A 473,712-nucleotide genomic window follows, 5' to 3' on the forward strand; every position below is an offset into this window, starting at 1 on the left:
GCAACATTCTGTGCACTGATTTGGTAAGAGTATTTTGTAGGGTATGCTTTTGGTAGAGCTTGCCTTCAGCTGAAGCTTTCACGGCAACCAGAATTTCATTATCCAATGTCATCTGATAACGAGTCACTGCAGCCACGGAAGCCGTAGCTACTGCAGATTTGGCTGCTTCATCATCCAAAGTGTTGCCAATAACGTGTACTCCTACACACTGGTGGTCCAATGTATGGACTACATGAGCAATCTGTATCTTATCCTTCAAATCAGCCAACCGCCCCCATGGAGCTCTGCATTTTATGATGTTCCCTTTGGAGTCTCTGAACCTGTTCAATCACCAATGATGAAGGTAATTATTGTAGAACTGGACACAGTAGTATGAGTCACAGAAAATCAAAGTGTATTTGTAAAGAAATGGCTCCCTGTTGCAGTTACCCCCCCACTTTTTGCCTGATACTGATGCTGACTTGACTGAGAAGTGTGCTGGGACCCTGCTAACCAGGCCCCAGCACCAGTGTTCTTTCACCTAAAATGTACCATTATTTCCACAATTGGCACAACCCTGGCACCTAGGTAAGTCCCTTGTAACTGGTACCCCTGGTACCAAGGGCCCTGATGCCAGGGAAGGTCTCTAAGGGCTGCAGCATGTCTTATGCCACCCTAGGGACCCCCACTCAGCACAGACACACTGCTTGCCAGCTTGTGTGTGCTGGTGGGGAGAAAATGACTAAGTCGACATGGCACTCCCCTCAGGGTGCCATGCCAACCTCACACTGCCTGTGGCATAGGTAAGTCACCCCTCTAGCAGGCCTTACAGCCCTAAGGCAGGGTGCACTATACCACAGGTGAGGGCATATGTGCATGAGCACTATGCCCCTACAGTGTCTAAGCAAAACCTTAGACATTGTAAGTGCAGGGTAGCCATAAGAGTATATGGGCTGGGAGTCTGTCAAAAACGAACTCCACAGCTCCATAATGGCTACACTGAAAACTGTGAAGTTTGGTATCAAACTTCTCAGAATAATAAACCCACACTGATGCCAGTGTTGGATTTATTACAAAAATGCACACAGAGGGCATCTTAGAGATGCCCCCTGTATTTTACCCAATTGTACAGTGCAGGACTGACTGGTCTGTGCCAGCTTGCTGCTGAGAGACGAGTTTCTGACCCCATGCGGTGAGAGCCTTTGTGCTCTCTGAGGACAGAAACAAAGCCTGCTCTGGGTGGAGGTGCTTCACACCTCCCCCCTGCAGGAACTGTAACACCTAGCAGTGAGCCTCAAAGGCTCAGGCTTCGTGTTACAAAGCCCCAGGGCATTCCAGCTAGTGGAGATGCCCGCCCCCTGGACACAGCTCCCACTTTTGGCGGCAAGTCCAGGAGAGATAATGAGAAAAACAAGGAGGAGTCACTGGCCAGTCAGGACAGCCCCTAAGGCAACCTGAGCTGAAGTGACTCTGACTTTTAGAAATCCTCCATCTTGCAGATGGAGGATTCCCCCAATAGGGATAGGAATGTGACCCCCTCCCCTTGGTAAGAGGCACAAAGAGGGTGTAGCCACCCTCAGGGCTAGTAGCCATTGGCTACTGCCCTCCCAGACCTAAACACACCCCTAAATTCTGTATTTAGGGGCTCCCCAGAACCTAGGAACTCAGATTCCTGCAACTTAACGAAGAAGAGGACTGCTGAGCTGATAAACCCTGCAGAGAAGAAGAAGACACCAACTGCTTTGGCCCCAGCCCTACCGGCCTGTCTCCCTCCTTCATAAGCAAACTGCTCCAGCGACGCTTTCCCCAGGACCAGCGACCTCTGAATCCTCAGAGGACTGCCCTGCTTCCAAAAGACCAAGAAACTCCAGAGAACAGCGGCCCTGTTCAACAAAGACTGCAACTTTGTTTCCAGACGAGCAGATTTAAAGACCCCTGCAATCCCCGCAAGAAGCGTGAGACTTGCAACACTTCACCCGGCGACCCCGACTCGACTGGTGAAGAAACAACGCTACAGGGAGGACCCCCAGGCGACTCCAAGACTGTGAGTAACCAAAGGTGTCCCCCCTGAGCCCCCACAGCGACGCCTGCAAAGGGAATCCCGAGGCTCCCCCTGACCGCGACTGCCTGACTCTGAAATCCCGACGCCTGGAAAAGACCCTGCACCCGCAGCCCCCAGGACCTGAAGGATCGGAACTCCAGTGCAGGAGTGACCCCCAGGAGGCCCTCTCCCTTGCCCAGGTGGTGGCTACCCCGAGAAGCCCCCCCCTTGCCTGCCTGCAACGCTGAAGAGACCCCTTGGTCTCCCATTGAAACCTATTACAAACCCGACGCTTGTTTACACACTGCACCCGGCCGCCCCCGCGCTGCTGAGGGTGTACTTTTTGTGTGGACTTGTGTCCCCCCCAGTGCCCTACAAAACCCCCCTGGTCTGCCCTCCGAAGACGCGGGTACTTACCTGCTGGCAGACTGGAACCGGGGCACCCCCTACTCCATTGAAGCCTATGTGTTTTGGGCACCACTTTGAACTCTGCACTTGACCGGCCCTGAGCTGCTGGTGTGGTAACTTTGGGGTTGCTCTGAACCCCCAACGATGGGCTACCATGGACCCCAATTTGAACCCCGTAGGTGGTTTACTTACCTGCAAGAACTAACAATAACTTATCTCCCCCAGGAACTGTTGAAAATTGCACTGTATCCACTTTTAAAATAGCTATATGTGTTTTATGTAAAGAGTATATATGCTATTGTGATTATTCAAAGTTCCTAAAGTACTTACCTGCAATACCTTTCTAATGAGATATACAATGTAGAATTTGAACCTGTGGTTCTTAAAATAAACTAAGAAAATATATTTTTCTATACAAAAACCTATTGGCTTGGAATTGTCTCTGAGTGTGTGTTCCTCATTTATTGCCTGTGTGTATGTACAACAAATGCTTAACACTACTCCTTTGAAAAGCCTACTGCTCGACCACACTACCACAAAATAGAGCATTAGTATTATCTCTTTTTGCCACTATCTTACCTCTAAGGGGAACCCTTTGACTCTGTGCATGCTATTCCTTACTTTGAAATAGTACATACAGAGCCAACTTCCTACATTGGTGGATCAGCGGTGGGGTACAAGACTTTGCATTTGCTGGACTACTCAGCCAATACCTGATCACACGACAAATTCCAAAAATTGTCATTAGAAATTGATTTTTGCAATTTGAACTATTTTTCTAAATTCTTAAAAGTCCTGCTAGGGCCTTGTGTTAAGTCCCTGTTTAGCATTTCTTTTAGAGTTTAAAAGTTTTGTAAAAGTTTGAATTAGAACCTAGAACTAGTCTTAGATTCTTAAAAAGTATTCCAACTTTTAGAAACATAGGCCCTCATTCCGACTTTGGAGGACGGTGTTAAACCGTCCCAAAAGTGACAGATATACCACCTACCGTATTACGAGTTCCATAGGATATAATGGACTCGTAATACGGTAGGTGGTATATCCGCCACTTTTGGGCCGGTTTAACACCGTCCTCCAAAGTTGGAATCAGGCCCATAATGTCTAGTGCAGAGATGAATGTGGAGGAACTCGACCTCACACCTTACCTCCATCTTAAGATGAGGGAGCTAAGGTCACTCTGCAAAATAAAGAAAATTACAATGGGCTCAAGACCTTCGAAACTACAGCTCCAGGAGCTTTTGGCAGAGTTTGAGAAAGCCAACCCCTCTGAAGATGGCAACACAGAGGATGAAGATAGTGACTTGGAGGAGAATTCCCCCCCCTCCAGTCCTACTTAGGGAGAACAGGGCTACTCAAGCCCTGTCTCCAAATATACTAGTCAGAGATGCTGCTTCCCTCACAGGAGGGACCAGCACCTCTGAAATCACTGAGGATAACTCCAGTGAAGAGGACATCCAGTTAGCCAGGATGGCCAAAAGATTGGCTTTGGAAAGACAGATCCTAGCCATAGAAAGGGAAAGACAAGAGATGGGCCTAGGACCCATCAATGGTGGCAGCAACATAACTAGGGTCAGAGATTCTCCTGACATGTTAAAAATCCCCAAAGGGATTGTAACTAAATATGAAGATTGTGATGACATCACCAAATGGTTCACAGCTTTTGAGAGGGCTTGTGTAACCAGAAAAGTAAGCAAATCGCACTGGGGTGCTTTCCTTTGGGAAATGTTCACTGGAAAGTGTAGGGATAGACTCCTCACACTCTCTGGAAAAGATGCAGAATCTTATGACCTCATGAAGGGAACCCTGATTGAGGGCTTTGGATTCTCCACTGAGGAGTACAGGATTAGGTTCAGGGGCGCTCAAAAATCCTCGAGCCAGATCTGGGTTGATTTTGTAGACTACTCAGTGAAAACACTGGATGGTTGGGTAACTGGAAATGAAGTGCATGACTATGTTGGGCTTTATAATTTGTTTATGAAAGAACACATTTTAATTAACTGCTTCAATGAAAAGTTGCATCAGTATCTGGTAGACCTAGGTCCAATTTCTCACCAAGAATTGGGAAAGAAGGCAGACCACTGGGTCAAGACTAGGGTAACCAAAACTTCCACTGGGGGAGACCAAAAGAAAGGGGTTACAAAGCCTCCCCAGGAGAAAGTGGGTGACACTAGAAACAAAGAAAAAGAGTCCTCTGTAGGCCCCCAAAAACCAGAACAGGTGGGTGGGCCCCAAGACACAACCCAAAACAAAGGTGTGTACCAGGGTAAGAACTGGGATGCCACTAAGGCATGGTGCCATAACTGTAGACAGACAGGGCACCACACCAAGGACACTTCTTGACCCAAAAACAAACCCCCTAGCAAAATCCCAGGGGTAACCAGTGTAGCCATTGGGGATGACTCCTCAGATGAGGAGGTCTTCATAGCTTTCAACTGGAAAAAGGGCCCAACAGGTGAGTTGGAGATTCCAGAGGGAAGTAGACACTTCCACCACCTACTGGTGAATGGAATCCCAGCCACTGCCCTGAGAGACACTTGTGCCAGTCACACTATTGTGCATGACAGGCTGGTGTTCTCAAACCAGTACATCCCAGATGAGACTGCCAGAGTAAGAGTTAGCCCAGACAGGGTCACTGATAGGCCTGTGGCTTTTGTGCCCATAGAAGTGGGTTGGACTTTTAGCTGGAGAAGGGTGGTAGTCAGTACAGACCTCCCCCTTGATTGTCTCCTTGGAAATGACTACCCAGAGGTTAGTCAGAGCCCAAGAGAGGAACTGGTTCAGTGCCAGTCCTCTCCCAAGGATTCTGGAGGTCCTGCCCCTGCAGTAACTGCAAGCAGGCCCCAGAAGAAAAAGAAAAGAAAACAGAATAGGAAAGGTGGGCAACCTTTAGCCAAGGTTCCAGCAAGCCTAGGAGATTCTGCTCCAGTAGGGGAGAACTCCAAAAGTGGCACTGGTACAGTCCAACCTGACCCACAAGAAGTCCTGGCTAATCAGGCAACTGGTAAGCCTGTGTGGGTGGCTCCTCAGCTAACAGAAGAAAGAGTGGAAGAAGGGTGTTTACTACAAGATGTGGTAACCCCCCACTCTAATACAGCAGACAGGCACCCTGAACCCAAAGAAGCCTGTAACTTAGCCCGTTCCCTTGTAGGTGAAGAGCTAAAGGTGTGGTTCTGGGCACTGACAGCTGTCAGTGGCCTCTGCTGGTGTTAGCCTTTATGGCTGCACTATCCTTGGCATGGTGGTCTGACCCCATGCCAAATAGCAAGTTATGCCCCCTGACCCTGTTGGTCATGGTGGGGTTACTCCAGCTCTGGGTAACCTCTTTGGGTAAGCTAGGGGTGACCCTGGCTAAGATAAGATTAGCAGAGGTGGATACCTCTAACCCCAAAATAGAGAGAATGGGTGAAGACATTAAAAGCACAGACAAGAGGCAGTTCAGACTCAGTCCTATCACTGTGGAAGTGGGTCAGTTCCCCAGGGGGAATGACCTAAACAGGAGGATGTAAAGCAGAGTAGACCCTGCAACAAACCAGCCTATTTCCTCTACTCTTCCTCGCCTGACAGACTAGGAAGACTCTCCCAGCTTCGTCTGAGTCTCCTGGCCTGTGGGCTGGGGAGGGCTTGTGTAAAGAAATGGCTCCCTGTTGCAGTTACCCCACTTTTTGCCTGATAATGATGCTGACTTGACTGAGAAGTGTGCTGGGACCCTGCTAACCAGGCCCCAGCACCAGTGTTCTTTCACCTAAAATGTACCATTGTTTCCACAATTCGCACAACCCTGGCACCAAGGTAAGTCCCTTGTAACTGGTACCCCTGGTACCAAGGGCCCTGATGCCAGGGAAGGTCTCTAAGGGCTGCAGCATGTCTTATGCCACCCTAGGGACCCCTCACTCAGCACAGAAACACTGCTTGCCAGCTTGTGTGTGCTGGTGGGGAGAAAATGACTAAGTCGACATGGCACTCCCCTCAGGGTGCCATGCCAACCTCACACTGCCTGTGGCATAGGTAAGTCACCCCTCTAGCAGGCCTTACAGCCCTAAGGCAGGGTGCACTATACCACAGGTGAGGGCATATGTGCATGAGCACTATGCCCCTACAGTGTCTAAGCAAAACCTTAGACATTGTAAGTGCAGGGTAGCCATAAGAGTATATGGGCTGGGAGTCTGTCAAAAACGAGCTCCATAATGGCTACACTGAAAACTGGGAAGTTTGGTATCAAACTTCTCAGAATAATAAACCCACACTGATGCCAGTGTTGGATTTATTAAAAAATGCACACAGAGGGCATCTTAGAGATGCCCCCTGTATTTTACCCAATTGTTCAGTGCAGGACTGACTGGTCTGTGCCAGCTTGCTGCTGAGAGACGAGTGTCTGACCCCATGCGGTGAGAGCCTTTGTGCTCTCTGAGGACAGAAACAAAGCCTGCTCTGGGTGGAGGTGCTTCACACCTCCCCCCTGCTGGAACTGTAACACCTAGCAGTGAGCCTCAAAAGCTCAGGCTTCGTGTTACAAAGCCCCAGGGCATTCCAGCTAGTGGAGATGCCCGCCCCCTGGACACTGCCCCCACTTTTGGCGGCAAGTCCAGGAGAGATAATGAGAAAAACAAGGAGGAGTCACTGGCCAGTCAGGACAGCCCCTAAGGCAACCTGAGCTGAAGTGACTCTGACTTTTAGAAATCCTCCATCTTGCAGATGGAGGATTCCCCCAATAGGGATAGGAATGTGACCCCCTCCCCTTGGGAAGAGGCACAAAGAGGGTGTGGCCACCCTCAGGGCTAGTAGCCATTGGCTACTGCCCTCCCAGACCTAAACACACCCCTAAATTCTGTATTTAGGGGCTCCCCAGAACCTAGGAACTCAGATTCCTGCAACTTAACGAAGAAGAGGACTGCTGAGCTGAAAAACCCTGCAGAGAAGAAGAAGACACCAACTGCTTTGGCCCCAGCCCTACCGGCCTGTCTCCCTCCTTCATAAGCAAACTGCTCCAGCGACGCTTTCCCCAGGACCAGCGACCTCTGAATCCTCAGAGGACTGCCCTGCTTCCAAAAGACCAAGAAACTCCCGAGAACAGCGGCCCTGTTCAACAAAGACTGCAACTTTGTTTCCAGAGGAGCAGATTTAAAGACCCCTGCAATCCCCGAAAGAAGCGTGAGACTTGCAACACTGCACCCGGCGACCCCGACTCGACTGGTGAAGAAACAACGCTACAGGGAGGACCGCCAGGCGACTCCAAGACTGTGAGTAACCAAAGTTGTCCCCCCTGAGCCCCCACAGCGACGCCTGCAAAGGGAATCCCGAGGCTCCCCTTGACCGCGACTGCCTGACTCTGAAATCCCGACGCCTGGAAAAGACCCTGCACCCGCAGCCCCCAGGACCTGAAGGATCGGAACTCCAGTGCAGGAGTGACCCCCAGGAGGCCCTCTCCCTTGCCCAGGTGGTGGCTACCCCGAGGAGCCCCCCCCTTGCCTGCCTGCAACGCTGAAGAGACCCCTTGGTCTCCCATTGAAACCTATTACAAACCCGACGCTTGTTTACACACTGCACCCGGCCGCCCCCGCGCTGCTGAGGGTGTACTTTTTGTGTGGACTTGTGTCCCCCCCGGTGCCCTACAAAACCCCCCTGGTCTGCCCTCCGAAGACGCGGGTACTTACCTGCTGGCAGACTGGAACCGGGGCACCCCCTACTCCATTGAAGCCTATGTGTTTTGGGCACCACTTTGAACTCTGCACCTGACCGGCCCTGAGCTGCTGGTGTGGTAACTTTGGGGTTGCTCTGAACCCCCAACGGTGGGCTACCTTGGACCCCAATTTGAACCCCGTAGGTGGTTTACTTACCTGCAAGAACTAACAATAACTTACCTCCCCCAGGAACTGTTGAAAATTGCACTGTGTCCACTTTTAAAATAGCTATATGTGTTTTATGTAAAGAGTATATATGCTATTGTGATTATTCAAAGTTCCTAAAGTACTTACCTGCAATACCTTTCAAGTGAGATATTACATGTAGAAAAGAAAAGATATTTTTCTATACAAAAACCTATTGGCTTGGAATTGTCTCTGATGTGTGTTCCTCATTTATTGCCTGTGTGTATGTACAACAAATGCTTAACACTACTCCTTTGATAAGCCTACTGCTCGACCACACTACCACAAAATAGAGCATTAGTATTATCTCTTTTTACCACTATCTTACCTCTAAGGGGAACCCTTGGACTCTGTGCATGCTATTCCTTACTTTGAAATAGTATATACAGAGCCAACTTCCTACAGTATTGTCCTGGGTCCGTATGTTCTAGTGCTAAGATAAGGGCTTTGAGTTCAGTAGGTGCTGAGAGGGTGGAATATACCATTCTTCATCACTCCGCTCACGGCTGCGCAAGCGGCTGAGTACTGATGTTTAGTACCTACAGCTGGTTGTGCTGAACCATCAGTGTAAATGAAAGTATGATATCTGTCAAGTAGCAAGATGTCTAGAGGTGCGAGGTACTCCTGTTCGTACTGGAGAAATTCTTGTGTCTGAAGCTTTGGATCAAAGATGTAATCAACATCGGTGGCAGTCAGGGAGGTTGCCCACTGAATCCAATGTGGAAGTAATGCTTTAGCATTAGGAACGCTTGCTTTGGTGACGGACTCTAAGGCTGGCACTGTGGTAACGACAATTATGTGTTTCCCTTGGGCAAGTGGTCTCTCCTTGACGACAGCCATCGGTACAGGAGTTAGAATTTTTTCTGTGGGTGCAAAACATTGTTCTGCATTGGCGTTAAGCGTGATTTATATGCTATGGGCACCGTGTTGCCTTTGCTTAAGGTGACATAGGTAAACCCAATGGCACCAGCAATTATTCTGATGACAAGAGTTGTTTTTTCACAGGTGTGCAAGTGTTTTGCTTGTAGCATGCCCTGTTGTAATCCTCTAAGGATGCTTGTGTGATCTACTGTCCAGTGTCTGCTAGAAAAATCGGGGTGTATTAAGTCATAGAGTGGCTTGATACGTTGTGCATAGCCAGGAATGTAAGTTCTCCCAAAGTTAAAGAAACCAAGCAAAGATTGTAGTTTCTTGACTGTATTTGCTGGCTGTAATTTAGCACATTTCTTTAAAAAGTGCGGGCCAGGCTCTTGCCCTCGTATCCCTTGAACAGTATGCTGAGAAAGGCTACTTTAGTTTTCCTAAAACTGAATTTGTAACCAAGGGCTGCAAATCCTAAAACGATCCGATCAACCCTGGCAAGATGAATGTTGAGGTTGTCATCTGTAAGGTAGATGTCATCCACAAAGGACAACGCCTCAGGATCAATATCGTGCAATACTGATGTTACATGGGCTAAGCACAGCCCTGCGTACTTGTAGCCTTAGGGCAAATGACAGAAGCATTTTTGTGAGCCAAAAGAGAATGCACTCAGGTCCCAACTTACATGTGCTAAGATCTGGCAGAAATAAAACCATTGGAGATACCCAATGTTGTTATGTATTTTTTACGCACTGTGTTGTTAATTAGTGCTGTGTGAAATTTGTATTGCGTATGTGCATGTATTTAACTGTCTGTAGTCTAAGAATATTCTATATGCATTGTTGGGTTTTTCAACGGAGAATAATGGGTTATTCATTGTACAGACACAGGGCTCAGTTACTCCCTGGTACTCGAGCTGAGTGAGGATCTCCCTCAATGGAGCTTTAGTTTCATGTTTAATAGGATATTGTGGCTGAGGCTGGGGTGTGGACCTAATAGGTATTACATGGCAAGGAGAATCCTTGTCCCAACCTACATGGTTGTGGTATAGTGCAGGTGCCCGCGCTAAAGCCCAGTTGAGATCGTAGGCTTGTTTTGCCGCCTCTGGAACAAGACCAGAGAAAGAAGGCAAAATGACATCTTCCCAATGTGGGAGCTTACAGACGTGCTCGAGTGACCAGTCCCTCTTGGCCAGCAGGATATCACAACTAAGTTCATCCCAGAATATCACACTAATGGTGCGCTCTTTGTCTCCCTCAATTTGGATATTTAAATCATAAACTCTGTTGAGTGGGAGAACGCGCCTGCCTGCAGTCCTGACTGCACTTCAGTCACTAGTTGCTGTTGCATCCAGATGATCTTTCAGACTCTGACGACATATTGTGATCTCTGCCACTCTGTCTAGAAGTGTCACTGCCCACATCTTGTTTTTCAGCAATGTTGTGAAGTGTACTGGCGTTTTTAGTTGTGAGTACTGCAACCTTTTTCTTTTTAAACAGTGGCTTTTGTTGTGGGGATTTATCTTCTTTTTTGTCTGAAGACTATGGTGAGTCTTTCTTCTGTTTCACGTAGACAGGAAGTCTCTCTGACTGTCTCTCTCTCTCGCTACATCTATCCGGTGCATTCTGAAAGGACCGAGAGGAACGTGAATCAGTATATCTGTCAGGAGCTTTTATATTTTCCCTATTTCTGAGATTATGGCCCTCATTCTGACTTTGGCGGGCGGCGGAGGCCGCCCGCCAAAGTCCCGCCGTCAGGTTACCGTTCCGCGGTCGAAAGACCGCGGCGGTAATTCTGACTTTCCCGCTGGGCTGGCGGGCGGTCGCCTTCAGACCGCCAGCCAGCCCAGCGGGAAAGAGGCTTCCACGATGAAGCCGGCTCGGAATCGAGCCGGCGGAGTGGAAGCTGTGCGACGGGTGCAGTTGCACCCGTCGCGTATTTCACTGTCTGCGCAGCAGACAGTGAAATACATGTAGGGGCCCTCTTACGGGGGCCCCTGCAATGCCCATGCCAGTGGCATGGGCACTGCAGGGGCCCCCAGGGGCCCCGCGACCCCCCCTACCGCCATCCGGATCTCGGCGGTCCGACCGCCGGGATCTGGATGGCGGTAGGGGGGGTCGGAATCCCCGCGGCGGTGCAGCAAGCTGCGCCGCCGCGGAGGATTCAATGGGGCGGCGGTACACTGGCGGGACCCCGCCAGTGGTGCCGGTCCGACCGCGGCTTTACCGCCGCGGTCGGAATCCCCATTGGAGCACCGCCGGCCTGTCGGCGGTGCTCCCGCGGTCCTCCGCCCTGGCGGTCAAAGACCGCCAGGGTCAGAATGACCATCTATATCTCCTTACAGATTTCTCCAAGTGTGGAGAGTCTGATCTCTGACTTTGTCTTTCATTTGTTTTTGTTTATCCCAGTGCTTTTTAGAACCCTCCTGTGCTTGTTTAGTACCTTCCTTAGGGGTGGCACTCTGTATTTCAGGCTTTTTCAGCTTGTCTCCCAAACTATCCCGTCCTATATTGGTATAGGCATCGGAAATTATTTTGGTAGCTGTTTCTCCTGTTCCAGGTGTGGAATCTCTCAGAGCTGCTGGTGTAAAGCCAATGCTACCGCCTCCCCTGTAATGATATTGAGTATGACTGAGGAGACTGCATTGAAGTCATGCATTAATTTCATCCCTAAATCTAGGGCTGGTGCAGCCTTGTGCTCATTCCAAATTTGTTTTAACACTTCTGTTTAATTGGCAAGTGTCGGGTACCATGTGTGGTAGTACATATCGCAGTGAGGGAACCATCCAGAAGGGCAAGCATATTGTGAGAATTCAATGTTTTTCCTGTGGTCCCATATGGGGAAACACAGCTTCCAGCTGATTAGTTTTCTAGAGTATCCAGAACATGATTTCCTCTTATTCGGTGGGCACTTTGCCCATGATAGAATGTACTGTTTGTGGACTGATCCCAGTAGTAGCCAACAGGTATCCAGCAGGTGCTGGTGGTGCTGGATGTGCTGGTGTTGTGTTCAGAGTTCCCATTACGAACTGAACAAGTTGTCTATATAATGTTACTAGCTCAATGTATAGATTGTGCAGATCAGCTGCCTGCATATTTTGTACAAAGGGGTGAGGTGTATATGTGACAAACCTAGGCCACGTTGGTCTTTGTCACCTAAGGAACCTAGTCTGATGGGTTGTATTACGTGTGGTAGGGCACCATTAAATCAGTTATGATGTTCTTGATAAGTAATCCGAATTTTAAGATACTGGTATGTGTGGTACCGTTGTGGTACATTTGCAATTCTGAATGTGTGGAATAAGAATTATCTAGGGTCTTCCGCAGGAAAGGTGACCCAGGAGTAAAATGTTTCTGTTTGGTAAGCTTCACTAGCTTCTGCGATTAATGTTACATCCCTGCCCTTGTCTGTTAAGTCATGCACTACTAAGTGTAGTGTAAATGCTTGTCTGGCATTCTCAGGAATATCTATGGTGTTAGCCATATTGTGTAGTGGGTAAAGAGATGGACCACCAAGTGGGGAGAAAGTCCTTTTAGTAGTTCAAGCTCAAACAACCTACAGCCTAATTAGGTGCTCCCTGTTTAGCTGAGGAGGATCTTCCCCAAGACCACAGACGTCTCCTTATAATGGCACTTAAGGTACCTGTTGTGTGTGAGACAGCGATAGTCCGAGTATCCATAAATTAGTGCCTAAACACCATTGTTGGTGGCGCCATGTTGTAGTTTGACTCTTGATCTATGCAAGACTGCTGGTTCAGGGATGACAACACTTTTGTTTGTAGGTGACTAGGCCAATCCTACATCAACTCGCAACTGTCGGCCTAACCTTCTCGGCTCACAAGCAGTACCTCACCAGAAACCCAAACAATAAAAGGTGATTTGTGGCAGTCTTTACGCATGGACTCAAAAGTGCGACACCTCAGGGGAGTCGTGGGTAAACGGAGATTACCCTTTTCTCACATGAGCAACATGTCTCATTAATACACACAAGCAATGAAGGAGATGCAGTAAAAGGCTCAAAAGGTTTTATTAACAAGACTGCAATCTACTGTAAAATGCACGGGCTAAAATGATTAGGATAATGAACAATGCAAGAAACAGAATGGTAAAAATGAGAGTCATGAATACAAAGAACCCCAATAGCTTGCAATAACATGTAATATGAAATAGATGTGAAATAGGACCTAATACCCTAGCACGGTGAACCTAATCTCTAACCTAAAGAGAGTTAGGTGTATTAAACATAATCTGCCAGTACCATGTCCATGGTAAGAGTCCCCCCCAACCCTCTTTACCTTGAAATGAGGTTTCTATATCAGATTCTGTGGGGGCACGAAGACTGGGTCAGCATCAAGGCAACATTTAGCATAGAGAGCGTCGATGGCATCTGGTAGGAATCCCTCTGATAATCTTAACTGTGTGAGATGTATTTATACAGATCTTGTAGGACGCCTGACGCAGGTATGTTCCCAGACAATAGATAGGAAGGCATGCTTGGGGCGGCAATTATATAAACAATTCCCTGAAAAGGTACATTATGTTACTGTCAAAAATGGGAAAGTACATGATGTGAATACCGATGTATCTCATTTATCTTTGATGCTGATAGTGACGCCTTTACAGAGTGACACTGATAACGTGAAACTAAAACATCTTTCTAACTACAAACATGGCAGCCATCTTGGAAGAAATAATTAAATAAATGTGCTGAAACAGAGCAAGTTAAGTAGGTTAAAAGTCACTAGGTGACAGGGGCACAGCCCTGCAAGCCAGAAGGCTAAGCTAAACTCCTGATTCCCATTAAAACGAAACAGGAACTGCTGAGTGTTTTTTCTAGGCATAATCGCAGGTAGCATGCAACTGTGAGTTTTAGGGATTTTGCATCCAACCTATCAGCTTGTGTCTGTGCTAATAGGATGGCTTGGAGTTGTTTTTTTTCCCAGGTAAGGCGTGTAATGTGATATTAATTTTTTTATTTCAGGCAATTTCCTAGAATGCTTTCTTCACATAAGCCATCCAGGGTATGACAGAACCCTTATTGCAAGCTGGCCAATCATTAATTATGTCCCTTGTCAGGGCAGTTTCTTCCATTTTCCACAGAGACAGCCACAGCAAGGGCGGCCAGGTGCAAACTCCGTCAATCAGATATCCTACACCTAACATAGCATCGCTGGCAAGGGGGCACATTTTGTCACTGGCACATCCAGGGTGCAACAGCCAATTCGGGGTAAGGTTACTTATATACAGAATAAATCACAGGGGTGTGAGAAAGCACACCTGTTGCACCTCCCCCCTCTTGATATCAATTTAATTGGACAGTTCCCTGCTCTGGCCAGTTCTGACACTAGGTTTCATGCTGGCATGCAGAGTAGCTAGCAGATGAACCAGTGTTATATCCAGGCCCATGCCCAGTAGCAGTTGCCAAAGCTTTCACTCAATGGCTGTCAAAAGCCATGGACGAGTCCATAAAGGCAAGATAAAGTGGAGAGTGTTTTGCCACTGTGTATTTTCCCAGGATTAGATATAAGTTCAAACACTGTTCTGTTGTGCCCACCAGGCTCCTGAAGCCATATTGACAAGGGTTTGGGATTTTATTATCTTCTACCCATTCCAGCACCCTATTATATATACCGCTGCCCAAGATATTAGAAGGGAAATCAGTTAAGGAAACCGGCCGGTAACATCCTGGCAAAGACTGATCCCCTTTCTTAAATATCAGGACGGTAACTGAAAAGGCCCACAAGGTCGGTATCTTACAATGGGTCAGACTATTAAAAACATTTGCTAACAATGAGGCCCAGAGATCAAAGTTACATTTAATTAAGTCAATCAGGACCGCATCTGAACCGGGTACTTACTGCTTACACTCTGCTGAATAGCAACTGTAACTTCCTGCCAGGTTACCTGCAAGGCCAGAACCAGGGCATCTGGGGTTAATGGATCAGTGCCAACACGGGCATACATCTGGGCAAAATGTGCCACCCAGGTTGCACCATCAATATGACAGCTGGTTTGAGACACATGTCAAATAGTAGACCTCATGCTTGCCACTTCACCACAAAAGGACCTCCTATTCTTAGACCTAGCTGCATCAGCTAATATGTCCTACTGCTTGGTAATTACTTCCCTCCAGCGTCTGGTGATTACTAATTTATAGTGCTTCCAGGGGATTTCTGCTGCTGCATAGTCACCTGGGATCATATTAAGAGCTTTGCCAATGATCAACTCAATGGTGTGCATTCATGACCAAACCAGAGCAGCTCGGCAAGAACTGCCTAGCACAGCTTAAGGAGGAACTGCTTAATCACATGACAGAAACTCTTAAAAGAGGCAACGACCCCCCTCACTCTCTACGTCATTGGCCAAGCAATTAAGGACATGCTCCAGATTCCTAGCCACAATTCCTCCAAGTGCAGAGGATGGATCTGAGAGCCACCAAACCAGCCTGAGACCACTAGTAGATGCCAGCAGATTGCAAAGCCTAGTGTCTACCAATAAAGTCTCCCTAAATGGCAGGACCAAAGTCAGTGCTACGGCGCTGTGGTCATTAAATTAATTAATGATGGTTCCATACCTCAAAGAATCCATGAGATTGCGAGATATAAAGATAAAATCTATGATGGATACAGTGGACCCCCACCCCAAAACATGGGTAACCTCAGGTCATCCGTACCAGCCACATTCAATACTTTATGGAGGTTGGCGGCTGACAAAGCGACCCCCCAGCTCCTTCCCTCTCTGATCTGGCCCTCCATCAACTAGTGTCCCCTCCCCTTGGCCCAGGTTGATCAATTTTGCATTGAAATCTCCTGCCAGACACAAATTCAGTTGGCAGCACTTAAATTCAGTTGGCAGCTCTTACCAGAAGCTTCTTCCACCATGGAGTTAATAAACCCAAATAAAACAGGGACCCTCAGGGTCGAAACTCTCACAAAATCTTTGTTGTAACAATTAATAAAAAGTAAAGTCATGGCCCCTTTGAAGACAACCACTTGAAAGTCAGAACTAGGGATATTCACAGCTTTTACACAGCTACCTAGTGACAACTTAATCCACACACTCAAACTCCCAGACGGGTGACCAAAACGGGATGGAAAGGCAGGTATGCACAAACATAGGAACCCATAAAAGGCAATATTATTAACCTCCCATGTTTCCTCAAATAAAACAATGTAAAAAATATTCACAAATGCTTGCCAGTCTGAAAGATTTATCTTGGTATGGATGACAGTGACATTCCAACTCAATATGCTCAAAGAAGGGCCTTTGGTTGTGGTGGCTGATAAACTTATTCTTGAGCATGTGTATCCACAGTCAGACATCAGGTCAAGTGTGTCAGTGAACCCACTATTTAAGTTATAAAGGACTGGATCCGGCACCCATTCAGCTAAGGGAAAGATCCTCGCTCCAGGCCTGGGCACACACGGTCAGTCAATCTCATTGAGACCTGAAAAGTGTGCTAATCTGTTGTTGCCTAACAGACTCCGACTCTGCTGAAGGTCATGGTTGATGGGGGGTAGGCACGATGACTAGTTAAAGGGCTTATAAAAACAACACAGAGGCAAGGCAGAAATAGCAGTGGGGGCAGATGATGTTTCCTCATTGTACCTTAATATCGTGCCACTGTAGATGGATGACAACAATTCACCACCAGTCTCCCTGGATGGTCTTTCGTGAGGAACCAATCATACTGATCCTCCACACTGTTAGAATCTCATTCCTTTCTGCAGGAGTAAAACGTTTATTGACAACTAGCCAGTGTGTGACTTTATTATGAGCCTGCTCCCTAGTCTCTGATTGGGTGGCCCTAGGGGAGGGACACCAGCCAGTATCAGCATGTATAGACATGCCTCAGGGGAGAGATATAGGGTCGCAACATTAGGGATAGTGTCTATGCCACTGTTATCCTTAATCACCATATCTGCCCACCTTCAAACACCTACTGTTGTTACAGAAAAGGCTGTTCATCCCTGCAGGAACCACTCCGCCATGTAGTACCATTGCATTCCTTGCACCATCACCATTGTTCATTCCTGCCTCTGTGGGTGTTAAGAACACCTAATTCCACAATGAGGTAACTGCCCTAGGCAGTTGATCCGCTGCTCAGTCATGAGTCTTGCAGTGGCACAAATGCCCAACCCCACCCGGGTTAGGGACATTTTGCCCATGTGCAGACATTTGAGATTAGAAAGATCACCCAGTTGGACTTCCATAGCAGCCACACTTTCCTTAATTTGACTGAGATGCTATTGCAGGATTACGCAAATTTCCTGTGTATTTCCTCATTGTTCAATACTCCCCCCAGTCCGCTCTGGGGACTTTCAGTGTGGCTGTTGTGGCGGTTGAAGCACTTGGATATTAGGTCTCTTACATTTAGATGCAATTTTGGGGGTGAATTTATAGTAGTTACGCTCAGGGGTGGCAAGTAAATACAGGGGCTGACCTATGCCATCACAACTTCATTCGTAGCTCCTCCCAGAGTATGAGTAGATACCGCATGATCCTTTTTTTACTGGATAGTCCATCACCAGTTTGGGGAGGGGTAAATCCTCCAACGAACTACTGCTGGCTGGTATCTCCCCATGCCCTGAGAGGTCCTCTCCTATCTTCCATGGACAGTCTCTGTTCAATCAGTGCTATTTCATTTGTGACTACCACTATATACCGTTCAAGCATGGTGTCTGTGCTTGTGGGCTTGAAGCTCACCCGTTACCTTACGTTTGCCCATGGTGTGCTATGGTCAAGGCAGTATACCCAACAATAACAATTTTAGGGGTGTGGCCCAGCAATCTCGTTCAGCAACAGTTTGACACAGATGGGCCCGCCCTTGGCTCAGGCATTGCCTGGGCATGTTCCGCGCACATCTAAGGCTGCAGGAAAGCAGCTGCCGCTTTATAGCGCATGGAAGCCACTCCTTCTCAGGGATCAGGTACGTGCAAGTGGCTTCTGGGGGAATGAGTCCCTTCTCCTGCTGCTGGACCAAACACAATGCCCATGACTTTGAAAGAGTCGCTCAAGGCTTTGGTTGCCAGGTGAGAGAAGAAGCGTCCTCTCCTGTTGGATAGGTGGATCCAGGGGGTGTCTGCGAGGAAGGTGGAACGCAGGTGTCTGGTTGGTTGGTGGAAGGTTCAGGTTTTAGACGATGCATTCAAAAACCTAGACCAGAACAACTCCTGCCTACTCATCCTCCTGAGTCTGTCATTGCCATTCAACACATTCAAGCACAGCAGTCTTTTAGAGTTACTAGAATGCTGAATTGGGATGTCTAATAATGTACTCAACCGATTCATTTATTTCCTACAGAATCATTCTCTACGAATCAAACTAGGTAGTTCATTATCTATCATGTAGCAAGTTACAGTTGGAGTCCTAAAAGATCCACCATTTCCCCTACATTCTTCAACCATTATATGGAATCACTGACAAACATCCTCAAACAAGCTAACCTTTATTACCACATGTACTTAGATGACTCTCAGCTACACTTAAATGTTTCCTCCTGAGAAGATGTCATCTGACCCAATGACCCTCTCGCGAAAACCCAACCCTGGCTGACACATAAGCACCCCAACTGCATCAACAAAAACAGAATTACTACTCATCTTCCCACCCGATGGCTCGCTCCCCATGCAAAAATGGATTAACCAGCTATACACCCTTAATTGCAAACTGGTCATCATCAAATCAACAAAACACCTTGAGATAACCCTGGCTATGCACCTTAACACGCAAGCACACATCAGCACATTTACATGTGGTGCATGTGTCCAACTCAACTCCTCAAGAAGCTGAAAAAGCTCATTCCACCACCAGACTTCAAGGCTGCAGTGCAGTCACTAGTCATATCCAGAATGGACCATGGTGGTGCTGGTGGTTTTCTGGATTACCAAAATCAAGAACTGTACCACTCAAGGCAACTCCCAACGTGTGGCAAGACTATTAATAGTGAACAGATAGTTCAACCACTTGCTCCCATTTGAAGCCAGGATCCTTCTGAAAACACCCTGCATGAAGCACAAAGCACTGCATCAGGGTGAACCCAGGTTCCTTGTACAAAAGCCTGTGATCTCAGGAGGCAGTTGCTCCCCACTGAGTGCCAGCTCTCTCCTGCTGGAACCTCCAAGATTCAAAAAGAGAAAAACTGTGCCCGCACTTTCACAGGATCTGCCTATAGTATATGGAACTTTCATGCGGAAGAGATTTGGCCTAACCCATCGACTCTCTCTTTCAAGAGAGAGGTCAAAAGGAATCTATTAAACAGATTCCTAACATAAGTACCTGTTCAGGGGGACTAGGGTAAGGCCTGACACCAGAGGGCTGCTTGCAGAGACACAGTTATCACCAGTGTGAGAAAAGCCGATTATTATTTGCGGTGCTTTTTAGACCTTACCAAATAATGATATCACTATTCCATGTCAGGACCATGTCAGGTCCAGTTAGGGTTCTTTAAATCAAACCTTAGCAGAGTCGTGAGTAGACGTGGCACAGGGCAGTCAGGCTTATCTCAAGGGAAAACAAGTGCAAGTATTTAACAGTACCAAAACAGTCCATAAATAAGGAACAAGGCATGATATAAACAATATTCCAGTGTATAAAAAATACTATATAGTTGTATCTTTAAATAGACACCAAAACAATGAAAATCTTATGAAGGGAATCGGTTATGAATTTTGCAAGGTTTACATAAATCACTGCAAATCACTTCTTTTCACTCTAACAGGGAGTCTACGGGCCTTGAAAGTGAGGGGTCGGGCCAAAGTCAAAGTTTTAGGCCAACCGCAATGGAGCGTGGATCGGACGCAGGCACTAGATCGGTCTCAGTCAAACCTTTATCTTCACACTTAGCTTTTCTGATTCTTTTTCTTGACTATGGACTCATTGGCCAGGTACTCTGCAACTTGAGTCCATTGCCTGGTTCACCGTTGGCAGACAGGTGAAGTCCCGTGATTTGATAAAAGCTCTGGTTGTCAATGGCATTCAAGGCTACCTATGAACTGGCAAGTAGTAGTGCATGAGCCTCGGAGTCTATGCCCAAAAATGTTTATCTTTTGCTTTAGGCTCACAAGTTGCAGTTCTGTGGGACGAAAGAGTACACTCTAGCACCAGCCAAGGGTTCAGTAACTGGGGAGCACCTCTTAGGGGCTAGGAGTCCATCTCACAAGCTATACCACCGGAGTTCGGGGAAGTCAAGTGACAAATGGTCAGCTGAAATCTTTGCAGCTGCAGGGCTTTTTTGGCTTTTATGTCCCTGAATGGTAATAGGAGGCTAGCCAATTAGCCCTTAGAGTTGACTCACTAGCCCTTGGCAAAAGTGGGAGCAGGTCCAGTCCTTGGGGTTTCTCTCCATGGGTGCAGTCCTCTCTTTCTGAAGTCCAGTCTTGGGTCAGAAGGTGAAGTCTTTCTTGGCACAGTCTTCCTTTCTGAGGTCCACAGGTACGGCAAGTGTAGTCCTTCTTTTTTTCTTTCTGCTCCAGTAGTGTTCTGAGGCTGGAAGCCAGAGGTGTCGCTTTTATACCAATTTCGAGTTTGTAGGTGGGGAGGACTCCCTAACCAATGGGGCAAAATTCCCATGAGGCAGCCCTATTCACTCTTACATCACTTCCTGTGGTGTTGGAACTAAACAATCACACAGGGAGTCTCTCTACCCAAATCCAAAATGTTGGAACCCTTCATTCCTCTGTCAGAGCTATGGGCACACCATTGAGGTGTGTTCAGTATAATAAGTCATCCCTCCTGTAAAACCAGTCAGTTTTGCAATGGGATTTCCACCTCTGGAAGAGATGCCTGTCTACTTACACCAAGGAACGGGCAAGCTGAGGTGTGATTTGTCTTTTCCTATCAAAGACAGTAGCTTCTTTGAAGCTGGGCTTCTGTGGTCACATCCCTCTGACCATCCTGGCATGAGGAGATCACACCTCCTCCCACTCGAAGATCTTTTTTTCTCCCCTTCCTGGGAGCGAGTCATAACTCCTGGCAGGAGGGCAACAGGCTGTATCAGGTGACAACAGCTGTAGTTAATCAATAACAGCTACTTGAACCTTGGGGCAAGAAAGTGGTCCCTTTTTAAAGTCACTTTTAAATTTAAAATTACTTTAAATCCAACTTCAGCAACAAATCGGCTTTATGTAACAATAAGAAACTTTGAAGTACAATATTTGGTGGTCCCAAATGAAAGAACATTTAGCCAATGTCATTACAAGCCTTGCTACAGTGAAAACGACAATTGCAAGTTTTCGTGGTCGGACATGTAAAACACAAAAGAAACATGCCCTTCTCTTTCATATTTGACACCATACGTTATGGGCTACTAGGGTCTTCCCTTTGTGTGACTTATAAATATTAAAAAGAAAAGTTTGAATGAGGCAAAAGAGTTTATTTTACCATGTCGGGTTGTCAGTTTAAAGCTAACTTACTAGGCTGCAGTGCAGACCTACAGCCATATTTTCACTTTGTCACTGCAGTGGTGACACGATAAGGGCAGCAGTCCAAATGTGACTTTTATATTACAGGTCCTGGTTACATTTTGTACCACATACGAGGCCCCATAGGTAAGTTGAATATGCCAATCAAGGATTAGCCAATAGCAATACACTTTTGAGGTGTCAGAGTACATGCAGTGGGGCCTGGTCAGCAGAGCCCAGTACACTTCAGAGTAAAAAAAACAGCAGCATCAGTCCAAGCATAAGGGGGATGATCATGCAAACAGAGGCACTTTTTTACAACCAGTCTTGTCTATCACTGCTCCAGAAGAGCGAACAATGAAAGCGTACTTTATGTTTTAATGCTGCTGTCAGGTGATGACTATTATATGTTCCATGTAACAGGTTATGGTTGTTCTATATACAGCTCTCCGATAACCATAGGCTATGTGTGTTCTTTATAAAACTCTCAAAATAAAATAACAAATACTTGCCAAAGAGGCTTATTTGGAGCAATCAGTGAAACTGTACTGAACTAATGCGAAATGGTATCCATAAATGTGTAGACTTTTAATTTAATTATTTGAGACCTTCACAACTAAACATGAGTTACTGTGCTCCAAGGGTGGACGTCTGATTATATTTTAGGAGCAGCATCCTAATTCTTTAAAATAACAAGATGGCTATGTTGCTCCTAAACAGCAGTCCATGGACCTTTAAGCAAACCAACAGACGAATTAGAAACTTGTCAGCATTGTTACCTTTCAAACACTGGGTTTAGGGGTTTATCCTTAACCTTTTTTGATGGATTCTTCTAAAAGCCAAACTGTGTGCCCTGGCCATAACATGATTTTAAGATGATGCTTTTTGGAAATCAAAACTACAGAGCATCAGAAAGTTTGAAAAACAAACAAACCGAGTCAAAACAAATGTTAGGTGTACTTCCTGAAGCCAGGACGAGTTCTAATATAAATGTCTTCAGGCTTGTAAGAGGTGGTCTGGAATTGTAGGACAGGCGACCAAATTTGGCTGATATAGAGCAATGAAGTTAAATAAACTTAAATTATAACCTCTACAAGATGTGAACAGACGTTGCTAGATAAAATGTTGCAGCGTGTGGATAACCTGGGCTGAAGCTGAAAAAAACGTTTTAAATAAGAAATGGAAAAACATAAACATAAAGAATGGAATTGGAAACACAAAAGACTGGGGCTGACACAAATCTAGAGGTAAAGAATGTCTCAGCTCAGAATACCAACCCAGAAGGTTTGTGATACAGTGAAGCAGACCAATACTTAATTTGTGCTTGTTGTTTCTGGTGCTGAGCACCAGCACTTATTTTTGAGGACCGGCGCTTATTCTTCTTCCTCAGGCATTTGCTGCAAGCAAAAAACACATATGGGAAAGATGGATGAAGGGAAAAACGAAAAAGCGTCAGAAAGAGAGAAAGAAGAAAGCTGCAAGAGTGAGCTGAAGGGACAGGGAGGCTTTATATGGATTGAAGAGGCTCGAGATGGCTTCAGGATTACGCTGCCTCAGTATTCCGTGTTCAAACATTTAATTGCAGCAGCCGCATGTTTAAGAGGAGGGCTTTGGGCACCGGCACCTTTTTATTTACAAATTAAGCACTGAGGCAGACGTTGGTGTTCCGAAGTGGAAGCAGCACAGGGTCTGAAAGAGCAGGGCATACAAGTTGCCTTATTCTATCTCGGGAGTAGAAACCACCTTATAGCATGTGAACAAGGAACTGTGGGATGAAGAAGTACAGAAACCTCTGGCCACCATCTTGCAAGGTCAAATTACATCTGTCAGTGATTTAAGCACGAAATTAAGGAAGAAGATGAACATGAGCAGCAGACGGTGAACCAGCCGCTAAACACCAGTGTGCAATAGATGCGTGAGCGCTTAGAGCTTAGGGCCATGTGTACGAACACATTTTCCCATAGACACAGAATAGGCAAAACTGCTTGCTACATCTGGCCCTTAGTCTTGGCAGGGTTGTGAGCAGAAGGGTCCACAAGGGTGGAACAAGTCCACAGTAGTAAAGCCTGTGTGTACGAACAGAACGAGCAAGAAGGTGAAGAAACTGTGGAGCAGAGCACGAGGGAAAGGTTGAACGTGAAAGGTTCAGAACCAGCAAGAAAAGTTTACAGGCTAGAGGTTGGGGAAAGGGAAGAGGGGAAAACAAGTGGAGCAGATTGTTGTTATCAATCAGACACTGATGTGACAAAGGGAAGGAGAAACAGTGCAAGAAGTCAGATCAGAAATTGAAGTGTTTTATTGCTGTGAATCCCTTGCTGATGTGCAGCTCTATTTAAAAGCAAGATTGCATCAAGCATTACGTTAAATATTTAAATAAAGGCTTACCAGTCAATCTATGTAGTGCCACTTCATAGCTATCTCTTTGTTGTCTTTCCCTGGAGAATCCTAGAAAAATAAGTCAACCGCCAAATCTCCTCATTTGTCTAAATAGGTTACTTCTTGATCGTATTCAATGTTGTTTTTTCTGTCTCAGACGATTTCCACTTGATTCATGATCGAAGAGGCAAAACAGCACTGAACAAACGCTAGATCCCAGAGCTGCAATTCCCATTGCTTACACGTGACTGAATCAAAGTATTGTCCTGGGTACTGCCATGGTAATGCTTTCTCTTTTGAGGAAGTTACAAATAGTCCATCTGGCCCACATCTGGTCATTTCTAAGTCTCTCACTAGTGGAACACATTGAAGCTTCTCTCTGAGCCCTACATTGCGTATTCTTTATTTTATCGTGTTAGCTTTATGCATACATTGATGTGGTTTCTCGCAAGCGTCCTACGCAGATGATACCTAAATCATGGTTTCCTTCGGCGATGATCCAGTCTATGGTCAAGAGACATTTTGGTCCTGTATTCTAGTCATCCACCCCTGCCGAGTCAACAAAAACCCTTGAATTCATTCTTCCATATAATCGTCTTCATTGAACACCTTAGACAAATTTCTCTTACTTGCTTTCACTACAACTGAATGCTATGGAAAATGATCTAATTTGAGCCCTATCTCTATCTTAATACTGTTGTCAATGTAGTTATCTTCTTCTGACTCAATATTGAAACACATTCTTGAGCTTCCTGACTTCTGCAATCATTGCTTTCAAATCATTTAAGTACTGCTACATACCTCATTCCATGGCTGCCACATAGCTATTTTATCTCTTCTCACCTTCCTGCCGCCCACTGGCTCTGGGCCAGCACTCTGGCTCCTTCAAAGTAAGCTGTGTATTTGTCACTGTGCACTCCATAAAACATGTTCTCTCTTTCTTCGGTATTGTATCACTCCCCATGTTCCTTCCAGAACTATATGATCTGCAACAGCCAGCCTCCTGCACCTTACTACAATTAGGAGGGTACGTGTTGGAGGCTTATCTATCTCCTTTCTGACTGCGAAACACTAGAGCTTTCCCACCCCTCAGCCGATGTGTGACCAATATTCTCTCCTTCCAGAGAAAAAATAAAACTTGGCCTTTCCCACACTAGTGCAGTCTCCGCCTAGTCTTAGCATTAGGATTTGTCACGTAGCAGTGTAAGTGACAAATCCTTTCTTTCATTAATTCCAATCAATACAACTATAACAATAAAAAAAGACTTCCACTGTACCATTTGCTAATGTTTTCCAAATGTCCTCGGGAGATGGGAAGGTGCAAAAGCCCGAATACCTTGTAAACTTGTTTTAAAGATCTGTTACGACCCATGCATTTTGTTTTGAAGTGCATCACTTTCTGCTAATTGTCCAAAAGACTAGTAGTGTCAGAATTATAACCTGCATCTATGTAAACGTGTTTTTTGTGTATTAAAAAGCAACATTTACCATTTGTTCTCCTCAAATTCCTTGAAGGAGAATCATAAACTTCCTGTAAAAGTTGTTAAGTGCTGTTTTGCTTAGACCAATGTTAGTGGTCCAACGTATGGGGAAATTTCCAAACAATGTGTACTAAGCATACCCTCTCTTATAGTTCCAATGTGATACTTTTGAGTTGAGGTGATCTGTAGCCACTTAACGATTCCAATGAGCAGCCATTAGGGCATTGAGGAGACGCTGGGCAAACCTGACAAATGGAGATCCTTTAGTGATCAATCAGCAGTAGTCAATATGAGTGGATGGTTACAGGTGGGGCCCATCTGCACTTATTTTTGAAAACCTGGTACTCATTTCATCTCATCAGACCTTGACCCAAAACAAGAGATATTTGTAGAGCACTGCTTATCACCAGAGTGGGTATCCAGGCGCTTGCTGAGGTTGAGAATCAAAAGGCCAGGTCTTGAGCCCCTTCCTGAAGTTGGTTAGTGATGGTGCAGTGCGTAGATGAAGAGTGACAGCGTTCCAGGCTTTGGCAGCGAGATGGTAAAAGGAGCGCCCTCCCGAGCATCATTGCCGGATGAGTGGAATTCGGGTAAGGGTGTGGTGTGCAGAGCGAAGGATCCTGGGAGGTTGATGGAAATGTAAGTGGTAGTTGAGGTAGGCGGGCCTCGGTCATGGAGGGCCTTGAAGGTGTGGGTCAGGAGTTTGAAGTGACATCTTTCCTAGGTCAGAAGACAGTGGAGGTCTCTCAGGTGCTGGGTGATATGAGTTCTCTTGAATAGGTTGAGGATCAACCTTGCGGCTGCATTCTGGATTGTCTGGAGTCGTCATATACGTTCGGTGGTGGTGCCTGCGTAGAGTGCATTGCTGTAGTCTAGTCGGCTAGTGATGAGGGCCTGGTTCGCTGTCTTTCTGGTGCAGACGGGAGCCATTTGAAGACTTTGCAGAGCATGCAGAGTGTGTGGAAGCAGGCTGAAGGGATGGCGTTGACCTGGCATCTCATGGAGTGCTCACTGTCGAGGAGGATGCTGAGGTTGCGTGCATGGTCCTTAGGAGTAGGGGTGGGTCCAAGTTCCAAAGACCAGCAGGAGCCATTCCAGTGCGTCATGTGTCTGCCAAAGATCAGAACTTCAGTCTTATATGTGTTTAGCTTCAAGCAGTTGTTCCTCATGCAGGTAGATACGTTCTCTTTGCAGTTGTGGAAGTTGGTTTTTGTTCAGATGGGGTCTGCTGAGAGCAAGTGGACGAGCTGAGTGTCGTTGCCATATGAGATGACATTGATGTCATGTGATCTGACTATGGCCCTCATTATGAGATTGGCAGTAAATCCCACTTACCGCCGCGGTGACGGCCGACAACATACCGCCGCGGTGGCGAATATCTGTTTGCCATATTATAACACACACACACCAAACTGACAGAATACTGCCACAAACACAAATCCACCAGACCAAAGGTCAGTGCTAAAGTGGCGGTACGAACACCCATACCGCTACGCCAACAAAACAATGCCCACCACATTGTGACCCATGAATCACCACAGCGGATATTCAATGGCAGTAAACCATTGGCGGTACACACCGGCGTGCTCAGAATGGCCACCCTAATACAAAACAAAACAACATTGACCAAAACTAAATACACACACCTGACATTCATACACACACACCACACACCCGCCCATAGCACTATAAAACACATACCCACTTCACACACCACCCTTTACGAATACAAATAAGTGCCACAACACTAACACAAAGACCACTGAGACAACTACACACACACACCACAAACACCCATACATCCGTCACGCACCCCACATCCAACACCCCACCACATCACTTAACACCCTCTGCACAAGACACACCACACAACACCCATGTCCCCACAAAGGCACCCCCATTTCACAGATGATGAGTTGCGGGTCATGGTGGAGGAAATAGCCAGGCTAGAGCCATAGCTGTTTGGAGCACATGTACAGCAAATATCCATTGCCAGGAAGATAGAGCTATGACGGAGGATCGTGGACAGGGTGAACACCGTAGGACAGCATCCAAAAACAAGAGACGACATTAGGAAGAGGTGGAATGACCTGCGGGGGAAGGTAGGTTCCGTGGCAGCAAGGCACCAGCCCGCCATCCAGAGGACAGGTGGTGGACCCCACCTCCTCCCCCACAGCATGGGAGGAGCAAGTCTTGGCATACTGCATCCTGAGGGACTAACTGGAGTAGCTGGAGGACTGGACACTAGTGAGTCAATATGTACTACTTATCACCCCCCCATACCTGCATGCCATCTCACCCCCTCACTCCACTCCATCCCACACACTGCACCTACACATATGACCAACCCCAATGCCAAGCCCTGCATGCCATACCAATGCATGGACAGCCCTCCCAGCCTCGCATGGACATCTATCACCAAAGCATGCACAGCATGGAGAACTAACAAGCACACAATCCATCACTATACACAAACAAAGGTGGCAGGGCAACAGCAACAATAGAGGGGAAGCAAGGGTTGTACAATATGTCACAGACATGAAGTATAATACATCACTTACATCCCCACAGGTACCCCAGCCAATCTCAGCGGCGAGGCAGTGCCACGAGTAACCAGTCCCCCAACAGAAGATGACAGTAACTCTGGACCTCAGGATCTGGATGAACTACCTGGCCCATCAGGGACCACTGGTCAGTTGGCCACCACAGCCCACTCATAGTCCACAACAGAGCCTCCCCCATCAATAGCCAACACCACAGCACCCACCCAACGTCCCCACACCTCTGGCCCCAGGACACGTCAATCACCAGTGTGCCCACCGGTACAGAGACCCAAATCCACACCTCACACCCAAGACATTCAGGGACCTTGGGTCAATGGCAGTGGGCACACCGGTCAGGGGACAGAGGCACAGGGACACTGGGAGGACCGCTGTGCGCCAGGAGTAGGACAGGCCCAGGGAACTAGCTCTCCAGGAGGCAATCACCAATAACCTGGGGGCTTACCAACAATCCCAGGACAAGATGGGCCAGAACCTTACCAACATGCATGAGAACAAGCGGCTGCAGGAGGTACACCATCAGGAGATCAGGGAGGACTTGAAGGCAATCAACACCACCATGGTCTCCATAGCAGGGGTGCTGGCAGATATGGCCAACATCATGAGGAAATGGACAGCACACCAGCGGGCCCCTACCACTAGCCAGTCTACTGACCAGACCACCACTTGTGCTGCAGCTAGTGGGCAGGAGGCCCTGCCACAGGACCCACGGGCCACTAGCACCCCTCGCCTGCAGAAGGTGAACCACACCGCAAACGTTCACTGCGGCCCAGACAGAAGCCAGAGACACTTGTCAAGACCAAGACCACCGCCAGGAAATGAGACCCTCCTGAATGTCCCCCTTGTGTCCCACCTTATCACCTTCTCCACTTTCAAATGCCTTTGCTGCCCTTCCTATGCCCCCTTGGACACTGGACCTGTGCTACAAACAGACTGGAACAATACCTTGGACTAACCTCTACCATCACCCCATTCCATCGCACTTTTCCATCAATTATTTGCACTACAATAAACACCCTTGAACACAACCTAAGTGAAAGTGTTTTAAGTGGTGAAAATATGCATATATGGAAACAGTTACATCTTGTGCAAATGATCTGAACACTGCAATAGCATATATTTTAAGACCTGTATATGTCTGTAGGCATCACATCAGTACACTGTTGTCATATCACCAACATCTGCAAAATGAGAAGCCATAGGTGACAGTAAGTAGAGATGCAAAGGAAGAGAATGCCATCCTGCTACGCCACACAGAACACATCAATAATCAGAGGAATGGTCAGTTCCACTGTCCCACCTGTGTGTCATTGGAAGTATTGATGTATAACTGATGTTCTGTTGTCCACATCCTCATCCTCTGCCTCCTCATCCTCAATGTCCTCAGGGTCCATTGCTAGCACAGGGGCATTCACAGTCTCCTTCTTCTGCAGATAAGGCACATATCGTCTGAGGGCCAGGTTGTGTAACATGCAGCATGCCACTACTATCTGGCAGACCTTCTCAGGTGAATAGTACAGGGATTCACTGGTTAGATGGAGGCATCTGAACCTGCCCTTCAGGAGGCCGAAGGTCCTCTCACTAACTCTCCTGGTTCGCCCATGTGCATCATTATAATGATTCTCAGCCCCTGTCCTGGCATTCCTCACAGGGGTCAGGAGCCACAAAAGGTTTGGGTAGCCAGAGTCACCAGCAAGTATTGAGGGACAAACATTAGCCTTACACAATGGCATGGGGTCAACACCAGAAGGCATACACTGACATACATTAGGTGGAGACTCAGCCTCACCAATTAGCCACTCCCTGTACCTCTGTAGTTGTGCCATCACATGTGGAATGCTGTTATTCCTCAGAACGAAGGTGTCATGCACCGACACAGGATACTTGGCAGTGACGTGGGAGATGTACTGGTCAGGCAGGTATACCATTTGCACACTTGGTGAGTGGAAACTCTTCTGATTCCTGAACATCTGTTCATTCTGGTGGAGGGGGGAACAAACGCAACATGTGACCTGTGAATCGCCAAATAATATTGGGTATTTGTCCCATTGCATAGAATCCTGCCTTCATAGTGGCCAAAACCTCCACCTGGGGGAAAGCAATGTAGCTGTGCATGTGTTTCACCAGGGCAGACAAAACCCTTGCCAGCATGATTGAGAGCACTGGTTGTGGCATTCCTGCTGCCAAGACCACTGTCACTTGGAATAAACCAGTTGCCAGGAAAAGGAGCACTGATAGAACCTGCACTAGAGGGGGGATCCCAGTGTGATGACGGATAGCTGATATCAGACCAGGCTCCAATTGGGCACATAGCTCTGTGATTGTGGCCCTGTCCAGTTTATAGGTGAGTATTATTTGCCTCTCCTCCAGTGTAGCCAAGTCCACAGGGGGTCTGTACACGGTGGCTTGTCTCGTCCTCCGATTCCTCCGCAGTGGTAGGTATCTAAGAGACACAAGAGTGAGTAGGCTGCCACAATTTAAACAATGGATCCACCACCTCAATGTACATCGAGCTGGAACACGATGGGACATTGGGAATGGCAATGTATGTGCTAAAAAATGGAAATGATGCAGTTCTCAATAAACTGAATATTGTCCACCACCATAAAATGTCGATCGCCTGTCCTGTATGTAGGGGCAGGTAGAAGTGAGGTAACTCCACTGGCATTGCGCGTCATGGCGGAAGGTGGTCTTGCATCACCGTGCTATTCCTCATTGGATAACATGGGGCTCTACGGAGTACAGTGGCCAATGGAGATCACCGGCGGCAGTGATGGTGTACACCGCCGAGGACGTGACCTCCATTTTCTGTCCATAACCTCACTCGATTTCTGATTTTCCACAGGACAACACCTACACTGCGTGTGCTGCTGTGACCTGTGTCTCGATCCTGCCATAGCCCGTGTGACCAGGGAAAGGGCCCCTGCCTTCACTTCAGAGGAGTTAGAGCGTTTGGTGGATGGGGTCCTACCCCAGTAAAGGCAGCTGTATGGGCCTCCAGACCAACAGGCGAGTACACCTTGGGCTCAAGGCATGTGATAGGGTTGCATGGAGATGTGTGTGCAAACATTGTGTCATTTGGGGGTTCGTATGTCTGGTGGTAGTGTACATGGTGGGTGCTGAGTAATGTGTGTGCCAATGGGGACCTGTTCCCCTGTAGGCTCCAGGGCGTCACCCTCAGGCTCCGCCTCCTCCCGGACCATGGGAACCTGCACCCTTCCTCTTCTTGGCGGTCCCCTGGGCAACTGTTTCAGGCTCCAGGGGCTCTTGACCACCCTAACGGGCTGATATGCATACCCACCCAGGCAGACCAAACATCTCCAAGTGAGACCTGTGTTCCACCTCCTTCCAAGGGGAATCCTCCAGGTCATTGCCTAGCAAACAATCTACAGGCATGGTTGGACTCACAGCTACCTTAACGGGAACCTGAGACCACCCCCCATTCAAAGGGAACCTACACCACTCTGCACAGATGCTCTGAGTTGTTGACTGCAACTACTTGGTGAAGTACCTGGGGATCTATCTGCTCTTCAGACACCAGCTGACTCCTCACTGTAGTCACACTGGCTCCTACGTCTCTCAGAGCCTCCAACCTCTGTCCATTGATGGTCACCCACTGCCTGTAATTCTTAGTGTTCTCAGGCACGAGGGCTCTCTAGTGAGACAACGGTCATCTCAGCTGGCTCCCACCCACCTGGAACCAACTCCTCCCCAAGCGCTACTAAGGCCCAACCATGGGACGGTGCACCAGTGGGTGCTGGTATACTTTTGGGGCATTTGGGGTCCCCCCTCACATGACCCACCTGGTCACATGCATAGCACTTACTTGGGGGACCACCTGCCACTGGCTTCGTTTTGGAGAACCATGGCTTCTTCGCACTGGGGGTTTGGGAATCCTTACCTGGGAATCAGTTTGGGGCCCTTGAGAGAATTCCCCCTGTTTACCCTTACCCCCCCTTCCTTTTGAGAGGGACCCTGGCCACCCTTGGCGTGGTCTCCCCTATACCTCTTTTGGACCCTGGTACTCTCCCAGCGGTCCGTTTCCTGGGATCAGTCAGCTTGCTGTCAATCAGGTGCTGGCGCAGCTCTGGAAAACATAAACTGTACAAGTGCTCTCAAGCAATCAGATTGTAAAGCCCCTCATACGTAGTTACCTTACTGCCCTTCACCCAACAATCCAGTGACCTGCAATAAGAATCAACACATTCCAACTATGTTTGGGATTCCTTCTTCTTATACGACGTAAAAGTATCCTTATACTGTTCAGGGATGAGACCATACCTTGTGAGTAGGGCATCCTTCATGATAGTGTAGGTGAGATTCTGAGTATCCCCTAAGGCTGTCCGTGTATCCCTCCCCTCTACCTCAAAGTGCTTCCACAGACCCGCCCCCAAATGAGCTTATGGGGCCAGATTCATGTCGAGAGCAGACTCCTACCCCTTGAACCACAAGTATATGTCATCCTCTCTCTTGTAATCCTTCACTAGGTCTTTTGGGATGTGTACCCTTCTTTCAGGCTGCACTGGCTCCTCTGATCTAACTCTTTTAAGCTAAGCTCATGAGCCAGCAGTATCTTCCTTTCCTCAATGGCCATCCTTCTCTCTTCCATCTCTAGACTGAGCTTCTCCAACTCCAACTGGTAATCTCTCTCTGCCTGTCTGTCCTGTAACTCTTCAGGTGTCAGACCCTTAGATGAGACACTGCTACCTGCCCTGGAGACCTTCTCCCTGGACATAACAGGCCCACCCACAATACCATTGGGTATGGAACACTCTTCCTCCTCCTCCTCATCTCCCTTATCCTCTGTGTGCTCTTCAGTGCTCTTGGCTGTCACCTAGGCCCTCAGTGCCTTTTGCAGCTCCTCCTTCTTGGATGAGCTCTTAATGGGACAGTCAAAACTTTTAAAGAACTGCTTCAACTGAGCCTTGGTATAGCTCTCCAATTTTTCTAGGTCAAAAGCAGCTCCTGCTGATGCATCTCCAGCTTGGGACATGATGAGGATTTAAAACAAGTGCAAAGTTCCAAAGGCAAAAAAACAAATTCCCAAATGAAGTTTCAAAAAAAGTCAATCAAGGGATCATCAAGAAGTACAACAAAAAGAAGTCCCAAAGAGAAAAGCAAAAATCACAAGACAAGTAATATGTGGTCACGTAGTGATCTGAACTCAAACCTTAGTGTACACTTAATCACTGTATGTCAAGTACAAATACAAGTCCAATCCCAACCGCTGATGACCAATGTTAGAAATGAGGCCTTTGCTTGGCAGTCAGGTTACCCCCTGTCCAAGCAAGGACCCTCACTCTAGTCAGGGTAAAAGAGAATCACCCTCAGCTAACCCCTGCTTACACCCTTGGTAGCTTGGCACGAGCAGTAGGCTTAACTTCAGAGTGCTAGGTATAAAGTATTTGTACCAACACACACAGGGGGTCATTCTGACCTCAGCGGTAAAAGGCAGTTACCGCCGGTCAGAAGACCGCCATAACACCGCCGCGGCCGCGGTAAACCGCCACGGTCATTCTGACCCACAACTGGCAAACCGCCAAAAACCCGACCTCCACTGAAGGCCGCCACATCAACGGTCAGCGATAAACTGCAGATGACCAAACCTCCACCGTCACGCCAACAGTAATACGCCCATGCCATTCCGACCCACGAATCCACGCGGCGGTCATTCAAACGCGGTATTCTATTGGCGGTACACACCGCCGCGGTCAAAATACGCACCCAGCACCAAAACACAGCCACATTGGACAATTTGAAATACACACACCTGATACACATACATGCACCACTCCCACACATCCAAACAACTATAAAACACACACCCACATCACCCACAAACCCCCACAACTCGAAATTCAGAGACAAGGCGCAATACACAGAGAGAGAGCACAGGGAACGCAAACCACAACACACAGAGGAACCCAACATCATCACCCACACTACATCCACGCACAAAACACCACACACCACCACAATCATCACCACAAACACCACCCCACACCTCATCCACACCACCCCATGGCACCCCAAAGACACCCCAGGTTCTCGGACCAAGAACTCAGGGTCATGGTGGAGGAAATAATTAGGGTAGAGCCCCAGCTCTTCGGCACACAGGTGCAGCACACCACAATAGCCAGGAAGGCGGAGCTATGGCAAAGGATCGTCGACAGGGTCAACACTGTGGGACAGCATCCCAGAAATAGGGAAGACATCCGAAAGCGCTGGAACGACCTACGGGGGAAGGTGCGGTCGATGGTGTCGCGACACAACATCGCCGGGCAGAAGACTGGCGGCGGACCCCCACCCACTCCACCCGAATTCACAGCATGGGAGCAAGAGGTCTTGAACATCCTGCATCCTGAGGGCCTCGCTGGAGTAGGCGGAGGAATGGACTCTGGTAAGTCTAATCTCAACTACTTCATCCCCCCCACCCACCAGCATGCCAACCCACATCCCCACCCTCACACCCAACCCCCCATCACACATCCTCCCTGCTAATGTCTCACCAGCACAACCCACCCAACCCAACACCAAGCCCTGAATGCCAACACAAACCATGGACACCCATCACCTAAGCATGACCACTGCATATACCCATCCCCCCCCACAAACCACCCTCACAACTCCTCCCACAAGGGAATGCCAGCACTGGGGGACAAGGGCACCCACAAATCGCACGCCATGGCACACACAGAAGCAATAACCATACTCTTTTACCCCTGCAGGACCCAAACGCCAACACACCGGCCAGGAGGGTCCAGAAATGTCCATCCCACCCCCAGAACAGGCCCCCAGTGATGACAGCAGCTCTGTCGACCTGGAACCTGATGACCAGCCCGGACCATCGGGGACCTCTGGACAGTCGGTTCCCCTCAGGCAGCCACAGGCCACAGCAGACCTACCCCCCTCTGGGAACACCAGCACAGCACCCACCCAGCGGGCCCATGCCTCTGTCTCCAGGACAGGTCAAGCAGCGGTGTGTCTACCACTACAGGGCACCCAGGGTAACCCACCACCCCAACAACAACAGGGACCTGGGGGCAGTGGTAGTGGGCACACCGTCCAGGGGAGAGAGGCCCAGGAACAAAGGGGAACTGGGAGGGCTGCTGTGCGACAGAGGGAGGACAGGCCTAGGGAACTCACTGTCCAAGAGGCCCTCACCACCATCATGGGAGCGTACCACCACTCCCAAGAGACGATGGCGACGGTCCTGGCCAGGTTCCAGGAGATCCAGGCCATGCAGGAGGAACAGTACATGGGGTTCCGGGAAGAACTGCGCAGCATCAGTTCCGCAATGGGTACAATCGTAGTGGCACTCAACCAGATTGTCACCACATTGCGGGACCATGTGGCCCCCCAAAGGGCCCCTGCCACTAGCATGGAGGAAGAACAGCCCACCACCTCCGCCGGCGCTAGTGGTCAGGAGGCCCCGACACAACAGCAACGGGCCACCCGGACCCCACCCCCTGCAGAACAAGAACCACCCCGCAAGAAAGGCCTGAGATCTAGGAAGAAGACAGAGTAGGATGTCAAGACCCCCGCCATGCACGGATACCCCCGGATGTCATCCCACTGTCCCACTTGTTCACCCTGTCCAACCTTGAACTGCCCCTGCTCCACCTTCCACAGGCATATGGACAATGCACCTGTGCGAACGAGAGTCTGGACTCTGCCATGGACAGTCCTCCACCATCACCCATCACCCTTTTTGAACTATTCACACATTTTTGCACTTCAATAAACACAATTATTGCACAAAAACCATCTGGAGTCTGCTATTTATTTCTTTTAAACCAAATGTATTAGACAAAACCAACCAAAAATGTCCAGTTTCATTGTGATGACAACATACCAGTGTCACACAGCGGTAGTCCATGGGGAAATAAACCAGAGGGCACTCCGTGGGGACCAGATCACTGAAAGTGGAAGGGAAATTCACAACTAAGTTACCATACATTGGGGGGAAAGGTCAGACAGTAGAGAGCCAGTACTGTTACAGATATTTTAAAATGCTGGAGTAGATTCTTACCTGTGTGTTACTGGAAATACTGCAGTATTACTGTGTCCCTGTTGTCTGTGTCGTCCTCTTCGTCTTCCTCCTCTTCACTCTCCGCATGCTCCACAGCTGCCACAACACCACCATCTGGACCATCCTCCTGCAGGAAAGGCACCTGGCGTAGCAAAGCCAGGTTGTGAAGCATGCAGCAGGCCACGATAATATGACACACCTTCTTTGGTGAGTACACTAGGGATCCACCTGTCATATGCAGGCACCTAAACCTGGCCTTCAGGAGGCCGAAGGTCTGCTCGATCACCCTCCTAGTATGCCCATGGGCCTCATTGTACCGTTCCTCTGCTCTTGTCCTGGGATTCCTCACTGGGGTCAATAGCCAAGGCAGGTTGGGGTAACCAGAGTCATCAATTAGCCACACACGCTGTCTCTGTAGCTGTTCCATCACATAAGGGATGCTGCTATTTCGCATGACGTACGCGTCATGCACTGACCCTGGGAACTTGGCATTTAAATGGGAGATGTACTGGTCAGCCAAACAGACCACCTGGACATTCATCGAATGATAATTTTTTCGGTTCCTGTACACCTGTTCACTGCCTTTTGGGGGGACCAAAGCCACATGGGTCCCATCAATAGCACCAATGATATTGGGAATGTGTCCAAGGGCATAGAAATCACCCTTCACTGTAGGCAAGTCCCCCACCTCAGGAAAAATGATGTAGCTCCGCATGTATTTCATCAGGGCAGACAACACTCTGGACAATACCTTGGAAAACCACGCAATCTTGGAAACATAGGCTGAGACATCCCAGATGAAATGGCCACTGTAGTTTGAAATGATCCACTAGCCAAAAAATGGAGTACTGACAGCACCTGCACTAGAGGCGGAATCCCTGTGGGTTGGCGGATGGGTGACATCAGCTCTGGCTCCAGCTGGGCACACAGTTCCTGTATAGTGGCACGGTTGAGTCTGTAGGTGAGTATGATATGTCGTTCTTCCATTGTCGACAGGTCCACCAGCGGTCTGTACACCGGAACATTCCTCCGTCTCCTCGCAAGTCCCAGCGGACGGTGCCTAGGAAGGACAACATGGAGCACAGAGTCAATCAAGCCACAGGTAAGTTCCCACAGCTTGCACAGTACACGATTCTCTCTGCATTGAATGGCTTGTATGAGTGTCGGTGCAAGGCCTTGGCATGTGTGACGCAGTAGGAATTAAGCCATGTGGGCCCTTGAAATGGCGGCTGCCTGACCTGTGAAGTGTGACAATGTGATGTGAGGTCATTGCGCTGGCGTGGCACACCGTGGCGGTAGGCGGTCGAAGACCGCGGCGCAAAGCCGCATTGGATAACATTGAACCCTATGGGTTTCAGGAGCCAATGGCGATGTGCGCCGGCGGTCGCGGTACGCACCGCCGCGGTACGCACCGCCGCGGTCGTAACCGCCATTTTCTCTCTGCTTAATCACTCGAGACCTGAGCATCCACAGGAGAGGACCTATGCTGCAAGTGCTGCTGTGACCTCGGTCTGGAAGTGACAATGGCTGCTGCGACTGTGGAAAGGGCCCCCGCCTTCAGTTCCGAAGAGTTGGAGAAGCTCGTGGACGGGGTCCTCCCCCAGTATGCGCTACTCTACGGTCCTCCAGACCAACAGGTGAGTACACGGGGGCCAATGCATAGTGGGCAATGCCTGTGATGAGTGGGGTGGATGTACGATGGAGGGGAGGGGAGCGATTGAGGAATGCATGGCACGACAGATGAGAGCATGTGCCACATGGCAACATTGGGGAGGGGGGGCCACTCACACCCACCATGCAGAAAAGTGATGATGTTTCTTTTCCCCCCCTGTACATGTCACATAGGTCAGCGCCCATCAGAAGATCGAGATTTGGCGTGCCATCGCCAAGGACGTCCGGGCCCTGGGGGTCCACAACAGACGGGGCACCCACTGCCGCAAGAGGTGGGAGGACATCCGCCGCGGGAGCAGGAAGACCGCTGAGGCTCTGCTGGGGATGGCCTCCCAACCTAGGAGGGGTGCCAGTCGTACCTTGACCCCCCCTGATGTCCCGGATCCTGGCGGTGGCCTACCCCAATTTGGATGGGCGCTTGAGGACATCACAGCAGACACAAGGGGGTGAGTACCAGCACATTCAGCTATATTTGCGCACAGTGGAGGTGCCTGGGTGGGGGAGGAGGGCTGTGGGTGTCCCTAGGCCAGGGCGATTTCTGTAGGCTAGGCCCCTCCGTGAGGTATGGCCCTGTGCCCCCGCCCCCCACCTCTGTAGGGTGCCTAGTAAAGCTATTCATGGACCTGTGTATTCTGTGTGGGCAGTTGTTGCCCATAGGCTTGTAGGGCATGTCCCAGTGAATGAGTAGTGTACCCCAAGTGCGCAGCGTAGTGCAGGGGGCTTCTGTGTCTGTCCTCTCCGCCAACGGTGTCCCCAATGCATGCACTCAACTTGTCTTTTTTTCTCCCCCCCCCCATTTTCTTTGTTATTCTGTGAATGTGTGCATTAGCATCATCAGGCGGAGGAGAAGTGGCATCGGCGCAAGAGGGAGCTGCATCTCACATGGCCCCGGAGGGCCATGCAACGGACTCCGACTTGACCAGTGAGACGGAGGGCGAGGGGGGCTCCACCACGGGGACCCGTGCAGACGTCAGTGACACCGACACGTCCTCAGATGGAAGCTCCCTTGTGGTGGCGGCAACATCTGTGCCCACCGATACTACAGGTACAGCCGCCACCCAGCACACCAGCTCCGCCCTCCCAGCAGCCCCTCTGTGTTCGGCCCGTGCCCGCACGGCCAGGAAGCCGGCCATCTCCTTCGCCCCAGGCACCTCAGGCCCTGCCCCAGTCACCCCTGCTGCCCTCAGTGAGGAGGTCATTGACCTCCTGAGGACCATCATTGTTGGGCAGTCTACCCTTTTGAATGCCATCCAGGGTGTGGAGAGGGAGGTGCATCAAAGCAATGCATACCTGGAGGGCCTTCATTCGGGTCAGGCTGCCCAGCAGCGATCGTTCAACGCTCTGGCCTCAGCACTGACGGCAGCCATTGTCCCTGTCTCCAGCCTCCCTCTTCCAACTCCCTCCACCCAGTCCCACTCCCCTGTTCCTCTGCCTATCCCATCCACACCTACCGACCAGCCGGCACACACCTCAACACCCAAGGGAAGCTCATCCAGACATAAGCACCACAGATCACACAAACATTCACCCAAGCAACATACAGATGCAGACATGCCAACACCCACTACCTCCTCTGTGTCCCCCACCTCCTCGTCTCCCTCCTCCCTCCCTGTGACGTCTACACTCACACCTGCATGCACACCACCATCAGCCAGTACACCCATCACCAGCACACCCTCCAGACCAGTCCGCACACGTGCAGTCACCACCCCCACTGCCATGTACACGTCCCCTGTGTCCTCTCCCAGTGTGTCTGTCACACCCGCTTCCAAACCACACAAACGCAGGCAGGCACCCACCCAACAGCCATCCACCTCACGACAGCCTCCAGCCCAAGCACCTGCACCCAAAGACACCAGACTTGACTCTCCTACAACCACATCCTCTTCCTCCACTCCCATACCCACTACTACTATCCTTCCCATTGCTCCTAAAAAACTTTTCCTGTCAAAACTGAACCTCTTTTCATCACCTGACCCGCCCCCTCCATCTCGTAAGAGTTCCAAAAACACCTCAGCCACCACCAGCCCAGCAACTCCAAAGAACATCGTGCCTGGCTTTTGGAGTCCGCCCTTTCCTTGGGCAGGGACATCGGCCAGCAGCAAAGGCACAGCCAGCCCCCCCCCCTGGGAAGAGGACCAAAAAATTGAAGGGCCGGCGCGACAGGCCTGATACGCCTGCCCCCAAGGAGAGTAGCCTTGCACCGTCACCTGCCACATCGAGTAAGGGAGCCAAGGGCCACGGAGATTCTGCCAAGGAGGGCAAGGGCAGCAAACCGCAAAAGACAGGGAGCAGCCGACCTGGCCATGAGGGCCCCACCAGCCCCATTCCGGGTGTATCAGAGGACACCCAGGGCCCCAGGACTCCATCACAGGAGGGCCCCGCAACGGAAAGGTCCGATGCTGACTGAGCGGGAAGTATTGGCCAGGTGTGGTTCACTCGAAACACAAGACAGGCACCGCTGAAGAGGGCCCGCCGTGAGGAGCACCGCTGAACAGGGCCCCGCCGTGAGGAGCACCGCTGAACAGGGCCCCCCGTGAGGAGCACCGCTGAACAGGGGCCGCTGTGAGAAGCACCGCTGAACAGGGCCCCGCCAAGACAAGCACCGCTGAACAGGGGCCGCTGTGAGAAGCACCGCTGAACAGGGCCCCGCCGTGAGAAGTACCGCTGAACAGGGGCCGCTGTGAGAAGCACCGCTGAACAGGGGCCCGCCAAGACAAGCACCGCTGAAGAGGGCCCCGCCGTGAGGAGCACCGCTGAACAGGGGCCGCTGTGAGAAGCACCGCTGAACAGGGCCCCGCCAAGACAAGCACCGCTGAAGAGGGCCCCGCCGTGAGGAGCACCGCTGAACAGGGGCCGCCAAGACAAGCACCGCTGAACAGGGGCCGCTGTGAGAAGCACCGCTGAACAGGGGCCGCTGTGAGAAGCACCGCTGAAGAGGGCCCCGCCGTGAGGAGCACCGCTGAACAGGGGCCGCTGTGAGGAGCACTGCTGAACAGGGGCCGTCAAGACAAGCACCGCTGAACAGGGGCCGCCAAGACAAGAACCGCTGAACAGGGCCCCCCGTGAGAAGCACCGCTGAACAGGGGCCGCTGTGAGAAGCACCGCTGAACAGGGCCCCGCCAAGACAAGCACCGCTGAACAGGGGCCGCCAAGACAAGCACCGCTGAACAGGGCCCCGCCGTGAGAAGCACCGCTGAACAGGGGCCGCCAAGACAAGCACCGCTGAACAGGGGCCGCCAAGACAAGCACCGCTGAACAGGGGCCGCCAAGACAAGCACCGCTGAACAGGGCCCCCGTGAGAAGCACCGCTGAACAGGGGCCGCCAAGACAAGCACCGCTGAACAGGGCCCCTCCTGTCAAGCACTGCTCCGCTGGGCCCTCATCTCAAGCACCTCTCCGCTGGGCCCTCCTGTCAAGCACCGCTCCGCTGGGCCCTCATCTCAAGCACCGCTCTGCTGGGCCCTCCTGTCAAGCACCGCTCCGCTGGGCCCTCCTGTCAAGCACTGCTCCGCTGGGCCCTCCTGTCAAGCACCGCTCCGCTGGGCCCCTCCTGTCAAGCACCGCTCCGCTTGGCCCTCATCTCAAGCACCGCTCCGCTGGGCCCCTCCTGTCAAGCACCGCTCCGCTGGGCCCCTCCTGTCAAGCACCGCTCCGCTGGGCCCTCATCTCAAGCACCGCTCCGCTGGGCCCTCCTGTCAAGCACCGCTCCGCTGGGCCCTCATCTCAAGCACCGCTCCGCTGGGCCCTCCTGTCAAGCACCGCTCCGCTGGGCCCTCATCTCAAGCACCGCTCCGCTGGGCCCCTCCTGTCAAGCACCGCTCCGCTGGGCCCTCATCTCAAGCACCGCTCCGCTGGGCCCCTCCTGTCAAGCACCGCTCCGATGGGCCCTCCTGTCAAGCACCGCTCCGCTGGGCCCTCATCTCAAGCACCGCTGGCCCATTGGCAGGCCCGGATCTGTGTCGGGCAGGGCTTCACGAGGCACTCTGCCCACCATGCCTCCTCCATGACCAGTGGACTCTGTAATCCACCTGATGGACTGTGGCTTTGCACCCCCCAGGATGGCACAGTGGGCAAGCCACCCACTGTAGAGACTTGAGAGACTGTGGCTTTGCACTCCCCAGGATGGTCCAGTGGGCAACCCACCCACTGTAGAGACTTGAGAGACTGTGGCTTTGCACTCCCCATGATGGTCCAGTGGGCAACCCACCCACTGTAGAGACTTGACAGACTGTGGCTTTGCACTCCCCAGGATGGTCCATTGGGCAAGCCACCCACTGTAGAGACTTGAGAGACTGTGGCTTTGCACTCCCCAGGATGGTCCAGTGGGCAAGCCACCCACTGTAGAGACTTGAGAGACTGTGGCTTTGCACTCCCCAGGATGGTCCAGTGGGCAACCCACCCACTGTAGAGACTTGAGAGACTGTGGCTTTGCACTCCCCAGGATTGCACAGTGGGCATGGAGGCCCTTCGTGGATCTGGCGTCGTGGACTCATGTGGCTGAGGTGCCCCCCCTTCCCTTCCCCCTGAGGTGCCTGTATTTTATTTTTGTGATGCCCCAGCAGTGTTCTCTCCAATGGACTCGATCTCGTGTGTGGGCTTTGCCCATGTGTTGATGCACATCGGCCCACGAATATTTGAACTTTGCCAAACTGTGCCGGACTTTTGCTACGTGTATATATATATAGTTCAAGATGTATAATAATTTTTAATATATAGCAAAGTTCACTATACTTAATTATTCCTATAATATAGTAATATTTTTACAATCATTTCCTTTTGTCTTTGCATTTTGTTTTGGGGGGTTTGGGGTGTCACTCTGACTTTTTATTCTGCATTGGTGTGTAGGTATTTCGGTGGGGGTGAGGGTGGGGGTGGGTGTGTCGCGTATGTGTGTGCCCGTAACCTTTCCTCCTCCCCCCTCCCCTGTGTCGTAGGTGCAGTACTCACCGTTATCATCTGCGGCGACGTTCGTGATCCTGGTAGAAGAGCAGGAAGGCAATGGGTGGGAGGATGTGGAGTTCCGGTTCCATGCTGTCCAGATTCCGCGTGGAGTGTCTCGAGGTGAGCGTTTTCCATTCGAAATGTCTGTTTCCGCCGTGTTTTTATCGGCGGGGCTCCCGCCCCGGAAAAGGTGGCGGATTGGTGAGTCGTGATAGGGTGGGCGGTACATTGTCTGCCGCCTGGCTGTTGGCGGTGACCGCCGCGCTGTTTGTTTGTGCCGCCGTGGCGGTCGGAGTGTTAAAGCGGCGGCCTGTGTTGGCGGTTCCCGCCAGGGTCAGAATTCCATTTTTTTTACCACCAGCCTGTTGGCGGGTTGGCCGCCGCTTTAACACTGACCGCCAGGGTCAGAATGACCCCCACAGTAACTTAATGAAAACAATACAAAATGACACAACACAGGTTTAGAAAAATAGGAAATATTTATCTAAACAAAACAATACCAAAACGACAAAAATCCACAATACACAAGTCAAGTTATCACTAAAAATGCAAAAAGAGTCTTCATGTAATTTTAAACACACACTAATGCTGTTAGCGTGAAAATGTACCTTGGGTGCGTCAAAAATAAGCCCGCAACGGCGAGTGTGCATCAAAAAGGGAATGCGATGCATCGTTTTCACTCACGAGCGAGACCTTGTGTCATTTCTTCTTAAGTCAGATTGGCATGCATTGTTTCTTCTCTCTGTGGGAGAGCGATGCGCCGATCCAGTCAACACTCTCGGGTCCAGACACGCGTGCTTTGTTTTTACATGCCCCATGGTGTTTGCGTCGGAAATCCAGCCGCACGATGATCCGAAAACCACGCAGCGCGGGTTGCAATCTCACCAGCCTCCGTCAGCGATGCTGTGCATCGTTTCTCTAGCCCCGGGTGTCGATCTTCGGTTCGTGTTGTAGGCGACCGTCGATTTTCAGCCGCGAAGCCGGCGGTGCGTCGATTTTCCAGCCGCAGATCTGAGTTGCATCGATCTTTTCCCCGCACAGTATTCTGTGCGTGGATTTCTTACTCTTGGGCTGCCATCTTCTCCTTTCAGAGTCCCAGGAACTGGATGGGCACCACTTGGCAGAGTAGGAGTCTCTCCAGAGACTCCAGGTGCTGGCAGAGAGAAGTCTTTGCTGCCCCTGAGTCTTCAAATAACAGGAAGCAAGCTCTAAATCAAGCCCTTGGAGATCTTCACAAGAAGGAGGCAACACAAAGTCCAGTCTTTGTCCTCTTAGCACAGGAAGAAGCAGCAACTGCAGGATAGCTCCAGAAAGCACAGTCACAGGCAGGGCAACTCTTCTTCCTCAGCTCTTCAGCTCTTCTCCAGGCAGAGGTTCCTCTTGGTTTCCAGAAGTGTTCTCAAGTCTGTGGTTTTGGGTGCCCTTCTTATACCCATTTTGCCCTTTGAAGTAGGCTTACTTCAAAGAAAAGTCTCTCTTGTTTGTGACATCCTGCCTTGCCCAGGCCAGACACACCCCAGGGGTTTGGAGGCTGCATTGTGTGAGGACAGGCACAGCCCTTTTAGGTGTGAGTGACCACTCCTCCTATCACAGATGGCTCATCAGGGAATGCAGTCTACACCCCAGCTCCCTTTGTGTCACTGTCTAGTGAGAGGTGCAACCAGCCCAACTGTCAAACTGACCCAGACAGGGAATCCACAAACAGGCACTGTCACAGAAATGGTTTAAGCAAGAAAAATGCCCACTTTCTAAAAGTGGCATTTTCAAACACTCAATCTTAAAATAAACTTTGCTAAAAGATGTATTTTTAAATAGTGAGCTCAGAGACCCCAAACTCCACACCCAAAGGGAATCTACACTTTAATCATATTTAAAGGTAGCTCCCATGTTAACCTATGAGAGGGACATGCCTTGCAACAGTGAAAAATGAATTTAGCAATATTTCACTATCAGGACATATAAAGCACATTACTATATGTCCTACCTTAACCAGAGACTGCACCCTGCCCTTGGGGCTATCGAGGGCTTACCTTAGGGGTGTCGTACATGTAAGAAAAGGGAAGGTTTAGTTAAATTTAAAGTTAAAACTGCACACACAGACACTGCAGTTGCAGGTCTGAGACATGATTACAGAGCTACTTAAGTGGATGGCACAACCTGTGCTGCAGGCCCACTAGTAGCATTTGATTTACAGGCCCTGGGCACCTCTAGTGCACTGTACTAGGGACCTACTCGTAAATCAAATATGACAATCATGGATGAACCAATTACATATACATTTCGTATAGGAGCACTTGCACTTTTGCACTGGTTAGCAGTGGTAAAGTGCCCAGAGTAACAAAAACAGCAAACACAGACTCCAGCACACATCAACAACCTGGGAAACAGAGGCAAAAAGTTAAGGGAGACCACGCCAAGGATGAAAAGTCTAACAGTGTGTGTGTGAATGGTGTGTGTTGTGTGTCTGTGTGTCACTCTCCTTTTCCTCCCTTCCTCCCTTGTGTGGTAGGAGGATGTACTCACCGTCGTCTTCTTCATCGGCGTTGGTGTTCCAGGTGGAGCATGGCGTAAAAGAGCATCGGGAAGACTTGAATTTCCGGTTCCATGGCGGCCTTGATCTTCTCTGTGATCTTCTCTGTGTCTCTGAGGGTGAGTCTTTCGTCTTCTGTGTTCTGTTTCTGCCAGGCTTTTGATGGCATTGATACCGCCCCGGAATGGTGGCAGTGTGCTATGTCATAATATGGTGGGCTGTACATTGTCTTCCGCCTGGCTGTTGATGGCTACCGCCATGGTCAGTGGTGTTTGCACCCTGGCGGTTGGTGTGGTACATTAGCTGTCTATGGGTGTTATCACTGCCATGGTCATAATTACTGACACTTTATCACTCACCGCCAATGTCATAATGACCACCTATGTCTGCAAGAGGTGTCATGTAGATATTGAAGAGTGTTGGGCTGAGGGATGATACAAATAAACAAAGGTACACTGTTCCACAAGGCAGAAGTAGTCAAGGAGACCTGAAATATCAGGAACAAAATCCCTCAAGCATCACACTGTATGGATAATATCATCATCGGGAATTGCTCCTCGCCAGGCCGGCAGTGCAACACCTGACAGGCTCCCAAAAGGGGGCACAAAGCCGTACTGTTCTGATAGTGACTGGTGAGTACAAACTATCTGGACAGATATGCCCACATTCAGGCACCAGCAAAGAGGAGAGAACAGAAAAATTAGTTAAAATTGGTTATTCATCACTATATATCTCATAATTTTAATCAATATTATGGGATGAAGACCAAGATTAAAACCAGAGGAAAGTAATAGATTGAGTGTTAATGCTCAATCACTTTCAAAGGGCAAAATATCTAAGAGGAATATCACACTAGGAATCCTCTAAAGCTGAAGTCAACATGTTTCGCGTCGCACGGTCCCTATGGATCCAATGACGCTTCATCAGGACCATTAACTCAAATCAAGAATCAGCTCTTCTCCAAGTAGACAAAAAAAGACACAATATCAGAAATAAAAAAATAATATGTGTATACCGGTCACTTACATTGAAGTAAACTGGCTAAGTCAAAGTCAGGTCGCCCTAGAAAACACAAAATAAACAAACAAGCACCAAAATATACCCAAAAACGTGGTAATATAGGTGTAAACATGCAGTCAATGTGTAGTACGTAGTGGATTAAAAACTGACAAGCAAGGCTTACCATCCCCAAGTCGGGAACAAGCTCCTTGGTAAGCACGTTCCAAGGACTCAGCTTATTGCTAAATATGGTGGACATAAATCATTGTAAACCATCAATAACAGTTGTCTATCATAACTGTCCAATTAAAACACCTCATTGGTATTGTATTGATGAAATAGGAGAATCACCTCATTGATGTAGGTCACACACCTTGTTAGTATAGTATTTACACGATAGGAGATGAGAACTATGAAACAATTTTGTAGTGGTCGCTTGTTACAGAACCGTAATCATTATACGAGCTAATATGAAGATACGCTGTGAACGTCTGTCAAAGAATCAGTCGTATCGGTACAAGGACCAGAGTGGTATAACTGACTACAAGCATACTGGTGCGACAAGTCAGATTTACGGGGTACCTAAATGGTACTGAATCAAAATCCAGGGTACTTACTAGAGAGACGCCGGTCCATCGTCAAAGACCTACTCTCCGGTAACGGCTCACCGAATGTAAACGCAGCTAGTGCTGTCGGAATTCATATAGGCGGCGTGAACCCGGAAGCTGTGATTGCACCAGGGTTTGCGTGCGCCTCTAGTATCATCAAAATAAAAGACGGACTTAAAATGTAGTCCGGACTCGCCATAGTCATTACGGAATTTGAAAAGGAAGAAGGGAATCTTGTGAAATACGACCTAATTATGAGCTCCGGGTCGAGTAGTTCGCCGGGAGGAGCTCGAATCTGAAAATAAATGGCACGTCTTTAAACCATGTCAAAGTCGTCAGTATCGAAGCAGAGAGACGCCTAGGCTAGTATATAAAGATAAACCAGACTCCACATGAGTTATTAAGAATGGTTTTGAATCTGTATAGAGGTCAATTCCCGGGGACCCATTTAGTAAAGTTAAAGAACTCTATGGAGAGAAATCCTCACACTTGAACAGTAGGTCCGTATCTATCTTAGGAATTGTACCTGTCAGTTGGAACAATAGATAGTGGGTCTGTCTAGAGGAAATTTAATTCATAATGTCCATAGTACCCAAGGGATCAATTGGTCAGATAGTAGATACTTGCACCATCGGATCCAGGGATAGCTAGGGTAACTCCCATTCATGGCTTCAGTTAAAAAGTAGGAAAGATATTAAGTCAGAGAATTCCAGGCTATATCATCGTTAAGGCCCCGTCTGTTGGTGCCAAGTTTGAACACCCATCTTTGTTCTAACCTAAAAAGGTATCCTGTGTCATTGGGACGAACTGTAGGTGCCTCTATGACCACCCACCAGACGTCATCAGGTGAGTGAGTAGCCTCCAGGAAGTGTGCACTGAGTTTTGTGGTGATCCTATTGCACCGGATATTACTTCGATGTTCGCTGATGCGATTCTTAACAGGTCTAGATGTCATACCTATATAGCGCAGATCACAAGGGCAAGTGATCATGTAGACACAGTTTTTTGTGTTACAGTTGGTATGTTTTTTAAGATGCCATGTGCCTATTGGATCAAGGTTCACAGTCAATAAATGTTTGGTGAAAGTACAAACGTTGCAGTTTCCACAAGGATGATGACCTGCAACAGGGGGGAGACCCCATAGTGTTTTTTGAGTACAGGGGTCATGTTGTGGTCGTGGACGTGTGTGGATCACAATGTCCTTGATATTAGTTGAACGTTTGTATGCAAACAAGGGGCGGGCAATTTCACAGCCCCCACTAGTAAGAATTGACCATCTTTTGCTAATCAATTTCTTAATTGCATTGGATAAAGGAGTGAAAGTAGATACACATGTTATTCCAGTTTGTGGTATCTTATCAAAATGAGTTAGTAAAGAGTCCCTATTGTTGTTTTTTGCCCTCTTCCGTGCTAAATTCACAATTCTAGAGGGGTAATGACGTTCCTGAAGTTTCGCTTGAAGAGAGTCAGCCTGATGGTCAAATTCATGGGAAGAGCTGCAGTTCCGTCTAAGCCGTAGGAATTGGCCGACGGGTAAATTGTCCCGTAGAGATTTTGGATGATGACTCTCATACAATAATAGGGAGTTACGGTCAGTGGGTTTGTGGTAGACCGTAGTAAACAATTTGCCGTTGTGGATGGTAATCATTAGGTCCAAAAATGGTAGTTGTGTGGCAGATACAGTGCTTGTGAATTTTAAATAAGGATCTAGGGTGTTGATCCAAGCTGTAAAGTGTTCTGCGGATACCAATGGACCATTCCATATAATCAAGATATCGTCGATGTAGCGGCGCCATAGTCTGACATGATTCTGATAAGTATTGAGTGGTGAAAGGATATATTTCTTTTCAAATTCGTTCATATACAGGCATGCCAAACTTGGGGCAAAAGAACTGCCCATTGATGTTCCGCGAATTTGATGAAAAAACTGATCCTCGAATTGAAAGAAATTTTCAGTCAAGGCCAGTCTGGCACAGTGCATTATAAAAGGAACTGGGGTGGACAAAACATTAGGCGCCTCCTGAAGAGCTGCCTCTATAACTTGTAGGGTAGCTTCCTGAGGGATGTTGGTGTAAAGTGCTTCAACATCCATTGTGATAAAACCTTGTACTGTTCCAGAATCATTAATAGATTCAATAAGATTGAGAACATCTTTGGTGTCCTTCAAATAAGTAGACGAACCTTTCACCAGTGGTTGTAAAAAGTGATCGCAGAAAATTGATAGTGGTTCGAGAACTGAACCTATCCCTGAGACAATAGATCGTCCTGGAGGAGGTGTGATGCCTTTATGAATCTTGGGTAGGCAGTAAAAGTAAGGGACTCGAGGTTGTGAAGTGCCTAGGAATTCAGCCTCCTTGGGTGAAATCCAAAGGTTATTCCTAGCTTCTTCAATAAGAATCCTGATCTGGGTCTGTAATCTAGTACTAGGGTCATGCCTTATTTTAACGTAGTAAGAGGAGTCACTAAGGAGACGCAAGCATTCTTGTCTGTAATCAGCGGAATTCATAATCACAATAGCGCCGCCTTTATCAGCCTGTTTGATCGTGATAAGAGGGTCAGATGCTAAAGTTAGCAGAGCCCTCTTTTCTTTAGTGGGGGTGTTAATGTACAGATGTTTTGGACACAGGTTGTTAAGGTCAGCTAACACTGCTTTTTCAAAGGTCACAACCTCACTAGGCATAGTCAATAGTGGTGGAACAAAAACTGAAGGTTTTTTAAGGCCTGAGTCAACAATTGTTGATTCAGAAGTCTTGTCCTTGAAAAAGAAATGTAAACGAATTTTTCGGAAGGATGAGCCTTGGGGTGCGCCGTAGATGGTGAGTTTGGTTTGCGAGGTGAAGGGGAAGGGGACTCTCTAGGTGCGCCCTGTGAGGAAGGACACCATCCATCTGAGTGCATCGCGTGCGATTTCTATCTGGGTGTTCGGTCAATGAGTGTGTGGTGTGAGGCGGTGTCGAAGGCTGCGGAAAGGTCCAGCAAGATCAGGGCGGCTGAATCTCCTCTGTCCAGTAGGCTGTGGATGTCATCCGTTGCAGCGATGAGGGCTGTCTTTGTGCTGTGGTTGATTCTGAAGCCTGATTGGGATGGGTCCAGTATGTTGTTCCTCTGCAGGTACTCAGTGAGTTGGAGGTTGATGGCCTTTTCCTGGGTTCTCGTGGGAAAAGGGAGCATAGATATAGGGCGGTAGTTTTGGAGCTCACAGGGGTTGGCGGAAGGGTTTCTTGAGGAATGGTCTGATCTCAGTGTGTTTCCAGGCTTCCAGGAAGGTGGCCGTAGCTAAGGAGGCGTTGAGGATGGTGGCGAGTTGGTGGCTGATTTCGTCTCTCCCAAGGTTGAAAAGTCTGTGGGGGCAGGGGTCAGTGGGTGCTCTGGAGTGGATGGAGTTCATAAGTGAGGTTGTGTTTGGTGTGCTGACTTGCTCCCAGGTGGTGAGTGGGTGGGCACTGGTGGTGGTCATTGGGATGTTGAGAAGGTTGGAGGATTGGGAATCACAGTTTTTATAGATAGTCTGATCTTTGTTGTAGAAGTGGTTGGCTATGGTGTTGCAGAGTTCTTGTGAGGAGGAGATGAAGTTTTCAGTGGTTGACAGGCACATAAGCTCTTTGACTATGGAGAAGAGTTCCTTAGTTTGATTGGCGCTGGTTTTGATGCAGCAGGTTAGGGCTTCCTTTTTAGTGGTCTTGATTAGGTGGCAGTAGTTGTTGAGGGCAATTTTGAAGGCTTCTCAGTCAGTGAGGTCCTTGCTCATGCGCAATCTTCTTTCCAGGTGTTTGCACCAGTGTTTGGCTGCCCTGAGTTCCGAGGTGTACCAGCTGGTGTGTTTGATGGGTCCGTGGGGTTTGGTCGGAGTGACTTTGTCAGTGACATGTGTGATCCAGTTGTTGAAATTCTGAACTGCCTGATCCAGGCTGGTGGTGAAGTTTGGCCTGTTGTGCTCAGGGCGTCAGTCCATTGTTGCTAGGTAACCTTGGAACAGCTGTGAAAGGAGCAAGAGAGAAAACAACAAAGGGGAAAGGGAGAAAGAGAAATACCTTAACCCCTTCTGTGCCGCGGACGTAGTGGTTACGTCCTGCGGCACAGTGCTGCTGTGCCGAGGACGTAACCACTACGTCCTCGACACACAGCCCAGAGGGAGCGCTCTCGCTCCCTCTGTGGGGTTCCCCCCCACCCCCCCAAGTCAGGGATGGAAGGGGAAGCCCTTCCCCTCCCACCCCCGACCCCCCCCAACCCCCCCTGTGACATCAGCGCGCGAGCGCGCGCTGATTAGTCACAGGGTCTCCCCCATCGCGCTGGAAGCAGAGCTTCCAGCGCGATTGAAAAAGAAATGCTTTTGCATTTCTTTTTCAATCCCATGGGGGAGGCCCCGAGAGGCTTCAAAGGGAAGGAAATGTATTTCCTTCCCTTTGAAGTCTCTCACAGGTTTCAAAAGCTGGATTGCTTGCAATCCGGCTTTTGAAACCCCACTAGACACCAGGGATTTTTTTTTTTCTCTTGAAATTGGCAAAAGGGAGCGACCCCTTGGGCAAGGGTCGCTCCCAGGGGGGCATTTTTTTAGGAAGGCCTTTTCTGCCCCCCCTGGGGGCAGATTGGCCTATTATTAGGCCGATCTGCCCCCAGGGGGGGCAGAAACCTCTAGGCACCAGGGACCATTTTTTTTTTTTTTTTTTTTTGTGATGAATTCTTTTTTTTTAGGTGGGGAGCGATCCCTTAGGCAAGGGTCGCTCCCCTACGGGGCAATATATATTTAGGCCATTTCTGCCCCCCTTGGGGGCAGATTGGCCTATTTTGATAAGGCCAATCTGCCCCCAAGGGGGGCAGAAACCATTAGACACCAGGGAGTTTGTTTTTGCGCGCGAATGTCACGCAACAAAGCGACCCCTTTGGCAAGGGTCGCTCTCAGGGGGGGCAATTTTTTGGGAAGGCCTTTTCTGCCCCCCCTGGGGGCAGATCGGCCTATTATTAGGCCGATCTGCCCCCAGGGGGGGAAGAAACCTCTAGGCGCCAGGGCAAATTTTTTTTTGTGTTTTTTTTTTTTGTTCTTTTTTTTTTTTTAGAGATGGGGAGCGACCCATCAGGCAAGGGTCGCTCCCCTGGGGGGCAAATTGTATTTAGACCATTTCTGCCCCCCTGGGGGCAGATTGGCCGATTTTAGGTCAATCTGCCCCCAAGGGGGCAGAAACCACTAGGCACCGGGGATTTGTTTTTTGGCGCCAATGTCACGCAGGGGGAGCGACCCCGTAGGCAAGGGTCGCTCCCGAGGGGGGGGTGGGGGGGCAAATTTATTTTAGGCCATTTCTGCCCCCCCGGGGGACAGATCGGCCTATTATTAGGCCGAACTGCCCCCGGGGGGGGCAGAACACTCTAGGCGCCAGGGCAATTTTTTTTTTGTGTTTTTTTTTTTTGTTGTTTCTTTTTTTAGAGATGGGGAGCGACCCATCAGGCAAGGGTCGCTCCCCTGGGGGGGCAAATTGTATTTAGACCATTTCTGCCCCCCTGGGGGCAGATTGGCCAATTTTAGGTCAATCTGCCCCCTAGGGGGCAGAAACCACTAGGCACCGGGGATTTGTTTTTTGGCGCCAATGTCACGCAGGGGGAGCGACCCCGTAGGCAAGGGTCGCTCCCGGGGGGGGGGTGGGGGGGCAAATTTATTTTAGGCCATTTCTGCCCCCCCGGGGGACAGATCGGCCTATTATTAGGCCGAACTGCCCCCGGGGGGGGCAGAACACTCTAGGCGCCAGGGCAATTTTTTTTTTTTTTTTTTTTTTTTTGTTGTTTCTTTTTTTAGAGATGGGGAGCGACCCATCAGGCAAGGGTCGCTCCCCTGGGGGGGCAAATTGTATTTAGACCATTTCTGCCCCCCTGGGGGCAGATTGGCCAATTTTAGGTCAATCTGCCCCCTAGGGGGCAGAAACCACTAGGCACCGGGGATTTGTTTTTTGGCGCCAATGTCACGCAGGGGGAGCGACCCCGTAGGCAAGGGTCGCTCCCGGGGGGGGGGTGTGGGGGTTGGGGGGGCAAATTTATTTTAGGCCATTTCTGCCCCCCCGGGGGACAGATCGGTCTATTATTAGGCCGAACTGCCCCCGGGGGGGGGGGGGCAGAACACTCTAGGCGCCAGGGCAATTTTTTTTTTTGTGTTTTTTTTTTTTGTTGTTTCTTTTTTTAGAGATGGGGAGCGACCCATCAGGCAAGGGTCGCTCCCCTGGGGGGGCAAATTGTATTTAGACCATTTCTGCCCCCCTGGGGGCAGATTGGCCAATTTTGGGTCAATCTGCCCCCAAGGGGGCAGAAACCACAAGGCACCGGGGATTTGTTTTTTGGTGCCAATGTCACGCAGGGGGAGCGACCCCGTAGGCAAGGGTCGCTCCCGGGGGGGGTGTGGGGGTTGGGGGGGCAAATTTATTTTAGGCCATTTCTGCCCCCCCGGGGGACAGATCGGCCTATTTTTAGGCCGAACTGCCCCCGGGGGGGGGGGGGGCAGAACACTCTAGGCGCCAGGGCAATTTTTTTTTTGTGTTTTTTTTTTTTGTTGTTTCTTTTTTTAGAGATGGGGAGCAACCCATCAGGCAAGGGTCGCTCCCCTGGGGGGGCAAATTGTATTTAGACCATTTCTGCCCCCCTGGGGGCAGATTGGCCAATTTTAGGTCAATCTGCCCCCTAGGGGGCAGAAACCACTAGGCACCGGGGATTTGTTTTTTGGCGCCAATGTCACGCAGGGGGAGCGACCCCGTAGGCAAGGGTCGCTCCCGGGGGGGGGTGGAGGTTGGGGGGGCAAATTTATTTTAGGCCATTTCTGCCCCCCCCGGGGGACAGATCGGCCTATTATTAGGCCGAACTGCCCCCGGGGGGGGGCAGAACACTCTAGGCGCCAGGGCAATTTTTTTTTTGTGTTTTTTTTTTTGTTGTTTCTTTTTTTAGAGATGGGGAGCGACCCATCAGGCAAGGGTCGCTCCCCTGGGGGGGCAAATTGTATTTAGACCATTTCTGCCCCCCTGGGGGCAGATTGGCCAATTTTAGGTCAATCTGCCCCCAAGGGGGCAGAAACCACTAGGCACCGGGGATTTGTTTTTTGGCGCCAATGTCACGCAGGGGGAGCGACCCCGTAGGCAAGGGTCGCTCCCGGGGGGGCGGTGGGGGTTGGGGGGGCAAATTTATTTTAGGCCATTTCTGCCCCCCCGGGGGACAGATCGGCCTATTATTAGGCCGAACTGCCCCCGGGGGGGGGGGCAGAACACTCTAGGCGCCAGGGCAATTTTTTTTTTGTGTTTTTTTTTTTGTTGTTTCTTTTTTTAGAGATGGGGAGCGACCCATCAGGCAAGGGTCGCTCCCCTGGGGGGGCAAATTGTATTTAGACCATTTCTGCCCCCCTGGGGGCAGATTGGCCAATTTTAGGTCAATCTGCCCCCAAGGGGGCAGAAACCACTAGGCACCGGGGATTTGTTTTTTAGCGCCAATGTCACGCAGGGGGAGCGACCCCGTAGGCAAGGGTCGCTCCCGGGGGGTGGGGGTTGGGGGGGCAAATTTATTTTAGGCCATTTCTGCCCCCCCCGGGGGACAGATCGGCCTATTATTAGGCCGAACTGCCCCCCGGGGGGGGCTGAACACTCTAGGCAACAGGGCAATTTTTTTTTTGTGTTTTTTTTTTTTTTTTTTTTCTTTTTTTAGAGATGGGGAGCGACCCATCAGGCAAGGGTCGCTCCCCTGGGGGGGCAAATTGTATTTAGACCATTTCTGCCCCCCTGGGGGCAGATTGGCCAATTTTAGGTCAATCTGCCCCCAAGGGGGCAGAAACCACAAGGCACCGGGGATTTGTTTTTTGGCGCCAATGTCACGCAGGGGGAGCGACCCCGTAGGCAAGGGTCGCTCCCGGGGGGGGGGTGTGGGGGTTGGGGGGGCAAATTTATTTTAGGCCATTTCTGCCCCCCCGGGGGACAGATCGGCCTATTTTTAGGCCGAACTGCCCCCGGGGGGGGGGCAGAACACTCTAGGCGCCAGGGCAATTTTTTTTTTGTGTTTTTTTTTTGTTGTTTCTTTTTTTAGAGATGGGGAGCGACCCATCAGGCAAGGGTCGCTCCCCTGGGGGGGGGCAAATTGTATTTAGACCATTTCTGCCCCCCTGGGGGCAGATTGGCCAATTTTAGGTCAATCTTCCCCCTAGGGGGCAGAAACCACTAGGCACCGGGGATTTGTTTTTTGGCGCCAATGTCACGCAGGGGGAGCGACCCCGTAGGCAAGGGTCGCTCCCGGGGGGGGGTGGAGGTTGGGGGGACAAATTTATTTTAGGCCATTTCTGCCCCCCCGGGGGACAGATCGGCCTATTATTAGGCCGAACTGCCCCCGGGGGGGGGGGCAGAACACTCTAGGCGCCAGGGCAATTTTTTTTTTTTTTTTTTTTTTTTTGTTGTTTCTTTTTTTAGAGATGGGGAGCGACCCATCAGGCAAGGGTCGCTCCCCTGGGGGGGGCAAATTGTATTTAGACCATTTCTGCCCCCCTGGGGGCAGATTGGCCAATTTTAAGTCAATCTGCCCCCAAGGGGGCAGAAACCACTAGGCACCGGGGATTTGTTTTTTGGCGCCAATGTCTCGCAGGGGGAGCGACCCCGTAGGCAAGGGTCGCTCCCGGGGGGGGGGTGGGGGTTGGGGGTGCAAATTTATTTTAGGCCATTTCTGCCCCCCCGGGGGACAGATCGGCCTATTATTAGGCCGAACTGCCCCCGGGGGGGGGGCAGAACACTCTAGGCGCCAGGGCAATTTTTTTTTTGTGTTTTTTTTTTGTTGTTTCTTTTTTTAGAGATGGGGAGCGACCCATCAGGCAAGGGTCGCTCCCCTGGGGGGGGCAAATTATATTTAGACCATTTCTGCCCCCCTGGGGGCAGATTGGCCAATTTTAGGTCAATCTTCCCCCTAGGGGGCAGAAACCACTAGGCACCGGGGATTTGTTTTTTGGCGCCAATGTCACGCAGGGGGAGCGACCCCGTAGGCAAGGGTCGCTCCCGGGGGGGGGGTGGAGGTTGGGCGGGCAAATTTATTTTAGGCCATTTCTGCCCCCCCGGGGGACAGATCGGCCTATTATTAGGCCGAACTGCCCCCGGGGGGGGGGCAGAACACTCTAGGCGCCAGGGCAATTTTTTTTTTGTGTTTTTTTTTTTTTTTTGTTTCTTTTTTTAGAGATGGGGAGCGACCCATCAGGCAAGGGTCGCTCCCCTGGGGGGGGCAAATTGTATTTAGACCATTTCTGCCCCCCTGGGGGCAGATTGGCCAATTTTAAGTCAATCTGCCCCCAAGGGGGCAGAAACCACTAGGCACCGGGGATTTGTTTTTTGGCGCCAATGTCACGCAGGGGGAGCGACCCCGTAGGCAAGGGTCGCTCCCGGGGGGGGGGTTGTTTGGGCAAATTTATTTTAGGCCATTTCTGCCCCCCCGGGGGACAGATCGGCCTATTATTAGGCCGAACTGCCCCCCGGGGGGGGCAGAACACTCTAGGCACCAGGGCAATTTTTTTTTTGTGTGTTTTTTTTGTTGTTGTTTCTTTTTTTAGAGATGGGGAGCGACCCATCAGGCAAGGGTCGCTCCCCTGGGGGGGCAAATTGTATTTAGACCATTTCTGCCCCCCTGGGGGCAGATTGGCCAATTTTAGGTCAATCTGCCCCCAAGGGGGCAGAAACCACTAGGCACCGGGGATTTGTTTTTTGGCGCCAATGTCACGCAGGGGGAGCGACCCCGTAGGCAAGGGTCGCTCCCGGGGGGGCGGTGGGGTTTGGGGGGGCAAATTTATTTTAGGCCATTTCTGCCCCCCCGGGGGACAGATCGGCCTATTATTAGGCCGAACTGCCCCCGGGGGGGGGGCAGAACACTCTAGGCGCCAGGGCAATTTTTTTTTTGTGTTTTTTTTTTTTGTTGTTTCTTTTTTTAGAGATGGGGAGCGACCCATCAGGCAAGGGTCGCTCCCCTGGGGGGGCAAATTGTATTTAGACCATTTCTGCCCCCCTGGGGGCAGATTGGCCAATTTTAGGTCAATCTGCCCCCTAGGGGGCAGAAACCACTAGGCACCGGGGATTTGTTTTTTGGCGCCAATGTCACGCAGGGGGAGCGACCCCGTAGGCAAGGGTCGCTCCCGGGGGGGGGGGTGTGGGGGTTGGGGGGGCAAATTTATTTTAGGGCATTTCTGCCCCCCCCCCCCTGGGGCCGGCTGAGCTACAGGCCAAACACCACAGGTAGGCACCTTGCAAAAAACACCTCTGTTTTCTGTGAAAAAATATGTTGTGTCCACGTTGTGTTTTGGGCCATTTCCTTTTGTGGGCGCTAGGCCTACCCACAGAAGTGATGTACCATTTTTATCGAGAGACTTAGGGGAACGCTGGGTGGAAGGAAATTTGTGGCTCCTCTCAGATTCCAGAACTTTCTGTCACCGAAATGAGAGGAAAAAGTGTTTTTTGGGCCAAATTTTGATGTTTGCAAAGGATTCTGGGTAACATAACCTGGTCAGAGCCCCGCAAGTCACCCCATCTTGGATTCCCCTGGGTTTCTAGTTTTCAAAAATGCACTGGTTTGCTAGGTTTCCTCAGGTGTCGGCTGAGCTACAGGCCAAAATCCACAGGTAGGCACTGCTTTTTATAAAAAAATGTGATGTGTCCACGTTGTGTTTTGGGCCCTTTCCTTTCGTGGGCGCTAGTCCTACCCACACAAGTGAGGTATCATTTTTATCGGGAAACTTGGGGGAACGCTGGGTAGAAGGAAATTTGTGGCTCCTCTCAGATTCCAGAACTTTCTGCCACAGAAATGTGAGTAACATGTGTATTTTTAACCAAATTTTGAGGTTTGCAAAGGATTCTGGGTAACAGAACCTGGTCCGAGCCCCGCAAGTCACCCCTCCTTGGATTCCCCTAGGTCTCTAGTTTTCAGAAATGCACAGGTTTGGTAGGTTTCCCTAGGTGCCGGCTGAGCTAGAGGCCAAAATCTACAGGTAGGCACTTTGCAAAAAACACCTCTGTTTTTTTCCAAAATTTAGGATGTGTCCACGTTGCGCTTTGGGGTGTTTCCTGTCGCCGGCGCTAGGCCTACCCACGCAAGTGAGGTATAATTTTTATCGGGAGACTTGGGGGAACGCTGGGTGGAAGGAAATTTGTAGCTCCTCTCAGATTCCAGAACTTTCTGCCACAGAAATGTGAGGGACATGTGTTTTTTTAGCCAAATTTTGAGGTTTGCAAAGGATTCTGGGTAACAGAACCTGGTCCGAGCCACACAAGTCACCCCTCCTTGGATTCCCCTAGGTCTCTAGTTTTCAGAAATGTACAGGTTTGGTAGGTTTCCCTAGGTGCCGGGTGAGCTAGAGGCCAAAATCTACAGGTAGTCACGTTGCTAAAAACAGCTCTGTTTTCTGTGATATGTCCACGTTGTGTTTTGGGGCATATCCTGTCGCGGGCGCTAGGCCTACCCACACAAGTGAGGTATCATTTTTATCGGGAGACGTGGGGGAACGCTGGGTGGAAGGAAATTTGTGGCTCCTCTCAGATTCCAGAACTTTCTGCCACAGAAATGTGAGGAACATGTGTTTTTTTAGCCAAATTTTGAGATTTGCAAAGGATTCTGGGTAACAGAACCTGGTCCGAGCCCCGCAAGTCACCCCTCCTTGGATTCCCCTAGGTCTCTAGTTTTCAGAAATGCACAGGTTTGGTAGGTTTCCCTAGGTGGCGGCTGAGCTAGAGGCCAAAATCTACAGGTAGTCACTTTGCTAAAAACAGCTCTGTTTTCTGTGATATGTCCACGTTGTGTTTTGGGGCATATCCTGTCGCGGGCGCTAGGCCTACCCACACAAGTGAGGTATCATTTTTATCGGGAGACGTGGGGGAACGCTGGGTGGAAGGAAATTTGTGGCTCCTCTCAGATTCCAGAACTTTCTGCCACAGAAATGTGAGGAACATGTGTTTTTTTAGCCAAATTTTGAGATTTGCAAAGGATTCTGGGTAACAGAACCTGGTCCGAGCCCCGCAAGTCACCCCTCCTTGGATTCCCCTAGGTCTCTAGTTTTCAGAAATGCACAGGTTTGGTAGGTTTCCCTAGGTGGCGGCTGAGCTAGAGGCCAAAATCTACAGGTAGTCACTTTGCTAAAAACAGCTCTGTTTTCTGTGATATGTCCACGTTGTGTTTTGGGGCATATCCTGTTGCGGGCGCTAGGCCTACCCACACAAGTGAGGTATCATTTTTATCGGGAGACATGGGGGAACGCTGGGTGGAAGGAAATTTGTGGCTCCTCTCAGATTCCAGAACTTTCTGCCACAGAAATGTGAGGAACATGTGTTTTTTTAGCCAAATTTTGAGGTTTGCAAAGGATTCTGGGTAACAGAACCTGGTCCGAGCCCCGCAAGTCACCCCTCCTTGGATTCCCCTAGGTCTCTAGTTTTCAGAAATGCACAGGTTTGGTAGGTTTCCCTAGGTGGCGGCTGAGCTAGAGGCCAAAATCTACAGGTAGTCACTTTGCTAAAAACAGCTCTGTTTTCTGTGATATGTCCACGTTGTGTTTTGGGGCATATCCTGTCGCGGGCGCTAGGCCTACCCACACAAGTGAGGTATCATTTTTATCGGGAGACGTGGGGGAACGCTGGGTGGAAGGAAATTTGTGGCTCCTCTCAGATTCCAGAACTTTCTGCCACAGAAATGTGAGGAACATGTGTTTTTTTAGCGAAATTTTGAGGTTTGCAAAGGATTCTGGGTAACAGAACCTGGTCCGAGCCCCGCAAGTTACCCCTCCTTGGATTCCCCTAGGTCTCTAGTTTTCAGAAATGCACAGGTTTGGTAGGTTTCCCTAGGTGGCGGCTGAGCTAGAGGCCAAAATCTACAGGTAGTCACTTTGCTAAAAACAGCTCTGTTTTCTGTGATATGTCCACGTTGTGTTTTGGGGCATATCCTGTCGCGGGCGCTAGGCCTACCCACACAAGTGAGGTATCATTTTTATCGGGAGACGTGGGGGAACGCTGGGTGGAAGGAAATTTGTGGCTCCTCTCAGATTCCAGAACTTTCTGCCACAGAAATGTGAGGAACATGTGTTTTTTTAGCCAAATTTTGAGGTTTGCAAAGGATTCTGGGTAACAAAACCTGGTCCGAGCACCGCAAGTCACCCCTCCTTGGATTCCCCTAGGTCTCTAGTTTTCAGAAATGCACAGGTTTGGTAGGTTTCCCTAGGTGGCGGCTGAGCTAGAGGCCAAAATCTACAGGTAGTCACTTTGCTAAAAACAGCTCTGTTTTCTGTGATATGTCCACGTTGTGTTTTGGGGCATATCCTGTCGCGGGCGCTAGGCCTACCCACACAAGTGAGGTATCATTTTTATCGGGAGACGTGGGGGAACGCTGGGTGGAAGGAAATTTGTGGCTCCTCTCAGATTCCAGAACTTTCTGCCACAGAAATGTGAGGAACATGTGTTTTTTTAGCCAAATTTTGAGATTTGCAAAGGATTCTGGGTAACAGAACCTGGTCCGAGCCCCGCAAGTCACCCCTCCTTGGATTCCCCTAGGTCTCTAGTTTTCAGAAATGCACAGGTTTGGTAGGTTTCCCTAGGTGGCGGCTGAGCTAGAGGCCAAAATCTACAGGTAGTCACTTTGCTAAAAACAGCTCTGTTTTCTGTGATATGTCCACGTTGTGTTTTGGGGCATATCCTGTCGCGGGCGCTAGGCCTACCCACACAAGTGAGGTATCATTTTTATCGGGAGACATGGGGGAACGCTGGGTGGAAGGAAATTTGTGGCTCCTCTCAGATTCCAGAACTTTCTGCCACAGAAATGTGAGGAACATGTGTTTTTTTAGCCAAATTTTGAGGTTTGCAAAGGATTCTGGGTAACAGAACCTGGTCCGAGCCCCGCAAGTCACCCCTCCTTGGATTCCCCTAGGTCTCTAGTTTTCAGAAATGCACAGGTTTGGTAGGTTTCCCTAGGTGGCGGCTGAGCTAGAGGCCAAAATCTACAGGTAGTCACTTTGCTAAAAACAGCTCTGTTTTCTGTGATATGTCCACGTTGTGTTTTGGGGCATATCCTGTCGCGGGCGCTAGGCCTACCCACACAAGTGAGGTATCATTTTTATCGGGAGATGTGGGGGAACGCTGGGTGGAACGAAATTTGTGGCTCCTCTCAGATTCCAGAACTTTCTGCCACAGAAATGTGAGGAACATGTGTTTTTTTAGCCAAATTTTGAGGTTTGCAAAGGATTCAGGGTAACAGAACCTGGTCCGAGCCCCGCAAGTCACCCCTCCTTGGATTCCCCTAGGTCTCTAGTTTTCAGAAATGCACAGGTTTGGTAGGTTTCCCTAGGTGGCAGCTGAGCTAGAGGCCAAAATCTACAGGTAGTCACTTTGCTAAAAACAGCTCTGTTTTCTGTGATATGTCCACGTTGTGTTTTGGGGCATATCCTGTCGCGGGCGCTAGGCCTACCCACACAAGTGAGGTATCATTTTTATCGGGAGACGTGGGGGAACGCTGGGTGGAAGGAAATTTGTGGCTCCTCTCAGATTCCAGAACTTTCTGCCACAGAAATGTGAGGAACATGTGTTTTTTTAGCCAAATTTTGAGATTTGCAAAGGATTCTGGGTAACAGAACCTGGTCCGAGCCCCGCAAGTCACCCCTCCTTGGATTCCCCTAGGTCTCTAGTTTTCAGAAATGCACAGGTTTGGTAGGTTTCCCTAGGTGGCGGCTGAGCTAGAGGCCAAAATCTACAGGTAGTCACTTTGCTAAAAACAGCTCTGTTTTCTGTGATATGTCCACGTTGTGTTTTGGGGTATATCCTGTCGCGGGCGCTAGGCCTACCCACACAAGTGAGGTATCATTTTTATCGGGAGACGTGGGGGAACGCTGGGTGGAAGGAAATTTGTGGCTCCTCTCAGATTCCAGAACTTTCTGCCACAGAAATGTGAGGAACATGTGTTTTTTTAGCCAAATTTTGAGGTTTGCAAAGGATTCTGGGTAACAGAACCTGGTCCGAGCCCCGCACGTCACCCCTCCTTGGATTCCCCTAGGTCTCTAGTTTTCAGAAATGCACAGGTTTGGTAGGTTTCCCTAGGTGGCGGCTGAGCTAGAGGCCAAAATCTACAGGTAGTCACTTTGCTAAAAACAGCTCTGTTTTCTGTGATATGTCCACGTTGTGTTTTGGGGCATATCCTGTCGCGGGCGCTAGGCCTACCCACACAAGTGAGGTATCATTTTTATCGGGAGACGTGGGGGAACGCTGGGTGGAAGGAAATTTGTGGCTCCTCTCAGATTCCAGAACTTTCTGCCACAGAAATGTGAGGAACATGTGTTTTTTTAGCGAAATTTTGAGGTTTGCAAAGGATTCTGGGTAACAGAACCTGGTCCGAGCCCCGCAAGTCACCCCTCCTTGGATTCCCCTAGGTCTCTAGTTTTCAGAAATGCACAGGTTTGGTAGGTTTCCCTAGGTGGCGGCTGAGCTAGAGGCCAAAATCTACAGGTAGTCACTTTGCTAAAAACAGCTCTGTTTTCTGTGATATGTCCACGTTGTGTTTTGGGGTATATCCTGTCGCGGGCGCTAGGCCTACCCACACAAGTGAGGTATCATTTTTATCGGGAGACGTGGGGGAACGCTGGGTGGAAGGAAATTTGTGGCTCCTCTCAGATTCCATAACTTTCTGCCACAGAAATGTGAGGAACATGTGTTTTTTTAGCCAAATTTTGAGGTTTGCAAAGGATTCTGGGTAACAGAACCTGGTCCGAGCCACACAAGTCACCCCTCCTTGGATTCCCCTAGGTCTCTAGATTTCAGAAATGCACAGGTTTGGTAGGTTTCCCTAGGTGGCGGCTGAGCTAGAGGCCAAAATCTACAGGTAGTCACTTTGCTAAAAACAGCTCTGTTTTCTGTGATGTGTCCATGTTGTGTTTTGGGGCATATCCTGTCGCGGGTGCTAGGCCTACCCACACAAGTGAGGTACCATTTTTATCGGGAGACTTGGGGGAACATAGATTAGCAAAACAAGTACTATTGCCCCTTGTCTTTCTCTACATTTTTTCCTTCCAAATATAGGAGTGTGTGTAAAAAAGACATCTATTTGAGAAATTCCCTGTAATTCACGTGCTACTATGGTCACCCCGGAATTCAGAGATGTGCAAATAACCACTGCTCCTCAACACCTTATCTTGTGCCCTTTTTGGAAATGCAAAGGTTTTCTTGATAGCAATTTTTTACTCCTTATATTTCAGCAAATGAATTGCTGTATACCCGGTATAGAATGAAAACGCACTGCAGGGTGCAGCTCATTTATTGGCTCTGGGTTCCTCGGTTTCTTGATGAACCTACAAGCCCTATATATCCCCGCAACCAGAGGAGTCCAGCAGACGTAACGGTATATTGCTTTCGATAATCTGACATTGCAGGGAAAAGTTACAGAGTAAAACGTAGAGAAAAATTGATGGTTTTTTCACCTCAATTTCAATATTTTTCTTTTTCAGCTGTTATTTTCTGTAGGAAACCCTTGTAGGATCTACACAAATGACCCCTTGCTGAATTCAGAATTTTGTCTACTTTTCAGAAATGTTTAGGTTTCTGGGATCCAGCATTGGTTTCATGACCATTCCTGTCACTGACTGGAAGGAGTCTGAAAGCACAAAAAATTGCACAAATGGGGTATGCCCCAGTAAAATGCCAAAATTGTGTTGAAAAATTGGGTTTTCTGATTCAAGTCTGCCTGTTCCTGAAAGCTGGGAAGCTGCTGAGTTTAGCACCGCAAACCCTTTGTTGATGCCATTTTCAGGGGAAAAACCACAAGCCTTCTTCTGCAGCCACTTTTTCCAATTTTTTTGAAAAAAACGAAATTTTCACTGTATTTTGGCCAATTTCTTGGCCTCCTTCAAGGGAACCCACAAAGTCTGGGTACCTCTAGAATCCCTAGGATGTTGGAAAAAAAGGACGCAAATTTGGCTTGGTTAGCTTATGTGGACAAAAAGTTATGAGGGCCTAAGCGCGAACTGCCCCAAATAGGCAAAAAAAGGCCCGGCACAGGAGGGGGAAAAGGCCTGGCAGCGAAGGGGTTAAACTTGAAAAACGGCAACAGTGACCTATTGCTTGTATATAGTTTCCCTGATAGTTTCATGATGGTGCTGAACACACTACCAAACATCCATTGCCAGGATGTAGATGTTTTAAGCAGAGAAACTTCTGCTGAAACCAATTAGAAAAGAAGAAGTAGCAGAGCACTCCTAACTATTGTAATACTTGATCAATACATAATACTCCAAGAGCATATAATGATAACACATATAATAATGTGTGATATAATCACTGCAAAAGATATCAATAAGGAATCAAACAATGATGCCAAAATGATTTTTGTTTTTTTACAAAACATACAATAAACACATGAACAGCAATACATGATTCCTCATAGCAAACAATCAAAAATTCAAACACGTTGATGATCTTGGTCACCTGAAGGATTCAGCTGACATGTGTTTCATCCTCACCTCAAGACTTTTTCAAGGCTGACAATAAAATGTAAAGATCTTTTTAAACAGGTAGCTAAAACCAAGAAATTCTATGATACATCATTATTAATACACAACAATTAATTTGCACTCCAACCAATTGATAATAAATCATTAAAAACCTCAGAAGATAAGACTGGTTCCTTCCACAATATATTTGTTTCTAGAAGTACTTAGTAGTTTGAGAAATGGAAAATTGTGTCATGCTTAACAACAACTTTGTTTGGCATGTTTGGCATCACAAGCCATGGATGAAAGGCTCTCCAGATTCCATCAGTAGAAATATCAGAGCTGAGATAGCTATAGCGTATTCCTTAGCACAGGTCCCAGCTCCATCAGGGATACAAGGTCACTCAACAAGGAAAATATCAGGCTCTTGGGCAGAGATCTGTGGGGTTCCGTTGAATAAGATGTGTAAGGCAGCTGCTTGGTGTTTCCTAATTAATACCTTTGACAGACATTATAGGTTCCAAAAATGTCTTGAACGAAAACATGAATTTTTGAGTTTGTGTGTTATATTCAGCATTGCTTTCTTGAAATATTGTTGAAGTCCATTCAATAAATCACTTGGTTTAAACATGAAAGATGATTTGTAAGTACATGATGAAGGCGTCAAAATGCTTAGGTATTCTTTATAGGTAATGAAGGGGTCAGCATTTGCATCACTCACCCTGTGCAGCTCCACATGGTGCTACTGCCACCCATTGCCCTCTGAGCCTGCCTGGCTCAGTGTCTTCGAGGCCTTCCTCCACCAGCAGGATCCTGCTTGCACCGCATCCCTGGTGGCCTAGTGGTTGCCTTATGTCTCTTTCACTCTCTGCTGCTTTTTGCCTTTCTGTGCCCTTTCTCTGCCTTTTGTTTTTTTGGCTTTCTTTCTGTATTTTACTTCTTTTACCTCATTTTCCTCCCTTTCTCTGATACCCACACCTCCCCTGCCGCTGCTACCCCTGCACCCCCCTAGCACCGTGTTTTCCCACCCTCCCGCCTCCCAGCTTAGCGACTCCTCCTATATCCCTCCCCATCCTAATGGCGACCACTGCGTGGTAAAGGGGTGAATTCGCTGACCTCTGGTCAGCGTTTGCATCGCTCCCCCAAGTAGCTCCACCTGTTGCTGCTGCTGCCCTTCACCCTCTGAGCCTGCCTGGCTCGATGTGTTTGAGGCCCTCCTCCACCTGCAGGCTCCTGCCTGTGCCTCATCCATGGTGGCCTAGTGGTTGCCTTCTGTCTGTCTCTCTCTGCTGCCTTCTGCCTTTCTCTGTCTTTTTGCTCTTTGCCCTTCTTTCTGCCTTTTTACTCTTTTTGCCTCATTTTACTCCTTTCCTTCAATCCCTGTGCCTCCGCTGCTGCTGCCCCTGAAGCCCCGCCCCCTCCCAGCCCTGTGTTTTCCCACCCACCCGCCTCCCAGCTGAGCTACCCCGCCCATCTCCTGCCACTTCTTACTGGTGGCCTGCGCCCGGCAGTGCCTGGACCACGCACAGCGCCATGGACCCTGGTTCCTGCTCCATCCATCGATACAATGCCAGCACCCTGCACGCCCTCAACACACCGGAGTTTCCAACGCCTGCCACCACACCTCGCTCAAGGACACTCATGGCCCGTTCTCCTGCCGCAACTGCACCTTCACCTGTTCTTGCACCCTAAACCTCCCCCCGCTGGACCACCCCGACACCTCAAATGCATACTACTCAACACTTGCTCCTTCATCAAGCATGCAATAGAAATTTGGGACCTCCATCACCCAGACGACGCCTTCTTCACGGATACCTGGATTAACACCTCTTCCACACTGGACAACGCCACTGTCATCTCTGACGGCTACAAGATCATACTTCAAGACTGCGTCAACCGACCAGGAGGAGGTGTTGCCATCGTTCACAAAAACTCACCCTGCCTCACGACCAGCGTTGATGCCCAGACCCCTGTCGCTGAACACCTGAACTTTCAGATCCAAACTAATACAAACACCACCCTCCATGGCACCCTCATCTTCAGACCCCCAGCCCCCCGGACCCTGCCCACCCTTCAGCAAAGCACTGGCCGACTTCATTGTTCCCCATGCCCTCACCTCAACAGACTACATACTCATTGGTGACCTCAACTTTCACCTCAACAACCACAGCGACTCAAACACCTCTACCCTCACGGAGAACCTCACCACTCTCGGACTCAAGCAACTGGTCAACCTCCCCACGCACTCAACAGGACAGACCTTCAACCATGTCTTCTCTGCCAGAACCTGCATGTCCTTCTCACACACCTCTGAACTCTATTGGCCTACCACCACTGCGTCCAGTTCTCCTTCACCAAGACGGTCGAATGGCATCATGCCCACCGCCCCCTCGCAGGAACTGGACCAAGGTCACCGAAGCCCAGCTCACCGTCGTGCTCTGCCACTCCCCACCACTAGACACTGCAGACACCAACGCCTCAGCCACAACCTCCACCAGTGGATCACTGATTGCGCCAACACCCTAGCCCCCCTAAGGAAACCTGGCGGCACTTGATACCACAGGAGATCCAGCTAGATCTCCACCGACCCCCAAGAATCCAAGAGCGCATGCAGATGACTCGAGAGAAAGTGAACAAGCAGTAAGAGCTTAACAGACCACAAAACCTTCAAATACGCTGTCACACACCACCGGCTCATCAGAACGACTAGAAAATCAGCCATTCAGGAGCTAATCAACACCCACGCACATGACAGCAAGGAACTTTTCACCATAGCCAAGGCATTCACTAAATCCGGCACAGACATCCCACCCTCCCATGACCTCTGCGACCAACCACATCCTCGACCCCTCCCAATCCGGATTCAGAAGCAACCACAGCACCAAAACCGCACTCCTAGCAGCCACAGATGACATCCGCACCCTACTGGACCATGGTGCGACTACTGCCTCGACCTCTCTGCAGCCTTCGACACCCTCTCCCATACTACCTTGTGCACCAGACTACACAACTCCAGCATCTGCAGCAAAGTCCTGGAGTGGATCCGCTCCTTCCACACCGGCTAAACCCAGAGAGTCAGGCTCCCACTTTCCACCTCAAAGTCAATGGAAACCAGATGCGGAGTTGCCCTGGAGTCCTTCTGGGTGATACGATGCACCATATAAATGATTAAATGATGAGGACAGGGAACATGGGGGTAGTGACCCCTAGTGCTGTAAATCATTATCCCATTAATTACTTATGCAGGAGGAGTGCCACCTCCATCCACTCGGTAAGCGAAAGAATACTGCGGCGACTCCCCTGGCCACCCATCTAGGCATCTCAGGGGCTGTCCTGGCCTGCATTCTTGCATCCTGAAACACCAAGCCTTAACCTAAGAAGGCCGTCCCAATGAGGGGGAAGGGAGTGTAATAATGAGAATAAAACATACAGGACCAGGAGTAATGAAGAGGACTGATAGTTAATTGGATGTCTTTTATGAACTCTTTGGAGTACTTTTCTAATAATGTACTGCAGTTCCAAACTTCCTAAACTGTCCACGTTTCCCATTAAACACCTTTAACCATTGATGCTGCTGATGCAGATATGTTAATTAAAATTATTTATGCATTTTGAATAATAATAATAAAATGTAGAGAAAATGTTATGTAGAAAAAAATAATAAAGCACATTTGAAAATGTGCCCACGAAGAGTGGCTACCAACTTACATGAGTTATACTAAGATGATTAAACATGCGTGAAATATTGCAAATGCGTAATAAAAATGTAGTAACATGTCATATTGAGCTATATAACGTATGTTTTGCATTATATTGTATAGTTAACTTAACCGAAGTTGTGGCCTAGTTTGGCCAGGCCTCACGCAGAAGCTGAATAATCATGCAATGTAGAAAGCTGATGTGTTGAACTGACCCTGAACCACTTGTGTTAATAAAATTTGCTTAGCTAGAATTTTCTGCAATGAACCAACGGACAGGAGCTGATGGAATCAAAATTGCATCAAGGACTGTGTAAAGCAGATGAGATGTACTTTCCCAGGACTTGAACAATTGAGACACTGACTGGAGAAAAAGATGCAACATTTTCGATACCCAATGAGCCGGATGATGAGGACATCATACAGTGAACCAATCGACACCCTGAGAACGGCGCAATATTAGAATTCATAGATTTGAAGAGCTGAATGTATTGGGCAGCATCATATATGGTGACTAATTGACCAATTAGGATTTGGGGGATAGTATGAGAAACTTTAATATAATGTCATGACAAAGGAGAAAAACTTCAGAACTGATGGGGAGATTTTAGAGGCAGATGATCGGGAGAGACCTTTCGCTGAATTTGATGCGAGATTCTGTCATTGGGTTCATGCTCTTGAGAGCCTGATGCGTTGCTGAAGACGAAGACTGACTTTGTTGCTGATCCATATGGTGGATAGGTAGCTATGACAATGTGACTGATTTAATTTTTGTGCCTTTTCTTTCTAGTTACCAACCGCGCTGTTTATAGTTTTTTTTACTTCTAGCTAGATATTTTTCTAAATTCATGTTCTAAACTGTTTTCGCATGAAGTCCCACATGTAATGCTAATCTGGGTTAGGTAGGGTTCCTATTCTGAGACGTTGACGTATAAGGTAGCAAATGATTGATGGACTGATTTGCTGAACTCTGCTATTCATGTTAACATAGTCTTCTTTATTGGCTTATGTTTAGGCATTAGAAGGCATGTTTCCTGAAGTACTGATTAGGTTATGTTATTGGTGGTCACTAATGAGTTAATCTTGAATCTTGAGTGAATTGAATAAAGTTTAAATTAACCTTATGACCTAGCATTGTAACAAATAGGGAAATACATTTGATAAAACGTATAATTGATTTGGGGTTATAGTGAGATGTTGACGCTATTCACTGATGATTAATGTTTTGCTTATTGATTCTTGTATTGATTATTGATGATACTCCAAGCGAATCAAAGGGTTCATTGACCTGTGCGCGTCCCCTTGTAAGTTTTACTTACTAAGGACCAGGCGCGCTAGCAATGCCCATTGCTCTGTTTCGCATATTGTGATTTATGTTTTTTGCTCATATGTGTAACGTTAAAAGAAATATTGCAAGCCCAAGAATGCGACGCGTTGTGGGCGACTGTACCAGGACTGGGTGTTGAACTCTAGTTATAACATAAGGTCTATTCTGAAGCTGGGCGCCTGACAAGCCAGAAAACACCCTGCATTGTTGGGCATCGGATAGGCTTGGCAGGCGGTCTCTGTGGAGTCTGCTGGGGGAAGAAACCTGAGCCTTCAGGATTTATCAAGAATGTTTTCGAGGAAGTAGAAGGGTGGGACTCCAATGCTTTGCCTCAAGCAGAGGGGGCTCCTTCTAGTGACGCGTGGGAGGACCGGCTCTCTAGCTCCTCCCGGAGGGAGGGCGCGGCTCCAGGGCTCTCTTCTTCTACAGCTCGGAGTGAGAGACAGACGATCTGTGCTTGAGGAGAGAGGATCCGTAGCCAACAACCAGAGCCTGCGGAGCAGCCGGAGACATGGAAGGGTGAGGAAATGTTACTCTCACCCCCGCTCTGCCCGCCTGAGCTGTCGCCTATGCGCACCCCGCCCCCCCTTACCGGAGGTTCTCCCTTGAGACATCCCCCCATGTCCGACTGTGTCCTCCCCGCTTCCCTGGGCGTAACTTCAAAGGGGCGAGGGGGAGGGTTGGGGCGTTACACCCCCTCAATAAATGTATTCTGTAGTAAATAGTTTGTAAACGGGTGCTTTCAGTTGGTGAGGTGTTTGTCGGATTTCACCTGGGAATTTTATATGCGCACAGACTAACACACACCCCGTTCTCTCTCGCCTCTTTTTTTGAAGTTGTTAATAAATGGTGGCTATTTTCCAATATACTTTGTTTTCAGTACTGCTAACAATCCCCACTGCCTCCCTTGACACTGCCCATTAAGTCCCCCTCATTTCCTGCTCCTAATGGTTGCGAAATCTGAAGCTCCTAACAAGGCGCCGCCGCCCCTCCCCCCCAAAAAAAAAACGTATACTGACCAAGCTACGCCCCCGCATACCCTCCGGGAGTTTTGAAAAAAATCCACAACGGAAGGCCACCGGCGTGCCCGCATGCTCTGCTCACTTGCTCGGTTATTTTGCCGTCTATACTCCTGCGCGTGGAAAGAAGCCACTCTAGACGGAAGCATTCCTGGGATGCACAGGAAAGACCTTAAGGATGAGAGGGGTGTGAAACTCGGGACACTGATATGTGCGACAGGAGGAGTGGCTGCTCTCTGGAATTAAGTGGGGTCGTCCTTGTTTTTAGTTAGGAAGAGATGTGGGAATTTATTAATGTGAAACAAGGAAATTCGGTTCTTGGAGGGAGGGTTGTGAGACTGAAGGAAGGGGCGAGATACTAAAAAGGAGGATGACTATGTCTAGGAAGAACAGTGCCCTCGAATCCGGTTCCGGAGTAGCTCTTTGCAACTTTGCATTCTGGGACTTGTAGGCATTTTGGACCAGCTAAAGTCCTGGGCTCTGTAAAATGCGGTGTGAGGATGGTGTGGGTTTGATTGTATACTAATGCCCCATTTCAGCGAAGTCCATAAATTGGCCGTGGTGCCTATTAAAGCTGTTCTGCACCCTGCTGCACGATTAGTCTCGCTCCCTGTAAATATGACCATATCCCACGTGTCTTTTGTTTCATCTTTAAAGCATAGCTCACTTGCTTGACTGTCTCTCGATACACCTATTAGTAATTACATCGTAAAGAAACTGACTGTCACCGGGGGCTTCCGAATGGAGAGAAATAAAGGGAGCTTTTGCTTGCAGCTCTAGCGCTTCAAACAGGACCCCGCTTTTTAATCTTTCTTTCAGGATTTGTACTCCAGTTAGGACATTTATTACCTGATCCATTGAGACTGACTTCACCGGTCCCTTTAAGTGTTTATTAAAATGTTACCTCCTTCAAAAATACCAAAATGACCCCAGTATATCTTCAAGTAGATTGTGCTACTCGAACGCAATAAGAGAGTCTGTTTCACTGGATTCTGGTTTCTGAAATATCAGATCACTGTTCGCGTTTGTTTGCCTAAAGTGGACAATAAACAGTCCTGTGAAAGCAGTTATGTTTGATGTGGTGCACGGACAATAGTCGGTGTCAGTTCTTGAGTTTAAGTATTGTATGGACCCCACTTTTTCCAAACGAGCTTCAGAATGCTTTTAGTGTATCAGAAATGTGAAATCCCACGAATTTCCTCTTCTAACCACACGTGCAATATAGTTTACTGATTGTTTGTAAATCCCACTGTCATTTATATCACATTTGATTCTTTTTTGGTACACTGTAATGTCCTCGGGGTTCTTTTTCCAACTATTCTTATCCTTTCCAGATAAACAGAAGGAAAGGGTGAGGCTGGGGGACGGTATGGAAGGACAGGTGAAGACTGGGAATGAGATGGGCTTGGGACTGGCAAGGGCGACAGAGGCAGATTTGAAGGAGGAATAATGGTTGTGAGAGTGCAGAAGAAGTGATGAGGTGGAGAAAAGTGGCTTGTGACACGAGTAACGTATATGTTTAAAACCGAGTGGTTGGGTTTGGCTTGAGGTGGCGATTGTGGTGTGTGTGTGTTTTTTTTTTTTTTTTTTTTTTTACGTGAAACTAGGGATGGTGGAGTGAGTTTTAAGACTGAATATTGGAGACAGTGTCCTTGATAAGGCATGGGGGCAGGTGGAGGTGTGCATGGAAGTGGTGGCCTCCGCGAGCCTGTTCACCACGCAGAAACGTAGGCACAGAGAGATGTCAACCTTGGCCCCCATCAGTGGCGGGGTCTGTGATCAAGTGCTGCACTCATAATACAGGCCCTTCATTTTTAGTTCTGGCTTGATAGTGCAGTTGTTCCTGACCTTAGGTGATCAAATACCTTTCGTAAGGACCACTGATCGGTGCTTTGGTTCTGCCCACTTGTTGATTTTCTTGAGTGCAGCATTGGATTGGGTGGGCGATTGTGTGCTTCCACTGGAAAAGATTGTTTGTATTTGAGTTTTTCCATTACTTGCTTATGGTGACAACCTAATGATGTAGGCAAGAGGCTTGATTGTGTCTTATGACAAGTCATCTTAAAGGCTGTAGGGCTGACATTAATTATGAAAAGTATGATATGGATGCAATATGCATTTAAGGGTGGCTTGTTTACCCCTCAAAGCAGGTGTTATCTTTTATGATACCTCACAGATTAAAGTTGTTGGAAAGGGGTTTGTCATTGATTTATCCGTTTTCCCCGTGGCAAAAACATTTTTAGGAGGGGTTGAGTTCCGTAGTGCCAATTTTAGACATACTTGCTAATTTGACTGTAGGCCTGATGGTTGCATTATGAGAAAACTTATACTATAGATAGGCCATAGCTGCAGAGTGTGATAATCCTGTGATTACGATTTTAGACTTCATTGGTTCGTTGTGAAATGCTATGTCAGATGCCATAAGTCTGATCTTGTTACTATGGAAAGCTGCAACAGATGTAGTAAGTGTAACTTATTTATTATGGAAAAAACATGTACTGAAGGCAATAGACCTTTTAATTGAGGCGTTGTATTGTGCTACATTGAAGCAGACATTTTGTTACATTGAATCTTATAGATTAACATAGTTGAAAAGGGTGTTGTTTACACCCTGACAAACCCTGGTGATAGAAGATTTGCCATGTGAGGATCCTTCTAAGTCCTTTCTTTAGGGTATGCAACATGACTGTAATTTTCATTGTGATGATCCTTGTTGGGCCCTTCTAGGAGGGTTTGTGTGTTCTTTTGCTAACAGTAACTTTGTGCATTTTTAATTCTATGACTGATTGTTGTATGGTGGGAATGTTTACTCTAGCTACAGTAGGCCTGATGTGGTTTTGGTGACAAGCCTATTGTAAATGCTATAGGTCTGATTGGTTTGCTAGGAAATGTTGTCAGAGGCCATAGTTAGTTCTGATCTGTTTAGTATCAAAGGTTATGACAAAGGCATAGACCTGACTTACTCAGTGTGAAAAGCCCATGTTAAAGCCAGTAGGCCTTGATGGGTGGATTTGTTATTACCCTGCGTTAAAGCCCGTAGAAAGGTATTTTGTTACATGGGTTATTGTGGATTTCATTAGGGATCGCAGAGTTTGGTGTTGAGTGTCCCACTGACCGTCTCGGAGGGTAGAATATTTGTACTGTGATCTTCCTAGACAGGCCCTTTTAGGTGGGATTGTATGTAGTTGTTCCATTTGTATATATTTGTAATTTTAAGACTGTGTACTTGATCATTGTGGGAAACCTTATGATCAGTACAGTAGGCCTGAGCTAGTTTTTGATACAATCCAATGATAGAGGCATGATTAACTCATTGGGGTACCCTTGGGATAGATACACTTATGTGCCGTTGGTCTGAATTATTAATTTTGACTAGTGCTCCAGGTTTAAAATTTTTTTTTTTTTTTTTTTTATTGCAGATAAACATAGGCAGGAAACAGTGAGTTTCCTGTCTATATTTATTTTAAAAAGTGGAAAAATATAGAAAATTGTGGCTCTCCACAGGCCAACAGCTGAGCAGATAAGGAGAATCAAAAATCAGGATGAGATTTCCTCAAATACAGCCGTATGTTATACTTATTTTTCTAATGCTAATATTTACCAGTGCGTGGAGTATTTTGTCATAATTGGTGAAATTGTAACAGGCAGCTTCAATTAGTTGAAAAATAAGTTGAGACGTATTGTTTACTGACTCCATTTATTCTCATAAAATAATGTTGATAAATAACAGTAAGGGGACAAAAAATTGAATATATGGATAAATCCAGACAGAAATGTTAAAAAAAAAAAAAAAAAACATAAACCCGGGAGCCCTAATGAAAGCATAAAGCCAGTAGACCTTTAAAAGGGTGGGATTTTGTTACTCTGTGCCAAAGTCTATAGATGGTATTTTTCTACATTTAATCTGATGATTTATCATAGAAAGCAAAGGTTGTGGTGTTTGTTCAGCCCCTAAGAAACCCTTGGGTTAGAAGATTTTCACGGTGTTAATCCTGGTTAGGTATGACTGATCAATTTAGATGACTGGTTTCTGCCAGGCTCTTACACATAAAATAGCTGTAAGAAATTGCATGTATACAGAGAAGCCTGTTCTTCCTTGACCTCTCACAGCATAATTGACTTTCAGTTTACTGATGCAAGTAGCAGTGGGAGAAGCTGCAGGCAGTGTTGTGTTGCCCCATGAGTGATTTCACTTCAGTATCAGTACAGAGTTCAGTTTTTGTCCCATTGAAGGTGCTTAGGTGTCCCAGAGAGGGGAAATGCTAAAGGGCTCTAATGTAATAAGTCTCGGAAGACGTAGCTAAAAGGCGTACAACTAGTTAAATTTTGTGAAGACAAACAGCATACCTTTTTCAGGGGTTGTGAGTGGGGGTATTTGGGGGTCTTACACCCATCTAATGTATTTTCCAGTAAATAATTGGGACAAGTGCTTTTAGTTGGGTATAGTGGGGTGTCTTTCTGTCTTCACCTGGGATTTTTCAATGCAGATACAGGCAAAAACATAAACATTTTCTTTCTCCTCTGTTTTGAAGTTCTCAAAGCGTGCTTATTTTACAAAATATTACGTTTTTAAGTACCCCTAACAATCCACATTACTTACTTTCCACAACCCTTAAGTTCCTCATGCCCTGCTTCTCGTGTATGGATTTGGCCAAAGTGATTGTTTAGAAAATCTGACAAAAGACCACTGAAACCTAGCAACATGAACCATGTCCCTCTTTTCACCTTACTGAGTATGAAATAAATCCTGAACCGAGTGTTTCTTTTAGCTCCATAAAGAGCTAAACACTATCTTCCACCCAATCAGAATTCGCCGTCAGTTTGCATAGATTACAATGGTGACCGGGTGCCCTCTTCCAATCATCACAGGCTTTGTAAAATACACTCCTGAAGCCTGACTCTGACTTGCCGTGTTGGGACAGCCCGTGTGGCAGTGCCGCGCTCCAGAGATGCGCGGCCTCCGTTTCATGGTGTGGTTGTTTGTAAACATACACCGCAGAGTGCGCGCCGTGTGGTTCGTATGTGAACAGTTGCTGCCGAGATGTCCGTCAGCTCCCAGGCCTGACTTGTTGGCAGGCAGTTCCTTTTTATCCTTCGTGGGCCCATTCAGGGTTTCCATATCCAGTTACGTCCACTTCCTTTAGTTCCTCGCTTACTTGGAACTTTGTCAACGTGCAGCATGTTTCAAAACCCCTATCTTGGTTAGCATGTAACATGTAAAACAAGCATTTGGAATGTAAAGGGTCTCGCGTTTGCTCGAGTTAGAGCTATTAGCATTGTAAACTTCTAACCGGACTTTGCTTGCCACATAAATTGAAAACTTAAAGTAAAACAGTTTCACATAACTAACCAGAGTTTTCTTGCCATATAAACTGAAAAGTAAAAGTTTCACATTAGCGAACCGAAGGCCACCATCAGCGCAAAGCAGACACACAAAGGGAAATAAAAGTTAGCTTGCAGTGAAACCTATCGGCAAAAGTCCAATTAGCTATATAACTGGATTGATGTCATGCAATGCGCTAGACTACTGCCCAGAGAGATCTCGCTATGAAATAAAGATGAAAAAGTAGTCCAGAAACCAGACGGAAAACATTGAGCCTCATATGTTTTCAATCAGTGGATTTATAAAGCGCACTACGTACCCGTGAGGGTTTCAAGGTGCTGTGGTGGGGGCAGGGGGGGAGAGCTGGTGTTACTGGTCGAAGAGCCAGGTCTTGAGGAGACTTCTGAAGGTGAGTAGGTCTTGAGTCTGTCGCGGGTTGGTGGGGAGGGTGTTCCAGGTTTTGGCGGCGAGGTATAAGAAGGATCTGCCGTCAGAGGTCTTTCTTCGGATGCGGGGGATGACGACGAGGGCGAGGTTAGAGGAGTGGAGCTGACGGGTGGGGGTGTAGAAGCTGAGTCTGTTGTTTAGGTAGGCTGGTCCGGTGTCGTGGAGTGCTTTGTGAGCGTGGGTAAGAAGCTTGAAAGTGATCCTTTTGTCCACGGGGAGCCAGTGAAGGTTTCTCAGGTGGTGGGAGATGTGGCGGGGTACGTTGAGGATCAGTCGGGCAGAGGCGTTTTGGATGCGTTGGAGGCGTAGTAGGTCTTTTGCTGTTCTTCTTGTTTCTGTCGGGATCCACTTGTAGATTCTGCAGAGCATGTGGAGTGTGTTGTAGCAGGAGGAGGAAACTGCGTTGACCTGTTTAGACAAGGTGAGGAAGGAGTCGAGGATGAAGCCCAGGTTGCGAGCGTGGTGTGTCGGTGGGGTTCCTAGTGCTGTGGGCCACCAGGAGTCGTCCCAGGCGGAGGGGGTGGATCCGAGGATGAGGACCTCCGTCTTGTCCGAGTTTAGTTTCAGACGCCTAACTTCAACTTCAGTAGTTGGTCAGTGCGCTCGAGGGCTAAACAGCGGAAAAAGGCATGCCGTATGCATGCCTTTCACTAATGAAAGCAGGCAGATTTTAAAAGGCAAGCCCATAAACCAATTAAAGTGGGCGTGGTTAGAAGCCCAAAGAGATTACAGCAGCGGATGGAGCACTTTGCGCTCGCCCCTAAAAAGTGAATGATTTTGTTTGTGAGGGGTCAATCCATCGAGGTGTTTACAGTCACTGAAGAGTAGATGAGGGCATGTATTGCCATCTTCCCAGCAGGATTACCGATACAGTAGGTTACCGCGTAACTCACTATCTCCAGAGTTGCCAAGTTCCAGGTCTAGGCTTTTCGTCTGCAAATCATTGCTTAAAGGTGTGTTGTTAAATAATCTCACGTGAGCTAGGACTACAACTCCTATAATGCATCAGGCTATTCAAAAGACATAACCCAGTGTTCTTAGTAAATGTGGTCCCTCCTTAGCAGAACAAAACATTTTCACACCACTACATCTCTAAGAATGCTTTTTCAAATTACCAGTTTACTAATCGAATCATCTAGAAGCTAGAAACACATGGGAGAGTACTACCAACATTAAAAAAAAAAATTTTTATGAAACTTATTTTAGGTGCTCATGGTGGATGGAAAAAATGGCCCATGCGTGTGCTGAGATGTTGTGTGTACCATCCACTGCATACGTTGAAAATATAGATGTGCAGGTATTTGCCGTCCGAGAGTACGTGTTTTCTACTGAGGAGTGTAGTACGGTCCTTTCATAAGAATTCCTGAAACTCTTTTGCCTATTCAGTGGAAGCACCAATACAATCAGTTGGTAACAGTAGTGCTGGGGATGACACCTGGTGGTGCTCAAAGCTTGTTTGTAAGCTCGAAAATGAGAATAGCTTTTACTTTTGAGAGTTAAGGGCCAAGGTAGCTTCACTAAGTAACACCCACATGTAACCTGTGTCTTGTTTAAAATTGAATCCTGAGGTAACATCTGAATGGTGGGCATGAATCAACACACAATACCATTTGTACAGCAATCAATGCAAGTTGGGTTGGCCTCTATTGCTTGGATCTTATGACCGAGGCTCACAAAGGGATCCTTGGCATAATTCATCATCTTAATTGGTGTTTTCTGAGATGTCCTGAATTTTAGATCTTCAGAAGACCTGAATTTGATTAAGAGTTAATTCATTAGGTATGAAAAGGTCTTCTGCCCTCTCTGCTAGATTTGGAAGAAAACATTGATGAATGAACAGTAGGCCAATATTGGGTTCACAGAGTGCTGTTTTTAGGCTGCTGGAGATGGAAACCATTTATAAATGAGGGCTGTTAATTCAGAAGATACTTCTCAGTGACATGAAGGAACATTTTCTGGGGGAGGTGGTGTCACAATCAACGAGGGACTGTTATTGTTAGATCTAATTTACAGGTTCGTTTTTTTGATTTCTTTATTGTCTGGATTTGGCCAGAGGGGCAAGCTGACAGTGTGTCTTATGTGAAATTATACAGCCAGATGGCTTGATAGTAAGTAAAAACACCTTTGGCTATCTTTGTGACAAAATATCTGTTGAACCCCTCTGGAAGAAGGAAGTCTTGTTCAAGCCATTTATTACTAAAAGCGAAGTCTATATTGTGAATCAGTTTTTGGGTCAAAGACGTGTATTGTGGAGTGGCAGTCTACAAAGTTGTGCCTCAAGGTGTAGACTGCCTATCAAGATTTTATTCAAATTTCTCCTGACTTGGTTGTAACTCTTGTTCCTCAAGCTGACATTGAAAGCTAGCATGATTTAAAAGAATCCCACTGAAAGGTACCCGAGTTCAGTACTCAGTAAATGAACTATAAACCTGAATTTGGTTAACTCAGAAGGAAACAAGTGCAGGGTAGAAGACACTGGTCACATAAAATGATATGGGATGAAATGTCTTTTGATTTAGAGACTGCCTCCTGTGGTAAGTGTTGCCTTAGACCTTTGTTACGATAGGGCATTATATTGCTACTGGGTACCTTCTTCCGGGCATAAATGATTCATGAGAAGATGTGGTCGTGAGTAGAGCTGCCTGCTTCTTAAGAGCCAATGTTGCCTGTGTGAATTCAGATAACTGTACTTGTATGTCTTCGGTACGCACAACTCCAAATGTACTCCAAGGTGCTCATTTCCTGTCTGTGTTCCGGTTCTTACATGGAACATCATCCTAATTGTATAGAGTTAGTGAGTAAACTGGATGCTCATCCTTTCCTTGCAGGTGTTGCCCTACACCACCCTCTGGTCTGCACAAGGGTAGGAAAGAAACATTTCATGTTATGAACATTTATAGAGTGCATAGCTACCCGAAGGCCTGTCTATGAAAAGTCCACCTGTACTTTATAGGCTTGTGCTGTCCTAGCAAATGGTGAGCCAAATACATTGGCTTTATGACATGGTTGTTGAAAAATGTTGATATCAAAGTGCTAAAAAGCCAATAGCCAACATATTTTGTCTGGTACTACACTTCTTAGGAGGAGCAACAAAGCCCTTTGAAGGGCTCCTTTATCACATACACATATGTTCACGGTGCTCGGTTTAATTCTGCTATGTTGGGAGCTGTGATACGGTTATGTCATACAACTATAGGTTACAGTGCTTTGCCTCATGGCTCTTGGTAGTGGAACATGTGGCTTACTTTGAAGTCTGTGTATGCACTTAGCCTCACAAAGCTGAATAGGGCATACAGAGTTTCTATAGTGTTTTAGAACTTTCTGAAACAGGACCCCCTGGATTGCAGCCATGTAGGAAGAGCACAGCTTCAGGTTTTGAGCTCATTCAACCACACCCTCCTTATTCTGACATGAAATTCGTTAAAAAGTAATCTAATTCATGTGTTGCCAGCTTGTGCATGTGTGCCTCACCCTTCTTCAGTTATTGAAGATGAGAGGTTGTGAATCAGCAGCTCAATTTCAAAGGGTAACAATGCAGTTTGAGGTCATAAGACCTCACAGAAAGCCACTCTTCAAGCCGTGGACAAATCGCTCTGGATGACTTACAATGTCTGTCTCTTTATGATTCTACTTTGTCTCTTCAGCGTTTGGCACAGTTGACCACCAAACTGTTTGCCACATATTGTCAGTGTTCATGCAGTGGAATTTCTTTAAGTGATGGTTGGCACTGTGTAGTTATAGTTAAATCAGCTATCTTTAACTTGTGCACTCTCCATTCATTGGTTGTGACCTCAAACAGTACATCACTCACAACATGTTAAATGACATCACAGCCTCTCCAATGATCATTGATGACCTTTTTCAAAGTATGGCAAGTTATATGGTGCCCCCTTTAGCCACCAGTTAAGTTTTACAGCAACCGATACTTCATTTAAACAAGCTAGAAACTGAGCACAACCAGTGTGAGTTGTAGTTTTATGTTTCAACAAGGCTGTGGGTTACTTCAAAGTTTCCAAAACATATTTATGTTGAAGATTTTTCATGTGTAGTGCAATCCAATTATTTCTATATAAATTGGAGACTTCTAAAGTGAAGCTATTTATTTCCATACACTCAGTGAAAAGTCTGATACATTAAAGATTGTTGTGGAATGTAAACTCTATGGGTAACTCGCTTACTAAAAGGTTTAAGTCACAGCATAGTTATAAGAATTGTTAAAATGGTGTATACCGTTCTTGTCCTTCCAGGAATGTGTATTGTACTTTTACATACTAGGGAGTGTTGATCATATTGCTTGGTAGTGCATGCTTTATCACTGGCTAACATATAGATTAGAAGCGTTCTCTTAAAACTCTGATGCAGATTTTACAGGCATATCTCATTAAGATAAATAATGTTTTTGAAAATTATTCGGGGTTTGATAAGCTGCTGAGCTCATTAATGTCTATAGAGGTGTTACTTTCCTTATGCAACTCCCATACTTGTAGAAGAATAGCGCAATATGTACGTAATCTGGGTTTTATCACAGATCTGCTTGTTGTGAAAGGTTACGCCCATTAGTGCTACGGATGTTATGGAAAATTGGGCCTACTTGTACCTTGCTGAATACCTTCCAGTACGAAAAGCTCACAGCATATTGTCATATCCATTGTCATGAGTGATTTAAAATGTGCGGCCATAAGCAATGTATACCTGTGGCGCAAGCTGTAGTTAGCTCAGTAAACTATAACTGGTGAATTTCGGTGTCCTATTTGATCTTTAAACGTTAGTTTTTGTATATTTTAACTCCTAACCATAACTATGTGTGTGTGTGTGTGTGTGTGTGTGTATATATATATATATATATATATATATATATATATATATATATATATAATTATGCCAAGCTGTTATGTGAAAACACCAAAGAATCGCACTCTTCCACCGGGGTCCCGAAAAATGTTTTATTGGCAACATGTTTCGATCTACTCGATCTTCTTCCAAGCCATATTGACATTCATGCCCAACTTTCTTTAAAAAAAAAAAAAACAAAAAAAAAAACACTTCCTTAACCCCCAAGGAAGGAAAATGAAGACCGACTAACAAATTCCATAATGAAAGACAGACTTTTCACATATTCAGTAACAAATAACATATTACCCCCTAAATCTGCCAACAAAAGTCTTTATGAATATATGTATATAATACTGAAATTGGGAAATGTCATTATTCCAGATAAATGTTGATAATGCACAATTACGTGCAAAACATAGTTTCACTTTCCATCATTTTCATATATCAATCAATTCACACTTTTTTCATAATAAATGGAAAGTATCTCTTTAGGCAAACTTATAACATAAAAGTCAAGTGGCTAAAATTATAATAAAGAAATTTCATAATTCAGATAAGTGTCGCTAACACATGATAAAATGCATTCCATTCTCTTCACATAATGTTTGTATATTGAGCAATTTAGACCTTTTTTACATGTTTTTTTTTTTTTTTTTTTTTTTTTTAATCTGTCTTCAATACCATAAACTGATCATTTAGTCTGAGCACGAAACATCTCAAAAAGCAAATGGAGAAACTATATCCTAGAAATCATCATAAATTGACACTAATTATTTTAAATTAAGCAAATCTCTCAATGTCCCGGTCAGTTTAAAAAAATGACAATTAGCACGGACTCAAATATACAAAAAAAGTTCTTCATCTGAATTCAAACCTCCTGGTACGTGACTATTTACATGAATAATGTATTTGGATTCCATGATTCTAAGGTTCTTCTCTCTGTCACCACCTCTCTTGCTTACAGTGACCCTGTCAGTTCCATAAAAAGTTAACATGTAACATTCCCATCATGTATTTGAAACCCGGACACAAATGTCAATATGGCTTGGAAGAATATCGTGTAGATTGAAATGCGTTGCCAATAAATTGTTTTTCTAGAACTGTGTGAAAGAGTGCTATTCTTTGGCGTTTACACATATCAGCGTGGCACACTATTTACATATCCTTGGGCTCCCCGTTCCGTGTATCGTACTGGTCCTGCGTGGTGGAAGTGACCGTCTTTGGGGAATTAGTGCTTGATATATATTTAAAACCCGAAGGTTATAGGAACGTTATAGTTAGGTTCAGATTTTACACACTCACAAAAAAAATTTGGTGGTTGCAGTTCTCCAGACACCATACCTTGTGACCTGAGGTTACTATAATTCGCACCTCCGCCATGCACATTTTTCTCCTCAATAATTTTACTGCAAATGTTGCAGTGATATTATCAATGATGTCATAGAGTATGTCATGACTGACATGTGGGGTAATTAGCAGTGCATGGTGAGGACACAAGTTATAGTTTCTTGAGATAAGTATGACTACTGAATTTCTATAATTTTATGTGAGTAAAATCTGAACCTAACTATAATGTCCCTATGATTTTTTGTTTTTATTTTTAATTAATGTAAAGTAATATTTAATTACCGTATGTTATTCCAACTGCTGACCTGCATGGTGGAAGTGTCTGGCGGAGGTTGGTGGGGGGAGGTTGGCTGCAGGGCCTGGCCATACATCCAACCCCACATTGTGTATAGCCTTTGGCCACCGGGGGATCGGTTCCTAGGGCCGAAATCGACCAGCGGAGGGGGCCTGGCCCACCTGGAGCGTGCAAGCGTAATCTATCTGTGGGCTTTTAACCATGCCCATCACTATCACTCGTTCGTGGGCTTGCCTTTCAAAAAACCTCTATCATTGCTAAATGCTTTTCATTTGTCCCTCCTTGGGGCAGTTTTGTCACCGCCTTGGCCATCAAACCACCTACATGGATAATTGCACATTTGCCGATACGTTTCATTTTCAATTGAAGTGGCAAGAAAAGTCCAGTTAGGAATTTACAACGTTAACCGCTCTAACTCAAGCAAACACGAGACCCATTGCATTGCAAATGCTTGTTTTGTTTCACTATTTTGTCGCATATCAGCAGATCCTTGCTAATTTGCAGCAAATTAAAAAAAAATCTTCTTCTTGTTAAAAATTGGTATTTTTAGTGGGCTTGTTTGGTGGTATGTGGTCCAATCTTGGAATTGGTGAAATCTGGGGGCTTCGTTTATTTTGGCAGACATGGCATTTGCCTGGCATTTCAAGTACAGATGTAGCACAAATGGGGGGGGGGGGGGGGGGAATTAAGATACGCTGTGACAGGACAAAGGAAGAGAAAAACGAAAAAGCCTCACAATGGGTGATGTTAAAAAAAAAATAAAAAAAAAATTGGTTACGGCACACTACGAATACCAGAATGCAAAAGCCAGAGTGTCCATACAAGCGTTGGTGTAAAAGTTCAATTCATAGTGATACACAATGTTAATAATAATTATGTGATGGAATAAGTAAACAAGTTTGGAAATGTAAAGGCATGAAAGGAAATGCATGTATGTATATAATAATATAGAAACGTGAAATTGGGGTCGATAAACATGAAGGTAGGACTTTTGAAATGTTAGCATGTGATCAAGGTATTGATGAGGGAAACGCTTCGGGCATTGTTGCTGGTTCTCTCTCTTTTTTTTTTTTTTTTGTTAGGAATAAAACACGACTGAACAGCCTGCTTCGAGTGTAGTGGTCCTTTGCTCCCCTGGAATTGGGGATCGTATGTTTTTGAAAATCTATAGTGCCCCGGGTGGAATGCCCTTGCCTTTATGTGAGCGGTTCATACATAATGGTGGTGCGCTTTTTACAGATGTTGTTCCCCAGTGACTAAAGATTATTCTGGTCCAGTTAGGTTGAGTGTCCTGTAAGGCAGTGGTTCCCAACCTTTTGAGTTCTGTGAACCCCCCCACTGTATCAATACTGTTACCTGGGGACCCCCACTGAATCATTATTTGAATCTGGGGACCCACAACTTAATAATTACTGAAAGCTGGGGACCTAATTTATTAAAATTATCACATTTTCTAAGCAGTCAAGGCCCCCACAAGGAACCTTCGCGGACCTCCAAGTGTCTCTGGACCACAGGTTTGGAACATCTGCTCTAGGGGCATCCATCACTAGTCCGAAAGTATTGTGAACTAATGGGGAAGGCAGTTCTTCTGTTCAGTGAATCCAATGTAAAGCTTTTTCCTGTGTAGGAATATCACAAAAGTCCAAGGGAGTACATAATTTTATTTTTACTTGTTAAGATTTGTGAAATGACAGTTCTTGGTTATGCAAAGTCTCTTTGCAAACTTCCAGATTTTTTCCTCCTTTACCGGAGACTTTTCTGCCACTTCATAAATGGTTTTCTCTAGGAAATAGGTTTTTTGTCACTACGTCCTTGAAGTCCTACATTTCTCCTCCTTTATTTTTAACTCAAGTCCTGACGTTAGTGTTCATCTATGCACATATCGTAGATAAATTAAATGCCCAATGTTTCAGTGGCAGAGCTGTGAGGGACTTCCTTTAAGAGCTATTCCCTTCCAGCTGGGCCCAAAACAAAGGCTAGCTTTAAAGGGCCACCAGCTGTCCATTTATTCCAGTATCATCCTGTCTGGGAACAATTAGAAGCCTAACACCAAGAACCCAATGTACTGAAGAGAAATAAAGGCACATAGTTTATATCACTTCGCAAGTACTTAAGAGACACTTTGATTTGCCAGCAGGTTTTTTACTTTATTCAACCTCTATACGGGAGATCTGCAAGTAAGTCAAATGTATCTATATGAGCAACTGCAGCGACAATCATTTAATATGGAACCTACTATTTCCTGCAACCAGTTCTAACCCCCTCAACTACCTCCATCAAAAAAGTACAACTGCTGCTGCTGAATCAAAACCTTCAGCAGTAGACCTGAAGTCAGCTTGGCTATTTTTCATGTATACATCTCTGGATCCTGAATCTACTGAGCCATTTGTTGCATGGTATCTATTCTGCTGTTGCTTGTTCCTTTTTAAATTTGTATGTTTATCTTGTTTGCTTTTTGCTGTTTCTTGCTTGTTCCTTTTTGCATTTGTAATATGTTTAACTTGTTTGCTATTTGTACAGTGCTCTGATACCTGTGCAGGCCATGTTTACGCTATATATAACTCCTCAAATAAATTACACTAATTTATTGTTTTCGATCATTTCGCTTATAGTGTTACTCATACCAATGTAGGGTGTCAGTACTTTACATCACACACACATGCCCACTCCCCGCCCCGAATAACATACCTATAATTATGGAGACTGGCCATTGACCATAATGGAGTATGTATTTACTATTCTAACTCCACACGCGCTTTGATAGTAGGGAAGTTTATAAAGTAGACGGAGGCAAACATAACTGCACTTTTACTTTTTTGATTCACGTGCCTAAAACTAACTAAATACACTATGGGGACCGCTCCTCCTAATGTACTGGTCCTCACAAGGACAGTGTTTGTCTGGGTCAAACAGGGTTTACCCATGTTATGTGGCCCGTTCCAGTTCTCAAATCGTGTTCATATTTCATGCAGGTGTGTAAATCAGTCTACAGGAAATGTCATCTAAGACAAAGAGGGCTAAAATGTGTAGGAGTCGCATGTTGTCCGTATGGGAAGGTGCTCTATGTTAAGAGTGCATAGTCGGGAGGGGAAGAAAGTAAGGATTTAAAAAGTAATCTAGGCATTGAGGTGTACTACTTAGACTTTATCACTACTCAAAGGAACCCTTTTTAGCAACCTTGGAAAAATGACAGATTGAGGTGAAAACCATTGGGGTTCTAAACTCGTGTCTTGGAGTTTGCATGCAGACCCTTGATGCTGGTTTATTGGGCACTGTGACATATGGGACACATTTCATTGTATGAACTGCCAGTAACAAAATAATCTGTGTTAAAAGGAGCAACCTACTGAGCTATCTGCATAAAATATAAACCCTGAAGTGTTACAAGAAGTGCTTTGCAGCAGGCCCATTAGCCCAACCATATCTGCCCAGCATCCTTATCCCTTGAAAGTTGTTAGGCACAAAGATCTCTGCAAGTGCTTAACCATGTAATAACATTTTTAATGAATCGTCGTTTTGACCAACTAAGTAAGACAGAACAATTTACTGTCCTGTCTCTCCTTGTTGTCAACTTCTTGCGGTAAAGATTTTAAAAATAAGTGTATAAGTTGATTGTGACACTCTGCTTTTCACTACTCCACCCCTCCCAGCTCCCACCTGAAGCCCCCCTCCCACCCCATTCCGCTGCCACACCTTGACCTCCAATTTTTGGGTTTCTGAAGTATTATTTTATTCATTTATTATTATTATTTTTTTTTTTTTTTATATATATTCCAGCAATGCGAAGAGAATTGATTCACACTGGAATAGCACCAACCCATCTTATTACATTTGATCACATTTCGTGAAAAAGAGGCTTGAACTTCTCTGAAAAGTGCACAAAATGTTTTTCTGATTTTTTTAGCACACCTTTGCTACTCTAATTTTCTACTCTTGCCCCTTCTGTGAGTAGAAAACATGTATTTAATTATAACCCTCTGGGATTCAAAAAGCTTGTACAGAGCTCACTGAAGCAGATATTTATAATTGCAGCATGAAGGGTAGTCTGTATTTACAGCGTTTTGGTTAGTGTTTAGTCACTGATATTTCAGACCAAGTTTGCTTCTTTTCTGCTTGCCCTTTTATAATAACTTGTAGAGATTCATATCTCCCTTCTGCTGTTGCGAAGTGTTGTGAATACCATATGTGAAGGATTACCAAATTCATGTTATTCCATTAACTAGGTTTGGAAGGATGGAACAAGAAGTTTGTTTTGGCAGATTCAAACTTGTGGCTTTTAGCTCACTGCAGATGTCAGCAGTGAGTTAACACCCCCTGCAATAAAGTGAAAAACTGTCAACAACGCAATATTTACACATCAAAGTCTCTTTAGATTTGTGTGTTCATTCTAAGGTTATTTATTTATTTATTTATTTATTTTTAGGTCGAGCGCGCAAGTGCTTTTTTGACCTGTTGTAAGTGTTCTGTGTGCTTTTAACCACACCCATCTCACGCTCATCACTTTCACTCGTTCGTGGGCTTGCCTTTCAAAAATCCCTTGATGTCATTGATAAATGCTTTGCATATCAGTACACGCAAACCTCTCCCCATTCCTAAATTGGTCAAGGGGGGCCAAAATGGACTCTTATTGTGCACCAAGTTGCACTTGGGTTCATTAAACTAGGGAATATCTGGAGGGGTTCTAGCTGTTAGCTGAACTTTTGGCTTTGATAGCGCAGAGCTGTAGGAAAAAAGAAGAAAACGATTGCTGCTAATACTCATCAGTATCCAGCGCCAGTGCGATGATGGATATGCATGAATGTGTTGCACCAAACATGCATGAATGTCATGACGCTTTTAAGTTATTGTTCTAAGATAATTGCTACTGTATGAAGTGCATAAGACAAAGGATCACGACACAGTAGTAAATGGTAGCTGCTAGGCTCAATGAAAAAGGAAAACAAAAAAAAGGTAGGAGGAGGGGCAACAAGTTAACACTGCCAAGTGGTGAGGAGTCAGGGCTGGCAAGTAGGGAATATAAAAGCAAAGAGGAACAGGAGAAGCAAATTCCAAGCTTGACTGGGGGAGCAATTTGGAGAGTGTTGAGCTGCAATGAGAGAATAAGCAGTGCATCAGTGAAACCTAGAAAGTGCATTAACTGTCCTGTGCTAAAACAAACAAAAGACAATAAAAACTAGTTCTCTGATGGCAGATGTGAAAAATGTCATGCAATAAAAAGGATGGTTTAAAAAAACTATGCTTCAGGTGAGGGACTAACAGAAGAGGAAGGAAAATCATCAAATGAGAAGCAAGCAAATGAGTGGCAAGAAAGACAGCCAATGATTAACAATTTACTGACCCTCACTCTAAGTTTTGGTGTTGTTGAAAGATCTAGTGTTCCCAACAATTGAGGCCTAAAAAATGAAACCTTTCCATCTAATGGTACAGATGTGAAACCACTTAAAGGGTCCTGCAGAGTTTTGGTCATTTCCTAACTCCTAAAGAGTAGGAGATGTGGGAAGAGTTGTAAAGCAGTGGTTTGCCATTCTGTAATGGCTAGCACAAAGCTACTGAATGATCTGTTAAACTCTAACTTCACAGTCTGCCATTACGTGACTTCGTTTCTGGATAGGTCAGCTTTGCATACTGTATGGCATCAAATTTAAAGGGAACATCTGATTACCATAGCGTGAAAAAAGCAATGTTTGTAATTTGTTAGGTCAAAACCTACCAGACAGCGCAGCTGTCTAGTTTGCTAAAGGCATTTTGGACATTCAGAAGGCTTCCCTGGGAATGCATTCCGCCAGTTGCTTTCCGATTTGCAACTTTATATTTGCTGGCTTTATTTGTTTTAGGCTGTCCAGATTAAGTTTGTCCCTCCCCAGGAACAAAGCCTTTTCACATTACCTCTCCTTGTATTCTTCCATGAGTGCTCCTTTCTGTAAACATTGTTCTTTTCTTGTCACATTTACTGTGCATTCAGAGACAGAGGTCAAATGTCAGGCTCTGTTTTCTGAGGGAGGTTGTGTTAACTTTTCTTTCTCTGGATTTATGTGACAATCTAGATGATACAGAGGGTAGGAAAGGGTTTTCACTAGCACTCAACAACACTTTAGTGAATTGTGCAAGCATTTCAGACTATATCAAATGGCAAGTACAGTAAAGCACATTTGTCAATTCTGATGCGTGTTAGAAACCAATACTTTTTAATAGGATCAAAATACATCAGTACATTAGGTGATGCCATTTCCACACATTAGTAATAAAGCTATACAGCCCACGTACGATTAAAGGTCATTTCAACTGAAAATATGTTGTCTGTAATGTAATGGGAGTGGGCTACCAGACCATACATACTTTACACTATGACGCTCCACTATACACCATACCACTGCACTACTCACTGCACTCTGCACCACTATACTCTACTCCGCACCACTCGTCACTGTACTCTATGCCCCTCTACTCTGCACTACTCTATTCTAGGCCACTCTGCTTTACATTACTGCACTCTTGGCCACTGCACTCTACACCACTCTAGTCTGCCCATCTTCACTCTCTCAACCCATTCTGCAACACTGCACCCTACGCCAGTGCACTGTATGCCAATACACTATGCTCCAATGCACTCTGCTTTGTAGCATGCACTCTGACACTTCACTCTACTCCACATTACACCATTACTCTACATCACTGCATGCTACCCTGCACCACTCCACATCACTTTACTTTGCAACAATCTGCTCTACACCACTGCACTCTACACCACTCCACTATAGTATATTCTGCACCACTGCACGCCTCTCTACTCTACACCACTGCACTCTACTGTGCAGCTTTCTAATCTGCGCTACTGCATTCTGCATGATGCTGCATCATATGCCAGCAAATTCTATGCCGCTGCAAAATACTTTACACCACCCTACTCTACACCACTCCACTCTGTCAATGCACTCTATGCCACTGTGCTCTCTGGCATTATACTCTGTTCTGCACCACTCTATTCCCCTGCGCTCTACTCTGCTCCACTCTACTGTTCTCCAATCTACTGTGCAACACTCAAATCTGTGCCATTGCATTCTACGATACTGCATTGTATGCCACTGAATTCTGTGCCGCTGCAGTCCATATCAGTACTCTATGCCACTATAATCGGCAACACTCTTTGCTAATGCACTCTATACTAGTCCACTACTCTGTGCCAATCAACTGGACACTACTTTTCGTGGCTCCACTCTGTGCCACTCCAACCCACAAAACTATTTTCCCCTCCACTCTACGTCATTACACTCCACACCCATCTCCTCTACACCACTTACTATTAGCCATGCTGAACAGCAGCCACGCTGTTGTATAACCTGGCTAAAACACATTGGCAAAGCCAAAAGTTCTCTCATAGGCATTGCCAATGCTTGCTTGTTTATTCTGGTGCTCTTTCAGTTCACCATTGTTCTTCAATGATAATTGCACCAATCTGGGAGGAGTGCCGGTCTAATGATTAAACGTTGACCATATAATATGGGGATCGGTGTCCTAATGGTATCTTCACATCACCAGATAATGTGATCCTGGGAAATCAAAGTATCTTCCCTGCATTACCCTACCTTGAAAGATGATCACTTCTTTACTGGAGCGAATACTACTGTTTTTCCACTGTAGGAATTTACCTACACAGGCAGTTTATGGGTGTGAACATCGTTTTGCAGGATGCAGCATGTCATGCATTGTTCACATTTGCATACTGCCAGTGACGTTTTCATTGTATCGTAGCACATTTGAAGGGTTTGAGAAGGCATTTCATTATGTTTCATGTTTGTTGGCCATTGTGAAACGTTAGTGCAAGATTACAACACATCTTGATTTTGTTAATCAGGATGTGGAATGCTTGTTGAAGTGCCATTTTTTTTTTACAGAGTTAGACGCAGTTAATAAAAACAAACAAAAAACGAAATCACGCGAAACGTAACCTGAACATTTGCTTAGCACAGATTCCACTTTGTGGTTCTTCGTCCTTGCACACGTGAAAAAGCAGGATGCCGTTTACCACCCCTTTAGTGGGGTATTTTATTCAATATACTTTTTGGAAAAAATTCAATGGAAGGACATGCCACGTTTCCTGTCTTGATCTCTCTAGTAACACAGCGGTGTGTTCCAATGACCATTGTGAAGCCTTCAATGTCGGACACTGTTTTAGAAAAGGGGAAATCCTTTGCGGGTTCTGTAAAGTTGAACGCATGAACCGATTCCCTCGGCTTTTATTATTTCAGTGCACGGTGTATGTAAATCCCGAAGGACCAGATTATTGAATCAAGCCTGTCTCTACTCATGTCTGGGGTCTCCAGTGGTATCAGATTGCCCCCCCCCCCTTCCTCTAGCAGTGATTGCTTCGTCCAGCTATATTTTCATTTCAGAAGGCAGCATAGAAGTTTTTTATTTTTTTAGGAATATTTGAATTTTCTCTCTCCCTCTGGTGTTATTTCCTGTCAAAGTTTGATGACAGTGTTTGCATTTAGAGTGCTTCGCGTCTGTTCTCTGGCTTGTGCCTCCCACGCTATTGTCAGTTTGCTGGGAGTAAAGGTACCGATGGCTGCGGACTGGTGTAATTTAACTGCAGTGATACTTGGCGATTACAAGGTTCTGATAATGCAACATAGGGGTGTGTCGTTGTACCCGTTGCGGCGCTTTGTGAATTCACTTCAGTAGTGGTTGCAATCATGCTGTGATGGCCTGCCTTGGTGTTTCTTAGCTGTGGCATTATTGTAGCAGTGGACAGGCCGGCTGCAGAAGGGGCCCTGCCGGGTGTTGGGTCACTGCATTACCAAGCTAAGCCTATTGTAACATCAGTGTTTTGGGGGCGGCTGCCAAGTTGCAGCCTTTGGTGTGGCTACCAGACTGTGATATGCTGAATGAGGCCCCAGATTTGAATGTTTCCGTGGGCAGGTGGTGGATGACAGATTGTGTTGGTGCTACAGCGAATGTCACTGCTGGGTTGTGCAATTTTAACAGTGAGGGTAATACAGTTCCTGTGGTTTTGTATGCGGTCTGCATGTATTTTCCCACGTGCCAAACTTACCAGGTACTTCTAGTTTTCTATCGTCTACATCTCTGCATAAAGCTGAATAGCCTTCTTCCTCCTCATTCCCCCAACACCCCTCCATTTTAGCTCCCATACATAAACCCCTGTAATCTTCCACCCTAAGAGCGGTTTGTTATAAGGAATCCCCAACACCGTCGTGGTATTTAACTTAAGTTTATTCCAAGAACACGACCTAGCATCAGTCCACCCCAAGGAGTGCACAGCAACTGTCTTCCCCCTGGAATTTCACTCTACTCACATTCTGGTTGGAACTTTTAAAGAAACATTTATTTCTTTTATAATTAAAACAGAACACATCCTTTTCCCCTCATCATGTAAATCAAACACAGATGTTTGACAGCAACATGACAAAAGCAATAAGGAAAACTGAGTCAAATACACAATCTCATATGAATTAAAAACAACAAAACAAAATAGAATAACTATGTAGGTGAGAAAAATAAATATGATAAACTACAACAGTAAAAACCTAAACCGAATTCAAGATCTAACCTAATCATTTAAGTAGGCTGGTGGTCTATGTATTCTTGTACTTCTGATTAGAACAGGAAAAATCCACTCCCATCACCTCTTCAGGCATGTTCAGAGATACATGAGTGTACTCGTTATGTCTCTTATTTACACGCAAACTTGTGGCAGATGGTATCACCTCCTTGTCTCCCTCATTCACAACTAACATGTCCCCAGAACAAATAGTATGCCACATTTCCCTGGATCCTCTATATGACCACAGCTTCCTTTGACACCTACTTTTAATCTCTTATCACTCGCCCCTTTTTATAAGCTGCATCACTCCACCAAATCTTTAACTTGCGCATCCAAACCTGGCCACCAAAACACTTCTTTTAATCTTCTACTAGGTAATCCTTGACCTAAATGGCCCTCATTTGCCAGGTTGAACAATCTGAACCTTAATCCCACAGGTGGAACATACTGATCACCTCTCATTATTACATTCTCACCTCAAACAGACAACTCATCCAACACGTTTAAGTATGGTCTCAATGACACAGGTAAAGTTTTCTCTCTCTCTCCTTGCCACTTTACAAATCAACTTAACTTCTTTAAGACGGCTATCAGAATTCACCTCTTCCTCCCACTCCTTTTGTAAAAGTACCCAAACCACTTAAAACAACATCCATGACTGAAGCTACTGCTCCTTCTGTGTCACAATTTTTTACTGATTGCAAATCAACAGTTTTCCCAATCAAGAGATAGTCTAGACAAACAGTCCGCTTGCACATTCTTCCAACTCTGGACAAATTCTACTTTGTAAAGATACTCCTGTAATCTTGCCGCTAATCTAGCCAATCTTGCTGAACCTTTGCCTGCACCTCCTGACGACAAAATGTTGGACAAAAGTTTGTGATCACTACATAAAACAAATTGCAACCCCCACAAATATACTCTGAAATATTCAGCACCCCAAACTGCAGCTAAGGCTTCCCGCTCTATTACTGAATAATTATGCTTAGCTTGCGTCGGAGTGCGAGAAGCAGACGTCACAGTTCTCTTGGCTTCCACGCTTTTGAGACAAAACAGCTCCCAAGCCAATTGCACTAGCATCAACTGTCAACATTGATTGAAATTTAATGTCAAAAGCAGTGAGAATATCTGCATCACAAATCTCATTCTTGATATTGACAAAGCAATCTAGTTGTTCGTTCTCCCATGTAAATTTTCTTCCTCTCTGCAATAATTTCCTTACATTCTCGGTTTTGTCAGCCAACCTGCTTACAAATTTAGAATTATGTTCTGTTAAACCAAGGAATGACCCTAACTGATCCTTATCACTAGGGGAAGGCGCCAATTTAATAGCCTCCAACAAACTCTGCTTTGGTTTTATATTTATTTTGCATATAGTATAACCCAAGTAATCAATTTCCTCCATTAAAAATGTGCATTTTTCTTAATTTAAGCACAAGTCAGCTTTTAGAACTTTCAGTGCTACTTCAAGATGACATTTTGTTCCTGTACTGTTTCACCCATAACCAAAATGTCATCATAAAAATATCACACTTTTCATGTTGCCAAGAATATTTGTCATCATATGCTGAAATGCACTCTCAGCCGACGCAAGTCCAAACAGCACGCTAGTGAACTGAAAGTGCCCTCCTAGGTCACGAAAGCCATCAAATGTTTAGAATCTACATGTAATTCAATCTGATGGTAGGCACTCCTCAGGTCAAGTTTCGAGAAATACCTCCCACTTTTTACAGCAGTTATAAATTCATTGATGTTAGGAAGAGGATAAGTGTCAACTACAATCTTCTGGTTTAATGAGCTCAAATCAACACACAACCTCACGTGATCACCACTGGAGAGATCCATGAAGACACCTCTACCAGTTCAATGATACCCTCAGACAACATATTCTCAATTACTGTTTTAACCTCATCTCTCACTACAAAAGGGTACTTTATGCAATTTATGCTGTCTTGGCAAGGCATCCTCCCTAAGCACAATTTTGTGTACATACCTCTTCAAGCATCCTAATGTTTCCTTAAATACATTCTTGGCACCACTTAGTATATCTTGTAGTTGCACATCCTCCACTACTAATATTTGATTGGATGCTCTGGGATTAATTACAATGTTTAGATCAAACTAATGCATCCACCCCAAAATAGGAGGCTCACCGGATGCCACATAAACCTTACCTTCAATGCACCTCTCCTCAAATTGTATCCGTCTTACCATATAACCCAGTAAATTAATCTTTTCTCCTTGGTATCCACCTGTAGAAATCTTTCGGGAACAAGGTTACATCCTTCTAATGATTTTTTGAATAAGGTTTTAGGGATTATGGTATACAATGAACCAGAATCAACCATAAGCTTGATTTCATAATCCTCTATCTTGAAGACAGCTGTGGGCCTAGAAGTCCTTCTCTTCGTTCCAGTTGCTGCCACTAATTCTTCCTGATAAACAACTAAAATTCTATCATCACTGGATGTCATTGACTTCCACTGTAACATTTATACTGGATGTAACATCTTTGTTAATTTTACTGTTCTCCCTACACATTTGCGCATATGATCCCTGCGGCCACACTTGCTACACTCTTTATTTGTTGCAAAACACTTCTTAGAATCGGCCAAATGATACATGCTCCCACAATGAGTACATTCCCTTCCTTTAGTCTTAGAAATAAATGGTTTCCTGGAAACCACATTTACTAACTTATTGTTCAATTATAGGACAGTCATTGATCATTGCTATCACATCACTTAACGTATCCCTCTTTTCTAATAGCTGTATGCATCAATGTGATTCATCAATTATTTTCGCCATTTCGATGGCCTCTCTACGTAGGATCTTTGGCTGCCCATAACCTCTCTTGAATTATCCCATTTCAACACTGCACAATAAGTTGATCAACTCTTCCGTCATAGTCCCAAACCGACATTTGACAGATAATTCTCTTAGTCTTGCAACAAATTCATCAATTGGTTCGTGGCGATTTTGAGGCGGAGTGTAAAACCTATACCTAGCCGTTACCAAATTGGTCTCCTTGGCAAATCTATTCTCCAACCTTTTGATGGCTTCCTTGAACACATCATCCATTGGGGCCTAAAACAGTGGGTAAATATTTAAAAACACGTTGACCCTCACAACCCAGTACATTGAATAAAATAGCTTTTCGAAGTTGTACCACAAATTTTTAGGCTTGTAATGGCTTACATCTTGAATCACTTAAGTACTTAACAGATTATATTGAGTCTGTAATGTTTAAATGGATGGACTGTAACTCACCCAATGCGAGATTTAGGATTAGGAATGGAATGTAGTCTGCCTTCATAGGGCAGGGTGCATGGGTTTAAAAAAAATAGGACATGTGGGTTTGTTAAACATGTCCTGACAGTGAAACACTCCTGAAGTTGCTTTTCACTGTAGCAAGGCTTTCTCTCCTATAGAGTAATTCTGGGTTGCCCGCGAACATTTAATAATTGATAACTTCGCTTTGGGAACTGATAAATCCTACTTCACTTACTTTGATTGTAACTTGACATCTTCTTTGATGGTAAAGTCTGATTTCTATTTATTATTCTAAAAATGCCACTTTTAGAAAAATTGCATTTTCCGGCCTAAACGAATTGTGTTGCTGTGCCAGTGTCGAGGGTCGTGTGAGTGTAATTGTTCTCCAGTGGTGCGATGTATCTTTCTTCCAGACAGTTAACTAAATGCCCTTTGGGCTGGGGTAAGGTGTTTCTCTCCTAAGCAGGATGGCTTGGTGGTTGTAGTCAGCCCTTCCTGTGCTTCAAAAGGTAGCTTGAGCCATCCTCTTCCTGACGGCTGCGTTTGCTAGGGTCAGAGCAGACATCTACAGACAACATCTGGGTCTGCTTGCCCTTTGTCCCACTAGACAATTTTGAACCAAAGCCAGGAGAAGGAGAAAAACTGGCAATAACCAGTTTAGCTGTAGACCAAGAGAGGGACCCACACACACAGACAAGCACTGGGTATAAAAATGACACCCTTCAAACATCTCATTACTCCTGGACCTGTGAAAGATTCAAAAGGGGAACTATCCTGCAACTGTAAAGGAAGATTGGACCTGCTTGCCTTGAACCCAGGATCCTCCAGAAGTGACTCCAAGGATCAGTGGCTGACCTCCTTTTTGGGCTACAAAGATGTAACAAGCTTCCAGATGCCTTTCCTGCACCACCAGAACCTGCATGAGCGCTGCTGCTGGCCTCTGCTAGAGAGTCCTGATTCCCTAACAAGTGCTCACCAGGTCCTAGACCCTTAACTAGCATCAGATTGCACTCCTCCTTCAAAACTGAGTTACGGGTGAAAATCCTGTTCGCGAGTAGGCTCCCTGTGTCGTCAACGATTGCCGCGTCTGTCACCAGTGTGAAGTTCAGATGGTGACCTTCTTTGTTGTGCCTGTACTTACCACCCCCTGCCTTCAGCCTAGGCAAAGCTCCAGAGACCTACTTCCTGCTCCTCGTGCCAAAAACTGCCACCTTGTGGCCCCGCCACCGTGAAGCTCCAGCTAGGGGTACTTACATGGTCTTGGACTTTGAAAAGTTAAACCCCTCAGCCTGGATAAACCTGCTAGTCCCTGCACCCAACCAGAGCTCCTGCAGTTGAGACTTTGATTCGGTCAAGTGTGACCACATAACCACAAATAGTGGCTTATGCTTTTTGCCATTTTTATCTGAAACGACTGGTTGGCGTCATTTTATTTATTACATTTTATTTATTTATTTTCTACTTTGGTTTGGGATTTTGTGCTGCATATTTACTTTACACATTGCGTTTGTGCCAAACTACCAGACGGTTAAGTACAACTTCGTTTACTAACTTTTGTGGTTCACTCTGACAAGGACTTGCGCCCTTCTCAACTAATAACGCAATTTCTTACACCTCTCGATCTCCGTCACCATGACTGGAGTCCAGTGATGGAGGGGCTGCCAGAGAAGCATCCTAAGCTGACTTGGAAATTAATCCATTCCAAATGGGTCACCATCTTTCCTCCTGAACAGTGCCAGTTGTCAAAAGGGACAACCTGAATGAACTTGCTTGTCTTATCTTGGCTGATATGATCAGGTTTTGTTTAGAAACTGCAGGTGAACTTTAAGGGTCCTCCATCTGAAGGAAGGATAGTATCCATGCACACGTTTCTCTATCTGGGTACCAGTAGCAAAATGAGTATAGAAAACCTTCTCTGTGGAGGGAATAAAACACTTTTTGGTTCAGGAGTGTGGGAGTGCATAAGAATCTCCTGTTGGAGCATGGGAGAGAATGTAGGCCTCACCAGGAACACTGCATTTGTTAGCAACAGCATTATCCACTCTGGTAAGTTGATTGGATGACAGTGAAACAAGAGTTGGTAGTAGTGACAGCCTGCTGAAGGAACATCCTGGCAGTGTGGGAGTATTTAACCATCATGTACCCCTCTTAATCTGCACATCTCCGCTATGTTCTGCCAATAATCTTAAACCCATCCAGTCACCTTCTATAAAGAGCATCTCTCAGCCTAGTAATATATTACTCTACCAGGTGTGAACTTTTTTAACATGTATTGACTAGACCCTATCTTTTAACTTAGACTTTTGTTCATCGTAGTGATTTTATTCAAAGCGAATTAAACAAAACAGTACAATTTGAGGAGAAAATCTACAAGCTGTTTAAGCCCTAGCCAAGGCCAGGATGTAGAGCAGGTAGACAAGCCGTTCTTTCCACAAATCTTTAAACTATGACCGAGTAGGAGCGGAAATAACCGTGAGGTTATGCCACAGCAGAGGAACAAGGAATTGAAATGCCCAGGAGCAGGAAGTTGCACATGGAGGACTGCAGGATATGTAGAAAACATAACCGGAGGTGGGATCCAGATATCTCATAGCTGGAGATGGCATCCAGATATCTCAAAGCCTGAGATGGGATCACAGATGGGGTCCAGCCATCTCGTAGCCAGAGCATTGGGGGCCAGCCATCTCGTAGCCAGAGCATTGGGGGCCAGCCATCTCGTAGCCAGAGCATTGGGGGCCAGCCATCTCGTAGCCAGAGCATTGGGGGCCAGCCATCTCGTAGCCAGAGCATTGGGGGCCAGCCATCTCGTAGCCAGAGCATTGGCGGCCAGCCATCTCGTAGCCAGAGCATTGGCGGCCAGCCATCTCGTAGCCAGAGCATTGGCGGCCAGCCATCTCGTAGCCAGAGCATTGGCGGCCAGCCATCTCGTAAACTGCAACAGGGTCCAGATATCACATACAATGCGATGGAATCCCAATTAGAGTGTATTGCATGTATTTATAACACTTGACCATCTTCAACAATTATCAGCAGCTCTACTCCTCCAGAAAAAGCTAAAGCAGAAACTCTTCCAGAAGCAGTAGAGTGAAGCATTAATCTATAGGCTGTAATAGTGCTGAGAAAGCAGCACCATCGTCAGTGTAGAATTTTTTAAGCAAGTAGTCCCAGTTACCAGATGTAACGACTGACCAGAAATGCACACTTTTGTCTGTATTGTCATTGCCAGATGAGCAGCGATGAATGGGTCACCCCTCCCTGTTTGAAAATAACCCACACCACGCGAATCTTACAGCTGAGGATTGAAACTGGGCCTTTTGTGGGTTTTTGCTCAGTTCCTGGAGGTGGATTTCTAATGAAATAGGCTCTGGCTAGCGAACTAGCATGATGTAACTTTAGAGAGGTGGGCCCGCAAGTAACAGGTTTTAGTTTTCTACACAGCTATGAGGTGTGTTTTTATAAATCCTGCATCAGCGGTCTTTGTAATGCAAATCGCTATTGAGTGGTTGTGCTTATATATATATATATCTCTATATATCTCTATCTCTCTATATATATCTCTATCTCTCTATATCTCTCTATATCTCTCTATATCTCTCTATATCTCTCTCTATCTCTCTCTATCTCTCTCTATCTCTCTCTATCTCTCTCTATCTCTCTCTATCTCTCTCTCTCTCTCTCTCTCTCTCTCTCTCTCTCTCTCTCTCTCTCTCTCTCTATCTCTCTCTATCTCTCTCTATCTCTCTCTATCTCTCTCTATCTCTCTATATATCTCTCTCTCTATATCTCTATATATCTCTATATATCTCTCTATCTCTCTATATCTCTCTATATCTCTCTATATCTCTCTATATCTCTCTATATCTCTCTATATCTCTATATATCTCTATATATCTCTATATATCTCTATATATCTCTCTCTCTCTATATCTCTCTCTCTCTATATATATATATATAACAATAACACGCAAAGTTGTTGATAAAGTTTAACACTGAGAGACCGTGAGTGCAGTATGTTTCTTTTCTTTTGCTGTTGAGGCTGGCAAGGGTGAAGAGGGGTGGACCACTTGACGTCATCTGTGGGTCACTGCCAAGTATTTTGGCTGCTCGCTCAGAGTCCGTGACCTTGTTTTGGACTGCTGGCAAAGAAAAGGTGAAGGAAATAAGATACAGCTTCATTCCAGCAGAAGTGAAACGTTCCCAGGATCTGGCTTTTTTCCGACATTTTGCTGGGTTGCCCAACCCTCTGAGGCCTGCAAAAGTGCCTACAACTCCTTTTGACATGTTTTCCATAATTAGAGCCGTTTGTGCTTCGGGCTACGCAGGCATTTCTGCCCCATTAGCCAAGGATCTTGAATGTGTATCTGATTTCTTTCTTTTAAAGATGCTCCCTGCCCTCTCAGCCTGCATTGGCTGGCCGGGCAGAGAAGGGCACGCAATCCAGGCATCGCTCAGTGAGACGCCCCAGAAAAGTATGATTTTAATTTTGTGCTCAAAAACAGGGGTTGAACCACTAAACGCAAAGCATGGTTGAGCAGGAGAGATAGGAAGGAGCTTTCATTTTCACTGAGTTTTCCTGGAAATATTTATAGTATGAACAGCTACAGAGCATGGGACGTGTCCTTCCATTCCCAAACAGGGCTGTTTGTTCCAATAGGCATCAATTACGTCCCTCCCCATTTCCTGGACCAGGGTGTGGCAAAATATCACTTTTAGCAGGGCTTTAAAAAAATGCTATCGCAACCCCTTCCCATGAGCTTTTCAGATCCTCTCTGCTTATGTGCATGACCTCCTACGTTATTGACTAGATGTGGAAACTTTGCTGTCCTACATGCTGCAGATCCGCGCTTCCAGATGTAGTTGTCTCCGGCACCATCAGCATGCCTGGCCCCTCTCAAGGCACTTGGAATAGGCTCAGGCTGGATCTCCCCGCTGGCGTGGGATGGGAGAGAATGGGGCACCTCTGCATGCCGCCCCAGGCTATGTATTGTGCTGCTCACTCAATCCTTAACCAGAGGCAACTGTAAAATTTGAGCAGTGTCTCCCATGGGTATTGATGGTGTGAGGGAAAGGTGAAGTGAGGCCTACCGTTAAGCCCAAGGAAAACAGTAGTGAAGGCGTGATGAAGGGCACAGGCTTGCAAAATGGGTGTGTTGTATTGCCCCTTTTCCCCGCCACTCGCCCTCGTTATCTGCAGCAACATAAGTTGGGATTACTCGATGGGATTACTTCCTCTCATGTTACTGTACATAATGTGAACCATTTTTAGGGTTGAGGCTGCGCTTGCGCATGCGTATCGCTAACGAGACGCTTTAGGAATTAGAAAAGGGCTCAGAGCCCCGTCCAGATCACGTCAGTGTCTTTCATTGGTTCGTGGGCTTGCCGATTAGAATCTGCTTGCTTTGATTAGTGGAAGGCACGCATACGTCATACCTTTTCCGGTGGTTTGCCCTCCACGAGTGCAGCGACCAAGTACAGAAAACATGCAAGGCTCGCTGTTTCCCGTCAGGTTTGTGGACTATTTTTTCTCTATTTTCGCAGCGCGATCTCACTTTGCAGAAGTCGAGCGCTTTGCATAATATCAACCCTGTTACACAGTTAATTGCACTTTTGCCGGTTACATACATAATTGCACTTTTGCTGATAGGTTTTATTACGAATGAACCGTAGCAGCGCGATCGCGCAGTTTTTTTCTTTTAACGTGGCAAGAAAAATCTGGTTGGTAGTTTACAACTGGTAATAGCTGTAACTCGGACAAATGCGAGACCCTAGTGCATTGCAAATGCTTGTTTAAGCTTGTCTTGACGAGCCTAGCTCATATCTGAATCTTCCTGCAAGTTTTAGGTTTATTTTACAGGGGGTTCATAAACAGCACAAACAGAGTCCTGAAGGGCAACTGTGCGTATTAACAGGAAGCAGGTGTTGCATAGACATGGTGTTTGTGAGGCCCCAAAGTAAGCTTTTGAAAAATGACTTGAGGATGTGACCATTTAATCTAAGAGTGAATGCAGTGAAGAAGCAGATAAAAATAACCCATGGGCACTCTCGGTTGGAGGGGTTGCAAGAGCTGCAAGTGAACTTCCGCACAGAGAAGATGGAGATGACTGAAGTCCCATAGAGGCACGGAAGAGGGTGGCTGCTTTTTAAGTTGCAGCCTGCCGGACAGCTCAGCTGTCTGGTTTGTTAAAGACATCTTGTTGGATTTGGGTTGAGGACAGTTGCTTCTCTGAAAGCAGGAGGGAAGGAGTCATTCTGCCACAAGTGAGAAGACCATTCCAGAATCTTTGAGCAGAAAATACCTTTTGTTTGTTCCTTTGTAGACTTGAGCATTCCAGGTCTTTGTGCAAACACCTCCAGAGATGTTCAGTCTGTTAGCAAGATATTGAGGATTGCTTACTTAGAAAGCCTCGTTGAGTTGGTCTTGAAGAGGATGTGATAAAGGGAATGGAGCTGGAGCAGCTGAATTAAAGGGCCAGGAGTATCCATTATTTATTTGCCTGGCTGCTGTATGGCAGAGGACAGAGGTCTGTTCTGTTGTGCAGAAAGTTTAGGGGGGAAATGAGGAAGGAAAGCCTTGGTTTTGCGGAGTATAATGATGTAGAAGCTTGTTGTGTGTGCCTTCCTCTTTACGCCTTGTGGGGATTTTACAATGATTACTTTATATGCGTCCAAATGTTGAGTAATTATCTTTCGATTCCGCTACTCCTGTTTTCTTTGTAAAATCTTGGAGAAGATTGTTTGCACTCTGAACTCCGAGTTTGTGTAACTGTGTACTAAGCAGTTTTCAGGCAGGAGCTCAGAACTCACTGCACTTTCTTCCATCAACTATCTAAACATGTAGATGCCCCCGCCATGCACAGTGTTTTCATCTATGATCTTATTTCAGATATTGCAGTGATCTTATCAATGATCTCATCAATAGTGTCATTGAACATGCCATGAGTGATGTAATACGAGGTCATTAGCAGTGCACGGCGAGGGTGCAAGTTATATTTCCTTTAGGGCACGAGTTATAGTTACTTGAGATAACTATAAATGATTAATTTTAGGAGTTATGTTAGTTTAAAACAGTATGTTTTAACTGACATTTTCACCTAACTATAATGTCCCTTTAACTTTTTTTTTTTTTTTTTTCTTGTGCGAAATTTTATATGGTGTTACAATATAATGGGTGACACCCTTTAGGTAAGGCAGACCTATTGACTTTGTCAATGGGTCGGGGCACCAACATATTAAGTGGGCCAATTGCTTTACAAAGAAGTCAGCATATCAACATATATAAAATACACCTATTCTCTTTGTAGAAAAAAAAAATACCAAGAACATAATGAAATGTGTGTTTCATTAATTCACTCAATGAAATAATTTAAGTTATTGTCATACAAACAAAAAGTTTTATATTAGAAAAAATAAACATGTCATTGAGTCTTTTTTTTAAGCAATATCCAAGCTACTAATTTCAGCTCTAGAATAACCACAATTGGGCTCTACACTCTAGCTCAAGAGCATAGAGCGCCATGTAGGCTTGCTTTCATGAATCTTTTCAGTAACCCAGGAGACTTACTGTTTTTTTTTTTTTCATTTTTTTTTTTTTTCTCATTTTTTTCCACCCTTCTTTCTATTTTTTTTCCTCTATTTTGGGGGCCTGCTGTATTCCCTGCATCCACCAAAACATTAAAAAATTATTGGTGGTGCCAAGCCCCCTCTTTGGGGCACCAACTGTAAAGTCCTCACAGGGCATTATGGGGTCTGCTCTGGCAGAAGCAGTGGATATGAAATGAGTGGCTACAGGGCTCATTTTATATTCACTGCTATGCCTTCCACTCCCTTGATGCTATTTTCTTAATTTTTAATATAGGCAGTATGGGGAGCTTATCTTATTTTTAATATTTTAATATAGGCAGTGTGGGGAGACCACTCCACGCTAAATTTTATTTTTATGGGCAGTGCAGAAAGCCCACCCAGCCAAACAGGCTGTGGGGGAAGGCCCATGACTCCCTGCAGCCCTGCTGGCTCCCCTACTAGCACTCTTCGTGGTGTTGGTGGGAGCCATTATTTCTACTTGAGCACACAAAAAAGCACTTTTTTGAAAGTTTCACAAAAATTTGTCAAACACCACCAAACTTATTAGCAAAGCTAAAAAGCCATTTCCTCTCGGAACACAGTCCTAACAATAACCATGTAGTGGCAACTGCCACTAGGCAATACATTTATGTGTAATGTGTGTGTGTGTGTGTGTGTGTGTGTGTGTGTGTGTGTGTGTGTGTGTGTATATATATATATATATATATATATATATATATATATATATCTCTGTTAAAAAAAAAAAAAACAATTATGCAGCTTTGAACATAGATTATATTACGAAAAATACTACTTTTTGTAAAAGGTGTCAGAAGTTTTTGAAGCTGTTCTCTATGAGGTGCAACTAACAATGGTCACTGATTTGCGTTAGAATGTTCAAGTTTTAACTTATGTAAGTAGAATAAATATTAAACAACAAACAATGGTTTACCGATGTAGAGTAGTTTGCAGTTATGACAATGAGAAGCAGATTTCAGTTTTTCAATGTACGCGGTCTGTTCATATAAACTTAGATGATTATGATCCCTTGAGATAGTCCCTAGAAGGTATGAAAGCTGCAAGGGTTAATCAAAGGCACATACTTTTCTTTGAGGAACATCTGAAGAAGGTCTCAGGCACTGAGTTCGGACCCCAGTTACAAGAAACCTTGTTAATTCTAAGGACTCTATCTTGGTGATACTTGGAGCTCTTGAGTATTAGGTGGTTGCGTGCATCTGATGAGCTTCAACGCAGTGAACATTTGAGTTCTACAGAGTTTAGCAGAGGTCTCGATTTAGTTGACAGGCTTAGATGGGTTGGACCTGTCTGAGGATAACATTTTGGGTATAGACAACATGGACTGGAACCTTTTGGGTGCCTGTATGCACTGGGCAGGTAACTGGGTGAAGGAAAGGAGGACTATTGGTCAAAGGTTGAGGAGCAGGAACTTCACCTTGTTTGGAGAGGGGGTGAAGTGGATGCAAATCTATTGTTAGGAGAAGGTTTAAATGGGATGAGATTGAAGAAGCCTTCATCGCTCTTTTACTTAATGCAGTGTGAGACGACGCACAGAGTCTAGTATTTCTGAGCATGCCAAGAGAACGTTGGGTTACTTGAAACAAAGGTAGTCTGAGTCTCCTGTGTGACTGCAGGTAGCAACAAGTGCCAATGTAGAAATGGCTGTACCTGTGTTTGTTTTTTTTTTTTTAAAAAATTATTTTTGTGTTTTTTGATCCAGACAAAAACTGTTTGTTGTCTAAGTGGAAGTTATGATACGTGTTGGTACCTTGTTTTATGTCTTAGTTTCTGATCACTATTGTTTTTGTTGATTTGGAGTTTTCCTTCTATTGTTTGTTTTTTTTGTAGCTCATAATTGGTCCAGTTTTGTTTAAACAACCTGTTCCTGTTGAAGCTCTCCGACGCTCATGAGACTACACTAAACTTCAAATAAATATTATGCTGAAAGGCCCCATCTCCGGGTGCTTGTTGCATCAGTGTGATTGGGTGTATCTTATCCTTGGATTCCAGGGGTAAGCATTACCTGTAATTTAGAAAAAATGGCCATTGTCTCCCTCAGATTCTTCTTAAACTAGTATTTAAAACCCATAAACTGTATTTGCATTTGAGGGAACTTGAATGTCTTGCACATTTGTCTCTTTACTTAAGCATCTATTCAAATTTATCGGGAGTCTTTAGTGTTGTTCATTGCATATGTCTCGGTGTGTGTTTAAGGTGGGAAGGAAAATATCCTTAGTGTTGGGCTGTTTTAAAAAAAAAAAAAAAAAAAAAAAAAAAACTTGCAGTTCAGTGTTGCATGATTAATAAGTTCAGCAGCTTAATAAGTCAATGTTACCTGTATTTGCATACAGCTTTCGAAATAAGTAGAATATTATTTCATTATTTATCTAAAGGTGAGTGTTTTTCTTTAGGGTCGAGCGCAAAGCGCTCTGTCCATGGTATAATTTCAGTTGGCTTTTAACCACGTCCATCACGTTGGTTGTTGGGCTTGCCTTTGAAAATTTGCTTGATTTAATTAGTGAAAGGCATGCATATGTCATGCGTTTTCTAGGGTTTAGCCTGCCTCCAGCGCACCGGCAACTACTGAAAACATACGAGGCTCAATGTTTCCAGTATGGTTTCTAGACTACTTTTTCTCTATTTTGTAGGAAGCACCATCTCGCTGGGCAGTAGTAGAGCGATTTACATGACATTGACCCTGTTACATGGATATTTGCACGTTTGCCGGTTACGTGGATAATTATACTTTTTTGCTGATACGTTTTACTGCAAGTGAACTTCTGTCTCCTTTTGTGTGTCTGCTTTGTGCTCATGGCGGCCGTCTGCTCGCACATGTGAAACTGTTTTACTTTTAATTTTCACTTTATGTGGCAAGAAAAGTCTGGTTAGAAGTTTACAACGCTAACAGCTTTAACTCGCGCAAACGTGAGACCCAATGCATTGCAAGTGCTTGTGGTTTTTTTTTTTTTTTTTTTTTTTTTACATAGAAAATATCTGAACAATTTTTCATCTGCAGAAAGAAGGAAACATTATAGTTTAATCTGACTTGATGTTCAGATGGACCAGACATTAGCAAAGCCAGTATGGTTTTCCTTGGCAGATATTTCTCCACCCAAACGCAGCTGCAATATGCTTACAATAAAAATAAAAACAAATTGCATTTTAAAAAGTATCCCATACATATAGTTTTAGTAGTGCAAGTGGTTGCAAGCAGACAGGTGTACTAAGATGTGGTATGGAAAATCTTTTATGGTTTGGATATTATTGCAAAGAAAAGGGATTATTGGCTTTTGCTGCTGTAACCTGAAGACATAGTTTAAATACAATAATGACATAAGTGGGGGAAAACAATTATGGCATAGTATAACCCACGCCTTGGTATTGTCCTACCTGAATTGGTACTGAAATAAACTCCTTTTTAATCGGATGGGCGCCTGAGCAAGAAAAAAGGGTCTCACAGTGCATGAGATCCAATGGCTGAAATAGCCCGACCATTGCCCAATTCTGTATGCATTGTTTGGTAGAAACAAAGGACAGTTGAACAGACCAGTGGATTAAGAGGAGTGATTCAAAGCCCTTGTAAATATGTTTTTTATTTATTTTAATGTTAAGCTTATGAAGCTGTCTCTTGGTATGCCTAAAAAAAAAAAAAAAAGGTTAGTTCAGTCAGGTGAATGGAATTTTGGTGGTACTACTGGTTCTTTGTGGGTAAAATTTATTTTTATGTACTGAGGTAATCCTTGCATCAAATGATGCTTGAAGGGCCAGGAATGGATGATACAAAATAAATATGGCCTTTTGTCACTTAATATTTCATTTTCTACACCTGCATACATCTTTATATAATAAGAGTGGAGTCTGCTGAAAGGGCAGTCGTGAAGGAACATTAACCTATGGGTACCTCATGAAGATAACTGGTTGAGTCAGGTACAGTATATGAATCACATGTCCAAATGTTTGAGCAAGAGCCACATCGAAGGATAAGGTATTTGCCAAAGGCCAGTGCTTAATTTGTACATTTTTAAAAAAAATAGTGCCAGGGTCCTTGCCAGGGTGCCACTGCAACTTGCCCCACAAAGTGCCCCTACCAGTGCTGACAATGACAATACCAACACAGCTACTAACCTTCACACTCCTACAAGTGTGACGAGTCAGACTATTCCAAGCCCTCAAAGATACGAGAATGGCCTGGGCGGTAGCCATTATTCATTTTTAATGTGTATTGAATTAATAAACAAGTTTAGTTTGACTTCTCTTTAAATTGGTCTAAGAGCGCCACAATATGGCAGAATGCCATAAGTGCTGGTTTTTACAATTAAGTGTCTGTGCCAAGCACCACAAACAACTGCCTCAAATACAGCACTGCGCTACTCTTGTTCTGTTGTCAGGTGTATGGTAGGTTAGGTGATAAATATAGGGAAACGTCGGAAAGATCACAATCTTTGAACAGAGAAGGCATGGTCCATCTGTAGTCTGCTTCAGTGCAAAAAAACGACCTCTGAGATGTTAGGAGTATGAAAACCTAGTGTAAACTACTCTGAATACAGCATTTGATGCCATCGAGAAGGCAGCTATGGAGGATGGTATCTGTATTTATGTTGCACTGTCTTTAAGCTGGTACATTCACTCATCATTCATGCACGATTTCATCAGTTTATAGGTTTCTTCCACATCAAAAAGAAAAGCAACAAGCATTTGCAATGCATTGGGTCTTGCATTTGCTAGAGTTAGAGCTATTACCGTTGTAAACTCCAAACCGGACTTTTATTGCCACCCAAACTGAATATTAAAAGTAAAACAGTTTCACATAAGCGAGCCAAGCCACGTCCGCCATGAGCGTGAAGAGTAACGCAAAAGGAAAAAGAAGTTTGCTCGCAGTTGAACTTATCGGCAAAAGTGCAATTAGCCATAAAGCACGGGCGATGACCAAGGCGGTAACAAAACTTCCCCATGGAGACACAAATGTAAGCCATTTACCAATGTCCTCAAGGGATTCTTGAATGGCAAGCCCACGAGTGAGTGGTAGTGATGGGCATGAGGTGGGCTTGGTTAAAAGCCCAGATACATACCAACATGTCGGAAAAGCAGTGCTTGCGTGCTGTTATGCTCGACCTAAAAAACAGTGGTCTCCCTCTATATGGGGGCTGGAGTTGTCCCGTATCCCTGCTTTGTGTGCTTCTCACCCACCTTGATGCCCACTGCCACATCTGCTGAATGTATGAGGAAGTGACAAAGAAAATTAGAAGGCAGGGCACCTTGCTGCTTTCATTAATGTGTCCTTTCATTGCATAACCGCATTTGCGCGCGCGCGTGTGTGCGTGTGTTACAGGTTGTTTTTCTTCGAAGAAGTCTTTTCGAGTCACGAGACCGAGGGACTCCTCCCATTTCGGGTCCATTGCGCATGGGCGTCGACTCCATCTTAGATTGTTTTTTTTTTTCCTGCCATCGGGTTCGGACGTGTTCCTTTTCGCATATATATATATATATATATATACACACACACACACACACACGGTTAGGTTTAAATATTTTAATCAGATATGTATAAATATGTATTTACGCATAACCTTTTGAAGGTGGGCGCCACCAGTTGCACATTGTGTGCCAACAACTCCCAAAATTCACTTCTAGAGAAGCCACTACCAAAGACATTATCTGTTGAAGTTAACAATTAAATCTCTCCATGTTATGTTAAGGAAACTTTTTGTAGTGCACACACCTATGTATAGGTCCAGAAATAATACAAACATGCCTGTGAAGTAAAGGCACTCCCGATGTAACGGTTAGCAAAGTAACAACTCCTACTCCACTGCACCGTCTGGTGCTTGCGGTCAGGAGATGAAAACTGACAAATTGGGTTAAACTAGTCTGTGATGTTTGACGCTTTCAGAGTTGCTTGTAACACCTGGGTACCACCCTGCATCAACTGTACTACCTTCAGTTAACAATTAGAGGGCCAACACTTGACTACTCTAACGTACAAACCATCTAAATGTTTCACCATTGATAGTTTGCTTCTGGCCACATAAGACTCCAAGAACCTCCTAGCTGGGTGGAGTTAAGCTTCTCTTTACCCATTACATCTGAAACTTGGAATACGGTTGATGCTCTTCTCCTAAGAACATTTCTAGTTGCTTCTACCTCTTGATGCACCACCAACAGTATTTGCACCGCTGCAGTTTTCGTGATGGGGCTTGCACCATGATGTTCAGCCAGTGTCTTCAAACACTATGTAATCCGCCTAACATCTCCCATATAGGCCAATCTAGATCCATCAATTTTTTAAACTATGCGGTTTGAAAAGGTGTCCATGAGCCTGGTGCCAGTTTGAGTGCTTTGTGATGTCGCCTAGTGTGTGAATCTCTATATAAAAGATACATTGCTTCCCAAAACATTCATTATGGATTAACCTTTCCAAACTGGGCCACTCTAAATGGTAGGAGTTTGCTCTTGTGCCGTGTTCAGGGGAAGCATTGGAGAGCCTCTCTACTGAAAATATCTTGGGTCGAGTAAAGAGCCCTTGCCATGTCCTGTGATTCATTACAAGAAATAATGTACATCTTCAGTATTGCAAAACGGATTCTTAATTCATTGTTTTAAGCGCTGTAAGTTAACATTTCTGGTGGAAAGTGATTTTCCTTGTGATGGGGAAAGGATGCTGAAGCACACCCTTTCATCTAGTGTGGGTCACATGATTGTTCAAGAGCTGGTCAGACCAGTATTATTTCTTCTCCTTCCGGATGCAGTCTGCTCGCTTCATAACCTTGTATGCCCGAGGGAGCAGCTGCCTTGCTCTTTTAAGAGTGGGGTCTGAATCTTGAAGTGTTCGGGGTGGGGCACCCCGTCCTGCACAGGTCTGAGATGGGACTGTCCGACCCTGTCCACGGGAGAGGATGGGGCTTGGGGAGAGGGTGGCACAGACCAGCCAGGGTCTGGTGGGCCCCAGCCGTAGTGGGAGTTGTTAGTTGCCTCTGGTGTCTTGGAATCTGTTTTCCTAAATTCTGCAAACCTGGCAAAGTAACCCCTTCCTCGCGTGACTCAGGGTAACAAGGATAAGATAGCGTCCGAGTTACAGACTACAACTCCGTCAACCAGCTGGCCCAATAACTCACTGTTCAGCCCCGCGCTAGTCTTGGCAAAAAGAGAAGTGATTTACTACCCCAACAGAGCACAATACTGCACTCTAAGCTGGGTTCAGCAGCAGGGCTCTGCAGCAAGTGGTCTTAGCCTGGCTGTACCGTTTTTACACCAACTGCAGAGAACTATTAACAGTGCAAGGAGCCTGGGCAGGAATCGGGCACAGATGCACGCTTACAATCTGGGTTTGGGTGCTCAGTGAGCTCCCTAATGCGATTGAATATCTTTCTGAAGAGTCTCTCAGCCTGACTTCAGGCTTCGTGCTACCTGTCAATTCATACACACACAATTATTTTTCATACTGCGCACGCTCTTAGCCTGCACCTTGTTTTTTACTGTCAAATGCCAATTTCTGGTTTAGACGTGATCAAGTAACTGGTATAGTTGTCTGGTTTCTCCTCAAAAGGGATGCATTTACTCCAGAAGAGATGGGGGCCTGCGGCTGACTTTAGAAACGAGATACATGATTGCAGAAGATCCTTTAGTCAGTGGTGTTAAAGGTGCATTGGATCCTGATGCAAGGAAGACTCCATTGTCCCTTTCACATGCCCCCTTCCCTTAAAAACACCTCTGACTCCTGTTTACTAGGGAAAGACCGCGGTAATTGGGTGTATGGACCCCAAACTTCCCTGGACCCTGATGCTCTTGTATTCACTGCACTGATAGCTATGACCTGGTCCGTTTTTTTTTCTTTTTCATATTGTATAGCAGTTGAGCAATATACATCAAGCAGCACCTGATAACCGCCAAATCTGACCAGGCAAAACAGTTATTTATATTAATGAAATCGCTTAGGGAGTTATGCAGCACGGGACGGCCAAATTATGCGGCAAAGTTGACTAATTTATGCGGCAAGACAAAGCAAATTAGGTGCTACGATGCACCACACTCTGATAGTATTATCTGATTGTTTCCTCATTTTTACCCTTAATACTGTCTGGGTATAAGTTGCACCTCGTTACCAGTTTAACACCTAAATATAGCAATAACCACCAGAAAGGTGACCAGTCAACCTTTGCAAAGGCCTTTCCTCTGTGCAGCCACACGTGTTATTGCAGCTTTAGTAACTTTTGAACAGTTTGAGCTAGAAACGTATTTTTCTGCTAAAATCTGCAGAGTATGCAGCAGATGATTGTGTGGCAAATCCATATTTACGAAAAACGCAGCAACCACACAATTGCATAACTCCAGTGGCCGTGCTTACAGTCCGTGTCATCGGATTCCCTATGTTCTGTCTGTTGCTCCCTGAGGTGCAGAAGGGGGCCAGGGTGTTATTAACCAATGTTTGATAAATCTTGAGATGCCCATGGTCTCTAAATGTTCCATAGCAACTCTGGATTCCAGTGGATTGTGTTTAGGAAGGGCTGTGAGGTCTTTGGTGTGAGCCTATATGGCATGGCGGACCTGTAGGTATTTGTAGAATTGTGACTTTGACATGTCATGCTCCTCTGCTAGGTATGTGAAGCAGCGGATGTGGTCCCGGTCTCAAGTCACCCACCCACCCTTGCTATCCCAATCCGTCCTCTAGGCAAAATCTTGGTAGTTCCACAATGTGTTTGTTTAAAGTTCCGTGCTGTAATGGGGTTTTGGCAGTCAGGACCCCCTCCCAACCAGTTCAACGTCCTTCCTAATTCCAGCATTTTATCTTTAGTTGTTGTGATCAGGGGGAGGTGAGGACATTTGTTAGAAATATATCTGTCTTTGGCTCCTAACTGCAGAGCTTTGTTTCCGCTTCTCCTCCAAAGTACTTCTCACATTCTGGGCAAGCATCTTTGGAATCTCTTCCAGGATTTGATCTGTAAGGACGATGCTACAACATTGCTCTTACTTCCTTGTCTGCCCTTGTCGTCTTCGCTAAGAGTAGTGGAGCCAAAAAGGTAGATTATTTAAAATCTGATCTTTAGACCGGATCTGCACTTATAGGTAGCCTCATTAGTCAGGGCTTTGTATTGCATTGTGAGGGTACTAAAAGCATGGCACCAGTTGGAAAAATGCAAGAAAATATGGACTGGGGGGGTTGGCGATGGCTGTCCCAAAGATGAACAAATTTGGGGATTGGCGATGTAGAGGTCTCTCATAGGTTACTTCTGTCAGGTTTTGTTTCTATTAATTACATTGTTCTCATCAAGCTGTGCAAAAGAAGTTCTCGGCGAGCACATTGAACATTGCCCAAGACAATTCAAGCATTTACTTTGCAGCCTTAAGACAAGCTTGGGTTGCAGGAGCACTGTATAAAACTGTTAAAAAAGAAAATGGAGCCACTGCATGATTTCTTTCTGTGCATGCTACATAACTTTGAGTGTGCTCACCTTCATATTTCCCCCCCCCCCCCCAGAAATGCTGTCCTAAAGATCCAAAATTGGGAGATTCTGTGTGTTAGCCAGCTGGCCAGTTTTTAGGTCGAGTGCACAAGCGCTTTAACCTGTTCTAAATATTGTGGGGTTTTAACCACGCCCACCGCACACCCCTCACTTTCACTCGTTCCTGGGCTTGCCTTTCAAAAACCCTTTATCATTGGTAAATGCTTTACTTTTGTCCCTCCTTGGGGCGGTCTTGCTACTGTCTTGCAGACTGCCCCTGTTACATTGATAATTGCACGTTTGCTGTTACATTTGATTGTGAGCAAACTTCTTTTTCTTTTTGTGTCTCTCCTTCGCGCTCATGGTGGCCATGGCGCTTTGAATCGGTTAGCTCATGTCAACTGTTTTACTTTTCATTTTCAATTTTAAGTGGCAAGAAAAGTCCAGTTAGGAATTTACAACGCTAATAGGTCTAAATTGAGCAGACTTGAGACCCATTGCATTGCTAATGTTTGTTTAGGATCGAGCCTGCGAATACCCAGTTCAATTATGTGCATCAAACTTACCTATCACCCCACTGCATCACACGTATGTTCCCCCCCCCCAATCACCACAGGTCTGCCCTAGGTGTGCAAATTCCGATGCCAATTTCTATCATATGACTTGGGATTGTCCATCGATCCACACTACTTGGGACGATATCATAACCCTGTTGTCGGAATGGACGGCAATTAAGCTCCCTTTCACTCCGGAACTATGCTTGCTAGGCATAGGCCCCCTCCCAAAAAAACGGAAGCACCCTCTGAGATGCATAGCCCTGGCGCTGGTGATATACAGACGCCTAATAGCTATGCATTGGAAAGCCCCAGCAGCCCCTGGGATTGACTTGTGGCGCTCAGAATTGCTGCGTTTGGCCAGAGCCGAGGCTCGCACACTGCAATCACTATTGGCCAAGGGGATCCAGATTAAGGGACTGAATACTTGGAACTCCTTGGTCACAAAACTCGAAAACAAAGATGATGTACGCCCACCATGATCTTCCCAATAGATAAATCAAAAAAATAAAATATAAAAAAAAAAAGGAAAAAAAAAAAAAACAAATACACTCCTAACACTATAAACAGCAACACCTGTGTCAACTCCAAACTTCTACTGCTTCCCCAGAACGCCCCTCCACAAATTAAACAACCCACTAAGCACAAAAAAAAGGAATGGATATACCCTGAGTGGGGGGGTTGGAGGTCCCGGACGCGCGCTCAACTGGCAATGAGTGCCTCTGGGCTGCTCCCCCCTCCGATGTGTGACCGTGGTCGGGATGTCCCCGATGCCCCCCTCCCGTCCCGGCCCTCCCAAACTCCCTCACCCTATTGATAATTTTCTTGTTTTATTCTTCTCATACAACATAGTTCTCCCAAATTAGTTTCCCCCTTCCTCGTTCCACTTACAGGGTGCTCGCCAACATCCTTTTTAACAACCTGTGGCTCCCACGAGCACTGCCACATATGGATAAACTATTGTAACCATAAGATCTAGGGGAAAACTGCATGAAGCGCATGGCATTACGTTGATTTGTATATTCACACTATGTTATTACTTTTACTTTTTTCTTCTTTGTGTTAAATAAAATAAAAACATATTTAAAAAAAAAAAAAGGATCGAGCCTGCGAGAGCATGTGCTAGCGCGTGCGCCTCGCTTGTAAGACACAATTGTATACAGTAAGGGCTTAGAGCCCAACCATTGCTTTACGATTTGTTGGCTGCACCTCACTCTTCTTTTCAGCCTCCTTAAGTGGGCAGTGTAGCCACAACAACATTTTTGATCATTGCTGCGGACCAAGCACAGATTAACTAGAATCAATTAGTGCCCGTCCGCTGCTCCTGCTGCGATGTTGACACTATTTCTTTCCCCTCCCGCTATCTCTGCCTGATGCTCCTTCCATAGCGCTTGCACTTTTTTTTTTCTTGTTTTACAACACTACTTGGTCAAACTTCACTTTAGTAATAGAATAATGGTCTGGGCAGTAGTTGCCAAAATATGCTGAAGGAACAAGATCCCTGCTCACTGACATATCTTACATTTTTCCAGGGGCGTTCCTAGAATAGGATGAACTGCCAGTGCCTCACCTGCCACATGTCGTAGTACCCATGCCAGTGGTGGAAGTAAATGCTCCTTTAGGGGTATGCGATGCACTGTGGTGGCTGTTGAATTTTGGTGGCTTGCAGTTGTGTTTGGTGAAGATTGTAAGGGCCATCAATAGCCACCAAATATTGCTCATGATCAAGCTTAAATAGCTCCAGGAGGAGCTGGACCCCTCCCAAGAAAATGTTGTGCAACACATTGTACATTTTATACCATCATTTTCACCTCAATTGTCAGCAGAAAATGCAGGCTCTGAAGAAACTCATTAAGTAATCCAATAGCCAAGCAAACACAACATAAAAGTATCAACAATGCAATGCCTGGAATGCGGCCAGTACCCAGGTATCCGCTTCAGGTACATAGGCTGTGTTTAGGTTCACCGCCCGTTTTCATTCCGTCTCATACATGTTCTTTGTGTTGGTCCACCCATTCTCTCCATGTTGCTTCGGCCCCACATCTGGGCGCCCATTGTTGCTTTCTCCCCTCTGTGCTTAATTCTCCTCCACCCTTGCCACCCCCAGTTTCTCACCTCAAAATACTTTTCTTTGTTTTTTTTTTTTTTTCTTTCTTTTAGTTAATCGTCCAACTCAGATCGGTCAATAAAAAGGAAAATAACGCCCCACATTATTTGGCCCCGATGCTGGGCTGCATGGCTGTGCATATTTACTACTCTTCCGATGCTAGAATCACTGACAAAGCCAAAAGGTCCCAAAGGCGAGACCTATTGGTTTTGCCAGTACTTGTTAGTGATTGTAACTCGTATGATGATTTCCGCAAAAATCGTGTCTGGATTTGCAAGATACTTCAAGTTACTACCAGAGTAGGTGTAGCAAGAGCTCCTGGTATGAGTGAAGAGGTTTCATGACTTTTGTCTGTTTTCAGAATTTAATTAGCTTAGTTTCCTGTATCCCACACTACATAGGCCCTGTGCTTGTTAATTCAACATATGCTCACTCTTTTGATATTGTTTCCCTTTCTAATGTCTATTTTATTTTAATCTAGAAATGCCACAGCAGTGTTCCCAGGATATGGAGCTGAAAGCCACCCTTTGCTTGCCCCTGGTCCTGGGCAACCAGGTATTTGTCTTTTTATTTTAATTTCTTGTTTGTGAAACATACAGCTATGCTCCATCCACACCAGGGCACTGTGCTTGGAAGCATACAGGATGAGTGTCTGTGAGCCTGGGTGCAGGCCTGAAAGTCTTTCCTTGTTCCATCATGGCTTCCCCAGAAGTCTTTTTATTTCCATTCTATAGGATACCTCCTCGACAGTGCAGATAGGTGGGAAAAGGTTTGTTTGAGCAAAGACCTTGAATTCTGGAGCATGAACTAGGCCTTCCTGGTGCTGAAATGGTAATAACACACCTATCTAGGTGTCTCGTTAACCCTTAAGGAATAAATATGTGTTTCTGGAAACTTTAAAAGTTTGTGAAAAGATCCAAGTTAACTGGTTACCAATAGATAAGCGTGTTCAATTTAAAACCATGTGCTACATGCATAAGACGTTGAATAGATGCAGCCCCACTTACTTAAATGCTCTGAGATATTTCTACACCCCCCCCCCCCCCCCCTTAACGAAACTGTTTACTGTAGGAGTCAACACCCGGCTATTATGCTGCATTTGCGTTTATTGGTCCAACCCTATGGCATTCTCTTCCTCCTGAACTTCCTGTCTGTTCCTTTTTGTCGGATTTCCGTAGGTTGCTGATGGTTATTTTAAAATATCTGTCTTCCACTTCCTTATAGCAGCACTGGAAACCCCCAAATGGGGTAGCCACCTGCTTTACAGATTCATAGATGGATAGAAGTTCAAATTGATGCAAAAAATTCCAATTCTTTTGCGACACAGACTTGTCCCCCCACAGTGTGCTTCAGAGAAAAGTGCGCCTAGTAATAGGTTGGCCGACTGAGATCTCATTGATCTTCTCGGAATGTTTATCTTGAAATTACTTTTTGAGTAATGTTCATGGGCAGACCAATGATGAGTTTTTGACCTTACACAATCTTTAAAAAAAAAAAATTAAAAAAAAATCGTAATTTAATTAGAAGCATATGTAAGGACTTTAGGTGATCGGATATGTGAGTTGTTGCTTTGCCCCAATGAAGTGAGCAGTGGCATTTTAAATGGATTTTAATCTTGTGATTTAGATGTGTAGGGAGTTAAATACAGGGGTCTAATCAAGAAATTGCTAGTTCCTGGACCACCAATTTCTTAGCCCTTTGGGAAGTTAAAAAATAAGTTTTCTTTTTTTTTTTTTTTTTCCCCAATGGTCTGCCTGGACAGTGCAACTGTCGCCACACAATTACGTGAACATCATTTTGGGGGCCAGAAAAAACATTTTGATCGCGCAAATGTTTTGTGCTTCCACAAAGTTCTTGTCCTCCAGGCAGCTGTGATTGATTTTTATATTTATATATATATATATATATATATATATATATATAATTTTTTTTTTTTTTTTTTTTAATTATTTAACCAACTGGCTGAGCTTGAACTTTCAGGGGCACCTGCATGACATTGAGATGCTGTAAAGTGTTTTAGATATATATTGAGTTTGTTGTTTTCTGTAATCAGCAAAGATGGGAAGAGGGCATTTTCATAAAACTACAGGGACTTTTAGGTCTGGCTTGACAGCGAAGCTGTCTGCTCACCTTTTTAAGCTACAGCTAAATTATTCTACAGTTCTTACGCAAATATATGTTAATTTCCATACTATTTACTTGTAATGCTTATCATTACCATACAACAATCCTTTAAAGCCCGACTTATTGTCATTACCAGTGCTTGTTTTTTTAAGGTATGGAACCTAAGAAAGCATGTGGAAGACTATTTTTCAGTGTGATTATTTTTTTTTTTTTTTTTTTTTTTTAATACCAAAATGGCTTTGTAGTCTCGGGTTCATTGCACACTCGATGGGAACCAGGGGCTGACCCAGTTTTTTTTGCCCACCAACATGAGGACTGAAGACGTACTGCCAAATGAAAGTAACTCGTTTTGTCTGCTTTGAGACGGTTTGCAGTTAGTCATGTCATGACAGGCACTCTAGGTTTCTTACAGGCAGATGACTAACTTTAAGGTGTGGGACAGATATGAACAGCTCGGTCTAACCGGTGTCTGCCATAATAAGCAGAGTGCCTACAACTGCTAATTATGTTGTTTTCAGCCCTCGAGGGCCCTCTGCAGCCCCTTCTTTCCCTCGATTGTTATCCAGGAATCCTGTTTAGAGGACTTGAAGCGCATGTGATTGCCTGCTCTACAGCTCAGTGTCGTAAGCAGTCATGCGACAGTCACAGGTTGCTCACAATGTGATTGGTCGAGCTAAATTCAGCCTCGTACAATGCTGAATGAACAAAGCCAGTGCACACCACGCCATTGGCCGTATCTTCTATAAAAAAATGTCCCTTTATGTTTCTACCTGGTGAGCTTTTTGGAGGGCTTTGGAAATCTGAGCTTCTGGCGGTAAATCTTTAAAACAGAAGTGTACTTAAAAAAAAAAAAAAGAGTGCTTGTGACGGCAGTTCTGGCAATTCACAGTTTTGCCCTGGGGTGCTATCTAAATGTGCCTGCCTGGATTGAGATTTGTGAGAAGGAAGCCGCACATGTGCCAGCATGAAACACTTAACTCACTGACCTCTTTCGCTGGCTCGTGGGAAGAGATCACACTGACGTCAAAAGGAATTGGGGTAAATATTTAGGGGGATAATTTAGGTCCCGGCAGCTCCTAAGATGCCAAAAGGGAGAGGGGAGATGCTTGACCCTATGCTTTTGTATAGTCTACTGGTCCCACTTTATTGACAATTTAGGAACCCACTAACTCAATTTTTCATACTGGGGCAGTTCGTCACCTCGCTTTTCGGGAATGTCCAGGGGCAAGCCGCTGCAGAAGCCTCCAGGGGACCCCAACCCTTCCGGGGGGCGGGGGGCGTTCAGCCCACGGCCAATAAATATCTGTGAGATATGGGAGTCCCCGGGGCCCCTCATCACACTCTGGAAGGACGCACCACCGCTTTGCGTCATTCCACTGCAAATGTATATACATTGATAATGGCTGCTTTCAAACTGGCTCTTTAATTGGGCACTGGACAGGATTACCATGTTTAGAAGTGGCCCAGAGGAAGGAATTCGATGCTTGTTTAAGATGTGCTGATACCAGTTAAGAAAGGCCATCGATAACAGAGCTGGGAGGGAGGATGTCGGCTGATCTCAGATGCTCGAGGGCAGCCTTTCAGTAAACCGTGCAAGATTCCGCTTAAATTCCTGCCCAGCTAGCTTCCTGTTACAAAGCAACGTTTTGACTTGTACGTGGCTCCGAATTGTGTGCCCTACTAAAATCGAATGCAGACGTTTTAAAGACTATGCATTTAATCTATACATGTTCTACAGAAAATCCACAGAATTACACTAAACGATCTTTCGCACCTCGAAAAAAATAAATTCCCGGTAGACGTGTCATTATCAATGACAACGTTCACAGTGTGCAATCACCCTCCGCATCTCCTGCCCTTCAGTGTACACGATACAGCTTTGTGTACACGAGAGCTGAATGTGCAGCAGAAAGCTATATTATAAAATCCAAGGTTCCCTACCCAAATGTTTTAGATGCAGCGAGGTGAGGAATCCCATGAGAGGATCTAAAAGCTGGATCAAATTAAATATGAATTTGATAGCCAAAAAATGTTGCCGAACTCTCAATCCGAGAAACACTTTGTTGCAATGTAAGCAACCCAATTGTACTAAACTTTCAGAACCACACATGGGCCTTCATCGGATGTCACAGCACTTAACGAGTTGGCTCGTGAAGTCTCATTTACAACATTTTCAGGTTTATTTTCGTGAAGATTTCTCAATCTTAAAACCAAAACGTGCACTTGTGTATATGGCAAGTGCCGGGGCGCTGCTGTAGAAGATTTCCAGTTGTCGCCTGGTATCATCGTCGCCAGAATACTTGGCAGCGGAAGTGATGTCCTGTAGTTTGAGATGGATGACATCACAGGTTGACCTTGCTCACCTTTAAATATGACTTGAATATGACATCATACTTTTTTTATTTTAAATTCTTTTTAACAAACCTAGTAGTCGAAATGCGCAGACGGCCAGATACTAAGACGAGCATTAGTTAAAGACATTCTTGCATGCAACACGTCTTTATTGGAAAATTCAAATAGATTGTTAAGTATTAGCTTATTGCACGCACCAGTGTAGAGCAGCGATTGTGCCAATGAAAGACCAGTCTGTCCCTGGTGTGTCAATAACTTCCAGAAGGCGGTAAAGTGGCCCCACGTCATGTGTTATGACTTCTGCCTTTAGCTAAGAACTCTTTGCACACAGAGACCTGTAATAGCGAGGTGGTTCAAATCTTTTGCAGTGCACCTAGGGAAATTGTATTGTGGAATTTCTATAGCACTTTTTTGGTCTCACCTGCTGGCAGCGCATGCACGGTCCATGAGGAAGGGTGTTGTTTACTATTACAAGCTTAGATCCCGCCCATTGCTTACCATTCGTTGGCTTCATTGTCACTCTCCTCTGCAACCTCTTAATTGGTCAGTGCATGCCAGGCTTCCCTTCCTTTTTTTTTTGTGTGACACATGGACCAAGCACAGATTGATGTCAGCTGCTCGTACTGTGATTCAGATACTATTTCTTTCACTGTTGGACTTTTTATATACATTTCAAAAATAATTTTATATTGCTTATCACATACACCTATGCTCAGGACACTTCCTCTCTTTCCAGTTCTCATGCTGCTTTCTCCATTCGTTCTGGTTTTAATCACATTTTCAGATATCGTTTCTCTCTCATACAGCTAAAATAAAATTACATTGTTAGGTGGATCAAGCCGTTATCATGTATAAATGCCACACTAACAACAAATTTACACCTTCATGATGCTTGCAGATGCGCACCTATTTTTGTTGCCTTTCAGCTATTTATCCCCTTTTTGCCTTCTACCATTGCATTGATTTTAAGTTTGGTTCCTCGTTTGTTATCTACACCCACAACTGTACTACTCTATGCTACGCCACTCTACTGTACGACACTCCACTACCTTTTGTCCACACTAAACAGTAGCCACACTGCTATGCAACATGGCTAAAAGACATTGCCGATGCTCTTACGTATGCAAGTCCTGTTGGCCTTGCGAATGCTTCTTTACCTCTTACGATGCCCTTGAAAGTCTGCAAAAACCTAAAGGCAAAATCTATAGAGAAACCAAGGAAAGCTGCAAGAGAGCTTTTATATTTATATGCCCGAAGGTTACTACAACTCGGATTGCACTAACTACCCCACATATTACATCACTCATGACCTCTTCAGTGACATCTTTGATAATATCGCTGCAGCATTTACAATGAAACTGTTAGTGAGAAAACTGCATAGCGGGGTCACAAATTATATTAACGTTCAATACATTTATTATTGGTGAATTTCAGTTTCTTCTTCTTTTTTTTCCAGTTTAAAATGTTACTTAATTACTTACTGGCAGGCTGTTGCCAGTAGGTTGTTATAGTTTGGACCTAGTTTTGATAAGAAAAGTGTTTTTTGTTTTGCCAATAACTGGTGCTGTTTTATTAATCCTGATGAAATTTTCAAAGCTAGTTTGCCTCTCTTTTCAGCTGCGGTCTTGAAAGTTTTGGAGTGATCCATCAAGAGGGGGGCAAGAAAAAGGGGAGGGAGAGGACCCAACGTGTGTTTTTTTTTTTTTTTTTTTTTTTTAATTATTATTTTTTTTATTTTTATTTATTTGTTTTTTTTCCTCCCCATGCAATTTCCCAGTGGGATTTTGAACAGGACTACAGACAGAACCGCTGGATGGAATTACACCAAATTTGGCAGAAAGGTAGTGCTTTGTCCAGAAAGAGCCCTGTTTGTAATTTGGTGTAAATCCAGTCAATAGGTTTGAAGACCTTAAAAGAAAAGCAAATTTGTATGTCTAGAGGCGCAAATCCTCCCAATCTCGTGCAGAGACTTAATTGGCTGCCAACGCTTCAACCAGGAAGTGTTGACAGCCATTTTGGGCCTCTGACTCCGCCTCAAGTCCCGAACAAAAAGAGAAAAAAAAAGGGGGGGGGGGGAGGGTAGGAATACCTTGACACCCCCCACACCCTTGCTGCTAGGGTTCCCCCAGAACCAAACCAGGGCAAATAAGCATATTTTTTTTTCACTTTTGCCTAAAATCTAAGCCGATTCACGAATTTGGCAAAAATGTAAAAGGGGGGTAAAAAAAAAAAACTTGTGGTCTCCCGCACTTCTTAACAATTTACGTGTTCATGTAAAAAGCAGATGGGGACACTCTGGCCCCCATCCTAGGGCTGTTTTGAGCCCCGGGGACCACCAACTCCCTGGGGCTTTAATGAATTATTGAAAGGGGGGGGGGGGTGGCATTCAGACCTCCTCCCTTGGGCTTTTATTAGACCCGGGCACCATCACCTCCCAAGGCTTTACTTAAAAAAAAAAAAATGGAGGGGGGTTGTGAACCCCCCAATCCAACCCACCCTCTCCTGGGGCTTTAGCGTACCCTGGGAAGCACCACCTTCCCAGGCTAAATCTGATAACTACGTAGGGGGGGTGGGGGTGCGGACCCCTAGCCCCAGGGACCACTACATCTCTGGGTCAGAAACATAATTTAAACTGGGAGTGGTCTGCATGGAACCCCCTCCTGGGCCATATACAGCCTCAGAGACCTCCACTTCCCCAAGGTCAGCCCGTGCTAATTGAAGGAAGGGGGCTGCGTGCCCCCACCCCCTTCTTGGAGGCAATAATGGACCTGGAAACCATCATCCCCCAGACCTGGCTCCTGCTAACTCCCGAGGTGCCTAAACTCTGGAGATAGTTTGCATTTGCTCCTATCAAATGAGAACCAACACTAACTCTGCCCCCAGCAAGTAGGAGCTGTAAAACTGCTCCAGCTTCCTAGGAGCAGAGTTTTCATCCTTTTCCCTGCCTGTTGTCAAGCGGGCAGGGATACAGGTGAAAGATTGCTGCAGCACGCAGGGAGCTGAATATTTAGCAGCTCCCTGCATGCGGAAGCAATGCTGGCTTGCGTAGGAGGCGGGGAGCCAGCTGGGACTGGGGTCCCAATGAAAGTACACTGGGGTGCCCTGGGTGGGGCCAGGGCACCCTAGTACAAGTGGGCGGGCACAAGGGAAGTAGGGTCCCCAGGGCAAAAAACTGCTAGGGGAGGGGGGCAGTGCATCCACCACCCCCTTTTTTAAAAATGGCAGCTAGGCCAAAATCATCCTGAAGGTTGTGCCTGGCAATGGGTTGGATGTTCGTGGATGGCGGCCAACCACCGCCGCTCATGGCTTAAGACCACGGATAGCACTGGTTGGGTGATAAGGCTGGATGCAGGGCCTGCCCATAGAGCAGGCCCTGTGGCTAACCCCCACCTTGCACAGCCTTTGGCCATGCATGGCGGTGATTCAATTAAAGTTATTAAATATTAACAGTTAAAAAAAAAAAAGCAATTTACAGAAAAGAAAAAAACAAAGGTTACAGGGACATTACAGTTAGGAAAATGCATTGAAATTCACTGAAAAAAGATGTTACAGGGACGTTATAGTTGGGTTCAGATTTTACACACATAAAAGCGTAGTAGTTAAGCAGTTAGTTATGGTTATCTCAAGTAACTATTACTTGTCCACAGTCCAAACATATAACCAGTGAAGCAAGAGTGTTTTTTGCATAGGCTTATAACACTTGGCTAATAGTGTTCTAGGCGTCAAGCTAACCATTTCTAAAGAGTCATGTCCACAACTAATTGGTTTCTCGCATATATCAATCAACTGCCCAGGCAGGGTTCTGAAGACAAATCTAGAGCTTTGTGATTGGTGTTATTTTTATATATATAATGACATTAACCTGCCCTTGTCGTTCTCCCTGTGGGGGAGAATATTCAGGATTAGATTTCTAATAATCAAAATGCACACTCCTCCTAGTGAAGATGTAAAACTTATATTAAGAACAGGACTTTGTGGGGCAGCTCGATTTATGTTTATCCTTGGCAAGAAATCTCCTAAAACTGAATATCTTCCTGTCTGAGGCATTGCAATATAACCCATATTTAACTAAGGTATTGATGTCCTTCATGTTGAATAACAAACCTAATTGTAGCAGGCATCTGTATAGGGGACTCAGTGTTGGGACAGGGTTTGCGACCCCACCCACACAAAGTGAGCACAACACAGCTTGTGCCAGTAACTGATTGTGAACGTTCCTGCCACTTTGTTGGGAGGGTGAGCAGTCAGCCCATAGCACATCTGTTGATGTAGGTGCAAACAATTTCCTCTCCCCAAAGTGGCTTTAGGAAGTATGAGGCACATTATAAAGACCATTGTAGGAAGTTGGCTCTGTATGTGCTATTTCAAAGTAAGGAATAGCATGCACAGAGTCCAAGGGTTCCCCTTAGAGGTAAAATAGTGGTAAAAAGAGATAATACTAATGCTCTATTTTGTGGTAGTGTGGTCGAGCAGTAGGCTTATCCAAGGAGTAGTGTTAAGCATTTGTTGTACATACACACAGACAATAAATGAGGTACACACACTCAGAGACAAATCCAGCCAATAGGTTTTGTTATAGAAAAATATCTTTTCTTAGTTTATTTTAAGAACCACAGGTTCAAATTTTACATGTGATATCTTGTTTGAAAGGTATTGCAGGTAAGTACTCTAGGAACTTTGAATCATTACTTTAGCATGTACACTTTTCACATAAAACACAATAAGCTGTTTTAAAAGTGGACACTGAGTGCAATTTTCACAGTTCCTGGGGGAGGTAAGTTATTGTTAGTTTTCACAGGTAAGTAAGTCACTTACAGTTCTCAGTTTTTGGTCCAAGGTAGCCCACCGTTGGGGGTTCAGAGCAACCCCAAAGTTATCACACCAGCAGCTCAGGGCCGGTCAGGTGCAAAGGTCAAAGAGGTGCCCAGAACACATAGGCTATAATGGAGAGAAGGGGGTGCCCCGGTTCCAGTCTGCCAGCAGGTAAGTACCCGCGTCTTCGGAGGGCAGACCAGGGGGGTTTTGTAGGGCACCGGGGGGGGACACAAAGTAGCACAGAAAGTACACCCTCAGCAGCGCGGGGGCGGCCGGGTGCAGTGTGCAAACACGCGTCGGGTTTCCTTCAGGTTTCAATGGGAGACCAAGGGGTCTCTTCAGCGATGCAGGCAAGGGGGGGGCTCCTCGGGGTAGCCACCACCTGGGCAAGGGAGAGGCCCTCCTGGGGGTCACTCCTGCACAGAAGTTCCGTTTCTTTAGGGGCTGGGGGCTGTGGGTGCTGGGTCTTTTCCAGCCGTCGGGAAATGGAGTTCAGACAGTCTCGGTCAGGGGGAGCCTGGGGATTCCCTCTGCAGGCGTCGCTGTGGGGGCTCAGGGGGGACAACTTTGGTTACTCAGTCGTAGAGTCGCCGGAGGGTCCTCCCTGAGTTGGTTGTTCTCCACCCGTCGAGTCGGGGTCGCCGGGTGCAGGGTTGCAAGTCTCACGCTTCTTGCGGGGAATTGCAGGGGACTTTAAATCTGCTCCTTGTAACAAAGTTGCAGTTCTTTTGGAGCAGTGCCGCTGTCCTCTGGAGTTTCTTGTCTTTTTCGAAGCAGGGCAGTCCTCAGAGGATTCAGAGGTCGCTGGTCCCTTGGAAAGTGTCGCTGGAGCAGGTTTCTTTGGGAGGCAGGAGACAGGCCGGTAAGTCTGGGGCCAAGGCAGTTGGTGTCTTCTGTTCTTCCTCTGCAGGGGTTTGTCAGCTCGGCAGTCCTTCTTCTTGTAGTTGCAGGAATCTGACTTTTTAGGTTCAGGGAAGCCCTTAAATACTAAATTTAAGGGCGTGTTTAGGTCTGGGGGGTTAGTAGCCAATGGCTACTAGCCCTGAGGGTGGGTACACCCTCTTTGTGCCTCCTCCCAAGGGGAGGGGGGTCACATCCCTAATCCTATTGGGGGAATCCTCCATCTGCAAGATGGAGGATTTCTAAAAGTTAGTCACCTCAGCTCAGGACACCTTAGGGGCTGTCCTGACTGGCCAGTGACTCCTCCTTGTTGTTCTCATTATTTTCTCCGGCCTTGCCGCCTAAAGTGGGGGCCGGGGCCGGAGGGGGCGGGCAACTCCACTAGCTGGAGTGTCCTGCGGGGCTGTGACAAAGGGGTGAGCCTTTGAGGCTCACCGCCAGGTGTTACAGCTCCTGCCTGGGGGAGGTGTTAGCATCTCCACCCAGTGCAGACTTTGTTACTGGCCTCAGAGTGACAAAGGCACTCTCCCCATGGGGCCAGCAACATGTCTCTAGTGTGGCAGGCTGCTGGAACCAGTCAGCCTACACAGATAGTCGGTTAAGTTTCAGGGGGCACCTCTAAGGTGCCCTCTGTGGTGTATTTTACAATAAAATGTACACTGGCATCAGTGTGCATTTATTGTGCTGAGAAGTTTGATACCAAACTTCCCAGTTTTCAGTGTAGCCATTATGGTGCTGTGGAGTTCGTGTAAAACAGACTCCCAGACCATATACTCTTATGGCTACCCTGCACTTACAATGTCTAAGGTTTTGCTTAGACACTGTAGGGGCACAGTGCTCATGCACTGGTACCCTCACCTATGGTATAGTGCACCCTGCCTTAGGGCTGTAAGGCCTGCTAGAGGGGTGTCTTACCTATACTGCATAGGCAGTGAGAGGCTGGCATGGCACCCTGAGGGGAGTGCCATGTCGACTTACTCATTTTGTTCTCACTAGCACACCCAAGCTGGTAAGCAGTGTGTCTGTGCTGAGTGAGGGGTCTCTTAGGGTGGCATAATACATGCTGCAGCCCTTAGACCTTCCCTGGCATCAGGGCCCTTGGTACCAGAGGTACCAGTTACAAGGGACTTATCTGGATGCCAGGGTGTGCCAATTGTGGAATCAAAAGTACAGGTTAGGGAAAGAACACTGGTGCTGGGGCCTGGTTAGCAGGCCTCAGCACACTTTCAATTCAAAACATAGCATCAGCAAAGGCAAAAAGTCAGGGGGTAACCATGCCAAGGAGGCATTTCCTTACACAATACCCCCCCCCCCCCCCCCCAAGCGAAAGAGGATGAGACTAACCTTTCCCAAGAGAGTCTTCATTTTCTAAGTGGAAGAACCTGGAAAGGCCATCTGCATTGGCATGGGCAGTCCCAGGTCTGTGTTCCACTATAAAGTCCATTCCCTGTAGGGAGATGGACCACCTCAACAGTTTTGGATTTTCACCTTTCATTTGCATCAGCCATCTGAGAGGTCTGTGGTCAGTCTGAACTAGGAAGTGAGTACCAAAGAGGTATGGTCTCAGCTTCTTCAGGGACCAAACCACAGCAAAGGCCTCCCTCTCAATGGCACTCCAACGCTGCTCCCTGGGGAGTAACCTCCTGCTAATGAAAGCAACAGGCTGGTCAAGGCCATCATCATTTGTTTGGGACAAAACTGCCCCCATCCCATGTTCAGAGGCATCTGTTTGCACAATGAATTGCTTGGAGTAATCTGGAGCTTTTAGAACTGGTGCTGTGCACATAGCTTGCTTCAGGGTGTCAAAGGCCTGTTGGCATTCTACAGTCCAGTTTACTTTCTTGGGCATTTTCTTGGAGGTGAGTTATGTGAGGGCTGTCACAATGGATCCATATCCCTTCACAAACCTCCTATAGTACCCAGTCAAGCCAAGGAATGCCCTGACTTGAGTCTGGGTTTTTGGAGCTGCCCAGTCCAGAATAGTCTGGATCTTAGGCTGGAGTGGCTGAACTTGGCCTCCACCTACAAGGTGTCCCAAGTAAACCACAGTTCCCTGCCCTATCTGGCATTTGGATGCCTTGATAGAGAGGCCTGCAGATTGCAGGGCCTTCAAAACCTTCTTCAGGTGGACCAGGTGATCCTGCCAGGTGGAGCTGAAGACAGCAATATCATCCAGATAAGCTGCACTAAAGGATTCCAACCCAGCAAGGACTTGATTCACCAACCTTTGGAAGGTGGCAGGGGCATTCTTTAAACCAAAGGGCATTACAGTGAACTGATAATGCCCATCCGGTGTGGAGAATGCTGTCTTCTTTTGCTCCAGGGGCCATTTTGATTTGCCAGTACCCTGCTGTTAAGTCAAAGGTACTTAAGAATTTGGCAGCCCCTAATTTGTCTATTAGCTCATCAGCTCTAGGAATGGGATGAGCATCTGTCTTGGTGACAGAATTGAGCCCTCTGTAATCCACACAAAACCTCATCTCTCTCTTTCCTTCTTTGGTGTGAGGTTTGGGGACTAAGACCACTGGGCTAGCCCAGGGGCTGTCAGAGTACTCAATTACTCCCAATTCCAGCATCTTGTGGACTTCCACCTTGATGCTTTCCTTAACTTGGTCAGACTGTCTAAATATTTTGTTTTTGACAGGCATGCTGTCTCCTGTGTCCACATCATGGGTACACAGGTGTGTCTGACCAGGGGTTAGGGAAAAGAGTTCAGCAAACTGCTGCAGGACCTTCCTGCAGTCAGACTGCTGTTGGCTAGAGAGGGTGTCTGAGTAGATCACTCCATCTACTGAGCCATCTTTAGGGTCTGATGAGAGGAGATCAGGGAGAGGTTCACTCTCAGCTTCCTGGTCCTCATCTGTTACCATCAACAGATTTACATCAGCCCTGTCATGGAAGAGCTTAAGGCGGTTCACATGGATCACCCTCTTGGGGCTCCTGCTTGTGCCCAGGTCCACCAGGTAGGTGACCTGACTCTTCCTCTCTAGTACTGGGTAAGGGCCACTCCATTTGTCCTAAAGTGCCCTGGGAGCCACAGGCTCCAGAACCCAGACTTTCTGCCCTGGTTGAAATTCAACCAGTGCAGCCTTTTGGTCATACCACAACTTCTGGAGTTGTTGGCTGGCCTCAATGTTTTTACTTGCCTTTTCCATGTACTCTGCCATCCTTGAGCGAAGGCCAAGTACATAGTCCACTATGTCTTGTTTAGGCTCATGAAGAGGTCTCTCCCAGCCTTCTTTAACAAGAGCAAGTGGTCCCCTTACAGGGTGGCCAAACAGAAGTTCAAAGGGGGAGAATCCTACTCCCTTCTGAGGCACCTCTCTGTAAGCGAAAAGCAGACATGGCAGGAGGACATCTGTAAGGAAATGCCTCCTTGGCATGGTTGCCCCCTGACTTTTTGCCTTTGCTGATGCTATGTTTACAATTGAAAGTGTGCTGAGGCCTGCTAACCAGGCCCCAGCACCAGTGTTCTTTCCCTAACCTGTACTTTTGTATCCACAATTGGCAGACCCTGGCATCCAGATAAGTCCCTTGTAACTGGTACTTCTAGTACCAAGGGCCCTGATGCCAAGGAAGGTCTCTAAGGGATGCAGCATGTCTTATGCCACCCTGGAGACCTCTCACTCAGCACAGACACACCGCTTGCCAGCTTGTGTGTGCTAGTGAGGACAAAACGAGTAAGTCGACATGGCACTCCCCTCAGGGTGCCATGCCAGCCTCTCACTGCCTATGCAGTATAGGTAAGACACCCCTCTAGCAGGCCTTACAGCCCTAAGGCAGGGTGCACTATACCATAGGTGAGGGTACCAGTGCATGAGCATGGTACCCCTACAGTGTCTAAACAAAACCTTAGACATTGTAAGTGCAGGGTAGCCATAAGAGTATATGGTCTGGGAGTCTGTCAAACACGAACTCCACAGCACCATAATGGCTACACTGAAAACTGGGAAGTTTGGTATCAAACTTCTCAGCACAATAAATGCACACTGATGCCAGTGTACATTTTATTGTAAAATACACCACAGAGGGCACCTTAGAGGTGCCCCCTGAAACTTAACCGACTATCTGTGTAGGCTGACTAGTTCTAGCAGCCTGCCACAAACCGAGACATGTTGCTGGCCCCATGGGGAGAGTGCCTTTGTCACTCTGAGGCCAGTAACAAAGCCTGCACTGGGTGGAGATGCTAACACCTCTCCCAGGCAGGAATTGTCACACCTGGCGGTGAGCCTCAAAGGCTCACCTCCTTTGTGCCAACCCAGCAGGACACTCCAGCTAGTGGAGTTGCCCGCCCCCTCCGGCCAGGCCCCACTTTTGGCGGCAAGGCCGGAGAAAATAATGAGAATAACAAGGAGGAGTCACTGGCCAGTCAGGACAGCCCCTAAGGTGTCCTGAGCTGAGGTGACTCTAACTTTTAGAAATCCTCCATCTTGCAGATGGAGGATTCCCCCAATAGGGTTAGGATTGTGACCCCCTCCCCTTGGGAGGAGGCACAAAGAGGGTGTACCCACCCTCAGGGCTAGTAGCCATTGGCTACTAACCCCCCAGACCTAAACACGCCCTTAAATTTAGTATTTAAGGGCTACCCTGAACCCTAGAAAATTAGATTCCTGCAACTACAAGAAGAAGGACTGCCTAGCTGAAACCCCTGCAGCGGAAGACCAGAAGACGACAACTGCCTTGGCTCCAGAAACTCACCGGCCTGTCTCCTGCCTTCCAAAGATCCTGCTCCAGCGACGCCTTCCAAAGGGACCAGCGACCTCGACATCCTCTGAGGACTGCCCCTGCTTCGAAAAGACAAGAAACTCCCGAGGACAGCGGACCTGCTCCAAGAAAAGCTGCAACTTTGTTTCCAGCAGCTTTAAAGAACTCTGCAAGCTCCCCGCAAGAAGCGTGAGACTTGCAACACTGCACCCGGCGACCCCGACTCGGCTGGTGGCGATCCAACACCTCAGGAGGGACCCCAGGACTACTCTGATACTGTGAGTACCAAAACCTGTCCCCCCTGAGCCCCCACAGCGCCGCCTGCAGAGGGAATCCCGAGGCTTCCCCTGACCGCGACTCTTTGAATCTAAAGTCCCGACGCCTGGGAGAGACCCTGCACCCGCAGCCCCCAGGACCTGAAGGACCGGACTTTCACTGGAGAAGCGACCCCCAGGAGTCCCTCTCCCTTGCCCAAGTGGAGGTTTCCCCGAGGAACCCCCCCCTTGCCTGCCTGCAGCGCTGAAGAGATCCCGAGATCTCTCATAGACTAACATTGCGAACCCGACGCTTGTTTCTACACTGCACCCGGCCGCCCCCGCGCCGCTGAGGGTGAAATTTCTGTGTGGACTTGTGTCCCCCCCGGTGCCCTACAAAACCCCCCTGGTCTGCCCTCCGAAGACGCGGGTACTTACCTGCAAGCAGACCGGAACCGGGGCACCCCCTTCTCTCCATTCTAGCCTCGGTGTTTTGGGCACCACTTTGAACTCTGCACCTGACCGGCCCTGAGCTGCTGGTGTGGTGACTTTGGGGTTGCTCTGAACCCCCAACGGTGGGCTACCTTGGACCAAGAACTGAACCCTGTAAGTGTCTTACTTACCTGGTAAAACTAACAAATACTTACCTCCCCTAGGAACTGTGAAAATTGCACTAAGTGTCCACTTTTAAAACAGCTATTTGTGAATAACTTGAAAAGTATACATGCAATTTTGATGATTTGAAGTTCCTAAAGTACTTACCTGCAATACCTTTCGAATGAGCTATTACATGTAGAATTTGAACCTGTGGTTCTTAAAATAAACTAAGAAAAGATATTTCTCTATATAAAAACCTATTGGCTGGATTTGTCTCTGAGTGTGTGTACCTCATTTATTGTCTATGTGTATGTACAACAAATGCTTAACACTACTCCTTGGATAAGCCTACTGCTCGACCACACTACCACAAAATAGAGCATTAGTATTATCTATTTTTACCACTATTTTACCTCTAAGGGGAACCCTTGGACTCTGTGCATGCTATTCCTTACTTTGAAATAGCACATACAGAGCCAACTTCCTACATTGGTGGATCAGCGGTGGGGTACAAGACTTTGCATTTGCTGGACTACTCAGCCAATACCTGATCACACGACAAATTCCAAAATTGTCATTAGAAATTGATTTTTGCAATTTGAAAAGTTTTCTAAATTCTTAAAAGACCTGCTAGGGCCTTGTGTTAGATCCTGTTTAGCATTTCTTTTAGAGTTTAAAAGTCTGTTAAAAGTTTGAATTAGATTCTAGAATCAGTTTTAGTTTCTTAAAAAGTATTCCAACTTTTAGAAGCATAATGTCTAGCACAGATGTGAATGTGGTGGAACTCGACACCACACCTTACCTCCATCTACAGATGAGAGAGCTAAGGTCACTCTGTAAACTAAAGAAAATAACAATGGGCCCCAAACCTACCAAAATACAGCTCCAGGAGCTTTTGGCAGAGTTTGAAAAGGCCAACCCCTCTGAGGGTGGCAACTCAGAGGAAGAGGATAGTGACTTGGAGGACAATTCCCCCCTACCAGTCCTATCTAGGGAGAACAGGGTCCCTCAAACCCTGACTCCAAAAATAATAGTCAGAGATGCTGGTTCCCTCACAGGAGAGACCAACACCTCTGAAATCACTGAGGATAACCCCAGTGAAGAGGACATCCAGTTAGCCAGGATGGCCAAAAGATTGGCTTTGGAAAGACAGATCCTAGCCATAGAGAGGGAAAGACAAGAGATGGGCCTAGGACCCATCAATGGTGGCAGCAACTTAAATAGGGTCAGAGATTCTCCTGACATGTTGAAAATCCCTAAAGGGATTGTAACTAAATATGAAGATGGTGATGACATCACCAAATGGTTCACAGCTTTTGAGAGGGCTTGTGTAACCAGAAAAGTGAACAGATCTCACTGGGGTGCTCTCCTTTGGGAAATGTTCACAGGAAAGTGTAGGGATAGACTCCTCACACTCTCTGGACAAGATGCAGAATCTTATGACCTCATGAAGGGTACCCTGATTGAGGGCTTTGGATTCTCCACTGAGGAGTACAGGATTAGGTTCAGGGGGGCTCAAAAATCCTCGAGCCAGACCTGGGTTGACTTTGTTGACTACTCAGTGAAAACACTAGATGGTTGGATTCAAGGCAGTGGTGTAAGTAATTATGATGGGCTGTACAATTTATTTGTGAAAGAACACCTGTTAAGTAATTGTTTCAATGATAAACTGCATCAGCATCTGGTAGACCTAGGACCAATTTCTCCCCAAGAATTGGGAAAGAAGGCGGACCATTGGGTCAAGACAAGGGTGTCCAAGACTTCAACAGGGGGTGACCAAAAGAAAGGGGTCACAAAGACTCCCCAGCAGAAGGGTGATGAGACAACCAAAACTAAAAATAGTAAAGAGTCTTCTACAGGCCCCCAAAAACCTGCACAGGAGGGTGGGCCCAGAGCCTCTTCACAAAACAATGGGTACAAGGGTAAAAACTTTGATCCCAAAAAGGCCTGGTGTCATAGCTGTAAACAGCATGGACACCAAACTGGAGACAAGGCCTGTCCCAAGAAAGGTTCCACTCCAAACTCCCATCCAGGTAACACTGGTATGGCTAGTCTCCAAGTGGGATCAACAGTGTGCCCAGAGCAAATCAGGGTCCACACTGAAGCTACTCTAGTTTCTGAGGGTGGGGTGGATTTAGCCACACTAGCTGTCTGGCCGCCTAACATGCAAAAATACAGACAGCAACTCTTAATTAATGGGACTAGAATAGAGGGCCTGAGGGATACAGGTGCCAGTGTCACCATGGTGACAGAGAAACTGGTTTCCCCTGGCCAATACCTGACTGGAAAAACTTACACAGTCACCAACGCTGACAATCAGAGAAAAGTACATCCCATGGCAATGGTTACTTTAGAATGGGGAGGGGTCAATGGCCTGAAACAGGTGGTGGTCTCCTCAAATATCCCAGTGGACTGTCTGCTTGGAAATGACCTGGAGTCCTCAGCATGGGCTGAGGTAGAGCTAAAAACCCATGCAGCAATGCTGGGTATCCCTGAACTGGTGTGTGTGAAAACGAGAGCACAATGCAAGGCACAGGGTGAAAAAGTAGAGCTGGAGTCTGGAAAAATGGCCCAGCCTACCAAGAGAACGGGAAAGTCAGTTGGGAAACCAACTGCAACACAGCAAAAGAAAGGGAACCTCTCTTCTCAGGAAGAAGTTCTGCCCTCTGAGGGAACTGAGCCTTTGGAGCTTGAACCTTATCAGGTTGAGCTCTTAGGCCCAGGGGGACCCTCAAGGGAAGAGCTGTGTAAGGGACAAGAAACCTGTCCCTCTCTTGAAGGCCTTAGGCAGCAAGCTGCTGAAGAGTCCAAAGGCAAGAAAAATGGAACACATAGGGTCTATTGGGAAGATGGGCTCCTGTACACTGAGGCCAGAGACCCCAAACCTGGTGCCACTAGGAGAGTGGTAGTGCCTCAGCTGTTCAGAGAGTTCATCCTAACATTGGCCCATGACATTCCCCTTGCTGGACATTTGGGACAAACCAAGACGTGGGAGAGGTTAGTCAACCACTTCTACTGGCCCAATATGTCCAACATGGTTAAGGAGTTTTGCCTCTCCTGCCCCACCTGTCAAGCCAGTGGTAAGACAGGTGGGCATCCAAAGGCCCCCCTCATTCCACTTCCAGTGGTGGGGGTGCCCTTTGAAAGAGTGGGTGTGGACATAGTTGGTCCACTGGAACCTCCCACAGCCTCAGGAAATATGTATATCCTGGTAGTAGTGGATCATGCTACCAGGTATCCTGAAGCTATTCCCCTTAGGTCGACTACTGCCCCTGCAGTAGCCAAGGCCCTCATTGGTATCTTTACCAGGGTGGGTTTCCCTAAGGAGGTGGTGTCTGACAGAGGTACCAACTTCATGTCAGCATACCTAAAGCACATGTGGAATGAGTGTGGAGTGACTTATAAATTCACTACACCTTACCATCCACAAACTAATGGCTTAGTTGAGAGATTCAACAAGACATTAAAAGGCATGATCATGGGGCTCCCAGAAAAACTCAAAAGGAGATGGGATGTCCTCCTGCCATGTCTGCTTTTCGCTTACAGGGAGGTACCACAGAAGGGAGTAGGGTTCTCACCCTTTGAACTTCTGTTTGGTCATCCTGTAAGGGGACCACTTGCCCTTGTTAAAGAAGGCTGGGAGAGACCTCTCCATGAGCCTAAACAGGACATAGTGGACTATGTACTTGGCCTTCGCTCTAGAATGGCAGAGTACATGGAAAAGGCAACCAAAAACCTTGAGGCCAGCCAACAGCTCCAGAAGTTTTGGTATGACCAAAAGGCTGCACTGGTTGAGTTCCAACCAGGGCAGAAAGTCTGGGTTCTGGAGCCTGTGGCTCCCAGGGCACTCCAGGACAAATGGAGTGGCCCTTACCCAGTACTAGAGAGGAAGAGTCAGGTCACCTACTTGGTGGACCTGGGCACAAGCAGGAGCCCCAAAAGGGTGATCCATGTAAACCGCCTTAAGCTCTTCCACGACAGGGCTGATGTCAATCTGTTGATGGTAACAGATGAGGATCAGGAGGCAGAGAGTGAACCTCTCCCTGATCTTCTGTCATCAGACCCAAAAGATGGTACAGTAGATGGAGTGATCTACTCAGACACCCTCTCTGGCCAACAGCAAGCTGATTGTAGGAGAGTCCTACAACAGTTTCCTGAACTCTTCTCCTTAACCCCTGGTCAGACACACCTGTGTACCCATGATGTGGACACAGGAGACAGCATGCCTGTCAAGAACAAAATCTTTAGACAGTCTGACCATGTTAAGGAAAGCATCAAGGTGGAAGTCCACAAGATGCTGGAATTGGGAGTCATTGAGCGCTCTGACAGCCCCTGGGCTAGCCCAGTGGTCTTAGTCCCCAAACCTCACACCACAGATGGAAAGAAAGAGATGAGGTTTTGTGTGGACTACAGAGGGCTCAATTCTGTCACCAAGACAGATGCTCATCCAATTCCAAGAGCTGATGAGCTCATTGATAAATTAGGTGCTGCCAAATTCCTAAGTACCTTTGACTTGACAGCAGGGTACTGGCAAATAAAAATGGCACCTGGAGCAAAAGAAAAGACAGCATTCTCCACACCTGATGGGCATTATCAGTTTACTGTTATGCCCTTTGGTTTAAAGAATGCCCCTGCCACCTTCCAAAGGTTGGTGAATCAAGTCCTTGCTGGCTTGGAGTCCTTTAGCACAGCTTATCTTGATGATATTGCTGTCTTTAGCTCCACCTGGCAGGATCACCTGGTCCACCTGAGGAAGGTTTTGAAGGCTCTGCAATCTGCAGGCCTCTCTATCAAGGCATCCAAATGCCAGATAGGGCAGGGAACTGTGGTTTATTTGGGACACCTTGTAGGTGGAGGCCAAGTTCAGCCACTCCAACCCAAGATCCAGACTATTCTGGACTGGGTAGCTCCAAAAACCCAGACTCAAGTCAGGGCATTCCTTGGCTTGACTGGGTACTACAGGAGGTTTGTGAAGGGATATGGATCCATTGTGACAGCCCTCACTGAGCTCACCTCCAAGAAAATGCCCAAGAAAGTGAACTGGACTGTGGACTGCCAACAGGCCTTTGACACCCTGAAACAGGCAATGTGCTCAGCACCAGTTCTCAAAGCTCCAGATTATTCTAAGCAGTTCATTGTGCAGACTGATGCCTCTGAACATGGGATAGGGGCAGTTTTGTCCCAAACAAATGATGATGGCCTTGACCAGCCTGTTGCTTTCATTAGCAGGAGGTTACTCCCCAGGGAGCAGCGTTGGAGTGCCATTGAGAGGGAGGCCTTTGCTGTGGTTTGGTCCCTGAAGAAGCTGAGACCATACCTCTTTGGGACTCACTTCCTAGTTCAAACCGACCACAGACCTCTCAAATGGCTGATGCAAATGAAAGGTGAAAATCCTAAACTGTTGAGGTGGTCCATCTCCCTACAGGGAATGGACTTTATAGTGGAACACAGACCTGGGACTGCCCATGCCAATGCAGATGGCCTTTCCAGGTTCTTCCACTTAGAAAATGAAGACTCTCTTGGGAAAGGTTAGTCTCATCCTCTTTCGTTTGGGGGGGGGTTGTGTAAGGAAATGCCTCCTTGGCATGGTTGCCCCCTGACTTTTTGCCTTTGCTGATGCTATGTTTACAATTGAAAGTGTGCTGAGGCCTGCTAACCAGGCCCCAGCACCAGTGTTCTTTCCCTAACCTGTACTTTTGTATCCACAATTGGCAGACCCTGGCATCCAGATAAGTCCCTTGTAACTGGTACTTCTAGTACCAAGGGCCCTGATGCCAAGGAAGGTCTCTAAGGGATGCAGCATGTCTTATGCCACCCTGGAGACCTCTCACTCAGCACAGACACACCGCTTGCCAGCTTGTGTGTGCTAGTGAGGACAAAACGAGTAAGTCGACATGGCACTCCCCTCAGGGTGCCATGCCAGCCTCTCACTGCCTATGCAGTATAGGTAAGACACCCCTCTAGCAGGCCTTACAGCCCTAAGGCAGGGTGCACTATACCATAGGTGAGGGTACCAGTGCATGAGCATGGTACCCCTACAGTGTCTAAACAAAACCTTAGACATTGTAAGTGCAGGGTAGCCATAAGAGTATATGGTCTGGGAGTCTGTCAAACACGAACTCCACAGCACCATAATGGCTACACTGAAAACTGGGAAGTTTGGTATCAAACTTCTCAGCACAATAAATGCACACTGATGCCAGTGTACATTTTATTGTAAAATACACCACAGAGGGCACCTTAGAGGTGCCCCCTGAAACTTAACCGACTATCTGTGTAGGCTGACTAGTTCTAGCAGCCTGCCACAAACCGAGACATGTTGCTGGCCCCATGGGGAGAGTGCCTTTGTCACTCTGAGGCCAGTAACAAAGCCTGCACTGGGTGGAGATGCTAACACCTCTCCCAGGCAGGAATTGTCACACCTGGCGGTGAGCCTCAAAGGCTCACCTCCTTTGTGCCAACCCAGCAGGACACTCCAGCTAGTGGAGTTGCCCGCCCCCTCCGGCCAGGCCCCACTTTTGGCGGCAAGGCCGGAGAAAATAATGAGAATAACAAGGAGGAGTCACTGGCCAGTCAGGACAGCCCCTAAGGTGTCCTGAGCTGAGGTGACTCTAACTTTTAGAAATCCTCCATCTTGCAGATGGAGGATTCCCCCAATAGGGTTAGGATTGTGACCCCCTCCCCTTGGGAGGAGGCACAAAGAGGGTGTACCCACCCTCAGGGCTAGTAGCCATTGGCTACTAACCCCCCAGACCTAAACACGCCCTTAAATTTAGTATTTAAGGGCTACCCTGAACCCTAGAAAATTAGATTCCTGCAACTACAAGAAGAAGGACTGCCTAGCTGAAACCCCTGCAGCGGAAGACCAGAAGACGACAACTGCCTTGGCTCCAGAAACTCACCGGCCTGTCTCCTGCCTTCCAAAGATCCTGCTCCAGCGACGCCTTCCAAAGGGACCAGCGACCTCGACATCCTCTGAGGACTGCCCCTGCTTCGAAAAGACAAGAAACTCCCGAGGACAGCGGACCTGCTCCAAGAAAAGCTGCAACTTTGTTTCCAGCAGCTTTAAAGAACTCTGCAAGCTCCCCGCAAGAAGCGTGAGACTTGCAACACTGCACCCGGCGACCCCGACTCGGCTGGTGGCGATCCAACACCTCAGGAGGGACCCCAGGACTACTCTGATACTGTGAGTACCAAAACCTGTCCCCCCTGAGCCCCCACAGCGCCGCCTGCAGAGGGAATCCCGAGGCTTCCCCTGACCGCGACTCTTTGAATCTAAAGTCCCGACGCCTGGGAGAGACCCTGCACCCGCAGCCCCCAGGACCTGAAGGACCGGACTTTCACTGGAGAAGCGACCCCCAGGAGTCCCTCTCCCTTGCCCAAGTGGAGGTTTCCCCGAGGAACCCCCCCCTTGCCTGCCTGCAGCGCTGAAGAGATCCCGAGATCTCTCATAGACTAACATTGCGAACCCGACGCTTGTTTCTACACTGCACCCGGCCGCCCCCGCGCCGCTGAGGGTGAAATTTCTGTGTGGACTTGTGTCCCCCCCGGTGCCCTACAAAACCCCCCTGGTCTGCCCTCCGAAGACGCGGGTACTTACCTGCAAGCAGACCGGAACCGGGGCACCCCCTTCTCTCCATTCTAGCCTCGGTGTTTTGGGCACCACTTTGAACTCTGCACCTGACCGGCCCTGAGCTGCTGGTGTGGTGACTTTGGGGTTGCTCTGAACCCCCAACGGTGGGCTACCTTGGACCAAGAACTGAACCCTGTAAGTGTCTTACTTACCTGGTAAAACTAACAAATACTTACCTCCCCTAGGAACTGTGAAAATTGCACTAAGTGTCCACTTTTAAAACAGCTATTTGTGAATAACTTGAAAAGTATACATGCAATTTTGATGATTTGAAGTTCGTAAAGTACTTACCTGCAATACCTTTCGAATGAGCTATTACATGTAGAATTTGAACCTGTGGTTCTTAAAATAAACTAAGAAAAGATATTTCTCTATATAAAAACCTATTGGCTGGATTTGTCTCTGAGTGTGTGTACCTCATTTATTGTCTATGTGTATGTACAACAAATGCTTAACACTACTCCTTGGATAAGCCTACTGCTCGACCACACTACCACAAAATAGAGCATTAGTATTATCTATTTTTACCACTATTTTACCTCTAAGGGGAACCCTTGGACTCTGTGCATGCTATTCCTTACTTTGAAATAGCACATACAGAGCCAACTTCCTACAACATCCCATCTCCTTTTGAGTTTTTCTGGGAGCCCCATGATCATGCCCTTTAATGTCTTGTTGAATCTCTCAACAAGGCCATTAGTTTGTGGATGATATGGTGTAGTGAATTTGTAAGTCACTCCACACTCATTCCACATGTGTTTTAGGTATGCTGACATGAAGTTGGTACCTCTGTCAGACACCACCTCCTTAGGGAAACCCACTCTGGTAAAGATACCAATGAGGGCCTTGGCTACTGCAGGGGCAGTAGTCGACCTAAGGGGAATAGCTTCAGGATACCTAGTAGCATGATCCACTACTACTAGAATGTACATATTTCCTGAGGCTGTGGGAGGTTCTAGTGGACCAACTATGTCCACACCCACTCTTTCAAAGGGGACCCCCACCACTGGAAGTGGAACGAGGGGGGCCTTTGGATGCCCACCTGTCTTACCACTGGAATGACAGGTGGGGCAGGAGAGGCAAAACTCCTTAACCTTCTGGGACATATTGGGCCAGTAGAAGTGGTTGACTAACCTCTCCCACGTCTTGGTTTGTCCCAAATGCCCAGCAAGGGGAATATCATGGGCTAAAGTCAGAATAAACTCTCTGAAACCCTGAGGCACTACCACTCTCCTAGTGGCACCAGGTTTGGGATCTCTTGCCTCAGTGTACAGGAGTCCATCTTCCCAATAGACCCTATGTGTTCCATTTTTCTTGCCTTTGGACTCTTCAGCAGCTTGCTGCCTAAGGCCTTCAAGAGAGGGACAGGTTTCTTGTCCCTTACACAACTCTTCCCTTGAGGGTCCCCCTGGGCCCAAGAGCTCAACCTGATAAGGTTCCAGCTCCATAGGCTCAGTTCCCTCAGAGGGCAGAACTTCTTCCTGAGAAGAGAGGTTCTCTTTTTGGTGTTGTGTTGCAGCTGGTTTCCCAGCTGACTTTCCTTTCCTCTTGGTAGGCTGGGCCATTTTTCCAGACTCCAGCTCTACTTTTTCACCCTGTGCCTTGCACTGTGCCCTAGTCTTGACACACACCAGTTCAGGGATACCCAGCATGGCTGCATGGGTTTTCAGTTCTACCTCAGCCCATGCTGAGGACTCCAGGTCGTTTCCAAGCAAACAGTCTACTGGGATATTTGAGGAGACCACCACCTGTTTCAGGCCATTGACCCCTCCCCACTCTAAAGTTACCATTGCCATGGGATGTACGTTAGTCTGATTGTCAGCATTGGTGACTGGATAGGTTTGTCCAGTCAGGTATTGGCCAGGGGAAACCAGTTTCTCTGTCACCATGGTGACACTGGCACCTGTATCCCTCAGGCCCTCTACACTTGTCCCATTAATTAAGAGCCGCTGCCTGTATTTTTGGATGTTAGGGGGCCAGGCAGCCAGTGTGGCTAAATCCACCCCACCCTCAGAGACTAATGTAGCTTCAGTGTGACACCTGATTTGCTCTGGGCACACTGTTGATCCCACTTGGAGACTGGCCATTCCAGTTTTAGCTGGATGGGAGTTAGAAGTGGTATCTTTCTTGGGACAGGCCTTGTCTCCAGTTTGGTGTCCAGACTGACTACAGTTACGACACCAGGCCTTTTTGGGATCAAAGTTTTTACCCTTGTACCCAGAATTGTTTTGTGAAGAGGCTTTGGGCCCACCCTCCTGTGCAGGTTTTTGGGGGCCTGTAGAAGACTCTTTACTATCTTTGTTTTTGGCTGTCTCACCACCTTTCCCCTGGGGAGGTTTTGTGACCCCTTTCTTTTGGTCACCCCCTGTGGAAGTTTTGGACACCCTAGTCTTGACCCAATGGTCCGCCTTCTTTCCCAATTCTTGGGGAGAAATTGGTCCTAGGTCCACCAGATGCTGATGCAGTTTATCATTGAAACAATTACTTAATAGGTGTTCTTTCACAAATAAATTGTACAGCCCATTGTAAGGAAATGCCTCCTTGGCATGGTTGCCCCCTGACTTTTTGCCTTTGCTGATGCTATGTTTACAATTGAAAGTGTGCTGAGGCCTGCTAACCAGGCCCCAGCACCAGTGTTCTTTCCCTAACCTGTACTTTTGTATCCACAATTGGCAGACCCTGGCATCCAGATAAGTCCCTTGTAACTGGTACTTCTAGTACCAAGGGCCCTGATGCCAAGGAAGGTCTCTAAGGGCTGCAGCATGTCTTATGCCACCCTGGAGACCTCTCACTCAGCACAGACACCCTGCTTGCCAGCTTGTGTGTGCTAGTGAGGACAAAACGAGTAAGTCGACATGGCACTCCCCTCAGGGTGCCATGCCAGCCTCTCACTGCCTATGCAGTATAGGTAAGACACCCCTCTAGCAGGCCTTACAGCCCTAAGGCAGGGTGCACTATACCATGGGTGAGGGTACCAGTGCATGAGCATGGTACCCCTACAGTGTCTAAACCAAACCTTAGACATTGTAAGTGCAGGGTAGCCATAAGAGTATATGGTCTGGGAGTCTGTCAAACACGAACTCCACAGCACCATAATGGCTACACTGAAAACTGGGAAGTTTGGTATCAAACTTCTCAGCACAATAAATGCACACTGATGCCAGTGTACATTTTATTGAAAAATACACCACAGAGGGCACCTTAGAGGTGCCCCCTGAAACTTAACCGACTATCTGTGTAGGCTGACTAGTTTTAGCAGCCTGCCACAAACCGAGACATGTTGCTGGCCCCATGGGGAGAGTGCCTTTGTCACTCTGAGGCCAGTAACAAAGCCTGCACTGGGTGGAGATGCTAACACCTCTCCCAGGCAGGAATTGTCACACCTGGCGGTGAGCCTCAAAGGCTCACCTCCTTTGTGCCAACCCAGCAGGACACTCCAGCTAGTGGAGTTGCCCGCCCCCTCCGGCCAGGCCCCACTTTTGGCGGCAAGGCCGGAGAAAATAATGAGAAAAACAAGGAGGAGTCACTGGCCAGTCAGGACAGCCCCTAAGGTGTCCTGAGCTGAAGTGACTCTAACTTTTAGAAATCCTCCATCTTGCAGATGGAGGATTCCCCCAATAGGGTTAGGATTGTGACCCCCTCCCCTTGGGAGGAGGCACAAAGAGGGTGTACCCACCCTCAGGGCTAGTAGCCATTGGCTACTAACCCCCCAGACCTAAACACGCCCTTAAATTTAGTATTTAAGGGCTACCCTGAACCCTAGAAAATTAGATTCCTGCAACTACAAGAAGAAGGACTGCCTAGCTGAAAAACCCCTGCAGAGGAAGACCAGAAGACGACAACTGCCTTGGCTCCAGAAACTCACCGGCCTGTCTCCTGCCTTCCAAAGATCCTGCTCCAGCGACGCCTTCCAAAGGGACCAGCGACCTCGACATCCTCTGAGGACTGCCCCTGCTTCGAAAAGACGAGAAACTCCCGAGGACAGCGGACCTGCTCCAAGAAAAGCTGCAACTTTGTTTCCAGCAGCTTTAAAGAACCCTGCAAGCCCCCCCGCAAGAAGCGTGAGACTTGCAACACTGCACCCGGCGACCCCGACTCGGCTGGTGGCGATCCAACACCTCAGGAGGGACCCCAGGACTACTCTAAGACTGTGAGTACAAAAACCTGTCCCCCCTGAGCCCCCACAGCGCCGCCTGCAGAGGGAATCCCGAGGCTTCCCCTGACCGCGACTCTTTGAATCCTAAGTCCCGACACCTGGGAGAGACCCTGCACCCGCAGCCCCCAGCACCTGAAGGACCGGACTTTCACTGGAGGAGTGACCCCCAGGAGTCCCTCTCCCTTGACCAAGTGGAGGTTTCCCCGAGGAACACCCCCCTTGCCTGCCTGCAGCGCTGAAGAGATCCCTAGATCTCCCATTGACTTCCATTACAAACCCGACGCTTGTTTCTACACTGCACCCGGCCGCCCCCGCGCTGCTGAGGGTGAAATTTCTGTGTGGGCTTGTGTCCCCCCCGGTGCCCTACAAAACCCCCCTGGTCTGCCCTCCGAAGACGCGGGTACTTACCTGCAAGCAGACCGGAACCGGGGCACCCCCTTCTCTCCATTCTAGCCTATGTGTTTTGGGCACCACTTTGAACTCTGCACCTGACCGGCCCTGAGCTGCTGGTGTGGTGACTTTGGGGTTGCTCTGAACCCCCAACGGTGGGCTACCTTGGACCAAGAACTAAGCCCTGTAAGTGTCTTACTTACCTGGTTAACCTAACAAATACTTACCTCCCCTAGGAACTGTGAAAATTGCACTAAGTGTCCACTTTTAAAACAACTATTTGTCAATAACTTGAAAAGTATACATGCAATTTTTATGATTTAAAGTTCCTAAAGTACTTACCTGCAATACCTTTCAAATGAGATATTACATGTAGAATTTGAACCTGTGGTTCTTAAAATAAACTAAGAAAAGATATTTTTCAATACAAAAACCTATTGGCTGGATTTGTCTTGAGTGTGTGTACCTCATTTATTGTCTATGTGTATGTACAACAAATGCTTAACACTACTCCTTGGATAAGCCTACTGCTCGACCACACTACCACAAAATAGAGCATTAGTATTATCTATTTTTACCACTATTTTACCTCTAAGGGGAACCCTTGGACTCTGTGCATGCTATTCCTTACTTTGAAATAGCACATACAGAGCCAACTTCCTACACCCATCATAATCATTTACACCATTGCCTTGAATCCAACCATCTAGTGTTTTTACTGAGTAGTCTACAAAGTCAACCCAGGTCTGGCTCGAGGATTTTTGAGCCCCCCTGAATCTAATCCTATACTCCTCAGTGGAGAATCCAAAGCCCTCAATCAGGGTACCCTTCATGAGGTCATAAGATTCTGCATCTTTTTTAGAGAGTGTGAGGAGTCTATCCCTACACTTTCCTGTGAACATTTCCCAAAGGAGAGCACCCCAGTGAGATTTGTTCACTTTTCTGGTTTCACAAGCCCTCTCAAAAGCTGTGAACCATTTGGTGATGTCATCACCATCTTCATATTTAGTTACAATCCCTTTGGGGATTTTCAACATGTCAGGAGAATCTCTGACCCTAGTTATGTTGCTGCCACCATTGATGGGTCCTAGGCCCATCTCTTGTCTTTCCCTTTCTATGGCTAGGATCTGTTTTTCCAAAGCCAATCTTTTGGCCATCCTGGCTAACTGGATGTCCTCTTCACTGGAGTTATCCTCAGTGATTTCAGAGAGGCTGGACCCTCCTGTGAGGGAGCCAGCATCTCTGACTATTATTTTTGGAGTCAGGGCTTGAGAAGTCCTGTTCTCCCTAGATAGGACTGGTGGAGGGGATTCTTCCTCCAGTTCACTATCATCCTCCTCTGTGTTATCCACAGAGGGGTTGGCTCTATCATACTGTAAGGAAATGCCTCCTTGGCATGGTTGCCCCCTGACTTTTTGCCTTTGCTGATGTTATGTTTACAATTGAAAGTGTGCTGAGGCCTGCTAACCAGGCCCCAGCACCAGTGTTCTTTCCCTAACCTGTACTTTTGTATCCACGATTGGCAGACCCTGGCATCCAGATAAGTCCCTTGTAACTGGTACTTCTAGTACCAAGGGCCCTGATGCCAAGGAAGGTCTCTAAGGGCTGCAGCATGTCTTATGCCACCCTGGAGACCTCTCACTCAGCACAGACACACTGCTTGCCAGCTTGTGTGTGCTAGTGAGAACAAAACGAGTAAGTCGACATGGCACTCCCCTCAGGGTGCCATGCCAGCCTCTCACTGCCTATGCAGTATAAGTAAGACACCCCTCTAGCAGGCCTTACAGCCCTAAGGCAGGGTGCACTATACCATAGGTGAGGGTACCAGTGCATGAGCATGGTACCCCTACAGTGTCTAAACAAAACCTTAGACATTGTAAGTGCAGGGTAGCCATAAGAGTATATGGTCTGGGAGTCTGTCAAACACGAACTCCACAGCACCATAATGGCTACACTGAAAACTGGGAAGTTTGGTATCAAACTTCTCAGCACAATAAATGCACACTGATGCCAGTGTACATTTTATTGTAAAATACACCACAGAGGGCACCTTAGAGGTGCCCCCTGAAACTTAACCGACTGTCTGTGTAGGCTGACTAGTTCCAGCAGCCTGCCACACTAGAGACATGTTGCTGGCCCCATGGGGAGAGTGCCTTTGTCACTCTGAGGCCAGTAACAAAGCCTGCACTGGGTGGAGATGCTAACACCTCCCCCAGGCAGGAGCTGTAACACCTGGCGGTGAGCCTCAAAGGCTCACCCCTTTGTCACAGCCCAGCAGGGCACTCCAGCTTAGTGGAGTTGCCCGCCCCCTCCGGCCACGGCCCCCACTTTTGGCGGCAAGGCTGGAGGGAACAAAGAAAGCAACAAGGAGGAGTCACTGGCCAGTCAGGACAGCCCCTAAGGTGTCCTGAGCTGAGGTGACTCTAACTTTTAGAAATCCTCCATCTTGCAGATGGAGGATTCCCCCAATAGGGTTAGGATTGTGACCCCCTCCCCTTGGGAGGAGGCACAAAGAGGGTGTACCCACCCTCGGGGCTAGTAGCCATTGGCTACTAACCCCCCAGACCTAAACACGCCCTTAAATTTAGTATTTAAGGGCTACCCTGAACCCTAGAAAATTAGATTCCTGCAAACTACAAGAAGAAGGACTGCCTAGCTGAAAACCCCTGCAGAGGAAGACCAGAAGACGACAACTGCCTTGGCTCCAGAAACTCACCGGCCTGTCTCCTGCCTTCCAAAGAACTCTGCTCCAGCGACGCCTTCCAAGGGACCAGCGACCTCTGAATCCTCGGAGGACTGCCCTGCTTCGAAAAAGACAAACTCCCGAGGACAGCGGACCTGCTCCAAAAAGACTGCAACTTTGTTTCAAGAAGCAGCTTTAAAGAACCCTGCAACTCCCCGCAAGAAGCGTGAGACTTGCAACACTGCACCCGGCGACCCCGACTCGGCTGGTGGAGAACCAACACCTCAGGGAGGACCCCCGGACTACTCTACGACTGTGAGTACCAAAACCTGTCCCCCCTGAGCCCCCACAGCGCCGCCTGCAGAGGGAATCCCGAGGCTTCCCCTGACCGCGACTCTCTGAAACCTAAGTCCCGACGCCTGGAAAAGACCCTGCACCCGCAGCCCCCAGGACCTGAAGGACCGGACTTTTACTGGAGAAGTGACCCCCAGGAGTCCCTCTCCCTTGCCCAAGTGGAGGTTTCCCCGAGGAAGCCCCCCCTTGCCTGCCTGCAGCGCTGAAGAGATCCGTTGATCTCTCATAGACTAACATTGCAAACCCGACGCTTGTTTCTACACTGCACCCGGCCGCCCCCGCGCCGTTGAGGGTGAAATTTCTGTGTGGACTTGTGTCCCCCCCGGTGCCCTACAAAACCCCCCCTGGTCTGCCCTCCGAAGACGCGGGTACTTACCTGCAAGCAGACCGGAACCGGGGCACCCCCTTCTCTCCATTCTAGCCTATGCGTTTTGGGCACCACTTTGAACTCTGCACCTGACCGGCCCTGAGCTGCTGGTGTGGTGACTTTGGGGTTGCTCTGAACCCCCAACGGTGGGCTACATTGGACCAAGAACTGAACCCTGTAAGTGTCTTACTTACCTGGTAAAACTAACTAAAACTTACCTCCCCCAGGAACTGTGAAAATTGCACTGTGTCCATGTAGGAAGTTGGCTCTGTATGCACTATTTCAAAGTAAGGAATAGTATGCACAGAGTCCAAGGGTTCCCCTTAGAGGTAAGATAGTGGCAAAAATAGATAATACTAATGCTCTATTTTGTGGTAGTGTGGTCGAGCAGTAGGCTTATCCAAGGAGTAGTGTTAAGCATTTGTTGTACATACACATAGACAATAAATGAGGTACACACACTCAGAGACAAATCCAGCCAATAGGTTTTTATATAGAAAAATATCTTTTCTTAGTTTATTTTAAGAACCACAGGTTCAAATTCTACATGTAATATCTCATTCGAAAGGTATTGCAGGTAAGTACTTTAGGAACTTCAAATCATCAAAATTGCATGTATACTTTTCAAGTTATTCACAAATAGTTGTTTTAAAAGTGGACACTTAGTGCAATTTTCACAGTTCCTAGGGGAGGTAAGTATTTGTTAGGTTAACCAGGTAAGTAAGACACTTACAGGGCTTAGTTCTTGGTCCAAGGTAGCCCACCGTTGGGGGTTCAGAGCAACCCCAAAGTCACCACACCAGCAGCTCAGGGCCGGTCAGGTGCAGAGTTCAAAGTGGTGCCCAAAACGCATAGGCTAGAATGGAGAGAAGGGGGTGCCCCGGTTCCGGTCTGCTTGCAGGTAAGTACCCGCGTCTTCGGAGGGCAGACCAGGGGGGGTTTTGTAGGGCACCGGGGGGGACACAAGTCCACACAGAAATTTCACCCTCAGCGGCGCGGGGGCGGCCGGGTGCAGTGTAGAAACAAGCGTCGGGTTCGCAATGTTAGTCTATGAGAGATCTCTGGATCTCTTCAGCGCTGCAGGCAGGCAAGGGGGGGGTTCCTCGGGGAAACCTCCACTTGGGCAAGGGAGAGGGACTCCTGGGGGTCACTTCTCCAGTGAAAGTCCGGTCCTTCAGGTCCTGGGGGCTGCGGGTGCAGGGTCTCTCCCAGGCGTCGGGACTTTAGGTTCAAAGAGTCGCGGTCAGGGGAAGCCTCGGGATTCCCTCTGCAGGCGGCGCTGTGGGGGCTCAGGGGGGACAGGTTTTGGTACTCACAGTATCAGAGTAGTCCTGGGGTCCCTCCTGAGGTGTTGGATCGCCACCAGCCGAGTCGGGGTCGCCGGGTGCAGTGTTGCAAGTCTCACGCTTCTTGCGGGGAGCTTGCAGGGTTCTTTAAAGCTGCTGGAAACAAAGTTGCAGCTTTTCTTGGAGCAGGTCCGCTGTCCTCGGGAGTTTCTTGTCTTTTTGAAGCAGGGGCAGTCCTCAGAGGATGTCGAGGTCGCTGGTCCCTTTGGAAGGCGTCGCTGGAGCAGGATCTTTGGAAGGCAGGAGACAGGCCGGTGAGTTTCTGGAGCCAAGGCAGTTGTCGTCTTCTGGTCTTCCGCTGCAGGGGTTTTCAGCTGGGCAGTCCTTCTTCTTGTAGTTGCAGGAATCTAATTTTCTAGGGTTCAGGGTAGCCCTTAAATACTAAATTTAAGGGCGTGTTTAGGTCTGGGGGGTTAGTAGCCAATGGCTACTAGCCCTGAGGGTGGGTACACCCTCTTTGTGCCTCCTCCCAAGGGGAGGGGGTCACAATCCTAACCCTATTGGGGGAATCCTCCATCTGCAAGATGGAGGATCTCTAAAAGTTAGTCACTTCAGCTCAGGACACCTTAGGGGCTGTCCTGACTGGCCAGTGACTCCTCCTTGTTTTTCTCATTATTTTCTCCGGCCTTGCCGCCAAAAGTGGGGCCTGGCCGGAGGGGGCGGGCAACTCCACTAGCTGGAGTGTCCTGCTGGGTTGGCACAAAGGAGGTGAGCCTTTGAGGCTCACCGCCAGGTGTGACAATTCCTGCCTGGGGGAGGTGTTAGCATCTCCACCCAGTGCAGGCTTTGTTACTGGCCTCAGAGTGACAAAGGCACTCTCCCCATGGGGCCAGCAACATGTCTCGGTTTGTGGCAGGCTGCTAAAACTAGTCAGCCTACACAGATAGTCGGTTAAGTTTCAGGGGGCACCTCTAAGGTGCCCTCTGTGGTGTATTTTACAATAAAATGTACACTGGCATCAGTGTGCATTTATTGTGCTGAGAAGTTTGATACCAAACTTCCCAGTTTTCAGTGTAGCCATTATGGTGCTGTGGAGTTCGTGTTTGACAGACTCCCAGACCATATACTCTTATGGCTACCCTGCACTTACAATGTCTAAGGTTTTGTTTAGACACTGTAGGGGTACCATGCTCATGCACTGGTACCCTCACCTATGGTATAGTGCACCCTGCCTTAGGGCTGTAAGGCCTGCTAGAGGGGTGGCTTACCTATACTGCATAGGCAGTGAGAGGCTGGCATGGCACCCTGAGGGGAGTGCCATGTCGACTTACTCGTTTTGTCCTCACTAGCACACACAAGCTGGCAAGCAGTGTGTCTGTGCTGAGTGAGAGGTCTCCAGGGTGGCATAAGACATGCTGCAGCCCTTAGAGACCTTCCTTGGCATCAGGGCCCTTGGTACTAGAAGTACCAGTTACAAGGGACTTATCTGGATGCCAGGGTCTGCCAATTGTGGATACAAAAGTACAGGTTAGGGAAAGAACACTGGTGCTGGGGCCTGGTTAGCAGGCCTCAGCACACTTTCAATTGTAAACATAGCATCAGCAAAGGCAAAAAGTCAGGGGGCAACCATGCCAAGGAGGCATTTCCTTACAGTCCACTTTTGAAATAGCTATTTGTGAATAACTTGAAAAGTATACATGCAATTGAAATGATTCAAAGTTCCTAATGTACTTACCTGCAATACCTTTCAAACAAGATATTACATGTTAAATTTGAACCTGTGGTTCTTAAAATAAACTAAGAAAAGATATCTTTCTATAACAAAACCTATTGGCTGGATTTGTCTCTGAGTGTGTGTACCTCATTTATTGTCTGTGTATGTACAACAAATGCTTAACACTACTCCTTGGATAAGCCTACTGCTCGACCACACTACCACAAAATAGAGCATTAGTATTATCTATTTTTACCACTATTTTACCTCTAAGGGGAACCCTTGGACTCTGTGCATGCTATTCCTTACTTTGAAATAGCACATACAGAGCCAACTTCCTACACATACTCTGCCAACAGCTCCTGGAGCTGTACTTTGGTAGGTCTGGAGCCCATTGTTATTTTTCTTATGTTACAGAGTGACCTTAGCTCTTTCATCTGGAGATGGAGGTAAGGTGTGGTGTCGAGGTCCACCACATTCATCTCTGTACTAGACCTTATTTTTCTAAAAGTTGGAATGTTTTTAAGAATCTAAAACTAGTTCTAGAATCTAATTCAAACTTTTAAACTCTAAAAGAAATGCTAACCGGGACTAACACAAGGCCCTAGCAGGACTTTAAAGAATTTAGAAAACTTTTCAAATTGCAAAAATCAATTTCTAATGACAATTTTGGAATTTGTCGTGTGATCAGGTATTGGCTGAGTAGTCCAGCAAATGCAAAGTCTTGTACCCCACCGCTGATCCACCAATGTAGGAAGTTGGCTCTGTATGTGCTATTTCAAAGTAAGGAATAGCATGCACAGAGTCCAAGGGTTCCCCTTAGAGGTAAAATAGTGGTAAAAAGAGATAATACTAATGCTCTATTTTGTGGTAGTGTGGTCGAGCAGTAGGCTTATCCAAGGAGTAGTGTTAAGCATTTGTTGTACATACACACAGACAATAAATGAGGTACACACACTCAGAGACAAATCCAGCCAATAGGTTTTGTTATAGAAAAATATCTTTTCTTAGTTTATTTTAAGAACCACAGGTTCAAATTTTACATGTGATATCTTGTTTGAAAGGTATTGCAGGTAAGTACTCTAGGAACTTTGAATCATTACTTTAGCATGTATACTTTTCACATAAAACACAATAAGCTGTTTTAAAAGTGGACACTGTGCAATTTTCACAGTTCCTGGGGGAGGTAAGTTATTGTTAGTTTTCACAGGTAAGTAAGACACTTACAGTTCTCAGTTTTTGGTCCAAGGTAGCCCACCGTTGGGGGTTCAGAGCAACCCCAAAGTTATCACACCAGCAGCTCAGGGCCGGTCAGGTGCAAAGGTCAAAGAGGTGCCCAGAACACATAGGCTATAATGGAGAGAAGGGGGTGCCCCGGTTCCAGTCTGCCAGCAGGTAAGTACCCGCGTCTTCGGAGGGCAGACCAGGGGGGTTTTGTAGGGCACCGGGGGGGACACAAAGTAGCACAGAAAGTAAACCCTCAGCAGCGCGGGGGCGGCCGGGTGCAGTGTTCAAACACGCGTCGGGTTTCCTTCAGGTTTCAATGGGAGACCAAGGGGTCTCTTCAGCGATGCAGGCAAGGGGGGGGCTCCTCTGGGTAGCCACCACTTGGGCCAGGGAGAGGGCCTCCTGGGGGTCACTCCTGCACAGAAGTTCTGTTTCTTTAGGGGCTGGGGGCTGCGGGTGCAGGGTCTTTTCCAGCCGTCTGGAAATGGAGTTCAGACAGTCGCGGTCAGGGGGGAGCCTGGGGATTCCCTCTGCAGGCGTCGCTGTGGGGGCTCAGGGGGGACAACTTTGGTTACTCACAGTCGTAGAGTCGCCGGAGGGTCCTCCCTGAGTTGGTTGTTCTCCACCCGTCGAGTCGGGGTCGCCGGGTGCAGGGTTGCAAGTCTCACGCTTCTTGCGGGGAATTGCAGGGGTCTTTAAATCTGCTCCTTGTAACAAAGTTGCAGTTCTTTTGGAGCAGTGCCGCTGTCCTCTGGAGTTTCTTGTCTTTTTCGAAGCAGGGCAGTCCTCAGAGGATTCAGAGGTCGCTGGTCCCTTGGAAAGCGTCGCTGGAGCAGGTTTCTTTGGAAGGCAGGAGACAGGCCGGTAAGTCTGGGGCCAAGGCAGTTGGTGTCTTCTGTTCTTCCTCTGCAGGGGTTTGTCAGCTCGGCAGTCCTTCTTCTTGTAGTTGCAGGAATCTGACTTTTTAGGTTGAGGGAAGCCCTTAAATACTAAATTTAAGGGCGTGTTTAGGTCTGGGGGGTTAGTAGCCAATGGCTACTAGCCCTGAGGGTGGGTACACCCTCTTTGTGCCTCCTCCCAAGGGGAGGGGGTCACATCCCTAATCCTATTGGGGGAATCCTCCATCTGCAAGATGGAGGATTTCTAAAAGTTAGTCACCTCAGCTCAGGACACCTTAGGGGCTGTCCTGACTGGCCAGTGACTCCTCCTTGTTGTTCTCATTATTTTCTCCGGCCTTGCCGCCAAAAGTGGGGGCCGGGGCCGGAGGGGGCGGGCAACTCCACTAGCTGGAGTGTCCTGCGGGGCTGTGACAAAGGGGTGAGCCTTTGAGGCTCACCGCCAGGTGTTACAGCTCCTGCCTGGGGGAGGTGTTAGCATCTCCACCCAGTGCAGGCTTTGTTACTGGCCTCAGAGTGACAAAGGCACTCTCCCCATGGGGCCAGCAACATGTCTCTAGTGTGGCAGGCTGCTGGAACCAGTCAGCCTACACAGATAGTCGGTTAAGTTTCAGGGGGCACCTCTAAGGTGCCCTCTGTGGTGTATTTTACAATAAAATGTACACTGGCATCAGTGTGCATTTATTGTGCTGAGAAGTTTGATACCAAACTTCCCAGTTTTCAGTGTAGCCATTATAGTGCTGTGGAGTTCGTGTAAAACAGACTCCCAGACCATATACTCTTATGGCTACCCTGCACTTACAATGTCTAAGGTTTTGCTTAGACACTGTAGGGGCACAGTGCTCATGCACTGGTACCCTCACCTATGGTATAGTGCACCCTGCCTTAGGGCTGTAAGGCCTGCTAGAGGGGTGTCTTACCTATACTGCATAGGCAGTGAGAGGCTGGCATGGCACCCTGAGGGGAGTGCCATGTCGACTTACTCGTTTTGTTCTCACTAGCACACACAAGCTGGTAAGCAGTGTGTCTGTGCTGAGTGAGGGGTCTCTTAGGGTGGCATAATACATGCTGCAGCCCTTAGAGACCTTCCCTGGCATCAGGGCCCTTGGTACCAGAGGTACCAGTTACAAGGGACTTATCTGGATGCCAGGGTGGGCCAATTGTGGAATCAAAAGTACAGGTTAGGGAAAGAACACTGGTGCTGGGGCCTGGTTAGCAGGCCTCAGCACACTTTCAATTCAAAACATAGCATCAGCAAAGGCAAAAAGTCAGGGGGTAACCATGCCAAGGAGGCATTTCCTTACAACCATGTACCATAATAACCCATCCTTAAGAGAACTACACTCAGACCCTTAGTGAAACCATATTTAAATCTAATTAGTGTTTGCAGAGAAGCCTAATAGATGCGTTGTATAGCTTATTGGCCCTTCTCACCAGTGTAGGTATCTGGACCAACCAACTATTAGTTGGACTTTCTCCTTCTAGCCGTTCTATGATCATGCCATTAGGCTCCATTACTTAGTCACACCCCATATGATTTCTGTGTTTTTATATGTGACGGCGTTTTATGGTTGACTTTTAATTTGAGTCTCCAGTTAGGGTCCATACTATTGCTAGTAACTGGCAGTGCTCCATTTTCCTGACTATATTTGCAACTGTTCTGGTAAATCTATTTTTTCTAATTATTTGCTACTGTTGGCACCAGTTCGGTATGCTATGTCGAAGCTCGCCAGCACTGAATGTAATGCTTTACTTTGTGTTTCTTGTTGAGTTTAAAAACGACAGACCTTTTAAATGGATATTGCTGTGGAGTTTGGTACTGCTAGGCAGAAGATAATTATTATTATTTTTTTTAAAAAATGTTCTTTGTCTTTGTAGGTGCCCAAGTACCATATCCACCCGCACTGGAACAATACATGCCGCCTGTGATTGGAGCACCAGGACCATATCCACCCGCTGGAATGGGTGGACCCAATGTTGCAGTGGCTGTCAATGTACCGACCCTTAATCTTATGTTTGATAATGTACCTGGATATGAAGGTGTTGGTGGTGGAGGTAGGATTCAGTTCCTGTTCTATTGTTTTTGGCCAAGAGGAATTATGGTATTACACCATCCGTCTCCAGAGTATCATAATTTATGATGCCAGTGGCAAATTGCATTTTTATATCTGATTGTTTGCATGCCGTAATGAAACTACTTCTAGCATGTTTTTCTGCTCTCATCAGAATAACTGAGTGTGTTGTAACTCTATATTTAGTCAGAAAAAAATAGTAGCGTCAGTCTTAACGGAAATGGCTAAGGAAATGAGCAGGAGAAGGGTTTAAACTTGGAAGATTCCTTTTCTTCTTGTCCAGAGCGCTCATTTTGATAGAATGTGGTTAGAATTGACTTCGAAATAGTATTTTCCCAAAAGCTTTTCATGTTTGACTTTCCACCTCCCAGAATAAGGATGGATTGCTCACTCTTTGTACTCCGAGAGCCAAATACCTTCTTGCTATTCACTTTGCAGTACACCAGTATTTTGGCCCTGGGACAGACCGCTTCCTAATTACGTTTGGAGTGCAATAATTTGATTCTGGACTAAAAGAAGTAAACATAACCACAAAATGTAATGCATAGTAACTCTGATGTCCCACGACTATAGATAAAGGCGTCCTAATTTCTAAGATGCCTGAAAGTACAGCAATCATGGTTTGTTGTGCTCTAGTATTGAAAATGTCCAGAGAAATTCTACAGTGCCTTCTCTCCATTTGATTTGTTTTCCAGTTCTTGTTTTCTTTAGGCCACCTGATTGTCATAAGAGACTCGAAAATGTACCACTGGATTATCTTGAGTCCTTGGGCCTGCACCTTCCGTACATTGTATCCAAACAATGCAGAGTTTGAGGCGAGAGTGTTCTTTCTGGTCAGTTAGTTTCATGCCCACATCTGCCTTCTCCCTTCAATGATTATCCATCTTTTTATTGGTACAGGCAGCTGTGATCCAGCTGCTGTATCTAAGCCATTCGGTTATTTAGTCTTGAAAAGGCACTTCACTATTTGTACGTCTGAGCTCTGATTGTGTTGGATGAATCTTAAAAGCACTCTAACAAGAGGTTTATCTGGGAACAGGTGGTTATTTTGTCCATGTGGGTGCAGTGATGGGAATTTGAATAGCCAGGAAGAGGCCACAGCAGTGACTTTGACATTTAACTTTGTTTTGGTGTTTGTGGCCAGTACAAAGCATAAGGTCTAGCAGGGCAAACCCAGGTTTACAGACTCCTTATCCCATTCACTGCAGAATAATACCAGAATCTCTAATGATTTAGCTTTTTAAGTGTTTTTCAGGATGAGGATGAAGTTTCCTTTGTTTTGGGTGTAACCATGGAGAACCTCATGTGACTTGTGCCTTCTGCTTTTTGAGGTTCTCTCTTTTTCATGGGTTGATGCTGAGGGATCTCTGGAATGCACGCATCTGCTCAGCATGCATCTGGAGTAGCTTCAATAGGGGGAAAATTTGTGATTGCAATTAATCTGAAATCTTCTTGAGCTAAAAGGGGCAGAATAAAGAGCTCCATATACTTTTCTGAAAGTGATGTTCTGTTTCTTAAACACCATGTCTAGGAACTTCTTTCCAGCAGGCTCAAAGCATGCCAGTGTTTGAGTCTGCCTGGCGTATTAAGGGACTGCTTGTTTCAGACCTTTTGAGGACGATAGTCTTTTAGAACTATCTGATGCTAACTGCAGTTACATAATTGTAGAGACAGGCCTTCAGATACCTTGACTGCACATTTTTTGTTAAGTTTCTATTCTTTCCCGTATCAGTTTCAGGCCCTCCACTATGGGTTTGGGTTTTGATGGCAAGAGAAGTCCCTGGAGCGAGGAAAAGTTTTGTCTAAAGACTATCTAGGACCCATGTATTAGGAAGGTGTTGGGTCAAGAAGGGATAATTGCTTCTCCTGCTCATACTTGTAAGGGGCTGCCCTCGCAGAATGTCTCCAACTGTGCACTAAGGGCTTCATTGGCTAAATACCCCAGTGATAAGGGTCAAGTATTTAATTTTAGATGTGACCACTGGGTAATTGGGCACTAGTGGTGGAACCTGTTTATTCTAAGGGTCAAGCATGCACTGGGCTAATGCCAGGGTAATGTGCCTCAGAAGGAGAAGGGTTCAGTATAGGGTATGCCTTTTATTCCCCTCTTCACCAGGATAAAGGCATAGAGGAGAAGTAGGTAGTTTGTTTTAATGTGGAGGATAGGTTGCCTCCTGAGGTGTTGATTACTCCACCTTTAGACAAATACTGGGAAGCGAGAGTGGAGGAAAAGCTGGAAAGGTATTTTGACCAGTACATTAGTAAATAGTCCATGGACCACTTTCACAGAGTACGTAAATCACTGGGGTAGAGAAGGGTGAAACCAAGGGTTGGGTTACTAGCTAAATGACATCCAGGTCTGTAAAGGTTGGTAGCCGGGGATCCCCCAATCACACAGTGAAACCTGTCAGCCTCATCGCCACTGGCCCACATGTCCAACCTACTAAACTGCAAACACGTTGTTTCTTGGGTCTATATTACTAATATCAGTGTACCAGGCCATTATTGCGATGAAGTAAAAAAATGTTAAATTCTGACCCTATTTTAGATTATTAACCAATCCAGAAGGGAGCAGTCTTGGTTCCTAAATCGTGCATATTGTATTTATTTATTTTTGCGTTGGTCCAAATGGGGGGGGGGGGGGAACATGTTTTCTGCTGTTACTGTGATGTTTTATCCAATTCTCGGCTCGGAGCTAAAAACAATATTTGGACAACACATAAAATAAACGAAAGGAAACCTGCCCTAGGAGTTTTGCCAAAAGACACTGCTCTTTCCTATGCAGACGGTGGCTCCCGCCTGATGCTCAGTGTGCAGTGCAGTGCTGTGCTGAGGGCCTCACTGGGTGTTCATACTGAAAGATGGGATGACGGCCTCTTCGCCGTGCTCGTTGGCAGCTATAGCTGTTTGTTACACGTGGGTGTGTTTCTGAATGACCTCTTCCTCTTCCTGCTTAAATTGTTTCTTTTATTTGTAGACGGAATATGGCTTCCTCCCCCACCGATTCCTGCCCCTCCGAGCAACATCCCTGCTCCTAACATAGAGTGGAGGTAAGGGTGGATCTGTCATGTTATTGTGATATATACGGCTTGCTTTGCTATTAGCAACTCTGGGCTGGCCATGGTGTTACTCCTCTAGTTCTGGTCTTTTTGGTTGACCAGACCCAGTTACGAGCTATTGATGTGCCCTGTGTTGCCTACTTTGTGTACTTGCATGTGTTACTTGTATGAATGAATGGATGATGTTAAGTTTAATGCGGTTTTGAATGAAGTTTTTCTCTCTTACATAAAAAGCAGCAGACTTGTAGAAGATGTTTAAAACAGCAGTACTGTAACATTTACAATATATTCTAACCCTGATTGATTTATAGAAACCTACTGATATTGAGAACAAGTGGGGACACCAGGAATTTCACGGATTTCTGGTCACAGTCCTGGTTGCCATTTTGTCATGTCCGATTCATTCTTTCAACCAAGGTCCTGGCCTTGCAAGTCCACAAAGGCAGGGTATGAAATCACGACTCCCACTGATTGCTTCCTGTTAATTGATGATTCGTCGTGTTAGGATTGTCATATAGCATCTTCCAATTCGGAGTCCCACAAAAGAAGAGTGTATATGACTAAATGAAAAAAAATGCACTTGATGTTGTACCTGAATATGATGCCCACATGGGATCATGTGGGTAATTCTCACCTTCCCAAAAGAGAGCTTTCACCCGTGGGTTTACATATCTGGTCCTACCCCTCTTTCAGTTGCACTGTTCCCCTGTGCTTTCCTTTGTGGTGAAAGGTTGTGTGACAGTTGCATAATTGTGCCGTGGTGCAGCGACCAAGTGGTTCAGGAGTTAGCTGAGATCATCATGCAGGGGTTTGGCCCATCTTGACGCCCCTTCTGATGGTCCCTGAAAATTAATATATTCTTATTAACATAACATAATAACAATGGTCGTCAGCCACTTCTTTTTGTCAAATGCCATAGTCTATGCCCGCTCCTTTCTCTGATATTTTGGAGGCATTTTGCACCCTATGTGAAATATTTTACTTTATTACAGATGTTATACACCTCTTGGGTTGAACTAATCTGACACTTATAATTTGCAGTTAGTGACATGTTTGATTCAAGGCTGTAGATGGTCTTTGCTAAAGTTATCAGATAATTGCATGTTACTGGGACTCAAATTCTGAGTCCTGCACCTTTCTACTAGTATCATTTTTTCTGGTGTTTAAATAATGTGAACCAAGGCGACAATTTCTAGGACACACTGGCGTGTTTTTAATGTGACACTTCTATTTTCTTCTTGCTCACATAAGTGAGGACAGGTAAGCTAATTACTTATTTTTTTTGCTTGAAAGATGCGAAATCTGAGTAACCATTTAGAATTTTATCCATTAGACTTGATGTCAAAGCTGTTTTTCAATGTTTTGAGAATTTAAGTGTACAAACATCTTCCAAATTATAAGGTGAACATCCTGATTGACAGGTTCACAATTGTAGGATTTGAAGATTGTAAAGTGTACTTCGGATGGCTGAACATGTTGCAGCCTGACACACTTTCTACAACGAGGGATAGGACAGAAGGTATGCTTAAGTGGTGGTTGTGCAAAACATATGGACTATCTACAAACATATACGTTTGTGGGGATGTGCAGGCATGTTCCATAGCCATCTTCTGACACCTCCAAAATGTTTTGGAGAAATTGTTTCCAGGGTAGGGACGAAATTGGGAAAACCCCGACATTTAATTGAAGTATAGGGCAAATGTTGGTGCATAATGTTGGTGCATAATGTTGAATATAGAGATGCATATTTCTGCCATTCTTGAGCACATTGTCCACCTCGCTGGAATCCTAAGTATAAAGGAGGATGTAGGAAGTTGGCTCTGTATGTGCTATTTCAAAGTAAGGAATAGCATGCACAGAGTCCAAGGGTTCCCCTTAGAGGTAAAATAGTGGTAGAAATAGATAATACTAATGCTCTATTTTGTGGTAGTGTGGTCGAGCAGTAGGCTTATCCAAGGAGTAGTGTTAAGCATTTGTTGTACATACACATAGACAATAAATGAGGTACACACACTCAGAGACAAATCCAGCCAATAGGTTTTGTTATAGAAAAATATCTTTTCTTAGTTTATTTTAAGAACCACAGGTTCAAATTTAACATGTAATATCTTGTTTGAAAGGTATTGCAGGTAAGTACATTAGGAACTTTGAATCATTTCAATTGCATGTATACTTTTCAAGTTATTGACAAATAGCTATTTCAAAAGTGGACACTTAGTGCAATTTTCACAGTTCCTGGGGGAGGTAAGTTTTTGTTAGTTTTACCAGGTAAGTAAGACACTTACAGGGTTCAGTTCTTGGTCCAAGGTAGCCCACCGTTGGGGGTTCAGAGCAACCCCAAAGTCACCACACCAGCAGCTCAGGGCCGGTCAGGTGCAGAGTTCAAAGTGGTGCCCAAAACGCATAGGCTAGAATGGAGAGAAGGGGGTGCCCCGGTTCCGGTCTGCTTGCAGGTAAGTACCCGCGTCTTCGGAGGGCAGACCAGGGGGGTTTTGTAGGGCACCGGAGGGGACACAAGCCCACACAGAAATTTCACCCTCAGCAGCGCGGGGGCGGCCGGGTGCAGTGTAGAAACAAGCGTCGGGTTCGCAATGTTAGTCTATGAGAGATCAACGGATCTCTTCAGCGCTGCAGGCAGGCAAGGGGGGCTTCCTCGGGGAAACCTCCACTTGGGCAAGGGAGAGGGACTCCTGGGGGTCACGTCTGCAGTGAAAGTCCGGTCCTTCAGGTCCTGGGGGCTGCGGGTGCAGGGTCTTTTCCAGGCGTCGGGACTTAGGTTTCAGAGAGTCGCGGTCAGGGGAAGCCTCGGGATTCCCTCTGCAGGCGGCGCTGTGGGGGCTCAGGGGGGACAGGTTTTGGTACTCGCAGTCGTAGAGTAGTCCGGGGGTCCTCCCTGAGGTGTTGGTTCTCCACCAGCCGAGTCGGGGTCGCCGGGTGCAGTGTTGCAAGTCTCACGCTTCTTGCGGGGAGATTGCAGGGTTCTTTAAAGCTGCTCCTTTGGATAAAGTTGCAGTCTTTTTGGAGCAGGTCCGCTGTCCTCTGGAGTTTCTTGTCGTCGTCGAAGCAGGGCAGTCCTCAGAGGATTCAGAGGTCGCTTGTCCCTTTGGAAGGCGTCGCTGGAGCAGAGTTCTTTGGAAGGCAGGAGACAGGCCGGTGAGTTTCTGGAGCCAAGGCAGTTGTTGTCTTCTGGTCTTCCTCTGCAGGGGTTTTCAGCTAGGCAGTCCTTCTTCTTGTTGTTGCAGGAATCTAATTTTCTAGGGTTCAGGGTAGCCCTTAAATACTAAATTTAAGGGCGTGTTTAGGTCTGGGGGGTTAGTAGCCAATGGCTACTAGCCCTGAGGGTGGGTACACCCTCTTTGTGCCTCTCCCAAGGGGAGGGGGTCACAATCCTAACCCTATTGGGGGAATCCTCCATCTGCAAGATGGAGGATTTCTAAAAGTTAGTCACCTCAGCTCAGGACACCTTAGGGGCTGTCCTGACTGGCCAGTGACTCCTCCTTGTTGCTTTCTTTGTTCCCTCCAGCCTTGCCGCCAAAAGTGGGGGCCGTGGCCGGAGGGGGCGGGCAACTCCACTAAGCTGGAGTGCCCTGCTGGGCTGTGACAAAGGGGTGAGCCTTTGAGGCTCACCGCCAGGTGTCACAGCTCCTGCCTGGGGGAGGTGTTAGCATCTCCACCCAGTGCAGGCTTTGTTACTGGCCTCAGAGTGACAAAGGCACTCTCCCCATGGGGCCAGCAACATGTCTCTAGTGTGGGAGGCTGCTGGAACTAGTCAGCCTACACAGACAGTCAGTTAAGTTTCAGGGGGCACCTCTAAGGTGCCCTCTGGGGTGTATTTTGCAATAAAATGTACACTGGCATCAGTGTGCATTTATTGTGCTGAGAAGTTTGATACCAAACTTCCCAGTTTTCAGTGTAGCCATTATGGTGCTGTGGAGTTCGTGTTTGACAGACTCCCAGGCCATATACTCTTATGGCTACCCTGCACTTACAATGTCTAAGGTTTTGTTTAGACACTGTAGGGGTACCATGCTCATGCACTGGTACCCTCACCTATGGTATAGTGCACCCTGCCTTAGGGCTGTAAGGCCTGCTAGAGGGGTGTCTTACCTATACTGCATAGGCAGTGAGAGGCTGGCATGGCACCCTGAGGGGAGTGCCATGTCGACTTACTCGTTTTGTCCTCACTAGCACACACAAGCTGGCAAGCAGTGTGTCTGTGCTGAGTGAGAGGTCTCCAGGGTGGCATAAGACATGCTGCAGCCCTTAGAGACCTTCCTTGGCATCAGGGCCCTTGGTACTAGAAGTACCAGTTACAAGGGACTTATCTGGATGCCAGGGTCTGCCAATTGTGGATACAAAAGTACAGGTTAGGGAAAGAACACTGGTGCTGGGGCCTGGTTAGCAGGCCTCAGCACACTTTCAATTGTAAACATAGCATCAGCAAAGGCAAAAAGTCAGGGGGCAACCATGCCAAGGAGGCATTTCCTTACAGAGGATTAATGTTCCTAGAAATTTTAAGACTGTTACAGGTTGCAATTGCTCTTCCCTAGGAGCTTTAGAAGCCTTAGTTGAAATCTACTCCAAACATAAGATAGAGCCTGTTGATCTTGGACTTCTACGAAAGTCCTGTTTTGAATGTGGCCCAGTGTGTCAGGGTTCAACTGGCGACTAATAGAGTTAGTTCATAATACATCAGTCATAGTTCAAGTAGTTTTAACCATCGCTATAAAATATTTGTTGATTTATTTTGGCTCAGCTTGAACAAAGTACTCTCTGTCCTTTGACCAAATCTTGGTCCGAGCATCCCTTCCTACTCTATTTCACATTGAAGTGTTACTAATATAGTTGTTAAAAACTTGTGTTGAAAATGATAGATGAAATAGATCTAAAACCACTAAATAACAGCAGCTTCTGGGGTAGCGTTGATCCTTCTACAACTGTCTTTCGGTGGAAATGCACTGGTTGTAGATGCAGAGAGGAATCCAGAACAGGGTTTGCAAAACAACTAACTCAACAGCAAGCAATTAAATGAACTTTTATTGACTCTTTTCAGCATCACCTCCATTTCTGAAGATACCGCGAAAGAAGCCTTTCTAAAGTATGCTGATAGCAAGTGTTGCTATAGCACAGGCCCAGCAAAAGACATGCTCTTAAAGGATCTCCAGCCATTTAACACCTATCGAGTATGTATGACCTGAAAAGAACCGAGTAGTTTGCTTCTTCACCAATTATTTGAATTTCAAAGCAGATTTTTATGTATGACAGCAAGTGATAAAGGTACATGGAGTGCCTATGGGCAATTACTAAAATCATCTGTTGATGTATGTGTTATGCTCGTAGCACGAAAGATGAGTGGAGGTTTTTTAATGTTTTGTTTCCTCATATGTTGTTGTTCTGACATGGGTCACATATTTCAGGTTGTTACGATCTTAATAATGGACGATGTCATTTTTTTTATTTGTTTCCTTCTCTGTTTAAAGTTCCATCACCAAACTTAGTTTTGATTTATGGGAGTTTCTAACACTTCATATAATCTTTCAGATTTGTTATTTTTTTTATTTTCTTCTATTTAGACTAGAAACAATTTCTCATTTCTCTGTAACAACCATGTAGTCGCCTGACTCGTCATTCAGCTAATTTGATCTAATCTGTTATTTGTCCCTCATGTAGCTTTTATCTGAGTAACACCATCATAATTATAAATGTATACATTTCAGAGGGGTTTATGCAAAACGTCTTCATAAATTCTATTTATCTATCCGTAGTTGACCATGTTCTTTTGTATTCTAAATGGTTGATTATCAGAAAGTACCCAATAGTCTTGTATTTTAGTTCTCTTTCTTTGAAATATTTGTTTGCTGGCATGTATACGTCTAGGTACACATGCTTTGCATTAGTCCACCATCTAGTCTTGGGCTTGGAGTGTTACAAGTTGTTTTTCTTCCAAGAATCTTTTTGAGTCACTCCTCCTCTCACTGATGGTGTGCATGGGCATCGAGTCCTTTGTTAGATTGTTTTCTCTCCGCTGTTGGGTTCGGACGTGTTTCCTCTCGCTCCGGTAAATCTCGGTCTGGTATCTTTTGAACTTTATATTCCATCTTTCTATCAACATCTGTATAGTTTTTGATCACGTATACCATACTTTTACTATTGATCTGAATTTTATCATCCGGTTCGATTTAACGCCCTCTGGGGCATCCACGCCCTTCTTGGGCCCACTTCGATAACTGTAGTCGGAGAATGATAGGCTAATGGAATGTACTCCATCTTGGTTCTGCCCCAAATGTCACTCCAAGGTTCCGTACACGGATCAACACTTGGTGTGTAATTGGTACCAGTTCCTGTAACACAAAGAAGGAGACCTGCGATGCCTGTAGGTCTTTTCGATCCAAGTAGACCCTCCGGGACCCAAGAGCATGTCTATTACAAATGACATTGAAAACAGATGACACACCCAACATCTTCGGAAAAGAGCACGTGCAGGAAGAAATTGGATACAAGGCAGCCCTTTTGGGTCGAGACTCCAAGTCAGACCAAGATTCAGACATTGAGAGTCAATCCATTCCAGCAACGCAGGAGACTTCTAAATTGGTTGTCCGTCCTCCACTGCCCTCAGGCCATGGTAGCATCTAAAAAATACATTTGGATGCCCCACCCTCTGATTCGGCATCAAAATTAACAAAGACCAAAATGCCTTCGGCACCGACCAAACAGACATCATCATCCCAATCTGTTTCAGGATCATGTCGAAAATTGGAATTGACCATTTCGGAGCCGAAGAAACTATTGCCATCTACTTCGGAGCCAGCGGTTTCGGCTCACAAAAAGCATTCAGTCCCGAAGAGTTTGAAGGCGAAAACTAAAGTAGGCAAAGATGGTATAGTTTCCTCTGAGGACACATCTTGTGTAGAGACTATCCTGGAAGTGATGGATGCTAGACAGCACAAAATTCACATATAAAAAGGAACAGGAAGAATGGCTTCTCCTCCTATTCCAATCAAAAGCAGACTTGCATTCCAAGAAACATTAGACACTGTGCCTCCCCCTAAAAAACGTCTTCAAAGAAAGACAAGTTTCCAGAACAACCTTCGCTACCTAATTCTTTTGCACTTCCCTCCACCCCCCACCACCACAATCACCTACATCCTTTATTCACCCACAGTTTTCTCCACAAGCATCATCCTCCTCATCATCATCATCATCACCACCTAATAGAGATGATTTAAGTGATGTTCCACAAGATGTGGATATCTGGAATCTATGCGACCCAGATCCCATTCTCCCTAATGACCCTGACCTTTATCCAGCAAGATCTTCTCCCCCTGAGGATACGACTGCATACAATTGTGTTATTGCAAAAGCAGCAGCGTATAATAATTTGCTAATTCATACAGACCCAATTGAAGAGTATTTTCGTTTCGACACACACCCCTTTTCCTCTCCCTCTCTCCCTCTCTCCATCTCTCCCTCTGATCCAATTTTCATAAAAATGCAACTGCCACCAGACTCTGTAGTGGTAAGTGCAGCATGAAAGAGGGCTAACAGTCAGTCCGCAGGGATTGCTCTTCCTCCAGATAAGGAGCACAAAAAAATGAATGCAGTGGGGAATCGAGCAGCTGCTCAAGTTTCAAATCATTCGAGAATTGCACATTCTCCAGCACTCCTAGCGAGGTATGACTGGGCCCACTGGGATGAATTGGAGGAGTTATTGCAACATCTTCCACAGGAGTATGAAAAAAGAGGACAAGAGATAGTTGCAGAAGGGCAAGCCATCTCCAATAATTACATCAGATGTGCTGTTTGGTGCTGCTGACACAGCTGCACATGTTGTGAACACTAGCATTCTTATAAGAAGGCATGTGTTTTTATGGTGTTCAGGATTAAAACCGGAGATACAATAAGCAGTCTTGAACATGCCTTTTGACAAGGAGCATTTATTTGTCCCAGAGGTAGCTACCACTGTTTGAAACGTGAAAAAAGGACTCAGACAGCTAAAGCTATGGGCGCCTTATTAACTACCTCAACCACTGAACCGTCTACCTCCAACAAAAGCAAGGAACACATTTCGATAACGGTGGTTCCTTTAGAGGACCTTACAGAGGCACAAATAATAGAAGTAGAGGCAAAGCATCCGCCTCTAGAGGACCTCCCTTCAATACAAAACAGTGACTTCACAAATCCCTTTAGGCCATACATCTCCTGTGGAAGAAGACTGGCAAACTTTTATCTACAATGGTACAATATCACCACAAACCAGCGGGTTCTTTCAATCCGCCAAAGTGGTTATTGTCTAGAACTCATTTCCACTCCACCAAATATACCTCCTCGTTTTCACAAACCCTCACACGACCATCTCGCTCTCTTAAAAGAAGAGGTACTACCATTCGGGATAACAGCCCAAAGGGTGTTCACAAAATGCTTAGCTGAAGTAACTGCATTTCTCGGAAGGCAACACATTCAAATCCTACCATGCTTGGACGATTGGCTCATAAAAGCCAATACCAATCAAAAAGGCTGGCAGCATACTCGAGACACTGTAAATCTTCTACACAGTTTGGGATTTACAATAAACTATCTCAAATCCCATCTCCAACCTTCACAAATACAACTTTATCTGGGAGCAATTCTCAATTTTCATTCAGCATTGGCATACCCAAATCGAGTAAGGATTCAGGCTTTTCAAAAGCTCCTGGTTCAATTACAGGAAAATCATACTTGCACAGTAAAACTAGTGATGCAACTATTGGGGATGATGGCCTCCTGCATTGCAGTCGTTCCCCCATGCAATACTACACATGCATCTACTACAGCAGTGCCCGTCACGTTAGTGGTCTCAGTCACAGGGTCATCTTCAGGATCTAGCATTGTTGGATCGCCAGACTCATTGCGTTCTGCAACAATGGAATCCCACCAACCTCTCAAAAGGGCAGCTCTTTCAGGACCCTGTGCGTCAGATCACTCTCACAGCAGATGCATCACAGAATGGTTGGGGAGCCCACCTCAGCAACATTGCCATACAACAGAATTGGGATCCCTTTCAACAGACTTATCACTTTAACTATTTTGAGTTGCTAGCAGTCTTCCTATCACTCAAGGCATTACTGAAACGCATCTCCCAAAGTGGTGTTAGTACGTACAGACAACATGACAACTACGGGGGCGGCACACTCATCTGAATTGTCCCTTCTAGCTCAGGCAATTTGGAAGTGGGAGATTCACAATCACATTCAAGTACTGGCAGAACATCATCCAGGGATAGACCATGAGTTTGCAGACCATTAAGCAGGACACAGCAACAAGTCCACGAATGGGAAATGTACCTACAAGTACTTCACCAATACTTCCTCCTCTGGGGAACACCAGAAATAGATCTCTTAGCCACCGCAAAAAACTCAAAATGCCAAAACTTCACGTCCAGGTACCCACACCCTCAGTCCAAGGGCAATGCTCTATGGATGAATATGTCAGGGATACTTGCTTACGCTTTTCCACCTCTCCCATTCATACCATTCCTGGGCTGCAAATTGAAACAAACCTCACTTACCATGATCCTTGTAGCTCCCACATGGGGGAAGTCGACCTTCATACACAACACTATTTGATCTGTCTGTGGTTCCCCATCACAAACTTCCCAACAGACCAGACCTTTTGACTCAAAAGAGAGGTTAAATCCGACATCCAGACCCCAAAACACTCAATCGTGCAATATGGCTCCTGAAGTCATAGAGCTGGGGTATTTACAACTTCCTTCTGAATGTATTGACATTCTTAAAGAGGCACGCAGACCTACAACTAGACAGTGTTCTGCTGCTAAATGGAAATGTTTTGTACATTACTGTCAACCTAAAAACATTGGTCCACTTAAACCAACAGTACAAGACATTGTTACTTGCTACATTTACAAAAGGCAAAGTTAGCATACTCCTCTATTAGACTTCACTTAGTACCTATAGCTGCTTATCTCCAAAACAGACCACCTATTTCTTTGTTTTGAATTCCTATTAAGGCATTTATGGAAGGATTTAAGAGGTATTCCACCTAGGGTTCCTACAGCTCCAGTATGGAACCTTAACATTGTCCTTACTAAACTTATGGGTCCACCATTTGAACCCACGCAGTCCTGTTCTTTGCAATTTCTTTCATGGAAAGTTGTTTTTTTGGTAGCTATAACTTCATAAGAAGAGTAAGTGAAATACAAGCGTTCACTTGAGGAACCATTTCTTGGGGTAAATCCTAAATTCCTACCTAAAGTAGTTTCACCATTTCACATTAATCAATCAGTTGAGTTGCCTGTCTTTTTCCCACAGCCAGACTCAGTTGCTGAAACAGCTGTCCATACACCAGATGTTAAAAGAGCTGTTATGGATTACATTGACAGGACAAAAGGTTTTAGAAAATCAAAACAACTCTTTGTAGCTTTTTCAATGCCTCACAAAGGTAATCCAGTTTCAAAGAATGGATTAGCTAGATGGATAGTCCAGTGTGGTAGGAAGCTGGCTTGGTGTGTGGTGGGTACTTGCACCTTATACCAGGTCCAGGTATCCCCTATGAGTGTAGTGTAAGCAGTGTCTAGAAGCCAGGATTCTCTAGAGGTGTAAGGAAATGCCTCCTTGGCATGGTTGCCCCCTGACTTTTTGCCTTTGCTGATGCTATGTTTACAATTGAAAGTGTGCTGAGGCCTGCTAACCAGGCCCCAGCACCAGTGTTCTTTCCCTAACCTGTACTTTTGTATCCACAATTGGCAGACCCTGGCATCCAGATAAGTCCCTTGTAACTGGTACTTCTAGTACCAAGGGCCCTGATGCCAAGGAAGGTCTCTAAGGGCTGCAGCATGTCTTATGCCACCCTGGAGACCTCTCACTCAGCACAGACACACTGCTTGCCAGCTTGTGTGTGCTAGTGAGGACAAAACGAGTAAGTCGACATGGCACTCCCCTCAGGGTGCCATGCCAGCCTCTCACTGCCTATGCAGTATAGGTAAGACACCCCTCTAGCAGGCCTTACAGCCCTAAGGCAGGGTGCACTATACCATAGGTGAGGGTACCAGTGCATGAGCATGGTACCCCTACAGTGTCTAAACAAAACCTTAGACATTGTAAGTGCAGGGTAGCCATAAGAGTATATGGTCTGGGAGTTTGTCAAACACGAACTCCACAGCACCATAATGGCTACACTGAAAACTGGGAAGTTTGGTATCAAACTTCTCAGCACAATAAATGCACACTGATGCCAGTGTACATTTTATTGCAAAATACACCCCAGAGGGCACCTTAGAGGTGCCCCCTGAAACTTAACCGACTGTCTGTGTAGGCTGACTAGTTCCAGCAGCCTGCCACACTAGAGACATGTTGCTGGCCCCATGGGGAGAGTGCCTTTGTCACTCTGAGGCCAGTAACAAAGCCTGCACTGGGTGGAGATGCTAACACCTCCCCCAGGCAGGAGCTGTAACACCTGGCGGTGAGCCTCAAAGGCTCACCCCTTTGTCACAGCCCAGCAGGGCACTCCAGCTTAGTGGAGTTGCCCGCCCCCTCCGGCCACGGCCCCCACTTTTGGCGGCAAGGCTGGAGGGAACAAAGAAAGCAACAAGGAGGAGTCACTGGCCAGTCAGGACAGCCCCTAAGGTGTCCTGAGCTGAGGTGACTCTAACTTTTAGAAATCCTCCATCTTGCAGATGGAGGATTCCCCCAATAGGGTTAGGATTGTGACCCCCTCCCCTTGGGAGGAGGCACAAAGAGGGTGTACCCATCCTCGGGGCTAGTAGCCATTGGCTACTAACCCCCCAGACCTAAACACGCCCTTAAATTTAGTATTTAAGGGCTACCCTGAACCCTAGAAAATTAGATTCCTGCAACTACAAGAAGAAGGACTGCCTAGCTGAAAACCCCTGCAGAGGAAGACCAGAAGACGACAACTGCCTTGGCTCCAGAAACTCACCGGCCTGTCTCCTGCCTTCCAAAGAACTCTGCTCCAGCGACGCCTTCCAAGGGACCAGCGACCTCTGAATCCTCTGAGGACTGCCCTGCTTCGAAAAAGACCAGAAACTCCCGAGGACAGCGGACCTGCTCCAAAAAGACTGCAACTTTGTTTCAAGGAGCAGCTTTAAAGACCCTGCAATCTCCCCTCAAGAAGCGTGAGACTTGCAACACTGCACCCGGCGACCCCGACTCGGCTGGTGGAGAACCAACACCTCAGGGAGGACCCCCGGACTACTCTACGACTGTGAGTACCAAAACCTGTCCCCCCTGAGCCCCCACAGCGCCGCCTGCAGAGGGAATCCCGAGGCTTCCCCTGACCGCGACTCTCTGAAACCTAAGTCCCGACGCCTGGAAAAGACTGTGCACCCGCAGCCCCCAGGACCTGAAGGACCGGACTTTCACTGGAGAAGTGACCCCCAGGAGTCCCTCTCCCTTGCCCAAGTGGAGGTTTCCCCGAGGAAGCCCCCCCTTGCCTGCCTGCAGCGCTGAAGAGATCCGTTGATCTCTCATAGACTAACATTGCAAACCCGACGCTTGTTTCTACACTGCACCCGGCCGCCCCCGCGCTGCTGAGGGTGAAATTTCTGTGTGGGCTTGTGTCCCCCCCGGTGCCCTACAAAACCCCCCTGGTCTGCCCTCCGAAGACGCGGGTACTTACCTGCAAGCAGACCGGAACCGGGGCACCCCCTTCTCTCCATTCTAGCCTATGCGTTTTGGGCACCACTTTGAACTCTGCACCTGACCGGCCCTGAGCTGCTGGTGTGGCGAACTTGGGGTTGCTCTGAACCCCCAACGGTGGGCTACCTTGGACCAAGAACTGAACCCTGTAAGTGTCTTACTTACCTGGTAAAACTAACAAAAACTTACCTCCCCCAGGAACTGTGAAAATTGCACTAAGTGTCCACTTTTAAAGTAGCTATTTGTGAATAACTTGAAAAGTATACATGCAATTGAAATGATTCAAAGTTCCTAATGTACTTACCTGCAATACCTTTCAAACAAGATATTACATGTTAAATTTGAACCTGTGGTTCTTAAAATAAACTAAGAAAAGATATTTTTCTAGAACAAAACCTATTGGCTGGATTTGTCTCTGAGTGTGTGTACCTCATTTATTGTCTAGGTGTATGTACAACAAATGCTTAACACTACTCCTTGGATAAGCCTACTGCTCGACCACACTACCACAAAATAGAGCATTAGTATTATCTATTTTTACCACTATTTTACCTCTAAGGGGAACCCTTGGACTCTGTGCCTGCTATTCCTTACTTTGAAATAGCACATACAGAGCCAACTTCCTACAAGAGGTAGCTGTGGATGAGCCGCCAAGGCTTATCTAGGAGACATGCAAAGCCTATGCAATACCTCTGTAGTCCACAGCACTTACATACATGAAAGAAAACACTCTGTGTTAGCAAAAAAAATGGTCGAGTGACACAATACTAAAAAATGCTAGCGGCAACCCTCCAACACACACACACTATTTGCCGGTATTAGGCATAGAAAGTGATAGAAAACAGTGCAAATGCAGTTAGACAATAGTGACCCTAGAGTGGAGTCTAAACCATGTACTAAAAAAATGGAACGCAAACCCAGGACCCCCACCTAGGTAAGTGGAATGTGTAGATGGAAGCTAGAAAAAAACAAAGGTAAGTACCACAGTGCCCCCTAGCGACAAGGAGTAAGTTAGTGGATTTCCCCAAACCACCCAAAAGGAAGGAAAAGAAGAAAATGCAAAACACATGCAAGACTGCACGAAACCAGCTGTGGATTCCTCAAGAGGAAGACCTGTGGAAGAAGGTGACCAAGTTCAGAAGTCACAGAAGAGTCCAGGAGAAGTAAGAGCTACTGCCCACCCAGCTGTGGATGCAGAAGTTGGTCAACGGTGATGCGAAGAAGGCCAGCACTGCAGCCCTGGAGTTGGGGAAGAGTTCCTGAGGAATGCAGGCAATGTCTCACTGTGTGAGAAGAATTGCAGTTAGATGTTCGCCTTGGTAAAGGCAAATGTTGCGGAAGTGGAGCTGCTGGGGACCAGCAAGGCTCAGGAGGTGGGAGTCACAGGGGACCCTCAGCGACACAGAGAGCCCACAGGAGCAGAGGCAGAACCCACAGAAGCTGCAGAAGAGCCCACGCAGCACGACTGATGAAGGGTCCCATGCCGCAGGAGAACCACACAGAGGGCTGTGCATCACTGGAAAGAGTGCTGTGGGCTGGAACTACACGTAGCCTGAAGATCCTTTGGAGGAGATGCAAACAACTCTTGGCAGCTGCAAGAGATGCGTTGCTCGGGTGTACTGTCCTGCATGGGAAGGCAAGGGCTTACTTCCACTAAAGTTGGACAGCTGGCAGGGAGGACCAAGAGGACTACTCTGAACCACCACCTGTGATGCAGGATCCACGCAGCTTAGGAGGAGAGGAGATTCACACAGCCGGTCTTTGTTGCAGTAGGTGCCTGCAGATGCAGGGTAGTGACCCCTTCACTCAAAGGGAGATTCCTTCTTCCTTCTCATGCAGACTGAAGACTTGCCACCGTCCGAGTATGCACAGCCGGGAAAATGTTGCAGAAGCTGGAAAGAGCTGTGGAAACAATGTTGCAAGAAGAGTCTTCTTCGTGGCTGCAGATTGTCAGCTCTTGGAGGGTCCAGTTGCAGTTCCAGTGGCTGGAAGTGGAGGTTGCAGAGGAGTCCTGCTGGAATCTTGCAAGCAGACTCTGAGGACCCACCCAAGAGGAAGACCCTAAATTGCCCTGAAAGGGGGATTGGTCACCTAGTCAGGTGACCACCTATCAGGAGGGGGCTCTGGCGTCGCCTGCCTGCCCCGGCCACTCAGATGCTCCCAGAGGTCCCTGTTAACCTTGGATTGAAGATGGCAGAACCCAGGGACGCTCTGGTAGAGCTCTGAGCACCAACCCTGCGGTGGTGATGGACAGGGGAGTGGTCACTCCCCTCTCCATTGTCCAGTTTCGTGCCAGAGCAGGCACTTGAGGTCACTGAACTGGTGTAGACTGCTTTATGCACGGAGGGCACCAAATGTGCCCTTCAAAGCATAACAGTGGCTTGGGGAGCCCACCCCTCCCAAACTATGTAACACCTGTTTCCAAAGGGAGAGGGTGTTACCACCCTCTTCCTAAGGAAATCTTTTGTTCTTCCTTCCTGGGCTTGAGCTGTTTAAGCAGCTGGAGGGCAGAAACGTGTCTGAGTGGTGGCCGCAACTAAGGCTGCTTTGAAAACGCTGGAAGACTGGTAGTAGCAATGCTGGGTGTCCTCCTAAGAGGCCCCAGAGTGCATGGATTCATACTTCCAATACTGACAACAGTATTGGGATATGATTTCTACATGTTTGATACCAAACATGCCTAGGTTTGGAGTTACCATTATGTAGCTGGACATAGTGTAGGAAGTTGGCTCTGTATGTGCTATTTCAAAGTAAGGAATAGCATGCACAGAGTCCAAGGGTTCCCCTTAGAGGTAAGATAGTGGCAAAAAGAGATAATACTAATGCTCTATTTTGTGGTAGTGTGGTCGAGCAGTAGGATTATCCAAGGAGTAGTGTTAAGCATTTGTTGTACATACACATAGACAATAAATGAGGTACACACACTCAGAGACAAATCCAGCCAATAGGTTTTTATATAGAAAAATATCTTTTCTTAGTTTATTTTAAGAACCACAGGTTCAAATTCTACATGTAATATCTCATTCGAAAGGTATTGCAGGTAAGTACTTTAGGAACTTCAAATCATCAAAATTGCATGTATACTTTTCAAGTTATTCACAAATAGCTGTTTTAAAAGTGGACACTTAGTGCAATTTTCACAGTTCCTAGGGGAGGTAAGTATTTGTTAGGTTAACCAGGTAAGTAAGACACTTACAGGGCTTAGTTCTTGGTCCAAGGTAGCCCACCGTTGGGGGTTCAGAGCAACCCCAAAGTCACCACACCAGCAGCTCAGGGCCGGTCAGGTGCAGAGTTCAAAGTGGTGCCCAAAACACATAGGCTAGAATGGAGAGAAGGGGGTGCCCCGGTTCCGGTCTGCTTGCAGGTAAGTACCCGCGTCTTCGGAGGGCAGACCAGGGGGGTTTTGTAGGGCACCGGGGGGGACACAAGTCCACACAGAAATTTCACCCTCAGCGGCGCGGGGGCGGCCGGGTGCAGTGTAGAAACAAGCGTCGGGTTCGCAATGTTAGTCTATGAGAGATCTCGGGATCTCTTCAGCGCTGCAGGCAGGCAAGGGGGGGGTTCCTCGGGGAAACCTCCGCTTGGGCAAGGGAGAGGGACTCCTGGGGGTCACTTCTCCAGTGAAAGTCCGGTCCTTCAGGTCCTGGGGGCTGCGGGTGCAGGGTCTCTCCCAGGCGTCGGGACTTTAGGTTCAAAGAGTCGCGGTCAGGGGAAGCCTCGGGATTCCCTCTGCAGGCGGCGCTGTGGGGGCTCAGGGGGGACAGGTTTTTGTACTCACAGTCTTAGAGTAGTCCTGGGGTCCCTCCTGAGGTGTTGGATCGCCACCAGCCGAGTCGGGGTCGCCGGGTGCAGTGTTGCAAGTCTCACGCTTCTTGCGGGGAGCTTGCAGGGTTCTTTAAAGTTGCTGGAAACAAAGTTGCAGCTTTTCTTGGAGCAGGTCCGCTGTCCTCGGGAGTTTCTTGTCTTTTCGAAGCAGGGGCAGTCCTCAGAGGATGTCGAGGTCGCTGGTCCCTTTGGAAGGCGTCGCTGGAGCAGGATCTTTGGAAGGCAGGAGACAGGCCGGTGAGTTTCTGGAGCCAAGGCAGTTGTCGTCTTCTGGTCTTCCGCTGCAGGGGTTTTCAGCTGGGCAGTCCTTCTTCTTGTAGTTGCAGGAATCTAATTTTCTAGGGTTCAGCGTAGCCCTTAAATACTAAATTTAAGGGCGTGTTTAGGTCTGGGGGGTTAGTAGCCAATGGCTACTAGCCCTGAGGGTGGGTACACCCTCTTTGTGCCTCCTCCCAAGGGGAGGGGGTCCCAATCCTAACCCTATTGGGGGAATCCTCCATCTGCAAGATGGAGGATTTCTAAAAGTTAGAGTCACTTCAGCTCAGGACACCTTAGGGGCTGTCCTGACTGGCCAGTGACTCCTCCTTGTTGCTTTCTTTGTTCCCTCCAGCCTTGCCGCCAAAAGTGGGGGCCGTGGCCGGAGGGGGCGGGCAACTCCACTAAGCTGGAGTGCCCTGCTGGGCTGTGACAAAGGGGTGAGCCTTTGAGGCTCACCGCCAGGTGTCACAGCTCCTGCCTGGGGGAGGTGTTAGCATCTCCACCCAGTGCAGGCTTTGTTACTGGCCTCAGAGTGACAAAGGCACTCTCCCCATGGGGCCAGCAACATGTCTCTAGTGTGGCAGGCTGCTGGAACCAGTCAGCCTACACAGCTAGTTGGTTAAGTTTCAGGGGGCACCTCTAAGGTGCCCTCTGTGGTGTATTTTACACTAAAATGTACACTGGCATCAGTGTGCATTTATTGTGCTGAGAAGTTTGATACCAAACTTCCCAGTTTTCAGTGTAGCCATTATGGTGCTGTGGAGTTCGTGTAAAACAGACTCCCAGACCACATACTCTGATGGCTACCCTGCACTTACAATGTCTAAGGTTTTGTTTACACTGTAGGGGCACAGTGCTCATGCACTGGTACCCTCACCTATGGTATAGTGCACCCTGCCTTAGGGCTGTAAGGCCTGCTAGAGGGGTGTCTTACCTATACTGCATAGGCAGTGAGAGGCTGGCATGGCACCCTGAGGGGAGTGCCATGTCGACTTACTCATTTTGTTCTCACTAGCACACACAGGCTTGTAAGCAGTGTGTCTGTGCTGAGTGAGGGGTCTCTAGGGTGGCATAAGACATGCTGCAGCCCTTAGAGACCTTCCTTGGCATCAGGGCCCTTGGTACTAGAAGTACCAGTTACAAGGGACTTATCTGAATGCCAGGGTGTGCCAATTGTGGATACAATGGTACATTTTAGGTGAAGGAACACTGGTGCTGGGGCCTGGTTAGCAGGGTCCCAGCACACTTCTCAGTCAAGTCAGCATCAGTATCAGGCAAAAAGTGGGGGGTAACTGCAACAGGGAGCCATTTCTTTACACATAGGTAGTGACCTATGTCAAGTACATGCATAAAACGGCCACCCCGCACTCACGAAGTCCATCAAAATGGCACTGGAGTTCATGGGGGGGCATCTCTGCTAGTGCAGGGGTGCCCCTCACACACATGTACTTGCACCCTGCCCTCTGGGCTAGGAGGGCCTTCCATAGGGGTGACTTAGACTTAGTGACCTGGTGCAGTGACCAAGATGAAAAAAAGTGCATGCACCCTTTCACCCAGGCTGCAATGGCATGCCTGCAGAACACTGGGCATGGGCTCCTCATGGGTGGCATAATATCTGCTGCAGCCCATTGGGATCCCCTGCTACCCCAATACCCTGGGTGCCTATGTACCACATACTAGGGACTTAATGGAGGTACCAATATGCCAAATGTGGGGTGAAAATGGTACTAGTTACCAGTTAGAAGGGTGAGAGCATAGTCAGTGGGGTCCTGGTTAGCAGGACCCAGTGAACACAGTCAAACACACTGACAACAGGCAGAAAATGGGGTTACCACGCCAAGGAAGAGGGCACTTTCCTACAAGTGTATTGAAACTTGTTAGCTGAAAGACAATTACCAACAACTCCTGTCTAAAGCCCACTCTACCAGGAAAAAGGTGCTTCTACAGCCTTTTTAGGAAACATTCCAATAGCAGATATTTGCAAAGCTGCTACTTGGTCTACACCACACATTTTCTAAACACTATTGTGTAGATAGTTTAGCTCTTCAACAGGCAAATGTTGGTCAAGCAGTCCTTAAGACACCCTTTTCAAGCTTCACCAACTCCTACAGGCTAGCCACCACTTACTTGGAGGGGACTGCTTTACAGTCTATGCAAAGCATGTGAATCTACAGCTACCCATGCCTTTGAACAGAAAATGTTACTTACCCAGTAAACATCTGTTTATGGCATTTAGTGCTGTAGATTCACATGCGCCCTCCCTCCTACCCGGAAGCCTGTAGTCATTGTAGTAGAAAATATTGTAAATATGTACATACATTGCATGGGCATCTCAATAAAAATGTGTGTGTATATACACATACACACACTCCTTACGTCACTCCCCCTAACAAAGGACTCAATACCCATGTGCACTATCACTGAGAGGAGGAGTCACTCGATCTCGCGACTCAAAAAGATTCTTCGAAGAAAAACAACTTGTAACACTAGATGATGGACGTATGTAAAGCATGTGAATCTACAGCACTACATGCCATGAACAGATGTCTATTGGGTAAGTAACATTTTCCTTATGATAACAGGTTTCTAACTTTATCTGGTATACTAATCCCATTTCTTTGTATTTTGTGATATGAAACTTTGGCTTACTGTTTGATATCAAGGTTGGTTCACTTGCTACTGCAGTTGCTTTCAAATGTAATATGTATATACAGTTCATCTGCATTGAACTTAAATGGATAATCTGTTCATAATCTAATGCTGTGTTCTGACTACAGCTATCTTAACGTTTGTGTACTGTCTCCACTTATTTTTTTTGACTTGATCAACTGAATAATATTTTAGACTTCTACAGGTGTTTATTACAATTTTTCACCCTTTGTAATTCCATATTATTGATCTCCATGATTGCCTGCGGGTATATGTTCCAAAGTGTGTTTCACTGTATTCCTCTGAGATAACAGTCAATGTCTAAAAAGTACAGAATATATGTTCTCAAATATGGATTTCTACTATGAATTTATATTATCTTCTTCTCTCATGGTATAATTCAATAATGTGACATATTTTGCAGGCTTTGCATTTAGAGCATTTACAAAAGACTTGTCTTTGACATCAAATCCTTTGTGTATCTGGTGTTTTAAGTATAGTGGTGGTTGTCACGATCTCATCCCTTTTATTGAGCAATCTTTTGTATAAGATTTAAGTAGGCCATTATTTACCTTCTAACCTCTGCCCTTAACTTCGGTTAGATACAAATATTTGTCAATTCTGTTTAATGTTGTTTTTCATTGGACTAGTTAAAGATCAGTGGGATCCTAGCATAGCTGTGGTTGACACAGTGTAGTTTTACACTTTCTTGGTTATGAAAAATATCCTGTTTATTGTTCTCTTTTAGTCTATGAAAGCATTTTTTTGATAATTATAACTGTTTTGTTGGTGGTTTGAATGTCGAGTTTCTGTAGAATAGTTTCTTTGCAAAAAGAGGAATTCACTGTAAGAAGCATTTCGGTTCACGGTTTTTAATGGAATGTTTCAGTATGTGAAATACTATTCATAGCTGTTTCTTTTCAATTCAATGTTTCTCTTGGTCTCTATGTAGAAAATGGCACCAAGAAAACCAACCTTCTCTTTATTTATCTGGCATGGAAATGTAAAATTAAAGCTATCATTCAATTTGTCAAATATAGCAAGAATTATTCTGCTGTTTGTATCGCAGAAAAAGAATAGGTAACCTAGGTATTGCAGCCGATTTATCAAGTGTCTAAATTATTTTGTTCACTTCATGCCACCTTCTTCAAACATTTTATTCTGAGCATCGCATAGCTGTGCGGAGAAGAAAAGATCTATGATCACCCCACGTTTCTTTGTATATCTGATGATTGAACAGAAATGCACTGTTGATCAAACCAGTTTCAATAATTTCAAGTATCATCTTTGTGTTACATTTCTCTTATTTCTTTGAGGAAATACTTGCAAGCTTTTAAACCCGTCTCTTGTTTGAATGACATATACAATGTGAGCACAACAGTTATTACCAGAGGAAAACTTTCCATCTGTGCGATATTTGCAACAGATCTTTTATTGCTTAACTAAGACCTTTGGCTTGGAACTATTGCTAATAGTGACTGGTCATTAACCTGGATGTGCGTTCAAACAGTGAGTTGACATGCTATCGCAGTGGACTCCTGCAGTGGATTGTTTCCTGGTGTACTCGAAGTAGACAGTATATTGTAGGTATTACTGATGATGAACTTGTAGTCATCAACATCTGAATTTCTTATTATAACTTTCATACAGGTCCCCATTGTACCATGTAATTAAATTCGTTGGACTGATACTTATTTTTTTAGAACACAGTTAATCTGCTTAATACTTCTTTGACATAGTTCTCTTCACTCCTCACTAGAATATTTCCAAATTTCTCAGTAGATTTTTTCATTCTGTGAGTTATCCTCCACTAACCTCTTCATTAGAATAAGATTTTGGCTGAATTTTTAATTTTCCCTGTAGAATGATCAAAGAGTAATTGCTCTCTTAATGAGTGATCCCCCATAACTAATATATGCAATTAAATGAACTTGCATGGAATATTGTAATTGTTAAGTTCATGGAGAGGACCGATCACTTCCTACCTCTGCTGTTCATGTGTCAACGTTCTGATTTCTTTCCTCAGTGTACCTCATATGGCTCTGACAGGCAGCAGTGAAGAACATAATTATTTGTAACAAGTGTGGTCCAGTGTTAGACAGTGCTAGTGGCCTTGCTGGATTGACCAGGCCTATCAACATGTGTGGCAACATTCCAAAGTATTATGTGTGCAACTCATTGTACTGTTTGCTTCCAATATATATTTCATGGTATAAATAGGACCACTGGAAAAATTGGAGGCGCATAGTTTTGTGAGCTTCTAGTTAGTTTCTTTAGATGAAATTAGTAGTTTTGCCACATTTGTGGCATTTACAAGTCCTAGTTATCTGCTTCATCAGTGTATTCTGGTCTACCCTTACCTGGATGGCTGGCTGGTGTAGGGGATGAAAGGATGCAGGTAGTCATGGTCCCAAGATGAACAAAGACCTACTGAAACTGCAAAAACAACTTTGCGTCATATCCATGACCTTCCTAGGATACTTTCATGGTACAGAGTCGTACAGGAAACTGAAATTCAGTCTCTTTTGCCCTAGGATAGCTTCCCACCCAATGTCATTATACCTGTGGGCTGGTGAGAGGGTGAGAGTTACCCTCGGCTGTAGACTTGGCTGGCCTTTTTTGTTCATTCCTATGCTAGCACAGCTTTTATGCACTGCTAGTAAACATTCTGCAAAAGTAAGAGAACCTTCAGTGAATTCACAACTTGCTTTGGCTGTTCTGGGCAATATTGCATTGGCTATAAAAAGTCCAAATCAGCAGAGTGGCGCGGCTGTCCTTATGCAAAGAATATTATCCCTTTAAAATGAACAGACCGTTTGCTTAAGATCACAGTTTGGCAGGTGTTAATGCCATCGTGAGACCTGATTCATTGTTTCACAGTCTGCAACTTTGTCACTAGACCACTTCTCTTAGTACATTTCAATGTAGAAAAATGAGTGAGGCGTTCATGCCTGTTGCTTAAGTAGTGTTTAACTGAGTGGTAGTGTTTAATATCCTTGCCTAATCAGCACCAAATGTCTATGGAGGAGCTACCTAAGTAATCCTAGCCTTTTTAGGCTTCTTGTGCTTTCCCTTTTGTTGGGGAAATTCAGATTGTATTTTGATTCTGAGGGAGAGAGTTTCTTGGGTGATGAGCTATTCCATTCATCCAGTGCATAATCTAAGAATAATGCATGCTTTACACAGTTGTTGCTTTTTACTTTTTATGCTTTCTAAATGTATGTATATTTATTTTATTCTTCTTAGTATCGCCTTGAAACTTTTACTGAGGCCAGAAACTCCGGCTGGAAAAATGTGCCTTACAACGGTGAGTAACATACATTTTTTTTTTTCATTTTTTCATAAGTGATCCCTTCAAATCAATAGGAACAGGACTAGACATTTACAATTTTTTCAGATCACTTACTACAGTACATAGCAGGATAATTCCACCTCTTATAGATTATAAGAAAGGTGCCATTTTAGTTTCTTAAAACTGCTCTATAGAATGTCCTTAGACATTTCAGACCATGGGTCTATAAACCAAAGGCATGCCCACACGAAGCAAGGTTTAGTAGCCTACTCTTTGGGGATCTGGCTTCACTAGACTCAACCATTTCTCATGGGGGAAGTTTTAAACAAACACAAGTAGCACTTTGGAGCTTCAAGCACCAAATGCATTGTTACAATTAATTAATTTGTTTCTCCTTCTACATGGTAAATGGTAAAACATAGTTGTTTGGCAAAAAATGAAATAAGATTAAGTGTTTGGTGAGTCTATAATATAATCGTGGGAGATATGAAGCTAGCAAAGGAAGGCAAACTCTTCGTATAGACCCACTATTGTTGGTGTCCATGGCCCTGCCAGGGTCTGTGGATTTTCTACCTGTTTAGTCACTGACCCTGTTGCAAGTGTCTCTGTTAAATTATTCCTCCGAGACTAAAGTTTGTCCAACGTTAATTAAAATGGGTCCCAGTTACCAAACAAGAGACTGACCGTGTTGCAATGCTAAAGGTAAAATGCCAGGCCTAAACGTAGAACCAAATGTAATATCCGACATACCCTGGGTGAATGTTCGCTACAATATGGAGAGGTTGGTGAAAGGAAAAATAATTTACTCTTAAGTAATAGGACTGCTTTGACTTTACTAGCTCAGTTCTGCTTTGTGATATTTATACCCACCCTTTCCACTCAGGAGTTGTTTTAAGTTGATCAAAAACACATTTTGTTTGGATCTCACTGAATCAATTTCCAGTCTGTTGAAGAGCGCTGCATGCATCCATTATTCTCAACCCATTATGTTTTGTTTTACTCTAGAGTTTTACCTGTTCTTCAATATCAACCATATGCCTTGCTATTTAATCTAGTTATATCGCAGATCCATCAGGGTGCAACATCTTTGTTAAAGCGGTATCCAGGTATTAAAGCTAAGGCACCCGCAATAGCGAATACTTGAGATCATAATGTGGTCCCCAGATCTCTCCATGGGATAGGCCATGGGATAAACAAAGGCACCTTCAAATAGCGAGTACTTAAGATCATAATCCGGACCACAAATCTCACCATGGGATAGGTCCAGTGTATTTGAGGAGGAGATTTACGTGGTACATACTAAGGAGATCACTGCCTTCCGCTGCATTCAGAACATTTGCAGTACCCAAATATAGGAAAGTTTCATAGGGCGACGAGTTTTGTCCATCCCACTTGTAAATCATGTAATAAACTTCTTCTAGGAATTAAAAATCAGCAGTACTTTTCTAGTTTAAGAAAACAGCTTCAGATGTGGGTTTTTTTCGACCGCCCTCTTTAATGCTGGTTTTTGGCCTGGTCTTTCTAACCTAGTCAGGTGTTAGCACCAATACGCCTCTGGGCATTTGTCGCTCTCAAATGTTTTTTATATATATATATATATATATATAAATATATATATATATATATATATATTATAACAGTGAAATGTTGGTGTTATATTTAAATATGGACTATTGATATGTTTGTTTTGAAACATATCACTGTAAAACACAAACGTTACGAGCATTTTCATGGTGATGGTCTCGACATTGTGAATGATAAGTGTGCTTATTTACTGGCTACCTCTATAATAATTATATATAAATATTTCTTGAGAGCCCCAAAAGAGCAATGGATTGCTGATTTTTGTTGTTACTGTCACACTCTATAAGAAAATGTTTATCGAAGATTAGCATTTGTGTGCAAAGCAGATGGGTGTACCCATTTATACAAACAAAACATTTTGAATTCAGGTGCCAACGGTGGGGCTGGGTGTTCTGTTATCAGTTATTTACTGGCTTCTAACTTGTGTGCGTCAAACTTTTAAAAAATGTGAGGACAACTTTGAATGCATGTGCCACATATGAAGAGTATTTCTAAAGGGTAGTAAAACCTATCTTCAACACACACACAGCTGACATTTAGTTGTGCTTCAGATAGAACTCACTGAACTGAATGGGTCTAATTCACAGAAGAAAATTTGCGCTTTGTGTTCATTTCTAACTGTTTGCTACTCACAAAGGTATTTTGCTAGAAGTATCTCGGACTGCAGTCTCCATGCATAAAACCATAGGAATGCTCTATCTTTTTATGACCTGAAGATACTACTTGTAAAATACCTTTGAAAACAGCAAATAATTGCAAACGTACACCGTATTGTAAGGTTACCTTTCTGAATCTGACACATTATTGCCAGATTTAACTGGGAGCATGAGACTTTTCAGGAGTGACACTTTTTTGTGGTGTTTGAAAGGCCGCTGAAGCACCTTGCAGTGGCTTTTAAGAAATTTAAGAAAACTCAATTGTTCATGGAGTGGGAGAGATGCATTGAAAGCTTTCCCCCCCACCCCCATTCAGGGTTTAAGTACAATAGCTGAAATAACAAATAGAATACTGATAATTTGATGTTTATTGAGCAAGAGTGTCAGAATTTGTCTTGAAATTAAAGCATTTTGGATTTATGATTCCTAGCCAAGACCCTCTTCATTTGGAATGGCAAATGCTGCCTAAAACTGTATTGCAGTGTTTGTATGCTTTAATGCCCTTCCATGTTGGGTATAGTGTTACTGGCCAGGTCTTCCCCCTTTATAAGTATTTTTGAACATGTATGGATGACCTCCTCATGTATATAGACTGATTGTCCCCTTTGTTGGGTTACCCAAACGTGAGTGCATGCATAAGAAAACAATTTCCTTTCCACAGGGACACAACTTTGGGTTCCTATTCAGTATGTCTCTTGCCCAGTTTTGTACCTACTTAATGGCTTTAGATGATGGTCATTTCTATTTCAGACTGGCAGGAACCTAAAGGTGGGAGGCGTTTTATCGACCTCTAGAAGTTAGTGACCATATAGGTGCACTGACTGAAAAAACACATTTGTAGCATGTGTGGTTGTAGATACATATGCTCTACATACTCCTGCCATCTAGATGCAGTCATTGCTTCACTGTAGCGAACAATGTCCGCATTAGATGTCTTTATCGGATGTGATCCATCTAGAGTTGGATTACAGTCTTGAGAATTACATATATTCAACATTTTTGCCATTACACATCAGATTTCATATTCATACTTCGGTGTTCTTGTTTTTATCAGACTCATCCAAGTCTTGTGCACCCTGTTGTGTTCACTCTGTATTTTTTATTTTCTTTTAGGAGAACCTGTAGATTCTATGGGTGGTCCACCCCCCCTTCCATGGGACATCCCTGTGCCTGTTCCTGAAATGTTCAAGGATGCAGAACAACATATCAAGGTGCCTCGCACAGCTTCAGTAAAAGTAAGTGCCCGTTCCGTCCTCTGTGCAACCCTTCAGCACTCTATGAAGTCTCTGTAGGTCGGTTAGTTAAGTCTTATGATTATACGTGATTTAAACCATACTTCATTCTGACGGGCCCTCCTAGGAAGGCCCCATCAAGATATCTGTCAATCTCTGTATCTGCCGTTGTTCCCAGATTGCAAAAGTTATTTGTTACTCTCAAATAAAGATACAATCTCTTCTATTGTTGTTTGAGTGAAACCACTACAGATGTAATATAGAGAATAATTCAGTGTTCAGAATTACACCCTTTTGCATTTCAGTATTATTAAAGTCGGGAGAAACTCATTTGTCTCAAACATTTATCACACATCAGGAAAAAGATGCATCTCAGTATTGTATTGAAGCGCCACTTTGATGCCAAACATTAGGACTGTTTACCCGTCTGGACGCTTCAATACAATACTGAGATGCATCTTGTTCCTGATGCGTGATAAATGTTTGAGACAAATGAGTTTCTCCCGACACTTGCGACCTCTGATATACATATAAGATTTCATCTTTCAAATGAGAGTTTGTCTCTATCAAAGCTCTTTTTCAAGGTAGTGATCCAGTGTCTTTCAAAAAGATTGCTGTAAAGTCCTTAACAGGACGAAACACGTGTCAGCTGAATTCTGCACTCGCAAGCAAGTCTGCTCCAGAATGAACTAACTCTGTATCCAATTGTTGAATTGGCTGAACTCTGTAAATACAATCGGTTGTTTTTTGTACTGACAAATGAGATTGTTTCTGGATGATCTTGTGTTCTTCTTGTTGGATTCCATTGTCTAATCTGTTAAACTGTTGCAAACGGAATTCATTATTGAGATACTTAGTCCATTATTTTGGTCTCTACACTGCAATAGTCAATACAGATTGTATTTTGTTATGAATATAAGTCTGACAATTGAAGTTTCATTCTGCATTTTGCCACATAACAATTCTACATTGTATTTTAAAACTTTGTCTGCATATTGGATTTACCTTGTATCACAACCTTTAGACCTATGAATCCAGTATAACTGATACTTCACTCATCATACATTTCGAGTGCTCCACTAGTCACTTTGTGTAAAGAAATGCCTCCTTGGCATGGTTACCCCCTGACTTTTTGCCTTTGCTGATGCTAAGTTTTGATTTGAAAGTGTGCTGAGGCCTGCTTACCAGGCCCCAGCACCAGTGTTCTTTCCCTAACCTGTACTTTTGTTTTGACAATTGGCACACCCTGGCATCCAGGTAAGTCGCTTGTAACTGGTCCCCCTGGTACCAAGGGCCCTGATGCCAGGGAAGGTCTCTAAGGGCTGCAGCATGTCTTATGCCACCCTGGGGACCCCTCACTCAGCACAGACCCACTGCTTGCCAGCTTGTGTGTGCTGGTGAGGACAAAACGAGTAAGTCGACATGGCACTCACCTCAGGGTGCCATGCCAACCTCACACTGCCTATGCAGTATAGATAAGTCACCCCTCTAGCAGACCTTACAGCCCTAAGGCAGGGTGCACTATACCGTAGGTGAGGGCACAAGTGCATGAGCACTGTACCCCTACAGTGTCTAAGCAAAACCTTAGACATTGTAAGTGCAGGGTAGCCATAAGAGTATATGGTCTGGGAGTCTGTCATGCACGAACTCCACAGCACCATAATGGCTACACTGAAAACTGTGAAGTTTGGTATCAAACTTCTCAGCACAATAAATGCACACTGATGCCAGTGTACATTTTATTGTAACATACACCCCAGAGGGCACCTTAGAGGTGCCCCCTGAAACCTTAACCGACTACCTGTGTAGGCTGACTGGTTTTAGCAGCCTGCCACACTCGAGACATGTTGCTGGCCACATGGGGAGAGTGCCTTTGTCACTCTGTGGCTAGTAACATAGCCTGTACTGGGTGGAGATGCTTATCACCTCCCCCTTGCAGGAACTGTAACACCTGGCGGTGAGCCTCAAAGGCTCACCCCCTTTGTTACAGCACCCCAGGGCATTCCAGCTAGTGGAGTTGCCCGCCCCATCCGGCCACGGCCCCACTTTTGGCGGCAAGGCCAGAGGAGATAATGAGAAACAAGGAGGAGTCACTGGCCAGCCAGGACAGCCCCTAAGGCAACCTGAGCTGAGGTGACTCTGACTTTTAGAAATCCTCCATCTTGCAGATGGAGGATTCCCCCAATAGGGATAGGAATGTGACCCCCTCCCCTTGGAAGGAGGCACAAAGAGGGTGTACCCACCCTCAGGGCTAGTAGCCATTGGCTACTAACCCCCCCAGACCTAAACACATCCCTAAATTTAGTATTTAGGGGCTCCCCAGAACCTAGGAACTCAGATTCCTGCAACCTAAGAAGAAGAGGACTGCTAAGCTGAAAAACCCTGCAGAGAAGACGGAGACACCAACTGCTTTGGCCCCAGCTCTACCGGCCTGTCTCCCCACTTCTAAAGACACTGCTCCAGCGACGCTTTCCCCAGGGACCAGCGACCTCTGAATCCTCAGAGGACTGCCCTGCTCTAGAAGGACCAAGAACTCCCGAGGACAGCTGCCCTGTTCACCAAAGACTGCAACTTTGAAACAAAGCAGCAACTTTGAAAAAACTTTTGTTTCCCGCGGGAAGCGTGAGACCTGCTACTCTGCACCCGACGCCCCCGGCTCGACTTGTGGAGAACAATCACTTCAGGGAGGACTCCCCGGTGACTGCGAGACCGTGAGTAGCCAGAGTTGCCCCCCCCCCCCCTGAGCCCCCACAGCGACGCCTACAGAGGGAATCCCTAGGCTCCCCCTGACCGCGACTGCCTGCTCCTCAGATCCCGACGCCTGGTAAAGAGACTGCACCCGCAGCCCCCAGGACCTAAAGGATCCGAACTCCAGTGCAGGAGTGACCCCCAGGAGGTCCTCTCCCTTGCCCAGGTGGTGGCTACCCTGAGGAGCCCCCTCCTTGCCTGCCTGCATCACTGAAGAGACCTCTTGGTCTCCCATTGATTTCAATTACAAACCCGACTCATGTTTGCACACTGCACCCGGCCGCCCCGTGCTGCTGAGGGTGTACTTTCTGTGCTGACTTGTGTCCCCCACCCGGTGCCCTACAAAACCCCCCTGGTCTGCCCTCCGAAGACGCGGGTACTTACCTGCTGGCAGACTGGAACCGGGGCACCCCCTTCTCCATTGAAGCCTATGCGTTTTGGGCACCACTTTGACCTCTGCACCTGACCGGCCCTGAGCTGCTGGTGTGGTAACTTTGGGGTTGCTCTGAACCCCCGACGGTGGGCTACCTTGGACCCAAACTTGAACCCCGTAGGTGGTTTACTCACCTGCAAAAACTAACAAACACTTACCTCCCCCAGGAACTGTTGAAAATTGCAGTGTCTAGTTTTAAAATAGCTATGTGATTTATATGAAAACTGTGTGTGCTATTTTGATTATTCAAAGTTCCTAAAGTACCTACCTGCAATACCTTTCATTTGAAGTATTACATGTAAAATTTGAACCTGTGGTTCTTAAAATAAACTAAGAAAATATATTGTTCGATGGCATCTGTCGCTGTAGATACGCATGTTTTGCATAGCTCGCCATCTGGTGTTGGGTCGGAGTGTTACAAGTTGTTTTTCTTCGAAGAAGTCTTTCGAGTCACGGGACCGAGTGACTCCTCCTTTTGTCTCCATTGCGCATGGGCGTTGTAGGAAGTTGTCTCTGTATGTGCTATTTCAAAGTAAGGAATAGCATGCACAGAGTCCAAGGGTTCCCCTTAGAGGTAAAATAGTGGTAAAAATAGATAATACTAATGCTCTATTTTGTGGTAGTGTGGTCGAGCAGTAGGCTTATCCAAGGAGTAGTGTTAAGCATTTGTTGTACATACACATAGACAATAAATGAGGTACACACACTCAGAGACAAATCCAGCCAATAGGTTTTGTTATAGAAAGATATCTTTTCTTAGTTTATTTTAAGAACCACAGGTTCAAATTTAACATGTAATATCTTGTTTGAAAGGTATTGCAGGTAAGTACATTAGGAACTTTGAATCATTTCAATTGCATGTATACTTTTCAAGTTATTGACAAATAGCTACTTTAAAAGTGGACACAGTGCAATTTTCACAGTTCCTGGGGGAGGTAAGTTTTTGTTAGTTTTACCAGGTAAGTAAGACACTTACAGGGTTCAGTTCTTGGTCCAAGGTAGCCCACCGTTGGGGGTTCAGAGCAACCCCAAAGTCACCACACCAGCAGCTCAGGACCGGTCAGGTGCAGAGTTCAAAGTGGTGCCCAAAACGCATAGGCTAGAATGGAGAGAAGGGGGTGCCCCGGTTCCGGTCTGCTTGCAGGTAAGTACCCGCGTCTTCGGAGGGCAGACCAGGGGGGTTTTGTAGGGCACCGGGGGGACACAAGCCCACACAGAAATTTCACCCTCAGCGGCGCGGGGGCAGCCGGGTGCAGTGTTAGAACAAGCGTCGGGTTTGTAGTGTTAGTCTATGGGAGATCTAGGGATCTCTTCAGCGCTGCAGGCAGGCAAGGGGGGGGTTCCTCGGGGAAACCTCCACTTGGGCAAGGGAGAGGGACTCCTGGGGGTCACTTCTCCAGTGAAAGTCCGGTCCTTCAGGTCCTGGGGGCTGCGGGTGCAGGGTCTCTCCCAGGCGTCGGGTTTTGGATTCAAGGAGTCGCGGTCAGGGGAAGCCTCGGGATTCCCTCTGCAGGCGGCGCTGTGGGGGCTCAGGGGGGACAGGTTTTTGTACTCACAGTATTAGAGTAGTCCTGGGGTCCCTCCTGAGGTGTTGGATCTCCACCAGCCGAGTCGGGGTCGCCGGGTGCAGTGTTGCAAGTCTCACGCTTCTTGCGGGGAGCTTGCAGGGTTCTTTCAAGGCTGCTGGAAACAAAGTTGCAGCCTTTCTTGGAGCAGGTCCGCTGTCCTCGGGAGTTTCTTGTCTTTTCGAAGCAGGGGCAGTCCTCAGAGGATGTCGAGGTCGCTGGTCCCTTTGGAAGGCGTCGCTGGAGCAGGATCTTTGGAAGGCAGGAGACAGGCCGGTGAGTTTCTGGAGCCAAAGCAGTTGTTGTCTTCTGGTCTTCCTCTGCAGGGGTTTTCAGCTAGGCAGTCCTTCTTCTTGTAGTTGCAGGAATCTAATTTTCTAGGGTTCAGGGTAGCCCTTAAATACTAAATTTAAGGGCGTGTTTAGGTCTGGGGGGTTAGTAGCCAATGGCTACTAGCCCTGAGGGTGGGTACACCCTCTTTGTGCCTCCTCCCAAGGGGAGGGGGTCACAATCCTAACCCTATTGGGGGAATCCTCCATCTGCAAGATGGAGGATTTCTAAAAGTTAGAGTCACCTCAGCTCAGGACACCTTAGGGGCTGTCCTGACTGGCCAGTGACTCCTCCTTGTTGCTTTCTTTGTTCCCTCCAGCCTTGCCGCCAAAAGTGGGGGCCGTGGCCGGAGGGGGCGGGCAACTCCACTAAGCTGGAGTGCCCTGCTGGGCTGTGACAAAGGGGTGAGCCTTTGAGGCTCACCGCCAGGTGTTACAGCTCCTGCCTGGGGGAGGTGTTAGCATCTCCACCCAGTGCAGGCTTTGTTACTGGCCTCAGAGTGACAAAGGCACTCTCCCCATGGGGCCAGCAACATGTCTCTAGTGTGGCAGGCTGCTGGAACTAGTCAGCCTACACAGACAGTCGGTTAAGTTTCAGGGGGCACCTCTAAGGTGCCCTCTGGGGTGTATTTTGCAATAAAATGTACACTGGCATCAGTGTGCATTTATTGTGCTGAGAAGTTTGATACCAAACTTCCCAGTTTTCAGTGTAGCCATTATGGTGCTGTGGAGTTCGTGTTTGACAGACTCCCAGACCATATACTCTTATGGCTACCCTGCACTTACAATGTCTAAGGTTTTGCTTAGACACTGTAGGGGTACCATGCTCATGCACTGGTACCCTCACCTATGGTATAGTGCACCCTGCCTTAGGGCTGTAAGGCCTGCTAGAGGGGTGTCTTACCTATACTGCATAGGCAGTGAGAGGCTGGCATGGCACCCTGAGGGGAGTGCCATGTCGACTTACTCGTTTTGTCCTCACTAGCACACACAAGCTGGCAAGCAGTGTGTCTGTGCTGAGTGAGAGGTCTCCAGGGTGGCATAAGACATGCTGCAGCCCTTAGAGACCTTCCTTGGCATCAGGGCCCTTGATACTAGAAGTACCAGTTACAAGGGACTTATCTGGATGCCAGGGTCTGCCAGTTGTGGATACAAAAGTACAGGTTAGGGAAAGAACACTGGTGCTGGGGCCTGGTTAGCAGGCCTCAGCACACTTTCAATTGTAAACATAGCATCAGCAAAGGCAAAAAGTCGGGGGGCAACCATGCCAAGGAGGCATTTCCTTACACAACCCCCCCCAAACGAAAGAGGATGAGACTAACCTTTCCCAAGAGAGTCTTCATTTTCTAAGTGGAAGAACCTGGAAAGGCCATCTGCATTGGCATGGGCAGTCCCAGGTCTGTGTTCCACTATAAAGTCCATTCCCTGTAGGGGGATGGACCACCTCAACAGTTTAGGATTTTCACCTTTCATTTGCATCAGCCATTTGAGAGGTCTGTGGTCAGTTTGAACTAGGAAGTGAGTCCCAAAGAGGTATGGTCTCAGCTTCTTCAGGGACCAAACCACAGCAAAGGCCTCCCTCTCAATGGCACTCCAACGCTGCTCCCTGGGGAGTAACCTCCTGCTAATGAAAGCAACAGGCTGGTCAAGGCCATTATCATTTGTTTGGGACAAAACTGCCCCTATCCCATGTTCAAAGGCATCTGTCTGCACAATGAACTGCTTAGAATAATCTGGAGCTTTTAGAACTGGTGCTGAGCACATTGCTTGTTTCAGGGTGTCAAAGGCCTGTTGGCATTCCACAGTCCAGTTCACTTTCTTGGGCATTTTCTTGGAGGTGAGTTCTGTGAGGGCTGTCACAATGGATCCATATCCCTTCACAAACCTCCTGTAATACCCAGTCAAGCCAAGGAATGCCCTGACTTGAGTCTGGGTTTTTGGAGCTACCCAGTCCAGAATAGTCTGGATCTTGGGTTGGAGTGGCTGAACTTGGCCTCCACCTACAAGGTGGCCCAAGTAAACCACAGTTCCCTGCCCTATCTGGCATTTGGATGCCTTGATAGAGAGGCCTGCAGATTGCAGAGCCTTCAAAACCTTCTTCAGGTGGACCAGGTGATCCTGCCAGGTGGAGCTAAAGACAGCAATATCATCAAGATAAGCTGTGCTAAAGGACTCCAAGCCAGCAAGGACTTGATTCACCAACCTTTGGAAGGTGGCAGGGGCATTCTTTAAACCAAAGGGCATAACAGTAAACTGATAATGCCCATCAGGTGTGGAGAATGCTGTTTTCTCTTTTGCTCCAGGTGCCATTTTTATTTGCCAGTACCCTGCTGTCAAGTCAAAGGTACTTAAGAATTTGGCAGCACCTAATTTATCTATGAGCTCATCAGCTCTAGGAATTGGATGAGCATCTGTCTTGGTGACAGAATTGAGCCCTCTGTAATCCACACAAAACCTCATCTCTTTCTTTCCATCTTTGGTGTGAGGTTTGGGGACTAGGACCACTGGGCTAGCCCAGGGGCTGTCAGAGCGCTCAATTACTCCCAATTCCAGCATCTTGTGGACTTCCACCTTGATGCTTTCCTTAACATGGTCAGACTGTCTAAAAATTTTGTTCTTGACAGGCATGCTGTCTCCTGTGTCCACATCATGGGTACACAGGTGTGTCTGACCAGGGGTTAAGGAGAAGAGTTCAGGAAACTGTTGTAGGACTCTCCTACAATCAGCTTGCTGTTGGCCAGAGAGGGTGTCTGAGTAGATCACTCCATCTACTGAGCCATCTTTTGGGTCTGATGACAGAAGATCAGGGAGAGGTTCACTCTCTGCCTCCTGATCCTCATCTGTTACCATCAACAGATTCACATCAGCCCTGTCATGGAAGAGCTTAAGGCGGTTCACATGGATCACCCTCTTGGGGCTCCTGCTTGTGCCCAGGTCCACCAGGTAGGTGACCTGACTCTTCCTTTCTAGCACTGGGTAAGGGCCACTCCATTTGTCCTGGAGTGCCCTGGGAGCCACAGGCTCCAGAACCCAGACTTTCTGCCCTGGTTGGAACTCAACCAGTGCAGCCTTTTGGTCATACCAAAACTTCTGGAGCTGTTGGCTGGCCTCAAGGTTTTTGGTTGCCTTTTCCATGTACTCTGCCATTCTAGAGCGAAGGCCAAGTACATAGTCCACTATGTCTTGTTTAGGCTCATGAAGAGGTCTCTCCCAGCCTTCTTTAACAAGAGCAAGTGGTCCCCTTACAGGATGGCCAAACAGAAGTTCAAAGGGTGAGAATCCTACTCCCTTCTGTGGCACCTCTCTGTAAGCAAAAAGCAGACATGGCAAGAGGACATCCCATCTCCTTTTGAGTTTTTCCGGGAGCCCCATGATCATGCCTTTTAATGTCTTGTTGAATCTCTCAACTAAGCCATTAGTTTGTGGATGGTATGGGGTAGTGAATTTGTAAGTCACTCCACACTCATTCCACATGTGTTTTAGGTATGCTGACATGAAGTTGGTACCTCTGTCAGACACCACCTCCTTAGGGAAACCCACTCTGGTAAAGATACCAATGAGGGCCTTGGCTACTGCAGGGGCAGTAGTCGACCTAAGGGGAATAGCTTCAGGATACCTAGTAGCATGATCCACTACTACTAGGATGTACATATTTCCTGAGGCTGTGGGAGGTTCCAGTGGACCAACTATGTCCACACCCACTCTTTCAAAGGGGACCCCCACCACTGGAAGTGGAATGAGGGGGGCCTTTGGGTGCCCACCTGTCTTACCACTGGATTGACAGGTGGGGCAGGAGAGGCAAAACTCCTTAACCTTCTGGGACATATTGGGCCAGTAGAAGTGGTTGACTAACCTCTCCCACGTCTTGGTTTGTCCCAAATGCCCAGCAAGGGGAATATCATGGGCTAAGGTCAGAATAAACTCTCTGAACGACTGAGGCACTACCACTCTCCTAGTGGCACCAGGTTTGGGGTCTCTGGCCTCAGTGTACAGGAGTCCATCTTCCCAATAGACCCTATGTGTTCCATTTTTCTTGCCCTTGGACTCTTCAGCAGCTTGCTGCCTAAGGCCTTCAAGAGAGGGACAGGTTTCTTGTCCCTTACACAGCTCCTCCCTTGAGGGTCCCCCTGGGCCTAAGAGCTCAACCTGATAAGGTTCAAGCTCCAAAGGCTCAGTTCCCTCAGAGGGCAGAACTTCTTCCTGAGAAGAGAGGTTCTCTTTTTCTGACTGTGTTGCAGTTGGTTTCCCAACTGACTTTCCTTTTCTCTTGGTAGGCTGGGCCATTTTTCCAGACTCCAGCTCTACTTTTTCACCCTGTGCCTTGCATTGTGCTCTTGTTTTTACACACACCAGTTCAGGGATACCCAGCATGGCTGCATGGGTTTTTAGTTCTACCTCAGCCCATGCTGAGGACTCCAGGTCATTTCCAAGCAGACAGTCTACTGGGATGTTTGAGGAGACCACCACCTGTTTCAGGCCATTGACCCCTCCCCATTCTAAAGTTACCATTGCCATGGGATGTGCTTTAGTTTGATTGTCAGCATTGGTGACTGTATAAGTTTTTCCAGTCAGGTATTGGCCAGGGGAAACCAGTTTCTCTGTCACCATGGTGACACTGGCACCTGTATCCCTCAGGCCCTCTACACTTGTCCCATTAATAAAGAGCTGCTGCCTGTATTTTTGCATGTTAGGGGGCCAGGCAGCTAGTGTGGCTAAATCCACCCCACCCTCAGAGACTAGAGTAGCTTCAGTGTGGACCCTGATTTGCTCTGGGCACACTGTTGATCCCACTTGGAGACTAGCCATTCCAGTGTTACCTGGATTGGAGTTTGGAGTGGAACTTTTCTTGGGACAGGCCTTGTCTCCAGTTTGGTGTCCAGACTGACTACAGTTTCGACACCAGGCCTTTTTGGGATCAAAGTTTTTACCCTTGTACCCAGGATTGTTTTGTGAAGAGGCTCTGGGCCCACCCTCCTGTGCAGGTTTTTGGGGGCCTTTAGAAGACTCTTGACTATTTTTATTTTTGGCTGTCTCACCACCTTTCCCCTGGGGAGGTTTTGTGACCCCTTTCTTTTGGTCACCCCCTGTGGAAGTTTTGGACACCCTTGTCTTGACCCAATGGTCCGCCTTCTTTCCCAATTCTTGGGGAGAAATTGGTCCTAGGTCTACCAGATGCTGATGCAGTTTATCATTGAAACAATTACTTAACAGGTGTTCTTTCACAAATAAATTGTACAGCCCATCATAATTACTTACACCACTGCCTTGAATCCAGCCATCTAGTGTTTTTACTGAGTAGTCTACAAAGTCAACCCAGGTCTGGCTCGAGGATTTTTGAGCCCCCCTGAATCTAATCCTATACTCCTCAGTGGAGAATCCAAAGCCCTCAATCAGGGTACCCTTCATGAGGTCATAAGATTCTGCATCTTGTCCAGAGAGTGTGAGGAGTCTATCCCTACACTTTCCTGTGAACATTTCCCAAAGGAGAGCACCCCAGTGAGATCTGTTCACTTTTCTGGTTACACAAGCCCTCTCAAAAGCTGTGAACCATTTGGTGATGTCATCACCATCTTCATATTTAGTTACAATCCCTTTAGGGATTTTCAACATGTCAGGAGAATCTCTGACCCTATTTATGTTGCTGCCACCATTGATGGGTCCTAGGCCCATCTCTTGTCTTTCCCTCTCTATGGCTAGGATCTGTCTTTCCAAAGCCAATCTTTTGGCCATCCTGGCTAACTGGATGTCCTCTTCACTGGAGTTATCCTCAGTGATTTCAGAGGTGTTGGTCTCTCCTGTGAGGGAACCAGCATCTCTGACGATTATTTTTGGAGTCAGGGTTTGAGAGACCCTGTTCTCCCTAGATAGGACTGGTAGGGGGGAATTTTCCTCCAAGTCACTATCCTCTTCCTCTGAGTTGCCACCCTCAGAGGGGTTGGCCTTTTCAAACTCTGCCAAAAGCTCCTGGAGCTGTATTTTGGTAGGTTTGGGGCCCATTGTTATTTTCTTTATTTTACAGAGTGACCTTAGCTCCCTCATCTTAAGATGGAGGTAAGGTGTGGTGTCGAGTTCCACCACAGTCACATCTGTGCTAGACATTTTGCTTCTAAAAGTTGGAATACTTTTTAAGAATCTACAACTGGTTCTAGAATCTAATTCAACCTTTTACAAACTTTTAAACTCTAAAAGAAATGCTAACTGGATCTAACACAAGGCCCTAGCAGGTCTTTTAAGAATTTAGAAAACTTTTCAAATTGCAAAAATCAATTTCTAATGACAATTTTGGAATTTGTCGTGTGATCAGGTATTGGCTGAGTAGTCCAGCAAATGCAAAGTCTTGTACCCCACCGCTGATCCACCAATGTAGGAAGTTGGCTCTGTATGTGCTATTTCAAAGTAAGGAATAGCATGCACAGAGTCCAAGGGTTCCCCTTAGAGGTAAAATAGTGGTAAAAATAGATAATACTAATGCTCTATTTTGTGGTAGTGTGGTCGAGCAGTAGGCTTATCCAAGGAGTAGTGTTAAGCATTTGTTGTACATACACATAGACAATAAATGAGGTACACACACTCAGAGACAAATCCAGCCAATAGGTTTTGTTATAGAAAGATATCTTTTCTTAGTTTATTTTAAGAACCACAGGTTCAAATTTAACATGTAATATCTTGTTTGAAAGGTATTGCAGGTAAGTACATTAGGAACTTTGAATCATTTCAATTGCATGTATACTTTTCAAGTTAGTGACAAATAGCTACTTTAAAAGTGGACACTTAGTGCAATTTTCACAGTTCCTGGGGGAGGTAAGTTTTTGTTAGTTTTACCAGGTAAGTAAGACACTTACAGGGTTCAGTTCTTGGTCCAAGGTAGCCCACCGTTGGGGGTTCAGAGCAACCCCAAAGTCACCACACCAGCAGCTCAGGGCCGGTCAGGTGCAGAGTTCAAAGTGGTGCCCAAAACGCATAGGCTAGAATGGAGAGAAGGGGGTGCCCCGGTTCCGGTCTGCTTGCAGGTAAGTACCCGCGTCTTCGGAGGGCAGACCAGGGGGGTTTTGTAGGGCACCGGGGGGGACACAAGCCCACACAGAAATTTCACCCTCAGCGGCGCGGGGGCAGCCGGGTGCAGTGTTAGAACAAGCGTCGGGTTTGTAGTGTTAGTCTATGGGAGATCTAGGGATCTCTTCAGCGCTGCAGGCAGGCAAGGGGGGGGTTCCTCGGGGAAACCTCCACTTGGGCAATGGAGAGGGACTCCTGGGGGTCACTTCTCCAGTGAAAGTCCGGTCCTGGGGGCTGCGGGTGCAGGGTCTCTCCCAGGCGTCGGGTTTTGGATTCAAGGAGTCGCGGTCAGGGGAAGCCTCGGGATTCCCTCTGCAGGCGGCGCTGTGGGGGCTCAGGGGGGACAGGTTTTTGTACTCACAGTATTAGAGTAGTCCTGGGGTCCCTCCTGAGGTGATCTCCACCAGCCGAGTCGGGGTCGCCGGGTGCAGTGTTGCAAGTCTCACGCTTCTTGCGGGGAGCTTGCAGGGTTCTTTCAAGGCTGCTGGAAACAAAGTTGCAGCCTTTCTTGGAGCAGGTCCGCTGTCCTCGGGAGTTTCTTGTCTTTTCGAAGCAGGGGCAGTCCTCAGAGGATGTCGAGGTCGCTGGTCCCTTTGGAAGGCGTCGCTGGAGCAGGATCTTTGGAAGGCAGGAGACAGGCCGGTGAGTTTCTGGAGCCAAAGCAGTTGTTGTCTTCTGGTCTTCCTCTGCAGGGGTTTTCAGCTAGGCAGTCCTTCTTCTTGTAGTTGCAGGAATCTAATTTTCTAGGGTTCAGGGTAGCCCTTAAATACTAAATTTAAGGGCGTGTTTAGGTCTGGGGGGTTAGTAGCCAATGGCTACTAGCCCTGAGGGTGGGTACACCCTCTTTGTGCCTCCTCCCAAGGGGAGGGGGTCACAATCCTAACCCTATTGGGGGAATCCTCCATCTGCAAGATGGAGGATTTCTAAAAGTTAGAGTCACCTCAGCTCAGGACACCTTAGGGGCTGTCCTGACTGGCCAGTGACTCCTCCTTGTTGCTTTCTTTGTTCCCTCCAGCCTTGCCGCCAAAAGTGGGGGCCGTGGCCGGAGGGGGCGGGCAACTCCACTAAGCTGGAGTGCCCTGCTGGGCTGTGACAAAGGGGTGAGCCTTTGAGGCTCACCGCCAGGTGTTACAGCTCCTGCCTGGGGGAGGTGTTAGCATCTCCACCCAGTGCAGGCTTTGTTACTGGCCTCAGAGTGACAAAGGCACTCTCCCCATGGGGCCAGCAACATGTCTCTAGTGTGGCAGGCTGCTGGAACTAGTCAGCCTACACAGACAGTCGGTTAAGTTTCAGGGGGCACCTCTAAGGTGCCCTCTGGGGTGTATTTTGCAATAAAATGTACACTGGCATCAGTGTGCATTTATTGTGCTGAGAAGTTTGATACCAAACTTCCCAGTTTTCAGTGTAGCCATTATGGTGCTGTGGAGTTCGTGTTTGACAGACTCCCAGACCATATACTCTTATGGCTACCCTGCACTTACAATGTCTAAGGTTTTGCTTAGACACTGTAGGGGTACCATGCTCATGCACTGGTACCCTCACCTATGGTATAGTGCACCCTGCCTTAGGGCTGTAAGGCCTGCTAGAGGGGTGTCTTACCTATACTGCATAGGCAGTGAGAGGCTGGCATGGCACCCTGAGGGGAGTGCCATGTCGACTTACTCGTTTTGTCCTCCCTAGCACACACAAGCTGGCAAGCAGTGTGTCTGTGCTGAGTGAGAGGTCTCCAGGGTGGCATAAGACATGCTGCAGCCCTTAGAGACCTTCCTTGGCATCAGGGCCCTTGGTACTAGAAGTACCAGTTACAAGGGACTTATCTGGATGCCAGGGTCTGCCAATTGTGGATACAAAAGTACAGGTTAGGGAAAGAACACTGGTGCTGGGGCCTGGTTAGCAGGCCTCAGCACACTTTCAATTGTAAACATAGCATCAGCAAAGGCAAAAAGTCAGGGGGCAACCATGCCAAGGAGGCATTTCCTTACAGGCGTCGACTCCATCTTAGATTGTTTTTTTTCCGCCATTGGGTTCGGACGTGTTCCTGTCGCTCCGAGTTTCGGAACGGAAAGATAGCTAAATTTCGGAAGATTTTCGTCGGTATTGTTGCGTTCGGGATCGGCGTAGTTAGATTCAACACCGCATCGAAGATCGAAGAGCTCCGGTGCCCTTCGGGGTAGTTTTCGATCCCCCGTCGGGGCCTGGTCGGCCCGACCGCGTGTAGAACAACGCAGATGGAACGGACCCCGTTCCGTTTCTGTCCCAAATTCCACAACAAATACCCATATACAGACCAACACTTGGTCTGTAACCTGTGCCTTTCACCTGAGCACAGTGAAGAGACTTGCGAGGCCTGTCGTGCGTTCCGGTCCCGAAAAACACTCCGAGACCGTCGAGCCAGAAGACTTCAGATGGCGTCCACGCCGACAGCCCACCGAGAGTTCGAGGAACAAGAGGAAGAAGGAACCTTTTCGATCCACGAATCGGACTCCGAGGAATTCGACGATCCAAGAACCGTGAGTAAGACGTCGAAAACCACTCCTAAGAAGATTGACAAGGCCCAGGGGACGCCACTGCCACCAGGCCATGGCTCGACCCATAAAATCGGTGACCGACCGTCGGCACCGAAAAAGGCCCAAACAGTGCCGAGGCCGTCCGACTCCGGTCGAGACACCGGTACGCAGCCTTCTCGGGATCGAGAAAGTGCTGGAGACAAACATCGACACCGAGATAGCGGTGTAGACACGGCTCGACGCCGAGACAGCGGCACCGACGAAGATCGACGCCGAGAGGTTTCGACTCCGAAAAAGAAAAAAGTCACCTCGGAGCCGAAAAAAGATGCAGACAGGGTTTCAGGCTTTTATACAGAGGAGCAATCACTGACCTCCCAAATGCGAAAGCATAGGTTTGAGGAAGAGCTGCAATCTACCGATGTAGACCATACGCAGAAATGTATTTTTATACAGCAGGGGACAGGAAAAATAAGCACCCTTCCCCCTATTAGGAGAAAGAGAAGACTGGAGTTTCAAACTGACCAAACACCACAAACAAAAATGGTGAAAAAGGTTACTCCGCCACCCTCTCCTCCACCCGTAATTAACGTCTCACCAGCACAAACTCCATCACATTCCCCGGCTCACACCACCATGAGCCAAGGTGACCAGGATCAGGACGCATGGGACTTATACGACGCCCCAGTGTCAGATAACAGTCCGGAGGCATACCCTACAAAGCCATCACCACCAGAAGACAGCACTGCATATTCTCAGGTGGTGGCTAGAGCAGCACAATTCCACAATGTAAGCCTCCACTCAGAGCAAGTCGAGGATGACTTCTTATTCAACACCCTCTCCTCCACCCACAGCTCCTACCAAAGCCTGCCTATGCTCCCTGGTATGCTTCGGCACGCAAAAGAAATCTTTAAGGAACCGGTCAAAAGTAGGGCAATAACACCAAGGGTGGAAAAGAAGTATAAGGCGCCTCCTACAGACCCTGTTTTCATCACTACACAGCTGCCACCAGATTCAGTCGTTGTAGGAGCAGCTAGGAAAAGGGCCAACTCCCACACATCTGGGGATGCACCACCCCCAGATAAGAAAAGCCGCAAGTTCGAGGCAGCTGGAAAGAGAGTCGCAGCACAGGCTGCAAACCAGTGGCGCATCGCTAACTCTCAAGCACTACTTGCGCGCTATGACAGAGCCCATTGGGATGAGATGCAACACCTCATTGAACATCTACCCAAAGAACTACAAAAGAGGGCAAAGCAAGTGGTTGAGGAAGGACAAAACATTTCAAACAACCAGATACGCTCCTCCATGGACGCAGCAGACACAGCTGCAAGAACAATTAATACATCTGTGACCATCAGAAGGCACGCATGGCTACGAACGTCTGGGTTTAAGCCAGAGATACAGCAGGCAGTTCTCAACATGCCATTCAACGAAAAAGAACTGTTCGGTCCAGAAGTGGACACGGCGATTGAGAAACTTAAAAAAGACATGGACACTGCTAAAGCCATGGGCGCACTCTACTCCCCGCAGAGCAGAGGAAATTACAGCACCTTCCGCAAAACACCCTTTAGAGGGGGGTTTCGGGGTCAGGCCACACAAGCCAGCACCTCACAGGCAACACCGTCCAGTTACCAGGGACAGTACAGGGGAGGCTTTCGGGGCAAATACAGAGGAGGGCAATTCCCTAGGAATAGGGGAAAATTTCAAAGCCCCAAAACCCCTACAACTAAGCAGTGACTCACATGTCACTCACCCCCTCCACACAACACCAGTGGGGGGAAGAATAGGCCATTATTACAAAGCATGGGAGGAAATCACTACAGACACTTGGGTTCTAGCAATTATCCAACATGGTTATTGCATAGAATTTCTACAATTCCCTCCAAACATACCACCAAAAGCACAAAATTTATCAAAACATCATTCCGAGCTCCTGGAGATAGAAGTTCAAGCACTATTGCAAAAGAATGCAATCTAATTAATACCAAACACACAAATAAACACAGGAGTTTATTCACTATACTTCTTAATACCAAAGAAGGACAAAACGCTGAGACCAATCCTAGACCTCAGAATACTAAACACATACATCAAATCAGACCACTTTCACATGGTCACACTACAAGAAGTGTTACCATTGCTGAAACTACACGACTACATGACAACCTTAGACCTCAAGGACGCGTATTTCCATATACCAATACATCCATCGCACAGGAAATACCTAAGGTTTGTATTCAAAGGAATACATTACCAATTCAAAGTATTGCCTTTCGGTTTAACAACCGCACCAAGAGTCTTTACAAAATGTCTAGCAGTAGTCGCTGCACACATCAGAAGGCAGCAAATACATGTATTCCCGTATCTAGACGACTGGCTAATCAAGACCCATTCGTTAACAAAGTGCTCACACCACACAAATCAAATCATACAAACCCTCTACAAACTAGGGTTCACCGTCAATTTAGCAAAATCCAACATTCTGCCGTGCAAGGTACAACAATACCTAGGAGCCATAATAAACACAACAAAAGGAGTAGCCACTCCAAGTCCACAAAGAATTCAAAATTTCAACAACATCATACAACGCATGTATCCAACACAAAGGATACAAGCAAAGATGATATTACAACTCCTAGGCATGATGTCTTCATGCATAGCCATTGTCCCCAACGCAAGACTGCACATTAGGCCCTTACAACAGTGCCTAGCATCACAGTGGTCACAAGCACAGGGTCACCTTCTAGATCTGGTATTAATAGACCGCCAAACTTACCTCTCGCTTCTATGGTGGAACAATATAAATTTAAACAAAGGGCGGCCTTTCCAAGACCCAGTGCCACAATACGTAATAACAACAGATGCTTCTATGACAGGGTGGGGAGCACACCTCGATCAACACAGCATACAAGGACAATGGAACGTACATCAAACAAAACTGCATATAAATCACCTAGAACTGCTAGCAGTTTTTCAAGCACTAAAGGCTTTCCAACCAATAATAGTTCACAAATACATTCTCGTCAAAACAGACAACATGACAACAATGTATTATCTAAACAAACAAGGGGGGGACACACTCAACGCAGTTGAGCCTGCTGGCACAAAAGATATGGCGTTGGGCAATTCACAACCAAATTCGCCTAATAGCACAGTTTATCCCAGGGATTCAGAATCAACTCGCAGACAATCTCTCTCGAGATCACCAACAGGTCCACGAATGGGAAATTCACCCCCAAATTCTGAACACTTACTTCAAGCTCTGGGGAACACCTCAAATAGACTTGTTCGCGACAAAAGAGAACGCAAAATGCCAAAACTTCGCATCCAGATACCCACACAGGCAGTCCCAGGGCAATGCCCTATGGATGAACTGGTCAGGGATATTTGCCTACGCTTTTCCTCCTCTCCCTCTCCTTCCTTATCTGGTAAACAAACTCAGTCAAAACAAACTCAAACTCATATTAATAGCACCAACTTGGGCAAGGCAACCCTGGTACACAACGCTGCTAGATCTATCAGTAGTACCCCACATCAAATTGCCCAACAGGCCGGATCTGTTAACACAACACAACACAACCAACAGATCAGACACCCAGATCCAGCATCGCTGAATCTAGCAATCTGGCTCCTGAAATCCTAGAATTCGGACACTTACAACTTAACCAAGAATGTATGGAAGTCATAAAGCAAGCCAGAAGGCCATCCACCAGGCACTGCTATGCAAGTAAATGGAAGAGGTTTGTTTGCTACTGCCATATTAATCAAATCCAACCATTACACGCAACTCCAAAAGATGTAGTGGGTTACTTGCTTCACTTACAAAAATCTAACCTAGCTTTCTCTTCCATTAAAATACACCTAGCAGCAATATCTGCATACTTGCAGACTACCTATTCAACTTCCCTATATAGGATACCAGTCATTAAAGCATTCATGGAGGGCCTTAAAAGAATTATACCACCAAGAGCACCACCTGTTCCTTCATGGAACCTAAATGTTGTCTTAACTAGACTTATGGGTCCACCTTTTGAACCCATGCACTCCTGCGAAATACAGTTCCTAACCTGGAAGGTTGCATTTCTCATCGCCATTACTTCTCTAAGAAGAGTAAGCGAGATTCAGGTGTTTACAATACAAGAACCTTTTATACAACTACACAAAAATAAGGTCGTCCTAAGGACTAATCCTAAATTTTTACCAAAGGTTATTTCACCGTTCCATCTAAATCAAACAGTGGAACTCCCAGTGTTCTTCCCACAGCCAGATTCCGTAGCTGAGAGGGCACTACATACATTAGATGTCAAAAGAGCATTAATGTATTACATTGACAGAACAAAGAACATCAGAAAGACTAAACAACTATTTATTGCATTCCAAAAACCTCATGCAGGAAACCCAGTATCAAAACAAGGTATAGCCAGATGGATAGTTAAATGCATCCAAATCTGCTACCTTAAAGCTAAACGACAGCTGCCCATTACACCAAGGGCACACTCCACCAGAAAGAAAGGTGCTACCATGGCCTTTCTAGGAAACATCACAATGCAAGAAATATGTAAGGCAGCCACATGGTCTACGCCTCACACATTCACCAAGCACTACTGTGTAGACGTGTTATCCGCACAACAAGCCACAGTAGGTCAAGCCGTATTAAGAACATTGTTTCAGACTACTTCCACTCCTACAGGCTGAGCCACCGCTTTTGGGGAGATAACTGCTTACTAGTCTATGCAAAACATGCGTATCTACAGCGACAGATGCCATCGAACTGAAAATGTCACTTACCCAGTGTACATCTGTTCGTGGCATCAGTCGCTGTAGATTTGCATGTGCCCACCCGCCTCCCCGGGAGCCTGTAGCAGTTCGGAAGTTACGTTCAATTATTTGTATATATATTATTTTAACCTTAAATAGGTACATACTTAGTCACTCCATTGCATGGGCACTATTACTACAATACAACTCCTACCTCACCCTCTGCGGGGGAAAAACAATCGAAGATGGAGTCGACGCCCATGCGCAATGGAGACAAAAGGAGGAGTCACTCGGTCCCGTGACTCGAAAGACTTCTTCGAAGAAAAACAACTTGAAACACTCCGACCCAACACCAGATGGCGAGCTATGCAAAACATGCGAATCTACAGCGACTGATGCCACGAACAGATGTACACTGGGTAAGTGACATTTTCATTTCTATACAAAAACCTATTGGCCTGGAATTGTCTGAGTGTGTTCCTCATTTATTGCTTGTGTATGTACAACAAATGCTTAACACTACTCCTTTGATACGCCTACTGCTCAACCACACTACCACAAAATAGAGCATTAGTATTATCTCTTTTTGCCACTATCTTACCTCTAAGGGGAACCCTTGGACTCTGTGCATACAATTCCTTACTTTGAAATAGTGCATACAGAGCCAACTTCCTACACTTCGTGTTTAGTTGTATTAAATTGGTACAGGCCCCTCCCTGTCCCATTATATGTATTTGGCAGCAGATATGTTCAGTAGTGTGGGAGCACCAATATAGTACTCTAAAATATAGGAAAGTGTGGCCATCGTAAGGCTACTGTTGCCAGAGTAGTTTCTCCAGTAAATCTATTTTTTAAGTTAGTCAGGCTGGCACTGGGGAAAGAAAGGGGAAACCAGTTTCCAAACCATTTGTTCAGGGGCGTGTAGCTCCCTGGGTAGCCGCACCTCTGTATTGGGATAGGGAGATCTGTATGCCAAGAGAGGGGTTCTCCCACATTGGAAGTGGGCAGAATGGTGCATTCAGAGATAGCCAGATGCCACACTTCACGGGATGTAATCATCAGGAGGGAGGGAACTTGGTAGCCAATTGGCTGCCAACCACAGCCTAACCTCAGGGCGTTTTCTGAGTATTAAAAGGGCACCCTTGTCTCCAAGAACTCAAATCTTGATAGACTAGAGCAGGTGTCGCCTACCAGTGGATAGCAAGCTGCAAGTAGCTCCCAGCCTGGAGTTCATTTTTAAACAAACACGGGTCGCATTTTTCCTTTCAAAGTTAGGGGAAGGATGAGTTTATTTTAGGTTATTGTCACAAGACTGCAGATAGCAGGCCTGCTCAGGAGCAGTGCTGGAGTCAGATTTATAACCTGGGTCACAGAGGTGAAGACGTGAAGCTCTTAGGTATTTAACTCTTAAATGAAAGTCTTTGACAACTCAGTATTGGAAGTGAGAACAAAATGATGTTTCTCAATGCTTTTAAATCGGAGATAATGAAAAGTTACCTTGTAATTAGGATAACTTTTTCATTTTCTCAAATTATTTTTCAAAGTGTTGCATTTACAAACACTAGTCCTGTCCCATTAGAACACTGTGGAAAATTTAGAACTGAAAAATATAATACTTTTTTAACTGGGAGAAATTTAAAGTGCCGAAAAATATTCCACAATTTGAACATTTTTGCACTTTAAATTTATCCTATTAAAAAACATGATTATACGTTTGTTATACTTGTAACTGTCCCAGATATGGCAAAGGGTCTGCCCTGTGCCACAAGTACATTCAACACCGGCTCTCAGTTACTAAGCACATATATCTCACTCATATGCACACATGTTCATACATCTCCAAAGACCACGCTTTCACTGACACACTTGACAGCCCTGTCAAAGTATTTTGTTCAAACCATAGCATCCGGTTCTATGAACATTAGGCTTTAAGTCAAGGAAGTTTGCCACAGGTGTGTCTGTTAATACTGCGTGAGTTGTTAAGCCTTCGGTAGCTCACGATGATTTGCACTGATCAGAAGTAGCTCTTGCTACAGAAAAGGTTGGAGACCCCTGGACTAGAAAAGAGGACTGAAGAAGTACTACCCTGCTGCACAGACGTGGACTGCACCTGCTGAACCTGGTGGCTACCAAATGAGGAGGGACTCTGCCTGCATTGTCCTGCATCTGGAGCAGCCGTTTCCCAAGCCCAGCCGAAGCTGGCTGCCAACCTGTTCGCAGCACAGGACCACACAGCTGAAGAAGCCTGCTGAAGTGGGTTGGTAGCCCAAGTCTCCTAGTCCCCACTTGTTCCCTGCCATGCAGCACCAAGGACCAGGAACTGATACTCAACGGTGCATCTCAGTCTGCTGGACCTGTGAAAGTCATCAGAGTGCAGTTTGGTCAAACAGAAGGCAAGTTAGTGCCCAAGGAAGGGGTCTCCTGTGAACGCAGTACCACGCCTCTGGTAGCCCAGTGGTGACTTGACTTTTGCCAGGACCGAGAGTACTTCAAGGTACGTCAACCCCCTGTGGTCAGGATCCCCTCACCAAGCCCATAGACTCTGGAGTAGCCGCATAAGACCCCTGTTGTCAGCATCACATCTACATTATCCTTGAACATCTTCAGCATCCTGTATCCCTTGCATTAGTACCACTTCTGTTGACATCTATGGTAGAGTGATAAAGTGCCTGGAATTGCTGAAGACTGCTTCTGCATCCGAGGTTATGGTTTCTGAGCACCTTGCTGGTCCCACTTGACTTACTCCCTACTGAAGTTGGTTGCCTAATGTATCTTAAAATAACCATATTGATACATACCTAGGTTTTCTTGAAAAAGTTTCTAAGTGATAGTTTTTTTTAAATTTGTGAGTGCTTGGTTTTGGTTAATTGAGTAAGTCCTTATTTTCTATACCTTGTAATTGTATCTCCAGAATGCTTTGGTGGATCTTTTTCTTTGTGATGTCTTAAAAATACAGTCCGTTTTTAGGTTGAGTATAGCAGCGCAAGTGCTGCTTTTCCAATGTGTTGGTATGTAGCTGGGCTTTTAACCACGCCCATCGCTACCACTCGTTCATGGGCTTGAAAATCCTTTGACATTGATAAATGGCTTACGTTTGTCCCTCCTTTGGGAGATTTTGTTACCGCCTTGGCCATCGCACCTGTTAAATGGCTAATTGCACTCTTGCTGATAAGTTTAACTGCCAGGGAATTTCTTTTTCCTTTTGTGTCTCTCTTTACGCTGATGTTCCTGGCGGCCGTGGTGCTGTGAATCGGCTTGTGTATGTGAAACTGTTTTACTTTTAATTTTCAATATATGCAACAAGAAAAGTCTGGTTAGGAGTTTACAACGCTAATAGCTATAACTCAAGCAAATGCGAGACCTGTTGCATTGCAAATGCTTGTTATAAATTGGTGTTGGATCTCTTGAGTGGCTCAGGTATTTCTTCAGCTGTTTTGGTGCTGTTTAAATGCTTTACACTTGTTCATTTGTGTAATCCTGACTGCTCAAGAGCCACTGCAACCCAGGGTCGAGCTAAGGGTTTATCAGACGAAACCCACTGGTGCTAAAGGGGTAGGTAATTGTAGTACACAGTGAGGTTGCACAACCACACCATACAGTACACCCCATTTCCTCACAATATCAACACATTTGTAGGTAAAAAAAGGAACTACTGAATTAAGCACTATGTAAAGGTTATATGTAGGATAACGTTACCCACAACCATAGGCCCTAAAGATACTGAAAGTCATCAAGAGTTCTCAACCACATAGAGGTATAAGACAATTAGCTGTGCCTTTAAGATCGCAGAACTTAGTGCATCATCCTCTTTATTCCAAGTTGATACTGTTTATTCTTTCTACTGTGTGATGTCATCACCCGATGACTTGGCCTTTCTTGATTATCCCTTCATGATCAAGGGTTTAGCTGGCGTTGGTTCACAGCTGGCTCAAATGAGGATATTGCTCAACATTGTAAGGAAATGCCTCCTTGGCATGGTTACCCCCTAACGTTTTGCCTTTGCTGATGCTATGTTTTGAATTGAAAGTGTGCTGAGGCCTGCTAACCAGGCCCCAGCACCAGTGTTCTTTCCCTAACCTGTACTTTTGTATCCACAATTGGCACCCCCTGGCATCCAGGTAAGTCCCTTGTAACTGGTACCCAAGGGCTCTGATGCCAGGGAAGGTCTCTAAGGGCTGCAGCATATCTTCTGCCACCCTGGGGACCCCTCACTCAGTACAGACACACTGCTTGCCAGCTTGTGTGTGCTGGTGAGGACAAAACGAGTAAGTCGACATGGCACTCCCCTCAGGGTGCCATGCCAGCCTCTCACTGCCTATGCAGTATAGATAGTCACCCCTCTAGCAGGCCTTGCAGCCCTAAGGCAGGGTGCACTATACCATAGGCGAGGGCACCAGTGCATGAGCACTGTGCCCCTACAGTGTCTAAACAAAACCTTAGGCATTGTAAGTGCAGGGTAGCCATAAGAGTATATGGTCTGGGAGTCTGTCAAACACGAACTCCACAGCACCATAATGGCTACACTGAAAACTGGGAAGTTTGGTATCAAACTTCTCAGCACAATAAATACACACTGATGCCAGTGTACATTTTATTGTAAAATACACCCCAGAGGGCACCTTAGAGGTGCCCCCTGAAACCTTAACCAACTACCTGTGTAGGCTGACTGGTTTTAGCAGCCTGCCACACTCGAGACGTGTTGCTGGCCACATGGGGAGAGTGCCTTTGTCACTCTGTGGCTAGTAACAAAGCCTGCACTGGGTGGAGATGCTATCACCTCCCCCTTGCAGGAGCTGTGACACCTGGCGGTGAGCCTCAAAGGCTCACCCCCTTTGTTCCAGCGCCACAGGGCATTCCAGCTAGTGGAGTTGCCCGCCCCCTCCGGCCACGGCCCCACTTTTGGCGGCAAGGCCAGAGGAGATAATGAGAAAAACAAGGAGGAGTCACTGACCAGTCAGGACAGCCCCTAAGGCAACCTGAGCTGAAGTGACTCTGACTTTTAGGAATCCTCCATCTTGCAGATGGAGGATCCCCCCCAATAGGGATAGGAATGTGACCCCCCCTCCCCTTGGGAGGAGGCACAAAGAGGGTGTAGCCACCCTCAGGGCTAGTAGCCATTGGCTACTGCCCTCCATGACCTAAACACACCCCTAAATTCTGTATTTAGGGGCTCCCCTGAACCTAGGAAAACGGATTCCTGCAACTTAAGAAGAAGAGGACTGCTGAGCTGAAAAACCCTGCAGAGAAGACGGAGACACCAACTGCTTTGGCCCCAGCCCTACCGGCCTGTCTCCCCCCCTTCGGAAAAAAACTGCTCCAGCGACGCTTTCCCCAGGACCAGCGACCTCTGAATCCTCAGAGGACTGCCCTGCTCTAAAAAGACCAAGAAACTCCCGAGAACAGCGGCCCTGTTCAACAAAGACTGCAACTTTGTTTCCAGAGGAGCAGATTTAAAGACCCCTGCAATCCCCGCCAGAAGCGTGAGACTTGCAACACTGCTCCCGGCGACCCCGACTCGACTGGTGGAGAAACAATGCTACAGGGAGGACCCTCCGGCGACTCCAAGACTGTGAGTAACCAAAGTTGTCCCCCCCGAACACCCACAGCGACGCCTGCAGAGGGAATCCCGAGGCTCCCCCTGACCGCGACTGTCTGAATCCAAAATCCCGACGCCTGGAAAAGACCCTGCACCCGCAGCCCCCAGGACCTGAAGGATCGGAACTCCAGTGCAGGAGTGACCCCCAGGAGGCCCTCTCCCTTGCCCAGGTGGTGGCTACCCCGAGGAGCCCCCCCCCCCCCCTTGCCTGCCTGCATCACTGAAGAGACCCCTTTGTCTCCCATTGAAACCTATTGAAAACCCGACGCGTGTTTGCACACTGCACCCGGCACTTTCTGTGCTGACTTGTCCCCCCCCCCCCCCCTGCCCCCCTCCCCCAGTGCCCTACAAAACCCCCCTGGTCTGCTCTCCGAAGACGCGGGTACTTACCTGCTGGCAGACTGGAACCGGGGCACCCCCTTCTCCATTGAAGCCTATGTGTTTTGGGCACCACTTTGAACTCTGCACCTGACCGGCCCTGAGCTGCTGGTGTGGTAACTTTGGGGTTGCTCTGAACCCCCAACGGTGGGCTACCTTGGACCCCAATTTGAACCCCGTAGGTGGTTTACTTACCTGCAAGAACTAACAATAACATACCTCCCCCAGGAACTGTGAAAATTGCACTGTGTCCACTTTTAAAATAGCTATATGTGTTTTATGTGAAAATTATGCTATTGTGATTATTCAAAGTTCCTAAAGTACTTACCTGCAATACCTTTCAAATGAGATATTACATGTAGAATTTGAACCTGTGGTTCTTAAAATAAACTAAGAAAAGATATTTTTCTATACAAAAACCTATTGGCCTGGAATTGTCTCTGAGTGTGTGTTCCTCATTTATTGCCTGTGTGTATGTACAACAAATGCATAACACTACTCCTTTGATAAGCTTACTGCTCGACCACACTACCACAAAATAGAGCATTAGTATTATCTCTTTTTGCCACTATCTTACCTCTAAGGGTAACCCTTGGACTCTGTGCATACTATTCCTTACTTTGAAATAGTGCATACAGAGACAACTTCCTACAAACATTCTATAAAAAAATCATTGGATATAATGCCACAGAGCCATGTTTGGCTGCAGAGGATTCAAGTCTTCGTCAATTTCAATATATTTTTTTCCTGGGAGATGCCCTCTATTGAGTGAGCGTCATTTTAACATTCTCTTCGCCATATTTCCAAAGCAAAAAGCAGATGACCACAGCGAGTTTGTTATTTATTTTTTTGTTTTTTGCCTAAATTAAGATAATCGGTCCGAGGGGGCTGGCGCTCTCTGTTGTCACTCTTTGGACATGTTATTGTTTTATCTTCAAGTTGTTGGATCACCGAGGCAGAGCAGCCTGCTTCTATGGATAATGAAACTGAAAGGATGGCAGTGAAAATATTGCCCTTTTCTGTTGAGCGGGACACAGACAACTTTTTAGAATGTGACTGGTAGTCTTTAATGGTGAAGAAAGTTGTCCTTCTATTGCAAGTTATTTCTGATGTCACAAGATAGCTTGAAACAAAAACAATGGTCAGCAGTTTAAGCAGATACGTCATTCCTATTATTTTGATTATGGTTGTAATTATGATTATTTTAACTATAAAAGCTTTTCTAGATGGAAATGGTCCGTCCAGGTGTAGCCCACTAGACAATCCTGGAAGGCCGGTATCTACTATACGGGCTACCTGAGCAGAGGTGGGGGTAGTTGTTATAGGGTTCAGTGCTCAGCCAAATTCAGCTGGTTTGGGCTCGTGTATCTTGGTTGGTACATAAGAAAGGCCGAGAAGGCTATGTGTTCTATACAACTACCTAAACAACATTGGAGTAACTGCTCCTGATTTACTTTTTAAGCAACCTTCAGATAATTCTCCAAATCGGTGTTCAGTCCAGACGTTTGCAAATAGCGACACACAAGTTAATGGCTGAAGAGATCTGCCAATTCTAGCACTTTGGAGGACATTAAAATAGTTGAGACCTGGTAAATAAATTCCATAATCAATACAAAGGATGAATTAAAATCATTCCAAATGGATAGATCTCTGGCTTTCTCTCATTCCTCCCTTGTCTGCCTGTCCCTCCTTCGCTAGTAAGATGAGTGATCGACTCAGCTGCTATGGACCTGCAGAATAACTTTGCGTTTTATCTTTCATACTTCTCCATCACCGACAGTTGCTACATCCCAGGAAGATAAAAGCACCTCTGTGGCCGTTCACTCACAACAACAAATCGTTCCCCACATAGGTTCATCACAGATGCAACACTTTTGCAACAAAGCACTCCCCCACTACCTAGCATCCTACCTGTTTGAAACGTGCTTCGGACCCAGAGGTGGGGTCGGAATTCTTTATAGCAGCAACATTGCATTGGTATTATTGAAGTGATGACCTTAGAGTTCTAGTAATCTTCTCTAGCATCCTGAAGTAACTGCTCCACAATTAAAATCTCTACACCCTAAAGATAGTTCTTATTTCATTGGTCACAAGCATGTTTTTGCCCATGTTACGTTTCAGTTGTGCTGTACTTTATTTCGGAAACTTATCTGGTGCTTATTTGATTATTTTCCTTGCTTTCAGGCCTGTGACAAGTGCCTTGCCTTGGGACAAACAATTTGTGCTAAATGTCAAGGAGCTGCGAGGGTGAGTGACGTCAGGCTGGCGTGTCCTTTCTTCCTGTTATGTAATTCACCCGCCTGCCTGCTTACGAGGACACACCTACAGCAGAAATGAAAAACACTGAGGGAGATTTGTAAGATTTTGCTGTGTTGTGTGGCTGGATGTGTATGAGAAGTTATCTGATGCCGAATTTAAGAAAAAGGGTAGGAAGGCTATAAATCGTATGGTAGAAATCTTATATCCATTTTATACTTCGAGAGCAAAAAGCCGTCTGCACATAAATTCCTGTTCCCAGTTCAAAGATTGGTCATTGGGGGAGGGGGTCTGCGGTGTTTGGCGGGGCGGTGGGATAGCTGGGGTGAGAAAGTACATGGAGGGTATTAGTTGGCAGTATAAAGCAATGCATGTACATTTCTAGTAGGCATCACCCTGCAAAGTTACGTGGAAGTAAAATAACTTTATTTATCTATTGCAATTCATTATTTATATTTACTTGGCTGAAGCCATTGGTAACACATCACAATCTAACCCTCCCCTTAAATAAATAAATCATGTTCACCTGGCTGGGATTTAGAAAGAGGTTTAATGTTGAAGAGAAACAAAAGCATGTCTAACTGCAAATATTAAACTACACCGGTGCTGAATCCTGAATGATACGCCTGCTGTAAAATGTTGTTTAGTTAATACTCTCACAGGGGCTCTTAATGCATAAATGAAACCCCCAAAGCTTAACAAAATTAGGGGAATGTATGGCTCCTTGGTGCCTTGCCTGTTCACCAGTGTACAGAGTCCTGCTTTGAACTGAATGTATTGCACTGGGGTGCTGGTCCTGTGTTGTGACCCTACTGCTTATTACAAACAGTCTGTTGGGCAGTCGGTGTAATTGAAGCATGATATCTGTGGCCTCCTTAGGTTTCAGAAAGTTTGTTAGTGTGATACTACACAAGTCCGCAGTCATACAAAATTAACACGGTGTACGTCTGTATGCGCTATTTGTATTGCACGGTTCTAGGGAAGTACTGTACCAGATCAAAGGGATACGTTCGGAATGTGATTGGTGGGGAAGTGGGTTCAGAGAACTCGGGGATCTGTGGTTCCCATGCAAGTGACTAGCTGACACCCAGAAGCAAAGCGCAGCGTACTTTAAAATCTGAGGATAGAGGTGCAGAGTATGGGTGATCGGTGGAGATCTTAAAGGGCACCTCGCGAGGCCCATCATTTTCTGCCTTTATTAGTAAAGGATTTACAGTCCCATGACTGAAGGGTTTGCCTCCTTGCAGATGACGCTAATGGCTGCCGTAGGGCTGACGGCCTGTAAGTGCATTTAAGAAGCATTTCAACTATGTATAAAGAGGTGTACTTCTCGATTCGTGGGGCAGCCATTTTGTAGATTACAAAGAGTGCGTTTCTTGGGTTTACCTATATTCAGTGACCTTAAAATTTCCAGTTTGAGAAGGCATACAAGGGTGGTATTGAAGCCCTGTATGCATCACAGACTACTGAACTTGAGCAGAGCCAATTTCAAGAGAGGTGTGAAACTAGAAAGAGAAAATCGTGAGATCAGACTAATGTGCCCCAGTGTAATAATGTAGTTAATACATGTAACATTTTCCAGTGCGAGCTGGTGGGGTCAAAATTCGGACACATATTTAAAAATGCAAGATCTTTAGACAAATAGGTAACCATAGCACATAATAGAGTTTATAGTCCTGACTATTGTCTGCCGGCGAAAATTAAAAAGTGTTGTGTGGAATGATTTGGATTAATCTTAAAAAAAAAAAAAAAAAAACCTGATATCTTTGGGTATCATTCAGTTCCATCATTTGTTACCCATAATTGCCACTTCATTCGGACACCAAAACCAGCCATCTGCAAATAGGCCGTGAGCCTGCTCCAGTGTTAACAGTCCCAGCTGTACTGTCAGGCAAGGTTCTGTTGGAATGTGAGCAGAAGCCACCCCAAGCTACTTCAAACCTGTTTAGGCCTAGTCAGAAGGGTTCAGCCTTAGTCCTGTTGGCAGTCAGTGTGTGTGTTCTCATCTGCCATAGCTGTCAGTGTAACTTTACAGTGTGAGCCCATCATAGATTCACATGCTGTGCATCATTCTGCCATCTATTTGTTGGGCACTGAAATGCACGTTGTAAATTAAACTATGTTGCTTGACATAAACCTGATTAAAAGGTATCCATGCCCTCCATCATTCTATTTGATATTAAGCACTGGAGAAAAAGTGAATTGGGGATTTATTCTCTTCAGTCAGATGGGGCAGCAAAGTAGTTTATCTACTTTTATGATAGAATCTGAATATTATTATTTTTTCAATCGCAGCTGCCATGCACGATCTGCAAAGGATCCGGGAATAATGTGGATGATCGGTGCTCGCATTGCAATGGCATTGGCAACCAGAGGTGAGCAAATCCAGTTTCAGAAAGTGTGTGGGTATTTATAAAGTGCAAACAGAGCTACAAAGTGAAGGGGAACCACAATACTGAATGAGGGATTACTTAAAAATAAGCTGAAGATGAACAGGTAACAGAAAGGGGAGGGATTTCTAGGAGTGCAGCAAAAAATAAAAAATAGCTGACCGATGGGAGTGTCTCTACAAGGGCAGTTAGACTTCCTGAGCGTTTACATCTGCCGTCTAGTGCCAGCATCTGTGAGCCAAGAGCGCGCTACAGGCAGTGAGGGATTGAACATTGACCTCCTCCAGTCCAGTGCCTTTGATGATTGGTTACACATGTGTTACATTTGTCACCAATAGTGTCAGGATGACAGTAACATTTGTAGGCTCCTGGAAGTAAGTTATGTTTTCTCGATTGCTGGAGAAAATGGATGCAAATTTTGGGCATTTGAATAAGCCTGTAAAGAAAATGACAAAACTGTTGACTATTTTTCTACTCGATACTGGGCTAAACCCCTTGAAATCTACGACATTCACTTCCGTTTGACAGTCTTAAGCAGTAAGAGGCTTCTGGAGTTTGTGGAAGGTTCAGATTCATCACACCATGCCAGTGTTCGCAGGTAAGGTTGTGTAGGAAGTGCTGGAACTAGTCAGCCTACACAGACAGTCGGTTAAGTTTCAGGGGGCACCTCTAAGGTGCCCTCTGTGGTGTATTTTACAATAAAATGTACACTGGCATCAGTGTGCATTTATTGTGCTGAGAAGTTTGATACCAAACTTCCCAGTTTTCAGTGTAGCCATTATGGTGCTGTGGAGTTCGTGTTTGACAGACTCCCAGACCATATACTCTTATGGCTACCCTGCACTTACAATGTCTAAGGTTTTGTTTAGACACTGTAGGGGTACCATGCTCATGCACTGGTACCCTCACCTATGGTATAGTGCACCCTGCCTTAGGGCTGTAAGGCCTGCTAGAGGGGTGTCTTACCTATACTGCATAGGCAGTGAGAGGCTGGCATGGCACCCTGAGGGGAGTGCCATGTCGACTTACTCGTTTTGTCCTCCCTAGCACACACAAGCTGGCAAGCAGTGTGTCTGTGCTGAGTGAGAGGTCTCCAGGGTGGCATAAGACATGCTGCAGCCCTTAGAGACCTTCCTTGGCATCAGGGCCCTTGGTACTAGAAGTACCAGTTACAAGGGACTTATCTGGATGCCAGGGTCTGCCAATTGTGGATACAAAAGTACAGGTTAGGGAAAGAACACTGGTGCTGGGGCCTGGTTAGCAGGCCTCAGCACACTTTCAATTGTAAACATAGCATCAGCAAAGGCAAAAAGTCAGGGGGCAACCATGCCAAGGAGGCATTTCCTTACAGGTTGTGTTTCCTTATCTGCTTTTGTTCCGGTTCTGATAAGTTTGTTAGGGCTCCTTTACAAAACAGCATTAAGAGACTGTAGAAATTAAATTATTTTGTCTATTCTCATAGAAAGAAACATGCAAATGTTTGATATGCAAACTACATAAGAGAATTAGTAAGGCCAACTAGTGTCACCTTTTCGATTTGCCAGTGCAGACCTGCCATATTTTCAATTTTTTTTCCCTATGCTGTTCAGCTTTGGTAAAAAGGTGCTATTTTTTATATGTATCCGCGTGTCATTTAACATGCAAGCATATATATGGTGTGACGCTGCAGCTGCCCCAACATGAAGAAGTAAACCTGCATAGCAGCACAGGAGTCATTTTGTGTTTTTTATTTAATGTTCCTACTATTCCACGGAAGCGGCTGCTCATCTTGAAGGGACATATTAAAAGAACGAGTGTAGGAAGTTGGCTCTGTATGTGCTATTTCAAAGTAAGGAATAGCATGCACAGAGTCCAAGGGTTCCCCTTAGAGGTAAAATAGTGGTAAAAATAGATAATACTAATGCTCTATTTTGTGGTAGTGTGGTCGAGCAGTAGGCTTATCCAAGGAGTAGTGTTAAGCATTTGTTGTACATACACATAGACAATAAATGAGGTACACACACTCAGAGACAAATCCAGCCAATAGGTTTTTATATAGAAAAATATCTTTTCTTAGTTTATTTTAAGAACCACAGGTTCAAATTCTACATGTAATATCTCATTCGAAAGGTATTGCAGGTAAGTACTTTAGGAACTTTAAATCATCAAAATTGCATGTATACTTTTCAAGTTATTCACAAATAGCTGTTTTAAAAGTGGACACTTAGTGCAATTTTCACAGTTCCTAGGGGAGGTAAGTATTTGTTAGTTTTACCAGGTAAGTAAGACACTTACAGGGTTCAGTTCTTGGTCCAAGGTAGCCCACCGTTGGGGGTTCAGAGCAACCCCAAAGTCACCACACCAGCAGCTCAGGGCCGGTCAGGTGCAGAGTTCAAAGTGGTGCCCAAAAACACATAGGCTAGAATGGAGAGAAGGGGGTGCCCCGGTTCCGGTCTGCTTGCAGGTAAGTACCCGCGTCTTCGGAGGGCAGACCAGGGGGGTTTTGTAGGGCACCGGGGGGGACACAAGTCCACACAGAAATTTCACCCTCAGCGGCGCGGGGGCGGCCGGGTGCAGTGTAGAAACAAGCGTCGGGTTCGCAATGTTAGTCTATGAGAGATCTCGGGATCTCTTCAGCGCTGCAGGCAGGCAAGGGGGGGGTTCCTCGGGGAAACCTCCACTTGGGCACGGGAGAGGGACTCCTGGGGGTCGCTTCTCCAGTGAAAGTCCGGTCCTTCAGGTCCTGGGGGCTGCGGGTGCAGGGTCTCTCCCAGGCGTCGGGACTTTAGATTCAAAGAGTCGCGGTCAGGGGAAGCCTCGGGATTCCCTCTGCAGGCGGCGCTGTGGGGGCTCAGGGGGGACAGGTTTTGGTACTCACGGTATCAGAGTAGTCCTGGGGTCCCTCCTGAGGTGTTGGATCGCCACCAGCCGAGTCGGGGTCGCCGGGTGCAGTGTTGCAAGTCTCACGCTTCTTGCGGGGAGCTTGCAGAGTTCTTTAAAGCTGCTGGAAACAAAGTTGCAGCCTTTCTTGGAGCAGGTCCGCTGTCCTCGGGAGTTTCTTGTCTTTTCGAAGCAGGGGCAGTCCTCAGAGGATGTCGAGGTCGCTGGTCCCTTTGGAAGGCGTCGCTGGAGCAGGATCTTTGGAAGGCAGGAGACAGGCCGGTGAGTTTCTGGAGCCAAGGCAGTTGTCGTCTTCTGGTCTTCCGCTGCAGGGGTTTCAGCTAGGCAGTCCTTCTTCTTGTAGTTGCAGGAATCTAATTTTCTAGGGTTCAGGGTAGCCCTTAAATACTAAATTTAAGGGCGTGTTTAGGTCTGGGGGGTTAGTAGCCAATGGCTACTAGCCCTGAGGGTGGGTACACCCTCTTTGTGCCTCCTCCCAAGGGGAGGGGGTCACAATCCTAACCCTATTGGGGGAATCCTCCATCTGCAAGATGGAGGATTTCTAAAAGTTAGAATCACCTCAGCTCAGGACACCTTAGGGGCTGTCCTGACTGGCCAGTGACTCCTCCTTGTTATTCTCATTATTTTCTCCGGCCTTGCCGCCAAAAGTGGGGCCTGGCCGGAGGGGGCGGGCAACTCCACTAGCTGGAGTGTCCTGCTGGGTTGGCACAAAGGAGGTGAGCCTTTGAGGCTCACCGCCAGGTGTGACAATTCCTGCCTGGGAGAGGTGTTAGCATCTCCACCCAGTGCAGGCTTTGTTACTGGCCTCAGAGTGACAAAGGCACTCTCCCCATGGGGCCAGCAACATGTCTCGGTTTGTGGCAGGCTGCTAGAACTAGTCAGCCTACACAGATAGTCGGTTAAGTTTCAGGGGGCACCTCTAAGGTGCCCTCTGTGGTGTATTTTACAATAAAATGTACACTGGCATCAGTGTGCATTTATTGTGCTGAGAAGTTTGATACCAAACTTCCCAGTTTTCAGTGTAGCCATTATGGTGCTGTGGAGTTCGTGTTTGACAGACTCCCAGACCATATACTCTTATGGCTACCCTGCACTTACAATGTCTAAGGTTTTGTTTAGACACTGTAGGGGTACCATGCTCATGCATTGGTACCCTCACCTATGGTATAGTGCACCCTGCCTTAGGGCTGTAAGGCCTGCTAGAGGGGTGTCTTACCTATACTGCATAGGCAGTGAGAGGCTGGCATGGCACCCTGAGGGGAGTGCCATGTCGACTTACTCGTTTTGTCCTCACTAGCACACACAAGCTGGTAAGCAGTGTGTCTGTGCTGAGTGAGAGGTCTCCAGGGTGGCATAAGACATGCTGCAGCCCTTAGAGACCTTCCTTGGCATCAGGGCCCTTGGTACTAGAAGTACCAGTTACAAGGGACTTATCTGGATGCCAGGGTCTGCCAATTGTGGATACAAAAGTACAGGTTAGGGAAAGAACACTGGTGCTGGGGCCTGGTTAGCAGGCCTCAGCACACTTTCAATTGTAAACATAGCATCAGCAAAGGCAAAAAGTCAGGGGGCAACCATGCCAAGGAGGCATTTCCTTACACAACCCCCCCCCAAACGAAAGAGGATGAGACTAACCTTTCCCAAGAGAGTCTTCATTTTCTAAGTGGAAGAACCTGGAAAGGCCATCTGCATTGGCATGGGCAGTCCCAGGTCTGTGTTCCACTATAAAGTCCATTCCCTGTAGGGAGATGGACCACCTCAACAGTTTAGGATTTTCACCTTTCATTTGCATCAGCCATTTGAGAGGTCTGTGGTCGGTTTGAACTAGGAAGTGAGTCCCAAAGAGGTATGGTCTCAGCTTCTTCAGGGACCAAACCACAGCAAAGGCCTCCCTCTCAATGGCACTCCAACGCTGCTCCCTGGGGAGTAACCTCCTGCTAATGAAAGCAACAGGCTGGTCAAGGCCATCATCATTTGTTTGGGACAAAACTGCCCCTATCCCATGTTCAGAGGCATCAGTCTGCACAATGAACTGCTTAGAATAATCTGGAGCTTTGAGAACTGGTGCTGAGCACATTGCCTGTTTCAGGGTGTCAAAGGCCTGTTGGCAGTCCACAGTCCAGTTCACTTTCTTGGGCATTTTCTTGGAGGTGAGCTCAGTGAGGGCTGTCACAATGGATCCATATCCCTTCACAAACCTCCTGTAGTACCCAGTCAAGCCAAGGAATGCCCTGACTTGAGTCTGGGTTTTTGGAGCTACCCAGTCCAGAATAGTCTGGATCTTGGGTTGGAGTGGCTGAACTTGGCCTCCACCTACAAGGTGTCCCAAATAAACCACAGTTCCCTGCCCTATCTGGCATTTGGATGCCTTGATAGAGAGGCCTGCAGATTGCAGAGCCTTCAAAACCTTCCTCAGGTGGACCAGGTGATCCTGCCAGGTGGAGCTAAAGACAGCAATATCATCAAGATAAGCTGTGCTAAAGGACTCCAAGCCAGCAAGGACTTGATTCACCAACCTTTGGAAGGTGGCAGGGGCATTCTTTAAACCAAAGGGCATAACAGTAAACTGATAATGCCCATCAGGTGTGGAGAATGCTGTCTTTTCTTTTGCTCCAGGTGCCATTTTTATTTGCCAGTACCCTGCTGTCAAGTCAAAGGTACTTAGGAATTTGGCAGCACCTAATTTATCAATGAGCTCATCAGCTCTTGGAATTGGATGAGCATCTGTCTTGGTGACAGAATTGAGCCCTCTGTAGTCCACACAAAACCTCATCTCTTTCTTTCCATCTGTGGTGTGAGGTTTGGGGACTAAGACCACTGGGCTAGCCCAGGGGCTGTCAGAGCGCTCAATGACTCCCAATTCCAGCATCTTGTGGACTTCCACCTTGATGCTTTCCTTAACATGGTCAGACTGTCTAAAGATTTTGTTCTTGACAGGCATGCTGTCTCCTGTGTCCACATCATGGGTACACAGGTGTGTCTGACCAGGGGTTAAGGAGAAGAGTTCAGGAAACTGTTGTAGGACTCTCCTACAATCAGCTTGCTGTTGGCCAGAGAGGGTGTCTGAGTAGATCACTCCATCTACTGTACCATCTTTTGGGTCTGATGACAGAAGATCAGGGAGAGGTTCACTCTCTGCCTCCTGATCCTCATCTGTTACCATCAACAGATTGACATCAGCCCTGTCGTGGAAGAGCTTAAGGCGGTTTACATGGATCACCCTTTTGGGGCTCCTGCTTGTGCCCAGGTCCACCAAGTAGGTGACCTGACTCTTCCTTTCTAGTACTGGGTAAGGGCCACTCCATTTGTCCTGGAGTGCCCTGGGAGCCACAGGCTCCAGAACCCAGACTTTCTGCCCTGGTTGGAACTCAACCAGTGCAGCCTTTTGGTCATACCAAAACTTCTGGAGCTGTTGGCTGGCCTCAAGGTTTTTGGTTGCCTTTTCCATGTACTCTGCCATTCTAGAGCGAAGGCCAAGTACATAGTCCACTATGTCCTGTTTAGGCTCATGGAGAGGTCTCTCCCAGCCTTCTTTAACAAGGGCAAGTGGTCCCCTTACAGGATGACCAAACAGAAGTTCAAAGGGTGAGAACCCTACTCCCTTCTGTGGTACCTCCCTGTAAGCGAAAAGCAGACATGGCAGGAGGACATCCCATCTCCTTTTGAGTTTTTCTGGGAGCCCCATGATCATGCCCTTTAATGTCTTGTTGAATCTCCCAACTAAGCCATTAGTCTGTGGATGGTAAGGTGTAGTGAATTTATAAGTCACTCCACACTCATTCCACATGTGCTTTAGGTATGCTGACATGAAGTTGGTACCTCTGTCAGACACCACCTCCTTAGGGAAACCCACTCTGGTAAAGATACCAATGAGGGCCTTGGCTACTGCAGGGGCAGTAGTCGACCTAAGGGGAATAGCTTCAGGATACCTGGTAGCATGATCCACTACTACCAGGATATACATATTTCCTGAGGCTGTGGGAGGTTCCAGTGGACCAACTATGTCCACACCCACTCTTTCAAAGGGCACCCCCACCACTGGAAGTGGAATGAGGGGGGCCTTTGGGTGCCCACCTGTCTTACCACTGGCTTGACAGGTGGGGCAGGAGAGGCAAAACTCCTTAACCATGTTGGACATATTGGGCCAGTAGAAGTGGTTGACTAACCTCTCCCACGTCTTGGTTTGTCCCAAATGTCCAGCAAGGGGAATGTCATGGGCCAATGTTAGGATGAACTCTCTGAACAGCTGAGGCACTACCACTCTCCTAGTGGCACCAGGTTTGGGGTCTCTGGCCTCAGTGTACAGGAGCCCATCTTCCCAATAGACCCTATGTGTTCCATTTTTCTTGCCTTTGGACTCTTCAGCAGCTTGCTGCCTAAGGCCTTCAAGAGAGGGACAGGTTTCTTGTCCCTTACACAGCTCCTCCCTTGAGGGTCCCCCTGGGCCTAAGAGCTCAACCTGATAAGGTTCAAGCTCCAAAGGCTCAGTTCCCTCAGAGGGCAGAACTTCTTCCTGAGAAGAGAGGTTCCCTTTCTTTTGCTGTGTTGCAGTTGGCTTCCCAACTGACTTTCCTGTTCTCTTGGTAGGCTGGGCCATTTTTCCAGACTCCAGCTCTACTTTTTCACCCTGTGCCTTGCACTGTGCTCTTGTTTTCACACACACCAGTTCAGGGATACCCAGCATTGCTGCATGGGTTTTTAGCTCTACCTCAGCCCATGCTGAGGACTCCAGGTCATTTCCAAGCAGACAGTCCACTGGGATATTTGAGGAGACCACCACCTGCTTCAGGCCATTGACCCCTCCCCATTCTAAAGTAACCATTGCCATGGGATGTACTTTTCTCTGATTGTCAGCGTTGGTGACTGTGTAAGTTTTTCCAGTCAGGTATTGGCCAGGGGAAACCAGTTTCTCTGTCACCATGGTGACACTGGCACCTGTATCCCTCAGGCCCTCTATTCTAGTCCCATTAATTAAGAGTTGCTGTCTGTATTTTTGCATGTTAGGCGGCCAGACAGCTAGTGTGGCTAAATCCACCCCACCCTCAGAAACTAGAGTAGCTTCAGTGTGGACCCTGATTTGCTCTGGGCACACTGTTGATCCCACTTGGAGACTAGCCATACCAGTGTTACCTGGATGGGAGTTTGGAGTGGAACCTTTCTTGGGACAGGCCTTGTCTCCAGTTTGGTGTCCATGCTGTTTACAGCTATTACACCAGGCCTTTTTGGGATCAAAGTTTTTACCCTTGTACCCATTGTTTTGTGAAGAGGCTCTGGGCCCACCCTCCTGTGCAGGTTTTTGGGGGCCTGTAGAAGACTCTTTACTATTTTTAGTTTTGGTTGTCTCATCACCCTTCTGCTGGGGAGTCTTTGTGACCCCTTTCTTTTGGTCACCCCCTGTTGAAGTCTTGGACACCCTTGTCTTGACCCAATGGTCCGCCTTCTTTCCCAATTCTTGGGGAGAAATTGGTCCTAGGTCTACCAGATGCTGATGCAGTTTATCATTGAAACAATTACTTAACAGGTGTTCTTTCACAAATAAATTGTACAGCCCATCATAATTATTTACACCACTGCCTTGAATCCAACCATCTAGTGTTTTCACTGAGTAGTCAACAAAGTCAACCCAGGTCTGGCTCGAGGATTTTTGAGCCCCCCTGAACCTAATCCTGTACTCCTCAGTGGAGAATCCAAAGCCCTCAATCAGGGTACCCTTCATGAGGTCATAAGATTCTGCATCTTGTCCAGAGAGTGTGAGGAGTCTATCCCTACACTTTCCTGTGAACATTTCCCAAAGGAGAGCACCCCAGTGAGATCTGTTCACTTTTCTGGTTACACAAGCCCTCTCAAAAGCTGTGAACCATTTGGTGATGTCATCACCATCTTCATATTTAGTTACAATCCCTTTGGGGATTTTCAACATGTCAGGAGAATCTCTGACCCTATTTATGTTGCTGCCACCATTGATGGGTCCTAGGCCCATCTCTTGTCTTTCCCTCTCTATGGCTAGGATCTGTCTTTCCAAAGCCAATCTTTTGGCCATCCTGGCTAACTGGATGTCCTCTTCACTGGAGTTATCCTCAGTGATTTCAGAGTTGTTGGTCCCTCCTGTGAGGGAACCAGCATCTCTGACTATTATTTGTGGAGTCAGGGCTTGAGAAGCCCTGCTCTCCCTAAGTAGGACTGGAGGGGGGGAATTTCCCTCCAAGTCACTATCTTCATCCTCTGAGTTGCCATCCTCAGAGGGGTTGGCCTTTTCAAACTCTGCCAAAAGCTCCTGGAGCTGTACTTTGGTAGGTTTGGGGCCCATTGCTATTTTCTTTAGTTTACAGAGTGACCTTAGCTCTCTCATCTGTAGATGGAGGTAAGGTGTGGTGTCGAGTTCCACCACATTCACATCTGTGCTAGACATTTTGCTTCTAAAAGTTGGAATACTTTTTTAAGAATCTACAACTGGTTCTACAATCTAATTCAAACTTTTACAAACTTTTAAACTCTAAAAGAAATGCTAAACAGGATCTAACACAAGGCCCTAGCAGGTCTTTTAAGAATTTAGAAAACTTTTCAAATTGCAAAAATCAATTTCTAATGACAATTTTGGAATTTGTCGTGTGATCAGGTATTGGCTGAGTAGTCCAGCAAATGCAAAGTCTTGTACCCCACCGCTGATCCACCAATGTAGGAAGTTGGCTCTGTATGTGCTATTTCAAAGTAAGGAATAGCATGCACAGAGTCCAAGGGTTCCCCTTAGAGGTAAAATAGTGGTAAAAATAGATAATACTAATGCTCTATTTTGTGGTAGTGTGGTCGAGCAGTAGGCTTATCCAAGGAGTAGTGTTAAGCATTTGTTGTACATACACATAGACAATAAATGAGGTACACACACTCAGAGACAAATCCAGCCAATAGGTTTTTATATAGAAAAATATCTTTTCTTAGTTTATTTTAAGAACCACAGGTTCAAATTCTACATGTAATATCTCATTCGAAAGGTATTGCAGGTAAGTACTTTAGGAACTTTAAATCATCAAAATTGCATGTATACTTTTCAAGTTATTCACAAATAGCTGTTTTAAAAGTGGACACTTAGTGCAATTTTCACAGTTCCTAGGGGAGGTAAGTATTTGTTAGTTTTACCAGGTAAGTAAGACACTTACAGGGTTCAGTTCTTGGTCCAAGGTAGCCCACCGTTGGGGGTTCAGAGCAACCCCAAAGTCACCACACCAGCAGCTCAGGGCCGGTCAGGTGCAGAGTTCAAAGTGGTGCCCAAAAACACATAGGCTAGAATGGAGAGAAGGGGGTGCCCCGGTTCCGGTCTGCTTGCAGGTAAGTACCCGCGTCTTCGGAGGGCAGACCAGGGGGGTTTTGTAGGGCACCGGGGGGGACACAAGTCCACACAGAAATTTCACCCTCAGCGGCGCGGGGGCGGCCGGGTGCAGTGTAGAAACAAGCGTCGGGTTCGCAATGTTAGTCTATGAGAGATCTCGGGATCTCTTCAGCGCTGCAGGCAGGCAAGGGGGGGGTTCCTCGGGGAAACCTCCACTTGGGCACGGGAGAGGGACTCCTGGGGGTCGCTTCTCCAGTGAAAGTCCGGTCCTTCAGGTCCTGGGGGCTGCGGGTGCAGGGTCTCTCCCAGGCGTCGGGACTTTAGATTCAAAGAGTCGCGGTCAGGGGAAGCCTCGGGATTCCCTCTGCAGGCGGCGCTGTGGGGGCTCAGGGGGGACAGGTTTTGGTACTCACGGTATCAGAGTAGTCCTGGGGTCCCTCCTGAGGTGTTGGATCGCCACCAGCCGAGTCGGGGTCGCCGGGTGCAGTGTTGCAAGTCTCACGCTTCTTGCGGGGAGCTTGCAGAGTTCTTTAAAGCTGCTGGAAACAAAGTTGCAGCCTTTCTTGGAGCAGGTCCGCTGTCCTCGGGAGTTTCTTGTCTTTTCGAAGCAGGGGCAGTCCTCAGAGGATGTCGAGGTCGCTGGTCCCTTTGGAAGGCGTCGCTGGAGCAGGATCTTTGGAAGGCAGGAGACAGGCCGGTGAGTTTCTGGAGCCAAGGCAGTTGTCGTCTTCTGGTCTTCCGCTGCAGGGGTTTCAGCTAGGCAGTCCTTCTTCTTGTAGTTGCAGGAATCTAATTTTCTAGGGTTCAGGGTAGCCCTTAAATACTAAATTTAAGGGCGTGTTTAGGTCTGGGGGGTTAGTAGCCAATGGCTACTAGCCCTGAGGGTGGGTACACCCTCTTTGTGCCTCCTCCCAAGGGGAGGGGGTCACAATCCTAACCCTATTGGGGGAATCCTCCATCTGCAAGATGGAGGATTTCTAAAAGTTAGAATCACCTCAGCTCAGGACACCTTAGGGGCTGTCCTGACTGGCCAGTGACTCCTCCTTGTTATTCTCATTATTTTCTCCGGCCTTGCCGCCAAAAGTGGGGCCTGGCCGGAGGGGGCGGGCAACTCCACTAGCTGGAGTGTCCTGCTGGGTTGGCACAAAGGAGGTGAGCCTTTGAGGCTCACCGCCAGGTGTGACAATTCCTGCCTGGGAGAGGTGTTAGCATCTCCACCCAGTGCAGGCTTTGTTACTGGCCTCAGAGTGACAAAGGCACTCTCCCCATGGGGCCAGCAACATGTCTCGGTTTGTGGCAGGCTGCTAGAACTAGTCAGCCTACACAGATAGTCGGTTAAGTTTCAGGGGGCACCTCTAAGGTGCCCTCTGTGGTGTATTTTACAATAAAATGTACACTGGCATCAGTGTGCATTTATTGTGCTGAGAAGTTTGATACCAAACTTCCCAGTTTTCAGTGTAGCCATTATGGTGCTGTGGAGTTCGTGTTTGACAGACTCCCAGACCATATACTCTTATGGCTACCCTGCACTTACAATGTCTAAGGTTTTGTTTAGACACTGTAGGGGTACCATGCTCATGCATTGGTACCCTCACCTATGGTATAGTGCACCCTGCCTTAGGGCTGTAAGGCCTGCTAGAGGGGTGTCTTACCTATACTGCATAGGCAGTGAGAGGCTGGCATGGCACCCTGAGGGGAGTGCCATGTCGACTTACTCGTTTTGTCCTCACTAGCACACACAAGCTGGTAAGCAGTGTGTCTGTGCTGAGTGAGAGGTCTCCAGGGTGGCATAAGACATGCTGCAGCCCTTAGAGACCTTCCTTGGCATCAGGGCCCTTGGTACTAGAAGTACCAGTTACAAGGGACTTATCTGGATGCCAGGGTCTGCCAATTGTGGATACAAAAGTACAGGTTAGGGAAAGAACACTGGTGCTGGGGCCTGGTTAGCAGGCCTCAGCACACTTTCAATTGTAAACATAGCATCAGCAAAGGCAAAAAGTCAGGGGGCAACCATGCCAAGGAGGCATTTCCTTACAACGAGTCATTGCTTAATTTGTGTGTTTAAAAAAAAAATATCATGGCCCTTGTCAGGAAGTCACTGCAGCTTGCCCCAGCCAGCATTGCCAATAACTGTACCAACACAACTATTAACCATGGTACTTCTAGCATGACAATTCAGAATATTCCAGGTCACCCAAAATATAAGAATGTCTTGGGTGGCAGATTGTAGGAAGTTGGCTCTGTATGTGCTATTTCAAAGTAAGGAATAGCATGCACAGAGTCCAAGGGTTCCCCTTAGAGGTAAAATAGTGGTAAAAATAGATAATACTAATGCTCTATTTTGTGGTAGTGTGGTCGAGCAGTAGGCTTATCCAAGGAGTAGTGTTAAGCATTTGTTGTACATACACATAGACAATAAATGAGGTACACACACCCAGAGACAAATCCAGCCAATAGGTTTTGTTATAGAAAAATATATTTTCTTAGTTTATTTTAAGAACCACAGGTTCAAATTTAACATGTAATATCTTGTTTGAAAGGTATTGCAGGTAAGTACATTAGGAACTTTGAATCATTTCAATTGCATGTATACTTTTCAAGTTATTGACAAATAGCTACTTTAAAAGTGGACACAGTGCAATTTTCACAGTTCCTGGGGGAGGTAAGTTTTTGTTAGTTCTACCAGGCAAGTAAGACACTTACAGGGTTCAGTTCTTGGTCCAAGGTAGCCCACCGTTGGGGGTTCAAAGCAACCCCAAAGTTACCACACCAGCAGCTCAGGGCCGGTCAGGTGCAGAGTTCAAAGTGGTGCCCAAAACGCATAGGCTAGAATGGAGAGAAGGGGGTGCCCCGGTTCCGGTCTGCTTGCAGGTAAGTACCCGCGTCTTCGGAGGGCAGACCAGGGGGGTTTTGTAGGGCACCGGGGGGGACACAAGCCCACACAGAAATTTCACCCTCAGCAGCGCGGGGGCGGCCGGGTGCAGTGTAGAAACAAGCGTCGGGTTTTCAATGTTAGTCTATGAGAGATCAACGGATCTCTTCAGCGCTGCAGGCAGGCAAGGGGGGGCTTCCTCGGGGAAACCTCCACTTGGGCAAGGGAGAGGGACTCCTGGGGGTCACTTCTCCAGTGAAAGTCCGGTCCTTCAGGTCCTGGGGGCTGCGGGTGCAGGGTCTTTTCCAGGCGTCGGGACTTAGGTTTCAGAGAGTCGCGGTCAGGGGAAGCCTCGGGATTCCCTCTGCAGGCGGCGCTGTGGGAGCTCAGGGGGGACAGGTTTTGGTACTCACAGTCGTAGAGTAGTCCGGGGGTCCTCCCTGAGGTGTTGGTTCTCCACCAGCCGAGTCGGGGTCGCCGGGTGCAGTGTTGCAAGTCTCACGCTTCTTGCGGGGAGATTGCAGGGTCTTTAAAGCTGCTCCTTGAAACAAAGTTGCAGTCTTTTTGGAGCAGGTCCGCTGTCCTCGGGAGTTTCTTGTCTTTTTCGAAGCAGGGCAGTCCTCAGAGGAGTCAGAGGTCGCTGGTCCCTTGGAAGGCGTCGCTGGAGCAGAGTTCTTTGGAAGGCAGGAGACAGGCCGGTGAGTTTCTGGAGCCAAGGCAGTTGTCGTCTTCTGGTCTTCCTCTGCAGGGGTTTTCAGCTAGGCAGTCCTTCTTCTTGTAGTTGCAGGAATCTAAATTCTTAGGTTCAGGGGAGCCCTTAAATACTAAATTTAAGGGCGTGTTTAGGTCTGGGGGGTTAGTAGCCAATGGCTACTAGCCCTGAGGGTGGGTACACCCTCTTTGTGCCTCCTCCCAAGGGGAGGGGGGTCACATTCCTATCCCTATTGGGGGAATCCTCCTTCTACAAGATGGAGGATTTCTAAAAGTCAGAGTCACCTCAGCTCAGGACACCTTAGGGGCTGTCCTGACTGGCCAGTGACTCCTCCTTGTTTTTCTCATTATCTCTCCTGGACTTGCCGCCAAAAGTGGGGGCTGGGTCCAGGAGGCGGGCATCTCCACTAGCTGGAGTGCCCTGGGGCATTGTAACACGAAGCTTGAGCCTTTGAAGCTCACTGCTAGGTGTTACAGTTCCTGCAGGGGGGAGGTGTGAAGCACCTCCACCCAGAGCAGGCTTTGTTTCTGTCCTCAGAGAGCACAAAGGCTCTCACCGCATGAGGTCAGACACTCGTCTCTCAGCAGCAGGCTGGCACAGACCAGTCAGTCCTGCACTGAACAATTGGGTAAAATACAGGGGGTATCTCTAAGATGCCCTCTGTGTGCATTTTTTAATAAATCCAACACTGGCATCAGTGTGGGTTTATTATTCTGAGAAGTTTGATACTAAACTTCCCAGTATTCAGTGTAGCCATTATGGAGCTGTGGAGTTCGTTTTCGACAGACTCCCAGCCCATATACTCTTATGGCTACCCTGTACTTACAATGTCTAAGGTTTTGCTTAGACACTGTAGGGGCATAGTGCTCATGCACATATGCCCTCACCTATGGTATAGTGCACCCTGCCTTAGGGCTGTAAGGCCTACTAGAGGGGTGACTTATCTATACTGCATAGGCAGTGTGAGGTTGGCATGGCACCCTGAGGGGAGTGCCATGTCGACTTACTCGTTTTGTTCTCATCAGCACACACAAGCTGGCAAGCAGTGTGTCTGTGCTGAGTGAGGGGTCCCCAGGGTGGCATAAGATATGCTGCAGCCCTTAGAGACCTTCCCTGGCATCAGGGCCCTTGGTACCAGGGGTACCAGTTACAAGGGACTTACCTGGGTGCCAGGGTTGTGCCAATTGTGGAAACAACTGTACATTTTAGGTGAAAGAACACTGGTGCTGGGGCCTGGTTAGCAGGGTCCCAGCACACTTCTCAGTCAAGTCGGCATCAGTATCAGGCAAAAAGTGGGGGGTAACTGCAACAGGGAGCCATTTCTTTACACAGATATTAGTCATTTATATTGTATATAGAATTACTAGACCATTATTGTTGTGCTCATTCTAAAATTAGGTAGACAGCACCACCATGTGGCAGACTGTCATAAGGGCTGGTGCCTACAGTTAAGTGCAGGTGCCAAGCACCGGACACCACAGGCTCAAATTTATCACCTCAATGTGTGCAAAAGTGCAATTACAAAAAAGGAGTGGCCCAGTAACAAACTGTGCCTTCCAGACCTTCATACACAGTAAAAAACAGTGTTGGCAGTGGTGGATAACAGACCAACAGGGGTTAGATAGCATTTAAACGTCAGTGGCGATAGGCAACAACAAAGGTGAGGCAGGGTAGCATAGGAGTAGTTTCAAATGAAGTTGAGCGACAAGGGGGAAGAAACTGATAAGATGGGGAAGAGTGAGACTTAAAAAAAAAAAAAAAAAAAACAGTGACAAGGTTGTGAAGGGAGAAGCAGCACTGCGAGATGGTGCTGTGAGACCAAGAAAGGGCTAAATGTAAATATACAACTAGTTCCCTGAATGTGAGATATGGAAGGTTAACAGTCATGCAGTCAAAGGATAGTAAAGAAGTGCTCCAGATGCGAGACAAAGAGTAGTGAGGATAGCCATTGATTCAAGCAGGCACATGAGTTAGACAAAAATGCCACCCAATAAAGAGCAGTTGGCTGTTTCAAATCCCACTATAAGAATATATTTTAACATATTAGAGGCGATGTGGCTTTAATAGCAAACACAGCTATGTATAGGTGAGACCCAATGACAACATAGAACACTGTTTTTGTACTTTTCTATTGCAGCGCTGTTCTTCTTTGGAATTTTCACATGGAATTTATTGGTGAAAAAGCACTACCTAATGTTAGTTTAATTTCTAAGAGGAAGTGTCCTGAAGTCTCCATAACTATAGCTTGCTCACAATAGTCAACTTAGATCTCTGATCCCCTAAAAATTTAGTTTGTTATCCATTTCGGTTGTTAAAAATGAAGAAAACTTAGCCAGATGCAGAAAACATTTCACTCTTCCGAACATCGCGCTTTGTTTTGCAAAATCACCATATGTTTAAGTTAATGGAATTGTGTAGGAAGCTGGCTCTTTATATTGTAGTCCAAAAAGAGCTCCTCTGTGTAAGGAGTCCAAGCAAACCCCAGAGGAATTACAGAGGCTCAAATGACACCCCAAAATCTCTTTTGCGGTAGTGTGGGCGAGCAGTTAGTCATGTCAAAGGGTAATGCTAAGCATGTAAGGCACATACATAGGCAGTCTGTTTTTCAGTATCTGCAATGCCTCTCTATGGGAGGAAAAACCTACAGGGCAAAAAGGTACTTCAAAGCAGCTTACAGGGCCAATCTTAGGTACTTGCGGGAAGTACAGCACAGGGTCCTAGGCCACACAGACAGGTCTCCTCGGGTGGCACTGAAGCATCCGGGTGCAGTAAAGGGTCGGATGCCCAGTGTAAGTCTCTGGGGATCAGTCCCGTCATAAAAATGCTTCAGGCAGGGTCTAAGAGTCCAGTCCGGGTGAACCACCAAGGGGATTTAGTTCTTGCGGTGCTCAGGGATATATGGGACATGAGTGGTCCTCTCCTCCTCTAATTCTCTGTCCCAGGTGGCTGTGTGCAAATGTATCTTGGACCATTGGGTTGCTGTCTCTGGGGTCTGTCACGGTAGAGGGAGTCCACAGAAATAGGCTGTAGGCGTGGACTGGAGCAGCAGTCTGACCGAACCAAGAAGTGGACATGGGTCTCCCAAGCCTGGGGGACGTAGTTACACTAGTGGTCCCCTTCTCCTCAGTCTAGGGTGTCAATTTGCAGAGGTGCAGTGGACTGTCACGTCTCCCAACACCAGAGGCGGTCGTGGTTGAGGGAGGCCTGCAGACAGAGGCTGCAAGTGCCATCAAAGTCCACAGTGGGTGAACTGGGAGGTGGGCTTCATCTCTGGTGGGCCTGGGACCCACGTTGGCCCCGTTGGCCCACTTCAGCTCAGGCGAGGCAGCTCGGGGGCAGCAATGATGTCTGGCATTGGGTTTTGATGGTCCCAAGTCCTCGCAGCTCTTCTTTTGGTTGCCTGCAGATGCAGGGAAGCAGCTTGTCTGCTCGAAGGAAGTTCTTCTTGGTGATTTGTGAAGCACTGGCAGCACTCCTGGTTTCCTGGGGTCTGTCGCGGCAGGACAGGTCAGTTGCTCCACAAGGGTCAGGTGCAGCAGGTAGGCTGGTAGGGTTCGCGCCAAGTCCGTGGTGCTTCTCAGTTCCTGGGTTAGCAGCCTTCTTGTCCACTCCTTTTGTGTCCAGTGAATATCTGTTTTCCTGGTATCCAAGGGTACCCCTAAATACTCAATTTGGGGGGATGTAAAGGGGAGTGAAAGGTAGTAGCCAATGGGCTACTTACCCTTGGGGTCACTATTCCTTTAAGATGACCACTTACTTTGGGGAATGGCATCACCCTGTCCCGGAATTCCTAATTTCACCACACACAAGATGGTGGAATTCCGAAGGCTGTGCTCAGTTCAGGCTCACCACCCTTGAGGTATGTCCCGCCTGCAAATGCAGCATGCCTCCTGCATATCTAATTTTTCCGCCTGTCCAGGTGACAAATGGGCCCTGGTACAGGGGGTTGGCATCTCCCTCTGAGGAGAGCCGGTTTGCATACCTAAGGTGGTGGGCTCCTTTTGAAGCTTCCTGCCTGGGAATACAGATTTGCAGGTCATACTGTTGGGAGGGGTGTACAATAACCCTGCCACACCAGGTTTTGTTCCTGACCTCCAGGGAGCAGAAGCTTTCACCCCAGGGGGTGGTCAGAAACCCGTCTGTTGGTTGCAGGCTGGCTAGAACTATTTAATTAGCCCACCAGCAGGTGCCCTCTGGGTGCATGCATTATTAAATTCATTATTGGAATCAGTGAGGCTTTATTAATATGAGATATTTGATACTAAAAATCCATGTTTTCAGTGAAGCCATCATGTAGCTCGGGAACTCGTATTGACCAGTGTCTAGCACATACATTTAGAATGGCTTCACTGTTCACCCACACTAAGAATTGACAGAGACATAGTAGGGGCATATTTTCTCATGCAATTATGCCCTCACCTGTAATATAATGCACCCTGCCTTAGGGCTGTAAGGCCTGCTCTAGGTGTGACTTAGAAATATTTCAGAAAGTGTTGGGGGACATGGCACAAAAGTGTGCGCCATGTTGTGTTTTCACTTTTTTTGGGGTGCCTTGTCACACAGCCTGCTGTAGAAGTCTGTATGAGTTTGGTGCTGGGTCCCTTAGAGTGGCAGAAGTTAAACTGCAGCTCTTAGGGGCTGTCTTTAGTACCTAGGCCCTAGGTACCAGAGGTTAACCTTTGCTAGGGTCTTACAGAGGTGCTAATGGGCTTGGCTGCTTGGGGATCAAGTGACCAGGTCTCTTGATTTGGGGAAGGACTACTGGTACTAGGGACATGGTTAGCAGGAACCCAGGAGCATTATAGTCAAAGTTGCATCAGAAACCAGGCAAAAAACTTGGGGGGGGGGGTCTTCAGAATCCAGTTTACTACAAGCTGGTCCAATAAGAACCAGAGATGAAGCAGTTTTGAACCGATACTGCTAGTGTTCTCTTTTGTGAATGTATTCAGTGTTGGTATATAATAAGGAAAACACTTTCATTTATTGCTTGCTACTGTAGTTTTCTCGTTTCAAAGCCCTGAAAAATGTGATTCTATTACCCAGTCTTGTGGTTCTCGCTGTGTCTGCTTTTGAAAGGTGAGTCAGTTTCTTGTTGGAATTCATATCCATGAACCACAGGATTTATATAGATCTCATAAGATGGTCTCAGAATACCTACGATATATTAAATCCAGTTCACTGTTTAGTTATGTGAAACTGCATGGTGCTGCTTACTGGCACAATATAGAACCCAAGAAACATGACCAATAACCAAGCAATCTATGAACTTGGCTTGAATGAATCTGTTTGTAAGGGCAGCGATGGAACTTGCCATGCACAAGACTGTGCATCTCATTCTGCCACACCCAACTAATCTTTCAAAGCTACTGGGCTATATTACCCAGTCCAGCATGCTCCTCCTGGTAGTGGTTTAATGAGGGCGTTGCAGGCACTCGTCCGACTTGACTTCCTGGTTCTTTCACTTAACTACATGCATGTAATTAGGAGTTGACCTCTCTGCACCATCACCATCTGTACCAAAATTAAAAGGACATAGAAATTGTCTAACTTAAGCAGGAGCTGCAGTGGTGTCCTCCACAAGGAAAACAAGCATTTACAATGCAATAGGTCTCGTGTTTTCTTGAGTTGAAGCTATTGGCATTGCAAATTCAGAACTGGGCTTTTCTTGCCACATAAATTGGTCAACCATGTCTCATAATTTTGCCTTTTTCCTGCCATGTTTTGGTGATCACTGACAGCTACTGACATCAGAAATCACAAGGAAAATAAGTCTGGAAAGTATTTTCTTATTATTTAAACAGAATGAAAAGTCTTGAAAGAATTCTTGCCTCACATTTCAAGGAGCAGAGCAGCCTGAGAAGATTTATGACCCCAGTAAAGCAGATAAGCAATGCAATGTCATGAGTGCTGGCAGAGACATGAGAGACATGAGAGACATGAGAGACATGAGAGACATGAGAGACATGAGAGACATGAGAGACATGAGAGACATGAGAGACATGAGAGACATGAGAGACATGAGAGACATGAGAGACATGAGAGAGAGAGAGAGAGAGAGAGAGAGAGAGAGAGAGAGAGAGAGAGAGAGAGAGAGAGAGAGATCTCTTTCGTGAGCAGTGAGCTAAACGAATAGGTGTTTCTTTTGTAAAATAAGATTATTTTAGGAGCCAGAGTTAAACGAAAATAGCACTGGAATAAAGCCAAACAGATGTCAGCAACATGGGAGGAACGGAATGCTGCAATAAAACGCATGCAGCTAACAGCCTAAAACACCCACAGTGAAAGGGGCGCACTAAAGAATTAACATAGTCCATGACAGCAACAGATAAAGAAACCAAAGTGGAATAATACAGTAGTTGGTCACTGCTCTGAAACAGAAAAAGGAGGGAGAAAAAGGCAGAACTGACCTCCAGCGAGGAAGAACTTTTAAAGGACACTGCAACCAGCAAATGAAATTGCTTTAAGCCATAAGTATACTAAAAGTATACACAAGGTCGAACGCTTATTCTCTACCTAAAAACTATCTTAACTCCATATCCACCCGTGATGACAATCTGTGCGTGAAGAGGACATTTTGCTAGACTGCAGTTGACATTCAGTGTGACCTCCCACTTTCTGTACATCACCTTGTCACCTGATAAATGCATGGATAATTGTATTTTCCACAATATGCAGTTATTTCCAAAGCAGGTTATTTGTTCAGGTGTCAGGCTTTTAACTATATCTTAGAACGTTTGTTCCAACAAGAACAGTTTTTGCTTTTAAGGAGATGACAGACCGGCAGAGATGTTATCTTATAAATGTGCAACTGTCTTTTGAGAGGAACACAACACACCTGTTTTGCATAAGGCTCTGCTTTGCACGAAACTTGTAAAGATCCCTGCTCCACACCATAAATAACATACTCCATTGTTCACTTTCAAAGCCCCGTTTGCAGTCCACCTTTTGTAATGTATTTATTAATTTCCAGCTGCTCCAAATGTAATGGCCAGGGGCGTGTAAACTGTGAAGTCTGTGAAGGAAAGAAGAATTTGCTCTGCTACATTGAGCTGAAGGTGACTTGGTAAGTATGATACTATGATGTTTTCATTGGACTTGGGAATTCAGCCAGTGGAGGTTAGGATAATGATTGTGTAAAGGCAAGTGCAGTAATAATAAGAAAAATGGGAAACTTTGCAAAAGGGTATTTTCCATGTGTTGGCAGGGTGCATAACCAGTGTATGGATGGTGTGGTGGAAATCAGATAAATCGGGTGAAAAGTGGGGTACACCTAGCTTTGCAGGAAGAACATCTAGGTTATGAGCGTTTTCCGTCTTCCTGCTGCAAATATGCAGTAATAAGACAGCTGCGTAGTTACCTAAGCTGTTTTATTTTGAAGAGCAGTGATATTTCTGTACTCTTAGTCCAATTCGGACTTTGAGAATTCTGACTACCTACTACTGTTTCCTGTAACCATCTCTGTATGTAGCTGTGATCTAATAATTTACAACAAGAGATCTCTTGTAGATGCCCATGCTTTACACAATTCTGACATCTAGTGGTTGGGTCCGGAATATTCTTTGCTTTACTAAAACGTGTTTTAACTTGGGGTGTGGGAGTCCACGCAGACAGAACCTCTGTGTGACGTTGACAATAATCCCACAATGCCCATGTGCCCAACAATCTTAAATTTTTTTCTGGCATTGGGTGCAGAAGTCCATTGTGAGAGCTCTCAATGTTTTTTTGTCTAAGGTCATCAAAGTCCTTGAACAACAGAAAGCAGTTGAAAGAACAATAGAGATCAGGGCTCGATGTTGGAGAGAGGTTTTATTGGGTGTGTTGGGGTTTGCTAGTCAGAGAATAGTATCTAATCTAAGTGGAATCCCTAGAGATCTGCACCACCATTTGAGATGATGAGCACGCTTTTCAAATTTTGCCTAAAATACCATTGAAAGTTCACTCTGAGGGATGTACACCTGATCTGTATGTTCTGGCTCCCGAGAGACCTTAAGTCAGAGGGACTTATCCCATGTTAGTATTGTAAACCAAAAACTCTGGTACACAGGAACATAATCCATTGAGTGCACTGGCTGCTACAGACATAATGGGCCTGTCAGAGGTGGAAAAAAATACTTCTTTGATAGATCATATGGGTTTCTACCAATTGAAGACTTTTGTAAGATGCAATGTGTGTGAAAGCAGGCAGAGGCAACTTCATTGATCTGGGACTTCATGGTCAGTTTGCTGTCCAAGATTATGTCAAAGTTTTTGGCATGGTTGCTTGGTTTGGGTGATGGTGCTAGTTCCAAGGGCCACCAGGAGTCCTTCCAAGAGGTGGGGTTTTTGCTTGGTGCTTCCATTTTGTCTTTGTTGAGGTTCAAACATTTGTCCTTCATCCAGTTGGTGACGCTCGTCATGCACCAGTGGAAGTTGGTCATTGTTGGCAGGTTCCTCAGAGAGCGAGAAGATGAACTGGGTGTTGTCTGCATTGGATATGCTGTTTAGTTTGTGGGGTCTGACTTTGTTGGCCAAGGGGGGGTCATATAGGTGTTGAAGATGATGGGGCTGAGGGAGGATTCTTAAGGGACACCGCAGAGATGGCTTTGGGTTTGGAGGTGAATGGATGTAGATGGACTTTTTGCAGTTTTCTGGTTAGCAAGGAAATACACTTGATGTTTTTTTTGCCCTGCATACTCCCTTCTCAGGTCTAAGTGGATCTGTCACATTTGCCGCGATATGGGGATAAGAGATTGTGCCTGTGCTTTGAGGATTTTAAAAAGTCACCATTCCACGTTTTTAATACTTGCTGTCAGCAAATATTTATTAGTAGCATGGCGAATACGTAATTCCATTGTAAAGACTGTGTTTTGATCTAGAGCCTTACTTTTATTCTTTTACTCTTACAAGAACTATAGGAAGGGGGTTGAAACCGTATTATGTGTACTGAGATTTTAATTAGACTACGTTTTTAGGAACCCATGTTCCATAATAATTTTTATCTATTTTATAATATTATTATTATTATTGGTTTTTATCCTTATTCTTATTATTGTATTTTCGCTTTGATGATCGATTGATCAAATAAAGCATGTGCTAAACACTTGAGGGCATTTCCTTGGAAAACGATGTGGTGCAGTCTTCTGATCAGGGTGTGATTAGATGCAGTGTCAAAGGCTGCTTAGATAGTGAGAAGTATCAGAGCTGCTGTTTCTCCTCGATTGAGAAGGGCTCTGATGTAAATGATGGCTACGATCAAGGCAGTCTTAATAATGTGGTTGGCACAGAATTCCGATTGGGAGGTGTCTAGAAGGTTCTGCTCCAGATATTTTGTGAGTTATTGGTTGATGGCTTTTTTCGTTGACTTTGCGGAGGAAAAGGAGAAGGGAGATGGGGTGGAAGTTTTTGAGTTTGCTGGGGTTGCCAGATGGTTTCTTGAGGAATGGTTTGGCTTATGCATGCTTCCAGTCTTTGGGAAAGGTGGCTGTGGCAGGTGAGGCGTTGAAGAGGGTTGTGAGCTTGCTGCTGATCCTTGCTGAAGCGGTTTACAAGCTCAAAAATATGGTGCAGGCAGGGGTCCATGGAAGCTACTCAGTGAGCGGAGTTCATGATGGTGGTGGTGTCCTGGGGGGTGAGCTGGTCCCGTGGGATAAATCGGTGGTCCGTGTTGATTTTGGTGAGAATTTGAAGGTGAAGGAAGTCTGAGGGCTTCGCTGGGGTTCGAAGTTCTTCTAGATGGTGGTGATCTTGTCGTGGAAAACGTTGGCAAGTCTGTTACATAGTTCTTGGGAGGAGGTGATGTTTACTATGGCTGCGTGGCTGGCAAACTCGGACGATGTTAAAGAGCTCTTTGCTGTGGTAGGAATTGGACTTGATGAGGTCAGCTAGGGCTTTCCTCTTTGTCTCTCTCAGTAGCCGGTGGTAGAGGTTGAGGGAGGTGTTGAAGGTTGTCCTGTCTGAAGTGTCCTTGCTTGTGCACCATCTTTTTCCAGTTGCTTGCAGTGGTGTTTTGGTGTTTTGCTATTCTTAGTTCCTTGATGTGCCATCTTGCCTGCTTGGTGAATCTCCTTTTGTCAGCTGGTCTTGATGGGAGCAGTGATGTTGGTGATCCAGGAGTGGAAGTTTTTGACGGCTTGGCCCGGGTTTGATGCAGTGTTCAGACATGATGTGTTGAGGGCGTTGGTTCATTGGCTCTCTTTTACTTTGTTTCAGCTGTAGTGGGGCGCTGGGTGGCTAGGCGGTGGAGATGTGGGGGCTCGAGATGTTGAAGTGTACAATGGAGTGGTCAGTCAAGGTGTGGCGATGTGGCTGTACTTTACCCTATTGCTAAAGGTGGTGATGGGTCCATTGTGTGTCCTGCATTGGGGTGGGGTCGGTAAGGAGTTTGGTGAGGCAGATCTTATTCATGCTGTCAAAGAGGCTGGTGATGTTGGTGTCATTGAGGTCATCAAAGTAGAAATTCAGATCTCTGAGGAAATGTAGTCTTTGGAGTCCATAGCGAGAGGGGCCATTAAGTCTGGGATGAAGGTGTCTTTTTACGAGGGTGCCTCTGATGGTAGTTTGTCCATTTGTTTGTAGTTTAAAGATTAGTTGTTCCATGGTATGGATGGTGTCTTCTGTCTCAGTAGTGCAGAGGATGTTTTCTTTGTGGATGATGGCAATTTGTCCTGTGGGGTTGTTGGTGTGGTCTCAGTGTGTGATCTTGTATCTGTTGGGTGTTTCTGCGGCGATGCCTGGAGCGGATGCTAATGTGGGCCAGGTCCCAGTGAGGAAGACAACGTTGGGGGTGAGGATGGTGATGAGGCTCCAGATCTCTGAAGCATGTTTGCAAAGTGAGTATGTATTTTGGAGGAGGAAGGCAAGTTGTTGTGAAATAGGTAGGTTGTGTTGGTTGGTTTAAGTGGTGGTGGATGGCGTGTTGGTGAGTGAACCGATGATGTAGGAGAAAGAGCAGTGGATGCAGGAAAAAGGTCCTACCATGGATTGGGAGAAAGTGCGGTAGTAGAAGTTGTTGGTGTGTCCGTGGTTCAGGGTGGTTTATCTGTGGGGTGTAGGAGAACAAAAGTCCTGATAGTGGACGCAGACCAGGCACAGATGGGGACGGGCAGGGGCAGACAGACTTGCCTTTGCCCTATCTTTGGCGCACCAGTGGCGTGGCCATGTTGCAGCCTCTGTAAAGTAGGTCCTGGGAGGAGGGAGATCAAATCAAATCATTAGCATTTATAAAGCGCGCTACTCACCCGTGCGGGTCTCAAGGCGCTAGGGACAAAGGGGGTGGTTATCGCTGCTCGAACAGCCAGGTCTTTAGGAGTCTCCGGAAAGCGGAGTGGTCCTGGGTGGTCCTGAGGCTGGTGGGGAGGGAGTTCCAGGTCTTGGCCGCCAGGAAGGAGAAAGATCTCCCACCCGCCGTGGAGCGTCGGATGAGAGGGACGGCGGCGAGTGCGAGGCCAGAGGAGCGGAGGGGGCGGGTGGGGACGTAGAAGTTGAGCCGTCTGTTGAGGTATTCCGGTCCCTTGTCGTGGAGGGCTTTGTGTGCGTGGGTGAGAAGTCGGAAGGTGATCCTTTTGCTGACTGGGAGCCAATGCAGGTGTCTCAGGTGTGCGGAGATGTGGCTGTTGCGGGGTACGTCGAGGATGAGGCGGGCTGAGGCGTTTTGAATGCGTTGCAGGCGATTTTGGAGTTTGGCGGTGGTCCCAGCGTAGAGGGTGTTGCCGTAGTCCAGGCGGCTCGTGACGAGGGCGTGGGTCACGGTTTTTCTGGTGTCGGCGGGGATCCAGCGGAAGATCTTGCGGAGCATGCGGAGGGTGAGGAAGCAGGCGGAGGACACGGCGTTGACTTGCTTGGTCATGGTGAGAAGGGGGTCCAAGATGAAGCCGAGGTTGCGGGCGTGGTCTGCGGGGGTCGGTGCGGTGCCGAGGGCCGTGGGCCACCAGGAGTCGTCCCAGGCGGACGGGGTGTTGCCGAGGATGAGGACTTCAGTTTTTTCAGAGTTCAGCTTTAGGCGGCTGAGCCTCATCCAATCTGCGACGTCCTTCATACCCTCTTGTAGGTTGGTCTTGGCGCTGGCGGGGTCCTTGGTGAGGGAGAGTATAAGTTGGGTGTCGTCGGCGTAGGAGGTGATGATGTCGTGCTTGCGTACGATGTTAGCGAGGGGGCTCATGTAGACATTGAAGAGTGTCGGCTGAGTGATGAGCCTTGAGGTACGCCGCAGATGATCTCAGTGGGTTCTGAGCAAAACGGAGGGAGGTAGACTCTTTGGGAGCGGTTTACGAGGAAGGAGGCGATCCAGTCCAGGGCCTGGTCTTGGATCCCGGTGGAGCGGAGGCGGGTGATTAGGGTGCGGTGACAGACGGTGTCAAAGGCAGCCGAGAGGTCGAGAAGAATGAGGGCGACTGTTTCACCGTTGTCCATCAGGGTTCTGATGTCGTCTGTGATTGAGATGAGGGCGGTTTCTGTGCTGTGGTTGGTTCGGAATCCGGTCTGTGAGGGGTCGAGCAGGTTGTTGTCTTCCAGGAAGGTGGTCAGCTGTTTGTTGACGGTCTTCTCTATTACTTTGGCTGGGAAAGGCAGAAGGGAGATGGGGCGGAAGTTTTTCAGGTCGCTCGGGTCAGCCGTAGGTTTCTTTAGTAGGGCGTTGACTTCGGCGTGTTTCCAGCATTCGGGGAAGGTAGCAGAAGAAAAAGAAGAGTTGATGGCGGTCTGGAGGTGCGGGGCGATGATGTTGTCGGCTTTGTTAAAGATGAAGTGCGGGCAGGGGTCCGAAGGGGCGCTGGAGTGGATAGAGTTCATGATGGATTTGGTTTCTTCCGTGCTGATGTGGGTCCAGTTGTTGAGGGTGATGGTCGGGGATGTGGGTTCGGTGGTGTTAGGTTGGGTCTGGTGTCCGAAGCTGTCGTGGAGGTCGCTGATCTTGCGATGGAAGAAAGTGGCGAGGGATTCGCATAGATCCTGTGAGGGCGTGACGGCGTTGGCGTTGGCGCTGGGGTTGGAGAACTCCTTGACGATGCTGAAGAGTTCTCTGCTGCTGTGGCTGTTTTTGTCCAGTCTGTCGGTGAAAAAATTCCTTTTGGCAGTGCGGATCAGGTGGTGGTGTTTGCGGGTAGCGTTCTTGAGGGCGGTCATGTTGTCAGCGGTGCGGTCCTTGCGCCAGGCTTTCTCAAGTGCGCGACAAGTTTTCTTTGATTCTTTGAGGGTGTTCGAGAACCAGAGGGGTTTCTTGGTGTTCTGTCGCTGCAAGCGTTTGAGGGGAGCAAGGTTGTCTGCGCAGTTGGAGATCCAGTTTGTGAGGTTGAGGGCTGCGACGTTGGGGTCGGTGGTGAGGGTGGGTTGGTTGGCGGCGAGTGCGGCGAAGAGTTGCTCTTCAGGGATCTTGTTCCACTGTCGGCGAGGGATGGGTTGAGTGCGGAGGTGGCGGGTCTCGCGTCGGAATGTGAAGTGGACGCAGCTGTGGTCGGTCCAATGAAGGGCGGAGGCGTGGCTGAAGAAGACGTGTTTGCTGGCGGAGAAGATAGGGTTGAGTGTGTGTCCGGCGATGTGGGTGGCAGTGTTCACCAGTTGTTTGAGGCCGAGGTTGGCGAGGTTGTCGAGCAGGGTGGTGGTGTTGGGGTCGTTGTTTTGTTCCAGATGGAAGTTGAGGTCGCCTAGGAGGATGTAGTCCGGTGAGGCGAGGGCGTGCGGGGAGATGAAGTCGGCGATGGTGTCGCTGAAAGGGGCGTGAGGTCCGGGAGGACGGTAGACGAGGGATCCTCTGAGGGTGGTCCTCGGGTCGGTGCGAATCTGAAAATGCAGGTGTTCAGCGGCAAGAAGGGAGTCTTCAGTGGAGGTGGTGACGCTGATGGAGTCTTTGAAGACGATGGCGATGCCTCCTCCTACTTGGTTGGTGCGGTCTTTCCTGGAGATCTTGTAGCCTTCGGGGATGGCGGTGGCGATGTCTGGAGCAGAGGAGGCGTTCATCCAGGTCTCCGTGATGAAGGCGACGTCCGGTGCTGTGGAGTCTAGGAGGTCCCAGAGTTCAACGGCGTGTTTGTGAACGGAGCGAGCGTTGACTAGGATGCACTTGAGGTGGTTGATGGCGCGTGGGCTTGTGGTCGTAGTTGTTGCGTGGTGGAAGATGCGTTTGCAGGAGTTGCAGGCGAAGGGTCCATGGGTGCGTTTGGGGTGAGCTTGGAAGCAGGTGTTGGAGCGTCCTGGGTTGAGGGCATGGAGGGTGGTGGGGTCATAGCGGATCATCGGGGCTTGGGAGCGCTGGGGACCAGGGGTCATGGCGCTGGGCGCGGGCCAGGCGCGGACGGGCGTAGACGGGCTTGCCTCCGGCGCGCCAGCGGCGCACCCGCTGCGCGCGGTCGCGCAGCGGCCGCCATATGAGGTAGGGGGGGGAGGGGTCAGCTGGGGGCGAATGGGAGCTGGGGGGCGGGGGCGTGCAGGAGGTCGCGGCGGGAAAGCGCGAGGGAGGGGGGGGGGGACAGGTAGAGTGAGAAGAGCTGGGGGAGGGGGGTTTAAGGGTGGAGGGGGGAGAGTGTTAGGAGGTTTAGGAGATTAGGGAGAAAGATAGGTGTAGGGTTGTGAAGATAGGGGAGGGGGGGGTTGTAGAGGTGGGTGAGGGTGAGAGGTAGTGTGAGGGGATAGGAAGATAGGTAATAGAGGGGGTGGCGGGAGGGGGGGAGAGATAGAGAAATAGGTAGAGAGAAAAGGTAGATGGAGAAATCGATAGATAGGGAAAAAGATAGAGAGATAGGAAGATAGGAAGATAGGAGGAGGTGGAGAGTGAGGGAGTTGGATAGTGGGATAGAGAGATGGAGAGATAGGTAGATAGGAGGAGTGAGGGAGGTAGAAAGTGAACAGGTTAGATAGGGGAGATAGAGGGGGGGATGCGAGTGGGGGAGGGGGATCAGGCAGGAGCAGGAGGGCAGGCGCGGGGAGAAGAGGACGGAGGAGGCAGAAGAGCCGAAGGCAGAAGACAAGAAGACAAGAAGACAAGAAGACAAGAAGAACAGAAGGACTGAAGACCGGAAGGACTGAAGACCGGAAGGACTGAAGACCGGAAGGACTGAAGACCGGAAGAGCGGAAGAGCGGAAGACCGGAAGAGCGGAAGACCGGAAGACCGGAGAAGAAGAACAGAGAAGAAGACCAGAAGAACAGAGAAGAAGACCAGAAGAACAGAGAAGAAGACCAGAAGAACAGAGAAGAAGACCAGAAGAACAGAGAAGAAGACCAGAAGAACAGAGAAGAAGACCAGAAGAACAGAGAAGAAGACCAGAAGAACAGAGAAGAAGACCAGAAGAACAGAGAAGAAGACCAGAAGAACAGAGAAGAAGACCAGAAGAACAGAGAAGAAGACCAGAAGAACAGAGAAGAAGACCAGAAGAAGACAGAAGAACAGAGAAGAATACGGAGGGAGATACAAAAAACGAAGAAACAGGGTGCAGAATACCACAGCAGAAGATGAGGAAGAAGAGAAGAGGAGAGAAGACGGGGAGAAGAGGAGTACAGAAGAAGAATACAGGCGAGGAGGAAGAACAGAGAAGAAGGCAAGAGGAAAAGGAGCAGGAGAGAGGGTGAGTAGCGCGGGGCAGAACGAGGGGCTGGGAGGTGGGGGGTACTTACTGTGGGGTGGGTCTCAGGAACTCAGGAACCTGGAGGAGCTGCAGCGGCAGGGGGAGCGACCTACCCTTGGGTCAAGGCAGTGGGTGGCGGTGGGCAGGGCTAGCTGGATGGAGGAAACAGGTGGCGGCAAAACAAGTGGGAGAAAAAAGAGGGAGGAAAAAGAGGGGGGTGGGGGAAACCTCAGTACCTCATAGGAGGTCGAGGAACACTGCAGGCAAGACCCTGAACTGACCGAGCCACAGGACCCAGACACCAGAGCTCAAATTTCAAGCAAAAGCATAGATACCCAGAAAGCCAAACCCTCAACACTACAAAAGCATAACAGTCAAAGGATCCAAAGAAATTTCCCATCCTGCTGGGAAACAAAAACACACAAGTATGGATACGCTGAATGGCATTGCCTTGACTTCAGAGGACAGTCAAAGGTGAATCAAATCAAATCATTAACATTTATAAAGCGCGCTACTCACCCGTGCGGGTCTCAAGGCGCTAACTGAAAAGGGAATGAGGGTGCAAAGGAAAAGTCCCATGGAGAACATAAAAACTCAGATGTCGTTGAGCTATAGATGAAAAAGAGGGCTGTTGAGACTGAAATCCAGAACCTGCTTAATAAATAAGTAAAAAGCTTGCTAAAGGGAGCAAATCTGTTGGGTGTTGGGAAACCAACACAGGCGGTTCAAATTTCAGAGCAGGAGGAAATCTTCTACGTTGCCAAGGCACAGAGGTGGGGCAGGAGAATTTTATTCTTAGCACTGACCTTAGGGACATCGAGTATGAAATTCCACTTGAAGAAACTTTGTGGGAAGGCGTTGAGGCAGACTCTAATGAGGAGAGAAATTGGTTTGACATCTCCACATACCAGAGAGTGATTAAAAAGGCGACCAATGCTTTGGAGGAGGAAGTAGAAAAGAACAACACATGTTTTATCCTCAAGAGTTCAGCTCTGTATATAGAAAGAACCAGTTCCTTCCAGTGCTCCCAAGCATAGTCCGGAAGGGTAAAGAAGTCTTCACAAAGCTTGCGTTAGCTAAAGCAGTCACCTTGCACACATAAAAGAATATAGACCTTCGACTCTGGACCAAAAGAATATCCAAGGGCCCGTTGAACAAGACTTACTGTACCCACAGCAAGGAAATAGGCAGTGGAGCCCCCATCAGACAGACAGTAAGAGATTAGAGGCTGCCAGAAGAAAGATGGAGAGAGCAGGTGCCAAACGATGGAGAGAGCAGGTGCCTGAATGCCCTACTTAAGCGACATGCCCAGCAACACTGGGATGACATTGAAGACCTTTTATCACATCTAGAAGAATTCCACAAAATTGCAAAGAGTTAAATTGAAAGGGGAGAGGACATCTTGAACTCCTGCCTTAAGTCAGTACTTCTGAGGCTGTCATCTCACTGTGTGTCTGCAACATGAGTCCTGCGTGGTTACACATCTGCTTTTAAGCCTGAGGTGTATTATAATAATGTTGACATGCCTCTAACGCATAGCCAGCTCTTTTGGTCAGGAGTCGACCAAACTCTGGAGGGAATGAAAAAAGCTAGAGAACTACAAACCCATGGGTGCCATCGCAGTGTACAGAAACAAATTCTAAAGAGGGTCCAATCAGGGGTTGCGTGGTTTTGGTGGACAGGAACAGACAGCCAATTCTCAGGTCCCACCTATTGGTAACAGCAAAAACCAAAGCCTTCTGTTTGAGGTAAAGAAACATAAAGAGGTGGAAGCCGTAAGGTGTCTGCGTCTAGCTCCTTAGTGATTAGAACCACTCTTCCCTCACCCACAACACACCTGTATGGGAAAGAATGAAGAAATTCATAAACAACTTGCAGTCTATAACCAACTTAGTTGTAAATAGTGTATGTCATGGCTACAGCATAGACTTCATACAAAAACTGCCATAAAGAGCCCATAACTCCAGCTCTACAGAAAAGGACCAGTTGCAAGTCCTGGAAATAGAGGTGCAAAAAAAGGAGTATACTCTTTTTACTTCCTAATTCCAAATCAAGACATAACCCTGCAAACTATCCTTGAAATATACTCTGTAAACAGGTACATAAACACAGAACTTGCACTCCATTCTGCTCAAGTGCTTTTAACTGCAGGTATCTGTCATTTACTTATTTCCTTTCACACCAGACCCAATCTGTATGTTTCCCACTTCTTCAACCTGATGATTCAAATCTTTCTTGTGAGGCTTTAAGGTTCTTACCTGAGCCCCACATTATTTAATGTTTATATGAGACCGCTGGCATCAATTATTGGATCTTTCTGATGTAATATTCTCTCCTACACTGATAACACTTGACTGTTCTCCTCTCTCGGAAGATGCAGCAATTAACCAGGTTCATTTTCATGTGCTGTAAATCTTTTGTTAGCCAAACCGATGAGCTGTAAATTGTCTACGACTAAACGGTGAGAAAACAAAACTTGCTCCAGTTGGTAGAGGTATCTCTGTCTAAACCACTGATTGGTGTCTTCCCCCTCCTGTCAAGGAGACTTTTTGTTATTCAACCTCAAATCAATATTACAGAATAGGAAGGTGAAGTTCTGCAGGATCGGCACTTTGACATGTTTTTTTGTCCATACAATGTTAGTAGAAGATTTCAACTTATCCATCAGTTTTTCTGTCTTCATGATCGTCTTATTGATCTGTAAGCAATTTTTTGAGATTGTGTACTACTTTTATTACTAAATATCTTATTTCTTCTTTTATTGCTTTAGTTTTCCATCTCATGTTGCATTTCATGTCTTTGAGTAATTTGCCTAATATCCTGACAGCTGTCCAAAAGTATAATGTATTCTTTGTGTTAAAAAGACGTTTCAATGTCTAGAGTATATACAATCAACTTTTCTTCATGCAAAGCTATTTTTTTCTCACACACAAATAACAGGTAAGGGATATATTATTGCTGTTTTTCTAACAGCTCAATATACAGGTAAATGTTAAAGGGGAGTGCGGACACCTTGTCTAAAACCTTGGGTTATGTTAAATTGTGCACCAGAGCCCCTGTTTCTTTAGGATAACTATAGGACATCTGTATTGTATCTACTTGCTGACATGCTAGAAATAATGATATAATCCTAGTTTAACAAGCAAGGATAGGGGCTGTGATGATTCACAGAAAGTTGGTGCTTTGCTTGGTTTCAGAATTACAGTAATGGTAGTTTCATGCCAGGAAGGTGGCAGCTGGGCTCCTTTTATTAAGACAGAATTAAATAATGGTTTCCATATTGGAATTATATATTTTTAATTTAAAACAGACCTCCTTAAGTATGCTGTTAGGGCAAGGGCTTTGTCTTGCATAATATAGATATTTTTTTGTATTATGCATATTTCTTCCTTTACTATGTCTTGACTCATCATTAATTGCTGATCTAGATTCAACTTACCAATATTTTTAATTGACATGTCTTGTATTGGGAGTATAGTTTCTGGAGAAATTAATATTGAACAATATGTCTTCAATCTTTTGAGTCATGCTCAGTATTAAGCCTGACATTTGATCAAGTATTTCTTTTTATATCGTTCCCACTCTGCCTGCTTTGGCTTTCCAGGTCAATAACTTGACACACTTCTTGAAATTTTCAAGTATTCAACTCTTCTGGCCTCCCACGTCTTAAGATTTTTTTCTTACGGGCTTATTTTGGATACATTTGGAAAGCCCTGTAATGTATGTCTTAATGTAAAAGCTTCTCATTTTCATCGATTCAGGGTTTTACTTTTTTCAGTCTTGGGAATCTCATATTCTAGCTGAGGACATTCACTTTTTTCTCTTTATTTTTGTATTTTCAACTGTGTAAACATATCTCAAGCTGAACTGCGGATCGAGTAGATAGATGTGTAGGTAGTTTTCTTACTCTTTATCTTATTCATTTTCTTCCTTTCAATTACAAAATAGTCTAACTTGGAGTAGTATCCCTATTGTTTACTGTTGAAGGTGTAATCTCTTAAAGTGTTAGCTCTCATACACCAGACCTCACAGAGGCCGATATCTTTTATAAATTATCCAAGATATGCATGTGTTCTGAGTAAAGTTATAAGTGTGAACTCTGTTGATCTGTGTAGGTTATATTCAACATATTTGTCACCACCCATAATAGGGGAAGTGTATACTGTAGGAATCTAGCTATTTACAGTGTACCTCTTTTTGGGCCACTGTATAAAGAGTCCAAACAAACCCCAGAGGAATTACAGAGGCACAAAAGATTTTTTTTTTTGTTTTTTGGTATTGTGGGTGGGCAGGTATGCATATCGAAGAGTAGTGCTCAGCTTGTAAGGCACACACATAGGCAGTAAGTGAGCCCCACACTCAAAGAAATCCAACACTAATTTATAAAAATATCCCATACTTTTAGATGGGACCCACGTTGACCGCATTGGCCCACTTCAGCTCGGGCTAGATGGCTTGGGTGCTGTGGCGATGTCCGGCGTTGGGCTTTGGCGGTCCTTGGTCCTCAGTTCTTCTTTGGTTGTCTGCATATGCAGGGAAGCAGCTCCTCTGTTCCAAGGGAGATTTGGTGATTTGTGAAGCAGTGGCAGCTCTCCTGGTTTCTTGGAGGCTGCAGTGGCAGGACAGGTCAGTTGCTCCACAAAGGTTGGGTGCAGTAGGCAGGCGGGCAGAGTTGTTGCCAAGTATGTAATGCGCCTCAGTTTACAGGTCAGCAGGCTTCTTGTTTTTCTTGCATCAGGGGGTCCCCTAAATACTCAATTTAGGGGGCATGAAGTGGAGTCAGGGGTAGTAGCCAATGGGCTACTTATCCCTGGTAGTCACTACACCCCCTAGGTGACCACCTCCTTTGGGGAGTGGGCATCACTCTGTCCCAGAATTCCTAATTCCACCACAAACAAGATAGTGGAATTTCTAAGGTTGTCTTTACATCAGGCTGGTCACCCTAGAGGTGTGTCCAGTCAGCAAGTGCAGCAAGCCTCTGGCATAACTAATGTTCCTCCCTGTCCAGGTGCCAAATGGGCCCTGGAGCAGGGGGGTCCAGCATCACCCTCCGATGAAGGGCAGATCTGCATAGTAAAGGTGGTGGGCTCCCTTGAACCTTCCTGCCTTGGAATGCAGATTTACAGGTTCTGCAGGCCTAGGTCCCAGCTCAGGCCTCTGGAAAGAAACAAGTGTGTTTTTAAATATTTATTATTTCTTTTGTGTAGCAGCTTTAAAAGCACTGCAAAGTTCCTTGTGCATCCAGCAGAGTTTGCGCAAAAATAAAAGCGTTAAGTTAACTCTGATTAATGCACCTGCTTGAGTTATGTCTAATGGCAGTTTTGACTCATCTAAGGTAGCGCAGATGGTTTATATGCCTGCTGCAAAGAACATGTATCTTGCAAAGCGCCTTATTTTATGTACATAGAACAGTGTGTTACTGCTTTTGTCACAGAGATTCTTTTGTTATTGTGCAGTTCATAAGTTAAAATCGTACTCTAACACAGTAAGCTATGAACTGCCATCCAAAGACCTGCATGTAAACTGCATGGCACAAATTAGAAAGTTATGTTTTTTTCCTAGCCTTTCATTATCCTTATGCTGCTCAAAAACGTTTGCTTGGGTAGACATATATTCTTATTATTAAAGTCCTGACTAACTACTGTGTTTTATGTTCTGAATCCTGAGTTTGTGCTTCTCCAGGCTAAGTACTCTTAAAAAGTGCCTACCAGTGTGTATGACATGTGAATCCTACACCTTGTAGTCCCCTGTAAAGTACTCCCACACCCTTCACTGGTACAAGAGTTGCTATAAAACAAATTAAGCACATGTAACAGAGGATATGGAGAGTTGAGGCCCTTACGGTTTTACTTCCTTTCCCCACCACATATTTGTGAAAGTTTTCTCATAACTTATGTAGCGAAAATATAAAAACAGAAATCATTTGGGAAATGTAGAATCTGACCTGAGGATTCATCTTTTTTAAAATAAAATCAAACATTGAAAGTCACCGAGATGCAGCGCTAGCCTTCCCATTAAAGTTTCAATTTTTACATATTTTTTTTATATTAATTATATCTTTAGTAATTCGAGTATTTGTTTGGTGTGTACTTGTTTGTGTATTTTTGCGAATTACTGTTTTAATGTTTGAAATTTAAATAGTACAAATTGCTTGGGGGTCCATGACTTCCAGCAGTGATTCAGTGGAGGTCCTCAGGAGTCATACGTTTGGGAACCACTGGCTTAATATATTCAGCCAGAAATTATCCTTACAACAATTGGGACTCCTTATGTGCCACATGCTTGATCTGTATAGTTGACTTGCTGGACCTATTGCTATCTTCTCATGAGTATGTTGATTTCATTCCTTTTCCAGTTCTTCCATGCATTTCTCTGGTTCCCTTTGCTTGTGGAAAGAGATATATCAGACCTGATATCAAAAATCTGATCTTAGACTTGCAGGGTTTTAAACTTAAGCAATGTTACTATTTGTTCTTTCACCGAGTATGCTAAAAATGTTTATTGTGATGTCCTTTGATTCAGGTTCAATTGAAAAGGGTCTCGGTGTATGATCTGTATCTCTGACAGAGGGTCTTTTGGGGTGACAGCAAGAGGTGTTGCTTTTATTAAATGAGCCACAAAGTGTTTTATATCGCCCCCTCCACTTCTTCTGTAATATTTAGTATTCTAATGTTATTGCTCCTAGCATTGTTCTCCAGCCTTCCCATTGGACTGAAATGTCTATCTTTTGTTTAATCACGGAATCTTTTCTGCGGTCATGTCCATTCTATTGCTGAAATCTTGGACTGCTTTATCCAGATCTACGTAATGCTAGGTTGTACATTTTTTTTTTCCCCGCAAAATTACACTTACGTCATGAATGTCTTTTTGATTTGTTTCAGAAATTACAAAGTTGACAGATTGTAGATGCTGTCTTTGAAGGCCCTTTTTTATGCACATCATTCTCTCCTCAACAAGTATCATCTTTGGGATTGTCTATCCTAGAATTTTGGTCATCCGTGCTATGGGCCGAATTCCCTTGTAAAAGAACCAAAAATATATTTACTGTCCCTGCTAATTTATACTTCAAAGTCAGTTCAATGCCTTCTTTTAGTGAGGGTCTTTAGAGCAATGTGTAGTTACAAAATTAAAAGGGAAAACTTAATATCGGATCCTGGAGTGGCGAGTTCCTGACTGATTACTCTAGCTGTCAGTCATGTTCTTGGGTCTGCCCCTCCAAGACCAGCCTTTTATTATTATTATTTTAATGGTGTAACATATACAACTGAAAAACCGGTCTTATTTTCTTCTTTTTTTTGTTGTTTATATTTTATAGTGAGTATATTATTTTATATTTAGGGCAACGTAATGTTTCTCCATGAGAAGTGAACATCTGGTCTTTTGTTGCTTAATAAATCAGTTGTTTCATATTACCTTTTTTTATTTTATTTTTCAAACAGGAAAAATAACATACATGAATTTTTGGCTGATCAGAGTTGTGGATTTCCAACAGAACACTTCAAGAAAGTAACTGGCAAACCACTGTTTACGGATGAACAATTCATGGTAAGACCCAATACTGCTGTAAAATTCTTGATGTGATTTATTTGATTTGCTTCTTGTAGAAGAGCAGATGGTAAATAGAAACCTATATATAGTTATTTGGAACAAAATCCGAAGGGATGTCCACACAGACACCATGTTGCCTTAAATGTATTGACCAAACCTATAGATAGCCTACTAAATGATAAAATATTTAGTTTTGTGTGGTTTGTAGTTCATTATCTTGAGTTTAAATCCTTGATTCTCCCTCAGCAATTGTATACAGGTTTAATACAATTCAGATACAAGCATTGATACTAATCATAACTCTTTATGATAAAGTATATCTCAATATCTGTAAGGAAATGCCTCCTTGGCATGGTTGCCCCCTGACTTTTTGCCTTTGCTGATGCTATGTTTACAATTGAAAGTGTGCTGAGGCCTGCTAACCAGGCCCCAGCACCAGTGTTCTTTCCCTAACCTGTACTTTTGTATCCACAATTGGCAGACCCTGGCATCCAGATAAGTCCCTTGTAACTGGTACTTCTAGTACCAAGGGCCCTGATGCCAAGGAAGGTCTCTAAGGGATGCAGCATGTCTTATGCCACCCTGGAGACCTCTCACTCAGCACAGACACACCGCTTGCCAGCTTGTGTGTGCTAGTGAGGACAAAACGAGTAAGTCGACATGGCACTCCCCTCAGGGTGCCATGCCAGCCTCTCACTGCCTATGCAGTATAGGTAAGACACCCCTCTAGCAGGCCTTACAGCCCTAAGGCAGGGTGCACTATACCATAGGTGAGGGTACCAGTGCATGAGCATGGTACCCCTACAGTGTCTAAACAAAACCTTAGACATTGTAAGTGCAGGGTAGCCATAAGAGTATATGGTCTGGGAGTCTGTCAAACACGAACTCCACAGCACCATAATGGCTACACTGAAAACTGGGAAGTTTGGTATCAAACTTCTCAGCACAATAAATGCACACTGATGCCAGTGTACATTTTATTGTAAAATACACCACAGAGGGCACCTTAGAGGTGCCCCCTGAAACTTAACCGACTATCTGTGTAGGCTGACTAGTTCTAGCAGCCTGCCACAAACCGAGACATGTTGCTGGCCCCATGGGGAGAGTGCCTTTGTCACTCTGAGGCCAGTAACAAAGCCTGCACTGGGTGGAGATGCTAACACCTCTCCCAGGCAGGAATTGTCACACCTGGCGGTGAGCCTCAAAGGCTCACCTCCTTTGTGCCAACCCAGCAGGACACTCCAGCTAGTGGAGTTGCCCGCCCCCTCCGGCCAGGCCCCACTTTTGGCGGCAAGGCCGGAGAAAATAATGAGAATAACAAGGAGGAGTCACTGGCCAGTCAGGACAGCCCCTAAGGTGTCCTGAGCTGAGGTGACTCTAACTTTTAGAAATCCTCCATCTTGCAGATGGAGGATTCCCCCAATAGGGTTAGGATTGTGACCCCCTCCCCTTGGGAGGAGGCACAAAGAGGGTGTACCCACCCTCAGGGCTAGTAGCCATTGGCTACTAACCCCCCAGACCTAAACACGCCCTTAAATTTAGTATTTAAGGGCTACCCTGAACCCTAGAAAATTAGATTCCTGCAACTACAAGAAGAAGGACTGCCTAGCTGAAACCCCTGCAGCGGAAGACCAGAAGACGACAACTGCCTTGGCTCCAGAAACTCACCGGCCTGTCTCCTGCCTTCCAAAGATCCTGCTCCAGCGACGCCTTCCAAAGGGACCAGCGACCTCGACATCCTCTGAGGACTGCCCCTGCTTCGAAAAGACAAGAAACTCCCGAGGACAGCGGACCTGCTCCAAGAAAAGCTGCAACTTTGTTTCCAGCAGCTTTAAAGAACTCTGCAAGCTCCCCGCAAGAAGCGTGAGACTTGCAACACTGCACCCGGCGACCCCGACTCGGCTGGTGGCGATCCAACACCTCAGGAGGGACCCCAGGACTACTCTGATACTGTGAGTACCAAAACCTGTCCCCCCTGAGCCCCCACAGCGCCGCCTGCAGAGGGAATCCCGAGGCTTCCCCTGACCGCGACTCTTTGAATCTAAAGTCCCGACGCCTGGGAGAGACCCTGCACCCGCAGCCCCCAGGACCTGAAGGACCGGACTTTCACTGGAGAAGCGACCCCCAGGAGTCCCTCTCCCTTGCCCAAGTGGAGGTTTCCCCGAGGAACCCCCCCCTTGCCTGCCTGCAGCGCTGAAGAGATCCCGAGATCTCTCATAGACTAACATTGCGAACCCGACGCTTGTTTCTACACTGCACCCGGCCGCCCCCGCGCCGCTGAGGGTGAAATTTCTGTGTGGACTTGTGTCCCCCCCGGTGCCCTACAAAACCCCCCTGGTCTGCCCTCCGAAGACGCGGGTACTTACCTGCAAGCAGACCGGAACCGGGGCACCCCCTTCTCTCCATTCTAGCCTAGGTGTTTTGGGCACCACTTTGAACTCTGCACCTGACCGGCCCTGAGCTGCTGGTGTGGTGACTTTGGGGTTGCTCTGAACCCCCAACGGTGGGCTACCTTGGACCAAGAACTGAACCCTGTAAGTGTCTTACTTACCTGGTAAAACTAACAAATACTTACCTCCCCTAGGAACTGTGAAAATTGCACTAAGTGTCCACTTTTAAAACAGCTATTTGTGAATAACTTGAAAAGTATACATGCAATTTTGATGATTTGAAGTTCCTAAAGTACTTACCTGCAATACCTTTCGAATGAGCTATTACATGTAGAATTTGAACCTGTGGTTCTTAAAATAAACTAAGAAAAGATATTTTTCTATATAAAAACCTATTGGCTGGATTTGTCTCTGAGTGTGTGTACCTCATTTATTGTCTATGTGTATGTACAACAAATGCTTAACACTACTCCTTGGATAAGCCTACTGCTCGACCACACTACCACAAAATAGAGCATTAGTATTATCTATTTTTACCACTATTTTACCTCTAAGGGGAACCCTTGGACTCTGTGCATGCTATTCCTTACTTTGAAATAGCACATACAGAGCCAACTTCCTACATTGGTGGATCAGCGGTGGGGTACAAAACTTTGCATTTGCTGGACTACTCAGCCAATACCTGATCACACGACAAATTCCAAAATTGTCATTAGAAATTGATTTTTGCAATTTGAAAAGTTTTCTAAATTCTTAAAAGACCTGCTAGGGCCTTGTGTTAGATCCTGTTTAGCATTTCTTTTAGAGTTTAAAAGTCTGTTAAAAGTTTGAATTAGATTCTAGAATCAGTTTTAGTTTCTTAAAAAGTATTCCAACTTTTAGAAGCATAATGTCTAGCACAGATGTGAATGTGGTGGAACTCGACACCACACCTTACCTCCATCTACAGATGAGAGAGCTAAGGTCACTCTGTAAACTAAAGAAAATAACAATGGGCCCCAAACCTACCAAAATACAGCTCCAGGAGCTTTTGGCAGAGTTTGAAAAGGCCAACCCCTCTGAGGGTGGCAACTCAGAGGAAGAGGATAGTGACTTGGAGGACAATTCCCCCCTACCAGTCCTATCTAGGGAGAACAGGGTCCCTCAAACCCTGACTCCAAAAATAATAGTCAGAGATGCTGGTTCCCTCACAGGAGAGACCAACACCTCTGAAATCACTGAGGATAACCCCAGTGAAGAGGACATCCAGTTAGCCAGGATGGCCAAAAGATTGGCTTTGGAAAGACAGATCCTAGCCATAGAGAGGGAAAGACAAGAGATGGGCCTAGGACCCATCAATGGTGGCAGCAACTTAAATAGGGTCAGAGATTCTCCTGACATGTTGAAAATCCCTAAAGGGATTGTAACTAAATATGAAGATGGTGATGACATCACCAAATGGTTCACAGCTTTTGAGAGGGCTTGTGTAACCAGAAAAGTGAACAGATCTCACTGGGGTGCTCTCCTTTGGGAAATGTTCACAGGAAAGTGTAGGGATAGACTCCTCACACTCTCTGGACAAGATGCAGAATCTTATGACCTCATGAAGGGTACCCTGATTGAGGGCTTTGGATTCTCCACTGAGGAGTACAGGATTAGGTTCAGGGGGGCTCAAAAATCCTCGAGCCAGACCTGGGTTGACTTTGTTGACTACTCAGTGAAAACACTAGATGGTTGGATTCAAGGCAGTGGTGTAAGTAATTATGATGGGCTGTACAATTTATTTGTGAAAGAACACCTGTTAAGTAATTGTTTCAATGATAAACTGCATCAGCATCTGGTAGACCTAGGACCAATTTCTCCCCAAGAATTGGGAAAGAAGGCGGACCATTGGGTCAAGACAAGGGTGTCCAAGACTTCAACAGGGGGTGACCAAAAGAAAGGGGTCACAAAGACTCCCCAGCAGAAGGGTGATGAGACAACCAAAACTAAAAATAGTAAAGAGTCTTCTACAGGCCCCCAAAAACCTGCACAGGAGGGTGGGCCCAGAGCCTCTTCACAAAACAATGGGTACAAGGGTAAAAACTTTGATCCCAAAAAGGCCTGGTGTCATAGCTGTAAACAGCATGGACACCAAACTGGAGACAAGGCCTGTCCCAAGAAAGGTTCCACTCCAAACTCCCATCCAGGTAACACTGGTATGGCTAGTCTCCAAGTGGGATCAACAGTGTGCCCAGAGCAAATCAGGGTCCACACTGAAGCTACTCTAGTTTCTGAGGGTGGGGTGGATTTAGCCACACTAGCTGTCTGGCCGCCTAACATGCAAAAATACAGACAGCAACTCTTAATTAATGGGACTAGAATAGAGGGCCTGAGGGATACAGGTGCCAGTGTCACCATGGTGACAGAGAAACTGGTTTCCCCTGGCCAATACCTGACTGGAAAAACTTACACAGTCACCAACGCTGACAATCAGAGAAAAGTACATCCCATGGCAATGGTTACTTTAGAATGGGGAGGGGTCAATGGCCTGAAACAGGTGGTGGTCTCCTCAAATATCCCAGTGGACTGTCTGCTTGGAAATGACCTGGAGTCCTCAGCATGGGCTGAGGTAGAGCTAAAAACCCATGCAGCAATGCTGGGTATCCCTGAACTGGTGTGTGTGAAAACGAGAGCACAATGCAAGGCACAGGGTGAAAAAGTAGAGCTGGAGTCTGGAAAAATGGCCCAGCCTACCAAGAGAACAGGAAAGTCAGTTGGGAAACCAACTGCAACACAGCAAAAGAAAGGGAACCTCTCTTCTCAGGAAGAAGTTCTGCCCTCTGAGGGAACTGAGCCTTTGGAGCTTGAACCTTATCAGGTTGAGCTCTTAGGCCCAGGGGGACCCTCAAGGGAAGAGCTGTGTAAGGGACAAGAAACCTGTCCCTCTCTTGAAGGCCTTAGGCAGCAAGCTGCTGAAGAGTCCAAAGGCAAGAAAAATGGAACACATAGGGTCTATTGGGAAGATGGGCTCCTGTACACTGAGGCCAGAGACCCCAAACCTGGTGCCACTAGGAGAGTGGTAGTGCCTCAGCTGTTCAGAGAGTTCATCCTAACATTGGCCCATGACATTCCCCTTGCTGGACATTTGGGACAAACCAAGACGTGGGAGAGGTTAGTCAACCACTTCTACTGGCCCAATATGTCCAACATGGTTAAGGAGTTTTGCCTCTCCTGCCCCACCTGTCAAGCCAGTGGTAAGACAGGTGGGCATCCAAAGGCCCCCCTCATTCCACTTCCAGTGGTGGGGGTGCCCTTTGAAAGAGTGGGTGTGGACATAGTTGGTCCACTGGAACCTCCCACAGCCTCAGGAAATATGTATATCCTGGTAGTAGTGGATCATGCTACCAGGTATCCTGAAGCTATTCCCCTTAGGTCGACTACTGCCCCTGCAGTAGCCAAGGCCCTCATTGGTATCTTTACCAGGGTGGGTTTCCCTAAGGAGGTGGTGTCTGACAGAGGTACCAACTTCATGTCAGCATACCTAAAGCACATGTGGAATGAGTGTGGAGTGACTTATAAATTCACTACACCTTACCATCCACAAACTAATGGCTTAGTTGAGAGATTCAACAAGACATTAAAAGGCATGATCATGGGGCTCCCAGAAAAACTCAAAAGGAGATGGGATGTCCTCCTGCCATGTCTGCTTTTCGCTTACAGGGAGGTACCACAGAAGGGAGTAGGGTTCTCACCCTTTGAACTTCTGTTTGGTCATCCTGTAAGGGGACCACTTGCCCTTGTTAAAGAAGGCTGGGAGAGACCTCTCCATGAGCCTAAACAGGACATAGTGGACTATGTACTTGGCCTTCGCTCTAGAATGGCAGAGTACATGGAAAAGGCAACCAAAAACCTTGAGGCCAGCCAACAGCTCCAGAAGTTTTGGTATGACCAAAAGGCTGCACTGGTTGAGTTCCAACCAGGGCAGAAAGTCTGGGTTCTGGAGCCTGTGGCTCCCAGGGCACTCCAGGACAAATGGAGTGGCCCTTACCCAGTACTAGAGAGGAAGAGTCAGGTCACCTACTTGGTGGACCTGGGCACAAGCAGGAGCCCCAAAAGGGTGATCCATGTAAACCGCCTTAAGCTCTTCCACGACAGGGCTGATGTCAATCTGTTGATGGTAACAGATGAGGATCAGGAGGCAGAGAGTGAACCTCTCCCTGATCTTCTGTCATCAGACCCAAAAGATGGTACAGTAGATGGAGTGATCTACTCAGACACCCTCTCTGGCCAACAGCAAGCTGATTGTAGGAGAGTCCTACAACAGTTTCCTGAACTCTTCTCCTTAACCCCTGGTCAGACACACCTGTGTACCCATGATGTGGACACAGGAGACAGCATGCCTGTCAAGAACAAAATCTTTAGACAGTCTGACCATGTTAAGGAAAGCATCAAGGTGGAAGTCCACAAGATGCTGGAATTGGGAGTCATTGAGCGCTCTGACAGCCCCTGGGCTAGCCCAGTGGTCTTAGTCCCCAAACCTCACACCACAGATGGAAAGAAAGAGATGAGGTTTTGTGTGGACTACAGAGGGCTCAATTCTGTCACCAAGACAGATGCTCATCCAATTCCAAGAGCTGATGAGCTCATTGATAAATTAGGTGCTGCCAAATTCCTAAGTACCTTTGACTTGACAGCAGGGTACTGGCAAATAAAAATGGCACCTGGAGCAAAAGAAAAGACAGCATTCTCCACACCTGATGGGCATTATCAGTTTACTGTTATGCCCTTTGGTTTAAAGAATGCCCCTGCCACCTTCCAAAGGTTGGTGAATCAAGTCCTTGCTGGCTTGGAGTCCTTTAGCACAGCTTATCTTGATGATATTGCTGTCTTTAGCTCCACCTGGCAGGATCACCTGGTCCACCTGAGGAAGGTTTTGAAGGCTCTGCAATCTGCAGGCCTCTCTATCAAGGCATCCAAATGCCAGATAGGGCAGGGAACTGTGGTTTATTTGGGACACCTTGTAGGTGGAGGCCAAGTTCAGCCACTCCAACCCAAGATCCAGACTATTCTGGACTGGGTAGCTCCAAAAACCCAGACTCAAGTCAGGGCATTCCTTGGCTTGACTGGGTACTACAGGAGGTTTGTGAAGGGATATGGATCCATTGTGACAGCCCTCACTGAGCTCACCTCCAAGAAAATGCCCAAGAAAGTGAACTGGACTGTGGACTGCCAACAGGCCTTTGACACCCTGAAACAGGCAATGTGCTCAGCACCAGTTCTCAAAGCTCCAGATTATTCTAAGCAGTTCATTGTGCAGACTGATGCCTCTGAACATGGGATAGGGGCAGTTTTGTCCCAAACAAATGATGATGGCCTTGACCAGCCTGTTGCTTTCATTAGCAGGAGGTTACTCCCCAGGGAGCAGCGTTGGAGTGCCATTGAGAGGGAGGCCTTTGCTGTGGTTTGGTCCCTGAAGAAGCTGAGACCATACCTCTTTGGGACTCACTTCCTAGTTCAAACCGACCACAGACCTCTCAAATGGCTGATGCAAATGAAAGGTGAAAATCCTAAACTGTTGAGGTGGTCCATCTCCCTACAGGGAATGGACTTTATAGTGGAACACAGACCTGGGACTGCCCATGCCAATGCAGATGGCCTTTCCAGGTTCTTCCACTTAGAAAATGAAGACTCTCTTGGGAAAGGTTAGTCTCATCCTCTTTCGTTTGGGGGGGGGTTGTGTAAGGAAATGCCTCCTTGGCATGGTTGCCCCCTGACTTTTTGCCTTTGCTGATGCTATGTTTACAATTGAAAGTGTGCTGAGGCCTGCTAACCAGGCCCCAGCACCAGTGTTCTTTCCCTAACCTGTACTTTTGTATCCACAATTGGCAGACCCTGGCATCCAGATAAGTCCCTTGTAACTGGTACTTCTAGTACCAAGGGCCCTGATGCCAAGGAAGGTCTCTAAGGGATGCAGCATGTCTTATGCCACCCTGGAGACCTCTCACTCAGCACAGACACACCGCTTGCCAGCTTGTGTGTGCTAGTGAGGACAAAACGAGTAAGTCGACATGGCACTCCCCTCAGGGTGCCATGCCAGCCTCTCACTGCCTATGCAGTATAGGTAAGACACCCCTCTAGCAGGCCTTACAGCCCTAAGGCAGGGTGCACTATACCATAGGTGAGGGTACCAGTGCATGAGCATGGTACCCCTACAGTGTCTAAACAAAACCTTAGACATTGTAAGTGCAGGGTAGCCATAAGAGTATATGGTCTGGGAGTCTGTCAAACACGAACTCCACAGCACCATAATGGCTACACTGAAAACTGGGAAGTTTGGTATCAAACTTCTCAGCACAATAAATGCACACTGATGCCAGTGTACATTTTATTGTAAAATACACCACAGAGGGCACCTTAGAGGTGCCCCCTGAAACTTAACCGACTATCTGTGTAGGCTGACTAGTTCTAGCAGCCTGCCACAAACCGAGACATGTTGCTGGCCCCATGGGGAGAGTGCCTTTGTCACTCTGAGGCCAGTAACAAAGCCTGCACTGGGTGGAGATGCTAACACCTCTCCCAGGCAGGAATTGTCACACCTGGCGGTGAGCCTCAAAGGCTCACCTCCTTTGTGCCAACCCAGCAGGACACTCCAGCTAGTGGAGTTGCCCGCCCCCTCCGGCCAGGCCCCACTTTTGGCGGCAAGGCCGGAGAAAATAATGAGAATAACAAGGAGGAGTCACTGGCCAGTCAGGACAGCCCCTAAGGTGTCCTGAGCTGAGGTGACTCTAACTTTTAGAAATCCTCCATCTTGCAGATGGAGGATTCCCCCAATAGGGTTAGGATTGTGACCCCCTCCCCTTGGGAGGAGGCACAAAGAGGGTGTACCCACCCTCAGGGCTAGTAGCCATTGGCTACTAACCCCCCAGACCTAAACACGCCCTTAAATTTAGTATTTAAGGGCTACCCTGAACCCTAGAAAATTAGATTCCTGCAACTACAAGAAGAAGGACTGCCTAGCTGAAACCCCTGCAGCGGAAGACCAGAAGACGACAACTGCCTTGGCTCCAGAAACTCACCGGCCTGTCTCCTGCCTTCCAAAGATCCTGCTCCAGCGACGCCTTCCAAAGGGACCAGCGACCTCGACATCCTCTGAGGACTGCCCCTGCTTCGAAAAGACAAGAAACTCCCGAGGACAGCGGACCTGCTCCAAGAAAAGCTGCAACTTTGTTTCCAGCAGCTTTAAAGAACTCTGCAAGCTCCCCGCAAGAAGCGTGAGACTTGCAACACTGCACCCGGCGACCCCGACTCGGCTGGTGGCGATCCAACACCTCAGGAGGGACCCCAGGACTACTCTGATACTGTGAGTACCAAAACCTGTCCCCCCTGAGCCCCCACAGCGCCGCCTGCAGAGGGAATCCCGAGGCTTCCCCTGACCGCGACTCTTTGAATCTAAAGTCCCGACGCCTGGGAGAGACCCTGCACCCGCAGCCCCCAGGACCTGAAGGACCGGACTTTCACTGGAGAAGCGACCCCCAGGAGTCCCTCTCCCTTGCCCAAGTGGAGGTTTCCCCGAGGAACCCCCCCCTTGCCTGCCTGCAGCGCTGAAGAGATCCCGAGATCTCTCATAGACTAACATTGCGAACCCGACGCTTGTTTCTACACTGCACCCGGCCGCCCCCGCGCCGCTGAGGGTGAAATTTCTGTGTGGACTTGTGTCCCCCCCGGTGCCCTACAAAACCCCCCTGGTCTGCCCTCCGAAGACGCGGGTACTTACCTGCAAGCAGACCGGAACCGGGGCACCCCCTTCTCTCCATTCTAGCCTAGGTGTTTTGGGCACCACTTTGAACTCTGCACCTGACCGGCCCTGAGCTGCTGGTGTGGTGACTTTGGGGTTGCTCTGAACCCCCAACGGTGGGCTACCTTGGACCAAGAACTGAACCCTGTAAGTGTCTTACTTACCTGGTAAAACTAACAAATACTTACCTCCCCTAGGAACTGTGAAAATTGCACTAAGTGTCCACTTTTAAAACAGCTATTTGTGAATAACTTGAAAAGTATACATGCAATTTTGATGATTTGAAGTTCCTAAAGTACTTACCTGCAATACCTTTCGAATGAGCTATTACATGTAGAATTTGAACCTGTGGTTCTTAAAATAAACTAAGAAAAGATATTTTTCTATATAAAAACCTATTGGCTGGATTTGTCTCTGAGTGTGTGTACCTCATTTATTGTCTATGTGTATGTACAACAAATGCTTAACACTACTCCTTGGATAAGCCTACTGCTCGACCACACTACCACAAAATAGAGCATTAGTATTATCTATTTTTACCACTATTTTACCTCTAAGGGGAACCCTTGGACTCTGTGCATGCTATTCCTTACTTTGAAATAGCACATACAGAGCCAACTTCCTACAATATCTAAATCTGTCACATTTTGATAATGGTGTCTGAGTAACAGATGAATCCAAAAATTAAGACTTATGTGCTGGATATGGGTGCTAAACAGTATAAAACATGGGTGTTACATAGAATTCCTGAAAAAACACCTACGATACCAGCAAAATAGCAAAGATTCAGAAAAGATCAGGAACAAGAGTACAGTTGGAGGTCCAAGAGCTGAGGAAATACTACAGCAAAAGAGTCCAAGGGGAATCAAATACTGGAGTATTGTTTTTTTGATCATAAAGCTTGACTTAATTCTGCATTCAATTCTGGACCTATGATTTGTCAACAAGTTCACCCAAAGGTCCAAGATGATAGATTATTTCATCAACCGGTGTTCAGAGCACATCAGTAAAATCTTCCCCTCCTCCAGAAATGAATCAATCTTTCCTCAGGCAGATTTAGATACATAGAAAGCAGAGAAATACCCTACTTAAAGAGAATGCAAGAATTGCACGAATAAGCTAGGTTTTACCAGATGTCTCAATCTCAGATGGCAAGGACGGTGATGAAACTTTTGGTTATGATGACATCTTGCATTCACATGACTGCGAACCTGAAAATAGTCATTCCTGAATAGGTCTTATATGAACAGCCAGTGGTTGCAACCATTGGGGAAAATGTAGGATCTAGTGGTTCATACTGACCAGGTCAGCATGCAGATGAAATGGTATAACAAGGAAAATATACTGAACTCCTCTTCCTCAGGATATCATAATAGACTTTGCACATGCAGGGACAATTGAAGATAAGAAGAACGTGATCTGCCCATGATGCGGATAAACACACTAGTTGCTTAAGAGTTGAAGAATATGTTTCTTACATTGAAAACCAAATTCAAGTGAAAGGGTTCAAATCCCAACACACAGCAAGGCTAGTATATTTGATGTGAACAAAAAGGGGAGGGTCCTACCCATTTTCAAAATGTGCATAGTTTATCTGCAAGTGGGTTATTGTAAGAAACAAAGTTGGTGGCAAATCACATACCAGGATTAGAAAAACTCAAGCAATTGAGCTTAGTAGGTGCCCACAGTTGGAGGAATGAGAACTGAAACATGACCTAGCAAAATAAATATTCAACAGTCTGGAACACCACAGGTAGACCAATTAGCAACAGCAGAACATGTAATTTCTTCACATACAGGCAATAATTCACCAGGCTCGGGGGGGATGCCCTGAGATATTTTCTTACATTTTTCTCCCAGCACCATTGATTCCCATATTCTTAAAGTTCAGGATATCCCCCATGAATCTGATTCAAGTGGCCGCAAGGGAGCTATATCAAGCATGGTTCTCCTACATAACACAGAAAACACAGAGGGCCTCATTACTACCCTGGTGGTCATAAGACTGCCAGGGCCGTGGTGGCGGTCGGACTGCCGCCAATGTGGCAGTCCGACAGCCACATAACAACCGTGGAGGTCGTGCTTGGGTCGGACCACCAGTTCTGCTCCACTGGAAGGGCTTGCGGTGCTGGCGGTCCTAATCCACCAGCGCTGCCCTGGGGATTACAACTACCTCCTCCACCGGCGATTACTTGGTGGTAGCCCCGCCATGTGAAGGCTGGTGATGAAGGGGTGTAGGGGGGTGGCGAGGGGGGTGGCGGGGGGGGGGGGGGGCACCTGCACTGCCCTTGCACTTGGCATGGGTAGCCCTCAAATTGTAATGGGTGCTGGGGCATACTATGCACTACAACACTGACGCCAGCTCTGTTATGAGTCACTGTCAATGTTGTAGGCAGTTTCCTGCTGGGTAAGTGGTTCCACCCACTGACCCAGAGGGAAACTTCATGGAGCCCACTGGAAGTGGACCGTACTGGCGGTAACCGGACTGCAGGAGTTTGGCGGACAACCTTTTTTATCCGCCAAACTCATGACCACCCCCAGTCTTTATCCAAAGATTACAGTACACCGTGATACTCTAACAGTACAAGGTCGTGGGTGGCATTTCATGCAAATCCAGGAGCAGTGTTGTAACAATACCTTAGGTGGCCCTTCCTTCAAGGAATGCTAAAGGGGTACGTGTCTCCTCACACTGATACTCAGTTTTCCCCCTAGTGTACCAAACCACGGCAGCACACCACCTATGCTATCAGTAGGAGTTTCAGTAATACAGTCAAATTAAATCAACATGCAGTACAGACCGTGACATCAGGGCATACCACAAGGCATGTTTGTGTCATTGATTTACAAATTTGATGTTGAGGAGCTAACTGCATCTGTCATTGATGTGCATGATACTTTTTCTTATTAAGGGCTACAACGATCAGTCATGTTGAGGGTATTTTATAAGAATGTGCAGATGTGACTAAAAGTCATTTAACAAGAAGTGAAAATTAAGCTGCCATCAGCAACTTGCCCATTTGATTAATTATTAGAGTTCTTCATCCTCATATTTAGTTTGTTTTGAAGTTCTCAGTGTTTTTATAGAACAAAGTCCATCTGGTGTAGTTTTACCAAGAGGCCACTGGTGAGACAACACTATCTGACATGATTCAAATCCCAGCTTCCCTATCAGCAAATGTTGAGATTGTGGGAAAATCTATGTACATCTTTTTACCTTGCTTTCCTTGCACAGATCTGTCAAAACTGGAAATGCTGAAAGGTGATTGCTTGAAGTTACAGCACTCTAAGGGTATACATACCTTCTCCACTTTGCAAAGAGTGGTGGCAATCTACACCATTTTCAAGAGAATCAGGGAACATCAGTAGCATTTTAAGGAGTTTGGATAAAATGTGGAACACTTTGACTTTTACAACTTGGCTTTCACGAAAATTGAGTAATCCACAGATTGAGCACACACTTTTGAAGTGGAGCTCATTTAAACATTCCATTACTAGTGGGCCAGCCACAGCACCCTAAAGCATGATTGCTTAGCATCAGCAAATCATGTATGTACTTTTCAGAAAACTGAACATCAGAAAGACATAATTTAGACACTAAAGATAATTGTACCACACGTGATGCTGTATCCATGCTTGTTCCTCTGAGTGTTACCCCATAAAATGTGAGCAATACAGTTAACGCCATGATGGAGCGCTCTTCCTAGCCATCAGGCAGGTGGGTTCCCGCGGACAGAATTTTGATTTTACAGTACTGATGGTGGTTCAGTGACAGAGGGAGGACATGGTTGGACTCGATGGAAATCGGAATCAGACAATGCCGGTGGCTGTGGAAAAAATGCAAGTCACTCTCTCTCACATACACACAACATATGTCTCTCCCTGCATCACACGTGCCACAACACACCACATACACACCATTATCCATTGTCATTACACCATAATGCAACACCTACATGTGGAAAATACACATCCATCCATCACACAACACACACACTGACACTGCACCCACACACAACACAACTACACCATCCAACACACTCCTCTAAATGCGCACACAAGCACGACTATACACATAACGACAGCGATGCGACACAACATGCACCTGAGTTCTGCACGCAGCAACACAACACAGCATACACAACCACATCCATGCCATATGTAAGTGGCACACATACCGACACAACCACAACACCTCCCTCCACCTCACCCAGCCAATCGCATTGCACACATATATACACGTACTGACTCACTCGCACAACTCAAGCACAACGTGACCGGTGTAGGAGGCTGGCTCAGTTTATGGTGTTCACATATTGTGTGGCACATTATACCGAGTCCTTAGTGATAGTGAATAGATGTTCAGAGATCAAAAGCTCTCTGGGGTAGCTGAGGCAAGCAGATGAAGCTTATCCAGGAGAACTCTCTCTGAAGTTAGCGGATGCCTCTGATTGTCCAGCTGCTGTCACGACCGGTGGACCAGGCCGGTGGAACCCCAGGATGGATTCTGGGTGTGGAGGACCTAAAAAAAAAAAAAAGGAAGGGGACAGAGTCCAGCACCCTTGGCGGTGCCCAGGTGGTGGAGGTGGCAATGGCCACCCTCCTAGAGGTGAAGTTCCTGCAAGTCAGTGGAGGAAGAAGTCCAACTGTGGGGGTCCAGGAGCTGTAGAAGATTCCAGGAGTTACCTATGAGCTGTCCCTAAACAGTCGCTGGATTGTTGGGGGTGGGGGGGGGGGTTTGAGTGACCAGCCAGGCCACCCACAAGCACTGGCAAATGCAAGCTGGAGCTGAAGAGGAATTTGCAGATTTTTGGGGATTAGCAAGGTCCAGGAGACTCTACCCTTAAGGGGGGAGTCACAGCTGGCCCTCAGAATACAGGAACGCAAACATAAGTAATTGGCACCCTCATGAGTGACCCACAGGCAATGGACACGTGGAGTCATAAGGAGGCCTCAGTGGCACAACAAAACAGAATTCCCACATCGCCGGACAGGGCTGATCTTCGCGCTGCAGAGTGCTGGAGGCTGGAGCTTCTTGGTGCCTGAAGATCTCTTGGAGGAAGAGTCAAAAAGCCTTGGCAAGTGCAACAGTCGCAATGCACCGGGGTTCCAGTCCAGTGGCATTAGCAGGGGCCCACAGTCTCCCATGTCAGTCAGTGTTGTCTTGAGGGCGCCCGCGGATGCAGGGGAATGACTCCTTCACTCCAAGGGAGATTCCTTCGTGCTTCCAGGTGCAAACAAAGTCCTTGTGATCCTTGAGGATGCACAGCCTTGGATGTTGCTGAATTCTTCAGGTTTCCAGAGAAACAATGTTGCAATGGGAGCCTTACCACAAGAAGCAGGTGTGTTGTGGTTCCAAAGCAGCCCAGCATTGGTTTCAGAGGCCAGGAGCAGAAGATGTCTTGCAGAGTTCCTTGTAGAGTCTTGCTCGACAAATCTGAGGACCCACCCACCGGGAGGCCCTAAAGTAGTCTTAAAAGGGCTTCCTCTAAGGAACCCCCAACATCTTAGGGAGCTCTGTGAACGCCAGAGCAGACTAACTCAGCCCTCAATGCATGGTTGGTCACGAATGGCGTCTGCATCCGGAGGTTGCGCAAGGTCTCTTTCAGCAGTGGGGAGAGCCTTGGTTACATCTGTTTTCCTCCACAGAGAACGTGCAATGTCCGCTGTTTTGCGCATTGGAGTTTCCAAGGCGGCACTTTTCGTCTTGAGTGGATCTCAGGCCTCCTGTATGCCTTCTGCCAGTTCCACTGTAGGGAGCTGGCCTAGTGTGTGGTGGACACGTATGGTATTACACTTTTTACTGGGTCCAGACAAGCGCCAATAAGTTATACAGTGCCTAGACAGCCAGGGATCTCTAGGGTAGCTATGGTAAGCAGCCAAGACTTACCTAGAAGGCATGTGAAGCACTTGCAATACCACAGTAGTCACACAGTAACTCATCACACCTGATAACCACACAGTGTTGCAAAAATAAAGGTACTTTTATTATAGGCACACCAAACTAGACCATTGGTATAGCTCCCTTTGGAGGTATGAACACACAAAATCTACACAGGTAGGTACTCGGGAATAGAATAAATGAGCAAGAGCCCTGTAGAGGGGCCAAGCCATATACTAAAAAAAAATGGAATGGAAATGGGTGTCCCCGATCAAAGTGTTTGGAGTAGTTAAGGGCTGGGGGAGACTCGAACCCCAAAAGGTAAGTACCTGGAAGATCCCCGTGGCCAGTTGCAGAGCGGTAAGTTACCTGGTTTTCCAGTAAGCTAACATGGGGACGTCATGGTTGGAGAAGGCAGAGACCGGACCAGACCAGTGGAACCCAAGGGCAAATTCCAGATGAGGACCTGCAGAGGAAGGGGGACAGAGTCCAGTCCACGTAGAAGTGTCCAGGTGGGGCAGGAGCCAATGTCCACCCTTCTATAGCTGAAGATCTGGATTGACTGAGATCGATTATGTCCAGCTTCAGAGCAGTCCCTGAAGTCACCTATGATCTGACCTTCGACTGTCACCTGATTTCAAATGGGTCAGTGGTCAGGAGGACAACCAACAAGCGCAGGCAAATGTAAAAGGATCTATTGGAGGTTGGAGAACTACGGAGGACCAGGAAGGTCCTGGGGACTTTTGAGGGGAGTCCAGGATGCAGGAGAGCCAGCAGAAGCAGTCGAAGCCACTACTAGCAGCCCACTGGCAGCAGGCACAGTAAGCTGAAGTGAGGCCCAGTGAGCACACCTGGAGAGGAGTCCTATGTCACTGGAGTAGCAGAGAGGAGACTGCCCTTGCAGAGTTAGGATGCTGGGGGCCGGAGCTACTTGGAGCCTGAAGAACCCTCGGAGCAAGAGTCAGCAAGCATTGGCTGGTGCAACAGTACCAGTGCACAGTGCTTGCCGTCTCCGACATTGGACGGAAGGCAGAGAGGACCCAGGGGATCCCTCAGAACCACCATGTGTGTTGGAGAATCTTCTCAGATCCGGAGGACAGAAAATCCCACCAGCCAGACGCCATTCCCTTAGGTGCCTGCGGAGGCAGGGGAGTGAGTTCTTCAAGGGAGATTCCTTCTTGGTGCAGCTGGGGTCTTGCCTACCCCAGAGGTTGCACAGATGTGGAAATGTTGCAGAATGTGGACAGGAACCACGGAAACAATGTTACAAGGAGAAGTAGTCTCCGGCAGAGTGGTTCCTGTGTAGCCCAGCAGCGGTTCGGAGGCCAGGAGCAGGAAGCTGGAAGAAAAACCTCTGGATCCAGTCTGATGCCTGGGGAAAATTCTAAGATAAGGAATCTGCAACTAGAATATGTCTCTACCAGATAATGCCTTACCAAAGGTAAGTAACTGGTTTACCAATTCACAGAGCTGCTTTTTAGGCTCACCACACCTCCATGTTTATTAAAAAATAAATAAAAAAAAAAGCCTCTCAGTGGTAGCCACGCACCAGTGAAAACCTGGCATACACATAATATCAAACCTGGATGGTTTGCTGGTAAAGAGCGCAATGCAACAGCAGTGCTGTGTGCACACTGAGGCCACTATAGACCTGCTTAACTGGGTTTTACCATCAGTGCTGTAAGGTCCCATCTACAATCCCTTCAGTTCCAAAACTATCTGTGAGCTGTCCTCAGTGCAGAAGTTGGCAAAGCCAATCCCAGTCTGGCAAGAGTCCAGTTTCCCGTGTGTTGTGTGGCTTCTTCTTCAGCCAAATCAACAGGTCACAGTCCAGACATTCATGCCCATTCTATCCATGAGGGCCTCCATAGTACCCCACAAAAGATTACACATGCGCGCACTGCAGGAATGTTTATTGCAACTTTGCTCTCAGGTGGAGGGTCACTGGGAAGATCTAGTGTTGATCAGCTGCCACACACCTTTCTCTCTGCAGTGGTGGAATACCAACACTTAGTTGCAGGGATGGCCTTTTCTCAGCCCTGATTCCGCAGATGACCATTACAACGGATGCATCTCTCAGGGGGCAGGGGCACATCTACAAAACCTGACTGTCCTATATCAGTGGGATTCCGCTTAAAGGGACCTCTGCATCAATTAACTGGATCTGTGAGCTGTTCATCTAGTCCTGAAAGCCTTCCTAGCCCACATGCTGGGCCAAGTAACCCTCGTTTCGATGGACAACATGACAGCCACCTACTTACAGAAGCAGGGAAGCCCTTGCTCTCCCTAACTTTCTCAGCTAGCTTAGTCCACCTGGTGCTGGACTGTCCACCACGGGATCCATCTACTGGAAGAGTAAGTCTCAGGAGTGTACAACAACTTTTGGCGACCTCCCCAGCAAGATACTGCAACAAGTCCACGAGTGGGAGCTCCACTCAGGAGTTCTCCTCCGGTACTTCCAAAATGCCCAAACTTTGCCACCAGGTTCCCACACCTTTAGATCATGGCAATGCAATCAATCAATCAATAGATTTATAAAGCGCACTATGTACCCGTGAGGGTTTTCAAGGCGCGGGGTGGGGGGGGGAGAGCTGGTGTTACTGGTCGAAGAGCCAGGTCTGAAGGTGAGTAGGCCTTGAGTCTGTCACACGTTGGTGGGGAGGGTGTTCCAGGTTTTGGCGGCGAGGTATGAGAAGGCTCTGCCACCGGAGGTCTTTCTTCGGATGCGGGGGACGACGGTGAGGGCGAGGTTAGAGGAGCGGAGCTGACTGGTGGGGGTGTAGAAGCTGAGTCTGTTGTTTAGGTAGGCTGGCCCGGTGTCGTGGAGCGCTTTGTGAGCGTGGGTAAGAAGCTTGAAAGTGATCCTTTTGTCCACGGGGAGCCAGTGAAGGTTTCTCAGGTGGTGGGAGATGTGGCTGTGGCGGGGTACGTTGAGGATCAGTCGGACGGAGGCGTTTTGGATGCGTTTTAGGGGTAGTAGGTCTTTCGCTGGGATTCCTGTGTAGAGTGCGTTGCCATAGTCCAGCCTGCTGCTGACGAGGGCCTGTGTCACTGTTCTTCTAGTTTGTCGGGATCCACTTGTAGATTCTGCGGAGCATGCGGAGTGTGTTGTAGCAGGAGGAGGAAACTGCGTTGACCTGTTTAGACAAGGTGAGGGAGGAGTCGAGGATGAAGCCCAGGTTGCGAGTGTGGTTGGTCGGTGTTGGTGGGGTTCCTAGTGCGGTGGGCCACCAGGAGTCTTCCCAGGCGGAGGGGGTGGATCCGGGGATAAGGACCTCCATCTTGTCCAAGTTCAGTTTGATGGCTGATTCTCTTCCATTCGGCGATGGATTTCATCCCCTCGTGGAGGTTTGTTTTGGCGGTGCGCGGGTCTTTGGTGAGTGAGAGGATGAGCGGGGTGTCGTTGGCGTGGGTGAGAATGTTGAGGTTGTGTTGTTGGGCTGCTTGTGCGAGGGGGGCCATGTAGCTATTGAACAGCGTCGGGCTGAGGGATGAGCCTTGGGGGACGCCGCAGATGATGTTGGTGGCTTCGGAGCGGAAGGGGGGGGAGCAGTACTCTCTGGGTTCTGCCAGAGAGGAATGAGACTATACAGTTGAGGGCTTTTCCTTGAATTCCGGTTTCGTGGAGGTGCGATTCCAGGGTGCGGTGGCAGACTGTGTCGAAGGCGGCAGATAGGTCCAGGAGGATGAGGGCTGATGTTTCGCCGTTGTCCATTTGGCATCTGTGGCGGCGAGAAGGGCGGTTTCGGTGCTGTGGTTTCGTCTGAAGCCGGACTGGGAGGGGTCTAGGATGCCGTTGTCTTCGAGGTGGCTGGTTAGTTGTGTGTTGACGATTTTTTCAATCACCTTTGCTGATAAGGGGAGCAGGGAGATGGGTCGGAAGTTCTTGAGGTCGTTGGGGTCTGCTTTGGGTTTCTTGAGGAGGGCGCGGATTTCGGCGTGTTTCCATTTTTCAGGGAATGTTGCTGTTTCGAAGGAGATGTTGATGACTTTCCGTAGTTGGGGGGGATGGTGGTGTCGGCTATGTTGTATACGTGGTGTGGGCAGGGGTCTGACTGAGATCCTGAGTGGATGGAGTTCATGATCTTGCGTGTCTGTGTCGCTCACGTTGGTCCAGGAGGTCAGGTGGTTTGCACAGGTGGAGTGTTCAGGGGTGGGGTCTGGCGTGGGAGTGGCGTCAAAACTGTTGTGGATGTCGATCTTCCGGTGGAAGAAGGTGGACAGTGCATTGCAGAGTTCTTGGGATGGAGGGATGTCGTTGGCGCTGGGGTTGGAGAGTTCTTTCACGATGCTGAAGAGCTCTTTGCTGTTGTGTGCGTTGTTGTCCAGGCGGTCTTTGAAGTGGGATCGTTTGGCTTGTCTGATGAGTTGGTAGTGCTTGCGGGTGGCGTCCTTGTGGGCTGTGAGGCTGTCAGGTGTGCGTTTGAGGAGCCATTTCTTTTTTAGCTTCCGGCAGTTGCGTTTGGAATTTAGCAGCTCGTCGGTGAACCAGGTGGCTTTTCTTCTGGCTTGGTTGTCGGTGGGTTTTTGAGTGGCGTGAGGGTGTTGGTGCAGTCGTTGATCCACACGGTGAGGTTGTTGGCGGCAGTGTCTGGGTCGGTGGAGTCGGGGGGGGGGGGGGGGGGGGGGGGGTTCTGGACGAGGGCGTTGGTAAGCTGGTCTTCCGTAACTTTGTTCCGGCATCGGCAGGGTGGTTGTTTGGTGCGATGGTGCTCGGTATGGTTTTTGTAGGTGAAGTGGATGCAGTGGTGGTCGGTCCAGTGGAGTACGGTGGTATGGTTGAAGGTGATGTGGGCGCTTGAGGAGAAGATGGGATCAAGCGTGTGGCCAGCGATGTGGGTTGGTGTGTTGACGAGTTGTCTGAGGCCGTGGTTGGCGAGGTTGTCGATCAGAGTAGTTGAGTTGGTGTCGTTGTTGTTCTCCAGGTGGAAATTTAGGTCTCCGAGGAGGATGTAATCCGTTGAGGTGAGTGCGTGGGTGCTGGTGAGGTCGGCGAGGGATTCGCTGAATGGTGCTCGTGGTCCGGGGGGTCTGTAGATGAGCGTTCCTCTGAGAGTGGTGTTTGGGTTGGTGTGGATGCGGAAGTGTAGGTGTTTGGCGGTCTTGAGGGAGTCGTCGGTGTGGGTGTCGACTTTGAGGGAGGATTTGTGGGCGATGGCTATGCCTCCTCGGATTCCGTTGTTGCGGTCCCTACGGATGATCTTGTAGCCGTCCGGGATGGCTATTGCGATGTCTCGCGCCGAGGAGTCGTTCCACCAGGTTTCGGTCAGGAAGGCTACGTCTGGGGCGGTGGAGTCGAGCAGGTCCCAGAGCTCGATGGTGTGCTTGCGTGCAGAGCGGGTGTTGAAGAGTATGCAGTGGAGGTGGTTTGTTCCGGTCTTTGTAGGTTTCCCTGTTCTGTCGCAGGTGAATTTGCAGGCGCGGCATGCAAAGGGTCCGTGGGTGGTCCTTGGTGAGTACTGGGAGCATGCTGTGGTGCGGCCGGGGTTGAGGGCGTTGAGTTGGTCGGCCGTGTAGTGGCGTCTGGAGGTGCAGGGGTCTCGTGGACCGGGGGTGGTGGTGCTGGGCGTGCATGGGTGCAGACGGGCTTGCCTTTGGCGCCCCCGATCCGCACGGACGCTGCGCGGCCATGCCGTGGCTGCCATAAGAGGAGGGGAGGGTGGGAGTGGCAGCTGGGAGGCGGGAGGGTTCGTCTAATGAGAGGGCAATAAGGGTGAACTGGTCACAGATGTTTGTCTACACTTTTTTATACCTTTTCCCCTCCTTCTGTTCTTGGTTCAGAGGCTACTACCGAACTTCCTCACCCCTATTGTGGTTGCTCAGACCTGAACTAGACCGCCCTGGTTCAACTCTCTCATTGAGCTCTCAGTGGTTCAACACAAAATGCTCCCTAACAGGCCGGACCTTCTCAAGCAGAACCATGGAGAAATTGGACACATCAACCTCAGGGGTCTCAACCCTGCAATCTGGCTCCTGATTTGGGGTACCTCAGTTTACCTCTTGGATGCATTAGTATTCTTAAAGAAGCATGTAGGCTCACAACTGGTGCCTGCGGTGCTGCCAAATGGAAAAGGGTTGTCTGCTACTGCCTTTGAAACCAGATTGACCACTTATCAACCAGTGTTCAAAGCAATGTTTAAAATAATAAACCTATTGATGTGGGAAAATAATTCAATGTCCATCACAGTTGATCTGTAGGTCACCAGATAAAAAGATGTATTCCAATTTTCAACCAAATTATAAAGTCTCCTGCGTCTATAGACACATATACTCACAGAATACAAGTGTGGAATTTAGTAAGATGTACAATCACAGCCAACATGTTTTGTGACAGTTACAACAAAATACTACTCCATATAATCATACTAATTATAATGTTACACATAATAATAGTACAAAATACTCCAGCTTGACTGTACCTAACATAAATTCAAAAACGCACCCAAATCCCATTTTTAAATTGAATGTTCCAAAACATGAAACTTTAAACATTTATAAAACATTTACAGAGATCATCATTGATACACTTTCTTCTTGTATACATATTCACATTGAATATTGCAGATTAAACACTTTACATTTCTTTCTTCTTAGCATATTGGTAGAGGGATGACAAAAATGGGAATTTGTATCCCACTTGTGGAAGTGATAATATTATATTTAGCTGTTTGCAGTTATTGTATATGCAATTACTTCATATGCCCTCCATTAAATACCTTTGATGCTCCAGGGGGGATAGAATCAATTTTTGAACTTCAAAGCTCTAAACAGAGAATCTTAAAGGGTTACACACCAAATCCAGGCTGAGTCTGAAGGGCCCCTTCATGATTAGGATTAATCTAAAATGGTGGAGTCCGAGTATAATGCCAATTGTAAGTTCACAATGCACCATCTATCTTGACAGCCTGTAACACTTCCAGAGCCAGCCTCTAAATGGTGAAATTTTGTGTAGGAAAATGCTCTTTTTGGCATGGTTACCCTCCAACTTTTGCCTGGTATTGATGCTGACTTGACAGAGTGTGCTGAGGTTCTGCTAACCAGGCCTCCACGATTGGCACACCACTGGCACACAGCTAAGTCCATTCTAAAAGGTACCAGTTGTTTCAAGGGCTGTGTGACCAGGGAGGGTCCCTAATGGCTGCAGCAGGTATTGTACTACCCTAAGGGACCCCCTTGCCAAACACATGCACATTGCCATTGCAGTTTGTGTGACTGTTTGGGAGAAAAAGGTAAGTCGACATGGCTGCAAACCATTGCCTGGGGCATAGGTAAGTCACCCCTCTAGCAGGCCTTACAGCCCTAAGGCAGGGTGCACTATACCACAGGTAAGGGCATAGCTGCATGAGCAATATGCCCCTACAATGTCCAAGTCCATTCTTACCGATTGTAAGTGCAGTGTGGCCACGTTAGGGACATGGGCTGGGAGTTTGTCATTACAAACTCCACAGCTCTGTGATGGCTTCACTGATGTCTGGGAAGTTTGGTGTGAAATGTCTCAGCACAGTATGATGCCAGTGTTTTATTTATTGTAAAATGCACACGAAGGGCATCTTAGTGATGCCCCCTGTATTTTCCCCAACCCTCTAGTGTAGGGTTAACCGCTCTGTGCCAGCCTGCCACTGACCAGTTTCTGACCCTATGGGGTGACCGCCTCTGCACTCTCTGGGGGCAGGAACAAAGCCTGCTCTGGGTGGAGGTGCTTCAACCCTCCCCCCTGCTCCCCCACAGGAACTGCAACATTTGGGGTTGAGCCTCAAAGGCTCAAGCCTCCTGTTACAGTGCCCCTCCAACTGGTGGAGCTGCAACAAGTGGAGATGCACAACCCTCCCTAGTTAGGGTGTACATAGCGGAGGTGACTCCCTCCTTGCAGAATCCTCCATCTTGCTTTAGAGGAGAAGGACCAATAGGCATAGGAATGTGCCCCCCCTTCCAAAATAGAGTGGACACAGTAAGGGTGTAGCCGCTCCCAGGGACAGTAGCAATTGACTACTGCCCTCTGACCCCTGGAAAACCCCTAAATCTAGTATTTAGGAGCACCCCCTGAACCTTGCTGTTCAGATGCCTAGCAGTCTCAAGAAGAAGAAAGGACTAAAGAGCAGACTCCAGCAGTGTAGACTCCAACTGACGAGGCCCCAGCCCTACCGGCCTGCCTGCAGCTTCAGGACCCCTGCTACAAAAAGGCGATGCATCTTGCAGGACCAATAACCTCTTTTAAAAGAAAAAAATAAAAAAAAATTAAAGAAAAAAATAAAAATCCCAGAGGACTGCCTCCCTACCAGAAGACCAAGGACAGTGGCCCTGTCCACCCAAAAAAACATTTAAGAAGGACTCCAGAACTGCCCTGTCCACTCTGCGCCCGACGTCCTTGGCCCATGTCCAGGTAGCCCACTGGTCCAGAGAAGGTCCCAAGGGAATCAAGCTTTAAGTCCACCATGGGTTGACCCTTTCTGGGCAACACGACTATGCCTGCAGCCTAAAACGTGGGACCTCCTGACCACCACTGGATTCTATGAAGTTTCCTGATCCCCAAAGGTACCCCTGCACCCGCAACCCCCTGGCTTTGGGGAATCTGACCAGTGGTCCAGCAACATCCAGTGGGCTCCGCTCCTCCTTGTCCATCCTTTGGATTTCTGCAACCGATCACCTGGACCCAACTTGCAGCATCTTTGTGACCCCTGGTTGCCCCATTAAAAAGCATTGGGCACCAGACGCAGTTTGCATCCTGCACCCGGCCGCCCCTGTGCCACGGAGGGTGTGTTTGGCTCTAACCTGTGACCCCCGTGCTCCTGTAAACCCCCCAGCTCTATGCCCTAACATCACAGGTACTTACCTGCAAGCAGGTATTTTCTGAGTGCTCCCATTCCTCATAGGATTCCTTTGAAAGCCCAACACCAGCTTTGACCTCTGCGCCCTGCTGGTCCTGTGTTGCCGGTGGTCCACTTTTGGGGTCAACTTGAACTTCCACCTGTGAACATTCTAACCCCCTGTTTTAAAATGCTACTGTTGGCATGGTTACCCCTAACTTTTTGCCTTTTGTTGATGCTAACTGTAAGGAAATGCCTCCTTGGCATGGTTACCCCCTGACTTTTTGCCTTTACTGATGTCAAGTTATGATTTGAAAGTGTGCTGAGGCCTGCTGACCAGGCCCCAGCACCAGTGTTCTTTCCCTAACCTGTACCTTTGTCTCCATGTAAGGAAATGCCTCCTTGGCATGGTTGCCCCCTGACTTTTTGCCTTTGCTGATGCTATGTTTACAATTGAAAGTGTGCTGAGGCCTGCTAACCAGGCCCCAGCACCAGTGTTCTTTCCCTAACCTGTACTTTTGTATCCACAATTGGCAGACCCTGGCATCCAGATAAGTCCCTTGTAACTGGTACTTCTAGTACCAAGGGCCCTGATGCCAAGGAAGGTCTCTAAGGGCTGCAGCATGTCTTATGCCACCCTGGAGACCTCTCACTCAGCACAGACACACTGCTTGCCAGCTTGTGTGTGCTAGTGAGGACAAAACGAGTAAGTCGACATGGCACTCCCCTCAGGGTGCCATGCCAGCCTCTCACTGCCTATGCAGTATAGGTAAGACACCCCTCTAGCAGGCCTTACAGCCCTAAGGCAGGGTGCACTATACCATAGGTGAGGGTACCAGTGCATGAGCATGGTACCCCTACAGTGTCTAAATAAAACCTTAGACATTGTAAGTGCAGGGTAGCCATAAGAGTATATGGTCTGGGAGTCTGTCAAACACGAACTCCACAGCACCATAATGGCTACACTGAAAACTGGGAAGTTTGGTATCAAACTTCTCAGCACAATAAATGCACACTGATGCCAGTGTACATTTTATTGTAAAATACACCACAGAGGGCACCTTAGAGGTGCCCCCTGAAACTTAACCGACTATCTGTGTAGGCTGACTAGTTTTAGCAGCCTGCCACAAACCGAGACATGTTGCTGGCCCCATGGGGAGAGTGCCTTTGTCACTCTGAGGCCAGTAACAAAGCCTGCACTGGGTGGAGATGCTAACACCTCTCCCAGGCAGGAATTGTCACACCTGGCGGTGAGCCTCAAAGGCTCACCTCCTTTGTGCCAACCCAGCAGGACACTCCAGCTAGTGGAGTTGCCCGCCCCCTCCGGCCAGGCCCCACTTTTGGCGGCAAGGCCGGAGAAGATAATGAGAATAACAAGGAGGAGTCACTGGCCAGTCAGGACAGCCCCTAAGGTGTCCTGAGCTGAGGTGACTCTAACTTTTAGAAATCCTCCATCTTGCAGATGGAGGATTCCCCCAATAGGGTTAGGATTGTGACCCCCTCCCCTTGGGAGGAGGCACAAAGAGGGTGTACCCACCCTCAGGGCTAGTAGCCATTGGCTACTAACCCCCCAGACCTAAACACGCCCTTAAATTTAGTATTTAAGGGCTACCCTGAACCCTAGAAAATTAGATTCCTGCAACTACAAGAAGAAGGACTGCCTAGCTGAAAACCCCTGCAGAGGAAGACCAGAAGACGACAACTGCCTTGGCTCCAGAAACTCACCGGCCTGTCTCCTGCCTTCCAAAGATCCTGCTCCAGCGACGCCTTCCAAAGGGACCAGCGACCTCGACATCCTCTGAGGACTGCCCCTGCTTCGAAAAGACAAGAAACTCCCGAGGACAGCGGACCTGCTCCAAGAAAAGCTGCAACTTTGTTTCCAGCAACTTTAAAGAACCCTGCAAGCTCCCCGCAAGAAGCGTGAGACTTGCAACACTGCACCCGGCGACCCCGACTCGGCTGGTGGCGATCCAACACCTCAGGAGGGACCCCAGGACTACTCTGATACTGTGAGTACCAAAACCTGTCCCCCCTGAGCCCCCACAGCGCCGCCTGCAGAGGGAATCCCGAGGCTTCCCCTGACCGCGACTCTTTGAACCTAAAGTCCCGACGCCTGGGAGAGACCCTGCACCCGCAGCCCCCAGGACCTGAAGGACCGGACTTTCACTGGAGGAGTGACCCCCAGGAGTCCCTCTCCCTCGCCCAAGTGGAGGTTTCCCCAAGGAACCCCCCCCTTGCCTGCCTGCAGCGCTGAAGAGATCCCGAGATCTCTCGTAGACTAACATTGCGAACCCGACGCCTGTTCCTACACTGCACCCGGCCGCCCCCGCGCTGCTGAGGGTGAAATTTCTGTGTGGACTTGTGTCCCCCCCGGTGCCCTACAAAACCCCCCTGGTCTACCCTCCGAAGACGCGGGTACTTACCTGCAAGCAGACCGGAACCGGGGCACCCCCTTCTCTCCATTCTAGCCTATGTGTTTTGGGCACCACTTTGAACTCTGCACCTGACCGGCCCTGAGCTGCTGGTGTGGTGACTTTGGGGTTGCTCTGAACCCCCAACGGTGGGCTACCTTGGACCAAGAACTGAACCCTGTAAGTGTCCTACTTACCTGGTAAAACTAACAAAAACTTACCTCCCCCAGGAACTGTGAAAATTGCACTGTGTCCACTTTTAAAACAGCTATTTGTCAATAACTTGAAAAGTATACATGCAATTTTGATGATTTGAAGTTCCTAAAGTACTTACCTGCAATACCTTTCGAATGAGATATTACATGTAGAATTTGAACCTGTGGTTCTTAAAATAAACTAAGAAAAGATATTTTTCTATATAAAAACCTATTGGCTGGATTTGTCTCTGAGTGTGTGTACCTCATTTATTGTCTTGTGTATGTACAACAAATGCTTAACACTACTCCTTGGATAAGCCTACTGCTCGACCACACTACCACAAAATAGAGCATTAGTATTATCTATTTTTACCACTATTTTACCTCTAAGGGGAACCCTTGGACTCTGTGCATGCTATTCCTTACTTTGAAATAGCACATACAGAGCCAACTTCCTACATTGGTGGATCAGCGGTGGGGTACAAGACTTTGCATTTGCTGGACTACTCAGCCAATACCTGATCACACGACAAATTCCAAAATTGTCATTAGAAATTGATTTTTGCAATTTGAAAAGTTTTCTAAATTCTTAAAAGACCTGCTAGGGCCTTGTGTTAGATCCTGTTTAGCATTTCTTTTAAAGTTTAAAAGTTTGGTAAAAGTTTGAATTAGATTCTAGAACCAGTTTTAGTTTCTTAAAAAGTATTCCAACTTTTAGAAGCATAATGTCTAGCACAGATGTGAATGTGGTGGAACTCGACACCACACCTTACCTCCATCTACAGATGAGAGAGCTAAGGTCACTCTGTAAACTAAAGAAAATAGCAATGGGCCCCAAACCTACCAAAGTACAGCTCCAGGAGCTTTTGGCAGAGTTTGAAAAGGCCAACCCCTCTGAGGATGGCAACTCAGAGGATGAAGATAGTGACTTGGAGGGAAATTCCCCCCCTCCAGTCCTACTTAGGGAGAGCAGGGCTTCTCAAGCCCTGACTCCACAAATAATAGTCAGAGATGCTGGTTCCCTCACAGGAGGGACCAACAACTCTGAAATCACTGAGGATAACTCCAGTGAAGAGGACATCCAGTTAGCCAGGATGGCCAAAAGATTGGCTTTGGAAAGACAGATCCTAGCCATAGAGAGGGAAAGACAAGAGATGGGCCTAGGACCCATCAATGGTGGCAGCAACATAAATAGGGTCAGAGATTCTCCTGACATGTTGAAAATCCCCAAAGGGATTGTAACTAAATATGAAGATGGTGATGACATCACCAAATGGTTCACAGCTTTTGAGAGGGCTTGTGTAACCAGAAAAGTGAACAGATCTCACTGGGGTGCTCTCCTTTGGGAAATGTTCACAGGAAAGTGTAGGGATAGACTCCTCACACTCTCTGGACAAGATGCAGAATCTTATGACCTCATGAAGGGTACCCTGATTGAGGGCTTTGGATTCTCCACTGAGGAGTACAGGATTAGGTTCAGGGGGGCTCAAAAATCCTCGAGCCAGACCTGGGTTGACTTTGTTGACTACTCAGTGAAAACACTAGATGGTTGGATTCAAGGCAGTGGTGTAAGTAATTATGATGGGCTGTACAATTTATTTGTGAAAGAACACCTGTTAAGTAATTGTTTCAATGATAAACTGCATCAGCATCTGGTAGACCTAGGACCAATTTCTCCCCAAGAATTGGGAAAGAAGGCGGACCATTGGGTCAAGACAAGGGTGTCCAAGACTTCAACAGGGGGTGACCAAAAGAAAGGGGTCACAAAGACTCCCCAGCAGAAGGGTGATGAGACAACCAAAACTAAAAATAGTAAAGAGTCTTCTACAGGCCCCCAAAAACCTGCACAGGAGGGTGGGCCCAGAGCCTCTTCACAAAACAATGGGTACAAGGGTAAAAACTTTGATCCCAAAAAGGCCTGGTGTCATAGCTGTAAACAGCATGGACACCAAACTGGAGACAAGGCCTGTCCCAAGAAAGGTTCCACTCCAAACTCCCATCCAGGTAACACTGGTATGGCTAGTCTCCAAGTGGGATCAACAGTGTGCCCAGAGCAAATCAGGGTCCACACTGAAGCTACTCTAGTTTCTGAGGGTGGGGTGGATTTAGCCACACTAGCTGTCTGGCCGCCTAACATGCAAAAATACAGACAGCAACTCTTAATTAATGGGACTAGAATAGAGGGCCTGAGGGATACAGGTGCCAGTGTCACCATGGTGACAGAGAAACTGGTTTCCCCTGGCCAATACCTGACTGGAAAAACTTACACAGTCACCAACGCTGACAATCAGAGAAAAGTACATCCCATGGCGATGGTTACTTTAGAATGGGGAGGGGTCAATGGCCTGAAACAGGTGGTGGTCTCCTCAAATATCCCAGTGGACTGTCTGCTTGGAAATGACCTGGAGTCCTCAGCATGGGCTGAGGTAGAACTAAAAACCCATGCAGCAATGCTGGGTATCCCTGAACTGGTGTGTGTGAAAACAAGAGCACAATGCAAGGCACAGGGTGAAAAAGTAGAGCTGGAGTCTGGAAAAATGGCCCAGCCTACCAAGAGAACAGGAAAGTCAGTTGGGAAACCAACTGCAACACAGCAAAAGAAAGGGAACCTCTCTTCTCAGGAAGAAGTTCTGCCCTCTGAGGGAACTGAGCCTTTGGAGCTTGAACCTTACCAGGTTGAGCTCTTAGGCCCAGGGGGACCCTCCAGGGAGGAGCTGTGTAAGGGACAAGAAACCTGTCCCTCTCTTGAAGGCCTTAGGCAGCAAGCTGCTGAAGAGTCCAAAGGCAAGAAAAATGGAACGCATAGGGTCTATTGGGAAGATGGACTCCTGTACACTGAGGCCAGAGACCCCAAACCTGGTGCCACTAGGAGAGTGGTAGTGCCTCAGCTGTTCAGAGAGTTCATCCTAACATTGGCCCATGACATTCCCCTTGCTGGACATTTGGGACAAACCAAGACGTGGGAGAGGTTAGTCAACCACTTCTACTGGCCCAATATGTCCAGCATGGTTAAGGAGTTTTGCCTCTCCTGCCCCACCTGTCAAGCCAGTGGTAAGACAGGTGGACATCCAAAGGCCCCCCTCATTCCACTTCCAGTGGTGGGGGTTCCCTTTGAAAGAGTGGGTGTGGACATAGTTGGTCCACTGGAACCTCCCACAGCCTCAGGAAATATGTATATCCTGGTAGTAGTGGATCATGCTACCAGGTATCCTGAAGCTATTCCCCTTAGGTCGACTACTGCCCCTGCAGTAGCCAAGGCCCTCATTGGTATCTTTACCAGAGTGGGTTTCCCTAAGGAGGTGGTGTCTGACAGAGGTACCAACTTCATGTCAGCATACCTAAAGCACATGTGGAATGAGTGTGGAGTGACTTATAAATTCACTACACCATACCATCCACAAACTAATGGCTTGGTTGAGAGATTCAACAAGACATTAAAAGGCATGATCATGGGGCTCCCAGAAAAGCTCAAAAGGAGATGGGATGTCCTCTTGCCATGTCTGCTTTTCGCTTACAGAGAGGTGCCACAGAAGGGAGTAGGATTCTCACCCTTTGAACTTCTGTTTGGTCATCCTGTAAGGGGACCACTTGCCCTTGTTAAAGAAGGCTGGGAGAGACCTCTCCATGAGCCTAAACAGGACATAGTGGACTATGTACTTGGCCTTCGCTCTAGAATGGCAGAGTACATGGAAAAGGCAACCAAAAACCTTGAGGCCAGCCAACAGCTCCAGAAGTTTTGGTATGACCAAAAGGCTGCACTGGTTGAGTTCCAACCAGGGCAGAAAGTCTGGGTTCTGGAGCCTGTGGCTCCCAGGGCACTCCAGGACAAATGGAGTGGCCCTTACCCAGTACTAGAGAGGAAGAGTCAGGTCACCTACTTGGTGGACCTGGGCACAAGCAGGAGCCCCAAGAGGGTGATCCATGTAAACCGCCTTAAGCTCTTCCACGACAGGGCTGATGTCAATCTGTTGATGGTAACAGATGAGGATCAGGAGGCAGAGAGTGAACCTCTCCCTGATCTTCTGTCATCAGACCCAAAAGATGGTACAGTAGATGGAGTGATCTACTCAGACACCCTCTCTGGCCAACAGCAAGCTGATTGTAGGAGAGTCCTACAACAGTTTCCTGAACTCTTCTCCTTAACCCCTGGTCAGACACACCTGTGTACCCATGATGTGGACACAGGAGACAGCATGCCTGTCAAGAACAAAATCTTTAGACAGTCTGACCATGTTAAAGAAAGCATCAAGGTGGAAGTCCACAAGATGCTGGAATTGGGAGTAATTGAGCGCTCTGACAGCCCCTGGGCTAGCCCAGTGGTCTTAGTCCCCAAACCTCACACCAAAGATGGAAAGAAAGAGATGAGGTTTTGTGTGGACTACAGAGGGCTCAATTCTGTCACCAAGACAGATGCCCATCCAATTCCAAGAGCTGATGAGCTCATTGATAAATTAGGTGCTGCCAAATTTCTAAGTACCTTTGACTTGACAGCAGGGTACTGGCAAATAAAAATGGCACCTGGAGCAAAAGAAAAGACAGCATTCTCCACACCTGATGGGCATTATCAGTTTACTGTTATGCCCTTTGGTTTAAAGAATGCCCCTGCCACCTTCCAAAGGTTGGTGAATCAAGTCCTTGCTGGCTTGGAGTCCTTTAGCACAGCTTATCTTGATGATATTGCTGTCTTTAGCTCCACCTGGCAGGATCACCTGGTCCACCTGAGGAAGGTTTTGAAGGCTCTGCAATCTGCAGGCCTCTCTATCAAGGCATCCAAATGCCAGATAGGGCAGGGAACTGTGGTTTATTTGGGACACCTTGTAGGTGGAGGCCAAGTTCAGCCACTCCAACCCAAGATCCAGACTATTCTGGACTGGGTAGCTCCAAAAACCCAGACTCAAGTCAGGGCATTCCTTGGCTTGACTGGGTATTACAGGAGGTTTGTGAAGGGATATGGATCCATTGTGACAGCCCTCACTGAACTCACCTCCAAGAAAATGCCCAAGAAAGTAAACTGGACTGTGGAATGCCAACAGGCCTTTGACACCCTGAAACAGGCAATGTGCTCAGCACCAGTTCTCAAAGCTCCAGATTATTCTAAGCAGTTCATTGTGCAGACTGATGCCTCTGAACATGGGATAGGGGCAGTTTTGTCCCAAACAAATGATGATGGCCTTGACCAGCCTGTTGCTTTCATTAGCAGGAGGTTACTCCCCAGGGAGCAGCGTTGGAGTGCCATTGAGAGGGAGGCCTTTGCTGTGGTTTGGTCCCTGAAGAAGCTGAGACCATACCTCTTTGGGACTCACTTCCTAGTTCAAACTGACCACAGACCTCTCAAATGGCTGATGCAAATGAAAGGTGAAAATCCTAAACTGTTGAGGTGGTCCATCTCCCTACAGGGAATGGACTTTATAGTGGAACACAGACCTGGGACTGCCCATGCCAATGCAGATGGCCTTTCCAGGTTCTTCCACTTAGAAAATGAAGACTCTCTTGGGAAAGGTTAGTCTCATCCTCTTTCGTTTGGGGGGGGGTTGTGTAAGGAAATGCCTCCTTGGCATGGTTGCCCCCTGACTTTTTGCCTTTGCTGATGCTATGTTTACAATTGAAAGTGTGCTGAGGCCTGCTAACCAGGCCCCAGCACCAGTGTTCTTTCCCTAACCTGTACTTTTGTATCCACAATTGGCAGACCCTGGCATCCAGATAAGTCCCTTGTAACTGGTACTTCTAGTACCAAGGGCCCTGATGCCAAGGAAGGTCTCTAAGGGCTGCAGCATGTCTTATGCCACCCTGGAGACCTCTCACTCAGCACAGACACACTGCTTGCCAGCTTGTGTGTGCTAGTGAGGACAAAACGAGTAAGTCGACATGGCACTCCCCTCAGGGTGCCATGCCAGCCTCTCACTGCCTATGCAGTATAGGTAAGACACCCCTCTAGCAGGCCTTACAGCCCTAAGGCAGGGTGCACTATACCATAGGTGAGGGTACCAGTGCATGAGCATGGTACCCCTACAGTGTCTAAATAAAACCTTAGACATTGTAAGTGCAGGGTAGCCATAAGAGTATATGGTCTGGGAGTCTGTCAAACACGAACTCCACAGCACCATAATGGCTACACTGAAAACTGGGAAGTTTGGTATCAAACTTCTCAGCACAATAAATGCACACTGATGCCAGTGTACATTTTATTGTAAAATACACCACAGAGGGCACCTTAGAGGTGCCCCCTGAAACTTAACCGACTATCTGTGTAGGCTGACTAGTTTTAGCAGCCTGCCACAAACCAAGACATGTTGCTGGCCCCATGGGGAGAGTGCCTTTGTCACTCTGAGGCCAGTAACAAAGCCTGCACTGGGTGGAGATGCTAACACCTCTCCCAGGCAGGAATTGTCACACCTGGCGGTGAGCCTCAAAGGCTCACCTCCTTTGTGCCAACCCAGCAGGACACTCCAGCTAGTGGAGTTGCCCGCCCCCTCCGGCCAGGCCCCACTTTTGGCGGCAAGGCCGGAGAAGATAATGAGAATAACAAGGAGGAGTCACTGGCCAGTCAGGACAGCCCCTAAGGTGTCCTGAGCTGAGGTGACTCTAACTTTTAGAAATCCTCCATCTTGCAGATGGAGGATTCCCCCAATAGGGTTAGGATTGTGACCCCCTCCCCTTGGGAGGAGGCACAAAGAGGGTGTACCCACCCTCAGGGCTAGTAGCCATTGGCTACTAACCCCCCAGACCTAAACACGCCCTTAAATTTAGTATTTAAGGGCTACCCTGAACCCTAGAAAATTAGATTCCTGCAACTACAAGAAGAAGGACTGCCTAGCTGAAAACCCCTGCAGAGGAAGACCAGAAGACGACAACTGCCTTGGCTCCAGAAACTCACCGGCCTGTCTCCTGCCTTCCAAAGATCCTGCTCCAGCGACGCCTTCCAAAGGGACCAGCGACCTCGACATCCTCTGAGGACTGCCCCTGCTTCGAAAAGACAAGAAACTCCCGAGGACAGCGGACCTGCTCCAAGAAAAGCTGCAACTTTGTTTCCAGCAACTTTAAAGAACCCTGCAAGCTCCCCGCAAGAAGCGTGAGACTTGCAACACTGCACCCGGCGACCCCGACTCGGCTGGTGGCGATCCAACACCTCAGGAGGGACCCCAGGACTACTCTGATACTGTGAGTACCAAAACCTGTCCCCCCTGAGCCCCCACAGCGCCGCCTGCAGAGGGAATCCCGAGGCTTCCCCTGACCGCGACTCTTTGAACCTAAAGTCCCGACGCCTGGGAGAGACCCTGCACCCGCAGCCCCCAGGACCTGAAGGACCGGACTTTCACTGGAGGAGTGACCCCCAGGAGTCCCTCTCCCTCGCCCAAGTGGAGGTTTCCCCAAGGAACCCCCCCCTTGCCTGCCTGCAGCGCTGAAGAGATCCCGAGATCTCTCGTAGACTAACATTGCGAACCCGACGCCTGTTCCTACACTGCACCCGGCCGCCCCCGCGCTGCTGAGGGTGAAATTTCTGTGTGGACTTGTGTCCCCCCCGGTGCCCTACAAAACCCCCCTGGTCTACCCTCCGAAGACGCGGGTACTTACCTGCAAGCAGACCGGAACCGGGGCACCCCCTTCTCTCCATTCTAGCCTATGTGTTTTGGGCACCACTTTGAACTCTGCACCTGACCGGCCCTGAGCTGCTGGTGTGGTGACTTTGGGGTTGCTCTGAACCCCCAACGGTGGGCTACCTTGGACCAAGAACTGAACCCTGTAAGTGTCCTACTTACCTGGTAAAACTAACAAAAACTTACCTCCCCCAGGAACTGTGAAAATTGCACTAAGTGTCCACTTTTAAAACAGCTATTTGTCAATAACTTGAAAAGTATACATGCAATTTTGATGATTTGAAGTTCCTAAAGTACTTACCTGCAATACCTTTCGAATGAGATATTACATGTAGAATTTGAACCTGTGGTTCTTAAAATAAACTAAGAAAAGATATTTTTCTATATAAAAACCTATTGGCTGGATTTGTCTCTGAGTGTGTGTACCTCATTTATTGTCTTGTGTATGTACAACAAATGCTTAACACTACTCCTTGGATAAGCCTACTGCTCGACCACACTACCACAAAATAGAGCATTAGTATTATCTATTTTTACCACTATTTTACCTCTAAGGGGAACCCTTGGACTCTGTGCATGCTATTCCTTACTTTGAAATAGCACATACAGAGCCAACTTCCTACACTCCACAATTGGCAGTCCCTGGTAACTGGTACCCCTGGTACCAAGGGCCGTGATGCCAGGGAAGGTCTCTAAGGGCTGCAGCATGTCTTATGCCACCCTGGGGACCCCTCACTCAGCACAGACACACTGCTTGCCAGCCTGTGTGTGCTGGTGGGGAGAAAATGACTAAGTCGACATGGCATTCCCCTCAGGGTGCCATGCCAAACCTCACACTGCCCATGGCATAGATAAGTCACCCCTCTAGCAGGCCTTACAGCCCTAAGGCAGGGTGCACTATACCATAGGTGAGGGCATAGGTGCAGGAGCACTATGCCCCTACAGTGTCTAAGCCAAACCTTCGACATTGTAAGTGCAGGGTAGCCATAAGAGTATATGGTCTGGGAGTCTGTCAAACACGGACTCCACAGCACATAATGGCTACACTGAAAACTGGGAAGTTTGGTATCAAACTTCTCAGCACAATAAAATGCACACTGATGCCAGTGTACATTTTATTGTGAAATACACCCAGAGGGCATCTTAGAGATGCCCCCTGAAAACATACCCGACTTCCAGTGTGGGCTGACTAGTTTTGCCAGCCTGCCACACACCAGACATGTTGCTGGCCACATGTGGAGAGTGCCTTTGTCACTCTGTGGCCAGGAACAAAGCCTGTACTGGGTGGATGTGCTTCTCACCTCCCCCTGCAGGAACTGTAACACCTGGCGGTGAGCCATCAAAGGCTCACCCCCTTTGTTACAGCACCACAGGGCATCCCAGCTAGTGGAAATACCCGCCCCCTCCGGCCACAGCCTCACTTTTGCCGGCAAGGCCGGAGGAGATAATGAGAAAAACAAGGAGGAGTCACTGGACAGTCAGGACAACCACTAAGGTGTCCTGAGCTGATGTGACTCTGACTTTTAGAAATCCTCCATCTTGCAGATGGAGGATTCCCCCAATAGGATTAGGGATGTGCCCCCCTCCCCTCAGGGAGGAGGCACAAAGAGGGTGTAGCCACCCTCGGGCTAGCCCCCCTACCTAAACACACACCTAAATTGAGTATTTAGGGGGTTCCAGAACCAAGCAAGAGAGATTCCTGCAACCTGAAGACGAAGAAGGACTGCTGACCTGAAGCCCTGCAGAGAAGACTGAGACACCAACTGCTTTGCCCCCAGCCCTACCGGCCTGTCTCCCCACTTTGAGAAAAACTGCAACAGCGACGCGTCCCCCAGGGTCCAGCGACTTCTACTCTGCATCTAAAAGGACCAAGAACTCCCGAGGACAGCGGCTCTGTTCCACAAAGACAAACTTGCAATAAAGAAACCACTTGTAAAGAAATGGCTCCCTGTTGCAGTTACCCCCCACTTTTTGCCTGATACTGATGCTGACTTGACTGAGAAGTGTGCTGGGACCCTGCTAACCAGGCCCCAGCACCAGTGTTCCTTCACCTAAAATGTACCATTGTATCCACAATTGGCACACCCTGGCATTCAGATAAGTCCCTTGTAACTGGTACTTCTAGTACCAAGGGCCCTGATGCCAAGAAAGGTCTCTAAGGGCTGCAGCATGTCTTATGCCACCCTAGAGACCCCTCACTCAGCACAGACACACTGCTTACAAGCCTGTGTGTGCTAGTGAGAACAAAATGAGTAAGTCGACATGGCACTCCCCTCAGGGTGCCATGCCAGCCTCTCACTGCCTATGCAGTATAGGTAAGACACCCCTCTAGCAGGCCTTACAGCCCTAAGGCAGGGTGCACTATACCATAGGTGAGGGTACCAGTGCATGAGCACTGTGCCCCTACAGTGTCTACACAAAACCTTAGACATTGTAAGTGCAGGGTAGCCATAAGAGTATATGGTCTGGGAGTCTGTTTTACACGAACTCCACAGCACCATAATGGCTACACTGAAAACTGGGAAGTTTGGTATCAAACTTCTCAGCACAATAAATGCACACTGATGCCAGTGTACATTTTATTGAAAAATACACCACAGAGGGCACCTTAGAGGTGCCCCCTGAAACTTAACCAACTATCTGTGTAGGCTGACTGGTTCCAGCAGCCTGCCACACTAGAGACATGTTGCTGGCCCCATGGGGAGAGTGCCTTTGTCACTCTGAGGCCAGTAACAAAGCCTGCACTGGGTGGAGATGCTAACACCTCCCCCAGGCAGGAGCTGTGACACCTGGCGGTGAGCCTCAAAGGCTCACCCCTTTGTCACAGCCCAGCAGGGCACTCCAGCTTAGTGGAGTTGCCCGCCCCCTCCGGCCACGGCCCCCACTTTTGGCGGCAAGGCTGGAGGGAACAAAGAAAGCAACAAGGAGGAGTCACTGGCCAGTCAGGACAGCCCCTAAGGTGTCCTGAGCTGAAGTGACTCTAACTTTTAGAAATCCTCCATCTTGCAGATGGAGGATTCCCCCAATAGGGTTAGGATTGTGACCCCCTCCCCTTGGGAGGAGGCACAAAGAGGGTGTACCCACCCTCAGGGCTAGTAGCCATTGGCTACTAACCCCCCAGACCTAAACACGCCCTTAAATTTAGTATTTAAGGGCGACCCTGAACCCTAGAAAATTGGATTCCTGCAACTACAAGAAGAAGGACTGCCTAGCTGAAAACCCCTGCAGCGGAAGACCAGAAGACGACAACTGCCTTGGCTCCAGAAACTCACCGGCCTGTCTCCTGCCTTCCAAAGATCCTGCTCCAGCGACGCTTTCCAAAGGGACCAGCGACCTCAACATCCTCTGAGGACTGCCCCTGCTTCGAAAAGACAAGAAACTCCCGAGGACAGCGGACCTGCTCCAAGAAAAGCTGCAACTTTGTTTCCAGCAGCTCCAAAGAACCCTGCAAGCTCCCCGCAAGAAGCGTGAGACTTGCAACACTGCACCCGGCGACCCCGACTCGGCGGGTGGCGATCCAACACCTCAGGAGGGACCCCAGGACTACTCTGATACTGTGAGTACCAAAACCTGTCCCCCCTGAGCCCCCACAGCGCCGCCTGCAGAGGGAATCCCGAGGCTTCCCCTGACCGCGACTCTTTGAACCTAAAGTCCCGACGCCTGGGAGAGACCCTGCACCCGCAGCCCCCAGGACCTGAAGGACCGGACTTTCACTGGAGGAGTGACCCCCAGGAGTCCCTCTCCCTCGCCCAAGTGGAGGTTTCCCCGAGGAATCCCCCCCTTGCCTGCCTGCAGCGCTGAAGAGATCCCGAGATCTCTCATAGACTAACATTGAAAACCCGACGCTTGTTTCTACACTGCACCCGGCCGCCCCCGCGCCGCTGAGGGTGAAGTTTCTGTGTGGGCTTGTGTCCCCCCCGGTGCCCTACAAAACCCCCCTGGTCTGCCCTCCGAAGACGCGGGTACTTACCTGCAAGCAGACCGGAACCGGGGCACCCCCTTCTCTCCATTCTAGCCTATGTGTTTTGGGCACCACTTTGAACTCTGCACCTGACCGGCCCTGAGCTGCTGGTGTGGTGACTTTGGGGTTGCTCGGAACCCCCAACGGTGGGCTACCTTGGACCAAGAACTGAACCCTGTAAGCGTCTTACTTACCGGGTAAAACTAATCAAAACTTACCTCCCCTAGGAACTGTGAAAATTGCACTAAGTGTCCACTTTTAAAACAGCTATTTGTCAATAACTTGAAAAGTATACATGCAATTTTGATGATTTGAAGTTCCTAAAGTACTTACCTGCAATACCTTTCGAATGAGCTATTACATGTAGAATTTGAACCTGTGGTTCTTAAAATAAACTAAGAAAAGATATTTTTTCTATATAAAAACCTATTGGCTGGATTTGTCTCTGAGTGTGTGTACCTCATTTATTGTCTATGTGTATGTACAACAAATGCTTAACACTACTCCTTGGATAAGCCTACTGCTCGACCACACTACCACAAAATAGAGCATTAGTATTATCTATTTTTACCACTATTTTACCTCTAAGGGGAACCCTTGGACTCTGTGCATGCTATTCCTTACTTTGAAATAGCACATACAGAGCCAACTTCCTACATTGGTGGCAGCGGTGGGATACAAGACTTTGCATTTGCTGGACTACTCAGCCAATACCTGATCACACGACAAATTCCAAAAGTGTCATTAGAAATTGATTTTTGCAATTTGAAAAGTTTTCTAAATTCTTAAAAGACCTGCTAGGGCCTTGTGTTAGATCCTGTTTAGCATTTCTTTTAGAGTTTAAAAGTTTGTAAAAGTTTGAATTAGAACCTAGAACTAGTTGTAGATTCTTAAAAAGTATTCCAACTTTTAGAAGCAAAATGTCTAGCACAGATGTGACTGTGGTGGAACTCGACACCACACCTTACCTCCATCTTAAGATGAGGGAGCTAAGGTCACTCTGTAAAATAAAGAAAATAACAATGGGCCCCAAACCTACCAAAATACAGCTCCAGGAGCTTTTGGCAGAGTTTGAAAAGGCCAACCCCTCTGAGGGTGGCAACTCAGAGGAAGAGGATAGTGACTTGGAGGAAAATTCCCCCCTACCAGTCCTATCTAGGGAGAACAGGGTCCCTCAAACCCTGACTCCAACAATAATAGTCAGAGATGCTGGTTCCCTCACAGGAGAGACCAACACCTCTGAAATCACTGAGGATAGCTCCAGTGAAGATGACCCCCTGTTAGCCAGGATGGTCAAAAGATTGGCTTTGGAAAAGCAGCTCCTAGCCATAGAAAGGGAAAGAAAAGAGATGGGCCTAGGTCCCATCGATGGTGGCAGCAACTTAAATAGGGTCAGAGATTCTCCTGACATCCTAAAAATCCCCAAAGGGATTGTAACAAAATATGAAGATGGTGATGACATCACCAAATGGTTCACAGCTTTTGAGAGGGCTTGTGTAACCAGAAAAGTAAACAGATCTCACTGGGGTGCTCTCCTTTGGGAAATGTTCACTGGAAAGTGTAGGGATAGACTCCTCACACTCTCTGGAAAAGATGCAGAATCCTATGACCTCATGAAGGGTACCCTGATTGAGGGCTTTGGATTCTCCACTGAGGAGTATAGAATTAGATTCAGGGGGGCTCAAAAATCCTCGAGCCAGACCTGGGTTGATTTTGTAGACTACTCAGTAAAAACACTGGATGGTTGGTTAACTGGAAATGAAGTGTGTGACTATGTTGGGCTTTATAATTTGTTTATGAAAGAACACATTTTAAGTAACTGCTTCAATGAAAAGTTGCATCAGTATCTGGTAGACCTAGGTCCAATTTCTCCCCAAGAATTGGGAAAGAAGGCAGACCACTGGGTCAAGACTAGGGTAACCAAAACTTCCACTGGGGGTGACCAAAAGAAAGGGGTTACAAAAACTCCCCAGGAGAAAGTGGGTGACACTAGAAACAAAGAAAAAGAGTCCTCTGTAGGCCCCCAAAAACCAGAACAGGTGGGTGGGCCCCAAGACACAACCCAAAACAAAGGTGGGTACCAGGGTAAGAACTGGGATGCCACTAAGGCATGGTGCCACAACTGTAAACAGTCTGGGCACCATACCAAGGACACTTCTTGTCCCAAAAACAAACCCCAGAACAAAATTCCAGGGGTAACCAGTGTAGCCATGGGAGATGACTCCTCAGATGAGGAGGTCTTCCTAGCCTTCAACTGGAAACAGGGCCCAACAGGTGAGTTGGAGATTCCAGAGGGAAGTAGACACTTCCACCACCTACTGGTGAATGGAATCCCAACCACTGCCCTGAGAGACACTTGTGCCAGTCACACTATTGTGCATGACAGGCTGGTGCTCTCAAACCAGTACATCCCAGGTGAGACTGCCAGGGTAAGAGTTAGCCTAGACAGGGTCACTAAGAGGCCTGTGGCTTTAGTGCCCATAGAAGTGGGTGGCACTCTTAGCTGGAGAAGGGTAGTAGTCAGTACAGACCTCCCCCTTGATTGTCTCCTTGGAAATGACTACCCAGAGGTTAGTCAGAGCCCAAGAGAGAAACTGGTTCAGTGCCAGTCCTCTCCCAAGGATTCTGGAAGTCCTGCCTCTGCAGTAAATGCAAGCAGGCCCCAGAAGAAGAAGAAAAGAAAACCGAGTAGGAAGGGTGGACAACCTTTAGCCAAGGTTACAGCAGGCCAAGGAGATTCTGCTCCAGTAGGGGAGAACTCCAAAACTGGCCCTGATAAAGTCCAACCTGACCCACAAGAAGTCCTGGCTAGTCAGGCAACTGTTAAACCTGAGTGGGTGGCTCCTCAGCTAACAGAAGAAAGAGTGGAAGAAGGGTGTTTACTACAAGATGTGGTAACCCCCCACTCCAATACAGCAGACAGGCAACCTGAACCCAAAGAAGCCTGTAACTTAGCCCCTTCCCTTTTAGGTGAAGAGCTAAAGGTGTGGTTCTGGGCACTGACAGCTGTCAGTGGCCTCTGCTGGGTGTTAGCCTTTATGGCTGCACTATCCTTAGCATGGTGGTCTGACCCCATGCCAAATAGCAAGTTAGGCCCCCTGACCCTATTGGTCATGGTGGGGTTACTCCAGCTCTGGGTAACCTCTCTGGGTAAGCTAGGGGTAACCCTGGCCAAGATAAGATTAGCAGAGGTGGATACCTCTAAACCCAAAATAAAAAGAATGGGTGGAGACATTGAAGAGGCAAACAAGAGGCAATTCAGACTAGGTCCTATCACTGTGGAAGTGGGTCAGTTCCCCAAAGGGAATGACCTGAACAGAAGGATGTAAGGCAGAGTAGGCCCCGCAACTAACCAGCCTATTTCTCCTACTCTTCCTCGCCTGACAGACTAGGAAGACTCTCCCAGCTTGGGCTGAGTCTCCTGGCCTGTGGGCTGGGGGGGGCTTGTGTAAAGAAATGGCTCCCTGTTGCAGTTACCCCCCACTTTTTGCCTGATACTGATGCTGACTTGACTGAGAAGTGTGCTGGGACCCTGCTAACCAGGCCCCAGCACCAGTGTTCCTTCACCTAAAATGTACCATTGTATCCACAATTGGCACACCCTGGCATTCAGATAAGTCCCTTGTAACTGGTACTTCTAGTACCAAGGGCCCTGATGCCAAGAAAGGTCTCTAAGGGCTGCAGCATGTCTTATGCCACCCTAGAGACCCCTCACTCAGCACAGACACACTGCTTACAAGCCTGTGTGTGCTAGTGAGAACAAAATGAGTAAGTCGACATGGCACTCCCCTCAGGGTGCCATGCCAGCCTCTCACTGCCTATGCAGTATAGGTAAGACACCCCTCTAGCAGGCCTTACAGCCCTAAGGCAGGGTGCACTATACCATAGGTGAGGGTACCAGTGCATGAGCACTGTGCCCCTACAGTGTCTACACAAAACCTTAGACATTGTAAGTGCAGGGTAGCCATAAGAGTATATGGTCTGGGAGTCTGTTTTACACGAACTCCACAGCACCATAATGGCTACACTGAAAACTGGGAAGTTTGGTATCAAACTTCTCAGCACAATAAATGCACACTGATGCCAGTGTACATTTTATTGAAAAATACACCACAGAGGGCACCTTAGAGGTGCCCCCTGAAACTTAACCAACTATCTGTGTAGGCTGACTGGTTCCAGCAGCCTGCCACACTAGAGACATGTTGCTGGCCCCATGGGGAGAGTGCCTTTGTCACTCTGAGGCCAGTAACAAAGCCTGCACTGGGTGGAGATGCTAACACCTCCCCCAGGCAGGAGCTGTGACACCTGGCGGTGAGCCTCAAAGGCTCACCCCTTTGTCACAGCCCAGCAGGGCACTCCAGCTTAGTGGAGTTGCCCGCCCCCTCCGGCCACGGCCCCCACTTTTGGCGGCAAGGCTGGAGGGAACAAAGAAAGCAACAAGGAGGAGTCACTGGCCAGTCAGGACAGCCCCTAAGGTGTCCTGAGCTGAAGTGACTCTAACTTTTAGAAATCCTCCATCTTGCAGATGGAGGATTCCCCCAATAGGGTTAGGATTGTGACCCCCTCCCCTTGGGAGGAGGCACAAAGAGGGTGTACCCACCCTCAGGGCTAGTAGCCATTGGCTACTAACCCCCCAGACCTAAACACGCCCTTAAATTTAGTATTTAAGGGCGACCCTGAACCCTAGAAAATTGGATTCCTGCAACTACAAGAAGAAGGACTGCCTAGCTGAAAACCCCTGCAGCGGAAGACCAGAAGACGACAACTGCCTTGGCTCCAGAAACTCACCGGCCTGTCTCCTGCCTTCCAAAGATCCTGCTCCAGCGACGCTTTCCAAAGGGACCAGCGACCTCGACATCCTCTGAGGACTGCCCCTGCTTCGAAAAGACAAGAAACTCCCGAGGACAGCGGACCTGCTCCAAGAAAAGCTGCAACTTTGTTTCCAGCAGCTCCAAAGAACCCTGCAAGCTCCCCGCAAGAAGCGTGAGACTTGCAACACTGCACCCGGCGACCCCGACTCGGCGGGTGGCGATCCAACACCTCAGGAGGGACCCCAGGACTACTCTGATACTGTGAGTACCAAAACCTGTCCCCCCTGAGCCCCCACAGCGCCGCCTGCAGAGGGAATCCCGAGGCTTCCCCTGACCGCGACTCTTTGAACCTAAAGTCCCGACGCCTGGGAGAGACCCTGCACCCGCAGCCCCCAGGACCTGAAGGACCGGACTTTCACTGGAGGAGTGACCCCCAGGAGTCCCTCTCCCTCGCCCAAGTGGAGGTTTCCCCGAGGAATCCCCCCCTTGCCTGCCTGCAGCGCTGAAGAGATCCCGAGATCTCTCATAGACTAACATTGAAAACCCGACGCTTGTTTCTACACTGCACCCGGCCGCCCCCGCGCCGCTGAGGGTGAAGTTTCTGTGTGGGCTTGTGTCCCCCCCGGTGCCCTACAAAACCCCCCTGGTCTGCCCTCCGAAGACGCGGGTACTTACCTGCAAGCAGACCGGAACCGGGGCACCCCCTTCTCTCCATTCTAGCCTATGTGTTTTGGGCACCACTTTGAACTCTGCACCTGACCGGCCCTGAGCTGCTGGTGTGGTGACTTTGGGGTTGCTCGGAACCCCCAACGGTGGGCTACCTTGGACCAAGAACTGAACCCTGTAAGCGTCTTACTTACCGGGTAAAACTAATCAAAACTTACCTCCCCTAGGAACTGTGAAAATTGCACTAAGTGTCCACTTTTAAAACAGCTATTTGTCAATAACTTGAAAAGTATACATGCAATTTTGATGATTTGAAGTTCCTAAAGTACTTACCTGCAATACCTTTCGAATGAGCTATTACATGTAGAATTTGAACCTGTGGTTCTTAAAATAAACTAAGAAAAGATATTTTTTCTATATAAAAACCTATTGGCTGGATTTGTCTCTGAGTGTGTGTACCTCATTTATTGTCTATGTGTATGTACAACAAATGCTTAACACTACTCCTTGGATAAGCCTACTGCTCGACCACACTACCACAAAATAGAGCATTAGTATTATCTATTTTTACCACTATTTTACCTCTAAGGGGAACCCTTGGACTCTGTGCATGCTATTCCTTACTTTGAAATAGCACATACAGAGCCAACTTCCTACACCACTTTTAAAGGACTCCACGTTCCCGCCGGAAGCGTGAGACTTTCCACTCTGCACCCGACGCCCCCAGCTTGACCTGCAGAGAAACACTACAGGGAGGACTTCCGGGCGACTACAAGCCCATGAGTAGCCAGAGTTGACCCCCGAGCCTCCACAGCGATGCCTGCAGAGGGAATCCAGAGGCTCCCCCTGACTGCGACTGCCTGCTTCAAAGAACCCGATGCCTGGTAAAGACACTGCACCTGCAGCCCCCAGGACCTGAAGGATCCAACCTCCAGTGCAGAAGCGACCCCCAGGTGGCCCTCTCCCTTGCCCAGGTGGTGGCTACCCCAAGGAGCCCCCCCGCCTGCCTGTTTCTCTGAGGAGACCCCTGGTCTCCCATTGAAACCAATTGCAAACCCAACGCCTGTTTGCACTCTGCACCCAGCCGCCCCTGTGTCGCTGAGGGTGTACTTTCTGTGCTGACTTGTGTCCCCCCAGGTGCCCTACAAAACCCCCCTGGTCTGCCCTCCGAAGTCAAGGGTACTTACCTGCTGGCAGACTGGAACCGGGCACCCCCTTCTCCATTGAAGCCTATGCGTTTTGGGCACCACATTGACCTCTGCACCTGACCGCCCCTGAGCTGCTGGTGTGGTAGCTTTGGGGTTGCCCTGGACCCCCAACAATGGGCTACTTTGGACCCAACTTTGAACCCTGTAGGTTTTTACTTACCTGCAAAACTAACCAATACTTACTCCCCCCAGGAACTGTTGAAAATTGCACTGAGTCTAGTTTTAAAATAGCTTATTGCCATTTTTGCCAAAACTGTACATGATATTGTGTTGATTCAAAGTTCCTAAGATACCTATGTGAAATACCTTTCATTTAAAGTATTGTTTGTAAATCTTGAACCTGTGGTTCTTAAAATAAACTAACAAAATATATTTGTTCTATATAAAAACCTATTGGCCTGGAATTGTCTGAGTGTGTGTTCCTCATTTATTGCCTGTGTGTGTACAACAAATGCTTAACACTACCCTCTGATAAGCCTACTGCTCGACCACACTACCACAAAATAGAGCATTAGAATTATCTCTTTTTGACACTATCTTACCTCTAAGGGGAACCCTTGGACTCTGCATGCTATTTCTTACTTTGAAATAGTACATACAGAGCCAACTTTATACACTGTCTCTTAGAGGCTGACATGAATTGAGTAGGGAGTTGCACTGGATGGATCAGAGACATTGGAGACTTATTGTTCAGCTCTTCAGCCTGAATGTCCCAGAAGCCTTCCAACGCTTTACGGTTTTTCAGACTTAACCCAGTTTGGCTGAAGGTCGAATGACATTCCAGCAGCGGTTCTGCTTTCAGTTCTCTGCTGATTCTGCATTGGTGCATACGCCTCTTATGTCCAAATAACCATAAATGAACACTGACTGAGTGGGTCAGATACTTTTTCCCTATAGTGGTTTTGATGGGCTCCCAGGATCAAACTGAGGGTCTTCTTCTTTCAAACGTTCCACGGCCCTTCAAACTCCTGGTCGAGCTTTCTGTGAATGCCTCTGGCCAGATATCTACTTTGAACCCAGTTCTGTCTGTCTTAGATGTGATGAGTATGAGCCTCTGGGTCTAGTTTTGAACCTGTTGTCATGGGATGTAATCACACCAAAGGTTATGGGTTGTGGATAAGCTTCAGCCAGGCAAGGAAATCAAAGGGTAAGAGATGACTCTTTCTCAGTCTACCATACACACCAGTTTTGAAAAGAAGTGCACACCATTGTGTGTGCAGTCGGAATGGCACACAGGGATATTGGGAGATCCATCACCTAGTCCAACATGTCTTGCAGCACACAGAATGTAGGGGCACATACATGTTAACCCAGATATGCCATGCCACAGACAACCTTCAACAATGTCTCAAACATGACGAAGGTCAGGAACCTCAGCTATGAACAAACATTTTATAGGAGGAAGCAGATAGTCCAAGCAGTTCCCATCCTGCCCCCTCTCAGGTGTACAGGCTTTTCCCATTACATAAATCATGCTAATGTTGTCAATCATTCACCACAGAGCCTAGATTGATTGGGTCATTAGGTTACTCAAAATGGGGTAGGACTTGTGTGTCCCCTTGGCATAGTAGTGCAGCTCTATTTCCAAAATGTGATGCACATGGATTAGCAATCACTGTAACGAAAAACCTCCCAGAAAATGTGCAAAGGTAGGGTGGTGGCATCCCTTCCAAATGCCAGGCGGCACACTTTCTTTCCAACGGGGATGACTTGCCTTATGCTTTTAACAATTGTTTGGGCTTATGTTGTTCCTTTTTTATTATGTGGCGAAAACATCACCCTGCACCCCAGTTAAATCCTTGGTTTGTTTGGTACTTCTCATCTTTTGGTTGCAGATAACGTACTAATGTGGATGTGATCTGTGCAAATTAACGCACACATAAGCAGCTCTTGAATACTTTAAAAGTCCAGAAGATACAGATTTGTTAAAGTGTGTAGGTAGCATTCGGATAGATTTCTTCTCTCCGTATTTGACCCCAGCAATGGATTGAACATTTTGCGACCAATCACAAAAAATAGATTTTCAGGATTAGAAGTTTAAACAAAAACTGTTTGAAATGCTAATCATCTTTTTCAGTGATAGTTCTGTTTAGGAAGCTAATTTCCAGCATCCCGTAGCTCTCATAGAGGCATTTTAATTTCACTGATCAACAGTAATAAACTGTTGTAGTAAAATCGGTATGTAATTTTGCCATTACAGGTGACTAGTGATCCTGCAACCGGAAATAAATAAAATCACAATGGTTTGGTCTTGCCTACAGCTTTTAGCAGTCTGAAGGCAAAAGACCTTTTGTGAACTATACCAATAACTTAGCTTGTTGCCCATTGCGTAGTATTGGTTGGCAATTTCATTTGCTTGCTTGCTTTTTCAATGGTTTGTTTTCCTTTTCTTGTTTGTCCCTTTACTGGAGCATAGCTTCTTTACCATCCTTTTGATTTGCTGATATGTATCCTTCCACTACTCTCATTTAGAGAAAATGTTTTCCCTTATCTTGAAGTACTTCACTAGAGTGCACATTTTTCCAGCTTTCGTTTGTGTGCTGCTTGCCCACCTAAATTACTGAACCGCCTGCTGTCAGGGTTGCTCCTTCCTACCCCAACTTTCTCTCTGGTAGCTTGGATATCCACCCCTACCCACATGGTATATATTGCTCCCTTCTGCCCAATCTGACTTTTTTATTTTTATTTAGTGCCACCACATCTGTTGCCCCATTTGAACCACCATACCTCCCTGCAACCTGCACCTTCATCACTTACTGTCCATGTAGTACTTATACATTCATTGCTGATGGACCACTCCAAATATGCAGATGTGCTTTTGCACAGTGAAAATTATTATTTTGTTAGTTACTGCTCCAAGTGGTAGCCATTATCTTGGATTCGTAAATAAAAAATAAAAACCCACCCGTGTTACAACATACTTCGCATTTTCATGCGTATGCCTTCTGAATGATGCAGATGTATACAAGCTCATGCATCCTCAAAGTCCTGGGGGTGATTGGGATAGTCCTATAGGACCCATGAACCTGTATGGGGCTACATATGGAATAACACAAGTGCATTTTTTATTTTTTATTTAAAAATCTAAGATAATGGCTAGCACTTGGAGTAGTAACTAAAAAAATAAATATTTGTTCGATGGCATCTGTCGCTGTAGATACGCATGTTTTGCAATAGCTCGCCATCTGGTGTTGGGCCGGAGTGTTACAAGTTGTTTTTCTTCGAAGAAGTCTTTCGAGTCACGGGACCGAGTGACTCCTCCTTTTGTGTCCATTGCGCATGGGCGTCGACTCCATCTTCGATTGTTTTTTTTTCCGCCATCGGGTTCGGACGTGTTCCTGTCGCTCCGAGTTTCGGAACGGAAAGATAGCTAATTTCGGAAGATTTTCGTCGGTATTGTTGCGTTCGGGATCGGCGTAGTTAGATTCAACACCGCATCGAAGATCGAAGAGCTCCGGTGCCCTTCGGGGTAGTTTTTCGATCCCCCGTCGGGGCCTGGTCGGCCCGACCGCGTGCAGAAGAACGCCGATGGAACGGACCCCGTTCAGTTTCTGTCCCAAATGCCACAACAAGTACCCCTATACAGACCAACACTTGGTCTGTAACCTGTGCCTGTCACCTGAGCACAGTGAAGACACCTGCGAGGCCTGTCGTGCGTTCCGGTCCCGAAAAACACTCCGAGACCGTCGAGCCAGAAGACTTCAAATGGCGTCCGCGCCGACAGCCCACCGAGAGTTCGAGGAACAAGAAGAGGAAGGTACCTTCTCGATCCACGAATCGGACTCCGAGGAATTCGATGACCCACGAACCGTGAGTAAGACGTCGAAAACAACACATAAGAAGATTGACAAGGCCCAGGGGACGCCACTGCCACCAGGCCATGGCTCGACCCATAAATTCGGTGACCGACCGTCGGCACCGAAAAAGGCCCAAACAGTGCCGAGACCGTCCGACTCCGGTCGAGACACCGGCACGCAGCCTTCTCGGGACCGACAAAGTGCTGGAGACAAGCATCGACACCGAGATAGCGGTGTAGACACGGCTCGACGCCGAGACAGCGGCACCGACGAAGATCGACGCCGAGAGGTTTCGGCCCCGAAAAAGAGAAAAGTCAGCTCGGAGCCGAAAAAAGATGCAGACAGGGTTTCGGTGCCAAAACAACCTGCAACCGACCCAGTTTCAGGCTCTTATACAGAGGAGCAATCACTAACCTCCCAAATGCGAAAGCATAGGTTCGAGGAAGAGCTGCAATCTACCGATGTAGACCATACGCAAAAGCGTATTTTCATACAGGAGGGAACAGGGAAAATAAGCACCCTTCCCCCTATTAGAAGAAAGAGAAGACTGGAGTTCCAAACTGAACAAACACCACAAACAAAGGTGGTGAAGAAGGTTACTCCACCACCCTCTCCTCCACCTGTAACTCACGTCTCACCAGCACAAACTCCATCACATTCCCCAGCTCACACCACCATGAGCCAGGGTGACCAGGATCAGGACGCATGGGACTTATACGACGCCCCAGTGTCAGATAACAGCCCGGAGGCATACCCTACGAAGCCATCTCCACCAGAGGACAGCACTGCGTATTCTCAAGTGGTGGCTAGAGCAGCACAATTTCACAATGTAAGCCTCCACTCAGAACAGGTCGAGGATGACTTTTTATTCAACACCCTCTCCTCCACCCACAGCTCCTACCAAAGCCTGCCTATGCTCCCTGGTATGCTCCGGCACGCAAAAGAAATTTTTAAGGAGCCGGTCAAAAGTAGGGCAATCACACCAAGAGTGGAAAAGAAGTATAAGGCGCCCCCTACAGACCCTGTTTTCATCACTGCACAGCTGCCACCAGATTCCGTCGTTGTAGGAGCAGGTAGGAAAAGGGCCAACTCCCACACATCTGGGGATGCACCACCCCCAGATAAGGAAAGCCGCAAGTTCGATGCAGCTGGAAAGAGTCACAGCACAGGCTGCAAACCAGTGGCGCATCGCAAACTCTCAAGCACTACTTGCGCGCTTTGACAGAGCCCATTGGGATGAGATGCAACACCTCATTGAACATCTACCCAAAGACCTACAAAAGAGGGCAAAGCAAGTGGTTGAGGAAGGTCAAAACATTTCAAACAACCAGATACGCTCCTCCATGGACGCAGCAGACACAGCTGCAAGGACAATTAATACATCTGTGACCATCAGAAGGCATGCATGGCTACGAACGTCTGGGTTTAAACCAGAGATACAGCAGGCAGTTCTCAATATGCCTTTCAATGAAAAAGAACTGTTCGGTCCAGAAGTGGACACGGCGATAGAAAAACTTAAAAAGGACACGGACACTGCTAAAGCAATGGGCGCACTCTACTCCCCGCAGAGCAGAGGAAACTACGGCACCTTCTGCAAAACACCCTTTAGAGGGGGGTTTCGGGGTCAGGCCACACAAGCCAGCACCTCACAGGCAACACCGTCCAGTTACCAGGGACAGTACAGAGGAGGCTTTCGGGGCCAATACAGAGGAGGGCAATTCCCTAGGAATAGGGGCAAATTTCAAAGCCCCAAAACCCCTACAACTAAGCAGTGACTCACATGTCACTCATCCCCTCCACACAACACCAGTGGGGGGAAGAATAGGTCCTTATTACAAGGCATGGCAGGAAATCACTACAGACACTTGGGTTCTAGCAATTATCCAACATGGTTATTGCATAGAATTTCTACAATTCCCTCCAAACATACCTCCAAGAGCACAGAATTTATCACAACATCATTCCCAGCTCCTGGAGACAGAAGTTCAAGCACTATTGCAAAAGAATGCAATCGAATTAGTACCAAACACACAGGAGTTTATTCACTGTACTTCTTAATACCAAAAAAGGACAAGACGCTAAGACCAATCCTAGACCTCAGAATAGTAAACACATACATCAAATCAGACCACTTTCACATGGTCACACTACAAGAAGTGTTACCATTGCTGAAACTACACGACTACATGACAACCTTAGACCTCAAAGACGCGTATTTCCATATACCAATACATCCATCGCACAGGAAATACCTAAGGTTTGTATTCAAAGGAATACATTACCAATTCAAAGTATTGCCTTTCGGTTTAACAACAGCACCAAGAGTCTTTACAAAATGTCTAGCAGTAGTCGCTGCACACATCAGAAGGCAGCAAATACATGTATTCCCGTATCTAGACGACTGGCTAATCAAGACCCATTCGTTAGCAAAGTGCTCACACCACACAAATCAAATCATACAAACCCTCTACAAACTAGGGTTCACCGTCAACTTCGCAAAATCAAACATCCTGCCGTGCAAGGTACAACAGTACCTAGGAGCCATAATAAACACAACAAAAGGAGTAGCCACTCCAAGTCCACAAAGAATTCAAAACTTCAACAACATCATACAACGCATGTATCCAACACAAAAGATACAAGCAAAGATGATATTACAACTCCTAGGCATGATGTCTTCATGCATAGCCATTGTCCCGAACGCAAGACTGCACATGAGGCCCTTACAACAGTGCCTAGCATCACAATGGTCACAAGCACAGGGTCACCTTCTAGATCTGGTGTTAATAGACCGCCAAACTTACCTCTCGCTTCTATGGTGGGACAATATAAATTTAAACAAAGGGCGGCCTTTCCAAGACCCAGTGCCACAATACGTAATAACAGATGCTTCCATGACAGGGTGGGGAGCACACCTCGGTCAACACAGCATACAAGGACAATGGAACGTACATCAAACAAAACTGCATATAAATCACCTAGAACTGCTAGCAGTTTTTCAAGCACTAAAGGCTTTCCAACCAATAATAGTTCACAAATACATTCTCGTCAAAACAGACAACATGACAACAATGTATTATCTAAACAAGCAAGGGGGGACACACTCAACGCAGTTGAGCCGGTTGGCACAAAAAATATGGCATTGGGCAATTCACAACCAAATTCGCCTAATAGCACAGTTTATCCCAGGGATTCAGAATCAACTCGCAGACAATCTCTCTCGAGATCATCAACAGGTCCACGAATGGGAAATTCACCCCCAAACTCTGAACACTTACTTCAAGCTCTGGGGAACACCTCAAATAGACTTGTTTGCGACAAAAGAGAACGCAAAATGCCAAAACTTCGCATCCAGATACCCACACAGGCAGTCCCAGGGCAATGCCCTATGGATGAACTGGTCAGGGATATTTGCCTACGCTTTTCCTCCTCTCCCTCTCCTTCCTTATCTGGTAAACAAACTCAGTCAAAACAAACTCAAACTCATATTAATAGCACCAACTTGGGCAAGGCAACCCTGGTACACAACGCTGCTAGACCTATCAGTAGTACCACACATCAAACTGCCCAACAGGCCGGATCTGCTAACACAACACAACCAACAGATCAGGCACCCAGATCCAGCATCGCTGAATCTAGCAATCTGGCTCCTGAAATCCTAGAATTCGGACACTTACAACTTACACAAGAGTGTATGGAAGTCATAAAGCAAGCCAGAAGGCCATCCACCAGGCACTGCTATGCAAGTAAATGGAAGAGGTTTGTTTGCTACTGCCATATTAATCAAATCCAACCATTACACGCAACTCCAAAAGATGTAGTATGTTACTTGCTTCACCTACAAAAATCTAACCTAGCTTTCTCTTCCATTAAAATACACCTTGCAGCAATATCTGCATACCTGCAGACTACCTATTCAACTTCCCTATATAGGATACCAGTCATTAAAGCATTCATGGAGGGCCTTAAAAGAATTATTCCACCAAGAACACCACCTGTTCCTTCATGGAACCTAAATGTTGTCCTAACTAGACTTATGGGTCCACCTTTTGAACCCATGCACTCCTGCGAAATACAGTTCCTAACCTGGAAGGTCGCATTTCTCATCGCCATTACTTCCCTAAGAAGAGTAAGCGAGATTCAGGCGTTTACAATACAAGAACCTTTTATACAACTACACAAGAATAAGGTCGTCCTAAGGACTAATCCTAAATTTTTACCAAAGGTTATTTCACCGTTCCATCTAAATCAAACAGTGGAACTTCCAGTGTTCTTCCCACAGCCAGCTTCAGTAGCCGAGAGGGCACTACATACATTAGATGTCAAAAGAGCATTAATGTATTACATTGACAGAACAAAGAACATCAGAAAGACTAAACAACTATTTATTGCATTCCAAAAACCTCATGCAGGAAACCCAATATCAAAACAAGGTATAGCCAGATGGATAGTTAAATGCATCCAAATCTGCTACCTTAAAGCTAAACGACAGCTGCCCATTACACCAAGGGCACACTCAACCAGAAAGAAAGGTGCTACCATGGCCTTTCTAGGAAACATCCCAATGCAAGAAATATGTAAGGCAGCCACATGGTCTACGCCTCACACATTCACCAAGCACTACTGTGTAGACGTGTTATCCGCACAACAAGCCACAGTAGGTCAAGCCGTATTAAGAACATTGTTTCAGACTACTTCCACTCCTACAGGCTGAGCCACCGCTTTTGGGGGGATGACTGCTAACTAGTCTATGCAAAACATGCGTATCTACAGCGACAGATGCCATCGAACTGAAAATGTCACTTACCCAGTGTACATCTGTTCGTGGCATCAGTCGCTGTAGATTCGCATGTGCCCACCCGCCTCCCCGGGAGCCTGTAGCAGTTCGGAAGTTACCTTCAACTATTTGTATATATATCATTTCAACCTTAAATAGGTACATACTTAGTCACTCCATTGCATGGGCACTATTACTACAATACAACTCCTACCTCACCCTCTGCGGGGAAAAACAATCGAAGATGGAGTCGACGCCCATGCGCAATGGACACAAAAGGAGGAGTCACTCGGTCCCGTGACTCGAAAGACTTCTTCGAAGAAAAACAACTTGTAACACTCCGGCCCAACACCAGATGGCGAGCTATTGCAAAACATGCAAATCTACAGCGACTGATGCCACGAACAGATGTACACTGGGTAAGTGACATTTTCATTACTGTGCAGAAGCACATTGAACCACTGGAATGGCCCATTGCAACGAATACATAAGTGTGTGTGTTCGGTGGCATGTGTAGCTGCAGATACACATGCTGTGCATTATCCTGCCATCCAGTGTTGGGCTCGGAGTGTTACAAGTTGTTTTTGCTCGAAGAAGTCTTTTTGAGTCACAGGACCGAGTGACTCCTCCCTTTCGGCTCCATTGCGCATGGGTGTCCACTCCATCTTAGATTGTTTTCTTTCCGCCATCGAGTTCGGACGTGTTTGCTTTCGCTCCGATAGTTTGAGTCAGAAAAGTTTCAAAACTCTCTAGTTCTCGTCGGTATTGTTTCGATCACGTTCCATCTTCTGTCGATACTTCGGTACTGTCAAATCAAACATCGTTACTCTCCCTTCGGGGCGCCCGTGCCCAACTTGGGCCTAGTGGGGCCGACCGCGTGGAAGCCTCATGGACCGGACTCCATTCCGCTTTTGTCCTCGGTGCCAAGCTAAATTCCCTTACACGGACCAACATCTCGTCTGTAATCTCTGCCTTTCCCCAGACCATTGGGAAGAAAACTGTGAGGCCTGCAGATCCTTCCAATCTAAGAAAACACTCAGACACAAGACCACAGAGACTCGAGATGGCATCCAAAATCACAGAACGTCGAAGAGGAGGAGATCACGCAGACTGCTGTCTCCATTCGAGGATCCGACTCCGAGCAGGAGTCCGAGGAGGACAGACCGGTCACAGCAGGACAGCACATAAGTACGCCTGCCCCTGTCCCAGCCAAGCCCAAACATAAGGCCTTGGGGACGCCACTGCCTGAAGGCCATGGCTCGACCCAAAAAAAAAGACCTTCGGTGACCAACCCACAACTTCGGCACTGAAAAAGGCCACTCCTCCCAAGCCATCAGGCTCGAGCCGAAGCTCTGTCTCTGAGCCCAGCAAACATCGCTCTTTCGAGTTGAAATCTCAATCTTTCAGAGCAGAGACCATCCTCAACCCTGACTTTTTCGATACTGAAAAAAACAGCTTCGGAGCCGAAAAAGTCTATTTTACATAGAGGGGCATGAACTTTCACAGGCACTTAAAGCCATAAAGCTACTGACGGAGACTCACAAATGGAGGCAATGGATGAAAGGCAAGCCAAGATTCACATCCATAAAGAGACTGGCAGAATTTTAACAGCACCTCCTCCAAAACCAAAGAGGAAATTAGCCTTTCAAGAGGAATTGGACACTGCACAGCCTCCAGCTAAAGTGCCAAGAACAAAGGAGAAACCTCCTTCTCAATTTTCTCCTCCTCAGTCTCCTCCTCAGTCTCCTCCTCATTCTCCACATTTACATATCTCTCCCCCTACTAGTCCTACACCTATGCAGTCACCAGCACTCATTTGATTTGCAGCAGGACAATGTGGATCCATGGGATCTTTATGATCCAGACGACAACCCAGATTGCTATCCTTCTAAGCCTTCACCACCAGAGAATAGTACAGGCTACACAAGTCATAGCTAGGGCGGCATCGTATCACAATGTTGCCATGCATACTGATCCATTAGAGGATGATTTCCTTTTTAATACTATCCTCTACACATGCAACTTATCAGTCGCTTCCTATGCTCCCAGGCATGTTAAAACATGCTGACCAGATATTCAAGGAGCCAGTAAAAGCAAGGATAATTACTCCTAGGGTGGAGAAAAAATATAACCACTTCCTTCTGATCCTGTCTTTATCACCCAACAGTTACCTCCAGACTCCGTAGTTGTAAGCGCAGCCAGAAAAAGAGCAAGTTCGCAGTCATCAGGCGATGCATCCCCACCAGACAAAGAGAGTAGGAAGTTTGATGCTTACAGGGAAAAGGGTGGCCTTTCAGGCAGCCAACCAGTGGAGGATAGCCAACTCTCAGGCATTGTTGGCTAGATACGACAGGGCCCACTGGGATGAGATGAAAGACATAATTCAACATCTCCCCAAGGAACAGCAAAAAAGGGCACAACAAATAGTAGGGAGGGCACAAGCCATCACCAATAATCAGATCAGGTCAACCCTAGACTCTGCAGATACAGCAGCCAGAACCATCAACACTGCTGTAACCATAAGAATACATGCATGGCTTAGGTCTTCAGGATTCAAGCCTTAAATACAACAGGCAGTCCTCAATATGCCGTTCAACCAGAAACAACTTTGCAGCCCAGAGGTGGACACTGCAATTGAAAAAAATGAAAAAAGATTTGAACACCACAAAGGTCATGGGTGCTCTGTATACCACGCAATACAGGGGATCCTTTCGTAAGCCCCAATATAGAGGTGGATTTAGAGCCCAAACGGCTGAGGCATCCACCTCATAACCAAAGTCGGCCTACCAACCTCAATATCAACGAGGTGGTTTCAAAGGTACTTATAGAGGCCAGTACCCCAGAGGCAGGGGAAAATATCAACCAGCAAAACAAGCCTCACAACAAACTAAGCAGCGACTTGTGCCATCTCTTCCCAATTCACACCTCACCTATGTGGGGGAAGACTGCAAAGGTTTCCCAACAATTGGCTACCCATTACCACAGACAGCTGGGTATTATCAATTATCCACAATGGCTATTGCATAGAATTGACACAAACTCTACCAAATATTCCACCAAGAACACACAAGCTGTCGACAGACCATATCGCTCTGTTGCAAGAAGAAGTAAAATCTCTATTACTCAAACAAGCAATAGAAGCTGTGCCACAAAATCAAATAGGGACAGGAGTTTACTCACTATTTCTTCATTCCCAAAAAGGACGGGACCTTAAGGCCAATATTAGATCACAGAACCCTCAATCTTTACAACCTGTCAGAACACTTTCACATGGTAACACTACAGGATGTTATCCCACTACTTCAACAACACAATTTCATGGCAACATTAGACCTCAAGGATGCGTATTTTCACATACCCATCCATCCAGCGCACAGAAAATATCTCAGATTTGTCATTCAAGGAAAGCATTATCAGTTCAAATGTTACCCTTCAGAATAACAACAGCTACAAGGGTATTCACAAAATGCCTGGCGGTAGTTGCAGCCCACCTAAAGAAGACAACACATTCATGTATTTCCATATCTGGACGACTGGCTAATATAATCAGTCATACACAGTGTCAAACCATGTGCATTATGTAATACAAACCCTGCAGACCCTAGGGTTCTCCACTTAAACTACCAAAAGTCACAACTACAACCTGCGCAAATTCAACAATATTTAGGGGCGACACTAAATACTCAGAGCGCTAGCAAGCCCAAATCAGCAAAGAATACAAGCATTTCACAATATATTAGCACAAATACAGACAAGCCAACAGTACACTGTAAAATTTGTAATGAAATTATTAGGCATGATGGCATCCTGTTTTGCGATTGTTCCACATGCAAGACTAAACATGCGGCCCTTGTAACAGTGCCTTGCACAGCAGTGCAAGGTCAACTTCAAGATCTAGTGTTGATAGACCGCCAAACATACATGTCCCTTCAGTGGTGGAATTCCAAAAACCTAAACAAAGGGCGACCATTTCAAGACTCCGTGCCTCAGACCATACTTACAAAAGATGCCTCAATGATTGGCTGGGGAGCTCACCTCAACAATCAAAACATTCAAGGACAATGGGAGACCAAACACAAACAGTTAGCACTCAAAGCTTTTCAGCCTCTTCTAACTCACAAGAATATCTTTATCAAAACAGACAACATGACAACAATGTATTACCTAAACAAACAAGGAGGGACACATTCGTCCCAACTCTCCCTCCTAGCCCAAAACATTTGGAAATGGGCAATCCACAACAAGATTCACCTGGTAGCACAGTACATTCCAGGGATACACAACCAATTGGCAGATGTTCTCAGCAGAAATCATCAACAAACACACAAGTGGGAGATTCACCCTCAAGTACTTCAACGATACTTTCAACAGTGGGGAACACCACACATAGATCTGTTAGCCACCAGCGAAAACGCAAAATGCCAAAACTTTGCATCCAGATACCCACATCCTCTATCCAAGGGCAATGCTCTATGGATCAATTGGTCAGGGATATTTGCTTATGCTTTTCCCCCTCTCCCACTCATTCCATTTGTAGTCAACAAACTGCGTCAAAACACACTCAAACCGATACTCATAGCGCCAGCGTGGACACGTCAACCGTGGTACACAACACTATTAGACCTGTCAGTAGTACCAGATATCAAACTCCCAAACAGACCAGATCTATTGACACAAAACAAAGGGCAGATCAGGCATCCAAATCCCAACACACTCAATCTAGCGATTTGGCTCCTGAGGTCATAGAATTTGGGTATCTACAACTACCAACTGAATGTATGGAAGTAATTAAGCAAGCAAGAAAACCCACTACAAATTACCCCACTTTCAGCATCAATCTGCTCTTTGTAATCATTACGTTTGCACCAGTGTAAGATGTGCGCTGCAATGAGGACCGCTTTGCTGGAACATATATAATATCCATTGCTGAGATATTGCATCTTTGTTTTGTGATCATTTTTAGAATTGCACGTGTTGCTGCATTTGAAATAAAAGCTCACGCCATTTTTTCTGTGCATGAGAACTTGAGAAGGGCTTTAATAAATTCATTACTCCAACTAAGAGTGCTGCATTCTTTGCATTCTATTCACTTTGTTTTCCTCTCAGTCTGAAGTAGAGCAGAACAGTATCTCACCACTTTAACCCCAGGGAGGCTTTTTAACCCCTTCCCTCCCCCAGTGGAAGTCTTGGTCACCCTACTCTTGACCCAATAGTCTGCCTTCTTTTCCCTTTCTCGGGGAGAAATTTGACTTAGGTCTACCAAATATTGATGCAGCTTGTCTTTGAAGTAGTTACTTAAAGGATGTTCTTTCATAAACAAATTATAAAGCTCATCATAGTCATGCACTCCACTGCCAGTTATCCCACCATCTAGTGTTTCACTGAGAAGTCTACAAAATCAACACAGGACTGGCCTAAGGTTTTGTAAGCCCCTGTGAACCTAATTCTATACTCCTCAGTGGTGAATCCAAAGCCCTCAATCGGGGTAGCCTCCGAGTGGTCATAGGAGTCTGCATTTGCACCAGTGACTGTGAGGAGCCTATCCCTACATTTACCAGTGAACAGTTCTCAAAGGAGAGCTCCCCAGTGAGATCGCTTCAACTTTCTGGTTCCATAGGCCCTCTCAAAAACTGTGAACCACTTGGTGTTGTCATCTCCTTCCTCATACTTGGGGACAATTCCTTTGGGGATTTTAGGGGTGTTAGAGTGCTCCCTGTCGCTAAGAATTAAATTGCTGCCACTATTAGTGAGTGCTAAGCCCATTTCTGATCTTCACCATTCTATACCCAGGAGCTGTCTCTCCAGAGCAAATATATTAACCATCCTTGCCAAAAGGAGGTCCTCTTCACTGAAGAACTGGACTCCCCTGTGGGAGACCCTCAAACCGTGAGTACTATCCTTGGAGTCCGGGATACTTGGACCCTGTCCTCCCTGGTTGGGTGAGGAGGAGGGAGTTCATCCTCCTAATCCCTACCTTTTTCCCAATCTGAGGGGAGGTCTTACTCCTCAGCAGTATGTTCCCTTGCATACTCTTCCAAGAGCTCCTGCATCTTACCCTTGGAAGGGTTGGAACCAGCTTTAATTTCTTTCAGTCTGCAGAGGGACCTTAACTCTCATCACAAGATAGAGGTAAGGGGTGAGGTTGAGCTCCACAACCATATCCTCTGAGATGCTCATTTGTTTATTAAAGTTGGGGATTACTTTTAGGAATTAAAAACTACTTCTAGCTACTTACCCCTAACTATAGCAACCTAGCAGGACTTTTAAAAATCATTGGTGTTCCACCTTGATCGTACAAAAGAGTTCCAGGTGGATGATCAGCTCTGTCAGTTATGTGGGTGTGAAGAAAGGTTGGGCAATCCAGAAGCAGACCATCTTCAGATGGGTCATACTCTGCATTAAGATCTGCTTCAAACTGGCCAAGAAGCAACTCTCTAAGGCTTTGTGTGCTCATTCTACCCGTTCTAAAGATGCAATCACTCTGCTAGAACATAAGTTCCAGCACTTGACATCTTCAAGGCGGCAATGTGGGCATCTCTACACATGTTCACCAAGCACTACTGCCTGGACAGTCTGGTCCGTAGGGATGGGCACTTTGTCCGTTTGGTCCTGAAGGGCTGTGGTTGCAGATTCCTTCCTGTTGGAAATGGCCCTTTTTGCAGGGTTATCCCCAAACCTTTTGGTTTCTTTCTATTTTTTAGGTCTGTTTTTGCTGGTTTATTGTCTCTTTAAATCTGATTAAAGTGTAGATTCCCTTTGGGAGCGGATGGACATGTGGAGTTTGGGTTCTCTGAGCTCACAATTTAAACATATATATTTTAGTAAAGTTGATTTTAAGATTGTGCGTTTGAAAATGCCACTTTAAGAAAGTAGGCATTTTCTTGCTTAATCCATTCTGTGACTCTGCCTGTTTGTGGATTGCCTGTCTGGGTCAGTTTTACAGTTGGGCTGTTCACACCTCTCCTCTAGACGGTGACACAAAGGGGGCTGGGGTGTAGCCTGCATATCTTGATTAGCCATCTGTGCTGGAGGGGAGGGGAGGAGTGGTCATTCACACCTGAAAGGACTGTGCCAGTCCTCACACAATGCTGTCTCCGACCCCCTGGTAAGTGTCTGGGACCTGGCCTGGACAAGGAAGGTCCTGCAAACACTTGAGACTTTGCTTTGAAGTTTGCAAACTTTAAAGGCAGAACTGGGTATAAGAAGCAGACCCAAAACCCCAGACTTCTAGAATCTTTCTGGAATCAAGAGGAACCTCTGCCAAGGAGAAGAGCTGAAGAGCTGGAGGAGGAGTACTGTCCCTTTGCTGTGTTGCTTTGCTGGACTGGCCTGCAGTTGCTGCTTCTGCCTTAAAAGAGTGCAAAGGGTGAACTTTGCTGTGTGTCCTGCTTGAGAGAGTTGGAAGTCTCAGGGACACCAAAGACTTCAGCTTCCTCAACCTGCAGCACTGGGAACTGTGCATTTTGTGCTGTCCAAGAGGAGAAACCACTGCGACGACGCCAACGAAGCCGCTGGCCTGCATCGTGACCTGCCAACGCCGCACGGAGTCGCATTGCCCCGCTTCGCACCGCGACCCTGGTCTCACCGACGCCATCATTGGACGGCTTCACCGAGTCACTGCTCGCACTGTGACCTGTGGGCACCGCACTCCGGCGTCACCTGCTCACACCACAGCCTGGGCATCCCAGACAACGTCGCTCCTGCTGACACCGGCGCCGCTGCCTGCACCGTGGCCTGTGGACACCACTCGTGAGGGTCACGAAGCACTGTCCCGCACCGCTGGCTTGGGCCTACTGACGACAGCGCTTCTGCAACGACTAGGCCGCTGCCTGCAATGTGACCTGTGGACACTGCACATTGCACCGCCAGCTTCACACCGCAGCCCAGGTCTCACCGACGATGCTGGACGCCGTCACTGTGCCGCTGCCTGCACCGTGACCTGTGGGCACAGCATGTCTCATAGTCTCACTTTGCACCGCAGCCCAGACGCCATCAACGCCAGCGCACCTGATTTTCATCAGCCCAGAGTTCGATCCTGAGGTGCATGACTTCAAGGGCCTGACGACTCCAGCAGCGACGCCACTCTCCGGAGCTCACCGCGAGGATCACGACGCCCTGCAAATCCAAGGTACTGTTTAGGGGTCTTCCCGACACCATAGCTGGTCCGCTACGCAGCGGCCAGCCTGAACTGTTGGTTTTGTTGATCATGACGCCGTTATAGCCCCAGGTGGAGTTATCGACTTCAAGGAACTGTAGTCTTGCAGAATTAATCTTTTTCTTTCTGTATGTTGTATTTTTATTGTATTTGGTCTTGTTTTATATAGATAAATATTGGCTATTTTTCTAAAACTGATGTGGTGTTCTTTTGTAGTGTTTTCACTAATTACTGTGTGTTATGTGCAAATGCTTTCCACATTGCTTCTGAGATAAGCCTGACTGCTCATGCCAAGCTACCAAGGGGGGTGAACAGGGGTTATCTGAGCGGGTATCTCACTTATCCTGACTAGAGTGAGGGTCCCTACTTGAACAGGGTGCAAACCGACTGCCAACTAGAGACCCCATTTCTAACACTTACCAACCCACCCTTCCTCCCTGCTCTGCACACTGATTTTCTAGGGGCAGGGTCTTCCCTTTCAGGGCCTTAATTTTGATGCACCAATAGTCCGTTTCTTTTTGGTTCTGCGCTTCTGGTGTGGAAAGTCAGGAAAAAGAAAATTACATCAGCATGCTGGGGTGGCGCCTATATTAGAACAACGACATCATATTCGGTGCGGGCGACGGACGTGGAGCCGATTGACGCCACCTAACAGCATGCAGGGGTACTGGTTATGAAAATCTCTGATTTCAGTCTGACTCCTGGGGGAAATTCAAAGATAAGTTATATGCAACTAGATATTGTCTCTACCAGATAAGATGTTACTAAATATAAGTAACTTGTACTTTAGTTACTTAGTATAGTCATTATTTCTCCTGCCAGTTGCACAGTTCTAGAGTTTCTCCTCTTTTGGTAAGTGTTTCAGTGTAGCACACTCTTTCAGCAGGGACCCTATAGAAGCTGTGAGTGGATGCAGCTATACAGACCTTTATCCATAGGGGAGATGTAAATTGCACTGCATTGACATTTACCCAGTGCTTAATTTGTTTGAGGAAAAAATAAAATAAAAGCCAGGACCCGCATCAAGAAGTCACTGTGGATTGCACCACCCATTGCCAGTGCTGCCAATGACTGTACCAAAACAACTACTAATCATCGGTCTCCTACAAGTGTGACAATTCAGACGATTACAGACCCTCATAGCTATAGAAATGGCTTGAGGTGGATGGTATTAGCCATTTTTATTGTATATTGAATTAATAAACTGTTGTGCTCGTCTCTAAATTAAACACCACCACCATGTGGCAGACTGTCCTAACTGCCGGTATTGATGATTGTCGGTGTTTAGCACCAGAAACCACCAGCTCCCGTTTACCCAACAACTGATGAGGAATCTGTGCTCTTTGGACACGTTTTGCATGTGGTATTTGCCATTTCCTGTTGAATCACTCCACCCAAAATAAGGAAGGTGAAAGCCTGATGTCGCATCCATACTCCTAGCAGAATGTAGCAAGGAAATTTCAAAAACAGAGGTGCAGTAAGGAAGTGGGATTGGGGAGTAGTGATCACACGAGTGATGGCACACACTTATGTAGTGGCATTTGTACAATCTTTGTGACATGAGCATACATTTAAAACGTTTTTAATGTGCTACTTAAAAGTAAGAGCGAATATTTCCATTATATTTGTTGGGCACTCTCTTTACAAGGTAACTCACGTTCTTTTCATACTCTAGGTTTATCCAGTTGTCTCGTTTCCAGTTGCTTCTATCAATCAGGCTTCCAAGGATGCTGTAGAGAAGCACCGCAGTGAGTTTGCATCAACTTCCCGCATTCTGAGACAGGTAAGTCGCAATGAACTGTTGAAGCACTATAACATGAAACATATATAATCCAGTAAAAAGTTAGAGAGGGAGGTCCAAGGGTTTTGGGTGTGTACTTCTTATCGGACATACTTTGAGAGATCTGCCTTCGGGAAGATAAACTGGTGGTGGAAATTGGACAAATCACTATCGACATTGATCAGCCAGCCATCCAAACTAATAAACCAGCTATCTGCAGAGGACCGGGGTACAGAGTTTGTACGTTGAGATTAGATCATTTTTACTTTAAGTTTCAGCTTTAAACACTTACCCTCTTTGAGGCACTCCTTATCGCAGTGTGTGCTATCATTCATTTGTAGAAAGAGGAAACTCGCCTGCATTTGAGAAACGTTTTGGCAATTCTACTTAAGCTTTCAGACCATCCAATCAATCCTCTAAAATTTCTCCTTTCTCCCTCTGCTGCATGACAGCAGTTTCTCACCCCATTCTATTAGTTTGGCTTGCAATAATTAGAATGAGTGACAAGCTGCTGGCCTGGCTGCTGGCATTTCTAATGAAGTGAACTCAAGCTTTTGTATTGCCCAGTTTAAATTCTTTAAATTTTCATTCATGGGACCCCACTGAGGCTCAGCTTTAAGGCCCATGTTGTTCAATATCCAAATCGTCTCTCCCAAAACACTAATTTGTTTCTTCAGGGCCGATGTTACCCAATTTACAATATGCATGAATGTAGCTCTGACCGCCATTCAACTTATTGTAATCCATGTCTAGTACCAACTGGATAAACAAGTCACTGACCTTACTCAAAGAACACAGTTTATTTTAGTTGCAAACTCTTCAAGTCCCTGATCATCTGATTTGAGGACAACTGAGTTAAGTTCAACCACCCTCCACACTACTTCAACAGCCTGCTCCCATATTTATGGGTTAATTTAAGCTACACTGTCTTCTAAAATGAATGAAAATAAGGTAATTACAACTTGCAGTTTTATCATGAACGCCCACGAATATTTACATTCTGCTGCCTATGTAATACTTTGGTCTTGACTACCCTTGTGTCACAGCTGAACTACTGTAATTTAGTCTTACCTTGGCCACCTACTGGATCACCAAGTCACTGAAAATGAAGCAGCTAAACTCATCCTTGGCAGACACTTGCACATCAAACCCTATGTTGTCTTTTTGCATTAGCTTCCTATAATCAAAAGAGCTGCTTTAAATACCTCGGCTTCAGTCACTTGGCTATGTGTTGGGTGTCCTCTTTCCCTGAGACATAGGTTTGTGAACACATCTGTAAAGAAATGGCTCCCTGTTGCAGTTACCCCCCACTTTTTGCCTGATACTGATGCTGACTTGACTGAGAAGTGTGCTGGGACCCTGCTAACCAGGCCCCAGCACCAGTGTTCCTTCACCTAAAATGTACCATTGTATCCACAATTGGCACACCCTGGCATTCAGATAAGTCCCTTGTAACTGGTACTTCTAGTACCAAGGGCCCTGATGCCAAGGAAGGTCTCTAAGGGCTGCAGCATGTCTTATGCCACCCTGGAGACCTCTCACTCAGCACAGACACACTGCTTGCCAGCTTGTGTGTGCTAGTGAGGACAAAACGAGTAAGTCGACATGGCACTCCCCTCAGGGTGCCATGCCAGCCTCTCACTGCCTATGCAGTATAGGTAAGACACCCCTCTAGCAGGCCTTACAGCCCTAAGGCAGGGTGCACTATACCATAGGTGAGGGTACCAGTGCATGAGCCTGGTACCCCTACAGTGTCTAAGCAAAACCTTAGACATTGTAAGTGCAGGGTAGCCATAAGAGTATATGGTCTGGGAGTCTGTCAAACACGAACTCCACAGCACCATAATGGCTACACTGAAAACTGTGAAGTTTGGTATCAAACTTCTCAGCACAATAAATGCACACTGATGCCAGTGTACATTTTATTGTAAAATACACCACAGAGGGCACCTTAGAGGTGCCCCCTGAAACTTAACCGACTATCTGTGTAGGCTGACTAGTTTTAGCAGCCTGCCACAAACCGAGACATGTTGCTGGCCCCATGGGGAGAGTGCCTTTGTCACTCTGAGGCCAGTAACAAAGCCTGCACTGGGTGGAGATGCTAACACCTCCCCCAGGCAGGAATTGTCACACCTGGCGGTGAGCCTCAAAGGCTCACCTCCTTTGTGCCAACCCAGCAGGACACTCCAGCTAGTGGAGTTGCCCGCCCCCTCCGGCCAGGCCCCACTTTTGGCGGCAAGGCCGGAGAAAATAATGAGAAAAACAAGGAGGAGTCACTGGCCAGTCAGGACAGCCCCTAAGGTGTCCTGAGCTGAAGTGACTCTAACTTTTAGAAATCCTCCATCTTGCAGATGGAGGATTCCCCCAATAGGGTTAGGATTGTGACCCCCTCCCCTTGGGAGGAGGCACAAAGAGGGTGTACCCACCCTCAGGGCTAGTAGCCATTGGCTACTAACCCCCCAGACCTAAACACGCCCTTAAATTTAGTATTTAAGGGCTACCCTGAACCCTAGAAAATTAGATTCCTGCAACTACAAGAAGAAGGACTGCCCAGCTGAAAACCCCTGCAGCGGAAGACCAGAAGACGACAACTGCCTTGGCTCCAGAAACTCACCGGCCTGTCTCCTGCCTTCAAAAAAAAGATCCTGCTCCAGCGACGCCTTCCAAAGGGACCAGCGACCTCGACATCCTCTGAGGACTGCCCCTGCTTCGAAAAGACAAGAAACTCCCGAGGACAGCGGACCTGCTCCAAGAAAAGCTGCAACTTTGTTTCCAGCAACTTTAAAGAACCCTGCAAGCTCCCCGCAAGAAGCGTGAGACTTGCAACACTGCACCCGGCGACCCCGACTCGGCTGGTGGCGATCCAACACCTCAGGAGGGACCCCAGGACTACTCTAAGACTGTGAGTACAAAAACCTGTCCCCCCTGAGCCCCCACAGCGCCGCCTGCAGAGGGAATCCCGAGGCTTCCCCTGACCGCGACTCTTTGAACCTAAAGTCCCGACGCCTGGGAGAGACCATGCACCCGCAGCCCCCAGGACCTGAAGGACCGGACTTTCACTGGAGAAGTGACCCCCAGGAGTCCCTCTCCCTTGCCCAAGTGGAGGTTTCCCCGAGGAACCCCCCCCTTGCCTGCCTGCAGCGCTGAAGAGATCCCGAGATCTCTCATAGACTAACATTGCGAACCCGACGCTTGTTTCTACACTGCACCCGGCCGCCCCCGCGCCGCTGAGGGTGAAATTTCTGTGTGGGCTTGTGTCCCCCCCCGGTGCCCTACAAAACCCCCCTGGTCTGCCCTCCGAAGACGCGGGTACTTACCTGCAAGCAGACCGGAACCGGGGCACCCCCTTCTCTCCATTCTAGCCTATGTGTTTTGGGCACCACTTTGAACTCTGCACCTGACCGGCCCTGAGCTGCTGGTGTGGTGACTTTGGGGTTGCTCTGAACCCCCAACGGTGGGCTACCTTGGACCAAGAACTAAGCCCTGTAAGTGTCTTACTTACCTGGTTAACCTAACAAATACTTACCTCCCCTAGGAACTGTGAAAATTGCACTAAGTGTCCACTTTTAAAACAGCTATTTCTGAATAACTTGAAAAGTATACATGCAATTTTGATGATTTGAAGTTCCTAAAGTACTTACCTGCAATACCTTTCGAATGAGATATTACATGTAGAATTTGAACCTGTGGTTCTTAAAATAAACTAAGAAAAGATATTTTTCTATACAAAAACCTATTGGCTGGATTTGTCTCTGAGTGTGTGTACCTCATTTATTGTCTATGTGTATGTACAACAAATGCTTAACACTACTCCTTGGATAAGCCTATTGCTCGACCACACTACCACAAAATAGAGCATTAGTATTATCTCTTTTTGCCACTATCTTACCTCTAAGGGGAACCCTTGGACTCTGTGCATGCTATTCCTTACTTTGAAATAGCACATACAGAGCCAACTTCCTACAACATCGTACTCTCAGGATCAAAAGGTGGCAAAGGAAAAACAAAAGCTTGAATCTGAAATGGCTGCGCTGTTTTAGTGCAAGGAGTTCAACACATTAAAGGAATTCAGAATTCCAAGCAAACCTTCCATGGCCATCCATGATAAAGAGGAGGAAGCAGCATTAGAAGCTACAGCGACACCAGAACCTCATGAGGAAGCCGAAGAGGAATTCTGTGACCCCCAAAGGGAAAGTAGACTTTGAAGATGAGTGGAATGACCTCGACACGGAGAGCCCAGAGGAAGAGGTAGATACCTGTCCCTAAAGATTGAGACCTGATCACATCACATTGTATACTAGCCTGGTCAGAAGGGCCACAGATGCAAATGGGGTGTCACTAGAAGAGGAGAAATGAGACTCCTGCTTTCCTTTTGAGACCTTGATGCCATCCAATATGGGGAACCTGTATCTACCAATGCTGCACAGCATATTGGACCGAGGCAAAGAAGCCTTTCAGGAACCTGCTACAGCAAAGACAGTTACCCTCCGGGTAGAGAAGAAATATAAACCCTCATAAAAAGGCTGAACTTCTACAACCTCAGTAAAGAGGTCAAAGAACTCCTTCAAAAACAAGCACTAGAAAAGGAACGCATCACCATATCTCTTGGTTCTAAAACAAGGCCCCTCCTTAAGACCAATTCTGGTTTGCTGTTTGCGGTTGAACTTGTTTTTTCAACCTGCATTTCAAAATGACAACACTACAAGAAATAATCCCACTACTGCAAAGCGGGGACTACTTGGCAACCATAAACCTAAAGGATGCGTACCTACACATACCCATGCATATGCACTCAAAATGTATCTCTGATTCATACTGGAGAAAGTACACTATCAATTCAAGGTTTTGCCATTCGGCATAAAGTCAGTACCAAAGGTCTTTGCAAAATGCCTTTCAGCAGTAATAGCTTTTATGAGAAGGGAGGGAAATACTAGTATATCTATACTTCGACTGTCGCATTGGCTCTCATTATCCTAAATGAGTCTACTGGATTTCTAGGTAGCAGGATCGTTCACGGTGTGGGGGACTGAGTCTGACCCACTTGGAAGGACCTCTGTCACCCTAAATCTGGTTTTGCTCCTGCTAACTAGCAGTGCCTCATCTCTCCCAAGAGGAAGGGATGATTGGGCAGCCGAGCGCATGACATCTTTGGAACTTCTCAGTGAAGTCGTGGTCACTCGGATCCAAACCAGCTCTCTCATTTACAGTATGATCTCATATACAAATGACAAAGGCAGTTTAAGTTTTATATATTGTTTAAATAAAACGACTGCATTTTAGATATTAAGGCGTGAGCCGCAATAACCAGAACCATACAACACAGTAGGATTGAAATAGTCACGAGGAGAGTGAACCATAAGAATAACGCTATCATGGTGTTAACAATTTCTACTCTCTCTCAGCTAGTTCTATTTCGAGCACAGCATGTAAAGCTTCTAACTTGCCTTTTTAGATTCCCTGGGAAGACATCAACCCTCATACCTGAGCAAAGGCCTGTGATCTTGTTCAGCATCTGCAACGAGGCAGTCAGCGTCTAGTTGTGGTTCCCTGGTCGGAATCTCCCTCTTGCATGTATTGGGACAAGGAAGTGTTTTTATAACTAACATGTCAGCGTGATCACAAAATGCCTCTACGCAAGAACGCCAAAGACTAAACTCCTACCACGTCTATCGGCAATGTACCAGACTGTATCCTTGGCTGAAGCACAGAGTGAACAGGAATGTGTTATTGAGAACTCCAGTGCTGAAGTAGGCTAAACAGTGTGATATAAAAATAAAACAAGACCGTAGAACTGGTTATTTGAAAAATAACAGTACGAAGCCAAATAAAAAGCATGTAGAGCAAAGTGCACAGAGGCTCTAAGCTGCGAGCAAAGGAATAAAATACATCCAGGGCAAAATGCACAAAGGCCTAAAGCCTGAAGCTAATGTGCAAAGGATACGTAAAACTGACCACACTACAAGATGACTGGCTGGTAAAGGCAAAGACCAAACAAAAATGCCAAAGGGACATCCAAACGATGATCACGACCTTAGAGAGACCAGGTTTTTCCATTAAACAACAAGGAGCCATCTCCATTACTAGAAGAAGAAAATGTTTTCCTAGGAGCAAGACTGAATTCAAAGACACCTGGATCATACCAGATTTAGAAGAGGGTAGAGACGATTGTGGAACAAACTCGCATATACCAAAGGGAGCGCACTCTGACAGTGGGGACAGTCATCAAGCTAATGGGCATGATGACATAATTCATTCCACTCATAACACATGCAAGAGTACACATTTGCTAATTCCAAGAATGGTTATGCAACAACTGGTCACAGGACTCTGGGAGTTGGGAAGATCTAGTGGTTGTATCAGGAAAGATACAAAAAGAAGTAAAATGGTGGACATCAAAGAAAATAACATGAGGGAAACCATTCAAGACACCTTCCCCAACCATCACAACAGATGCATCCCACAAGAGTTGGGGAGCACATACAGGCAACCTGAAGATACGAGGCCAGTGGAACAACAGATGTAATAAAACACATCAATTTCCTGGAAATGAAAACCGTGTTCCCAGCCCTGAAGGCCTTTCAGGCAAACATAACAGAAACAACTGTACTGCTACAAACCAACAATACCACACCAGTGTTTAACCTGAACCAACAGGGAGGCACAAAGTCTTTCACCCTGAGCAGGGACATCTTAAGGGTTTTTGGGGCCCCTAGGCTAAATGGATTTTTGGGCCCCAGACAGGTTTGTATTTATGGTCCAATTTCAGCTTTCAAGCCCTCTTTGGTTCGGTCACTGACAGTGCACAGGCATACTCGTCCAAATTCTGTTCAGGGATATAGTGCCTTGTGTTTTCAATATTGTAACACAGCAGCAGCTCACTAATATTACTGCAAATAATCTCTGTGACACCCTCCCATTTCTCATATGTGAGGTCCTGTTTTGATCAAAAAGAGCCTTTTTTTAATGGATGTTGCATGAAACATAAACAGAAAATTTCTCAGCGAAATGTCTAATAGACTCACACATCACCCACATTAAAAATAAATTAAACGGTATTTCAAATAATCTGTTCAAATAATTTTTCACGTAATCAGGGCAAGCTCTCTGCAGAACAAAGCTATCTCTATCAGGGGGCCACCTCAAAGGTGCCTATGCCTTAAAAAGTCTCTGACCATGAGTAAGTTAGCCCAGGAAATATGGCAATGGGCAATCCCAAGAAGAATCAACTTAAACCACCCACCTTCCAGGAAAAGAGGACACGAAGCTGGACAGACTGAGCAGACAAGAAAGCAGCTCATATGAATGGGAACTAAAACAGGAAATCTTCAGAGCCTTGGGCATGCCAGCGATCTATCTGTTCGCAACAGTAGAAAAAAAAAATGCCACCTCTTCACCTCGAGGTCTCGACACCACCAGTCAGAAGGGAATGCCCTGTCACTAAACTGGTCGGGTAGATTTGATTGTGTCTTTCCACTAATTCCCCTAATTTCCGAGGTACTGGAGGAAGCCAGACAACCTGGGAGAGACCACATCCTAATAGCCCCACAAAGGGCCAGCCGGACTTGGTATTCAGACCTACTAGACTGGCCAAGTGACAAATGATCGAGATCAGGGAGGAACAGAACCTCCTTACAATACAGAGGGGGAAGTTTTTCATCCAGAGCCAGCGAAACATTCTAGCAGCTGGAAGCATGAATACATAGTCTGGACACCTACATATACCACGTAGAACTATGGAAATATTAAAGGAGGCAAGAAAACCTACCTCAAGGCAATGCTATGCAGTAAAATGGCGAAGGTATCTCCATTGCTGCACAAAGAACAAGACTATGGAAACAATAACAAAATAGGAAAGTGTACTGATATACCTCTCCCATCTGTTGTAACATGTCACACTCAGATCCTTCAAATGTATCCAGATACGCACATTTGCTCTGCATTCCTTTGAGTTTAATTATTCTTGTTGCTACAGATCTCATTTTTGGTTTACAATTTAGTTTGGGCTTTTTAGGCATATAGAGACATGGAAATAACATTGCATGTTTTTGGCCAGAATGTAAGCCCTTTGTGGTCTGTGAATTCTCGATTTCAGATGATAGTCTGTGCAGTTACTTTATGATGATTTAAGCCTGTTACAGACTGGAATGTTACAGAATATTAGCGACCAATCATAATGTTTACATGTGGCCACGTATGTGTTCTTCCTTGACACTGTAATCTTTACCTTCTGTTCATTGAGCTTGTAATCGACTGATGTGCAGTCCATCTGAGATGTTGTGATCCCTTGATGGTTCTACGAGATCATACGTTTTTTGTGTTTTTGTACTTAAAGCCTGTGTTGGGAAGTTGATTACCTTTTTATTTTTATTTTTGCTTGATATTTATGTACCGTTTTCTTTTCCAGAAACACACAATCGAGTTGATTCCACTCACTAAAGTCAACTACTCCTGGAAAGGGAATCCCAACTCCTACTTTGTCTATGGAGTGGAGAACAAGGTTTTTACCGACAGCTACCCTGCGACGTGCTGCTGCGCCGTCATGTGAACTGGACAGCGCCTGAATGAGCCTGTGAATGTATATAACATCACTACTAGTAGTAGAGTAACCTGTTTACAGTAGGTCTCAGCCTATACCCAAAAAATATTAACTTCTACGTATTCTGAGGCCTTATTATTATTTTTTTTTTACATTTTATTTTGCCTCCACCAAGGCACTTTTATTGGAATTGTAAATCCACACTGCTTTAGACTTTTGGATTTTAAAAGAAAAAGGTATCTAGAACGAATAATGATTGCAGGACATGTTGTATAGCATCTAAAGCTGATCTCTGAATCAGAGGGACTTCAAAGCATTTTTGCCTATGCAAGTGGGATTAATAGTTCATGAAAATCCCTATAGTTGCGGGTTTACTGAAAAAATGTAGCAATGGTTGAAAACTCGTAGCCCTCAACCTAACCAATAATAAAGGTGCTTAATTGGGAAGAAAGAAGAAATGCAAAGAATGTTTCTTAAGTCGTTAAAATCGTTTTTAATCAAAACTGATGTTTTTTTAAAAAATTTTTAGTGGTTTGCCTTCAAGACATAAAATCCTTAATAGATTTTTTTGGGGAAAAATGAAAATGTAGCATTGATTAGTTTACCATGAACTGTAGGACAACCACTGATTGAGAGCACCAATAGAGTGACTCATATACAAATAGCATATCTAGGCACGTAGTTTGAAAGCTGAAAGTACAACCAAGACACTGTGAACTATAGACCAGGTGATTCTAATTTGAGCCTTGTCAAGGTCTTTGTTTCGACTGGCTCCTAGTTCTCCGTAAACTTAGTTCGAAATTGGAATCCAGCTATAATGCTGTAGACCAGTGCGGTTTCGTGGAGGTCAGATGGAGGTTTTAGTCTCTACATTTCCCCATCAGAGAAATTACTTCACCAAAGTGTGGGTGGATACCGTACTGGTCACATCACCTTGTAATCTCCCACTGGCTAAACTTTTTTTTTTTTTTTTTTTTTTTTTTTTTAATTAAGGTTGAGGTTGTTAACCTACATTCTTCTATCGGTTTTTACTATTACGAGAGATTTACCTTTTTGAGATGTCACCAGGTGAGGAATGTATACCGTATGTAAGCCCTTCGCTGAAGATATATCCTGCTTTAGAGCTAGTAAATGGTGGTGTGTGTATTTTCGATTGTTGTAATTTTTTTTATAAACGTTATTAAATTCTTATTGTCCGTTTTGATGGCGAGTTGGAACCAGTCTTTCTGACCCCCAGATGCCTTGATTAATATTCTACTGCACCGTGGTGTGCCTTTAATTTTTCAATTGTACTAGTTATCATGGGATTTTTTATGTTGGCAATTTTTCAGAAGTGTTTTCACTTGACATTCACCCTGATACTTGTCGATTTAAGAGATAAGCCTGCTAGTACATGCTGTTTAGATTATCTGTTGGCATGTGTAGTGGGCCAACAGGATTAGTCCCAGTCAATTTTTGATGTAAGATCTGCAACAGCATCAGACCAGCAGATGCCTTATGTTACTCACAAAATGTTGTTTGTTTTGCATCTGCAACGAGTCACCCTCAGTATGGCTTCTGATAGTCAATTACTTGCCTTGACAGTCTTGAAAGGAAAAATATGCTTTCTGCCTCCTTTCCAACTTGGGATAAAACTGCTCTACCTCTGAGATCTGAATTTTTCCTGTCCTCAGATTCCAGTGAAGTCCCAGCAGTTTCCTGGGATTATGTTAATGTTCTTACAGGATTCAGCTTTGAATAGAGATGTGGTATTGGGTTTTACCACTAAACGATAGTCTTGCTTCGAAGTATGAGGTATCGACAGGAAATAAAATTGCATTCTTTACCTAAGTTCTTGGCACTTGCTTCTTTAGTGTGTCTTCCACTTTTTGTCCTGGCTTTGCGTTTGTTCTGGTCATTTGATTCTGGTCTTTTCGAGATGGAAACTAGTGCACACTCACTTGGTGTCTTTATGCACATTTAAGGGATGTGGCAGTTTAGAGAACGGTTTAATGTGGACTAATCTGCTTTCCGACATTTGTTGATCTGGGTGATAAGTTGCTTTGAAACCATCTCTTCTGGCTGGTGCTAGCATGTGCACCCCCAAGGTTGACAAGTGTGAAATCGCAAACCACTGACTTGTGTTTGCCTTTTAAGATCCCCTTCCTCTTTCATGACCACCTGTTCCCACTACTGTTTGCTATAGGTTGGTTCTCTGGAATACTGTACCATGCTTTGATTTGTAGTTTATATTGTGTGCAAAGGAATTTTCTCTTCAAGTTTGTGTGCTTTTGTGTTTTGGAACTTTAATTCTTTTTTCACCTTTGCAAAATTCTACTAAAGCAATTTATTTTTTCATGGTGGAATTTTATGCTGCATGAAGTTAAAAACTAGTCCCATCTTCAGTTTATATAAATTTAATTCATAAGCAGCTTCATGTGATCCAGTAATCTGCAAAGATTTAATTCCACATATGAATCCAAATATTTTAATGTTCATATCGAATGCTTCTTTGAGGACTGCAGTCCACCTTATTGTCAGCGATTGGTCCGCACATTGTATAGACTTAACTTGCATTCTGAAAACACTTCTGTATACTATTGTGCTTTTGCCTTTCATTTGGTCTTTGTGTTGTATGCACTTGTTTTCATTGGCTGACGAGACTGATCTAGCAGACTGTTTTTCGGCTGACCGGCAAGGAGCAGTCCACATGTGCTCTGCTACTACTTTGGTGCTACCTCAAAATCTCTAGCAATGGACTGTTAAACAAGAGTGTGGTTCCTCCTGTGTGTACATTGATAACAAATTAAATAACAGGGGGCCAGATATACCTAGCTTTTTTTTTTCTTGTCAAACGGCCTGATCTGCAGAATTGGCCATATGCGACAAGGCAAAAACCATTTTGGTTTGTACAAACCCTATTTTGCGATTCAATAATCTGTTTACCGAATCGCAAAATAGGTTTGCGAGTTGCTATTTGGAAGGGGGCGTGCTGAGGACGACCCTTCCAAATAGTGAGTTGCAGTGGTATGCAAGATTGTTTTGCAACTGTGAATGCGGTTGCAAAACAGTCGCAGTTACCACCAACTTCAAGTCGGTGGTAACCCATTTGCAAATGGGAAGCCCCCCGTTTCCCCCCCCCCCCCTTCCATGAATGGGGGTGCCAACATTTTTTCAGAGCAGGCAGTGGTCTGTTGGACCACTGCCTACTATGACCTCGTGGGAGGTCTGTACTGATTTTGGAGCCTGAATAATTTTTCTGCACCCATGGCATGGTCTAGCAAGGTATAAGATGCTAAACATGCATGGAGGTGACCTCTGTGCTCTGCTGCTAAATAGTGTCAAACATTCAAATTCATGCTGGTGTCACTACTAGGTCTAATTGTTTTTGAGGGTTGGTGTTAAAGAAGAGTAATCCTATGGTTTCTCGAAGACTGTTTATTTCACTCTTCTTCATTCCTCGCATGCAGGTCCTGCATCTTTGTCTGGCATGTTGGCTGGTTTGCTGGCCAATTATTAAGATGGTGCAGCAGACTTGTGTTCATTGTGTAGTTTAAACCCTGGTAGACTTTGGTCTGGGGACACTTGCTGTCACAGGGTCGGGCAACATGTCCGCAAATTCATTGACTATGAATCTTTTGGTAGTTGTATGGTATTATCCACCATAACCTGTGATATTTTCATGCAGTTGTGAATGTTAGTCCTAATGCTCCTCCTCTGGTATTACATCATGGCTGTTTCTGGTCTGGCAATCCTACCTTAATTAAAAGGAGTGTTCTCTGACCTCTGTTAATTGTGTTTTTTGCGACTTCCGGTCTTGCTGTGGATATCAAAGCTGATTTTCAAAGTGCAAATGAATTTGTCGGACTCCTCCTGTCCATGCCTGTGGAATTCTGTTTGATTAATTTGTGGAATTCTGTTTGGTTCATTCAACCTTAGAGTATGTTCTTGGGTAATGTCTTCTGTCTTGACTGATTTATTCACTTGTTCTCAGCTCAGTCTGTGATCCTATATGCCTTATCTGTTAAAATGGTGGTGAGGGTGAACCTGGGACCTGTCGGCGCTCTGACACAATTGTAATGTAACAGGCGATGATGCGACGAGAAGTGTAACAGTGTGCCTTCCAAGAAGCAACCCCTGTAATAAGTTTTCAGAATCTTTACGTTTTCAGAATCCTTAAAATGTGACAATATCCAATATGGAGTTGGTTCTGATGCCCTACTATTTCACAAGGAACCTGGTGCCAGACCGTTTCAACACATAGCTCAGCGCAGTGTATTTGTTTGTATTCTGAATGACATTATAATCTCGACTTTGACAATTGTCAGTGCGTTTTGTAGGGTTTTTTCACATATCCATATTTTAATGCTTTTTTATGTGTTTAAAACGTTTTAGGATTTTTTCTATTGCCATTCACCATCAAATTGACATTTCTCCTCTTTTGTAAACACCAGACTACCAGTTACTATACCAGCTCTAAAATCATTAAAGAATAATTTGATCAAGTTTTTAAGGAATTACTTAATACAGTTTTGCTGCACAAATAGGCTTTTAGGGTACACAGAGCTGGCAGTTCTTTTCATTGTTGGCCTCATGACAAATTGTCTAAAATTAGATGCAAAGTGGCTTAAGAATGGGTTAGTGAAAACTATCCCTGAATAAACAGAATTTTGTAAACTGAAAGTATTTTTTGCTTGCCCTCTTAAAACCATTTGGTCTGAAAATTCATTCCAGGTGAAGTGAAGGACTGTTTAAAAAGATTGTCGAACTGAGTATTCTGTGCCCATTACAGACTGATCTAGCTGTATAGCTGCTCACTGAGCAGGCAGGCTGTGCAGACAAAATGATGCGAGGAACTGTTGAGGTCCTAAAGTTTTATTTGTTGAACTGTACCAAAACGGTGTGTACCTCAAATGAGTGGTATGTAAGACCTGCTCTCTTTTTCATAGTCTTTAACTGTAGCCACAAGACTTCTGAATTTAATATATGTGTGTACTAATGCAATCATCAGTAAAAGGTTATTATGCATGTTAACATTTGTCAGCTCTGTCCTATATAGTTATTCTAGAGGACATGTGATATATTAGTTGTGCCTGTCTATACTATCCTTTGTAACCTGCATTTTGCATAAACCGCATACTGCATTAATATGAAATAAAGAATCTGTGAGGAGCAAGTAATTTTGTTTTTGAAGCTACAGTGTTGTATTTTATTTTTAAGGGTTTCTTCTCACACCGTGCCGATGGGTGTGGAAGCCTTTCGCAAGTCATTTTGGAGTGAATGTATGCAACCTACTGTGGGAGGTGGTGACCAGTGTAGGTTCTGGACTCTTTACACTGAAATTACTACCTGCAATACTACATATACAGTATTAAAACCCTTTAGTAAGGCCGCAGAGGAGATGGTGATGCACACCAATCCTTCGTTCAAAAATATGTTCCAATTTATAGTTTAACTTCTGTTTTAATACACTTGTTAGAAATGGGGTTTCTGGTTGGCTGGGGTATGCACCTAAGCCAGGCAGAACCCACCCACTCTTGTCAGGACAAGGGAGTTCACGTCTAAGATAACCCCTGCTCTCCCCCTTGGTAGCTTGGCATGAGCAGTCAGGCCTATCCTGGAGGCAATGTGTAAATCGTTTGCACAACATACACAATACATGTGACACAACATATAGTCCACAAGGTAAACACAACACTGAGCTACGTAAAACTACACTGTATTGCACAAAACATAATTAGACCACACATTACATATCAGAAATACCCTGCTACCTTAGCAGTTGTCAGAACGTTACATAGGTTACTAATACTCTGCAAGAATAAGTAGTAGTCTCATTAGAACGTGTAAGTACTCAGGAGTCTGCAACACAGGCAGTAGTCAGGAATCGCATTATTACACAAACGCACTTGTCATAGAAATATCATACATGCCCATATCAGGAACATTATACAATATATGGCAAGTCATGAAGATATATTAGCATGTTATGCCCATAAAAGGAACATCTATCTATCTATCTATTTATAGCTGCAGATACACATGCTATGCATAGGTCCTGCCATCTAGTGTTCAGCCCGGAGTGTTACAAGTTTTTTTTGTTTTTTTTGTTGAAGCAGTGTTTTCAAGTCACGGGATCGAGTGACTCCTCTGCTGCTCCATTGCGCATGGGCATCGACTCCATCTTAGGTTGTTTTCTTTCCACCATCGGGTTCAAACGTGTTTCTTTTCACTCCGGTAGTTTGAGTCGGAAAAGTACTACAAATTCTCTAAATTAGTCCGTATTGTTTTGATCGCGTACCATCTATCATCGAGACATCGGTGCCGGTGGATCCAGCTCTTTATTTGCCCTTCGGGGCACCCGCGCCCAACTCTGGCCTGGTCGGCCCGACCAAAGCCTTGTCGAAGCCTCATGGACCGGACGCCAGTTTAGTTTCTGCCCTTGGTGCCACGCCAAGTTCCCTTATACGGACCAACATCTTGTCTGTAACCTGTGTCTGTCTCCAGACCACTGAGAGGATACTTGCGAGGCCTGCAGATTCTTCCACTCTAAGAACACTCTACGAGACCGAAGAGCGCGAAGGTTGGAAATGGCATCGAGAAGCACCAAACGTCTCGACGTGGAAGAGGAGGAGATTATGCACACCGTAGTCTCCGTTCGGGGGTCTGACTCCAAGCAAGAGTCCGACAATGACAGATCAATAACAGCAGGACAGCACATGAGTACGCCTGCTCCTGTCTCATCCAAGCACAAGGCCTCGGGGACGCCACTGCCAGAAGGCCATGGCTCCACCCGTAAAAAGACTTCCGGTGACCAAGCAACAACTTACGCACCGAGAAAGGCCATGCCACGAAGCCTTCGGACTCGAACCGAAGCACAGGCTCCAAAATAGTCACACCATCCCATTGAGTCGAAGCCTTGAAAATCCCTCTCTGAGCAGTGGCCAACATCTACTCCAGGCCTTTCGATCCCGAGGAAACCGGCTTCGGAGCCGAAAAGACCCATATATACAGAGGAGCATGGACTTTCCAAACAACTGAAAAAAAGCCATAGATTTGCTGAGGAACTTATCAAATGGAGGAATTTGATAAAAGGCAGGCCAGAATTCAAATTCATAAAGACACTGGCAAGATCCTCACTGCACCTCCTCTAAAAACAAAGTGGAAGCTGGCCTTTCAAGGACATTTGGACACTGATCAGCCACCGGCTAAAGTGCCAAAACCCAGACAAAAATCTCCACCGCCTCAGTTCTTGCCTCACCAGTCTCCTCCTCATTCTCCTCACATAACTGTCTCTCCACCTACTACCCCCCACTGCACAGTCTCCAGTACACTCTGCAGATTCACAGCAAGATCATGTCGACCCATGGGACCTTTACGATGATTGCATTTCTGACAACAGTCCAGACTGCTTTCCGTCAAAATAGTCATCCCCAGAGGATAGCACCTCATGTTCTAGCTATGGCAGCGTCATACCATAATGTAGCCATGCACACAGAACCTCTTGAGGATGATTTTCTATTTAATACGTTGTCCTTAAGTCACACCACGTACCAGTCTCTACCCATGCTTCCTGGCATGCTAAAACATGCACATCAGATTTTTCAGGAACCAGTTAAGGCAAGAGCAATCACTCCTAGGGTAGAAAAGAAATATAAGCCGCCTCCTTCTGACCCAGCTTTTATTACCCAACAGCTACCTCCAGATTCCGTAGTGGTCAGCGCAGCAAGAAAAAGGGTTAACTCCCAGTCGTCTGGTGATGCACCGCCACCAGATAAAGAAAGCAGGGAATTCGATGCTGCTGGTTAAAGAGTAGCATCACAAGTGGCTAATCAATGGAGAGTAGCCAACTGCCAAGCACTACTGGCTATGTACGATAGGGCCCACTGGGACGAGATGAAAGATATCAACCAGCATCTCCCCAAAGATCAACAAAAAAGAGCCCAGCAAATAGTTGAGGAAGGGCAGGCTATTACAAATAATCAAATTAGGTCAGCGTTAGACTCCACAGACACAGCAGCAAGAACAATCAATACTGCGGTCACCATTAGAAGACATGCATGGCTTCGGTCGTCAGGCTTTAAACCCGAAATCCAGCAAGCTGTCCTTAACATGCCATTTAATGAAAAACAGCTGTTTGGCACACAGGTTGATACAGCCACTGAAAAAAAGAAAAAGGACTCTGACACTGTTAAAGCCATGGGGGCTCTTTATTCAACACAGTACAGAGGCTCATTTTGGAAGCCTCAATACAGGGGAGGTTTTCGAGCCCAAACATCTGAGGCATCTACCTCACAATCGAAACAGTCTTTCCAGCCGCAGTACCAAAGAGGGGGGTTTTGAGGAACATACAGGGGCCAATTCCCCAGAGGTAGGGGAAAATATCAGCACTCAAAGCAAACCACCCACACAAAGCAGTAACTTGCTCTACATCTTCCCTCGCCACACTTCCCCTGTGGGAGGAAGACTGCAAAAGTTCCACACACACACTGGTTACCATCACAACAAACAATTGGGTCTTCTCCATTATCCAACATGGTTACTGCTTAGAATTCGCACAAATTCCTCCAGATATACCTTCAAAACCACACACTCTCCTCCCAACACATTTCAATGTTGCAAACTGAGATACAATCACTGTTACTCAAACAAGCCATAGAGCTTGTACCACATCATCAAATAGGAACAGGGGTTTACTCCCTGTATTTCCTCATTCCCCAAAAAAGACAGAACATTGAGACTAATACTAGATCTCAGAACTCTCAATCTTTACATCCTATCAGAACACTTTCGCATAGTAACACTACAGGATGTAGTCCCACTGTTACAACAACAAAGATTTTATGGCAACACTGGATCTCAAAGATACGTATTTTCACATACCCATCTGTAGGAAGTTGGCTCTGTATGTGCTATTTCAAAGTAAGGAATAGCATGCACAGAGTCCAAGGGTTCCCCTTAGAGGTAAAATAGTGGTAAAAAGAGATAATACTAATGCTCTATTTTGTGGTAGTGTGGTCGAGCAGTAGGCTTATCCAAGGAGTAGTGTTAAGCATTTGTTGTACATACACATAGACAATAAATGAGGTACACACACTCAGAGACAAATCCAGCCAATAGGTTTTGTTATAGAAAAATATCTTTTCTTAGTTTATTTTAAGAACCACAGGTTCAAATTTAACATGTAATATCTTGTTTGAAAGGTATTGCAGGTAAGTACATTAGGAACTTTGAATCATTTCAATTGCATGTATACTTTTCAAGTTTTTGACAAATAGCTATTTCAAAAGTGGACACTTAGTGCAATTTTCACAGTTCCTGGGGGAGGTAAGTTTTTGTTAGTTTTACCAGGTAAGTAAGACACTTACAGGGTTCAGTTCTTGGTCCAAGGTAGCCCACCGTTGGGGGTTCAGAGCAACCCCAAAGTCACCACACCAGCAGCTCAGGGCCGGTCAGGTGCAGAGTTCAAAGTGGTGCCCAAAACGCATAGGCTAGAATGGAGAGAAGGGGGTGCCCCGGTTCCGGTCTGCTTGCAGGTAAGTACCCGCGTCTTCGGAGGGCAGACCAGGGGGGTTTTGTAGGGCACCGGGGGGGACACAAGCCCACACAGAAATTTCACCCTCAGCAGCGCGGGGGCGGCCGGGTGCAGTGTAGAAACAAGCGTCGGGTTCGCAATGTTAGTCTATGAGAGATCAACGGATCTCTTCAGCGCTGCAGGCAGGCAAGGGGGGCTTCCTCGGGGAAACCTCCACTTGGGCAAGGGAGAGGGACTCCTGGGGGTCACTTCTCCAGTGAAAGTCCGGTCCTTCAGGTCCTGGGGGCTGCGGGTGCAGGGTCTTTTCCAGGCGTCGGGACTTAGGTTTCAGAGAGTCGCGGTCAGGGGAAGCCTCGGGATTCCCTCTGCAGGCGGCGCTGTGGGGGCTCAGGGGGGACAGGTTTTGGTACTCAGTCGTAGAGTAGTCCGGGGGTCCTCCCTGAGGTGTTGGTTCTCCACCAGCCGAGTCGGGGTCGCCGGGTGCAGTGTTGCAAGTCTCACGCTTCTTGCGGGGAGTTGCAGGGTTCTTTAAAGCTGCTTCTGGAAACAAAGTTGCAGTCTTTTTGGAGCAGGTCCGCTGTCCTCGGGAGTTTCTTGTCTTTTTCGAAGCAGGGCAGTCCTCAGAGGATTCAGAGGTCGCTGGTCCCTTGGAAGGCGTCGCTGGAGCAGAGTTCTTTGGAAGGCAGGAGACAGGCCGGTGAGTTTCTGGAGCCAAGGCAGTTGTCGTCTTCTGGTCTTCCTCTGCAGGGGTTTTCAGCTAGGCAGTCCTTCTTCTTGTAGTTTGCAGGAATCTAATTTTCTAGGGTTCAGGGTAGCCCTTAAATACTAAATTTAAGGGCGTGTTTAGGTCTGGGGGGCTAGTAGCCAATGGCTACTAGCCCTGAGGGTGGGTACACCCTCTTCGTGCCTCCTCCCAAGGGGAGGGGGTCACAATCCTAACCCTATTGGGGGAATCCTCCATCTGCAAGATGGAGGATTTCTAAAAGTTAGTCACCTCAGCTCAGGACACCTTAGGGGCTGTCCTGACTGGCCAGTGACTCCTCCTTGTTGCTTTCTTTGTTCCCTCCAGCCTTGCCGCCAAAAGTGGGGGCCGTGGCCGGAGGGGGCGGGCAACTCCACTAAGCTGGAGTGCCCTGCTGGGCTGTGACAAAGGGGTGAGCCTTTGAGGCTCACCGCCAGGTGTCACAGCTCCTGCCTGGGGGAGGTGTTAGCATCTCCACCCAGTGCAGGCTTTGTTACTGGCCTCAGAGTGACAAAGGCACTCTCCCCATGGGGCCAGCAACATGTCTCTGGTGTGGCAGGCTGCTGGAACTAGTCAGCCTACACAGACAGTCGGTTAAGTTTCAGGGGGCACCTCTAAGGTGCCCTCTGGGGTGTATTGTGCAATAAAATGTACACTGGCATCAGTGTGCATTTATTGTGCTGAGAAGTTTGATACCAAACTTCCCAGTTTTCAGTGTAGCCATTATGGTGCTGTGGAGTTCGTGTTTGACAAACTCCCAGACCATATACTCTTATGGCTACCCTGCACTTACAATGTCTAAGGTTTTGTTTAGACACTGTAGGGGTACCATGCTCATGCACTGGTACCCTCACCTATGGTATAGTGCACCCTGCCTTAGGGCTGTAAGGCCTGCTAGAGGGGTGACTGACCTATACTTGCATAGGCAGTGAGAGGCTGGCATGGCACCCTGAGGGGAGTGCCATGTCGACTTACTCGTTTTGTTCTCACTAGCACACACAAGCTGGCAAGCAGTGTGTCTGTGCTGAGTGAGAGGTCTCCAGGGTGGCATAAGACATGCTGCAGCCCTTAGAGACCTTCCTTGGCATCAGGGCCCTTGGTACTAGAAGTACCAGTTACAAGGGACTTATCTGGATGCCAGGGTCTGCCAATTGTGGATACAATGGTACATTTTAGGTGAAAGAACACTGGTGCTGGGGCCTGGTTAGCAGGGTCCCAGCACACTTCTCCGTCAAGTCAGCATCAGTATCAGGCAAAAAGTGGGGGGTAACTGCAACAGGGAGCCATTTCTTTACACCATCCATCCAGCGCACAGAAAATATCTCAGGTTCGTAATACAAGGAAAACATTACCAGTTCAAGGTGTTACCCTTCGGCATAACAGCTCCCAGAGTATTTGCAAAATGCCTTGCCATAGTCGCAGCCTACATAAGAAGGCAACACATCCATGTCTTTCAATATCTTGACGACTGGCTAATAAAATCCAACAGTCAGACAGTGTCGACACCATACACGTTGTGTAATACAGACCCTACACACAATAGGGTTCTCAAACTACCAAAAATCTCAATTACAACCAGCGCAAGTTCAACAGCATTTAGGAGCCACATTAAATACCCAAACAGCCCTTGCAAGCCCAAGTCCACAAAGGGTATAATCATTCCACAATATATTACCACAAATTCAGCCAAACCAACAGTACACAGTCAAGTTTGTCATAAAACTGTTGGGCATGATGGCATCATGCATCACCATTGTCCCCAATGCAAGACTAAACATGCTGCCCTTACAACAGTGCCTTGCAAAACAATGGTCACAGGCACATGGTCAACTTCAAGATCTAGTGTTGATAGACCGCCAAACACACATCTCGCTTTGGTGGTGGAATTCCACAAATTAAAAAAAAAGTGGCCATTTCAACACCCTGTGCCTCAAGCCACACTTACAACAGATGTATCAATGATTGGATGGGGAGCACATCTCAACAATCACAACATTCAGGGACAATGGGACAACAGACATAACAAAATTCACATAAACCACTTAGAACTGCTAGCTGTATTCCTAGCACTCAAAGCCTTTCAACCTCTTCTCGTTCACAAACACATTTTCATCAAAACAAACAACATGACTACAATGTACTACCTAAACAAACATTGAGGGACCCACTCATCACAACTTTGTCTTCTAGCACAAAAGATTTTGCATTGGGCAATTCACAACAACATTCACCCTGTAGCACAGTACATTCCAGGGATTCACAATCAATTAGCAGATGTTCTCAGTCGAGATCATCAGCAAACACACGTGGGAAATTCACCCCCTGGTACTTCACAAGTACTTTCGCCAATGGGGAACACCAGACATAGATCTATTCGCAAAATGCCAAAACTTCGCATCCAGGTTCCCACACCCTCTATCCAAGGGCAATGCTCCATGGATCAACTGGTCAGGGATATTTGCTTACGCTGTTCCCCTTCTCCCGCTCATTCCATTTCTGGTCCACAAACTGCATCAAAACAAACTCCTACTTATAGCGCCAACGTGGGCACGTCAACCATGGTACACGACATTGTTAGACCTATCACTAGTACCACACATCAAGCTGCCAAACAGACCGGATCTGTTGACACAAAACAAACAACTAATCAGGCATCCAAATCCAGCAATACTCAATCTAGCAATCTGGCTCCTGAAGTCTTAGAGCTTGGATATCTACATCTTCCACCAGAATGTATGGAAGTAATTAAACAAGCAAGAAAACCCACTACCAGGCAGTGCTATGCAAACAAATGGAAAAGGTTTGTCTGTTACTGTCAATCCAAACAAATAACACCTCTTTCCACAACCATACAAGACATTGTAGGTTATTTACTTCATCTACAAAAAGCAAATTTAGCTTTTTCATCCATTAAAATACATCTCGCAGCTATTTCAGCGTATTTACAAAATATACAAAACAACTCTCTATTTAGAGTCCCTGTTATCAAAGCCTTAATGGAAGGGCTAAAACGTATCATACCACCCGTAACACCACCAGTGCCTTCATGGAATCTCAGTATTGTACTCACACGGCTCATGGGTCCACCATTTGAACCCATGCATTCGTGTCAGATTCAATATCTAACATGGAAAGTAGCATTCCTCGTTGCAATCAGTTCATTACGAAGAGTTAGTGAAATACAAGTATTCACTAATGAACAACCTTTTATTCAAGTACACAAACATAAAGTAGAACTTCGCACAAACCCAAAATTCCTACCTAAAGTAATCTCACTGTTTCATATAAATCAAACAGTGGAACTTAGTCTTCTTCCCACAGCCAGACTCAGTAGCAGAAAGAGCACTGCATACATTGGACATTAAAAGAGCTTTAATGTATTACATTGACAGAACAAAATCATTTAGGAAAACTAAACAGTTATTTGTGGCATTACAAAAACCACATACTGGAAATCCCATCTCAAAACAAGACTAGCTAGATGGATAGTAATATGCATCCAAATGTGTTACTAATAGCTGTCTTTTGGCTTTTAGGTAACACCAAAAGCACATTCCACCAGGAAAAAAGGTGCAACAATGGCCTTTTTAGGAAACATACCAATGACCGAGATTTGTAAAGCAGCCACTTGGCCAACACCCCATACATTTACCAAGCATCACTGTGTAGATGTGTTAACAGCACAACAAGCCACAGTTGGACAGGCTGTACTAAGAACACTATTTCAAACAACTCCTACAGGCTGACCACTGCTTATGGGAGGAAAACTGCTTTGTAGTCTATGCATAGCATGTGTATCTGCAGCTACACATGCCATCGACCGGAAAATGTCACTTACCCAGTGTACATTTGTTTGTGGCATGTTCCGCTGCAGATTCACATGCGCCCACCCGCCTCCCCAAGAGCCTGTAGCCATTAAAGTTAAAACAAACATTTGTGTGTGTGTGTGTGTGTGTATATATATATATATATATATATATATATATATATATATATATGTATATGTGTTCGATGGCATGTGTAGCTGCAGATACACATGCTGTGCACATCCCGCCATCTGGTGTTGGGCTCGGAGTGTTGCAAGTTGTTTTTCTTTGAAGAAGTCTTTTCGAGTCACGAGACCGAGGGACTCCTCCCATTTCGACTCCATTGCGCATGGGCGTCGACTCCATCTTAGATTGTTTTTTTTTTCCGCCATCGGGTTCGGACATGTTCCTTTTCGCTCCGTGTTTCGGGTCGGAAAGTTAGTTAGAATCTCGGAAAAATCATCGGTATTGTTTGCGTTCGGTATCGGGTTAGTTACAACAGATCGACACCGAATTAAGAAGAGCTCCGGAGGCCCTTCGGGGTTTTTTCGATCCCCGTCTGGGCCTGGTCGGCCCAGCCACGTGTCTATTCAAGGCTGATGGAACGGACCCCATTCCGCTTCTGTCCAAAATGCCATAACAAGTATCCATATACAGATCAACATCTGGTCTGTAACTTGTGTTTGTCACCAGAACACAAGGAGGATACTTGTGAGGCCTGTCGAGCGTTTCGGTCCAGGAAGACACTCAGGGACCGAAGAGCAAGAAGACTGCAAATGGCGTCGACAGGACAAGGGCGTTTCGAGGAGGAGGAAGAAACATTCTCCACCCAGGATTCGGACTCGGAGGAGATCGATCCCGAAGAAACGCCGAAAACCGTGAGTAAGACGTCGAAACAGAGAACTCACGAGAAGACCGCTAAAGCCCAGGGGACGCCACCGCCAACAGGCCATGGCTTAACCCGAAAAATAGGTGACCGTTCATCGGCACCGAAAAAGGGCGAGCTGATGTCGAAGTCATCCGACTCCGGTCGAGATACCGGCACACAGCAATCTCTGGCCCGAGAAGATTCGGCATCGAGACAGCGGCACCGAAATTGGTCGGCACCGAGAAGGCACGACGCCGAAAGTAAAAAAGGTTTCGTCGGAGCTGAAAAGAGCAGCCGAAAAGGTTTCGGTACCGAAACATCCGGCCTCTGAACCGAAAATAAGTTCCTATTCAGAGGAAAAAAGGACTGTCCTCACAAATGAAGACACACAGATTTGTACAAGAATTAGAGACAATAGAGCCAGATCACACACAAAGACGGCTCTTTATTCAAAAAGATACGGGAAGATCAGCACTCTTCCTCCAATCAAAATGAAGGGTAAACTTGCCTTCCAAGACAAGGACAAACAGCCACACGCAAAGGTGGCTAAACAAGTAACACCACCACCATCCCCACATCACTCTCCGCAACCATCACCGGTAGCCACTCCACCAATGATGCAATCCCCAACTCATACACGGATGAGTCAAGATGACCCTGACGCATGGGACCTTTATGACGCACCAGTGTCAGACAATAGTCCTGAATGCTATCCAGCGAGACCATCGCCACCAGAGGATAGTACAGGCTACGCTCAGGTGGTGTCGAGAGCAGCAGCATTTCACAATGTCAGCCTTCATTCAGAACCCATTGAAGACGACTTTCTTTTTAATACACTGTCGTCCACACACAGTCAATATCAGAGTCTTCCGATGTTACCCGGAATGCTAAAACACTCCAAACAAGTGTTTGAAGAGCGTTTCAAAGGGAGAGCCATTACTCCAAGAGTAGATAAAAAATATAAACCGCCACCAACAGACCCAGTGTGCATCACACAACAGCTAACACCAGACTCTGTTGTAGTTAGAGCAGCGCGCAAAAGAGCCAACTCTCATACTCCAGGAGATGCACCACCTCCAGATAAAGAAAGTAGAAAATTTGATGCTGCAGGCAAAAGAGTGGCGGCACAGGCAGCAAACCAGTGGCGTATTGCAAATTCGCAAGCTTTGTTAGCCAGATATGATAGGGCCCATTGGGATGAGATGCAACACTTTATTGAACATTTACCAAAAAAGTTCCAAAAAAAGAGCGCAGCAAGTGGTAGAAGAGGGACAAAGTATCTCCAATAATCAGATACGGTCAGCAATGGACGCTGCAGACACATCTGCTAGAACTGTCAACACAGCAGTAACAATAAGGAGACATGCATGGCTGAGTACATCAGGATTTAAACCAGAGATACAGCAAGCTGTGCTGAATATGCCATTTAACGGACAGCAGTTGTTTGGGCCGGAGGTGGACACTGCAATAGAAAAACTTAAGAAAGATACCGACACAGCCAAAGCCATGGGCGCACTCTACTCCCCGCAGAGCAGAGGCACATTTCGAAAGACACAATTTCGAGGGGGGTTTCAAGGGCAGACCACAGAAGCCACAACCTCACAAACAAAGCCCACTTACCAGAGCCAGTATCAGCGGGGAGGTTTTCGGGGACAATATAGAGGAGGACAATTTCAAAGAAATAGAGGAAAGTTCCAAAGTCCCAAAACTCCTCCAAACAAACAGTGACTTCAAGGTCACAAATCCCCAACACATAACACCTGTGGGGGGGGAGACTAACCAAGCTTTACACACATTGGGAGGAAATAACAACAGACACTTGGGTCTTAGCAATTATCCAGCATGGTTATTGCATAGAATTTCTCAAATTCCCTCCAAACGTCCCACCGAAAACACACAGTATGTCAAAACAACATATAGATCTTCTAGGACTAGAAGTTCAGGCATTGCTACAGAAAGAAGCAATAGAATTAGTACCAAAACAACAAATAAACACAGGAGTTTACTCACTGTACTTTCTAATACCCAAAAAAGACAAGAGTCTGAGACCTATACTAGATCTCAGAACATTAAATACCTACATCAAATCAGACCACTTTCACATGGTTACATTACAAGACGTAATCCCATTACTCAAACAACAAGACTACATGACAACACTAGACCTAAAGGATGCATATTTCCATATACCAATACATCCTTCACACACAAAGTACCTAAGGTTTGTATTCCAAGGGATACATTACCAATTCAAAGTGTTGCCATTCGGAATAACAACTGCGCCAAGAGTTTTTACAAAATGCCTGGCAGTAGTAGCTGCACATATCAGAAGGCAGCAAATACATGTGTTCCCGTACCTGGACGATTGGTTAATCAAAACCAACACGCTAAGACGGTGTTCACAACACACAAAATATGTCATAGAAATCCTACACAAACTAGGTTTCTCAATCAACTACGCAAAGTCACACCTTCTGCTGTGTCAAACACAGCAATACTTAGGGGCGACAATCAACACAGCAAAAGGGATTGCCACTCCAAGTCCACAAAGAGTTCAAACATTTCACAATGTAATACAGGCTATGTATCCAAACCAAAAGATACAGGTCAAAATGGTAATGAAATTACTAGGCATGATGTCTTCATGCATAGCCATTGTCCCAAATGCAAGGTTGCACATGCGGCCCTTACAACAGTGCCTAGCATCACAATGGTCACAAGCACAGGGTCAGCTTCTAGATCTGGTGTTGATAGACCGCCAAACATGCATCTCGCTTCAATGGTGGAACAGTTTAAATTTAAACCAAGGGCGGCCTTTCCAAGACCCAGTGCCACATTACGTGATAACGACAGATGCTTCCATGACAGGGTGGGGAGCACACCTCAATCAACACAGCATCCAAGGACAATGGGACATACAGCAAAGACAGTTTCACATAAATCACTTGGAACTGTTAGCAGTATTTCTAGCGCTAAAATCATTTCAACCAATAATAACCCACAAATACATTCTTGTCAAAACAGACAATATGACATGAATGTATTACCTAAACAAACAGGGAGGGACACGCTCGACACAGTTGTGTTTCCTGACACAGAAAATATGGCATTGGACGATTCACAACCAGATTCGCCTAATAGCACAATTTATTCCAGGAATTCAGAACCAATTAGCAGACAATCTCTCTCGGGATCACCAACAGATCCACGAATGGGAGATTCATGCCCAAATACTAAACACTTACTTCCAAATTTGGGGAACACCACAAATAGATCTATTTGCAACAAACGAAAACTCAAAATGCCAAAACTTTGCATCCAGGTACGCACAACATCAGTCTCAGGGCAATGCGCTATGGATGAACTGGTCAGGGATATTTGCGTACGCTTTTCCCCCTCTCCCACTCCTTCCATATCTAGTAAACCAGTTGAGTCAAAACAAACTCAAACTCATACTAATAGCACCAACATGGGCAAGACAACCTTGGTACACAACACTACTAGACCTTTCAGTAGTACCTCATGTCAAACTACCAAACAGACCAGATCTGTTAACACAACACAAACAACAGATCAGACATCCAAATCCGGCATCGCTGAATCTAGCAATTTGGCTCCTGAAATCCTAGAATTCGGACACTTAGACCTCACACAAGAATGTATGGAGGTCATAAGACAAGCTAGGAAACCTACCACTAGACACTGCTATGCAAAAAAATGGAAAAGATTTGTTTATTACTGTCATAATAATCAAATTCAGCCCTTACACGCATCTGCAAAAGATATAGTAGGATATTTACTACATTTGCAAAAGTCAAAGCTAGCTTTCTCTTCTATAAAGATACATCTTACCGCAATTTCAGCTTACCTGCAAATTACGCACTCAACTTCATTATTTAGGATACCAGTCATAAAAGCGTTTATGGAAGGCCTAAAGAGAATTATACCACCAAGAACACCACCAGTTCCTTCATGGAACCTCAACATTGTCTTAACACGACTCATGGGTCCACCTTTTGAGCCCATGCACTCTTGTGAAATGCAATACTTAACGTGGAAAGTTGCATTTTTAATTGCCATCACATCTCTAAGAAGAGTGAGTGAAATTCAAGCATTTACCATACAAGAACCATTTATTCAAATACACAAAAATAAAGTAGTTCTATGAACAAATCCAAACTTTTTACCAAAAGTTATCTCACCGTTCCACTTGAATCAAACGGTAGAATTACCAGTGTTCTTCCCACAGCCAGATTCTGTAGCTAAAAGAGCACTACATACATGAGACATCAAAAGAGCACTAATGTACTACATTGACAGAACAAAACTAATTCGAAAAACAAAACAACTATTTATTGCCTTTCAAAAACCTCATACAGGAAATCCAATTTCAAAACAAGGCATTGCTAGATGGATAGTTAAGTGTATTCAAACCTGCTATCTTAAAGCAAAGAGAGAGCTGCCTATTACACCAAAGGCACACTCAACCAGAAAGAAAGGTGCTACAGTGGCCTTTCTAGGAAATATTCCAATGAACGAAATATGTAAGGCAGCAACATGGTCTACGCCTCATACATTTACCAAACACTACTGTGTAGATGTGTTAACTGCACAACAGGCCACAGTAGGTCAAGCTGTACTACGAACATTATTTCAAACAACTTCAACTCCTAAAGGCTGAACCACCGCTTTTGGGGAGATAACTGCTTACTAGTCTATGCACAGCATGTGTATCTGCAGCTACACATGCCATCGAACGGAAAATGTCACTTACCCAGTGTACATCTGTTCGTGGCATTAGTCGCTGCAGATTCACATGCGCCCACCCGCCTCCCCGGGAGCCTGTAGCCGTTTAGAAGTTGATTTTGAACATTTGTAAATTTCTAAATATATTACTTTAAACTTCATTTTGTACATACGTATTCACTCCATTGCATGGGCACTATTACTAGCATACACAACTCCTACCTCACCCTCTGCGGGGAAAACAATCTAAGATGGAGTCGACGCCGATGCGCAATGGAGTCGAAATGGGAGGAGTCCCTCGGTCTTGTGACTCGAAAAGACTTCTTCGAAGAAAAACAACTTGTAACACTCCGAGCCCAACACCAGATGGCGGGATGTGCACAGCATGTGAATCTGCAGCTACACATGCCATCGAGCATATATTTATATAAGTGTCAATCTATGGGCTGGGATAAAAGAGAAAACATGCCTGGCTCATAAAGGTGTACATTAAAAACCAGATGTTCTTCTCATGAGCAAGAGATTGTATGAGTGTGAAATTTAATTCAAGCTAGTCTCGGGAAAACTGCTTTTTAACTTGAGTCATGTATTTTTGTTTTAAAAGAAGTCTCAAATTTAATTTTACTGCTAAATGTTTTCAGTGTTGCTGGACCTGACCCTTTTTACGGGGTCACTCCCCAAACTTTTTGCTTTTCCTCCTTATTATTCTGACCCTTTTTGGTTGACGTTATGACTCTGGGCACTTTACCACTACTAATCAGTGCTAAAATGCATGTGCTCTCCCTTGTAAACTTGGTATGATTGGCTTATACTTAATTGGCGTATTTAATTTACCTGTAAGTCACTTGTAAAGTGGTATCTCTCTACCCAGGGCCTGTAAATTAAATGCTATTAGTGGGAAAGTTAGTTAGAATCTCGGAAAAATCGACGGTATTGTTTGCGTTCGGTAGCGGGTTAGTTACAACAGATCGACACCGACTTTTGAAGAGCTCCGGTGGCCCTTCGGGGTTTTTTCAATTCCCCCGTCGGGGCCTGGTCGGCCCAGCCACGTGTCTCTTCAAGGCTGATGGAAGGGACCCCATTCTGCTTCTGCCCAAAATGTCACAACAAGTATCCGTATACAGATCAGCACCTGGTCTGTAACTTGTGTTTGTCTCCAGAACACAGAGAAGATACTTGTGAAGCCTGTCGAGTGTTTCGGTCGAGGAAGACATTAAGAGACCGAAGAGCAAGAAGACTGCAAATGGTGTCGGCACCGACAGCACAAAGGCATTTGGAGGAGGAAGAAGAAACCTTCTCCATCCAAGAGTCGGACTCGGACGAGCTCGATCCCGAAGAAACGCCTAAAACCGTGAGTAAGACGTCGAAACATAAAACTCACGAGAAGACCACAAAAGCCCAGGGGACGCCACCGCCAACAGGCCATGGCTTAACCCGAAAAATAGGTGACCGATCTTCGGTACCGAAAAAGGGCACGCTTGTGTCGAAGTTATCCGACTCCGGTCGAGATACCGGCACACAGCAATCTTGGGCTCCGAGCAAGTTCGGCACCGAGACAGTGGCACCGAAATGGGTCGGCACCGAGAGACCACGACGCCGAAAATAAAGAAAGTGTTGTCAGAGCTGAAAAAGGCTACCAAAAAGGTTTCCTTTCCGAAACATCCAGCCTCGGAACCGAAATCAGGTTCCTACACAGAGGAACAGGGATTGTCCTCCCAAATGCAAGGACATAAGTTCGGACAAGAACTAGAATCAATGGAGCCAGACTACACTCAAAGGAGGCTCCACATTCAAAAGGACACAGGGAAGATAAGCACTCTTCCCCCAATTAAAATGAAAAGAAGACTTGCCTTTCAAGAAAAGGACAAGCAGCCACAGGCGGCAAGACGAACAACTCCACCACCATCAATGCACACATCACCGGTAGTCACTCCACCACTGATGCAATCCCTAACTCATACTGCAATGAGTCAAGATGATCCCGACGCATGGGACCTTTATGATGCGCCAGTATCAGATAACAGCCCAGACTGTTACCCAGCGAGACCGTCGCCACCTGAGGACAGTACATCCTACACACAGGTGGTCACAAGAGCAGCGGCTTTTCATAATGTCACCTTGCATACAGAACAGATTGAGGATGACTTTCTGTTTAATACACTATCCTCCACTCATAGCCAATACCAGAGCTTACTTATGCTATCTGGAATGCTAAAACACTCCAAACAGGTGTTTCAGGAGCCTGTGAAGGGCAGGGCCATAACTCCAAGGGTGGAGAAAAAGTACAAGCCACCGCCTACAGACCCTGTGTATATCACGCAGCAATTAACACCAGACTTTGTGGTAGTAGGGGCAGCTCGCAAGAGAGCAAACTCTCACACCTCGGGAGACGCACCACCTCCAGACAAGGAGAGTCGCAAATTCGACGCTGCAGGGAAAAGGGTTGCAGCACAGGCAGCAAGCCAATGGCACATTGCCAACTCACAAGCACTTCTGGCAAGATATGATAGGGCTCATTGGGACGAAATGCAGCATTTCATAGAACACTTACCCAAAGAGTTCCAGAAAAGGGCACAACAAGTGGTGGAGGAAGGACAAAGTATCTCAAATAATCAGACACGGTCAGCAATGGATGCAGCAGATACAGCTGCAAGGACAGTAAATACTGCAGTAACAATAAGGAGACACGCATGGTTGCGTATGTCAGGATTCAAGCCGGAAATACAACAAGCCATGCTGAATATGCCTTTTAATGGACAGCAGTTGTTTGGGCCGGAGGTGGACACTGCTATCGAAAAACTTAAAAAAGACACTGATATGGCCAAAGCCATGGGCGCACTCTACTCCCCACAGAGCAGAGGCACATTTCGCAAAACACAGTTTGTGTTCCCGTACCTAGACGATTGGTTAATCAAAACCAACACACTAGAACGGTGTTCACAACACACAAAGTACGTCTTAGAAACCGTACACAAACTAGGTTTCTCAATCAACTACACAAAGTCACACCTTTAGCCGTGTCAGACACAGCAATACTTAGGGGCAACAATCGACACAGCAAGAGCGATTGCCACTCCAAGTCCACAAAGAGTACAAGCATTTCACAATGTAATACAGGTCATGTATCCAAACCAAAGAATACAAGTCAAAATAGTAATGAAACTCCTAGGCATGATGTCCTCACGCATAGCCATTGTCCCAAACGCAAGATTGCACATGCGGCCCTTACAACAGTGCCTAGCATCACAATGGTCACAGGCACAGGGTCAACTTCTAGATCTAGTGTTGATAGACCGCCAAACATACACCTCGCTTCAATGTTGGAACAATATAAATTTAAACCAAGGGTGGCCTTTTCAAGACCCAGTGCCTCAATACGTAATAACTACAGATGCCTCCATGATAGGGTGGGGAGCACACCTCAATCAACACAGCATTCAGGGACAATGGGACTCTCGGCAAAAACAGTTTCACATAAATCACTTAGAACTATTAGCAGTATTTCTAGCGTTAAAAGTATTTCAACCAATAATAAGCCACAAACACATTCTTGTCAAAACAGACAACATGACAACAATGTATTACCTAAACAAACAGGGAGGGACACACTCAACACAGTTGTGTCTCCTGACACAGAAAATATGGCATTGGGCGATACACAACCACATTCGCCTAATAGCACAATTCATTCCAGGGATTTAGAATCAGTTAGCAGACAGTCTCTCTCGTGATCACCAACAGATCCACAAATGGGAGATTCACCCCCAAGTACTACACACTTACTTCCAAAATTGGGGAACACCACAAATAGACCTGTTTGCAACAAAAGAAAACGCAAAATGCCTAAACTTTGCATCCAGGTACCCACACGATCAGTCTCTGGGCAATGCGTTATGGATGAGTTGGTCAGGGATATTTGCATACGCTTTTCCCCCTCTCCCACTCCTTCCATATCTAGTAAACAAGTTCAGTCAAAACAAACTCAAACTCATACTCATAGCACCAACTTGGGCAAGACAACCTTGGTACACAACACTACTAGACCTCTCAGTAGTGCCTCATATCAAACTACCAAACAGACCAGATCTGTTAACTCAACACAATCAACAGATCAGACACCCCAATCCAGCATCGCTGAATCTAGCAATTTGGCTCCTGAAGTCTTAGAGTTCGGACACTTAGACCTTACACAGGAATGTATGGAAGTCATAAAACAAGCTAGAAAACCAACCACTAGACATTGCTATGCAAATAAGTGGAAAAGGTTTGTTTATTATTGCCATAATAATAAAATTCAACCCTTACACGCATCTGCTAAAGACATCGTAAGCTACTTGCTACATTTGCAAAAGTCAAAACTAGCTTTTTCATCCATTAAGATACATCTTCCCGCAATTTCAGCTTACCTGCAAATTACACACTCAACTTCACTATTTAGGATACCAGTCATAAAAGCCTTTATGGAAGGCCTAAAAAGAATTATACCACCAAGAACACCACCAGTTCCTTCATGGAACCTCAGCATTGTCTTAACACGACTCATGGGGCCACCTTTTGAGCCCATGCACTCATGTGAAATGCAATATTTAACATGGAAAGTTGCATTTCTAATTGCCATCACATCTTTAAGAACAGTAAGTGAAATCCAAGCATTTACCATACAAGAACCATTTATTCAAATACACAAGCATAAAGTAGTTCTACGGACAAATCAATTTTTTTTACCAAAAGTCATTTCACTGTTCCACTTGAATCAAACAGTAGAACTATCAGTGTTCTTCCCACAACCAGATTATGTAGCTGAGAGAGCACTACATACATTAGACATCAAAAGAGCGTTCATGTACTACATTGACAGAACCAAACAAATTTGGAAAACAAAACAATTATTTGTTGCTTTCCAAAAACCTCATTCAGGAAATCCAATTTCCAAACAAGGCATTGCTAGATGGATAGTTAAATGCATTCAAACTTGTTATCTCAAAGCAAAGAGACAACTGCCTTTTACACCAAAGGCACACTCAACTAGAAAGAAGGGTGCTACTATGGCCTTTCTAGGAAACCTTCCAATGACTGAGATATGTAAGGCAGCCACATGGTCTACGCCTCCTACGTTTACCAAGCACTATTGCGTGGATGTGTTAAGAGCACAACAAGCCACAGTAATCCAGGCAGTACTACGAACTTTGTTTCAAACAACTTCAACTCCTACAGGCTGAACCACCGCTTTTGGGGAGATAACTGCTTACTAGTCTATGCAAAGCATGTGTATCTGCAGCTACACATGCCATCGAACGGAAAATGTCACTTACCCAGTGTACATCTGTTCGTGGCATGAGACGCTGCAGATTCACATGTGCCCACCCGCCTCCCAGGGAGCCTGTAGCCGTTTCGAATTTGATCTTGAACATTTGTAAATTTGTAAATATATCACCTTAAAATACATTATGTACATGAGTCCCTTGTAACAGTCCGAGCTCAACACTAGATGGCAGGATAATGCACAGCATGTGAATCTGCAGCATCAAAGAAGTCTTTTCGAGTCACGAGACCGAGGGACTCTTCCCTTTCGACTCCATTGCGCATGGGTGTGGACTCCATCTTAGATTGTTTTCTTTCCGCCATCGGGTTCGGACGTGTTCCTCTTCGCTCCGTATTTCGAATCGGGAAAGTTAGCTAGGCATCGAAAATTTGACTGTATTGTTCTCGTTCAGTACCGGGTTAGTGTTAGTTTATCGGCACAGACAGAAGGAGCGCTCCGGCAGCCCGGGGCTTCCGTTCTACAGCGGGGCTTGGTCGGCCCGACCACATCCATCGTCGAAGACTAATGGATTGGACCTCCTTCCACTTTTGTCCGAAGTGTCACTCAAAGTATCTCTATACAGACCAACACCTGGTCTGTAATCTGTGTTTGTCACCAGAACACAGGGAGGATACTTGTGAGGCTTGTCGAGCGTTTCGATCTAAAAAGACCCTACGTGATCGACGAGCGGGAAGACTGCCAATGGCGTCGACACCGAGAGAACAACTCGACGGCAAAGAGGAGGAAGAAGGGGACGGACTCTGATGAATCCGAAAGCGAGCGACCCTCGACGGTGCAGCGAACAGTGAGTAAAGCTACCCCGTCCAAAACTCACAGAAAAATTGTTAAGGCCAAGGGGACGCCACCGCCAGCATGCCATGGCTTAACCCATCGAAAAGAAAGTGACCAAACATCGGCACCCAAAAGGCCAGAGATTTGCCGAAGACTTCCGACTCCGGTCGAGATTCCGGCACCGAACGATCTCGACACCGAGAGTTCGACTCACCCAAAGTGAGAAAAATATAGTCGGAACCGAAAAATACATTTTCTGAAACATCGGTACCGAAAAAAGCGGCTTCGGAGCCAAAAAGAAGCTCTTACACAGAAGAGCAAGGACTTTCCAGCCAAATGCATGAAAGACACAGGTCCGAGCAGGAAATAAGTATGGATGAACCAGACCATACGCAAAGGAGGTTGGATATCCAGAATGAGACTGGGAAAATACAAACTCTTCCTCCAATTAAGACCAAAAGAAAACTGGCATTTCAGGAGACGGAAATGCAGCCGAAGGCGGCCAGAGAAAAATCCCCACCACCAAGGTTTTCACCACAACCTTCCCCACTGCACTCACCACAACTGTCTCCAATGGGAACACTTCTGATGCAGTCACCTACACATACAGGGATGACACAGGATGATCCTGATGCATGGGACTTATATGATGCACCAGTATCAGATAACAGTCCGGATTGTTACCCAACAAAGCCGTCACCTCCAGAGGACAGTACTGCATATACGCAGGTACTGTCCAGGGCAGCTACGTTCCACAACGTAGCAATGCGTTCTGAGCCAATACAGGAGGATTTCCTGTTCAACACCTTGGCATCCACCCACGCTTCCTACCAGAGTCTGCCAATGCTCCCTGGTATGCTCAAACATGCAAAACAGGTATTCCAGGAGCCAGTTAAAGGAATGGCTATCACGCCTAGGGTGGAGAAGTACAAGCCTCCCCCAACAAATCCTGTGTTTATAACACAACAACTTACACCGGACTCAGTGGTTGTAGGAGCAGCAAGAAAAAGGGCAAACTCTCAATCGTCAGGAGACGCACCACCGCCTGCAAGAGAGTAGAAAGTTTGACGCAGCGGGCAAACGAGTGGCAGCACAGACAGCCAATCAATGGCAAATTGCTAATTCGCAAGCCCTCCTTGCTCGCTACAATAGGGCACACTGGGACGAGATGCAACACATTATACAACACTTGCCCAAAGAACACCAGAAACGTAATCAGCAGGTTGTGGAAGAAGGTCAGGCAATTTCCAACAAACAAATAAGGTCCGCACTGGACTCTGCAGACTCTGCAGACATGGTAGCACGAACGGTCAACACTGTGGTAACCATTCGCAGGCATGCATGGTTAAGCTCTGGATTCAAGCCAGAAATCCAACAAGCGGTGTTGAACATGCCTTTTAACCAAGAACAATTGTTTGGGCCGGAAGTGGACACAGCAATTGAAAAGTTAAAGAAAGACACGGACACAGCCAAAGCCATGGGCGCGCTCTACTCCCCACAAGGCAGAGACACATTTAGAAAGCCACAATTCAGAGGGGGTTTTCGGCAACAAACATCTGAGCCTTCCACCTCTCAAACCAGACCCACCTATCAGAACACAATACCAGAGGGGAGGGTTTTGTGGCTCATATAGAGGGGCACAGTTCCCAAGAGGAAGGGGAAAGTTCCAAACACCTAAAACAAGCCAAACCAAACAGTGACTCCAATGTCACAAAACCCCAACACTCATTACCAGTGTGGGGGGAGACTTACTGCATACTATCAGAACCAGACACACATCACTACAGACGTACGGGTCCTAGCCATTATCCAACATGGTTATTGCATAGAATTCACAAATTTCCCACCAGATGTGCCCCCAAGGGCACACAATCTGTCCACACAACACTTAGACCTATTACAAATAGAGGTCCAAGCACTATTACAAAAACAAGCAATAGAGCCAGTACCCACCCATCAGAAAGGAACATGTGTTTACGCACTATATTTCCTAATTCCAAAGAAGGACAAAACGTTAAGACCTATCTTAGATCTCAGAACACTGAATCTCTTCATCAAGTCAGACCACTTCCACATGGTAACACTTCGACTTGGTTCCCTTACTAAAAAAGGAGGACTACATGTCAACATTGGATCTCAAGGATGTGTACTTTCACATACCCATCCATCCTTCTCACAGAAAATACTTAAGGTTTGTAATACACGGCGTACACTATCAATTCAAAGTGTTACCGTTCAGGATAACAACAGCCCCAAGGGTATTCACAAAATGTTTAGCAGTAGTAGCCGCTCACATAAGGAGACAGCACATGCACGTATTCCCATATTTAGACGACTGGCTAATAAAAACCAGCACTCAACAACAGTGTCTTCTTCATACGCAATACGTCATAGAAACTCTACACAAACTAGGGTTCTCTATAAATTACCAGAAATCACATCTGCAACCATCCCAAATACAACAATACTTGGGAGCAACACTCAACACACAAAAGGCAAGTGCCACTCCAAGCCCACAAAGGGTCCAAGCGGTCCAAAATATAACATCAAGCGTACAGTCAAACCAACACTGCACAGTAAGGTTTGTAATGAACCTTCTAGGCATGATGTCTTCATGCATAGCCATTGTCCCAAATGAAAGATTACACATGCCGCCTGTAGGAAGTTGGCTCTGTATGTGCTATTTCAAAGTAAGGAATAGCATGCACAGAGTCCAAGGGTTCCCCTTAGAGGTAAAATAGTGGTAAAAAGAGATAATACTAATGCTCTATTTTGTGGTAGTGTGGTCGAGCAGTAGGCTTATCCAAGGAGTAGTGTTAAGCATTTGTTGTACATACACATAGACAATAAATGAGGTACACACACTCGGAGACAAATCCAGCCAATAGGTTTTGTATAGAAAAATATATTTTCTTAGTTTATTTTAAGAACCACAGGTTCAAATTTAACATGTAATATCTTGTTTGAAAGGTATTGCAGGTAAGTACATTAGGAACTTTGAATCATTTCAATTGCATGTATACTTTTCAAGTTATTCACAAATAGCTATTTTAAAAGTGGACACTTAGTGCAATTTTCACAGTTCCTGGGGGAGGTAAGTTTTTGTTAGTTTTACCAGGTAAGTAAGACACTTACAGGGTTCAGTTCTTGGTCCAAGGTAGCCCACCGTTGGGGGTTCAGAGCAACCCCAAAGTTACCACACCAGCAGCTCAGGGCCGGTCAGGTGCAGAGTTCAAAGTGGTGCCCAAAACGCATAGGCTTCAATGGAGAGAAGGGGGTGCCCCGGTTCCAGTCTGCCAGCAGGTAAGTACCCGCGTCTTCGGAGGGCAGACCAGGGGGGTTTTGTAGGGCACCGGGGGGGGACACAAGCCCACACAGAAATTTCACCCTCAGCGGCGCGGGGGCGGCCGGGTGCAGTGTTAGAACAAGCGTCGGGTTCGCAATGGAAGTCAATGAGAGATCAAGGGATCTCTTCAGCGCTGCAGGCAGGCAAGGGGGGGGCTTCCTCTGGGAAACCTCCACTTGGGCAAGGGAGAGGGACTCCTGGGGGTTACTTCTGCAGTGAAAGTCCGGTCCTTCAGGTCCTGGGGGCTGCGGGTGCAGGGTCTTTTCCAGGCGTCGGGACTTAGGTTTCAGAGAGTCGCGGTCAGGGGAAGCCTCGGGATTCCCTCTGCAGGTGGCGCTGTGGGGGCTCAGGGGGGACAGGTTTTGGTACTCAGTCGTAGAGTAGTCCGGGGGTCCTCCCTGAGGTGTTGGTTCTCCACCAGCCGAGTCGGGGTCGCCGGGTGCAGTGTTGCAAGTCTCACGCTTCTTGCGGGGAGTTTGCAGGGTTCTTTAAAGCTGCTCCTTTGGATAAAGTTGCAGTCTTTTTGGAGCAGGTCCGCTGTCCTCGGGAGTTTCTTGTCGTCGAAGCAGGGCAGTCCTCAGAGGAGTCAGAGGTCGCTGGTCCCTTTGGAAGGCGTCGCTGGAGCAGAGTTCTTTGGAAGGCAGGAGACAGGCCGGTGAGTTTCTGGAGCCAAGGCAGTTGTTGTCTTCTGGTCTTCCTCTGCAGGGGTTTTCAGCTAGGCAGTCCTTCTTGTTGTTGTTGCAGGAATCTAGTTTCTAGGTTCAGGGAGAGCCCTTAAATACTAAATTTAAGGGCGTGTTTAGGTCTGGGGGGTTAGTAGCCAATGGCTACTAGCCCTGAGGGTGGGTACACCCTCTTTGTGCCTCCTCCCAAGGGGAAGGGGTCACATCCCTAATCCTATTGGGGGAATCTTCCATCTGCAAGATGGAGGATTTCTAAAAGTTAGAGTCACTTCAGCTCAGGACACCTTAGGGGCTGTCCTGACTGGCCAGTGACTCCTCCTTGTTGTTCTCATTATCTCTCCTGGACTTGCCGCCAAAAGTGGGGGCTGGGTCCAGGAGGCGGGCATCTCCACTAGCTGGAATGCCCTGGGGCATTGTAACACGAAGCTTGAGCCTTTGAAGCTCACTGCTAGGTGTTACAGTTCCTGCAGGGGGGAGGTGTGAAGCACCTCCACCCAGAGCAGGCTTTGTTTCTGTCCTCAGAGAGCACAAAGGCTCTCACCGCATGAGGTCAGACACTCGTCTCTCAGCAGCAGGCTGGCACAGACCAGTCAGTCCTGCACTGAACAATTGGGTAAAATACAGGGGGTATCTCTAAGATGCCCTCTGTGTGCATTTTTTAATAAATCCAACACTGGCATCAGTGTGGGTTTATTATTCTGAGAAGTTTGATACTAACCTTCCCAGTATTCAGTGTAGCCATTATGGAGCTGTGGAGTTCGTTTTTGACAGACTCACAGCCCATATACTCTTATGGCTACCCTGCACTTACAATGTCTAAGGTTTTGCTTAGACACTGTAGGGGCATAGTGCTCATGCACATATGCCCTCACCTGTGGTATAGTGCACCCTGCCTTAGGGCTGTAAGGCCTACTAGAGGGGTGACTTACCTATGCCACAGGCAGTGGGAGGTTGGCATGGCACCCTGAGGGGAGTGCCATGTCGACTTAGTCATTTTCTCCCCATCAGCACACACAAGCTGGCAAGCAGTGTGTCTGTGCTGAGTGAGGGGTCCCTAGGGTGGCATAAGACATGCTGCAGCCCTTAGAGACCTTCCCTGGCATCAAGGCCCTTGGTACCAGGGGTACGAGTTACAAGGGACTTACCTAGGTGCCAGGGTTGTGCCAATTGTGGAAACAATGGTACATTTTAGGTGAAAGAACACTGGTGCTGGGGCCTGGTTAGCAGGGTCCCAGCACACTTCTCAGTCAAGTCAGCATCAGTATCAGGCAAAAAGTGGGGGGGTAACTGCAACAGGGAGCCATTTCTTTACACCGCCCTTACAACTGTGCCTAGCAAAACAATGGACACAAGCACACAGTCAACTTCAAGATCTAGTGTTGATAGACCGCCAAACACACTTCTCGCTTCAATGGTGGAACCCAATATATTTAAACAAAGGGCGGCCATTCCAAGACCCAGTGCCTCAAGCAATTATCACAACATATGCTTCCATGATAGGGTGGGGAGCACACCTCAACAAGCACAGCATACAGGGTCAATGGGACAATCAACAAAAACAACTTCACGTAAATCATCTAGAACTGCTAGCAGTGTTTCTAGCATTAAAAGCATTTCAACCACTGGCAGCCCGCAAACGCATTCTTGTCAAAACAGACAACATGACAACAATGTATTATCTCAACAAACAAGGGGGGACACACTTGTCACAACTGTGTCTCTTAGCACATAAGATTTGGCATTGGGCAATTCTCAATCACATTTGCCTGATAGCACAATATATACCAGGCATTCAGAACCAGTTAGCCGACAATCTCAGTCGAGGTCACCAGCAAACTCACGAATGGGAAATTCATCCACAGATCCTACAGGATCACTTCCTCCGCTGGGGAACACCAAACCTAGACCTATTCGCAACAAAAGAAAACGCAAAATGCCAAAACTTTGCGTCCAGGTACCCACACCCTTAATCCAAGGGCAATGCACTATGGATGAGTTGGTCAGGGATATTTGCTTACGCTTTTCCCCCTCTCCCACTCATTCCTTATCTGGTCAGCAAGCTAAGTCAAAACAAACTCAAACTAATACTCATAGCACCAACCTGGGCTCGCCAACCGTGGTAAACAACACTGTTGGACGTATCAGTAGTACCTCACATCAAATTACCAAACATACCAGATCTGTTAACATGACACAAACAACAGATCAGGCACCCCAATCTAGCATCGCTCAATCTAGCAATCTGGCTTCTTAAGTCTTAGAATTCTAAACCTTACACAAGAGTGTATGGAGGTCATTAAACAAGCTAGAAAACCTACAGCAAGACATTGTTACGCAAACAAATGGAAAAGATTTGTTTGCTACTGCCACACTAATCACATTCAGCCACTACATGCCTCCACAAAGGACATTGTAAGCTACTTATTACACTTACAAAAGTCTAATCTAGCATTCTCTTCCATTAAAATACATCTCACTGCAATATCTGCCTATCTGCAGATTACGCATACAACATCGCTTTTTAAAATCACAGTAATTAAAGCATTTATGGAGGGACTAAAGAATCATACCCCCAAGGACGCCACCAGTACCTTCGTGGAACCTTAATATTGTATTAACATGACTCATGGGACCACCATTCGAACCCATGCACTCTTTTGAAATGCAATATTTGACTTGGAAAGTAGCCTTTCTAATAGATATCACATCACTTAGAAGAGTAAGTGAGATACAAGCATTTACTATTCAAGAACCCTTTATACAAATACATAAAGTGGTTCTCTGTACAAATCCCAAATTCTTACCAAAGGTCATATCACCATTCCACCTAAACCAAACTGTGGAACTCCCAGTCTTTTTTCCGCAACCAGACTCAATAGCGGAAAGAGCCTTACATACATTAGACATAAAAAGAGCACTAATGTATTACATTGACAGAACAAAACAGTTTCGTAAAACAAAGCAATTGTTTGTAGCCTTCCAAAAACCTCATGCAGGTAATCCTATATCCAAACAAGGCATCGCCAGATGGATAGTTAAATGTATTCAAACTTGCTATATTAAAGCAAAAAGAGATTTACCTATTACACCAAGAGCACATTCCACTAGGAAGAAAGGCACCACAATGGCTTTTCTTGGGAATATACCTATGACAGAAATTTGCAAGGCAGCCACCTGGTCTACGCCTCATACATTCACTAAGCATTACTGTGTAGATGTGTTAGCAACGCAACAAGCCACAGTAGGACAGGCTGTATTAAGAGCATTATTTCAGACAACTTCAACTCCTACAGGCTAAACCACTGCTTTTTGGGGAGATTACTGCTAATTAGTCTATGCACAGCATGTGTATCTGCAGCTACACATGCCACCGAACGGAAAATGTCACTTACCCAGAGTACATCTGTTTGTGGCATGAGACGCTGCAGATTCACATGCGCCCTCCCACCTCCCCGGGAGCCTGTAGCCGTTTTTAGTTGAATGAAAATTGTAAATTTTTAAATAAATATTATTTTGATACACATTATGTACATACATACCTACTCCATTGCAGGGGCACATCGAGTATACTCACAACTCCTACCTCACCCTCTGCGGGCGAAACAATCTAAGATGGAGTCGACGTCCATGCGCAATGGAGCCGAAAGGGAGGAGTCCCTCGGTCTTGTGACTCGAAAAGACTTCTTTGAAGAAAAACAACTTGTAACACTCCGAGCCCAACACTAGATGGCAGGATAATGCACAGCATGTGAATCTGCAGCGTCTCATGCCACGAACAGATGTACACTGGGTAAGTGACATTTTCCATATATACATATATATATATATATATATATATATATATATATATATATATATATATATATATATATATATATAATTTGACCTTCGTGCAATAACATACTGGTGAAAGGATAAACTGGCTGCAATAAGTAATATGAAACACCCAGAGACGTTTTAACTGTATACAGGTAACACAAAGTTTTTGTTGTAGAAACTTCTTATCGGCATTCATTAACATAAGGCTTGCTTTTTCTTATAATGTTTCTTTCATTTCTGCCTATGATGTACAACACTTTCTTGGATCGAATACTGAATTTCGTATTTTGGAAATAAAACAAATAGCTCATACTTCCGCTCCCTAATTACTTACTTTTTAGATTGGAGTAAGTCATTCCAACATAAATGAGAATCTGATTTGTTCGCTTCTTGCTAATTCACAAATCAACGTAGTTGTTACACCTGAATCAAGACTTAAAGTCCTCACTCCAATCTCTACTCTTAAAAGTCTCAACAGGAATTAAGAGAAGCTTAAATAATATAGTTTTCTTTGATTCTTGCTGTTCACTCTCTTTTATTTTAAATAGTAATCCTTGGTTCAGGTATGAATGCCACATCTCCATATGGTAGACAAAGAAACTTTGCTGACAGTGCACATTAGTAGCTGGTTGAACGCAATCTACGTATGCTTTTAGCAACTGCTAAGGCCTTCCTTGTGATTAAATTGAGGTGTTAAGTACAATTTAAAGCAGGCTCCAAAATAGTCCCTTGAAAACTGCAGCTTTTAGTCTTAACTAAACCACATTTTCAAATCCAGATTCCATAGTTTTTCCAAATGCCTGATTTTTGTCTTGCTGATGTCAATTGTTAACCTTGTTTTCTCCTACAGAAGCATCCAATACGTCCAGTTCAAGACTTATGGGTGTGTGTTCCATTAGAACGAAATCATAAGCAGACAGAAGTACACTTGACCTTTCGTTTGCCAATCTTTATTGGTGGTGTTTTAGTTCTGGAAGTGTTTATGGGACTTCTAAGTACAATATGAATAATGATGGTACTACAACTCCGCCTTTCTTTAGGCTGTTGGTTGATAGGTCTTGCCAGAAAAAGCGTGTATGCTACTGTGAGACATTTTGTTTACCAAAAGAGGCTTGGAGCACGCCAATTGCTTACCATTCGTTGGCTTCATTGTCACTTTTATTTTATTGCCTCCTAATTGGACAGTGCGAGCAGATTGCAATTCCTCTTCTTGCATCTGGGGCATGGACCAAGTATTGACTTGTTCATTTTCATTAGTGTCCATCTGCTGCTATTGTGGTTCTGTTTTCTTTCTTCTTCCCACAAGATGCTTCTTTGTGCTCTTCCTGCATGTTGCATCTAATGCTGTCATGTTGCATTTTTCTCTCCTTTCACCCTGTTCCTCCCACCCATGCTTGTGCTTCTTTGACCCCCAACTTGCTGCTCCCTGTCCTTTTCTCACTGCCCTCACTCTTGCTTAATCACTCAACATTTATTTTTCCAGTGCTTGACCTCATGTTGCTTCTTTTTTCCATCCCCCCTCCCCTTAAGCTGCTTCATTGTTTTCACTCTTCCATTGTCTGTGTTGCCCCTTACCAAATCCCTTCCTCCCTGTTGTGTGTGTTGCTTGATAGATCCCATCTCCCCAACCCGTCCTCACTTTGTGTTGTGTACCTTCCATACAAAGAAAGTGCTGACCTCGTCCTAGCAACTTTTGTTTTTAACTTTTAGCCATGCTGCACTGCCACGCTGCTGTACAACACGCTAAAAGACATTGTCTAAACCAATTGCTGTCACATAAGCGCCAGCTATTGTGTTTGCCAATGCTTGTTTTCTCTGTCTAGTTTCCCCCCTGTTACCCTCTAAACTTTGGCCCATGTGCTATTGTGTTTGCTATGGATAATAGCAAATGTGCCCTTTAGGATCTCAAATCCATCCAGTTTCTTCCACAGAAAACTGCAATCAGTATAAAATAGAACATCTGATAAGTTCCAAGACTCGGTCAAAAACTAATTTGTTGCAGAGAGATAAGATTTACAATTGTGCCCTCTCCAAGTCCTTGCAGAATGATCTTGCACATATCTTTGAATAACTGCCATGCATTATAATTGATTGATATACTGCCCTTCTTATCAATAGGTTCTTCAGCAGAAAGTATTTATCGGCTGTGGACCCATATGATGATGGTCTGTGGTGCCTGAGCTCTGGTCACGGTTCCAAGTCATGTGAAAAAGGTGTCCTCATGCACCCAAAGGTGATCAGAGAGTGGGAGGCAAAACTCTACATCACCGGCCATAAGAAATCTTCTTCAAAACAGCTATGTGACTTCTGCTTGGTTTGGTAAGTTGAAAACGTGTTATAAGTGCAGGGATGCCAAGCAGAATTAGAACCTATCCTTTTGAAATCCGGAGAGCAGTAAATGAGGGAGATAGTCGAAGGGCTCTTTGCCTCCAGCACCTTCTGACCCTGATCCTGTGCCTTAGTTGGTCCTGGTGTGGCCTGAATTTCCTGGGCCATTGACAACCCCAGAGCAAATAGCACACTTGAAAAAGGTTATATTGCAGATCCTCCAGATGCTTCTCCTCCCTCTGTAGCACCTTCATGCCCCTTGGAGCCACAGGGACCTCCAGTCAGACTTCTAACACCGGGCCCTATGCTGCCTGCCTATGGGTCCTTATCGATGCCAGTCAACACCTCCATTGTGGCACCAAGGTCAAAGTTAGTTCTTTCTAACAGGTGGTGGTGCCAGGTCCGAGCTTGAACCTGGTCTCTGATTTTCCTCCCCACCCCCACCCCACCAACTCCCACTTGGTCCCTCACCCGGATTGGACATCAACATGTGGCAGGCACCTTATGCCTGAAATCTTTGCAGTGCAGGCATGTACTAATAAAGTGAATTCAAAAGCCTTCTCATTGAGGCCCTCCAGACGAGGAAGCGTAGTGTATTGACGCCTTAGCAAAAAGATGTTTTCGTCAGCTAGCTAGCTGTGGTGTCCCTTCTGGCCAGGTGTTCTGCTTTCCTGCTCTTATCTCATAACTGAGCTTAGAGAACCTCACTGGAATGCACTTATGAGTTTAAAGAAGACATTTATTGTTGTTATTACTTCACCACGAGGTTCCTGAGAGATTAAATTAGTGGATTGGAAGCACGTTCAAAAGTAGTTGCAGCAATGAATGCAAAATATATCAAAGTACTTCTCAGTTGCAATGTACACAGCAAATATTTGTGATTATATTATAGCATAACTTCAAAGCATAAAAAGTCAAAATTGCATCACCGTAGGGCCTATTACTGCTTCATCTTTCTTGGGCTTCAAGTTGATGACTCCATTCAACTGCAAGAAAGAGATTTTCTACCCAAACGGGAGACAGGCAACTGATGTCTCCGTTCCTGTCTGAAGTCAAAGCAGATTCAATCTAACTCTGCTGTAGTCCAGAGGCATCCTTAAAAGCAAACTCAGTGTGGGAACCGAAGAAACTTGGAGAGTGGCCAATTCTCCGAGCCTCACTCATTCTCAGACTGGATTGAGAGGTAAACACAAAATCTACGTGCTCTTATCAGCTAGGGTCTGGTGTGAAAAACACAGCTTGGAAAAACACAGCTCATCTGCAATGTCTCAACTGCAATGTCTAACTCCACGTTAAAGCCAATAGGCAGCTAACCTAAATATCAAATGTAATGCCTAATGCCATGTCAAAGCCAATAGGCAGCTAAACTGCATACCAAATGTAATGTGCTACTGGTGAACATTGAGCAACTAATATGCGCAGTGGTGAAACACAGTCATTGGTCAAACACAATTAATAGCATCACATTCCACCCTATGACCAATGAATTTTGGTTTACATACCTCTTATTTCAAACAAAAACATCAACACAAAAAAAACATTATAAGCAAATCAGATTTGAATGATTAAAAGCAATCACTGTAAAGCAATGAAAGTGGATTAACATATTGATCTCATAACTTTTCAAATCAGATACATCTACAATGAAAAGACTGAAACTTATATACTCTGAGTTAATAGTGTAGGAAGTTGGCTCTGTATGTGCTATTTCAAAGTAAGGAATAGCATGCACAGAGTCCAAGGGTTCCCCTTAGAGGTAAAATAGTGGTAAAAATAGATAATACTAATGCTCTATTTTGTGGTAGTGTGGTCGAGCAGTAGGCTTATCCAAGGAGTAGTGTTAAGCATTTGTTGTACATACACATAGACAATAAATGAGGTACACACACTCAGAGACAAATCCAGCCAATAGGTTTTTATATAGAAAAATATCTTTTCTTAGTTTATTTTAAGAACCACAGGTTCAAATTCTACATGTAATATCTCATTCGAAAGGTATTGCAGGTAAGTACTTTAGGAACTTTAAATCATCAAAATTGCATGTATACTTTTCAAGTTATTCACAAATAGCTGTTTTAAAAGTGGACACTTAGTGCAATTTTCACAGTTCCTAGGGGAGGTAAGTATTTGTTAGTTTTACCAGGTAAGTAAGACACTTACAGGGTTCAGTTCTTGGTCCAAGGTAGCCCACCGTTGGGGGTTCAGAGCAACCCCAAAGTCACCACACCAGCAGCTCAGGGCCGGTCAGGTGCAGAGTTCAAAGTGGTGCCCAAAACACATAGGCTAGAATGGAGAGAAGGGGGTGCCCCGGTTCCGGTCTGCTTGCAGGTAAGTACCCGCGTCTTCGGAGGGCAGACCAGGGGGGTTTTGTAGGGCACCGGGGGGGACACAAGTCCACACAGAAATTTCACCCTCAGCGGCGCGGGGGCGGCCGGGTGCAGTGTAGAAACAAGCGTCGGGTTCGCAATGTTAGTCTATGAGAGATCTCGGGATCTCTTCAGCGCTGCAGGCAGGCAAGGGGGGGGTTCCTCGGGGAAACCTCCACTTGGGCAAGGGAGAGGGACTCCTGGGGGTCGCTTCTCCAGTGAAAGTCCGGTCCTTCAGGTCCTGGGGGCTGCGGGTGCAGGGTCTCTCCCAGGCGTCGGGACTTTAGATTCAAAGAGTCGCGGTCAGGGGAAGCCTCGGGATTCCCTCTGCAGGCGGCGCTGTGGGGGCTCAGGGGGGACAGGTTTTGGTACTCACGGTATCAGAGTAGTCCTGGGGTCCCTCCTGAGGTGTTGGATCGCCACCAGCCGAGTCGGGGTCGCCGGGTGCAGTGTTGCAAGTCTCACGCTTCTTGCGGGGAGCTTGCAGAGTTCTTTAAAACTGCTGGAAACAAAGTTGCAGCCTTTCTTGGAGCAGGTCCGCTGTCCTCGGGAGTTTCTTGTCTTTTCGAAGCAGGGGCAGTCCTCAGAGGATGTCGAGGTCGCTGGTCCCTTTGGAAGGCGTCGCTGGAGCAGGATCTTTGGAAGGCAGGAGACAGGCCGGTGAGTTTCTGGAGCCAAGGCAGTTGTCGTCTTCTGGTCTTCCGCTGCAGGGGTTTCAGCTAGGCAGTCCTTCTTCTTGTAGTTGCAGGAATCTAATTTTCTAGGGTTCAGGGTAGCCCTTAAATACTAAATTTAAGGGCGTGTTTAGGTCTGGGGGGTTAGTAGCCAATGGCTACTAGCCCTGAGGGTGGGTACACCCTCTTTGTGCCTCCTCCCAAGGGGAGGGGGTCACAATCCTAACCCTATTGGGGGAATCCTCCATCTGCAAGATGGAGGATTTCTAAAAGTTAGAGTCACCTCAGCTCAGGACACCTTAGGGGCTGTCCTGACTGGCCAGTGACTCCTCCTTGTTATTCTCATTATTTTCTCCGGCCTTGCCGCCAAAAGTGGGGCCTGGCCGGAGGGGGCGGGCAACTCCACTAGCTGGAGTGTCCTGCTGGGTTGGCACAAAGGAGGTGAGCCTTTGAGGCTCACCGCCAGGTGTGACAATTCCTGCCTGGGAGAGGTGTTAGCATCTCCACCCAGTGCAGGCTTTGTTACTGGCCTCAGAGTGACAAAGGCACTCTCCCCATGGGGCCAGCAACATGTCTCGGTTTGTGGCAGGCTGCTAGAACTAGTCAGCCTACACAGATAGTCGGTTAAGTTTCAGGGGGCACCTCTAAGGTGCCCTCTGTGGTGTATTTTACAATAAAATGTACACTGGCATCAGTGTGCATTTATTGTGCTGAGAAGTTTGATACCAAACTTCCCAGTTTTCAGTGTAGCCATTATGGTGCTGTGGAGTTCGTGTTTGACAGACTCCCAGACCATATACTCTTATGGCTACCCTGCACTTACAATGTCTAAGGTTTTGTTTAGACACTGTAGGGGTACCATGCTCATGCATTGGTACCCTCACCTATGGTATAGTGCACCCTGCCTTAGGGCTGTAAGGCCTGCTAGAGGGGTGTCTTACCTATACTGCATAGGCAGTGAGAGGCTGGCATGGCACCCTGAGGGGAGTGCCATGTCGACTTACTCGTTTTGTCCTCACTAGCACACACAAGCTGGTAAGCAGTGTGTCTGTGCTGAGTGAGAGGTCTCCAGGGTGGCATAAGACATGCTGCAGCCCTTAGAGACCTTCCTTGGCATCAGGGCCCTTGGTACTAGAAGTACCAGTTACAAGGGACTTATCTGGATGCCAGGGTCTGCCAATTGTGGATACAAAAGTACAGGTTAGGGAAAGAACACTGGTGCTGGGGCCTGGTTAGCAGGCCTCAGCACACTTTCAATTGTAAACATAGCATCAGCAAAGGCAAAAAGTCAGGGGGCAACCATGCCAAGGAGGCATTTCCTTACACAACCCCCCCCCAAACGAAAGAGGATGAGACTAACCTTTCCCAAGAGAGTCTTCATTTTCTAAGTGGAAGAACCTGGAAAGGCCATCTGCATTGGCATGGGCAGTCCCAGGTCTGTGTTCCACTATAAAGTCCATTCCCTGTAGGGAGATGGACCACCTCAACAGTTTAGGATTTTCACCTTTCATTTGCATCAGCCATTTGAGAGGTCTGTGGTCGGTTTGAACTAGGAAGTGAGTCCCAAAGAGGTATGGTCTCAGCTTCTTCAGGGACCAAACCACAGCAAAGGCCTCCCTCTCAATGGCACTCCAACGCTGCTCCCTGGGGAGTAACCTCCTGCTAATGAAAGCAACAGGCTGGTCAAGGCCATCATCATTTGTTTGGGACAAAACTGCCCCTATCCCATGTTCAGAGGCATCAGTCTGCACAATGAACTGCTTAGAATAATCTGGAGCTTTGAGAACTGGTGCTGAGCACATTGCCTGTTTCAGGGTGTCAAAGGCCTGTTGGCAGTCCACAGTCCAGTTTACTTTCTTGGGCATTTTCTTGGAGGTGAGTTCAGTGAGGGCTGTCACAATGGATCCATATCCCTTCACAAACCTCCTGTAATACCCAGTCAAGCCAAGGAATGCCCTGACTTGAGTCTGGGTTTTTGGAGCTACCCAGTCCAGAATAGTCTGGATCTTGGGTTGGAGTGGCTGAACTTGGCCTCCACCTACAAGGTGTCCCAAATAAACCACAGTTCCCTGCCCTATCTGGCATTTGGATGCCTTGATAGAGAGGCCTGCAGATTGCAGAGCCTTCAAAACCTTCCTCAGGTGGACCAGGTGATCCTGCCAGGTGGAGCTAAAGACAGCAATATCATCAAGATAAGCTGTGCTAAAGGACTCCAAGCCAGCAAGGACTTGATTCACCAACCTTTGGAAGGTGGCAGGGGCATTCTTTAAACCAAAGGGCATAACAGTAAACTGATAATGCCCATCAGGTGTGGAGAATGCTGTCTTTTCTTTTGCTCCAGGTGCCATTTTTATTTGCCAGTACCCTGCTGTCAAGTCAAAGGTACTTAGGAATTTGGCAGCACCTAATTTATCAATGAGCTCATCAGCTCTTGGAATTGGATGAGCATCTGTCTTGGTGACAGAATTGAGCCCTCTGTAGTCCACACAAAACCTCATCTCTTTCTTTCCATCTGTGGTGTGAGGTTTGGGGACTAAGACCACTGGGCTAGCCCAGGGGCTGTCAGAGCGCTCAATGACTCCCAATTCCAGCATCTTGTGGACTTCCACCTTGATGCTTTCCTTAACATGGTCAGACTGTCTAAAGATTTTGTTCTTGACAGGCATGCTGTCTCCTGTGTCCACATCATGGGTACACAGGTGTGTCTGACCAGGGGTTAAGGAGAAGAGTTCAGGAAACTGTTGTAGGACTCTCCTACAATCAGCTTGCTGTTGGCCAGAGAGGGTGTCTGAGTAGATCACTCCATCTACTGTACCATCTTTTGGGTCTGATGACAGAAGATCAGGGAGAGGTTCACTCTCTGCCTCCTGATCCTCATCTGTTACCATCAACAGATTGACATCAGCCCTGTCGTGGAAGAGCTTAAGGCGGTTTACATGGATCACCCTTTTGGGGCTCCTGCTTGTGCCCAGGTCCACCAAGTAGGTGACCTGACTCTTCCTTTCTAGTACTGGGTAAGGGCCACTCCATTTGTCCTGGAGTGCCCTGGGAGCCACAGGCTCCAGAACCCAGACTTTCTGCCCTGGTTGGAACTCAACCAGTGCAGCCTTTTGGTCATACCAAAACTTCTGGAGCTGTTGGCTGGCCTCAAGGTTTTTGGTTGCCTTTTCCATGTACTCTGCCATTCTAGAGCGAAGGCCAAGTACATAGTCCACTATGTCCTGTTTAGGCTCATGGAGAGGTCTCTCCCAGCCTTCTTTAACAAGGGCAAGTGGTCCCCTTACAGGATGACCAAACAGAAGTTCAAAGGGTGAGAACCCTACTCCCTTCTGTGGTACCTCCCTGTAAGCGAAAAGCAGACATGGCAGGAGGACATCCCATCTCCTTTTGAGTTTTTCTGGGAGCCCCATGATCATGCCCTTTAATGTCTTGTTGAATCTCTCAACTAAGCCATTAGTTTGTGGATGGTAAGGTGTAGTGAATTTATAAGTCACTCCACACTCATTCCACATGTGCTTTAGGTATGCTGACATGAAGTTGGTACCTCTGTCAGACACCACCTCCTTAGGGAAACCCACTCTGGTAAAGATACCAATGAGGGCCTTGGCTACTGCAGGGGCAGTAGTCGACCTAAGGGGAATAGCTTCAGGATACCTGGTAGCATGATCCACTACTACCAGGATATACATATTTCCTGAGGCTGTGGGAGGTTCCAGTGGACCAACTATGTCCACACCCACTCTTTCAAAGGGCACCCCCACCACTGGAAGTGGAATGAGGGGGGCCTTTGGGTGCCCACCTGTCTTACCACTGGCTTGACAGGTGGGGCAGGAGAGGCAAAACTCCTTAACCATGTTGGACATATTGGGCCAGTAGAAGTGGTTGACTAACCTCTCCCACGTCTTGGTTTGTCCCAAATGTCCAGCAAGGGGAATGTCATGGGCCAATGTTAGGATGAACTCTCTGAACAGCTGAGGCACTACCACTCTCCTAGTGGCACCAGGTTTGGGGTCTCTGGCCTCAGTGTACAGGAGCCCATCTTCCCAATAGACCCTATGTGTTCCATTTTTCTTGCCTTTGGACTCTTCAGCAGCTTGCTGCCTAAGGCCTTCAAGAGAGGGACAGGTTTCTTGTCCCTTACACAGCTCCTCCCTTGAGGGTCCCCCTGGGCCTAAGAGCTCAACCTGATAAGGTTCAAGCTCCAAAGGCTCAGTTCCCTCAGAGGGCAGAACTTCTTCCTGAGAAGAGAGGTTCCCTTTCTTTTGCTGTGTTGCAGTTGGCTTCCCAACTGACTTTCCTGTTCTCTTGGTAGGCTGGGCCATTTTTCCAGACTCCAGCTCTACTTTTTCACCCTGTGCCTTGCACTGTGCTCTTGTTTTCACACACACCAGTTCAGGGATACCCAGCATTGCTGCATGGGTTTTTAGCTCTACCTCAGCCCATGCTGAGGACTCCAGGTCATTTCCAAGCAGACAGTCCACTGGGATATTTGAGGAGACCACCACCTGCTTCAGGCCATTGACCCCTCCCCATTCTAAAGTAACCATTGCCATGGGATGTACTTTTCTCTGATTGTCAGCGTTGGTGACTGTGTAAGTTTTTCCAGTCAGGTATTGGCCAGGGGAAACCAGTTTCTCTGTCACCATGGTGACACTGGCACCTGTATCCCTCAGGCCCTCTATTCTAGTCCCATTAATTAAGAGTTGCCGTCTGTATTTTTGCATGTTAGGCGGCCAGACAGCTAGTGTGGCTAAATCCACCCCACCCTCAGAAACTAGAGTAGCTTCAGTGTGGACCCTGATTTGCTCTGGGCACACTGTTGATCCCACTTGGAGACTAGCCATACCAGTGTTACCTGGATGGGAGTTTGGAGTGGAACCTTTCTTGGGACAGGCCTTGTCTCCAGTTTGGTGTCCATGCTGTTTACAGCTATGACACCAGGCCTTTTTGGGATCAAAGTTTTTACCCTTGTACCCATTGTTTTGTGAAGAGGCTCTGGGCCCACCCTCCTGTGCAGGTTTTTGGGGGCCTGTAGAAGACTCTTTACTATTTTTAGTTTTGGTTGTCTCATCACCCTTCTGCTGGGGAGTCTTTGTGACCCCTTTCTTTTGGTCACCCCCTGTTGAAGTCTTGGACACCCTTGTCTTGACCCAATGGTCCGCCTTCTTTCCCAATTCTTGGGGAGAAATTGGTCCTAGGTCTACCAGATGCTGATGCAGTTTATCATTGAAACAATTACTTAACAGGTGTTCTTTCACAAATAAATTGTACAGCCCATCATAATTATTTACACCACTGCCTTGAATCCAACCATCTAGTGTTTTCACTGAGTAGTCAACAAAGTCAACCCAGGTCTGGCTCGAGGATTTTTGAGCCCCCCTGAACCTAATCCTGTACTCCTCAGTGGAGAATCCAAAGCCCTCAATCAGGGTACCCTTCATGAGGTCATAAGATTCTGCATCTTGTCCAGAGAGTGTGAGGAGTCTATCCCTACACTTTCCTGTGAACATTTCCCAAAGGAGAGCACCCCAGTGAGATCTGTTCACTTTTCTGGTTACACAAGCCCTCTCAAAAGCTGTGAACCATTTGGTGATGTCATCACCATCTTCATATTTAGTTACAATCCCTTTGGGGATTTTCAACATGTCAGGAGAATCTCTGACCCTATTTATGTTGCTGCCACCATTGATGGGTCCTAGGCCCATCTCTTGTCTTTCCCTCTCTATGGCTAGGATCTGTCTTTCCAAAGCCAATCTTTTGGCCATCCTGGCTAACTGGATGTCCTCTTCACTGGAGTTATCCTCAGTGATTTCAGAGTTGTTGGTCCCTCCTGTGAGGGAACCAGCATCTCTGACTATTATTTGTGGAGTCAGGGCTTGAGAAGCCCTGCTCTCCCTAAGTAGGACTGGAGGGGGGGAATTTCCCTCCAAGTCACTATCTTCATCCTCTGAGTTGCCATCCTCAGAGGGGTTGGCCTTTTCAAACTCTGCCAAAAGCTCCTGGAGCTGTACTTTGGTAGGTTTGGGGCCCATTGCTATTTTCTTTAGTTTACAGAGTGACCTTAGCTCTCTCATCTGTAGATGGAGGTAAGGTGTGGTGTCGAGTTCCACCACATTCACATCTGTGCTAGACATTTTGCTTCTAAAAGTTGGAATACTTTTTAAGAATCTACAACTGGTTCTACAATCTAATTCAAACTTTTACAAACTTTTAAACTCTAAAAGAAATGCTAAACAGGATCTAACACAAGGCCCTAGCAGGTCTTTTAAGAATTTAGAAAACTTTTCAAATTGCAAAAATCAATTTCTAATGACAATTTTGGAATTTGTCGTGTGATCAGGTATTGGCTGAGTAGTCCAGCAAATGCAAAGTCTTGTACCCCACCGCTGATCCACCAATGTAGGAAGTTGGCTCTGTATGTGCTATTTCAAAGTAAGGAATAGCATGCACAGAGTCCAAGGGTTCCCCTTAGAGGTAAAATAGTGGTAAAAATAGATAATACTAATGCTCTATTTTGTGGTAGTGTGGTCGAGCAGTAGGCTTATCCAAGGAGTAGTGTTAAGCATTTGTTGTACATACACATAGACAATAAATGAGGTACACACACTCAGAGACAAATCCAGCCAATAGGTTTTTATATAGAAAAATATCTTTTCTTAGTTTATTTTAAGAACCACAGGTTCAAATTCTACATGTAATATCTCATTCGAAAGGTATTGCAGGTAAGTACTTTAGGAACTTTAAATCATCAAAATTGCATGTATACTTTTCAAGTTATTCACAAATAGCTGTTTTAAAAGTGGACACTTAGTGCAATTTTCACAGTTCCTAGGGGAGGTAAGTATTTGTTAGTTTTACCAGGTAAGTAAGACACTTACAGGGTTCAGTTCTTGGTCCAAGGTAGCCCACCGTTGGGGGTTCAGAGCAACCCCAAAGTCACCACACCAGCAGCTCAGGGCCGGTCAGGTGCAGAGTTCAAAGTGGTGCCCAAAACACATAGGCTAGAATGGAGAGAAGGGGGTGCCCCGGTTCCGGTCTGCTTGCAGGTAAGTACCCGCGTCTTCGGAGGGCAGACCAGGGGGGTTTTGTAGGGCACCGGGGGGGACACAAGTCCACACAGAAATTTCACCCTCAGCGGCGCGGGGGCGGCCGGGTGCAGTGTAGAAACAAGCGTCGGGTTCGCAATGTTAGTCTATGAGAGATCTCGGGATCTCTTCAGCGCTGCAGGCAGGCAAGGGGGGGGTTCCTCGGGGAAACCTCCACTTGGGCAAGGGAGAGGGACTCCTGGGGGTCGCTTCTCCAGTGAAAGTCCGGTCCTTCAGGTCCTGGGGGCTGCGGGTGCGCAGGGTCTCTCCCAGGCGTCGGGACTTTAGATTCAAAGAGTCGCGGTCAGGGGAAGCCTCGGGATTCCCTCTGCAGGCGGCGCTGTGGGGGCTCAGGGGGGACAGGTTTTGGTACTCACGGTATCAGAGTAGTCCTGGGGTCCCTCCTGAGGTGTTGGATCGCCACCAGCCGAGTCGGGGTCGCCGGGTGCAGTGTTGCAAGTCTCACGCTTCTTGCGGGGAGCTTGCAGAGTTCTTTAAAACTGCTGGAAACAAAGTTGCAGCCTTTCTTGGAGCAGGTCCGCTGTCCTCGGGAGTTTCTTGTCTTTTCGAAGCAGGGGCAGTCCTCAGAGGATGTCGAGGTCGCTGGTCCCTTTGGAAGGCGTCGCTGGAGCAGGATCTTTGGAAGGCAGGAGACAGGCCGGTGAGTTTCTGGAGCCAAGGCAGTTGTCGTCTTCTGGTCTTCCGCTGCAGGGGTTTCAGCTAGGCAGTCCTTCTTCTTGTAGTTGCAGGAATCTAATTTTCTAGGGTTCAGGGTAGCCCTTAAATACTAAATTTAAGGGCGTGTTTAGGTCTGGGGGGTTAGTAGCCAATGGCTACTAGCCCTGAGGGTGGGTACACCCTCTTTGTGCCTCCTCCCAAGGGGAGGGGGTCACAATCCTAACCCTATTGGGGGAATCCTCCATCTGCAAGATGGAGGATTTCTAAAAGTTAGAGTCACCTCAGCTCAGGACACCTTAGGGGCTGTCCTGACTGGCCAGTGACTCCTCCTTGTTATTCTCATTATTTTCTCCGGCCTTGCCGCCAAAAGTGGGGCCTGGCCGGAGGGGGCGGGCAACTCCACTAGCTGGAGTGTCCTGCTGGGTTGGCACAAAGGAGGTGAGCCTTTGAGGCTCACCGCCAGGTGTGACAATTCCTGCCTGGGAGAGGTGTTAGCATCTCCACCCAGTGCAGGCTTTGTTACTGGCCTCAGAGTGACAAAGGCACTCTCCCCATGGGGCCAGCAACATGTCTCGGTTTGTGGCAGGCTGCTAGAACTAGTCAGCCTACACAGATAGTCGGTTAAGTTTCAGGGGGCACCTCTAAGGTGCCCTCTGTGGTGTATTTTACAATAAAATGTACACTGGCATCAGTGTGCATTTATTGTGCTGAGAAGTTTGATACCAAACTTCCCAGTTTTCAGTGTAGCCATTATGGTGCTGTGGAGTTCGTGTTTGACAGACTCCCAGACCATATACTCTTATGGCTACCCTGCACTTACAATGTCTAAGGTTTTGTTTAGACACTGTAGGGGTACCATGCTCATGCATTGGTACCCTCACCTATGGTATAGTGCACCCTGCCTTAGGGCTGTAAGGCCTGCTAGAGGGGTGTCTTACCTATACTGCATAGGCAGTGAGAGGCTGGCATGGCACCCTGAGGGGAGTGCCATGTCGACTTACTCGTTTTGTCCTCACTAGCACACACAAGCTGGTAAGCAGTGTGTCTGTGCTGAGTGAGAGGTCTCCAGGGTGGCATAAGACATGCTGCAGCCCTTAGAGACCTTCCTTGGCATCAGGGCCCTTGGTACTAGAAGTACCAGTTACAAGGGACTTATCTGGATGCCAGGGTCTGCCAATTGTGGATACAAAAGTACAGGTTAGGGAAAGAACACTGGTGCTGGGGCCTGGTTAGCAGGCCTCAGCACACTTTCAATTGTAAACATAGCATCAGCAAAGGCAAAAAGTCAGGGGGCAACCATGCCAAGGAGGCATTTCCTTACAAATAGTGTCTCTAAAATAGCAATTTGATGTAGCATGTAAAGGTACACGGTCCACCTGAAAGGTTTGCTGGAATGTAAGCGGAAGTCAAGAGTTCCATATGAAAAAACACAGACAGTGAACCGGTATGGTTGCTTAGTTCCAGTGGAAGAATGTAATCAAACAAGTTGAACTTGAACTGAAGGCGCCAGTTGCGCAAAATGGATCCATGGGGTTGGTACTTTAATCAGTCAGGTTCAGGTTGGGGGTTCGGTCCTTCCCCCGACCCCACACGCACACACCCGAAGGGAGACCACACAGCACACTCATGGTCAGTGGCGAGACGTGGTAGGATCTGCTAAAGAAAAAAGTAGGACTTTTCTTGCAAAAAACATATGTCATCTGAAATGTGCCCTTCCTCTTCCTTGCCTTGTTTTATAATCTTGGGGCCCTTTGTTATGATTTCTGCAGGTTCTGGAGGGTCATTTGGGGATTGAACCCAAACCTTAACACTGAGGTTTTTATCTGCTGCACCACAGCTTCCCTTTTCTTGCACTGTCAGAAGGGCTGGGGCAGACTCCTTCTTTACCAAACCTCCATTCACTGCACTTTTGACAAGTTGGGCCATTCTGTCTCCAATTTGTATGAATGAATCTGATTCTTTTCTAGTTATCAGCATAATTTTGATTTCTCCTTGGTGATCTGCAGCAATCACTCCCCCTAAAACCTGATCAATTTGCCATATCGGTCCTGGTAACTTTCCTCTCTCCCACTGATCTCTGACTGTTTGTGGGTCAGCTTGCTGTTGTGCGTGCTGACAAATAATCAGTTTTTATCAAATCTAGGGAAATGTGCATCTCTCTAATCTCTGCCCACCTGTAAGTGGCTTTTTCTCCCAGATGTCCACATTTCTGGTGCACCCACTTAGCCATCTCCACTAAGTCAGAATTCTGGGTGGACACTTCTCTCTCTGAATTTTCCTCTATAACATCTGCAAGGGAATTGAACAAGTTATGTACAGGCTCTGTGGAATACCAAATGGCTAAACCATTGGCAGTGAACCAAGAATCAGTGTAAAAATGACACATCTCAAGCAGCTCTTGCTTTAAAGTCTGACACACATTGTACAAATCTGAATCAATAGTCAAACAAACATGCTTTTTTTTATCCTCAGGGGACACAAATTCAAATGGTGCACTCAATTTCACTGGTGATTCTTTTACCTGTGGTACTTCCTGCACCCTCTCCACATCCTGAAAAGGGGCTTGTGACACCTGTCCATGTAGGGCTGCAGTGCCTCTAGCCCTGTCTTGCATATACCAGATCCAATGTATAATACTAGCCTCCTGTGCCTGTCCTAAACTGTGAGATTTAGGTGAACTCATCACCCACTGATAACAAGTCAAATGCTTACTCCAAAGTTCCAGGGGCACTCTTGTCCTCCCCTGTTCCTGATTTACATGTAAATCAGTGTTTCTCTCTTGCACTGCGCAGAAACCTAAAGTCTGAATTATATAATTGCCAAATCAAAAGCGTGCAGCTGCTCATGTTTTTTCCTAGTTACTTTATACCAAAGTGTTAAGATTTCACTCATTTGAGGGCTATACTGTTTCCAAAAATCAAAAAGCTCATGAAACTCAGTGTCTCTTGCTTAGTGCAAATAGTAAGAAACTCAAAAATCTTTTGTTTTACTTGTGACAACATCTGTCTATTTTCTGGATTTCACTGAATTTCCAGTAACTGCACATTTTGTGACAGTACTTCTGCCTTGTCCGAATTAATTTAACTTTGTCTGTAAATAACATTCTGAGCTCTGTTCTCAGTGTTCTCTGTTAAGGAATGCTCTTCAACTGCCAAAAACTGTGGGGTGTTTTGCGCTATGCTCTGCTTACGCTGAGGCTCAGACTGGCACACAGCTGTTTTAACCCCCTCATTACTGGAATGGGAAAAGCCAGATTCTTCTAAAACAGCAGTTTTATAGATTTCAGCATTATCTTGCATTAATGTGTTCTGGCTAATTTGCTCCTGTAAATTCTTATTTTCATGTTCTAACTGCCTACATCTCTCCTGCATTTTTCTGTATGCAGATAAAAGTATCCAAAACCTTCTGTCAAGAACAAAAGGAACATCATTTCTTTCAAAAGGCACATTTTCTAAATATGCTTTATCACAGCACTCATCCCAAGACTCACACAGTCCTGATAAACAAGAAAACATGTTGCTCACTGCACCATAAGGCAGTTTAACTTCACATGCATTTTCAAACATGGTCTGCCATGCTTCTTTAATTCTCTAAACAACAAAAAAACAATTACACTTTTAAATCGTGCACTTCCAATATCCAATTTGACTCCCAGACTGCTGACTCACGCCAAAATGTTCTGCTTTCCTGCTCTTATCTCATAACTGAGCTTACAGAACCTCTCTGGAACGCACTTCTGAGTTAGAAGAAGAAATTTATTGTTATTATTACTTCACCACGAGGTTCCTGAGAGATGAAATTAGTAGATTGGAAGCACACGTTCAAAAGTAGTCGCAGCAATGGAAGCAAAATACATCAAAGTACTTCTCAGTTGCAATGTACACAGCAAATGCATGTGATTATATTATAGCATAACTTCAAAGCAAAGCATAAAAAGTCAAAATTGCATCACCGTAGGGCCTATTACTGCTTCATCTTTCTTGGGCTTCAAGTTTATGACTCCGTTCAACTGCGAGAAAGAGATTTTCTACCCAAACAGGAGACAGGCAACTGACGTCTCCGTTCCTGTCTGAAGTCAAAACAGATTCAATCTAATTCTGCTGTAGTCCAGAGGCATCCTTAAAAGCAAACTGTGTGAGAACCGAAGAAACTTGGAGAGTGGCCAGTTCTCCGAGCCTCACTCGTTCTCAGACTGGATTGAGAGGTAAACACAAAAGCTACGTGCTCTTATCAGCTAGGGTCTGGTGTGAAAAACACAGCTTGGTCTATCAAGTGGAAAAACACAGCTTGGAAAAACACAGCTCATCTGCAATGTCTCAACTGCAATGTCTAACTCCACGTTAAAGCCAATAGGCAGTTAACCTAAATATCAAATGTAATGTCTAATACCATGTCAAAGCCAATAGGCAGCTAAACTGAATACCAAATGTAATGTGCTACTGGTGAACATTGAGCAACTATTATGCGGAGTGGTGAAACACAGTCATTGGTCAAACACAATTAATAGCATCACACCAGGTACATCCACTTTTTAATGGACATGGCCGGAGTGGTCATGTCAGCTATTATGGAAGACCATCTGGTGCCTCAAGCCAAACGATTTAGGATGGACAGATTCAACAAATTATGTCCTGTGCACTTTCCAGGACACTACTGATTGCATAGTGTGCACTACAGGCACCAGGTTAGTGCTTAGAAATGCTGCGATGTGAGCAACTAGATATTTTAGGGATGTCCAAAGTCCCATATGAACATGCCCCTAAATCTAGAATTGTTAGATAAAAGGCTGACTCACCACTTGGCTGATTTAAGGATAGTCACCTCACAGCCCAGTCTTTGGGGTTATGGTTGCCAGCCTGCCAATGCACCAGCAGAACAGAAAATGTAGGGGCTACACCAGATGTCTAACGTCCTGGTAATATCAATCTTCTCAGCCAGTACAGACCACAGCCCAACCTTTTCAAAGGTGACCTGGTAGCAGCCAAGCATGTTCACACTATCGGAGGCAGCATTCATCTACTTCCTCCTACCCTGCTGCATTGGTCCCCAAGCTACTTTGATTTTCCCTAGCAGGCCAGAAGTTAGCCAGAGGTATGAACTGACATTTCCTCCTGGAAATCCATGACATTAAAGGATGAGTTTTACAAGTTGTTCAAAGCGGCTATGCCCTACTTTTCATTTCTTCCCCACTTCATAATACACCCACTCCAGAACAAACTTTAGCAGACCACGCCTCCAACTTAATGCAAGAAGTCAACCTCCGTCTAGCCAAGGGTATCATCTGACTAGTACTGGACATGGAGAGGAGCGAGGGATGCTACTTCCATATGCCAGTGAAAGGAGGCACCAGACCTATACTGCACCGCTGGCCATTGAACACCTTTCTGAGAAAGTACAAGTTCAAAATGCAGATCTATCTTCTTGAAATCTAAGAGACTGGATGGTTTCCATGGGACTGTGGGGTATTTTCATACTTCTTTCCTTCTGTGCCACAGATGCAACCCGCTGATCACAAACTTCATCAGAGCATTTCCAATTTGCAGTGTTGCATTCAGCCTTGCCTTGGCTCGGCTCATCTGGCATTCATAAAAGTGATGGTGTTCGCAGGTCATCTTTGACAGTCGCAAACACATATATTCCTGTGCTTTCATAACTGGCTGTTTAAGCTTGGATCACTGTAGTCACCACTTTCTTGGAGTCCGTGGAGTTTTTCTATCACACAGTTGAAGTCCCACTGGAGCTCTACGCAGTGAATCCTCCTCTTAGGGGCTATCATGGATACTACGTGGCTCAAGGCCATCCCACTACTGCAGCAAGTCTGGGACATTCGGATATGATCCTGATGTTTCAAACACAGCCCTGGGTCTTTGAGAAGATGATTCTGAGGCTTATTGGGCTTATAGCCTCATGAACCCTCCTATGCCCTCTAGATGGCACCTTCGGGCCATGCAGTGTAACTAAAGGGTTTAGTTTTAGTAAGTTGAGCACACATACGGTCTGTCTAGTTCTGCCAGTGGACTTCTCAGCATCATCTATGGTGGTGGATGAACTCTGACCTGGGCTGTTAACCTCATCCAGACTTTACAGTTTTGACAGATGTGTCAGTGGTGGGGTGGGTTGGTCACCACCAAGAGGTTGAGATCTGAGGTTTCTGGTCTCCATAAGAGCACCCGCTCCACATCAGTGTTTTGGAACTTTGTTTTTTTGCATTCTATATTTCCCAGAAAGCCTTCCTGCCAATTATCCGAGAGGCTGGTGCAGGATCTCATAGACCACCTGCCTAGGATATTATACTGAAACAGATAGAGTATAATTGGGTCCTGAATCCTGCCAGGAGTCCTTGCACCTCTGAAGAATGCTGGACCAGTAGCAGATGCTTCTGGTGGCCAACCATCTGGCTGGGTGTTTGAAAGCCGAGGAAGATGAGCTGAGTAGGTATGTGCTGGTGGGCAATTAATGGCATAGCCACCCAAAGGTGGAATTAGGCATCTTCAAACAGTGGGGTATGATCTGGCTAGATCTGTTCACTGCCGCCGAGAATAGGCAGTGTTGAAAATATGTGGGCTAGAGTTAATCCAAGTAGGTCACTGGGAAATGCACATTTTATTGTGTTCAAGGGTTATTCAATTTCTCATGCAGATTTAGCCGATATTGGAATGTGCGGACAAGAAATATACTTGTGGGCCGTAGTTTGGGCTGGACTGTTCCTATGGGGAACAGGATCGAGACTGATTTGCAAATAGCCGGGTCTAAACTGGGGTGGCGTTGTAAGCAAAAGAACGATGGATGGTGAATGAGTGCTAACAATTCATAAATTCTTACCAAGATTATTTGTCAATAACTTTTTTTTTAGGACCCAAACATCGGAGGAAAAAATGGATTCTGGGTGAAAACGAAGAATGATGAAATTAATAAAACAGGACAATGTCAAATATAGATTGAAGAACACAAGCTGATGGATTTTTTCTTTTTACAGGAGGTTGTCAAAAAGCCTGTAACAAAAAATATCAGGATGCAATGGGGAAATTATGGCGTTAATTGTAGCCCTTACTCTCACCTGAACACAAACTTCCCAACTAAACTCTAAACGTAACCTCTTTTGTACTGACAATAACCATGATCCCCTATGTTAATCCAGACCCTAATTTCACTGACATAAACAGCCATCACTCTTTAATGTCCGAGTATTTGTTAATATATCAAATATGTGCATCATTTGTAAGTTGTTTGTAGCTTCACTAATACCTGCAGAAAGTTTTTTATTGTCATGCTTGCATTCATCATTATGAAATGTACTTTTTTTTTCATTTTTTTTTCATATGCTTCACAGCAACATGCGTCAATTTACTCTTTAAAGACCACCGGCAAGTAAGTTGGCTAAACAAAAAAAAGCCTGCCATTAGGACTTAATTACATTCACAAACCTTAAACCCGTGTTTTTCCCATTTACCCTTCTCCCACTCTCTCTGCCTCCTCCCAATTGCCTCAAAGAAATTGGAGGGAATCTTATAACTATACTCTTTCTGGATGCAGTAAAGCCTGATTAATGTACATTTCCCCACAATACTAGAAAGTATGCCTGTGCCTAGTTCACAGAGTTCTGCTACGAGGAATCCTGTGAAGTGCTGCACAGCAGAGTTTGTGTAAATCACAGTGTTCGAGCTGATGTTAAGCACCAGGAGTTTCTCCTGTGCTCTATAATCCGCGTGTACAGCATCACGCAGAGCGCCAGAGGGTGCTAACTTCTTTCTGCTGCTCAAGTAGATTTTCTACTTGAGTGGCAGCTTCTTCAATGTGACCGGCAGGTTTCTCAACGCGGGCGATCACGACCTGCTGCCACCGCCCGCATTCAGAAATGTCGCTCGCACTCGCCACACAAAGCGATTTCTGTTGCTCGCGCTCACCAACTTGGCATTGGCGAGCCGCACAGGGGGGGAAACTTCCACGCCACTTTGCAGAGTTTTTCGGAACTCCGTGCGGAGCTGGTTAAAAATCTGCGAACTCTGCCGGCAGAATTATTCACCCATCCATAGTAGAAAGCCTATCTATCTATGAATCAACTGAACATGTAAGGCTTCCTTGAAATGGCTAAAACGTTTAGAATGTGACATACGTTTGTAGGGTTATTGTACTGGTGCTGACCTATTACCATTGTGTCCCTGAAACCAGCTCATCAATTGTAGCTCTTGAAACAGAACCGTGTATGCGAAAACGCTTTGTTGTGGGCACCGTGGGCGGAAATATTTTTTATGAGGTTTTGTGGACTAGAAGGACCTCATTCTGAATATACCTTAGAAGATATGCACTCTTGGCTCTGTTATCCAATTGCTTGTGCTATCTTTAAGTGGAGTGTCAGTATGTGTGGCACCCGAGGGAGGTAACTGTATGGTGTGTGTGTATGTGATTCAGTCATGAATGCTTAAAACTCTTTGATTAGGATAGCAGTGGAACCGAAATTAGGTTGGAGACAGTTGACCATACCTCACTGTGACTTTGGATTGTACCTAAAGACTCAACTGAAAGTTACCGTTAAGAATATTGGCGTAAGACTAAATAACTCTGACTATGAGATGTTTGGTATAGAAAACCACAAAAACTCGTATTTACCACCTGAATTGTTTCAAATAATATTAATCATTCCCGTCCACATTGGGTTCGTAGTCTGTGTGAAACTGGACAGAAGTAACGCCCTCCATCCTGGGACCCCCAAAGAGATGATTAGTCACGCTTCAGACGGCCAAGAATATGAAAGTTCGTTTATCAGCTGGACGAGCCAAAAAGGATCATTTTATTAAAATCCAGGAAAGCCCTATGAAGGATCGCAGCCGGCTCACTAGTTGTATTGCGTTACGAACCTTTTACTTGGCATTCTCCTGCCACCTAGGGGTCAGCTGTGGAACTGTGCTCGAATTATCTCAAGAATAGAATCTTCGCATATAGCAAGCATATCGGTGATATGAAATGACAAGGTTGTATTTTGTGCACTGCATCAAACACTGTGAAGGATGGAATACGAGTTAATCTCAACTGCTGGCGCTTTGCTCTCGGCAGCTTCTGGTTCACTGTTTAACCCAACAGGTGACTTTACACATAAACCCACCTTAGATAAATCAAGACCGATCCTGCTGGTCATGGGAACAGACCAGCTTTAACTGCTAGATGCCCTCGCCCCATCCAAAAGGGAATACAGATAGGAGCAGACGAGTTTGTTTATTTGTGCCTCCACAGTGAGGTACGTGATCAGCCCTGTGACACAGTGGTTGAGATTCCTCCCATCACGTTTTGTATTGCTAAGCACTACAGGTATGCTCAGATGCGGGTCCCATGCTCTGCGCCACTGGAATTAAGCTGCATCATACTGGTAAGGCCCAAATAGGCTAAACGTTGTCTGTGCTTGCCTGAATTATGGTTCAGAGGGGAATGGACTGTTCTTGTTGCATCAGAACCAAATTTCTGGCTGGATCCCATCTGAAGTGGCACGGTGCCCATAAAACGATGGAGTGGGATGGTCCCAGAGTAATTTGCAGTGGCTGAGATTCATTCAAGCATTCCATCCATCGCAATTTGTTATTCCTCTCTATTTTTTTACGCACTTCTGGTTTCTGCCCAAAGTATCTCTCCTTTCAAACATTTGAATTACCTAATCTTTATTTGTGTGCACTTGAACTTCTGTACACAAACTTAGCTGGGAAGCCGAGTTTAACGGATAGAAGTGTCCTTCAGAAAAAACAAGTTACTTAACTATGGTAGTGCTTTCTGGTGGTTGCTCTATCTAACCGTAGATTCCTCACTGCCCTCTCCCTTTCTGTGGAGTGGTCACTTTTTCCAACTAAAATTGTCCTAATTTATCGTTTAAATCTTTATTATTTCAGAACATAAACATAAATACAAACTACTGCCATTTGAGGCCATGTCCAACAGGACCAGCTATGCCTAGCTACACTTTATAATACAGTGGCATCAACAAGTCCACAATCAATTCCAGTCCCACCGTCCCTTAGTACTCACTCTGAAGTAGTGTGTGCTGGATAGGTCTCCTTCCCATTCACACCTTAAGTGGAGTTCCCATAGTGGATATATCATGTCCCATGTCTGTCAAGCGTAACAGCAGTAAGAAAATAAGATGGTTGTATGACGGAACCAAGCATGCCATTACCACGCATACCATTACCACACGTCTTTGTATTTACTACTAACATTTGGATGTAAAGGAATGGGTGGTAAAGGCATACACGTGGTAAAAATATAGAAGGGTTAAGTATATTATTTATACACTACTTGCTGGAGGTCGCCAGTAGGTAGTTATATTTAGGACCTAGTTTCCATAGGAATCACATTTTTTGTCTTGGCTATATATTTGGTGCCGTTTATGAATCTTCAGGAACTTTTCCCCAAAAAGTGTTAAGTTGGGTCTTGTGCTTGGAAATTTTCAGGTTCATCATTTAAGTTGGGGGCGATTTAAAAAAAAAAAAAAAAAGGGGGGGGGGGGGGGGTTAAAAATGTGTTTTCAATGTTAATTCCCAGAAAGATTTTATACACAACTACAGCCCGAACCGCTTGATGGAATTACACCAAATTTGGCAGAAAGGTAGGTCTTGGTCCAGAAAGCACCCTTTTTGGGTTGAGCGTAGCAGCGAGCAAGCGCTGCTTTTCGGAAGTGTTGGTATGTATCTGGGCTTTTAACCACGCCCACCACACGCCCATCACTATCACTCGTTCATGGGCTTTTCGTTGGTAAATTCTGTTTGTCCCTCCTTAGGGCGGTTTTGTTACCACCTTTGCCACCGCCCGCCCCTGTTACATGGCTAATTGCATTTTTGCCAATATGTTTGACTGCAAGCAAACTTTTTTCCTTTTCTCTCTTCACGCTGATGGTCATGGTGGCAGTCTCCTCACTTATGTGAAACTGTCTTTTTTTCATTTTTTTAATTAGTTGTTTACTGATCATGTCTTTGGTGTATGTTGTACTTATTTCTCTTTTATGCCCTTTCTTCCTCTCACAACAGCCTCGGTTTTAAGGGCACTGGCCGATCAGCCTGTGTTTTTGGAATATTTCATTCTGAGCAGCTCATGTTTTTGTTTTTCACTATGGGGTACTACAGTACTGTTTAGAAATGGTGCACAAACCAAAATCCTCCCTGGCTATCAGAAGTGAAGGGGCTGAGCCTGCCGCTGGTTTCAATCGCTTTTAGAAACACCTCCGAAGGGGAAAAGAGTTTACTGTCCTCCCAGTGAAGTTTGGGCTTCTTGCTAGCAGCCTGTAAATCTCACCATTTGTGTGAGCTTGTTACACTAGTTGCTAGCTCTGATCGGAATAGTTCATGTTCCTCGCAGCAGACACGTTAACAGTCTGATACGGTAAAATTAGTCCAAGCTTCCACTAGAGAGAAGTATGTTCTTTCTCCAGAAATAAAATTAATCACCAGTTATTTTAACATTTGAAGATTGAATGCAGTCTGTGATCTGCCTATAACATGTTCTTTGCAGCAGCCACATTAACCCTCTGCACTGCCTTATAATAATTCCAAGCTTCATCTCTTGCTTACAGCGCTGCATTTATTATGACCAAAAGAGACACTTGGGAAAGTCATAAAACCGAAATGAAAGCGCAACAAACGGAAAATTTGCTTCTTTGCAATTTCAAATTAGCCTGCTTTAGTATTCAGTACTTGTAAAAGTATATGCAGCAGTTATTAGTGTCTGCTGTAAAGTGACAGCTGAACCCAGAAAAACATCCGTTTTCGCTATCAAGGCAATTGTGGGTCTCGTAAGCTAAAAACATAAAGCTTAAGGCCTCGCTATCAAGGAAATATAAATCTGCCTTCTGTGTAGATTAACAGCTGGATCTAAACAAGGCACACTTATTATGTTTGCAGCGCTTAAGTTGTGCCGGTGTGTTCCGATACAGGGCAGAAACAATTTTTGTTAAAGGGACATCAGTTATTTTTCTGCCTCACTGATTTACTGTTGGCAAAATAAATAATAAGTTATTAGAAATGAAATTCTAACATGTGACAATGTCCTTCCGCTCCATACTATAAACAAGCTTCCAGGCTGGAAGATTAACCCCTTAATGGTTACGTCCTTGTTTGCACCGCTCAGGTGGCGAGGACGTAGCCATTACATCCTGCTATGGGCCCTGTGGGGGAGCGCTAGCACTTCCCCTCCTTACCCCCCCCCCCTCCAATGGCCAAGTACCCACCTCCCCTGGGTAGGGTTGGAAGGGGAATTGCTTCCCCTTCCAACCCCACTCCTCCGATTTCATGTGGTGGTGGGCCGGGAAAGGCAACAAAGGAGAGACTTTTCCTTTCCTTTGATGTCTCTGAGCATTTCTGCTGCCCGATCGTAAAGCGATCGGGCAGCAGAAATGCCCACTAGACACCAGGGATATATATATATTTTTTGAAGTTATTGTCATGAGGGGAGTGACACCCCCGGGCAAGGGTCGCTCCCGGGGGGAGGAGGGGGCAAATTAAGGCCATTTCTAACCCGCCCCCTCCCCGGGGGGGGGCAGGTTGGCCTATTCTAATTAGGCTGGTCTTCCCCCAGAGAGGGCAGAAACCTCTAGACACCATAGTTCATGGTTTTTTTTGTTCACTTTTTTACACGTGGGGAGCAACCCCTTAGGCAAGGGTCACTCCACTGGGAATGGAGGGGGGGGAATTAGCTTTAGGCCATTTCTGCCTCCCTCGGGGGCAGATCGGCCCATTTTTATAAAATCACTAGGCACCAGGGATTTATAATTTTTTTTAATGTATTTTTTAAAATAGATGTGGAGCGCCCCCCCTAGGCAAGGGTTGCTTCCCTGGGGGGCAATTTTATTTTAGGCCATTTCTGCTCCCCTTGGGGGCATATCAGCCTATTTTTATTAGGCCAATATGCCCCCAAGGGGGCAGAAACCCCTAGAGAACCGGGATTTTTATTTTCTTGTGTCAATTTTACGCAAGGGGAGCAACCATTTAGGCAAGGGTTGTTCCCCCGGGGGTGCAAATTTATTTTAGGCCATTTCTGCCCCCTTTAGGGGCAGATTGGCCTATTTTTTATTAGACTGATCTGCCCCCAAGGGGGCAGAAACCACTAGGCACCAGGGATTTTTTTTTGTTGTTGCACCAATTTCACGCAAGGGGAGCGACCCCTTAGGCAAGGGTCGCTCCTGTGTGGGTAGGGGGGGTTCACATTTTTGTCCATTTCAGCCCCCCTTAGAGGCACATCAGCCTCTTTCTATTAGGCAGATCTGCCCCGGGGGGGGGGGAGGGAAGAAATCACATGGGCACCAGGGATTTGTGTGTGTTTTGTTTGGGGGGGGGCAGCCCCTTGGGCAAGGGTCACTCCCCCTGAGGCACATTACTGTTGGCCATATCTGCCCCCCTTTTACCGCGCCTATTTTTGGAAGGCCCATCTGCCCCAAAGGGGGGCAGAAAGCCCACCAGAGAACAGGACCCCTGGACCCCCTCGGGTGTCTAGTTTTCAGAAATGTTTGGGTTTGGTAGGTTTTTCTATATGGCTGCTGAGCTCAGAACCAAAAACGCAGGTGCCTCCCCCGCAAAAACAGCCAGTTTTCTATTTGATAATTTCGACGTGTCCACATAGTGTTTTGGTGGGATTTCCTTTCGTGGCCGCTAGGCCTACCACATAAGTGAGGTACCATTTTTATCAGGAGTCTTGGAGGAATGCTGGGTGGAAGGAAATTTGTGGCTCCTTTTAGATTCCAGAATTTTCTATCACCGAAATATGAGTAAAGTGTTTTGTTTGCCAAATTTTGAGGTTTGCAAACGATTCTGGGTAACAGAACCTGGTGAGAGCCCCACAAGTAACCCCATCTTGGATTCCCCCAGGCGTCTTGTTGTAAAAAAATGCACAGTTTTGGCAGGTTTCCCTGGTGCCGGCTGAGCTACATGCCAAAATCCACAGCTAGGCATTTTCCAAAAAACCCGTTCGATTTCAATGTGAAAATGTGATGTGTCCATGTTGCATTTCCTGTTGCGGGCACTATGCCTATCCACGCAAGTGAGGTACCATTTTTATCAGGAGACTTGGGGAACATAGAATAGAAGAACAAGTGTTATTGCCCCTTGTCTCTCTCTACATTTTTTCCTTCCAAATGTAAGACAGTGTGTAAAAAAAGATGTCTATTTGAGAAATGCCCTGTAATTAACATGCTAATATGGGGACCCCGGAATTCAGAGATGTGCAAATAACCACTGCTTCTCAATACCTTATCTTGTGCCCATTTTGGAAATAGAAAGGTTTTCTTGCTACCTATTTTTCACTCTTTATATTTCACCAAATGACTTGCTCTATACCCGGTATACAATGAAAACCCACTGCATGGTGCAGCTCATTTATTGGCTCTGGGTGCTGAGGGTTCTTGATGCACCTATATATCCCCGCAACCAGAAGAGTCCAGCAGACCTACCGGTATATTGCTTTTGAAAATCTGACATTGCAGGAAAATGTTAGAGTAAAACGTGTAGAAAAATTGCTGTTTTTTCACCTCAATTTCAATATTTTTGTATTTCAGCTGTTATTTTCTGTAGGAAAACCTTGTAGGATCTACACAAATGACCCCTTGCTGAATTCAGAAATTTGTCTACTTTTCAGTAATGTTTAGCTGTCTGGGATCTAGCATTGGGTTCACACCCATTTCTGTCACTAAATAGAAGGAGGCTAAAAGCACATAAAATAGTGAAAATGGGGTGTGTCCCAGTAAAATGTCAAAATTGTGCTGAAAAATGTGGTTTTCTGATTCAAGTCTGCCTGTTCCTGAAAGCTGGGATGCTTGAGATTTTAGCTCTGCAAACCCTTTGTCAATGCCTTTTTCAGGGAAAAACCACAAGCCTTCTTCTGCAGGCCTTTTTTCCCATTTAAAAAAAAAAAAAAAAAAAAAACTATTTTTTTTCTCTTTTGGCTAATTTCTTGGTCTCCTTCAGGGGAACCCACAAACTCTGGGTACCTCTGGAATCCTAGGGTGTTGGGAAAAAATGATGGAAATTTGGCATGGGTAGCTTATGTGGACAAAAAGTTATGAGGGCCTAGGCACAAACTGCCCCAAATAGCCAAAAAAAAGGCCTGGCACCTGAGGGAGAAAAGGCTTGGCAGCGAAGAGGTTAAGGAGCTACATAACAAATACGTCTCCCAAGATGGCCACCAGAGAAAAGAGCCCAAATGTAGCCCATGTACACCCCAATGAGACGTGTGCAAAACACGTTTTTTTTGTTTTTTGCAGCCTTATCTAGCACAGACTTCACATGAAGGTATTGGAGTGCTTTACATGAGCATCAGTTACATTACACAAGGACACATTCATTTTGGTGTTAGGCATGGTGAGATTAAGTGATTTGCCCAGAATCATAGGATGTTGAACTGATGCCAAAACTCAGACCTGGTTCGCCAGTTGCAGTGTCTGCAGCTCTGGCCATAACGCCACATTCTGTTCCCTAAAAGCAATATATAATTAATTGATAAAATAGATAAATAAGCATCAAGATAGCAAGTAATTTAAAAGTGCTTTGTCACTATTTGAGAACTCCAAAAATATGTCCTCATTTTTGTTTTTTAGAGCACTAACCATAATTTCAATGGGAATAAGACCCTCTAATTTTGATAATTTCTAAAGGAAATGCTTTAAGTATTTACATTTTTTAGGTATGCCATACTTTTTCATAAATATAGAATGTTAGTAATCCTGTTGTTCATTAGAATACTGTGGGGAGGCAGAGGTCAGGGGCACGGACTCAGATAATTGAGGGCAGGAAGGAGGGTGCAGAGGCCACAAGTTGACCACACTGGGCAGGTCGTGGAGCAGCGGCAGCCTAATGGGTCATGGAGAGCAAAGGAAAGGGGGGCAGGGGTAACAAACCCACCATGCAGGACAGGCAAGAGAGGCTGTGGCAATATAACAGACCATTGAGGGCAGAAAGAAGAGGCAGTGCAATTATACATGCCAACAGTCCTGATTCAAGCAGGAGACTCCCAATGTTTGTAAGCCCAAAAGGGCTTTATTTTATCTCTCCTGCTTAAAATCTCCTCTATTTCAATGTTAGTCAAGGGGGGAAATCAATTCCCCAGATTTTGTTTTCAAAATCTCCCTCCTACCAAGTTCAAAATGTTTGCAAGTATGATACATTGTATCACGGAGGGCAGGAGGAATGGGGGTGGGGACATGGGCTTGGATAATGGAGGGCAGGAGAGAAATGGGCAGGGGCACCAAACTGACCTTACAGGGTAGGCATCAAAGGTTGCAGCAGCACAATACACCACACAGGGCAAGAGGATGGCAGTGCAGCACAACGACCATGGAAAGCAATAGGGAGGGGACAGGGACATGCGCATGGACAATGGAGTGCAGAGGTGAAGAGGCGAGAGCAGCAAGCTGACCATACCGGGCATACACGAAGGACAGTTGCAGCATAGGGAACCATGAAGGGCTTGATGGAGGGGGCAGGAGCAGAAAAGTTGACCAAATAAGGCAGCAAGGGGGAGGGGATAGGGGCCTGCAAATGGAAGACTAAAGGTGGAGACAAGGGAGCAGGGCAGGAGCAGCAAGTTGACTTTGGAGGGCAGGATGGATGGGCACTGGAAGCACAATACACCATGGATGGCAACAGTGAGACTATAATGGCATGCATATGGACAACGGAGGGAAGGTGGGGCTCAGTGGGTAGCAAGCTGACCACACAGGGCAGGGGGTAGAGGCTGGGGCAGCACAGAAGGCTGTGCATGGCAAGCAAGAGGGTTACTGTCAGCACAGCGTCCATGGTGGGCATGAGGGATGGGGTAGAGGCAGGCACAAAGGACCATGGAGGACAGAAGAGAGTGGTAGGGGCTTGGCACAGATGAGAGGGCAGGAGAAGGTGCTTCACACAGACCATTCAGGGCAGGCAGGGGAAGCAGTTGCAGCACAACAGACATGGAGGGCAGAAGGGAGCTGCAACAAAATGAAGGGCCGTAGGGCAGGGATGGGGCATGAAACTCGGACAGGCGGGTGGTGGTGCCAGGAATAGGCAGCAGACATCTGACCATACTAGGCAGGTGTGAGGGGCAGTGGCAGCTCAACAGAACACTCAAGTGGATAGGAGGGGCAGTGGCAGGTCTATAGGACATGGTGGGGGAAAAAGGAGTGAGCAGTGGCATGCACAGAGACATCGGAGTGCAGGGGCAACAAGCAAAGCACAGAGGCTAAGCAGGAGGGCCATGATGGGGCATAACATTGGACAACAGAGGGCAGGAGGAGTGGCCAGGGACATGGAGCTAAATGGAGGGCAGTGGCAGCACATCGGATCATGCAGGGCAAGATGGAGGGGACTGGTGCATGGAGTCAGATAACAGTGGGTAGGGAGGAGATGGATGGGGCAGCAAGCTAACTGCTCAGGGCAGGTGGGAAGGGCAGTGCCAGAACAAAAACCACACAGGGCTGTAATGAGGGAGCAGGGGCATGTACTTTGACAGTGGTTTTTAAGGGGGTGGGCAGGAGCAGCACGCTTGGGTGGGGGTGGCAGACCCTGCGCCCAATGCCTCCTCATCGTTCATTGCTACAGGCATATTCTTAACGTTAAACTTTACAAATTCAAGTGACAAAACCAAAGGTTATAGGAAGCTTGTAGTTGGAAAATCAAATTAAAATAAAACTTTGAAATTCACAAAAAAACAAACAAAGGTTAGAGGGTCATTATAGATAGGTGCATATCTTACACGCACAAAACCAAGAAATTTAGCTGTTATAGTTTATTTCAAGTAACTGTAATGCATGCCCTAAGATACTATAACTCTCATCCTCGCCACGCATTGCTAAGTACCCCAGATAGTACATCACTCATGGCATCATTGATAATATCACCATAACTTTTGCAGTAAAATTATTGATGGAAAAACTGTGCATGCGAGGCTGCGAGTTATAGTTACCTTAAGGCATGAGTTATAGATACTTGAAATAACTCCAATAGCTGAATTTGCATGGAAACCCATACCCACCTTACAAATACTCTTGCCACCTAAAAACCTATACGCACCCTAGCCCCCAAAAATGCCTTAGCCACCCAAAAATCCATACGCACCCTAAAACCCAAAAATGCCCTTGCCACCCAAAAACCTATGTCCACCCTAAAACCTAAAGACGCCCTTGCCATTCAAATACCCATACCCACCCTAAACCCTCAAAAAGCCTTTGCCACCCAAAAACTCATACCTACACTAAGCCCTAAAAATACCCATGCCACCCATAAGCCCATACCACCCTAAATCCTAAAAATGCTGTGCCACCCAAAACCCATACCCACCCAAACCATAAAAATGCCCTTGCAATCCAAAAACCCATACCCACTCTAAACTCGTAATGCTCTTTCCACCCAAAAACCCAAACCACCCAAAACCCTAAACGCTATTGCCACCCAAAAATCCATACCCAACCTAAACCCTAACAACACCCTTGTCACCCAGAAACCGATAACCACCTTAAACTCTAAAAATGCTGTTCTCATCCAGAAACAAAATTCCTTGTAGAGGCATGTGTGGTGAAGGCATATGTGTTGTAAAATCCTGCATGGTAAAGGCATGTGTTGTTAAGGATTTGTGGTAATGGGTGGTTATGACCATGTTGTAATTGCTGGTTCAGCTTACTGAATTCCATGGAGAGGAGCACTCAATACAGAACCTACATGTCTTGGAATGCTGCGGTGTGGTTTGTCATCGCCATAGTCAGTTTCTTCATGCCCAAGATATGCTGTATCCTGTGTAACCTTGTTGGGTGGGTGGTGACTTTCTCCGTTCTCCAGAGGGAGAGTATCTATCTATACACAGCTCCAAATACCAAGCTAATAAGGCGGCTCTGGCATGAACTGGCCAAGGTTTGGCCTAAGATGACATAAAGCAGGAATGCTGGAGCTGCATGTCAAGATGAGTATCTACATCTGTCAAAACTGTGTTCCAGTACCTTGTTAGGTTTGGACATGGCCACAGAGATGCAGCGGTGTGTCAGCAAATTCCACCAGCACACTGAGTACGGAGGGGGTTGCCCTTGTGAAGCCTGATGGGAGTAAGGTTTCGGTATGTTGATAACTTAGTGGCTATTGCCATGCTAGCCATGATAGATTATCCCGCAATGCTTTTGTATGCTAACTTTCATATAGAAGAAAATTGTTGCGGTCAGTCATCTTGTAGAACGTCCTAGTCTCTAACTTGCCATGGTTGATTATGATCAAAAGGTCAAGGAACGAAAGTTGGGTAGTAGACACGGTGGAGGAAAACCTTAAACGGTCCAGTCCATTAATCCATGTGAAATGAACTGCCTGCTTGGGTTGGGTCATGCCATACTATCAGGATGTCATCAATGTATCTACGCCACATCTTGATGTTGGCCTTGAAAGGGTTATAATCTTTGAGTATAAATTGTTCCTCAAAATGGTACATATAGAGGCAGGCCAAGCTGGGAGCAAAGGTGCTACCCATCGATGTCCCGTGAATTTGGTTGTAAAGTTGTTCCTCAAATTTAAAATAATTTTCCATCAGTGCCATGGATGCACACTGCATGATAAGGAGATGGGGTAGGAGAATCCCATGTGTTGTGGGCAAGAGTATCTTCAACGACCTGAAGAGTTGCTTTCTGCGGTTTGTATATAAAGACTCCACATCCAGACTGATCAAAGCATGTACCTGTACAGAGGCATTAATCACATAAGTAAGGTTTAGGACTTCTTGTGTGTCCTTCAAAAAAGTGGATGTCTTCTGCACAAAGGGTTGTAGAAAATTATCACAAAATTTGGAAAGTGGTTCGAGAATCGAGCCAATCCCTGAGACTATAGGTCGACGAGGAGGTGGTAATCTGTCCTTATGGATTTTAGGGAGGCAGTAAGAGTAAGGTAAACGTGGATCGGGAGTATCAAGAAATTCAGCCTCTTTACGTGAGATCCAAGAATTAGTTAAGGCTTCATTGATCATCGTATGTATCCTCAATTGTAGTCCTGCAGTGGGATCTTGAACAATGGGGGCATAGTAAGTGGCATCACTAAGAAGACAGAGGATGCCTATAGCCCAGCCTTTATCTGCTGGCTTAATGACTGTTTGGGTCAAGTGCCAGGGTTTGAGAGCATCTCTGTCACGTGATGAAATGTTCATAAAGGTATGTTTGGGTTGTAGTTTCTTCACATCAACAAGGACCGCCTTCTCAAATGCGAGTACTTCACAGGGCATGGTGGAGATGGGTGGAACGAAGGTGGATGGATTACGCAGACCTGAATCCACCTGGTGAAGTTCAGCGTGACTATCCTTGAAAAAGAAATGTAACCGGATTTCTGAAAAAATTAGAAAGTTCACAGTAAAGATGGAAAAAAAACGTCCTGAGGGGTTGGAACAAAGCCCAGTCCTTTATTCAAAACACCAAGTTCATCAGTGGAAAGTAGTATGGATGACAGGTTGACTACTAAATTGTTGGGGTCTGACTCTTGCCCTGACTCCTGGTCACCATTTGTGGTTCCTCTCTGGCCCAATGTACATGTCGACCTCTTCTTCTGCCCTGGCCTCGGCCTAAAAAATGAACAAAAGGCATATAATGGTGTGGTTGATAGAAGGGATGCGGAGGTTGCCAAAATAGTGGTTGATTAGTAGGGAAGAGTAGGGGGTTGTAAAAAGGTTGGGGTCCACCCTCATTTGTACTCCATCCGTCAGATGAAGAACTATTGCTGTAGGTACAGGGTGTTCTATAGATGGGGCCTGAGTCGTCAGAAGAAGGTGGCTGAGTGTCGACCTCGTAGTCATCTTTGATGTAAGGGTACACCTTTTCTCTGCTGAACTTGTTGATGTCTTTCTGTAATTTAGTAATTTTTTTGTTGATTCAAGAATTCTTTGTTAACATTCAACTCAGAATTAATCTCCGCCAAGTGTGTCTTAAAGGCGTAGAGAGATAGAGTTGTTTTCAAAGTATTTTCTGTCAGATTAATCTCAATAGCAATAGAATCTACTAGTCTTTTTGATGTGTTGATTAGGACTAGCCAGTCCCTGGCGCACTTCCAAGCGATCTGTGCCCAGTCCCTCCTAAAGGCCAGGTCTTGTAGGAAAATCCTCTGGACATTAGTCACAATGAGTCCATTAGGGGCTATGTTGGCACAGAGGTACTCAGTCATAATATTCCCATGTAGGATAGTTTTAATAAGGTTGCGTTTAAGTGAGGAGAGTTTCTCACTTCAGGGAGTGTGGCTACCGGGTAGGTCTCTGGAGTCGGAACGCGCTGAGCATATAAGTACGCTCAAGTCTTTGTTTCCAGACTGTTAAACTTTTTTCAGGCCGTTGTTTTTGTTGGCACACTCCGGCCCTTTAAAACCAAGCATTACCAGGGTTTTGGTCATGCCTTTTTAAAAAAAACCTACACTCGAGCTTGTGATGGCACCATAATGTATGGATTTTGACTCCGTTTTTGTGTGTACAGGGTGCGACCGTATATTCAAATGTTGGATGCGCTCTCTGGTGAATTGCCTTTTAGGCCACCATTATCCTGACCTATATATAATTTGCTACTTAATAGTCAAGGATTTGTTTCCTGGATAATTGTCTTTGTTCTTGTTCTTTCATTTGCACTACTCTGCACTTCTTTTTGACCGTTCATTAAAGCAGGTGTATAATATCTTTTTACTACTAGTTATAAAGCATGGCATATATATTCTTTCTGTCCTTTTCGTTGTGTCTCTGTGCTTCATAACCAGTGCTTCCGCCACTATTTATGTAGAGCGACGCTAGTCCAGAGGCCATCATTTTCCCAAAGAACCCGTTCCTTAACCTAGAAGGATAAGGAATCTTAATATGACTTTTGTTACACCTAGCATGGCAGCACATTAACACAAAGTGTCACAACACTATTTGGTGTCTATTTCACTCCGATCACTTAACCAACAGAGATAGGTTATTTTCAAATCTGTTGTTATTGTATCTTTTTTTGTTCACTGGTTCTCGCCTATTCAGGCTTTGAGCTGTGCAGCTGTTTGATGTAAGTCGCCTTTGCCTTTCTAAAATTTATTTTAAGGTGTGTAAATAGAGTTTAGGAGGTATGTGTTTTGGTCCTGATGAAGCGCCATGTGATTCACCTAGACCCTTGAGGCGCGAAACATGTTTACCCTATATCGTAGCAAGAAGGAAAGTGCCCTTGCTACCTTTTTTTGATTGAATAGAGTGGAGGAGCATTATTTCCTTACCCACTCACATGTGGTTTTTAATCTTGGCCAAGATCCTCAAAGTCTTAATTAAACAATTATTGTTGAGGTCCTTGAGCCAATTTTAAGTCATTTTATTTTTCTCATGCTTTTTCTTAACAGTAGGTTTACTTTACTCCTACTGTTTCTGTCACTGCACACACTTCACAATCAAGAGCTCCTGCACAGTGCCCCCTAGTGGGGCCCGTAAGACATTGCAGCACCAGTCTGATGAGGAGCAAGCCCTGTGATGAAGCATGACATCCATTGGATGTGTGAGGGCTTTTGCTTCTAATTTTAGAGGTGTCTTGAGGATCCGTGTTCTTGTTTTTCCTTCTGTTAGGAACAGTGTACCTTAGAGGTGTTTTTTTTCTTAGTTGATTGGGTTTACCAGAACCAGCCATCCCATTCCATTACTATCAATTGGGAAAAATTAAATGAGTCCATGGCCTTGAACTGGACTCTCCATGCAGCGATTTTTGCCTCCTCCTTTCCCTCAAAGTTTTTCTAAGTAACCTAAGGATGCTTGCTGGGTCATGCCCCTACAAAATAACAAAAGAAGCATGTCACCAGTTGGAAGTCCATGGCTACAGCTGGGAACTTCAGGTCTATATATCCTGGGAAAGATGTGATCTGAGTAACGGGGGTGCAAGGGAAAAGGGGGTCTGGACCAACTCTCCGACTCCCTCCAGTTCACTACAAATTGAGAAGACAGATCATGTGAAGATGTAGGAAAGACCATTAAAAAGAAGCCCAATGCTAGCCCAAAAGAAGTCTGTAGAAAAAGGGCATAGCCAAGACACCCAGCACCAAGAGGGAGGGTCACGTTGCATGCCACATGCTGGGATTAGAGGGGTATACACATGACCTCAGGGCATGTTGCGATCATCAAACAACGTTCAGTTGCGATGTGTTTCCTCTTTATACCTCGCCCTGCGCACATGTAGGTTGAAAGAGACCGCCTCCATCAATGGCACCCCCATGCACACAGTAGGAGGGATAGGATACTTGAGGGTTGGTGACACCTACAGAGTGCTAGTTAATAACTGAAATAACCTACATGCTCACAAGATCACCCTGTTAAAAATGCTTTACTGCTGTACACCCAGTCAGTCATGGAGAGGGAGGAGTCCCAACAACCCCTAAAAATGAATGAGTCCATGAAAAATAACCCACATTTTCAAAATAGGCCACCTTCTGGTGCCTCCCCAAAACTGCTTGAATGTAAGAACACTAATGTGTCCACGCAAGGTCAAGACCCACAAGCATTTGTTATCAGGGACCTTATTTATAACCTAAAAAGAAATGCTGTAACTGTTTTATGATGCTCTGAGAACATTTATAAAACACCACTCAGATCGATTATACTTCTAGACAGTCCTCAGACCCCGTTTCTGTAACTGTTCTCCCAGTCATAGTGTTTTTGTTTTGTCAAATGCCTCTGGTCTTTTATTTTTTTAAGGTAAATTCACATTTAAGAAACCAAGATACACTGACCCAGGGAAAGCCGCCAAAACAACAGTAAGTACAATTACCCCAAATAGCCCCAACAAACAAACATGAACAAAACAACAAGTAGGAAGTCCAACAGGTTGTCAGATGCCACAGTGTCACCACAGTTAACTCCAGGAATGGGGTGGAGAGCTCCACCTCTGGGGATGTGCCCCAAGATCTCCGGCTCCTCTGCCGCCCACCACCACAACAGGAATCGGGCTGCACTACAAGTCTGAGATCCTACCAGCAGACCAACCGCTAAGTCAACGAGTAGTGGCATCCTGATTCCCTGGGTCTCCTAATAGACTATCTATAACTGCTTATTTCCCCAGGGCTATTGCTATGGGGTCTGGGTAAAGTCTTTTGGATGATTTCCCCTCCTTTAGCCACTAGGAGTTGCTGCCCAAAGCGAACAGGAGACCCATGTGGGGAGCCCTGGACTGAGTCCTCCGTAATATTCAGAAGGTGATTAGCCTCAGCCACCATCTTAAGCAGGTGCTTCCCATCTGAAACGAACATGTGGTCTGGCTTTGAGAATATTTTCTTTCTGAGAAATACTATAATGGGGTGGAATGCTCTGCAGAAAGTTCATAAAACAGAGCTAGCTGGTGGCATTGAAGCCACTCAGGATGCACATATCTACCATGGTGTAGGATAGATTTTAATTTAGAAATTATGGACACAAGCCAGAATATCAGGGGGAAGACCTCCCACCCACCCAGTGGGACCTGTCCAGTTTTATGTTTGACCTCTTCTTTCACTTCCAGGATCTGCCGGAATTGGGCCAAGACGTAGTCAGAGATATCTGAGCCCTGAGCTCCTGGCAGAGCCCCGCATGTGCAGAGGTTGATCCTGCTGGAGCGTTTCTCAAGGTGTTTTGCATGCAACGGAAGGATGGCCTGCTGCTCTTGCAGACAGAAGACCTCTTTGCACAAGTGTTGAGCTCCTAACCTCTCACCGTTCTGTTGTCCTTGAGGGTGGAAACTCTATTAACCACACCTGCAAGGTTGTGCCAGACCTCTCTGACATCCTACGAGAGCTCTTGCTTGACATAGTAGGTATCCTCTCACACTGAAGCAAATAAACCATCCTTAAATACCCTGGTTAATGGGGCCTCCTCATTTCCCCCTCCAAAGTGGTAGAGTGCACTTGCGTCCGCCTGCCCACGTTAGATGCTTGCTCGCTTCATGAATGCAGTAGCACTTTTAGCGTCTGATCTTTCTTCTCCCACACCAGGGTAACGCTTAAATCTGCAAAGTGAACAGGTGTCAGTGCAGAAAGTTCCTGAGGGGCTGCACCAAAACTAGACCAGTGCGGCCACTGGGGACACCTGCTGTCCCCGCCTCAGGCACAAGGAAAATCTTCGGCTTGCATATTGATTGTGAGCACAGCTGTGTACCAGGCCACTTGATTGAAGTGGAGGGAGTGGGAGTGTGAGAGGGGGTGGGGGTTCGAGCAGTCAGGACAAATGGGCCAGTCAATGATGCAGCAGCCTAATCCACCCTGCCACCCACCTTTGATCCATAATGCCCACCAACCACACCAGCCTCCCTCTCCATTGCCACAGAGGACTCCCATGGCACCTGGCTCAATTCCATGCTCCTCCGCGGTTCATTGTTGCTGTAGGCCACGTTTGTAATCACCTTTCCGCTGAGCACACGGTCACAGTGGCTGCGCATGCTGACCATCGCACCATAGCCACCACAGAATCCTCTTTGCAGCTGTCAAGGTCCTGTCTGGGGATCACTGCCTGCCTGCCCAGGGCTACAGTCCTAGCACCCACAGGCTGGCATCCAAAGAGACTCCGTGGAAACTCTGTGGAGCGCAACAGTCCGGCCCCCTCTCACCTCATCCGCCATCTTGATCTACACGGTGATCAGGATTCTGAGCACCATGCCAGTGCCTAAGTAAGGTCTTCAGGGGAGTCACTCTGCCCCCGCCAGGTGGAGGCACCATTATGGGGGTCCATTGCTATGGACAGCATCTCTAAGTCCTGGGACTCACTGTAGGAGTTAAGATGTGGCAGGCAGCCAGAGAAGCTGGATACTGCATTCCACATAGCTGGCATCTTGCCACACACCCCTAAAATGGTCGTAATTTATAAATCTTCATACTGGTACCAACAATTGTTTTGTGCTTTTAAGGCACAGAATGAGCCAAGAAACTTCAATCATGCTCATAGATGGGGCTATATGTAGCGCTCCTCCATCATATTTTGGGGCAGGGTGCAGCCAATGTGGAGCTGCACAGTACCCCCTAGCAGTATGTGGAAGCACTGCTTTGGAAATTTCTGGCTGAAGTCTGGCATCTGGGTATTATTCTAAAGGTGAGTGATCTGCGGTTAGATGAGGATCCATCAGAAAGAGCATCAGCAAAGGGAAGGAACTTGTTCCTCTTGTGTTTGAGGGGGATGCTCCTTTAAGAATAGGTTCTTCCTGAATTGCAGGACATTTGGAGTAGTTATGTCACTGGGGATACTTCTGCTTTTTCACTTATTACATCTTTGTTTTACATATTGATGATGCCCTGGCTGCTGCTGTGACACTGCTTGCCATATGTGGTCAGTTTCTTGGTCAAATATGTCAGAATGTTGTTCCTGACAGCCTTGTATGTGATGCAGCTGGTCTTGAAGATTATAAAGGCCTGGGAGCAGAGCTATGGTAGTCTCTTCATTCTGACATCGACTGGTAGATGATATTCACTCTAATGGCGTACTCCTATCTGTAATATTCTTTCCAGTGTAGTGAGTGGTGTCTTGGAGATCACAGAGCTGACCAGATCATTGCCACCATCTTGCTGGTAAAATACCAGGGCTTGTAGTGTCCTGAACTCATATTTTTGGAGCAAAGGTTTCAATTTTCTGTGGAAGAATTGGTAACATTCTGTATTAGTCTTACTGATGAGTTTCAAATAGAGGTATGTATAGATGGATTTCTCATTGTCTGCTTGGGGCTGAGAGGGAACTATCTAGGTTCCTATTGGCGAACAGTGATTGAAACCATGGTTTTTGAGGGATGTTGGTGAACAAGAGAAATTCAGTCTTCCTTGGTTTGAGCTTCATATATGTATTTAACACCCAGTTCTGGATTAGTTTCAGTGAGTATTTAATTCACTGTATGTCTTTGGTAAAAGAGTTTTTAAGGAGGACAGTGGTAGTGTTGGTATGTTATTGTTGATGGGTATGGGTCCTGTGGGTCCCCTCTAGAGGGCGAAAACAATAGGGGGCAAGGAGTTAACCCTGTAGTGCTATACAGGGGGCTGGGGGGGTTTGGTATCTAGCTGTTCCCAGCTCTATTAATTTATGGTGGTTAGCGAGGAAGGAGGTGAGCTACTTCAAGATTCTCAGAAGTCCATGCATGTTTCTTGCATGTGTATCAGAGCTGCAAGGTACACAAGCAAAATATAATTTACCTTGGCTATTAGAGACTACTTTGATCACACAAAGCTGTTCCATACTATATCCAGCTATTTCTTGATTTTGTGCAACCACATCAGGAAAACCTATTTCCAAATGTGCACTCCTCATGCCGATCTCTAGCTACTCTAAGACCATATTTAACTTACAAGAAGTGGACTTCCATTACTTTCTTTGAAAGTAGGCCGCTTGTGACCATTGACAGAAAAGAACCATAACCGTGTCTAATCAAGACATTTACAAAGCATTGACAGAGCGTAGCTTATATAATCTATATTAACATGAAATGTTTATGAACTAATGTATAATAATGCTGCCTGGAAACTGTATTAATATATCTTGCTAAAACATGCGCTTGAAATGTGCCCACGGGGAGTGGCCCCCAATACATACGGGGACTAATGAAATTGACTAATAATGTTGAAATTACATATAATGATATGATTTTACATTAATAACAATAGACATGTAAGAGTTTTGCTAATAAATCATTAGGCCTTAGTTAGCATGAGTCGAGGCCTAGCTGCCTGACTCTCATATTAAATGTATTTTTCTAACGTGCAGTGTGCTGACTTGCTGAAGGACATGAACTCTTGTTTTTCTCCAAACTAGAAGCTGAATGTAACTGTAGTAGATCCGTTCTCATGCTTATAGAAACATTTTAGCTGAATGCAACACTGTAGACCAGTCGTAGGTACAAGGTCGCCTGAACCGGTACAGACAATGGAGCCACTGACCGAAGATGCGCAAAGGACCACAAGACTATGAAATCATACCAGACATTTCACCCGCAAAAGACGTCAATCATAACAACCAATAAAATACGTGAGAACTGTTATGGGGTGACAAATTTGATGACCTAATGTAAAGTTAATTGGATAAAGACAGTGGGGTGCAACCCCTTGTCCAACCAGATTTTAGGGGAATGTACAACCAAAAGGGGATAAAAACCCTTGTCACCAGGAAGTAAATTAGAACTAGGGAGTAGGAGACTAGGAGAGGGGGAGATGCTAATGCGATTTGCTGTGATCCAGAGACTTTGTCACTTTGCTGAGTGACTTGATAATTTACTTAGAACCATCCTTGCCCTTAGATTGCTCGTTTACACTTTACCTCCTTATGAGGGAAGTACCCCTTTTACGGAGCTGAATCCTTGAGGGCGAATCAATGGATGTCCTGAGGACGAAGACCGAACCGGAGTGCTGACCCAAACTGGAGGGTAACTATATGACAATGAAATTGTGATTGTTTGCTTTTCCTTTCTAGGTACCAACTGCTTCTTTTGACAGAGACCATAGTTAGATGTTTTCCAAATTGGTGTTTCTAAATTGTTTTGCATGAAGCCCAACATGCCAATGCTAATTAGAGGTTAGTTGAGAGGGGTTCACTAAACTGACGCAAATAGACAAACAACTGAATCTATGCTTTGTTGAATAACCTAGGGTGATAATCTGCTAAAGACAACCTATGCTGATGCCGTGTTATATTCTAATGTTTGTGATTCTTGCTCTGATGAAATCTTATCAGAGTTGCCATATTGTGACTATGCTAATGTGTTTCTTGGTTTTGAGACTAATAAACTTACTAGTAGAATTGTAATCAATAGGGAATAAATATCACAAAATGTATACTAAACTGTTGTGGTTACTCATGACTGAAAGGTCATGGTGGTTTCGGAGTCTTATTAAATATCTTTGACTAAGGTGAATTGCATTGACTCAATAAATATTGATGACATTATTGACGTATTGATTGACATGTTGATTAGCTACCTCGTGCTAAGGTGTCTTCAAACGGGGTCAAAAGATTCATTGGCCTAAAACGAGTCCCAAAGTGAGTAAATTAGTCATAAGGGGATGCGTTATCAGTTCTGGTAGCAGAGCAACGGTTTAGGCCCTTTGGGGCCCTAGGACGGAGGATTATTATTTTAAATAGTTTTTCGAAATAATGCAAATTGAAGGTATGATGTGTTTCTAAATTCCCCATGACTTTCCCAGAATCTTGGAGCCTGCTTAAGTGAGTTGGGTATGTTCTAGTATGGGTGGTGTTTGCCACCTGCTCAGCTTATGCATATTGCAGGTGTTTTGTTAAGTTTGTGTGGATTTAGGTCAGGTAATGTTGTTTTAGTAGGAGTGGGCCTACTCTGCAGTATGAGAGTAGGGAAGTCGGCGAACTTCATATGAGTGTGGTGCTTTGTGCTCAAAATTATCCACGTGATTGTTGTTGGTGATGTATGGACCCGTCGTGGTCTAAGACTCCGGAGTATATTGACAAGTGTAGGAGACACTTGGGTTTATGTTGTAATTTGTGTGGTTTATTAGGTCAATCGGGCCTGGTTGACAAGTCGAGTTTGAGTCAAATTGTGTGAGTGTAACCTTCGATGGCGATTTGGCAAGTTCTAAAGTGCACTAGAACGAACCATTGACAAGTCGAGAGTAGGATTTGCGGGTCGAATTCTGCTTGCGAGTGCGGGAGCTGAGAAGGAGAAAGTAGCAGCCGAGGCTTCAAGTGTAATCTCTGTAAAGTTCTGAAGCGATTGTGTACCCTTGCTGTAGTAAACCGGCAAATTTGAGTTTTTGTTGTTAAAGGTGCTCGCAATAATTTTGCATTAGTTTGGTGTGAATCCAGTGTGAGGAGGACAAGCCGCAAGACTTTGTCAGCTGCAGTGTGAGAGTGGGACATCAGTGGTGCCGCGCTGGGCTATGTCAGTTGCCGAGAGGGGTCGCGCACGGATTGGCAGCCGGACGTGAGAGGCAATAGGTTGAGAAAGGTGGGTGAAGAGTGTTCTGAGAATTAAAGTCACTTTCTGATTAGATTCAAAACAAAGATGCAAAAATGAAGTTTTTCAAGGCTTTAAAGAGTGCCTAGAAGGGAGATACATATATTAGGGCGAGTGAAGGGGAGCCTACACCACCTGAGGGCACTCCAGCTTATATTGTAATGGAAGAAAAGGGAGTTGCACCATGTCTTTGGATGAAGCAGTGGTGAAAATTAACAGAGAAGCAGGGATATTTAGCGTTAACGGAGCATGGAACGTTCAATACAAGAATCTTAGAGAACTTGAGGTGGATGTTAAGTGTGCAAAAGCCGCCTCCGAGACCAGCTCAGTATGAGGCATTAGCATGCTGAGATTTAATGGCCATACGACAAAGACAGCAAAAATTTGAAAGGAGAATGAAAAGGGCAGAGAAAACTTTAGCTGAGGCTAGATGGGACAATGAGAGCAGGATGTGAAGAAGGGGAATAGTTGACGGACTCAAATTGTTTCTGGCAATAACCCAGGAAGATGAGACGCAGGGAAAGAAAGCCACCTGTAAGACAAACAAGGGGTATAGCAAGACAAAAGAAACTTAGAGGTCTTTGGTGGATAAAGATGATTCAGATGATGATGATGATGATGATGAGGAGTTTCTTGATCAGCTGTTACATGATCGCCTGCCACCTTATGCTATAAATGACAATGCTCCAAGCACTAGTGCAGGTCCTGAGGGTTCGACACAAAGTAAGGGAATTACAAGTACAGTGCAGACAAGCGATACAGTTTTGATATAGAATGGTGTCAGTGTACCCACTGCAGCAGACATGCAGACACAGTTGCAACCTCCGCCACAGATACAGAGGATTTATCCAGATGTCCCAGTACTAGAGACAAATAAGAGTCTAATGGTGCCGCCTGACCCGATATTTACGAGATCAAAGCTAGTGCAGATTGAGCCAACTCGGCAATTGTTGCCCCAGCCGCAGCAACAACTGATTCTGGGTTACAATCCAGTGGCGGGACCTCAGTCAGTACCTGCACCAGCCACAGTGAGTCAAGCTTTAGGAGTTACTGCTCCACGGGGTTTGGGATCTGGTCAGACTCCAGCTGCCATATCATTACCAATTACTGTTTGTCCGCCAGTACCGCTGTATGCGCAGGGTAAGCCTGACGTGTGTGATCAGGGAGTGAGAGCCCTAGAAGTAATAAGAGGAGGGTTCACAGGAACTCCCCAGCCAATGACATCAAGGGAACAAGCAGCAGAAGGACTCAGGTCTTTATTAGACCTCAGTCCCATTGGGGCTCCTTTAGAGGCAATGAGACAAGCAGGGCTAAGTGTGCTAGCCCCGCAGACACTGAGTACAAATAGGTCGCAGTCACCATTGATGCAGTCAGGGAACATTTCGTTGCAAGGCTTTTCCGTGCAACAGTTGAATGAGTGGTTAGAAAAGACCAAGGCTTCACAAACTACTGCAGTAACCGCAGAGAAATCAGAAAGAGATGAGTACCTGAATTTTGTGAGACTGGGTGTAGAAGCTGCAGAACTGGTAGAAGGAACAATGGGGGTGAACAGATTAGAGTCATACACAGAAGCAGGATTGAGGTATCTGTGCCCCAAAATCACTTAAGAAGTAAGTAAGGTGCATCAGATGTTGGCAAACCTGGCGGATAAATACAACATTGATATTGACGATACTAAACATTTGAAAAGAAGCTACAGATTAGACTTCGATTCTAAAGATTTTGATCACATGAGGTCTACCCGAATGAAAGTGCATCGTAAAGAAATACTGCAAAGTGCGCCGATCTGGGGTGCCTTAGAGAAATGGGAAGGCAGATGGGCAAAGAAAAGAGATAAAGAGAAAGGCGATGATCCTGCACCAAAGCAGGCTAAAACCGCACCGGAAACGGGTACAATAAAAATTTTACCAATGAGAGAGACAGCCGGAGGGGTTCTAGTCCATGTACCGTGGTCTAGGGGAGATATCCTATCATTCACAAATGATTATCCCAGGTTGAGGGAGAAATCAATAGAATGGTACCAACAGACGGACAGGTTTGTGAAATTGGCGAAATGTATGGATGTATAGAGTATTTATAAAACGCATTCTGGCCCGGGGGCATCGAAGCGCTAACTAGGGTGAGGCATCAGTGTCTGTGGAAATAAAAATGCAGACTATCGAGGGAACAGCCAGGTCTTAACCCGTTTCCTAAAGATAAGGTAATTGTGCTCCTTCCTGAGATCTAACAGGAGAGAATTCCAAATCCTAGTGGCAGCGATAGTGAAAGCTTTATCTCCCCACTTCACCTTCTTGGTGTGGGGAACTTGAATTTGAAAAGTGCTGGCAGAACGCAGCAGTCGTATAGGTCGGTGCCACTGTAGTTTGGTAGTCAAATACTTGGGACCAATCCCGTTTATGAGAAATGCAGAGGGCCTTAAAAGAAATCTGTTGAGCTATTGGAAGCCAATGTAGATTCCTAAGGCTCTCCTTAGCTGAAGCTGATTGTGGTAAGTTCAGTATTAGTTTAGCAGCTGTGTTCTGCATCAGCTGCAGTTTTTTGAGTGATCCTTTATCCAACTTAAACAAGAGGGCATTGCCGTAGTCCAATCTGGACAGGACCAGGGCCAAAGTAGCAGTAATTCTCCATTCTTTTAAAATAAAAGGGAACATTTTCTTCAATTTCCTCAGTATCCACATACAGAATTTAATAGTCTGATTGGCCTGAGGTTGAAAAAATAAGTGGTTGTTGAAAAGAAATCCTAGATTTCTTGAGGTGGAACCAGGTAAAAGCAGGGTGCCACACTCTTTGGGCCACCAGATAGGAAACCACTGAGCCCTACTTATCCCAAAGCAGAGAACCTCGGTCTTGTCGCAGTTCAATTTTAGCCAGTTGGCCTTCATCCAGCTGCTTACCGCCAACATGCAAGCATTAAAACGGGCCGCAACTACCTCCACGTCTTTATTAATAGGAATGATAATTTGAGTATCATCTGCGTGTGAGGTAGGGATGAAGCCAAACGAGCGTATTAATTCTGCCAGAGTAGCCACATAGACATTGAATAGAGTAGGGCTAAGTGATGAACCCTGAGGAACACCACAGGGCAGAAAGTAAGAGGGGGATCTAAAATCTCCACTGCTTACCGTAGACCACCTGTTAGGGAGAAAGGACTCAAAGAGCTTCAAAGCCTGGTCCCTGATACCTACTTGATGAAGACGTTCTAGCAGGATATGGGGGGCAATGGTGTTGAATGCTGCAGATAGGTCCAACAGGACCAGGAAAACACCCTGTCACTCATCGACCAGCCTCTGAATAGTGTCTGATGAGGAAATGAGAGCAGATTCCGAGCTGTGGGACTTTCGAAATCCATGTTGAGAGATGTCAAAACTCTCTGAAACTGACAAGAAATGGACCAATTCTCTGTTGATGTATTTTTCAAACATTTCAGCAAGAAAAGGGAGCAAGGCTATGGGGCAAGATATTGGTTAAATCATCATCATGTTTCCCAGTTTGCTTCTTTTATAGGGAATAATAGTAGTTTCTTTCCAAGCAGAGGGATAGATGCTGGAAGTAAGAACTTCCTGGAATATGGAGACCAGCGCAGATGCCACCAACTCCGGAACTAGTTGCAGTATAGCCGGAGGGCAGGGGTCTAACGGGGACCCAGATTTGCATTCATGAAGCAACTTACCAATTATATCTTGGGATGGCATGTTAAACTTGGTAAGTAACCTACAATTATCAGATATGGCTGTAGGTAGAACGGAGGGGAACAATGCCTTGGTGTCAGTAGGGAGAGAAAGCCCCTGAGTCTTGTCTAACTTAAAGCTGGAGTAAATATTTTAAATTTTGCTTTCAAAGAACTTTGCTATTTTGTTGCAAAAATCTTGAGAGTTTTCCAGCTTGGACGTGCAAGGGGGGGGTGGTAAGGGCATTAATAACTCTAAATAACTCTCTAGAGGAATTGGCAGCTTTTCTAATTTTTAGCGTAAGGAACTCTTTTAGCTATAAAGCAAGCCTCCTTATAACAATTTAAGGCTAATTTTAAATGAAGTTTCTCACTGGCACCCGGATTAAGGGACAGATGTAGAAAGGGTTTTGCGCCTCACAAACAGCGAAAAACACGGTTTGCGAGGCGCAAAAGCCTCTCCGGTATGCAGAAATGCATTTTGCGAGTCGGATCCGACTCACAAAATGCATTTCCAACTCGCAAATAGGAAGGGGTGTTCCCTTCCTATTTGCGACTCGCAATGCAATTCAATTGCAAATGGAATCGCAGTTACCATCCACTTGAAGTGTATGGTAACCCAGTCGCAAACGGGAAGGGGTCCCCATGGGACCCCTTCCCCTTTGTGAGTGGACAAAAAATATTTTTTCAGAGCAGGCAGTGGTCCAATGGACCACTACCTGCCCTGAAAAAATCCGAAACTAAAGTTTTCGGTTTTTTTTTCAAAGTGCAGCTCGTTTTCCTTTAAGGAAAACGGGCTGCACTTAGAGAAAAAAAACTGCTTTATTAAAAAGCAGTCATGGACATGGTGGTCTGCTGTCTCCAGCATGTCTTTGTGACCCCATTGCGAGTTGCAGAAGGTGTCTGAGACACCTTTCTGCATACCAAATTGCGACTTGCAATTTGCGAGTCGCAGGGACTCGCAAATTGCAAGTCGCAATTTGGATTTTTGCTACATCTGGCCCTCAGTCTCCAGCGACGCTCCTGTTGTCTGTATTTCCTCTGGAGAACCTTAAGGTCCTTAGAGAACCAAGGTTGGCTGGGTTTTTTTCCCATGCGTGGTTCATATACCTTCTGTGGGTCTAGTGAATCAACCCCCAAAGTAATTCCCTGGTTAAAACGGGCCAGTGGCGATAGAACAGACATCTTGGGATCATTCCAACTGCATTTTAGTGCCGTTTCTAGGGGTTTAGCTTTAATGCTTTTCCATTGTCTTATTAATTTATTCGGAGGAGTATGTATGGGGAAAGACAGTTTTTTTAATGAAATTGAAAGTCAGAAGTGAATGATCTGTCCACTTTAACAGGAGAGTTATATGCTTTAATTCTTCCTCAGGACGGGTACAAATTCAGTCGAGGGTGTGACCAGCTACATGAGTAGTCGAACCTTCCTTTAAGACCCAGTCTAAGGAGGCCATAATATTAAGAAATTCAGTAATCAACGGGTTACTACTGTCATCAAAATGAATGTTGAAGTCCCCTATTATAATTGCTTTAGGGGCCATAACAAACGGTTCCAGCAAATCAATGCATTCCAAAAGAAACTTAGAGAGGGGAGCAGGAGGACGATAGATTAAAAGCCCTTCTGAAACTAAAGTATTGCTATAGAAAAGTTTAAAAACCATCATTTCACATGCCTCAAAAGTAGTGCTCCTAGCAGTCCAAGTGCAGGTAAGGTCAGACCTACAGATAATGGCCAAACCCCCTCCTCTGATCTATAATATGAATAACCTGTGGGAGAAGCCTCAATGAAGTCCGGGTCAGAGTCAGGCCTAGCCCAGGTTTCAGTGATAAAAAGGCAGTCAATATTGAGGGTGGAGATAAGTTCACTAATTTCGAATTTATGCTTGCGAAGGGATCTAGTGTTGATAAGAGCAAAGGACCCCCTTTCCCTAGTGCCCCTTGTACCCCTACCGTTAGCATGATCAACCTTATTCCCAGCTTCCCTCAGAGCTTTATGCTCCTCTACTGTTAGTGGCCTTGGCGAAGACCAATTGCAGCGTGCACATTTCCAAGGGGCTGGGTTACCCGGTATAAGTGTATGAAGGCAAGGACTGCCTGCCAGACTGCGAATATCTGGATGGGCAAGCAGGCCTTCTTTAGGGGGAGATGTAAGGTTCCTGGCCTGTGCTGGCGTAGACTGGCTTGCCTTTGGGCCGCCTTCGGTGCTCCAGCGGCGGGCCCGCTGCACGGCCGTGTTTCTGCTCGCATTAAATCCCCTTGAGAAAACAACTGGACCGCTACCCGACAGGAAGCGTCCAGCTGGTAGACAGGAAGTGGGCTCTAACAGGCCCAAACTTCCTGCAAGGTCCAACAGCAAAAATGGACCCCCGGCTACAAAATTACACTAAAACAGCCCCCAACCAACCTCCGTGCAGAGCGCTAGTACAAAAGTGAAAAGAGCACTTGTAACAGCAGTATCAAATGAAACTTCTAAGCAATGCTAAAAATAGTAGAAGATGTATTCATAAAAAGATAAAACTAGTGCCAGAAAGAATAGTTAAAAATCTAAAAAGGTGCCGATGCAGAGTACTGCACTATAATTAAAACATTAAACATTTTGATTTGAGTAAATTAAAACACGGACACACGCACACACCTAGTCTGCGCGGCCGTGTTTCTGCTCGCATTAAATCCCCCTGAGAAAACAACTGGACCGCTACCCGACAGGAAGCGTCCAGCCGGTAGACAGGAAGTGGACTCTAACAGGCCCAAACTTCCTGCAAGGTCCAACAGCAAAAATGGACCCCCCGGCTACAAAAGGTCTCTGGGAAGATTTGAATACCCTGTTTGAAATTATGGTTCCACCTGACTTATTGCTTGATTGTAAGAGAGGTGTGGACTGGCCGACACAGGAACCGGCAAGGGATAAGGTTACTGGAGCACCATCTGAGGAGGTGATGAAGTATCATAAAGTGATTGAATTTTTGAAGCAGAAAGTGTCGCAGAAAGTGACAGATTGGCAGAAAATCGATCGAACCTCACAGGAGGCTAAAGAGTCGATTCATGCTTACTATGAGAGATTGTTGAAGGCATTCAAACATTACAGTGGCACTGAGACCATAGAACCGAAAGACATGAATCATCTTGCGTTCCAGTTTGTTGAAGGGCTGAGACCAGAGATTAGCCAGATGATTAAGAATCATTTGATCTGTTGGCAATCAAAGCCGATTGATGAGGTGTTGCAGTATGCAAAATACTGTAGTGACGAGATTGAGCTGAAGCAGATAAAGTTGAAGGAAAAGGTGATGGTGATGGTGATGGTGATGCAGATGAAGGCAGCGCAAGCAGGGATACAGGGAAATGGAGTACAGCAGGTGATAAAGCAACAACCGCAAGGGAATGGCATGTTTCAGGCACAACCAAGAGGTCGAGGTTTTGTGAACCACGGTCCAGACTTGAATACTGTTGTGGTTCAAAATGATGTGCAGGGAATGAAAAAGGTGTCACCATGTCATGCGTGCGGGGGCGTGGGGCATTGGAAGCGGGAATGCTCAATGGTGGTGCAGGATGGTGTTGTTCCACAAAGCAATGATGTCGGTACCTTTCAAAGTGTGAGGGGTCCAAAAATGAGGGGTCAAAATCTGAACTTCCAGAAAATATGGTACAGATGCAGGGGTTACAGCCCATGCAGCAAATACAAATGCCATGTATTCAACCAGCACAGATGCAGCAGGTACAACAGCAGGTTCCCATGGTACCTAGACCGCAAATGCAACTACCTTTGGCTCCAATGGGACAGCAACAGGTGATGCTTCCTCAACAGGTCACAGGCCAAATGATGAGTCAAAATAACACAGTACAACAGTTCCCATTGCGTGGTGAGGATGTAATAAACGATGAATGGTCGGATGATTGTTCAGACAGTGAGGAGTGCAGGCTTGTACTATGTAGAGGGGAAAGTAATGGGTCATAAGGTTTCATTCCTATTTAATACAGAAGCTACACGCTCTACAGTCGGAAGTGAAGAGGTTCTGAAATTACTACTTTCGGGGCGTACCAGAAGAGTGGTAGGAGTAGCAAATCATTTCTTGACAAATCCGATTACAGACCAGGTCCAAGTTGAAATTGGCAACTTTTAGGGTCTGCACAAATTTGTAGTGTGTGATTCTAGTTCAGTATCCCTATTGGGAAGAGACCTGATGTGCAAAACGAGGTGTTCGATTACCTGTTCCAATGAAGGAATTGAAGTCCAGACAAACAGTGATGATGAAGGGGACGATGGGCAGTTTTCTGAGTCAGAGACGGCAAATGAAGATTACCCACTGATAATTTATTCCCGATGCTTACAGTACTTGACTTGCCACTCGAGTTGCAGGGAACGGTGACAGAGAAAGTGTGGGACCTGACAGGAAAAGAAGTGGGACTGATAAAAGGAGTAGATATGGTCAAAGTACAGGTTAAGCCGAATGCAGTGTTTCCGCAGGTACCGCAGTACCAAATGACGCAAGATGTCCTCATTCAGGTAGCACAGATAATTGCAGACTTTGTGAAGCAAGGGGTTCTGAAAGAAGTGATGAGCAGCCTGTGTAATTCACCAATAATGGGTCTGAAAAAGCCTTGTGGGAAGGTTTGAACTGTGCAGGACTTGAGGAAAATAAACGAGATTGTGGTAAAATGCTGCCCCATAGTGCCAAATCCAGCAGTAATCATGTTCCAGGTCCCATGTGATGCAGCGTGGTTCACAGTTGTGGACCTGTCTCAAGCATTCTTTTCGGTGCCTCTTCATGAGGACAGCCAATTTCTCTTTAGTTTCAAATTCCTGGATAAGGTGTACAGTTGGTGCAGAATTCCTCAAGGGTTTTTTGAGTCATCTTCAATCAGATATTGAAGAAGGATTTGGAGTCGTTAGAACTGCCTTTCAGTTCGACATTAGTACATTACATTGATGATCTGTTAATTGCGTCCAGAACAAAAGACGACTGCAGGTATGACACAATTGCCTTATTGAACCATTTGGGAAAGAACGGACATAAAGTGTCCCCAAAGAAGTTGCAATACTGTCAGAGAGAAGTGAAGTACTTAGGTCACCTGATTGAGAAAGGGTCAATGAAAATATCTAAGGAAAGAGTGACAGCCATACTGCAGATGAATCCCCCGACAAACCAAGAGAGATGTCAGAATGTTTTTTGAATGGTGGGCTACTGTCGTCAGTGGATTCCCAGCTTCTCGATTATCTCTAAACCATTGATAAAACTTACAGGCAAGGAAGTTCAGGATGACCCGGGTAACATAATTTTGTCAGAAAAAGAGATGAAGGCATTCATGGAATTGAGAGAATGTATGTGCAGGGTACCAGCTTTAGGTATGTCTGATAACACAAAGCCTTTTCTACTATTTTGTCATGAACGTGATGCATGTTCTTTGTCTGTTTTAACACAGGTCCATGGAGGTGCAAACCACCCAGTAGCATATTTTTCATCTACTTTGGACCCAGTCGCAGCAGCCTTACCAGGTTGTTTGCGTGCAGTTGCAGCAGTTGGTCAAAGCCTCACACAGTGTGAAGGCATAGTGATGGGGCATCCCTTAACAGTAATGGTTCCTCATTCAGTTGAAATTCTGTTAACCCGTACCAAGACACAGCATATGACAAATGCTAGGCTGACTAGATATGAGACCGTCATACTGGGGTCTCCAAATGTTTCCCTCAAAAGATGTACTGTATTGAACCCGGCAACTTTACTTCCTGTTGAAAATGCAGACATTAGTGATGCTGAGGAAGTAGAACATGATTGTCTTGAGGTAACAGAACTATGCACCAAACCAAGACCTGACATCAAAGATACTCAGTTAGAAGAAAATGATTACATTTTATTTGTTGATGGTTCATGCTTGAGAGACTCAGTGGGAGTACTGAGAGCTGGGTATGCCGTGTGTACAATCACCGGTATTTTATAAACTTCCTGTCTCGAAAGAGTGTATTCTGCACAAGTGGCTGAATTAATTGCTCTTACTAAGGCATGCCAAGCAGCTGAAAACCTGAAAGTCTCTATCTATACTGACAGCAGATACAGATTCGGAATTGTACATGACTTTGGCCAGCTATGGTCACAGAGGGGTTTCATGACCTCTTCTGGTTCTCCAGTGAAAAATGGCGAAAAGATTAAGGATTTGTTGAAATTGCTGTGGTGAAATGCAATGCTCATGTTAAATCACAAGACTTTGTGTCAATGGGAAACGGCTATGCAGATCAAGTCGTAAGGTTTTGCGCATTGAACTGCATATCGTTCCGAGATCAGTGGGAATTGTTACCTGAAACTGAAAATGAAACATGTTTGAATTTTGCATTGAGGGTTGTTGACACATTAGATGAGCTAAAATTACTGCAGGGATGTGCTGGCAAAGAAGAAAAACGCTCTGGGCAGAGAATGAACTGTGTACAAAGAGCTGATGACTTATGGGTCTCAGAGGAGGGGAAAATGGTTTTGCCAAACAGTCTTCTGTCACAGTTTGCAAGGTTCTATCATGGCCAAGCCGATATAGGGAAAGACGCAATGGTCAGGTTGTTCAAAATCGATTGGTTCAATCCAAAATTCAGACAAGCTGCAGAGGTTATCTGTCACAGGTGCATCATCTGTCAACAGATGAATGCAGGAAAAGGGACGGTGGTGAATACGAGCCACGTTGGGAGAGCTGGCGGTCCATTCAGCAGGATGCAGATGGACTTCATTGAGATGCCTATGTGTGGAGGACTGAGAAATGTGTTGGTGATTGTGTGTGTTTTCAGTCATTGGGTTGAAGCTTACCCTACACGTAGGAATGACAGTCTCACAATAGCAAAGCTGTTGCTTAGAGAGTTAATACCACGTTTTGGATTCCCGATCTCTTTAGAATCAGATAGGGGCAGACACTTCGAAAATGAGGTGATTAAGCTCTTGTGTGCCGCATTGAACATTGAGCAGAAGCTGCATTGTAGCTACCGCCCTGAAGCACCAGGACTACTGGAGCAGATGAATGGTACCTTGAAGTCGAGAATGGCAAAAATGTGCGCAGCTACCAATCTGAAGTGGCCAGATGCCTTGCCCTTAGTACTGATGTCAATGAGAAACACACCTGACAAGAAAACTGGACTATCCCCCTATGAAATTCTGATTGGTCGAGCTATGTGATTGCCCGCAGTACCTGCGAATGCTCTTGTATATATCACGGATGATATGGTGTTGGACTACTGCAAGGGTCTGGCTGATGTGGTCCGCTCTTTCTCTCACCAGGTGAAAGCTAACACGTTGCCACTGATCAGTGATCCAGCTCACACCCTGAAACCCAGTGACTGGGTTGTTGTCAAGAAACACGTGAGGAAGTCGTGTTTGGGGCCGCGCTGGAAAGGGCCATATCAAGTAATACTGACAACCACTACTGCTGTGAAATGTGCAGGTGTTCCGAATTGGATACATGCCAGTCACACAAAGAGGGTGACGTGTCCAACTGACAAGGAACTTGAAGTATCCAAAAAAACAGCTGCAGAAAAGGAAGTCTCAGGGCCGGAGAGTATTCAAATGGGAACTGAGACTGAAGGAGAGCCCACTGAGGACGGCTCAGTCACTCAAAGTGAGTTCAAGAGGGGTGACAGTGAGCCTATCTTAGCTGAGGTAACAGGGGAACCAACGCAAAGAGAGGTTCTCCCAGAAGCAGACGGATTTGGGTTTGAAGTTGAACCCGTGACAGACCCTGAAGGCGAGGGGGAAGAAGCAGAGGGAGGTCAAAGTGAACTGACTCCTCCTGAGCCGATTGCAGGTCCATCAAGAGAAAACACCATAGCACAAGAGTAGGGCGCAGTTCAACGTTCTGAAGGGCCAAGCAAGAAGAAAACGCATAAAGGAGATATCTGGCCGAAGCCAGAAGCTGCAGTAGAGAAAGTGATCCCTGGAGACACAATTGAGGAAGAAGTTGACACAACCAGAAAAGAGGATCTTAGTGAAGGAGAGCTACAGAGTGAACGCATACTGAAAAGAAAAAGAGTCGCAAACAGAAGGTACGCAGGTCCTGAATGGGCATATGCAACAACAGCTGAATGGCAACAAGAATTCTTGGCATTCTGTTTTGATCGAGAGGTACCAGGTCGATACTACGGCACCTGAATTCAACTCTAGAAAGAGACTGTGTTAAAATATTGAAATTAAAATTGAAAGCTGAAAAGCTGAGAAAAGAGACTAATAAATTACCGGATGTGACACTGATAACCTGAATTGACTTCGAAAATCGATTGACAAGCTGCTAAACCTGATTTGACAAAGGGTCCTGGAGTGAGTGAAACACTGTAAATATACGCACAGAGAGAGAGACTTTTGCAGAAGAAAAAAAAAAGAGCCTTTATATCGTGCTCAAGTTGATTGTTTGCTTTATATTATTCTGCTATCAGATTCTTTACAGATCATGAGTTACACTAAGAGTAAGAGTAAAAAGGGTAGGATGTGTGGTTGGTTGAGTGTTATTCTAGGTATTGTGTGTGCAATAATAATTACAGATGTAATTGTGGGAATGCCTTGGATAGATAAGAAAGTGACTAACAATGCTTCAAAACCTGAGACTGCTACACTAACACCGTGGGAGAAGTTTGAGCAGGATGCAAAATACTTGCATGAGGGAACTAATTCAAAAGGGGAACTATCTACTTATGTCTTCTATCACTTGTTGAATGAGTATGTTGACACAATGGATGCAGAGAATTGTTATGTGTGCACAAAGATTCCTTCATCAGTGCAGGAAAGGGTTACTTACCATAGCTTGCCGCTAACTTACGGGATAAGCTGTAGCTTGCTACTAACAAGATTCTATGATCAAGAGTATGTGCAATATTTCTATTCTAACTTGGATGTAGTGTTTTCTTTTGTACCTGTGATTGAATTTCTAAACAAATTAGCTAAAGAACACAGCATAAAATTAGTTAGGGGTTTCTTTGAGCCAACACTAACATTTGGGACAGCTTAAGCGCACTGCAATAATTTAACCTGCTTACTAACACCTGTAGAGAAAAGCTTCTTAGATCACACTGATGATAGAGAAAAGCATTAAAGGAAAGGTTAGAAAAGGGATTAGAAAAACGCATGCATGCAAATGATTATGCTTACACTGCAATAAAGACACAAGGCAAATTAGCTATAGATGCATTACATGTAGGTAGGCTTTGTATATATAGGCCAAAATCTGAGTATGACATTTTATTTGTGGTAACGAGTGAGTGCAGGCATGTGTTTTTGTTTCAAAATAAATGGACATTCCTGTTAAATGGACAGGATCCAGCGATCCCTGGGATCTATTATATATGTGGACTTAATGCTTATTACCATCTTCCAAAGGGAAGGTATGGGACATGTTATTTGGGAATAGTTTTCCCAAAGATTTACCAGATTGATGACTTAAAACAAATTCCTAAAATGTCTGAATTACAACATGCTAGACAAAAGTGAGAGACAGCGGCTGCTGTCGTCTGTGACATATTTGGAGCCATAATTCCTTCAGTAGGGGTTATCCTAAACTCCATAAAGATTCAAAAGTTGTCTACTATTGTGGATAACATGCTGAAAAACTTCAGAGGGGCTATACTCCTGATGGATACTGAACTTGCTGCGGAGAGGGCTATGACTCTTCAAAACCGGCTTGCTTTAGACATTCTTTTAGCAAAGAGCGGCGGAGTCTGTAAGATGCTTAACGAGCACCACTGCTGTGTGTTCATTCCTGACAATAGCAAAAAGATTAGAAGTATGCTTACTAACCTAACAAGAGAGAGTGCGGATTTGAAGGAGCCTGGAGTTTGGGAGAAGGTGGGGAAAGGAATTACCAGAGTAGGGAATTGGTTTAGTAATATTTGGAACGGGGTTCTTGCTAAAATATTAGGGAGTTTATTGATCTGATTTGTCTATTGGGATTATGGGGATCATGCAAAATTAGTGAAAGAATTTAACAAAATTTGACAAAACGAAATAAAAGAAATGAAGAAAATGAAAGGGAGAAAATGTTTAATGAAATTTGGGAAAGCTCACGCAAAGGACAGGACGTTGAAATGCGCATTATGCGCAAAGTAAAAGGTTAAGGGAAAAGTTTGTGTGATGACAAGTGTCATCAGAGGAGGGACTGAGAGAGCGTAGCTTATATAATCTATATTAACATGAAATGTTTATGAACTAATGTATAATAATGCTGCCTAGAAACTTATATCTTGCTAAAACATGTGCTTGAAATGTGCCCACAGGGAGTGGCCGTCAATACATACGGGGACTAATGAAATTGACTAATAATGTTAAAATGACATATAATGATATGATTTTACATTAATAACAATAGACTTGTAAGAGTTTTGCTAATAAATCATTAGGCCTTAGTTAGCATGAGTCGAGGCCTAGCTGCCTGACTCTCATATTAAATGTATTTTTCTAACGTGCAGTGTGTTGACTTGCTGAAGGACATGAACTCTTGTTTTTCTCCAAACTAGAAGCTGAATGTAACTGTAGTAGATCCGTTCTCATGAAATTCGTCTTGCTTATAGAAACATTTTAGCTGAATGCAACACTGTAGACCAGTCATAGGTACAAGGTCGTCTGAACCGGTACAGACAATTGAGCCACTGACCGAAGATGCGCAAAGGACCACAAGACTATGAAATCATACCGGACATTCCACCCGCTAAAGACGTCAATCATAAGAACCAATAAAATACGTGAGAACTGTTATGGGGTGACACATTTGATGACCTAATGTAAAGTTAATTGGATAAAGATAGTGGGGTGCAAGCCCTTGTCCAACCAGATTTTAGGGGAATGTACAACCAAAAGGGAATAAAAACCCTTGTCACCAGTAAGTAAATTAGAACTAGGGAGTAGGAGACTAGGAGAGGGGGTGATGCTGATGCGATTTGCTGTGATCCAGAGACTTTGTCACTTTGCTTAGTGATTTGATAATTTACTTAGAACCATCCTTGCCCTTAGATTGCTCTTTTACACTTTACCTCCTTATGAGGGAAGTGCCCCCTTTACCGGAGCTGAATCCTTGATGGCGAATCAATGGATGTCCTGAGGACGAAGACCGAACCTGAGTGCTGACCCAAACTGGAGGATAACCATATGACAATGAAATTGTGATTGTCTGTTTGCTTTACCTTTCTAGGTACCAACTGCTTCTTTTGACAGAGACCATAGTTGGATGTTTTCCAAATTGGTGTTTCTAAATTGTTTTGCATGAAGCCCAACCTGCCTATGCTAATTAGAGGTTAGTTGAGAGGGGTTCACTAAACTGACGCAAATAGACAAACAACTGAATCTATGCTTTGTTGAATAACCTATGGTGATACTCTGCTAAAGACAACCTATGCTGATGCCGTGTTATATTCTAATGTTTGTGATTCTTGCTCTGATGAAATTTTATCAGAGTTGCCATATTGTGACTATGCTAATGTGTTTCTTGGTTTTGAGACTAATAAACTTACTAGTAGAATTGTAATCAATAGGGAATAAATATCACAAAATGTATACTAAACTGGTGTGGTTATTCATGACTGAATGGTCATGGTGGTTTCTGCGTCTTATTAAATGTCATTGACTAAGGTGAATTGCATTGTCTTAATAAATATTGATGACATTATTGACGTATTGATTGACATGTTGATTAGCTATCTCATCCTAAGGTGTCTTCAAACAGGGTCAAAAGATTCATTGGCCTAAAACGAGTCCCAAAGTGAGTAAATTAGTCATAAGGGGAAGCGTTATCAGCATTATTATGGTATGTTGAGTGCTTGTAGTGTGCGTTCAGGCCTTTATTGATGTCCCAAAGTGCTTTTGGAATTTGGGCACCTTTATGGTTCTGGAGTTCTAAATGACTTGAGTAAAAACAGTCTTTAGAAACTGTTCTTGGACTTTTCATACTGTTTTAGAGATGAGTAAAGTTGGATAATGATCTGCAAGGTTGAAGTAGACATATATTTTTTAGTAATGGAATATATTGCATGTTGGTCGGGTATGAATGCATGGATTGCTTGTGTGCACCCAAGGACTTTGCTGTGGGCTTCCTCTTGCTGAAAGTATGGTTGTCTATTACTTGGCTTCCAATGGTTATGGCGTTTATAAGACACCCTTTCCCATTGTGTGACTTTGGTGGAATTCCATGTATATGCAGTTTTTTTTCCGCATTTCTTTATTGAAAGTTATAAACAAGAAAACAGTGTTATGCATGACATTTGACATTACACAAGAGCATATAAAAGAGCAGAACGAGGAGGCAGAGCAACAAGCCTCCTCCATCAGCAATATGCCCAGATCGTGAAAAGGTAGTCCGAACCTCAGCAAGAACCTGCCGTGTTATAATAGTCTAAGAACTGAGCGGGATGAGCGTGAACATATATGGGGGCATGGGCAAGGCCCCCAGCTTTGCCATCTGTGGGGAAGTCCAGGTATCAGGAGGTAAGAATGCTGACCGCAGGCCAAAACTCATAGGAACAGTAGGCCTAAGGGAACACGTGTTTGCTCAAGTGATGGGAAAGGAGGTGGGCAGCAATAACAGGTCCAGGACCCCATGTATATATGTGTTGCAGCGAGATTCAATAGCACGACGAAGGGGGGTGGAGGTGTCAGAGGGATAATATTAAGCACTGTTAACTGCTATCCTTTTATAGAGACAGAGGAGATGATCATGTATGTAGGAGGGATATAGAGGGAGGAAGGGAGAGTGCGTAAGTAGGAAAGGCAAGGAGAGGTAAGAGGTGGAGAGAGAGAGAGAGAGAGAAGGAGGGATTAGAAGAGAAAGGGAGGTAAGAAGGGAGGGCCAGAAAGAAGGAGGAATAGAGAGAAATAGGATGAGGATGAAAAAGCGAGAGGAAGGAGGAGAAAGAGAGGGAGAGCGAGCATGACCGGCAAAGGGGTAGGCGTTGGGGGGAGTGGGGTGGAGATGTGAAAATAGAGGAATGAGTGGGGGGTTTAATTATTCGCTATTCGGAGAAAGGGGGCCTAGGTTTGTAGGAATAGCTCTGCCCTATCCTGTAGGTTATAAATGATACGTTCATGGACGGCTGTATGGAACATTGCCGAAAGACATTCTTAGTGTGAGGGGGGCTTTGCCGCACGCCAGTGTTGAAGAATACAAAGTTTAGCCACGGTCAGCACAGTATGTAAGAGGCAGAGTTGTATGCAGGACATGCCGTGGCTATCACCAGTGTCGTGCAAAAGAAGCAGGGTTTTCAGGAGAGAGGGTGGCAAGGGTAGGATCTCCCTCAGTGTGACCTCAGCTGCCTCCCAATATGGTTGAATATTCGGAGACAGTCACATAGTATATGTAGTAAGTCACAACGTGGGTGGGGGCAGCGCCAGCAAGTCATGTGGGGCAATAGTTCAGCTGCTCTAAGCTTCTGGGGCGTCCAGTGCCAGTTGTGGAAAGTCTTGAAAAGGCAAAATTTCATTCTTGCCTCTCGAGCCCCACGCTCCCGTGCCTCCAATAGGTCAGTCCACTCTTCCATATCATAATTTACCTGCAATTGGGTTTGCCATCTGGCCCCTAGGGAAGGTGAGCAGGGGCAGGGAGAATATATGCCGATTGAGTAGATTGTGCGGCCCAGACATCACTCCCAGGGAGGAACCCCAGGACTGTAAATACTTGTGCTCCGGTGAATATTGTAGGGTTCATGGGCGGGTCCCAAATCGGCTCTGGAGATGGTGTGAGAGCTGTCGGTATTGCCAAGAGCATTGGTCAGGGAGCCCAAACTCCGCTTCCAGCGCTGGGAACAATTTCAGCATCCCAAGTTGATCAATAGATAGGATGCCCTTTGCCCGCCAGACCTCCCAGTCAACTACTTTCCCCCTCTTAGGAAACCGGCATTGCCCCAGAGCGGCGCATGCGTATGAATCCCCGGATCCACTCCCAGAAGGCGGTGATCCCGAAACCGAGGGTGCAGCAAGTCTATAACTTGATGAGCAGGTTGTGGCTGGGGGGAGGCTCTAGAACCATAAAGCAGATCCAGGCCCAGCTGCATATTCGAGAGTACTTGTTTTGCCTTGACCCACAGGGGTGGGTCTGATACACCCGGAAGCATGAAGGCCAGCTGCGAAAGGTGTAGTGCAAGCGCAGTGTTCTACGGAAGGTAATCTCAGTCCCCCGCATTCCCGCCACGCAATGAGTTTAGCTTACTAATTTACATATGCAGGCATCTACTTTCTACCTTCCTAAGCTTTGACAAAGGAGCTAATAGCAGTACCATCCCTAACACATAGGTGTACTGTGACAGGGTGACCATGTGTACAGCTGGTACTCTTCCCCCAGAGGGAGAATCCCAATTGGGACCATTTTTCAAAAACACGTTTGGTACAGTCGAGCAGAGGTTCCAAATTATCCTGCACCTTGTGGGCTAAGCCCCTATTGACGAGTATTCCCAGATATTTAAGGCACAATTGTTTCCAATGAACTGGGAGGGCCGTGAGAACTGCACTTGTGGTTACCGAGGACAGGGGTAGAGCTTCACTCTTATCCCAATTTATTTGATATCCTGATAGTGCCTCAAATTCTGCCAGGACAGCCCGCAGTGCTGGGAGGGAACGTGAGAGGTCCATGAGTGTGAGTAATATGTTGTCGGCATACAAGTAGATAGGGGAGCGGCCTCCCCGGATAGGGACGCCAGCTATGAGGGGCGACTGTAGGATAGAAGCTGCCAGGGGCTCGACTGCCAGGAGAAATAGCAACAGCAACAGTGGGCAACCCTGCTGGGTTCTCCGTTTGACGGAAAACACATCAGAGAGGAATCCCCCACAATTGACCTGTGCCTTGGGTGAGTCGAACAGCCAACGGACTTTGGCAATGAACCCCTCCCCAAGATCAAAGTGTTTCAGGGTCTCAAAAAGATACCACCATTCGATCCGATCGAAGGCCTCCACAGCGTGAAAGGAGAAAGCCACAGCCTCCTCTCTGGGGTCTCTGGTGGCCCATAGTGCATGTGCGAAGGTGGTTCCTGGAGGAGCGTCCGGGTACAAAACCCACCCGGGAGTGATGGTTAAGAGACGGAATAACTTTTTTGAGGCGGGACGCCAAGATGCTAGCCAGTATCCTAACATCCCCGTTGAGGAGGGAAATGGGACGATAACTGCCTCATTATAATGGGTCCTTCCCTGGCTTCGGGAGGACTGTTATGGATGCGCTGTTAGAGATAGGATACAAAGATACTGTAGTTTCCGCACCCCAAAAGGCTTCATAGAGGGAGTCCACTGTATCTGCTCCCGTCCATTTGTAATATTCCGCTGGGAATCCGTCCTCCCCTGCAGATTTGTGGTAGGGGAGATTGGATATAGCATGCAGTATCTCCTCCTTGCTGATCTCACCTCCCAGTAGCCCTCTGCCCTCCTCAGTAAGACTGGGAATCCGGGCCTCCTCCAAAAATGCAGCCAGCCTGTCATGATCCGCTCCCATTTCGGGGGTATAGAGGGCCCGATAGAAGCGTCCAAATGTTTTGGCTATATCCTGTAGGTGTGTGAGGAGCGTCCTGTCAGAATCCAAAATGGCAGGGATGGCGAACACTGCCTCCTGCGGAAGTAACTGGGCCACTAGCAAGTGACCTGCTTTTGTGCCCTACTCATAGTGTCTGCCCTTCATCCTCTGTAGGGTGTACTTTCCCTGGGATGTATATAAAACATGGAGCTCCATCTTTGCCTTCTTGAGACAACAGTGCGTGGTCGGGGAGGGAGTCATAATATAGTCGCAGGTATATGTTGCTATAAGTCCTTCCAGTTCTCATTGGCGAGAGCATCTCTGGGCATTAGCAAGGGCTGTGTCTCTCATAAGTTGCCCTCTAATTGTCTCTTTTTCCACAGTCCAGAAGACTTGAGCAGAAGAGACCGAACCTTTATTGTCAGTTATATAGGCAGAGATATGAGCACATAGTTGTTCTTTGCCCTGCGGCGTATTATAGCTTGATGTGTTTAGGCGGCATGGTTTGCAACCGGGAGAAGCAAGGCCCAAGCTAACGGAGGCATGGCGGAGATCGCTTCCAATATCTGGGATTCACTGACCGTGGTGACCAGCATATGATAGATGAGGAAGTAGTCCAGCCGGGACTGTGTCCTGTGAACTGGTGATGGAAAAGTGCACTCCTGGTCAATCGGATGTGTAATGCGCCAATGATCTACCAACCTGTGGTCCTATATTACATCTCCCCACAGTGCTCTGTCCATGTTGTTGCTGATATCCAAGCTGCCGATTCTATCAAGAATCTGGTCTCGGGCCAAGTTCTAATCTCACCCAGGAGGTATTGGGAGGCTCCGATCGCTGTCAAGAGGTGCTTTTTAGAAAGAAGGAATGTTTGGCGTCCATAGGGGCGTACATGGACCCAATACAAAGTGTGTGATCTCCAAGTTTGAGTTTGGTAAGAATATATTGACCATCCAGGTCGGACCACGACTGGAGCACCTTAAACTGTAAGGAACAGCAAAGACGAATTGCACCCCCACATTTGCACACGGAGCCCGAGCCTCCCGACGTGGACAGCGGGCTACAACTATAAAGCACACTTCCCACCCAGTCACGGTGCAGTTTTTCATATTCCAAGAGTGATAGATGTGTTTCTTGCAGGAGGGGAATATCTTTGCGTTTGGATCGTAAATAAGAGACAACCTTCTTTCTTTTGATGTAATGCGTGAGGTCATGAACATTCCACAATACCGTTGCCAGTGGCAGAGTGGTTCCCATGCTAGGGGCAATCATAGGGGTCTGTGAGAGTGAAAAAGGTACTTCCGGGTTTAGAAAACACAGGGAGGTGACTCGGACTTCCTATGTCTGAGTAAGTGACAAAGAGAAAAATAGACGGGGTGGGCAGGGAACGCAGGGAAGGGATCTGCGGTCGCCCTCAGGAGATAGAAATCAGTTAAAGAAGAGAAAGAGAAGAAGGGAAAGAGAAAAAAGAGAAGGGAAGAGGAGAGTGAAAAATAGACAGAGAGGAAAGAGGGGAAATAGTTACAATGCTCACAGAGAGTGAGGGAGACGTAATCTAAGTTTGCTATGTGGGCAAAGGGGGGGCACCCTGTGTGGGCCAAATGTTGGAAAATGGGTTATTGGTAAGGGCAGGTAGGTACCTACACTTAGCAATAGGCCACTAACCTCCACTTAGGTCCAGTTAGGTCTCAGTAAATCAAACCCAGCTCAACCCTTGGTAGCTTGGCAACGAGCGTCAAGGCTTAACTTAGGAGACAGAGTGTAAAGCATTCAAATATCACAAAACAGTAATTAATAAAACACAGGAAACAGTTTAAAAATCCAAAACCAATTTATAATAATAGATTATATTTGTATCTTTAAAATGACACCAAAACGAATAAAATTGGATAAGGGGAACCGGAGATATGAATTTTTAAAGAATTATTATTTTTTTAGCGCCTAGAAACAAAAAGTGCTAATCGGGTCATCTGGTTGCACCTCGACCGGGGCAAAGTCAAAGTTTCAGGCCGACCGCGATGGAGCCCTGCTCGGCTACAGGCCGCGGGAGGCCTCGGTTAAAAGTTTACCTTCACACTTTGTCTCTTTTTCAAAGATTTTCTTCAGCAGGACGAACCTGCCAGTCCAATCCGACCTACTGGAGCCCTTCAGCGGGAATCCTCGGTGGAGATTTTTACCATCGGACTTAGTTGTTTTTTCGAGGTGAAAATCCTTCGACCGGGGTAAACCTGGATCTTGATCCGACGTCCATGGAGCCCTCCTCGGATACGCTGGTTGGGAGGTCCCGGTCAACTTTTTACCTTCGGACTTAGGGGGTCATTCTGACCCCGGCGGTCATAGACCGCCGGGGCCAGGGTCGGCGGGAGCACCGCCGACAGGCTGGCGGTGCCCCGCAGGGCATTCTGACCGCGGCGGTTTGGCCGCGGTCAGAAGTGGAAAACCGGCGGTCTCCCGCCGGTTTTCCGCTGCCCATTAGAATCCTCCATGGCGGCGCAGCAAGCTGCGCCATGTGGATTCTGGCACCCCATACCGCCATCCTGTTCCTGGCGGTTCGCCCGCCAGGAACAGGATGGCGGTATGGGGTGTCGTGGGGCCCCTGCAGTGCCCATGCCAATGGCATGGGCACTGCAGGGGCCCCCGTAAGAGGGCCCGAAAAAGAATTTCAGTGTCTGCTCAGCAGACACTGAAATTTGCGACGGGTGCAACTGCACCCGTCACACCTTCCTACTCCGCCGGCTCCATTCGGAGCCGGCTTCCTCGTGGGAAGGGTGTTTCCCACTGGGCTGGCAGGCGGCCTTTTGTCGGTCGTGATGTAAGACTGGGAATCCGGGCCTCCTCCAAAAATGCAGCCAGCCTGTCATGATCCGCTCCCATTTCGGGGGTATAGAGGGCCCGATAGAAGCGTCCAAATGTTTTGGCTATATCCTGTAGGTGTGTGAGGAGCGTCCTGTCAGAATCCAAAATGGCAGGGATGGCGAACACTGCCTCCTGCGGAAGTAACTGGGCCACTAGCAAGTGACCTGCTTTTGTGCCCTACTCATAGTGTCTGCCCTTCATCCTCTGTAGGGTGTACTTTCCCTGGGATGTATATAAAACATGGAGCTCCATCTTTGCCTTCTTGAGACAACAGTGCGTGGTCGGGGAGGGAGTCATAATATAGTCGCAGGTATATGTTGCTATAAGTCCTTCCAGTTCTCATTGGCGAGAGCATCTCTGGGCATTAGCAAGGGCTGTGTCTCTCATAAGTTGCCCTCTAATTGTCTCTTTTTCCACAGTCCAGAAGACTTGAGCAGAAGAGACCGAACCTTTATTGTCAGTTATATAGGCAGAGATATGAGCACATAGTTGTTCTTTGCCCTGCGGCGTATTATAGCTTGATGTGTTTAGGCGGCATGGTTTGCAACCGGGAGAAGCAAGGCCCAAGCTAACGGAGGCATGGCGGAGATCGCTTCCAATATCTGGGATTCACTGACCGTGGTGACCAGCATATGATAGATGAGGAAGTAGTCCAGCCGGGACTGTGTCCTGTGAACTGGTGATGGAAAAGTGCACTCCTGGTCAATCGGATGTGTAATGCGCCAATGATCTACCAACCTGTGGTCCTATATTACATCTCCCCACAGTGCTCTGTCCATGTTGTTGCTGATATCCAAGCTGCCGATTCTATCAAGAATCTGGTCTCGGGCCAAGTTCTAATCTCACCCAGGAGGTATTGGGAGGCTCCGATCGCTGTCAAGAGGTGCTTTTTAGAAAGAAGGAATGTTTGGCGTCCATAGGGGCGTACATGGACCCAATACAAAGTGTGTGATCTCCAAGTTTGAGTTTGGTAAGAATATATTGACCATCCAGGTCGGACCACGACTGGAGCACCTTAAACTGTAAGGAACAGCAAAGACGAATTGCACCCCCACATTTGCACACGGAGCCCGAGCCTCCCGACGTGGACAGCGGGCTACAACTATAAAGCACACTTCCCACCCAGTCACGGTGCAGTTTTTCATATTCCAAGAGTGATAGATGTGTTTCTTGCAGGAGGGGAATATCTTTGCGTTTGGATCGTAAATAAGAGACAACCTTCTTTCTTTTGATGTAATGCGTGAGGTCATGAACATTCCACAATACCGTTGCCAGTGGCAGAGTGGTTCCCATGCTAGGGGCAATCATAGGGGTCTGTGAGAGTGAAAAAGGTACTTCCGGGTTTAGAAAACACAGGGAGGTGACTCGGACTTCCTATGTCTGAGTAAGTGACAAAGAGAAAAATAGACGGGGTGGGCAGGGAACGCAGGGAAGGGATCTGCGGTCGCCCTCAGGAGATAGAAATCAGTTAAAGAAGAGAAAGAGAAGAAGGGAAAGAGAAAAAAGAGAAGGGAAGAGGAGAGTGAAAAATAGACAGAGAGGAAAGAGGGGAAATAGTTACAATGCTCACAGAGAGTGAGGGAGACGTAATCTAAGTTTGCTATGTGGGCAAAGGGGGGGCACCCTGTGTGGGCCAAATGTTGGAAAATGGGTTATTGGTAAGGGCAGGTAGGTACCTACACTTAGCAATAGGCCACTAACCTCCACTTAGGTCCAGTTAGGTCTCAGTAAATCAAACCCAGCTCAACCCTTGGTAGCTTGGCAACGAGCGTCAAGGCTTAACTTAGGAGACAGAGTGTAAAGCATTCAAATATCACAAAACAGTAATTAATAAAACACAGGAAACAGTTTAAAAATCCAAAACCAATTTATAATAATAGATTATATTTGTATCTTTAAAATGACACCAAAACGAATAAAATTGGATAAGGGGAACCGGAGATATGAATTTTTAAAGAATTATTATTTTTTTAGCGCCTAGAAACAAAAAGTGCTAATCGGGTCATCTGGTTGCACCTCGACCGGGGCAAAGTCAAAGTTTCAGGCCGACCGCGATGGAGCCCTGCTCGGCTACAGGCCGCGGGAGGCCTCGGTTAAAAGTTTACCTTCACACTTTGTCTCTTTTTCAAAGATTTTCTTCAGCAGGACGAACCTGCCAGTCCAATCCGACCTACTGGAGCCCTTCAGCGGGAATCCTCGGTGGAGATTTTTACCATCAGACTTAGTTGTTTTTTCGAGGTGAAAATCCTTCGACCGGGGTAAACCTGGATCTTGATCCGACGTCCATGGAGCCCTCCTCGGATACGCTGGTTGGGAGGTCCCGGTCAACTTTTTACCTTCGGACTTAGGGGGTCATTCTGACCCCGGCGGTCATAGACCGCCGGGGCCAGGGTCGGCGGGAGCACCGCCGACAGGCTGGCGGTGCCCCGCAGGGCATTCTGACCGCGGCGGTTTGGCCGCGGTCAGAAGTGGAAAACCGGCGGTCTCCCGCCGGTTTTCCGCTGCCCATTAGAATCCTCCATGGCGGCGCAGCAAGCTGCGCCATGTGGATTCTGGCACCCCATACCGCCATCCTGTTCCTGGCGGTTCGCCCGCCAGGAACAGGATGGCGGTATGGGGTGTCGTGGGGCCCCTGCAGTGCCCATGCCAATGGCATGGGCACTGCAGGGGCCCCCGTAAGAGGGCCCGAAAAAGAATTTCAGTGTCTGCTCAGCAGACACTGAAATTTGCGACGGGTGCAACTGCACCCGTCACACCTTCCTACTCCGCCGGCTCCATTCGGAGCCGGCTTCCTCGTGGGAAGGGTGTTTCCCACTGGGCTGGCAGGCGGCCTTTTGTCGGTCGCCCGCCAGCCCAGTGGGAAACCCAGAATGACCGCCGCGGTCTTTTGACCGCGGTACGGTCTTCTGACCGCGGTACGGTCTTCTGGCGGTTCCCGCTTGCGTCAAGCTTAGAATCAGCCCCTTAGTCTCTTTTTTGGAGATTTTCTTTACCGGGATAAACCAGCAAATCAGGCTGGGTCGCGGTTGAGGCAAGCCGGCTAGAGTTGCCGCAGCAGGTCGGTCCCTCTATGGTGCTTTTTTACAAAAGTTGTCCAAATTTCTCCAAACTTCTGGGGCTTCTCCCAGATGTCCTTTTAAGGTTCTTTTGAGGTCCACAGCTCACCCCAAGGGTCCAGAAGTTCTGAGATGGTCGTTGGGGGTGCTGACTACAACTCCCAGAATGCACCTGGCGCAAACTCCTTTTTGGCTACTGGACAGTGGTCAGCTGGTCGCTTTCTTCAGGAGTTGGTGCAGGGGACTCTGGTTAGCAATTTTTCACCTGTAGCAAACAGGGAGTCCCTCCTTGAACCAGTTGAAGCCAGGCAAAGTCCTTCTTGTGGTGAAGCCCAAGTGTGCAGCTGGTGCAGTCCTTCTGAGTGCAGGTTCCAGGTGCAGGCCAGGGGTCCAGCAGGGCAGTCTTTCTTCTTCTGTTGTTCTTCCTTGTTGGTTGTGGTAGGGAACTGAGGTGTGGGTGCAGGTCTGCCAGTTTTATCCTTGCTCCTTTGTGAAAAGCAGGGGGGTCCTGGTTCTCCAATCAGGTGCAGGGTCCTTCCCCCTGTGATGGCCACTTCCTGGGAAGTGTGGCAAAAATCAATCCCAGGAGGCAACATTCTCTAAAAATCCATCATGGCTGAATCTGATTTTTGGAGGTTACATCTGGCTGAGCCCACCCAATGGTGTGGCTAAAAATAATAAACACACCCCTCTCCTGTCCTCTCCTAATCTAATCAAGGGGGCACCTAGTTGTCTGGGGTTGCAGGATGTGGGGGTGTTGCTGGTTGCTCCAAATGTCCTTCTCTGCCTTTGAAGACCAGTTTAGCAGCCCTTACCTCTTCCTGACTCACCATCTGCTGAGGGGAGATTCCCTCCCACAGGCACATTCCTTTGTGTGAAGCCAGGCCACTTCACACCTCATCAAGGCAGCTTGGCCAGACAGCTAGAGGCTGGCCAATCAGAGCACAGCAGCAAAAACAATGCAGGGCTGAAATTGGCAACTTTTCAGTAAAGTTTAAAACTCTTTACCTGAACCAGTTATATTAAATCCCACAACTGGAAGTTGTGGGATTTATTACAACAATTAATTTGATACCAAATTCTTGGTATGCATCATTTAAGGAGACTTTAAAAATTAAAATAAAGTATCCCCATTCTAGCCTATGAAGGCCATTTACTACAATGAGGGAAAAACGAATTTGGCTGTTTTTACCTCACCAGGGCTTACAAAACTATTTTTATAAAGTCCCTGCTTATAGTTACATGGCACCAGCCCTAGGGGCACATAGGGCACACCTTAGGGGTGACATATATGTAAAAATAAGATAGTTTAAGACTTGGGAACTACTTTTAATTCCAAAGTCGAATTTGTATATAACTTTAATTTAAAAGCAGCCAGCAAGGCAGGCCTGCCTTTAAAATGACACTGGGCACCTCAGCAGTGCACCTATGGGTGCACTACCTATGCTGTGGTCCCTAACCCTACATGCCCTACCATATACTAGGGACTTATAGGTAGGTTCACTTAGCCAATTATACTTAGCCTAATTTTCATATCCATTTTACACAGAGCACAGGCCCTGGGACTGGTTAGAAGTACCCAGGGCACCATCAGAGTCAGAAAAACACCAGCAAGAAGTGGAAAATGGGGGCAAAAAGTTAGGGGGCCTCCTCATTCAGCCCTGTTTTCTCACAGCCAAACTTTGTTAAACTGCGGGTCTAAGCCTGTGAGACCCACGGCCGGGCGAGCACAAGGGCGGATAGGCAAGGAGCTGACTGGAAGAAAAGAGAACTACAGCACCAGAATGAAGGTGGGAAAGCCAGGAGTCAGGGACGAGGGAGAGGGAGAGGAAGAGGACTGACGGTGAGGGGAGGAGAGGGAAAGGTTCCATTAGGTAGTCAGTTGGGTAGGACATGAGGGGGAAGCAGCAGAGAAATGAGCGGGGAGAGGGGAGCTGTACCCTGTGGGATAGCAGAACCGTAAACATACGGACAAGCATTGCTCATATGAGAACAGTTCCCTATTAAACAATTGTCGTGGGGCAAACAGAGCGGCAGATGCAGGAGAACCACCACTTACTGAACCTAAGGATACCGATTTAGAGAGAGAGTGGAGAGGGGCCCCAACAATGCAATCCATATGGCAAGAACATCAATAGCAATATCAGTAACAATATAAAAAACAGAGATAACAATGACAAAATAGCTGAGGAATACATGCAGGATACTTAACGCTCAGCATATGGTTATTCCGGAAGTGCAGTGACTTCAGGCAGTCCAGCAAATGGCCCCATGGCCCCATGAGACATATCAGTCGGCATATGGCAGGGGCTTCAAGGGGGACCTTGATTTGTCTCTGTGCAGACCTTGGGTAATGTCTTCCAACACCTGTAGAGCTAAGTCATCCTGAGACCTCAGTGGACGATCCAGAAAACATCCCCCTTTTTGTGCCACAAAGTAGTTGTGGAGGGCTCCAGGGTCCGTGTCCGTTGGTCAGGTGGAGGTATTGAGCATAGAGGGGCTGGACAGCAGGTCCGCAGATTCATGATCCATGGGTTGGGCAGAGAGGCCATCCAAGTAAGAACGGAGGTCTGTAAGGTCAAAAAAGTCCCTGGAGTTACCATCTACCATTATCCACATGCAGGCCGGTTCAAAGAGCCCAAATTTAATGTTCAGATGACGCAGCTGAGGCCTAAGTGCAAGGAACGCTTTCCTTTTTTCATTTGTTTCACAGAAGTCTGCAGCAATACGAATTTCTTGACCGTTGTGGTGATATAGGCTATGTGCACTCGCAGCCAGTAGTAGTTGGCGGACCTGTTTGTGACGTAGGAAGCACGCTACAATGGGACGGGGCCTCTCAGCACTGTGCTTGTGTGAAATTCCAGTATAGGAGAAAAAGTAAGGCCCGTGAGGGGAGGAAGGCAGTACTTAAGGAAAGTCCTGAGATCCACGCCCTCCTCTTTCTCTGGCAGGCCAAAAAAGAGGACATTGTCCCTCCTGCTCCTGTCCTCCAGGTCTGCAAGTTTATGTTGAAGGAACTGTAGTTCTGAGTCTATATCTGGCAGGGTTACTATGTTACTTTCGACTGTAGTCAGGCGATGATCCAATTCTGTGACTTTGTCCTGGAAGCCGGCTATATCTGCACGGATCGACTTAAAGTCTGCCGAAAGATCCGTAATCTTGGAGTCCAGGCGATGGCCTACTGCTGAGATTTCCTGCAGGATACGCTCCATGGCAGTGTCCAAGCGTGAATCTACTGGAGGGTCTGCCGAGGTGGGGCCAGGCATAATGGCAGTTGAGGGCATTAGCCGTGGTTGTGAGACAGCTTCTGAGAAGAGTAGCTGTCACGTATGTTTACGGAATGATTTTCGAGAGGGCATCTCCGCAGGGGAGCGGGGCATTGAAAGTCCCAGGGGGGGCCATTAGAGCCCAGAGGCCCAGTGTCAAGGTATCGACAGAGTCAGTGGGAGCCCAGTTGCTGCTCAAAGGAACCCAACTATATCGGATCTGTAGGGCGCAGCTGCAGCGTCTAGCAGTTCATGTCCCACTGCGAAGAGTAAGTGTAGTAGGGCTCACCAGTATTGAGGTTCATGTAGACAACGAGGGTCGCGGTACCATCAGGCACGGTCCCTGGAGACGAGGCTGTTGGTCCATAGGCCAATGATAGAAAAGGTGCTGGAGAAGAGCAGTCTGGCGTTTCTGGCTACTACTAGAGACCCGCTCCGTCTCTTGAAGAGAGACACGAAGTGCAAGGGAGTAGTACCCTAATTCATTTCAGTGTACAGGTGGTTAGGCAAGGATTCTGTTGGGGTTGGTAGTAGAAGAGGAAGTCTTGTGCCCATGGTGCGGAGGGAGAAGTGCCCCATACGAAGTGCGTCTCCGGTAACCCAGGGCTAGGGGGCGTCACCTCAAGACGGTCAATGCAGCGTCCCGTAGAATTGCTGCGGTCCACTGGGGAGGAGGAGAAGGTGCAAGGATGCACCAGAAGGTTGACTAGTCCCACCGGCCAGAAATCTCCTCCAGGATGCCCACCCTAGGCAGAGGTAGCGACTTGTGGGTGAAAGCAGCAAGGGAGAGGTATGGTTATGAGTCAAGCAAGCCCGGTCCGTTGCTGCTACACTGCCTCCAATCTGGTAGGCCCCATTAGGTGGTATATAGATGTAATAATAAGAAAGAGGGGGAGCAGAATGCGTGGGATGTACAAATTTACAACAATGCGTCAAGCATGCAAGGCACCCCTCCGGTGCCTGCAGTCATTATCCAGAATGCTGCAGGTAACTGGTAGGTGCAGGGGGCACCCTAGAGCATGTGACCACTGAGAGTCCTGGAGGCCTTAGGGAGGGGGGAGATGAATTAAAGATGTCAGGAATGCTGCAAAACAGGCCCTCAGCTGCTCCCATAGCGCAGACTCCCCTCCCACTACCCAAGGCACGGTAATCGTGCGGGTGGCCTCCCCAGCAGGCCTCTGATGGTGCGTGCCGCCGTGGTCCCAAAGCAGGTGTTTAAAATGAACATTGAAAATTTAGCACACTGGTGCTTGCTCTGGTGAGGCCGTGGGCTGCACTGTAATGCTGCAGAGCTGTGAATTTGCCAGAGGCCCTTGATCTCTTCCGATGGTGACCTCTGTCTTCCAAGTGGAAGGGGGGGGGGCTCCCCCAGTGGCCTGGCGGTCCCACTGCCACCCCCAAGCACTCACCAAGCCGCAGGGGTCCGTTAGTTAGGAGGCCATATTCATTCGTGGCCAGACCACACCCCTCGTGTATGCAGTTTTAAATTAACATTGACATAGCAACTGAGTTGCTAGTTATATAAAACAGAGCTAAGACATGCATTTAAAAATACTGGGAGCAGTGGCTCTGGAACAGTTCTCAGAGTGGAAGGGTTGCCATCAAAGTTACATCACTGAAGTCACTGGGACTGTCAAAAATCCAAGTGTCACACAAAGAACAAGTCTATCCAGTGACATTTTTGACAGTCCCTATGACTTCAGTGATGTAACTTTAATGGCAACCCCCCACATGATGATACCCTAGAGAGTTAGTATTCAAGACAAAATGCATTTATATTGAACCCAATACAGGTCTTATACTCGCAGGATCGTACAATTTCCAATTTTCTTAATTCCATAAACCCGGTCAACTTGAAGAGTCCATCAGATTCTACCACCTTCCAGAGATGGTGGCAAACGCAACCAGTGCGGTCTGCTGCTAGTGCATTTACCCGGCCCCTCTCCCAGAACCCCATGCAGTGGGGTCACGAACGCTGAGGGAGCACCATGTGGTAAGGAGCTGGCAGCATTGGTGGCTACGGTCAAGGTAGTGTGGCAGCAGCCTAGTCGGGTGACTGTGGGCCTTTTTTTTGGCAAAAGGACATGCGAATGAAGCACGGTAGAAGAGCAGTGAGTCCTTTTTCCATTAAACAAGGATACCAGACTTGTTGCTGTTATTTAAACAGCAGAATTTGCACAAATTCTGAATTTATGCCACACTTTAAATTTTAAAAGAAATGGGGGAAGGGGGAACAGTTGTACTGTGTTTACGGGGAATTCTGTTGGAGCAAGTCACCTCCTAGCCACCATTTTGGTTCACAGTCTAGTCTCCCTCACTAGGAGGAGACTGTAAACCTGAGAGGCTGGCTTGACTGAGCAGCAATTAACAAGAATACTAGACTTAATGCTGCTATTTAAACTGTGTAATTTGCACAAGTTCTGAATTTCTGCCACACTTAAAATTTTAGCAACACAAAAGGATGATAGATGGAGTGCTAAAACTTTACAAATGCTTACCCCAGCCACAGATCTGGGTTTAATTCATCATTCTTTTGCTCACCATGCCACCCCATTTTGGACCCAGCCATATGCAAATCAGCCTTGACCCTGTGCCCCATGGGAACAATCCGGCTTGAACTGCCAAGCGAGGTCAGGTCCTCCCTGGACCGGAAACCAGCATCCCGGGGCAGGTTTCAGGGTATCACCCTTTATCAGCCAGGCTAGCTTGAATACAGTGGCACTTTACATTGTAACCATTTTAGCAGTATTGGGGGGACTATTGTGTTTACTGGGAATTCTGGGGGCGATCGCCTGTTAGAGGGAGTCACCTCCTGGCTGCCATTTTGGTTCACAGTCTAGTCTTCCTCACTAGAAGATAACTATAAAATACCAAGGCTGGCACGACTACACAAAGGCAAGTCTGTCTGTGCCAGTCTGCGCCCATTTGTGCACCGACCACACACAGCCAGCCATGCTGCCGGCTGGCCCTCAGATCACAAGGAAATTTTAAGGGCCAATATTTGTTATTTCAGGGAACGGCTATTGGACATTGGTGGGCAGAATCCCAGTGCCCTCAAACGTGCGGGGGTGGGAGGTAACGTTCATTCTAGTCTGCCTGGTAGTAATAAGACTCAGCCAACGACCACATTGAAACGTGGACTGTTGAATGTAAGGTCCTTAGTAAAGCATGAGATGAAAATTCACTTGCTTCTTCAATCCGGTGACTGGGACGCACTCTTTTTAACTGAAACTTGGACCACCCCTGACTCAGCTGTTGATCTGGGTATGGCCTGCCTGTCAAGCTACAGTGCTTTTAAACAAAGCTCGCCTGAAGAGGGAGGGAGGTGGAGTGGGTATTATTTTTAAAGACAAGTGGGACTTTGCCCTGTTTAGCCTGAATGAACTGAATGTTCCCGAACTTCTGGGCTTCTCCTTAAAAACCAGTGGAGGTTGCCTGTGCACAGGCATTGTATATTATTGCCCCCGGGACCTTCAAACTCATATACTCAGCCCCTCAGCTTTTTAGTAATGTGGCATTAGCTCATTCCAATTTCATTGTGCTTGGTGATTTTAATTTATGGTCAGACACTGACTTGTTTTCTGCACTTAGGGACCTACAACGATATTTTGGGAATGCATCACCTGATTCAAGCCCTGACTCACTAGGGGGCCATATTTAGACCTTATTTTTGCTACGGCAGGGCTAGTCACTGTGAGTAATATTCTACTTCTGCTGGACTGATCATGCCTTGATTTCCTTCCAACTTCAGGAAAATATCTCTGATTAGGTCATGTCGTGGCTGTGCCTGGAATAAATTTAAGACACTTAACACTGACAGACCCATCTTTAAGCTGTCACCTGTTATTGACCCAGATAGGTGAGTTGAAGACAACTATGTGGTCTTAGGGAATCAAATCTTGAAAACTCTGGATTCAGTAATTCCATTTAAGGTAACAAAGTCCTGCCCCTCTGCTCCTTGGTATAACGGCTGGCTTAAGCTTCTAAAGCAATCTTGTAAGAAGGCAGGAAGAAGTTGCTGTATTGCTGTAAGGAGGATGATAAAGTAGCCCTTAGGGAGGCCTTTGTGAATATAAGTTGGGAATCACAAAGGCCAAAGCGGAGTTTTATGCCAAATGCTATCTTGGCCACCCCAAATAGCGTCAAGAAGGTGTTTGAGATTACAAGAGAGCTGTCCAATCCAGCATGCATGAATAAGGTGATAGCACCTTCACAGACTCTCTGTGACATGCTAGCTGTATTTTTCAAGGACAAAATCAACAACATTTTAGAAGGTATCAATTCCTCAAACCCCAGCCAGACTCCCTTGGAAGGTCGGCAGATTGTTTCAATTGTCTCTTGTTTCCTGGTAACGAGAGTGGGACAGGTCCATGTAAGCTCGACCACTTTGGACCACTCTGGGAGGAAGGGTTCCACACTGTGGCCATGGCCACTTATTCAGGCTTGCCTCTGGATCCTTTGCCACACTTTCTTTGGAAGGAACAGACGGAGGACCTTTTCCCACTGCTCTGGCAAATTTGTTGTCAGACTTTGCAGTCAGGCTCGGTACCTTCCACTTGGAAAAAAGCTATTGTTACGCCTATCCTTAAAAAGCCTTTCTTGGATCCTTCTACTCTGAGTAACTGCAGACTGATATCTTTGCTGCCTTATCTCATTAAAATCTTAGAATGATTTATAAGCAAGCCACTATCTCAATACCTGGAAGCTAATAATCTGCTTGAAAAGGAGTAATTTGGCTTTTGGCCAGGCCATGGCCTGGAGTCGGCACTACTCATAGCAATAGATGAGCTTAGAATGAGGGTTGATGAGGGGCAATCTGTAGTCCTCATCTTATTAGACCTCTATGGTCTGTTACAATACACTTCCATCTCGGCTGACTGTGATTGGGGTGAGCGGTACAACTTTGAACTGGTTTCACTCCTATCAGACAGAAGTTAGGTGGTTGCTCTCCCCCCATTTCGTTTGGAGTTCAGGGCTATCAACCAGGGTGTCCCCCAAGGCTCCTTGATCAGCCCAATTCTTTTTAATATTTATATGGCCCTAATGTTCTCGCTTGTCAAATCACACAACATACAGCTAGTTAACTATGTCGACGACACTCAATTGATTCTATCGTTGGCAGGCAACTGACAGTTGACCTCCTTTCATGATTATATGAATGAGATTAATCACTTGCTCAGTTCTAACTCCATGAAGTTCGACGAGGATGAGACCAAGCTGTTTTGTTGCTCATCTAACAAGGAGCCGGTCACGCTTCCCCCTAATGTTTGGCCACTTCCATCCGATGGCACTTTTGTCCCTGCTGACACGGTTCTGAACCTGGGGGTTATTTTTGACAAAAAAACCTCAGTATGGAGAGCCACGTGAAGAAAATGTTGGGCATATGTTAAGCACTTCTGAGAGCTTTACGTAAGATTCTTCCGGTGTGGCCCGCCCACCCCCATTAGAGAACTTGCGGTAATCAGCGTCATCCTTTGTCGACTAGACCACTGCAATGCTCTCCTGCTGGGTGCACCTGATTACTGGCTTCTTTGTCAAGAGTAGAAGTTGTAGCTGCCTAACTTGCCTTAAACAGACCTAGAAGAGCCTCTGCTGCCTTAGCACTGAAGGATTTACATTGGTTACCGCTAAGACAAAGAATTGTGTTTAAGTCACTTTGTTTCGTGTTTAGAGCCCTGTAAGGGTCGGGACTACCCCCCACCCCATTAAGAAGATGCATTCCCAACAGGGTTCTTCGCTCCCCCTCAGCTAACTTGGCATGTGTGTCCAAGTTTAGGAATGCTAAATAAGGAGGTGGGACCTTTATGGTTGGAGCAGCCAGACTTTGGAATCAACTCCTAGCTTCCCTCAGATCGCTAACTGGTCTTTCAAAATTCAGGAATGCCGTTAAGACATGGCTCTTCCCTAAGTAACTCTGTTGTGTATCTTGGCAGTATCCTTAGCAGAAATCTCTTTTCCCCACTGTGGATAGTGCCAGGATTGTATTTGGAGGCGATTTAATGTGAACTCCCGGATTTCAGAGGTGAGTGTGGGCCACTGCAAGGAGTCAGCCACCGCTGAGACCATGACTGGAGGAATTGGGGGGCCTTAATCATTAAAGCACTGATCACCATAACTTTGCCATAAATGGAATTGCAATTTGAAAAAAGAGCTCCGGGAAGCACTGTCACTTGTTATTAGGCCAGTCAGTGAAGCAGCTCTGTGGCAATAGCTTTTAAGCCAACAACCAGGGGTCCAGTGAATCTTTGGTGTGAAGGTGTGAGGAGACTACCGTTTGTTTTTTCCCTGCTGCCAGATGAAGTTTCTATAGCTGTAATTCAAGTCCTCTACTGCTAACAGACTGAGTATTTCTTAGGACTGGTATTCTGATACTTGGATCAAGTGAGAAGGACCAACTTGCTGCAGCATGTGAACGCTTCAACAAAAATCAGCAAATTCTATGACCCCTGCATTTAGTTAATCCACCTCTGTTCAGAAAGAGAAGCGTAAGGAGGCCAAGTGAAGTCGGTCACCACTTGGGTGAACGCCAGAACAAAGGATGGAATCTAAAGTTAGAGATCTCCTGGAGGCATATAAGGGTGGTGGCCTTAGTAATCAAATAGGGAGCGAAAAGAGGTCAGATACTGAAAGCAGGGGAGGGGAGGAGTCGTCAGATCACCAATTAATGGACTCCTCACAAGCTTGGAAGGTATAGACAATAGTAATGTGCTGGGAAATGGAATTACTGCAAACATAACAGAAGTTGCTTCAGGCCCATCTGGACCCAAATAATACCCTGCGTTCTCAAAACCTATGAAAGTCATTGCACAGGCAAACATAGCGGTAGTCCGCGTAGCAGATGAAAATAATGGATGACAGGCTCTCTCTCCACAACAGGTATCTGCGATGGAAGCTGCACAACAGGCTGCAAACTCACAGTCAGTACTAGATCATGAAGTTATTCCAAAGAGACATTAACTGCAGCAGGAGCTGAGGGACGGAGTAGTCCATTAAAAGCATGTTTGAAATCATTCTAGCCAAGATCAGATAGTTGAAAACATCACTGATGCAGGGAATTGCAGCTCTCCATGAACATCTGGCAAAGATCGAGTAGGGCATGGCCCAGGTCCCAGAAAGACTGAAGGTGGCCAAAGCTAGAATTTCAGACCTAGAGTATAAGGTCATGTCCATGCAGAAGGAAGTCAACCAGTTGGAAAGAATAGACGACTTTTTGAAGATAAATTGCAAGATTTAGAGAACCACAATAGGCGGTCAAGCCATCGAATCGTTGGAGCACCGGAGGGGAGAGAAGGGCAGCAGGTACTTGAAAGAGTGGATGTCCTGTGGAAGAAAGCAATGCCTGAGTTAGTGGGCAATTTAACTATGACTAAGGAGCACAAGGGGTGCCAGCTTAACACCCTGCCAACACCGAGTACCCCTGCACAATCTTGGTGAACTTTGCCAACTATTAAGTCAAGGACCGCATCCTATCAAGAGCCATAGAAAAAAGAACGTTTTTGACTTTGGAGGTGCCTCAGCTTAAAATCTTCTCGGATATGTCTGTACTCCAAGCAGAGAAGTGGAGAGAATTTGTCAGAATTATTATCTCTTTTAAAGTTAGGGGGCTCAGGCCTCTGTTGTTCAGCAGACTAAGCTTAAGGTCTTGGTGAAAGGTCAATTCCATCTTTTTGCAGACACTGGGGAGACCCAGTTGCTTCTCCAGAAATTACTTGTCTGCTCCGAATGCATATATGGTTATGTACTCCCCCTTGGGATGAGTAGATGTATACAATGATTCATACATGCTTTTCCTCTTGTAGAAGTGACACTTAGTAAATGCGACAAACATACGGGGGTGAAGGGCATGTACATTTGTAACAGTGGGAGTGTTTATTTCTAAGCCTTAGTGGAATGTTTAGATCATTGGTCTCTATCTCTGATTGGTGTGTCTCCTGGGGGATGAGGAGGTGGGGTCTCTGGGACACCCGGGGCATGAATGAGGCAGGGCTCAGTGTCATGGCACTCAGGGCTCTGTGGGGTGAAAGGGACGATATGCAGGCAATTTCTTTCCCTGGATGGTGCACAGGGTGGGTGTGGTTTTAAGGATTTTTCAGTGAAAAAATGGTAGAATTCACAACTGGCTATTTGGTGGTGGATATCGACTAATGAAATTGGTAAAACTATAATCAATGCAGAATGGGCTACTTGAGGAATGGTTTGAAATGCCTTATGAAGCAAGAGCATCTAAGCACTTTTAAACCGGGGTGGTGCAATGAAGATGTGCAAATGGAGGGGGAGGGATTCATCTAGGGTGGTGAAATATGGTGAAAACACTCAATCCAACATTTAATTTGACTCTATTTGAAGATTTTGTATGTTTTAGAATAGATTTTTTCTTTTTTTTCTGAAATATTCTGAATATGGCTGACATATTATCTCAACATGGTGCACTTTTTAATTCAAGGTGAGGTGGGGGTTTCACCAGACGTTAAGAATTGCACTTAGGCACTTTATATATGATGTAAACCGCCTGTTACCTTATGAATAAGCTTAAAAGTGTTTTCGCAATGCACTTTAGCCTTTGGCAGATTAGGTAGCCACCACTTTTAGCATATTTTTATTCTACTCTAAAAACACGATGATGGGCATCCTTAAGCACGCTGCACTTTTGTGTCTAATGCCACAATTTAGCTGCGTACAAAAGCTGGGGGTGGTAGATCAACTAAAATAATGGTTACTTTCAAACTGCACTTTAGTCTACAGTATAGTATATAGATAAAAATATTTTCCACTTCTGGAAGACGTCAATGTTTTGGGTCCTATTTAAATGAAGATACATAAAGATGGCTAGTGCATCGTCACATTAAATGCCATTGGCACAAACAACAAGTGTAAGGCTCGGGCAAACGCAGACTGGGTCAAAGGGTACCCACCATTGTTAGAAATGGGGTCTCAGTTGGCAGAGGTGTATACACCCTTGTCCAAGTAGGGACCACATGGCAGAGGTGTATACACCATTGTCCAAGTAGGGACCACAATCCTAGTCAGGGTAAATCACACACAATCCAAATTATCCTGTGCCCACCCTCTGGTAGCTTGGCACTGAGCAGTCAGGCTTAACTTAGAAGGCAATGTGCAAAGTATTTGTGCAATAAACCATACAGTAACATAGTAAAAAAAACACCACAAACATACACTACACAGGTTTAGAAACATATAGGATATTTATCTGTTAAATTGAGGTAAAAACAATAAAAATTCCATAAGCACAAGTTGAGGTACCACTTTTGCAAGATTAAAAAGAGTCTTAAATTTTGGAAATCAACAGTTGTCTCTTGTTTTCACAAAGTATCTGGTTTGTGTCAAAGTTACCACGCACAGAGACCGCAGAGGAGGAAATGCGTGAAAAAATAAGGTGTGCGTCAGATTTTCTGACGCAGCACAGACAATGCGTTGTTTCTGTCCGTGCTGCATTGATTTCCAGCACGCAGTCTTGGTTCCTCACTGCGATGGCTGTATCTTTTGATGTCCAGGGACGATACAGGGAAAATCCTGGGCGTGCGGGAAGAAGTCACAGATTTACATTGATCTGGGTTGCAATGCATCAAATTTTCTGTTGCATGGCAGTCGCATCGTCGATTCTTCACTCAGGAAGTCAGACTGCATCGTTCCGGCACAGCAGTGCGTCAAACCAGTAGGGGTGTGCGTCAAATTTCCAGTCGCTACGCAGGCGCTACGTCAATCTTCGCTTGGGAAGTTGGGCTGCGTTGTTCTGGTTTGGCTGTGCAGTGATTTTATCGTCACAGGGCCGGCTGTGCGTCGTTTCCGGCAGGCTGTGTCAATTTTCGGCGCACAAGGAGTTTCCTTGAAGAGATGATGTCTTTTTGGCACTGAGACTTCAGAAAACAGGAGGCAAGATCAATCCAAGCTGTTGGAGAGCACTTCTCAGCAAAGTCGGAGGGCAGCAGGGCAGCAGTCCTTCTCAGCAAAGCATTCCAGATGAGTTCTTTGGGCAGCCAGGAAGTTCCTCTTGACAGGCTGCAGGTTCAGGTCCAGAAGTGTCTGATTTGGTGGGGTCAGAGACCCAGTTAATATACCCTAAAATGCCTTTCAAGTGGGGGAGACTTCAAAGAGTGGTTTAGAAGTGCACAAGGTCCCCTTTCAGTAGAGGTCTGTCTGCTAGGGTCCCAGAAAGGGGTTTGGCTTGGCAGTCCATTGTGTGAGGGCAGGCCACTAGCCTTTGAAATGTAAGTGTCTGGCCCTCCACTCTTCCAGCCCAGAAAGACCCATTCAACATGCAGATGAATGCAGATGTCTCTGAGTGTCCTGTGTTTGTAGTTATCTGGGTGGGATGCACAAGGGAGCTGTCAACCAGCCCAGACGTGGATTGAAGACAGGCTGTAAAGCACAGATGGATTTTAAATGCAGAGAAATGCTCACTTTCTAAAAGTGGCATTTCTAAAATAGTAAAATAAAATCCAACCTCCCCAATAAGCAGGATTTTCTATTACCATTCCGGCAATACTAAATATGCCCTGGTTACCCCTTCTGATCAGAATCTACCACTCAAACAGTATATGAGGGTAGACCTAATGCTATCTTATGAAAGGAGCAGGCCTCACATTAGTGGAAAATGAATTTAGGAGTTTTCCACTACCAGGAAATATAAAACACACATGTATATGTCCTGCCTTTTACCTATAGAGCACCCTGCCCTATGGGTTTCCTAGGGCCTTTCTTAGGGGTGACTTGTATTTAGAGAAAGGGGAGTTTAAGGCTTAGGAAGTACTTTTAAGTGCCAAGTGGAAGTGGCAGTGAAACTGCACACACAGGCCTTGCAATGGCAGGCCTGAGACATGGTTAATGGGTTACTTATGTGGGTGGCACAACCAGTGCTACAGGCCCACTAGTAGCATTCAATTTACAGGCCCTGGGCACATGTAGTGCACTTTACTAGGGACTTACAAGTAAATAAAAATTGGGAATGAACCAATGTTACCATGTTTAAGGGAGATAGCATATGCACATTAGCCCTGGTTAGCAGTGGTAAAGTGCACAGAGTCCTAAAACCAGCAAAAAGAGTGTCATAAAAGTGGAAGGAGGCAGGCAAAACGTTGGGGGATGACCACCCTAATGCTGTCAGGTCTAACAACCACATATTGTGCTTATTCAAGAGACTCGTTTTTGATGGAAAAAAGGGAACTAAAATATGAAATGTGTAAGCAATGGGCAGGCCACCAGTGTTATTTTCAAGTGCAAGTGCCGCCCACAGGGGATGGTAAAATATATAAACAGTCACTTCCTGTATCAAGTTACTTTTCCCAAACAGATAAAGGAGGTAGGTGGGCTCTTCCAGAGTAACTATAGCCATAATCTATGCTCTGATCTCAGATGACCCAGCCCCAATGGGAGAGCTTTGCTATGAATTGTTGACCATCCCTGGGCAGGTGATCATAGGTGGAATTTCTTTAAAAAAGATGGAACTAGGCTCTACATCTGATGCACAATAAGCCACAAATGGCCAGTGTTATGTGAGACTGTATGAAAAATTTGAATTTTGTTGACTTAGGATGAGAAAAGTATCCGCGTAAGTGGGAATTTTCCTGTTTTTCCAAAAGACATAAATCGGACACAAGATTAGACTATTTTCTTTCGGCACATCATTTGAACCTAAGTAATTAAACTCACATTCTGAATAGCTCCTCAGATCACTCTTTGGTGAAGACGGAAGTCTTGGAGATCAAGGTAGAAAGGCCTGGTGGTAGATGGTTCTTAAATAAGGTAAACTTCTAAGATGAAGAATGGTATAAGAGGATATTAGATAATAAACAACTTTAAGGTGAATGTAAATATGGCCAGGGTGAAAAATATTTAGGATGCATTTAAGGCAACTATTAATATTTAAGGCTGCATAACTTCCAGAGGAATTATGATGAGGAAAAGTCTGTTAGAATGTAGAACAGGGCTAGAATCAAAGCTTCCTCAGGCAAGCATGGAATATTTCCATAATAGAGCCACTGCTAACAAACTGGCACTTAGACAGGCAAGAGTTAACATGTAAGGTTATTAATATAAGCATGGGTACATCGCTAATGCTGCTCATCTTAAAAATATTTACGGGGAAAGTGAATATGCAGTCAAGCTTTTAGCTTGCCAGATCTGAGAAAGTCAAACATAGAATAAGGTTACATCTCTTATGGATAAAGAAACAAAAACTCATGTTATAGATCCTGTTTAAATTCAGGAGAGATTCCTCAAACATTATGAAGCGATATATAGTGGACAACAGGAGACTGATGATTTTTTATTTTGGCGCTTTTTAAGCCAGCTTACCATTAAAAAGCTAAGATCAAGCCAAGCTCAAGCTTTGGTAGCTAAAATCTCTCTTGAGGGAAATCGAGAAGGTTGTGAAATCATTGGCTAATGGGAAGGCCTATTGTGAAGATGGCCTGTCGGCTGAGTTTTATAAGAATGTTGCACCAGTTTTTAAATCTTGAGTTATTAAAACTTGCCAACTACATTATAGAAGGGGGTGAGGTTACAGCTTCATTTTGCACAGCAATAGTAGTCAGCTTCCTGAAAAAGCATAAATATATGGAAAATATAAATTTGTATAGACCCATTAGCCTTTTAAACGTTGACTATAAGATCATCACAAAATTATTGGGCACTCCATGAGGTTTTGTCTCTGGCAGACAGCTTTTCTCCATTACAAATTTTAATTCGAAGCCCTAGACTACTTTCTACAAAAACAAGTTCTTGCTCAGGTTCTTTTATTAGACACAAAAAAAGTTTGACCTAGTGTGTTGAGAAAGCGTCTTTGTTATTCTCAGGGAGTTAGGATTCCCAACCATATGTATTCAGATTGTATCTCCACTATCTAAAGTGGCAACAGCCCAAATAATTATCAACTCTAGCAATATTCACTCCTGTGAGGTTAGCAGGGGAGCAAGTCAAGAATGCCCACTGTCAACTTTACTTTTTCTCCCTTTTAATAGAGCCCTTAGTTATAGCTGTTCGGATTGATATGAGCTTAGTGGTGCCAATAAGTTGGATGGCTAACATCAAGTTATATGCCAATGATATAGCTTTATTTTTAAAACCAGATAGAAAATTAAAAGAAGGTTTTTAAACATTTTCAAGATTACCATACACTTGGTGAGTATAAGATCAATTAGCTGAAAACAAAGATTTTATTATCTAACTGCACACTCAACACTTTACTTGTAGAATTTCACCCTCTAGTCAATCTGAGGCCTATGTGAAGTATAAATAAGATCAAGGTGCTTTTTGCAAAATTGACTAACCTATCTCTCTCAATACTGGGTTGTGTTGCTTTGATTCAAATGCCAATTTTACCTTTGTGCAATTTCTTGTTTGCTGCTATCCCTTGTGCTCTTCAGAGACGGTTCTTCAAGAAGTTGGAGGGGATGTTTTCTGCCTTTATGTGGGATAATAAATGCCTAGATTGGCCCTAGATACATTGTGTGTCAGTGAAAGAAGGGGGCCTTGCTTTGCCCGATTTAAGAGAATATTTCTTTGTGAATTTTGCACATAGTTCACCTAGGTTTTTTAAGACCCCAGGGATCAACTGAATGGATAACTTTTTATTTATTTAAAAAACCTCTTTTTTCATGAAATTGATGATTTTCTGCACCTCACAAGATCACCTAAAAGGTTAGATATAAGACTCTACAGTGGCCCCTAAAACACAAAGAACAACTGTTCCAACATTATGATATTCCTGTCATCAATGGAGTAACTTATCCGGCAGATATCTGCATCGGGGCTAGACCCCCATTAGATAAGAACGCCGTCTCTAAATGGGAGAGCACTGGGTATTGAAAGATTTTGGACCTTCTTAACATTGATGTTTAGGACTGGACCGAGGTGGAACCTTCTATCAGGCATTTTAAATTCATGATACACTTGTCCTTCATTAGAATAAGACATTTTCTTAATAATTTAGTTCCCAGTAGAATTTTGACAAGTCTGGATCTGGTGGAAGATTGATAGAAACCAGACCCTAAAGATCTAGTTGTTGGGTTTCTATCCTTAGACTAAAGAAGGCCAATGAGCTAAACCTTAAGGCCCAGGATAAGTGGCAGTCTAAGGAAGGCCTCCAGATTTCAGCAGAGACCTGAAATAAGGTAAGCATGTTTAATGTGTCTTCAATAAATGGAGCAATTTTTATTTTTATTTTTTTCATTTTTTAAAAATTTGTTTTGAATGCAAATTTTATGCGAAAAGGCTACTTTATAGAACCCCTGCTTTTTTGCATAAAATCAACCCCCAGATACCAGAACATTGTTTTAGGTGTTCAGTGGGGGTGTAGTTGTGGGGTATTGGACCCACATCACTTGGGGCTGTTCAAAAAATAAATCATTTCTGGGTAGTACTGTTGTACATTAGTGATGGACAGTCAATAGATGCTCAGAAGGCGGTTTTGGGGTATTCTCCTGATGTTAATATTGTATCCTTGCAGAAAATTATTGTTTATTATAACATTAATAGCTAGTTGAATAATTCTCCAAAATTGGCGTTCAGAAGTGGTTCCGACATACCAACAATGGTGGTCTAAAATTGAAAAAATTAGGAAGTTAGAACATCGATATGAATTAAGGTCAGGATCTTACAACCAATTCAAGAGTTTATAAGGGGGTACTTGGATAAATGGGGTAATAGAGGCAGATCTCCCCCCGCTTTCAGGTGCAAATATTGATGAAGAAATGTGTTTCTGGAAAATGTGCAATATAAGAATATTTATTATTTATTGGCTGTCTCTTTCTGTGGTTTATACATGCTTTTTATGGAATTTGAACATTGTTCTTAACACAATGCATTGTTTTATTGAGTATCTCGTTTGACAATTGTATGAACTCTTGCAATAAAATGTAAAACAAAAAATAAAAATAAAAGATTCTACCACCTTCATGCAACACTGTAAACACTTGAGGAAGCAATTTCACTGAACTTCCACCGTTAGCACATTCCTAAGGGTACTTAGACCACTGAATCAAACCTTTAGCCTTTAGTTCGTCTGATGGCATAGGACTCTGTATTATGCTGTAGTTCAGTGTTACAACATGACAGTTACCATTACTGTTGAACAAGAGAATGGCTTTCTTATTGACATTGTGCATGAAGAAGAAAACAATTCAGTATTTACCGATGCTGAAGACACTAAACAACCAGGCGGATTGAAAGAAACATAAATACATGCTGTATAACCCCTAACGCAGAGTAGAAATACAAAGCTTTACCCCAAGTTCAATTTTATAGTAGAGGTCCTGTCCTCCTGATGCTATGGTCGTGCATACTGCTTAGTAATTACTATTTAGCTAAAGAACGACACAAAGACTATCCCCTGATAAAGAAAGTAAACACAGACAGGAAGAGTGGAAATGGGAGATGCTACCTCATGCATAATGCTAACTCACTATCTCTCCACAGTTGGTATGTCTGCATCCAGTGGGGAGTAATACCTTCCAGGTCACTATCTTAGAACGGACAGAAGGAAAAGTAATTTCTAATGTTGGCATGCACTGCTGTCTAGATACAGCATGACACCAGATTAACACCAGCATCATTTTCCATCATCAACTCTGGCTACCTTTTTCTGAGGTACAAATATGCTTGCCTGTTATTAGTGGGGCCCATTTATTTCGTTCACATGCCAATAAGACACATGAAAGTTAAGACGGACCCAATAAAGGGCAAAGCTGTTGGCACCCCTGTACAGTTGCTCGCTTTTTAGTGATGCTAACAAGTCCAGCATAGTTTGGCTCCCAAAAGACAGCAGTATCAAGACGCTAAATCCTTTCAGCATCAAGGACAGCAGCAGCCAAGTCCCACAACTCCAGTGCTTACAGAAAATGTTTTTGAGGTCATACCAACCGTGGAATTGGCTCCAGGTCTTGAGGATACCCTCCTGTCCACATGCCCTGCTTTTGTGGGGCTTGCCCTCAATTCAATTACATCCATTGTGGGAAAGCTGTGGTCTTCTATCAGCTGTGGAGGAAGGCAACAATAGACAGATTGGTATTAACAACAATGCAGAATAGCTACTCATTTGAGCTCATGTACATACCTTCAAATATATCTCCATGAAAGTAGACAATCACAAAGACCTTATACTACTTCTGCTCAAAGAGTTAACTCACTTTTTGAGCAAAGGATCAACAGAAGAAGTATTTCATATCACCGGGATCAAGGAGTCTACCTTTTGTTCTAAAATCAGAAAAGGGTGACATGTTGTGTGCTACATTGGGCCTATTGGTCTTAACTACCTTTCTGCAGTGCATCCCTTAAACAAATAAATGTCAGTAGGTGAGTCTGCTTCTACAAGAGGGTGTGACTTCCTCATGGCACTCAACCTCAAATATGCCTGTTTTATATTTCAAAGCACCCATCACCGGTGCCTCCACTTTGTGGTAGATGCAAACATTATCTGCACCACAATCCCATAGAAATGCTCTGTGGATAACCTGGTCAAAGATATTTGCATATAACTTTCTGCCTTTCTCACTGATTACAGCTGTCTTGGCATGGTGTGGCAAGCACAGATGACCTTGATCATAGTTGTTCTAAATAGTCCAGATCCAAACCTGCTTCTAGATGCTCAAAATGTTCATTCAGCTACACTGGCATTAAAACATACATACAATTGGAATAAATCACAATTGTTCAGGAAGCATATCAACCCACAAAACGGGCTTACTGTGCAGAAAAAGTGAAACACTTGTTTGCTACTGTAATCACACTTCTGTACATCCACTCACTGCAACTCCATTACTCAGTGTGTTACCTTTATTCTGTTAGGAAGCAGGAATTGCCTATAGTTCAAGTACACTGGACAATAATAGATGTCTAACTTCAAAACAGCCAATAATTTTTTCTTTAAAAAATCATTCTTTTAAAACCTTAATGGAAAGATTGAGAAGAGTTATCCTACCTAGAGCACCATGTGCGCCTACGTGAGATCTCAATATTGTCTTACCTAAGCTTATGAGTCCACTTTTTAAGCCATTGCATATCTTCTCAATCCAGGCACTAATGTGGAAAGTTGTTTTTTGGTAACAAACTCTTCGTTGCACAGTTATTGAACTACAAGCACTACTTATAGAAGTACCTTTCCTTCAAAAACCCAACGAAAGCTGTGAGAACATATCCTCGATTCTTTCCTAAAGGTGTATGAAAATTTCACTTCAGTTGAACTTGCAACATTCTTTTAAAATCCTTCAAGAAAGGTGGAAAGGATATTGCACTCAGTATATATCATATAAACGTTCATGTATTACATAGACAGGACCAAACCTTTGCTCAAGACAAAGTAGCCCCCTGTATCTATTGTGCCTTAACACCCAGGAAAACCCATCTCTGAAGTAGCCAATGCCAGAAACATTGGGTGGTGCATTGATATGTTATGTTTGTGCATGCAGAGATCAAGTTCCTGTTCTTATCAATCCAGTGGAGGATCACAGATTGGGGCACACAATTGCTGGATACTGTAATGGAGAGTTACTGTAGTCAATTTAACAAGTAGCCATCTGCAATATGTACAAAACATTCAAAGCACATTTCTGATGTGGAAGTACTCCTGAAGGCAAAGATGCCTCCATGCTGAACAAGATTGAGGGGTTAGAGCCTGTCTCTATACTGATGCCAAATCAGCATGTAAATACACATTCATATCGGTATACTACTATTAAACACTTCAGGCAAAAGTAAATGGATAGTCATACTAGTCATAGAGGAAGGATCAAACATCACAGCTGTGGACTTGTAGGCAGGATGCTTGCTGTTATAGACCAATGCATGTAAACTACCTAAAATCTTCAATAGACCAGAACTATTACCTGTTCATGGCGCTGCTATTCAGCATCCAGCCAGCACCAAGAGTGTTCACCATATGCTTGCCTGTAGTGACAATTGTTCAGGAAGGAAGGTATAGAGACAGAATATATAAGCATGCTTTGGGAAAACTGTTTCTTCCTAGCTCATGGCCTTGCAATTTCCCCATAGTGTGATCAACAAGGTACATATCCAAAACAAGAACTATATAACTTAATAATCTCCAGCTGTAGAGTAGTGGGTTCTGCAAGTGTACAGACTGTTGTCCACAATGAACTTGGCAATGCAATAGAATGTTTGGCTTTTGGTGGCGTCTTATTGTTCCTTGACTGTGTGTATGCGAGGGCTGGAATGTGTGGAAGGACGAAGCATGGTACGTGGACTGGTCCTCATAACATTTTCTCTGTTTTTAAATCTTTTATTGTGTGTCATTTTCAAATGTTATAAAAATCTTTACTTTCGCTTCTGCACAGCATACCTCAGTAGCTAACGTGAGCTGTGGCACAGAGTTACCAGGGTACCCACGGTGCAAACAGGGGCAGTACACAGCATTGCAAATAATGTGCTGCCACCTACCCTCCCCCCCCCACACACACACCTCGTGCTTGCCTGGAGGGCATTGCATTAGTGAACGAGGGAGCAGTTTTTGGAAGCAACCACTCCATCTTACTAGTGCATGTGGCACTCCACAATTACTTTAAAAGGGGAGTGGAGAACCACTTGGATGCATGTGCATTCAGTGACTGGAGATATCTGGGTATCCATGTGACCACCCCTTGTGCCTCTCCTGTGGGGTGCCCTCAGGGTGTACATTGACTGTACTTGTTTGTGGTCCACAGTCTGTGCACCTTCTGATGGCCTCTGTGCCTCCATCCATAATACAGCTCAGGGGAAGAGCTCCCATGCAAATTAGGGATGCCCTTTTAGAAAACCTCCTATGCAAATAAGGTAATGTCCCTTTAGGATAGTGTGGGTGCTACCACTACCACATAGAAACTGAAGTAAATGAATGAAATGGTTTCCGTAAGAGAAATAAGACTAATCCTAGTAACCACAACAAGAAAACCCTAACCTTAAGTTCCAAAGTAGCGTCCTGCCCTGCGTAAAGTGCTTCAAAGCCTTACGAGGGTTAGTTAGTAGGCACTAAAAATGCAATTGCTCTACCGTTCTGGTATACTCTAATACCATAACACTCAGCCTCTGTGCGGTTGATTGTAGTTCATACATGCTGCATAATAATTTCCTTATACTGCTTGATATTGTCTCCCTCATATAAGACAAAACTGCCACAGCTAATATCCATCACCCAGTACTGTACCAGTCCAATGCAATACACCACCCAACATCAATTGCACAGGCATGAAATAATGCCACATGCTGAAGGTCAGTGAAGGGCTTCAATTTAGTCCACCATGGCACATCCCAATAAGCTACATGCTTCTTGATCTCTCACGATGAAAATCAGATAGGGGATGATTTGATATTACCAAAGCCCATCCCAGAAGAACTCTCTATATGTCTTCCTCCAAAGTATGCCTGCACAGGACCATAAACATTAAACAAAATTATCTAAGAATAGACATCTTAGTGCAGTAACCAGCTAAGTGGACTATGCTCATAAGAAATATTGTCAAAGGGCCCACAGAGCTGTTTGAAGATGCCAGCTTACTGAAAACAATAAGCTTGGCACCTCTTTCACAAATCTTGATCCTTCACACAGTAAGCATTGTGTCCCTTAGCATAATAACTGCACCTCGGAGGTCACCATGCACAACATGGAAACACTTCCTACATAGGCTCAAAACAAAGATGTGGCAAGACTATGTATTTATGATTCATATTTTATCCATGTTAAGATGTCTGTCACTGTAATATCGGGTGAGTATATATCTCTCAAAGGGCCAAGATGGTGGACACTGTATTGCCGATGTGACAGGGGGTGTCCTCCTCTCTTTCACTGGGATTTTGTTTCATAACAATGGTCAATAGAGCAAAGATTTAATGTCCTTTGTTTCAGTGACAATTTTCTTAATTTAATTGTAATTTAAAGATTTGTGATATCTTGTCCTGTGCTGAGACTACGTGATCGTGTTGCTATTTCTTTCATGTCCAGGTTCCCGACACTGTACCATTGGGTGAGCATATATCTTTTATTGGGATAGGATGGTAGTTACCTTATTTCCGAGTTAACTGCTTTGTGACCTTTGGACTTATGTCTCATACATATTTATTTTGATACACAGAGTAAATATGATTAAGTTTAAAGATTGTCTTTCTTTTGTTTTTTGACTCATTTCTTTTAATACGCTGGCATTGATATCTAGCTTGAAGTTACTAATTTAGAGATGCCTTTTATGTTAATGTTAAGATGACCGCTCCATCCTACTTGAACCCACTTGATGGGTGTGCCTTTGGTGGCCAATGGGATTATGCTAGCAAATAACACCCAGGTGCGTCACCGTGGGTGGAGAAATTAAGATAGGTTTAAAAGCAAGGGATTTCGATGCTCTGGTTTCTTTGCCACTGAAGTATTGCTGTGAGTGGGAGATGGTATTGGAGCATGCGGCTCCTGGTGCCCCTGAGTAGTTTACAATGATGTATTTTAAAACGATATATCCCTAGATGTATCCAATGTGAGAATTATCTTTTAACATAGTTGTCTAATGAAACAAGTGATAAGCACATATTATTGTTTTATTTTTTCATTTTGAGGTATTGAGACTCAATAATTAATTGAGGTTAATATTATTGGTTAAAAAAACCTTTGTTGACAGTGACAATTTTTGTAACATCATTTGAATTTGTATATGGTTTACATATATTGGGACTATTTGGTAACAATTGATGATGTGTGGCTTGATAGCATATATTAATGAGTATCCCCTTGAAATTATGGAATGTTTTTTGATATTGTGATTGTTGAGTTTTTCAAGATGGATATCTTTGCAAAGGACATGTTTGATCTGTTTTCTAAACTTTTGTGCCATAGGGGAGATGGATATTTCATTTTCTTTTCGGAAACTCAGATTAATTGAAATGAGTGAATAATATCTGAAACAATGTGGTTCTCTGTCATTGTCAATTAGGAACTTTAAAAGATGGCCTGTCCTCGGAAATAATGCGGCTATGAACTAACAAAGGAGGTAAAAGTTAAGTGGAATTTTGAATCTAGTAGGTAAATATTGATTACATTTGTTGGGTGTGGATAGTTATTTTAGAAAATGTGAAGTCCACAATAGTGATTAAGGGGTATATTTTATGTTTGATTTGGATTTGAAAATTAACTAGGGTTTGTTGAGAAGGGAAAATATTTTGAAATGTATTTCGAAAGGAATAATCACAGCAGATGGTGGGGATTATTAGATATCCTTTTCGTTCCCTTCTCCCCTCTTTGGTTCATGTCTCCCTGATTAAGAACTAATGGTAAATTCGACCTTTGCCAGCTAATCATTTCTATGTCTATGAATGAGGCATATTACTATTCTTTTGGGAACAAGACTGATTCAACAAATACATTTTTATATTCTACTAAAACTGTTGAAAATCCAGATTATGTTTATATAGTTTGCAAGAAGCTACAGAAAACTTTTCTTTTTAAATTGTACATAATAAGCCGCTAAAAGATGCTTCTTCTCATTTGGTCTAAGTTAATGACCAATCGGTTGAAGTAGTTGTTCCCATGTGTGTTTGTTATGTAATTTGTTCTTTAATGCAGATATAGGTTATTATTTCTTTCTCCCTTTTTCTGTTGGTCCTTTGTCTATGTTTCAAAATTAGTGTTGTGTATTTTTTATTATCCAAAAGGGTTTTGTGATATATTGTAATTTATATGTTTATTCTTTATTTGTATTTGTCATATTACAGCCCTGAAGAAGTCCTGGTTTTAGGGACAAAACGCATTGGCTGTTACCAGTGTTTTTGAGAGGAATTAAGAAAACAAGATTTTAACTACTGATATATGGATTTTGAACTGTTCGAATAATTATTTCATATGTGGTGCGCTTCTATGTTCTTGGACTCATACTTCTAACACACCGTGCATGTTACCCATGTAGGCAAGTGCTTTAAAACTCCACATAGGGGTAGTAAACCCTATGTACAATACAATACATGTGTCCCAGGTCTAAGGGCCTGATTCTAATCTTGGCGGGCGGCCGGAGCCGCCCGCCAAGCGGGAACCGCCAGAAGACCGTACCGCGGTCAAAAGACCGCGCCGGTCATTCTGGGTTTCCCACTGGGCTGGCGGGCGACCGCCAAAAGGCCGCCCGCCAGCCCAGTGGGAAACACCCTTCCCACGAGGAAGCCGGCTCCGAATGGAGCCGGCGGAGTGGGAAGGTGCGACGGGTGCAGTTGCACCCGTCGTGAATTTCAGTGTCTGCTGAGCAGACACTGAAATTCTTTTTGGGGCCCTCTTACAGGGGCCCCTGCAGTGCCCATGCCAGGGGCCCCACGACACCCCATACCGCCATCCTGTTCCTGGCGGGCGAACCGCCAGGAACAGGATGGCGGTATGGGGTGTCAGAATCCACATGGCGGCGCAGCTTGCTGCGCCGCCATGGAGGATTCTAATTGGCAGTGGAAAACCGGCAGGAGACCGCCGGTTTTCCACTTCTGACCGCGGCCAAACCGCCGCGGTCAGAATGCCCTGCGGGGCACCGCCAGCCTGTCAGAATGACCCTCTATGTGTTTTACAGAAAGGGCCAAGGAAGAATCTGTGAAGCTTTTTTCATACCAAACTGCTCTGGGGGCTCAGGAAGAAAGCGCACACACCTGTTGCACTCCTGGGTCACTTTGTGTAGTAAGACTCCAGGAGCTTTTGCAGAGGACCTATTGTCATCTGCTGTGGACAGGGAAAACTGCACACAGTTTCATGCTTGTATTGCTGCTCAAAAAGGTAGAATATATATGGGCTAATGGATACTCTCCATCTCTTCCTTGCTAAACAATTCTTCCTTTACTTGGCTAAATCACTCTCCTTCCTCATGTCATGTGTTTTGCTGACCATCATCTAGCAACCAAGCCAACGTGGCGCTAGAAGTCTGACCTGACTGGCAAACCTCAGGGAGATGATAGAAAGTAGATGTGCATCCTTGTAGTTGGAGGAATCATACACTCGGGCTGTATGCACCATCCTACCAGTACCACAGACTACAATAATACTGCCCAAAGACATACTTTGTCCGGAGTTTGCAGATATCATTGTCACCTGCACAGGCAGGACACTAGTCAAGAAGAGCACCTTGACAGCGTCTGTTTCCTATGGTGGATTGGAATAAGCCATGGTATCTAGAGAACTGTTGTTGCTGTATCCTGTCTAAAACAAGAAGGTATATGATGCAGAGAGGGTAGGAGGGCAGAAGCAGGGCTTTGACTGAGATCAGCACCAGGTTTTCTCCCATGGCATGGGGGTCATTTTGGAGTTTTCACTGCTCCTTACTGTCAAGTTTTACTTGGCAGTGACAGATAGTGAAAACCTGCCAGATTTCCACCCACTTTAAATATGACGGTCAGACAGTTGGCAAAACCTCTGATGGTCCTTTCTCATTGGGGCTTTTGGAGGAGTATGTCAGCAGCGTAGGCGGAATAGTCGCCACCATTGACATACTGAACATCAGCCTGACTCTAAATGAGGTGGGTGAACCTTCATTTTGGCAGAGAGGATACTCCATCACCATGGAGTAACTTCTCCACCAAACTCTAGATTGGACCCCCAGACATCAAGACCGGCACGGTCCTTAATTGGCCTTGGCACAAACAGTCCAGCTGGACACGGACTACTGGATTCTGGTAATATTGGTAAGTGGGCAAAAAAGTTGATGAACTTTCCTTTGGCTACTAGCACACCACACAAATATGAATGGGACAGCTGTTGTAAGTTTTTGGGGTTTACTGGACTTGTGTTCTTTATTTTCTGGGAACCTGAGGATAGGCTTGCCAACCCACTGAGGTTCCGGCCTCTCACCTGGAGCCATTAAGACAGTGAACAAAGTGTGCCAGAAAAAAAAATCCTATCTGAACATGATGCATTGTAGCTTCTTATCTGGGACCTTTGCCCTACTGACAAGGTAAATGTGGAAACCTCTGTTAGCTCACCAAACCCTGATGGCCAACATGACGTTTTCATTTTAATATGTAGTTAGTGTTTTTTCTTTTTCCAAAGCATGTACTTGATGAGAGTTAAATGTAATCCCAGCATCACACATTCTGTTACTGCTAGCTGAAATAAATTTGCAGCAAGCAAACAATGTCCCATTAGAGTGACCCGTACAATCACAAACATCACACCACCAAACCGGGAAGCCAGTCTAGCAGTTTCAGTTCAGAAACCTGAAATGTTATTGGGAAGAGGGTAAACCGGTTACAAAATTCTTTGGTGAAGGAAATCGTGCAGAAATCAGCTATCCACAATTTCTGTCTGAGCAACCAAACCAAGCAGGTGAAAGGAAGGTCTATGTCACAGGCCGGGCCAGTAACAACAAAAGTAAAATAGGAGTCTGGTGTGAACTAAATACAGCTAATGGACAACCCACCGAATGATTTTGTACCAGGTAATGTGATGGGAACAAGTTGGTTAGTTATAGTTCAAACCTATGTTGCCCTGAAAGTAATAGGACATTTTTTTCTGGTTACCTAGAGTCCTAACAGAAATTAACTCAGTGCTAGCAGTCATGTTGCCTGCGCCACATTTTGAGTGTGCAAAGTCACAATACCTCCTCTATTGGTTCCTACTGTTTTTTTTATTTATTTAACGGATTGTTTTGTGCTTTATCAATATATGACAGACAAATATAAGCAACACCTACTTCTCTTTTTTGCTGTTGATCTGTTTTCTGAACATTAAAAACCAGCCCAATATGACAGAGACAAACCAAAGCAATAGTTAAACAGAAACACAGTTCATCTGGACCCATTTTGTTAATTAATTACTTTGTTATGTTAATACTGGGGCTTTGCCCTCACTGTAACATATCTAGTCTCTGACCCATTTACTAAGTTTTAATCCAGCATATGGGTGGTGAAAGTGTTATTGCAGCCCACACTAGGTTTTTGCCTTTGATGCCACCTCCCCAGTGTGTACACACTTTACCTGGACTTACCAAAAAGTCATACTAGTCAATTAGCTTGTCCAAAATGGTTAACACGTTTAAGGGGAAAATAATATGCAATGTGGGATGTTAGCAGCCTCTTACTGCCCAAAGGTAAGTCAGGTCTGCCATCCATGTTCATAAAAGCAAGAGGTTTGTGTGCGTACAAGTGAAAATCCAGATTTCCTATATAACAAACCATTCATAAACTCCAAACTAGCTGTTGCAATACATCATCTAGGCTTCCCTATAACCAGCATTTCAAAGATTAAAACTGTAGCCAGTCACATTTCACAGCCTCAAAATATTTACAGTGGCATCTACACAATCGCCTTGCGCTTGAATACTAAGGAATTCCATGCAAGCGTGCTCTAATGCTGATAACTATCACATTTTATTCACATTACTTACAAGGACAAAGCAAAACTCAAGCATCCAATTTATTCTAACTTCATTTTCATACATTACCACAGTAGTCTCCCACAAAGCCAACACTGTACACAGGCATGGCTGTTAAGGTGTATCTTGTACATATTCCATGCTGAACTGTATTAAACGACTATACTAAAGCTATTACTCTTAATAAATGAGCTGTATCAATTGAATTATTCTTGCATTTCGCAGCCAGATAATGATGACTTTAAACATACATATTACTCTCTGTTTTGCATGCTATGCCCACAGGATGGACTTTCTCCCATCAGAAAGTCCTGATTAACAGCACTTAAAATATACTGGTTATGGCTACGAGAGTAGATAGTTTTGAAGTACACACATCACAGCAGCTCAAAATACTCATGCATGCTTACGATCAGCACAATTGAGGCAGTCCTTGATAAATGCACCCAACATTTGTCTCATATCACAGCATCTGGGTTTCAGAGAGTTCCCAGCAATACTCTCTTCTCAGTAACTTCATCACACTCCAAATGGTCATACTGATGTGCACAATACCACACTGAACCCTCACCTACAGCTCTAGCATTCACCACAATGAAATAGACCAGAGAACCATTGTGACAAATTCAGCACAAACATACCATTGTGCTTTAAAAAGCACTATTTATCCCTATTGTTTTAAAAATTGTATCAAGGGAAACATCCCTCTGCCCTGATCTCTCTTGGATGAAGTCAAGCTTACTCACTTGCTGAAATCTGGAGCAAGCATTACTCCCCACCACTTCCAAAGATCACCGGTCTCCAGACGACAAGTAAACACAATAAACATAAGACGAATTGTATTGATGACCTTCCCAGTTCTGTGTAAAGAGCCTCCAGATTAAAAGTGCACTATTATGCTATGGAAATGGTGGTTAATGTTATATAAGTGTAAAGACCATAACTTAACTTTTCTGCATTTTTAGTGACATTGAAACACCAAATCAAAGGTTTGAAAATGTAGTGTCTTTGGAGTACAATCCCATCTGACTGCTCTAATAGTTTTGAATTCCCAAAACATAATTAATAATGTTAAAGGAAATGCCACTTTCCTACAAAGCACATTCTTGTATCTAGGACTATATTAGTACTAGAGTGAATCGCAGTGGTCATCTTTTCCGAGGTTCCTTCTCAGGGATCAATAAATACCAATAGTTCTTAATTAACTAATCTGTAATTTGTTTAGTAGAGGTAGACATAGGCGGATACATCGTTATCCTTGTTACCATTGTCCGCAGGGATACCTAAAGAGTCATTGGCTTAATATTTGCAGGATATTTTTAATAAGGTTTTAAGTAGATTCTTCATTATTGTTTGATTCGCCTTCCAAGATGGGACTCATAGAATCAGACCAGAGTGGGAGGAATGGAGAAAAAACTTAACCAAGTGTTCAGGTGCAAAGATTAAATAACTCTTACTTGTTGTGTACATGTTTAAAGGGTGAAAAGGAGGAGCTGTCAGTCCAAGATATAGAGTTTCCACAGATAATTATATTTACATTGGTAATCGGTCTCTCAGTGATAATTTTAAAACACTTTACAGGACAAGCATAGCACATGAGAGGGGCCAAAGGGGCAGTGGAAAGGAAGACAAATGTGTATTGGTATGGGTACTAGGTGAGAGAAAACACAATATTTTGTCAAATAAACCACATTTTGAAGACTTTCAAAACAGAGAGGGAGAAAGTGTTTTTTTTTTCTGCATTTATGTAAAGATTAATTGGGAAATCTGACAGACACCACTATACCCGACTGAAAGCACTTGTACCCCACTATTTACCAAATAATACATTTATTGGGGGGGGGTGCAACAACCCAAACACCCCCATGAAGCTTTGGCCTTGAATTTCAACCCACTACTCTCCTTCTCTTCTCCCTCAAGTCTCATTCAATGTACACAAGAGCCCCCAGCAATCATTGCCTGCCTGGTGGGACTATTTAAATAGAGGGGGAGAGCTTCACCAGTGGAGCAGAGGCCTCAACCTCCTTTCATCTATAAGTTGGTGGGCCTCCTATCAAGTTCTAAATAGGACCCTAAAAAATCTCTTGCAGTTGTTCATTATATCTCAACCACCAACAGAAACACAAGGGACATAGGTGAAGAAGGGACAAGATTTCATTGGTGTCTGTAATGAGTGGGATCCTTTCCAGCCCTGACAGTAGTTCAGAAGATGTTCTAAGTTTGGGCATCCCAATCACTGTCTGTAACAAGAGAGAACCAAATGGTCCCCAACATTTGAAAAGGTCTTAAGATTTAGCAGGGCCACAGGTCTCAGAGTATGCATCGCCAAGCAGTGAATGTGACCATTCTGGGTGCACCTGCATAGGAAGGGGTGCATCATTGTTGTATGTACTAAATATTCATGTGCTTTTCATGTGTTGGCTGGATGTGTTAGAGTAATGTACGATTCCTGATGAATATCAGAGACCATCATTGTAATCCTCCGAGAGGTAAACCCGGTAGGGGCACATCTCCACTTGATTTGTCTTCAGATAAACTGGAGTTATTTATGTTGTTCACAGTGAGCATTAGGGCTGCACATGACACAATCTAAAGCAAACAAACTAGACCCAGATTTACTAACATTAATGCAGGGCAACGCAGCAAAACAACATACTGTGTTAAATCAAATGAAGAGAGGAGGGATGCTCCAAATTTACTAACTTCTTGCTATCTCCGAACTGGTGCACTTGCGGCTGCCAAGGGCAATGGAGGCACCCTTGCACCATGGTGCAAGGGTGCCCGGGTTGCAGCCAGGATTGCTTTTGTGCAGGAAGGGACACTTTCCTGCAAAGAAAAACAAACCCTGAGAGGCATTTTACTCTTTCTATGTATGTTGTAGAATGGAGCACAAATAGAAAGAGGTAATAAGGAAATGAAATGAGCATATTTCTCTTCATTATGCTTCACCTGGAAAGGCATACCATTTTGACACATTCCCAGGTTTATTTGGCCTTGCCAAGTTCCACACATCATGGGTTAGAATAACGCAAATTGGCTTCATACAGCGGTATGGCATGACATAGTATTTACCTATTTGAGTAGAATCAATGGCAGCTACCTCACGGGGCCTCTACCGTGGGATGTCATCAGTGTGTGGTGTACTCCAAGAGGGAATCAATAGACAAACTTGTAGCAATAAGTCTCCTGAATGTCGATTGCAAAAGAACAGCAACGCTTGGGCATCAAACTATCCATGTGCCCATCTTCCCTGTCTCCACCTGTCACCTTCTTTCTCTCTGAGACAATATATGTTCTGTCACCAGTAGGTAGTTATAGTTGGGATTTAGTTTCGATAGGAAACTCTTTTTTTGACTTGTCTATAACTTTGGCTCGGTCTGAGAAATCTTTACAAAATTTACAAAAAAGTGCCCTGTTGTATTGTATTGTGCAGGATTGTGCATGGTGATTTGTCAAGGGGGGGGAGGTAAAAAAGTGTCTTTCAAATGTGAATTCCATGGGGGTTTTAAACATTGAACTGCTGGATGGAATTACATCAAATTTTGTAGAAAGGTAGGTCCAGAAAGTGACATTTTTGTTTTTTGGTGTAACTCTGTTCTGTAGTTTTCAAGATATTCAAAGAAAACCAAATTTGAATATCTGGGCGGAACCTAAGCACAGATCTCTTTGCCTGCCAGCACTTCAACCAGGAAATACTGGTAGCCCTCTTGGGACCAACATACATGATAGCACCCTATTGAAATGCATTGTAGTGAAAGGCAGGTTTTGAGGGTCACAAAAAGGAGAACATATAAAGAGTGATAACAGATTTTAGTTACAATATAATTCATTTGTTGATGCTGCCATACTAAGTTTAGGAATTGTGGTGTGTTCTAAGGTAAGTTTACCCTGTGAAAAAGCCTTCTGCTGGGATTTAATGAATTATGTTTGAGAGACAACTTTTTTCTCATAATTTCCAATAGAGATTATGGAAGGTGCTCCAGATGCTAAAATGAGAGCATATTTTCTGTAAATTCACACTGTCCTTCTCAGCCATATGAAAATGAAGTCTATCGTTCTCAGTAAAACATGTATTTCCAACAGGAGCAGCCTGTTAGTTGATTCCACTGCCAGGGGCGTAGCTTCAGGGTGGGTTTAGGGTGTTACACCCCAATAATAGATGTATTTTCTCATAGTTGGGTACAGGTGCTTTCAGCGGTGTATTGCGACACGGCAGCCAGACCAAACTAGGATTTGTTTTACATACATGCAGACTCATACTCTCTCCCTCTCCGTTTTGAAATTCCTCAAAAATATTGGTTGTTTTACAAAATATTGTGTTTTCTCTGTTCATACTCCTCTTAATCTGCAAACCTCTCCCTTGCCTCTTAGGCCCCTCTCATGCACTGTTTGTCATATAATGTATCTAAACATTATATGCCAGCCGGATTGTTGGAAAATCTGAAGCTCACACTCCCCTTATCTTACTGACCAAGGTACATTACTGTCCCTTGTGTTATACTGCAGCCTCCCAGAGTATTCTAAAGAACAACTAGAGCACTAATAGTCTTACTTATGACAAAGGTGTGGCACATCTGAAGTCATCTTAAACAAATCAAACTAGTAAAACCTAAAACATTTAATTTAGAAAAGAACAAAATGAAGGTGTCATTGCAATTATGGTTAGTGCTGTAGAAAGAAAACATGTTTAAAGTGAGCTCTCAAATATCTCTCTCTCTTCTATTTCATTAAAACATTCTGACCTGCAGACTGAATTATGCACTTTCAACATCAGCAGCAGGCTGCCAGTTAACTCCCTGGTGATCAGCAGCTTACAGTGTTCAAATGAGCGAATAGAGTGCTAACATTCTGAATTTATGCCAAAAGCGTGACACATCTGAATGTCATCTTGATGCATTCGAAATGGAAAACTGAAAACATTTTCTATGGAGAATACTGCAGTAAATGAGGAAATTAGGGAGCTTCATAACAAATAAGTCTCCCAAGATGGCTACCAGAGAAAAGAGAGCCCAAATGTAGCACACTAATTGCTCAAATGTAGCCCAAAAATAGTCCAATGACAGAACTGTGCAAAACACTAAGGGCTTCATTATGAGTTTGGTGGGCAGACCGTCGTCCCACCAGAACTATTGGGAGTAGACTGCCGCAAAGCTGGAGGTCTCCCCCCTGGCCCTATTACAATGTTTCCACTGGGGTGACCTGTGTAAACCTCCATATTAGGAAATTTCCACCGGTCAACCCGATGGAAACAGTTTGGCAGCATTAGCCGTGGCTCCTCAGGGAGCCAAGGCCAATACCATCACACAGAGGGTGACTGTAGCAGACAGTGCGCATTCCGAGGGTGCTGGGCAGGTGGGTCCATGCACTGCCCACGACATGGTCGTGGAAAGTGCAGGCCGCCCCCACCCCGTGGCCCCCAGCACTGCCTTTCTACCAGCCTTTTCATGGCAGGGACCCCGCCATGAAAAGGTTGGCAGAAAGGGAAGTCGTAATCAGCATGGTGGTGCTGAACTCAGCACCACTGTTGCTGACCATGACTTCGATCACCACCAACCCACTGGGAGCCGTGATCTTTGGGGTGGTGACGGTCTCCTGGTGGTCTGACTGCCAGGATCATGATCTGATGGTTGGACCACCAGGAGTGCTGCAGTGCAATTGCCACTGCAAGTAATGAGTCCCTTAGGGCCTCATTTAGAAGACCCTAGGGCATATTGCGCCAAAGGAGTGTAATTGTTTTGACTCTCCAGTGTCACAATGTGCCGGCCCATATTTACAAGGCCACACAAAAACACCTTGCATGGCTTTTCATGGCCTTTTAAATATGACCCACTTTCACGCATAACTCAGCATGAAAGGGCCAGTTCATGGGTGTTGCTGTGGGTGTTCCCACGCACCACCCATCAAACATGACGGAATCTGATGCATTCCCAGATGTACAAGGCTAGGAATTCGTCAGATTTCTATGCCACTTCTGGGGTGATGTTAAAGTGGTGCAATAGTGAGAAATAACATTATTTCTCCCAGTTTTTTCCCTCTTTCTATGTGTGCTGCATTCTGCGTTGGCACTAGGTACCAGTTTGGGTGCCAGCGCTGAGGAAAGTACAGGGATGTGCCATATTTTTGTAAGTACGATGCATCCCTGTACTTTCAAAATTACTCAACGCAGTGCAGCAAATGGACTTGCTGCACCACGCTGTGTCATTTCTTCGTAAATGAGGCCCTTAATTTTTTTTAAAGTTTTATATATTGCAGACTTGACCTGAAAGTATTGGAGTGTTTAACATGAGCATCAGCTACATTACACAAGGACACATTCATTTTGGTTTTAGGCATGGGGAGGTTAAGTGATTTGTCCAGAATCCCAGGATGTCAAGCTAACGCTGAAACTCCAACGTAGTACCCCAGTTGCAAAGTCTGCAGCTCTGGCCGTAATGCCACCTCTTCCTCCCTAACTGTAATGAATATTCAAGTCATCAACTGAATAAAACAAATAAAGATAGCAAATAATTTAAAAGTGCTTTGTTGCTATTTGAGGACTCTAAAAATATGTCCTCATTTTAGTTTTTTAGAGCACTAACCATAATTTCTATGGGAATAAAACCCTCTCTTTTTTATAATTTCTAAAGAAAATGTTTTAGGTATCAAAGTTTTGATTACCTCAAGATGGCGTCAGGTGTGCCACACTTTTGTAATAAGTATAGAATGTTAGCAGTCTAGTTGTTCATTAGAGTACTGTGGGGAGGCAGAGGGGCATGGACTCGGGTAATTGAGGGCAGGGAGGAGAGTTCAGAGGCAACAAATTGACCACACTGGACAGGGGGAGGGGCAGTGGTCAGGAAGTGGACAATGGAGAGAAGGGGAAAGGGGACAGTGAGAACAAACAAACCATGCAGGACAGGCAAGAGAGGCTATGGCAATATAACAGACCATTGAGGCAAGAAGGCAGAGGCAGTGGCAATACAACCATACATGCCAACAGACACAGTTCAGGCAGGAGACTAACAATGTTTTTAAGCCCTAAAGGGCTTTACTTTTTCTGCCTCCTCCTAAAATCTCCTCTTTTTCAAATTAGGTCGATTGGAAAAATCATTTTCCCATGTTTTCTTTTCAAAATCTTCCTCTTACAAAGTTCAAATGTATGGTACATTGGATCACGGAGGACAGGAGGAACGGGATAGGGACATGGATTCAGATAACAGAGGGCATGAGGGAGATGGCCAGGGTTACCTGACTGACCTTACAGGGCAAGCATCAGGGGTTGCAGCAGCACAATACACCACACAGGACAAGAGGGATGGCAGTGCAGCACAACAGACCATGGTAAGCAAGAGGAAGGGAGCAGGGCCATGGGCATGGACAACAGAGAGCAGAGGGGAAAAAGGACAGGACAACAAGCTGACCATACCAGACAGATATGAAGGACCGCTACAGTATAATGGACCATGAAGGGCAGGAGGGAGGGGCTAGTGGCAGCACATCAGACCATGCAGGGCAGAAGCGGGGCCGGTTCATGGAATCGGACAACAGAGGGTAGGGATGAGGTGGATGGGGCAGCAAGCTAACTGTTCAAGGCAGGAAGGAAGGGCAGTGGGCAGAACAACAGCCACACAGTGCGGTGTGAAGGAGCAGGGGCATGGAAATGGACAATGGATAACAAGAAGGAGGGGTGCAGGAGCAGCAAGCTTGGGTGGGGGGCAGCACAATGCCAAGCCAGGCCCTGCATCCAGTCCCTGTCTCCCGCCATGAATTGCAGTAGGCATCTTACTTAACGTTTAAAAAATCCTAGAAACTTACGGAAAAAATCTAAGGTTACAGGGACGTTATAGTTAGGAAATATAATTTTAAAAACGTAGAAATTCACAAAAAACAAAAACAAAAAAGATTGCAGGGACTTTATAGTTAGGTTCAGGTTTTACATGCACACAACCATAGAAATTCAGCTGTTAAATATACTGAGTTATTGTAAGTAATGATAATTTGTGCTCTAAGGTAACTAGAACTTGCGCCCTCGCTATCCACTGCTAATTTCCCCAGATATTACATCTCTCATGACATCTTCTTTAACATCATTGATAATATCACTGTAACATTTGCAATAAAATTGGTGCGAAAACTGCATGGCGAGCGCGCAAGTTATAGTTACTTGAAATAACTCTAGCAGCTGAATTTCTATGGTTCTGTGCATGGAAAGTTTGAACCTAACTATAATATCCGTGTAACCTTTGTTTTTCTAGTGAATATATATACATATATATATTTAGGTATGTATTCCCTTTCCGATCTATCTAGCCATCTGTCCCCGGGACTTTGTTTGTTACAGACAGACCCTGCCCAATTCATAACCCTATTCTTAGTTCCTAAATTGTCTGCACTTATTAGTTCTTCTGCCTACTGCACACTCTAGCAAAACTTGACCTCTGCGTGAATCAAGACAGTCTGGCAGTGCATGGTAGACTCCAGAGACTGTGAAGCAGACCATACACCTTAGAGTTTAACCAACCTTGTGTCAGTGCCACACACATGAGGCTAGACCTTGCACACTTTGGGGCATATATATACTCCATTTGCGACGAAATTGCATCTTTGTTATGCAAATTTGGCACAAAACTAACTTCATCTTTTTTTTTTACGTTAGTCACGTCTAACATCAAAATATTGGAGTTTGCACCATTTTTCAGATGCGTGAACCTACCTTGCCGCAATGAGATGCAAGGTAGGCGTTCCCATCTAAAAAATGGTGCTAACCCCATAGCCCCATATTTATTCCCTTGTGCTGAAATGATGCACTGGTGGGAAGAGGGGCCAAATAATGGTGCAAAGCTTGCTGGGTCAGACCAGGCGTTAGGGGACCTGTGGACCCATTTCCAGGAACATCCCCAGCCAAACCAGAGGGACACCGGAGGATGGGGGACCCCATCCCAGGTAAGTAGGGTAAGTAGAGATAAGTATTTCTTTTTTTAAATTAAAGTGCCATTGGGGGCCAAACTTGGGGCCCCCTGCATGGCAGAGGGTGCAATAGCCATGCCCAGGGAACACTTGTCCCCTGTGCTGGCCATTGGTGTGGTGGGCATGACTCCTTTCTTTCCTAAGACAGGAGTCATGTGGTATGGATGGTTTTGCGTCACAAAGGCACTTTTTATGCCTCTAACGAGCATAACGTCATTTTTTGGTGCAAATCCCCCTTCTCCCATGCTGCCACCCCCACCCGACTAATGTCTTTTTTATTTTTTTATGCTAGCCCACCCTTTGCACCAGCTTGCGCCATTCGATAAATATGACGCTCGGCTGGTGCTCAGGAACTGCGCAAGCCAGTGCTAAACGTTTTGATCCAAAACTGCATTAGTGCAGTTTTGCATCAAAAGTATAAATATGCCCCTCGGTGTCTCCGACGTACATCTTTGGAAAATGCCTGTTGTGATGATGAATTGTTGCCAGGCCCACAGTACAATTGTGTTTTAATCCAAGAGCTGTGCTAATGGACATACATAAGACCCCAGGGGTGGTGAATCTGTTTCAGTTCAGCTTCCTGAACTTCTCTTTCAGCAAAAGAGGGTGCTTTTTGATATTTATCTCACTGCATGGATTTCTCTGCTCAGTTTTGCTAGTGATAAAGTGTCACTGAAAGTGTCACACGATTCAATCAAATGCCACACCTCAGCATGCTAAGACCATGAAAATGTCAAACATAAGATGTCAGGAAACTTGGCAGCTATGTTTACTAGTCTTAGTAAGACTGCGCCAAGGACCATGGACACCTATGCTCCACCTATAGAATGCCTTCCCCATGCAGAGCAATGCAAGGAATTGACTTGCGCTGGCTTGCATTACTCCAGATTTACTATGCTACGTTGAGCCATGCAGAGTAAATGTAATTTAAGAGCTTACTTTGCTTTATGTTGCCTTCTGACACAAAAGGGCAACTCATGCTCTAGATAAATCTGGGACCTAATCTTTATCCGTGGTGCCTCACAGACTCATTGGACATCTTTGCATTTGTGAAATGTGCATTTATGTTCTAGTGATTACAAACTATTATGTTGTATTGTTAGTGGCACTAGTGTTGACCAATGTGACCGCAAATTCTTTGGACATTGTAGAATCTCTGTATTGTTGACCAGAAACTCTGACACCAGTTTGTGTGCGTTGATCTTGGAACTTTTGGAGCACAAAGATTACAGCCAGTACTGCTTTAGCTAGCATCACGTTATATCACCATAGTACCTGGGTAAGTCTTGATGATTATTCATGTTTGTATGTACAATAATAGACCTGTGTGTTTACACACTCCTGCTTTTCTTTCCTATCCTGGTCCTCACAACCATATTAGTCAGACCAGAACAAACCCAGGCAATTTTGTACTAAGTGTAATATCATTGAAATGTAATACTAAATTACCTTATCACCACCTGTTGTTTCAGAACCCCCTCCTAGCAAACCCTTGTCCTCCCTCTGACCTGTCCCCGCTGATCCTCTGTATCCTATCAAGCAGACTCACTGAGCTTAGGGAATGGGTTGCTTCTGAGAATTAGACACACTAGCCTTCTTTACTCGCTAATTCTAGGCATGCAGGGCTGATTTAATTGGTCTGGCCCAATATCTTATCATTCACCTGAGTAATTTGGACCTTATCATCGCCCTTAGACACTTCTTTACCTTCCAAACCAGCAATATGTCTCCAATATGTTTCAATAGGATCACCCACCCTGACAACATTTCTCAGGTTCCAAAATAAATGTCATCTTCATTGATTTCAAAGGGTATCACCCATCAAAATTACCTGAATCCCATCCTCGGTAGAGGCTCAAAAACTTGTGAAGTACGCCTCTATGTGACCACTTGTTTCCAGGCGATGTCCTTTTTCTAAATGTTTTATAAAGGCATTTTAATAATATGTTGTATGTAGATGGTATTTTTTATAGCATTGACCTAACCATAAGGCAGTGGAGCACTGTCCATGCACAAACAGAAGCACAGCTGGTTTGTGGCCAGTTAATGCATTGTGATTTGGTGGAATCTGAAGAGGTGAGTCTTCAACTCTTCAACCCAACACCATTCCTTGTCCAGTTTTTCTATAAGAAAGTAATCAGTTGATGTTGGCATAAAACATCATCTCGTTTATACCTATTGATTTACTATAAAAGTTATCTACCATTCGAAACTTGGCAGTATCATATTTAAGGCTCCCTGTTTTCTGTTTTTACTGAATCTTATAGATAAATACGGAGAGAAAACAATTGATTTTCCTGTCTGTATTTATTTTCAAATGTGGGTAAAATGAAATTTAGGTTGTGTTTTTGAATCTGTATGTTGTCAGCCATGGCTGCCAGGCCAATAGCTGTCTGGATTGACCGGTGAGGGAGTCAATAAGAGAGACATTTTAGGAATGAGGCATAAACAACTGCAGATGTGCACAAGTTTGATACTAAAATGTGTATGTTTTCGTACAAGTGTATTGATTTAACATAGTCAGATGTGTTAGGCATTCAAATACCTGTATACTTTTATCTGTCTAATAAATGTGAAAATATACCAGTTCATTTTTGCTTTCCACAAAACCCAAAATAAACTTTGTGAACACACAAAAAAAGAGCAAAAAGTAACTCTGGGTAAATACAGACAAATGTAAACAATATAAATATCATGAAGCTTGGAGCCCCAGTTATAGTATAGTGGTAATCTCCTCCTGGTATGTGCATTGGATTACCTTTCTGCTGTCGTCCTGCTTGCATTGAATCGCTTAGTCTGTCAATATATTCTTTGTTTAAAAGCAACATAAAGTATTTATGGCCGGGACTGAGGTGGGTTATAGTGCTTTTGATTGGTTAACTTCTTTTTTTAACCAGTCCATCCCAAGTTGTCACACTGCTGTTTCGATTGGAATTCAAAGATATCCTTCATGGGGTTTCTCAGGGTTTAAGTCTGAAACCACCTCTTTGCTCCCTTAGTTGTTTGGAGAAGATATTTTGGATTCTATTACATATCCAGTGCTGATTTAGCTTTTTCTTAAACTGCATGGTAATCTTACATAAATTCAATTTAGATTCAAACTATGCCTGACCTCAGTTGCTGAATGGATGTCAATTAAATCCTTATGTGTGAACTCTTCAAAAACTGAAATGTTTGTCTTCAGAAATCCTTCCATTTGGGACTCTTATTGGTGACAGTCATCTAGTTTTGCCTTACCCTTTCTCTAAAACTGCCAACAAACTAGGAATTACTTTTGATCATGGCCTCTCTTTTGATGAGCATATCTCTAACACTACTGCCAACTTTTTTTTCCTTTTAACGTTTTGAAAAATTGTCTCCTTTTCATACCTCTTATCTACTGGATAATTATTGTCCAAGTCACTTAATTATTGTAATCCCTTCTGCCTCGGCCTTCCAAAAAATAAATCTAAAGGCTTCAAACGATGCAAAATGCAGCTACCTATCTGTTACTGGGGATTGGGGAATATGAGCCTGTATTCTCACCTTCACGATTTGCACTGGTTGTCGGTTGAAGAAAGAGGTCTTTTTTAAAGTTGTAGGAAATCTGCCATTTCTGCACGGTAATCCCAGATTTCTCACCTTTTGCTGTACCCTATATTTTTGCTAGCTTTAGAACTCTGTATGTTTTACCTCTACAACCCAGGAGTATAGTGTCTATGCTCCTTTAAACATTTTTTAATTGGCTTATTCCCAAATAGCAAACATAAACCACTTGTCATACTGATGTACAGCTGTATTACAGTGAAACCTGTCTCCAAACGATTCCATTAATCAAAAAACATTATATAGAACAATAATATTTTATTCTTGTAGATCACCACTCATGGTACTCAATTTTTCATGTTATCGTCAATCAATACATAGTAATTGCTGTAGACTCCCAAGAATTACATAACTTCCTCAACAATGATGTAACTTCCAATCTGGTTGCCTCATTTTGATGCTTATATCAGCCTAATTTTGAATCATTGTCTTCAATCAGAGGTCACTTGTCCATTTGTGTGAGAAATTGGGTTTTTGATTGGGGAGGGTGAAACTCTAATCAAGCAACAGCCGCAGTCCTTGTCAGGGTGAAGCGCACAAAGTCCCTAAATTAACTTGCTCTTAACCCTCTGGCAGCATTGCAAAAAGGCTATCAGGCTTAGCGTTGAGGCATGGTGTAATCTATTTATGCAGTACTAAACCAGTAATGAAGTAAAAACACAACATAAGAAATGTTACACACCAATTTAGAAAAATAGAGTACTTTATAATAAATTAATCAACATGCAACAACAACAAAAATCTAATCAGTAGAACCAGAGTTATGAACATTTACATTTCAAAGTGAAAAATAGCTCTAGATCATGGCAAATTCGAAAGTTATGGCTGATCACAATAGAGCACAGTTCGGGTACACGAAGTGGATTCGGCCCATTCTCCGCTTACCTTCATACTTAGAAGAATTTTTGAAGAAAATGTGTGAGAAGGTAAAGTTCAGCAGGGCAAGGTAGCCAGCATTGGCCATGGAGGAGGCATTGTCATCAGGGACCACTGGAAAAGTTGCAGTGAAGATTTCTATATTTGGACTAAGGGCCTCATTACGAGTGTGGCGGTTTTACAACCCTAACACATGCGGTAGTGGTCGAAAATCCTAAACCACCAGAATCCCAGAAATCCTAATCTGCCAGCAGCGCTGACCTGCGAATTACGACCTCGTTCTCTGCCAGCCTTTTCATGGCGGCAACACCGCCATGAAAAGGCTGGCAGAGAACAGGTGCAGGGGGCCACATAGGGGGGCCCTGCACTGCCCCTGCACTTGGCATGGGCTGTGCAAGGCCCCCCTGCCCAGCACAGTTGCAATGTCACAGTCTGCTTTGCTTTTCAGACCTTGAACATTGCGAGGGTGCTAGTGCACCCTGCAGACGACAGCATTGCCACCAGCTTGATTATGAGTTGGAGACAATGATGTAGCCTGTTTCCCAGTAGGCTGGTGGGCAGAAACTTAGGTTTCTGTTAGCCGACCTAGCGGGGAACCCTTAATAACTCTGTCGCGGAGGTCGCCACGTAGGCGGCAGCTACCCTGTCAGGAGTTTGGCAGACAGAGTTTTCTGTCTGCCATACTCTTAATGAGGCCCTTAGACTTTTTTTTATGGAAGTCGAAAATCTCCTGCAGAATGAAGCTGCAGGCTGTAGCTGTCAAGGGTTTCATGATGCCAGATACACCTTTTGCAAGAAGCCACTGAACAGGATTTGCTGCTGCGGAGAATAATGTAGCGGGAGCTGCAGCAAACTCAGGCTGACCAGCGATGCACCTTGGGCCGATTGGTGATGCAATAGGACCCGGCCCACTTCTGGCTCTCAGAGCACTTTTTGGCAGAACATTTTTAAAGTCCCAAGTTTTGTAGTAGTGTTGATTAAAATGCTTTGGTTCATCTGCCTAATAATTACAGCTCATTCTCTCTGTACAAGAATATGATTATTTAAAAAAATGTTTGAAAGCATTTATTTGTATCTTTCTTATGCTTACCCTAGACATTAGTAAACAAAAGGGGTAAGATCTGTTTCCACAGCTTCTTTGGGAGTCCGAGTGGTCATGTTTGAGGTTGCTGAAATCACCTGCTACTCGGGGAAGGTTGGGAGTTCAGGTGAGTCACTGTGAGCTAGCTAGCAATTGGACCAAGATTTTCTGATGGTGTACACAAACTCAGTCCCTACATCCTAATACACAGTCCTACCTTTTAGCGGGAACCACATAAAAGGACATCACCAACGTTTATAGGTCAGGTACTTACTTAACGGGTCTCCTGAGTAGTTCTTGTGTGTGGCCAAGGTCCCATTTTCACCTAAAAACGGAGTAATCTCTGGTGTTGGGTATTAATCCTCCTCAGAATTATAGGAAGTACCTATATTTGTCTGTAGGTTGTTCAAGCTAGAACATTTAAAAGGATACCCCACAAGCTAGAACATTTAAAAGGATACCTCACTATAGTATGTTCCCTCTCTGAATTCCAATCAATAAAATGGCAAATGTTATCAACACACCTGCTAATTGCAGACTTGCTGTTACAGCACATTTAACATGGGCTACCTTACAGGGGTGGAGATGTTACCTTCGTGGCTGAGGCACACAAAGCGTATACAGCTGAAGTATTTTCCTCATGGGCCACTTTTCCTGCAGGCAATGGTATTACACAAACATTTCACACATGCACTGAAGCTGTCTTACCAGGTCCAAATAGAGCTTACAACAGTTTAGAAATAGCATTAACATACCAGGAACAACAAAATTGGTTTCAAGATGACGTGCGACACGTATTACAAAAAATTAAGCTTGTACACCTCAGTGATCATGAGTATTAGCTGGCTAAACACCATATCCAAATGTAAGGCAGCTAAATGTGGTTGAGTTATGTACTCTATACAACAGTATTGTTAGACTACACAGACGTTTAAGGAAATTTGTTATGCACACAATAACAACTGCCCCAGCAAGGGCTGTTGACGGTGTCCAGCCACAGTTAGCTGTGCCTGCGATTAATCCTGTTGCTATCATTGCTATAATGGGTAAGATTCCCACCAGACATGAGAAAATGTGATTCTGGATTGCACAAAAATCAAATCAGCTTGAAGAAGTGTTTCCCCATACGGGACCCAGGGACAAACAGAATCCTCCCCATGTGCTCACCACTTGGAATGGTTCCTCCTATTGATGACTGCGCTACCTGAGGTACAGAATTTGTTGCAATATATTCCATAACACATGGTACACCATGACTTGCTGTTTTGCCTGATTAGCTAAATCAAAATCAAAATGATGTGTTAAAGCAAAATCAAAATGAATATGGGGCTGCCCCTGCCCTACACTTCGGAATGAAATTAATTGGCAATTTTGCTACTGTGTCAGGTATATTAAGTGATATTAAAGGGGAATCAACCGCACCTGCAATACACCAATGCTTGGCACAGGTCGCAGTTGCAGACTAGGAGTGTGAACTACCCAAAATTATTGCTGATGCCTATGCATCCATAGGTTGAGAAAATGTGGGAGGCAGACCAAGGAAGCCACAGTTTAAAGGTATTTTTAAAAGGGACAATACCAAGCAAGTACGTGTGTTTCCCTAAAAAGAAATGAAGGGACAAACTGCAAAATAAAGAAAAAAATAAAATCCCAGGGTGGATCTCCAGAACCGGAATCCTCTGATAAAAGTTATAATTTGCAAAAACATGATACACTTAAACAGTATGATAGGTATCAGTACACTGATGCACGTCGTTCTAATCCCTTTAGGACTCATCGGACAAATCATCAGATAGAAGGGGGCATTCAGAGCACAGACAAAAGAGTATGTAAAACTGAGAAAGGACTCACAACCCTCATCTGACATCATAAAAAAAGGAAGAGAAACTTCCATAGCTAAAAATCCAATTCAGAAAGAAGGTTGTTGGTATCACCACTAAATAGGCCACACAATTTGAGCATGCTCCTTTAGAACAGGATGTGGGCAGTGACTCTGTTGGACAGTGCGGCAGAGGTCCTGATAGTTTACTAGAATCTTCAAGAGTTTCTGGATGCGAAAGCAACTAATGACTTCATGAAGAAGAAACCCCAGATCAGCGGGTCACCCCTCCAGACACACTGTAAAAACTAAACATACAGATCGAGGGTGACATAATGCACACAATTAAAGTAATATTCTGGAAAAATTTAAGTCTAAGCTATGACATTCTCTTGGCAGATGTCGATTAGCTATGATATTCTCCTGGCACTTGTCTGAATTTGTTACAACAGTCCCACAAGAAGAAGATAATATTACCATATTTTTCCAATCTTGCACCTGACGAAGATAAACAAGCGTACCCTGCACAAAACATTTACACAATCCTTAGGGGATTGTACTGTACAATTGGCTGAAGTGAAAGCTTTAATTCTGCACTAGAAAAGACAAATCCAGAATCCCCACACATATAATGTGCGATTTGTATTATAGAGTCTAGTCTCTTAATGAAAACTTACATTATTGGCACCTAAATGGATTCAGAGGCTTCAAAGGGAAAACTATCAAGCAGAAACTGCTTTGGGAAAACGCAGCACAACTTTGACAGTTTTCTACAGGCTCATGTGAGACACACATTGAGTCATCAGTGTGTTTCAATATACATTGTAGGGAAATTGTTGGCTGATGAATTAGCCAAATTTGCAGTTAAAACTATAGCTGCATATACTTATTTACATATAATAGTGGATGAAAATATTTTGGCTACCATCAATGCTTCACACAATGACACACCTTTAACTAACAAAATCCTACAAAATATATGCTATCACTTGAGTGCCCAAAACATTCCTTTTGCTATGATCCGTGGGGTGGGTTATAGAGTGATGCTCAACCGGGACTGCGGACTAGAGTGTGGTGGCCACAGTTTCTTTATTACAGTTACGGAAACACTATTGGCAGAGTCTGTACAAGCAGACAAAACAATATGTCCTTAGTTGTGACATTTGTCAACCAAGAGCTCCACCATTGCACGCCCACTGCAGACACCTTGCTTAGTTTCAAACACACTGCTTCAATGTGTGTACATCGATCATTGCAGGCCCTTAAATTCAGATGGTTCATTTAAGTTTCTTCTACTTGCCGTAGATTATTGATCCAGGTTCCTATGGATGTGGCCACAGCAATGGCTGACACTTGAACTGTTATTAAAGATTTGCAAGTCTTTTTTGGGACATTTATAGTAGCTGCATTCCACTAAGTCCAAGGTCCTGCTTTTGCCTTTAAGGCTTACAGGAATACCATGGGAGGTTTTGGTGTGGTTGTGCATTATTCCTCTCTATATCATCCTGAGGGAAATTCGATTGTGGAGAGGAAGAACCATCCTCACAGCTAGAGCATTAGGTTCTGGTCGTAGTTGGATCCTTCACTTGAATGGGTCCAGAGAGCATTAAATAATCTACCTATTTGATCTTCGGGTGACCGGACCCGCTATGTGGTCCTCTTTGGCATCCAGATGCATGTTCCAGATCTTCACAGTCCTGGTGCAGCGGCAGCCGATACACCTTTTGACGTTTTTCTGCCTCACAGAAACTATGAGACTTCTGGAATGAGCGTTCAAATCAACGCTTTAAATGTTCTGCCACTGATGGAGCGAAGAAGCAACCAGCACCGGTGTCTGTTCTTGAGATTCAAGATACCAAAACCATGGTTTTGCTACCACTTGCTGGTTCTAAAGACCGACAATTTGTCTCAATTGATCAAGGAAAATTGCATCATGTGGCCCTTCCTACACAATAGGCCAAGAAGACTCCTAGGTAGTTCCCTAACTCCTCTCATTCCCCTATAGGAAATCCATCCACAAGTATTGAATAATAACGATATTGGTTCCCTGCTGCTGGGGAGGACGGAGAATGAACTATTGTTTATCTTTGTTACCATTGCCAACACAAGGCATACATTTGATGTGAGTCTACAGTTTTTTTTTACTAATACTCCAAACAAGAGTTGTTAATGAAGAACCAGCTCTGGGTGTGTCTACCAGTCCTCTTTCACCAATTGAGGCCCCTGTTCCCACACAGATTGCTTCTGGTTACCTTGTCAATGTTGATGACTTTTCTACCAGTTCTTCAAATATTTCACTACATAGCATATGTGATTTTCTTCGCTGGCTGGAACATACTTGTCTGACCCTTTGGATTATCATTTCATTACCTTTTCTTCTCTTTTGGTTTGGGCTTGAGACTGTTTGCTTCTTGCTTATAAATGGATACTATCTCCCAGAATTCTCTGCTGTAGAACTGGTAGCCAAGGTGTTGAAACCTCATTCGTCTTCACATAAAGTGTGAAGAGACCTGCCTCTTGTGAACATTTATGCTTTTCCAGACCCAGGAAGAATCGTTTGGGATAAGGCCCATATGACTTTTTGTTCCTATAGAAACTCTGCAGATTTCATAGGTTTTCAAGGTCACCATGGATGACGTGAAAACCCCAGGTTTTATTTCTGATAAATGGGATTTAAAGACAGTTACGTCAATGCTCTACGAGCTTGAAAATTATACTGTAAAAGTGAGGATAAGTACATGAATTCTGCTAACTATGCTGAAATGTTTTGTTACTATCACTATGTACACCATTATATACGTAGAGCTAGTACTTCATGTACAGTTTTCACCCAGTGGGTAGCTCCAAAACATATTTGGATAAGTTTTCATATTTTTTCTGGACACAGTACCTTTGATCTAGAGTTATATTAATATAAATTTAAACCTACAAAAGCAAGAAAGAATATGTTGAACCGGGCAGGATTAATTTATTCAACTTAATTAATTAACCAACTTGAAATTAAAGGTTATAAATATTGGAAAGAAACAATAGATTGAAAATCAGTTTGGGGAACTAAACATTGGCAAGTGCAGGGCATAGATGCCTTATTAGGAACATGTGTAATTCCAATGCAGATGTTGGTTCTTAATGGCAGAGTACAGCAAACTACTTGCTTGGGCCTAGCAAGATTTAAAGAAATGAATTTGCCCAGTATCCCTTCTATTTCACTCTTTGCTAATTGGCAACATGTTGTAAATTACACAGAAGAACAGCACATACAACGCTACACTCTCAAATGGGTGGTTAATGTGGCCAGTGGACACAAATGGTTGTCATGTACATTTTTTAAACTCCTCACAGGGTTTTAAAGGAAGCAGACCCTTGCTACAGCCAATCCCAATACTCAGGGGTCATCACTACCTATAGTGTAGGGACGTTCTTTCAACAATGGCTGCAACATTCAACTTTGTCTGCAGTAAAATAACATCATTCTCTCCTTTCAAATGACATGCATTTGCAAGATTTCTTGTTAGGTCCTCAATCAACATGTTCAAAAGATATTCTGTATGCCATTTACAATGAAAGTTAGATGCTTCCGAGATGAAAACTGCTGCCCGTTTAAGGCAAACTGACCATTCTAATTTGGAAAAAGCATTGCTTGTTGTTGGTAATGAAATGAGTACATTGTGAACTTGTATTTACACTTTAATAACATTGTATCATCTGCAATTGATAGTATACAGAGTGGCATGTCATTTTATACAACATGGGCAAAGGCAGCTTAGATCAATTATGCAGCTGAGCTGGATGCTACAGGTTTTAAAATAAAACAGTGTGCCATGGAAGCACGTTAACGCAACAGAATAGTTTTTGCCATTTAACCTCTTCCCTGCATGTGTCAGCCAAGAGAAAGCACAAAGGAGTTGGTATTTATATGTAAATAAGATGGCTGAACAAACAGGTTGAAAAGGGGGTTATTGTTGAAACGCGTTCTGTCGTTTCCATCGGTTTAAATAGAGAGAATTCACTTGCACGCTGAGTACCTGGAGTCCTTTTTGTAATAAGAGGAGATTTGTGTGTGTGTGTATATATGTGTGTGTCTCTCTCTCTCTCTCTCTCTCTCTCTCTATATATATATATATATATATATATATATATATATATATATATATATATTTATACATATATATTTAATAAGGGTCTCATAAGTGAACAAGAGTATAAACTGCTCAAAGTAGATTTCCCAAAATTGCCTGTATTTTACTTAATACCAAAGATTCACAAAAACGCACACAATCCACCTGGAAGGCCCATAGTCTCTATTAAAGGGAGCCTGTTTGAATTTGTATCTCAGTATTTAGATGCATATTTACAGCCTCTAGTCAGAAATTTATCGTCTTACTTACAGGACAGTAGTGACTTTTTAAGACGGATCTTTGATATTAGTTGGGAAAAAGATTTCCTTCTGATGACTCTGGATGTGACAGCACTATACACCAGTATCCCGCATAATTTGGGAATACAGGCAGTTGAGTATTTTTTGAAACAGAGATCGATCAACTTTTACCAACATAGTAAAATGCTACTTAAAATGATCTCATGGTGTTTGCAACATAATATGTTTTATTTTAACAATGAGATATTTGAGCAGGCATGCGGTACAGCGATGGGAACATGCTTTGCTCCCAGTTACGCTAATCTCTATATGGGTTGGTGGGAAGAACAGATTTTGAATAACTCCCCCCTAGAGAAATGGAATGATAATATTGTCATGTGGCTTAGATACATCGACGATATTTTTGTAATTTGGAAGGGTGATTCAACCGCCGCTGACAAATTTATCAAAGAAATCAATAATAACATGTGTAATTTGAGATTCACAGGCAAAGTTGATGCAGAAACAATTGAATT

At 46.1% G+C, this 473,712-nt stretch overlaps 1 protein-coding gene across 1 annotated transcript; it reads left to right on the forward strand.

The window, feature by feature from the left end:
- Positions 1-69,596: 69,596 nt before the first annotated feature.
- LOC138258979 (protein SSUH2 homolog) lies at positions 69,597-327,483 on the forward strand. The gene is made up of 13 exons (XM_069206339.1): positions 69,597-69,724; positions 115,462-115,535; positions 153,311-153,487; positions 156,482-156,554; positions 161,617-161,746; positions 179,195-179,255; positions 182,594-182,715; positions 210,261-210,323; positions 212,628-212,707; positions 233,481-233,573; positions 249,481-249,586; positions 313,671-313,778; positions 322,180-327,483. Exons 1-13 carry the CDS (start codon positions 69,717-69,719, stop codon positions 322,318-322,320), a joined length of 1,236 nt encoding a protein of 411 aa, XP_069062440.1. The 5' UTR covers positions 69,597-69,716; the 3' UTR covers positions 322,321-327,483.
- Positions 327,484-473,712: the final 146,229 nt, after the last annotated feature.

This window comes from Pleurodeles waltl, chromosome 9 (genome assembly GCF_031143425.1).
Source record: "Pleurodeles waltl isolate 20211129_DDA chromosome 9, aPleWal1.hap1.20221129, whole genome shotgun sequence".
NCBI lineage: Eukaryota > Metazoa > Chordata > Amphibia > Caudata > Salamandridae > Pleurodeles > Pleurodeles waltl.

Coding starts and splice junctions, on each gene's coding strand:
- LOC138258979 (XM_069206339.1), top strand. Junction 115,536..153,310: donor CCCTGGTCCTGGGCAACCAG/GTATTTGTCTTT, acceptor TTGTCTTTGTAG/GTGCCCAAGTACCATATCCA. Junction 212,708..233,480: donor AATGGCATTGGCAACCAGAG/GTGAGCAAATCC, acceptor ATTAATTTCCAG/CTGCTCCAAATGTAATGGCC.